Source organism: Sus scrofa, chromosome 1 (genome assembly GCF_054392235.1).
Source record: "Sus scrofa isolate SSC_HxYL_T2T_F1_AM1 chromosome 1, Sscrofa_HxYL_maternal_Yorkshire_Landrace_v2.0, whole genome shotgun sequence".
In the NCBI taxonomy this organism is placed as follows: domain Eukaryota; kingdom Metazoa; phylum Chordata; class Mammalia; order Artiodactyla; family Suidae; genus Sus; species Sus scrofa.
Genome location: NC_139383.1, coordinates 218,762,540 through 219,294,757, shown reverse-complemented (window position 1 = coordinate 219,294,757; position 532,218 = coordinate 218,762,540). Strand labels below are relative to the sequence as shown.

The following is a 532,218-nucleotide window of genomic DNA, read 5'->3' as shown; positions in this document are numbered from 1 at the left end:
AAAGATCATATCCCCAACATATAAAGAGTATCTGACACTTAGTAAGTAAGTACTTAGTAAACATTTGGTTTATGGGTGGATGACTAAATGAATGCATAAATGATGTCTAATTTAGAAAATGTGACAATTCAGAGATAGAAAACAGCACAGCATGCTTGCTTTTTCAAAAATTATGTCATAATTATAAAAGCTGCCAAGTCTCAGGTGTGCATTCTGATAAATATACTTTGTTTAAATCAAAAAAAAAAAAAGAAAGAAAGAAAACTGTGGATTCTTAAGATGCAGATCCCAGCATTGTGCAGAGAAAAAGTGCAAATTTCCCAAGTGGGTTGCTGGGAGTGATAATAGGAGAATCTACTTTTGTTTCCACTTGTAGGTTCCTGGACTCTTATATTCTTCCTGTTGTAAACAAGATAACATTTAATCCTCATTGAGATACAGTAGATAGTCCATCCTAGAGGATGTTGCTCTACACTTATGGGGCGTCATCGCTAAACTAGTGCTTTCCTTCTACTAGGCCAATCCATGGGTCTCTCTACATTGGCAGCTTCTGGGTGTGGTAATTGATAGAATCAGGGGATTCCATGCTCATATCCCACCATATCTCTTCCTCTTCTGAAGAGTGCCCCTCAGTCTGACCTGATATTATACAGGATTCCTTGTGCATACAGCCATCACTGTAATGGTGACTTAATCAAACTCATACCAGAATAGGTGGCTATTCCAATCACAATAAACAATGTCCCTTTGGGGTAATATGGTTCTAGGGTTACCAATTTGTCATTCCACAGTAACTGATCTCCTTGAAGGATGGTCCTGTGTCAGCCACTGAGCATTGATCTATGATGCTAAAATGTTGGGTATCAGCCAGCAAAAGCTAGGTTAGCCTGAGAGAGTAGGAGTCTCTTCCATGTTGATATAACTACTCCATTCATGGCTCCATTTTATTGGTGAGAGAGACAACTGAGGTCAACTGGTGAAGTCCTTCTATTTAGTCCTTTATTGCTTCCTCCTTGGTGGACACTTGCTAGAGGCTTTACCATGTGATACAAGGCTAATTCTTTGTACTGTCTCCCATAGGTCTATACACATACCTCTCCACCAGTTTATGTTGTACCATAGCTTCTAGTATTTTCCTTTCTAGGCTGATCAACCAACAAACTCATTCACCACCAGCCATAAGTTTGTATACAATTTTATCTTGGGATGCTTCTATTCCCGCACAAAAGAGATGACTGGGTATACTTTTGGAAGCTCTGCTCCTTATGTTTCTTAACACTATGGCCCCTGTGAGGTCCTCCCTGAATAAAATTATAATGCAGCCACAGTCCATATTTAACTTGAACTGATCCATATATGAACTAAGATTGGTCTTTTCCTCCTCTCTCAGCTTCTGTTGTATACCTGGCATTTCTTTCAGGGCTCCAGATCCAAAATCTGTCTCATATCTGAAGACTGGGCAAAGGAGTTGGCTTCACTCAGTTTTCTGATCATCCATCCATGATTTCTTTTTTCTTTTTTTTTCTTTTTGGTTGCACCAGTGGCGTATGGAATTTCCAGGGTCAGGGATGGAATCTAAGCCACAGCTGCAACCTGTGCCATAGCTGTGGCAATACCAGATCCTTAACCCACTGCACCATAGCAGAATCTTCAATCCTTGCTTTCTTTTGATTGTGTGTTTCAGTACTCTTGCTTAGCTCTCCATCTATGTTCCCCTTAGGACCGCTGGATTCTATTATCCAACTCCAAAACTTCCCCACCAAGCTGGCACTCAAATCTTGCCACTTATTACAGAAATAGCATTGCTTCTAATAGTCAAGTATTACCACATGTCCTCAGGAACTTGGAATGCTATCACCCTCATTACTATCAGTAAACTCACTTTTCTAACAGCATCTCCAGTCGTCAGTCCCCACTAAGTTTCTCATTGATGCTGCAGCCTGTATCACCAGCAAATTCCTGATCACCTAAGTAAATGAGGTGTCCACCAGCTGATCCTCATGAATATATTCAGCTAACAGGTTTCCCAGCCTTTCCATCTGAGCACACCCACCTCTCTGAACTTTTGATCCCCTCTTGTACCATTTGCCAGAGGACACCAGCCATGAGAGGTGTAGTCAAGCAATCACAGGCAGAAGTTGAGCTGTGGTAATTTCAGCAGAGGCTTCAGAAGATCTTACTAGGAGTTCTTGAAACAGGGTGAATATTAAGAATAATCTCCCTTGAAGTCAGGAAAACTGGACTTTTTACCTCTCTGTCTTAGATACATACTCTTCTAGGGGAGAAACAAAGCAGCTCCCTTTAGCTAAGGGCAATTTCCAAAAGGGGTCCATTTGAGTTTGTATAGCCATCAACACTTCCAGCAGCTGGGAGAATGTGTGCTTCCATCCGAAGGGGGTCATCCGGGCTGAGAACCACAGCACGCACTACATCAATATTCACCATGCTGTGCGCAAAGCTGGTCTCCAACATCATGCCAAAACCTTTCTCTCCTGATTCTGCATGTGTTGCTTGCCCATCTCAGCTTTTCACTATAGATAAAACTCCTACTTATTCTTCACAATAGCTCGAGTACCTTTTTTTCTGTCTTCCCTGACCTGCATGAAGTCTGCTTTACTGCCTCTCTTTTTTGCTCCCATAGTAACTTTTGCCATCATTTTAACACATTACACTGGAATAATGATTTAATCCCACATTAAATAGTAAACTCCTTGAGGGAAGGGACAGTGTCATGTTCTTCCTTATAACCTCAATGTTGACAGTGTGCCTGGTCTACAGCAGGCACTCACCCAATGTGACTTGTTAAAAGTGTGAGCAAGTAAATGAATGAGTTAATTCAATAACTTAATGAATTTTCACATACGCTCTCATTTGTTTCCAAAAAAGAATCTGAGGCAGCCAAGTTCCAAAAAACCCAACATACTGTAGCTTATGGAGCAGTAGCTCAAAATATGCAAAACCTGGCAGAAATGCATGTCTCACTCTATGGAATGGCACACTATTGGGGTATAAATATGAGTCTTGGAAAAACCCTCTTTTCAAAGCTACAGATACCCAGATTGGTGACAGCAGGGTATCTTCTCACAAGGACAAGAGATCCCAGCCAATAGCACTTTCAAGAATGTGAAAGCAAAGAGTTAACAGTCTCACAGCTGCCTTTCATTGGAGGTGTTAATGAGGTGACAGGGGGGAAAGATTTTTAAAAGAAATTGCCTTCATTCATTCCAGTTAAATTCCAGTACAATGGAAAGACATGAGCCTTTCTCCACATAGCCTCTTTCCCCACCCTCTTCTAATGGGCTCTGACCTTAGCTCTGTGGTTGCATGCCTTGGAACGGTCTGCTAAGAACTTGGAACTGCCCACTTGGTTTCCAAACCTCAGGTTGCCTTGGGGAAGTTACTAAAATTTGGTTACCAGAGATACTTAGGTTAGGGGATATGATTCAAAAAATAATGTGTGGTGAGACAGAGCTGGGATGTCATCTGTTCAAGCAATCAGAAACCCGCACATGAAGTCATTCCAACGTACTTTCTGCTTGTTTATTTATAAGTGCTCTGTTCTTTTTCTGTGGTATGAATCAGAAGTAAAGACAATATTTAGGAGAAAATGATCCCTAAGATATTGTGTGGACAGAGTTTTGAAAAAGTCTTCAAAATTGCCAAAAGTCAAGGTATCATTCCAGCCCCAAGTTTTCAACATCCCACAGTACCCCAATACAGAAAAATTAGGGATAAAAGGATGTTGCAAGGGGTAGATATTGCTTGGGCCACCAAAAGTGTAAAGTCCTGAGAAAAGTACTCCTTCAAGAAAGAGGTGGGTTAACATTGCTATAATAGAGAGAGAGGGCCACAGTCTAGGGAGTCAGAGAGATACTGTTGCCTAGGGCAACAGTTCACCTCACTGAGTCTCAAGTTTTTCATCTCTAAAGTAGGGCTGATGATCATACCTCAGTGGATTATTGCAAGGCTTAAATGTGATGAGATTTAGGAAATATTTAGCACAAGCTATAAGAATAGTAGTAGTAGTATTGTTATTGTTGTTGTTATTATTATTATTATTATTATTATTACTATTATTATTGATGAGGAAAGGCATTTGACTAAGAATTCTTTATTCATGCTAAAATAAATATGCTAAATGTATGTCTAATACTAACATGTTTCATTGTACTATTAGCAGAGGAGGCTGCTTGATTTTCTCAGGACTAGCTAAAGCAAATATGAGGAGGAATCCTAGTAGTTCAACCAGGATGCTTCACTCTGTTGAGAAATTATTTAATCTCTCTGAGCCTTAGTTTCCTTACCAATTGAGTGAGTCCCATTAGATCTACCTCATAGAGTTTCCATGATGTTTAAATGGATTAGCAGATATAAAACAATGAGTACAAGTCCCTGGCTCATAGTAAGAAGCTTTACTGTGACTGTTCTTGACTTTTTAAATCACTCTGTAGTTATCTTATATCTTTATAACAGCATGCTATTGAAGAATCCCCAATTTAAGGGGAAGAGGAAATAAAAGAATACTCTAGCCTCTTACGAATTATTTGTTCCAATGAATAACTTTTAATTTGACCCTAATTTCTAGTGAATGGATTCACATTTCTTTTCTATTTCTTTTTTTTTTTTTTTTTTTTAATTTTTGGCCACACCCATGGCATATGGAAGTTCCCAGGACAGGGATCAAACCGAAGCACAGCTGTGACCTACGCCACAGTTTCAGCAATACCAGATCCTTAATTCACTGTACCAGAGCAGGAACTCCTCACATTTCTTGAACAATGTCTATTCCGGCTCCTCACCAATAATCATAAATAAAATTTTCTCATGGTCATCAAAAATTTTGTTGAATTTAGGAATACGCTGGGGCAGCAACTATGCAAATAACGCTTAAGCACAGATAACATAGCTAAGAGGGACATGTAAAAGGGCTTTAGGCCAGTTATTTATTTTTCCACTTACACAAAGCAAACAGACCCCCTCCAAAATTCAATAAAAGCTTAGGCTAGCAAAGGAAGAACATTTTTTTTTAGGGCCACACCTGCAGCATATGGAAGTTTCCAGGCTAGGAGTCAAATTGGAGCTGTAGCTGCCAGCCTATGCCACAACCAAAGCAAAGTGGGATCCAAGTCGGGTCTGCGAACTACACCACAGCTATGGCAACACCAGATTCTTAACCCACTAAGTGAGGCCAGTGATAAAACCCGCATCCTCATGATACTAGTCAGGTTTATAACCCACTAAGCCACAATGGGAACTCCAGGAAGAACATTTTTTAAAAGAATCAATAACTCAGAGAAACTTTGGTCATATTTTAGTTTAATATTAAAAATGAAGCAGCTGCTCTGTCCCTTCTGTTTAATTTTTCCATGAACACAAAACTGTTGTAAAATATAAAGTTTAAAAAAATAGAGGGAAGAGAACCAGATCCATCTAGGCATATTTCGCAAGGAAAATGTAACTTCAAATTTGACTTAAATATTTTTTTATATTTGAAACAAGATGAAGTATTAAATAAATGCACTTAACAATAAACAGTTCCTTCAAATATAATATGTGCATTTGGAAATGATTGCATACCTACTATAACAACTTGTCCTCATGCAATCTTGTAAAACGGGTAGGGTTAGCTTATTATTCCCCCATCTTTATACAGCTGAGGCTCAGAGAGATCAAAAATAAGACCCAGGTAACAGCAAATTATCAGAAGATTCAAAATTCTCATCCAAATCTCCTTATTTCTACTCCAGCATATTTCTTGTTGCAAAACAGAAGGAATATAGTACAAGAAATTGGATACAAACATGTTAGAAGGGTTGAAGAAGCAAAATCAGAGAGAAGCAACAGAAGTAGACATGTGATGACTATTCTTGTGGTTAAGTTATTGGAAGGAGAAGAGAAGAAGGAGGCTGGAAGAGAGGACAAGATGTTCCTAGAGTCTGGTGAGAGGTCTTGGTGCCAATTCACCATCCAAATATAGGGTTTCTCAAGGAAACTCAATATCCACATCTTGTGACATTTAACCCAGCCTCTTTACTGATTTTTTCATTAGGATAAAAATACAGAGAAAGAAAATTTATTTTAAAACAACATAACATAGCAACAGAGCATATACAAGTTTTTTTTCATTTTTTTAAAGTTCTATTGAAGTATATTTGATTTACAATGTTGTGATAATTTCTGCTGTACAGCAAAGTGAGTCAGTCATATGTGTACACACATCCATTCTTTTTCAGATTCTTTTTCCACATAGACCATCCAAAAATATTGGGTAGAGTTCCCTACTGGCCAGTCATTCTATATACCACAATGTGCATATGTCAATCCCAAATCCCCAGGCCATCCCTCCCACCACCACCTGTCCCGCTTTGGTAACCGTAAGTTTGTTTTCAAAGTCTATGAGTGTGTCTGTTCTGCAAATAAGTTCATTTGCATCCTTTTTTTCTTTTTTTTTTTTTCAGATTCCACATGTAAGTTACATCATATGATGGTTGTCTTTCCCCATCTAACTAAATTCACTTAGTATGATAATCTTTACATTCCTCAAAAAACTAAAAATAGAACTACCATATGATCTAGCAAACTTACTCCTGGGCATCTATCTGGAGGAAATCATAATTCAAAAAGATACATGCACCCCAATGCTCATTGCAACACTACTTACAATAGCCAAAACATGGGAGAAACCTAAATGTCTATCGACAGAGGAATGGACAAATATTCCATATACAGTGAAATACATAAAAGAATGAAATAATGCCATTTGCAGCAACATGGATAGACCTAGAGATTAGCATGTACAAGATTCAAAGGCATTCCTGAGAAATAGGTCATCCATGGCTCTCATCCCAGCCAGGTGCTGCAATCCCATTTGCTCCCTCTAGGGAGCAGTGGCAGGCCCAAGTTGGAAAGGAAGACTAGGGCCCACCAAATCATTTTGGGAAAGTGGGGCTCTCTGGATATACGTCATTTCAGGAGCTCCCTGACCTAGGGACAATGCAATGTTGGAGGCCTGAATGATTTTATTGCACCTTAAAACTGCAGTATGCACCTTCCTGAACATTAACTATATACTCAAGCACAACCTGAAATTCTCCTATCCTCACCAAAACCATATGTGGTAGTTACTTTTCCTATTCTAAAGAGAGTGAAATTGAAGCTAAGAGGTTTAGTGCCTCACCCAAGGTCACACAACTAATGCATGGAGCTGTGATGTAAACCTAGGCTGCTTAATTCTAGAAACATTTATAACCAGTGTTGTTTTCTTCTACGTCATGGGAAGGGTGACCTTTTATTTCCAATTCCTGTTCTAAATCCCTCAGTCCTTCTGGATATATCAAATACTGGTTATTTATTGTTTGGCCAAGGAAAGACAGAAAGGATATAAGCCACAATTTGCTTCCTGAGTAGATCATACGCATATACATCCTGTCAATTATAGTTACGCCAAACAGTGAGTCACATTTTTTTTTTTTTTTTTTTTTGCACATGGTGCAGTTCCCCCCCACCAAAATACATGGTGTATATCTTGTGCAATTGACTTGTATGGCAACTACCATTTCCTATATTCTGTTTTGTTTTGTGGTTGGTTTTTAATTTCTTCTGGAAGAATCTAGTCCTAAAGCAACATTACACTGCTGACCCAGAAAGCTTGAGTTAGGGAATTACAAATACCATTTACAAATGCACCTGGTGTCAACTCAGGACTTTACAGAATGATATTAAAAAACTAGAAAAAGAATAAGATGTGACATGAAGGTAAAAAATTCTAGGGTTTCATTGACTTCAATCAGATGCATGGGGTTTGTTTTGTTTTTGTTTACCTCCCTCCATATATGTTTGTTTCTATGGCATATTTAAAAAAGACAACCCATTTCCTATGCTTCTTTTAATACATAAGGCTTCCTAATACACACCCACAGTCATTACAGTGCAATTCATACTGTATTCTGCCAATGAATTTGTTAGGTACAAATTATTACATTCTCCAGGCATAGATGATGGACATAAATTTAGAGAAGTCCTATCCGGAAAGAAAAGAGAAATGTAGTCATGGGAACATGCCATCTTCCATTTGATATAGGACATTTGCCAAAACAAGATAAGTCAGCTAACCAGAATTTCAACACCTTTGAGGCGTCAGGGATTTTCACCATTATTACTAAGGTGCAAGTCCTCCTCTTTCACCTCCTCAACCCCGGCAAGTGCTGAGACCTACACAGCAGCCTTTGGGAAGCTACTAGCTTGTTCTCAAAAGATAATCACCCTCTGCACAGTTAAGGCTTTGGCAAAGCCTTGGATTCAGGAGCAGTGAAAGACTCTGAAAACATACTATTTTAATCACTGCTTTTTTAAACATCGGCTTAAACTGGGTTTTCCAGCTAAGGAGTGGTCTCAGCTATCATTCATATCTCCCTCACAAAGGAAAGTTCTCAGGCCAACTTGGCAGCCTTGAACAATTCGGTTGATCTGGAAATCTTTCAGCTCCCCAGTTAGCATTCTTCATGTCCAAATCCAGGTGCCAAAACTTTTACTGAGCAATAGAACTACTGTTTAACTCCCTCTGTCACCTACTACTGTCACTGAGATAGAACTACTACTATGTTTAGAGGGACATCGGGAAAAGGATTGTCAAATTGTATATTGCAAAGTGACAGCCCCACATCCCTCAGCTGTTTCAGTTAGTGCCACAGGGCAATTTCTCACCCAGCAGCAGCTTTGAGCCTATTTCCTGGCTTAGTGGAACCAGGGATTGAGTTTCAGACTAACAGCACATTAGGGTAATACATATATACCTAGCGTCACTACACACTCCATTTGCCTGGCCTCTGCCAATTGTCAAAGCGTAATTAACAACAGTAGTATAATGAACAACAGCACCCACTTCCACTCAGAAAGTTGTAGCAGTTTTAAATAACTATGTGGCCACATTGATCATACCTATAAAAGACCAAGGCACTAGGATGCTATGTATCTTAAGCCAGAACATCTATACTGACATGTTTCACCGCTCCCCTCCTCTCCCTCTTGGCAGTTGCCAGCAAATTCACCTTTAAAACTTCAAACCATAACTTACTGTACCTCTAGAATTCATCACAGAGTCCGACTCAATGGGTCCTAAACTTTTAATTTTGCACAATGGAAAATGTCAAATCATAAGGCATACTGCACATTAATACCATCCAAAGATATTTCTTGTGTATCTACTATCTGCAAGTGTTATGCTAGGCACTGAGGATCTACAATGAAGCAGGTAGATTTCTGTCCTCAAAGGGATTGCAACGTCATGGAAAAGAAGAATTAAAGATAATTTTAGTATAAAATTCATGTACAATAGAGGTGTATAGAAGGGCTAACTAACCCAGCCTTGAGACATGAAGGGAGACTTCTTGGAAAATGTGACAAGTAACTAAGGGAGAGGAAATGAGATAGGAAAAGATTCTTTTCTACACATTACAGATGAATGCATGTGACAAGAACTGAAAGTCTTCAGCATAACTATACTGATGACAGAAGGATGAGTTACCAGGCTGGCAAGAGGGATGTAGAAAGGCACAGAGCAGGCCATGTACGTCATTAAGAAGATTGGACTTCATCCTGGGGCAATGGAGAACCAAAATCAGGCCTTACATAGAAGAGTGATTTGATCAGACTCAATTTTAGGAAGATCACTCTGGCTGCAGTATTATGACTTTGAAATCATTTAAGATTTTGTTGTTTTTGTTGTTCTTAGGGAGAGGAGGGGACATTATTTTTGTGTTTTATTTGAGTATCTTGAATCAAATCATCTATGGAAAACAATCTCCTTGACAAAGTCGACCATGACTCAACAGGGAGGAACTCTGGGTTCAGCTGCTAGTTCCAGGGTTTAATTTTCTGATGTCCTTGGCCAAACCTCACTAGGCTTACTTGGACCTCAATTTCCTTGTCTATAATATATGAACTGTTGTATTCACCTTTCGCAGAGGGTGATGTGAGGAACCGCTAATGAAATGCAGCCAACTTAGAAAAAAAAAAAGTGTTACAGAAATGCTTAATAAGTCCAAATAACAGCCAAGTAAGATGAAATGCATGTGTCAAATGTTCAAGTGTGTAGTGGAAGGGTTTCAACTATAAGATTTAATGATGTGGAGGCTCTTTCTCACTATGGCTCTCTAGCAGCTGAATCTGAGGCTGGAGTAGCAGTCCTGATCACCAATTAAGAGATGATAATCTCAAATCACCTCTGCTCAAAGGGATGTCTGCCCCTGGACTGGGATTCACTTTCATAAGAAACCTTCCCTGAATCTGCTGAGTCGAAGCCCCAACTTAGGAAATCACATTCTGAAACAGTTCTGGAGGAAAATCATGTGCTATTTAAATGATTTTTAAAAATAAAAGAATTGGGTATAAAAAGATAAATGAAAGAGAGAAATCATTGTGTCTCTCCATTACCCATTTCAGATATTGTGGAAGACCAGTCTTTTCGGATTTAAATGAAAGTTACTACCGATATGAAAATCATCATTCATTGAGAGCTATCTATATGCAAGGTGTTATTCTAAGGATGTTTGCAAACATTAGATCATCAGTTCCTCTCATTAGGGAGATATAATTATTCCCTATTACATCTTATTTCTCAATACTTGAATTTGCTCAAGTTCTGTCCTGCCCAACATAAAATGACCGAGCTTGAATCCCAAGCCAGGCTAGTACAAATCTTGCTTTATTCCCCATGCCTCTGGACGGCTCCACCAGAATAAATAAATAAATACAGCCATTTAAAGTTCTGTCACTGCCATCTTCTTTCTGGGCTCTTCCTCATCCTGACCCAACCCTGATGCTCATCACTGGAATATGAAGTTGCCGTTTACAAAATGTGAGTCAGACAGGATAGATAGGAAGGTTAATTTATTTGGGGGATATGTGTCAGTGACACTATTTTTAAAAAAATACATCATGACAACTTGCACAAATTTCCTTCATTGGGCCCTGCCAATATGACCCTAAAAAGGATGAGTGATCTGTCCCATTGTAAATGTTCTATCAAAAGCATTGATGGTTCATAGCAGCATATTCAACAATGTAAAAAATATCCAGATACTTTTCTGAGAAATAGATTTCACAGTAGAGAACAGAAATATTGAGATAAGACCCTTGGGAGTGTAAATCCATAAACCCTAGAGTTTCTTCTTGCTATACCATATACCAAAAATTGGTTGCAATGCTTGTATCAAGTAGGACATTTTACATCAAAGGTAGGCTGAGTTTTAAAACAGAACTCCATGCAAGTTCTGTAATTATGCCTTGGGAGTCCTGCAAAAATATGACTTACATTCATTTAAAAATATATTTCTTAAATTATTCTAAGATAATTTAAAAACCACATGCATATTTAAATTTACATATTCATACAGACACACATACAGACATCCAGGCTGAACTCCAGACTTAGGTATACCAGCTGCCCACTTAATGTCAATTTTAACCATAATGTATGCAAAATCAAACTCCTGATCTTTCCCATCCTGCCCTTAAACTTGTTCCACCTGCAGTCTTATTGCAATTCATTAGGGACAATTGATTCTTCCAGTGGCTCACCGTCTTTCTTGACTCATCTCTTTCTTCACATGTCACATCAAATCCACCATTAAATGCCCACTACCCATCATCTCTACTCCCTTCATCATGTACAGGTCACCAGCATCTCTCACTTGGAGTATCACAGTAGTTTCCTAATTGAACTTCTCCATCTGCCTTTCTCTGATTTAGACTACTCTCAACCCAGGAGGCAGAGTGATCCTTTTAAAGGATCATCTAATTTTGAGAAAAGCCAAAGTCCCTTCAATTACTTGCAGGAGCTTGCTCACCTCCATCCCCTAAGTTGGCTGAACTCATCTCCCATGATCCTCCCCCTCAGTCATTCTGCTCCAGCCACACAGATCTACTTGTTGATGCTCCAACTCCTAAGGCAGTCTGCTGCCCCAGGGTCTTTGCACCTGGGGTTTTCTCTACTTGCTCTTCCCCAGAAAAGAGATCTCTTTCTTTGACTGGATTTAGGTCTTAACTCAGTGAGGCCTTCCCTAGCCACACCACTTAAAATTTCACACTCTCACCTCTATCCTACCACGTTGCACTTTTGTTAAATCTGTATCATTTTTATCTACAAAATTTATCTTTACCTAATAAACTGTATTCCTATCTATTTAATGTCTGTCTCTTTAACCAGAATGTAAGCTCCATAAGACAGAAGCAGAGATTTTTCTTGTTCTACTATACTATTGCTCAAGACAGTATGTGGCACACATGAGGATTCAATAAATATCTGTGGAAGGAAGGTATGGAAGAAAGCAGGATGAAGAGATACTGCTCTGACAGGGGGAACATGAGCATACGATTATTTCACTGGGGTGGTCAGACCAGGCTCTTTCAAAAAGTAGCACTTGAACATGAAAGTTGAAAATAGGCTAGCTATGCAAAGAACAGAAAACAAAACATTCCTTGTGGGTAGAATTTGACAAGTTTTAAAAACAAAAAAGATTATGTAGGTGGCTCATGATGAAAAAAGTGGATGCCTGTACTTGACAACCCTGAACATTTATTGTCTACTGCTAAGGTTTCCACTACAGATGCTAGGAAAAAAGTATTCTCACATCTGTCTGTCTGATTGTGCCAGCTAAAACTGAAGAGAGGAATAAAAAAGAAAAACATGTTAATACAAGGGCAAACATGGAGAGAGTATTTTTACAACTCAGAAATAAACTTGTAAACAGAACTCCAAAAAAATCTTAAAAAAATCAATCACTTTCCTATACGCTAGTAATGAATAAGTAGAATTTGAATTTGAATTTAAAAACACAACCATTTTCATTAGTACCAAAAATATACATATATAGAGGTATAAATATAACCAAATATGTATGAAAGCTATATGAAGAAAACTAAAAACCTTTGATAGAAATTCTGATTGGGGAGTTCCCATCATGGCTCAGCAGAAACTAATCTGACTAGAATCCACGAGGACACAGGTTCAATTCCTGGCCTTGCTCAGTGGTTTAAGGATCCAGTGTTGCTGTGAGCTTTGATATAGGTCACAGATGTAGCTCAGATCTGGCATTGGTATGGCTGTGGCATAGACCAGCAGCTTAGCTCCGTTTGGACCCCTGGGAACCTCCATATGCCATGTGTGTGGCCCTAAAAAGACAAAAAGAAAAAGAAAAAAAGAAATTCGGATTAAAACTCCAAGCAAAATCAAAGAGGAGCTAAATACATGAAGAGGTATTCTATGTTCATAGATAGGAAGACTCGATACTGTCATTATATCAGTTCTTCCCACCTTGATTATAGATTCAATGTAATCCCAATCAAAATCCCAGTATTGCTTTGTAGATATCAAGAAACTAATTCCAAAGTTTGCATGGAAAGGCAAAAGACCAAAAATTGCCAACACAATATCGAAAAACAAAGTTGAAAATTTGACATTATCCAACTAAAAGATTTGCTATACAGCTACAGTAAACAAGGCAGTGTGGGATTGGTAAAAGAATAGACCCCTAGCCTGGGAACCTCCATATTCCATGGGTGCAGCCCTAAAAGACAGAAACATAAATAAATAAATAATGGGTCCAAGACCTTAACAGATACCTCACCAAAGGATATATACAGATGGCAAATTAGCCTATGATGAAAATAAGCATCAGAGTCAAAAGGAAAAAGCAAATTAAAACAATAAATGGATATCACTAAACACTTATTAGAATGGCCAAACTCCAGAATATTGACAATACCAAATGCTGGTAAGGATGTGAAACCAGAGGAACTCTTATTCATTGCTTGTAGGAATGCAAAATGGTCACTTTGAAAGACAATTTGGAGGTTTCTTACAAAACTAAGCATACTTTTGATATAAGATCCAGTCGATTATGGTACAACCACTATGGAAAACAGTATGGGTGTATCTTAGAAAACTAAATATAGAACTACCATATGACCCAGAAATCCCACTCTTGGGCATATATCCAGAGAAAACTTTCCTTGATAAAGACACATGCACACATATGTTCATTGCAGCACTATTCACAATAGCCAAGACATGGAAACTACCTAAATGTCCATTGACAGATGATTGAATTAAGAAGATGCAGTATATATACACAATGGAATACTACTCAGCCATAAAAAAATAATGCCATTTGCAGCAACACGAATGGAACTAGGGACTCTCATACTATGTAAAGTAAGTCAGAAAGAGAAAGACAAATGCCATATGGTATCACTTATACCTGGAGTCTAACATATGCACAGATAAAGGCACAAATAAACCCTTCCATAGAAAAGAAACTCATAGACTTGGAGAACAGACCTGAGGTTGCCAAGGGGAAGTGGGAGTGAGTGGGATGGACTGGAAATCTGGGGTTAAGAGATGCAAACTATTGCCTTTGGAATGGATAAACAATGGGATCCTTCTGTATAGCACTGGGAACTATATCTAGTCACTTGTGATGTAGCATGATGGAGGATAATGTGAAAAAAAGAATGTATATGTTTGTGTGACTGGGTCACTTTGCTGCACAGTAGAAAATTGACAGAACACTGTAAACCAAGTATAATGGAAAAAATAAAAATCGTTTTTAAAAAAATTTAGTCATTGTACTCCTTACTATTTAACCACACAAAAAAACTGCACACAAATGCTTGTAGTAGCTTTATTCATAATTGCCAACTGAAAGCAACCAATACGTCCCTCAGTAGATGAGTGGTATGTGCAAACAATGAAATGTTATCTAGCTATGAATGACCTATCAAGCCATGAAAAGATATGAAAGGGAGTTCCCATCGTGGGTCACCAGAAATGAAACCTGACTAGTATCCATGAGAATGCAGATTTGATCCCTGGCCACTTGGTGGGTTAAGGATTCAGCATTGCTATGGCTGTGGTGTAGACCAGCAGCTACAGATCTGATTTGACTGCTAGCCTGGGAACTTTCATATGCTGTGAGTACAGCCCTAAAATGACAAAAAATAAAGATATGGAAGAACCATGAATGCATATTTCTAAATGAAAGAAGTCAATCTGGAAAGACTATATACTATATAATTCCGATTAGGTGACATTTTCAAAAGGGCAAAACTGTGGTGACAATAAAAAGGTGTTAGTGAGGAGGCAGGGATGAATATAAAGAGCTCAGAGGAATTTTAGGGCAACAAAAATTATTCTGGATGATTTTACAATGGTGGATACATGCCATTAGAAATTTATCAAGACCCACAGAATGTACAAAAGTCTATGAACCCTAATGGAATCTCTAGACTCTGGTCGGTAATGCCTTACCAATGTATATTTGTTAATTGTAATAAATGTACTAATCTCAGGGATGTTAATACAGAGGTCACAAGGGGTATATAGAAAAATGTGTACCTTCTGCTCAATTTTTCTGTGAAACTAAAATTGTCTAAAAAATAAAGTCTATCTTTTAAAATGAGGGACAGGAGTTCCCTGGTGGCCTAGCAGGTCAAAGATCCAGCATTGTTATTGCTGTGGCTCAGGCCACTGCTGTGGCACAGGTTTGATCCCTGGCCTGGGAATTTCCACAGGCCCTAGGTGTGGCCAAAGATAGATATGTAGAAAGATAGATAGATAGATAGATAGATAGATAGATAGATAGATAGATAGATAGATAGATAAAGTATAAAGAATGAGGGACAAAGAAAAAGTAAAGATAACACCTAGATTTTTGGCCTAAGTAACTAGGAGAATGGTGGTGAAAATACTGTGCTGGGGACAGCAGAAGAGAGACAGGTATTTAGGGACAGGGCAAGAATTCCCTTTTGTAAATTACTCTACACAATTTAACCCTTTAAAAAAAAGGAATTCCCATTGCGGCTCAGTGGTAATGAGCCTGACTAGTATCCATGAGGACTCAGGTTCAATCTCTGGTCTCCTTCAGTGGGTTAAGGATCCGGCATTGCCATGAGCTGAGGTTAGGATGCAGAGCAGTTCAGATCCTGTGTTGCCGTGGCTGTGGTACAGGCCAGCAACTGCAGCTCTGATTTGACCCCTGGGAACTTCCAAGTGGTGCAGGTGCAACCCTTAAAAGACCAAAAAAAAAATTTAACCCTTTCTTGTGTCTAGACTTGGAAATAGGATTACTCCCTCCCTCTTTGTGCAGATACTTGAGTTGCTCTAAATTCTTCTGCATATCTACTTATACAGCTAATTACCCTCTGATAAAGATTACTTCACGGTCCAAGATGAGGTCACATTAAGAAAGAAATGCAAGCTAAGGAAAGAAGAGGCAAATTTGTGATTTCCATGATGGTATAGGTGCTTATGACCTCTGCACCAAACCCCAGACTAAAGCTTGGAAGAGGATATGTACATAGAAGTTTCTAGATAGATTTAAGGGCCTAAAAGCAGAGGCCATTGGCTGTCCCTTTCCTGACTGGGACCCAGGACAAGAATTCCATTCTGTAAATTACTCTATAAACTTTAACCTTTGAAAAAAAAAAAAGGCTCAGTTTTCTCCACCACCCAGCAGGGTCAGGACCAGAAAGGTAAGCTACACATAACCTAGCAGAAGGGTTTTGGACCACCGCCAATGTTTATCATCATGCTGAAGTGGTTAGTTCAACAAAATGTTTCCCATGTGCCAGAGAAGGACACAATGACAGTGCAAAGGAGGCAGGGAGAGGGGAGAAGGGGAGGGGAGAGAGAAAGGAATGAGAGCTGAGCCTAGATAGCCAGTCAGCATCGGAAGTGGGTGAACTGGATGAGCAAGCAATTACTGGCCAGATAAGGACACCCATATCTCAGAAGAAGCCAGCATGAACAGCTGACATCGGAGGACCAGATGTCCCTCTCCCTACCCTTCCTGGGCCTGTATGAGCTTCCAGGAGAGAGACCTACAACTTCCTGAAGAAAAGAGAAACGTTTGAATTAATTCAGATTTACATCAAGCCTCCAAGAATACTAGGAAGTATGAAATCTCAAAATAAGTTTAGTTAGAGAAAATCACAATTACATTTTTGCACCCCTGATCCTAGGGAAAGTATCATATATGCTATGTATAAATACCTATAGTGTTCACCAAAAGACTTGGGTCTGTTCGACTGACAAAGAGGGTGAGCAGTTCCTCTGCTCAAATTATTCATGGTTCGACTTCAAAACAAAGCGTTCCTACTGTTCTTCTTTCAGGTTTATAGCTCAGTTTATTTGAAGGCTATCTTGAGTATTGCAAGGTAAATTTTTTTTAATTATATTTATAACTTTATAACTTTTTATAAAAGTTATATTCTCAACTACATATATTCCTATGTGAATCAAGATTTCCTTGATACACTACAATAAAAATAAAATGTAGGTATAAGCTGGATGCTAAAGTGTATAAAAGACTGGCATTGTCAGAGTTCCCACTGTGGTGCAATGGGATCATCAGCTGCCAAGGACACAGGTTCAATCCACAGTCCGGCACAGTAGGTTAAAAGATCCAGGGTTGCCATAGCTGCAGCATAGGTCACAACTGCAGCTTGGATCTGATCCCTGGCCCAGGAGCTCTATATGCCACATAGAGGCCAAAATAAATAAATAAATAAATAAAAGACTGGCACTGTCACTTGCTGCTTGTTTAAGTATTTATGTTCATTGAAACAAGTTCATACTTTTCATCAGTAGGGTTTTTAATAATTGGTATGCATTTAAATTTTAAAATGCCTTTAATTTTAAAAGCACTTTTAATATTATTCATATATTTTATAAACTGGAATGGCTTGAAAATGTCATTTGAAAAAGGGCTGCTGTTGAAAACATTTATAAGCTACTGTTCTATATGATATGAAAATATTTCATTTTAAGTACAAATATTTGGCAAATATCACTCATTATATAAACTGCTTGTATTTCTTATAATTAATACATACTAGTTTAATACTACTACTACTATTTCTTTTTATTGGAGTAAGAACGCTTAACATGAAATCTACTCTCCTAAAAATTTTAAGTTTTAATACATTATTCTTGACTATAGTTAACAATTTCATAAAGGAGATCTCTAGAGCATATTTATCTTATGTAACTGAAACCTTATGCCTACTGATTAATAATTCACTATTTCCTCCTCCCCTAGCCCCTGGTAACTATCACCCCAGTAAATTATTTTATGAACTTGACCCTTAGGTGCCTCATATCAGTAGAATCATGCATTACTTGTTTTTCTGTGTCTTGCTTCTTTCACTTGGCATCATATCCTCAAGGTCCATCCATGTGGTCATGTGTTTAAAAATGTCCTTTTTGGAGTTCCTGTCATGGCTCAGTGGTAATGAACCCAACTAGTATCCATAAGGACAAGTTCGATCCCTGGCCTCTATCAGTGGGTTAAGGATCTGGCTTTGCCATGAGCTGTGGTATAAGTGGCAGTCTCAGATGAGGCTTAGATCCCCACATTACTGTGGCTGTGGCATAGGCCAGCATTTGCAGCTCTGATTCAACCCCTAGCCTGGGAACTTCCATACACCATGGGTGTGGACCTGAAAAGACCAAAAAAGAAAAAGAAAAAAAGTCCTTTTTCTAAGACTGAATATTATTCCATTCTATGTATATACCACATTGTCCTTTTCCATTCATGTGCCATGGACATTTAGTTTGTTTGCACTTCTTAGATACTATGACTAGGGCTGCAATGAACATCTCTTCAAGATTCTGATTTCAGTTCTCTTGGATAAATACCTAGAAGTGGGATTGATCGTATAGTACTTTAATTTTTATATTTTTTAGAGGTCTCCACACTGAATAACTGCTTTTTATTGTTCTTATTGTTGCTTTGTTTTGTTTTGTTTTTGTCTTTTTGGAGTCACACCCACAGCATATGGAAATTCCAGGGCTAGGGGTAAAATTGGAGCTGCAGCTGCTGACCTACACCACAGCCAGAGCAATGCCAGGTCTGAGCTGTGTCTGTGACCTACACCGCAATTCATGACAGTGCCAGATCCTTAACCAACTGAATGGGGCCAGGGATTTAACCTGCCTCCTCGTGAATATTAGCTGGGTTCATTACCTCTGAGCCACAATGGGAACTCCTGAATAACTGTTTAATTATTGCTTTGTGCAACAAGCAGTGCTAAGAATTTATATTTCTCATCTCTTGTAAACTTTTTCTCAACTCTTTGAAGGTATTCCATTATTACCTCCATTTTAACATTTGAGAAAACTGAGACTTAACTTGCCCCCAGTTAGAAGAGTAAGAATTAGTGGAGATACATTACTTCAAAGCCTGAATCTTAATAAACCCTGGAAAATTTTTTCAATGATGTCTAAAAACCCAATTCATGAGAGATAAATAGAAAAGTCAATGACAGAGGAGCATAAATCCCATGTACTATTGAGTCATTTTAGAAAATACTGGAACTTTTTTAATAGCTGTGAGTTACATTTGAAGAACACAGTTCCTTTCCCTTGAGTTTCCTTGGCAGCAGTGGTCTGATAGAGGTTGCTGTAGAACAAATCTTTCCACACCTGGACATCAGGGGGAACTGAGTTTCTCTATGGAATAATCACTCATGTAACCAAGGGAGGAACAAAGGATTTTGAGGTAACCAAAAATAAACTTAGAAACCCCCTCCACAACATAGGTGAGGCCAATAGTGCACACAGTTGCAGAAGGAAAACTAGATATTACCAGAAAGAGGCTAGCTCAAGGGAAATCAGCTGTGCTCCAAACTTCACATTCTTCACCTGGGACCATCATCTAGTAGGACCCACAGATGCTGGGGGCCTTGAATCCATGGCATATACTTTGTCAGACACACCCACAACTGTGGGTCTCCAGGTATAACCAACACGTCTCAATTTCTTTATGACAAAGAACCTTGAACAAACCCTGGTAGGTAGAGGCTGTGTGGCAAATGAATAGATAACAAATAACATTCTGGGCAACAGTGAAGCCTGGATACAGATAATTCAAAGCAAGTTACTCTGAGCTCTTCTCTCATTCATAAACTGAACATAACTGTGCATGTTACTATGAGTATTAAATACGATGTAATATGAAACTTTTGCTTTTCCTCCAGTCCCAATCTCTGTCCCTCTCTCCCTCTCTGTCCCTCTCCCATCTCTCTGTCTCTCTTTCTCTCTCTCTCTCCCTTTCCTAATTCCAGATTCATATATATATGTTAGATTCTAGAAGTCAGGAGTCTAGGTCTGCATTGTTTCTGATGAATCTCAAGGCATCTGGACAGAGCACAGAGTAGGTATTCAACAAATATTAGGTGAAATAATAAAATGTATTTGATAACATAGTTTAACACAACTAAATGTTAACTGCCTTTTCCTTTCCATGCCCATGAAGGTTGGACCACTTGCCAGAGAGTACTAAATAATTCTTAAATCTCTCAGAGTATTGTATGATCAGAATCTAGAAGTCTCTTCACTACTGAGCAAGCAAGAACTTGGAACAAATCATACAGCCCCAATATCTTTAAAAACACTTTATATTTTAGTAAAATAATATTTTTGATAATTTGACAGGTGTTTGGGGGAAACAAGCCCTCATACATTTTTTGGCTGGAATAATGATTATTTCAGTATATTTAAATGGCTATTTCTAATACCTATTAAAATTGGAAATACCTATATACCCTTTGATCCAGAAATTACACCTTCAGATATTTCTCCTACAGATATATGTACATATGTATCAAGAAGATTGTACTGGATTATTCTTATCAACACTGTTTAAATAGCCAAAGACTGGAAAAAATTCAAATATCCATTGGTAGGAGACTGGTTCAATTACACTCACAATGGAATATTCTGCAGCCATTAAAGACAAGACATATCTATATGTACAGATATGGGATGACATCCTAGTGAAAAAAAAATTTTGGGGAGTTCCCATTGTGGTGCAGCAGAAATGAATCCAATTAGTATCCATGAGGACGTGGGTTCCATCCTGATCCGGCATTGCCATGGGCTGTGGTGTAGGTCACAGATTCTGGCATTGCTGTGGCTGTGGCAGACACTGGCAGTTTCAGTTCTAATTTGACTCCTAGCCTGGGAACTTCCATATACTGTGGGTGGGGCCCTAAAAAGCAGGATAGAAAGAAAGCAAGCAAGCAAGCAAGCAAGAAAGAATGAAAGAAGAAAAAGGAAAAAGGAAGAAAGGGAGAGAAATGAAGCACAAAGCACTATGCACCACAGCATACCATTTGTATGTAAAACAGAGATAACACACAGAAAATCTCTGAAGAAATAAATGAAAATACTGGTAACAACCGTTACCCCAGGTGGGGGAAATTGGCTTCTGGAAAGAAGTATGGTAATGGAGACTTTCACTCAATGTACCATCCTGCACTGTTTGCATCTTTTATCAAATAGAAATGCTCTTCTTTGAGTTAATAACTTTTAAAAAACTTCCCTCCCTTTAATACAAATTATTTTGGAGAGTCACTAATTCCCAAAAGAATCTTCAAGTCAATATTTATTTTCTTCTTTCAAATTCATCTTGTCAATTTCTATAAAATTAGTCCCATTATGGTTTATTCCTATTACCACAAACTACATGTTATTGGAATGGAAGTGATTTATAATTTTCACCCTTACTATTTTTAGTGTGCAAATGTGATGATTGCCCCAGATGTTTCTGGTACTAATAATAAATTTCATGCTAAGGATCCAGTCTAGGGCACAGGCTGGACAGGTCAGGAGGACTTCTGGGACGATAATGCCAACTCCTTTTCAAGTCACTCTTCCTAGTTTTCTGGAAAAAAAGAAAAAAAAAATCAAAACACAAGCATGTCAAGACAGCATGCTTCAGAGGCCCGGAAATTGCATTGGGAGTTGAGCTGTAGTGGATTCTAATCTTTATATCCATATCCTCTGGTGATCTCACTCAAAACTCTCCTGATCCTGCCTGGGCCTCTGTTATCCTGTTTGCAAAGTAAAAGGTTTACAGCACCTAAGCTCACACAAACCCTGTACGGTAATGAGCATAAATGCCAAATATAATACACACTACTGTTTCCCAAGCTCAACAATAAACATGCCAAAACAGTGGCAGGAAACCACATGTCTCAGAAAAAAACTTGCAAAAAAAAAAAAAAAAAGCCTTGAAGGTCAGGAATTACACCATTGATTCCCACTCACTTTAGTCTTTGCTTTCTCAGTGAATGATGCCAGAGAAAAACCCTGGACCTTGGAATCTGACAAGCCCAAGCACAATCCACTTAACTGAGAGTCCCTTTAAACCACGAACTATCATTTTTGTTGTGTCCTTGATCCTTCCAGATGTACCCAAATCTAGCATCACTCAGGCAGTTCTCCTCAGGCCACCACAACCATGCCCATGGCTCTCATAACCACTTTTGCATAGATGCTCATACTTTTATACCTCCAGGACAGTCCTCTCATTTAACCTCCAGACATATTTGTCTAAATTAACTTTCATTTCAGATTTCAAAAGGATATGCTACAATACATCCAAATCTCATGTTACAAATGCCTGCCTCAAATCTGACCATCTTTCACAGTTCCTCTACAATAATGATCTACCATTTAGCAAACTTGGTGGGCAAAAATTCTAGAGCCATCGGTATCACCTTCCTCTTTCTCACCCACACATCCCATCCATCAATAAGTCCTTCAGTTGAACCATCTGAATAGTTTTATAACCGAGCCTCTTTTCTCCATCCCTTGCCCACCACCATTCCTGCACTAGGCCAACTATTTTATCTATCACCAGGGCTGTTACAGCAGTCTCCCGCCTGCTTTACCCTCATCCATGCCTGCCCTTCTCTTCCATTCTCCATTTTGCAATCAGAGTGACCCTGTTATTCACATGCTAAAAAGTCTTGAATGGATTCAGTGTTTTTAGGATAAAGGCAAAAACAAACAGAAAGACTTATATCTGTAGCTTCACACCTATATCCACACATACATCAGCCACACTGGAACATTCCAGTCTTATTCTCCATGCTCTTTTCTGACACAGGCTGTTTACTTGCTGTTCCCTCTCTGTCTATTTTGTTCCTTCCCTTTTTACTTGGTTAATTCTTATCCTGTATGTCCAGTTATTTTAATAAGGAAAATATTTCCTTCCTTTCCTGAAGAGGATAAATATCTTATTATATACTCTTTTTCGTAAAAGCAAAGTATTGTTGATTCACAATGTTATATTAGTTTCAGGTATACAGAAAAGTGGTTCAAAGTGATCAGTTCAGGTATACAGAAAACTGATATATATTCAAATATATATATACATTTCAGAATCTTTTACCTTATATGTTATTATAAAACTTTGAGTTGAATACAGTTCCCTGTGCTATACAGAAGGTCCTTGAAGGTTATTTATTTTTTATAAAGTAGTGTATTTATGTTAATCCCAAACTCCTAATTCATCCCTCTCTCCCTTTACCCTTTGGTAATCCTAAATTTGTTTTTAATATCTCTGGGTATGTTTTGTATATACCTTCATTTTTATCATTTTTTAGACATGGAAGCAAGGTAAATGTACATTGACAGATGAATGGATAAAGATGTAGTACATATAGACAGTGGAATATTATTCAGCCATAAAAAAAGAATGAAATAATGAAATTTGTAGCAACATGGATGGACCTAAAGACTATCATAGTAAGTGAAGTAAGTCAGACAGAGAAAGACAAATATCATATGATATCACTCATATGTGGACTTTATATACTTTTGTAATAGCATGGATCTCTTCATTCTAACATTTAAGACATTTGCAGTTTTACATTTATTTAGGGAATTTTGTGCTTTGCATGTATTTTCCAGTCAGGGAAGTACCATGAAATTAGGGGCTGGGTAGATTTTTGGTCACCATTTTATCTCTACTGCCTGACTCATTATGGCACTCAATGAATATCTATTTCATGAGTGTTTCAATGAATACATTTTTGTGGAGGAGAAAAAGACAACCAAACGTTGACACTCTCTGTAGCATCCTAAGCAAAAACAGCTTAAATTTTCTAAGTGAAATGTCTTCATCTGTAAAATGAATATTAAAAATGGGAGTTCCTGTGGTGGCTCAGTGGTTAATGAATCCAACTAGGAACCATGAGGTTGAGGGTTCAATCCCTGGACTCGCTCAGTGGGTTAAGGATCTGGCATTGCTCTGGTGTGGATCACAGAAGCGGCTCAGATCTGGCATTGCTGTGGCTGTGGTGTAGGCTGGCAGCTACAGTTCTGATTGGACCCCTAGCCTGGGAACCTCCATATGCTGCAGGTGCAGCCCTAGAAAAGGCAAAAAGACAAAATAATAATAATAATAATAATTGATATACCAGGTTTGGGGAAGGATTAAATAAGGTTGTATACTTAAACTTTTAGCAGTGTGCCTAATAAATCTCTCTTTTTAAAAAAAAAAAAATTTAAATTAACATCTAATCTGTGGTTTTTTAATTGAAGGAGAGTTGGTTTTCAATATTGAATTAGTTTCAGGTATAAAGCAAAGTGATTTGGAGATATATATATATCTTCTTTTTGAAATTCTTTTCCATTAGTTTATTGCAAGATATCAAATATAGTTTCCTGTGCTATATAGTAATCCTTGTTGTTTATTTTATATATGATAGTATTCATCTCTTAATCCCATACTCCCAATTTACCCCTTCCCCCCTTCCCCTTTAGTAACTATTAGTTTGTTTTCTATGTCTGTGAGTCTACTGTTTTGTAAAGAAGTTCATTTGCATCATTTCTTTAGATTCCACATATGTATATATGTATCATATGTATCTTTCTCTGACTCTCTTCATTTAGTATGATAATCTATAAATCCATCCCTGTTGCTGAAAATGGCATTATTTCACTCTTTTTTATAGCTGAGTAATATTCCATTATACATCTCACATCTTTATCTCTTCATCTGTTGATGGACACTTAGGTTTCTTCCATGCCTTGGCTATTGTAAATAGTATCGCTATGAACACTGGAATGCATGTGTCTTTTTAAATTAGAGCTTTCGTCTTTTGTAGATAAATGCCATGGAGTGGGATTGCAGGATCATATGATAATTCTATTTTTGGTTTTTTAAAGAACCTACATACTGATCTCCATAGTGGCTGCAACAATTTGCATTCCCACTAATAGTGTAGGAGAGCTCCTTTTTCTCTACACCCTCTCCAGCATTCTAATAAATAGTATTTTAATAGAGATCATTTCTCTCCTCCTTGACCTCTCATCTGATAGTGTGAATAATGGAAGTGATCTCTTCAATAAATAAACAAGTGATTTAGTAAAGACATAGGATATGCTCAGATAATGCAATGTTTCAAATAGCTGTAGGGACAAAAAGAAGAAAGACAAGTTTCAGGGCTCCAGTTTCAGGTTAGAAGACAGTAGAAAACTATAAAGGAGAAAAATAAAATAATATTCTCTGTTGAACAAGCACCAAAAACAATATAATCCAGCAAAACAAGATTTTTCATAAATCTTCACAGGATTAATTACCAAAGGAGCTAAAAGTGCTGTGAATTCAGGGAAGCAGGAGATCATGCAAGCTGGAGGCCTAATGCCAAGACCATTTGTAGATGAAGAACTGGGTGTGTGTGTGTGAGTGGGGGTTGGTCAGCTCTGGTAAAATGTAATAAAAAAACGAAGAGAGCAGGTTTGCTCTAAGAACAATAAGACCCATTGCCTGGGGCAGGGGAGTAAGAGAAGATAAAAATGGGAACACGATTAATAACCAGGTATATGATATTTTGAATGCTGAAGTATGGATTTCAACTATTCTCTGAACATAAATATTGAGAATATAAACTCTTATGAACCTAGATGCACCACAACCATTTCAAATTCAAATAAAATACAATACAGCTTCCCTAATTTGGTTTCTAAATTTCTCCAAGGTTGCACTTCAGAGGAAGGAAGGAAGGAAAAAAGAAAGGGAGGAAGGAAGAGAGGAAGGGAGGGAGGCAGGAAGGAAGGAAAGAGGGAAGGAGGGAGGGAGGGGGAGGAAGGGAAGAAAAATGGGAAGGAGGGAGGGGGAGGAAAGGAAGAAAAATGGGAAGGAGGGAGGGAGAAGGAAAGGAAGAAAAATGGGAAGGAGGGAGGGAGAAGGAAAGGAAGAAAAATGGGAAGGAGGGAGGGAGAAGGAAAGGAAATGGAAAAATAGACATTTGGCAAGAAGCCTACACCTCATATAGTCTCACACTGCATATAAATACCTGGTTGAATCCTACTTCTGTGACTCCCCAAAGCATGCAGGTAAGGAGCATGTTGGCATTTAGTATCTTGGGGGGATGTCATCTCCATTCCAATGTCTGCCTCTGGCACTTTATCCACAAGGCCTCCCCAAATCAAAAGTTATTGCAAGGCCCACACACATAGTGGATGGAGCACGGAGCCCCAGATGGGGTGTTCATGTGCATGACTACAGTCCATGAAATTGTTTGTGAATTACCTTAAGGATTTTGATTCATGGGATGATTCTGGGTGGCCTATTCTACCACCTCCTCCACCAACCCTACCACCTTTCATTTCCCGTCATTTCTCAGCAACCGTAGGAATATATGAATCAAGGACAAATCATCTCCTACAAAGTGAAGGGGAGAAGTTCAATACAAAGAAAATGACATACGTGTGCATGTATGTATACATATACATACATGTGTGTGTGTGTGTGTGTGTGTGTGTATCACAAAGAAGCTTCTTCACTGAGAGATGGGAAACTTGAGTGCAACTTGAAAAATCCCTGAATTTAATCACCAGCCTTCAATGCTCTACTGCTTTTTTGACTGAGCAGCAAAAATATGAGCCATGTCCCTTTTCTACATTCAGTCACTTGGCTTTTCTGAGATTCCACCATGTCAGCAAAATGGAGCACCATCTCCTGAAATTGTCATCCCTCTTCTCCCTGATGGAAGAGGTGTCCCTTCAAACCTTACTTTCTATGAACAATCAGAATAGCACTTGCCTTTAGGGATCTAGTGACCACTTGGCCACAGGAACCTTCTCATATTAATCTAACCCCTTCCCTAAAAATACACTTTAGACTTCCAAGCATGACTCACTAGCTCCCCAGACTAGCTCAGGAGGAGGTGGGAGTAGCCATGTTGTTGTGAGTCTCTGTGTCTCACCCTTGACACTTTGCACTTGGGTGGTTCAGAGGAGGAGGGAGACAAGAAGGACGAGGTGGAGTGGGGGAGGGAGGGAGGTGGAGAATAGATTTCTTTAATGTTTGTTTTCTTTTCCTTATGAGTTTTATTTCACTTACTTTAACCGTCCTTGACCTCTTTTTACTGCCACCTTCCTCAAGCCTGGTTTCCCCCAAGCAACCAGTGTTGGCTTTGACAAGTCAAAATTTCTTCGATGGCTCCTTTTTCATCCTTGTTTGGTTTAGCTGTCATCCCAGACCTCAGCATGTCTACGTGTTCCTGCCCCTCAAACAGAAGCATTATCAAAAGGTTTCGGTTTTCTGTTTGTGATTGTTGGGTTGAGTACCAGGGCTCTTTTCACCTCCTGCCCAACCCACATCCTCCCTAACTCCCATCACAACCAAGCATTCAGACATCCATACCGGCAGATGGAAAAGGAGTGTGTGAGGCTCCCTGGGAGCCGGGCTATTGTTTAGGGGAACTGGAAGCCACAGTGCCCAGAGTCCCCATCCTCCCTCCTTGCCGCACACACTGCTTCCTGTCAATCACCCTGGAACACCAAGTGCTGGGCCAACAATTTTGTCCACAGGATGTTTGTTTGCAGGCACCACCTTCCAAGTCTCAAAGCTCAAGACTTCCGTTGACAATCCAAAAACTAAAATGAAAAGGGGGGAAAACCCTTGGGTAGTTCTTTTAAAGCCTAATAAAGTCTATTTATATTCAAAAATAGCAACAGGTTATCTCAGCTTGCAGAGGGTGAAGAGGCTAGGAAGCCTGATCTTTAAAATCCAAAGCCCCTGAGAAGTGAAAAATACAGGTTTCCAAGAGTGGATACTAAAAACATGTCCTTAAAGCACCTTTAGCATATTCCATGGCCAATTTCCATAAATAATCAACCCCTGTTCTATGGGCACACTGGACTCCTCAGATGGTAAATATCTTGCAAGGAAGCCACAAAGCAAAAAATTTGCAGGACACATGTGCATAGAAATTTAAGGTTTTCAACCAAAGTTGTGGGATAAATACAATAGCCTGAGGTCACTGGCTAATTTCAGCAGTTCTCTCCAGAGTTTGTATTGTCCTAAGAAATGTTTGATACTCTGTAATGATTACACATGAAGCAATTAAGTTTGAAAAACCATTTTAAAACAATATATTCTTCTGGGAACAGGTAAAAGAGTTTTCCTCCATGTTAATAGTGAAAAGATCCCCCCGTTGTCCTCCTTAGTCATTCAGTAGTTTACTTGAGATCCCTTGGCATGGCAATTCCTACAGTGTCTATGTAATTATTACACAGGAATTTTAAACTTCTGTGTATTTACCAACTACCACTTATAATCTTTATATCTCTGGGGAAGTGAACTAAGCTCTCTGAGGTTATTTTTACTGTGAAAATGGATCATTATACAAACTCCATTGGATGGTACAGAAGCTGAAATGAGATCAAGTGTGAAAGGTGCCTGGCAGGCAGTGGGTGCTCAGTAAATGATAACTTAGAAAACAGAAATGCAAGGGAAATTTGAAAAGCAAGGCGTTCCCAGGACTGGCTTTAAAGTGGCTTCAACTACCACTTTCACCCTTTTAACTAAATATTAAAGAAAGTCACAGAGTATGGAGAAGAGACTTGTGGTTGCCAAGGGGGAGGGAGAGGGAGTGGGATGGAATGGGAATTTGGAGTTAATAGTTGCAAACTATTGCCTTTGGAATGGATAAGCAATGAGATCCTCCTGTATAGCACTGGGAACTACATATAGTCACTGGTGGTGGAGCATGGTATATGTGAGAAAAAATAATGTATAAATGTATCTGTGACTGGGTCACCTTGCTGTATAGTAGAAAATTGACAGAAAACTATAAATCAGCTATAATGGGAAAAATAAAAATCATTATAAAAAGTAAAATAAAATATTTATTTCTTAGCTAAAAAAAAAAGAAAAAGTCACAGAGGTCTTCAGTAGGAATAGTTTTGAGATAGGACATGGAAAGATGATCTAAAATACATTATCTAAAGCATCCTAAGTTCAATAGTCATTTGTCAAGTGGGTTTTAAGTTAATGAGTAGACTTGAAAACAAAAAGCAGTATGTCCCAGATCATCTCTGGAACATTAACACACATTTACCAAGGAATGCTACCACAAAAGCAGGACTTTCACAGTCCTTGCAGAACACAAGCCTGCAGTAGGTATACCTGGGGGAGAACCTGAGTTACCATCATTGGGGAGGTTTGGGAAATACCTTTTCAAGTTGTGGCCAGATTTCCACAGAGAACCTCACTGTTTTAATAGAGAATTAATTCCCAGGTTGTTATAAGGACATACATACATAGACTGAGAGTTTTCAAAAGAAATCTCTGACATACCAAATGTGGGTTTTGGGAAAGCTAACTAAACTAAGTCACCAAAAGCTCAAATTTATAGACTATATACAAGAGAAAAATATACATTGTTTTAGTGATTAAAATAATGCTGATTAAAATTAATTATATATATATGTATATATATATGTGTGTGTGTATATATATATACACACACACACATACACACACATATTTAACTGGCAAATATTTAAGAAAATAACCATTATCAAGGGGCAGGATCAAGATGGCAAAGTAGTAAGATCCTAAACTCAATTCTCTCACAGACACATGAAAACTAAAATTACATATAAAATGACTCTCCCTGAGAATGACCTGAAGACTATCCAAACAACATATATAAAACAGAAAATATTTTTTTAAAATACACTGAGACAGTATAGGCAGAGGCAGAGACAGTCTAGTCAGGACCCACAACCCAGTGCAGTGACCCACAAGTGGGAAGAGATATTACAAACACATAAGTCCTCCCTAAAGACCAAGGGGTTTGAGTCCCACATTGAGCACCTCAGCCCTGGGTATCTGAACCAAGAAGACAAGCCCCTGAACCATAACATTTGGCTTTGAAAACATATGGCACTTAGTCCAGGAGAGCCAGGGGGCTGTGGGAAACCAAGATTCTGCTCTTAAAGAGCATGTGTACCCACTCCAAGTTCCGGCACAAAGGCAGCAATTGCAAAGCTCCATGTGTGAAGGAGCCATATGTGAAGGAGATCCATTGACTAGATTTAGGATGAGTACTGACAGGGCAAGGATCTGTTGTAACTTTCTCCAGAAACTGAAGCATTGATGGGTTCTATTTTATTTGTTTAATTCTCCCACTGCCTAGATGGCCCAGGGTTGGCAGATACCATTTCTGATATTCAACATCTACCTTGCTAATGCCATTCATTGACCCCCCCCCTGCCCCCATCAGCATTCCTCTGAGGACAAACCTCAACCCACTGGTCCACCCAGCCAGCACCCCTTCAAAGCAGTTCTGTCCCACCACACCCAGAAGGTAAACTTCACTGGAACCAGAACTCCCACAAAGTGGTTCCTGCCCAGGTGGCTTCAGTTAGGACCAGAGGCACCCCAAAGCAAGCTTTAGCCTTGAAGGTCCTACCTCTCCTGCCAATGAAGCCAAAACTGTTAGGATGGGCCCAACAGCCAGCTGCACTGGGGTCAGATTCACTGACTAGGGCATCCACAACAACTATAAGCATCATCCCAGTAGAAGGGCACATGCAGCCCATGGAGGAGACACAGTGGATCACTTGGCTCTGGTAACTGCCAGGAAGGATAGCTCTTCTAAACCTCACAGGAAACTTTCCTCACAAGCCCACTCCTTCAAGAAAGGGAAACAAAGCCAATTTATCTAATACATAGAAAAAAAAAACCACAAAGAAAAAAAAGAAAACAAAAAGGGAGACAAAGAAATATGTTTCAAACAACAGAACAAGACAAAAACCTCAGAATAGGAACTAAATGAAATGGAAATAAGAAATCTGCTTGATAAAGAGTTTAACATAACAGTCATAAAGATGCTCAGTGAACTCAGTGAAGAACAAATGAACACAATAGATAGAACCAAAAAAGAACCAAATAGAGATGAAGAATACAATAACAAATGAAAAGTACACTAGAGGGAATCAACAGCAGATTAGATAATGCAGAAGAACAAATCAGGAATCTGGAAAGCAGAGTAAAGGAAATCACCCAATTAGAAGAGAAAGAAAGAATTTTTAAAATGATGGTAACTTATATCTCTGGGTCATTATAAAGCATATTAACATTTTCATTATAGGGATCTCAGAAGTAGAAACAGTTGGAAAAATTATATGAAGAAATAGCGCCAGAAAAATTCACTAATCTGGCAAAGGAAATAGACATCCAAATCCAGCAAACCTAAAGAGTTTAAAACAAGATGAAGCCAAAGAGACCCACACCATAACACATTATAATCAAAATGTCAAAGTTTAAAGATAAAGAGAGACTCTTAAAGGCAGAAAGAGAAAAACAACTAGTTATATACAAGGGAACTCATATAAATTATCAGTTGACTTTTCATCAGAAACATTAGGAGCTAGAGGGGAGTGGCATAATACAGTCAAAGTTCTGAGTGAAAAAAATTTACAATCAAGAACACTCTGCCCAGCAAGTTTATCATTCAGAAGTGAAAGGGAGAGGGATTTCCCATTGTGGTTCAGTGCATTACAAACCCAACTATTATCCATGAGGATGCAAGGATGCAGGTTCAATTCCTGGCCTTGCTCAGTGGGTTAAGGATCTGGTGTTGCTGTGAGCTGTGGTGTAGGTCACAGACATGAGAATCCTGTGTTGCTGTGGCTGTGGCAGAGGCCAACAGCTGCAACCTACAGCTCCAATTTAACCTAAAGGAGTTCATCACCACTAAACCAGCCATATAAAAAATATAAAAGGGGTTTCCTTAAATGAAAAATAAAAAGGCCATAACTAGTAATAAGAAATTCTATAAAGGAGAAATCTCACTGATAAAAGCAACCATATATTAAAAGTAGTGAATCAATAATTTACAAAGCTAGGATCAAGATTAAAAGGCAAAAGTAGTACAATCAATTATAACTACATTAATTAAGGGATACCCAAAATAAAAAGATGTAAAATATGATGTAAATAATGGGGAAGAAGGGAGTTAAATATAGTTTTTTTTAATGCATTTGAGATGAAGGGATCATCAACTTAAAATAGACTCTATAAACATGAATCTTCCAGTAATCACATACAAAAAAACCTAAAACAGATACATAAAAACTTGAGAAGGAAATACAATCATAATGCTAAAGAAACTCATCAAAACACAAAGAGCAAGAGAAGAAAAAAGAAACACAGAAGAACTATTAAAAACAACCAGAAAACAATTAGCAAAATAGAGATAAGTACACACCTATCAATAATTACTTTAAATGTAAACAAACTAAGTACACCAGTCAAAAGATGGAGTGGCTAAAAGAATTAAAACACACACACATATATATATGCTATCTGCAAAGACCATTTTAGATGCAAAGACACACACAGACTGAAAGTGAAGAGATGGAATGTGATATCCCATCCAAATAGAAATAAAAAGAAAGCTGCAGTAGCAATATTTGTATCAGGCAAAATATATTTAAAACAAATTCTGTAACAAGAGACAAAGATGAGCATTACACAATGATAAAGGGATCAATCAACATGGGGATATAACACTTATAAATATGTATGTACCCAATATAGGAGCACATAAAGACATAAAGCAAATAAAAGAGAAAATGACAGTAATACAAAAATATTAGGGAAATTTAATACCCACTTACAGCAATGGATAGATAGTCCAGACAGAAAATCAGTAAGAAAACATTGGCCTTTGGTGACGTAGTACATTAGATGTACTTAATAGATGTATGTAGAACATCCCATCCAAAAACAGTAGAAGACACATTCTTTTCAAGTGCACATGGAATATTCTCAAGGATAGATCATGTATTAGGCTGCAAAACAAGTTTCAATAAATGTAATAAGGTTATAATCATATCAAGTATCTTTCTGACAACATGGAAGTCATGAAGCTAGAAGTCAACTACAAGAAGAAAACTGGAAATGACACAAACATATAGACACTAAACAACATGCTACTAAACAATCAATGGGTCAAAGAAGAAATCAAAGATGAAATTTTAAAATACATAGGGACAAATAAAAACGGAAACATAACATTCAAATCTTGAGACAAAGTAAAAGCAATTTTAAGAGAGAAGTTTAGAGCAATACAGTCCCACCTCAAGAAACTAGAAAAATCTCAAAATAATCAATCTTATCATACACCTGAAGAAACTAGAAAAAGAAGGACAAACAAGAGCCAAATTTAGTAGAAGGAAGAAAATAACGAAGTTCAGCATTAAAATAAATGAAATAGAGACTAGAAAACAGTAGAACAGATCATGAAATTAAAAGCTGCTTCTTTAAAAAGTGAAAAAATTGGTAAGCCTTTAGCCAGACTCATCATGAAAAAAAGAGAGAAAGTCCAAATAAGTAAATCAGAAATGAAAGAGAAATTTAAAACTCACATCACAGAAATACAAAGGAGCATAAAAACTATTGTGGACAAAATTATATACCAACAAATTGGAAAAACGAAAAGAAATGGATATATTCATATAAATATACAAACCTCTAAGACTGAATCAAAAACATTTTTTTTTTGGGTAGCAGCACCTTGATATGGGATCTCAGTTCCCAAACGAGGGATTGAACCCAGACCACAGGGGTGGAAGTACCAAGTCCTAAGCAATAGGCCACCAGGAAATACCCAGTAATCAAAAAATTCTTAACAAACAAAAGTACAGCACGAGACCACTGTATAGATGAATTCTATCAAATTTAGAGGAGAGTTAACCTAGCCTTCTCAAACTAGTCCAAGAAATTGAAGAGGAAAGAAAGATTTCAAATTCATAGTATGAGGACAGCATTATCCTGATATCAAAGCCAGACAAAGACACCACACAGAAGAAAATTACAAGCAATATTCTGGATGAACATATATGCAAAAATCTTCAACAAAATATTAGCAAACCAAATTCAACACTACATTAAAAGAATCATATATTATGATCAAGTGTGATGTATTCCAAGGATACAACGAAGAATCAACATCCACAAACCAGTGACAATGATAGGCTACATTAACAAATTGAAGGATAAAAACAATACGATCATTTCAACAGGAGCAGATAAAGCATTTGAAAAAAACTAAAACCTATTTATGAAAAAAACTCTCAATGAAGTGGGTAAAGAGAGAATACAACATAATCAAGGCCATATACAAGAAGCCCACAACTAACATCAGACTAAATGGTGAAAGCTCACAAACAAGACACACAAGATCACAAACAAGACAAGGATCCCCACTCTTCCAAAATCTATTCAACATGGTATTAGAAGTCCTAGACACAACAATTAGACAAGAAAAAGAAAACACTTCCAAACTGGAAAGGAAGAAGTAAAGCTGTCACTATTTGTAGAAGACATGATACTATATAAAGAAAACCCTAAAGATTATACCAAAAAAAAAATTAGAGCTAATAAATGAATTTAATAAAGTTGCAGGATACAAAATTAGCATATGGAAATCTGTTGCATCGCTATACACTAATAAGGAACTATCAGAAAGAAAAATTAAGAAAACAATCCCATTTACAATTGCATCAGAGAATAAAATACCTTGAAATAAATTTAATCAAGGAGCTAAAAGACATGTATTCTGAAAGCCTACAACATGTTAATGAAAGAAATTAAATATAACACAAATAAATGAAAAGTCACACCCTGCTCATGGATCGAGAGAATTAATATTGCCAAAATGTTCACATTACCCAGAGAAATATACATGTTCACATTACCCAAAGAAATCCCCAAACTTGTATAGAACCACCAAAGACCCTGAATAGTCAAAATGATCTTGAGGAAGAGGAACGAAACTGGAAGTATCACTATCCCTGACTTCAAACTATACTACAAAATGATATTAATTAAAAGTGTGATACTGTCACAAAAACAGGTATAGAAACCAATGGATCAGAATAGAGGGTTCAGAAATAATCCCACTCACTTATGGTCAGCTAATCTACATTAAAGGAGGCACTAATATACAGTGAGAAAAAGACAATCTCTTCAATAAATGATGGTAATAAAACCTAACAGCTACTTACAAAAGAATAAACCTGGACCATTATTTTATATCATATGTAAAAATAAACTCAAAATGGAGTAAAGACTTGAATGTAACACCTGAAACCATAAAACTCTAGAAGAAAGCATAGGCTGTTAGCTCTTTGATATCAGTCTTAGCATTAATTTTTTGGATCTCAGCAAGGACATGAAAAGCATAACACACAAGTGGGACTGCATCAAACTAAAAAAAGAATTTGCAGTGAATAAAACCAGCAACAAAACAGAAAGGCAACCTGTTTAATGGGAGAAGATATTTTCAAATTATATATTTGATAAGGGATTAATATCCAGTATTATAAAGAAATCAGACAACTTATTATTAAAAAATCCAATTATAAAATGGGCAAAGAACCTAAATAGAGATTTTTCCAAAAAAGATCTATAGATGTCCAAAAGACATATGGCCAAACACATCACTAATATGAGGAAAATGAAAACCACAATGAGATATTACTTCACACATTTAAGAATGGCTATTATTAAAAATGCAACAAATAACTAGTATAGGCAAGTATGTGGAGAAAAAGAAATGCTTGTTCACTTTGGGTGTGAATATAAATTGGCGCAGCCGCTATGAAAAATAGTATGAAAGTTTCTCAAAAAAGTAAAGACAGAACTCCCATTGGATCCAACAATTCCACTCCTGAGTATTTTCCCAGACTAAATAAAAATGTTAATTCAGAACGATATATGCACCCCTATGTCCCTATGTTCACTGCAGTATTATTTATAGCAACCAACATATGGAAGAAATCAAAATGTCCATGGATAGATGAATGGGTAAAGAAGATGTGGTTTATGTATGTATGTGTGTGTGTGTGTATAAAAGAGAAAGAAATTTTGCCATTTACAACAACATGTTTGTACCAAGAAGATACTATACCAAGAGAAATGAGTCAGACAAAGACAAATACTACATAATTTCACTTACATATTGAATATAAGAAACAAACAAATCTGGGAGTTCCTGCTGTGGCTCAGTGGAAACAAATGTGACTAGCATCCATGAGGACACAGGTTTGATCCCTGGCCTCACTCAGTGGTTTAAGGATCCAGTGTTGCTGTGAGTTGTGGTGTAGGTCACAGACACAGCTCAGATCTGGCATTGTTGTGGCTATGGCATAGGACAGCAGCTACGGCTCCAATTAGACCCCTCACCTGGGAACCTCCATATGCCACAGGTGCAGCCCTAAAAAGACAAAACAATATCTGAAACAGCTTCATAAACAGATTGGAGTAGGTGGAGAGATGGGCAAAGTGGATGAAGGGGATTAAGAGGCACAAACTTCTGATACTAAAATAAATGTCATGAGGATGTAATATACAGAGTAGGGAATATAGTCAAAAATATCATAATAACTTTAAATGGTGAAAGAGATTAACTAGACTTGCGGTGATCATTTCATAATGTATATAAATGTCTAATTAGTCTCACCTGAAACTAATATGACATTGTGTGTAAATAATGCTTCAACTTAAAAAAATCAGGAGTTCCCATTGTGGCTCAGTTGGTTAAGCACCTGACATACGGGTTGTTGAAATGGCCCATATGTGAATGCTTTTTTTTGGTGAGGATGCAGATTCAATCCTGGACTTGCTCTGGTGAGTTAAGGAGCCAGTGTTGCAGTAAGCTGCACATAGGTCACAGATGTGGCTCAGATCCCGTGTTGCTGTGGCGTAGGTCAGCAGCTGCAGCTCTGATTTGACCTCTAGCCTGGGAACTTCCATATGCCATGGATACGGCCCTAAAAAAATAAAAGAAAAAAAATCAGCCACCAATGTACTAAAGGAGGAGATTGACACAAACTCAGCTTAGAATGAGGGCAGTAAAATATAATAATATGAAACTAATAGAAAATATGTACCTAACAAGATTATTAAAATAAATTCATAATTTTTACCTAGTAATGCCAGTTATGTAATATCTCTTTACAAAGTAAAGAGAAATATGGCCAAAGCTCCCTAAGCAGAGTTGTTTATAACATTGTTATTCATAATAATGGTTCTGGTAAAAATGGAAATACCCTAAATGTCCTATAATAAGGAAACAGTTAAGTATATCATGATATTATCATAAATTATGAAACAACTAGAAATCATGCTTTCAATGAATGCATAATGATACTGGAGAACTGTAAGGTAACTTAGGAAACCAAGCGAGGTATTGTATATTATTTTGAATGCACCCTCTGTATTGTCCACAGTTTCTCCAGTGACCACAGCTTTCTTTTATTGATTAGAAAACAAGCAAAATACATTTCACCACCAAAAAAAAGCATTCACAGATGGGCCATTTCAACAACCTGTAGCAATATCTCTACTAATAGCATTTTTGAAAGTCGATCACACTGTCCATTAAATTGCAGTTAACTAAAATATCAAGTTAGAGGCCCAAAAGATATGAAGGGAAAATGGTGCCTTTTTTTTCTCTTGGTCCATATTGCTTTCTCTAAGCAAACTGCAAAGTGTCCTAAAAGCCATATGGGAGATATACTTCCTCACAGCTGCAAAGGAAACATTTGCAGAACAGAAAACACCAGAAATCATGAAATATATTCTTAGAGTAGAATGGAAAGCACTGGTAATATTTAAAACGTGGAGTTGAGATTTCCCTTTAAAAATCTCTTAATTGTCGACACAGAGCTGTTGTTCCTTTTATTTCAGGGCTCGGTAGATGAGCAGCCACAGAGAGGGGAGCAGCAGAGGGAAAGAAAAAAGGAGCAAAGAACAACAGTCACTTGAAGGAAAAACAATCTCTAACAAATGGCAAAGAGAAATTAAGGGTTTTTTGTTTTTTAACAGAACTGTGTTTTGTGTCTTCCATAAGTTTTGGTGCTGCAAAACAGGGCATGGTTTATTCTGTGCATTCCCCCAGAAAAGCCCAACAGAAACCAGTCATCACGGTTTCGAGAGAGAGCAAGCCTCCCCTCTCTCATGTTTCAACGACACAGTCTCCACTTGAGCTGGGGAGCGTATCATATATCATAAATCACTCTCTGATAGATATTTGGCAGGCAGTCAGCACCCCAGGCTATGCAACAACGTACATTATGGAAAATTTTTAAGGTGGAATCTTGATTTTGTAACTTAAAGATTTAATAGCACCTCCAAACATTTTACTACTTCCTGGTACACACACACACACACACACAAAGCCAAGAAAGCAGAATTCTCCATATGGTTTTTGGTTTTATAGGATATATACACAATAAGCCATACAACTGTAAACCTGGAGGCGTTCTCTTGCTGTTGTTAATTCAACCGCAGTGAAAATGAAAAAAGAAAAAGTGGAGAGTTTGAGCCCAACCTGGCCCTTGAAAAAATAAAGTCACTAGGAACTTCTAGAATCTGCTTTAGACTCTCCCTTCCATCTCAGTTAACCATTTGACACCTTCTTAGAAACTGGGGGAGCAGCAGCACTAGGGCGTTGGGGGACAGATATCATTGTCAGATGATAACCTGCTTTCAAAGGTACTGTCAGAGATTTCAACAGGAAGGCTTAAAAGTTGCCAAGAGTCATAGAAACCCCACTAGAGGCTGTCTCCAGATTCTGGGCCCAAATCCGACATTTCGAGGGCCTCTGAGCGCACACTCCCACCTTCTCAGATGTTGCAAACCCCTTCAGACTTCCATATTCTTCCTCAGAAGCCTCTTTCAACAAATCAAGCACTCTCTGAAGTTGCAAACTGCCTTTAACCCCTATGTCACATCACCTCAGCAGGCATGGGGGTCTGTTGGAAGGCTTGGCTGCTAGCAAAGCCATTTCTGCAAAGCCAGGAGAACAGTTCTGTGAACAAAGGGGTTAACGCCACGGTATTTGGACACCACGAATGTTCTCAGTGTTGTGGGGCTGAGTCATTCTTAGAAGGGCTAAATGGAAACGGGGGAAATGCAGACTGTGCGGTATGGCACAGAGCTCTCCGTGAAAAACAATGCATGAAGAGACAAAAGAAAGAGCCTCAATGAACCCTTTTTCAAGTTTAAAATAAATGCTTCTTTTGTGGTTGTTGTTGTTGTTCACAAATTAGCCATCGTTTGGACAAGCTAAATATAAAACTTTCAATGCAGTTGATCTAGAGTTTTTCTGCCTGGTCCCAGTCAAGTTGAGGGAGCAAACTGAAGTGAAATTTAGACAAAAGGGGGCACAGGAGGGGATGTTAAGGGGTTATATATGTATGCTAATTCACTTACACTATTACTTATAAGTAATTCACGAAATAACATCTACTCCAAGTAAATTATATCATTTCCACCCCCAACCCTGTGGTCACCAATTTATCTGAGATTTTGTTACTTCTCCTCAATGAATAGTTCAGACTTTATACTGATGAACTTGTAGGCTCACTGCTTCCCTCACTGTCTCTTGAGAAATCCACCTGGAGTTGGCCTTTGAGCTCAAGATCGACCTCTTAGCAAGTTTTAGAAGAAAAAAGAAAGAGGAGTTCCCATGCTGGCTCAGCAGTAATGAACCTGACTAGTATACATGAGGATGCAGGTTGGATCACTGACCTTGCTCAGAGGGTTAAGGAGCTGGTGTTGCCATGAGCTGTGGGGTAGGTTGCAGACGCAGCTCAGATCTGGTGTGGCTATAGCTATGGCTATGGCATAGGCCAATGGCTACATCTCCGATTCTACCCCTAGCCTGGGAACTTCCATATGCTACTGGTGTGGCCCTAAAAAAAAACAAAAAAAAAAGTAAAAAGAATATATGGTTATTTTCCAGGAAGCACTAAGATATGGTCCTGCCCAAGCCAGACACATCTAACAGCCCTTCAGTCATCTCCATCTCCCTACTTCTTAAATCAGTGGTTCTCAGCCTGGCTGTAAATGAGAATCCCAGAAGAAGCCTTTTAAAAGGTCCAAAGCCCAGGCAACATCCCAGACTGGGTGGAACTGAGAGATCAGTATTGTTTAAGACTCCCCGGGCAATTCCACGAGCACCGTGCACCTCCTGACTGTTGTCCAGTCTTGCTCTCCATTCATTGATAATGCACTGAAGTGAGGAGTGAGGTTTCTAAGGTAACATATACAGTCAGGTCTTCTCCCAATTTAAGGGTTCCTTAATGCCCTATGGGAAAATATCCAAGTAGTCCAGCATAACCATCAAGTCTTCCTGATGTCCATTTCCTTCTCTAGCTCTGCTTCCTGCTAATCTTTGCCTCCTCTCTCAGCAAGCCAGCCATGGAATCTGTGAACCCCCACATGCACACATTCTAGCCTTGGAGCAGGCTATTCTTTCAGGCTGGAAAATTCTCTTTCCTCCTGCCCAGTACTTTCTCCTATCTGTCTTCTCCTCATTTACCTTTGGATTTGAACCTAGCATTTCTCCTTGGGAAGTCCTTGCCCTCCAGTGACCCAGGCTGGGATAGCTGTTCACCACCACTAGTATGTCTCTCAAACCCTATGTATATCTGGAGCGCAGGTAGAGAAGACATCCACCATGACCAGAATTATCCCCATATCCTGGGTTCCCTCTAGTACAGGTAGAGAGACTGCCCCATTTACTTTTTTTCTCTGCCACTATATTAGGAACTGTTAGGAGCAAAGTAGATGCCCTTAAGAGCCCATTTCAGCACCTGGTCTGCTGTGAAGGAAGAGGATGGCCAAGGGCTGAGTGGTCCAAGCCAGCTCTACTCAGGAAGTTTCATTTTCAAGTTCAACATTATGCTATTCCTGGCAGAGAATACCTCTTGGTACATTTGAATCTTTTCAGTGAAATCCAGCCTCCATGTCCTATGGTATAGACACACAGTACATATGTTCTATAGCTCCAGTGAGATGCAACTGAGAGGTGCCTGTGAGGAGGCAGCAGCTGGATTTAGAGAAAAGAGTCAAAAGCTCTTTCAGACTACATGCTTAGAAGGGAGTAACCTCTGCTGCATATGTCAAGATATGCAACATGATAAAAACGATTTTTGTGGTTTGCAAGACTTTGACGAACCTCCTAGTTGATTAATTCTTATCAAAAAAAAAAGACAGAAAATGTCACCATATGTAGTTCATCATGGGAAGCGATTAAGACCATTAAATCATACTTTGCAATAGTGATAGCCTGGGGTTCAAGGACAACAGGATGAGAGTAAAGGTAAAGGAAAGCCTCCCACTGATTCCGGAGGCCATGCTCGCCATGGCCACACTGTATGCCCAGGAGCTGAGGAAGAGCAGTTAGTCCATAAAATGGAGCATCCCACAGTGACCTACTGGAAAGCATAAAGCTAAACTCATGGGAGGCAGCTTTGTACACCAGGAAGAAAGGGAGAGGCAGAGGGAAAGAAAGAAGGAAAAAGGGAACAGAAAATGGAAGGAAAAAGGAAAGCGATTATTAAGATAAGATGAAGAGAGGACAGGAAAAGGGAGAGAAGGGAGCCAACAGATATAAAATCTGCCTCCCTTGCAAAGGGAGTATTTTATTCTCACTTTTCATATGAGGAAAACGCAACAGAAAGCAGTAAACTGAGTCACCGAAAGTTATGAATCTACTAAATAACAGAAATAAAGAGAGGAAAGAAAAGGAATGAGAAGCTGAAGAGGAAAATGTGTACAGATGTGGAGAAAAGGGTCTGTGTGAGAGATGGGAAGAGGAAGAAAGGCAGGCAGAACAGGCCAAGAATGTAATTTAAAAGCAAAAACGGCAGCGCTGATGTGTCCCAGACATGCAGCCTGAAGCCCACGCCGCCCTAGGATAGACCACACCAGTCTCCCCCTTCTCTGAATATATGGACTTTTCTTGGGTCCCAGCCCAGGAGCTCAGCCACTGCCTGGCCAGGTTGTATTCCTACTCTGCAGAATTTCAGAAACAGCTTCAGGGAACAAATTTTGTTTCAAATGTTTCTGGTAAAGCCTTGGGTGGGCAGTGAGGAGTGTGAAAAGAAGACAAAAGATGCACCAGGCCTCTGCTTGTGCCCTGGACCTCAACCTAGTGAAAAAGTGGCCAGGCCAACATCTCCAGGCCCACTGACTGTGACAAGAGGTCCATGTTTGTCAGTTTTGAATGCTAATCTTTGTTTCTGAGTTTGAGGAACCCTCTTTTCGTAACGTGTTGACACATAAGGGTCATGGCTTCAGAGAGAGGTCTGGCCAGCTGGGTGGGAACGATAAATTCAGGATGGAGGTGAGCAGCCCCCAAATTTCTCACATTCCTTTTTTCAGTTATCAGCCATCATTTTTCAACAGGTTTGCATAACGTGCCAGTGTGAACACCCAGAGCTGCAAAACTGTAGCTCTTTGCTATGGGAATGTTACTAAAACAACAAAAACAAGTTGTAACCAAGTACCCAGTTATTTCAGGCATTGTGAGGCTAATAATATCAATGATAACAATAATAATGCATTTTATAGAGCACTCAACATTTCACAGATGGCTTTCACACATATTATTTCATCTCATTGTCATTAGCAATCCTAAGAGGAAGGTGGGGCAAATATTTTGCCCTGTGCCTGGATAAACAACCTGAGGTCTAGACAGGTTAAGACGTTTGCCCAAGTTTATGTGCTTGTTAAGAGTACATGAAATTGAAATTTCTAGCCCTGAGTTTGGTGCTCTTTCCACCATATCATAGATTTTGATACGTTTATCTCTCTGTGGAGAGAAAAATTCTCACTGTAATTCGCACTTGGTGGGATTATTTCTGATCTCTAGAGTTTAAAAGAAAAAGGTTGAACGTTTGTTTTGCTTTTCAAAGAACTGAGCTATTATCTTACTTAAAAGACATCTCTTTTTGAGCTAAATATCTCCATTGTCTTCAAGCAGAAAGATCTGAATAGGAGAAGAAACAGAGGCATGGAGAAAAGACCCAAAGATATTCCCTGCCCAGGAGGGCTCTCCACAGAGTGTCTCTGACTTCCTGGGCAGCAAATCTACCCAGGGGCATCTTATTTAAGCACATGGTTACTGAGAGGAAAATATCCTCATGTACTACTAAATGTGTTCTCAACTTATGAAAATGAACTGACCATTTTAAACAACCCTACGGTTACTGACCACAGAGGGGGGTGAGTCAACTGTTCTTTTACCTTTTTTAACATTTTGTTGTTTTTATTGTCATCTTTGAGTATTTGGTGACCACATGTGCTTGGTTGATTTTTTTTTTTAAACTGAGTTTATAATTCTTGAAAAAAGCCCCTCTCCCAGGAATGTGTTAACTGCTATGGCATGCAGTAGTTGTCCATGTTTGTGTTGTTCATGCATAAGGTATTTTCACTGTAATCATTTAAGTTTAAGTCCTGCTTGAGAACACCATGTCTTTGCTGTAAAGAACTGTCTGGGTTTCCTCCTCAAAACTACAAAGGGGTAAACAGGCAAAGGACAGAAGTACACGTGTCCACAAATTATGGTGAGCACACAACTGCCCTAGTGTGGTTCCCTTGAGCACAGGGACTGTGCTTTATCATATGCAGGAGCGGCAATAAAGCCAAGTGGCCCTGAGTCCAACCTGTCACTAGGTTTGATCTCAGTTAAGTTAGGGAACCTCTTTGTAACTCGGTTTGCCCATCTGGAATACCACTTTTGCCGAGGTATTGTGAAGGTTGAGTAAAATGATGGATATGAAGAATCTGGCACAGGGAAATACTCAAGAAATAGTAGCTGCCCGTCCCATTCTTCACCTGAGTGTCCCCCAAGGCAAGCACTCAATTATTTGTTTGCTAATGCTTTAAGTGTGTCAAACCCTAGCTTTAATTTTTTTAATCTCTTAATTTATAAAGAGAAAAAAAAAATCAAAATAAGGCTAGAGGATACCAGATGCAATAAGAGAATGTAGGATGGGGAACTGAGGAAGTAGCACTGGGTACGAGTTTGCCCACATTTATCTTAAGGTTCTAGATACAAGGAGTGGATTGGAGTGGACTGTTATCATCTTGGGTGCTTTTATTTCCTTCTCTTATAAAACCGAAGTTATAAGGCATAAAGTAAAATTAATGACCTCAGCTGACCTCATGGCTCAGAGTTCTTCATAGTCTGAGAGTATCACGTTTCACATAGATCCATTATATAATTAGCACCAAAAGTCCAAGACAAAATGCTTCAGATTATTTTTGTCACAGCTTGTTTAAAGTAGTGAAAAATTAGGAACAATGTAAATGCCCAATAATAGAAGCATGACTTTATAAACTGTAATGACTCACACAGAGGAATCCTGTGTAGCCAATGGGAGGCAGGTCTGTATTTTCTGATGTGGACAAATGTTTATAATGGTAAATGAAAAATGTGGGCTACAAATACCTACCTCTACATATAAAATGAACACTTTTTTTTCAGGATGTCTGTGGGCAGGTTTGCACAAAACTGTTGGCAGGTTGTGTAGCAAATGACTTTCCTCTGGGTTGTGGATTTAGGCTGAATTATTTTTTCTTTTATATTTCTTGGTATTTTCTACTTTGCCATTACTATTCTTTGCTTCTGTGGTTATAAAAAGAAGGTATGAGGCAGATGATTATTTTTAAGTAATTAAATATTTGTCTACAGCTTCTCACTCCTCATGATCACTGCTTTGAGATAAGACAACCTAAACTGAATGATCTGAAGGATTTGAATTTGGTCAGTAGCATTTTGGTCTCTGTCTTAAATATGCATTTAAAAATATATATTTGATATTGTAAGAGGAAAAAAAATAGTTCCTGCCAAACATGAAACATAATCAAAAGTATGGGGGGAGGGATTTTTATTTATTTATTTATTTATTTTTGGCTTTTTAGTGCTGTATGTGTGGCATATGGAAATTCCCAGGCTAGTGGTCAAATCAGAGCTGCAATTGCTGGCCTATACCATAGCCACAGCAATAGGATCCAAGCCACATCTGCAACCTACACCACAGCTCACAGCAATGCCAGATACTTAAGCCCACTGAGTGAGGTCAGGGATCACACCCACATGCCCACGATTACTAGTCGGCTTATTACTGCTGAGCCACAATGCAAATGCCAAAAGTATGATTTTTAATTGCAGTTATTGGCAGTGAATCTGATTTTTGTGACATAACTGATGGAGTAAGTATCAAGATCATAGTGCACTATTTGCAGAGATATACCTGCTAGTGAAGCAATGAAACCAACTTTCAAGCAGCATTTACATACACAACATAGAAAAGTTTAAAACCAAACAAATATATTGAGTAAAGATGTAACCATAATCAGTATAAAAATAAAATCTATCTCTAAAATTTGAATTAGCACAGGCAAAGTAATGGGTAATGTTTAACTTTCAAAAGAGAGATCACTCCTATAAGTGTTTCCAGAGCACAGAAGAAGATGGAAAGCTTCACAGCTTAATACAAAAAGCTAATATAAATCATATACTAAATATGCAAGGACAATTATGGAAATGTATAGAGAAAGACTTGGAAGGATATACTTCAACTAGAGGTCAATCTCATTTATAGAGGGAAAAATCTTAAAGTATAAGAAAAATCTAATCCATCACTGTATGAAAACAATCAAAGCGAAATAGGAGTTTTTCCTCAGAAATGCAAGGGTAGTTCAACATCAGGAAATCTATTACTATATTTTCACAAAATTGATAGATTAACAACAAAATTAATTACCTAAATAAGTGGATAAAATATTATCACTTAGAAAAAGATATTTTTCAAAGTCTCAACGAGAAAAGATAGATAATTAAAACGGCATTAAAATGCAAGTTTATACAATTACATTAATAGAATAGAAAGTACAACTGATAGAACTATGTATCAGTAGAAATTAATACACCAAATACTACATTTCACAACAGTAGAAAAAACTAAATAATTAAAGAAAAATCGTGTTGAAATAATTTGCTATTTACTGGCCATTTAGGGAAAAAATTAATTTATATTCCTAATTCCTATTATATGCAAAAATAAAATCCAGATGACCAAAAAACATATATTAATAATAAAAGCATTATAAAAGCACATTGGAAAACATTTTATCAATGTCATAAAGAAAAGAACAAAAATAATGAAAAATTTAAAAATTCAATGGCAAATGGTGTCTTTAATAAATTAAAATATTGATAGAGATTGGAAAAATATTTGTAGCATATATAAAGGAAACAGAATAAAAAATACAGAAAATACAGAAAAATGTTACAAATCATTTAGAGACAAATAAACCAATAGAAAATGGATGAAGAGCATGAATATACAATTCACAGGAGAAATGCAAGTACATATACAAAGTATGTAAGTATATACTCTTCCTCACTATTAACCAGTGGGTTATTTTCTCACCCATCAGATCAGCCAAAATTTAAATATTGACAATATGTAGCATTGGTGATAGTGTGGGGGAAAGGCATTTCATGCTTTGCTGATGGGACTACAATTTGGAAAACCTAAACTCTGCCTTTGGAAGGTAATTTGGCAATATTTACCAGATTACCTGTAATACTATTTGCTTGATTGATTGAATTCTTAGAACTCTCTCCCACAAAAATACTTTCATCTGATTACTTAAAACCTAACACAATTTAACTATCAATTTGTTGAGGTATCTTCAGTAATATTAATGACATTTTCATTCTATGGAATAATATGCAACAATTCAAAAGAATATAAAGTTTTTATTTACTACTTTTCAATGATCTGCAAGATTTGTTACTATGTCTTTAAAAAAAGCAAGTTGCTGAGCACCTAAGTATGGAGTGTTTGTTTCAGTTTGGGACTAGTAGCAAGAGTTTTTGAAAGTTTTTGTTCCATAGGAAACCTCTTTTTCCTTCTCTCTTGTAAGAAATTTTTGTTAGATATAGAATTCTAGGTAGAAAGTTTTTTCCTTCCAGCACTTTAAAGATTTATTATCTTTGGTCTCCCATCTTTGCTGTTAAAATGTCATGCCTATTGTTGCTTCTTTGCAGATAACATATCTTTTATTGGCTGCCTTCTAGATTTTTCTCTCTGTATTTGGTTTTCATCAGTTTTACTAGTTGTATCTAGATGCATTTTTCCTTGCATTTATCCTGCTTGAGGTACAAAATGCTTCTTGAATCTAGAGTTTTCTATCTTTCACTAGTTTTGGAAAATTCTCAGACATCATGTCTTCAGATGTCTTTAATGTCTCTTTGCTTTTTCTTCATCAGTCGTTATTTTTTTTCCAGTGCTTAAGTTTGGACAACTTTTAATAAAGAGGAGCTGTGTCCAATCTGCTGCTAAGTCTATTTTCTCAGTTTTTCATTTGTTATTGTGCTTTTACTTCTAGAACTTTCTTTCAATTTCTTTTATAGATTTCATTGTTGAAATTATCTACACTGTCATCTATTTTTTTAATGTATTAGCCTTAGATATTTTATTTTTATGTTTTTTAACTTTTGGCCTTTTTGGAGGGCAGTACCCATTGCATAATGATGTTCCTAGGCTAGGGGTCGAATCGGAACTACAGCTGCTGGCCTACACCACAGCCACAGCAATGCCAAATCCAAGCTGCATCTGCAACCTATACCAGAGCTCACAGCAATGCCAGATCCGCAACCCACTGAGCAAAGTCAGGGATCAAACCTGCATCCTCATGGTTAAAAGTCAGATTCGTTTCTGTTGCACCACAACAGGAAATCCCAGTCATAGATATTTTAAACTCTGCTAACGTAAATATTTGAATCATCTATGGGTCCATTTTTATTGGCTATTTTTACTCTTAGCTTCATCCGGTCTTGTTTCGAGGTATATCTGATTATTTTTATTTGAATGGCAAACATTGAATATTAAAAATTGTGAAGGACCTGGATGCATCTTTAACTCCTGTCAAGCAAGTGGAATAGAGGATATCATCTTTGTCTGACTGAACAAGTTATTTCCAGACTGGAATTCAGTCTTTTTGAGGCTTGCCTTATTTCTAACTTGAACTTACTGCTAGGGGAACAGATCTTCAGTGTTCCAACTGAAACCCCAGGGTATTCACCAGTGACCTTTCTCCCTTGGCAGAACCTGAACGCAAATTTTATCTCTGCCTCACCTTGAGATTACTGAGAATTCTGTTTGTTTCCTTGGTACTTCCATTTTCTGAAGGGCTTGAAACCTCAATTCCTAGCTATCTTAATAGCCTTGAATTTCAATTTTATCTTCCAATCTCTGAGAAAATACTGAACACTCTGATAAAGATCTCCAACTCTTAAGAGATGTCCTGTGTTTTGGCTTCTTGCATTTCAGCCCAACTCTAAGAGAGAAAAGTTGCCTAAAATACCAACCCTATCTCAATGTGTTTCCTTTCTTTAAAGGGTCTTTGACACACACCCCCACCAGCTTCTTTGGCAGTTGTGTGTGTGTGTGTGTGTGTGTGTGTATTTTAAAACATATTTTTTAAAAATTAAAAATAGAGCTACCATATGATCCTGCAATCCCACTTCTGGGCATATATTTGGAGAAAATTCTAATTCAAAAAGATACATGCACCCCAATGTTCATAGTGGCACCATTGACAATTGCCAAGACAAAAAAGCAACCTAAATGTCCATCAACAGAAGAATGGACACACACACACACACACACACACACACACACACACGCACACAATGGAATATTACTCAGCCATAAAAAGAATGAAATAATGCCATTTGCAGCAACATAAATGTATGTAGAGATTATCATACTAAGTGAAGTAAACCAGACAAGACAAATATCATGACATCTCTTATATGTGGAATCTAAAAAAATGATAGAAATGGGAGTTCCCATCATGGCACAGTGGTTAACGAATCCAACTAGGAACCATGAGGTTGTGGGTTCGATCCCTAGCCTTGCTCAATGGGTTAAGGATCTGGCGTTGCCGTGAGCTGTGGTGTAGGTTGCAGACACTCGGATGTGGCTCGAATGTGGCTCGGATCCCACATTGTTGTGGCTGTGGTGTAGGCTGGCAGCTACAGCTCCGATTAGACCTCTAACCTGGGAAACTCCATATGCCATGGGAGCGGCCCTAGAAAAGGCAAAAAGACAAAAAAAAAAAAAAAAGATAGAAATGAACTTCTTTACAAAATGGAAACATACTCACAGACATAGAAAACAAACTTAGGGTCACCAAAGGGACAGCATTGGGAAGGGGGGGTGGAGAAATAAATTAAGAGTTTGGGCTTACCATATACACACACTATATGTAGAATAGGTAAACAACAAAGCCTACCATATAGCACAGGGAACTATATTCAATATTTTGTAATAACCTATAATAGCTACAAAAAATGTAAAATACAGATATGGTCTGAATCATTTTGCTGCATGCTTGAAACTGAGGCAACATTGTAAATTAACTACACTTAAATAAAGAAAGATAATTGTTTTAAATTTCATGTACCTTCTCTAGTTTTTCTCACTTGAAAGTTTGATCTGTTATCAGATATTTAATTATTGGAAGTAGAACTCCTACAGAAGAAATTGATATGAGAGAAGTATTATGCTAATTTTTGTGCAAGCCCCAAATACAAATTTGGTTAAATTTTTAACTAAAAAAATACATTTGAATGAAGTGACACATATAATTATCTTGAATACACTCACAAATAAGCCCATATATAGCAAATGAAGTCCAAATAAGATCTGTGGATTGGACTAATATCAATCTCCTGGTTTTGACATTTTACTATAGTTATACAAGATGTCAACTTTCAGGAAGGCAGGGTCAAGGGTCATTTACCCAAGTTACAAAGCTAGTAAAGTAGAAAAGTTAGAGCAGAATTCATCATTAAGTTCTTTTTTGCTTTGATAATAAAGAGTAATATTTTTGTAATGAAATTAGAGTAATGCAGAAATGCATAACATAAGAAGCTAGACTCACTCAAGTACCATCATACAGAGAAAACCATTGTTAATATGATGCATCTTTATTGGACTTTATTTGAAAAGTCACTATGTTTTATTGGATAATTTTAAAGTAACAATTTCTAATTCTTTTTCTTATTACTTTTTGATAATGGCTTTTTTTTTCATTTCTTTATAATAGAGTCAGGATGTACTTTAAATTCTCAAGACATGACTCTGTTTTATACATTTTCTTTCTGATGTTTTTTAAATCCCCAAGTATTCAAATCATTCTTTATTCATTTAGTTAACTTATATCAATCATTTATTCTTAAGACAATTTTCAATTACTCTGTGCAGTGAGTTAATGCTATAACTTGTATTTCTCATCTAACATAATTAAATGCATATCATATGCTATGTTTTTATGCTCCCTATTCTTATGTGCATTTATACCTTCTCTTTTGTATAGGCATTATAAACATTATAAACACTTTTTTATGTCCATTATAAACATGGGAAATTCATGTGAACATGTTGTGTCTCCTTGTTCTCATCAACTTCCAGTGAACATATACTTACCTCAAAATTAAAAAAAAAAAATTCCAAAAATTATCAAAAGAAGTTTTGAGCATTGTTACAGTTTTGGCCAAAATGCACACTTTGTCCCATTATAGGATAAACTTTTGGACGATTCACCTAGATGACATTCACTTTACAACATTTAAGTCCCTCTCCATCTCAGTTTAAGAAAGAAGCAATTTTCCTTTGCCATAAAAACAAGCAAAATTATGCCAAAGAGGAAAGTAGGCTCTGGGCCCTTTAAAATATATTTTTAAAAGAAAATAGACTGTGTGAAGTCCCCTGATTTCACAGATTGGTTGTTTGCAAGCATGCCAATTCAATTGGGGTAATTTCCTTTAGCCCATTAGAAAAAAGTTATAGAGAAGCCCAGTGTAATCTTCTGAATTTATGGTATCATCTGAGAAGGGATATTCTGTGACTATGAAAAGTTATAGTAGTTTGAGGCTAAGAGGAGTGGGGGCAAATGGTATGATTACACTTTCCTTCATGAATCAATTCCAGATGTTGCCATTAGAGTCTCTGAATGTTGAAGGAAAAAAAAATTGCTTACTGGAGAGACCTAAAAGATAATGTAGATGAAACTTCTCCTTTTACAGAGGAGGAAACTGAGGCCTAGAAAGACTGTGTGTGCATGTCATATAGTCAGGTAGAAACTGAGGTGAGTCTAGAACCCAGATCTCTTTTCTTACCCCATAATATTCCAATTGTTAGGTTCCCATAGACAAGAATAATCAGAAAGTACACAGCTTTGAGATAAATAGCTCTTTCTATCCTCTATAGACAGCATGTAATATTAATACTTCTTCTTGACACTTCAAAGCCTGTATTATATATAAAGCCTAAAGAGCAGAAAATGATGAAACGAAAGTTTGGGAGGCACATTAGTGGAATAACTAGTAAAGATCTAGGGTCTTTTAAGAGAATACAACTGGAAATGTATTGACGAATTATATTTTAATGAGACCTCCTTTAAATTTTGACTCAAATTTCTCTAATCAAAGAAAGAGTATCAAGTGCATCTACCATAGACTTGCTACTCAAATTGTTTCGAAAACAAAAATATCCCTTAAACCACCATATCAGTCCTCATCTTTCAAATGAAATGATTTGCCTTCTCTCTTCTAGAACACTAGTATCATGATATATGGATTCAATGTTTGTTTATTTGGAGATATTTGTGATGGTTCTTCAATCTGACCCTTTTAGAAAGGATATTTTACAGGTAAGCATCCCTTATTCCTCCTCCCAGAGGGACTAGAGTCCAGTCAGAAGTCCTCACACAGGAGTTCCCACTGTGAAGCAGTGGGTTAAGAATCCTACTGCAGCAGCTCAGGTCATTGCAGAGGCACAGTTTCATTCCCCATCCTGGTGCAATGGGTTAAGGATCTGGCATTGCCACAGGTGTGATGTAGGTCACAGCTGCAGCTTAGATTTGATCCCTGGCCCATAAATTTCCATATGCTGCAGGTGTGGCCATTTAAAAAATTAAAAAAAGAAGTCCTCACACAGTATGGATGGGACAATGGGCACTTTGCGGAAAAACAGTGCTAAGGTTCTCCATTCTGGTAGGAGGGACATGTGTGAGGGCTGGGGGTCGTGGCAGAGAGAGATGAGGGGCAAAACTTCAACATACAGGACTGTAATTTATTTCAACTTCCAATGAAGATCTAAGCTGCACATTCTTTTTGAAAAATTCCATTATCATCCTCTTGCTCACATCCAAAAACATAACTTATTAAAGCATTAAGGCAAAAAGCAAACATCGGGACAACTTAATCTAAAGGCACATTTACAACTATAAAGGTAATAAATTCATTGAGTAATAAAAAAATGTAAAAAAAAATAAGGCACATTTTATAATTCTACTTTGCCAAAAGGAAACTGCTTCTCAACTCCAAGCCTCAATTTCCTCATCTGTTAAAAGCTGATAGTTATGACCAAAATAGTCTTAGCTTACATTCAGTCAAAATGCATGTAAAGAGCTATTGGACAATGAGTGGAATGTTGTAGATTTGTTGTGTTGTTATTAACAGTAGCCACTCATCTTGTAATCACATAGTAATCATGGTTTTAAAACCAGGGTACTCATTAACATTTTCTTATTAAGGTCAATAGTTAGAATCTTCATTCTGAACATAGCATGGAAGAGAAAAAACAACATAAGACACTAGCCCCCAATCATTAAATACAACAGATGATACACATATATAAATGTTTAGGTATTCAGAATGCCCGAGTTTCTTCTATAGAAGCTGAAAATCTGAATATCAATCATTAAAAAGGTGTAGGAGGCTGATAGTTCAAAATGATCTTATCACACTCAAAAGAAACCAAACTTTTAAAGCTCACATTACATCAAGCAGGAGGGGGTTTAATAATAATACCCAAGTTATAATATGCTTGTAGGAAATGTTGGATGGTATTACACAGGAAGTGTCATGGGGATTAACTAAAAGAAAATTGGTACTTAAAGCAGAATTTCTAAAGAGAAATTGCCTCTTTTTGAACAATTTAAAATAGTTGCCATTTTGCAGAATATGTTAGGTAGAAGCTGAATCAGTCAGGATCAGCAAGGTTATTCTGTGGTAACAAACATCCCACAAAAATCTCAGTGTCTGAACCAAAGGTTTATTTCTTATTTTTGCAGAGTTTGCTACAGATCTGGGAGTCTCTCCAGGTCAGCCATCCTTCAGGTGTTAGCTAAGCATTCCACACTGTGTCAAGACACACCCCCATGGTCACTGCAGCAAAAGAGCAAGCTGACAAGCCTATGGATGCAATTCAGTGAGCTGGCCTTTAAGTGGCACATGGGCTTTCTAATCACTCCTGACTGGCTACAATTAGTCACGCTGCCCCATGTAAATGCAAGGGGGTGAGCAGGGATTCATAATTCTTAAAATACTATTGCCTATCATTACGCCTTTGCCAGAGAAGTTCATCTTCTATACAAAATAATTGAAAAAAATATTATACAAAATGTGTAAGCCCCAAGCAAATGCAGAAATAAAAATTACAACTTTTAATAAGGGCCAGAATGTGAATATGTATTCCAACACAGACAATATGGAGAAAGGACATCAGGAGAAAAGTAATCATTCAAACTAGTGAAAGCCCTGAAAAGTATTTATAGAATCTGCCATCTATCTTATTCATTTGGTGGTATTATACATGTTTAATAAATTTTACCTTAGAGACATTGCTGAGCACAGGTTCTGTCTTCTCTAAATGTATTTTTTATTGTCTTCCTAAAGTACAAATTTAAAAGACTATCTAGATGGTGATATAAATAGATGGTTGGACTGGAATTATAACCAAGGTGTTAGTATTGAGAAACAGCAAAAAACAAAGTCCACAGAAGCCTTTACGGCAAGTACCTATTTCATGTCATCAAGTCCAGCCCTTCAAATTTCAAAATGAATCATATTTCAATGGGACATGTGCCAGTAGACACTTTTAAGCACTGGCCAAGGAAAGCTTTGTCTGATAAATTTTCTTTCCTTTGGGATGTCCCTGGAAATGGGTGGCAATGTCATCTGAATTCTGAATACTCAGGAAAATTTCTTTCTTGAGTTTCTCTCTTGAGGCTACACTCTAACAAAAGCTTGAGAAGGAGTTCCCATTCTGGCTCAGTGGTTAACGAATTCGACTAGGAACCATCAGGTTACGGGTTCGATCCCTGGCCTTGCTCAGTGGGTTTAGGATCCAGCGTTGCCGTGAACTATGGTGTAGGTCACAGACACAGCTCAGATCTGGCATTGCTGTGGCACTGGCTTAGGCCAGTGGCTATAGCTCCGATTCAACCCATAGCCTGGGAATCTCCATATGCTGCAGGAGCGGCCCTAGAAAAGGCAAAAAGACAAAAAAAAAAAAAAAAATTGAGGCAGGTTCAAGTGTGTGATCCAACAGTGCTCTTGTGAATGAACAAAGGGCCCAAGGATCCTTATATGTTAGGAAGAAGCAGTGACAGAATTTGCCCAATAGTCAAGGACAACCTAGATCTTGTTTCCTTTTGTAGCCATTTTAGGACTTAGCAATGCCACTGTCATTTACTTTTGCCATTTTTTTTTTCAAATAATCAAAGGAGTTTTACCCTAACTAAACTAATCAAAATCCAAAGAGTATAATCTTAGAAAATATGGTATCAGGATCTTTAATCTAGGGAGAGAAACTCTCAAGACCTTTGAATAAAGGGCCCCTAAAGGGAGTGTTCACTGGGAAAATATACGTTTTTTTCTTTCCTGTCTTTTTTTTCCATAGTACAAATTTATGAGAACACCCCAAATGAGACTCTGGCAAATTAAATCAATGGGGAATATACATTTTATGGATATTGCAGGGGGCCCAGGGGAGGGGGCAGAGATGGGGAGGGATGTATGCTCTGTGGAAAAGATCTTAGAAAGGAAGCATGGACCCACCATGTTTTTTTCAAGACCATTGTCTTTACCATTCAAATCTTAAATCTTAAAACTTCTCTAACAATCTAAAGTATTTATCCAAACACATGTCCTTTCACCCTCAACTCTGTTACCTCTAAGAATGTAATGCTAATCTGAATTCTGAGAAAAGGCATTAAGAGATTTTTAGAGAGGTTTCACGGATGCTGGAGAATTTTGCTCAATGACAAAGTGCAAAAGGGTCAGCAACACAATTTATAGATTAAATTCCCATTGTTTGTATTTTAGGATTAAATTGGACTTTGTTAGATGTTGGTTTAAATAACTGATGAGCAGCAGGCAGGATGAAGTTGAGCATTTGCTGATTCTTCTGTAACTAAATGTCTGAGATACATGACCAATGGGAACTGAGGTTAGATTCATCTCTGAACTGAATGTTCCTCTCAGCATACAGGGGCCTGGAGTATTCTTTAACATCTTCATGCACAAGATAGTGGCTCTAAGTAGGGCAAGAATTGGACCATCTGTTAACATTATTCCAAATATACATAGTGAAATGAAAATCAAAGGACCTGCAGACCATCAGATGAAACCCTTCTTCACCACAAGAGATATTAATTGGTAATATAGTCCTCTAAGAAAAGCAGGAGATCATTAAAAATGTTAAGAAGTTGAAACTCTTTGTACAGCTGTGTATTTACATTTTATTATTTTTTATTATTTTATGGCCACACGCACAGCATATGGAAGGTCCCTAGCCAGGGATTGAATCCACTCCACATCCATAACCTATCCTGCCGCTGCAGCAGTACTGGATCCTGTAACCCACTGGGCCGGGCCGGGGATCGAGCCCACACTTCCATGGTGACCTGAGCCGCTGCAGTTGGATTCTTAACCTGTTGCACCAAGGCAGGAATTCCTGTATTTACATTTTAGACAATATCAATTAACTCTGCTTTAAAACTTAAAGTGCTTTTTATCACTTTTTACTTCCTCTCACTTCCCATATTTCTACTGCCCAATTTTTGTTGCTTTTGTTCTTTTTACTAGGTTAGTGTTTATAACTTCCGTATTCATTTATACAACTGCTGTTCTCTTGGTTGTCTCATCTTAGTTTCATATTTAAATGAATGCAGTGTTTATCACCAGTTTTTAAGACAGTCTGTCTATTCCTAAATTCTTTACTTTGACTCAACTCGTTTGGAGTAATTTTCCTATCCGTTACTTTTTTGAAGAAGGACTTATGAGTGCCATTTCTGTTGCATTTGTTCATATTTCATGTCTGGAGTATTTATATCTGAACAAGAGTGTCTAGTTTGATAAGATTTTGTTGCTGTGAATTTGATAGACATTATCCATTGTTTTCATAGTGACTATTATGTATAACGTCAAATTTCTCTTGATGAACAGTATGCCCTTTTGAGGAAATTTTCTTTTATTACATTTATAAATACTTTTCCTTTTCTATCTCTCAACTTTAGAAACATAGTCCTTTTGCTGAATAATTTTAGATGACTTCTATATCTCTTGTCTCTGTTTTGTTTTAATCTCATACTTTTTCCTCCAAATTCCATGAAAATATTTCAAGCCTTCTCTAAAAGCAATTAACTTAATTTTTTCAGGTTCTTCTTAACAACATGTGATGGAATTATTTTAACTTATGACTTCATAAAAGCAATAGAAAGGATTAATTGATAAGGGCCAATGCCACACTAAAGTATGAACCATATCCGGTTAACTAAAATAAAAATGAGCATTTCATTATGTAAGGATAATTTGTAGTGGAAAATTCACTTAAAGTGAATCCACCTAAAGCAAAGACTTGACTGAAATTTTAAATTATGAAGACAGGTTTTGCTCATTTTATGTTATAGTCTTTTAATTCTTAAAGCAAAGAAAGGAGTTTAGGGGCATCATTTTTTGATGGAATTTTATGGCTGCTTACTATAATATCCTTCCTTTCACATTTGACTTTAAAGAAATGATCATAAAGAGAGTCATTTATAGAAAAATATTAAGCAGCTTCATCAATTTTCTAAGGGCTTCTCTTAACTGTTTGACACTTAAGTCACTGTCTTCCAACATACTTATCACTCTCCTTGGTGTTTTTCTGTTCTTCAAGTAGGTAACTGATCTAAAGGGACCTGATGCTCAAATGCTGTGATTAGAGTGATTTTCCAACATCATTCTTATAAAATCCCACACCATTTGCACAGTTTTTTATTTAACTTTGCAATCATTATATTGTACTTTGCATTTTGCCAGTGGAAGCTGTAAGAGAAGGACCAATCCAATAGCAATATGAAATAAGCTATTGTCAAATAATTTCTGGATGGAGGCAATTTTTACATGTGTTGAATTTTGCAAATGATTTTTACTTTCCATTTACCTATACATCTTACAATTCCAGATATTATAAACTTAAATTAATAAATTTGTTATTCAGATACTTGTTAGAGACAGTAAGGAGAATTATTCGAGGAACTACAGCAGTAGAGTTTTGCAGTAAAGGAGAGATGGAGTTAAACATACAACAAGCACAAGTGGAGGTTTGCAGCCAAGAGTGTCAATGGTCAATGGGAAAAGATTATTAAGAGGAAACATCTAAACTAGAGGGATTATTATAAGACAACTCAATAGGATTCTTGCTGAAAGCAGATCATGATTAGATACCAAGTATGGGAGATTTTTGATAAACTGACTCAGCAGGATTCTTGCTAAAACTGGACTAAGCAGCTCAAAGATAGAGCCCAAGGTCAAGCCTAGTCAAAAAGAGGACTCAGAGGAGCTGGACTCAAGTTTGCTCAAAGACAGTCATTGTCAGTTAGCAGAAGGTCTTTGTCCCAGTACTGTCCCAGACTCTTCTCTTTCCCATCTTATTAGGTGTGCGTTGCTCTATGAATGTCCTTGTCTGTGTCAATGCCTCAGATTGGACTTATCTTTTCTAAAAATAAGAGCTATTAACCAACTTCACAGTTCTCAGCCTCTCCACCTACAACTTCTATGGTTTCCTCTACTTGCTTGTTTACAAATACACATCATTTTGGATCCTCCAAGCTATCAGAATTAAAGCAATCTCTTGTTCTTTCTGCCAAGGGTCTCTTCACACATGCTGCTGTGGAGTTGGAGTTTTACAAGCCCCTCTGGATTTAGGTGGGAAAAGACAACTTCCAGGCTGATGGCTACCAGGAAGACACCCCCATTCCTCAGAATTCCTTTCCCTGTGGTTGTTTCCTGACTGCCTCCCTCTATCAGATATCCCCCGGAAGCAGCTGGAACAAACTCTCCTCTACTGACTGCCTTGCTGAGGATTTCCTTTTTAACTCTTTCTTGTCTACATATGTGTTGTTGGCTCTGGGCTACTTTTAATGGACTAAAATTGTGAGATCTCATAAATCTAGTTTATAATAATTCTGCCATCCACAAAGGGAAGCATGATAGGTCTATTGTAAATGACTTCTTTATGCAGAAAATGTATATATCATGGCCAGGATGACATAGCATGAGTTGTTCTTCTGATTTATTATTTCCATTTTCAGAGTGAATTCAGTTACACTGTATGCAAGGTATAAGATTCCCAAGGCATGACAAGATAATGGATTGATGAGGTTTTTGTATTTATGTATGGATTCGCATTTGAATTCTATCACTTATTAGCTTCGTGAGTACAGCAATGGGGTATTTAACCTATTTGTGCTTCAATTACCATATCTCTAAATTGGAGTAACGATGCCTCCTTTACAAGACCTCTGGAAGGATAAGGGAGTATATGTGTAAAGGACTTAGCATGGACATTTGCAATTAGTAGACTTCTGATAACCACTTTACATGTTACCAGGCAAAAACCATAGTATAAATGTAAAAGCCTTAAAATCATAACTGGAATTCCCATAATTCAAGAATGCAGAGGATCTCAGCCTCTGCTCCAGGTAGAACTGTTTTGAAAGCAGGCTGGAGAGCAATTACTTAGTAATATCTCACCCAACCTCTACCCAAAGAGAACACCATCCAACGACCATAAACTTCCTTGAACCTTGGACCTCTTGGGGCTTCAGATTTCCCAACTAACTGACTCTGTCCCTTAGACATTTTGGGCAAGTACTTAAAAGAGATTAACATCTCATCTTATGAGTCTTATGACAACCAGCTAACAAATAACCCAATGAATCTTCAATCAGTACTCAGAATCCCCCCACAACTTGACAAAATGTAAAAACAGAAAACAGAAAAAGAATTCCCCCCCCCAAGAATTCCTGCTTGATATACTACCTTGACCTGCACCTCACAGTTCAAATCATGAAAATAAGAATCTTTTATGGTTACTGGGAAAATTCATAGTTTATCATATTTTGTCGGCTGGAGAGGAAGAAAAGACTTGGCCAGGTTCCTGAGGGAAAGACAGCCTGTCATATTTGCTGAGATTTATTGATGAAAAAGCACTCAGGATGATCCTTTGTGCAACATGCTCCCCTCCCGCTCAGAGCACCATGCGTGCAAATCGAGGAGAGGCATCTTCCAAGCCATCCAGAGCTGAAGGTAAAGAAAGGAGGGGACCAAAATAAATTGGGGGGGGGGGGACACTCGCCACTGCCATCATTTAATCCCCTTGATTACTTAAACTTCTGCTGGTTAACGACTGCATATTTGAAAGTAATACATCTGTTCCCTTCCCTCCCCACCCCCATGTGGTTTTCTAATCCCGAGGTAATTACATTTTGACAAAAATTTATTGGGACATCTGTTTTTTCCCTAGATCTGCAGGTCACTGTGCGACTCTAACAGCAGCCCAGTGGAGAGCTGAGCTGGAGAAAACTGAACACAATGGCTGGAGGGATGCAGGGTGCATGCTGGCCGCCAGGTTTCAGTTACAGACAGAAAGGGCAGCCCCCTGGTGCCACCAGCCCATGGTTCCTTGCGTGGTACCTCGTCTGGTGCTGGGCACAGGATTCTGGCCTCGGAGGGTAAGGGGATCATGAGGAGGGGGAGAAAGAGGGCTGGCTGGTAGCAGGCTGGCAGTGTGCATCAAGATTCATGCATTTTCTAGGTTGGCATCCAATATAAAAATAATTCATGGAGGGAAGAGGATGGAGATGCAATGCACAAGCCATATGTTTGGAACCCCTGCCCATACTGGCTGGCTGTGGTTACCAGCGTCTGGTGCCACCAACTAGATTAAATTATGGTATCCTACAGAGGCCCAGAAATCAGAAAGATTTTTTGAACTTCTGGCATTTGATAAAACATGGACTATCCTAGGAACTTTACCCACACATACAACTTCTTTATAATTTTTTAAAAGTGCAGCTAATTTCTGTTTACTCTTTTTTTTTGGTGTGTAAACCACCCCAATGTGCTCCCTCTTTTATTTTCTTCACAAATTTCAGCTCCTGTAGGAAATCCTTATATCAGAATTCCACAAGGAATGCCTTTTATCCATGTTTTTCTGTCTTAGAGCCCTCATAAGGAAGCTTATTTTCCTGAAGTGTCCAACCCAATATCTTGACTTAATCTTTGCAAAAGAGTCTGAGTACCTCTGTGCCAAACAAAACTATGGAACATTCTGAGATGTTTCTGCCATTAAGAACTTAATTGGGAGTTTTGATAACTAAATAAAGTTCCATTTCCCTTTCTTCTGGGTTATTGATAAAAAAGGGGATTTATAACCAAGATATTTCACTTTCAAATAGACTCCAAATAATACCCAATGACTTTCTTTTTCCTGAAGAGTATCAAACTAGCATTACAATAATTCCATATAAATATCCACTGCCCCAAACCAAATTTAAGAAAGTAAGATGTCTCTGGGTATAATAGAGCATCTTTTCCATGAATGGGTGAATGGCATGCTATTTCCCAAATTTCTCTATGGAAGGAAAAGGGGAGCAAATTCTCAGTTTTCAGATGGAGATGCTGAGAAGTAAAGATAAGGACCAAAAAGTCATTTAAAAGTGCATTGATACCAAGCTGGATGTGGAGCTCTAATCTCTGGACCTCAGTTCTAGGCTCCATTCTTTTGATTATCCAAGTACTCAATGACAAATAACCATTGAGTAGATTCTGCAGAATCCTGGTGTCCCATGGGACACCAGGTGGTCAGTGAGCAGATTTAAAAAAAAGAGAGAGAGAGAGAGGTTTTCTCTAGAATGAATTTGATGAATTTGGAAATACTGGGTTAAAGAAGCTTAAACTGGCTCTTTAAGGCTGGAAATCTTCATGGAGCTCAAGAGAATGAAAAGCCATGGGATGTACCTTAGCTCAGGTTCCTGTAACAAAATACTGTAGAATGGGTGGCTTAAACAACAGGAATTTCTTTCTCATAGATCTGGAGTCTGGACATCTGATCAGGGAGCCAGCCTGGTCAGGTTCTGGGGAGCTCTGTTTCTGGCTTGCAGATGGTTGCCTTTTCACTGTGTCCTCACAAGGGGGAGGAGGAGAGGCTCTGGTGTCTCTCTTCTTCTAAAGCATTAATCCCATTATGGGGATGGGCTGGGAGGGTCCATCCTCATGACTTCATCTGACTAAACCTAATTACCTCCTCATATGATCTCACTGGAGTTAGGGCCTCAACAAATGGATTTTCAGGAGTCACAAATCTTCTGGCCAAATAGGTTGCTGACCAAACTTTTGACTGCAGAATTATGAGGTTTAGAATGACCTTCAGTTTTAAACTTTGACACACAGGAATATCCTAATTCATAGCACAAGACACACAGAAAATACTCAATTATTTTGAAAATGAATCTGTTTACTCGTTTCACTCTAACTTTTTCTATGCCAGAATCTGGAACCAGAATCATGGCAGCAATACTAATCATGGTTGAAAAACTATAGAGGACAAGTGGATGTGTACATGGAGGTGGGGATGGGGGCAAAAGTGACAATGAGTGTGTTCCATATAGTTAAGAGAGAGGAAATCAATGTACTTAGAGTTGTAACACTGGAAAACGATATCTGAAGCACTAGTGAGTGTGCACTCTAATCCGGGAGTTAGGGTTATTGCATGCAACCCCTTCATATGCCAGTGTGCTATGAGTGTGTGTGTGAGTGTGTGTCTGTGTGTATGTATTAGGGTAGATGTTAGGCTGGGGAAGGGGACTCTAACCCTCTCTTCTCTATTGTTCATTATTTGAATAAAGGCTATTAAGATTTCAGAATTAAACTCCCTAAAAACTACTATTCAACTCTTTTTTGTTAATTTTACTGCCCTCAGCTCACCTCACTTTTTTTTCTTTTCTTTTTTGTCTTTTGTCATTTTTATAGGGCTGCACCCAAAGCACATGGAGATTCCCAGGCTTAGGGGTCCAGTCGGAGCCACAGCTGCCAGCCTACGCCAGAGCCACAGCAATGCAGGAAGTGTCTGTGACCTATACCACCACCCACAGCAATGCCAGATCCTTAACCCACTGAGCGAGGCCAGGGATCAAACCAGCAACCTCATGGTTCCTAGTTGGATTCGTTTCTGCTGCACCATGACAGGAACTCCTGACCTCATTTTTTCAATCATTTCTTTACCTTATCCTAATTTCCTCCCTTATTTTTTTGTTGTTTTCTTGTCTTCCTCTATTGGAAGTGCATCTTTTATCTATAGATAAACATCCAAAGCCTCTTTTAGCTCTACATTTTATTTTGTTTTTTTGCTTTTTTTTCTCCTCCAAAGGAGAGAAATAATGTTCATAAGAGGAATAAGAGGAAATTTCCAGGGTAGAAAATTTCAACGTCATTGGGTTAGATCTTATAGAAAACTGACAAAGAGAATGGACTAGGACTTTTCACTTAAAAGGACAAATATTTATGAATGGTGGGCTCCAGAACCCCTGATATTCCTCCTGCTATTTCTCAACATGAAATGCTTCCCCTCTTCTGGCTCTCAACTTCAAAATCCTAGGCCTTCTCTAAGAGACAACTTAAATTCCTCTCCCACAGTCCTTCACCAGGTCCTCAGTGGGAACAAGTCTCTTCCTCCCTAGGGCTCTCACAGCCCTTTTATCCACCTCTCTGGGCCTCAACTTCTTCTTCCCTAAAGTGAGCAGAATAAAAGACCCGCTTCATTGTGATGAAACTTCTACATGATACCTTCCCATGCAATCTGTGCTTCTTCTATCTTCAAGACACAGAACGGTCTCAGGAGTATGGTAGGTATTCAGTATACGACTGTTGAACTGACTTAATAGAACATAACTGGAGAATGTCAAGTGGCCAGAACAGGCCTCCCTTGGCTGCGGCAGGGAAGGCTGTTGCAGTGTGCAGTCCGGCAGAGCACCTGCTGGGAATTAGGGAAGAAAGGGCCAAGCTCTTGCCTCAGCCTCCAGCTAGCTGCTTGATATTGGGAAACTCACTCTCCCTCTCTGGACCCCAGGAGCGTCATCCTGGAGATGAGGTAGTGGAGCTGGGTAAGTGCCATGTTCAGCTGGGCTGTGACACCCCAGAACTCCTCCAAGACCCAAATGCACAAAAGGTTCCTTCCAGATGGCAAGAAGCCCCCCTGATCAGAAAATAGCATGTCCAGAGGGAGTGGACGCTGGGTGTACAGGTCTCACATTCATGCTGAGGCAAATTACAGGCGAAACTCTCTCACTTCCAGATGAAAATAACTTTGTCGTTCACCCCCCACTCCCACCCGAGACTATTTTCCCTTTACCGATGCAATGACAATCACTATTTCAATTTTTCCCTCTTGGATGTCGTGGGGGCATCTTTTTAAAAATGCGACATGCACCCAAGCCCACCAGCTTGCTTGGAAGTACTCAGATGTGCTCATTAGAGCGTGGTGTGTGTGTGTGTGTGCCCAAGTTCCCTCTGCACACAAAGAGTGGCAGCTGGATGGATGGCCCGCCGAGGGGTGAGCAGAGGGCCCTCTGCCAAATGCTGTTCCTTTCATTCACCTCAATGCTGACCTTGAAAAATTGCCCTTTATGGGATGTGATGAGGTGTGAATTCAATCTCCATCCTCACTTGGGTCCTGTCATTTTCTGCACCCTGACTGCCGATTATACCAGACAATGTCAACTGGGCCGGCGGAGGGCCAGTGAGATTGACAAGGTTCTCTGGGGAAGGCTGACATCAAAAGACCCTGCAAACTCAGTTTAGTCATGGGCTCTCTTTCACCATCTTTTTCTTTTTCTGGCTGTGATCAAACCAGCAAAAGTCAGTACTGGTTTGGTGACCTCATCCACGTGGCTTAATGACACCTCGGCAGCTGGGCAATATAGGTGGGTCACCTGAGATTAGGCTTTGGAAAGTGCACTCTTCATTCCCTTGGCTCCTTAGATTCTTGGGCTCGTCATCCAAACCAACTCACTGCAAACTTTTCTGTGTGTTCTAAAAGCATGAGCGAGGGGACCATGCATTCTCTCACTGTTCTTGTGCTCGAGGAATCAAATGCAGTCCATTTAACTTCATCAAATCACTGACAACAGGCACTGATACAGAGGATGGAAAATATGCAAGGCCAGAGAACAGCCAAAATCCGACAGTTTCTATCAGTATTAAAGCCAGATGTTCCACTAGCTGTTCAAATTTGATAAAACCCACCAATGATAAAGGCTTCTCCCTGGGATCAGCGGATCCCAGGGTTCATTCATCAATATGGGGTTCATGTGACTGTGTACCAAGCCAACTGGTGGCGGCATTTCACGCAGCACCAGGGCCTCTGTGAAGGCAAAACCCGTCCTCCTTTGTCTGTGGGCTTCTATAGGTTGTTGTGGCTTGAACAGATCTGTTTACGCTACACTTGCTATGGCAACGTTTATCTGATAGGGACAAAAGACATTTTGATTCTTGAATTAATAACACTTGAGTCAAGCCGATGATTCAACAAGATGTATTCAAACAGTTTAAGTGAAGGCAGTGTTTTCTCGAAAGCTAATTAATACAGCGACAGACCTTTGGCTGAAGTGATCTAAATGTGCAGTGAGCAAGTGTTACCATGTTCTGTAAACCATCAAGCTGGCCCTGCAGAGAGTGAATGGAAGGGAAAAAGACTAAATGCACATCCTGTTGGCATGAGCCACACACTGGGGCCTGGGCAATTGCACATTTTAAGGTGAACCCACAGAAGTGGCTTTTGCTCAGCCTGACAACGTGTTTCACTGCATTGTTAAGTGTGAGAGGGCCCAGAGGCTGGTAATGACTGTGAAGTCACCTTCCAACCTTTCTCCTTGACCCCCTGATGACTGTAGGCTAGACTTGGCCCAGTCCTCCTCCTACCTGCCCCTGTGGTAGAGCCCCCATAAAGCTCAGGTGACTTGACTTCACAGCAGATCTTTTCTGGAAAGCAGATGTAGCCCCAGGGGCTCAGGTAAATAGCTTTTCCTCTCCCCCATGACCCCAACTCCCAAACAGAGCTTTCTTTCTCTTCCCTCCATTGAAAAATTGCCAAAACCACTCCATACTGTACAGCTAACCCCCCAAAAGGGAACAGAGAATGATGTTAATTTAAACTTCTGCCTTATTAAGTAACAAAACCCAGAAATAATGTGATCAAAGCCAAAAGACACAAACTTCTGCCATCTTTCTTGAGATAAAAGGAGTAAAACACCCATTAAATGAAGGAGTTTTGGACACTTAATAAAAATAGCTAATTAAGTGTTGGAAGAACTTAGCATTTTGCCTCATGAGCCCTGCAATACTAAGACTAGCCTCTGTCCCTCCAATTGCACTCCTTCATGCTGTCCCTCAGGCCATCACATAATTCTTTTTTCATTCCCTTCATTGTGTGCCAAGGACTGTTGTATGCGCTGAAAGTACAGAAGTGAGAAGGTGACCAGATCCTGGCTCTCCAGTAACTTCTACTAGCAGTAATATTGGTAAGCAGAACAGGACAAGCAGGTGTTAAGTGTTGAGAGGAAAATAAATCAGGCTGAGAACAAAGAAGGGGGTGGGATGAGCCAGGGGCTGCTAATTGGCAAGCTCATTTGAATCCTGAAATGCCCACAGGAATTTCTCCCTTGGACTAGAACCCTTCCCCTCTTACTTGTGCTGTTACAGTCTGTTTGTCAAAGATGTGAGGGAATTCAATGTTTCAACTCTAGATTAATGTTCTCTCTTTTTTTTTTTTTTTTTTTTTTTTTTTTTACTTTGAATCTGCAAATATTTTTGAGTACCTAACAGGCCAAATGCGCAAAAAATAAAAAAGGCTTAATGCCTAATCAACTAGAGCCCACCAGTCTGGTTAAGAAGGCAACCATGTCTATTAACAACTCCAGGAGGTCATAAAGCTGTTGTTTCCTATTTTACTGGCCCAAAGAGTCATCTGATCAGAGAATTTAAAATACAAACGCCTAGGATCCACCTGAAATCTGCCACACGTAGATCTCTGGAGCAGGAAGGAGACCAGAGTGTTTGCATTTTAATCACCCTCTACCCTTAGATTAGTTCTAGTGTAAAAGGGAATGTTTATATATATAAACATTATATATATATATATATATATAAAACTTGGTCACTTTGCTGTACAGCAGAAATGGGCACAACATTGTAAATCAACTATACTTTAATCAAAAATTTTAAAAATAAATAAATAAAAGGAAGAGTAAGAGCTCCTGATATCAAGGAAAAAAAACTTTGGAAGTAATGACATTAGTCACTAAAGCTTCTTCAGGCAGGTCCAAAGCCCTATCTAGTTTGAGATTTTGAGCTTTTTTTGGTATTTTTATTTATTTATTTATTTATTTTGTCTTTTTGCCTATTCTTGGGCCACTCACGCGGCATATGGAGGTCCCAGGTTAGGGGTCCAATCAGAGCTGTAGCCACCTGCCTATGCCAGGGCCACAGCAACGCAGGATCCGAGCCGCGTCTGTGACCTACACCACAGTTCACGGCAATGCTGGAACCTTAACCCACTGACAAGGCCAGGGATCGAACCCACAACCTCATGGTTCCCAGTCGGATTCGTTAACCACTGCACCACAATGGGAACTCCGAGATTTTGAGCTTTTAATATAGAACCTAGGAATATATGGGACTCAATCAGTGAAAATGTTAAAGATACAAGTTCAAACCCAGGACAAACTTGGTCCGGGTTACTGGGTAAGGTAGAAAATAATACCTCTTCTGATGAGTGTCGTATAATTTAAGTGAAAGAAAATATTAAAAAACATCAATGTTCTTTGCAGATAACAAATGCTCTCTGATGGTCAGTTTCACTAGCCTTGGCTTCTTTCTCTAGAACTCATTGTGATAAACATTTGATTGTGATGTCAATTCCACTATGACTTTCCTTCAGCTTTTTCCATATGAGCAGGAAAATATTTAAGAGAAAAGCATTCTTCCTTCAAATTTTTCTTTGTAGTCAGTATTAATGATTGGAATTTTTTTCAGTCACCAGCCATCTCATGAAAAAAGGATAAGTCAGACTTGACACTAGAGGCTGGCACACTGGTAGCCAGGAAATCCTAGCAATGTGGGGCTAGGTAGGCTTTTCAAGAGTATCTGGCCTAACTCCTCTGTCTTATACTTGAAAAACCCAGGGCCCAGAGAAGGAAAGGAATTTGCCCAAGATCACAGAGCCAGCCATCAGCAGAACTGAGGTAAGAATCCAGGGAAAGGGAGATTTTCAGTTTTTCTCTGGAGCTCTTGGTATTCCACCCAAGCGCCCCGGGGATCATGAAGATACAGAGTGGGGATATTCAAGGCTTGCTTCAACTAGAGGAAGTCTGCTTTTTATCTTTTTTATAAAGTTAAACATCCTCAGTATGATTTTATTTGAAGAAACAATTTTACTATTAAAAATACCAGGAAAGCACTGCACACACCATTCCATAGTTTGCATCACAGGTGTTATTATTTGCTTCCTTTTCATCGCCTAACTCACTGCCACCATTATCAGCAAATAATAACACCATTTTAGAAACTGTGCTTAGAGCCAAGTGTTTGCATGATATTTTCTCACCCAAATGTCCTTCGTCATTGTAATAAAAAGATCATGAAATTTTCACTGAACAACTGTAAGAGAACAAATGAATGCAATGAGACCCTATAGGTTCAGGATTCCAAGTGCTCAGGGGACAGAGGAAACCAAAGTAAGTCCAAGACAAATCTTCTCAAATGTATTGTTGTAGACTGGGGTATGGTTAATTAGCTTTTCATTATAAAAACAATTTATATCTGTTTGTAAATAGAAGATAATTAACTTTTCCATTTTCTTCTTATGACTTTTCAACCAAGAATAAACAAAAATTCTAGCAAGATTAAAGGTAAATGTGTCAGAGATTGCTAGTTGCCTGCCAAATAACCATTCTCTCCTTATGAACAAACACCAGTTTTATTAAAGGAAGAGATGGGCCCATTCAAATATATGTCCAAACTCTCTTGCAGCTAAAGAATGCCATGGGAGAGCATTATGACTGATGGGATGTGAGTGGAAATGACAGAGAGGAACTCCCAGAAAATCTCCTAAAACAAGGCTTCACACACTTATTTTGTTCTTTACTCCTCCAGTTTTCCCTATCTGAACATGGACACGATGGCTGGCATTCCAGCAGTCATTTTGACAACCAGAGGGCCAGAGTTATACACTATGGATAGTGAAACACAAAGCTAGAAGACCCAGAGTCTTTGATGGCATCTGGGAGCTGCCAGACAACTCTGAGTGCCATTTCTTAAATGTATTGTACGTAAGAGAAAAATAACCCCCTAATATCTTCAAGAAACTTTTGTTGCTGTTGTTTCACTTTTTCATTTCTGTTACTAGCAACCAAAGAGAATTCATAACTTAGATAGTAGGCCAGCCAAAGTACTATAAATGAAGCTAAGCTTAAGAATATTTCCTATGTAACAGGAAGCATTATTTGCCAGAAATCTGCCCAAGAAAGTTTGTCCAAGTGAGATTTCCTGACTTTTTTATGTTTTTCCAGATCCAAAACTTTTGGAAAGTGTATATGAACAGTAAAGTACATGGGCAGTTATCCAAAGAGAATTGTTTTATGTTTGCCCAGCAATGTACAATGAACAGTGTTGGATATGAGTTGTCAACGATTCTGTATTTCTAAGAGTCAACTCAATAAAAGAAAGTTAAATTTCAAACCATTTTCAAGAGGAGGTTGTTTTATATGAAAAGGCCATTTAGGGCACACTACTAATGCTGAGATCATTTTCAGACTTGCCATATGACTGTAACATTAAATGACATCCATACCTAACACCTCTTTTGCTCGGTCTTTTGTATCAGTTCTCTTAGTCGATATAGATTAAAAAGCATAAAACCACTGAGGCTCCATTAGGGCTCCCCAAAGCCATGCCTAAGTGTAGGAAGTGTGCATTGAACACATTTGTATACGTGTCAAGTATAGAAAGCAGCAAACTGAAACAGAGCCTGTCCTTTGAAGTCCTGAAGTTGACTAATGAGCTGGGTGGGAAATGGCACTGAGAGTGTTTCTCTCCAGCTTCTGCAAGACAGAGGCCAGCAGCCAGGCTCAGGAAATCCACTCCACCAGGCACTGGGCAAAAACAAGGAGATCAATTGGGATCTCAGAAGCACTCAAGCAGAACCATCAGCAGACACAGCAGTAACTCAGGGTTCCAGAGTGTGGCCATCTGACCCTGGGAGCAGTGTACCCCAGAGATCCTCAGGGGGAACTCAAATAGGAATAATTGTGCCTTGTGACATTTTCACCACGGGACCGATGATGCTGATGGACACAGAAGAGATGACAACTTCCATGGCAGCATCCATAACTTCCAAAGGTAGGCCACACTCTATACTTACCTAATAAGATAAAGAATATACAGTATGTCCTATTAGTTAACCAAGGAGAATGAGGCTTCAAAAGGTTAAGAAAGTTGGCCAACATCACACAGCTCATAAGTGACAGGGCCAGAAATCACACTCGAAGCTATCTGCCTCCAAAATCCATGTAAACTCTCTAAGAGGAAGACCTTCCCAAAGTTGGTGGCCAAAGGCCCTTCCTAGGAGTCATAACTAAAGCAAGGGTCCTGCAGATTTGATGAGAAAGTTGATTTTTAACTTTATAGGCAATACTTAATTTACTTGAGCTTATGGGAAATTGAAAACAGTTCACAGATTCTCCCACATCCACCTTCATAAAACTACAAAAAATATAAAGATTACAATTTAGTAAATAATGAACCTGGAAAGATTCACAGTGGATGGAAAGGGAGATGGCACAGGATAAGTCACTATCATAGAGACAGTCAAGTTTTGATGATACACGACACCAAATCCTATCTCTATTTTTCTAATTATGGCTTCCTCTACACTCTGAAATCTATGCTTCCCATATCCTGAGGCATAAAGTCCAAATTTTAGTATATAGCTACACCTGCCATAAGAAAGCAATAAAATACCTTTAATACCTGGTTGGAGTCTAAAACTCTCAAGACATCTTCCAACCAATGTCCCCATCTATCTACTGGAGAATTCACCAGGCAACTCAGTCTTTCTGAACCAACCTACAGAATGGGAGAAAATAGTTTCAAATGATGCAACCAACAAGGGCTTAATCTCCAAAACATACTAACAACTCATACTAACAACACATACAACTCAACAGCAAAAAAACCAACAACCCAATTGAAAAATGGGCAGAAGACCTAATTAGACATTTCTCCAAAGAAGACATACAGATGGCCAACAGGCATGTGAAAAAATGCTCAACATCACTTATCAGAGAAATGCAAATCAAAACAATGAAGTGCCACATCACACCTGTAGAAATGGCCATCATTAATAAGTCTACAAATAATAAATGCTAGAGAGGGTGTGGAGAAAAGAGAATCCTTCTTCACTGCAGGTGGGTATGTAAATCAGTACAACCGCTATAGAAAACAGTATGAAGATACCTCAGAAAACTAAATATAGAACTCCCATATGATCCAGTAATCCCACTCCTGGGCATATATCCAGGTAAAACTTTCATTCAAAAAGATTCATGCACCTGTATGTTCACTGCAGCACTATTCACAATAGCCAAGACATGGAAACAACCTATATGTCCAAAGACAGATGAATGGATTAAGAGGATATAGTACATATACACAATGGAATACTACACAGCCATAAAAAGGAACAAAATAATACCATTTGCAGCAAAATGGATGGAACTAGAGACTATCATATTAAGTGAAGTAAGTCAGAAAAAGACAAATAGCATATGATATCACTTATATCTGGAATCTAATATATGTTACAAATGAACCTATCTACAGAAAAGAAAATAATGGACTTAGAGAGTAGGCTTGTGGTTGCCAAGGGGGAGGTGGAGGGAGTGGATTGTACTGGGAGTTTGGGGTTAGTAGATACAAACTATTGCATTTGGAGTGGATAAGCAATGAGATCCTGCTGTGCAGCACAAGGAACTTAATCACTTGAATTAGAACATGATGGAGGATAATGTGAGAAAAAGAATATGTATATATGCATAAAACTGGGTCCAATGTCCCCGTCTATCTACTGCAAAAGTCACCAGGCAACTCAGTCTTTCTAGACCAATTTATGCTGCACAGCAGAAATTGACATAACATTGTAAATCAACTATAATAAAAATGTTTATTGAACAGTTGTATTGCACTGACACTTTACTAAGCATTTTCCATGTATTGATTCTCTTCCACACCTTGGTGCTGAGACAGGGTCCAAGTGAGCATTACACATGGTGAAGAAAAAGGAGTAAGATTCTACCAGGTAGATGTAGCTAAGGCCCTCAAAGATTCACCCACAATAGTAAGATGATCTGAATCATTTACTTATTATGTTTATCACTTATAAATAGGTACTGAAACATTTCCCAATTATGATATGATGTCTGAGGTCTCTGGCAAAATATCAAGCTTCAGGGGCATGTAGAAAGAGAAAAGAATATCAACAAACAGGAGTGGTCATCAGGTTATAACTGAGTGATAGTACATATACCAATCTTTCATTTTTCATATATTTGAAAATTCCATTATAAGAAGCCTTTTTTAAAAAAAGAACTCTTCACAAGGTGTACTTTGCTTACTTGACTTTAGTCTGTCTCCCACTGAGCTTTACATCCTAAGAGAGAAACATCTCTAATATAATACTGAATCTTCAGCATCTAGCACAAGGCCTATGCAGCTAAGTTAGTATTTGGGAAGGAAGGAAGGGAGGAAGGAAGGAGGGAAGGAGAGAGGGAGAAGAGAAGGAAAGAGGGGGAGGGATGGGAGAGGGAGGGAATGAGAGGGGAGGAAGGGAAGGAGGGAGGGGAGAGAGGAAGAAAGGAAGGAAGGGTGTAAAGACACAAGAAAACCATGCCAGCACCATTAAGGAGGTACTTAATATCTTATTTAATATCTTAACTCATCTAATTCCAACCACTCCATGAGAAAATAGCCATTACAAAAGATATACACATGCCACTCTAGGTCATCAGCTAAGTAGCAGAACCAGGATTTTGAAATGACTTGGATATGCTCAGCAGGTCTGAGAATGCATGCACCACCTACAACACCCCTGGTCCCTGCAAAGATAATTTCTGCTCACAGAGGGTAAGACTTGAATCTCAACTCAACCAACTGCTTATATGCAAGCCGGCTTGGCACACGTAAGGAAGGACCTATGTTAGTCTTTCTACTATTGAGTTTATTATTTTTGAACTCAGTTGGAAAATACATCTAATGGACCATCCTCCCTGGCATACACGGCTATCAACACATCTAAAAAATCTGCCCCATGCAGATTTGGCCCACCTGATGCCCAGATCAAATATTGGGTAAATCATTGCCCCCAATAGGTACTGAATATAGAACTGACTTCATTCATTATCTTGAGTTTTTGAAGATATACTACAAGTATTACACAAGAAACAAATACAAAAGAAAAAAAAAAAAGCAAAGCAGAAACCCTAAGATCAGAATGGTTTTATAACAAATTAGGGTCAGGCAGACCTTGATTTTCATGTTGCCATTTAGTTACCACGAAGCTCTAAGAAAGTGACTTAACTTCCTTGAGCAAGCGTACTGGTATCCGTAACAATAGCTCAACACCTTACAATGAAAGTTCCTTCTAAAATTCTCATGAGCACATGAGATACTTTGAGATGCAGATGGAATTTATCCTCTTACCTTTTTCTGCCCTCCTTCCCTCCTTGGATTCAGCGAACAGTGCACTTCTGTCTGGCCAGATGGAAGTCTTTGCTGTAACCAATAAACCAGCTACTCCGCTTTAAACACTCATCCTGTTGCCCTTCAGGTGTTTGAACTGAGTGGTCAAAAGATACTCAGGTGTATGGCTCACTCATTCCATCATGGCTAAAGTGTGTCCTAGTATCTTCTAACCCTTTCCAAGTTGTGCTCATCTGAACCTAACACAAGTGGACATTTCTCTCTTCCATGTGACTGAACGTCAATATTTGACAGTGCTTCCCCATAGCCCTTCCTGATAAAAACCAGCAGTGCTACCAACCTTCGTTTTCTTGATACTTACTATGCCTACATGAAGTTTCATAGTAGTTCTTTAGAATAAAATACACTTTTTTAAAAAAAATTAGGGACATCACATCTACATCTTTGCAATTAGAGTAGAAACTTGGTCAACCATTAACATGCAGGCTTTTCATCACACACACGCAGAATTGAAGAGCATCTGCAGCCCAGATGAGGACAGTTTTCTGGGTGACAAGGTGTCCATCATTACCTGTGCCCTTCCTGTTTGAACTAATCAGCCAGCTCAAAGAAATGGACGAATCACCCCAGAAGTTTTCCTCAACTTGTCCTGATAAGGATATGTTTAATATCCCTTAAATTACTCTTGATGTTACTTCAGAAAGGAACCTGAGTTCCTTTCTCCCTTCCTTCATTTTCCCTTCCTCCATTCTCCCTTCCTTCCTTCCTCCATTCTCCCTCCCTTCCTTCTTTTCAACTTTTAATTGGAAGGCTGGGTTAAATTATAAGATAACTGTACCAAATTAGACTATGCCTGTTGGAATAAGGAATATATGTATTTTAAAGTAAATAAATGGTTTTAAGCATGACGCAAATTAAGCAACATGAATAATTATCATCAAGCTTTCCTGATCATTTGGGATCTATCTGGGGAGCATGGTATAGCAAAAGAACTTTCCTTCACAGAATCAGTTCTAACAGCCTCAGTCTAGAACAGTGATTCTCAACTCTGAGTACAGGGAATTCACTGGAGGAACTTTTAAAACTAGCCAGGCTGACTTCTGCACAAGATTCTAACCTGCAGCGAGGGTTGAAAAATCACTGGCATAAAAAAGAAAATGGCAGCCTGTGAAACCTGGGGCCACCAGGGGACTTGGAAACCCTCAGAGACGGGGGAAGGGGGGTCACTCTCAGCAGAGAGCTGCTAATTCTGCCCATTATCAAAGAATCTTGGTCCACTGAGCCTCTTGTCTCCTCAGGTGAATGAAACCTGGGTGGCCTCTAGTGACCAAGCTTGTCACCGCTTGGTATGGACTCTAAAGAGGGGCAACATCCTTCTCTCTCCTTATTTTTCTCTTCTTTGGCATCTAGATTTCCTCAGAGGCAGCTGTAGGACACAACACAAATGGGGAGATAAAGGCAGCTGTGGTCCCAACACCTCCCACTATCTCAGACCTCCTCAGCAACCATCCCTCATCCAGCACTGGGCTTGGCTGGAGCTGGAGCGGTCCCATAATAACACTCGCACAGATGATTTATGAAGTTTCTGCTATGAGGCATGGAGTTAGAAGTTTACAGATATCATTTCTGAAGAAAAACATGATCTTTACTCTGTAGATGAGGATATTGATGCTCACAGCCATGAGGCAACTGGACCAAAACACATATGGCTGGGATGCAAATCTATCTGGCTCAGTACTCTGTGTCTTTCCAGGCCACGCCACCCAGCTTTAAATCTTGCCCCCTAGAAGGTTAATCCCCATCCTGAAACTACATGGGGTGCATGAGAAGAATGAAAATGCCTCTGGGAACGTGGAGAGAGTGAGGCAGAAAGCAGGGCAATGAGTCAGCCATTCCCGACTTTAGTGAGCATGGTTTTGCTAAGTGTCCTGCTATAGATGGTGACATGGAAAGAAAGGGACAGCACCAGAGCAGAGAGAGAGGGGTCCACTGGGACGCTTGTGAGAACCAGAGGCTTTAGGGAACCAACCACTGAGGAGGGCGGCAGAGAGGGAAGAGCGAGCGCTCGCCCCAAAGGCTCAGTTAAGGCCAAGGTAGGTGAACATGTACAAACTTCACTTTGTTTTCTTCCCTTAGGACCTGCTCTTTCTCCGGCTCCTGCCAAGCAAAACTCCTTTAACTCTTATCAGATTTAACCAAATCTTGCGGGGAGCCAGTAAGTCAAAGACAGCGAAGTGATTTCTGATTTCAGAGTATCCATGTCAGAAACCTGGTCAGGACGTGGTGAGGAGGAATGGTTAGGGGGAGTTGGCAGGGGGCAACAGGGTTACAAGTAAGGGAAAGAAAATAAACAGAAGTTAAATTTTACTCTGTGCTGACCTGGATTCCACTCTTTGTGACCCCAGCTGGAGAAAAGCCCTTTGTCCCATGGCAGCCAAGTGTAGGGCCGGCTGCTATAGTTCAAGTTAAGCCAAACAGGGAGAACCTATGTTTGGTTTGCTCGTGCAGAGTTCCTTCCTGAGATTGGGTTGGTCCTTGCCTGCTCTCTGCTTCTCTTCTCCAAGCCGAGGGAGGCCAGGCCAGTGCTGACACGGCCTCTTGGGAGACCCCATCTACATACCGGTTCTCAGGCCCCTCCTTATGCAGAATCAAAAGGCAACTTGCAGGAAGCTGGTGATCAGATGGACTTTCCCACAGTACCCAGTTAGCACAACATCAGGTCAGAAGGCTTCTCTGGAAGCCAGTACAAACAGAGCTAGACATGTTTCCCCGGGGGCCTGACGTCCAGATGGGTTTCTCAGCTTGGCTGCTGCCCACACATCCATGCTGGTGAGCTAAGGCCTTGGGGTTGGTTTCAAATCTTCTTGAAGGAAGACAAGCCTGTTCCCTCAGGAGAGGGAGAGTAACTGTGGGAATCAGGGCACAGGAAACCCTTCCTGGACACCCTCCCTGTCCCTGTTGGACCAAAAGAGGGAAAAATAATATGCTGTGAAGGTGAAAATTGTGCCCATGGAAGGGGCACTGGAGGAATAATGGCCAGAATATGATGCCGATCAGGCAGGAGTTTGAGATTTTTAAGCAATCGAAGTTTCCTTCATGCCCTTTGAAATTCCACATGACAAGTCTTTTGGGAACACTGAGTATGGCATCAATCCACAGAGTTGTCCATAAATTCAGCTATAAAAGACCAAGAGAAGCAAGATAACCAAAACTGGTAACGAGGATGGCTAGCCTCCTTGCTGGTCTATCTGTTGTATCAGGCACTGTTATGGGTGATGCTCAAGTGGGATCCCATTTAATCCCCACAACAACCATTTAAGGTAGGTCTTGTTCCCATTTTACAGATGAGCATACTGAGGGCTTGAGAGTTTTAGTAATTCACCCACCACATCTGGCTCTCTGCCAGGCCCTTGCCGTCCCTTACCTTGTTTATTTCTAAGGAAGTGGAGGGGCTCTCAGATTCTAGTCTGCCAAGAAATGCCGAAAAGGCATTAGAAGCCCTGCTGGGTGCCAAGGAGAGAGAGCCTGCAGGAAAGAGTAAGCCAGCTTTGCTCCCTCTTTTTTCCCCCGTGCAAATCATGGCTCTTGCCATTAAAGGTTTTGGAGAAAATGAAAATGATCATATTGGCCCAGGCTTAAATTTTATTCCACAACTTGAAAACCAAAAAGACTGTAAAATCTAATGCCCAAGGATCAAAGCTATATAACACAGTGACAGGTTATGTGATATTAATATGTGTTTCATAAATGAATGGATGAATAAATGAATGTTCTCTCTTCTAAGTGTTTCAGTCCAAGGCTGGGCTACATTCCTATGCCCGTTCCTACCTGATTTTCCATGTCTGCATTTTTCCATGTATGTTATTTCCATGTCTGTGAAACTCTGCTTAAAAGCTTTTGACTGAAAAATCAGGCCTGAAGACAAAGCTTAGCCATGTGAAATTAAGGCTCCTAGTAATTCCTTGTTGAAAATCACAGTAGTGATTTAAAAAAAGAAAAGAGGAGTTTCCAACGTGGTTCAGTGGTTAACGAATCCGACTAGGAACCATGAGGTTGCGGGTTGGATCCCTGACCTTGCTCAGTGGGTTAATGATCCGGCGTTGCCATGAGCTGTGGTATAGGTTGCAGACTCGGCTCGAATCCCGAGTTGCTGTGGCTCTGTGGCCTACGGCTCCGATTAGACCCCTAGCCTGGGAATCTCCATATGCCGCAGAAGCGGCCCAAGAAATAGCAAAAAATGACAAAAAAAAAAAAAAAAAGAAAAAAAAGAAAAAGAAAAAGAGAGAAAAAAAGAAAAGAGCCCATGATATGTTTTACCCTTTTATCTATATTTATTTCTTCCAGTAAACAAAAAAAAAATTTAAACAAATCCAAGTAAATTTTCGGATGCTTTCTCCTCTTTTGCAGGAAAGACAGTTCTCCAGACTTACTTTCTTTAAAAATAAAGTGCATACCATTTTCCACATTCAAGAAGTAGTGTTCTCTATTTGTGGAAGATTCTGAAAATAGAAGCATCTGCCGTAATAGCAGAGCTTTAGAGCTGAAGTGTCTGTCCAAACTCACAGACCGGTCTTTCAAAATACCGAGATAGTCTGTCTTCAGCATGGCCCTGCTTTGTCCGGAGAAGGAGGCCATTTTCAATCTTGAACCCCCACCTGGTTTTGCCTCAGAGTCGACTTCCCAGTACCTGCCCACAGTGATCTGCATTGGTTTTGGCCTGTGCAGCACCCCAGTCCTCCCCCCGCCTCCCATCCCCCGCACCATCAATGGAGTCCATTGTTTCACTGCGCAGCACCTGCACGGAAGGCTCAAACAATGAAACCCTACCAAGAGCCCCTCCTTTCTCCTCAGGGCACCCAGGGTGAAAGAAAACTTGTTGGGGCCTGGAAACTCACTTGCATCATAATTAGGCTGTTTGGCCAACAGTTCACCACCAATGTCTCCGGGTGAACAGGAGAAACCACTTCCAATTTTCAGGAACCTGTAAAGCTGCGGACCAAGGCGGTGTTAGCAGTGGACCTGAGCTCCCCTTGCCTCCTGTAGGAATGCTAGGAGTGAATCTTGAAGAGCACTGCCAGGCTCTGTTCTCTCTGCTCTTAACTTCCGGTTTGGTTTGGTTTGCACAAGGGCACACACACCCTCATATCTGTAAGCTCATCATGTGTGGGAACCCAGAACCCACCTGGATCAGGTCTTAGCCCGAACTACAAAACACCGAACTCCACACTGCTGCTTCTCTGGGGAGGTGTTAGGACTATTACGATAATAAGTATGGTTCAGTTTTTAAATGTTTAATTATGATAATAAAATGTTTTCAATTTGAAAATGTTTTACTCTGTGAATGTCTTTTATTTAATTGTTGGATTGTTTGAATTTAAAAAACATAACACAAAAGTGATGATCATGGCTTTGTCATCAGGCATACCCGGGTTCCAACCTAGGATGCACCACATCAAAGATGCATGAATTTGGAGTAAATTGCTGGACCTCTGAAATTTCTCTTTTTTCATCTGAAAATGGGGATAATGATAGCTAAAATACCGATAATTAAATATTTATGTAAGATATTTAGCACAGGCCCTGAACCACAGTAATAGGTCTTTAATAAGTGATTGCAAATACTCTTATTGTTTTAATATAAACCAGTGATAAATTAACAAAAGAATTTGATGGTAGAATAACATCTTGAATGACCTATGGAGTTGCAAATGTCCACCTTCGCCAAAACTTAATGAGGTTTATAATTTTGAAATTAATATTGATGATCAAACCATAATATACTTTACATAAATCCTAGAAAACAGAGGGGCAGTGGTTGCCTATTATAATCTCTAGTTCTGATTTGAGGTTAAGAGAAATCAAAAATCTTCAAGTTCTATACGTGAAGATTATCAAAGAAAGAATCTGGTGATTTCATTGTACCCAAATGTAAGACATATGTGAAGCAATTTAGGTCTGCTGATTGGATGCTATTTACATGTATTTTTTCCCCCGCTATTTGTTTGAACAAGACACCTCATTTATATGCCTCAGTTTTCTTATGGGTAGAACAGGAATATGATTAGTACTTACCTTTCACCAGCCTTAGAGGGATTAAATTAGATAATAGAAGTGAAATACCTAGCACAAGGCCTGATTCAGTAATCATGCAACAAATGTTAACTATCCCCACTCTTGTGTTCCTGCCAACAAAGCTGTTTCCTTTTTATTTGGAACCTGACCTGCATTCTGTCATCCTTGGTTATTATGGACCTTTGTCACTCTTTGGGGGAAATTTTCATATTGGTGGCTCGATGTTTCTTTCTTCTTTCTTTTTCTTCCTTCCTCTCCTCCTTTCTCTCCCTCCCTCCCCCACTTTTTTTCCTTTCTATGGCCACACCTGCAGCATTTGGAAGTTCTCAGGCCAGGGGTCAAATCAGAGCTTTAGCAACAAGCCTACACCACAGCCTCAGCAACACCAGATCCAAGCCGCATCTGCGACCTATACCACAGCTCAGGGCAACACCGGCTCCTTAACCCACTGAGTGAGGCCAGGAATGGAACCCATGTCCTCATGAATACTATGTCAGGTTCTTAACCTGCTGAGCCACAACAGGAACTCCCCCGTATTCTTAAACCCGATTCTTTACAGCCACACCGGGAACTCCATGATTTCTAACATGTGCTATTAATTTGACTTATTCCTCCACACAAACCTCCTTGCTGGATGGAGAATGTGTCCTGAGACTTCTCCCCAGAGGGGCAGCCAGTGGGAACAGAGCTCCAGAACCAGAAAACAAGACAGGGAAAGCACTGAACCTGGAGCAACCCATGTGGATTTCATTAGCACCAGGTAACACACTCACAATTTCATAAGTACTCCCAGTGAGGACATAAGCTAGAGCAGAACCCAGTTTTGATTTCAAGCTACCCAGGCAAGAGGTCAAGGAGAAAATAAATACAGTCTCTACCAGAACCAATGGGTTTCTGTCCTCATGGGGAAGAGGTCATGCCAGGCTCCGGATTTGGTGGTATACCTTTTATCCCAAGCCTTTAAAATAAATCTGGGTCTTTTCTGCTTAAGGAATTTACTTACATGCAAAGTTTTACAAGGTAATCAACCTCTAAATGTAGCTCTATGTTTAGCTGACTAGTCAAAATAAGAGTAGAAATTAATCAAAATTAAGAGCAGATAAAAGCAGAACTGCTCTGAAAAACTGAAGGTACCCATATGTTGTATTTGTCAAGAACCCATAAATGTATCAGAAAGAGTCAGGAACATTTAAGAATCTTTTCATCTTTACTGTATTCTAATTAATTTGTTAAAGGCTAGCTACAGCTGTGACTATGGTGGAACTGGATCTAAATGGAACCTGTATAAAAAATTTTCTATCATCTAAACCCTTTAATAGGACCTGTAAATGACATTTACCTTGTTGGGGCTTATGTCTTTATTATTTTCCTTAATTTGATTCTTGCTTTTCCTAGGCTGTGCCTCACACATTAAAATATTTGAGTTCATTAAAGGTGGTTAATTACATTCTAGTTTGTGTACAGTCTTTCTTCCAAATGAAGGAAGCAAAGTAGTCTATGATTTCCTTTCCTTTCCTCTGCCTGTGTTAACTATAAGATATGAAGAAAAAATAATTAGGCCAACCCTTGACTTCGTAATATGTGTGTTTTTCTGCATTTTCTCTGCAATGGAAGAGTGTCTATGTTTACAAATAGAGCAGAATATGTTTACGTTATTATCATCTAATCTGAACACTAATTTGGAACTGATTACTTTGCTAGGTTATGAAGCAACCCCAACAATATTTCACAAATAAAAGTTCACAGTTAAATTAATGGGAAGCCACATGTATGCCCAGGTATCCCCACTTCAGCACATTCTTGAAATTCCAGTTTACATTGACTTTGTATGGAATACTCTTCAATAGGAATCAACTCTTTCTGGAATCAAAAAATCAATTATTCATTATTCAACCAGTGTTGTCTATTTAATAAATCGAGTGATAACGGTATGGCAGTGAAGAAATGGGGATATTTAAGTATTCTGAATAATTTGACTTAGTATTACAAACACTAGGTTGTTTACATATTTGTGATTTTACAAATTAGACAAAGAACTACAGTATAAATGGATTTGGTGTTGAAATTTCATTTTAAAATATTTTTATTTTATTTATTTTTTTCTTTTTTGGCAGCTCCACTGAATATGGAGTTCCCAGGGCCAGGGATCAGATCTGAGCTGCAGTTGCAACCTACACTGCAGCTGAGGCAGCACAAGATCCTTAATCCACTGTGCAGGGCCATGGATCAAACCTGCACCCCAGCCCTCCAGATATACTGCTGATACCGTTGTGCCACAGCAGGAACTCCTATTTTAAAATATTTTAATTTGAATTTCTTATGATAAAGCTCCGTGACTGTCACTCTTGTGATATGTGTCTCTGGAGAGATGTAAAGCCACTTCGTTTTCATACTAATAAAAAGAATTCTGGTTCTGGAATGGTAAAAATGTGAGGAAGTGTAATTGGAAGAAACATATGCTCAGGACAGGGTGGATTTGACTCACCTTCTAAATCTCTTTCTGGGAAAGGCTCTTTTCCCTCTAGACCTTCAAGGGTACTGGGCTGCAGGTAGAGGTGGTGGACATTAGAGCTCTGGGCTCACTCACCTCTATGGTCACACTAATGGGGGTGGGGGAGGCGGTGAGACTGCTTCTGTGCAACAGAAAAGCCCCAGCAGTCGTTGTTAAATACAGGCAGAGTTAACACACGGGGCTGCTCGTCATCCATCCCCACCAGCTCCGTGTGTTAACTCTGCCCCCCATCCCAGGAATGCTACCTGTCCTGCCCCCATCTATGAACATCTGCATTTTCCCCCCTGCAGGAAAAAATTGCATGCCATAAAGATTTCTTCATAAAACCCACCCAGAGAGGAATCATCTGTGTTCAAAACAACTGTGGTGAGAACTTCTCGGAAAATACAAGTTTCTCACCACTCCTCTGCCCTCAGTCTATCCTCCAGGCCCTAACCAAGATTACTTGGGTCATATTAAAACCCAGTAGCCTAGACTACCCCAGAGGGGAGCATTTTGTTGACATGATGGAAAGCACCATTTTGGAATATGAGGTACCATGAGCATTCTGGAGATTTCCAACCCTGAGCAGGAAGAGCCATTTTGGAGGGACTGGGTGAACAGGGAGTAAAAGGAAAAGCAAGGAAAGGGGATTCCACAGAGGGTGGTAGCCTGGAGGGAAGGAACGCTTGCTTCCTTTCCCCTGGGATCAGCCTCTGTGTCCTGTAAAGACTCTGTGGGTCTCCTCTGCATGGAGTTTGGAAAGCTGCATATCTCAGGCTGACCCAGTCTCTCCTGGTCCATTGCAGATTTCCCCTTCTTATCCAGTCCCCACCTTAAGAGGAAAGAATGGCGTGTCTGTCACCTGAGAGGAACAGAGATGCCAGTGGTCAGCTTGTCCAAGGATGGAGGAGAGATCAGATGTGACACTCTTGCCTGGGGCTTCCTCTGCCCTCAAAGTTTTCTGTTCTGTCCTCCTGACTTTTCTCTATTTGAGAAAAGTTTGATTCCTTGCAAGTGCTGTGTCTCCTATAAAATAAAGCTACCTAAAGATTAAAAGATTTCAGAAAGCAATGCTTATCTTCCCTCACAAAGAAAGGAAAATATTGACGTCACCTGAAGGGAACTTCTATAAGCTAAGATCATGTCACGTATAGGCATGCAGTTTCCATTCAGGAATAGTCTCTTGGAAGGAGTCTGTTGGAATGTCTATCAGTAGAGATTTGCTGGCTGCCACAGAATAAAAACTGAAAGGGAAAGAAGTAATGCTCTCCGACCAGTAGCAATTCAATTATTTTTAAACCACAATAACACACAAACAAACAAAAAAAGCACTCAGTAAAAATCCTTCATGTCCTTATGTCCTCACTCTAAAAGAAACTAATTAATCCATCCATTTCTGGCTAATGCATGTGTCACACTGCCTAATGATGATGCCAGTACTAGCAGTACTACTACTACTAATAATAACGATAAGTAACACATATCCAGCACTGTAAATGATTTACGTGCTCTTTTATCCCTCCAACAGGCTAGACAGTTACTCTCACTAATATCTAATTTTACAGATGAGGGAACTGAAGCAAAGAAAGCTTATGTAACTCCACACATTTCAAATGACATTTCCAGCATTTGAAATCAGGCAGCCTAACTCTAGAGCCTGGACTTAAATTGTTATCAGGTAGTCTTCCTCACTGCCACTTCTCTTCTACCCCCCAATCTTGATTGATGCCAACAAAGCCAACCATTTTATTTATTTATTTTTGGCTGCGCCTACAGCACATGAAAGTCCCCAGGCCAGGGATCAAACCCTGCAACGATCAGCAACGATCTGAACCACTGCAGTGACAACACCAGATTCTTAACATACTGTACCACTGGGGCACTCCAGAGCCAAACATTTTAATAAGGGCAAAAAGTCTCTTTTATTAGTAAAAATTTCACTTCCATTATAATATTCTTAAACTATTTCCCAAGGAATTTCTTAAGCTTCTAAAAGATCCATTTACCATCTCATGTTGGAACCTTCCAGGACTCTTTTTTTTTTTTTTTTGTGCAGTTTACTGTGGCCAACTCATTTCCCTGCAACTCTACACACAGCAGTGCAAACCCACTATAGCAGGGCCATTTGGAGAGGTGAAAGGGACCCGAGCCATGAATTAGGGGTGGTCAGATCAGGCAGTGGGGTCTGTCTTAGCAAGTCTTCGAATGGGATGGTCAAATTCCAGGCATTTTTATCTCTTTTCAGTGAAGCTTGCATTATTTTTGCTTCATTCGTACACACCACTCAGATCGCAAAACCACTAGGCTCATTCCTTTTCAATTAGCAATTATTGAACTCCAATTGACTCCATTCAGAAAGGATGTATTCCAGGAGTCTGGATCTGGATTCCCATCCTCAGTTTTTTAGCTCTTGTGTCTTACCTCCCTGTGAAAGGAGCATCGACCTCACTTGCATGGAAAAGTATCACTGCTTTGAAGATGCTGCTCCTTTTCAGGCACTGGGAGAAAGAAATTCTTCCTGTACAGTACTCACAAAACCACTAAACCCACAGCCGCAGGGTGGCCCCAGGACTTACCTTTCCTGTTGAGTGTGTGTGCTTGAGGCCCTGTGGTTTTTGGTCAAGGAGACCACAGTCCAGTCATCCCGGGCACACATTCCGTCTTCACCTCATTGCTGAAAGGCCCGTCTTGGAGAGTGGGGGCTGAAACTCTAGAACTTCCACTTGCCTTTTTACTGTCATTGTTTAGAGGGCTTGAGAGGACTGTATGTATTAAGAACTGCAAGAGGGGTTTACACAGAGATACACGTGCCCAGGGCTGACTTGGAAGGACCGAACTGAAATATTAACCATCCCAGATGCTAAGAAATTAAACCCGTGGTAGAAAATTCCCAAATGAAAGGACCGAGATCAACTTGCCAGATACTGCTGACCCAACGCTCATGTAGGAAGAGCAGCGGGAAGAGATGGAGGAGGAAAATAACACATGAGGCCGGAGTCTGTAGCATAGCTCATTTTATTGTTTAAACAGTTTTTGCATAGGAAATATATCTGCTTCCAGTAATTGACTGCAGTATGAGCAGCTGCTAGCAGTATAGGCTGGATATAACAGTAACAATCACATTAAGTCAAGCTTGATTTACACCAGTTTAAAACTTGTGGCAATTGAGTTCATTTGCAACCCACAAAAAGTACCCAAAGAACATTATCCTCCAACCGGGCACAATAAAACCTTCGCTAACATTCTGGCCCCGTCTGGGGCTGATCCCAGAGGTCTGAACGCCAGAAATTCAGTAACTGTCATATAATACATCCTACTGCTAAAGGTTTGTTAACACAGAGACTGTGCATGTGCCTCCTTTTGGAAAAATTTAATTAAAGTACAAGGTTCTGTATTTATGGCCCACGAGGACAAAAATGCCAAAAGTTTTAAAATGGATCAACCCTGGTGTGTAGCTAGCAAGCAATAACTGACTACTCGTCACCTACAGTTGTACTAAATGTATCTAAAGAAACACACAGTCCTACAAAAGTTGTTCTCAGAGAAATATCATTGAGGTGGGGGCATCTCTTCCCAGGATGCTAAAAGTTCTATATGATATAAGCACAAATTAACAGCTTGATGAAGACATAATCTAATGCAGCTTTGAGAAGCCTATGCCTGGGATGGAGTTACCCCTCACATTCTACAATGTTGTAGAGATTTTTTTTTTTCCAAGAAAATGTCATTTGAAACATATTTACAACTGAACTCAACAGAGACTGTGAAATTGAACAGGCACTGCTCATTTGTTTGAGTTTTTTGGTAAACATTTTGCTGGTTTTTTTTTTTTTTGTTTTATTTTGTTTTGTTTCTTTCTCGTTTTGCATCAACTTTTTTTCAGTCCATGCAACTTCAATGCCCTCGATGAAGAATGCATAATAAGCCATACTTCTCAAAAAAAAAAAAAAAGACTTCCTTCTGCATAAAGAGATATATTTGCCACATCAGTCCCTGTAGCACAGTTTTCCATACCATTCTGTCAAAAATACAGTAATACAAGACCGGCTTTAGTGTCACCAGCTCACACTGCCTTCCACATATGCAGGCCACCTTTTGTTACTGGTACTGTATCATGCAATGAAAGTTATCAGAGACTGGGGCTGGCGTGCTGGTAGGCTAGTGGCACTGAAGCGTTTTCACAATCTCAACATACATTTGAATTGCAACACACAGTTATTTCTAAAGAGTCTTAACTAGTGAACCCTTTTATTATTTAAAAAAAAAAAAAAACTACTTACAACCATTGAAGAAAGGATTGCAACAACAACAAAAAAAAAATGTAAAAATTGACCGTCTCCAACTTGTCCCCTTTTACTATATGAACAATGTCACCAACAGATCTGTGGCACGGACGCAGTACAAAGAGTTGTCATGGCAATGAGTTTGGCTGATGCAAAGGTCATTGTGCAGGGTCAAAGGGCAAAAATCAGTGGTCCATGTAACCCCCCAACTGCAGTGCTCCACCCCACCCACACAATTTTTAAGGAATTAGAAAAAACAGGGGAACTACCAGAAAGTGCAAAATATGAAGAAGGCAGCTTTCAGCACCTTCAGCATGGAGTAGAACATTCAATTTTGAGCTTTTACTATTGAACTTGAATAGCCTGCACATTTAAAAAAAAAAAAAAAGTTTTCTATAGAAACCCAATTTTTTAAGTCCAGGAAGCATGCAGCTGGTTAATGTTAACAAAAGACCTTGACAGGAACATGTAAACTATACTGAATGTCATGCTTGGGGCCTATCTGCCAGCAATATTGTAGAGTTGTTTCATTAAAAATGAATACTGTACACTGAATATGGGATAACTTTCTGCAGCCTTCATCGTTTCACACAGTACATAGTTTGAATCTAGGTAAAGAACACGTGTCTTGGTGTCAAACCGCTGAAGATGTCCCTGTGCAATCTCTTTTGTTGAGTCCTTATGAAGCTACAAGTCACCAATCCAAGATTCTGCTCCCTGAGGACACGTTATGTGAGACATAGCACTGTTTTCGTTTTCTGCCTATCCTGAATGCTCTGTGAAACAACCTTAAATACCATCACGGAACAATCACAAAAACTTTTGCTAAAGGCCGTTATATACTAATAAAAAGACAGTGGTGCTTCCGACATTCTGAAATGCTCTGAAAACCAACTTTTCCAATACTAAATACAACAAAATAACCTTCATAAAATATAACTTTTCTCCATTTACACTTTTTTAAAGGATTAGTATCCTATGCTTTTCAAGCACAGGAATCTGTGAAATAACTCCTAACATGGACAGATTTTTTTTTAATACATAACTTAAGAGACTGGAGAGTTTTAACTCAAGTCCAGTCTCCAAACAAGGAATATTCTTGTTTACTTTAAAAATGGAAACAACATATAGTTCCATTATAATTGTTAAAAAGTTAGCTTTACAAACATGGGAATTTTAATTTAAAAAAAAAATTCTTAACAAAACTATACAGTGTACAAATTACTGTCTACAAGGTAGGCGGTTCGTTAAGAAGACCTTTCGCTCTTCTTGCTACTCGCAGCTTCACAGATTCATTCACATATTTTTTTTTAAATGGAGCTGCCCACCCGAACATTACCCCATAACTATATTGCTATAATTAAGATTTTTGCCATGTCTTTATGTACAGTCTCCTTCACTGCCTTTTTCCAATTTTCTCCTTAGACAAGCCTCCAACGCTCATGTCACTCCAGAGGAAACACTTCAGAGGCACTGTGAGTGGTGGGCTACAAAGCAACGCAAGGAAAGCTGAACAGTGCCGAGAGCCTGGGGCTGGAGATGCCACGCCCAGCTGGTGCCCTTGGGTGACCTTCACCATCCTATAGCTCTGCAGTTCTGGGGAGGGGAGGGGCGTGCAAGACCTGCCAGAGTGGGGCCCTCAGTCACAAGATACTTCCTGGTAAAAGGAGGAGGCCGAAATGGATTTGAGATTTCTATATATATATAAATTTATATAGTAAATTTTTAAGAGTTTTATCTCAAAAGGAAAGGAGACCAAAACAATGATTTAAAAAAAAAAAAATTAACACTCGAATTAGGCTTCTGTATTCAAGAGGCAGGCAGGAATACCCACAGTGTGTAACTTACTTAGCAAGAGCTGCTCATTTACTGGCAAAAAAAAAAAAAGAAAAGAAAGAAAGAAAAAAGAAAAAAAAAAAAAAGAGAGAGAGAGAGGGTGAGTCTGCTCTTAAAAAATACTGCGTGTCCTGTGAGGTTGATTTGCTCACCTAATAGGTGGCAGAGACAGGAAGAGCTTGGCTGGGAGGATCTGTTTTCTACCAGGACAAGTCATCACAGAAATGACTAGACTTAGTTTTGAACCTGTGCTACTAGGACCCTGCTGGGCTATTCAGCATTTGGGCTGTCCAACTGAATGGGCTAATCAAATACAATTCTCAGACCATTGAGCATTGTTCTAAAGTATTCATTATTAAATGATATGCTGTGAGAACAATGGACAGCTGATTTTATTAGGCCATGGCCTGGGGGACTGGGGTCAGGGGAACCTCAAGACAGCCCACCATGTGTCACTAATTCTAAAAGATTTTCCTTCTAGTAATGCGTTCTCTCAAAGGGAGTGGGGAGTAGTGGGGGAGAGGAAAGTAGAACCAGGCTCCATTCACCCTCCAGCCACCGGAGGAAATCAAATCAAATATATATTTGAGGTACCCTTAAAAAAAAAAAATCCCATCAGCATCTAATGGGCTTAATTCAGCCACAGGAAAATTAATTTCTTAAAATTCTCTATTTCCCTTCTGCTCTGGTTCTCAGTTTAAGAGGGCAGGTAAAATGAAAATGTAACAAGATTTATTTTATTTTTGTTCCTTAAAAATTGAACTTTGATTTTAATCTGTATGTCCAAATGCATTTAATAATAGCAACCCTCTGTTCAATCTTCTGGATATTAAAAAAAATTTTTTTCCCCAAGCACACTGCCATCCATTTGAAGAAGTGAGTCACAGGTAAATCACAGACTCTCATGAATGAAATGAAGAAATGGGGAAGAGAAGTGGTGGAGAAAAGACCTCCCCCTCTAGCAGGATGGCCAATCTTAGAGGAGAAAGACCCTCGGCTGTTAAACCCAAAGCTGAAATATCCACTAGGTGTACTTTCCAATGACTATCTTTGCCAAACATGAGACAGTCTCACTCTTCACTGTGGATCCGGAACTTTCAAGAAAAACCACCACTACCACCACCACCAAAAAAAATCTTTAAAAAGGTAAGAAAAATTTGTTTTAAGCCAAGTCTGCCTCCAGGAGAATTGGTTGTGTTCGCTTGTTCTTCCTATGTGTTTGGTGTTATGAAAACCAGAAATGAGTTCAGCTTGCACCCCAGGTGGGAAGTTTGAGAAGGGGAAACCTGTGTAAGTTGAAGTTTGTCACAGTAGGCAGAACAGTCGCTTTGCAGCCCAGGCCCATCTCAGGGTGCACTGCTTCACAGCTACACTGTAAAGTGTTAAAAAATCCTCCCACCCACCCCAGAATATATATATATGTATATTAAAAAAAATCCCCTGTCCATCTCTCAGTACACAAAAGGACCTCATCACACTGCAAAAATAGCAGTACCCACTTTGGTCAATTAAAACAAACAAACAAAAAAAAAGCATACATTATTTTTTTTAAATCTGTGTACTTACCTATAATAACCAATACAGCTAAAAGCACTACCTACATAGGCAAAACTTGGTATTGCATAATTCGTATAAATTTGAAACCCCTCCCCCCCAAATATTAATTGGAAGATGAAAAACATGAAAGGTTAATAGAAAAAACACCAAAATACTGAAAATATTGCTGGTCGATTACAATTTTTAAGCGGCAACTATACACAGCCATGATATGCTTTATAAATGTGAGATAAAGGTATAACTGTCTAAAAAATCCATGATGTCACACATTTTTCTTCGTCTGGAGTACAAAATATTTTGTCATAAAAATGGTAAAGATCTAAAATGATAATAAATGCAGCAAAACAAGTGTAGTGATGTCACTTTTTTGTGGTTTTTTGTTGTTTTTTTTTGTTTTTTGTTTTTTAGATTTCAAGGCAAGGCACGTCATGTGGACATTATATCTTCGTGCAAATTAGGATTACTGGAAAGAGTATTTTTAATTAAAATTTTAAGAGACATAGAGGCAAAATGTGTCTGCCCATGCACACTACAGATCTGTCAATACAAGAAATTTGTTGAACAAGGCTAATGTCTGAAAGCACCATGCAAGTATTCAGCACCCTGATTACATTGTTTTCTCAAGAGTGCATTTTTTATATCCTACACCCTGGCGTTCCCAGTTTGTAAACTGTAAGCTTCACCCTTGTGACATGGATTTGCCTGCCTCTTTGTCTCTAGAATGCAGATTTTATAGAACCTTTTGTACACCCTATGGGTTCTTGATGCAACCAGTAATTTTAAATAAATAAATTCTACCTCCAAGGAGGCTGCAGCTAAATCAACATAAGTGCTGTGTTTTCATTCATTTTTTTTTTTTTCCTCAAGCACATGATTTGTCTTGATTTAATGCCTTTTAAATGCCCTCAAAAACTGAGGGGAAAATAAATTCGTTCAAAATTATTTTAAATTCTTTTTAATCCCCTCAATTTAGAGTCCAAGGGCTGAAGGACTTATAATCATGATTCCCCTTTAGATATAAATTTATAAATTGCACTTGCCTCTGTTAAGTGTTTCTTTTGTGGGGAAAATATTATATTAATTTTTACTGTTGCATGCAGAGATAACACTTCACCTACATAGAGGCATTTCTTCCATAGAGCCTTTGTGTTCAAACTGTTTTTTTTTTTTTCCTTTTTTCTTTTTTCTTTTTTTTTCTTTTTTTTTCTTTTTTTCTCTTTTTTTTTTTTAAGATTTCAAACTGGGTTACACACTGGAAAAGGCTGGGTTAAGGGCCAAAATTGAATAAATCTGTACTGATAACTAAAGGCTACAGAGATTTCATATATATATATTTTTTTAACTTTTAGAAATCAGAGTGCTTATAAAGTGGCTGGCTCATGGCTCTGTCCCCCAGCACCTCTGATGCCGCCTCCTCGCCTTCGTTGGTGAGATAACCAGGAATAGTGATTCCATGCGTAAACAACAAGAATACTAAACCAAGAAAACTAGCTTATCATGCAAATATTAAGGCATCTAGAAAGTCAGTTAAAATATATTGTCATAGAGACAGAACATCTATTTCCCAGCGGACTTCATGTAACAAAGGCTACTTTGCAGGGGCTGCGATCTACCATCAGTGAAATATCATCGACCCTTTTTATGTCATTACAGTTTCAACCTTAAGGGAATTAGTGATTGTAAGTGCTGCGATTGCTGGTCTGTTATCTTCTTTCTTCAGTTTCTTTCCTTTCTCCCTTTTTTGTTTTTTTTGTTTTGTCCAGTCTTCCTCTTTTCCTTTTTTTTTTTTTTTAAATTTCTTAAACTATTGTTGTATCTCATTTTTCCCCTCAGTTGCTTGTTTCTGCTTGAAGGAAAGGTTCTCCAATTATGTTCAAACCGTAATTTTGGACATTTGCCGGTAGGATGGGTGTCCTATTTGATACTTGGAAAGGAACCAAGCTAGCCCAGGTACCAGGACTGTGAGCAGGAGAGGGGAAGGGACGGAAAAAAGAAAAAAAGAAAAAATACAATGTTAAAATCTGCAACGATATTAGAAATATAAATTCCATAGGCATCAAATTACTACTACAACTTTTTTCAAAATTACAGTTCAACATGAGATAAATGTGCTAAATTATAAACATTACACATATATAAACTACATGGTCTGTCTCTTTCATGGAAGGTGAGACTAGTTGTGAGGCAGAAAAAACCCAAGTAGGATTCAACCATAATTTTTTGAACTCTAATTGACTAACACCCTTCCTAAAATATTCAGTTTACTTCAATGTAAATACAGTATGATTTTTTTTGTCAGAAGAAAAAAAAAGCAAATCTACAGCAGTACCAATATACTTTGCAAGCTATTTTCTGATGTTTTACTTGTAATTTACAAACAATTCAGTGATTAATTTCAATTTTGAACCTGCCTAGTGGTTGCATAAAATTGAAAGCAGAAATGAAAGATTTTTTTTTTTTTTTTTTTTTGCCCTCGCAATAAGAGAAAACACACTTTTCAGGAAAGCCAGCACATAGTATGTAGTTTGAAGCTGACACTAGAAGCCTGGGTGTCTCCTGTCCCTCTTCATTGGTGACATTAGCATAGCCCAGCTGCTCTGAATTTAGGAGTTCAGAGAGGTGCCTGGGAGGATTGCTGAGGGCTTAGGCACAGGAGAATCTTGCCCCTCTTCAACCAACTCTAATTTCACCTACGTTGGGTTTGGGGTTGTTTAAAAAATAAGTTCAGAAAACAGTTCTCTAATTGCACTGGCATAATTTCCTCTTATACAAGTATCTTACAGAGGAAAATAACACAAGACCTACATTTCAAAAACAACCCCACACCATACATTTTGGGCATACCTAATCAGATGGCTTGTTTGTTTCAACACTCAATTCGGAATGAAGGTCAGCTAAGTAACAGCTGCATAAATAATCATGAACCAAGAGAACATCAAACTGATGATTCCATACCCAGTTTTTGAATAGTCTGGCATAGAGACACAATTTTGGCATTTTAAATTTAATTTGGTGTCCTTTACTTTTGGATCCATGAAGTGAGATGGATACTACCACTGGAGCTATCAAGTTAGACATACTCATTTCTTGCATCTTTGAATTTCAAAAGTACAAAAACCTTAATGAAATATTAACATGAAGAAACAATTTTGCTCCACCCCCCAAAAAAAGAAAAAATAGTCTTATATTTAAAAAAAAACTTGATATGTATCTTTTTTTTTTTTTTTTTTTTTTTTTACTGTAGTGATACCTTTAAGCAAATAAATAGGCTTATTACTAAAGTCTAGGTACATATTTCTGAGGTAATAGTTTAACTGAAAAAAATTCACAATGATCGATGATCATTTATGCTTAACAAATGATTTTGTAATTAGACTTGGAGCTCCATTATAACAAAGTCCATTTCTCTTTCTGCTCTGCATCTAACATAGAATCTAGTACTTGGGAGATGTTCAACACATTTTTGGAAAAACAAGCCAATTAATTATTCCAAATCACACCCAGCTATATATTGTTCAAATGTTGCTCAATGATCTCATAATTTCATGAGGACATTGTGATCTGGTCCCCTATAAAAAGAAAATAGGTATCTCTGAACTTGAAATGAGAGATGTTTAGCATTCACAAAAATTAACTATGTAGGAATAATCAAATCAGGGAAACAAAGAGAATTCAAGCTTAAAAGGTATGTTATTATCAGATGAAAAATCATAATTCTACAGAATAAAAATAGTTGTTATTGTAACCTTTTGCAAAAGACTTGTTTTCAGATATTTCTCTCTTCCCACACACATCTTCAACTATTTCTGCACCACTGATTGGGAAAAGTGTTACAGGAGGCACCTGAACCTTTTCCTCTCCTCTCTCCTTCCACAGCACTTTGTTCAGAGTACTTCTACAGTACTACTTCGTGTCATAATTATCTGTATCTCTGATTATCTGACAGGTAAGCTCTGTAAAGAAAATGACCTTGTCTTATCAATCTTTATAGAGTCTGGCCATAACTGATGCTAATTATTTTTTAACAAATAAACTACAAAAATGATCTCCATTATCTTTAACCTAAAATGGGAAGTATGTATGAAAAACAAAATGACTAGCTCAAATTGATAACCCTTGACCATAAAAGACAATGTCAACAATAAGCGAATCACTTTGCAAAATTGGTAAATCCCAAATTAAATGGGCTCTAGGAAGTCACTTAGAAACTGCATATTTTAGGAAAATCAAGTATATTTTAATGGTTGAAAATAGACATGACTCCTTAGATTGAGAAATCTACTGACTAATGGCAGAAAAGATAAGAATTGGGGGTTTATTTTGCAATAGATTTCTTACTCAGTTCTTTAGAAGAACATACTATTATTCTTTGGATAATCTGCCATTAAAAAATAAATTGATGCTAGTGACTAACAGGACTTTTGCTGCAGAATATCTAACAAATTCAATTTAGATGTTTATTTAAACTTTTCAGACCTTCCATCCTACGTTATGACCATGCCAAAATTGCAGTGTGTGATATATTTGTCAATACTGAACCTTTGGGGGAAAAGAAATCTCAGACATTAACACTACGCAGACCCCATATATGAGTTTTTCAAGTCTCTTATTGCTGATTCGGAGGTTAAATTCAGAACCATAAAGCACAACTAGTTTTTAGAGCTTTTTGGTAGGCCCATTGGAAGAAAAAAAATGCTAAAACTATTTAAAAGATTGTAACAATGCAAAGAAAAATGTTTAATCAAACAAAATAACCTATATAATTTAATTTTTGAAAGATAAGGCCTCAAATTGCATAGATTTTCAAGAAAAATGTGACAGTGTCTTTTACAACACTCTCTACTCACCCTCTCTATAAATAAATGCCAATAATGGCCAGTATGGATAAAATAAACACACATTCATATTTATATACATATAAAAACTGGTTATATGTAAAAAGTTATATTGTTTTAGTTCATAACAGAATGAAAATTTTATGGATAAACTATGTTCATTCCAATAAACTGTGCCTCTGTCTATTAAGAGATAAGAGTATAACAGAAAGATTTCAAAATATTAAAAGTCAAATTAAGCTACTTCAGCAGTGTATCTTCAAAGGTGAATTAACTTGGTTTTCATTACATTTTCTATTGTCAAATTAGCTTTGTTTAAGTAAAACAGAAGATGAGCATGAGTGAAAATTGAAAGCACATCTTTAGAAAATATATACTGGCCACACCAGTGTAAAAAAAAAAAAAAAATGCAAGTTCTTCATGAAAAATCTGTCACACACACCCACACACCAAAATTAAAAAAAAGAAAAAGAAAAGAAAAAAGAAAGCCCAAAGGATTTTGATAGCACCTTAACCAAAAGCAGAATTCACCTCTAATCTATGTATGCTCTAAGTATGTAATGAGATATTTAATTAAAAATGAAATAAACATGTCAAATCAGAATCCTAAAAACAATGGTAGCTCTGATATCATGGATACTACTGCCATATGATTCTGATCAAATGTATGACATAGCTACCCCTAAAAGGAAAGAAACAAACAGACAAATAATTTTGACTTTGAGATACATTAATAATAGGTGATCATCCTGCTTCATTTTATATGATTAGATCACCTTGGAAGCATTGTGTTTCTTCTAGGCATCATTCTTCAAGAGAAACAAACTCAAAGACATTTCTTTGGTGAAGAACCCCACCAAATCATGTCAGGTGAAAAACAGCTAAAGGGAGACAGGGAACACGTGACAGTGGAATTGGAAAGAAATGCAATGTGGTTTGGGTTGACCAAATTAGCATAAAGGGAGACACTTCTAGAAGATATGCTCAGGACCTAACAGGAATAAGGTACTACCTTGGGCGTTTTAACATATGCTCCAGCACTTAATTTTCTCAGTGAACTCTTGAAATTGCCATCATTCTTCATTTCACAGATGATAAAGTTGTGGCTTAAACTTATCTAAAGTTACCTACCTAGATCTCTGATACAAATCAGTTCTGATACTCATGCCATTTAACTATTATACTGCTTCCCTTGGGAAGTTAGACAATGACTAAACATTTGAAAGAAATTTGGAACAGAGTTTTCTGAAGGCACAATGTATGTGCTTCAGGAGACAGTGAATTTCCCATGCCCCACACAGCTGGAACATAACCTAGCTAGAGTTGCAGCAGACTTGTACACAGAATATGTGGTTGGTCTGGTTGATCAAGCAACTCTGAAATCTGATATATCCACCTCCTTTGAAAACAAATCTAGTTGAAGTTCTATTAGATTGACCTTATGGTGAGGATTAAGGAGGAAGAAGATACTCACTTCTTCCTTTTAAAAATGATACACTATTTATATATTTCTTATCCGGGACAAATTGGATAAAATAGCTAGTCTTTGCATCTACAAGGAGTACAGAGACTCTGTACCTTTCAATGAAAGAAAGACAGAAAACTCCTCTGGGCAAGTCAACATTTGATGGTTGTGTTTTTTAAAATTATGCATTTTGTGACTGTCTCCTAGGCCAAAAAGAAGTGGGTCCTTAGCTTTTAACTTGGTGACTACCCAGGAACAATGGGACATATATGGAGTCCAAAGTTGAGTAAAGAACCAATGTCAAAGGCTTCACTTCAATTACTCATCTTGAAATAAAAGCTAATCGAAGAATGGCAAAATCATTTATTACTAGTCTATGTGTATCTGATAATGGTTTGGGCAACCCATTTGTCAAATGTTTCATAAAATGTCAAAGTATCCAGTGTACTAACACTTTTCAGAAGAATAATCATATCACCCATTCAGATTTTACATACTGATTTAATCATAAAACTACCACATCTGCTTTAAAGATAGTAAGTACTCTTTCAAGAAGCTTTTAAAAATGTTACGGGAAGGAAGGAATAAGAATTGTATATATTCATACATACCTCAATCATACCAATAGCCACATTACTTATAGATAGCACTAAAAATAAACAATGGCCCAGAAAGCATGGCAAATAGATAAAATAAATACCTTAATTTAAAAGAAAGCTTTGCCCTTAATTCCTTTGCACCTGTTTCAAATACCCCCAAAAAGGAAAGTTTATTATTTCCTTGGCTAAAACACTCCTAATTTTGTTGCTACAATATTGATACACAGGTATTAGTATCTCTCCCAAAATGCATAAAAAGCAATTTTCACTATTAATAGCTAAAATCTGCCAGGAAAAAACAATCGAGGGCAAGCTAATTAAGTATTAAGTCAGAAACCGTGCTGTCCTGAATGTGTGCATTTGGACTGGATGCTTATGTTAACAAGACACCAATGTCCTGACAGTGTCTTATGAAAAACTCCTCACTCAGACTAGTGAAAGGAATATATGGATAATATTTAAGTACCCTGATATTTAGGACTTATCATATAATATATTTAGGAGTTATTATATAGTATTATACATAAGGAATATACCTAGGAATTCATTTTTGTATTGGAACAAAGAAAACGGCACTTATTAAATACAAGTTGCTAGCACTTACACAGTGTGTGCTATTTGCCAGGCACTGATCTATGTGCTAGACTTATTTTAGGGTTTCAATCCTCTAATCAGTCTATGAGAAAAGTACCATTATTATCCTGGTTTTACAGATGAGGAAACTGAAGCTGAGAAGTTAAGCATCTTGCCCAACTTCTACTTCTGTTAGGTAGTAGCAGCCAGGCTTTGAACTTAGGAGTGTAGTTATAAAATCTCCTTTCTTACCTTATCTCATTCTTTTGTGAAATATACCACTTAGATCCCTAAATAGTAATTTATATTATCCCTGAATTAGATAATAGAGTCTATGAATTAAGGCCCGTATCATTTAGGTACAGTGAAATTCCTATAGAAATACAATATCTATATTTTATTTTTCCAACTCCAGATTCTTTTCAGCTGAAGGCAATATTTGTATGCACGAATAGGGCTGCATGTCAGTAGCTGGCCTATTGTGCTTTACTTCAGGGCTAGACCTGAACTGAAATATACAAAGTGCTTACATTGGTCTTGGGTTTCTTCGATTTATTTCCCCCAGTTTTAAGGATCATTATTGCCATCTGAATGATCCTATTTGCATGCAAGATGATTTCTAATGATTATTACTATTTGTAATAATCTGTATTGGAAAGCTCCCTGGCCAGCTCTTACCTGAACTGCAAAGTACTCTTGTGGGCTCTCTGGGAAACACCAAATATCATAAACTGCAGGTGGCTCATGGAATTATTCTAACTGCAAGCAATAGCACTTCATAGTAATGAAAGAGAAATGTATTTGTTTCTTAACTAAGTAGGTAAATAGCCTTCTTTATTGCTACCCCTCGGGGACCAACGATTTTGAAAATAACATACCAAATCGGTAGGCCATCAAAGCTCATTAATTTATATTCAGTTGTTTCAGATGTGTTGTGTTATCAGGGCATGCTGGATTGCATGTTAACTTTACCATGTGTGGGTACTACGTTTTGGAAGTAAAAAGATGGCAACATGCTAGTGAAGTATTTTATCTAATGAAGAGCACAGAGCAGGAACAGTCCTTCAGAATGGAGCCACTGTAGCTAAATACTAAATGTGCTTATTTATTACAACGACTGTCCTCTTAGTCAACAGCTCTTACAAAATCCTAGAAGACCCTTCAAAAGGCAATCTCTAAACTTGAAAGTACTACAAACTTAACATCCTTAAAATGTTTACTTTAGACATAAGAAAAATACACTTCCCTAATTGAAAAATTTTTAAAAACCTATGTTTGGTATCTTTCATATTTTAGAACTGAAAATGGGAGAGAATTATTATGAAGATGACTAATGGTAAATAAATTACAGTACACAGACGCATATGTATATAACAATTTATGGAGTTGTGGGAGGTTGCAGCCAATTAAAAAATACAGAATTACCCAGGCTCCAAGTGGGGATGGGATCTCCTCCCAAAGACTCACCACAGCGGAGAATCCTGTGTGGGTTTCCATCCACTGTCTCTAGTCTGTATTCCTCCCTATCCCTGGGCTCCTTTTCAGTGCTATTGTTACAAGTGCCCCCGCTCCCCTTATTAGCATATGTGAGTCTTCAACAGCAGACCAAATTCTCCACCAAAATCATGCTTCCAAAGAGTGCCTTTCACTAGAGAAAAATCACCCAAGGCATACTAAATTAAATAGAAATGTTAAGTTTGATGCAAAAGCAAACAACGATTCTTTCCCAGATGACTTTCGTTTGAAAGCAAAAAAAATCAGTGCGATTTGCACAGTTTCACCTCTAAATGAGAGAACTTATGTGTATCAGAATTCTGAAGCAGAACATCCCAAATGCTTAAGGAGCTGAACACATTTTTAGGTGATGCCTGCTACTCTGTTCACATGTGAAAAAAACAAAAAACCTTCCTTCTCATAAAACAAAAATTAACAAAGGAGAGAGTAATTGTAACTTTTTGCAATTTCTGAATATTCAAAATTTATGTTCTTCAATTTCTCGAACTTTAGTCAGGTTTTGGTGTTTTTTTACTCCCTTTTGTAATTTGTTATTATGTTTATAATCCATGTTTATTCATTCATATGCTTTGCTATCTAAGAAATAAATACGACTAAAAATTCACTATATACCTACCAACAGCACTAGCAAACAGGAGAATCCCCAAAGTAAGATATTAAAGGGTGCGCCAGCCGCTGACAGAGCTGATTTCTCAGGGGCATAAAACATATGTAAACATGGCACTTTCCATAAGACATCTTCAAATAGAGTTAGGTGTCTACTACACTTCTTTCATTGCAAAGGGTTAATCAGCCAGGTTTACATTTGGGAATTTTCTGCATCGCGCTCCTCCCTCTCCCGCAGTGCAGCCAAAAATCATCTAACAGGAAACATAAGATTAAGTTTGTCCTACCTAAGCGAACAAAGAGTGCTCTGAACAGGCCACCGGTTTACTGCAGAGCGGGAACTTTTCTAATCCTGCTGGAATCTGCAGTGCAGCTCAGAAAATATCTCAGAAAAAGTTGTTTTCTTTCCTCTAACATCTTGAATCTGGGTCTTCCCATTTTGGTCATACTGCCGACCCTGCTGCTTCTTCCATAAAGGTTAACTTAAAGCTCCAAACATAATCATGTGGAAAATGGACATTATTGATTCCTATGGTCCATTGTTCCCCTATCCTAAGTCCCTGAAGTTCAAGTTCAATCTGGAATTACATCATGTCTGGTTTCTCCTGGTTACCAGACGGCTTGAGACGTGACCACAGCTACAGAAAAAACAAACAGCCTTCTTCACGCTTCGGCTCCCCTATCGATTCAAACGTAAACTTTTTTTCTTTCTCTCAAGTATGCTTCAAGTATGGAGCATGGTTAATTTAGAGATTAAGTTCCAAATTAGATTATCTAATGGCATCTTAATGGATTGCTGACCCATTTCCTGTGGGATGGCAGCATGCAAGTCTGGCTGGAATACAATTAATTTCTTAGGAAGTGTTCTGAAGAGTTTCCTAGATAAAGAGGAAATGTTGTGTTTTGCAAATCTTTCTGTACAAACGGAGAAAGTTAGGCAAAACTGCAACAAATCCCAATGTATTTTTCAACAGCCAGATTCAGACACTTTGTGTGTGAACGCCGTTTTTAAGGAAGATAATTTTTAAGAACGATCACATTTTAATTTTTGATTTCACAACAGGTGCAAATAATTTTGATGAGACTAGAGTAGTAATTCTTTTAAATAGAATATCCAAGTACAAAGAGCAACCGTAGTTAGCGGCTCTGGTTACCAAACAATGGTCATGTGTGCAATTTTGGCTTTGGCAATTCCCCTCCTTGAACTGGATTCTTCCATTCATCCACATTATCAGCATTTCTATCAGAGTCCCAGAGCGGTGCTAGGGGCCCAGAATGGTGTGTAAAAAGTTAAACATTTTGAACACACTTTAGAGCTGACAGCTGAAAAGGAAATTCAGCACTCTGAGAATAAAGCTCCCCCCAGGAACTCCAGGAACAACCCAGCTGTTGTACTGTAGTTATGTGTCAAGATAACAAACTGAAAGCAGGAAATGCTAACCTAGTGAATTTGTGGGGATGGTCTAAGTATAATGTTGAAATACAAGTTAACTCTTAACATTGCTTAAAGCCAGGACACATACCACCCTTCTCATACAAGTGACCTATATATATATATGTACATGCATGCCTCATGTACACACACATATATATGCTTACACATATGCATATGTATGTGTATATATAGGTACATGATATACCACGTGTGCATACACACATACCCACATACAAATATTTATATACAAATATATAGTTTGCAACCCAATATTGAAAATTACTTTAAATATTCATTCTTAAGTCACGGAGGACATATTTTACAACGAAAAATTTATGGACAAAGCAATGAAAATGGTACCTAGATGAAGACAGTGTTATGCAAATAGGGTTAGTGTAGGAAATGAATGGCATTATTCCTTCCCATTTTGCCCTCCCTCTCCTGACCAACCAGATTCAAATAATCTTTATTGGCTGCTAAATTTCTCCTGGGAAATCAAGCAACTCTCTAGAATTGCAGTAATAAACGACAATTTCTTACAAAAACATGTGTAAAGTAACTACAGAATGAAGTATTCAACTCATAGAAAGGAACTGCTAACACATGTAACATGGAAAATAGCTGATAAAACTCTCTTCGGTGCCATTCAATTATGGCATCAGCAGAAACACAAAAATCTCTCCAATTATTTCAGTAAAATCTTCATTTATTCATTATTTCAGAGGCTGAGCAAATGGTTTGTGTAAACATATCCTTCAGTAACACGCACATGTTTATTTTAGCCATCTGAAGGCTGCTGCTATGTTTATAGAAGCCATCAGACACATACAGCCACTCACTTGTGGCTTTGCCTTTTCTTGAAAGGGGTGAAGGGGGAGAAGAGGGAATGAAACAATAAATCCAGTTTCTCTTTTGCATAAAGCACTCCCCTCCAACGTTTTAAAATAACTTATGTTTATATTATTCTTGGATTGTCCTTTGGCTTTCTTTTTCATTCAATTATATTGCTCTTTCATACTTGATAGTACAAGCTATGTTCTGGCTATGGTTTCAAGAAAGCAAGCCAGTTAGGGAGTTAACTGCTATATTTGTTTATACCCACATAACTCACATATGTAACAGTGTAATTTGTCCACATCAGAGGACAAAGCACAGACAAAACAGTACCCTTCTGAACAGCATAAGCAACTCATCACCCATTACCCTGCTAAGAGCTGAGCCCCTCCTGACTCCAGCAGAGGGGAGCCCTCCACCAAGGGATTTGATTCTGGGTTAACTGCAGTACCTGACCTTTGGGTTAGAAAAAAAAAATTTGTATTTTCAAGATGCAAGCAACACACACACACACACACACACACACACACACACACAGAGAGAGAGAGAGAGAGAGAGAGAAATGGCTCACAAAACTCTAAGGTCAAAACAACAAAACACCTTCAGGGTTGCAACTTAATAAGTCTGTGAAAACTTTGCAAAGGAGTCAGCTTTGGTTCTGAAGGGAATGTTTATACATTGGGGGTGGGAGTGGGAGGGGGGGTGCATGGAGAGGGAGGAGGGAGGAGGATGAAAGAAATCTTCTAGCTCTGATTTCACTCGCCCAGCAACCACAGCACTGCCATTTTTCAGTCCCGACGAAGGAGCTGCATTTGACATGGAAAACACTTCTACAGAAGGACTGGCACAGAGCAGAAAAGGGGGTGATGGTAGACGAGCGATTAATCCAAGTAATAGCAACAAACAAGAATCGAAACAAAGCAAAACCAAAACACCTTTTTTGCTTTGTCCTTTTCTACTACAATGTCTCCAGGGATTGCCTTTTGTTCAAAACAAAAAGCAACTACCACCATAAAAGTAACCTGATATTTCTTGATTCCACTATGACAAGGGCAAATTATTTAATTCTCCAGTGGAACAGATCTATATTTCTCATATATTTTCACTTTATTCAGATTGTTCTGAAGTCGCAGCAGTGCTCTGAAGATTTCAGATGTTTGTTATCTGTTGTAAAGGTAGTTGTAGTGTTACAGACGTGTGATTTCTTTTTTCAATATATTTGCTAGGGAAAAAGAAAACCTATTGTGCTTCATAAATAACCACAGCGCACACACTGTAAACCATAAATACATTATGAATATGTTATGCCACAGACAAGGTCTAATTGTATTATCAAATATGGACTCCATTCATGCCTATTTTTGAAAACTCTTCACAAAGCAAAGCAAATTGCTGTCTCACTTGAGTACATTTCTTCTGAACTATATGATACTTGGATTTTAAGAACTGTGAGTTTTGTCTGTATCAGTCACACAGTATTTGGGATAGCCCACCAAAGAGATTCAATAAAAACCTGTTGAACATTAAACATGACACCTGCCATTATCAATTATGTGCCTTCTGAATCATGGTCAAAAGGGAAGAAAGAAACAAACCAAAAGCTACCTGTTTTTGGAAGCATTAAGGCCATTCTGAATAGTATTATCTACTACTGCAAAAAAATTATTTTTGAGAGGGAAAATAAAAGGAATCTTAACTAAATGAATTCTGATTTTTTTTCTGAGTAATTATAACTTGAAACTGATTTCCACATCAATGTTTCACCAAGAAGGTGATTTGTAAGATGAGCAATGCCTTCCTAAGACCTGAGTTTAGTCATCATCTTAATTTACATCAATACCTGTGTTCTGTGGTGATGCATTGTCCACTCACCTTTTCCTTTTGGGGATATCAATTTTTGAGTTGAAACATCACTGCAAAGTAGGTACAGTTATATTTTAAATCTCCCATGATTACATCCTTATTTTGCTTTAATATATTTTAGCAGTACTATCTGATTTTAGAAAAGTATGTGTCAATCAGTAATCCACAGATTTGGAAGTTGACACAGCTATAGCCACATTTAAAAACACAAGTACTCACCGTCTGACTTGCAATTTTTTCTAAATATGGTAAGGCTTGTGTGTAAAAATGGGCCATTTAGCCAACCATCAGAGCATGCACTATAAGGATAAATAAAATTATGTCCAAACATAATGCTATGAAGTTGAATCAAATTAATTTTTAAAATAGTTATTAATAAAGATGTTTTAAATAGGAGTTCCTGTTGTGGCTCAGTGGTTAACGAACCCAACTAGTATCCATGAGGACACAGGTTCAAATCCTGGCCTCACTCAACAGGTTGGGGATCTGGCAGTGCCCTTAGCTGTGGTGTAGATTGCAGATGTGGCTTAGATCCTGCACTACTGTGGCTATGGTGTAAGCTGGCAGCTGCAGCTCTTCCAATTCGACCCCTAGCCTGGGAAATTTCATATGCCGCAAGTGCAGCCCTAAAAAGACAAAAAAAAAAAAAATTAAAAAATTAAAAATTAAAAAATAAAAGAATACATAAGAAGCTGAATGAGCACTACTTACTTTCTAAAACCAGTACATGAGACAGTACCAAAACTAGTTTCAGAAATGAATGTTTTTCTCAGCCAACCAAATAAAGTCAATTCTCCATGATTCACATCAATGTACAAACAGAAGGTAAAACTTTACTTAAACCAAACTCTTTTAGCTATGATTCCAATAATCCCCCCCACTCCAAAAGGTATGAATGTTGTTAATAAAAGTTAAATCGACTAATTTGAAATTTTTCTTTTAGCTTTTCCCCTCTGACAGGGGAATAAATGAATAGTAAAATGGCTTAAAGTTAACAGTAAAGAAAAAGAGCTGAAATGAGAACAATCTATCAGGTAAAAACCCAATGCTTTATCCTCAGAAAGTTGAAAAATCTTCCCTAAAATTGTGATTTCATTTTTTCAGGTCCTAAAATCTAAGTCTCAGATCCCCTCCCCCACCCCCAATAAGTATAAATTGTTTACAGCCTTTGACAGCACTTAGAAATTCTAATCACCAATTAGCATATTTCTAGTCTCCAATTAATACGAAGTTGCATCTAAAGAAGAAATAAAGGAAGAGGGTAGAGAAAGAGGGATGGTATAGCCACAACAAACTAAATTTTTAACATATTTTCTGTAAAGCTAGTTAAAAACAAACACTGTAGCTCATGTCATTTTTAGGTGTAAGTGTAGGGTTGGAAATAATTAAAATGTTACCTTTGCCAAGTAATTCCCAATGTATCCTCACTGGTACTGGGGTATAAATGCCTGCCGTTTTGATTCATGGTCCAGTCACAAATCCTCAGCTGTCAATTGAAACCTAGCAGTCAGATATGGATCGAGCAGTACTACAGTTTTTAGTATTTAAATGAACACATGCAAACTAGTACTGTACATGGCATTAACCTTACTTTCCCAAGAGGCAACTTAAAGAAAAAAAAAAAAAAAAGCAAAAGAAAATCTTACTCTGAAAAGCAAAATTCCTAGACTTTTTCAGAAAAAGCTATTGCAATATGCTTCTCTATTAATTAAAGCATATAAAAGAGTGCTTAGAACATAACAATTAGACATCAATTAGAGTACAAAATGAGCTGAAATAAAAGCAAACGTTAATGTTCAATAGATATATTTTAGAAAGAAAATAAAAAAGCTTTTTTTTTTATATGTAACATACCAAATAATCTGTACGGAGTAAAATAATAACTTTAAGCATGCAGATTGCAAAACACAGAAGACATGCAGTTTAGAGGGGAAAGGTCCACCTTGTAAACATTCTCCCTAACTTAGGTTTAGAAGCATTGAGGTATGCAGTTTTAGAGGTTCACTAATTTTGTTTCACTCAAAGTGGCATTTCTTTCCCCCAAAGAGTTGATAAGAGTTCCTACTTTTATTTGAAAGTCAGAGTAATGGCATTTGAAATACTTTACCACATCTGAATAGAGTGAGGAATGCACTGAATACAAGCTGAAACAAATTCTTCCCAGATCTCCAAATCATCAGCTCTGCCTTTCAGAGGTTGTTCCAGTAACCCTATCCAGCTCTGTTTGGTTAACAGCTGCCCTACAGTGCTAGCAGATTTATTGAAAAGATATATTGCTTATTTTTATGCTTAAGAAAGTAAACTTATCTGGCTTTGGGGGGAAAAAACACTAGGAAAGCATGGTTTTTAGTCTGTAGATAGCTGTGCTGTAAATTAACTGTATCTTGCATTGAAAAGATGACTTATTCATAGCAATCCGCTAAACCGTGTTTGCTGCTTTTCTGTAAGAATTTCTAGAAGATGATGATTGGAGCCAAAGTCCCTTTAAACTTAGGATAAATTATTTTAATCTTTTCTGATAATGTTATGGCTAAAAAAAAGTTGCCTATTAAGAATCTTTTCCGTTTAGATTCTCTAGTTTCTATATACTTTCAGTAATAGTGATTCTGGAGTTTCGGAATATGTGTGTTTTCTCACTTTTCTATAGATCTATGAGGCTCCAAAAACACCCCCTAAAATTCCCAAAACATGTTTTAATTATACTGATATTTCAGATAAAAGTAATTTTAGAAATTAAAGAACTGGAAATCAATCAATCAATCAACTAAAAAAGTTCCTTTAAGGTAGACAGATAAATAGATTGAAAGACATGTAGATTTTGCTCAGGATATGTATCATACAGTAAAGACATTAGAATGAAAATTGTTCCCCAAATGCACTTTAACGCTTGCATAAAGAAGAAAATGTGTACTTGATTATTATTATTATTTTGCTTTTTAAGGCCACACCTGCAGTATATGGAAGTTCCCAGGCTAGGGGTTGAATTGGAGCTACAGCTGCTGGCCTACACCTCAGAAACTCAGGATCCCACCTGTGTCTGCTACCTACACCACAGCTCACAGCAACACTAGGTCCCTAACACACTGAGCGAGACCTGGAATCGAACCTGAGTCCTCACGGATAATAGCTGGGTTCAATTTCTCTGAGCCACAAAAGGAATTTCCTTGATTAGTTTTAAATCAAACAGAGAACTAAATTTTATGGCAAGATTTTTTAAACCTGCTCAAAATGGATCATCTAATCAGAAATGCAATGTGATGGGGCAACCTGAATTTTTTTTTTTTTTCCCAGTAACAGTACTCGCTTGTCTCCTTCAAAATACATTTTGTTCCAGAAATACTACAAAAACAATCTAAAAATGGTTCAAGAAGCTTGGCTTTGTATAACAATTACCTTAAGAACCACTCATAGATTCTGCTCTAGTCTTTATTTTGAGTCAATTAAACATTCCGAAGAAGGGAGAGGTGTATTTAGGCAGAACTCATATTAATTCTCCTAATTATTAATTTCAGGTTAGCTTCTATGGGCCTTTCAAGTTAGACTGGGGGTTTTCAGAAAGAGAAGATACTTTCACAAAACCAGTTGAACCTAAGTACCACTCGCTGATTGGGTTGTCCCACAGACAACTGGGAACACTGGGTCTCCTTGGAAGAATACGTATGTAAATCAGTTTTTTGTTGATCATGTTGCTAATTTTTTGTTTATCATCCCCCCAAAAGGTCAAGTAAGCTATCTTCAACCACCTGTGCAACACTTAAAATACTTTTGGGCTTTTCTTTCCTAACGGTAGTCTCAAAGGGATTAAAGCTGACTACAACTATGCATTTTCAATGCATTTAAAGATAACATGCATTGGAAATATTGTCTCCCCAAATTATGCTTAAATACCTAAAAAACAATCACTGAATATACTTAGCAATAATCTAAATGCCAAAGAAAGTGGCAGGATATTAATTGGTATTGAATTAATTTCCTTTCAGTTACTGAAAAAATAAAATTTATATTTAGCTATTTAGATTGTGCACCAGCCTTATCAACATTTCCAAAAATTTCTGAGGAGAAAAATTTAATACCTGCTTGTATATTATAACTTACTTAAGCCAGGTTACTTGACCAAGAGCCTCTCTCTTCATTTTCATTATTATTTATTAATTAACCTTCTTTTGCATAAAGCATCTTTGAATTAATAATTAATAAACCTCCTGATTAAGTAAAATTTTAAAGGTGATGGTGTGGCTAGGAGAAACAATAAATAATTGAAATAAAAAGTGTATATTCACTGAAGATTTCAATGACACTAATTCCTAATAAAATCAATGCTTAATACTCTTGAATTGGATAGTCCTGACTTGACAAATTTTGAACAGAGTCTAAAGGTGATAAAAGGTAAATATTAGGTGTATTTAAGCTTCTTCGGGCAATATGTTAACTATTAGTGTAATTTAGAATTCCTAACAAAAAAGGATTTTATATTAGGCTTTAAATGTTTAAAATAATAGGTGATAATCTTATTTGAGTTTACGGTAGTGATTCTTCAATTTCTCTCCTGTGAGAGAGTCAGTGTTACATAATTTACCTATCAATTCATTTTTAAATTAAATTTTAAATCTTTAATTTTAGGTGGTACATAAACACATGCTTTTCATTTACATAAAAATTTTCTACAAAGCTTCGAAAATGGTCTAGTGATTTTTCCAAGTATTTTTCCTCAAAAAATAGGAAATGACTCCCCTCCCCAAGGTAATTAAATTTCAAACACCAGGAGCAAATTTGTTTAGAAATTTAGTTAGTTAATGTTGTGTGTTTGTAGCAATTATTACATTTGTAACAATATCAACTCTATGACAGATCTGATCATATGCACATCCTTACAGAAATGCACATGTATAAATACTTTTAAATTTTTTTATTTATATGCACCTACCAACATGAAATAGATTGTCTAGAAAATTAAGGTAAATTTTACATTAAAACAATTATGCCCAGATTTCTAAGAGCAAACAGAAGATGAAGTAAGGAAGTAGGATTCCCCTTCAAAAATAGCTTTGAGAAAAGGGCTGAGGTTGAAAAACGGGGCCAGACAGAGTTAGAAGTGAGGGTGAGTTTTTTTTTTTCACTGCATATGTTTCCAGGATGAGGTTCCATAAAGTCTCTGGAATGCAAACCTTGTTCCTTGCCCAACTCAAATGAGACTGTTTAAGAAAAACAAGGATGGGGATCACCTAGTTTCCCTCAAAAATTTGTCTAAGGGGAAATACCTAAAGTATGAATCATTATCCTTACCTACATGACACTCAAATATTCATGCAGATAGAATCAACAATGCCTATGATTTCTAAAGGTCTGTTTATTCACATGATGGCCCTACATTGTTATTAACAGGGGATTTTGTTAAATGCCTTGCAATTAGCTTTGGGAACAAAAGAAAGAAGGTAAGAAAATGTTCTACTTTGCTGGACTCAGCAAACAGGCTGATGTACTAACAGTCCCTTATGATGACGACAACTCTCAGTTGAACCAATAAACCATTAAAATGTAAACAGAATAATCAACACAGGCAAATTTATCCCTTCACTTTTTTTTTAAGCTTCCAGTGACCCTCAAGGGACTATCTTGAAAGAAATGTTTTATGTTCTCTTATGTTTCTTCAATTCTCCAGATAGCCCCAAGGAAAGAGATTTTTAGGGGGATGGAGGTGCTTTTGGGGGTGGGGTGCTTAAAATAATCTTTCAGGATACGTACTTTCCTCTTAACTCCTATATTAGTAGATTTTTATTTTATTAATTACCAGAGAGCAAATAAAATGGCCTTTGAATGAATAGGATGTAGCCTTACTGAACAAGCAAAATGGTCACAATAAAATTGTGGTTTAAGATATGTGTGGGACATATAAACATTTAAAAATGGAGAAATATTCAAGGTTATCCTGTTATGTTAAAGTTGCTATTCTAATATCAAGTTCTGAAACCTGTGCTTATTGATATTTAATTTAATAAACATGGTAGAATTAAGTTAAATGTGTATGCATAGTTCATGAACTACATAAACATTACTGACCATAAATTCTAAGTACTAGAAAATGAAAGGAGTTTTTTGTGGGTTTTTTTTTTTTTTTTTTTTTGGTTTTTAAATTAAGACTACTTTAACCTGTGAAATTTAAAGTTTCAGTAGAACTTGGAGATCACGTAGTTCAATTTTTTCATGTTCCCTTCCAGGATAAGGACACAGGACAGAAAAGTTTAGAGACTTGTCCAAGGATAGACATGTTCTGTCATGTCAACAGTGAAACCACACCTCCTGAACCCTAATTCCTGTTTCCCACACCGGTGTGCCTGTCACTGTTCTTTTCTTACCCTATTTTTCATATGCAGCTCAAGACTATTTAAGGCTAAAATGCCTATAATTATAATTCTTCATAGTTTCCTTTATTTCCTTGATTCCACTTAGATCTTTTAAAGTTAAGATTTTCAGAAAAGAAGACAATTTTTGCCCTTATGATTTGATGGACTGAAATTTAAATAACAGTAAACATTATTTTTACATCATCTAGAAAAATTTATCTTGGTATCAGCCTTTGGTAACCAGTAAGTGAATGAATGAATGAATGAATGATAAAAGACAGACCTTGGAATTTTTTTTTTTTTTTTCAAATTTAGGAACTAGCCAAAAAGCTAAACATTTGCATAGCCATTATTTTGACAGAAACTTCCTTTAAATGTGTTTCCTTTCCAGCTAGCATATGTGAAAAGTGACCTCTTATCCATTTACATACCTACCCAGAAGTCATGTGATAGGGTTTTACGTCAAGCTGTCAATTATGATAACAGACACAATAAGAACAGCCCAAGTGTTGATAGCCCACTTCCTGACTTCATTGAAAAGTTTGTTGATAGTCCACTTGTGTCCTTTCAATTGCCTGCCTTTAATAAAAGACTACCTTTCCAGTGCTTTTAATGTACCTAGCTTTGGCTTTGCCATTTGTCAGGACAAATATAAAAGGATTTCAATTAATATCTTAGATTAAAAAAAAAAAAAAACCTACAGAGGCTGAGTCTTAAAAAGGCCATTTGATATAACATCAGTGTAACAAAAAGCCCTTCCTAATTCTAGTTTCAAAATTATATCAAGAAAAGTGTTGAAAACATTTTGATATAAAGCAGCCCAGTGACTGAAACTGAAATAATAGCATTATATAGTCATGCAGGAGGTGTAACATGCGGAAGCTCAGGCACCAATAAAATCCATGCGTCTGTGTTAAGTAATGCAAGGACTTGAGTTGATCAGGCCATTTATTCATTAGCTCTAACAATAAGTAGAATATATTGTCAGCAGATAATAATTTTGAAATTATGAAGATAAGCCTTATATCCTATAAACTAGAGCTTACTGGACTTTTTGTCTCAAGGCATAAGTTGACTTCTCATTTGCTCCATCTCCAATCTCAAATCTATACCCAAGGTTAATATGTACTTCCAACAGCAGGTTCAAGTAGTAATTTTTTTATTTCCAAACTAGAAGCTTCTTAGCTACAAACTTTTATTTCCAACTTGCAATTAGGTTTTTTTTTTTTTATTCTGTTGTACTGATGTATGATAGTAAGGATTTATACTTTCAAATTATGACCTTACACTCAAGTATAACCATAATAATCAAATTAATTGGACCCTTTTATATTAGCAAACTTTCTAGGATAACAGAGAAAGAAGGCCTGCAGTTAACAAATTCATAATGAGGCTGATCAGATAAGAAATTGGTGCTAATTCAAGTAAGCTGTCTCATAATTGCTATTTCATACTAAACTTGTTAGACTGAATTATAAAATAATTCCTATATTTTCTAAGCACCACCCAACATTCTGCTATGCAATTCCCATATTCTCAGGGAGATGAAATTTGGGAAGTATAGCTCCTTCATTGCCTATCTATCATAATTAACATCCACAGTGTGTTCAGGATGTATAAGGCGGAAAGGAAACACCACATTTTATTAAACTTCTGAAAATTAAACCAGAGAGAAGGTCCGTGACACTTCTGAAAAGGTTCCAAATCATAAAAAGACATTTCTCAGCAGAGACTAAAGAGCTCAGTTTGCCAAAGACCAATGAGTTCTTCAAGCCACCACACCATCTTCCAAAAGAAAAGTTCAAGAAGAATGAAGTTCCAATTTTAAGATTTCTCCCACACCAATAGTGAATGCATTAAATAAGCCAATCATCCCAAAGACAGTGTAGCTCCAGACCCTAAACAACACATAAGATTGAATTATAAGAGGAAAATTTTAAAGTCCTGATCAGCTGATTATTATCACTAATTAGAGAGGACTGTTTGTAATGGGAAATGATCAATTGGTTTAAAGAAATCTTTTTGAAACATGATTATGTAATTTTTTTTTTAGATTCAGATGAGATATCACATTTAAAATGACAGTGAAATTTCTGTATCAGAAAAAACTACTATTTCAAGGCAGTTAGCGACCAGTATTAATCAGTAATAATCATTATAAAAAGGAGCACAGAGATGTATAATTACTAACAACAACTGCATGTGTACAAGTTAATGATTATAAAAGTGTATTTTGGTATTCAGATCTGCAAAAATCTCTTACTAGTGGAGTACAGGGTTAATTTTAATATTTTCCATCTCATTCTAAGAAGCCAGTGTCCTTGCATGTTAGAAATAACTATATTGAAAGCTCTGCTTTAGCGTCATTTTGTGTAAAGATTATTTATAAGATGGTCAAAATTATTCAACAATTTGAAATTTATTGTTAACTCTAATTTATGTAGGCTCTATAAAAGTTCTATTCTAAGAAAAAATAGCACTCAACAATGCACATCAATACTTTTCATAACCTAAAAGGATAAATCTTTATAAAGCAGCCACCAATAAACTGAAGAATGTACCTGGTGACAATATTTATTCTTAAAGGGTCATGTATGTTAAAGGCTAAGGGGAATGTTTAAAAGAACCCTCTCAGACTAAAACCATTGCCTTTCTAATTTTGAATTTTTCCTGGCTAATATAAAATGATTGATTACCTTTATTTCATGTACCCCTTGATTTTTCTTTTCATTCATCATTGAGTACTTTAAACCAAATGCATTTAAAACCGGCTGCTAGAAGAGTGGTCTCTTTTAAATCTTTGTAAAGTAATGAAAGGACACAGTAAATCAATCTCATTTCTGCTGTAGGAAAGAATAACCTTTACTCTATTGAAGTCATTTAAACTGTTTCTGTCCCTCTGTTCCTGGACAGTAAACATAAAACTTTATCTCTAGGATTCTTTTAAAATTTGAAAGGATTAAAGCAATTAAAAGCTTTTAACTAGAGCTTTAGTTTAATAATACACATGTATAGTAGAATAGGCATATGCATTCATTTTCTGCATACTTCAAATTGTAGCTTATTATGAATGGTATATTGGGCTTTTTCAATTAAAAAAAGCACTCATTCTTTCATTATATAGAGGACAAATTGTCAGTATGGCTTTTAAAACCAAACATATTTTTAGCTATGAAGCTTACATAATTTTTCTTCCAAGGATCAATACACATTATATATTCTATAAATATCAACCACATTTGACAAATCAAATCATATTTGTATTGAAAGAGGTCTTCACTTTACATTATCTACTTAAAAAACAAGTGGTGGACTTTGGTGAAAAAAGGTTGTAGCTCTGGAACACACACATACATATATTTTTCAATTAAAATGTGCTCAGAACTCTATCTACATTAAGATTAGTACTTTCTTAATTCTTGCTAAATTTTCTTGAAGCAACTTTTACATAATGAACTTTTGTGATCATAATTACATGGGGCTCTAATGATAGTTATAAGTGATAAATAAAAATAAAAATTAGGAGTTCCCGTCGTGGCACAGTGGAAATAGAAACGAACCCAGCTAGGAACCACGAGCTTGCGGGTTTAATCCCTGGCCTCGCTCAATGGGTTAAGGATCTGGCGTTGCCGTGAGCTGTGGTGTAGGTTGCAGATACGGCTCGGATCTGGCATTACTGTGGCTGTGGTGCAGGCGAGCAACTGTACTCTGATTAGACCCTAGCCTGGGAACCCCCATATGCCATGTGTGGGGCCCTAAAAAAGAAAATAAAAATAAAAATTAAAGCTGCCATAGGTTAGAACAGGAGGATGAAAAGATTATTCCTAAATACATGAAAGTGGTTATAATATTCTAAATGTGATTGGAGCTAAAACTTTAAATAATGGAGGCATGATTCCATGAATTAAAAGTTAACTGAAAACCGGAGACATGTCATAAAGAATGATGCAAATCCTACGACAAGAATATTTCTGAAAATATGTGGAATGATTTATAAGATAACAAGTTTCTAAACCTATAAATCCTGAATGTTTTTAAAAAACACAAGGAACATATACATTTGTCAAATAGAACCATATTATAGTAATTATAGCACATTTCATATTATAGCAATTTTAGAGGTGAAAAAAAGCAACATTTCAGAAAATTATGTTGAAAAGCCAATGGCTGGCAAAACCACTAATTATTATTTGGTATTTTCATAACTGTGTACAGATGTTTTTAGTTAGTTCTCACTCTTTTGTCTTGTTTTGTTTTGATTTTTTTAAAACCTGGCAAAACGTCAAGTATCTTGAATAAGCTATCATCTTTACGATTTTCTCTGAACTCCGCATGTGGTGACCTTTCATATAGGCAGTCTGCCACCTTGGCCTGCCACTGGGCGGGATTTGCAAATTCCGCACAGGCACAGATAGGGATGATAAAGCATAAACTACGTGGACCAGTCTAAAAAAAAGAAGCTGGCCTGAGTACATGCATGGAACTTGCTACATCTGTAAAAACACATACAGATGCACATACAACTTTTATTACAAATGAAGAGCTAGTTAGTTAATACCAGCTCTACTGACTCAATAAAGACTATTTTTCCTTATGTAATGTTTTGAACACTGTTAATTCCAAACTGCTCTGCTCATCAAAACTTGAGAGCAGCAAACATATGCATCGTAAAATATATTTAAATTATGAAATGTTTAGAATTATTTCTGTCATCCTGCAACTATAATCGTGGGATTGCTATATTTGTATGGTCCATGCTTTTGACTATGGCTAATTTGTTTATAAGCCACCATTAATCCTGGCTGTATATTTTCACAGTTTGGGTAAACACTTCATTTGCATTAAATTTACAGCATTAATGAGATGTGAAATTTAAAATGCTACTTGAAACATAAATGATGTAAGAAAGCAGAAGCAAAAAAAAAAAGTGTTTTATCACATCTGAAATCAGTAAACCAGTTTAAACCTATTAAAATAGGAAAGATGCCTCGCCTGAGATTTTAGCTTCATAACTCATCTTTTTAGACTAAAATACCAAAATGGGGAGTAAAACATCTGGAAAATATGAAAGAGCTCAAAAAAACACATACGGTATAATGCTTCTACTCTAACTGGCTTTTAGATCAGTTTACAAGTTTTGTCTTTGGAAGCTAGAGACTAGTAAGTTCTCAAGAGCCAGTAAGACTGAGAAAAATACTCTTTGCCTGAAACACTGTGATTCTTGGATGTTACTGATAAACGCTACAGAGATGGAAAAGGTCTTGAGGCAATTTCAGAAACCCTGTTTAGAGAGGCAAGAAACAAAGGATAAGTGATCAAGTATTGTGGAAAATGAAATGATCAATCTCTTTCTCAGAAGCCCCAGGAGCCCCATTCTGAGTCCAGATCTGAAAGGCAGCACGGAGAAAAGCACCAATGCAAAAGCGTGTCTACACCGTCACACCTGGGGGAAACGTGCCCACCTGTTGCTGATGTAGGAAGGATGGGTCTCTTGGACTTAGTCCCACATATCGATTGGCTTGAGATGTGCCTGAGGCTGTGTAGGCTGATTAAGGAAGAACAAAAACAAAGATAAAAATTGTGAACTATCAGAATGAATACCCTGTCCATGTAAAAGAAACCCAGAAAAGTGGGACTTGCAACCAAAAAAAAAAAAAAAAAAGGTCTTTTTCTTTTGTCTGAGTGAATACCAGCTGATCTAAAAGAAATGATGATAGATGACCTCAAGTCAACTACTTTATCCCCCCTTCCCCCAAAAATCTATCCAGTGAACCAACTCCCATCCTTTGGTGTGGGCATCTCACATCTGCCAGGTTATATAGCCTTGAAGGATTACCAAGGACTGGCCAGATAGAAGGGTCTTTTTTACTAGATGTATCTTTTTACCAGATATTAGTTGTCTAATAATGGAATGATCAAAGGTGGTGTGTGATTCTAAATGTAAAAGCAGACTGAAAGTCTGTCAGGAAAAAGGGAAAGTTTTTAATGATGGGATTTAGGCAAGTGTGCTTGATGATACAGATGAAAAATGTCTGACTGAAAAATCTTACTAAAAAGAAAACCTAATACTATTAACATTAAGGAGAAGGCCATTATACCATAGAATAAATTAGCTCAGTGTTCTATTTGATGTGAAAATGAACAAGTTTGATTGAAATGTTTCTGAAAAAAATTCTTTCTTTTCCATAAAAAAGTGAATTTTTTGGTGCCTAGTCCAGGGAGGGAGTTGACGGCAGTTTTTAAATACTTGGCTGCCAGGTAGTAAGTCCATAAAGTGAATACTCCTTCAGTTATTATGGTCTCACCTGGCAAGTACTTTTTGAACAGGTACTTTTCAGTGCAGAGTAAGTTTTCCAGTTGGAATAAAAAGAAAAACTAAATTTTCACCATTTATGTTACAGTTATAGGTCTAAACACAGCTAAAATATTTGGTTTAAAACCATCAGATCAATGAGGAATCTAGGTATTAATTTTTAAAGGCTTTTTTTTTTAGAACCAATATATTAATTCTGCCATGTTCATCTGATCCAGCTTTTTTTAGATCAACTTTTTAAAATAGTGAAGATGCTCACAATTCATCTTTTAATGATTTCCAAATAAAAAGGGCAGCCATATGCAGTCAGGGGCCCATAGTCAATCTCCAGACGTCTGGGATTCTACACAGAGCACCGAAGAGCCTCACCCTTGCAGCTTGGGCACCAAGTCCATGCTATTCTTTCTTTTCAACCATGAGAAAGAGGTTTCCTTGGCTTCTGTGTTCTCTTTAATTTTACTGACTTATCAATTCAATGACCAATTTCTCATTATCAGTGGTGCCTATAGGGAGCTGCAGCTACAACTTGGTTTATAGGAAAGAAAAACGACTCACTCTATTGCTTTTATGCAGGAGTGGAAAATGGACTGATGCAGCCATCTTTATACAACCAAGATATTCCTTTTGAATATTTTATGATTTTATAAGTCAAATCAGATCCCCTTTTGATCAACCTGTATGTGAGTATAAGAACAATTCATTAACAAACAGGCTGACAGTACTCCCATAAGTGAACTGCGATCATTTCGGTCTAATCTTCCCTTGAATCTCATCTATTAATGTCACTCTAAGAGTAGGTACCAGAAGTTTCTGGAACTTTTGATTACTCAAAAAAAAAAAAAAATTTTCTATTTGCTTTTATTTACATTGCTGACTTTGTTTACTCAAAGATGCCAAGACATCACTTTTAAAATGTGAATGCAGTATTTTAGTAACTATAACATTCATCGTTAACCTGCAGCACAAAAGTATTATTCGTCTTCTTTGACGGAATCTCACTCATTGGTGCATCCAGGGGAGGGTTCGCTAGAATAGGATCCTCTATCAACCAACCAGTGCCTAAGCATTAATGATGACTGATGGGAACTGCAAGCTTATATGACTGTATATGTCTGCAGGGCTTCATGGATTTTGAGAAAGAAATGCGTAATTCACTGTACACTCAAAATATGGTCCATTTATCTCGTAAGGTTTCTTCCTAGTCTTTCAGAGGCCACACACACACACAAAAAGAGCGTTTTTCCAATGGCCAAGAAATAAAGAGCCAGTGGTGCCTCTGTAATTTCACACTGGAATTTCTAGAGCATGGGGATTTTCTTGCTCTAAAAGAGAAAACAGAAGCTCTGGCTTTAAGATACAACTACAACTGACAAGAAGTAGGATAAATCCTCCTGACTGGAACTTTATCTCTTCCACTTTACCAATCTTGCACACCAGCTCCACTTCTAGGAAGCCAGCAGTTTGGCAGTTTGGATGATGCCAGTTGAAAAACTGTGCAATAATTCCTCATGTACTTATGAGTACTCTATACAAGGAAGCAAAGGAATGATTTGGGTTATAGGTATGTGCTATGTAAATTCACTGGCTAAATCTCTGACACCTAAAATGGTACGGCCATGATGAAATGCTGATGCACCATCATAGGCTAAAAAAAAAAAAAGAAAAAAAAAAGAAAAATTTAAATTGCAGACAATAAAAGTGCAGGTAGCTTACATGTGCCTAATACTAAGCTTTGAAATGTTTTCTCCACCCAACATTGTGTGACTGTCTCACAGTGACATAACCTACAGTGATGTAAACATGCAATTATCTTACAGAGGTACTGATTCAGTCTGCCTTGTGAAGGGGCTTGATTTCTATAGGAATGCTCCAATAACTAACAATTATCTAATCTCTCTCTGGGTGATATAAAAACCTTGCACACTGTTATGATATTTAGTGCATTTCGATGTATACCTTGAACAAGCAGGCATGACTTGCTATTTCTGTTATAGCTATTTACTCCAAATAAGCTTCTCCCTTTTCAAATATGATTCATGGATTGAAATTTGATAAGAGAGAGCATGAGAGAGACAGGCGACATTCATGCCTGCTAGTTCCACATAAATGAGAAATCTCCATCTGGTCGGGTTGCTGGAAAAGTTGCCGTGTTTTCCACCTTGGATCTGATATCCAGTGGTGCCTCTGATGGACATTTCTCATTTCCTACAGAAATACTTACTGGTTGCTGTAGGTGAAGCTGCCTCACCTTCAGTGGATGTAGTGATGGGTTTAGTATCTGTCATGGTCAGAGTCACAGGTCGCACTGCACTGGGATGGGGAGAGGGTGCCAAGACAGGAGTGAAATGGCCAGGCACTTTCCCTACCACTTGACCACTGCTGTTAGGCTACAAAACAAAAACAGAATGCCGGGTGAAACAATCCAAAAGGCAGTCATCTCGCTCATCAACTCCACTCAGCACACTCATCTGAGTGGACCCTGCACGCTATGGGTAACCGCCACATCACCCTTCTCAAATCTGAGTCAAAGAGGCTGATCAAGAATTGGAGTAATGAGAACAGCATTTAAAAGAGAGTCTTCAGCTTCAAAGCACTTTACATAGGTTTAGTGTCTTTCCAACATTCTAAGAACCAGGTAAAGATCCTTCCATTTAGCAGGACAGAAAACCCAAGGGAAAACTTAAATGCTGAGCCCCAGGCCAAAATGGCAGTCCTTACTGGGCTAGTGAGAATTAGAACTGGTGCTTCCTTTCCTTCTGCTCTTCATCTCTACAGTGAGTCAATTTTGCCTTTCAGAATACAATTTTTACCCTAAGAATGATATCACTGAGACAAAGAAGACAAGAATGTCTAGGAGACCAAACGCATTAAACTCAACAAGTTCAGTCAATTACAGTCAAGGCCCATTCTTCTGCATACAAAAATCCTAGCCCTCGCTCACACACACACACGTACACAGACACACACACATTGGGTAATTTAGATTCTAGGGTCTCCACTCAACTTACGATGATTTGCTAATATAAGCAGGTAGAATGGTATTTATTTATTTGCTTATTTATTTATTTATTTATTTAAAATTTTCTTTTTAGGGCTGCACCTGTGGCATATGGAAGTTCCCAGACTAGGGGTCAAATCTAAGCTGCAGCTTCTGGCCTACACCACAGCCATAGGAATGAGGGATCCGAGCCACATCTGCAACCTACACTGCAGCTCATGGCAACACCAGATCCTCAACCCACTGAGCGAGGCCAGGGATCAAACCCACATCCTCCCGGACACTATGTCAGGTTCTTAACCCGCTGAGCCATGACAAGAACTAAGAAAGGTATTTAAAACATTTAAAATGTCAGGGTCCCCACAATGATATAAAAAGCTGACCTAGATGTGAACTTATACCTATAAATAAAAGATTTCCAAAGTAAATTAACATGTGCTGAAGTGAAGTAGAGGACAATCAAATACACTCTTGTTACCTGAGCTACTCGTCCACTGCTGGGCATGGAAAGTTGCACAGAACATTGATTGTTAACACTTGTGGGAATTAACTAAGAAAATCCCCTGGGCAATGAAAGAAACGTTACCATTATCTGAGTTTTAGCCCCAGGTAAAAAAATAGTAAATAGTGTCCATAGTAGGAGATAAAATCCTCAGGGTTAAGGATTTGAAGAAATACTGGAATGTATCTTTCTAGACAGAAAATGCTAATTTTTAGTTATACTGATGTTCGTTTCTCCGCTACATAATGTATCTAACAATTTCCTATGAGGGTACTCTCCCAAAATATTTAATCTTTATCATCTGCACTATTTTTAAAGGAAAAGTCAGTAATAAAGCAGAATATTTATCCAAATGCCTGCACATAAATTACAAGTAGACATTTCCTTAAAGAAAAAGATGAATGGTTAATAAGATGTAACTATTAGAATCTAGAGACATGAACTAAGGCTTGGTTGGCTTCCTCAGAGGCCACATTATTTATTTTATAAAAGTGGACTTTTGAATATCCTGACTATTCATCATGAATAAATTAAGTATTTAACTTTAAGTCGGAAAAATTGACCAGGTTTTTCCCAGTATGGAAACTGAAGAGAGAGTCATATCTTTAGACTAATTTTATTTAAAATATTCCATTAAATAGCATGACTGACTCACTCTAATCGGTGCAGCAGAAATGCAATTAATCTCCAAATTGCTGTGGGGAGGACAAGGCATCTCAGTTGCTCAACTTAACAATCAAAATCAGGGCAGTGCTGGAGGACACTACAGGTGAACAAGTACCCATTTTCCCCCATTTTTACAGCTAAAATAGTGAATGCCAAGAGTCTTATTTTGAAGTGCAAATTAACTGGTTTTTGAGTTGGAATTAAAAATCAAAGCAGATATACTGGTCCTGCAAAAACAATTCTGCAATTTACAGTAAAGACCCATTTTTTCAAGGGGAAAATGCCACTGGTTTCCAAAGCAGACTATCAGCTCCTGGTTATCTGACCATTGCAAAAGACTACTTTGTATTATCTCCCCCAAGCAAGAAGAGTGATCTTGTTTTATGATTGGTAGTACATTCGGTAGCAAAAAGCCTTTCTATATATCACCTTCACCAAAACAATTTGGCAGGACCTACCTGGGAGCATGGAACAGAAGAAATACATTATTGTCAAGAAAATGCTATATTACCTTCCCCATTCTGCAAGCTTTGTCTACTGGAATTGAATCAACATAAACCTGCAGATTTTTCCCTCATTTTAAAAAAGCAAAAGTGACACAGAAAGAATTCCCAGGCCAACATAGACAACTTTTCTGAAACTCAGGGTCAGAAGAATAGCAGAGTTATTTCTTTTCAATTTTCTATCAGTTCAAATAGATGAAACTACACTATAAAGCTTCTCTTTCAATGCCATTAATAGATGAACTTTCATATTATAGATATGAAAAGAGAGACATCTTATCTGAAGATGAACAGCATTAGGAAAGGATTATCCTACTTAGTACATTGCTCCTATTATACAAAATCCTGAAAGGGAATTTTTTTTTTTTTAATTGAGATGAGAGTAAGATGCTTCTCAGAAGCTGGATCTTTACCTTGAAAATATGAAAAAAAAAAAAACTGAGAACAATATAGGCAGATTATCACCTAATATGCCCTCTTAACTTATAAAGAAATTGAAATATACGTAAAACAAGCACTGAATAATTAAAGAAATGCAGAACACTAAGGGCCTGATTTTAATTTGCATAATTTTTCCCCTAACAGTGCCTAATTAAGACATCAGTTTAAAAAAAAAAAGAATCCAATGGAACTCTAAGATTTTCCACACTGAATTAACGTTAAGGACTTTTAATGGATGTCTTAATTAGACTTTGTTATTCATGGAAATTCTACACAAATTAAAATCAGACCTTGTGTGTACTGTTCCCAGCTGAGTCTAGCAAAATGCTCTATGGAATGAGACTTCTGAATCCATGCTCTGACAACAAATTTTATTTCTAAACTGATATACTAAGATCCCACTGTTTTATTTAGTAATTATTATTACAATCATTAAAAGTGCTATACCATTTGAACATTTTCTCCTAAAATACAAAGAGGTTAATTTTGTAATTCAAGGATGGTATATTTAGTTTAGTATTACTAGTCAATGAGGTTAAAGTACAGGTAACCTAGTTTTAAGTAACCCAAATAGTACTGGATATGTTGTTATTCAAAAAGTTTTTTTCAGGAGGGACCATTTTGCTCCATTTTAACAATTAAATTAAGACCAAAGGGATTTTTTCCAGATCTTTCTTTGTTAATTCTAAATTAATATGCACATACTATTTACTGGCATTTTAGTAACTGAACAGCATTAATGACTGAACACATATGAAAATCCCTCAGAGCATTAAAAATCATGATAAGAAGTGGACAAGAGGCTTGGAGGTAAAGTAGCAGAGCCAAATACCAGACCATAAGATCGAAATTACATTACAGATTTTCACTAATATGTTTATTGATATACTCAGCTTTGGCACAGACTGCCTACTTGATTGTGGAAAATCCTCTTACATCAAATCCCCATGAAGTGATATCTCCAGTAGAGAAACCACATATTTAGGGAGTGCAAAAGGCATGTGAGTCATCTCACTTACACAAAGAATCCTTAAAACCACTGCATAGTGTTTACAAAAAAAGGAAAAAAAAAACAAACAAAAAAAGACACTTCTGGTAATGTCACTCATTATGAAATGCAGTCATGTCTGAGCAAAGAATATTCAAGTAGTCATCAAACACTGAAAATGTTTACATTACCAAAGCTTATTTTAATACCTAATAGTTAGTCTATAAATACAACTCTAAGTTCTTTTGTGTGTGTTTATTTTAGCTCATACTTTGCCCCTGCCTGAAATAAGCACTACGTCTCTGTGTCAGACCAGGTATTTCAGAGGTGTGATCTCCAGCCCAGAACGTTTTTTTTTTTGTCAGTGTACTTTCTGCATCAACCTTCTCTTCAATCAATGGAAACCCAAAAGCATCAAGCCAAGAACATCTGCACAAATGTGCCCCTTTGGGGCAACACAATTCCTACCTGTCAGTCAGCCACCTTTCAATAAAAACTTATTGAGTCACCAAGAAACTTCCTGAAGATGGATTTCAAAAGCTGGATGTTCTGCCAGACACAGCATCTGAGTAAGCTTCATGGCTTACTGTTAGTCTGTGCCATCTCCCTTAGGCTCTAATCACATGTTCTCTCTCATTTTTACCTGGCTGGTTTGCGGACTGGATGGGTCATAAGAAGGTACATAGTTCTTCAGAGTATCCTGAGGATTCAGGTGGGGAGGATATCTGATTGTTGGATGAGAAAAGTAGCTTGATGGGGCTGGAGGAAGAATAGCTTGTGTTGGAAATGGCAACGGTGAGGGTGGAGGTGGAGTTCGAGTTGAGATGACTGCAGAAAACAGAAAAGGAAAGGTTGACTCGTCAGCTGTTTTTCTTACTTCTCCATTCTGAACCTAAAGAATCCTGTGAAATTATAATACCGATGGCCACTTCCTTTTTTCCCTCCAATTTAACTGAATTCTCTTCAAATAAGTTCGTCTTTTACTCTTCTTCTCAATGCCAGGACAGCTAAGCACACAGTGACATAACCTCCAGTCCAGGGAGCTAACAATCTTGCTTTCTAAATCCATGAATGGTTAAAAAAAAAAAGTTTCTCTTTTATGGGTTAAGCCAATGCTTCATAAAATGTTTAAGCAAAGGTATTTCCCATCAGAATACATTCTTTGATTAAAAAGTCTTTGTCTCAGAAGTCCAGTCCAAATCACAGCATTAATTAGAGGGCAGGGGATCCATGAATTTTCTCCCAAAATTCAAAACAAAAGTGTAACCCAATTTTAAATAGTTATTTTCCCTATATATCCTAGTTGGTGGTTATTTAGAAGGGAAGCCAATCATGAGTAAACAATAATGTCCTGAATAATTACCTGTTATTATATAAAGGCTTATGAATATTTAAACAATAATCTGGGAAATTTTTTTTTTTAATGAAAAGGTCCCTTTTAAGACCAAAATAGTTCTATTTTCTTCCTACTCTGTTTCTACATGTGACTTAAAAGATATTATTGAGATAAGACCAAGAATAAAACCCACAGAAATACACATTTAAACTTTCATATAGGCATGCTAATTTACTCCTAAATGACATGTTTTATACAGGGAAATAATACACAAAACTTGTAATGTGAACAATGTTTAATTATTCTATAATTTTTCACATTAGTATGATCATTATTTATTACTTATTTTTTGAAATATAATTCTTAATTTAAAAAATAGGGAAATAATATAATTAAGTGTACAATCGTTATCCCCCAATGTTGAATTTGTACTTTACATAACTACAATTTAAAAGTTCCAACCAGTATATATAGAAGTGAAGATTAAATGTCTGTTTCTAGTTACTGTTTTGATCTGAATCATAGGAAATTACATATGATAAATGTTTAGTGTTTTATGAGACAACTTAGCAAACAATATGAAAAATAAATTCTTTCCATGACCCAGAAATGAAAATCATCTGGAATGACTTATATCCAACTTTGTAATTATGTGCCAAAAAAAAAAAAAAAAAAACTTTTAAGGAATATTGCTTATCTTTTCCAAAGAAAGCTTTTTCACAAGATACAAGAAATTAAAAATGTGTATCATAGAAGAATCATCCATTCAGTTTTATGGTCACAACTTCGCTCCCTGAATATCCAGGGATCTCAATATCCTCTGGATTGTTGCTACAGTACAGATTTCTGGGCCTAACCACACACCTACTGGATGAGGATCTCCAGGAGTAAGGCACCAGAAAGTGCATTTTATTTTTATTTTTGTTAATGATTTTTATATTTTTCCATTATAGCTGGTTTACAGTGTGCTGTCAATTTTCTACTGTACAGCTAGGTGACCCAGTCACACATACACATATACATTTCCTTTTTCTCACATTATCATGCTCCATCATAAGTGACTAGATATAGTTCCCAGTGCTACACAGCACCAAAAAGTGCATTTTAAACAAGTGATTCAGGTAATCCTTCCACACACTCCAGTGTGAACATCTTCCTTCCATCAAAGGGATGCATTTCAGAGAACAATTACATATTTCTTAAAACTCCTTGTTGAAATATTGCTACTTTATTCAAGAAGGATATACATCTGAAAGTATAATTTAAGAAAATGCAAACGCCTGAATTAAATTGCACATCTTTCGATTTAGTATCTAAGTGCTCTTAATCTCAGTTCACTTTAACCATGGTCTTTCCTCATATGTGTATACACACCCTTGAAGGATATAAACATAGCTTCCTCTTGGGTCCTCTGGGCTTTGAGATCATTTGGTATCAGTAGTTACAGAGGAAGTCTCTTTTGATTTGAAATGACACCTATCAAATCAGAGTACAAATCTCTGGGCTCTCAAGTCCTGTGTTCACATAAGCACAGGCTGGCCTGATACAAATAAGGCAGAGTGCAGGATTTCCAATGAAAATAAAAATGGCTACTTTGTCAACAAAAGTCATTGTAGTCCTTTAAAGAAAATGAAAAGCAAAATCCAAGGCAAAAAAGTTTCCCTTCATTATGGAAGAATGTATACATGCATAGGTACATGTATGTATATATATTCCTTGCCTATATTATTGCATAGCCTTCCTAATTGTCTTCTTTCCTCCAGTCTTGATCCCTCTAATACATACTACGCAATCTGCAATCTCGTATGAATAACGTTTTAAAAATACCGTTTTAATCAGGGAGCTGCTCTGCTAAAAATCTTTCAATGGCTCCCCACTGCTTCAAAAATAAAATACCAACAACTTCCCACATTTGTACAGTCTTCAAGTGCTTTGGCCTCACCTCTGGCCACTCTTCTATTCAGACTACATTTCAGTATTTGTGGATCCTTCAGTATTTGGCACTGGGTGCAGTGACCTCTACCACATTGACAGAGACAAGCTATTCACTGAAATTACCCACCCCTCTGGCTAGTTCCTTCCTGTGGTAACCCCACCGTTTAAACTTTTAGTTGAGAACACACCTCTTTCAGGTATCTAATCCTCATCCAAGAATCTAATCCTGATCATATTGCTGCCAGGCTGAAGATGTGGTCCCTCTGTCTCACCACTGTACCATGAGCTCTTTGAAGACAGAAGCTATTTCTCATGACAATGTATTTGACACAGGCCCTACTAGATTATATATTTAACAAATATATGGTAAAGGACAAAGGTTGAAGGCTTATCTGTATCTCTCATGGTTCGTTATATAAAAATATCTTAAATTTTTTCCAAATGTTAGAAATACGAGAATTTTAACTAGGTGTAAAGATAAATGAATCATTTGACTTCTAAATTAATTTTGTTCAGATACTCACTGTTACAAGTGTATAAAACAGTTACTGATTTTTTCCGCCTTTCTTAGCAGTACAAAAATAAATATAAAAAATTTTATATTATGTGATTTGTATATTCTTCTCTGAATTTTATAATTGTGTTAATGATAACACTGAAGGCCATGTATTTTTAAGTATAGTGACAATACACAGCAAAATAAATTTATAGGCCAAAGCTAAGAGCTTTATTATAAATGATGTTATATCCTTTGAATAAAGATGAAAAAACTAGATTCAGTTTTTTTGACAAATAAGGAATTGTATCACCATAAATTGAAAAGAATAAGAGTATCACTATAAACATATTATCTTTTACATATAAAACTTTCTCTACCTAAAATTCAGGCTACTCCTCTCTAGGGTTTGAAAATAACAGATGGAAAGGATGCAGTACTGCTTATGAATTATATCTCATTTTTAATTTTGAAAGAGGATTTAATATTAATTGTTCTGTAAAGTACAAATGTGAAATACTAAATTCATTTTCCTATTTAAATTAAGGTATTAGACATAATATCAAGTGTACTAGCCCACAGGAAGGATTTATGTTTTGTTTGGCTTTGTTTTTCTTTTTTGGATGCCCTGTGGCATATGGAATTCCCGGGCTAGGGATCAGATCCGAGTTGCCGCTGTGACCTACTTTGCAGCTGTAGCAATGCTGAATTTTTAACCCACTGTGTCAGCCCTGGGATCAAACCTGTGTCCGAGTCTTGCAGAGGCACAGTTGATGCCATTGGGCCATAATGGGAACTCCAAGAAGGGTTTCAGTATATAAGACAACTGTCAAAGAACAGTATCTCTTTTATATTTCTAATAAATTTTGCTCCCAAATAGGTAGTTAAAATATTGATTTTTGTATAGAAAATAACACCTATGTAAATAGTATTTATATGTCCTAATGCCTCTAGAAGCACTATAACCTCAGCAATATACTTGAAACTCTATCTTTCTCTTGGTGACATATATAGAATCCCAAAACTACAGCAAAGAGAACTACGTATTTTCTTACTTCTGGTGACTGCAATTTTTCCAACATAGGCAATTTAAAAATACATACATAGATGCTAGCTATTTATTTATTTATTTATTTTGTCTTTTTGCCTGTTTTTTCCCTTAGGGCCGCTCCTGCAGCTTATGGAGATTCCCAGGCTAGGGATCTAATCAGACACCGGCCTACACCAGAGCCACAGCAACGCGGGATCCGAGCTGCGTCTGCAACCTACACCACAGCTCACAGCAACGCCAGATCCTTAACCCACTGAGCAAGGCCAGGGATCGAACCTGCAACCTTATGGATCCTAGTCAGATTCGTTAACCACTGCGCCATGACAGACTCCCGTAGATGCTATTTAAGTGTGTAGTTTTAAGAGTCTTTTCTTGTATATTGATAAAACAATGTTTTGATCAGATTATGACTCTCCGTCTTTTGGTGATGAATATGAGGTCACGCTAGCTATAATTATAAAGTCTTGCTCCATCCCTGAGGGTATGGACTTGGCAAACAAGAGGGGGACTTATCTGTGCTTGAAATTCCTTACCACTGTGTGCAACTCCAGGTATTCCGGGATGGTGGTGCTGGGGGAAAGTGCTCAATCTTGGGGAAGAATCTTGCGGAGATGTAGAGCTGAACAATGGCTTTTCAGGCTTCTTCATAGTAGTCGGAGAAGACATATCTGCAAAGGAAGAGCAGAAAACCCAAGCTTTATGACTTTCTTAAGCTACACTGGCATAGTAAGAGATCTTGTTTTCCAACATTTTTTTATTTTGGTATTATTGGCTCTTGTACAAAATATATACCAAGGGTCAGAGACCCAGCTCTGCTGGAGCTTTGGAATATCTGTCAGAAACAATTTCCACTGAAGCTACTAACCCAAGGCTTCATTAAAAGTATCATCAGAATTATTCCTACAACTAAATAAATCTTGAACTTATGAACAACTGAGCCTCACATTTCCCTTGGTCCCTTGGTTCACATCAAGGTCTTTTTTACCTCAGCATGACATTCTTAGGGTTAAACAACTCAGGGGTTTGTCTCTAGACCCTCTGACTATGCTGTGAAAAAACAGAGGGAGAGCCTGGTGTACATGTGAGAAACAACCTTTGAGGATACTGGTAATCTATCACTGATTTCACATCTTTTATGGAAAACTCATTACTAGTTTAGCAAAAAATACCTGCCTTAATTTGCACATTCTGCAAATATTTACTAGGTTCTTCTATTTGGCAGGCAAAGGAAGGATGTTATGAAAAGTAAAAAGTAATTGCTGCTGTAGGGATATTCACTGTCGGGGAAGAGAAAAAATGATAAAGAGAAGATGACTGTCAACAGTCAAGAAGGAGGAAGTGTGTTGCAAGCAGAGGTATTGCAGTGTTTGCTGCTACTTCTTCAGCCTCACTGCACAGGGGCTTCCCTAGGTTAAGGACGGTGCCCCGAGGGGTGCCATGTTTACTTTTTTTTTTTTTTTTTTTTTTTTTTGCTTTTTAGGTCTGCACCTGCAGCATATGGAAGTTCCCAGGTGAGGGGCACAACTGGAGCTGCAGCTGCCTACTTATGCCACAGTCACAGCATCATGGGATCCAAGACTCGTCTGAGACCTACACCACAGCTCACAGCAATGCTGGATCCTTAACCCACTGAGCAAGGCAAGTGATCGAACATGCGTCCTCATAGATACTAGTTGGGTTCACTACCGCCGAGCCACAAATGGGAACTCCCGGCACCATGTTTAAATGGTGGATGGGCATGACATTCCCAGAAGTAGGAAGTGTTCTGAAGAAGGGGGGCATAAAATGTGTAAGTAATACAAGTAGTCTTTGCAGTGGTGAAGTTCAAAGATGAAGGAGGGAATGAACAGTTGGCAGGACCCACACAATGAAGGGTCATTGATGTATAAATGTCCGAATGTTTACCCTGATAAGAAAACACTATTGATGGGTGAAATACAATCATATTTGCAGTGTAGAGCAATCCCTCCAGAAACTACATGGAGGATGAATTAGTCAAAATAAAGCCAGTCATCCTGGATACTACTGAAGAAGATAAATTAATTAGTAATTCATTCCCTAGATTTGACTGAAGGTCTCCTTTATGCCAGACTCTGCGCTAGTTGCTGAGGACACAGTGTCAACTTGATTTGGCTTCAGACCCTATAAAAACCTTGAAATCTAGAGAGCGGACACAGACAAGTTTTTATAAAACAGTATAAAAAGTGCTATGATAGGAGAACTATTTAGGGCTTCATTCATTCACTCATTCCACAAATATTTAATACTGCTAAAAGACAGATCATGGTACTTTACTTAAGAGTGTAGATAGAGCTAATGTAATAAAAGATACATCAACAGAATTAGCCCACTTTAATTAGTAACTGATGTAGAAAGTCATCATGGGGTGACCAGGTGACTATACCATGCAGTGAGTTGGCACTGGAAATTCAGAAAGAAACTCCAGTTGATAAGGAGAGATATGCCCTTTTTCAACACCTGAGTTATGTTTATTTTTATAGAGGTCTATATATGTGCAGTCAAAGTTTCAAAATCATATGAGCAATGATGTTTATAGTCCCATTATAAAAAATTTTAAATATAGACAGACGTAGACAGAATAGTAATAGATTCTTCTCAGGTACTCATCATCTGGCTTCTTTAATTATTCAACTACTTCATCTTTACTCCACCTATACTCCCTCTCTCTGAACTACGTTGAAGCAAATCCTAGACATTATATAATGTCACCTATAAATATTTCGGTTCATATCTCTAAAAAAGATGAACATTGTATTAAAAGAAAAAAATCTAAAACTTTATCACACATAAATATATATAGAACTTGCATTTTTTCCCCTTTTTTTGCTACCCCACAGCATGTGGAGTTCCCAGGCTAGGGATCAGATCCAAGCCACAGTTGTGACCTGTGCCACAGCTGCAGCAACGCAGGATCCTTAACCCATGGTGCTGGGTTGTGGATCAAACCTGTGTTCTGGTGCTGCAGAGACACCACAGATCCCACTGCACTGTAGCAGGAATTCCACAACTTGCATTTTTAATTAATAACTTTTTGACATGAGAAAAAGACTTCATGGTGTTATTAATACAAGAAACTAGTTATGACTGTTGCACCATTTTAAAAATTACCTAAGCTCTGGAAAAGGTATGTAATAAAATTAAATACATGTTTGCAGCATATTGGCATGTAAAGAATGGACGTGTTACTGTAATCACAGTAAACATCATAGTCTATGAAAAAAGAAAGGTGTATTTGTAGCCATAAGCTACAATTTATGACTAAATGGCTGTCACTAACCTATCAGGATGTTGATGAGTCAGTGAACCATCTCCTTATATCTTTCTCAAAAAGAAAACAAAGAAATTATTAATGAAACCACAGCTATTAATGCTGCTACCAAAAAAGAGAACATTTAAAAACCATTTAAAAATAGACAAAGAAGGTTCATTGAAGCTAAGGTACCTTGAAAATGCCAAAAATAATACTTGATTTCACTGAAGAGCTATGTGATTTTTAAAGGTAATCCTATAAATATAGGTTTTTGACCTGCTGTAATTTAACCATAGATATATACATTGTTAGAGAAGGAAAGAACCTCTATTCCATCCCACATTTTATAGATGATGTAATAAGTTTCCATTCCAAATTTTTAATTTAAAATTAACTCTTAGAAAAAGAAACTGGTAAGTTTCTACTGACACTCTTAGGCTTTACCTGTACTTAAATATAAGTTTCAAATAAAATTAACTTGGGCAAATCAGTTCCTAAAGACTCCACATTATAAGTAATAAAGCATGTATACTGTGTGTCATTTAAAAACAATTGAATATGACCAGAGTTTGGGAAGCAGCATGAGTATCATTCTAGTTATGTCATTTCTGGAAAAGATAAACCAAGGCTATTGCAACTACTACAACTATTTCAGAATTTTCATTAAACCCAGGCGAATTCACATGAGTCTCTTTTCATGAAGGCCACATAAATCAAGGGTGTTTGTATAGAGAAGTTCAACAATATAAGTGATTATGTAATTTTTGAGAAATGAAGCCTTTGCAATTTCTTAGTCAAAATGATACACTTGGCTTTACTGGGTTATTATTATAAGTCCATTAATTTTTCTAGTGTTCTTTAAGCCTACACTAAATAATAATGGTACCTTCATGTTCAAAACACACAGAGGAATTACAGAGGCCAACACAGCAGAAACAAAACAAAATTTACTCTTCAAATCGTAAAAGGGACCACAAATTGTCTTTCCCTTAAATAACAAAATTAACTTAAAATAAGTAAAAATAAGAATGGGAAGGTCCACTGTCTATATTGAGACAATTTTTTTAGAAACAGATGAAGGGAGTTCCCGTCGTGGCGCAGTGGTTAACGAATCCGACTAGGAACCATGAGGTTGCGGGTTCGGTCCCTGCCCTTGCTCAGTGGGTTAACGATCCAGCGTTGCCGTAGCTGTGGTGTAGGTTGCAGACGCGGCTCGGATCCCGCGTTGCTGTGGCTCTGGCGTAGGCCGGTTGCTACAGCTCCGATTAGACCCCTAGCCTGGGAACCTCCATATGCCGCGGGAGCGGCCCAAGAAATAGCAACAACAACAAAAAGACAAAAAAGACAAAAAAAAAAAAAAAAAAAAAAAAGAAACAGATGAAGAATGACAGTATTTGAAAGTAGGCTTAACTGCCTTCATTTTCTCTCTAAACGAAATTAATCTTGGGCTCATGAATCAATAAAGATCTCCTGGTATACAGATGTACAAGGCACTATGCTAAGTACTTAAGGGGGGATGCAAAATGAACCCCCTACCCCGTTTCAAAGAAAAAAACCTCTCTAGCCTAAAGAGAGAACACAAATAAAAAGTCAATTATCTGGGAGAAGTAAGGGTAGAGTTTCTAGCTATTACATTTTAAGCACAAATCAAACTTGCATTGTTTTTATTTTAATTTTATTTTGAATGTCTGCAGTCCAACAGACCTCATGCCAAACTGAAAAATGATATTGTTTCTATTTTTAATGTTCTCATTTGCTACAGAAAAAAAAGAATGTTTGAGGAATGGATATATAGGAAAGATGGTTTTAAGTGACCTTTCTGTGGAGAAAAACAAATGTCATGCTTTTCACAGTCTAATGGCCCTCAAGCAGGAAGAACCAGGCATAAAAAGATTAAGTTGAAAGAAAGTTGAATAATAATAATGCTGAATAATATATAAATAGATAATACATTGAATAATAATACATACACATTAATGCATAAGTTAAATAATACATGAAATAAAGAAGCTGAAGAGAGAAGCAAGATGATATGAAAAGGATTAGGTGGTGGGCAGGATGCAGAAGCTGCTGGTGGCAGATGAAGGGAAGCAAAAAGAAGAGTAAAGGCTTGAAATCAGACAAATTTCAAGTTGATTTAGAAAGGAGGAAGTTCCCTTCATGGCTCAGAGGTTAACAAACCCAACTAGGAACCACGGAGCTTTGGGTTCAATCCCTGGCCTCACTCAGTGGGTTAAGGATCTGGGGTTGCCATGAGCTTCAGTGTAGGCCACAAACACCACTTGGATCCTGCTTTGCTGTGGCTGTGGTGTAGGCTGGCAGCTGCAGCTCTGATTAGACCCCTGGCCTAGGAACTTCCATATGCCACAATTGTGGCCTTAAAAAGCATTAAAAAAAAAAAAAAAGGAAACAAATATTTAAGAATTGATTTCAGAAGGGAAAACTATCCAAAACCTCTGTTCTTCTTTGTTCTCCAACAAGCCCCAGGTGATTTGTACCTGGTTAAATCAAGAATGTCCTGTCCATTCTCTTTCTTAAGCATACCTCATCAGAGTTCAACATATAAGCAGTAGTTGGAATCATCTCTTTCAAATGATACCTTTTTCATTTTAAGATCTGGCATGGTACCACATTGTTCCTTATCACTATATTTTATTTAAATTTTAACTAATTTGTTTATGGCTTCCTGGAGAAGGAAGAGGCTAGGAGGAAGGTGCTTCTAACTCTGTGCCTTTCCTTGGGTAAGAAAATCCCTTAAAATTATTTCTTTCTGCTCTCTTATTCCATAGATAGAACAATATTTACCCATTGAAACAACTTAATTCATTTTCTCTTTAAGCTGTCCTAAAGAACTATGGAAGTCTAGCTTTCCTTAAAGATCTTGTATCTGTGCCTTGTATTACTTGATGGCTGCTGTTTCATTATTGTTTTGTGCTCATTATATCCATGGAATCATACATCTAAGTATGTATATAAATATACGCTTTTTTTTTTTTTAAAGCTGACGAATGGCTTACCTCCTACAGAAGAGGATTTTATCAAGGACACACACACACAAAATGTGGAGGCTGGAAGATTATGCTACTCAGGAAGAGAATTTTTAAAAATATAGGATTAAAAGAAGGTGGAAGAGGTAGAGCAGACACTGTGTTTAGGCAGTTTATTTTAGAATCTCTTGCATGTGAAGGAAGTTATCTGGTGCAATGATAACTAGAAGTATAGGATGAGTAAAATAACCATAGTCAATCTATCTTAAAATGCATGATGCATAAAAGAGATCACATCAGATCAGGAGGAACTGAATGTAACACAAAGAGAGCATACAAAAGCAGTTACTGAGTTTCTAACACATGTGAGAAACTAAGGCAAGGCATAAAGTTCAAGATGTTAAACAAGACCACCTGCTCTCTGTCCTGGTGATGCTTATAGTTCAGCATAGAGGACAAAAATTAAATATAAAAATTCATTAAATAATTGCAAGTGTGATAATACTGAACTATAGAAAGGATTCTTCTTTTTTTTAAAGGAGATTCAGATTGATGGTGTTCATCTTCAGTGTCTACACCCGTATGTAGATTTATAATTGGATAATTAGCCATGGGTTTAGAAACCAATTGTATAGTTAAATACAGAATAAAAGATTACCATGTAAGAAAAAGTTCAAGTAGGCTACTTATATAAGTGGCTTCATTTAGGCTTAAGCATACTTTTAAATAAGTCTTTTGCAAAAAACCAGTTATCACATGATTTTTACTAGCCATACTATCATTTTTTGGAGCACTCTGACAGACATACTTCCTAAGCCCTGATGTGTCATTCATTTCACAGCATCACTTCAAAGACATAGAGGCTTAAGCAAATAAAGAGTTAGATCAGCTCATCTCCCAACAAGGTAATTTCATCTACAAAGGAAGAGCGTTGCTGTGAAACCCAGCGTATGTACTCGACTACGGCAGCCTGCACAAATGGCGCTCCAGATGTATATCTGTTCAAGTCAGCCCAAGGCAACAATTTTGATCAATTCTAATGTGATAAAATGCTGCAGGGAAAGTGTGCAGAAACGTGTTTACGTCAGCCCTTAATTAAACTGTTGTTCACTTCCAAAGAACCTTAGGAAACACTAATGAGACATGAGTTTTGGCAATTTCTTCATCAAAGCAAAGACCCCTTCCTCAGTCTGTAGCAGCCTGTCATCCAAGTCGCTCCCGGGATAAATGTCACATGGCACTCCAATCAGTTAGCCACCTGTTAGTAGAACTTCACTGAAGTCAACTAGTGATCTAGGGCAAGCTCAAACAGCCACCTCAACACCTGCCTGTCTGGGACACCTGCTCCTTTTTCACATATAGCAGAGCAATATGTTAGCTTTTCCAATATGCTTCAGTAGATTAAGGTTACAAATCGAATTCCTATTATCTCATAGAAAACACATAATTTTCTTTAAAAAAAAATTCCTACTCTTCTTCCATATACAACACAATTTATGATTTGAAGTCAACTATGTAAGAGCATGCAAGAATTCTTGAATTTCTATGAAGCTTCTTTTCAGCACAACATAACACTAAATTAAAATACATTAACTGTTTCATTCCTATGACTTAGAAAAACATCTATCTAGTTGACAAAGAAACAAATTGCCTCCAAATCTTTTAAAATTCCAATCCTTTTACATATTTCTGAGTTGCCTTTCTGATCTACACACCATACTCATGAACAAGTCTAAATGAACACTCTGGATACAGGCCACCACTTGCTGACTTCTCCTACTTTCTAGTATCTAATGTTGGGGTATATTTTATTACAAGGTGCTTAAAAAGCTGTCATCATTGTTTAAATGTCTTCCTTATTTTCCACATTGTCAAGCTGCTGAACAGATGCTACAGGACCCTCTTTTTGCAGAAAAAAAACTCAGGGTGCAATGAAACTTTGGCCCTTTGGTAGGAGCATGACAGAGACCAAAGAAGAAAAGTGTATATGTGAGAACGTCTAGGTAAACTCCAGTGACTGGATTTGACAAGATTATAGTCTGTTGACAAGTCTTACTAAGTTAATACCCCTCATAGTTTTCAAGATTTCTTTATCTTTTACAAGTTTTAGACTTCTATAGATTTCTGAAGAGTTTTATAGATACCCCAAAGCTCAGGATATTAGAAAATCTCTTTGGAGAGCAAACTCGTTGGAAGAAGGCAAAGGTTGTCAACAATCCATTACTCCATTGAAACCCTGTCAAGCAATACAAAATGCAGAGTGAAAAATGAACATTAGCTAAATTGGGGAGGCTCTGCTTTCCATTAGAACATTGGGGTGAAAGCGGGATGACAACATGGAAAGGGATGACCCACTTGTATAAAATAATAATGCTATTTATAATAAATGAGATAATAAATGAGAGGCTACCAAATCTGCTGCATGGGACGAATTTGAGAGCTAGAAATCTGATACTTTTACTTCAGGCCATAAATCCAGTCAGTCCTGAGAAAAGGAAACAGCTTGGGCTCTGTGCCCAGAGGACAAGGAGAACGCAGGGAAGGTGACTCTACCAGCTGAACGCTGAAGGGGGCCAAGATTGCTCTTCCCCTGTTTCTGCCTTGGGGGAAATCGTGTTGAGGAGAGGAAACCTTAGAGGTTTATCTATAAACTCTATACATGCTATGTAAAATACTGCAATGATCAAGCACAAAAGATCCCAGCCCAGAGCTCTGACGTTCTTATTTCTGCTGTTTCCCGGGGAAGAACCACACAGACCCGTACTTTTAACAAGTTTCACCTACAGGAGGAGTTCCTGTCATGGCTCAGCAGAAACGAATTTGACTAGCATCCATGAGGACACAGGTTTGATCCCTGGCCTCGCTTAGTGGGTTAAGGTTCCAGCATTGGGGTGAGCTATGGTGTAGGTTGCAGATGCAGCTTGGATCTGGCGTTGCTGTGCCTGTGGTGTAGGCCGGTGGCTATAGTTCTGATTCGACCGCTAGCCTGGGAGCTTCCATATGCCGTGGGTATGACCCTAAAAAGACAGAAAAAAAATAAAAATTAAAATAATAAGTTTCACCTTCAGACAAAGGATGGATGTGGGGAAATACCCTGAGGGAGTAAGTGCCCTTGAGGAAAAGAAAGGAGAGAGACCATGTAGGTGTCTTTACTTGAAAGCTTTGCATGTTCGCTGAAGGACCCTCTTCAATTCCCAATTTCCTTCACAATAAAATGGGGCTATCCTGGCTCCCAGGAAGAAAAGATGTACTTTGCTACCCAATGGTTTAAATGGATATAAATGACAGAAAAGAGTTTTTTCATGCGTAGAACCACAAAATCACAGAGACACTATTCCTTAAATATATTTCAGAGGACATGCTTCAAAAATCACTTATAGAGCCATGTGATATGTTTATATATAGTAGTGGAGTGAAATAAAACACTCAGGCACTGCTAGTGGGAATGTAAATTGATAGGACCTTTTCAGATTCTGTGCCAATATTTACCAAAAACCTTAGAAATGGACATAATGTTTAACTCAGTAATTCCACAGTGGGTACGTATTTATGCCTTTAACAAAATTTGATTGAGCATCTATTTGGTGACTTGGTGCCAGGGAGTATGCTAGGTACTGGGGACAGTGTATCAAACTAGATAGGAATAAAATAATCAGATTTAAGTATAAAGAGTTGTATGCAATGATGTTCACTGAATATTTATTATATAAAAACTTGGAAACTACCTAAACATCCATGAAGAAGACATTTAAAAATGTATAGCATAGCCAAAGGGTGGCATATCATACAGTCATTATAAAATGGAAACTGAATAACATTATAAGATGGAACCTGAATGAGATGGAAATTGAATAAAATGGAAACTGAATAATAATGTGCTATCATATTATAAATAAAAGGCCACCAAAAAGAAAATAAATAGCATATATTATATAAGCCCAATTTAATGCAAAATTTTGACTTGAAATAGAAAATGCAAGATGTGTAAAGAAAAAATACATGTAAAATAGACTGGCATATGCTATGTCCAAATGTTAACATGAGTTATCTCTATGTGAAAGGACTACAGGTGATTTTTATTTTCTTAATTTTTTCAACAGTTTGTTTTTCCAAATCCTCCACAAACAATTTTTAATTCTATAATATAAAATGGTAAAGCACATATTTTGGGAAAAATTACTGCCTGTAGCTCCACAGAATATTATAAATAGTTCCCAATGATGGGTTGACAATACTGGAAATGATACTGTGCCAAATATTACACTATAAGAAGGAAATGCCACATTGGTCTCAGGTATTGGAGGTTGCAAAAATGTAAAATGAAATACTTCAATGTAACATTTGCAATTTAGTTAGCTAAAGGCAAAACAATATATTTTTGAGAATGTAAGTGAAAAGAAATCTCTGAATATCTGCTTCAAAGGACTCTTCTAGATGTAAAATCTTAGGATTCTGTGGCAAATGTGAGTAAGTCCTTCCCACACACTCCAAGTTAACAAAAAGCTCTGAATGTTATGACAAGACATATGGACATAATCCCACTACAGTAATTTGATGATGATGCCAGATGATTCAAAAAATAATTAGCTGCCATGTTAAGAAAGTCTCGCTCTCTCTTTCTCTGTGTGTGTGTACGTGTATATATATATACACATATATATATGCTTATCACACTTTGGAAAATCGGCAAGCTACATTAAGAGGAGATAAGATATCATCAATTAGATTTCTCATCCTTTTTCTAAGGAAATCAGTTCTTTTTCAAAGGAGAAAATAGAAAGTATGGTAGATTTTGTATTAAATATATGAAAATTATTACTTTAATCTTTGAGTTATTTAATCTTAACTACACTTGAGCATATTATTTATCCTTTTAAATCCCTCCATATTGCATATTCCAACCCAAGCACAGCAAGGAGCATGTTACTACAAGTTTCTGTTTATCACAGTTCTATTAAAAAAAAGTCTCCAGGCTACACCTACACCCAATACCAAGTTAAAGCTCAAACTCCTTCAAAGCTCACAAACACCTTCCTGAGACATTATTTTTAAAAAAAATGCCTTGAATAATGAAGAGGAATGCTAAAAGAGTGAACACAAATAAATGAAAACTTATTCTTTAAAAGCATTTCAAAATACTTTTATCCATTAAGCCATTTCATTTTAACAGACAATGACAAAGTGTCTTGAGTAATGTCAGAAAACCTAATTTGAAAGGAGGAAAAACACCAAACAATTATGCAGGATTTAGAGCATATTTTAGATGCTTATTAAATGTTGGCATAGGTAAGCAGCTGTTATTCGCTATGCCTCTGGGGAGAACCTCTTGGCCATAGAAGCTTATTAGTGTTAAGCATCTGAAAGCCATGGACTATAAAATAAAATCAATACTGTAACCTTAACTGTAAAAGTCAGAAAGATACTGGAAGAGTTCTAATTTAACAAGATTACAGATGACTTTTTAGAGAACATTTGGGGAAAAGCCATGCATTTAGAAACATTTATGCTACAAGACATCTCAAGGTTTAGGTTGTTACTAATGCTGTTATTATACACCCTGGTAATGGTTAGGGTTGATTTTACTGATGTGTTACTTTAGTGAATTTACAGTAAAGCCTAGAAATGATCTGGAACTTATTTCAAATAAAGTCATTAAACTGAGGTAGCAAACTAATTGCTTAGGAACAATTATGATTTGATGTGGTTTAGTGTAGCAGACAAAAAAAATGATGAAAATTTTAAGGTAGCCACTTTAGCAGCTCAATGCAAATATGATTGCTCTCCACAATACTCCATTTCTCTTAATGGAAAAGTAGTCAAAATGGGTATAAATTGTAGTGTTGAAGTTTAACCTAAATCTATATTTTTCTTTTAACAGATATAAATGAAGAAAAAAGGAACATCCTGTCAATGAAATGACTATGATGGCATATTTATTATCCTAATGGTTTTAGAAATCACGTGAAATTGATCAGTAACGAAACCTCTATTTAGTAATGGACCAATTACATTTGTGAGATAATGTCAATGAAACAGAATATTGTCACAGGATAATGGTCTCCTATTGCTACATCTCTACTCATTTAGAGAAAATAAATGTTGCCGTCTGGCTGAGTCATTTATTTTCAAAGAAGGAGACACTGATCCCATAACAAGGTTCTGTTATAATAACTCAATCTCTCTCAATCATTTGTTGTACCAGAATGGTGCAGGACAGGGCATGTATTTGTAAGAATGGCACATTCCTCAGCTATAAGGCAAAACATATGATGCCTCCAAGCACCTAAACAGCCCAATTATCATGTTATTCAACAAGAGGATTTAACATAAACACTTAAAAATAATTTAGGAAATGGAAAACCTTTGGATTTTTCATAAAAATCCAGGTTAATGAAAGCTTAAAACTCAAGTGTTGAAGATCTATAAAGTCTGACTTCCATTATTATTATTATTTTTTTTTTTTTTTGACTTTTGTTCTTTTAGGGCCACACCTGCAGCCTATGGAGGTTTCCAGGCTAGGGGTCGAATCGGAGCTGTAGCTGCCAGCCTACACCAGAGCCACAGCAACACCAGATCTGAGCCGCATCTGCGACCTACACCACAGCTCATGGCAACACCGGATCCTTAACCCACTGAACGAGGCCAGGGATCAAACCCGCAATCTCATGCTTCCTAGTTGGATTCATTTCTGCTGCGCCACGACGGGAACTCCTGACTTCCATCATTTTAATATCTAGAATGTTGGAATGCCAAGGAATCTTAGTGTTGTTATCTTCGTTATATTACAGATAAGAAAACTCAAAATTTACTGTCATTAAATATTGATGTGGTCTAAGTCCACACCAGTATATATAGTGTCCTGATCACCATTGTACTGCTCTAGGGATAAGGCAAAAATTTAGAATAGAAAAGAAAAAAAATATATATACAACAATAAGTTTGTAATCAATCTTTATATTGTGACATATAGAGTTCATCTTAAACTGGATGTATATCACACACCTCTACTAAAGACATCTAGACTTTAAGATTATTTATTAACATCTTATTATTAAAAGGATATTAGATTGATAACCTGAGTCCAGCCAGCCTAGGGACTGCACTCATGAGTCCCTGGAGTCTGTGAACCCTTCAGATACTATGTGTATTTATCTGCATTGAAGTTTCATGTGTGCTAGAAAAAAAGTGTCATAGAGGTTTTGTAACTGGTTTGCAAAAACCATGAACATAGCATGACAAGCAGTTATTTGGGAGGCAGTGTACACAGCAATAATGAGCATAGGTTCTGCAGCTAAACAGACAATAGCTCTGACTCTACCTCTGCTACTTATTATCTGTGTGTCTCTGTCAAATTTCCTAAGCACTGGAGTGATGAATTTAATGAGCTGCAAAATGTTTGTTTTTAAACAGGGTTGAAAAGAAAAAATATATGTAAAGTCTCAGGTCACTCCAAAAAAGGAATGAGCGCCTGATAAATGATAGCCACAAATGGTTTTCCTCATTTACATGTACTTGTTGAACAAATCTTTTTCAAAATTTTAAATTTATGTGGTTTCTTCAACAAATAAATGATATAGAAAAGAAGTAAATATAAAAATAGTTACCATAACCATTAGAGTTCAATACAACTATAATACAGGTTTGCATTGTTGAAAATACAAATATGGTAAATGGATCTTCATTTTAAATAAAACATCCTATAAGATATTCTAGGGATATGCACATGGGTTTCACAGAATATATTAAAGAATTATTGTTATTTTATTAATTTGATAATGTATTGGGTTGTGTTAAAAAAAGTCATTATTTATTAAAACATAAGTATTTACAAGTAAAAGGACACAATGTCTGGAATGTACTTCAAAATATTTAAAAAACTGAGAGATAGTAAATGTAACAAGATTGGAAAAATATTGATAATATTTAAAGCTGAAAAATGGGATATGGAAGTTCACTTTATGACTCTTTCTACTTTTGACATTTTTCATAACAAAAAGCTTATGAAAACTGAAAAAAATCATGCTTAAATATTCACTCCAAACCAGTTCTTCTCCACATGTGTCCATCAAAAGCACTCATATCTCCAATTTTTTTAGCTCAAAAACTTAATCATGGCACAAATATTAAGAGGTAGATTTTTTTTAAAAGGTATACATTTTACCATCCTCAAATTTTATTTGGACAATTCTTCTAGAACTGAAAACTCATAAATTTATCTCTCCTCTCATTTGAGTTCTAAAAGGTCTAAAAGAATCTTCCATGAAGCTCCTTAGATCCATCTGTCAAGACTTATTAAGCAGTGTTCAAATTTTCCTAGTCCATTTCTCCCTATGTAGGTAATTTTATATATATTGATTCTCCAGGTAGGTTGCACAATAATGGAAAAAACAAATTAGCCTTTGAAAAGAAGAACTAGATTCTGCTATTAATTATCAGGACATTGTGGATGAGACAGTTTCTCAGATACGTTGATTGCTCAGACATAAAATAAGGAGCTTGAACTATGTCTCCCTAAGGGTTCTCATAATCTGGCTTCTATCCCTGAAAAATCAACTTCTTATTGTATATGAGTTTGGTAGTATATTAACTCAAAAGAAACTGGCTTTCCAAAGTACTTCAAAATAAATTTAAACACGAAATCAGTGCACGCATGGATCTGAAGTAAAACCTTTTACCACTCCAAGAAACTTGGCATGGCCCACTATGCGAAGCACACTGTCTCCCATGGCTTTTCCACTTTCCTAATTCAGGGAGTGTTCTACCAATTTCGATATCCAGCGTTCAACAGGAAGTTGTTCATTTTTTTCAAACTAATTATTCATGGTGAGTTTTTTTTTTTTTTTTTTCTGCAAGATGCTATATTTTCAAATCGTTGAGGCTCCAGAGTACAGAAATCTGAGTATCACTTTTTCCAGTAAAATAGTACTGGCTATTCCACCATGTACACCGGTTTCTGCCTCATCCAAAATGCTTTTCCTGATTAGAACACATGAAAGGAGCACAGACATCTATAGTTCAGGAGGCAATGTAAGGAATTCTGATGAAGGCCTTCACCAACAATATACTGTTTTCCTTTCTGTTTGTAAGATGCTCATAATGTGATTTTCCAACTACAGCAGGGTAGCTAAGGAAGATGAACTACACTGTGATGATGGCAGTCCATTTGCCCTCCAATGACAGGAGGATACATTGAGATTCACTCTAAGTTCTACAAAAACAGTTCTTGACTGTTTTTTATCTTTTAATAATAAGTTAAACAAACAAACAAAAAAACCACCCTAAGAAATGTGTGTAAACACTCAAATCATCTCTTCCCCATGTATCTATCAAAAGCACTGCTATCTTTGATTTGGTCTGGTTTGAAATCTGATTATTTGAACATATGACATTTAATACTTGTGATACGAACTCTAGGAATGGAAGGAATTGTTGGTGTTCTAGCTGGTCCCCAAAAGGAGCTTAAATATTCTTCCAGGAAATTATTAAGCTCTTTCCCTGCCATTTTCTAGGACTTATTTAATATTGGTAGTTATTCAACTATTTGTGAAAGCTGCTCATTTACTCAGTTTTCATAGTTCTAGAAAAATCTTGAGATTTTATCTTTCATCAGACTATAGTTTGGGCTACAGTGCTGTTTTCCAATGTTTGAACATAGGATAAATTCTCTGTATTGATTCTTCGATGGAAAAAAAAAGGTTCTGATGTCACAAATTTAATAAATATATTCAATGAATATCCACTCATGGATATTCACTTCCACAGGAATACAGGAGTATATTAAATATTTTACAAACTCATGAATTACAAAAGTCTAAATATTAGTTTAAAACATCGATCTTGCTGTATAGCACTGGGAACTATATCTAGTCACTTATGATGGAGTATGATGTGAAAAAAAAGAATGTATACATGTATGTGTGACTGGGTCACCTTGCTGTACAGTAGAAAACTGAAAGAACACTGTAAACAAGCTATAATAGAAAAAAATAAAAATCCATATCAAAAAAAAAAAAACTTTTTTTCCAAACTTAGTTAAATGCTCTTGTGTCTAGTATATATATTAACTTTTTTTTTTTTTTTTTTTTTTTTTGCTTTTTAGGGCACATGTGGCATTTGGAAGTTCCCAGGCTAGGGGTTGAATCTGAGCTGTAGCTGCTGGCTTAGGCCACAGCCACAGCAATGCAGGATTCGAGCTGTGTCAGCGACCCTGCACGGCAGCTCATGGCAACACTGGATCTTTAACCCACTGAGCAGGGCCAAGGATCAAACCGGCATCCCCATGGATACTACTTGGGTTCGTTACTAATGAGCCACAACAGGAACTCCTGTTAACATTTTTAAAATTCACATTAGGAAAGGCTGGCCTCTGATTCTGGCTCTATCAATGTCGCCACACTACTGACTGTTACTTATTTCCCATACTTGATTAAACTCATGATACTAAGCTGACATTATTTCTCTTTAGCCTTCAGTGTTCCCTTGAGCCCTTACACTTAATTCATTGGATATTTAATACCATATCCTTACAGAACTCTATAAAGTGCAAATTGAAATTTAGTAACAACATATAAGACTCTTACTAATGAGAACATTTACAAAATTATCACAAATAAATCTCTAAGGCTTGGAAATATATGAAAACTTCAAAAAGACTAGCTGAAGAGACTTATTTGTATGACAGAACTGTAAATTTTTATAAATAGTGTTTTTCTTCTAGTACCTACAATAACCAGAACATGACGCCTAAATGTTGCCTATTTGAGAATCCAGTATAAATTTTTAAGCTACCCTTAAAAGTATAATTACATAACAACATACCTCTAAGCAGTGCTAGTTTTTGCTAACATACTGATTTATTGATTTTTCTGTAAAGATTTATTTCTCATAATGTTTAAAAGTAAGCTTGGGCATGGAGACAGTTCCCTCATAATCTGATTTATGTTATTTATTCTCTGTGAAGCAACTTTTTCATAAATATTTTTCTGTTCAGCAGGAAAGGGCTAGAAACTTAATTTATTCATATTTATGTGTTCAATGCCTAGAGAAATTCCTGGTAAATAATAGGCATTTGGTAAATGTTAGTTCAGTTCAATTATCTCAAATTCTAAATGTGTAGGAATTAATAAAATTTTACTGCATTAAAAGTCTTTGAATTTACATTTTATCTAAGATTACTAGTTGTTTAAATACTCATCAGACTGAGAAGCTATTAAATTTTCCATTTAGAGAGCCCAGCTGTGTATTACAAATATATTTACCATATCAATAAATGTCTACTAAATAGTGTTTTAGGAGTTTTATATTCAGGCTTAGATGAATCGGTGACTATTAGCATGGCAGTGGCAAAGTGATATTGTTAAAGAATTGTTTCAAATTCTCAAGCATATCATTTATTAGTCTGTTAAATTCCCAGACATTAAAATACAACAAGCTTTAATTCCATGAAAGTAATTTAAATTAGAGTATAAACCAAGACCTGTCTGTCTTTTCCTTTCTATATCAGAAATTATAAAGGATTACTTCAAAGGAAGTACATCACTGAGGAAGTGAATCTGTGAATTGGCTCAGATGGAAGAAAAAAATTCTGGTAGACAAGTTTTGAGAATTTTTTTATGGGGTAAGTATTAGAACAATAAAAGAAAATTTTCAACTTGCAAATTAATAAGCTAACCTGGTTCTATTAACTTAACCATTAAAATCTTAAATGATGGACAGCAACATCCAACAAACAAAATTTTCAACAGAGATAGAAGCAGTCACAAAGTTTAACACTAGGGAATTCATAGAAGAGACTAAGCAAGAAAAAATAATCTAGAATCTAGAAAAAGAATGTAATAGCAGCTGTATATCCCCTTGTTAGTGGCCCAGTTATCTTCTTTCTTCCTTTATAAATAAAAACATATAAAGTTAAAATATAAATATTATATAATATAGAGCTAACAAATTTAATGTCCACCACTATTCATTAGAAGAAATTTAAGCAATTACAAAAATTCCTACTAAATATTTAACGCTATTAAATGGTGTTTAGATTTTAAACGTTAATGTCTACATTCTATAAAATTAAAAATTATCATTCTTTTATGACCAATAAATTAAAGCTTCTTTGCATTCTGAAAAGAGAAGACATATAATTTTGTTTATAATATGTTAAAATAAAAACACTTTCTTCATTAAATTATTGACAACTACATGAACATCTGCAATTGCATGAATCTAGATTTTGTATTAAAATTTGCCTAATTTTTTTAAGGAAATGACTAATAATTTGGTTATACTATAGCCTTTATTTTTACCTACTGGACTAAATCTCAATGGCTTAGGCTGGTGGTTCACATTATAAGGGAAGGTGAAATGGCACATATTGTTCATAATTTTGTTATCTTTGGTTCTCATATTTCAAAAATCATTTTTTTATGATAAGAGTAGATTTGAATGCAAAGTTAACACTAACAGAACAAGGCAGAGGCAGGAAAAAATTATTTGTAAATTTTAAACACATCCTCCAGTTATAAACACAAGTATATTTAAAGCAACCAATAAGGAGTTATTGAGAACCAATTAGCGCAAGGGTTTGTGGGAGCACAAATGTCAAACATATACTAAGGCCACTGTGATATCCAGGGGTACTCAAATGTCCTTTAGAAAATGCCCTTCACAACAGACAAGTGTGTCTAAAGAACATTTGAAGATGGACAAGCACTACCGTGGGGCATTTTATTCTGCAAATTTAAAGAAAGCAATTTTCATAGAACAAAAAGACTGCATTTGACTTAGCAAATTTATAAAGATAGTACTGTACTGCCCTCATTTTTTTCATTGTAGTTGAAGTCTTCTTCCCACAATGGCTTTTTGTGCACATTACAAAATTTTCAGGGTCTTCAGAATTAAAGTGTCAGACTTTTTTTTAAAGCACACTTGAGCTTGGATCACTCTTCCTTATTCTTCATATAATATGCCTTTACAGACTTCTCTAATAATTCTAGTCGTCGTGACAAAAGAAAATCACCAAGACAATACAATGATTCTACAAAGAGAGAGAATGACAGTTTCCCTTCTACTTTTCAAAAATGTTTTATAATATGATTTGAGATTGGCTTTATTCAATAGGCTGAAAGAGGAATCAATGCTTATAAAGTGACACTCTCTATAATAAAGAACACCTACACTTCTGAACAACGCATCCATTCCCACCCATTCACAATGTTATTATTATTATCATTAGAATCTTTCCCAGAACAATTTTTGAATGGTGAAAATATGGCTTTGTTTAGAAAAAACTGACAATGTCAGTAAAACACTCAATACAATATAAAGGGTTGAGGGTTTTGCTTTTATTCTCACTTCTGCAAGTCTGGTGAAGTTCCTGTTACTTTTTGCCTTTGCTAATGAGACTGGCGTCCTGCCCATCAATGGTTCATGTATCCAACAGATATTTGTTTGCCCCTACTATGCATCGAGTGTCGTGCATGGTTACCAGGCTCTTGTTATACCATAGCCAAAACAGATAAAAGTCCCTGCCCTCATAATGCAGACAGATTTACACAATCCCAGAAGCAAATATGGAACTACATATTATGAGTACAGTGAAGGAACAATACTAGGTGTTAAGAGAGAAAGACCTTATTTCACTTGAAATCCCTCAGTTTAGACTGTGACCTGAAAGATGACCAAGAATTTGCCAGATGAACAGTTAAAAGAGGAACACACTGGAGGTTAGGGCTTATATTAAGATTTGGGGTGTTACATTTCCAAATCTAAACAAAGCAGCAGGCTTAAGTGCAAGAAGGAAATAGACAGCTTCTGCTGGGGCTGGGGCAGTGGTCAGAGGCCAGAGGGCAAAAAAAGGTCTATGGATTATATGAGGAAATTCTGACTTTCTCCTAGGTAGAGATGGAAGTGAATGAAGCAGGAGAATGATATGACATTGTTCTGTTTTATTTTTTTGCTTTTATTTTTAGGGCTGCACCTGTGGCATATGGAAGTTCCCGGGCTAAAGGTCAAATTGGGGCCCTAGCCTCTGGCCTATGCCAGAGCTATGGCAACACCGGATCTGAGTCGTATCTGTGAGCTACACCACAGCTTGTGGTAATGCCAGATCCTTAACCCACTGAGCAAGGCCAGGGTTAGAACCTACACCCTCACAGATACTAATCAGGTTCTTAACCTGCTGAGCCACAAGAGGAACTCTGACATGATTATGTTTTAAAATAAGGTTTTGTCTACTGTGGGAAGAAGACACTGGGGAGGGGGAGGGGGTCTCAGAGCCAAAACTCTCCAGCTGATTTTCAAAAAGAATAAAAATAAATAAAAATTGTAGTGAGCTAATCTATTTCCATGTTTAATAATAACGGCAAAAAGGCATGAGCATGTCCAATGAAATATATTTACTCCAATAGACTTTAAGCATGAAAAAGAGCTAAGCATGAATTCAGAGAGCCACATAACCCCTATTTCTTCAAGTTATATTTTTTCCTCAGAGCTGCCCTAGAACCAGGTGATAATTTTATCTAGAAAGAATAACTCAAGTGACTCAGATGTCACGTGTCTCCCATTACACTTTTATTTATTGCTGATGTTGTACCTACTTCCAAGAGGAAGTACAGCTTCCTCTAAATGGGAACTTTCAGTAACTGGCACTTGCAAACTGCTTAAAGCTTGGCTCCTTCTTAAAACACCCCATAGAGAGCAGCAAACTGATCTAACTGAATCTGAACTAGTGCTTCTGCTGCAATCCAACCAACTAATGTAGACAGATCACCACCAGTCACATACAAAGTGAAGGTTCTAAAAGATCATTTTGTCCAGAGGAAAAAAGTTCAAAAAACATATAGAAGTGTGGGATTTTTGTACCTTTACTTTAACAACCTTTGACTAGTGTTACCTTAAAATGTTATGTTAAAAATACCTTTACTGCAATCATCTCATGAAGAAAATATAATCCATACTAATTCAATCATGAAATTTTGACTAAATGAAACTTATGAAATGAATCGACATTTTACTCTATTTCCCTAGAGACAACTCCTTCCTCCTCACCTTGATCTCTTTCATGCCATGTTCGACTTCCAGCAGCTGGTGAATTCGGAGAGGGATAAAAGTCTCCTGTAGGACTTGGTTCCATGTTTTCATCTATGGATATAGTTTTGGGTCTTTTGCTGTTAAAATATGATGACAGTTAACATTAATAGGATTTCTGGGAAGATATGTGGCATTTGAAAGTATATAATTTGAGAAGATTCTTTCTGTGGAAATGTCCATAAATACAAGAAAAAGTATCTCAGATTCATTATAAAATAATGGTAAGTATTCAAGTCATCAACAGTAGTAAACATTTCTAGTTGTACATATCATTTATTATACCACAATATAATTGTTCCTGCCTAACAAATATGACATTTGTTATATCTACCCTTTTAAAAATTGAAGTATAGCTGATTTAAAATGTGGTGTTGTGTTTACCTTTTGAAATATATTTCCAGAAGTAAACTAGTATTTTCAGTTGTAAAAAATAAATTCTGAATGTGATAAGTATATTAATTTTAGAACCATTGTTATGATTTTACCTGCCTCATAATAATTATCAATATTAATCATGCTCATCTTGCCATCAACAATGTAATTCTTTCATATCAATTCAAAGGTAAGTAAACTCCTTAGCCTTCCTAAGCTCAGTTTAAATCATCTGTAAAATGGAAATAATAAAACCTAGTTCAAAGGGGAATGGCTGAGAGGATTAAATGAGTTTTTGAATGAGTTTTTAAACATAAAGCGCAGTGCATTTAGTGGCTGGCATTTAGAAGGTACTTATTAAATAGTAATTATTAGTAGTAACCTATCAATAATATTAAACATTTTGTGGTACTTTACTGATTATAAACTATTTTGTACATTCTTACTGAGCTTTTCCTAAAAAATTAGGTTATTGATCCTTTATTCCTAAGATCAACCACAAAAAAATGGGGTATTGCCAAATTCAAACCAAATGGTATACTTTTATTTTTATTTATTTATTTAGTCTTTTTGTCTTTTCTAGGGCCATGTGCGGCATATGGAGGTTCCCAGGCTAAGGATCTAATTGGAGCTGCAGCTGCCGGCTTATGCCAGAGCCACAGCAATGTGGGATCCAAGCCACAACGCAACCTACACGACAGCTCACAGCAACGCCAGATCCTTAACTCACTCTGAGTGAGGCCAGGGGTCAAACCCGCAACCTCATGGTTCCTAGTCAGATTTGTTAATCACTGAGGCATGAAGGGAACTCCCCAAATGATATACTTTTAAAATAACATTTTAATAAAAAAAAAACATGGCTTTATCTCAATTATTAAGAAAAATGAATATTTAGAGTAGAGATTAAAAAAGCTATTCTATGGCACATACCATAATACTTTATATGTTGCTATCATGTACCTCCAATACCCCATTAAACAATCATAAGTATGAAAATGGATTTTTTTCCTTAAACTAAAAAAAAAATTCTTATCCACACCTACGCAAGTAAAAATTGAAAAAGATATCTTCTGAATGAACTTTATGCAGTGGTAATAAACATATGTCACAGGATTTCAGAGTTGGAATTGACTTTAGAAGCCATAGACATAAAACAATCCTCCATTTCCTTACAAGCAAGGAGATAAATTTGGAGAAGATCAGTGAATTACCCAGGGTATGTTAAAGGAAGCAGTGTGACACAAGTTAAGGACTTTTTTTTTCTTTTTTATAGCCGTACCTGTGGCATATGGAAGTTCCCTGTCTTAGGGACTGAATCAGAGCTGCAGCTGCTGGCCTATAGCATAGTCACAGCAATGCTGGATCCAAACAGCATCTGCAACCTATGCTACAGCTTATGGCAACACCGGATCTTTAACCCCCTGAGCAAGGCTAGGGATGGAACCTGCATCCTCACAGAGACTACATCAGATTATTAACCTGCTGAGTCGCTATAGGAACTCCCAAGTTAAGGACTTCCAACTTGGAAGATCATGCTCTTTCTACTACACTGGAAGCATGTGCATGTCTGGGTGTATTTGTAGATGTATTTGTGATTAATATTTGACTCACAACACTCAGTATTAACATGATATAGAAGACGGCAATTTCTATCCATGCTAAACCAGAGAGTAAATAGTAGTTCTTTAGTTTCTTTGTACCCAAAGTTACAATGTATTTTTTAAACCTCTTTTAATCTAATTCTTTCATCTATGAATCAGTGGTAAAACTTACCTATGGAAAACTTGAAATGAGGAAGAAAAGATTTTCAAAAGGAAATAAAAGAGAAATGTTTTTTAAACCTTTTTTATTCTGAATGATCATGAGTAAAGATCTGTGTTGACAACATATCAATCCATCAGATAAAATAAAAAATTACCGCTCACTTTTAAATATAGAAAAACTAAAGCATTTTTAACATCTCACCATATCACATACAACTTTAATGATAATAAACCCAATTATTCCATTATGCACTCTTACTGTAGGAATATACAGTTTGACCATAAATGACAGAAAATTGAATTTAGTTAAGAAATATATAAGTGTGCATAGCCCCATAATTAATTCAAATGCAATTAATTTTTGTTATTGAGAATAACATAGGAAAATAGTTATCCAGATTTTTTTAAGGTTAATATTATGAAATACATGTTTTGCTCTGGAACTTGTGTGTGATCTTCTCTCTGATCATGGGTATATTTGAGGCTCTGGAAGTGAGATTGCTCTTTCTATAATGAAAATCCAAATACCCTCCCCCCAAAAAAATACAGCTATAATATTTATCTTGCCTTCTCATTCACTCAGCTGTCTTTTAACACTGTATAATTGCGGAACATATCAAATCCTACGTACAACAGCTTCGAAATCTAAATTCCCCTTATTTAAATAAGAGACCTCTTTTTAAACTCCTGTGGGACTGAAAGCTACAATCACAAAGTCAAGAGAGAAAAAATGAGAATGTCAACAGAGAACTAAGAGGAAAGTCACCTCATGTAGCTCTTCCCCTACAAAGGCTGGTTGAGCCAAATCTCAGGGCAGGTAATACTTTCACTGGTGACTAAGAGGTAACTAAACTATTCAACGAACATCAACTAATTGAAGAAAGTGGCAAACCTGTGGCCTAGAATAAGGTCTTTTAAGGTTAGGTAAATGCCACATTTTATTTTTCCCATTTCCTTATCCACAGCTTGGATATGGTATGAAGGTAAAAATTGGATGGATCAAACATAAACTAGGGATCTTTGCCATGACAATACCATTTTTAAAGTCACCAAAGTAATTAGATGTCTTGTAGAATCATTATATTTCTTAGAAGAGAATAAAAAAATCATATTAATATATTTTCATAGTTCCCTTGTCCCCCTGAAAGATTTTTTTAAAATGCTTTGAACAACAGTTACATTTAACATTCAAATTTCAAAATAAATTTAACCAGGAAAGATTAAAAATCTGTGCAAAACTGGCAAAATAAATCTTGAGCTCTTTGCTTTATTTCCCTCATCTCTTTACCTGGGTACCTATTTATCTGCATACCTACCTATTTGCATACAGACTGAGAACTAGAGCAGCTCCTTTCTTAGTTACCTGCTTGGTGGAGAAGACAGCGACCTCTGAAGATTGACACCCGAGTTCATGTCATGATAGTATGGTTGGCTCGGGATTTCTCCAATTGGGAAGTTGACTCCAGTTCCCTGGGTTATGGGCGCTGAGGAATAACACAAAAAGAAATTTTGGAATGGCATTTACCACTGTCATCTCCATTTAAATACAATCCTCTAATATTTCCCATGCCTCTGGGAAAGGATGAGGAACTCTCTTTACCTTAAGACTATGATATGATATGATATCAACCCATCCCCTGGGGTAAGACTTGGAAACATCCTCACGATACTAGTGTTCAAGTGTAAGAACTGAAGCACTCAGGCTGTCATCACTGGTTACTACTTCCCCTACTCCCACTGCCCAAGCTTCTCCATTCAGTCCTTTGTGTTAGTCATCATACTTGTCACTCCACTAGTCTAAAGATGTGCCATAGGAAACAACATATATTGCCTATTGCACAAATCCAAGCAAGGTGCTTTGTACTAACTTGGCTCTCAAAAACCAAATCACTTTTAAATAAATCAAATTGGAACAGTTTCACAAAAGATTATTATTTTATAATAATTTTAACATTAATATTAGAATGTACTAGAAATCATATTTATTTGATATAAATATATATATAAATTTTATTTGATATAAAAATAAATACCATAGGTACATATGAAAAATATAAAATATAAGCCAAGATTTTCTTTTTCCAAAATACAGGTTTCATACATGAATGTTAAGCAGTTTTACTCCATAGATATGTTTTGTTTTTAAGTTTTTATGCCCAGCATTGTAAGTCATTTAAAATATACTCATGGAGTATTATATTTTAAGGTATTATTTTATGAATCAAGAAATCTTTTTGAGTTTGCTCATGTATTATGAACTGAGATTTTTAATGTAAGTGTTGGTTTTTGTACAAAGAACCACACACATCTTTTCAAATTTTTAAAACTGGTTTCTAGACATCCTGAATATATCTGTGAGGCAGCATGTGGTTTTACAATGAGTAGAGTAATGAGAGCTAGACAGTGTTTTAGTTTTAACTCCCTCTGCTACAACTGAGCTGTGTGCCTCAGTTTCCTGAACTGTAAAAGGAGAATCATAATAATCTATCACATATTATTACTTTCAGGATGAGATGAAGTAAGGAGTGACAAAAGCTCAGCATCGTTTTGAGTATATAATGGGTATTCAACAAATTTGACTTTCCTTCTTTCCTTGTTTTCTTCCCCCAACTTTTTCCCTGGCAACCAAGAGCAGTTAGCAAAGATGAAATAGTTCAAAAGGTATGCCTAACAGCAGATGAAGAGATAAAAATGAACTAATTCGCTGATAGTCTGTTCATCCAATAAGGTACTACGTCCATTACTTAGTAACGGACGCTGCAAGGGATAAAAAATAGTATAAGATAGCTCCCATCCTTAATAAGACATATTGGGCAACAAGTTGAGTAAACAAAACACTTATGAAAAACATATAAGCACAAGAATAATGGAGGTTAAAATGAAACTTTCATCACTTATTGAACAACAGGATCAATAAGTGATGCAGGATTTCAACAGAATATGAATCTCACACAAGCTTAGGTGGTCCAAGAAATCTATGGAAAAGCCATAGCTGGCACAGGGCTTTGGAGAATGAGGAAGGTACTGAAGGGAGGGAATTTTAAACAGTGGTTACCACAGGGGCAAGGTCATGGGCAGAGATGACATGCAAGGTGGAGGCCTGCCAGGTTGGTGTCAAAGGACAATGCCTAAGAACAATTTCTATTTCTTCACTTGTTTTTATCTGGCCTTCAAAAGCTCCAATGAGCATAAGTGTACCCTAGCTTGGGGTGACAAAATTTTAGAGCCCTTGAGATTCGCTCTAAGAACAGAGAGTCTACTTAACCTTTCCCTCTCTCCAAACTGACACCAAGTTGAATATAAAATTCCAAAGGAACAGCTGCATTTCAAGGAATTTTTCTTAGCCAGAATTTTTAATTGAACTTTACTTAAATATCAGGTATGTTGAAACTAACTTAAAATATTTTTAAGGAAAATATGATTAGGAAGAGCATTCTTCATTGCAGAGAAATGATCAAGGAATATACAATGAATATTTCAACCTATTAAAAATTGAATAAATCATAAATGCAAGATTAGTCTCAGCTCTATAATTCTGAAGCATCTGACTTCTGTGAGATTGCTCATATTACATAGTATGCATCAGTCTCATTTTATACAAAAGATATATAAGTATTCGATGTGTAACTATGCCTATGGCTTGAATTCTTTGGACAGTTACAATGTAGCTGCTTGCTGTGGCTTGAGGTACACCAGAGGTTAAAAAAATGCAAGGTAAGAAATCTCACATTCCATGGGACATTGGAAAGCAGAGTATGTGCTAGAAGGAGGCATTTGAGGGGTTCGGTGAAAGTAAGCAATCTATTTGGTTTTCTGCAGCAGTAATGGGTACAATTCAAAGAACTGAGTTTTCATCAGGAAATTTACATGTTATATCATATCAACTATTTGCAATGTATTGAGCTCATGTAATATTTAGGCAAAGATTTGTAGTTTCTGTTTAATAAACATATGGCTTGATAGTCAACACAGATTGCTTGACCATAAACATACTAGGTATAATTTATAGTAAGACAAACATTTAAAATCCTTGGAATTTTTTTTTTAATTTTGTTCCAGAGGATTATTCCAAAGTACCCAGAAAGCATTAAAGACTGTTTGTTAACAAATACTGTATGTTCTCACTTATATGTTCAATCTAAACCAATATAAAACCAAATGCATAGAAAAAAGAGATCAGATTTGTGGTTACCCGAAGTGGGTATTAGGAGAGGGAGAAATGGAGGAAGGTGGTCATAATGAACAGACATCCAGTTATAAAATAAATGGGTATTAAATAGGTATTGGGGATGTAATATACGACATGATGATTACAGTTAACAGTGATGCATGATATATAAGAAATAAATCCTAAGAGTTCTCACCACAAGGAAAAAATATTTTTCTCTTTTTTTTTTTGTATCCATACAAAAGGAAGGATATTATTATTGTGACAATCATTTCCCAATATATGTCAGTCAAGCCATTATGCTAGACACTTAAAATTATACATGTCACAACTATATCTCAATAAAACTGGACAGGGGGTGGGGAGAGAAGGGGGAAAAGATGGAAAACTAAGCTTCAGTCATTGCTTAAGTGAAACAAAACAGAAAACAAAACATAAACACTTTGTCTACAGATTTTTACATGAGTGCTATAAAATTTAGTGTGCATTTTGACACTAGATGGGAGATTAGAGAAATTAGACTAATAATAATAAACATAGCCAAATTGTAAAACAGCACACACACAACTTATCTAATGACAAAGCACATGAGAACAGTAAGTCCCAGGCAGATATCCCTGTTTAAAAGCCTCTGAAAAAACTGACATCAGATGCAAAGATCAGCATTAGCACCTCTCCCAGAGAGAGCAGCAAGAGGCCTGAAGGCTACAAATCATGTTTAAGAGGTTGCCAATATCCTCTTAGAAGCCAGGCTCAGAAGAACCTCAGATTCTAGGGGTTAGAGGCCAACTCTTAATCTCTCTTATTGTTCTCCTCACTCCAAAAGCTGATCCTAAATCAACTTTTAAGATGGAGATAATATCATTCAACAGAAAGATCACTATCCTAAAACCGAATAGCTTCATTAGCTAAAGTCAACATACATATTAGAGGGCCATATGACAGCAAAACCCCAGAGCACAAAAACCATTAACATACCATAAACCCTCAAGAAGTCAGAATTTGTGATACACAGCCTAAGGATTGTGCTAAAGTTGATGTTTACTAGCAAACCCTTATTTCATAAACAATGAAGTTCAATTGTGTAAATAAGATTATAATGTGGATATATTAAAACACTTAGAGTAACTTCTCAAGCATTTCAGAGACACCTATTTACATACGGAGTAGAAAATAAACGTTTGTTGAAAAAAATTAACTAATGAAAGAATACACATAATGAATGGACTATTTACATATCAGTAATGTTTGCTATAACAGATAACTTAAAAACCTCTGAGAGACGAACGAGGGAAGAATGAATGATGTATGTTAAATTTACCTCATTTCTCAACAGTTATAGAAAGATATTTTTAATCACGTTTTATGTTTTAAACTCAAATTTCTCAAAATATCTATCTGAGCTTTTAAAGGTTCTCATCTGTAGCTCTCCTTCTAAGGCATCTAGCATGTTGCCTATAATGAGGAATGAATAATATTTTCTGACAGACTCTACTATCCTTCTCATAAGACGAATGAATATATATCATAAAACTTAGAAAAGTATAAATATAAACAAATAATCCCATAACGTCTCATAACTGTAGCAGCATAATCTCTCTGCTAAAGAGGAGCAGGAGGAAAACACACACACACATACACACACGTGTATACACACTCAAATACCCCCTTCCTTACATGATGCCATTAGATGGTAGTAAGTTAAGTCAGGCATGTACCTTTCCAAATTAAAAATCAACATTAAAAAAGTTAAAAGATTGGAGGCCTTTGCAAAACACATATTGATCAGGAAAGACACACAAGGCTCAGTGCCTTAGTCAGTAAGGTAGACAATCAGAATCCCCTTGCCCAGCAAATAAGAATCTTGTACATACTGGGATGCAGGATATTAGGTTTTGCTCTCTTACCCTGCCCTGAGCCAAGAGATCCCTAACAGAAGTCTTTGGGGGCACATGTTTACCCACTGCAGTATTACGTCAGGAAGAGTAAGTTACTTACCACCTTAAATATTCATGTACAGAACTCTCTGAGATGCATATGCTATTTGAACTAGCCACTTCGGAAATCTGATGAACTATTTAAAAAACTACAGTTCAAAAGACATAGTCACATACCAGCTTGGAGAGTACTTCACTGAACACCATGCTAAAGCACTACCTTATATTTGCCCTGAGCAACTCATTCTCATTTGCTCTTTTGGGGTCATCATAATTCTTGTTCGTGACCTCTGAATTTTGACCCAAGTGAAAAATACAACTTAAACAGGGACCAGAGTGCTCCCTACACCACCTGAATAATATCACTCCAAACTGTGACACTCTCAAAATGTCAGATGAAAGATTTCCCTTCAAAGTTACATAAATAAGCTAAATCAGAGAGGAGAGAAAGCAGAAATGAGTTACTCTCTTCAGCATGGTCAATGAGAGAAAAATCTGCATCTTACATAAATTTGTACATACCAGTACTTAAGTAAAATAGTTGATCAAGAAAACCTCCCCCTTGCTTAGTTAGCTGGCCAGGTAAACTTACCCAAGAAAATTTTCATCCAGCCTGCCAAGAATGGGTGTCTCAGGTGAGGTGGCCAGTGAAAACAATTGGACATTGTTCTGAATAACAATGCTTTCTATCTATATCCAACTACAATCTGCAAAGTTAATTTCTGCACCCTTCTACACTCTGCATGTTAGTGTGTATATCCTGTACATCTCCAAGCCCTCACCAAAATGTTAGCAAAATGAAAAAGGCACTTATCTACAGGAAACTTATGTGGGTTATCATAACAACACTGAGTACATTTAACTAATCACACTTCCTTTGATATAAATGACCATCTATGGTCATAGAGAGAACAGTGAATTACATGAATACCAATAGCACAGTGATTAGAACAAACCCCAAATTATTTTTGTCCTACACAAAGTGATGATTTAAATGCAAATATTTTAGAAATTTAGACAAAATATGTTCACTTTCAATTTCATCAAAAGGTTGAAGACCTTAAAAATCAACTTCTCCTAATACACAGTTCTCTTCATACTGTTTTTAAGGTTCAAAATATAAAATATTTTCAATCATACTGTGTAATTAAATAATAAGAGAAGAGTTTACTCACTTCTGGATACCCTCACAAGTTCTGATACATTGAAGACTCCAGATTTTACAAAACTATCCTCAAGGTATCCTGAAAATAAACATCAAGAGGAAAAAGATCAACATAAGCAGGAAGCAAATAAATGATTAAACACTAGAATTTGTTCAAGCGTTTTAAACTAAAGTTTAGAACAAAAACCAAGTATGCTTACAAAGATCTGTAAAAGCAAAACTCTTGTGAATGCAAAGTAAGTCTGTTTAAACCAAAGTTGAAAGTTTAGATGCTAGATAATTTCTAAGGAAAAAAAAATTAACTTTCCAAATGCACAGGGAAATTGGTATGATTTTATTTGCCACAGTCCACGCATAGGAAGTGAAGGTTTGGGGCTCTCAGCTCCATAGCACCTGGTAGACTAAAGTCCACCCATTAAAAAAAAAGAAATAAAGAAAAAGGAAAACCACAACCACAATTAGCACCTTGTTGGAATTACTTCAAAGTCTTGGAACCACTGTGCTCTCACAAATCCTTCCCTGATTAAAGAAAAGGGAGCTTCTGTTACTAGCACTCCCACCCCAGTTCCTGTCACAAATCACACAAAAGCTGAACCTGTACACACAGCAAATACTTTACCCAGACCCATTTCCATGGGCCTCTAATATACCTAACAGATTTCACTGATTCCCCACCCTTATACCATTCCCTGGCACTCTCTTTATTTCAAGAATATTTTTTTTTTTCTCCCAAAAGGTGGTGAATTCAGAACTCCAGGAATGCCTGCTGACCTTCTGGAACATCCAGGTTCAGGGTCCACAGTGGTTGTGGCCCCCAGGTCTGGAGCCTGAGTAGGTCAGACATGCTTGGGAGCTGGCCTAGCTATGTCCAGGGCTAGAGGTGGGAATCCCTACACCAGCATGGCCCCAGGTTCTCACCCATGTGGGGGAAGTGGGCAGAGGGTAAGAAGGGAAAGAACACCTTAGGTGGGGTGGATACGGCTACTTTCTGCTGCTCCAGGGAGAGAATAAATGTATGAAAGTCCTCAGAATTAAAATACTGCCAGGACTACATTCCAAGATCTGGCCATTTGATTGGATTTTAAATAAAGTTTTAGGGTTGACCAAGGGATTAGATTCAGCGCAGGGATGTGAGCTATGGGTGGCTTAGCAACATGGAGCACTCAAGTCAAAGAGCTGGGGTTTGACTTCTGATGACAGTATGCCAATGGGGAATCCTGAAATCATCAAAAGTAATAGTAATCCTGGAACATTAGACTCTCTGTGCCTCAGATTTCTCACTTATAAATTAGATAATATAATGACCTATCTTATAGAGTTGTTAGGAATAATAAATGAGATAAAGATATAAAACCCAGAGTAGGCACCGATTGGAGGTTACCCATAAATTAGAATTGGCCCGTGGATCCATCATCCATACACTGGACTATGCACACTGGACTCAGTCAGTCTCAAGTTATTTGTAAATCATCATTTAAAAATTTTATCAGAATGAATGTCATCACACCCCTTTTTAACCATACAGAGCATGAAATGACAGATAAACATTTAATTAGCATATATCTTCACTGTTGTGAACAGAGGAGCTGTGTATGTCTGAACACTGTTTTTTATCCATCCATTCTTCTACCTTCTTTAGAAACAGAATGGAAGAATGAGAAGAAATCCTAGATCTTGGTTGGTGATAAAACTCAGATCTCATATTAAATCACTACTCAGAAAAAAAAAAACCAAAAACATTTCAAGAAGATAACAGCAAAATGTCCCCATTCGATGCACTTCTATTTTAAGAAACACCTACTTCTTGAGCAATTAATTTTTCACCAGATTGAATTCATTTTAGTGATTACCGAGAAACTTCCAGGTGGACAACATTGTACAAAGTGCTAAAAACCATTGGGAGAATAAAGGAAATTGACTCCCTTGTATGGCTGGAGCAAAAGATATTTCAAATTTTCTGAACCACTGCAGGTTATCACTGTATACAAATATTTCTGTTGCTTTTGTGGTTGTTTTAAAGTATAATAAATTATACTTCATATACGATAAATAATATTTTATATATGGCCAATACATTAAATTTGGAGACCTTATTTATCATGAAAACTTAACCAATCAGATAAGATTACTTGTCCTTACCCATCTATGCCCTATAAAGGTCTGCCCTCATAGCTTTCTCTGACCAGAAGGCCTTCTTTCCACTTGCTCGACTCTCAGCCTTCAATGTCCAGCTCAACCACCATCCCCTCCATAATCTGTTCCTCTACCCACCTCCTCCCACCCCTGTGCCAGCTAGAAATAATCTCTTTCCTCTATATTCCCATAGCACCTGGTTTGTACTTACACCACTTGACACGTCCAATTTCCAAGGCAACTGTTTCCGAAACTTTGTGTTTTTTCTTAGTTTGGGAGTGACTGAGTTTTGTTCATCGCTATATCCCCCTTAACAACTAACTCAGTGACTACTTACACAATGACCACTAAAAGCTTTCACAAAAAAACTGAAACATTCAACTTTTTGAAACATGGTTACAAATGAACACTTTAATAATTGTCTAACAATGTAGATATAGATAGCTTAAGAAAGGAGGATAACTATGCCAACCCCCGTTATTTCCTGGAAGTCATCTGCTGAGTTTATTTAGGCTTTGGAGCAGAGTGGGAGAGTATACTGATTACCGTCAGATTCTATCTCTGACTTTGCTGGGCACTAAGGTACAACCTTAAGCATTTAGTACAAAATAACTACAACCGTAGGCATTTAGTACGGAAGTGTTTAAAGAGTTCAAAAATTTCTAGAAGTTGATGACTGAGTGAATAGTGAACATTTCAATATATTTACATAAATTCTATCATGTGTAATATGTGATAACATTTTGGTATAGAGATATTATCTGAAGTTCATTTCTTTATTACTTCAGTGAGTAGCCTGGACTCCATTTGCTTTGTAATCATGCCCTAGTCATGCTCATTAAGCTAGAGAGTGTGGTCCTGTTAGGAGTCAAATCATAAGGGAGAGAAAGGCCACCTCAAGGTAATCCCAGCATGGCAGCCACACACAGACAATGTCTCTCTCATTAAAAAATGAAGGCAGGGAGTTCCCATCGTGGTGCCACAGAAATGAATCAGACCAGGAACCATGAGGTTACGGGTTCAATCCCTGGCCTCACTCAGTGGGTCAAGGATCTGGCGTTGCTGTGAGCTGTGGTGTAGGTCACAGACTCAGCTCGGATCTGGTGTTGCTGTGGCTGCGATGTAGGCGGGCAGCTACAGCTCCAATTGGACCCCTAGCCTGGGAACCTCCATATGCTGTGGGTGTGGCCCTGAAAAGACCAAAAAAAAAAAAAAATGAAGGCAATTCAGGATGTAGTGGGGTACTTTTCCACTCCATACCCTCAGATCCCCAAATTCTAAGGAGTTTAGAGCTATAGGAAAAACTAAAAAAGTTATATGTTACTAAAACTATGAGAGGCACTGTTAATACATTAGAACTGGTGTGGTACCCACTAGCCAAAATGCAACACCATAGGTCCTGCTGGGCTCCACTCCTGCATGGCACATAGTGAGACTTCACCAAAAGGGAGGACTCCTTATTAAGTTTATGCTTGCTGACCATGACCTTACTGGAGTGGGATGGGTGGGAATCTGGCAACTGGGTAGTCTGGGAGAAGCAACTGAAATAGACAGCTGGCCGCTTCATGCATCTTTGCACATGGTACAGACTTTATAATGGACAAGCAGGACCCAAGACGGGCAGGCTAAAGAAAAGAAACAGATGACAGGATGGCACTTGGACAGCTAATGGTGCTTACTCACAAGCATACAAGAGACAGTACTTAAGGACTCTGGCAAAATAACTGGAGAGGATCATGCAGGGGATCAGAAGCTCTGCTGTATGATACAGAGGGTGAGACTCAGCAAAATGCAGGTCTGTAACCTCCAGGCTGCTGGGGCCTTCTAAAAACATGAATGTTGTGTGTTAGGTAGACCACTGTGAATCTAAATAGCTGACACAAAAGCCAAAGATCTTAAAGCAATTGGGAGACGTTCATATAGTAAATTCCCTTCATCTACCAAAGGAAATATGAGCATCTTTGAGACGGAGCAGCTGCTTAATGGTTACAGAGCAATATTACACAACAGCTTACGCCAGGAAGCAAAGAACAACTTAGCATTTATGTGATGCTGTATTTACACTACATGTATGCTTTTTAAAAAATAAAATTGAGTAGGAAATAAAGACTTCTGCAAGCTGAAAATTCTCAAAGGCAATATCAAATTATATTATTTCACTTTTTTATTTTTCTCTAACAAAAGCAATAATAAATCACTACTCAAAAGTTAATATGGTGTTTAACCTCCTTTACAAACAATAACAAATGGACACAATGGCATATCTAACTGTTAATATCTCAAATTATAATCAGCACCATTTGAATGTTAAACAACATTTACACAGAAAATCCAAAGGAAGACTGATAACGCTCATTTTTATGGTCTACTGTGTTCTATTCTTGAAAATTAAAAAAAGCCACAGAAAGCAGTTATTAAATTCATGAAAGCTGTCTTCCAGTATTTGAAGGACTGCTAATGTAGATGGCGGATTAGACTTATTCTGCATAGTTCCAGGAACTGTTTTTTTGGCTCAATAAACAGATTTGTCATCCAATAAGAAAAGTCCTAGAAGGAAAGTGAAACTTGCAAAGGTCATAATAACCAACACTGCCAAGCTACCTCACAGAGATCTTAGAAAGCATTAGTTCACCTGATGCTCACAAAATATCCTCAAGTTGCTACCGTTTGACAGATGAGGAAACTTGTATCTACAGGCATATGGGTTTTCCCAGTACATGTAAAGACCCCCACAGGATCTAAGAATTCTCATTTTGGGCAGGAAATGGGAGAAGAGTACCTTAGAAACCAATTGCAACTCTTAAGATTCTACTTTTTTACATGGCTGTTTTTCTGTTGGTTTTCTTGCATTGCTCATTTGAAAAAAGAAGATACTAGGAGTTCCCTGGTGGCTCACTGATTAATCTGGCATTGTCACTCCTGAGCTCAGGTCACAGCTACAGCATGGGTTCAATCACTGGCCCCGAATTTCCTCATGCTGTGAGTGTGGCCAGAAAAGAAGATGCTAAGCATCTCATAGGCATTTTCCAGCCCTATGATTCCAACTGTTCACTTCCTTCAACTGAGCATTCATGGATACAAAGGTTGAGAAGATAAGATTACTTCATACTAGCTCTTTCTTAATCTTCATATAACCTCAGCTACCATAACCAACGAAATGGTGAATTTCTGGTAGAGATGTTATAAGACTTGGTTCTCTCAGTATTTCAATTTATCTGAACTGTCCCTGGTTAAGGACAGAAACTGTGGTTATAAAAGATATACTAATCATTGCAAAAATAATGATTCTCTGCACAGAGACTGAACCTAAGCCTATTAGTAAGGACAACATTTTCATAGTAATTAGAATTAAGTTTGTCCTTCAATAAGAAATGTATATCCCTGATGATGATTTAAAGGATCTGGCAAGTTTTCTGAATTTAACATACTCTGATAGTATGATATTAACATATTATTTATGTTTTTTAGTACTTCCTTCTAGTTCATTAAACTTTTTCTAATATATAGGTATACATATAAATATGCATTTTATAAAATTGCTATCAAATTTAAATAAATTTGTACCCTGCGTTTTTCTAATTAATAATGTATCTTTAGATTAGTTTTTTTAAAAGGATGTTTTTAATGCCTGTACCATATTACACTGCCTGGATGTATCATACTTTATTTGACCATTCTCCTATTGTTTGACACTTTAGGTTATTTCCCATTTAAAAAAAAATATTATAAACAGCACTACCATTAACATCCTTGTACACAAATCTCTGTCAGCAATTCTTATGATTTCCTTAGGCTGGAGTTCCCAGAAGTAGAATTACTGGGTCAAAGGACATAAACCCTTCTAATAGCTCTCGGTTAAAAAAAAACTGTCAAGCTGCTTTCCATAAAGGTTTTTGCCAATTTTTATTCCCTCGGGCAGGTCGCAAGCATGTCCATGTCACCACCCTGCTGCCAGAATTACATATTAGTCATATTAATGGGATTTGTTTTAATTGTGGCAAGTTAATAGGGAAAAGATAGCATTACAGTAATGTTATAATTTTCATTGATTGAATTATAATAAGGTTAGATTTTTCAGATACATATGCATTATTTCTTAGGAGAGCATTTAAAAATATGTAAACCAGGAATAGGGCTAGCAGGGATATTTTATTCCTAATATTAATGGGATTACTTCTAGAGTTTAACAGTTAATGATAATTCTGGCTATTAATTGTTGATTGTTTCTTTTTGCTCATTATTTGACATATTCACTTATTCCTAGTTTACTCAGAGTTTTTAAAAAGTTTTCCTATCAGAATGGTTATTGAATATTATTTAAATGCTTTTTAGGGGGATATTGCAGAAATTACCTTCTTTTCAAAAGTCTTGTAACACTTATTGTTGTTATGTATTACTGAATTCTTAGATTAAGTTATTTCTATTGGTCCATGGAAGATGGTTCTTTTACTTCACTGTTGAACTGATTTACTAACAGTTTCTCCCAAATTCTCTATACATAGTTGTGATACTTTTATGGAAATTTTTGTATTTAATTTGTCAAGTTTTCATACCAGGATTACATGCTTGCTTCATAAAATGGTTTGGATGACAGTCATTTTTATTTATGAAAAAAAAAAAAGAGAAGTCGAAAGTCTGGAAAAATGCACTATAAAATCATCTTCCAAGAATCTGTTTCAGAGAAGATTCTTAGAGAACTGAGTCTTTCATGAAATTTATTCTACTCCTTATTTTCTGATCTTAAAACAATTTATTATGTACTTTTAAGAAAATCAGCAATTCTTTCAGATTGTTAAAATTTCTTAGTACAGACATTTTATGGATTACTAAGTGGGCTATGTTTATTTTTACAGTAAAGTTATGCTGAAATTATAGTAAAATTATAATATTAATATGTTAAAATACACTATAATTAACAGAATTATATTAAATTACATTAAACAATAGTAAAAAATAAGTTCTGCCATTAACTATATAAACTTAAGGGAAATTAAGCAACACTTCTAAGTCTCTCATTTCTCTTCTCTAAAATACAAATAACAATCATAGTATTGATAAAAGCATAGTTATTTTCAAGTAATAATAAGAGAGATATTTTATTTTAAGAGCAGGAAAATGGAAGGTAAAACTTCCAAATTAATAGAAAGAAAAAAATACAATGACTATGAATTTAATCAAGATAACCAAAATAAGGATGTGAGGTGCAAAAATAAATAATTGATATAAAGTAAAATAGGAGGAATAGTATCCAGTAACTATATCTATCACAACAACAAATGTAAGTGAACTGAATTATCCCATAAAGAGAATGTTAGATTGACTCAGTCAAACAAAATCTAGCCATTGTAAGGAACATACTTAAGACAAAACAAGAAAAAAAAAAGTTGGAAATAAAATGGTAGGCAGAGAAGACTCAAACAAAAAGATGGCCTTGCCCATTAGCCGCGGTTAAGATGGAATTTAAGATGAATTGCAATAAACAGGATGAAAAACATCATGAATGAATAACATGCACAATTAATGAAGAAGATAAATCCTAAATCCCACATGCACCAAACAATATTGTGGAGAAATGCCTAAACCAAATATAAGAAACTTCATAAAAGTATAATTATAGTTATAATTTTGAGTGCATCTCTTTTAGATCTGAACATGACTATTACATGAAGGCTGACTTGATATGATTCAAAAAACACTATATTTTGTAGGTATAACCATAGAAACCATCAAAACTGATCATGCCCTGACCAAAAATAGAACTAACAAATTCTTAAAAGCACAGAGTTTTCCAGGTCATTCTCTCATCTTTGGCAAATAAAACTGAAGGTTAAAAAAAAAAAACTGACAAAAATCTTCTGAACTACATGAAAATTAAGAAAATAAGCCATGAATCAAACAGAAAATCAAAAGAAAAACTGTAAACTATTTAGAAAGCAATCATAAGAAAAAGGGAAATTATTACCATAAGAGGAAAAAATATCAAAACAATCTAAGGAAAAGTAAAAAAGGGAGTTTAAGATAAAACTTAAAATTAATAATATAGAAAAAAGAGGAATATCTGAAACAATAAAAGGAAAGAAGATTCTCTAAAAGGACAAGCAAAATGGAAAAATCATTTGCAAGTCTCATTAGGAAAAAAAGGTAAAAGTAAGAAAAAGAATAGAAGGAAGACACACCAACAGAGGCCAAATGCATTAAAAGAATTAAGAGAGATTAACATACGCAGCTTACTGACCATAACTTTGAAAACTTAAATGGGTAACTACTTACCAAAATAAAAGTAACCAAAATAGAGCAAAGTAGACCCTGAATAGACCAATTACCAAGTGCAGTGGTCCCCAAAATTTGATGATCATTGGAACCACCTGGAGTTCTTGAAAAACAATGTATACTTGCCTTTCACTCCCAGCTATCTGGTTTAGTTGGTATAGATGATACCCAGACATGAGCATGTTCTAAAAGTTTCCCGTGTGATTCCAATGTGCAGCAAAGTCTGGGAACCACCAAGCTAGCCTTTTGCTATACAAAATGTGGTCCCAGAATCAAGAGCATTGGCATAAACTTGTGAGCTTATAAAACATGCAGAGGCTCAGGCTTCACCAAGACCCTTGAAATCAGAATCGGAAGCTTAACAAGTTCTGCAGGTCATTCACATGCACTTTAAAATTTGAAAACACCAGAAAAGCTTAAAAGGTATTTTTAAAATTATCTTTAAAAATGGCACTAGGTACAGATGGGTGCACAGCTGGATTTTATGTATCCTTTACCTAGCCTTCAAATCTCAGTGCTATTTTTACCCTCCCTGCCTATAGAAAATGATGACAGGTTACTTTATGAAGAAGATTCTCTCATAAGCCTTTATTAGGCCAGCAAACCTTAAATAACTGAACTTGCATGATCCCTCATCAAAACAAAGCAAGCAAATAACTAAAAAGATCAAGTGCACATATAAACGCAGCTTCAAGAATTCTAAATAAAATTGAATATATTCAATTTATATATTCAAACTAACTGTAACGATGTTACCTAAAGAAAAATACACTATTATCATGAGGGTTTATTCCAGGAATGAGTACAGTTCACAATCAGAAAGCCTGTCAATATGATAGAGGGAGTTCGCATTGTGGCTCAGCAGGTTAAGAACCTGGCATAGTGTCTGTGAGGATGTGGGTTCAATCCCTGGCCTCACTCAATGTGTTAAGGATCTGATGTTGCCGCAAGCTGCAGCATAGGTTGCAGGTAAGGCTCAGATCCTGCATTGCTGTGGCTGTGACTTAGGTCTGCAGCTGCAGCCCCTAGTCTGAAGCCATGAAAAAAAGAAAAGAAAAGAAAAGAAAAGAAAAGAAAATCTATCAATATGATAGAGAAAAACAAACTAACAAACAATCAAAAAACACAACACATGACCATATTAATTGAGGCTGAAAAACTTGTACTTGACAGCAAGACGAAAAGCAGGCTTCCTTAACAAATCTAAAACCAAAACAGAGATTAAAGCAAACAATAGTCTTTATCAAAACTCAAAACAAAGTATCCTGAAAGGAGAAAATTAGTCTGCCATTTCTATTTACCTAACCTCTTCAAGTTTTCTCCTCCTTTCAGTTCTTAAAAATGTAATCTGTAGCAGTTCCCACCATGGCTCAGAGGAAACAAATCTGATTAGTATCCATGAAGACACAGTTTCTATCCCTGGCCATGCTCAGTGGGTTAAGGATCCAGTGTTGCTGTGAGCTGTGGTGTAGGTCACAGATGCGGCTTAGATAGGCTTTGCTATGGCTGTGGCATAGGCCAGAGGCTATGGCTCTGATTCAACCCCTACCCCTAGCTTGGGAACTCCCATATGCCACGGTGCAGCCCTAAAAAGACAAAAAAAAAAAAAAAAAAAAGTAGTCTCTAAATAAGCCAGGCACCAAAAAAAAAAAAAAAACCAATATTGAATGAGTTAACTTCAATGGGGTATCCAGAGCAGTCAAACTCATAGAAACAAAGGTTGCCAGGATCTGGGAGGAGGGGAAGCAGGGAATTGTTACTTAATCAGTACAGAGTTAACAGTTTTGCAAGATGAAGAAGTTCTAGAGATTGGCTGTGCAACAAAGTAAATAAACTTAATGCTACTGAACTATATACCTAAAGATGATTAAGATAGTAAAATTTGTTATATGTATTTTACCACAACTTTAAAAAAAAAAAAAAAAAAAACCCATGATCTGGAATTTGGGACCCAGATAATTGTTACTAAATTTGTGTGTGTGTGTGTGTGTGTGTAAATTTAATTCCTATATATATTCAATAACTACTTTTTACATTGGAATTTATGTTTATAATCTTATTTTCAATAATTACTTAGGCATAACTTTCTGTTTAATTACTATTCTCATAATCTGTTTATAGCTATAGCTATATTTATAACTATCAGTATATATTTGAAGACTTTCCTCTTCCTAATTTATTTTTTAAATTTTGGTATATCACTTTGTCAATTGGAACAGGCTCTCAAGTAAAATTTTTACAAGGAAAATGAGGGACTCTAATTTTTGAGACCACAAATAATAAAGAATAATAAAGAATATGTTTCTATAGCCTTTGACTAGAGATGAAACTCCTTGAATATTGAAAAAAAAAAAAAAGAGGGAGAGAGAGGGGTAATTGTTTTTCGTCCAGATGATTGCAAGATTCTCCTTTTTATCCATAAAATACAAAAGTGCTAACAGGATATATTTAGATACTATTACTATCGGCTGGATATATTTATTAGCCCTTTTGATCTGCATGTTTAGATAATTTTTAGCTTGTAAAAGTATTATTTGTCCTTGATTCTATTTCTTCCCTAAGTGTTCTGATTTCTCACCAAGAATACCTAAATTAATGCTCAATTTTCTCTTTTCTCCTCATAAACTTTTTCTCACCATTTTAGTTTCTTTGCTCTTTTCCTCTGCTTTTGGAGCAAATATCTCAAGTTTTTCCTCTACAGCAGTGATTATTTCCACAATATCTAGTTCTGTCTCATTCTTCCAATCCAGATTTCAACTGTAAGAAACTGTATCTTTTAGTTTTCTTGCTAATTTATCCATAGGGTACTCTCTGTTCATTGAATCTATTCTCTTATCTGTTCATTTTTCATATAAGGCTCTTTTTCTAAGTAAACAATTTTTTTTTCTCTGAAATTTTCTTCTAGTTCTTCATTTTCAAAGACATGTTCTTCTGGATTTCTTTTTCTTTTTCTTTTTCTTTTTTTTTTTTTTTTTGTCTTTTTTGCCATTTCTTGTGCCGCTCCCATGGCACATGGAGGTTTCCAGGCTAGGGGTCCAATCGGAGCTGTAACCACTGGCCTACACCAGAACCACAGCAACGTGGGATCCGAGCTGTGCCTGCAATCCACACCACAGCTCACAGCAATGCTGGATCCTTAATCCACTGAGCAAGGCCAGGGATCCAACCTGCAACCTCATGGTTCCTAGTCAGATTCGTTAACCACTGAGCCACGATGGGAACTCCTGTTCTCCTGGATCTTAATGATAGATCCTTTCTCTTCTTCAGGATTTTCTCACCAAGGGCAAGGTTGGTTGTTTTCTTTTTATTTACAGGGTAGGCTATCCAAATTTTGGGTTTGGCGTCAAAAAAGCATATGGCTTTTTAGGTTAAGACTGAGGGCTCTAGAATTGATATAATTGGTTCTGAATTCTTCTTTCATCATTTATTGGCTGGATAACTTTGATTAAATCATTAAATATAAATAAAGAATAATAATAACCATAATAATGATGACATTAATAAAATAGTGGCTGTCATTTATTGTCATATGCCAAGCTCTGCGCTATGCCCTTTAAATTCTATCTCAGTTCAATTTCCAGACTCACTCCTTTTTGTATCAATGGCTCTGAATAAATACTCAAATTCTCTAACCTCCCAATTTCCACTTGTAAAATGGGAAAAAGAAGAGTAATAGCGAACTCATAGATTTGAGATGATGATTAAATAAGAAAATGCACATGAAGTGCTTGGAGTTCAATAAATGCTTATTGTTAATGGTAGTAGCTGAGGTGCTAGTAACAGTATTAGTCAAAGTTTCAGTTCTAATACGTTTCCAATGACTGCTGGTCCTTCATCTAATGAACCTCTATCATAAAGCGGTGGGCTCTTTTCACCTCACCCCTAGATATGTAAGCTCCTACCAAATAGTACATGAAAACCCTTTCTGTAATGCATGGTTCTGGAGGGACAAATGGGACCAAGTTTACAAAAGGGGCCTTGTCTGTGGTGCTAAGGATTTAAACCCTAGCCTAGAGTGGAGAAATTTTAAAGGATCCTACGAGGATGTGAAATCAGACTGGTAGAAAATTCTTCTGTACTCTTCATGTCCTCTCTATACCCCATTTTTCAACCCTGCTCTTCTCTGGGGTTATAACCTTTAAACTGATACTGAAAAATCCCTGAACCGAGGGGACGGGAAGGGGACTGACTCAAAGTTAAATGTCTACAGTTTCTCAAGGAACCAACACTGCCACCTCCCATGAAATAAAAGACAGGAAAAGCACCACATTTTATATTCAATTTAACTACAGTGGTCATATAGTTATGGAGTAATCCTCCAAGATTCTAGCAGGAGGTTCTCTGTCAGTCTGCATTTTAATGTACTTAGAAAAAAACTTCTCAAGGTTTTAAACATCCTCATGGGAGTTTTAGTGAAGAGTTGGGAGAATCTGAATGAGAAGTTAAACCAGAAAGGTAGACATTATATTAGATAGCTAATGACAATAGTTTTGCTATATGCTGGAAAAGACCTAGCCTTAAATCTCACTATTCTTAGTCAAAATTCTAGCAGCCTTTTTTGTTTGTTTGTAGAATTTGACAAGCTGATTCTATTTATATGAAAGTACAAAAGACCTAAAATTATTTTTAAAACTTTATTGTAAACAATAAATCAAGAAGACACGTTGGATTTGGCAAAAGATAAATATATAGATTAATAAGATGGACCAGAAATATATACATAAATATATGATTATGGATATAGAGAAATCAAGAAGACACGTTGGATTTGGCAAGAGATAGATATATAGATTAATAAGATGGACCAGAAATATATACATAAATATATGGTTATGGATATTTGATAAGCATTTATCCTCTTCATATATATGTGTGTGTATAGGCAGGATAAATATACATTATACATAATAGGTAGATACACCACTTATTGTATGTCAATTACACTTTAATAAAGTAAGAAAATAAATAACTCCCTGGTCTCCAAATTTTTAGAAAATAACAGTATTTCTACAGCACAAAAAGAATCACAAGTGAATATAAAATATTCAACAAAATCAGGAAAAATTTTGAAGCTAATGACTCCCTTTAGTCATGCAGTTTTTGCAAATTCCAGAAAGCTATCTTCCCTGTTTCCACAGTCATGATCATGTAAACTTTAGCAACAGCTTGGTACCCTCACTAAACAAAAGCATAAAGGTAGCAAACAAGCCTTCTCTACAGTTCAGCAGATTGGGAGAAGGAAACTGGATCCATCTGAGACTGGTATTCTGAATCCACAATTATATTGAACACTACAATTCTCAGTCTGATATGTCCCTACAAAATTCAATGTCAGATCACACTACACAGGGTAGGAGTTCAGAAAAACTCCCAGGCATGTCCAGGACATGGTGTACCTACAGAGCAGAAGAAGCCCACTGTAACAATCCCTATGAAGCATCCTGCTTTTCCTGGTCAGGTCAGGTTCTGGAGATGGGGATATCACCTCAAGAACAAGTTTCCATTTTATTTAGCTTATTGTGGGTCTAAGCCTCTATTTCAGAAGTCTTGAACACAGCTTATCACTGTCTCTGGCCAGGCATTGCCTAAACACTGGGTTTACAAATGGAATTAGACAAGCCTCACCAGAAGGTGTTCAAAATCCCCTAGGTGAAATGGACAAATAAGCTGTGATATAGGTGTCATTACTGTAAAGCTGTACTGTAGAGAGGGTCTGGAGAAGTATCGCTGATCAGGTATCAAGGGAGAACATTCTAGGCAGAAAAACAGCACAGACAAAGAAAAGAAGCGGCACAAGGCTAAGGCTCAGGCTGGATGCAAGGTCCATGTAGGTGGTGGAAGGAAAAGCAGAGAAGTCACAAACACTGCAATAGATGTCACATAAAGCTCAGGCTTGGCCTAAAGTGGGAACATTTGACCCAGGCAAGAAGGGGAATGAAATCATCAGACTGGCTCCTTATGGAGGCACCAGGAACCTACATAAAGGATATATCACAGGGATTAAGACCCAAGGCAAAAAAATCAGTTACAGAGGTTAGGAAAATTATATAAATAATCTAGGTGCTCCAGATAAAGGACAGAATGTCAATATTTTTTTAAATAACACATTAAGATTCAGCACTAAAAAAAAAACATTTTGCCAGGAGTTCCCCTTGCAGCTCAGTGGCAAGAAATCTGACCAGTATCCATGAGGGTGTGGGTTTGATCACTGGCCCCATTCAGTAGGTTAAGGATCTGGCATTGTGTGAGCTGCAGTGTAGGTCACAGATGCAGCTTGGATCTGGCGTGGCTGTGGCTGTGGTATAGGCTGACAGCTGCAGCTCTGATTCAACCCCTAGCCTGGGAACTTCCATATATCACAGGTCTCCATATATCACAGGTCCAGCCCTAAAAAGGCAAAAAAAAAAAAACACTGCCTTCCTAATCTGTGAGGAGTAAGCCTATTAGTGGCTTTTCCTCATTTCTCTGCTTGTCTTTCCATGTGCACTCTCAAACACTCATGGAAAGTCACTCCATTGTTCACCAGTCAACATTACATAAAGCAGTATAATTCATACGGATTATTTCTGGATATCAACAAGGACAGATTCAGTATAAAATAGCAGAATGCTTGATGATGTCCTAATGAAGAGGATTGTCTTCTATTCCTTTCTTACTTATTTAGAAAACACTGTTCAGCCTGAAAGAAGTTCAGTTCAGAAAATGACTGCCATCCAAAACACTACATGTTGAAAGTAAAAATCCGCTACATTTTAAAATGTGCCACAAAATAAACAACAGAGCCAGTATCTTATAATATGTCTTGTCACTTGTCATTGGTACCTGCCAAGGGCCTACGTACCTGACCAGAGGAAGGGACTCCACTAAGACACAATGACACAATGTTATGCAGAGAAATGTATGTGCATACTTATACCACTTCCCATGTGACTTCCTTCTGCCAGGCTCCCTGGAGCCTCCTCTGTGATCTACCAAGGTCTCCAGCCCCAGGTTACAACCCTCTTAAATCTCTAAGTTAAGTCTTAAGTTGTGGACCCTTTTCTTCTGATGGCTCATAAGCACTTAAAAAAAAATACACAACCATGGCTCCATTGAAATATAATTCACACATCCTTTTAAAGTGTACAATTCACTGATTTGCAATATATTCAGAGAGTTGAACATTTTACTCCAGATTATTTTCATCACCTTGCAGCACTATTTACAATAGCCAAGACATAGATGCAACCTAAATATCCATAGACAGAGAAATGGATAAAGATGTGCTATATCTATGCAATGGAATATTACTCAGCCATAAAAAGAATGAAATTCTGCCATTTGTAGCAATATGGATGGACCAAGAGATTATCATACTAAGTAAAGTTAGAGACAGTGAAAGACATATCATATATCACTTATACATGAAATCTTAAAAAAAAAGGATACAAATAAACTTATTTGCAGAACAGGAACAAGCAAACAGACTTTGAAAAAGTTATGGTAAAGAAAGAAGACAGGAGTTCCCATCATGGCACAGTGGTTAATGAATCCGACTAGGAACCATGAGGTTGGGGGTTCGGTCCCTGCCCTTGCTCAGTGGGTTAACGATCCGGCATTGCCGTGAGCTGTGGTGTAGGTTGCAGACGCGGCTCAGATCCAGAGTTGCTGTGACTCTGGTGTAGGCCGGTGGCTACAGCTCCGATTCGACCCCTAGCTTGGGAACCTCCATATGCCGCAGGAGCGGCCCAAGAAATAGCAAAAAGCCAAAAAAAAAAAAAAAAAAAGAAAGAAGAGAGATGGGGGAGAGGGGAGATGGACTGGGGGTTGGGGACTGGCATATGCACACTGAGGTATATGGAATGATTGGCCAACAGTGACCTGCTGTATAGCACAAGGAACTTTACCCAAAATTCTGTAAGGATCTATGTGAGAAAAGAATCTGAAAGAGAATGGATGTGTGTACATGTATGACTGAATTACTTTGTTTTGTAGCAGAAATTACCACATCACTGTAAATCAACTATAATTCAATAAAACTTTAAACAATGAGAAAATTTTTTCACTAAGAAACTCCATACCCATTAGCAATCAAGGTAGTGTGCCTATTTCCCCAAATACCTCCAAACACCTGTCTTCAGGTGTTTGCCTACTCCAGACACATTGTATCAATGGAACGACACAATGTACAGATTTTAAAAACACATCATGTCATTGTTTGTTTCATGTCATTAACAAGTGCACATGATGATTTTAATGGCGATAAGATTAAATCTGAAAGTCAAGTGGTTTTCCTGTGTTATTCCTCCTAAAGGCCTTGGGAAATGAATACACTCAGGTACGGAATAGAGGTGGGGAAGGGGATATCTCTACTGGAATCAAGAATTAGAAATACTTCAGTGCACACAGGAGAGTGTCGCCGGTTCTACCATGTAAAATAAAATTAAAGAGTCCAAGGTCTCTGAAGACCAGCATACAAACCAATAGACCCCAAAGGATTTATAACAACTCTGAACATGCAAAATCTGACTTTTTTTCTTAAATTCTCTGACTATTAATATTATTATGTAAAATCCAACAAGAGTCAAATTACCACGCAAACGTACTTGCTTAAATGACCTGATACCTTGATATTTTTTTTTCTTTTTAGGGCTGCACCTGCAGCATATGGAAGTTCCCAGGCTAGGGGTTGAATCAGAGCTGCAGCTGCATCTTATGCTACATACAGCATGTGGCAATGCCAGATCCTTAATCCACTGAATGCCAGGGATCAAAGCCACATCCTCATGGATACTACTTGGGTTCTTAACCCCCAAGCCACAATGAGAACTCCTTGATAATTTTTTTTTATAGTTACAGGAAAAGAAAAAGGTTTTAGTTGATTTATTTAATAACTTTAAATCATATTCTTCAATCCTATGAGGTGGAAACAGATTAAAATCTAAGTAGCTAGATACATATATATTCTTAGTATTTTTTTCTGCTTGCAATATATAGAATTGATCCTCCTCTCCAAGCATGATATGCAAGCTGGGGTCCCGTGGGTGCTTTTGTACAGGACAATACATCCAGCAAGCTTAGCTTCTGCAGAGTTCAGTGATTTTTAACTGGCCTGGAGCAAGTCCACTCTCTTCTGTGATACAGAACAATTTCAGCTTTCCAGCTGTGAGGAGGAAAATGCTTTGCATTATTAAATTGTAGCCATATGCTGCAAAAGCCAACCTTGTAAATATGGAGAGGGAAAAGAATTTAAATTGGGAAGGAACTTCAGATGGAGGCAGTTATTGTAAAAGGAACCTGAGATACTTGAGTGAAAGAGCAATCACAAAAGTGCTCAGAGTTGTGGGTATAGTCACAACCTAACCCAGGCTAGTTATGAGGGAGACTTCTTTTCGAATGGGGACTCGAATCCTCCCTGTGGGGGACCTAGACACTTAACAAAGAAAGAGAAATATGTGATTGTGACACCTTTCAAAATTTAACAAACTGCCGCCTATTTAGGTGCAAGGCCTCTTGAAAGTTTTCTGGAACCAGGTACGGTATAAATTAAGTGCCGACATCAATAAATTAAATTTCCGCTTGGACTCTGCGTTACCTTATGATGATATCATTTCATGTACCACAAGATTATGCACTGCAATTATAACGCTAGAAAACTGGCAAAGCAAAAGCCTGATAACTAACTATAGACCCAAGAACTAGTCCTTTCTCTCAGAGCTTTGTGAAAGGAGAGTATTTACTAGGTTTAAATTACACTTGTGACTGTGTGCCAAGAGGGTCCCTGACCTATACAAAGGAAAAGCATGTGAACCTCATGAGAAGAGGGAAAAGAAAGCAATAGGGAGGCTACTGAGCTCTGGCAACTGCAACATCCTGGCATAGAGGAAACCCTCTCTTTTGTCAGTGCTCTGATCCCACAGCCTCAGAAACTCTGCTGACATCTCTCCCCAAGCTCATTCCTAGGGCGACAAGATTCCCCTCCATCATCTCCTTCCCCCACCCCCACCCCTGTCCCAGCAGCCACAGCTCTTACAACTGCCCCCAGGGACTCAAGTGCAGTGTTCACAGTGAATGCCAGGAAACCCAGACTTGTCCTGCTAAATCATCTCAATACAAACATGTCTCCTTTCTTTCACTCCATGGCAGAGTAGACTCACAAACACTGAGGCCAAGTCGAGAGAAGCCAAACTTTTTTTCACAAGGCAATGTACCACAATAAACTGTATTATCTCTCGGGGGCAGAGGAGGGGAGACAAGGAGTATGGTACCAATAATGCAGTGAGGTTACTACTGACTTGGATCATAAAAACAACATGGGTTTTGACCCATGGAAGAAAATGAATTTTAACCATATTTGCCAATAACAAATTGGGACCTTGGGCAAATCACTTCATCTTTTTGCCCTGTTTTCCAAAGTAAAGAGGTTAAGTTGGTCTAGCCCAGGATATGTACCAACAACCTATATTTTCTTGAGTACTATTTCGGAAAGTGCCTCAAGCAAAATACATTTTTAAGATACTGGATTACAGTAGTAAGTTACTCAATAAAAAATTTAACTGTCTAGTAGGGAGGTTAAAATAAACAAATATAGGAGTTCCCTTTGTGGTGGTGTGGAAAAGAATCTGATTAGCATCCATGAGGATACAGGTTCGATCCCTGGCCTCATCCAGTGGGTTAAGGATCCAGTGTTGCTGTGAGCTGTGGTGTAGTTAGCAGACGGGACTCAGATGCCAAGTTGCTGTGGCTGTGATGTAGGCCGGCAGCTGTTGCTCTGATTCGACCCCTAGCCTAGGAACTTCCATATGCTGTAGGTGCAGCCATAAAAAGCTATATATATATAACATAAAACAACAATAATAATACAGGTGGAGAGGTCCAACTCCATCTGTGAGAATCTGTTAAGATGCATGGAATCATCTGTACATTAATGATGAACAAGAGGTTCACCAGTCCTGGCAAAGGAAAGAGCATATCACATGGATGAAAGGGAAAGGAAAGGGACCTGGTATCCCTGGTATCTGATATTGAACAGCATTTAAAGTTATGGCAGAGAATATGAGTATATAAGGAGCAAAGAGTCAGGAATTTTTAAGAAAGTCAGATTTGGGTTTTACAGAGTGTATTCCTACATGAACTTAAAGAAAGAAAGAGTAAGGAGAGAAAAGAGGCATTTACAAGGTTTTGGCACCATGTAAAGCGAAAAATAAGGGGAGAACCCAAATAAGAGGAATGAGAACTGAGGTGGAGTGGCTTCAAGAAAGCTCAGAAAGGAGACAATGAATAAATACATGCAGGATGAGAAAGCGGGCTCCTGAGAAAGCTCTTATGAACTACTCTAGCCAAGGGTGTCCAAGGAGAGTCTGGTAGCCTCAAAGAGATAATGTTTGGTAGAAAAGAAAAAAGAACTGAATTTTGGAGTTGATACCCATGGGACATACAGGGAAACATGTTCAAAAAGTAACTGGGCACATGAAATGTTAGGAAAGAGATGGGTTCCAAAGGTATATATCCGGGAATAACAAAAGGTAAATGAACTTAAAAGTCACAGGAGGGACTGAAAAACATAGAGGACTAAAGACAGAAATCTGGTTAATAAGCAACTAAAAGAAAACATTATGGTTCCTGGATTACCAGGAAAGGGCCCTGTTTTCAAAAGCACAGGCAACAAAAGCAAAAATAAACAAGTGGGACTAAATCAAACTAAAAGACTTCTGCATAGCAAAGGAAACAATCAGCAGAGTGAAATGGCAACCTATGGAATGTGAGAAAATAGCTGCAAACCATAAATCTGATAAGGGATTAATCTCCAAAATATACAAGGAACTCCTACAACATAATAGCAAAACAAAAACAAAACAAAGACAGCCAAGAACCTAGTTTAAAATGGGCTAAGGCCTTGATAGATTTTTCCTCAAAGAAGATATGCAAATGGCCAATCAGCATATTAAAAAAGTTTAACATTAGTAATCATCAGGAAATGCACATCAAAATCCAAATGCTATATCACTTCACACTTGTCAGGATGGCCTATTGCCAAAAAAAGAAAAGATGGTAACTGCTATAGAGGAATGCAGAGAAACTGAACTTCTTGTAAGCTGTTGTTAGAAATGCAAAATGGTTCAACTACTGTGAAAAACAGTACAGGTGCACCTCGGGGGGGGGGGGGGGACAAAACAACTACCATCTGATCCAGCAGTCCCACTTCTAGGTATGAATCTAAAAGAACTAAAAATCAGGTTATCAAAGAGATAACTGCAGGTCCATGTACACTGCAGCTCTATTCAAAATAGCCAAATGTGGAAATAACCTACATGTCCATCCGTAGATAAAATGACAAAGAAAATATGGTATATCCTTAACAATAAAATATTGTCTAGCTTTTTTTTAAAAAAGGAAGTTCTGCAATTTGCAATAATATGAATGAACCTTAAGAACATCATGCTAAGGGAAATGAATGAGAAAAACAAATGCTGCATGATTCCACCTATGCAAGTTATCGAAAATAATCAATATCATAGCATCAGAGTGGAATGGTGGTTGCTAGGGGCTGGAGAAAAGAGGAAATTGGGAAGTTGCTCATCAAAAGGCAGAAAGTTTCAGTTAATCAAGATGAATAAGCTCTAGAGACCTGCTATACAACATTTTAACTAGAGTCACTTAAAAATTTCTTAAGAGAACTGGAGTTCCTGTTGTGGCTCAGTGGTTAACCAATCTAAATAGCATTCATGAGGAAGAAGATTCCATCCCTGGCCTTACTCAGTGGGTTAGGGATCTGGCGTTGCCATGAGCTGTGGTGTAGGTCACAGATGCAGTGCAGATCCCACATTGCTGTGGCTGTGGCATAGGCCAGCAGCTACAGATTTGATTTGACCCCTATCCTGGGAACCTCCATATGCCACAAGTGCAGACCTAAAAAGCAAAAAAAAAAAAAAATCTTAGGAGGACAGATCTCAGATAAGTTTCTTACCACAATAAAAAAGTTTTTAAAGCAAGGAAAAAGTTTTAAGTAGAGTATGATCAATTGAATTAAATAAATGCTCAAGAATATGGAAGCAGGAATAGAATGGAAAGGAACTATGGGATTCAGGTCATGAAAGTGAATTTAATGAGAATCATTTCAAATGGGGACAGAAGCCCAGCTGCAGGAGAAGTTAAGTAGAAATTTTAGTCTTTTATGTCATTCATGAAAAAGAAGAGTAAGATGGGACATTTGGTTATAGAGGGCTATCTGAATAAGAGGCAAAAGATGCATTTTTTGGAAGTAAGAAATAAGTTGTAGGAAAAAGCTAATAGAATAAGAGAGGTATACAGAGAGGAAGAGGAAGAGAAAATTTTCAATGGAGAGAAACAAGTTGGTAGCTTCAGAAAAAAGAATGCCATGGAAAGGCAAGTGGGAAAAATATTTATACAAAGTGAATACAAAGGACTAAGATATAAAGTATTGCCAAAGGAAAAGCAATCTCTAAGGATACATTTGTACACTTTCTTGTGTCACTATTTAAAACTATGAAACAAACTTTCATTCCACATCCCCTGCAATGCCAAAAGACTAAGAAGGATAAAAAAGACTTGTCTAAAAACTACAATTCTATCCTACCATAAGACCTGAACAAATCTGTTTCTTTTGCCTCTTTTCTATAATCTCTAACATCCTATTATGCATCTTATCTTGATAGGTAACTTCATGTCATCTCAAGTCTTTAAGGGAATGCAGTGTAAAAATTCAACACATTTCTACTTGGATTCACATCAAGATAATGCTTCCTACACAAAGTCTTCTTGTTTGACCTAGCAGGAAGAGAAAGTAGGATGAAAAAGCCCTCCTTTTCCCAAGCATCTGCTACTTGCCAGGTACACTCTCCCATGTGATTCTTTTACACCTGGCATGGATATAATTGAGTGTGCTGAGTTCCAGAGAAGTCGGCTGATTTGGTTAACCTCCTCATAACTCTCCTGATCATTGTAAAACTTGGAGCCTTGATTCCAGGGAAATTTTTAATTCCAAAGTTCATGTACTTACCACCTCACCACACTCCCTACAACGGCTGGAAACAGTAATTCACAACTTTTAACTTCCATGACATTGGAGTTGTAGCCCTAAGTACTATTTATTTTTCATAATGCAAATATAAAATATTGTATGTACTTAAAGACAAAAACGTTGGGGAGAGTAAGGTTCATGTGTAATTCAATTTTTTTTTTTTAATCTTCTACTGCATCTAATCTAGTGCCATGCACAAAATAGATGCCCATTAAATTATCTGTGGCTGAAAAAAGTCTACCTAGAGATAAGCTCTTTCTGGGCTGTTCATTGTTCCTAGCATGGAATGGTACAGGATAGACAGAATGGTATAGAGCTGATCAACATACATCCTGTCTCCAAGAATGTAATACTTAATTCTGAGCTCAGCAACCAGTTGACACTCAATTAGTATTATTTGTTGCCTAACAGAGTTGATAACTGGGGCCATATGGAAAAATCTGCTTCTTTCATGACCTTATAAAATATTCCTCAGTTGCCTTTTCCCAAAAAAAAACTATTACAAGCAAGCAGACTGGACCCATTGTAGGGGCTGGACATAGTGCCAACTGCTATGGAGATCAACTTTTGAGGAGTGAGTTAACACAAGAATCCATAAGCAGCTGAGGACTATGAGCCCTCCTGGTTTTTTAAGATTAATTTGCCAACAAAACACATTCCCCCTCCTCTCTTCCTTTACTCTGAGTTCTATTGTAAATATGAACATTTAGGAACTTTACTGAATGCTATGTCTTCACAAAAGTTAGAGGGTAAAGAAAAAAAAATGTCTCTGAAATGTAATGTGTTAGGGAAAATCCTTTGATTTTTGCATCACCTCACATGGACCTCATTCTCAAATTACTTAAAAGCTTTACCTATGATGTCATATCTTACCACAGCTAACCAATCTTTTACTTTCTTTCTATTTATTCCTTTATGAATAAATATCTGGTGCTTATTGTCTCATGCCAAATTTAGAATTACTTCTAAGTATAATGAAATAGTGCATACCTCCCCATAAGAATATCTTGATTCTGGTGGATAAGATAAATAAGGGTATTTGATGAGTGGGCATGAATTTATTAACTGAGGGTCAACAGGCTATGGTTTAAAAAATATATCAGAGAAAACCTTCTCTTTTCTTTGACCCTGAATTACATATTCTAAGATATAACATGTTCTATGTGGTTATTCTGAGCCTATGCAAATATATCCACCTTCATATGCAAGCGGCAAAAAAAAAAAAAAAAAAAATTGTATCACTTCTGTTACTATTAGAGTATTGTTTGTCCCAAATTCTAAGTTTTGACAAAAACAGAGTGAGAAATCAAGCAAAATTTGGCCCTAATTATTCCTGATGATGATAACTACAACTGCAGATGCTGAATTAATTTTCTTGATAATTATTTGGTTGGTTTTCATTGGCTTCATGACAACTCTCAGGTAGCTTCAATCTCAGTATTGATAAAATAGAGTAGGGGAGAAATCAACCTCGAAATTTGTATGATTTAAAGAATTTCTTAATTGCAAGACCAGCGTGTTATTATAGTTAATAGATACTATTATGGATCAAAGAAAAATCAAAAGAGAAAAAATATCTTGAGACAAGTGAAAATGGAAGTGGAAGATACTTCCAAAAGATCCATTTTGGAAGGATGCAGCAAAAAGAGTTCTAAGAGGAAAGGTACACTGACAATTGTCAAGTCAAGAAACAAGAAAAACCTAAAGTAAATAATTTAAACTTATACCTCAAGGAACTAGAAAAAAACAGCAAATGAAGCCCAAAGCTAGTAGAAGGAAGAAAAAAACCAAAGATGAGAGCAGAAATAAATGAAATAGAGACTGAAAAGATCAATAAAATTAAGAGCTAGTTCTCTGAAAAGATAAACAAAATTGACAAAACTTTATCTAGACTCACCAGGAAACAAGAGAGATGGCTTAAATAAATAAAATCAGATACTCCCACCAGAACTATCATTAAGCACTTTTGCCTATAAGAATTTAGATTGGAAAAGAGTGACAGACAAGACTATTACCTTTTCCTGAAAATCCACACAACTCTGGGATAGCCTTGAGGTGCAAGATGATGGACCAATCAAGGTGCAGCCCAGCATCCCTCAAGTGCAGATCTAGCTCAACAGTAGAAACTTCATAAGTGTAGATTTCAAATCCAAGACCAAGTGAAAAATGACTTTCTTTGGCAGTGCCCAAACAAGACACTGGAATCTGTACAAAATCAAGTCTGTCATTATCAACATTCCCACCTGAATGTAGTCAACCTCCAAACATTCAAAAAACCAATACAAATCCTTCTCAAACTCTTTCAAAAAATCAAAGTCAGAGAACTCTTCTAAAATCATGTTATGAGATTAGCATTACCCTGCTATCAAAATCAGACAAGGATGTTTCAAGGAAAAAAAAAATATATATATATATAGCCAATATCCTAAATACATATATATGTAAGGCAAATTCAACAATACATTAAAAGGATCATAAACCATGATCAAGTAGGATTTATTCCAGTGATGAAAGAATGGTTCAGTAATCACATATCAGATACGGTGATACACCACATTAATAAATGAAGAATAAAAATAATTTGACCATCTCAATAGATGCAAAAAAAAAAAAAGCATTTGAAAAAATTCAGCATCCATTCATGATAAAAACTCTCAACAAAGTGGGTACAGAGAGAATGTACCTTAATATGATAAAGGCCATATACGACAAGCCTACAGCTAAAATCACACTCAGTGGAAAAGGTGAAATCTTTGCCCCTAAGATCAGGAACTAGATAAGGATGCCTACTTTCTCCAGTTTTATTCAATGTAGTATCATTTATCCTAGCCAGAGCAATTGGGGGGAGGGGAGGCATCCAAATTAGAATGGAAAATGTAAAACTGGCACTATCTGTGGATGACATGATATTTTATATAGAAAGCCCAAAGGACTCCATCAGAAAACTGTTAAAACTAATAAATGAATTCTGTAAAGTTTCAGGACATAAAAATCAATATGCAAAAATCTATGGCATTTCTATACCCTAATAATTGACCTACCAGAAAAAAAAATAAAAAATAAAAATAAGAAAAAATCACATTTATGATTACATAAAAAATAATAAAATATTCAGGAATAAACTTAACCAAGGAGTTGAAAGACCTAAACTTTCAAAACTATAAGACATTAATAGGAGAAACGAAGAAGTCATAAATTAATAGCAAAATATTCTGTGCTCATGGATTAGAATAATTAATATTGGTAAAATGTCCATACTACTCAAAACAAATTTATAGATTCAATGCAATCTTTATCAAATTTCTAATGGGATTTTTCATGGAAATAGAACAAACAGTCTTAAAATTTCTATGGAACCATAAGAGACCCCAAAGAACCAAAGCAGTCTTAAGAAAGAAGAACAAAGCTGTTGATTTCTCACTGATTTCAAACTACATTGCAAAGCTATAGTAATTAATAGAGTGTTGGATTATACAACACAGACACCTCAGATCAATGGAACAGAATAGTGAGCCCAGAAATTAATCCACACATATATGGTCAAATAATTTATAACAAAAAAGCCAAGAATGTACAATGGAGAAAGGACTGTCTCCTTAATAGACATGTTGAAAAAACTGGACAGCCACATGCAGAAGAATGAAATGGGACCACTGTTTTACATTGTACTCAAAAATTAACTCATAAAATGGATTAAAGACTTGAATGTGAGGCCTGAAATCATAAAACTTCAAGAAGAAACATAGGTGGTAAGTTCCTTGACATCGATCTTGGCAATCATTTTTTTAAATTGGATACCAAAGCAAAAACAGGTGGGACTACCTCAAACTAAAAGCTTCTCCATAGCAAAGGAAGCCATTAATTAAAATGAAAAGGCAACTTACTGAATGGGAGAAAATATTTGTCAGTCATATATCTGATAAGGGGCTAATATCCAAAATATACAAAGAACTCACACAACTCAACAGCAAAAAATAAAAAACAACCTTATTAAAAATGGGTAGAAGATGTGAATAGATGTTTTCCAAAGAAAACATACAGATGACCAACAGGTTCATTAAAAATGTTCTATGTCATTAGTTATCAGGAAAATGCAGATCAAAACTATAGTGCAATATCACCTCACACCCGTTAGAATGACTATTATTGAAAAACTAGAAATAACAAGAGTTGGTGAGGATACGGAGGAAAAAAATCCTCTTGCCCTTTTGTCAGGAATGTACATTGGTGCAGCCTATGTAAATGAGACTGTAACTTACTCAAAAAATTAAAAATAGACCTACTATATAATCCAGCAATTCCACACCTAAGTAATTATCTAAAGAAAATGAAAACAGTAATTCAAAAATATGTCTGCCCCCCATGTTTACAGCAGCATTATTTACAATAGCCAAGATATGGAAACAACATAAGTGTCCACTGATGGATGAATGGATAAATAATCTGCGGTGTATATGTGGTACATACACACAATGGAATATTATTCAGTTATAAAAAGAATAAAATCTTGCCATTTGTGACAACAACATGGATGGAACTTGAGGGTATTATGCTAAAGTGGAATAAGTTAGAGAAAGACAAATACCATATGATCTCTCTTATATATATAATATAAAGAATTTTTTAGATGCAAGACAAGTGTATGGCTACAGTTAATAGATGCTCTTTTATTATCTATATTTACTAATTTATTTAGTTCTATCTTTGTGCCAGAAAGGATATAAGACGGCTTGACATTCATGTAATATATGATCCTATATGGTTCCCAGAAGTTTTGCCAGACTATAGCAAAAGCTAACCCACAAAACAGCACAAGCACTCTACAAATGCTGCAAAAAAGAAAAACAGGATAATCCAATGTCATTCTAGGTAAGAAAACTTGGGTTAATGATACACAGAATGCCTCAGTTCTCATCAAAGAATTTGCAAATTTTGTCCTAGAATTCCAGGTTTCTGCTATATTTCCAGCCTAGACAAAGCTCCCCATAAACCTACTCTTCCTGAACTCCAAAATGAGGTATCCACTCCTAGCTGACTTACAGGAAAAATCCAACTTCTACATTGCCTTGTTTTCCTTGGATATCATCCACTCCAGCATTAGACAAGCAAATGAGATTGGGAAATCTAAACATTCATAGCCCAAGGAATGTAGAGACACAAAATAATACAGCAAGTCAAAGTTAACTTCAAAAGATTACAATCCAACTACACATTTTCTAAAATTGAAAATGGAGGTTTAATCATTGGAAATAACATTAGGTCTCAGTCTAAGTCCCTAAATTAATAGTTTACTCTCCTTTGATTCACACTTGTTTGCTATAGTTGAGAGAGGACTCAAAGTTCTAGTGCTTAAAAGGGATTAATTTAATGTTCCAAAATAAGTATTTAGATATAAACATGTAACTTTTGACTCTAACATAAACAAGGGAAATGTGTATCATACAAAAAATGAAGTGGCCTAGTGCTTCTTGACTAAAATAACAATGTCATGTCCTTGAGTGCAATTAGATTTCTCAAGTACCTTAGCACTCCTAAAATTATAGTGCCCATCCCCACCACGTGACAAAGTATAAAAAACACTAAATCAAATAGCATAAGGAAATACATAAGGATTAAGTGCTTTGAAAATAATTTTATACTACTTAAATGCTTTTAAAAATAATAAATATCTGGGAGTTCCTGTCTTGGCTCAGCAGAAATGAATCTGACTAGTATCCATGAGGATGCAGGTTAGATGCCTGGCCTTACTCAATGGGTTAAGGATCCGGCACTGCCGTGAGCTGTGGGGTAGGTCGCAGACCTGCTCAGATCTGACCTTGCTGTGGCTATGGTATAGGCCGGCAGCTATAGCTCCAATTAGACCTCTAGCCTGGGAACCTCCATATACCTCAGGTATGGCCCTAAAAAGACAAAATAATGGAGTTCCCATTGTGGTGCAGTGGAAGTGAATCTGACTAGGAACCATGAGGTTGCAGATTCAATCCCTGGACTCCCTCAGAGGGTTAAGGATCCGGCGATGCCGTGAACTGTGGTGTAGATTACAGACACGACTCAGATCCCGAGTTGCCGTGGCTGTGGTTTAGGCCAGCGGCTACAGCTCTGATTCGACCGCTGGCCTGGGAACCTCCACACGCTGCAGGGGTGGCCCTAAAAAGCAAAGCAAAAAAAAAAAAAAAAAAGTCTAAATAAATAAATTAAAAGACAAAATAATAATACTAATAAATATCAAATATTCTTTCTCTGCAAAAATGTGTCATTTTTGTTCAAATGCTTGTGTTTCTTAGTTCGTTCACTAAGCACTAATCCCAGTTGGGAAACACAAGTTAGTAACTACAGGCCTATCTCTACACTCCATACCAGAGTGTGAAGAGCTTTAAGTTCTTCTGAATCAACAAGTCATGTCTGATGCTGGACAAGACCCAAGCTACAGGGGTGCCCAGCACACGGGAGTCCCAGGAATCTGTACTTATAGGGTGATCCACCTTCATGTCAATACTGGGAAATAGATGTCAAAGAGCCATTCCCTCCAAAAGGGCTTGAATTTTTACCATCTCTTTCCAGGCTGTTATGAAATAAACACAGGAGTAGATGGTGGTAGATGTCCAGGGCTGCACATCTTCCAATGGAAAACTACCAGTAACAGGAAAGTATTGGCAGAGTTCCCATCGTGGCGCAGTGGTTAACGAATCCAACTGGGAACTATGAGATTGCGGGTTCCACCTCTGGCCTAGCTCAATGGGTTAGGGATCTGGCGTTGCCATGAGTTGTGGTGTAGGTTGCTGTGGCTCTGGTGTAGGCTGGTGGCTACAGCTCCGATTGGACCCCTAGCCTGAGAACCTCCACATGCCACGGGAGCGGCCCCAGAAATGTCAAAAAGACCAAAAAAAAAAAAAAAAAAGAAAAGAAAAGAAAGAAAAAAAAACAACAAAGTATTGGCACTCAAGGTCATCTTTTTCCAAAGTTTAGCTTCTCTTTGTTATAACAATACAAGCAGCAGAGTGATCTGACTGTTTCTTTGCTTATGGTAATAGATTGAATTTGCCCATAAATGCATTGTGCCTTTTTGAGATATTAAATCTGAACTTCATAGATTTCACATTTCAGCCAAAGCCAGAAAACAGATGAAAAGAGGCTCTGAAAGATAAATTATGCTCTAAAAATACCAAACATGCTTATACTTATGAAAAGAGCTTTTAATAATAAGTATAATTTATCCCAATTGACTACAAAACAAAGACCTTAATAAGTTAGGATTTTTTACATTTCCAATCAGAAACTATTCAATATTTCTAGTGGCTGGATTTATTTAAAGGTATTACAGAACAAACACTTACTTTTATCAAACAGAATTCTTTTATAACCTCTATGTTAAATCCATAGCATAATGATACGTAAAGCATATTAAAATGATGGAATGCTTCTGAATCAGCAAAAAAAATTCTAATTCTATTCCATATAATTTTGATACTTTATACATTTTATTACACTCTAACTTTGAAAGACTAGTAACCAATGTACACTTTACATGCATATATAAAATCAACTAATTACAATATGCATTTACCTACAACATTCCAGTTTTAATTAATTAATTTTTTTTTTTTTTGTCTTTTGTCTTTTTAGGGCCACACCCGCACCATATGGAGATTCCCAGGTTAGGGATCTAATCAGAGCTACAGCTGCTGGCCTATACCACAGCAATTCAGGATCCGAGCCGTGTCTGTGACCTACACCCCATTTCACAGCAACACCGGATCCACTGATTGTGGCCAGGGATCGAACCTACAACCTCATGGTTCCTAGTCAGATTCGTTTCCACTGCACCACATTGGGCTCTCCACATTCCAGTTTTAAGACACAGTTCTCAAAAAAGTTTTGATTTTCAAGGAAAATTTAAGAGGGGAAAAAAATAGAGGTGTTTAATCTTGATTGTTTCTGTCAGCCATACTATATGCAAACAGATAAATTAATAGTGCTACAGTCTACACAGTAAAAGAAAAATTTAACCAAGCTTCTTAACAAATATTGAAATATCAAATGCTATCATTTTGTAACTATTCAAAGATTATTCATTCAGTTCAAGAAGAGAACATTTTTAAGTGAACATGATTCTTTCTGAACATGCTCAGAAATGCATTTCAAACAATGACAGCTTTATTAATTTCAAACCAAGATGTCATTCAGATGCAAAGAACATATCCTTTGTTTAGTCAGACTTATAATACTTATCAACCCTTCTTCTTCTGTAGGTCCCTCTCTCTCTCAGTTCTTTGTAAAATGAGTGAAGAAGCTTTTAAAAAAATGTTTGGATACAATTTGCTTTTCGTTATCATGCTACACAGAGAAAACATTTGTCAACTAAAAAGAAAGTTTTTAGTAAAGCTGAAGATGTTATAAGCTAATAAATGTTCTCAACTTGAGAAAATTTGTGACAAAATTAATTAAATTCTAAATAGTCTGCCTTCTTGGTTCAAATATCCTATGTACACAAAAAAGAAAATAACAAACAACTGGAAATTACATTTAAAATTGCTCAGTCTTTTGTAATATTTTGTTACCAATTTTAGAAATATTAAATGATTTTGATGAAAGTAAAATCAACTTAGTATACATTTTAAACCTCTATTTAATCAGAACTTTTTATCTTTGAAGTATACACTACTTTTGTCAAACAAGATGATTCTGTAAAACACAGAATAAGTTAATATGCAGTGGAAATTTTTTTCTCAATGTTAAAAATAAAGAAGAAAATAAAGGCAAGACTCAGAAATACAAAATATATTCTGACTTTGCATTTTTACCTGCACTTTTATTTGCTGTATCTTTCTAACATCATTTCTTTTTTTTTTTAAGGCTGTACCCATTGCATATGGAGGTTCCCAGGCTAGGGGTCAAGTCAAGCTACAGCTGCCTGCCTATACCACTGCCACAGCAAGGCAGGATCCAAGCCGTATCTGTGACCTACACCACAGCTCACAGCAACACCAGATCCCTAACCCACTGAGTGAGACCAGGGATTGAACCCGTAACCTCATAGTTCCTAGTCAGATGGGTTTCCCCTGCGCCATGACGGGAACTCCTCTAACATCATTCTAAAGCCAGGCTGCTCTGACAGATTTTCTGCTTGTCTGGGGTACTTCACTTACTTCTTTTTTTCTTTTTATTTGGAGGGGGGGACATATTTGTAATGATTTTTATTTTTGCCATTATAGCTGATTTACAGTGTTTTGTAAATTTTCTACTTCACAGCACGCTGACCCAGTCACACATACATCTATATGTTCTTTCCTCTCACATTATCATGTTACATCACAAGTGACCAGGCATAGTTCCCAGTGCCATACAGCAGGATCCCATTGCTTATCCATTCCAAAGGCAATAGTTTGCATCTATTAACCCCAAATTCCCAGTCCCTCCCACTCCCTCCTCCTCCCCCTCTTGGCAACCACAAGTCTTATTTCAACCTCACATTAGTAAAGCATTGTGACAGGAAGATCAAGCAAGTAAGTCCGTAGAACTAAGTCTATTTGAAGGCCGTTTTATCATTACTTTTTACAAATTTGGGGATTAACTTTCAATGAAAAGACAGCTAAGATTATTTCGGGAGGTGGTTCTGTATGGTTAGTTTGAATTTTTTTTTGTTGTTAATTTATTCTTGGAGCACTCTTTGATTAAAATCACTGATATGATTAAAAATTGTATGAGATTAAAATATTAGAAATTCTTCATTGCACTAGTTTTTACTCTCATGAGAAAAAATATTATTCCTAAATCAACCTCAATAGTCTATGTATGTTCAGATTTAGAAGCATCAAAAGCATGAAGTCCTACTTTCATTGTTTTCTGATTCTGGGAATCCCATAAAAACCTCATGGCATAAAGACTCGTTTGCAAAAATCCTTCACTAAAAACATAACCCACCCCCACCTCCCTTTTCAAGTAATGAGACTTGATCAACCCTAATAAGAGAATGAAAATTTTCACTTTTGTTTGTGTGTTTTGAAAGAAACATTAGAAGGGTTTTTGGCTTTTCAAACAGCAGTGACTTTTAGCACCTCAAAGATACACAACTGAAATGCATGTACTGTTCATTTGCAAAGACACCAACAAAAAGTAAAACACTAGTGATTAGGTGCCTACTGATGATGCCAGTATGGAAGTATTATTTGCCACTGTGAAGGGCCTAAATAGAATCACATCTTGTCCTGATCATACCTGCCTGCCAGAACAAAATAGGCAGCTGACCAATTATGGGCTGTTTATCTATACAGTGGTACCTTTGTTCTCCAACAATGTCAGATTGCAAACGTCCTGGAACACATATTTACCTGGAGGATTCTTGGCAGGATCATTGTGGCTTGGACTTCCTGATTGTCCAGAATCTGTAAAGAAATCACAGAAAATGTTTTCTTTTTAATTTGTTTTGAAAGAATTTCACAATCCTAAGAAGGACTTAAAAAAAATTTTTTAAGGTAGAACAATGAGGTTGAGTGTTTAAATAAAGTACACTTTCCTTTCAGCAGCCGTGTTTTATTTATTAAACTAGATGAATGTGTATATATAGTTCTCTGTTGAGAGAGAAAAAAGGACAGATCTCTAATACATGCGGGGTAGGGCAAGGCTTTTTTGAAATAAAAGGTCTGGTGACAAAGCCAATGAAGGTGGTTTGAAGGTTGCTCCTATCAAGAACAATATGAAATAAAGCAGATACATTCCCTAAAAATGCAATATGAGTGTAATTAAACATGCTTAAAAAAAAAAACCTGAAAATGTTTTTATTCAATGAGTAAAATACACAGAAACAAGAGTCCATTTTTCCAGGATTTCATGTGCGTGCACACAGACCCACTCCAATAATCCCCCAACCTACTGGATCCAGGCCCAGATTCGTCTGCATCCCATAATAGCAATCGATTTGCAAACACCAAGAAAAGCATAAATTACTAGGTAGAAACCAACATGGCTTTGTGGAGAGCAAACTGTTGGATCAATTTAATTTCCATCTGTGATAGACAGACTCTGCAGATAAGGAGGAATAGATCAATGCAGTAATCTGAATTTCCTACCCCACATTATTCCTCATCGATGCCACAGAATGGAACATGGAACCCACACTCCTGTTAGGAAACATGCCTTTCCTCACCAATCTGACACTGTTGTGTTTTGCTCACTCCTGTTTCCTCCAGGCCCCCTCTGCATTTATCTGTGTCATTTGTGCCATATTATTATACACTTACTTGCAGGTTGCTTTGTAATCTTCTTTTATGGGTTCTAGTATTTAAGTTTTGTCTCCCCAACTAAATTTCATGCTCCTGAGCAGAGGCAGAGATTCTGTCTACCTCTTTTGTGTCTCCCTCAGTTTTCTGTTCCTGGCTATGAATGCACTAGGCTTTCAGTAAATGCCGGAGGAATAGATGGCTCGAATTCAGGAGCCTTCTTGACTTGCCTGGAAAAGGCAATTGTGAACTTGATGGTGAATTTCAACCTGTCAAAGGTGACAGGTGGCCACAGACAAGTTTCTTCCCCAAAACCTCGCCATTATACCTAAGACAGGAATCCAGTCTTACTTAAGCAGAAATATCTCATGTTGGCTTTTTTTCAGCAGGTTATTTTTTTCTCTTCCCCTGAAGTTATTAACATACAGCAATTGCTGTTTCTACTATTACAGGCAAGGACATCCTATTGGTTTCTTTCTATATATTACCTGGATATTTACTTCACCCTTTTTCTCATGTCTGCTAATGAGTTTTGATGCTGAGAAGGGAATTTTGCCCCTTCATCCAATTTCCTTGTCTTTTTTCTTTTTCTTTTCTTTTCTTTTTTTTCCCCCAGTACAGTTTTTATAAAGTCTGAGCAAATAGGATTCCCACATTAGCCTCCAATTTATTTCTAATTTCCCCAAGGGGAAAAGAAACTAGTAAGGACTACTCCTGCAGTCTGAATTCTGGCTAAAGTCTCCTGCAGATAGTCAAAGAGACTTAGGTACACTCTAAAAGCTTTGTCTCATCTCCCATGAATTCTATTAGTTTTTCTGGAATGGAGGCAAGACTCAGTAACTTGTAGCATGGGAGATCAATCTTTCTCCTTCTTCATTCCTACAAAAGATGGCACAATACTGGCCACTTTCCAGACATGGAGTATAATCATTACATGAAAATGATAAATTATATTATTTTGCTACAGCCTCAGCTATTTCTGCCTCAAGTTTCTCTAACAAATGTCCCTCAGTATTGCTACTATTTTCTAGTTTCATTTCTCAATTGACCCTAATATTGAGAAATTCTTACTTATACATAATACACCCACTGATGAGAGCCTCCCTGTGTTTTCTCTCTAAAGTTACTCACACTTATGGAGGTAGAAACATGCAACTCTGAAGGGAGTTAATGTCACCTTCATGATGACACAACATAAGGCAGGTTAAAGGTGACATCAGGGGATAGGAGCTGTACCCTCTACGTGAGCCTTAGCATGTTAAGTCAAATGGACTTCAAACTGGAACCACAAAATTCTTTCCCAACAGCTTGTTGCTGAAATTTGGATCCAGTAAAGAATAAAGGTCTCTTCCAGTCCTAAGAAAATACTCAGAAAAATGGCACCCCCTGTTTCCACAACAGCCCATTTGGAAAACCCTATTTTTTTCCCCTGTGGCAAATTACCCTTCACCCTCCCCCCCCCCAATTCCAAAAACTGCAGACAAATTTCTTCAATTGAAAAAATGTAATTACTAAAGAAAACCACAAGCATTTGAGGGAAAGCTGAAGTAGATCTTAAATTTGAGTCACACACTTGCTTTTAATAATAATAATTCTACTTTCTAAAATAATCTGGCACTTACCGGCACACAGTGACAGATCTGCCCTCATATTCCAATGCCTGTGCCCTCCCATAGCACAAACTGGATCCCAAAACACAGAAGAGGCCCCCTCAGGGAGCATGCAAGAGAACATTTACTTTTTAGACTGTAAATTCTAACACTGTAATCTCCTTTTAATTCTTATGTCACATTATATTGGTCAGTTAATTCCAACTGCTGGAAAAGGAAGTAACTAGGGAGTCACAGTTGGCAAAGAAACCAAACATGAACTGTTACTGTGGTTAACTTCAGAGAAAGAATTACTAAGCCCACATCTAAAACCCTTCCAATTCACCATCTAAAAGTCAAATTACTCTATACCCAAAGGTTTTATCTAACTGCTTCCATCATTTCCTCAAGTCCTGAGTGTGTATGTGTGTGAGTGTCTGTCTGTCTTCTGCTGTGTGTCTGTGTACTTCATATGTTACAGTGAATCCTGTGTCTGTCCCTCACTAGCTGTTTGATCTTGTACAAAATTACTTAACTCTCGAGGCTTGGAGTCTTCATCTTAACTGTAACACTTCTACCTTATAGAATTATTCAAAGATTTTATTATACAAAGCATCAAGCACTGATCAGACCTATATTACACAACAATAATGAAAGATTATTATTAAACATAAAGGCCACATTCAAAACATGACTAATATTTTTAATGGACTAACTCTCAGGAAGAAAGGGGAAAAGGGGATATGACTAAATTTGTCCATCCCAGTGTAAGCACCTAAAACGGTCTGTGGTGAATCAACTGAAGATGGTTGAGTATGTACCCTCCTGAAAATTCCTATGTAAATGCTTTAGTCTTACTCTCCCCTAAAGAGGGAAAGGCACTGCTGTCATTTAAAGTCTCTCAAGGAGCTGTTATGCTCAAAAGGCAGTAGATACCAGCCATGTGATGAAAATCACCTTCTAGAAGACCAAAGTCTTCAAAGAAGGAGGGTGGTAAGAATAGGAATTGTGAGCTGCCCAGAACAGAATCTTGAGTCTAGAAAGATTCTGATGTGGTAGAGAAAAAGCAAAGGAAAGGGGTCTTGAAGGCAGCAGAACTAAGCCAGTCCTCTGTCATTCCCTCCACAGTTTATTTTCTCTTCCTTGATCTCAGACTATGTCGTCTACATTTCTTTGTCTTTCTGATTTGACTGGACAGAAAGTAGAAATGAAATACATTTCATATTACATACTTATGAACTTTATAATACCTATTCTTTGTGTTTTAAAAGCGTGACTTAAACATTATATTTCTTCTAGGGAAAAGAATAGTTAAGGAAGGTATGTCTAAATTCATGCACTTTAAATTCAAACAATTCCTCTTCCCCCAAGTTTCAGGTTCTTCAGGAATAAGAAAAGATTCTCATTCGTACATGACCCTTATTAACCTTTCTTCAATCCTTTCATATACTCTTTCTTAAAAAGTAGCCAATCTTTCATGGCTCTTCTAATATCTAAACTTTACCTAAGAAGTGACCAAGTTTCTCTAAGGATCCAATTTTATGGAAGATCTTGGAATACATAAGTAATCTAAATGACTTGTCCACAGTTACACAGCAACAGTTAAAACTGTGTTTGCTCCATGGGCCACCCATTCAGACACAGTGCCTCTTGAGTGGTTATGATGCAATCTTAAAATCAGGCAAAGCCCAAAGTCCTTTCACTAGATTAAAAGTTCTGGGAATGTCACCTCCCCCTCATCTCCCTTCTCCTTCCCACCATTTACCAATATGTTCAAAACCTTCTTCAGAAATATAAAAACCCTTTAGCTATTCTTTCTAACTGAAGTTGGAAATTATTATCATTGAAGTCTCAGCACTAATGGATTCTTTAAAAAGAGGCCAACTCTAAACAAATTTAGTTTGGGTTCTCTTTGCTAAACAAAGGAAATTCTAATGTTTTACTAATAATCTGGTGGAAGTCCAATAAAATGTTTGTTAAATACATAAGATAAAAAATAAATAATGACCTGTTAAATGCTTGTTACCAACTTTCTTAGGTGTGGGGAGGGCAGAGGAGGATGAATGCAATTATTTGATATGGTTGAATCATCACAACTGTGAGAGATTTTTTGAAGGTCATTTATGTAAACATCAATTAAATGAGAATCAACAAGATTTATGGAGCACCTTCTGTACTCCAGTTACTGATGTTTGGAACATAATAGCTTCTCCATAAATGTGTGTTAAATTTACATTTAATTTACAATAATGACCTTTAAAATGTTGTTTAAAGAAGAATATACATTTCATTCATGCCTTTTAGAAGCTCAGAGGTTGCTCAGACAGAAATGTAAAAATTTAAAAAAAATAAACTGGGATAGGTGTTATAAATAAGTATATATCAAGAGGAAATCATTAGTTCTTCCTATGAAGGATGGCCAAGGGCATATCATAAAAGATTTCAGAGGGAGGTGACCTTAGAAACAGGGTCTTGAAAAATGAACACATCTCATATCTTCCTAGTACATATTCCTCTCTACTACCAATATGATATCTTGAAAAGCTAAAACTGATAAAGCTGTTTCCCTGCTAAAATTCTTACATTTAATCCCAATACACAGAAAAAAACGCCAAAACTTTTAGGATACCATTCAAGGCACTTGGATCTAGCCCCTACCAACACCTGGGTCATACTGCAGCCCCTGAACCTTTCAGTTTCATGTGAGTCACTTCTACTTGTTGGCCCTGAGCCTTTGTACATGGTATCCACCTTTTTTTCCTCCCTAAAGCCCTCCATGTTGAGGTCCTTCCTATTAGATTCTAAACTATATAAAGTCAGGGTTACTGCTCTGCTTAACCTTACAGCCCTGATCTTTGGTACGGTGGTTTTAAATTTGGTTAAGCCAAATAAATAGAAAACAGTTGGTCTATAAACCATGGAAGTGCATAAAGAATACTAGGCACGCCCCTTCTGTGCAGAAACGTCTTTCAAAAATGATACAAATAAACTTACTTACAAAACAGACATAGACTCACAGATACAGAAAACAAATGTGTGGTTAACCAAACGGGAAGAAAGCAGAGTGTGGGGGGGAATTAACAGACATACACTACTGTACATAAAGTAGATAAACAACAAGGACCTACTGAATAGCACAGGGAACTATATTCAAAATTTTGTAATAACCTATAATGGAAAAGAATCTGAAAAAGAATACATACACATATAATTGAATCACTTTGCTGAACACCTAAAGTACTATAAATCAACTATAACTCAATTTTAAATAAATAAATGAGTAAATAAATAAATAAATCCTTAAGAAATTATCCAGTTAAAAAAAAAATCAAATATAAAAACTTGTGCCAAGGAAAGGGGATAAGACATGATTCCCAGGGCTGAGCCTCACAGTCTAGTAAGGTTCAGTTTTGGGTCCCTTAATTTATGAAGTAATATTTGGAAATGGGAGGGGGAGGTAAGAGGAATGATTTTGAGTCAGAAATTCATGTTTGGCTCTCTCCTACAGAGGGAGGAGATGTTTGTTCGGGGTCCAGGAAGCAGGTCCCCAGTTTGAAAGCAGGAGGCCAAAAAGCTTTTGACAACCTTTATATATAAGCTGTCTTTCTGCCCCAAGATCACACTTATTCCAGGAATTCATTTTACTTTCTGATACCATGACTTTGATCAACAAGGAAAACCCAAATTTGAAAGGCATGATTTTTAATTATAATCATTCTGGTGCAAAGAAGGGATTGTACAATATCACCTACCAGGTCCCTTCTGGCTTTAAAATTCTATGATTCTATAACAATATAGCTTTTATATCAAGGGATATCAGAAGAGTAAATGAAACCCACATTGTAACCTGTTAACCTACAGATAGCCTCTTGCTAGAACTAAAATTAGTCATCATGTGATAAAGGGCTCCTTTGTCATATTCCTTTGCTTTAAGCAGGTAAAGAAATAGCCCATTGTCAACTAAAGAATACCAAGAGAGTTCTCTAAAGGCTTAGAACAGTCCCCTGCTTTCTCTCCAAACATTATTAACTACCAACATACTAAAATTATATATTTTTATAAATCAAATATATAGTATGCCAGAAGGAATCACTTAAGAAAGAGAAAAGCCAATAGGAAACAAAAGAAAAACTTGAAGGAAAGGATACAGACACATGCGTTTTATAAGAGGGAAATACCAAGTCAGACAAAAACATCCACATTTTCCAAGGAGAGAGAAAACTATTCCTCTTGGACAAACCTCCCTCTCCCTCTGCGCAAAATGTCCTGTCTCCTCTTCAGCAGTTTTCTTTCTGCCAGGTCTGATTTCTCTGGGACTTAGAGTAAGCTTCCTGAAATCACAATTCTGATTTCATACTTTGCCATATTTTATCTCTAGCACAGTTAAAAATCTATACGACTTCAGTTTCAATGGAAGATAGTTTCATCAATTGGGATGACATGAAACTATAGTTTTATAATATTTTCTTTTTCTACTCTTTAATGTTTCTTAGAATAACACAGACAAAGAACCTGAAGAAACTCAGGGCTTTCTTATTTCTCATAAGCATGCAAAAGTGTGGGGAAAATCCTCATTCATTCCCTTTCTCTCTCTCTCTCTCTCTCTCTCTCTCTCTCTCTCTCTCTCTCTCTCTCTCTCATTTTTCCCTCTCCCTTTCCCTCTCTCTCCCCTTCTCCCCTCACTCTCACCCTTCTCTGTCCCTTCTCAAGAGGTCATTACATTATACGCCACCAACTTATCTGCAAAACTTGGGTAAACCTATCCATGGGAAGCATTAACTGTGTCACTCTGTAAATGGAGTCTTTAACCCATTTTTGCAGAGTCTGTGTCCAATCCCCTAAACCCAATTCTGAGTAGGAAGAGAAATTAAATCTCTCTGAATGCTTTAGACAGAACCAAAATAATATTTCGGAGACATGGCTTCTAACGTATTTTTTAATCATGCCTTTTTATCTGTATTATTTTCTACCAGAAGCCCCATACCTCCAGATTTCACTTTGTATTGGTTAAAAAGATCTTATAATCTATCTTTAACACAACAAAACTCAGAGTTTAAAAAAAAAAAAAAAAGGTTGCTATGTTGAGGCTCCTTACAGATAAGAGTTAACCAAAGAACAAAACAGAACAAGAGAGTAGATAGGTGATGTATCCTCTAGTTCTGATCCCTATTCATTCCACTATTCATTAAACTTTCTTTTTTCTTTTTAGGGCTGCACCTACAACATATGAAAGTTCCCAGGCTAGGGGTCAAATCAGAGGTGCAGCTGCAGGACTACACCACAGCCACAGCAACACTGGATGTGAGCCACATCTGTGACTTAAACCACAGCTCATGGCAATGCCAGATCCTTAACCCACTGAGGAAGGCCAGGGATCAAACCTGCATCCTCATGGATACCAGTCAGGTTCTTTTTCTTTTCTTTTCTTTTCTTTTTTTCTTTTTTTTTTTTTTTTTTTTTTTTGTCTTTTCCAGGGCTGCACCGACAGCACGTGGAGATTCCCAGCCTAGGGGTCTAATCAGAGCTGTAGCTGCCGGCCTACGCCAGAGCTACAGCAACACGGGATCCGAGCTGCATCTGCAAGTTACACCACAGCTTACAGCAATGCCAGATCTTTAACCCACTAGCAAGGCCAGGTATCGAACCCGCAACCTCATGGTTCCCAGTCGGATTCCTTAACCACTGAGCCATGACAGGAGCGCCCCAGTTAGGTTCTTAACCTGCTGAAAACACAATGGCAACTCCTAAACTTTCTCTTTAAAGAGCCACTCTTTTTTCTGTTTAGCAGGAGGATTAGGTTCAAAATATTATATCACGAGGCTTAAAATAAGGATTTGTTTGGGTTCAAAACCAAAATTTGTTCACACGGAGTTAGCCAAAAAAAATACGGCACTGAAATTTAAGGTTGGGGGTGGGGGAAGCACATACCCATATGAGAGCAAATCAGACCTCTCAGTCCCAGCAGACACTTCACTAGGGCAGATAGGAAGACACTGCACAAAGAGTGTGAAACCTGCCAACGTGTCTGAACAGAGGTTTCCGCTACTTCATCACCTAGCGCCAAACCCCAGCAAATTAAAGCAGGGGTGATCGTATCTGAATTTTCTGGCCTAAGATTAAGTTCAATGACTCTCTCCTGATCTAGGGATTGAGCGAACCAAAGGTCACAACCAGAATCATCTAAACTTCTTGCTTAAGAAGGCTTGAGCCTATAGAATGCAAAGACACCATACTGGTCATTGTCAAGATTGCTCACTTTCGATCGTGTGTTTTCAATTAAGTAAATAAAATGTGGTAATTAAATCAAGATTGTGTAATATGTTTTTGATTTGTAATCTCATTTAAATTAATTAACTGACTCAATCCTTGTTTAGTTTTTAAAACTGGCCTAGTTAAGGAAAGAGTCCCTGGGAGAAAATCCAGTTTTCTATCTTTGAAAACAAGGCAAAGCAATCTGGCATACTTTAAAAAAGAAAAAAAAAATTAGATATACCAGCAAAATATAAATACCAAAGCAAGGGTGTGCATGGAGAAGGAGGAGGAGTTTTACGGCATGATTTTGACTAAAAAAAAAATAGATCTCACACTAGAGAGAAATAAACCAAAACATTATTTATTCAAAACATTTCTTCTCCAATTTTATGAAGATTGCATGTTTGTTGGAAGCAAAACACTTCCAGCTGTATTTTAAGTTTCTGAGGAGAGTTGTAAGATTTATAATTTTTCATGAATGCTGCCCATATCTTATAATATTAGATGAACATACCACTGTGTAATTTAAAAAACAATTTGCCAGTGCACTTTGCCACGTAAAAATAATGAAGTCCTTTCCAAAACCCAGCCAGATCCAGGAGGAAAAGATGAGATGAATGTTCTGTCTTTCCCATCTGGGAGACATTGTGGATTTCAGCTATACTACGTAATACACTTTTTTCCCCCTTGGAAACCAAGAAACCTGCATTTTATAGCAAGGTATGTAGTGCAAAGAAAATGCTGGTGAAATATGAATCTGAAAATGAAAACCAGAATGTCATCAGCCTCGAGAGCATAATTGTGCAGGCAAATTGAAAAATCAATGCAGAATTTCAACATAAACCAAATGCAACATTTATGATCCTATTGGCCTGAAATTTTCTCTTAAAGGGAAAGTATGGGAAAATAAATGCTCTTTTACCTCCTAAGTCCTAAATAGCACTGGCTACACTGACTGGCACAGTAACTCGCATATCTGCTTTATTTTGTCCTGGGGGCTTCATGCGTTATGCTAAACCCTACACATACCACATTCTGGGTACACATGGCCCTTCTGTGCTACATCATTTCTTGCATTTCCCCAAAACTTAATAGAATAGTGTTTATCTAGATTAAAACCAGACACAAGACTTTCTAACATTTTGTTGGCAATCTTCCTTCTCAGGGAGCAGGACTTGTTTTCTCACGACTGTCTGGAGAGTCAGAACTCCTGGGTTCCACTCAAGAACTGCCAACACTTGTACTCTGACCCTAAGCAAACCACTTCAGGCCTGAATCAGTTTTCATCTTGCTCAATCACTTAGCACCGAATTTAAAAAAGGTAAGCATTTTTAGACTTAGTCATTTCCAATAGGAATAAGAGGGGGGAAAAAAACTTCATACAACAGTGAAAATATGCACAAATATTTGTGGGGAAAGGCTAAGAGCTTTTTAAAATATACTTTAAGGTTTAATTTCCCACCACCTCCCCCCCAAAAAAATAAACACCCACCTAGTTAGTCCTTCTCTGTTTTCACTCTACACTTCCCCTTGAAAACACCAATACAGGTAATTTAAGTCCTGCCTTAGTGTCCAGGTCTCCGGCCAGAGTGTAAGATTCAGAGGTTCAAAATACACGTTAGTCTCATTCACTGCCTAGCATAATTCCTGGCATGTAGTATATGCTCGATCAATATTTGCTGAATAAATGACCACTCTTTACAGTGAATAAGACCTTGATGGCTGATACTACTTGAAATACTCATCATCTTTCTCAAATTATAATTAAATTGGCAGTAATACCAATCATAACTTTTACTTGTTTGGTTATTATCTATACATTGTCTATTTTGTAAGTGTCTGCAAACTCTCTACAAATATAAATTGAGCAACTGGTAGAGTCAATGACCAAAAACTCATACTATTATTGTTTTAGTGGTTGTTTTATCACTGGCATATGTTCTTAAAAACCAATGTCTCAGGAAAATAGATTTCTCCATTATTTTAGGTAAAAAGATACTTTACCAAATCATTGAAATTTTTATATTTAAATCATTATATGAGCTTAGAGAAAAGAAATTGGTGGATTTTTTACATACCCTATTAGTTGTATGTGATTAATAACCAGCCCTTGATTTATTATCAAATCACAGCTCTTAAGTCTAGGATGATATATTCATATGAAAATAGATGTATATATTTAGTCAAAGGTACATAATAATTATCAGAGTAATAGAGTAAGACAAACTTTCTTACCAAGATAAAGTAGATTTGTATGTCAGATATTCATTATTGCTTTTGTTTATAAAAATAACTTTATCATGGTATCAGAGGGAAAAAAATCTGAGAAGTTACTTGATGAAACAGGAAGCTTGTTGATGTGGTAGATAATGGTATTAAATGTCCTAAGAGTTCCTTGATAAGTGGTTCAAAGAACTTCTGTGCCCATGTTTTCAGGGCAAAAGTTAATTTACCAGGAATAAAGCTACTTGAATAATACATCATGTGAACTAACATTTTCTCTAAAAGAATAAAATGAGGAAACAAATGAGGAGAGAGTTACTTCCTCCTGCAAATGAAAACAGCGCATGAGAGGAAAGTAACTCAATTTTACTGAGAAAAGAAAAAACAAAAACATGGCTAACAAATACAATTTTTCCTTTGGTTTTTTCAAGAGATGGTCAGGATTATTCTAATAAGTGGAATAAGATATTTGAACAAATCTGAGAAATTTATAACCCAACAGAAATATGAAGATTTGTTATAATTTTATGGGACAATATATTTTCAAATGGTTGTTTGAAGAGGAAAGTTAAAAGTACAGGTAATTTTAACCAAGAATAGTAGAAAGTCTATTATAGCAGCCTACCATGGAATCCACTGTTCATTACTATGATTATGGGGAAAATGGGGAAAAAATGATGAGAGGCATTTCCACTTGCTTAATCCGCTCTAAAGGAAATCAGGAGTACAGGCCGTGTACCATGTGCTCAAAATTCCTTCCATTTTGCCATTTTACTCAGTTTATCTTTAATGGAGATTCAAATGGACTCCTTATGATTCAAAAATCTTTTTGCTAAATCTAAAGAGAATGAAAAAGAACAAGTTTCTGCATAATGTCCCATCCATATGTCTTAACCCTAAATGGTATCAAACCTGTGTAATTTTATACATCAAATGCCTTCCAGATGTGACAAAATTTTAACACAGACAATCTTCAAGATTTTTGCTGCAGACTCATCTCCTATGCTCATCAAGATTATTTTCACAGCACATAACATTACACCGGCTAATGTGCACTTTTCCAAATTGATTATTATGCTGCCATTTCAAAACTGACATTGCCTTCCAATCAAAAAACAAACTGCTGTACACTCAACCTCCAAAAAAAAAAAAACCTCCAAAATAACCAAAAAAAACACATTATTATTTCCAAGTTGTAGGCAATGCTTGATTACAAGGGCAGTTAATTTATCCTGGTCCATTCTTGATACCTCCAAAGATGCAGAAGGAGAGGAAGAGGGTGTCTATAATTCTTTGTCAGAGCTACTAATTGTCATTGGAACAGGTGAAACTGTCTCCTGTTGTTTTGGGTTTTAAAGATTGGCTCTAATTAGAGAAGACTGAATATTTTGTGACATTTAAAGTATGTTAACATTTGAAAATTAACCAACAAGATTATTCATGGAGGATTTTCCAAAGCATCAAACAAAAATGCTATGATGAAAAGATATCAACTAAATTTTCCTATGGGATAAAAGCATTTAGTAATTCAATGCCAGTAAGAAAAATTAATATAAGGCTTTGGATAATACCATGTAGACTTAATCCCTCCCACAATATAATGCTTTCACTGTTTCTCAATTCCATCCTCCACCCTACCCCCAAAATCTGAATTATCATACAGTGGTAATCTGTCCTCAGTGCAATCCCTCACTCTTCCTGTGAACTACATTTCCCAGCTCTCTTTTCAACTGGCTTCAAGTGAAAGCCTACCAATGGCAGGCACTGGTCAGAGCTGAGGAATTAGGAGAGTGGGAAAAGGGAGAAAGAGAGGTGAGTCTTCCCTTCTCTCTACTTTTAACAGGTGGCTCCAAGCAATGGTTGAGTCTTTGTGTGCTGGCTTCCATTGGCTGGATCCTTTTCCCTGGGGTCCCCAAACACTCTGGTCACACCACCTTCCCCCTTTATCCCTCCAGCCCTAGTTGTGGCAGTGGGTTCCTACTGACGCTAATGTCTGGGTTGCCGCCCTGCCCATTTGGCTTTTAGCCTGTTCTAACATCATTGTAATGGGTCGCCCTAGGTAATTCTTTCTACTGGACCCTGCAGGAGTCTGTTTTTCTGGATCCTGACAGATAGACATGCTTTTTGAAGTCTGACATATTGATCACTCTAAAAAAGATGTCAGGTAATGCAGTTAGAAGTATTAGATTAAATATAATATCAGGAGTTCCCACTATGGCTCAGTGGAAATGAATCTGACTAGCATCCATGAGGAGCTGAGTTCAAGCCCTGGCCTTGCTCAGTGGCTTAAGGAGCTGGCATTGCCGTGAGCTGTGATGTAGGTTTCAGACGTGGCTCAGATCTCAAGTTGCTATGGTGTAGGCTGACAGCTACAATCCTGATTCAACCCCTAGCCTGGGAACTTCCATATGCCATGGGTGTGACCCTAAAAGGACAAATAAACAAACAAAAGCATTTTCTTCAGTCAAAACTGAAAAATCTGTGATGCTTTACCAGAACACTCCACAAATAGGAGATAACAAGAATGTTTATGTTTGTATGCAGAGGGATGTATATGAACTCACAACACAAAAACTTTACAATCACAAACGCAAACAGTACAGATACCCTTGATGTTTGACAGTGTGTTGGATAAAACCCCACTAGAGGAAAAAGACATCGCAGAAATTATAAGCATCACTTCACATTGCTGACTTTTTCCGATAAAACTTTAACAGGATGGCACTGGTGCTTGGTGGGTGCGCTCAGCGGCCAGCACTGCCCTATAAAACCCTGTCCCTTGTGTTTCCTCTGAAGCATTATGAATTCTCCTGCCCATAAAGTTTTATTTTCATGTTTCTGGAACATTATTGTCCTGGTTTGTGACATTTAGCACCAAATATCATATAAAGAGGATGTCAACTGAAAATCACTATTTATTAAATTCTTTTTAAACCTGAGCCTGAAATCTATTTAGTCAATCTTTGTCACTTAAGGCAAAATTTATAAATTTAATCCAATAAATATTATTGAAAAAAGAAAGTGGGTTATAGTCTTCTAAATAAGACATAAAATGAGCATAAAATGTCAAGCAATTTCTGCTGTTTTTGCACTTTCCCATCCCTCCTTTTTATCTCCAATGAGAAAATTACAGTGCAATAATCTCAGAGACAATATGTCCATAATATGACAGCAGACATACTGCACTGACATTGAAAATTTGAGGAATACTGAGACCATGAGATAGAAATAGACCTTGAATTTCCCTAGTAATGGGTGGTAGAGGCAGGAAGTCTAATGTCAGAGAGAAAGTGAATTCACATGTTAACCAGGTTTTTTACTGCACACATAGTAGTCTATACTTAAACTTTCATTTTAAGTTGTAGTCTTAAAAAAAGGGAGAAATAAGAAATTATGCCCAGTTCTTCCAATGTATTCTCTATGTGGATTCTGCAATCTAAAACCCACTCAGAGCCAAGATAAAACAAACAAAATTGAACTGGTTACATTACCTCAAGCAGATAACAGAAATTATGATAGATGTAATTGGCCCAGAAATAGGTGTAAAGAGGCCCCCTCTTGCAAATGGGCTGATAGAACAAAGAACTAATCTCCACCTTCAAACAGTGTATTTAAAGATCTGGTTGGAAGCCAATAAATGGAAAATCTCCATCCACTTACAAATGTCATAGCAGATATAATGGAGCAAAATAACATTGAAATAGTTTATAAGCAAATGATTTTTTAATGCTAGAGGGCCATACCACCTCAAACCAGAAGGCTCTCTCTCTTTCTCTCTCTCTCTATAGCCCTCTCCCTCCCCTACCTCCTCCTCCCCTCCTCTTCCTCCTTCATGGGAAGAGTAAATCTCTTAGGGTACTGTCCCCTATGTTTTTCCATAATGTGCTACACCTGAACCGGGAGAGAATCTCAGTCTTGGCATGATGGCTGCAAATGCCAACATAGCTACCAGAGAGTGCTACCTAGAGGGTCTCTCTGCCCATGAATTGGACTGAAACCATTAATTTACTTCATAGGACCATTCAACTCCCAAGAGAGGAGAACTTTGGGTCCAACTGACATAAGCAGAACAGAAACCAATCAACAAAACAGCAACGTTGGAGCATTACGGCCTCTGTCTTGAACCCACAAAGCTCTGCTACCTGCCTGAGAGGCTCTCAGCTCTTCTTCTCCCATGCCATTGGTTAAGAAATAAAAGAAAGAGCCACAGCTACTTAACAGAAAATGATGCTTGTCATTTTACTTCTTGTTGACAACAGATTTGACTTCTTATCAAACTCTGTATCTAAGGAACACTTTAATGAAGTAAAGACAGGATAAGAACATGGCTAATTTTGCAAACACGTGAAACAGAAATAATCTCTAAGAAAGCAATCATTTCTTTTTGGATTTTGCTTGAGAGCATAAACTATAAATGAGAAGACTTTTATTGGGCAGCTGCATCACATTTATTTGTTTAGGTTTGTTTATCCAGTGGCAACATTAGTGACTGCACTGAAGTCAGGGTTCCAGACCCAACTTCAATACAAAAGATAGATTACTCCAATCAGTAACCTAAGTCAAAGCTTCCTCCTCACATTAGGCTCCCATTCACAGACCCTTGTGCTTTCAAACTGACCACATTATGCAGCTGTCTTTTAGCTGAGCAGGAATCTCTTGTGGTATTATGGATATATGTGTCACACCATGAAAACCAAAACACAATAGACAACACAAAAGAAGAAAAGGAGCTCAGGAATCTAGTAACTGCATCTGAAAGAAAAAGAAGAGGTCACTTAAGAAAAACGATTTTTAGGAGTTCCCATCATGGCTCAGTGATTGATGAATCAGACTAGGAACCATGAGCTTGTGGGTTCGATCCCTGGCCTTGCTCAGTGGCTTAAGGATCTGGCGTTGCCGTGAGCTGTGGTGTAGCTCACAGACATGGCTCGGATCCCGAGTTGCTGTGGCTCTGGCGTAGGCTGGCGGCTACAGCTTGGATTAGACCCCTAGCCTGGGAACCTCCATATGCTGCGGGTGGGGCCCTAGAAAAGACAAAAAGACAAAAAGACAAAAAAAAAAAAGAAAGAAAGAAAAAGAAAAATGATTTTTAAACTTTCCTTTGAAAAAAATAAATCAACCATAGAAATTACTGAGAGTTTCTATTAATATCATCCAGCAATTACCAAAAGTGGAATAAATAAGCCGATATAATCCAGTCAACTGGTAGAGAACAGCACTTAACACCCTCATTTCATTTGCCATGCTAAAAACATTCCTAAAAGATGGATTTTTTGCCCCCTACATTATTTTACAAACAGGTGCACACTGGTTGAACTTTATTTTCTGTTCACCTGTTTACCTGGATTTGTTTTCAGCTTAACATTCATTAAGCATTAAGACACAACAAGAGGTACAATGATGATGAGATAGTCTCAAGGCCATTACTCTTCCCATGAGACTGACAGGGAGGATCTAGATAAGTGGAAGATGACTTCATTTACTTGGGTTAAAGGGAAGACATTTCAACATACTCTAGAAGCTTGAAAATCAAAGAGAGAGCTTTAAAACACCATGTATTTCTATTTTGCTTGACTTCTCATTTTTCCCTTAGGAGGCAAGGGCTGATCAAATGTGAAGCATTTCTGATTTTCTAGTTCCTGGCTGGGGAAAGGGATTCCTGTTCAAGACAGGAAGCACTCCTACACCAGACCCTCCTCAACAACAGCACATTGGGTACTTACAGAGCCAAGAGCCTGACACCAAGATACCCCACCTTTAACCATGGAGCAAACAATAGTAATTAAGAACATCACGTTAACTGTCTCTCTTCCCCAGAGACTGTGTCCTCCAAGGCTCCTAGAAATCAGATTGGAAGATCGGTAGCAATTTTACTTCCAATTCACCTATTACCCCTAAAAAATAAGGCCTAAATTCCTCACACCCTCGCAACTATAGAGTCTATAAGTAAAAATATAAAGAAAAAAAAATTGGGCACTTACATCAGTTTTTTATTAGGTAGTTTATTTAATCATAGAAACTTTGATCTTCAGCATTTAATCAGCTCAAATTTTGCTGTCAATCTCATGGAATTTTTGAAATGGAAGGATTGTAAAGCACTATAGGAAGCTTAAATGTATTATTTAATACAGAATTATAAATGTAATTTTTCATTAGTGTTTTGCTGGTGATCAAGATGACTGATAGTTTGGGCTCCATCCATCAAGAATTTGTAAAACCCGTGTCACATGAGTTGGAACAACTAGATAGTGACAATAAGGCTCTTTCTTACCTTCCACTTGTACTAAGTGATAAAGAAAGCAGCAGTACCTTACACTTTTCAAAGCACTTTCACCTACATTATTTTGCAATCTGAAAAGAGGTCTGCTTTATTCTCATCCTTTACAATGGCCAGGAAGGAATGTAGCTTGATAACTTGCAGAGTAACAGGAAACCTTGATTTTTCTCTGCAGTTCCCCTATTGACTTTCTTTGTGACCTCTGGGATGTCACTTAACCTCTCTCTGCCTCAATCAGCTATCTCAAATGAGCTATAATAAAACTTTTTTATTCCAGTCCACTGGGGTATTAGAACAATGAATCTGATAGGATGTCTCAAACGCACTTTGATCTCTATAGGGAAAGTTGCCATAAAAATAAAGACATTGTTGTTATTATTCTAATTGAGTTATTTGCAAATGGAGCTTCTTGACGGAGCCCAGCCCTCAGATATAGAAAAGAAAATTCTGCCAGTCCTCTAGGGTGCAATTGCCTCATGGCAATTATACCCACAGCCACATTTCCTTATTACTGTTATAAAAGACTATGGTTCAAGGGGAAGCAAAGGGGAGTTTAAGAAAAAAAAAAAAAAAAATGCTGTTTCTTATCAATGGAAGAAGCTGAAGGTGCAAATTTGGAACCCAAGGCTATAGGTAAACTTTGACAGAACATGTGTTCCACATTAGTAGAGTGTTTGTTAGTCGTGTCAAAAAGGAAGGGGTGTCTGTGAGGCTAGAGCTTTTCAGCAAATTTTGGAAATAATTTAAGGGAAAAAAGGCACAATTATAAAGGTTACCTCGGCCTAACTCTAGAAATGCTAGATAACAATAACCAGAAAAACGTCCAAGGGTATACCATCCTTACCAACAGTGAGAACATATCATAAGATACAAAAGGCATAAAGGATACATTTATATCTAGTCACTTATGATGGAGCATGATAATGTGAGAAAAAGAATGTATATGTGTATGTGTGATGGGGTCACCTTGCTGTACAGTAGAAAACTGAGAGAACACTGTAAACCAGCTATGATGGAAAAAATAAAAATCATTAAAAAAAAAAAAAAGGTACAAAGGAAAATTAAACTGAGCTTAGGAAGGAAATGCTATGGACAATTTTACATGAAAAGCCAAAAGAGAATATTGGGGCTCTGTAGAACTTTCCCTGAACCTCCAGGCAGAACATACCATGTTTTCTCTATTAACTGACAACAACCATGAGAATTAGCAGGTGGCTGAGTTTTAGGCACCATATGAGCTCCATATTCCTCTGATGGAATCTTTTTAAAATAAAAAAGAAAACTGCTTTCTATTTTGAACAATGAGAGACATAAAACTTTTTTCGGATGAAAGGCATCTCTAAGCCCCTTCCCACTGTACACCTCTAAGAAACATCACAGAGCTGTTCCATATACAACCTGCAGTGGCCCGATATGTCATGAGAAAAGACCTTAAAAATCTTAAACTTTAGGGTTCCCATAAAGGACCTTTTTTTGGATAAAGTTTCCTATTAGTTTTATTAGTATTATTATTATTCCAATCTTCTGAAAATGTTTATTGTGGTTGTCGGTTTGCATACAATCTAAAGATTCAAAATAAGATCTAAGACTCCCAAAAGATCAATGGAAGGAAATATGTGGGATAATTTGGTGTTTGGTGACAATAAGTGCTACTTGCTTTATTTTCAATTTCACAATCAGCGGCACCTTCAGTCCACAAGTTTGGGATAGCATCAGAATAATCTGAGATGTTTATTAAATATTCAGATTTCTGGCCATCAGCCCCAGTGGCTGTGTTTCTTACAGCAGTGCTAGGGCCAAGAGAGTGCACGTTTTCTGTTTTTTTTTTTTTTTTTTTTTTTCTTTTTCTTTTTATGGCCACACCCATAGCGCATGTAAGTTCCCAGGCTAGGGGTCAAATCAGAGCTGTAACTGCTGGCATACACCACAACCACAGCAACGCAGGATCCAAGCTGTGTCTACCACTTACACCACAGCTCAAGACAATGCTGGATCCTTGACCCACTGAGTGAGGTCAGGGATTGAGCCCACAACCTCATGGATATGAGTCAGGTTCATTCCTGATGCTCCATAATGGGAACTCTGAGAATGGCCCTTTCAACAGATATCCCAGGGTCTGATCCCTGGTCTTGCTCAGGGAGTTAAGGATCTGGCATTGCCATGAGCTGTGGTATAGGTCGCAGACACTTCCTGCATTGCTGTGGCTGTGGTGTAGGCCAGAAGCTGTAGCTCCAATTCGACCCCTAGCCTGAGAACCTCCATACGCCTCGGGTATGGCCCTAAAAAGCAAAAAAAGCAAAAAAAAAAAAAAAGCATGCAACTATAGAGTCCTAAAAAAATAAATAAATAAACAAAAATGCAGGCCTTTAGCCAAGACTAAGCTCCATTTTTCTACTCTCTCCCTGCCATGGGATGCACCAGGAGCTAGCTTCAGCCAAAAAAATCACGTGTATCATCAATCCTCAAAAGCAAACTGAATCCAAATTCACATTGAAACATTCTGAACTCTATCACACTTCACAGAGCTTTAAATAGAACTCCACTAGAAACAGCACACCCTGACTGGCCAAGGGATTCTTGGGGTTCTGTTGCTTTATCCAAGTGATCCAGAGTGACCCCTGGTTCCACTCTCTGCATGTTCAGTTGTACATTTTTCTCCAAGTTGAGCACAGGAAGATTGAAAGGAAAACAAAAATATTGGCATAGGTGACCTGAGGTTGCTTGACCTTTCCAAAGGAAGATTTTTGGCAACGGTGTCTTGGCAGCTCCCTGGAAGGCAAGGCCAGGACACAAAGAGGAAGACAGGAAGCCGGGAGCTGGCCATGTGTCCTTGGCAGGCAGCATGCGGCAGGGTGAACCACCTCCTCCTTGCCAAACCAGAAACAGCGGGGAAAGCCCAGCTAATTGGCAAGTCACAGCCGGCTACAGTGCACATCCTCCACTTTAAATGCCTGATAAAGTCAAATGTACGCCAGACCCTCATCTGCTTAAATAGGATCCAACTTTACTGTCGGAAACTTAATTTACTCATGTTGGTGCTTCCTCAAGGAAGTGGTGAAGCAGCATTGCAGGGTGGTTAAGGGCTGGGGAGAGAAAACAAAGTAAAGGTGTCCTGGAGTCCAGTATGCTTTGCTTTTGGAAAGGGCTGCATATGTTTGTTAGCAAACGTGCGTTCCACTTGCTCATTTCTTGTTTTCATTCAGAGGAACCTCTGAAGTCCACAGTGCACACTGAGAAGGGACCTTGGTACATTCGAAGGCAACAGGCATTTAAAGAAGGCATTAGCACAGCTCTTTTGCATATCCCAGGAAACCTCAGAGCTGCACCCAGTTTGCAGTCGGCAATTGTTTTTACTTACATGTTAGTTGGCGCAAACATATTTTCTAATATAATCTGTGTGTACTAGCATATATCACCAATTTTGGGTCTCTTACTGCTCAACTGTGGAGTCACACAGTGCAAAGGGGAGCAGAGGGGAATTGTGCAAATAAATTGCTCCTCATGGCTGCTGTTAACAGGATGAATCCTGGGACCTGGGGCCGGGAGCATAATTTTCCCCCAGGGGAATGTCTGAAGGCTTGGTAAGAGCAATTAAAGGGGTGTGCTCAGTGGTTGGGCACATTTCCTTTTATTTTCTATGAGACTGTTCATGCCATCTCCAAAACTCACAAAAAATTTCAAAGTGGCTTCTGTTGCTTTCAATATAGTAGCCAGCGGTGAAGCTAGATGGGAAAAAAATGCTAATCTCCCTCGGAATTAGAAGAGAAAGATTACATATAAACATAACCTATGGTTTTCTGCTAGATATTTCTCAAGGTCTACTGACTACTCATCCCATAAGCAACCCAGGACTGCAGTATGACTGAATCTCTCTCACTGAAGTTACACGGAGGGGTAAAAAGCAAAACTTGGTACTCTCTGACCACCATTTAAAATGAGCAAATTATAGTCTTTATGCCTAATATCAAGTTTTCAGAGTCAAAATGTCTAGATGTTGTGACCTCATTCCAAAATTACTTTTTTTTTTTTTTTTTTTTTTTTTGCTTTTTAGGGCCACACCCACAGCATATGGAGGTTCCCAGGCTAGGAGTCAAATCGGAGCTACAGCTCCCAGCCTACACCACAGCCACAGCAAAGCTGGGATCCAAGCTGTGTCTGGGACCTACACCAGAGCTCACAGCAACACAGGATCCCCGACCCACTGAGGGAGGCCAGGAATCTAATCCGCATCCTTAAGGATACCAGTCAGATTTGTTTCCTCTGCACCACAATGGGAACTCCCAAAATTACTGTTTCTATAAGCCACAACTTGCCTTGACCGTCCCAGATTCTACCTAATTGACTTTGGACACTAAGTACCCCCAACCTTTAAAAATTCTCCCTCCCTTTTCCTTTGGGGAAACCAATCCTTCCTAGTTCTCAGTCTGTCTTTCTGGGGCTCCCTTCCAATCTTCATGGCTCTCTCCTCATCAGGAGACCTGCTACACATCCGTCCTCACAATCCCCTGAGAGGACCTCCATCCTGTCTTCCTTTGTTCCTCTGAACAAACTCAACCAGCTTCATGTTTACAAATGTGATCCATTGGAGGGGAACTCTAAAGCTCTATTTCTAGTCCTAACCTCTTTTTTTTTTTTTTTTTTTTTTTTCTGTCTTTTTATCTTTTTAGGGCCTTACCTGCGGCATATGGAGGTTTCCAGCCTAGGGATGGAATCAGGGCTGTAGCCGCCAGCCTATGCCACAGCCATGGCAATGTCAGATTCGAGCCGAGTCTGTGACTTACACCACAGCTCACGGCAATGCCATATCCTTAACCCACCAAGGGAGGCCAAGGATCAAACCCACATCCTCATGGTTACTAGTCAGGTTCGTTAGCCACTGAGCCACAATGGGAACTCCTAACCTCTCTTTTTAACTGCAAAATTCCTACTGATATCACCAGTGCACAATTCTTGCACACTCTTAGCACCCTCATCCACACCTCAATTAATAGCACCCACATACACCATTTAGGGAGATGGAAACCCCATCTTCCTAAAACCTCACATTCAGTTGTTGGCCTAAATTCCATCTCTTAAGGCCACTCCCTCAGCTCCTTCCAAAATGCTACTAAAATACCTCCTTGAGCCTTCATGTCTCATCTGACAATAGTCTGAACCTCCTCAGGCAAAGAGAATTTCCTCTTCACAATAAAGTCAGACTCCATCCTCTGCACTGCCTGCAGGAAGCACACCATTTCAATCCTTAAAACACTTTGATAGCTCATGACTGCCCATAACAATCTATGACATCCTTAGCACAGCATTGAAAACTGTTCATCATCTGGTCCTAGCCCAGCCGCACTGCTCACTAGGCCATCAGACAACTTCACCTTGCACCTCTTCTTCTATCTAACTTCTCAATGCCTAAGCTCCAACATGCCGGGGAAACTCCTAGAACACGCTGTGCAAGTGCAAGGCTCTATGCCTTTGCCCGCACAGATTCTATCTCAGAAATATCCCTTTTTTCACAGCTAGATGAACTCCTAACTCACCTTCCGAAGGCCTTGAATTTTGTCTATCTTCCTTGAATCTCACTTTCCCCCACCTAAAGAGGCCAACCCCCAGGCCTGCAACACCTTGCTCATATCTCCAATAAAGGCCTTTTAACACTGCCTCCTGGTTGGCGGCTTAGATGCTGCTTCCCTGCACAAGACTGTGACCTCCTTCTATTGTACTCTGTCCTGTATAATTCAGGGAGTTCATTTCAGCTGCAGAAAGGATATTATCTTGGATACACCGTCCATGAAGAAATTGAGACAAAGAGCATTAATTTCCCAAAGAAAAATAAAACAATCCAAAGAAAAGTTTCATAATGACCTACCAATTTATACAGTTAATTAACAGTTAGTATTTAGGATTCCAACTTGTACTTACTAGATTTACCCATTGGTTTATTTTAGGGGAAAAAAAAAACCAACTTGGGATAGACCGTGATGGAAGATAATATAAGAAAAGGGATATATACATATATATATATATATATATATATATATATATATATATGTGTGTGTGTGTGTGTATTCATATATGAATGACTGGGTCGCTCGCTTTCCTGTACAGCAGAAATTAGCACAACATTGTAAATCAACTCTACTTTAACAAAAAGTTTGTTTGTTTGTTTTGCTTTTTAGGGCTTCACCCGTGCCATATGTAAGTTCCCAGGCTAAGAGGTGAATCGGAGCCACAGTTACCAGCCTACGCCACAGTCATAGCAATGCCAAATTGGAGCCGCATCTGTGATCTACAACCACAGCTCCCAGCAACACCTGATCCTACCCACTGAGTGAGGCCAAGGATTGCACCTGCATCCTCGTGGATCCTAGTCGTGTTCATTAACTGCTGAGCCACAAAGGAGACTCCCAATAAAAAGAATTTTTTTAAAAAAACTACCACCAACACAAGATTGAGCACCAAAAGATTCCATGATGCATCATCCTTGGAGCTCAGTCTACAGCAGAGGACAAAACATTTTTTGTCCTTCTCTTCATGCAGCATACAATTTAATCTGTGTTGTGCTTTTATCACTTGCTAACAGGTAAAATAAGCTGCTTAAATTTTACAAATAAACAGTATCCTCAGGTATTATATTTTGAAAATAGAACTGACATGATACACACACACACACACACACACACACACACGGATTTAGCTGTGAGACAAACATTTTTTGTTTGATTTTTGTTTTTAAAGAGTAAAACATCTGAGAGAATAAAAGCCATTGCAAATGCCTTGTTTAGCTGTGATGAGCAGAATGCATAAAGGTAATATGATGGCAAAAGAGCTACTGGAGGATAAAAATAACAAGACTATAAAATAATAAGAGTACAACTTCAAAATTCTCTGACCACTATCATCTCTCAGGATGGCTGAAAGGGATCTGGTGATGAGCTTTGGGAGCTGAACAGAAGAATACAACTTCAAATTGAAAATTACTTTATGGTCACACCCCACAGATTGAATGGTGTTGGAGCCAGACTAAACGAGGCACTCAAATGGAGTCCTGAGGGGAAAATATAAGAATGGTTTGCTATTATGAAAATCCACCATTAAGTGGAGAAAAAAAAAAAAAGATAATTTTTAAAAACCATAAAAACCAGAATCAAGGCAAAGTTTCTAAATGGTAAGACATGAAAATATGAGCTGAATGCGTTCTTTGTCTTTAAAAAATGAAATATCCATACGTTTGGCATGTATATGGTATTCTCTAATTTATCTGAGAAATGTGTAAACACATCTATGCAAAGAGCTATCATGAAATGTGATGTCATATTCCTTATGAAAAAAAAAATTCCCTTTCTCAATGTCAATTAAAACCAAATTTAGCTTTAAAACTCTATGACCTCTACCATTTTTTTTTCTAGGTTAGCTGAAAAGGATCTATTGACTAGCTTTGTGAGCTGAAGAGTTGAATGCTACTTTAGATAGAAAATTATTTCTTTCACTCTATAAGAATAATTATCACGGCGATTACACAATTATTATAATTATATCTGTAAGAACTGTTATTGGGAATTTATCTCTGAAACAGTCTCATGCATTGCAGGGGACATTTATCTTTTTTAATGATCACCAACACAAGTGTCTTTTTGTAGCTATATAAGTGATTCTACCTCTTTCTATTAATATCCTCTCGCAGGCTGAAGAAGCCAAAGGAGACAGCCCCCACAGTTTTCTCCCCTTAAAGCAACTGTTTCCCTCAAGCCGGGCCTGTAGCAGTTTTTGAGACAGAAAGCTTACACTTCCCCGTCATGGCAGCACAACCTTCACCATGTGCTTTCCTATATGCATGGAAACCCCCCAACAAAGCCCCTCCAATCTGTGTTTCATAAACTGTACTCTACGAGAAGTAGCAATAAAGTTTATTACAGACCTAAAGTATCTGCCTAAACCCGGTTAATTGAAAAGTGGGTGGAGAAGGCTGCCAAATTAAATGTTTACATTAGCACAGCTGTATTGTAAAAACATTCTGCCCCCTGTGCTTTGTAATTATAAGATATTTCTGGACTGTGTATCTCTACAAAGTTTATCTCCACTGCCAAGAGTGTCTTGGCACGGAGCGGCTGCAGTTTTTGGCAGCCAGGAGCTCGCAGCGCGGGCAGGATCTAAAATGGCTGCCAAGCGGCCTCGTGAAATGTCGCCGGGCCGGCCCGCCTCGCCTCGCCTCGCCTCGCGCGGAGGCCGGAGGGCGGCGGCCGCCGGGCCTCGGAGCAAGCGCGGAAGCACGTTTCCCACTGCAAGGGGCTCGGTACGACACCCTGCTTCACAAAGCGGCCTGAGACGCGAACGCCAGAGCACCCCGGGGACCCTCCCCGTCGCAAAGGGGCGCCCAGGGGTCTCCCCTGCATTTCGCTGAGGCCTAGGCCCAGAGGGCCCTCTCCTCGTGAGAGAAACCCGATCAACTTTGTGGGAAGAAGTAAAATAAGAACGCCCCACTCCGGGGACATGTACTCCAGCAAAAGCATGAGCCAAGCCCACATTTTCCTATTTGCAAGGGCATGATTTTGACCCGGACTTAAAGTCTTTCGCAAAGCATGGGTGTATGCAAAATGAAAACCTCCCAAATAGTTCACGGGCTTCCTTTTCTTTCCTTAAGAGGCTGTGCTTCTCTTACATCATCAGAGTAACACATTTTAAGGAAGGAAAAAAAAAAAAAAAAAGATTTAGACCCTTCTATGGCAAACATCCAGAGCACAAAACCCACTTAATTGTAAAAATCGAGACCAAATCCATGGTGTATGCAAGTTCCAAGGATTGACCAAAAGGAGGGAGGGCAGGGGAGGGAGGGGCTGACTGGAACTCTTAACTGTCCAGGCTGCTCGGAGTAGGAAGGCAAAAAGCCCTTAAATTATAAACTAAAATGCTTCAGAAGGACACCTAGATCTCACAGGATGTGTACTGTCTCTGTCCTGTCTTTTCTCTATTAAAGTCCCAGCTAAAATGCTGTGTCCACAGCTGCCAAATACTACATAATGAGGTCACTGGATTTTTTCTTTTAGGGTGTTCCACAATTGTAAGCTTAGGTTGAGAGACACGGCAGGCCTGGTGTACTATACTTCAATCATTACTAAGCTTCATCTGAATCCAACATTGTCTCTGACCAGAGAAAATTCAGAAGTGAAAGATGAATTCCATAATGCTGACCTGGACCTGTGGCACTCATTACACTCATACTGCTTATTCACTAAATGCCCAGTCTTTCGAGCTTTAATTGTATGTCCACACACAGCACAGCCACACCAATGATTTCCACTTTATTTCTTAAAATCTTCAACATTATAGAATGTCTAATGTCTCTGTAATGGTATATTTTGAATACTGTCTATTCACTAGCACTCACTTGAAATACATACACACACATACCTCTTGGACCTTTGTAAGACAGAACATTTTTTAACCACTGTTAAAAAATTCTGAACAAAAGACATTTAGGGATTTTCAACCCTTGCTTAATTAGTTATCAGGAGGATCAAAGTCCCATAGTTGTAGAACAGCAGGCCACTCTTAACAGACTGGTGAAAAAAGTTGGTATGTTCAGAAAGTATCTCCAGTTTCCTGTAACATATATTTGCTTTTTTTAGGGCCATACCTACAGCATATGGAAGTTCCCAAGCTAAGGGTTGAGTCGGAGCAGTAGTCACTGGCCTACGCCACAGCCACAGCCACAGCAATGGAAGAATCAGAGGACCAGCACCCCACCCTCCCCATGCCCTCCCCCGTCTGTGACCTACACCACAACTCATAGCATCCCTGGATCCTTAACCCACTGAGTGAGACCAGGAATCGAACTCGTATCCTCATGGATACTAGTCAAGTTCATAACCACTGAGCCACCATGGGAACCCCCTTACTATTATTTTTAAAACTTGAGGTTTGGTTTTTTTGTTGTTTTTTTTTTAACTTTCCTGAGAGTCTATAGTTTGACACTGCCAACTTATTAACTTTCCCTCCTTGAGAGTTCCTAAGTCCTAGAATGACAAACTGTTCAACAAGCAGAGGAATTTAATAAATGTTGATTGATCACTACTCCATGCAGTGACTTTGCTATTATACATAGAAATATGGGATTAAGACAACATATTTGACACAAAAAAAAAGCTAAAAAAAGAGTTTCCAATTTCATTTGTTTCTTTGTTCTTATGTGGGTCATTTTGTGTATAGATTGCCAAGTGGGTATATTCTGTAACCCCAACTAAGATACAAGTTTCTGAAAATCATATACTCTAAGTCTTGCTGAGTATACACAACAGTAAAATACATATAAAATCAATCTCCACCCTGGAAAGGATCCTAGTGAGGACCGACGTAATTAGTTAAGGAAAGCACTAGTGCCTCTTACCTTTGTATGTGTTTAATATGTTCCTATATCTCCTCTTTCTTCAGCAAATATCTTGTGGATAAAGAGCAATAAAGTAACAGTAAGGCTAACAGTGGATGGGCATTTGTTCACATGTCCAAGGGTGCCCTCAATATGACATGTGCATTTCTCATTCTTGAAACAAACACTGAGGGACAGGTATTACTGTTATCCCCATTTTCAGATGAGAAAACTGGCCCAGGACTATTCCGCTAACAAGTACAACAGCCAGAAATTAAACTCAAACAAATCTGACTCCAGAGTCCTATATAAATTTGCTGTTTTCTTAAATCAGAAGGGTCACCATTAGACAAAAAAGAAAGAGACCAGGTAGATGCTATTCCTCTACGATTACAAGGTTCTTTGGGCAACTTTCCTAATTTTTGGCACATAACATTCCAATTTTCTCATCGGAAACCTCCTTTGGGCGGAGGCTGCTGAAGGTGGTGAGTTTATGTTGTGGTTTGGTAATGTGCACAGACTGGGAGAAGGATGAGACCAGAAACCCTTTTTGCCCGTGGCAGGCCACAAATTGAGGACTGAGTCAGTGCATGCAGTTGAAAGGCAAAGGGCCAGCTCAGCGCCGTGATAACATGTGAACATCAGACACCCTCCTCAAAGCCACGACCCTCTTCATTCCCCACAAACCTCCTAATCTCCCACCAAAGTCCCGAGACTTCACCACAGGATCAAGTAATTCCCCCTCTAAGCCACATCTCACAAATGATAGTCTGATTTCTCCCCCTGTGCCATTTTTTTTCCATGAAGTTACTACGGTCTTAGCTGTACTTAACCGGGGTTTAGGGTCTGATTGTTTTCTACTGAAACAACGTGGCTGCAGAGAAGCATCAGTTTCCACTGCCACTGAAAGAGATTCGCCAACACCACTGTCGCAACGTCCTCCTCCTCCTCCTTTGGTGAGCATGATTCAAAGAAGCACAAGGTCAAAGTATTTCTTTGCTTCAGGTTAGGTGGTGAGTTACAACACAAAGCAGAGAATTTCCAAACTCGCAAGGTCAGAGACCACCTCACCTTGTGAGGTATGAGGCCTCACTTTGAAAAGATGGCCAGCTGCATTTGGGTGCTCAATATCTAAGTTGAATGATTATTTCCCATTCCCCAAATAGCTTTATTCCACCCTCTGAATCATCTTTCACATTTTATTCTCATATTGGCAATCTTATTTTAATGACCTCAAGGTAGGCCATTTTTAAAACTCAAAGGCAAAGCCTTGGCTCATCTTTAAGAGAATAAACCACTAGGTATTAAATTCAATGGCTGTTTGAATTCTCACTGCACTTGGCACCCATTCTAACATGGAGGTTAAACTGTCAAAGAAAGAAATGAATTATGTTTATTTCTAAACTGTTAATTCGAGAAAATTGAATTATTCTCATTTCTACCAGAGGCAAATCCATAGATGATTTTATGTCTCAGAAATGTTAGTATGAATTAAGATTCATACTTACTCATAATAACTTACTCAAATCTATAAAAATAGACATGGCCTAAACTTTCATATTACTGCTTTGCAAGTGTAAGATACTCATCTTCTTGAAAGTTTCACTGACCAAAGATTTTTTTTTAAGTAACTCTTCACAAGTATTTTTTATAAAGTAGTATAAAATGTCCCCATATTTCCCATATTATGGTCACCTCAATGACCATAATAAGAAAATCACATTCAAAAAAAAAAAAAAAAAAAATGCCTTGGAGGTTTTTCTCATGTTCAGGTGCTGGCGTTATTTTCACCAACTAGAAAAGATCATTCAACATTCTTTTAAAGGTGCATAGTGTTCTTTTTGAGGGAGAAAGTACATAATTCCAAAAAATGCAATAAAGATTCATCATTTTTCAAATAGCTACAACATTAAATTTATCTAGACTTACTGATTCACTCAGTCTATTTTTAAATTTAGTTTCAATATAATATGATTTCTGCCCTCATTCTCTCTTGGCAACACTCTGCCTCTAGGGAGGTGGGGAAAAAATGTCAAAGGTGAAAGAACAATAAAGTGGTACAAAAATAAAAATGTTTTCTGATAACTGACATGTCAGAACAAAGTAGACAGGGAAAAAAAATTTAATGCTGCCGAATCATATATCATTTTCCTACATGATCTCCACAAAATTATGTTACTTCTGTCTTATGAATAATCAATAGATCATAGACCAATTTTTTTAAACAAATAATGAGAAAATGCTGCATATTATGACCAGATTTTTCACCAAGAGTTGTTTTTGTTGTGTTTTGTTTTGTTTTTCAGTTTTTGTTTTTTTTTTTGGCAGTGCCAATAGCATGTAGAAATTCCTGGGCCAGGGATAAAACCGCACCATAGCAGCGACCCAAGCCGCCACAGTGACAACACTGGATCCCTAATCCACTGTGCAATGACAGAACTCCAAGATGTTTTTAAAACAGTAAAACATTTTACCACTTGCTTAAGAATGTTCATTTTCATCATTAAATAATTATTCATTTCAAATACTAAGCCGGTGTTTCTTTAAACAAAATCTACCTTATTGCACTGCTGACAACTTTAGGTTGAGGAAGAATCAAAATTGATCAATTGTCAAATGCACTTGTCAATTGTCAAATGCAATTGACAAGTGCTGACAAAGACTCAACATTTATTAGAAGGCAATTGACAGAGAACGTGGCTTTAATTATGTATACATATTTTTATTCATTAAGATGAATAACCAATAAAATCCCACACTATGGTGTCCCAGCCTTATAACACATTAATAAAGTGTCTTAAAGGTTTTGGCAGGGGGCCAGCACAGTCCATTAACTCTTTGCAAGTTGTAAAAAGAAGTCAAGTCATTTCGGTCTGTTTTGTGGTTATGAATGAAACAGCAGGCAGCCTGTATGGAAACGTCACTTTGGATATGGTATTGGTAATTGAGCTTTGCTGCTCAATCAGGACAGGGTGAAGAGAAGTTAATGCACCCACACAACTCAAGCTCTGATGCACTACAAAGCTAATCTAGTTAAAAGCAGAGGGAAAAGAGTAGAGGACTCCAGTTCGGAAGATCAGTTTATTTCACTAATACGCTGTCACAGTGTATCTGGGTAAACCTGCCCACTGTGAAACCCTAAATTATAGAATACATTTGAAGTGACGAGGACAGCTTTTCTCCAATTATTATTTTTCCTAATAGAACCTGGCTACTGGGGCATCCACTTAGTGAGATCTGGACTGTAAATTAGTATAAGGTCTTTTAGTTCCTGTAAGAGGCAAAATTCTACCTTGTAACTCTTTGTTGTGCGCACATGAATTAAGTCTTACAAAGCATTGCAACAATTGGTAGCTTCGCATTTGTCTCTGACTGCCTAACAATTTGAATTGGAGTGCTTCTCCCCAAAGCTTTGCAGTGCCATCTGTTCTCGTTTTTCGTGACACTACAAACATTTTCCTTTGGAAAAAGGATTCCGTTTTTTGCTTCCTTTTCAGAATGAAGAGCGGAAAACTTGAATGAAATTAAATATATAGAAAGGCATCCAAGTTGTACAAGGAAAGCAGTAAATGTAGTGGGCATTTAAAACACATTTTTTTCTGGTTAAGATCTCTACCCTTCCATACACTCCAGTATAAGGACAAAAGTTCCTATTTTTTTCTTAAAAAAAAATATTTTTTCAGAAAGTAACTTGAAAATGTTTACAAGATTGAAAAAAGAACTTAAAAAGAAATTAAAAACTTTGATTTTGAGAATACTAAAATTCAGAATAGCTTTACAAATCGTTTTTGGCATTTCAGTGATAAAGAAAATACTGAAATATAAGCAAGCATGCATGTGCGCACGCGCGCGCGCACACACACACACACACACACACACACACACACACACACACACACACAGAGTCTTCTTTAATCCTCAACCAAATATGAATAGCGTCATTAGTCAGTTACTTCTGATTGTTAAAACCACAAATTGGCTGTAATGATCTGTCACTTCATATGAGGCCAAAAAATAAAATTTCAAGCAGAAGAGGTAATTACAATAAGTACAGTAGAAAACATCATTCATTATTTTAATTTCATTCTGTTTAAATTTTTACTAGGAAAAAAATACAAAGAATATTTTTAACTTTCAAATGTAAGTGTTCTTGAATGAGTCCTAAAAAAAACTCCCCATTTCAAATTTCATTTATTCAAAGTCAGTTTTAATATGTATCAAGATAGCTGTATCTCTTCTACACTGCAGATTTTCCAGGAAGTTATTATGCAATTCATTTCTGACGAAGGAAAACTAAAGGAAATCCTAGTTAATAGGTTGAAATTGTACTGAAATGATACATCTTTCTGTACATGATTGTTTCGTCTGCTTAGACTAAAAGCCAGATACTTAAGAAATATTCCCTAAAGTTTAGAGTATTAATTACTTACATGTATTTCTACCATGTTAGGAATTACTCCAAACTGGGAAAAACCCAGGAGAAAACTGAAATCTTTCATTTAAGATCAAGATTGCCCTTAGCTTGATGTTCATGACATTGTATTTTTAAAAGATGTATTGTATGTGTTTAATAGTAATATTACCTGCACTAATTTTCCAACCTGGAATTACAATTAAATTATAAAAATTATATTCCAAAAACAACATGAATCATGAATTCCACAGACACTAATGGATATGGGAATTTTTTCTTTTTTTTGGCTGTGTCCACAACATACAAAAATTCTAGGGTCAGGGATTGAACCCACACTGCAGAAGTAACAACGCTAGATCCTTAATCCACTGAGCCACCAGGGAACTGTGAAACAACATAAGAGATATACAGAAACAGAATATGTGATCTATATAGATTGGGGTTGCGGTGGCTAATTTATTAAGTAAAACAGAATAATCTTAGTGACTTCGAAATGATATTACTATCAAAAGTAGTCCAAATAGAGAAAAACTTTGGTAGCACCCCACTGCCTACATTTAAGAAGGACTAGGATGCTCATCAAGGCAAGGAACCAACAAATTGTAATTTGAGTCCAGAAGACAGAGTCTAGAGCCAGAAGCAAAGCCAGGTGAAGGGAGTAGGTGATGAGAGTGAGGGCCAGAAGTCTGCTGGTTTACCATAAAGATGGTGACACAGTTGTCCTGATGGTCTCTCCCCCTCTCAGACCTCCACAGCTGGGGAAAACCCTCTAGGGCAGCCCTCTCTTGGACACTACAATGAAATATGAGTGGGACCATATGGCACCATGTTATTAAAAATGAAGCTGTGACAAAGATATTGTACTTCAAGGGAAGGAAGCGTATACTTTAGAAAGATCTTCAACATCAATAACAGACATTTAAAAGATGAAAACATTTAGAGAACTGGCTTTCAATTAACCAGAATATCCACATCAGAGAATACACCTCAGAGCTTTATTGATAACTGCAGTTCAGCTGGAATTAAATGGAATATTGCCCTAGTTTTAATGCAAATAAGGTGCCACTTCTTAAAGAATAAGTGCCGCCTCTGAAGGGAGGTGCGCCTTCCTTAAAAACAAACCATTCTCACACCAAAGAGACACAAATTAATAAAACCCCAGAGAAGACTTAGCCTAAGGCTATGAAGAACTTCTATGACCTGCTTAAATGAGCAAACCAAAAGACGCATATTAATAACCAGTATACTTACATTTAATTGATGAAAGCAAGACAACCTCAATTCACTTTAAGGTGTGATGAGTCACATAATTTTACTTAGAAATTACTCATGTACTTTTGTTGCTGTTCTGGAAGGTTATATAAATAATTTTTAAACTGAATCATCAAAGGACAAAACTAAAAATATTAAAGTAACCTCACTATGAGTTGGTTAAGTATCTCTATTAAAATAAGAATCAAGAAAAAGTTAGAAGGGAACTAATTACCTAAGGTAAGATTCAACCTAAAATACAGAATTGGAAATTTCAAATCAAAAATTACCATATAAAGTCTGAATGGGCTTTCTACTGAGTAATATTGTGGATAATTTAGGGAATCGTCTCAAATGTTTTGTAATTCTTCTGAACAAAAATACTTTTCTAAAAAGTCTATACTTACAACATTGCCCATAATACACGTTTAATAAACGTTTGCTAGATAAATGGACTTAAAACTATGTGATAAAAATAATATCACTCACATTCATAATGCTTTACAACCTACAAAACACTTTCACATAAAGCATCTTATCCTAACAACGGTGTTAGGTAGGAATTATTAACTCCATTTTATAGATAAGGAAATTAAGGCTCAAAGAGATTGAACGTTTTGCCCAAGGTCACAAAGCTAGTAAATTCACTGCTTAGAAAATAGTTAGCTTACATTTAGAGAAATCATTTCCTTCTTCCCCATTCCAGTCTGAGCCACAAACATAACATGCATCATATGGGAAATATACAACCAAAACTTATATATCAGTTACTACATATGTTACATTATTTGGCTCTTGCTATTTGTACTTTTGTAGGCACAGTTTTGGAAAGGTAATATAACATTTAATTACCTCTCCCTTTTAAAAATGCTCTGACCATCCTCGCAATGCCTAGGAAGGTTGCATGGCAGAGACTGAGCACAGTCAGGACACTTGTGTCTTAATTATCACCTGCCACTAAGTTAATCTTTGATAAGTTACCTCTTCACCCAGACCTGCAGGTCCATCATTAGTCAAATTAGAGAGATTTATGATAAACTTTCTAAGTCCCTTTTTTTGGTCCATTCTCCACAGCAGCAATTCTTAAGCTTTAACGTGCCCCAGAATCACGAGAAGGCTTGTTCTAACCCAGTTTCTGGCTCATCTTCAGAGATGTGACTGCATAGGTCAGAATGGAGCCCATGAACCTGGACTGCTGAGAGGCTCTTGAGTGGTCTGATGCTGCTGGTTTGGGGACCACACTTTGAGGACCACTGCTCCACACCAAAAGGTTAGAAAATGTAACCCTGAAGCCTTCAGTGCTTCCCCACAGTCTGAACATAGAGTCCAAAGTGCATCCTGGATAACAGGCATTCTGGTCTCTACACAGGCTGGTCTCTCAGGTTCCCTCCCAGGGCCACCTCCTCCAGGAAGCTTTCCCCGACATCCCAGGCTATGAATCTCAGTCTCACACCCCTCTGCTGTGTTTGGTATGAAGGTATGGCTCCCGCCATCCCAACACTAAAGAACGGGAACCATGACCTTTCCTATCTCTGTGTTCCATGCATTGGAGATGGTCTGTAAATTTCCCTGCGCTTCCCGCCCCCACCACCTTTAAGAGGAAGCTGTTCTCCTCATCCCATGACCTTTCCTTGAATACCCAGATGCCACCTGCAATCTATCCAACCTCCAAACATTTCATACTCATACGTTTCTGGCAGAGCCTCCTCTGTGCAGCCGCATGTCACTCCCCACTCTTCCTCCCCCAGGTGGCCTCATCCTAGCACGCCATCCATGCCCTTCCCTCAAGAAGTAGCAAAGATCAGAAAAACCCAAAGAGGAGGACATGTGCACACAGTTGAATACATCCCTGAAAAAGTCACCCCCTCCCTCTCCTCTGTCAGTTTCCTCCACTCCTCAGAGGCCCTGCACAGGGTCAAGGACCTCCTGGTCCAAGGGGCTCTCGTCTTGTCTCAGACCTGCACCACTGCTCTCTTGGGTGCTCTGCTATCACTGTCTAAAATTCCTCATTCTTGAATAGGAGGTGCCATGCATTAAGGCGCCATGCATTATGTCCTAAAGGAACACTGATGGGGCTGGATCTGCCATATGCTGCCACCTACCATGTGACCTGGGCTACTTCTACAAGCATCACTCCCAGCACCCTAACAGAAAAATCCTCCCTGAAACTTGAGAAACCCAGGCTAAAAGTTTTCCTCTAAGGACTGATCATACTCCCTTCTTTCATATTAAAAAAAAAAAAGTATTACCAATTATATCCTCCTTTTCATACTGATGGCCAGAACCCGTGTGCTCATGTGACACTGTCAATCTAGCAGGCAACTTGATTGAACTTGAGCCTATAAATTTGTTCTCTTTTCCATTATTTGATTCTCCACATCTATCTCCTTGGCCTTCTTTCCCATTTGAAATGTATTCTTATTTTACTGCATATGAAAGTCCTGCTGAAGTTAACACAATGTTGCAAGTCAACCATACTTCAATACAAATTAAAAAAAAAAATAAGTCCTGCTGAGACCTGCTTATTCAGCAATTCAGTGAACACAGGAGGGAAGCATGTGCAGCAAAGATGGTCATCCTGGAAAATTTAAATTTAAAAAGATGCTGCTACTTAAAATATGTACCTACATACCTATGCTTATATGTCCATTATGAAAATCTGGAAACAGGAGAAATTCGAGCATGAGTGTAGGGTTGGGACAGAAAAAAGAGGAAGGAGGACATTTGCTTTTCATTTTTACCTATATGGTGTATTTAATGATTTTCTGTAAATGTATTACTTTTAATTTTTTAAAGTAAATAGCTGGGTAAAGAAATAGCTTATGTCAAGCTCATTCATGGGGCCCTTAGTAAAGCAAGAAATAGAAAAATAATGGCTAAAGCAGTTTTTATTTTATCTCCAAAGACACAGCCTTTCACTTAGGTTTCTACAGACTCTCTAGCATATATGTAACAGAAAAAAGAACACACATGAATACTTAAAACAAGGAGTTTTAAAATTTTAATCTCTGCTGTGCATTTAATGGTGTTAAACAAAAAATAGAAATAAGAGCACTGAACACCTGCACGTGTTAGCTAAAGGCTATTTTATGACTAAATGATTGTTAAAAGTTTAATAATAATAAATAAGGAAGGATTTGAGTATTTCAGGGGAAAAAATGTCAGAAAACAAATGTGTAAAAAGTTATACTGTCCTGAGAATTTTTGTTTATTCTAAATTTAAAATGCACCCTGACTCAATTGTAAAGAAAGTAAAAAGTACATTGTCAGAAAGTCATACAAAAAAGGATTGGAAATTGTTTAAAAATGATCAGATTAACTACAAGGATCATTCTCAAGAGTCATATAAAAATGTATCATTTGTTAGCAGTGGTTTTCTTTGAATGATATACTGAGATTGAATCTAACCTCCTACATTATGCACTTCTACAAAACAGCACTATTACTATAAAAAGCAGCTATTACTCTTGTTATCAAAGCAAAATTTAATAAAGAATTCTCAATGTGCTTGTCCACCTATTTGCTTTGTAACTTCAATAAATGGCCTGACATCTCAGAGTTCCTTTAATCATCTTGTAAAAGGCAAACAGGAATGTCTTCCAAGCAGGACTATAGTGAGAATTAATTGAGACACTTCATGTAAATTCCCAGCACAGTGCCTTGTTTATGGTGAGTATGCAATAAACAGAAGATATTACCATCACTTTTTGTAATGATGATAAAGTTGATATGTTTTCAATTCTATTGGACACAGAAGAATTCAACTTCAGTCAAGTAAAATGTTCAATATTAAAAAATAACAGATTTTTCTTGTTTAGAAAAGATAGGTTGGCAAATGCGAGCTGAGAAATTAATTGCCACGGGTCAAGAAGTTTTGTTTTTGCATTTTTCTAAAATAGATTAAATAAAAAAATAAAAACACAAATCATTTTAAGTTAATAATCAGTCACAAAAATAGAAATTGACAAGCAAGCTGGCCTTATGCCACGGGGAAGTCTGCACTAACGAGAAGGCATATATTAGTTTATCAAGCCATTTTGCTGACCCCATAAAGTATCTGTGATGATGGAGCAGAAACTAAAGAAGTTCAAGTATGAGAAAGGCGAGAAGCAGAATTCAAGTGAGTCCTACCAAGGTTTGTCTGTACCCACGAATGAGAATGAAGGTTTTGTGTGTGTGTGTGTGTGTGTGTGTGTGTGTAGAACGCTGATGAGTGGGTAAGTGTCTACAAAAATGAGCAACCACTTCCCCCTGCACCAGAAGGGAGATACTGTATTCTCCAAAGGCTTCACATCACCCTGGTCATGACGCCAAGGTTAGGGCTACATAACTGCCACTTCAATTCCATCATATTCATTTGACACTAAGGACTAGGCTGTATTTGCCAAAATTGCTTTTAGAGTCATGCTAAAGAAAGGAAAATAAGTATACTTTTCCAGTAAAATCTGCATCAGACAAACCTGCAACTCAAAGTCATTTATTTCACAAGGAATACTCTGGCCTATGTAGAGGACATGGTGCTTTACACTGAAAATTAGAACAGCTATCACCATCCATCTTCTAAAATATTGCCATTGTAGCATAAGTAAATTATGAATAAAGTTAGGAAAGTGCTGTTGGGCAGAACTTAGTAAAATTAAGTGGATGTTATGTGAAATGATTTAATATTTGAATTTACAAGTATGCTATGCCCCAAAGTCATATTTTTAGATTGAGTTGATCATTTTGATCAATTGCCTTATGATGCTCAAAGGAAGAATAGTAGTAATTTCCAAACCTTCTGGGCAATATCTTTTCCCTGGTTACATCTTTTACATATATTCTATGCAACCCACACTAATTCCTATTTAAAGCATATAGAATCTACTAAAGCAAATTGTCTTACAAATTATTTCTAGAGTGGGCATGAGCAACCAAAAGATAAGATATAAGTTATCTAATTATTATTTTTTTGTCTTTTATCTTTTTAGGGCCGTACTCATGGCATATAGAGGTTCCCAGGCTAGGGGTCGAATCAGAGCTGTAGCCGCCAGCCTATGCCACAACCTAGCAATGCCAAATCTGAGCTGTGTCTGCAACCTACACCACAACTCACAGCAACACTGGATCCTTAACCCACTGAGCAAGGCCAGGGATCAACCCGCATCCTCAAGAATCCTAGCTGGGTTCGTTAATCACTGAGCCATGACAGGAACTCCTCTAATTATTTCATAATACTGGGAGATAGAAAAAAGATAAAAACTAAGCAAACTCTAAATTTACACTATTTTGAAAGACTTATCAAACCTGCTCTGACTGGCCATATTGCTACTTATTTCACTTAAGAAAGAACTTCAGCAGCTTACTTATTTATCTATTTGTTTACACTCCACTTCATTCCCCAGAAGATTTGAATACACTTATCAAAAAAACACATGCCACTGAAATAAAACAAATAAAAGAGGTACTGTGAATGAAGGGAAAATTAGGGTAAGAAAATAAAATATAGAGAATTCTTTGGTGGCCTGGCTGTTACGGAAACAGCTTTGTCACTGTTGTGGCTGGAGTTCCATTTTGGGCCTGAGAACTTCTTCATGCCTCAGGCATGAGAAAGAAAGAAAGAAAGGAAAGAAAGGAAAGAAAGGAAAGAAAGAAAGAAAGAAAGAAAGAAAGAAAGAAAGAAAGAAAGAAAGAAAGAAAGAAAGAAAGAAAGAAAGGGAGAGAGAAAGGGAGAGAGAAAGAAAGGAGAGAGAAAGAGAGAGAGGGAGGGAGGGAGGGAGGGAGGGAGGAAGGAAGGAAGGGAGGGAGGGAGGGAGGGGAGAGAGGGAGGGAGGAAACATATATTGGCAGAAAGGAGCACAAAATGTTAGCCTTTAGATCCTGCTACGTCACCAGTAACTGTACTTTTCTGAACAGACTCAGTTTCTTCTGTTTGTGCAAGTTTCACTATTATTCTGTGGATCTAATGGCATTTTTAAGAAGAAGACATGGATTGCTGAGCCTAACAAGCAAATAAGAATAATGATGTGTGAGCTACAAGACAGAATTTGGAAGACGTACATTTCCCCAAAGGAATAATACTGAAGGAAAAGGCCAGTTGTCCAGGAAATAGAGATAAACACTATCACCATATTCAAACCAGATATAAAATAAAATGAGAATTTTTTTTTGAAAATTTAAAATTGTTTTTTTCCATGATACCCTTAAGAGGCTGCCTCCAAATAACAATCCCCAAACCCTATTTCTGCTTTCAGTACTTTCTTCAACTACCCTAAATGTTCGTCCTTAAGCAGCACCTGATAAAACTCAGATTCCACCCACTGGCACTCTATCCAAGCCAACACAGCTTTAATAAGACTCTTGAAAAAGATTTTTCATATGTTAATGTGAGACTTGGAAGGTCCAGGGCAAGCAGGAATGAGGTCTTATGTAACTCCAGGTTGGGCTTCTGGCCATCCGAAAGACCAGTGACTACTCATGTCACTCAGCCAGTCTACAGAGATCCTTTCATTTTCTATATTTGATTTTGGTATTTAGTTTATTGGGGATTTTACCAAGGGCCAAAAGAGGCTATTACTACTGCCCAGATTTGGTCAGGGACTTGGCATCTGAGATGCACTGTCCTTTTTCTTCCTCCATGAGCTCAAAGTAGAAATATCTTTATTTAAATGCATTGACCTTGATTATAAGGGATGCCTAGATTTCTATAACCATCTTATAAATTCAGGTAATTTCAGTTATTGATCGGTAGGAGGGTACTCCTTCGAACATGCCATCATCAAAAGACACTTATTAACTAAGTACCTGTTTATGTTGCTCTTGGAGGCATCACACAGAGTGATTTTTAAAGAAACACTTCCTGCCTCTAGGGAACCAAAAATCATTCCTCTTTTAGTCTCGTTCTAGCTTTAACTGGAGACCATTAAGTTATTGCCTTAGTTCTCCAATGACAAAAACATTTAGGTGCTAGTTCTTTATTAAAGGGTGGCTAATGAAACTCATTGTAAATAACTTTGTTTTCTAGAAATTGTGATTGCTTTTTTTCCTTCCCCAAAATGTTGGAGTTTGGTATATTCTCTGACTATTTCCTCTCTGCCATGTTAAAAGCCTTTTAAAAATGTGATATATTCATGACTACCAGCATTTTCAACAAGGATAGTATATCTAAGATGCAAGTAGACAATGACATCATTTATGATCTTGATAGTAAACATTACTATTACAGCTTTTTAGGGCAGTACCCACAGCATATGGAGGTTTCCGGACTAGGGGTCCAACTGGAGCTGTAGCTGCCAACATTTGCCACAGCCACAGCAACGTGGGATCCGAGCCCATGTCTGCAATCTACACCACAGCTCACAGCAATGCCAGATCCTTAACCCACTGAGTGAGGCCAGGGATCGAACCCACAACCTCATGCTTCCTAGTTAGATTCGTTTCTGCTGCTCCACGATGGGAACTCCTATTATTTATATATTAATTTAGGTTAACAGACAGATAGAGCTAAGTTATCTTCAGAGAAATTTTAATATAGAGTCATCTGTGGTACTAGCTTAAAAAAAAAGTTTGAATTGAAAAGATTTTTTCCAAATGGAGATGTAATTTAGGGTTACGATGTCAAAACTGTAAACCTAAAATTAAACCTGGTAACTATTTTGGTTTGCAGACTCATTTACTCAAAATTACAAACAACTCTACATTTGTCGCAAGAGAACTAATTCAAGCCAGGATCTTGTTCATTCACATGTTATTCCTGCTTTATATGTGTTTTATGGAGGAGGCATTTGTTTTGTTTTGTTTCTTTTACTAAATGGTGAGTAATGTTACAGAGATAAATGTAACTGCCTACGAACACTCCGGGGCAGAATTCAGGAAGAAAGCTTGAGTAAATAACACTACATTTGATGAGATTTAAGCAACTCAGAGTTCTTCAGATGACAAGAAAATGGCACGTTCTTGTTTACACTGTGGAAGAAAAGCTTGGTGAATAAAGCAATCTACCAAACATTCTCCTGAAAGCCAATATCTTGACTCATTACATCAGAATCTATTCTGTGACTCTGAAGGTCAAGGTTCCATGCCTGAGAACTAGAAAGATTTCCCTGTGAGAGGATGGATCTGCACCAAAGCCACTTCTCCACCTCCAGCCCTGGGAGAGCATCAAAGCAGCTGCCTTCACCCGAGGTAAACAGTAATCTCAGCATACCATGCCTTCTTCACAGTGAGCCAAGGAATTCCCCCCCAGCGGCTATGGTCTGAAGGGCTCCCCGAGCCTCTCTTCCAGGTGGAAAGAAGGCAAAGTCAGGGAACAAGAGGCTCTGAAATCTCTCCACCAAGGATTACCAGACACCTGTTCTAAAGCTTTATCTCATTAATTATTACTGATAATAATGACCACGTAGGTACATTGCAAAGTCTTAGACCACAAAGAGAACACAGCTCTTCCTAATTAGTACATGCATCATAAACAAGGTAGGGGCACTGCTCAGAAGCTGTCGTAAAGCCCTTGTTGTGGTTCACAGGCTCCAAGAGAGATGCTTTGATTCTGTTTCACAGACTGGAGTAGCGGAAAAATTTAGCATTCTCAAATATTCTTAAGAGGGGTGTTAAGAGGCGGATTATTCTGCACAAGGGGATCTTCTTTTCTAGCAGACCTAGAGTTTTGGGGAAATCAGGAGCCCTTCCCAAGAACCCTGGTTTCTTTCTGCTGTCATTTTGGATGCTGAACCCACAGTGTCCTTGCCAATGGATCACAGCTGACAGCTCTCAGACCTCTGTGTGCCTGTCACCCCTGCATCCCCAACAAGAACAAATTTCACCTCTCCCCACACTTCCTCCTCTTCCTCCTACCTCTCTCCCAGCTCTTTACTTTTCTCTAAGGAGCCCTCATTTCCCTTCCAGAAAATTTCCTTCATCAAATGTAACTTCCTCCCTTTTTGTCCATCTCATCACTAAAACAGCCCTGGCCAGAGGAGTTTCCAGCACCCAGAGCTTCTGCTCTTTATCCAATAAGATTGAGCCCTGCTCTCCGCCCCTCTTGCCCACCACAAACACACAACCCGCCTCTGTCTTCCTTCCTGGCCCTCTCTGCCTCACCCAAGGAGAGATTTTGGCTCTGATCTAGGTTTTATCCTGTCCACCCGTCTATCTATCTTCCTCCCAAGTCTGTAAACTTCTCGGAGACTACAATTCATAGCAAGTCACTAAACTTTGTATCCCCAGGTCAAGCCAAATGTTGACACATCAAAAGTCCTTCTGTTCTCCTGACTGAAAATTCCAGTTGATAGTCTCACAGTTCACTCTCCTTTGCAACCTGGCTATGGTCCTGCAACTCAAAGTGAAAGGCTTCTCTTGGCTTGAAAGGTTAAACCCTCTATCCACATTCCAAGGTGTGAAGTCTCCCATTCCTTGAATAATATTATAAATAAGTATTATTCGTTCAGTACTTATGACATGCTAGGTACTGTGCTAAACATGCATTATCACACCTGGGCCTCACACCAGCCCTATCAGGTGTGAATAAATTAGGAGGAAATATATGAGATTTCAGATACTCAACTGGTTTTGATCTAGAGAACTGTTATTATGTATGTATAAGTACAAAATTATTAGCCCCATTTTACAGTGGGAAAAACTGAGGCTCCAGGAAACAAAATAACTTCCCCAAGGTAACACAGCTCCAAGACATAAGACCTAGAAGCTCACATCCACCATACCACACTGCCTCTGGAGAGTCCCTTGCACCCCAGCTTTGAACATAGCTGGCCCTGTCTGCTGACCTTTACTTGGATAATTTTTGTTTGTTTGTTTGTTTTGTCTTTTTGTCTTTTTAAGGCCGCACTAACAGCATATGGAGGTCCCAGGCTAGGGGTCGAATCAGAGCTGTTGCTGCTGGCCTACACCAGAGCCATGGCAATGCCAGAACCATAGCAACGCCAGATCTGACCTGCGCCTGCAAACTACACCACAGCTCACGGCAACGCCAGATCCTTAACCCACTGAGCGAGGCCAGGGATTGAACCCACAACCTCATGGTTCCTAGTCGGATTCATTTCTGCTGCGCCACAAGGGGAACTCCTACTTGGGCAATTCTGACTGTCTCTCCACTACTTCCTTTAAAAGCCAGGATCCAAAGCCTGAAGTTTTCCTAACAAATCCCAAACCAAGATAAGCCCAGTCTCCCTAGAATCCATGAGATAATCTTCTGAGCTGTCTTTCTTATGCCCTCTACTCATTCTTTACCAGTGAATTGTTTCTCCCCAAACCAAACTACATATTTGGCAAAGCTAAGAAACATTAGCAGGAATGCCATTTCCTCTCTCTGAGCCACTGTATGACCGTTTATAAAATGAAGGTGTTAGAAAGCTCCTAGATTAAACAATACAAAGGAAATAATAAATTTAATTTAAAAGTGAAGTGCCAGTATATAAAACAGACCAAGGCTACCCTAATTCAGAGGGGGAGGCATTAAGAGCCCGCCTACTTGGTACCACCCAGTATCTTTCATTCCATAAACACAAATGAATACAATCTTGGCTTAAGGCTGGAGGCAGCAAGCTGTCAAGTCCTTTTGATCCTCAGATCCCTATTTCCAATGCCCTGAAGCCCTTCTCTAACTAAATGTATTGAACTAGTACTAAACAGTATATAATCAGTACTAAAGTCCTCCTGATATTGCCAAGACTTCCTCCAGTGTCAGCGGCTTACTGTCTCTAATTTTTTTTCCAAAATACTTGCAATATTCCACTACAGTTAACTTTCTAGGACACTGCCTGGAACATGTAACCCTCTTGCTCAGGCACCTGCAGTAACTCCCTATTACCTAATGTAGAAGGCAGAATTCTAAGATGATCCCCAAAATGTCCTGCCCTCTGATCTACATGCTCTGCATAGTCCTCTGGGACTGTGAATTTGATGGATTTTAATCCCATCATTAAATTATGTTATATGACAGAGTTGACCTTAAATTAGGGGAGCAAATCCAGGAGAGCCTGATCTAATCACGTGAGCTCTTTAAAGCAGAGCCTTTTCTCTGGCTAGTCTCAGAAGGTAAGTCAGAGAGATTCAAAACATGTGAAGGAATTAATGTGCCACTGATGCCTTGAAAATGGAGAGAGCCATGTGGTAATGGATGAGGACAGCCCCCTGACAGCCAGCAAAGAAATGGGGACCTCAATCCTCGATCCACATGCACAGAGCATGCAGAAGTTCCAGGGCCAGCAATTAAACCTGCACCATAGCAGGGTCAACACCAGATTCTCAACCTGCTGAGCCACCAGGGAACTCCCTTGTCACTCTCTTTATGAGTTTAGGAATCCTCATTCCACAAGACCAGATCAAATGCCATTTCTGTCCTAGAACTTTTCCTAGTCTTTGGACTCAGCATTAATCCATTTCTCCCTTCTGCTGCTCCCTCAGAATGTTACCTGTAGCTCTATCTTGAGGTAACCCAGCTAACCAGAGGCTCTGAGAGGTTAGGCACTATGCCTAGATCACAGAGTGGGGAATTGACAACAAAAATCCTAACCTATCCTGATAGAAACCAGGCTGCACTCTGGGCACCATGAGCGCCTAGCAGATCTCAGAGCTGATCTCTAACCAAGCCCCCCACTTATTGGTAAGTCACCGCATTAGATTCCAGTTCAAATTGTGATACTAAGTAACTTCTATGTTGCAGTTTTTCTGAATTGCAACCTATTTGCAACAATTTTAGCATGCACAGTTTCCAATAGAAACACATTTAGATAGATAGGTGCATTGTTAAAAGTTAGCATTCCAGAATTTTTTATTTTAGGGCATTTATCAATGAAAATGTAACCATTTGTTGGTTAATTGTTACACTGGCCTCTTTTCTACTTCAAGTTCTTTCCCCTGCTGTTCAATTTGATGGGAGAGAGAAATCAAAAAGTAAAGGTTTGAAAAATTATGTTTTACCTCAATGTCTTAAAAGGAGGGGAAGGAGGAAGATATGTTAAAAGAACAAGTTAGAGACAATCTAACTTCAATGAAATGTGAAAGTAGAAAAATCTTCCTCTAGGCTCAATTCTTCTGCACCTACATCTGAAGGAAGCGGCAGTGCCTGTGACTGACAGAGAAGTGAAAAAAACGGCAGGCACCCAGTCTATTCTGTGTATCTTCTAGGATTCTACTCAATCAAATAGGCTTCTACTGAATCCATAAACAATCTAAAACTAGATTCAAAGACATAAGTTCATAATAAAATAAAACAAAAGAAAAATATCTCTCCTTAAATCCAGTCTCATCCCTTACTGTATTTCCCTGAACAATAAACAACTTTTTTTTTTTTAATTTACTAAGTTGGTATATTTACTGTATTTTTTTCTTTTAACTGTTTTTTTTTTAATTGAAGTATTGTTGATTTACAATGTTGTGTTAATTTAAACATCTTTTAAGATCTTTCTGGCCTACTTAGAAAGTCACATTCAACAAGAATAAAATGGAAAAAAAAAAAAATCCCAGGCTACAAAAGTTATACCACACTGAATAACTGTATGCCAAAAAAACTGGACAACCTAAAAAAAAAAAAGGATAATTATTATAATTATTATAAACATACAACCTTCCAAGACTGAATCAGGAAGAAACAGATAATCTGAATAGACCAAGGAGATTCAATCAGCAATCCAAAATCTCCCCAGTGGAGTTCCCTGGCAGCCTAATGGGTTAAGGATCTGGCATTGTCACTGCTGTGGCTCAGGTCACTGCTGTGGCATGGGTCTGATCACTGGCCAGGAAGCTTCCATGTGCCATCAGTAAAAAAAAAAAAAAAAAAAAAAAAAAAAAAAAAAACTCCCAGTGAAGAAAAGCCCAGAACCAGATTGCTTCACTGGCAAATTTTACCAAAAACTTAAAGAATCCTTCTCAAAGTCTTCCCCATGAATTGAAGAGGAGGGAATTTTCTCAAACTCCTTTTATGAAGCCAGCATTATCCTAATACCAAAACCAGAGAAGAGGATGCTACTAGAAAAATAAAACTGTAGGCCAATATCCCTGATGAATATAGATGCAAAAGTTCTCAATAAAATACTGTTAAACTAAATTCAGCAGCATATTAAAAGGATCATTCACCATGCCCAGGTGAGATTTATCCTTGGCATGCAATGATGGTTCAATATTTGCAAATCAACTAATGTGATACATCACATCAATAACATGAAAGAATCATACGATCAACTCAAAAGGATGCAGAAAAAATATTTGAAAAAATTCAATATCCATTTATGATAAAATATCTTAACAAATTAGGAATAGCAGGAATATATCTCAAAATAATAAAGGCCATATATGACAGGCCCACAGCTAATATCATACTTTCTGGTAAAAGGTTAAAAGCTTTTCCTCTCAGAACAAGATAAGAATGCCCACTCTCAACACACTTATTTGACATAGTACAGGAAGTCCTAGCTGGAGCAATTGGGCAAGAGAAAAAGGTATCAAAATTGTGAAAGAAGTGGTAAAATTAATTGTCTCTATCAGTAGATGACATGATTTTGTACATAGAAAATCCTCAAGATTCAACAATAACAAACAAACAAAACCCTGTTAGATCTTTTCAATGAATTCAGTAAAGCTACAGGATACAAAGTTAATATACAAAATCAGTAGCAGACAAATAATGGATTTTTTGAAAAAGAAATAAAGAAATCAATCCCATTTACGATAGCATCAAAAACAATAAAATACTCAGGAATAAACTTACCTGAGGAGTTGAAGGACTATAAGACATTGATAAAAGGAATCAAATAAGACACAAATAAATGGAAAGGGATCACATGTTCATAGACTAGAAGTATTAATATTGTTAAAATGTCAAATATACCAAAATCATCTATAGAATCAATGCAATTGCGAACAAGATTCTAATGGCATTTTTCACAGAAGTAGAAAAAACACCCCTAAAATTTATAAAGCGCCCCAAAAGACCCTAAATAGCAAAAGAATCCTAAGAAAGAAAAACAAAGCAGGAAGAATCACACTTCCTGATTTTGAGCTAAAATATGAAGCTATAATCATCAAAACAGGAAAGTACCAGCATAAAAAGAGACAAATAGAGAAAGGGAACAGAATCAAGAGATCCAAAATAACTTCAAGCATATATGTCAACTAGTGTTTGACAAGAAAACCAAGAATACTCAACAGAAAAAAACGGTATTAGGATAATTAGCTATTCATAAGGAAAAAAAAAAAACATGAAACTGGCCCCATATTTTGGTACCATTCCCAAAAAATAACCAAAAATGAACTAAAGACTTAAATGTAAGACCTGAAACCATGAAATTTCTAGAAGAAAACATAGAAACAAAGCCCCTTTACATGAGTCTTAGTAATGATTTTTGGATTTGATATCTAAAGTACAAGCAACAAAATAAAAAATGAACAAGAGGGACTGTATCAAACTAAAAAAGCCACACAGGAATTCCCGTCGTGGCTCAGTGGTTAACAAATCCGACTAGGAACCATGAGGTTGTGAGTTTGATCCCTCGCCTCACTCAGTGGGTTAGGGATCCGGTGTTGCCGTGAGCTGTGGTGTAGATCGCAGACACGGCTCAGATCCCGCATTGGTGTGGCTCTGGTGTGGGCCATCAGCTACAGCTCTGATTCAACCCCTAGCCTGGGAATCTCCATATGCCATGGGTGCAGCCCTAGAAAAATTACAAAAAAAAAAAAAAAAAAAAAAAAAAAAGCCACACAGCAAAAGAAACCATCAACAAAGTGAAAACCATATATCTGATAAGGGGTTAATATCCAAAACATTTAAGGAACTCATACAATAGCCAAAAAACAAAAACAAAAAACCAAATAACCCAATTTAAAAATGGGCAAAATATTTGAATAGATATTTCTTAAAAGAAGCAATATCACCAGTCATTAGGAAAATGCAAATTAAAACCACAATGAGATACCATCTCATGCCTGTTAGAATGGCCATCAACAAAAGAACGAGAGATGATGAATACTTGTACAGATGTGGAGAGAAGGGGATATATCCAAAGGTAACAAAAACACCAACTCCAAGATAACTGCACCCATGTTCATAGCAACATGCATTAAAATAGCCAAGACATGGAAACAAAATAAGTGTCCATCAATGGGTGAATGGATTAAAAATGTTGTAATACATACATTTTAGTCATAAAATATTTACATAGTTTAATCATAAGAAATCCTACCATTTGTGACAATACTGATAGACCCTGAAGGCATTAGGCTAAAGTGAAATATGTCACATAGAGAAAGACAAATACTATATAATCTCACTTAGATGTAGGATCTAAACAAACAAACTCATAGAAAAAGAGATCGAATTTGTATTTATCGGAGGCAGAACTTGGGGGAAGAGATAATTGGATGCTGGTAGTCAAAAGGTACAAACTCCCAGTTATAAGACAAATAAGGACTATGATGTTTATGTACAACATGAGGAGCTAAGATAGCTGTATGATATATAGGTAAGAGAGTAAATTCTAAGACTTCTCAGCACAAGACATTTTTTTCCTTTTATTTTATCTATATGAGAAGATGAATATTAGCTGAACCTACTGTGGTAATCATTCACAATATAAATCACACCATCCTGCTGTACACCTTAAATTTATACAGTAATATATATCAATTATTTTTCAATAAAAATGGGGTGGGGGAGAACTACACCAGCATTTGCCACTGATACCACAGTTAATTTTTAGTCTCCACTTCATAGATCTGCATGGAGACCCTATTTCCCTAATCATGGAAAACGATGATCTCACCACTAAAAATAAACAGCTAAGAACCAAAGAGAATAACTGAAATTGAAAGAGTCCTGAACACAAATCAAGCTCTATCCAATCCCAGTTTAATCGTCTGCCCTGTCTGGTTCTTGTCCAGAATTGTACATTTTCCATTATCATCTTTTCTTTACCACTAATGTAGGTATATAGTTTCTTCCCTTCAAAGATATGAAGTGGTTTTTGAAATGTATAAATTTTACTCTGAAAGCATTTTTATAATAGGAACTGAAGTTTTGTTTATTTGCATGCATTTGATTTGAATATCCAAGAAATCCTAAAGAATGCTTTAAGAAAATAAAAAATATAAATACTGTTCTTAATAGGCCAGGGATTATTTGGTACTGGGTTCATCCTTACACTATATTCTTCCTCAAGTAGAGGGCACTTTATATGATGTATTTGAAAGCAATAAACTGGACTTAGGGTGGAACAAAGTGATGGATTGTGTCTGGGGTTTTTGTGGTTTAATGGCTTTAAGTTTATGAGGAAATTTTGTTTTATGAAAACACATGAAAAGGCCATCATTGTTGATGATATTAAAGTCTAATGTAAAAAAATAATAACGTTTTCCAGCTTAATAAGCAAGCATTATGCTTAGAAGCAGATAGGGCTCTACCAAACTCTTGGGATTCACTTCCAAATTTGCTGTAATTCTCTATGAAAAGATCCAAAAATTATGAAGAAACACAGAACAAAATATTTACAGGTACAGGCCAATGAATTTGTTTCTAATGAATTTTTCTTCTATATTGATTGTACATATTTGGTCATTATGATGAAATACGCATTATTTCCTTTTGAATAGATCTGATTTCAAGGAAATAGATTAAAATATGACTTAGAGTATTGATCAGGTAAATTTTTTTAACTCTAGTTCAGAAGATTCAATTATTATAATCTTAAATTGGCTCTCATTGTTCGATACACATTTACAAAATTAATTGAGAAGGTATGTACTCTACATTTTAAAGAATCTATTTTTTTCCTAAAATCATTTAATGATGACAATTTGGCTTTGTAACAAAAGCTGAAACAATTAATTCATTGAAAGATGAATCATCTCTCTTCCAGTAAGCTAATAAACAATACTTAAAGAATATTTTTGGTCAAAATTTACTCAGTAAAACTACCTTCAAGAAAAGCAGTAAATATATAAACCTATGAGTCTAAAAAGAACAAAAAATGAAAAAATTAACATGGCCCCTATTAGTTGAAGTTTGTCTTTTAAAAATTATTCTAGATAATTGCTAGATAATTTTAAAAATAAAATTAGACCAGTAAAGCCAATGAACAATTTGAGTTTTTCAGATAATTCCTTCTCTGCCATGGACTAAAAATTAAAAATTACTTTTTTGTTCACATTTCAAATGGTTACCAAACTTATTGTAAATTCAAGACATATGTGTCTGTGTCTGTGTGTCCTTCCTAACGATGCCCAGAAAACTACCCCATTTTAAAAGCCTATTTAGGGAGTTCCCGTCGTGGTGCAGTGGTTAACGAATCCGACTAGGAACCATGAGGTTGCGGGTTCGATTCCTGGCCTTGCTCAGTGGGTTAAGGATCCGGCCGGCATTGCCGTGAGCTGTGGTGTAGGTTGTAGACGCGTCTCGGATCCCACGTTGCTGTGGCTCTGGCTAGGCCGGTGGCTACAGCTCCAATTAGACCCCTAGCCTGGGAACCTCCCATATGCCGCGAGAGCGGCCCAAGAAATGGCAAAAAGACAAAAAAAAAAAGCCTATTTAGGAGTTCCTTTGTAGTTCAGCAGGTTAAGGATCCAGTGTTGTCACTGCGGCAGCCCAGGGAACTTCCACCTCCCCCCAAAAAATTATGGTTAAAAATAAAAGCTTATTTATCAGTTCAAGGTTTCTGCCACTTACCATTGTCTAACTGGATTACCAGTTCCCTAGTAAAACTTTATTCTTAGATCGTAACATCCCTATGAATACAGCCTATGCTTTTTATTCCTAAAGCTTAGTATAAACATAAAATATTAGTAGGTACTCAGAAACTGTTTATTAAATGAACCCAAAATGGATGAATTTTTTTTAAATCAATGAAGAATTACAAACTATTGTTTTGAAATGTCCCTCTTTAAACTTGAAATGTATTATAACATGTGTTATATAGGAAAAAAGCACCGCTGCTTTGGATTTTCATGAACTTGATATTTCTTCCTGAACCTAGGAAGAGTAATAGGAATACTGTCATGAAAACACTATAATAACAACAGAACATTGCGACTTCCTCATAATCATTCTTTTAAAATATCTATTTCCTCCAATGTTATATAAGTCTTTATGAGAATAATGGCCACCATTACAGATGTCATGGATTAGCAGCCAATTTATAAGAAGCCTCACAAAAGTTGGCTTTAATTCTCAATACAACCTGTCAAGGTGGATACTATTATTATCAGCCCCATCTTACCACCGAGGAAAAGTGAGCCTTCAAGAGGTTAAATAACTTGCCAAAGTTAGTGCTGCTGAGATGCAAAGAGGAGCCTCCTAGGTCTCCAGAGCCTGTGTTCCAGCCACTGAACTACACTGTCTCTCAGTATTTTCGAATAATCTGTATGAACTTAAATTTACATAACTTCTTTTCACAAGTATCTTTAACATAATACATTGTAGAGACAAAATTTCATTTTTAACTCATTCTGAGTAGTTCATTTCCTCCTTTAATCAGATTTCTCATCCAACTTTGTATTTCTATAATAGACTTTTGATAGGAACTTTATTTTTCTTCACAGTAATTCCCTCATCTTAACCAAATAATCTTCTACTTGGCCCATGTATGAAAGCCTACTTCATCCCACTACACACTCAAATTTAGGCATCAAAATGGCGAACGTTCCACTGTTCATTTAATATTTTTGAGATATGTCAATTACCTATAAATTCAAATTACTTGTAAGTCAGTATATGTTTAGTTTTGCAAATATTCCAGTGGAAAGGCTTCCTTTCTAGCCAGCTTTATCATTACATAAGAAAGGATCTTATGGTTTGCCTCTCTCAGTCCCTCTGGGGTCTCTATGATTATGCTTTAATCTTATTAGAGTTCATCACTAATGTGGTTTCTCTTTCATGTGAACCCAAACCAAAACCAGTTTCATGTCATGTTCCTGGTGATTCAATAGGAAACAGGGACATGGCAAAAGATCTTATATTGGCGGGGGGAGTTTTAGAAATTATTTTTTCCCTTGACTTCTTTTAAACCTTTTCAGGTAGTAACTTTTATTACTACCATTATTAAGTATACTACCTACTTATACAAAGGCTTTAGGGAGATGTATGGGAAAAAAAAACAAAAAAACAAAAACATAGGAAGAGACAGAAGCACAAAAACTCAGTGCCCTAAGTATCACAAGAAAACAGAACACATAAGATTTAATTTCATATAATTTCAGCATTCACATACAGGTAACCTCCCACTTACGAAGGATGAGAGCTCCAAAACTTCATAGGTGAGTCAATGGTATGGAACTCACACTGAAGTCTCCTATCAAGACAATACTATCGTAGGACCAGCCCACAAAGCCCAATTCAATCCTAAATGCACTTCAACTATCATATCAATAGTATGCCCATGAAATCTGAGTCTCTGGAAGCTGACTTGAAGACTCACGCCAAAATGGAAGGTAAGTCTTTATACAGTAAATTCATTCACTCAACAGGCATTAACTGAGAACCAAGAGGCTACACAGTGTTAGTTTTACATTTTCTAATTCTGGAATTAGAGAGAGATCTGATTCTTAAACATAAATGGGAGATAAAATAACTCCTTTAAAATAAATAAAATATGTAAAGTACCTAAAAGATTAATTTTAGTTCCCTTCCTTCTTTCCCAAGGGACATGAAAGAGAGCCTTAGCTTTCTCTATTTAAATTCCTAAAGAAAGCCAAGCTTAACTTCCAAACCCTCTTCTCTTGCTGTTGGCACTTCCGTCTTCCTCACTCCCATCCTCCCAGGTCTTGTGCCACATGCAAGACTTTCCCTAAGCCAGCCACTGTAGACTTCCCATTGTCCCAGGCCCTAAAAGCACCACCTCTCAACCCAACCTTGTCCCCATTCCCGCAGCTACTAATGCCACCAGGTGCCAAAAGAAAGGCAGATGATATGCATTTAAAACAACTGCTTTCAGTAATAGCCAATTTTTTTTTTTAAGAAAAAGCCTGTTGATACCAATAAATTTCTAGTCAGTATAATGTTTCAGACAGTATAAGAGTTATTTAGGCAAAGTATACTTGGAAGATGTTTAGGGATAGGGTGATAGCCATTCCTTTATTCATTCATTCACTTAGCATCTACTGAGTGGCTTGTGGGACAGACCCATGACAGAGAGATGAAGTCTGATCATGTTTCATAGAGCTTAGACTTCATTAGGAAGACATCACTTGCCCAAGCTTGATGTTTCCTAACAGGCATGAATACATATTTGCTGAATAAAGTGAAGCAATGCTATGAAGAATCCTAGAGTTCTATGGAAATGCAACCTAAAGGGGGCTCACAGGGATTGGAATGTCCAGGAAGACTTCTTTGTTGAAGGTGTTTCCTAGCATATAAGCCCCCATGGGAGCAGGGATGTCATCTGTTCAAATCACCCTTGAATCTCAATGACCTAGAATAATTTCTGGCATATCATTGGCATGGAACTGAAAAGTGCTGAAGAAAGAAAGGACACTTGGCTTAAATTTTGACTTGAAGAATGAGTAAAAATTAGCTGTGAGACACCAGATGAACAGATGTGAAGGCTCTTAGGTAGAAAAGGGTAGGGCTGGGAGTTCCTGTTGTGGCTCAGTGGTTAACGAATCCGACTAGGAACCATGAGGTTGCGGGTTCGATCCCTGGCCTTGCTCAGTGGGTTAAGGATCCGGCTCTGATTCGACCCCTAGCCTGAGAACCTCCACATGCCGCAGGAGCAGCCCAAGAAATGGTAAAAAGACAAAAAAAAAAAAAAAAGAAAAGAAAAGAGTAGGGCTCTTTGGCAAACTTACCAAAGAGCAAGGAGACTGTCAAGAGGATGAGTCAGAAGCTCTAGGGAGAAAAGTGACAAATGAGTGTAGAAAGGTGGACATGGGCCAGATCTGGCTGGGCCTTTCAGGATGTATCAGAACTTGAGATATTTTTCAGAGACTGCCTAATAACCTCCTCATGTCAAAGCCCCAATTTGGATGGAATGTCCCACAGCCACAACAGTTCTGCCAGAGTGGCAGGTAGATTCTGGCAGAGGGAGGCAAGAAGGAAGAGTAGAAATAGCCTCTGTGTCTTAGAAAGATGAGTAACTTGTTCTAAGCCTTGAAAGTGACCACGGCTAGAGTGGAACACACCACTGATGAATATATACCACGGATATATGAGTCCTTTGCCAGTAAGGCTCTTCCATGAAGAAAAATCATACTTGAGCCATTGTTTTTAGGCTCAGACTGCTAGCTCGCACAGCAGGCTGGGATAGTTCACTGAAAGAAAGGCTTGAAAATGAAAACATTTTGCTCCTGAATCTGTGTGTGTGTGTGTGTGTGTGTGTGTGTGTGTGTGTGTGTGTGTGTGTGTTAGAGAGAGAGAGAGAGGTGCAGAGAGAGGGAGAGAGGAAATTTTGTCAGGGGGCTGACTTTAAAAGAATGGAGGATTACACACTTCACTGTTCAAGGGTGACAGAGAGAAAACGAGGCTGGCACCAAGCAGGAAGCCCAATCCTGTCTGAATAAAACACTGCACATTTATGCAATCCCTGGTACCAGATCTTTTATCACAAACTATTTTGATTGCATAGGGAGAAAAGCGCTAAGTAAAAATTATTTACTCTGGGTCTATTATGAAAAGAACAGATTAACTCCCTAACACTTCGTTCTTTTTGAAGGTGTATTTTCTACCTTCCCGGTATGATTTATATTAATGAGAGGTTTAAAACAGGTTTTAACTTAAGAATGATGGCTGATGGTGAAGTGAGTAATTATACACCTTCTGACAGGACACGTGAATGGCTCATACAAGGGAACTGCATAACATGCCAGGCTAATCCTCCCTGCATAAAAAGGGAGAATACTTTGCAAGCTGGCCGATTTTAAGCTCCAGTTAACAAAAACCCTTTTTGTTGGAGTCTAAAACAAGAATGGGTTAACAAAAGCAAGGAGGAAAAAAAATCTCATTTTTTCCCTTCTTCACAAAATATAGTATTACAGGACTTAAAGGTTTTGAAAGGCCACGATGCGGCTGAAAGACTTGAGAAAGAGGCAAGGTCTTTGCCAACGACAACAAACTGAAAAGATCCCAAGGAAAATCAGAACCTCTTATCACGAGGGAACGTGGTGATGTGATTCTAGCTTATTGTTTTTATTGCTGTTTTTTTTTTTTTAATTTTAAAGAGTTAAAGGTGTAGAAAGAGGGAAGACGCCAACACTCTATGGCTAGGTAGAGATGAAACGGGTTCATGGATGTTAAAAAGGAAAAACCAGAAGCCATGGTGGGCGAGTCAATAGTGTTTCTGCTGTTTCTGCATGGCTGCATTTTCTCATACAAGAGCCACTTCTGGACAATAACAAGACCCCGTAAAGCATCTGCTTAGGGATTACGACCCCCCCACACTGAGAAATGTTCGCTTAACACAGAGCAGCCGTTCCTTAACTCTGTGCGTGCCTGGTCTGCCCACTGCCGAACGCACAAAAGGCGCAGTGGTCCTGGGCACTTTCTGAATCATTTGCCACCAGGCAAGAAAGACACTTAGCTGTTGACACACCATTTACTTGCTCAAGGAAAGGAAAGCGAAGAAATAAAAGCCACTGCATCGACTCCACATAATCGGAATCAAGGACAGAAAGACTGGCAGACAAAAGGTGGCAGGTGCAAGGAAGGAAGTCCGGAGGTCCATTTAATGTCTCAGATTAGGGATCAAGCCTCAGTATTAAAGTCTTTCCTAAAATGGACATCATCTTAGAATATTCCACGTTAGAAATCGAAGGAACTAAATCCTTATGTTCCTCTTCTGTGTCTCTTAAATGATTCTTAGAATCCTAAGTTTTAACAAGTTCCTAAGATGAGGTGGAATTATTCATCTTACTTTACTTGAATATTGATGTCAATTCCTTGGCCTGTGTGGTGTCTTCTGCAACGCCAGTGGGCTATGACCATAGAAGTCAGAAGTGTCCCAGAGCCTACTTGCAGGGATCCCTGAGACAGAGCCCAGGTCCCATCTAGCAAACTGACACGGCCAGCAGGTCAAGAAGGCAGGTCTGCCTCTGGTTTCTCCCTTCTGCTAAAACATGCTGCATCTGCTCTGGATAGGACAGAGCACAGCATCTTCACTTCTCAAGCATATCAAGGGAAGAACACAAGGCTTAAGTTGTGGCATTTCCTAAACTAACTATGTTACTACTGTTCTTGAAAAGATCCTTTATAGACATGTGGTTTAGCCCTAAAGATAGTAAAGCATGTTGAAACTGTGATGTCCACACAAATACAGCTTAAAATACTCTTTCCAAGTGCAAAAAAACAATTAAACTGTGTTTATTCCTTCAGGTGTACCTGAAAGCTGAAATTTCTAGATGTGAAGGAATTTCTCAGAAAGTGATCACCCCCAATTTACATGAAAAACATCTAACAATGTACTTATCATAAATAAATAAGGTTTGGTAAAGTTTGAGGTTCAGCATTCAGCTGTTTTGCTGTTAGTCTTTAATATCTGTTTCCAAACCACATGTATTGCAAAGTGAGCTGACACTCACTCAAGACAGAATAAATTAACTGGTACTGTGAGCTGAAATACTAGTCTATCAATTTTGACCTGAAATAATGACCAGAGGCCACTTTTACCATCATTAGCACTCCCTCTAAGACTCAAAAGGAAAACTGTTTTGAAATGTATACATCATCTTACATACATAAAGCATCTATTGATTATACTTACCAAAGCAAGAGTCAAGGGTAATGCTTTATTAGTATGTTACATGTCAAGGAAAGAGGCCTGGAGAACTTGTGTGACTCCAGTAAAGCCATGATTGCAATATGGAGTCCTCTGACTCACTGAACTGTCAAACTTAGGAGAAATTATCCTGCAGTAAAATGTCAGAGGGTTACTCTCTAGATGGAATGCAGAGAAGTTAGAGTTCTCAGTATCAAAAAAAAAAAAAACATTATGAAATGTACACATGTATAGCTGAGTTGCTTTGTTGTACAGCAGAAATGACTGTGACATTGTAAATCAACTACACTTCATAAAACTTTAAAAAATGAAAAACAAATGCAGAAAAATGACTTTAAAAAAACATTACAAAATGCACATGCAAGAAAAATTCACGGAAGAAAAGTACTGGGAACAATAACCCAATGACTGCAATAATTAAGAGAGAACCTACCTGTTGATGAAGCAGGATAACAAGGAATGAGACTGGGGAGACAAGGCATGCGGGGATATTATTAACCTATTTTAAAATTTTTATTTAATTAGTTTAAATTTTACTTTCTTAAACTGCCCGATTCATGCATGGATTTGTTGAAATATCTATATTTTTATATGTCTTAAATATCCAGAACAGATTTTTAAGAACTAAACCAAGGGATCTAGAGTAGAAATAATGAGGTGAAATCACTGAATCCAAGAACTGTAGGGAGAAAAACTAGTTTCAAGAACAGACAATTGGTCTCTTTAAACAGAACAAGAACAATCTTATCTTTTAGACTTTAAATCCTTTACTATAATCAGGATTCAGATGCAGCACTCTTCGTATATACAGGCCTTCAAACTGGCAGAAACTTAATAAATATATATTTATTATCATCTATTGATGATAATGATTGATAATTTTACTCAAATAGGACATTACAGAGAATATTATATGATTGGAAAACAATATAAAGAAAAATCACTATGCTCAGGAAAAAAAGTTCAAATACAATTTAAGCACCTCCAATAATGGGCACTTGGAAAGGAGACTGTCAGACTGATTCCTTTGTGGAATTCCTGAAACAACTTTTTTGCAAGACTTGCCTACCGAAGCTTTCCCATTACTGACCTTCTTCCCATTGCTGAGCTTTCTCTGAGCCTTCATAGACCCTATTCCCTCTTCCTGGATTACCACTGCCCCGCCCCTGGTAAACTTCCATTCTGGCTACCTTCACTGAACTGGCATATGGGCCTGTCTGTTTTCTTGTCCCCACAAAATTCTATATTTCAACATCAGAACTTTCCCCACACTTTCATCAAACTTGTATATCCATATCCTACAGTCACTTGAGGTATACTAATTCCCATAAAGCCAAGGACTTTTCATCTTTGCATTCCCACTATCCATATGAGTGGCTGGCTGAATAAACTCTATGACTCTTGTCAAACTTTCCATTTTCTTCTTCAATTTAAAGGATACACAGAACATTCCTACTATATTCATTCCCTAACACCAAGAAGTATATAGATATGTACATTTACATGTTTATCAATATGTGTGGTTGTCAGATGAAAAAGTTACACAGAATAACTTTCTTATATGGGTGGGACTGATAAACATTAAGGTATGGAATGCATACTGAAAGCAACTGGTGACACTGGTGTTTTAGGAAGTAAATCACTAGCTTTCTACATTTTATTCCTTTCAATTCAGGCTTGGAAAACTTAAAAAAAAAAAAAAAAATCTGGTGTTCAAGGGATATCATTTAAAACTTAGGAGGCAGCCTGAAAGAGTAGCGTGAGTTCTATATTTAGGAACTTGGTCCTTCTAGACTCAGTCCTGCTGCAAACACAGCCTAGGTGAGACCTTTAGTGCTGAAGGCCTCAGGTTCCTTATCTGCAAATGATTAGATTAGATAACTAGGGCAACAACCAATGTTTATACAGACTTAGGTCCATGACTTTGACATATACTATCTCATCCTAAAAGACCCCTTTGGGTTTTCATGTGCACTGATGTTGGTTTTATTCAAAACTATTATTTGGCTCTATACCATTTACCTAACTAAATCCAAGAAGTAAATGTGTTCAGATAATTAATTTCTTTTTTTTTGTTTGTTTGTTTGTTTGTTTGTTTGTTTGCCTTTTTGTCTTTTGTTGTTGTTGTTGTTGCTATTTCTTGGGCCGCTCCCGCGGCATATGGAGGTTCCCAGGCTAGGGGTTGAATCGGAGCTGTAGCCACTGGCCTACGCCAGAGCCACAGCAACGCAGGATCCGAGCCGCGGCTGCAACCTACACCACAGCTCACAGCAACGCCGGATCGTTAACCCACTGAGCAAGGGCAGGGACCGAACCCGCAACCTCATGGTTCCTAGTCGGATTCGTTAACCACTGCGCCACGACGGGAACTCCCCTGTTTGTTTTTTTTAATGCTGTTGTTCTGCAGTAGCAAGAATGGAATGGAATGCTGAAGAACAATCAGGTGCTAAATTGCCTTCAAAGAATCACCTTTTGTTTTGCTGCTCACCCGAAGCATCACTGAGACCTGCCTGATATGAAAGGTCAAAGGGCTGGCTTTGTTTGTCCAAGGAGAAAGAAACAGTCACCTCTGTAGCAAGAGTTCTGTCAGAAAGAATGCCTGTCCATATTAGGCGCACCACTTATGCTCAAGGCCTGAACTTAACTAAACTCTACAATACTCATAAGGTTTTTAATGTAATTACTACGGAAAGCACAGTGCATTTATTTAAACTCACATTAAAGAGTAAAGGACTAATATTACATTATTTCCTAAAAGCAGGTTTTGAAAGAAGACAGGAGTCAGGTCCCTCGGTGTCTAGGCTCTAGAATAAAGAGTACACGGGGTATTTTTTAAAAGCAACGTTAAGTCATAATAATAAGGCCTTAAGAATCACTACACCTCCATCTCGCATTCCTATAACAAAGCTTCTTCACAAAAATATGCCTATGTATGCATATGCAGTGCAGATACCAATATTACATGGAAATGCTCACTAAAGTAAACTGGTATCCTTGTGAATTTAGAGTTCTCTATGCTGTTGATTACAGACACTGCTTTTCAATGTATTTGCCAAAATTGAATGACCATAAAAGCTTCTCTTACACAACTTCTCTTTGCTCTTATGTTTGCAATCTCCGGAGGAAGACTCCTTAAGTTTCTTCTTGAGAACTTCCTTATCAGTAATCTCTAGTGATGGAGACAGAAGTTGAAATTGACTATTTGAATTCTATAAGCTGCTTATGCTTGTAATGATAATAAAACTATGTTATGCCCAAAATGCCCTAGTCCTCTGGGAATGTGGGTGAGGGGCTGACATGAAATAGCCCATTTCCTTTTCTCCAGGTTTAGGCCAATATCTGTAGAGTTTATAGAAACTTAAAAACACATTCTTCCACGCTGGACTAACGGAGGCAGGAAGTCACTACCCTCTCTTAGTAGACCAAACAATTCTCACTTCATTGCTAGAATTAAATCCCAGAGAATTTTTTGGATTCTATTTAATGAATGAGGATATATTTTTCATGTGGTGTCATTGTTTTACTACTTCCCATGTTTATTTGGACAGATTCATAGCACTGGGTAGGAAATGTATTGGTTGGCAACTTCAGTTTTGGAAGAGAAAGTAAACACATGCTGATTAGCAAACAGTAAACTCTACTGTGTTTAATTTTGGCTTCCCTTAAAAAAAAAAAAAAAAAAAACACAAAAAAACACAAAAAAACCCACTATTTGGTGTTGTGTTCCAAGTAGGAGCATTTGTCCCTAAGTTCTTTCCTAACCCCTTACTGGAGGGCTTCCAGAATTACTCTCATTTTTTTTCCCTTCTTCCCCTAACACCAGTGGCAAACGCCAACATTATTTAAGAAAATACTTGTGCATATGGTATCCTCCTAGCACAGATTTGCCATTCAGTTGAACAGTAGGGCCACTAACCCACACAAACTAAACTGCAAAATTATGAACTGAGTAAACATAAACAATTGTTTCCAGCCCTGATATACTTCAAGGTAAAATCACGCTTTGGAAAATCCCAGAAAAGCTATTGACTGAAAACTCTCAGGCCTGAGAACCAAAGATGGTAAATATGACAACAACCTAGAATTTCAAATGCTTTCTTTCTTTTCTCATTTATCTCATTCACTTGCTTTACTATGGCACCTAATTGATCCTTCAAGCTAGGCCCATCCTTAAGCTCATCCTTAATTCTCTCTTCATCCATCCTCAGAGGCTCATCACAAGCATCACCATGGAGAAAGTGTCGAGGAATAGCACACACATACAGAAAACCCCAAACACTTAAGATAAACCCCTGACGATCAGACACATACTCTTTTCATTATTTTGGAGTTATGTTTCATAAAAGAAAATTCATGTTTGATTAAGGTTCACTTACCATTATTAAACTTTCCATGATGCCTTAGAGGTGGGCAAAATGTTGTCCCCACTTATCAAGTGGGAAAGCTAAAGCACCCAGAGTTAGGAAACCTGCCAAATGGCTCAGCAGAAGAGGTGAGCCCCATCCTTAGGAGGTCTACATTGTTTGCTAAGAGACATTACTGTGGATCTGTCAGGTTCTACATCATGCCAAGGAACCATGTTCTCTGACATTCTAGGCAAAAGAGTGTGAAGTGATCAGAGTTCCAACCCACATGAGGTTAGCACTCTAACAGGGGTGAGAAACAGTGAACTGGGACACAGGTGAATATAAGGCCTGTCAGGTAGCTATAGGGCAAACAGGAGAGCAGAGTAAGGGAAAAGGGGCTTGGAGGGGGCAGTGAGGGATGGACAGAGTGGTGGGAGACAGTTTCTCTGAGCACAACTCTGAATGAGGTGAGGGGACATGCGCTACAATGACAGGGGAGAAAGGATTCCCAGCACAGAAAACATGGTGAGCAAAGCCCCTGAGACTCAGCTGTGCCGCAGGAGTGATGACAAGGCCAGTGATGCGGATACTAAGGCAGCAGGTGGAGTGTGACCTGGGCAGGACAGGGAGGCGGGGGCAGGGCTTAGCGCCCCTGGAAATAACCCTGAGGATGAGGACACTGCAAACGTGAGACCAAGCTAGAGAGGGGGGTCCTGCAGGAGGAGTTTAATATATAAGCTCATGATTAAAAAGGAGGGCTGCTTCTCTCAGCCATGAGATCAAGACTACATAGGCACAAATGCACAGAAGGGCCTGAGCCTGAATTTCATAGACTTGAGGAGCCATTTTCACACTGGCTGATCCTGTCATATACAAAGAAGTTGCTCAATAGCATCCAGTACCTAAGAGAGACCAAAAGCATTTCCTTCTGTAAAGCTCTGCAGCTGAGGGCTGACATCCGCCTGGTCCAATCAGTCCATTTCCAAACAAAGGTAGGAAATGGCTGCATCCTAGGATTTCATTGTGGGCTCATGAGTCAGTGCTTTGGCACTTGGTATCTCTGGGAGCGAGTGTCTATTCTTCACGTCTCTTGCCACAGGGGGAAAAAGTAACAGATAAACAGCAACACAATTTCACTGGACTGAGATACAAATCTATGGGCTTTTCCACCCCTCCTCAAAAATAAGTGAATGAATGAACAAAATTCAGGTCCTGCTTGTTTTTTGTTTTTTCTTTCCCTCTCTCTGGTTTCCTAATTCCCAGCCCTTCCATGTGTTTGCTAAACAACATAAAGTGAACTGATGGTGAGGATACATCACGTGATAATTATTCAAGGGCCGTTATATTATATACCATGAAGTTTATAATAAGAAATTGTATCCTGCAAAAGCAGCCAATAATGTATCCATGACAGAGGGATCTAAGAAACTAAAATTACTGGATTTGTTATAAAGGACAAAAGGATTCTCCATAATTTAACCAAAAAGATTGATGGCATTTTATCTTCAAACTGTAACAGTAATGCCACTTTGAAAGCTATTTTTAGTCACAAATAATATATAAACTCTATTGTCTTTTTGTAAGAAGTTTCTGTCATTTCTTTTTTGTCTTTTTTTTAGGGCTGCACCTATGGCATATGGAGGTTCCCAGGCTAGGCGTTGAATCGGAGTTGAAGCCGCCAGCCTACACTACAGCCACAGCAATGAGGAATCCGAGCCACGTCTTTGACCTACACCATAGCTCATGGCAACATCAGATCCTTAACCTACTGAGCGAGGCCAAGGATCGAACCCTTGTCCTCATGGATACTAGTCGCATTCGTTAACTGCTGAGCGACAATAGGAACTCTGTTCCTGTCGTTTATGTATGCACAGTGTACAATGAGCCAAGGAGAAAATGGCATATGTGTATTCTAAGAATATTATTCTAAATAAAAAAACTTCAAAGTAGCCCACAGGCTACTTCCTTCAGGAAAAAGTACAGTAATACCTGGATTGACACAACAGTCTCATTTCTTTTTTTTTTTTTTTTTTTGTCTTTTTTTTTTTTTTTTTTGTCTTTTTGCTATTTCTTGGGCCGCTCCCACAGCATATGGAGGTTCCCAGGATAGGGGTGGAATCAGAGCTGTAGCCACAGGCCTACGCCAGAGCCACAGCAACGCGGGATCCGAGCCTCGTCTGCAACCTACACCACAGCTCACAGCAACGCCGGATCGTTAACCCACTGAGCAAGGGCAGGGACCGAACCCGCAACCTCATGGTTCCTAGTTGGATTCGTTAACCACTGCGCCACGACGAGAACTCCAACACTCTCATTTCTGATGAAACTTACAGAAGAAACTATGTTGTATGTGATCTAATAGTATATGTCACTTATCTATGATGGAAAAGGGAAAGAAAATGAAATAAGGAAGCAAGTTTACATGGGCCCCCATTCTTTTTTTTTTTTTTTTTTTTTGTCTTTTGTCCTTTTTAGGGCCGCACCCTGCGGCATATGGAGGTTTCCAGGCTAGGGGTCTAATTGGAGCTGTAGCCACTGGCCTACACCACAGCCACACCAGATCCAAGCCGTATCTGTGACCTACACCACAGCTCATGGCAATGCCGGATCCTTAACCCACTGAGCAAGGCCGGGGATCAAACCCGCAACCTCATGGTTCCTAGTCAGATTCGTTAACCACTGAGCCACGACAGGAACTCCATGGGCCCCCATTCTAACATAAATATATATAAACGTATCAATCCATACATTAGCCAGATTAATATGTAATGATCCCTGTGATCAGTGTGGCACAACTACAAGAAATCCACAGGATTACAGCGAGAAACTTCAGAAACTGGCTATTTCTCTCTAAGCAAAGGAAAAATAATTTTTCAGAACACTGGAGAAATCTGGTGTTTTCTACTCAGGCAAAATGGATTATGAAAACAGTAAAACTATCCTCCAGAGGGACAGAGTGAAAGAGTTGATGTGTTAGGGAGAATATTACATTTCACTTTTCCAGTATAGAAATAAACTGAGAAAAAGTGAGAGGCAAAGGTGAGAATCGAGAAAAGTTTTAAAATGAGTAAAAGCGTAATAATGAAACAGGACTATAGTTTTAACTAATATTAGGTTTTGTCCCTGTATTAAATATTACACCTTTAAGTTCATTCCTCCTGACCATATTGCCAGTTTCTCAAATAATACATGGGTAAAGTTCCAAAATCTCATTAGACATATAAATGGCATGGATAAAGGTTCTTGTGTAGCCTTTGGAAACATTTAAAACTTCTTTTGTAATATTATGTTCTTCAGCAAAATTAGGCCTAAAGTTTGGGAAAATTCCTAAAGAGTGAAACATCCCCCTCCCTCCCTCTCTCCCCTCACTCCCTCTCCCCTCTCCCTCCTCTCTCTCTCTCAATTGGGATAATATTACTGTACTACAGACCCAGCCATATATCTTTATGCTCCAATTTCCTACCTATTCCCCTATCCATACATGTATAACGCTTCCATTTTGAAGCATATGGCTGGGGAACCAAAAGAATTTAAATTGCCTTCAAAATGTGCATCGCATTATAAATGGTGTGAAAAAAGATCTCACTATTCAGCTCTCAACTTGGAGCATAAAGCAAAGAGGAAGCAACACAAGACTGCTTCAAACTTTATCCAAAAACTCAACAGCTTCACTTGTTTATAGAGGTACAAAAAGTATGCGACACAGTTTATAAAACAAGAACGGCGTGCTGTATGCAAAAGTAAAGTTAAAAGCAAAGTATAGTAACAGCCCTATCTCGTTACAAACACTTGGCAGAGTGTCTAAAGTACCATGGTCAAAAACACGATACTGTCTGAGCTGTACTTCTGCCAGAAAGCACTCCCTAAGTCCAAGTCTCTTTAGCCATCATCACCACCTCATTTGGCAATCTCTCCCACGCCTCAGTTCATCTACTCAAAATTACTCCACAGAAACACAGAAAGCAGACAATCTCTCTAGCTGCACAGGCTGCAAGTATCACAGTGCAGCAGCATGGCAAGTGACAGTGGAAGATGCAGACCTAAGGTCAGAGAGTCAGGACCAACTCTACTGCATCCTCCAAGCTAATCTGCATACCAACTGTCTTCATTCCTGGTAATCCAGGGCTTCTTCCCTGCTCTCACAGGAATTCCAAAGGGTCTTTCTAAATCAGCAGTGGCTGAAAAAGGAGGCACATGGTAAGAACATACTCAGACACCAAATACATTTTAGGCAAATGTATTCATCAATGACCTGCCATTTAACCATTCTAGGCAGGGCATTTGAATAATTCCAGAACATCAAAATGTATTCATCAATGACCTGCCATTTAACCATTCTAGGCAGGGCATTTGAATAATTCCAGAACATCAAAGCCTACATCCCTAGCCAGCTACACAGGCATGCATACCAGGCAATACCAAGGCGAAGGGAATGTCAGGACCTAGGTAGTAAGAAGATAAACGGAATATGTCAACATGGGCACCTATATCTACACTTGGCATTTATAACAACAACAAAAAAAATGGCAATGTATAAGACAAAAGTACTAATGTAGCAATGAAAAAGGTAAGTGATGGGAGGGAGAGAACTGCACAAATTATTAACTTTCTTTGGGCATGGAAGACCTGGCTTCCAAATTTTTCCTTAATTCATTTTTCTCCTCAGTAGCACATTACATAATGCAAAAACACAGGTATTCTTATCGTAAGTTTATAGCTTGCCATGTTTTCTAGAAATAAACAATAACAAATCTCAGTTATCCATCCCCCACTCCTTCTCTTCAAGAAACCTTATACTTTGAAATGCAGATACATAAGCTACTTTTGGATCAGGGCCCACAAATATATGTTTCCAAAGGAATAATAGGTACAGGTTAGTCTGGTGTGTACCAGATGTAAGAAAAAGCAAAAATTCAAAAACAGAAATATCAGTATTCCACAAAAAAATATATTTTACATTAAATCTTATTCGCCCTCTCCTTACAGATACAGAATCTAAGAAAACCAAATCCAGGTATAATTTTTTAAACTTTTGCCTGAAAAGGAAAAACCCAATTTGACTCATGAATCCAGGTTTCTTATATACATAAGATAATAAGATGTTCATTTATAAACTGGCTTCTCTGAATGAGCCCCCTACCATATACTGGTATTCAACAAAAGGCCAGAGAATTCCAAATGTAGAACCTAGAAGGAAAACTAGTCAGAAAAAGGCTGCAAAGCCCAGATCTCCATCAAATTCTAACACGTTGCGCTTCGATGACCCAAAACTTTAGAACTTCTCAGTAATCATAACTAGGTGAGTCTTCGGTGATCAAACCATCCGGAATGCAAAGTGGGCACCTTACCTGCACATTGAAATAATTTATGTGTTCTCTTCTCAGACCTCGGAACATGCATGAGAGTATTCAAAACAAACTACAAATACCCCCTCTGCAGCAGTCCAAAGAGTCTGAAGTGTGGGTTGTATTCATCATTTCCTACACAAGCCTACATAAGGATTTGGTCAGACTTAAAAAAAGTTATTAAGAAAAGTTCTGCAGGAAGAAATAGATTGGGGACTCAGATCACCCAGGCCTAACCTTTTCAGGGCACCACGATCTCTCCCCTTGTTCTATACATCAGAGATGTCACTGTAGTGAAAGCCAAGTTTTAATTTAGAATTTAATAAAAATTGATTAAGCATCATGGAGCACAAACAAAGCTGCTCCATAAATCTTTCAGCCCTTTTTGTGCTAGGAAGAAAGCAAGCACTGTCTGCTGAAGCAGATGACAGATGCTGGCTTAAAGATAAGTATTATTTATACTTCTGTACCAGATTTCTTCTTATGCATATCTTATCATGCATGGCTATATGATCAACAAAGCAATTTTGTATCAGTCAAAGACGTTCGAATATACCCTGGCTCCAAGGGAATGCTCTAGAGAGTTCAGGCCTAAGGTTCAATTAAACCAAGATGGAGAGAGCAGAAAGTTTTGAAAGAAAAGCAAATACTGAAAAGGCTGTTATTTGAAATGTTCTTTCACACACAGGCTAATGAATATATATGCACTGAAAATAACTTTGTTCTGAACATATGCCTATGCATTTTAAATAAATGATACATGCTTGAAAGATAAGAGGGTTTACCAAATCTAACCACATCAAGATATCTCTATATTAAACTGCAGTTATTTCAGTGTGTCGGTAAGAAGACAGCACCTTGAAAGAAATCCAATACTTATGTAAAGACATCGCAGATTTAGCCAAGTATGTGAACATTTGAGTCATCAAGCCTACAGTTTAAAAACTTAAATCTCATTCTTTCCCTCTTTATGGACACCCAAACTAGGAAAACCAATCACTTGATGAAAATACCAACTTCTAACAGAGTGGAGATAGCCAATGATTGGAAAGAGAAGTAGAGCAATTTACATTACCTTTTCCAAAAAGATCATATTCTGCATTTTTGAAAGTGGAGAATCTGGTATGTGACTCCAAAACAAATGTAACTCAGAAAGAGAAGCCACCAGGTGGATAAAAACAGTGATCTCGGCTACTTGAACCTCCTTCTCTACCCTGGTTCCTAACCCCTGCCATGATCGAGATTAAGAGCAGATTCTCATTTTTTTTTTTTCTGCTTTTGGGGCGTTTTGTTTTGTTTTTTAAGGAAGACAAACTGGATATAAATGCATCTTCAAGTCCAGCCAGAAAAATCAATCTACAGTCAGATCCACCTAATTAAGTTTCAAAAAAACCAACCAAACAAACCTGTGTTCATCCATTTCTTTACACGGTATCTTACTGTCCTTCCTTTCCCTTAGCACTGTCTTGGGAACAGCTCTTTCTGCGAAACTCAGCCTCATCTCAGATGGCGTGAAAGCTGGAGATATCTCCCCCTCAAAGACCAGGAAACCACAAATGGTGAGACTGGGGTGGGAGTAAATTGTCTGGGTGAGCCCCAGCCAGAATCCTTGCTGTTCAAGAGTGTCCCACACAAGGACTAGATGAAGCCACAACTGCAGCTGCAAACCTATGCCAATGCTTTAACCTGACACCAGCAGCAAAATTAAACTGTCTGGTTTCTTAGAAATTACTGTATAGTTCTCTCTTAAGAATTAGCAATGCACTAAAATAGGATACACAAATCAGTACTTTTATGTGGTAATACTAATCTATCACATGCAATAATTTTTCTTTCCTGAATTATATATGAAAATACATCCTTAAGAGTGCAGCAATTATGAGCCAATATTTTCAGGAAATGCAATCGTGTGTGTGTCTTAAGCATACAACTCTACATGAAAGCACTAAGGCAAAAAATTGCTAAAAATATTCAGGTTTCTCTTTCCAATTAAATAGTGCCCTTTATTATATAAAAAGTCAGGTGTAGAGACAATGGTAGACAAGGGCTGTTTTTAAATAATCTCACAATAGAAAATAAAGTTAAAATACATACCACATATGTACAACTGAGTCACTCTGTTGTATACCTAAAACTAACACAACATTGTAAATCATCTATACTACAAGCATCTACATAAATATTATTATATAAATAATATAGATATATATTGAGGCTAGTGCAATTGGATAGATATATTTTCAATCAGCTAATTTAAAATGAGACAAGGGGAAATGTAGGGGGAAGGGATAAATTAGGAGTTTGGGATTAACACACACACACTACTAGATATAAAACAAGTAACAGGGACCTGTTTTATAGCCCAGGGAACTCTACTCAGTATTCTGTAATAACCTATATAGGAAAATAATCTGAAAAAAATGTATATGTGTGTGTGTATATACATATAGTTCACTTTGCTACACACCTGAAATTAATACATTTTAAATTAACTATACTCCAGTTTCTTAAAAAAAATGTAACTCATTCAGATGTTCTCTCACCCAGGTAAAAGAAAAAGAATTATATTTCTTTTGAGTTAATGGCGATGAGTACAGTAAGTTTTGCTGATAACGTTACTCTCCATAATAACCACAAACTTCCTCCCACCAAAAAATAAAATAATTGCTTAGTATTTTCTGCAGTATTTGTAAGTTGTCCAGTTCCAATACTTAACTGTTCAGCCTCAGATAAATTACGTAAAACTTTCAGTTTGAATTTGCAAGCCTGTTTAAGGCTAACAGGCTTAAAGTTTGAATTAAATGAGATAGAATAAAAGCATTTGGAAAAATATCTGTAACATAGCAAGTACTAACAAAATAGTAAGTACTATTATTTTTTATTCTTGCTGCTATTGTTCTTATTATTAAAGAATTTATGACAAAATTCATTCATTAGAAACAGACTAAGCAGGTGCCCCATTTCTCATCTCCTTGATTCTACAACATTGAACTATCCTGGTTCTCCGACTTCTGGGACTTCTCACTTCCATTCTCCTTCATTAATGCCAATGCTTCTAGCATTTCCTTAACAGTCAGCATTCATCAAAGCTACCTCTTTGGCCCAATGTCTTGCCCTCTGCAATCGTAATAACCCCTGCCTTCAAAGGTCCAAGATGGCAACAGAGCAAAATTCAGACTTGTATTTATTTGCCTACTAGACACCATCACTTGGAATGTTCCTAAACAACCAAAAGAAAAGCCAAACTCACCCTCTCACCTACAATCTCTGCCTCTTTCATGCTCCTTGTCTCTGTGCAGGGAATCAACATTTACCCAGATGTCCAAGCCAGAAACCTCAGAATCATCCCCAAGTCTTCTTCCGACACCCATAGTATGTCCCCTTCCATTCCTACCAATGCAGCCTTTGCCATGGTCTTTCTTGTCCCCCGACTTTTACAGCTGTCTTAGTGCAGCTTGGTTGTGCTCAACAAATAAGAACAGCACCTGTGATGTGCCAAGCACTGTCCACTCTGAAGGCAAAGTAGAACAGAACAGGAAAGAAAAAAAAAAAAACATATGCTTTCTCTCAAGGTCTTTCGTGTTCAGTAGTGAGAGAGATTTGTAAACACACAATTATACTACAATGTTATACAAGCAATAACAGGCCCACATAAACTGTAGGAAGAGGACAGAGGAGGGAGAGATTATTCTGTTTGCACAGGTCAGGAATTCCATGAACACGGCTCCAGAACAGAGGGTTTTTGACAGTAAACAGGGTTTTGGTGGGTACACAAATAGAGGAAAAGGCATTCTAGATGTCAGGAACAGCATGTGTTAGACCTCCAACTCTAGGCTCTCTAGATTCCCAATCAACCTGTGTATTTTTAAAATGTACCTGGCCAAAGCCTAGGTCCATCTATGACACTTCCCCTTTTTCAAGAGACCTTCCAGGGCTTTTCACTGCCTCCAGAATAAGATCCAAATGCCTTGGACACACAAGGCGCTAGAAGGACTGCAAATTTTGACTCAATAGAGGAGACGGCTTCACTATTCTGCATGCCCCCTGCCTCGGGTACATGGTACAGCAGGCCGTGTGATACAGGCCCACCACCAGAAAGCCTCTCTGCCTTACACCCTGTGAAATCCCTCTTATTCTCTAACACCAAGATTCATTTTCACTTTTCTGAAGCCCCCACCCCCACCGACCCTGGATGATTTCTTCCTCGGAGCTTGCAGACCCTTTGTTAATATCTCTGTTTCCAGATATCTCACACATGCATTTGTAGAGCAAATGCCCTTATGTTTGTCATACCATTTCCTAAAATCTATTGTTCTCACTGGGGACTTCAGTGGGTCATTTAAAATCACTTTACCCCAAGTTAGTAAATAAGTATTAGGAAATACCCAATACCAAGCCCTCTTATTTGGTGCCATTAACAAACCTGAAAGGCTAGAGGGAAAGAGCAATGCAAATGTGTGGCTCATAGAAAACCACTAATATCTGACCACGGTGGACTGAACCGGGTCCTCCCAAAATTCACGTCAAACTTCAATCCTCTATGTGACTTTATATGAAGATGGGGCCTTTATGGGAGTATTTAAGGTTAAATGTGGCCATAAGGTTGGGGCCCTGGTATGATAGCATTAGTGTTCCTGTACGAAGAGACCCCCAGAGAACTAGCCTTCACTGTCTACTCACACAGGAGGACACAGCAAGAAGGCAGCTGTGTACAAGCCAGGCAGAGAGCTCTCCGCAGAACCAGACCATGCTGGCCCCCTGACCTGTCAGCCTTGGGAAATGTGAGAAAAATAAAGGTCTGCTGCTTAAGCCATTCCATCTTGGGTGTTTAATTATGGCAGCAGGAGCTAAGACACATCCTCTTGTCCAAAGCACTTGAGCAGCCCACAATTAGATGGTGGGACCGACTTTTCAAATTTCTGGTGTAATTTGTGTGTACTACTCAGCACATATAACTTTTCAAACAGACCAGTTAATCTCTCAACAGCGTGACAGTTCTATCCCCAGTTTACAGAACAGAGAATACGAAGGGTGTGAGGCCTTTCATGAGTCATCCAATAACGCAGGGAGCGTCTGTGCCCATACCTGGAATAGGATTCCAAAGTCCTGGCTTTCAAAACCCTGTCTTGGAAGAGAAGCCTACTCTATTCCACAGGAAAATGTGCCAGTCATTGAGGCATAAGTGGCACGGCTCTGCACCACCTCAGGCCCAGAAGGCTACCCAACACGGCCCGGGCACTGCTGGGCAACATGAGAATCAGGGACCTAATGCCTCTGAAGCATGGCCTTTGCAGTAGGGATACTGGGGGCAAAAGGCTGCCTCCACCACTGACTCACTGGGTAGCTTTGAACAAGTTATGAAATTTCACTAGATGTCAGCTTCCTAGTCTGTCAAAGGAGGATGTGAATACTCACCTTGCAGAATTATGGTGAATAACAGAAGTAAAATACTGAAGGATATAGCCCACTGCCTAGCATACAGTCAAGACTCAAAAATGAGCAGGTATCATGCCTCAATGTCACCTCATCAACCATTTCATTCCCATGTAAACTAAAAGCAGGAATAGGGAGGGTTTCAGTTTTTTATCTGTAGTGGATTTCTGCCTATTTGTTTGTTTGGTTTGGGTGCTATCTGAACAACTTCCACCACTTCCTGGGAGTAACAACATTAATTTTCCTCCTGCAGCCACTCATCCCCACCATCTAAGATGACATCGTTTGTGTATTCCGCCTCCTCCACAAGAGCAGGCAGGTGGTTTAGGCCCTGCCAATGAAGATCCTGTACAATGCAGTGACTGGCTAGGGGTCCTGATGAGAGCCAGCCCAGGAACTTCTGGAACTACTGCGAAAGGAACACTTTCCTCCCCTCTGTGGTTGTTCAGCTGATGGAAGGCAAACCTGGAGCTCTACCATGAAGGGGAAGCCTACAGGAGAAGGAAGGCAACCAAGAGGGGAGTGTAGGAAGGGAGTCAGAGAGCCATTCCTCGTTACATCATCAGAGCATTTGAAACAAGCTAGGCCTGGGGATGAACAGGATTTTCAATGACATTAGCCAGTAACTCCCCTTTCTGGCTTCAGTCTACATGCAATTAATATACAACCTGACCACCTGCAATTAATATACAACCTGAATGCCAGCAAGAATGTGATACCTTTCAAAGACCAAAAGGGCCCCTGGAAGTAAAGAGAAAGAAAAGTTAGGAAAAAGAGACAAAGCTACAAGCAGCGTTTTTCAGGGCATCTCAATGGGTTACCATACACCTCAAAAATATTAGTTAAATTAGTGGATAAAACCATGGGAGTGTCCACGTTAGCAGCAGGACAGTCTAAATCACTGGTTAACTTCCTATAACATTCTAGTAGACAGGTTCTGAAAATGATGGGTAAGCACTAAACTAGGTTTGTCAGTGGCACTTTAATAGATAGGAGAAAAAAACCATATAGGTCACCTTTAATTTAGCTCACTGAATTATAGCATTAATAATAAGAGATAATTTTGTTAAATTCTTACTGTGTCAACCAAGTGTTTAAAATTTAGTACTTCTAGTACTTCCACATGTAAACTCTGAGGAAGAGATATTACTATCCTAATTTTACTGGTGAGAAAATTAAGACTCCGAGAACTTAAGTCCATGGATCAAGTTTATTTATTTATTTATTTATTTATTTATTTATTTATTTATTTTTGTCTTTTTGCCATTTCTTGGGCCGCTCCCGTTGGCATATGGAGGTTCCCAGGCTAGGGGTTGAATCAGAGCTGTAGCCACTGGCCTACGCCAGAGCCACAGCAACGAGGGATCCAAGCCGCATCTGCAACCTACACCACAGCTCACAGCAATGCCGGATCGTCAACCCACTGAGCAAGGCCAGGGATCGAACCCGAAACCTCATGGTTCCTAGTTGGATTCGTTAACCACTGAGCCACGTCAGGAACTCCAATGGATCAAGTTTAAATAGTAAGTTATGGAGTTGAGAGTCAACTTCAGACCTAACTTCCTGTTTTTTTTAAGTAGTACTAAGAAATGGTATTACCTGGAAATTTCATTGGTATTTAATAAGGTCCTCTTGTTTTATTTCCTTCTACCATCATCTGCCTCTTCATCAAATTCTTGAACATAATTATTCATTCTGTGTTTATTTTTGTGGTCAACTGATGAGACATCTTTGTCTCCCACTATGCTAGGAACGCCCTAAGTCCTGTACCAGCACTGCTTCTGTTCATCACTGTGCACTGCCTGGAGATAGTAGATGCTCCAATATGTATGAATATGATGTCAGAGTATGTCAGAGTGTGATGCTCTGACACGTAATATTTAAAAAATGAAGGAGAGGAAAAGAAGGGAAGGACAGAGGGAGAAACAGAGAAGAGGGAGAAGGAAAAAGGAGGAGGCAAGAGGGAAAAGAGAGAAGAGGGTTAGGAGGATGGGTAACCCCCATCTCTTGGACCACTCCTTCACCACTCTCAAGCCCATTTGTGGGATAAATGAGGGCCTGATGCCAGTGGTGATTCCTTCCCCACATAAAGGGCTAGACAAACAAGATCCCTGGACCATGCAGAAATAGCAACAGGAATGCCAAAATCTTGTGAGCATTTTCACTGGCTTGTCCCCCAAACCACACCCAGTAGGAACAAAACACTCAAAAGTTCCAGCAATTTGTAAACCATTATTCAAAAGGTGAGTCGATCTCACCTTCTCTTGATAAGTCTTAGGGGGATGAGCCAAATTAAAAACTCACTAAAATGCTCCTTTATGCACTCAAGGGGCTGTCCCTCTCAAGGTTTAGCTCGGCCCTGGAGGATGATTCTTTGGGGGATTACTGTGCTGGGGGAAGGGAGATGAGAGGTGTGGGGCAAATTCTTGGACAGAAAATAATGTCCCTGGATGGCTGTTGTCACAAATCTCTTATATATTACAACAGAGGTATCATACCATTCCTCAAATAGGGCTTTCTTACAGGGGTGGGGTGGGGAATGAAAGCCTTGACCCAAGAGAAGAAAGAAGTCCAGAACCTCAGTTTTTGCCATTAAAACTCCCAAATGTGGATGAACCAAGATTCTCAACACATCGCTGGCCTCGCACTTTCACTGCGGCACCACCACTGCTGTCATCTGATTGTACAACAGAGTGTTGAAGCCCTGTCATGGAACTGTGGTGGCCAGCCGAGACTGTCACAGCTATCTGCAGGAAAGGGAGCGTGCCTTAGGAAAATTCCAGTATAAAGCAAGATGAAACACCTTGAGTTCATCACCAGGAGCAACAGCATACAGAATTATTTGATCAACCCATTTAACTCTATCAGTGGTACTTTAATTAACTTTGCGGGAAAAGGAATAAAAGTTTCCAAGGCATCACCTTTCTTAGTGAAAGATAAGAAGGTAAACACGTTGTCATATTTATCCCCCCCCCAAAAAAAATGTCCTCTTTGGAGTAGGACACAATGACTGCCATTACCTCCTTTCTTCTAGAATACCCTGAATTATCAAGTTTTTATTGGAAAGTATATGCATTGATACATCTATCATAAAAAAATATATTAAGTGTTCCTATTTTTTTCAAAGGCTTCCCTCAGCTAATATCTATTTCCAAGGGACAGTTAGGATGCAAATGACATTTTGCTTAATTAAAAATGATAACATTTTGTCTAAAACAAACTAGAAACTTTAAGGAAAACTCATCCACTGGCATTCTTTTGAAACATACACATAAAACGTTCGACAGTGCTTTTTCTTGCCTATGGGTGTTTGTTGTGCAAGACAGGAATTCCGTGTGCAGTAACTGAATGAGGAATTGGAACCTTCTCATGGAAGTTTTACCTAATTACGCTCCGACGTGGAACAAAGGACAAGATATACATACAGTAGCTAAAGAGTTAATCTTTAGCAACTCTGCTCAAAAATCCTAATGGCAGACTGCCCATCATTCTTTTAGACAGAGCTTGTCAGAAAAACTAGGGCAGCTTGTCCAGCTCAGCAGTCAAATGATTACTAGTGAACTCAATGGGGCTCCCAGCCAACCCCTGCGATTGCTGCCAGCCCCTTGGGTATTCAAAGGCCAAGTTCCAATGTGGTTTACTTTGCCAGAATCACATGATGTCAGTGCTATTTTCTTCGGACCAGACCAACCAGTCATTCAGGTTCCTGCGAATGGGATGAGTGCAGGAGGCTGAGGCCAGCACTTAGCTGTTAGAGGTCACACAGACACCGAGGGGCTATGCCTTGTCACCAGAGCCCCGGGGGGCCCCTAGAGCCTCCTGTGGAAAGCCTGCTCATCCCCGTGTGTCAGTTCCAGTGACCCGATCCTGCACTGCATCCTGGTACCCGAGTCCCCTCCACGACCAGGAAAGACTCAGGCTCACTGGACAGGGGACACACTTGGGGCGGAAAACAAACAGGTCCAACTTTTATAAATAACCAGCTGGGTAGGAAAGCAAGAGAAAACGGGCCTTGGCTTTCACTCCCATTACATTATTTGAGGTTTAATAGGCGAGCCGCATAAATTCTGTGGGATTTAGTCAGCTTTATCCACATGTGCCCACATTCCCTGCCTGGTAGTAGGACATGAATTAATTTTTACATCTATCTGGAGATTTTTCAGTTGCTACAGGATTTGCAAGAGTACATGTGTCCAAGGGGTAGCCAGTTTTTAAAATTGTGGTTACCCTTATCTCTCAGTAAGAAAAATCATTTCACTCCTCAAAACCCAAGACAGGGAAATAAAAATGAGGTCTACTTTTTAGCCTTTCCTTCCTTTAGGAGAAAATCTAAGTGTTGGGAATAGTAAAAGGACTGGTGGAGCTTGTGGACACCACTTTCAAAGTCTAGAAATAATTTCCCAAGTGCTTTAAGCACTTTGATTTATTGCTGATTATCCTCTTTATTCTTTCTTTCTTAGGGTGTTTAGAGACCTATTTATGATGAATTCATTTAAAAACATTCATTTTAAAAGATGTTAAGTCCTGAAAATACCTTAAAAGTTAAAAATAGTATACAGAGATTTTATATTTTGTCATGATATGTGGCTTTTTCCATCTTTTCTTTTTCCTGTCAATAAATAAAAGTAGTAAAGCTACTGAGGAAAAATATGCACTAAGGTAAGAATTATAACAATTTTAAACATTTACATTATTAAGAGAAAACAAGCTGCTTCAGTTTTAACATGTGAAAGAAAAATGAAGGTAATAATTCCATTAATTGCACAATTAGTATAAAAGACAGTACATGTTTGATGAATGAATGAGCAAATGAATTCTCTATTATTCACTACTTGTTACATTTTTACTAAATACTACCTTGGGGAAACTCTGAGCAAAGTGACTGAGAAGAAGATTTTAAATACAAAGTGTCTTAAGGTTTACAGATAGAGTTTTCCATCTATCAGCTTTGTTGGAGGAGGAGTGGCTTTCCCATCTCTTCGCATCAAAAGACTGCACCCATGACAATCACCAGCATTAAATCCAGGTAAACTTTTACAAGCAGAAGTCAATCTGTCAAGGAAAGTGTATGGTTACAAAAGACTGGAGAAAGAGGGAGGGAGGGAGAAAAGGGAGGTAAGATTCTTAGGACAGAAGGAAGGAAAACAAACCCCCTCCAAAAAAAAATTATTTTTACATCAATGCTTCTTAATTTTCATTCATTCCATCCATGAAAAAAAGTTTAAGCAGATTGGCAACAACTTCAAAGTCAATGTTATCACCAGTTATTCAATCAAAATCAGGTGCTATAGTTAACTCTCCCTGATGGTTATAGCTCATCTTTGACTATTCAACTTATCTTTTGTCCTGCTTTTTTATTTCCTTCTCAGATGCATCTTCACAGCATACCTCTAACATAACATCTTTAATGAACTAACAAATGTTTGAAAGAAAGAAGCTTGCTGGATACGAGTTCTTTGGTGCAAAGGGACTAAGCAGTCACTACCAATTAGATTATAGCTGGATAATTTGACAGTTCTCAAGATGATTGTTTCAAGGAAGGCTGGAAATGTACAAAGAGAGAACAGTCTGTACATGTGTCATGTGTGGTTTTCTCTGCCTAGGACAATACAACACAAAAAATCCCAGAAGGAAAAAAGAAAGGGAAATTTTGATCCTTTTGACAGTGAAGAAATAATGCACAAATTAAATGTTTTAAGGCAAGTTGTCTGAAATTCTCTTTTGAGAATAAGTAATATCCTGGGAGCTGCCCCTAGATAGCTTTGAGGAATTTGTAGGGTAAGTATATACTGCTCAAGCCAACATCTAAGGCTCCTCATGAGGTAACCACAACATATTTGTCCATATGGCCCCTGATGGTGCTGCATGGATTCCGTATTCCAGCCACACTGTATAATGTCTCCTGCATTCTCTTGCCCTTTGACTATAGCTCATGCTATTCATCTAGTCTATGTGCCTCCCATGACAATACCCATGTTTTGAGGTCAATCAAAAATACCACCTCTGGATATGGAGAAAAGAGAACCCTCCTATACTATTAGTGGGAAGGTAAATCAGTACAGCCACTATGGAAAACAATAGGGAGGTTTCTTAAAAAATTAAAAATAAAGTTACCATACAATGCTGAAATCCCACTCCTGGACACATCTGGAAAAAACTCTAATTCAAAAAGATACCTGTGCCCCAATGTTCACTGCAGCACTATTTACAAGAGCCAAGACATGGAAGCCACCTAAATGTGCATCAACAGATGATGGATAAAGAAGATGTGGTACACACACACACACACACACACACACACACACACACACACACAATGGAATACTACTTAGCCATAAAGAAGAATGAAATAATGTCATTTGTACCAACATGGACGGACCTAGAGATTATCATAGTAAATGAAGTAAAACAGACAGAGAAAGACAAATATCATATATCACACATGTGAAATCTTAAAAAATGATACAAATAAATTTATTTACAAAGCAGAAACAGACTCACAGGCAGAAAACAAACTCATGGTTATGAAACGGGAAAAGGGGGGGATAAATTAGGAGCTTGAGATTAGCATATACCAACTACTATATTTAAAACAGATAAAGGACCTACTGTACAGCACAGTGAACTATACTATACTCAACAACCTATAATGGAAGAGGAAAACAAAAACAAAAACACTACCTCTCCATAAGATGCTCCCTCCTCTCCCACAACAAGCTGAGCCCCTGCACTGCATCTCAGTAGCTCCATATTCATTCTTCTCTTAAAGACCCACCTGATATGGGCTTACCTGCTAATTTCTTTCACCCAACATAGCATATAAGCAAGGAGATATGCACCTTCAGGGACTTGTACTCGATAATTGTCTGCTGATTGGAAGTGAACTAATTTATTTTACTGGACTCTAGTGCACTGGTTCTCTAATAGCCCCCTAAAGGCCTTCCACTCATCTGCTGAAATACCAGTGTTTATAATTACACACAGGTATCTGAGCTAAATAACTGAATTATCACATGCTTATTAAAGTCTCACCACGAACAGAATCTCTTCATTGAAATAAGGTTTGTTTTGCTTTTTTAAAAAAAAAATGTTGCTTGCTTGGCATGCTGCGTGGGTGTTTAGAGAAGTGTGGATGTGTGTCGGCATCAGTGTTTGTTAACCCACCAGGGCTAGAGGGCTAGGTGATAACAATGACCTTTTACCCCTCTTTAGTGAATTTCAAACAAAACCATTTAAGTTACAAGTCTCAAATCATTAGCATATGAAAGTACCAAACTTGTTTCCAAATTTGAAAATGAAATAAACTTGGCCAAACCTTGAGGAGTCAACTCTTGGGGTACTTTCTGTTCTAGGGCTGCAAGAGAATCTTTTTGAATGTGGTGAATATTCTGCTTCCAACATATTAAGGGCACATCTTTAGTGTAAAACCACAAAGGGACTAAATCTCAACGGTGATACATATCAATGACTTTGAGCAACTAACTCTGCCTTGTTTTTTTTTTTTTTTTGTCTTTTGTCTTTTTTGTTGTTGTTGTTGTTGTTGTTGTTGTTGCTATTTCTTGGGCCGCTCCCGCGGCATATGGAGGTTCCCAGGCTAGGGGTTGAACCGGCCTACGCCAGAGCCACAGCAACGCAGGATCCAAGCCGCGTCTGCAACCTACACCACAGCTCACGGCAACGCCGGATCGTTAACCCACTGAGCAAGGGCAGGGACCGAACCCGCAACCTCATGGTTCCTAGTCGGATTCGTTAACCACTGTGCCACGACGGGAACTCCAACTCTGCCTTGTTTTATGCTTCCCATTAAATGGGTATGTGGTCAGTGACTAGGAGTGGGGGTTGAGGGTGATAACCTTCAGGTTAACCAAGCATGATATAAAAGTGCAGGGCATAATGATGACTGCGTAGAGAAGTGGTAAGAATCAGATCTAATATAATTAATGTGAACATGTGTGTGCTTTGATTTCTATAAAATACTTTAAGGCTGGTAACAGATTAACCCTCCTAATATCCTTTAAAAGATAATAATAAAATCATGACTCACTTTTACTGATGAAACAGTGGAGTGCAGACAAATTGCCAGAGCCATTAAAAATTAACTTTAAACAATTCAGTTCATTGATGAGTCTTGGTATGCTTTGTAGAGCACTTAATGGACAATAAGCATGTCATATGTGAGAGGTGATCAAACAATGGTCTGACTGCCTTTCCAAAAAACTCAAGCTCAACTCTATCCTGTTCAAGTCAGCTCCAGATTCCAAAGGTCCTTTATCCACCCACTTCCACCCCCCCCCCCGCCCCCCGGTTATGCTAATATAGAAGGAATGAAGTACTCAGATTTTAGAATCAAAGCTCCTCGTCTAAACTCAGGATTCCTTAGCTGTGTGATCTTGGAAAGTCCCCTGACATCTCTCTCATACGTAAAATGAAGCCAATAATGGTACTCGCCACCACATGGCTATTCTGAGAATAAAACAAAACATGCCATGCAGCCTCTGTTTTACCAAAACATTCATTTTGACCTACGTTTTCCAGAAGCCTCAAACCATCAAAAAACATCCATCAAACTCCACAGAGGTTAAATTTGAGGGTAAAAGAACTCTTACTGAATTTAATTATCTTAATAACCTTAGTTTTTTATCTTTCATCTCACACCAAAATGCAGTTACCATGTGGCCACCAAGAAATTATTAGCCACATACCCATGCTGTATATTTAGAAATAAATATATTTTCCTAAAAATTTTTAACTAGACGAGTTCCCATCCTTAAAAAAGAAAATCTTCTCTTTAGCCAATACTCCTAATTTCATTACTATAAATCAAGAAGAAAATATATAATGAGCATGGGATAGAAGAAAAAAAACAAGAAAAAGAAAAAGACTCATAGAAGGATACAGAGGAAGAAAGGAAGGAAGGGGAGTGAAATATAATATTCAGATTCTCGCTTCAAGTCCATTAACTTCCAAAACGAAAGAGAATATGTCATACCATCCATTAACACAGTTTAGAAACACTAGCCTATTTGGCAGCCACACTTACAGAACCATGAGAATCAAGGTTACTCATCATAAGCTCATAAACTGGGCACAAGGTGACAGGACCAATTGGGTGAGAGGGATCTGAGTGGAGGGTGATCTGCCGCAACACCATGTATGTTGCAGAGGTCCCCCTCAAAACATGCATAGACAGCAGTCTGGGGCTACCTTGGAGACCTGCCTTCTCAAAAGAACTAGGAACTAAGCCCCCACAGCTGGGTTTGACCTCGCTTTGCCTCTACCTGGGTTCTGAGGAGCTTCTGCTCTGCTTCATCAGAAATGAGCAGAGCTGAGAGCACCTAGAGGAAGGGCCCAACTCCTCACAGAGACTCAATCACTTGTAGAGGTGAGGCAGTTTTGCCAAATGGTAGCACCAGGGGCACGAAAGCCAGGCTGCCCTGCTCCTAAACCTGACTGGGACACCTATTCCTTGTTTGGCCTTGGGCAAGCCAGTTCAACACAGTCTCAGGTTCCTCCCCTGTAAAATGAGAATCAAAGCAAGGTCAAGGCAAATGAGATGATACACACCTACACAACTGAGCAAGTCCAGAACTTGGTGGCCATGAGGTGACTGCTAATGCCTTATCCCAGCTACTGCAAAAGGCTGAGTGACACTGGAGGTGGCCCTTCCACAAACTGGACATTAGACGGCAAATGCTCCAGGGCCAGCAAAAACCTGCAGCCCTAGTGCCCCACTTGGTGTTCAACAAACAAGAAAACCTCGGAAATCTTTCAGCAATAAAGAGATAATTCCAGCAATGACGTCTACAGTGCACCTTCTATGGTGTCCTTGTCTGAATTTATTAATACGTGTAGGCAGAATAATTTGCTGCAGGGCTCAAGAAAGATAAGATTTTTTTTTAAGAGGTGAGGGGTTTTTTTAGAGCATTATATCAGTATCTCCTAGAACTATGTTTTGTTTAAGGCAATTTAGTAAACTGAAAAGTGTGGACTCTTTTTTTTTCCCTTCCATTTACGTTTTTAGTGGTGGTGGCTGTTGTTGTCAAGCATCTTGAGTGCTCTTTTATGGACAGAGTAAGCTGTAAAAGAACCTCTTTGATGACTCATTTTAGAATATAAATTCAGGGGAAGCAAAAGTACCGCTTATCACTACTGAGAACTTTCATTCAGATCTACTTTTACAACTGCTCTGATCTAACAGGGCAATTGATTCCAACATGCAATTTAATCAACAGGCTGTTAAACCTTGGATGCTTATTGGTAAGGGAACAATGCTTTAAGAATTTTGCTAAATAATTTGGCCCTTCCAGTCTAAGAGCTATGCTGGTGAGAATAGGATGGCGTGTAAGTATCTAAGATTATTCTACTCATCTAGGGTATGTAGCCCTGGGCTGCCTTTCCAGATCAGCTCTCTGAGCCAGAGCCCTCTTCAGCCACAAGGCAAGGAGCTGGCATAAAAGTAGCCCATACTTCTTGGATGAAGCTTGATGAGGTCTCACTATTACAGCCCTCGTGAATTCTCTTTCTGTTGCAGCTGCTACCAGCAATATATTTTTTAGGTTGCCCTGGATGTCTTATGGTGAGATTTTGCTGAACATCGAATATGAATTAGGAAACTGCTTTGAGAAATAGTCCCACCATTTCATCTGTTTACTTTTCTACTACACCGTCATTTCCTAAATGCTTTTTTTGGAAAGTTTTACACAATAGCTTCATAAATCAGGTTAGTAAGGATGTCATTCCATTTTAAAGCATGTCACATGGAAAGACTATAACAATAATAGACACAAATGCACCTGTCTACATGCATATTCACACAAACACACACATTTGCTCAACTTGAAACTGAGCCCCGGGACTAACAAACATATCATCCCTGGCTCTTTTCAATATACCTTCTTTCTAGGATCTGCTTTCACTCAGGGGCTCCTACACAATTCCGGTGTTTCCCCAAACCACATTCTAAGGTGCAGGAAATATTAATAAAAGTTCTGTAAGGAGGGAAGGAGAGTTCTATAATCATATTTGTCATTTTGCTGAGGACAAATTTGAACCATGGGCATGCAAGACTGAAGAGAATCACTTAGGTATTGTATGAACCCGGCCAACTATTCAACAGCCACATCTCAAAGTGATTTTGTTGTTCCCTCTCTATTCATTGTTACATAGAAAGCTCATGAAGCGATAACACTGTTTCTTTGTTTAAAAAATAAAAGGCCGCTGAAAGAAAAGCCAATTACTCGTGATGGTGATGGGAGTGAAGAGAAAGTGAAAAGGCTTACAGAAGTGGTGGTTCTTGCCCAAATACAGATACCTGGGGAAGAAATTATATTTCAAAAGGCTATGTGTAAATTTAGATGTAAACTTCATGATCATCTTTGGAAAAATCTCTCATAAATGTCAAGGATCTACCCTATATCAAAATGGTCTAAGTTTGAGGCATCATGGAAATAAACTGGACGTGACCATAAATGGCCCCTGAACAGAATCCTACCTTATATATGATAGAGGAGAAATTACTCACACAAGTGGGGGCTTGCTGCCTTAGGCTCCAGAAAAAAAGGCCCAGGGGCACTGTGATATATTATGATTAGAAGGCTCTTCTGTCTGAATGGAAAGATGGAAACAGGGCGCTTTAGTTGACTGGGGTTGAATTTGAAAACTAGGCATCCAATATCACCTCCAGACAGGTTCACATGGGTTTGAGTTTAGCTTCTGTGGAATGGCTTCTGATGGCAGTTTAAAGGAGGAGGCTCTGAGGGAGCACTCTCATGAACAGGGACAGGACAGAACCACCGGATACTGAGAGGAATCACAAGACACTGGAGTAAGGAAAACAGGTAGGAACAAGTCAAAGTGCACTGAAGTACGTGAGGACCCATGGACTCGAGAGCCATGGATCCAGCTACTTTCCAGACAGTGAAAACAAAAAGCAATGAAGCCTCCAACAGCGTCTCTGGCCTCCTCCTGAACAGCTCCCCTGGGAGCTCAGCATCCATGTGATTGCACCCAGGACCCAACTAATGGTTGACCACGTATCACCCCAGACATTAAGAAATATGGCCAAAGTCTTTCATACAAAAATTCTTCTTTTAAAAAATCATGTAAATGTCCTTTCGATCCATGTTCCTATTTAATTTATGTGGCTTCTGTAAAACTCCCTTGTCGTTTTCTAAAAAAAAATTTTTTTTTATTGGGCTCGTAGAAGGATGGTCTAACTTTTCCCTAAATCTCACAGGGCTTCAAATACTAGGGATTTTCCCCTCTTCTCTAGAGTTTTGATTTCTCATGGAAGACAGCCATTTAGAAAAGTCACTAACATGCAGATACACGCTGACAAACCTTTCTGGCTGCACAGCTAAGGCAACATGTAGGTGTGTGAGTGGAGAACAGCTAGTACCAAGCCTAGCTGATTTCCATCTAGAGTGACCAACGAAATGTAAACTCTGGCAGGAGAACTCAGATCCCGCCATCTGGAAGACCAGTCCCAGATTGGTTGATTTCAGACAGAGATAACACACTCATTGGTGGGATACACTGCAGCCTCATGGGATCTGCCCTTTCTAAACTTGTGGACAATCAGCTCAGAGAGCTCCCAGAGGGTGACAAAGGGCAGCCTGCCTCACTGACCCTGCTTCTCCATCACAGTACATTTTGCCCTTTTAAGGGCAAGGAACACTTGGGTTTCCTAGATTGGTGGGATCAAGGAGAGGAAAGTGGGCGGGTGAGAGAGCAGAACTTAAGACTAAAAAGAAACCTTGATGATGGGGAGGAAAAAAGGAACTCAAAAGCAGCCACATCTCAAACTTTTGTTTGAAAGTAACTACAGACCATTCATATCACATGTCAGCCCTTAATGACAAGGTTTAGTGGCTTTTATCACACTCGTCATTTTTTTCTATATCTCCTCAGTTCACCTCAGTGGACCGCACCTGCCTTCCAGGGCCACGCCCTCTTGTCACCCTCCCCACCCCAGCCTCCTAAACACAGGCCACTGATTTGATAGCATATTTCAACCCTGGCTTTGATGCAGAGGGTCAGTCTGGCACACAGGTGATTTCCTTGTAGATGAAGAACATTTACTTTCTTCCTGCTGGATCCCTCCCAGAGATACCATCAAACCTCTACCTACGCAATTAGTTTTCACAGGTGGCTGTTTTGCCTGCAGTAAAACTACTTTCTTTCTCCTTCTGCAAGTCAAAGCAGAGCGAATGCACATGGAAACATTTCAGATATGAAATAAACACTTTCATAAAGGGAGCTATGATGCAATGAGCCATTTCTGACTGACCCAAGTCGTGGAATGAACTCCACACACCAGGATCAAAGTTGGGAGGAATCATTTCTGGGAGAAGGGGGTAGAAAGAGATGGGGGGGGGGTGCAGGAGAGGGGGAAGGAGGGTTAGAGACAAGGAGAAGAAGAAAAGCCACAATTTAGGCCTGTTCATAATCAAAAGGTATTTTCTGAGGCCTTTTCTCCTTGAGCAAACTCTTTCTGTTAGAAGTCTGTACTCACCATTCGCAGAACTGAGAGCGGGGGCTAAAAAGATGTTCACACACGTGAACAGCAGTGGCTGATCAGGCCACTGTTTGTTTGTTTTGTTCCTGTTGCACCAGAACACCTGCAACATGGAAACTATCAAGTTGTGAGATGTCGTTGTTTCTCTGGTCCTTTCGCTGGTATTAAAAAAAAAAAGAAAAGAAAAAAAGCTCGAATTTTAGAGGCAGCCATTTCCAAAGGGGGCGGGGGTATTCAATGTCAACATAAATTCCTTGAACTAAACATCTGTTTAAACTGTTTCTAGGTCAGGGGTCTAAAACTGTGAAACGCTAGGGGTGCCGACATGATTTCTTTCCCAAGGTCTCCAAATGCTGCGGCATGCACATCACCCACAATATTGTTTAAACATCTGGCCTGCTTCCCCCAAAAGGAAAGGCCTGATAGGGTGGGTTGCTGTGGCTTTTGTTTTAACCTATAACATGATTTTGTTGTTTGTGCAGCCTCTAAATAAACTACTGTTAAACAAGGCGTTGTTGTTTTTCCCTTGAAGGTGTTATTTAAATGTTTCGATGTTTCAATGGCATGAGGGTGTTTGTCTCACAAAATCTGAAAACTCGAGGATGATCATGAAGAAATGGTTGCCAACAGTTCTTCCCTATACAGAAAAACTCTTCCAGAATTTTTTCCCCAGCACTCTCCTTCATTGCTTTCACAAAACAGGGCGGATACCCTGATTTTAAGTCAAGTTCTATACTTGAGTTTGGCTATGGAAAAAAAGGCTGTGTTTAAAATATTAAAACATAAACTCATTTCAAAAAGCTGGGGGGGGGGGGTATTTCAATGCAGCTTCCGCTGTGGCCTGGCTTAAACTCCTCACACGTATGGAATTCAGCACTGGTGCCATGGAAAGAATCTCAGTGGCCATACGTTGCTTTGCCACCCAGATTCCTCATATTTACAGGTCAAATCACCCAAAGAATTTGAGTTATGTATTCGATATGGAGAACAATCTTGGAGCCCCCCCACCCACCTCCCACCCAGTATCAAGTCCATGATTAAAGAGCTTAAGGGACAAGCAAGATTGGAAAGGGAGCCCCAGACAAACAGAGGAGCCCATTCAGTGAAAGTGAAAGCAAATGGTGCAAACTCTGAGCCCAAATATCAGAATCTGTGCTCAGGCTTTCAAGGCTCCTCATCCCCCACCCCTGAGAACCTAGTACTGCTCCTGCACCACAGCTCTACCCCCAGGATGCTGGAGGTAAACAGGCAACCCTAAAAAATTCCCAGTTCAAGCGAGAAAGAGTGATTTTGCTGACGTAGGGCAGAGCAAGAGGCCATGGCTGTCAAGTATCATAAAGGGATTAGAGTTTTGTTTTGATTTATTTTAATGTACAAAGGAAGAAAGGAGACAAACTTCAAAGGGTTTGCCTCTGGCCCAGACTTCCGGCCTTAGGGAAACAAATTTCCCAGTGAACATTATAGAAATATAGAAATGCCCATTTAAAACTGGCCAAAAAAAGAAAAGAAAAAAAAAAGCAAATAGGTATTTCTACTAAGACTAGATACATGTTATAGTTCAAAAAATCAAATGCCTTTTTCCTCCCTGCTAGTAGAAGAAGTGGTCCATCACCCAACCCCTGCTTTATTCCATTTGCCCAGTCAATGGCTATTTTTACAACCAGGGAAAGTTATTTCTATATTTAGGTCACTTTTTCAAAATTCAAAAGTATAGGTCCAAAAAACAACTTTTTAGGAATAAAGAATGTAATTATAACACGTTAAAAATTATCAAAATTATCAAAACAGAGGAACGAAAGGAACCTCTACTGTCTATGTACCAAGGGCACTTAGGTGAGAAAAATACATATTACTGTGGTTTATTCAGGAAAGTAAAAATAATCAGTGATGAATTACTGTGTGCCTCAGAAGATAATATAAATATTTTCACTAATTATGCAAAGGCTCTGTTTTGCTATGCCTTCTCCTACAACATGATATAGATACTCTTTCCTGACTATGTCTTATTTTTCAACACATTGTATTTCTAGGTAAAGGAGAAGAAAGAATTTCAAACAGTCCTGAAAATGGGAATTTTTAAATTCCAATCAGAGGATGTCAGAGCCAATAAGAAGCTGGATAGGAAACCTGGGCTAGCCCCCAACCTAAGGCAAAGCCACACCTAGAGCAACATAAACATAATCATCTAATCTAATTTTAAAATAAATCAGGTTCCATCCATTCCCTCCCTAACGCATTTCTGAGCCTAACATTCTTTGACTCATGAAATTTCTTTTTGTTTTTTTTTGTTTGTCTGTTTGTTTGTCTCTTAAGGCCGCACCTACAGCATATGGAGGTTCCCAGACTAGGGGCTGAATCGAAGCTACAGCTGCCAGCCTATGCCACAGCCACAGCAACACAGGATCCGAGCTGCATCTGCAACCTACACCACAACTCATGGCAACGCTGGATCCTTGACCCAATAAGTGAGGCCAGGGATTGAACCTGCGTCCTCGTGAATGCTAGTCAGATTCATTTCTGCTGAGCCACGATGGGAATTCCCTGACTCATGCAATTTCTTTTCAAGCTAGAGCCTAAGCACGTTCAGTCATCATCAAGTGAATAAAAAGAACAGGAGAAATTCTGCAAGATCAGTCATAAAAAATACTGGATTACATATGATTTATTTTAGCTAGGTATATCTGGGTCATTCCAGTAAAGTCCTTTGGATCAGGATTCAGAGCAAGGCAGATGCCACCCACTGTGGATTATTCATTATATGATTTCCAACTAGGAATCAATCTCTCTCTCTCTCTCTCTCTCTCTCACTCTATCAACCACAACGAGTACCCAGCTATGAGGGAGGCACTATGGACTTAATTTTGTGTCTACCCTGAAATTCATGTAGAGCCCCAATCCCCAATATGACTATATTTGGAGACAAGGTCTTTGTGGAGCTAATTAAGATCCAACAAGGTCACAAGGGTGGGGCCCTGATCCAAGAGGATGAGAGTCCTTGCGAGATACACCAGAGATCTTGCTTGCTCTCTCTCCGCCATGTGAGCACACATTGAGAAGGCTGCCACCTCCAAGCCTTGAAAAGAGGCCTCAGAATGAAAACTAACTTGCTGACACCTTGTTCTTAGCAGCCACAGTGACTGAGATAGGAGGCCTATCATGAACACTATTATGGTGACTGTGCATCCCTCCCTTTAGACACTCGTCTCTCTTCCCCTGACATCTCTGAGACAGCAGCCCTCTCATGTTTAGGATGACTCTTTCCAGTTTATTTATTCACTTACCAGATGCATACTGAGCACCAGCTACACTTGAGATACATTTGTGAATGGGTTGACAGGGCAGTGGGGAGAAAAAACTAATTGAGCAATTCAAATACCATGTCATAAGTCCTGTGACAAGGACTGTAGGGGCAGAAGAGAAGCAACCCTCTCAGACAAGTGGGGATCAACCAGGTGCCATATAGGATGTCTGAGACACACCCTGAAGGATGAATGACAACTAGTCAGCTGAAGGATGAGGACTGTGGGTGTGGGTGTGATGACAGTGTACTAACATGCCATGGGCTGGGAGATGTGGGCTTCTCTCCCTTCATCACTTACTGTAGACCTCCCTCAGGGGTCTGTCTGTAGCCCTCAAATCTTCTCTAGAAACAGTCCCTCCCTTAATAGCTCCATTTATTTCCAAGTCTTCAACTATACTCAAGTCTGTATTCCTAACCAAAACCCTCCTCTTGTGTTCTAGCACTCTTTTTAATTAACTGTTCATCATTTCAAGAGGGTATGTGACCAATAGTTAATCTAAAATCCAAGTCTTTATCCTTTCCTCAGCTCTGCTCTTCCTCCTGGGATGCCAGTGTTTGAAAATAGGAGTTCCCATTGCAGCCCAGCGGAAACAAATCTGACTGGCATCCATAATGACCCAGGTTCAATCCCTGGCCTCGCTCAGTGGGTTAGGGATCCGGCGGTATTGCCAAGAGCTGTGGTGTAGGCCGTCAGCTACAGCTCCAATTCAACCCCTAGCCCGACGAACTTCCATATGCTGTGGGTGTGGCCCTAAAAAGATAAAAAGAAGGAAAGAAAGAAAGAAAGAGAGAGAGAAAGAGAGAAAAAGAAAATAGCCTTGGCCTTCTCTCAGTGGTGTGGTCATCTTCTCTTCCTCCTCCTCCTCCTCCCTTACCCACCATCGCCCAGTTCTCTGTCCTCAATATCTCCAGAATCTGTCCATTCCTGCTGTTTCTGTACTTGGCCAGATCCCATGCATCAAATATGAAGACTAATTTTTATTGATTCATTATTAAAAGTAATGACTTGACACTTCACTTAATTGAAAGCTGCAAAAACCAACACATGAAAACACAAAATCCAATGATGAAAGCAGACAAGAAGTAGAAGATGATATCAGACTCCAAATAGAGGAAAACAAACAAATGAACACAAATTTTGAGCTCTGAACTTCCTAACATACAAGGGAAAGAAGATGACTATATTGACTATACAATTCTCATCACAGAACGAAAAGAGGGATGCTAACAAATCTGTTGCCTGGAAGGGATTTCTCAGAGAAATAGATTTCTAGTGAGGTGAACAGGGGATATTGTACAACAAAATAGGAAAAAGTAGCTTTTGTAAAAAAAAAAAAAAAAAAAAAAAAACTAAAGGTCTTCTATATATGGATCTTCACATGTAAAATGTTTCTTAAATATTTAATTTATGGTGAAGCCCACCTAACATTAACTCATGATTCTATAAATGCAGTCTATATAGGAATACAGTGAACTGCTTCTCATTGAGAGCTTTCTAATCATCATGAAAGCCTACCCTGCCCCTTAGATCATCGCTGTAAGTGCAAATGCCTCCAAGCATCATTTAATCAAAGCTATATTCATAACTGAGGTCACCAATTATACCCAAAGTACTAGAATACTAGTCTACTTATCTTTCCATATTTCATTTCTTCAGAAAGGCTTTTCCAGAGGACCTTAGCTAGCAAGACCCTGACACTCAACCCCATTTAATCTATATACTAGCATCATATCAGTCAACTTGTTTCTTCGTAGCTGTTACCATAACCTGAAAAGACTTGCTTATTAATTTGTTGATTTGACCTGATCACCCCTCCCCAACAGAAGGTAAGCTCCCTGAGGGCAGAGCCCATATCTGTCTAGCTCACGACTACATCCACAGCCCTTAAAAGTATCACTGGCTTGTAGCAGGTGCTCAATTAAAATTTTTTAAATTAATGAAATGAATAAGCCTGTAGTTTGTTTCCTGTTTTATATCTTTATTTGCTGTACCCCACACATGTAAAGATGTAGATAATATTTTATATGAAAACTTTAAAGCCTGCTTAAAATATCCTCTTCCTCTGACTCTACTTTCTCCCTTCTCCAATCCATCTTCCATTTTGCTGTCAGAGTTGTCATCTAAAAGGCAATCTAATTACAACTGCTCCAAGACTTAAAGAGCTACCCACGGGCAACTCTTTATCTCAGCAACCGAAGCCTTCAGCAGCCCTAATCTTTCAGCCTCACCTCTTACAAGTCTCCTCACTCTGACCACACGAGCTAAAATCCACTCACTGACCCCCTTGGTCGCTCCTGAAATGCCCAGTGACTTACCTTTCCTGGTGCTAATCCCAGCAACCAAGAGCCTCATTCCTCACATTCCTGTCTGAAGAAACTGTACTCATCTTTCTAGCTCATTTCTTGAGCCCTAACAGCCTTCTTTGGATTCCTGTAAATTACTACGTCCCTTCTCTCTACTCCAACAGCCCTTTTTATCTGTCTGTATGGCATTGTCTACCAACCGTTCATATGATTTAGGCAGTTAGTTTTATGTTTCTGTTTCCATTACCAAATTAGATTATAAACTCCCTGAAAACAAGGATCAACATGTTTTTGGGCTCTGTATTTCTCCAATCTTTAGCACACTGCTAGGCATACTGTAGGCCCTAAACAAATGTTCACTGAACTTAACATCAGCATAATTAGGACAACTAAAGAGGCATTGATGTTAACTGCTCTGGGTACAGCACAACCATTTACTAGATTAAAGGTAGTATGAATGTCTACTCTACGAGCTAATGGATTCTAATTTTATACAGTTGAAGGCCTAGGTACAGCAAAGCCACTTCCTAGGTTAGAGGTAGTATTAATGTCCATTTTACTAGCTAAAGATGTTACATTAGTAATAGCTGCATGTGTTCTGCCACAGAAAAATAATTTGCAATATACAAATACACATTTTTCCCTAATAATGATTCATATTAAAGGTGTTCTACTATATTAAAACCATTTTTAGAGACTCTGTCCATAGACTGTACTTTTACTTTTTAATCTGACATCACTTACAATTCTCTATCTCATCCAACGCACACTTAAAATGATTCAGGGACATTATTCAACAGCATTTCAAAATAAAATGACATAAATTTTTCAGGTTCTGCATTAAATATAAAACTAGTTCTTTTTCCCTTACTTTTTTCCAAAGTACAGAATTGTAAAAACCTCATATTTGAAGAAGTATAAGGTTCAGAACTAAAATTGTGCCATTTCTTCACTGCTTTCAGTACTCCTCCCCAAACAAGATTCAGTTTGCCAAATTACAGCATCATTGCCAAAAGTATTAACAATCAACAGAGAGAGCAGCGAGTGAATTTGCCTATATGCATCTGTCAGGCTCTTGAGTGATAAAGCATACAGGCTAAGAGAAAGGTATCGAGACATACGTGTTCTTACCATCTGCATACAGGGCAACAATGCACTTCAGGCATATGACACATCTGAAGCCTAATTTTACACATGAAGAAGAAAACCATTCATGCCCACCCTCAGAACAACTCATGTCACATCAGGTTCACAACTGGTGACTTTTTGTTACTTTATCTTACATACACCAATGTGTCCAACATTTTTTTCCTTGTGAAAAATGATCAGACATAGAGTCACATATCTTAGGTAATCAGAGGATGCTAATTTTAATCTTACGCTAACAAAATCTCAGTCACACTAAAACAGAGTATCAGGGAACACATTTGTTTACCTTCTCAAAACTCATTAGTTTTTACTTTAATCATACCTCAGAAAACTAAAGAAAGGAGAGGAAGTTGAACTGAATAAAAAAACAAAGTGGCAAGCTATGTATACTCATTGCACATTACATATTTTAGAAGAGCAAATCCATTATTTATACAGGTGCTACCTGACCTCTGTCCAGAGAGTTATTCATTTTAACCTATTAATAAGCAAACTATAAACAACAATGAAAGTTACGTGACCTTACACAGCTGTCTCAAGCCACTGTACTTCCATCGTTAAGGAAACTGTTAGATGACCCTGTTGTCAGAACACACTAAATCTGTCTGAATAAGGGAAAACAAGACTTTTTCTCCAAAGGATAAAGCAAAAAATCCTGGGCAGAGTCAATTCTCCCATTGTACAGTTACCATTGTTAGTTATCATTTATTATTTACCTATGTTTTTCGTATAAGCATTACAGGAAGCTTTTATGCTTCTTGTGGCACATAATCAGTTGCTTATTGCCAAGGGAAAGACTTTTTCCCCAGAAAGACAATCTGTGCACACACTAATTTGAAAGACAGGATAGGAGCTGCAAGTGTTTTAATAGCCCATTATCAAAAATTATCCCTTGGCTATAAAATCCCCAGACCATTGGCTTGAGATCAGCTCAAAGAAAAATGAGATTACAGAATTTAATCTAGTGAAGGGGAGTGAGAGATGAGTTTTAAAAAGCCTTAGATCACCAAAAAAAAAAAAAAAAAGACAGAGGACAGAAACGAGATCAGCTTAGATTAAACCTTCCACATGTTTACCTCATACAAATCTGTTATGTTCCAAGATTTATTTTCATTTTTAAAATTATGCTGTTACTTTGCAACATTCTAATAAAGAGTGGGGAAGGTTCAGAAAAAATTATATGGTGAGGTGACAGGAAACAAAACAGCATTTTGTCTTAAATTTCCACAACCTAATTTATAGCAATAAAGCAGAACCTATGAGTTCTGGTAAATGTCAGGGCCGTCATGTCCATTACATATGTGGGTAGGTATGAAGCAGAGTCTCCGTAGGCCCTTCAAAAATTGCACACAGCCGCCCTAATGCAAACCAGAAGTCTCAGTCTGCTGGATGAACATTAGGATTCATTCCCACGTGGATATTTAGAAAGGGTTCCCTCCAACCCCATCCCATCCTCTTTTATGTACATTTCAAGGGACCAACAGGAAGCCACATCCATGGAGGTGGCTCATTAGAAGACAACGCCCACCTCAACAAAATCTGGCCCAACCCCTGCAAAGCAGAGTCCTGTAGAACCTCCCTCTCCGCCCCCCTCAACCTCTGCTCTCTTACATCTCCTCCCCCTACTCCTCCCCCCTCCCCTCCCCTCGAGCATCTGCCTTGCCCAATCTCGTCTGGGCCAGCTCCAATAACAACATCTGCTTGGCAGCTTTTCAAGCCCACGGATAGTTATCTAACTGAGGCTTTTGTGCTGTACTGTTTATTCTATGTGAAGAAATGCCTCCTTAGTTGAAAGAGTACTTTAGAAAAACTGTGCAGCTATTAGCAAGTGAAGCACAAGGCTAATAACCCCCACCTGCTCATCAAATTAATTATGACATCTGAGTCATTATAACTCAGAAAGAAAACACGACTGCAGATTTGTCACATGTAGGAATAAACATGTATTAGGACCAGGAAAAAAAAAATTCAGACCAAGAGACTCAGCTGGACAAAACACATGCTTCCACCTTTCAGGGACTGGAAATATGGATCCTATCTTCCCAAGTGAACTGAGGAAGAAGGATGAGTGGTTGGCCAGACAGACACACTATTGTTAAATGGAACAAAATAAGATAAAGTCAGGGAATATTAGACCTCAAGGAAAACACTTAAGGAGGCAATAATCATTTCTTCAAACAAACCAAAACACTATATGAAACCATCCCATCAAGGGAACTATGCTGTGCAAAATGAATGTGACCTCATAACTCTTGGTCTATCTTAGGTACACTTGCAAGGACCCAGGATAGAGAATTTCTTTCCCCAGGTACAGAGGGATATTTTAGCAATGCTAATTATAGTCAAGGAAGAAAATACACTCAAACTGAAAATAAAAACTTGTCACAACATTATTTAGCATTTCCTAGTTTTATGAGTGCATAAAACTAGCATTGTTAAGAGGTAAATTCTGCTCAGCAGCCAGAAAAAAATATTAAAATTTAAAGTCAGAGACTTAACATTATATCTCATCATCAATAGTGTTTTGCTAATATTTGCAGTAGTCAAAGTGGCAAATTTTTGTTATATTTTTTCAGCAAACAAACAGCTAGCAATCTCTTATTCCATACATTTTTTGATATTTACGGTAACATTTATTTTAAAATATCCACAAACCTTGAATATTTTTATCATGACTTAGAAATAAATACAAGTAAATTTTAACAAAAGTAGTTTTAAAATACGGAGTTCCCTGCTGCCCTAGCAGATTAAGAATCCAGCCTTATCGCTGCTGTGGCTCAGGTGGCTGCTGTGGTGTGGGTTTGATTCCTAGCCCAGGAACTTCCACATGCTGTGGATGAGGTCAATAAATGAAAAAGCAGTTTTATTTGTTCATTTATTTATGTTTAGGGTCACACCTGTGGCATATGGAAGTTCCTTGGCTAGGGGTTGAATTGGAGCTGCAGCCGCTGGTCTACACCACAGCCATAGCAACACCAGATCCAAGTCGGTTCTGCACCTACACCACAGCTTACAGCAATGCCAGATCCTTAATGCACTGAGCAAGGCCAGGGATTGAACCTGAAACCTCATGGATACTGGTCAGGTTCATTAACTGCTGAGCCATGACATGAGCTCCAAAAAGTACTTTTAAAAAGAACATGAATTAACCGATGATGACCCATCCAATACAGCTATGATATTTTTTCTTTGCTATTATTTGAAAAGAAATAAAATTTTGAAGATATTTACATGAATCACAATAAGAAGTACTTAAATCTTTGCAAGTAAAAAATCTAAAGCCTCTTCACCTTTCTGCAATATCTTTATTACTGTAAAAAACTGTTTAATATTATTTCGGCAACCTTGTGCTGCCCATCAGAAAACATGACTCCTTCTCTAAAAGCATATTACCATTTTGTTAAATGACATCAGCCTCAATACATTTTATATTCTACCTCTAGGAGAGTTATCCCCTTGCAGCAACAGCTATAACCAGTTCTTACAAATAATTTTTTTTCATTCTGTTTTATAGAAGCAAAACCCACAGAAGAGTTAATTTTAACACAGAAGACATTAAATTTATAAATCCTTTGAGGTTTAATATAAAATGAAAGCAAATCTCAGGAAGCAACACAATTAGTTTTTCTTTTCCTCAGTAAAACAATTTCATATCAGAATCTAGAGCTGAGCTGATTTATGTCAATGTGTTACTTAACCTCAACCTAAGATATAAATCCAGAGCAAATATAACAATGGCAATCCTGACATTCTACTTTGCCAAATGAGAAAGATTTAGTCAGCCTAGACTAAAAATGAATTAAGATTACATGGAGGGTGTCAGTCCTAAAGTCAAGACAACATGGAGGGCCAGAGCTGCCCAGGGAGATCAGTCATGAATTCGTCAGCAAGGCTAGAGGGCTGTTGCATGTCTAGGAAAACAGGTTCCCAGTTTTAAACTCCACAGCAAATTAAGGCACTCTTTTTAAATGGGTACGTTTTCTGTCTTTTTCCACGTCATCAATCCTGAAAAGAACCTTAGCTCTCTGTTTGTCATCTGCATAGCTGTCCACATGTTGAGCTGGAATAGGCCTTGTGGCCTTAAAGGTGACATGGGCCAGTGCCCGAGGTGGAGAGATGGACTCAGGCCTGGGAGGAGTTAGTGCCTCCCTTCTGAAAATAACCTTCAAGTTGCTTTTTAACAACTGCTTCCCACAATTATTAAATTCCTTTACCATGATAGGTAACGGTTGTGCATCCCACAGCAATGTGATTGTGGACTCTCCGGCAGCCAATTTTGTGTCTCCTGAGATGTGCGCGCGCGCGCACACACGTTACAACCATGCCAGTCAGACATGCTATGCAGAAGTGTGCCTAGGCAGGCCTGAAAAGTCCACTTTTTTTTTTTTTTTTTTTTTTTTTGGCCTTTCAGGAAGGCATATGGAAATTCCCAGGCTAGGGGTCAAATCGGAGCTACAGCTGCTGGGCTACACCACAGCCACAGCAACATGGGATCCAAGCCGTGTCTGTGACCTCATCACAGCTCAAGGCAAGGCCGGACCCCGACCCACGGAGGAAGCCAGGGATCGAACCCATATCCTCAAAGATACCAGTCAGATTTGTTTCTGCTGCACAACAACAGGAATTCTCCATATGTTATTTGGTGAACAATATCCTTAGTGGCCCTGTTGTGCACTTGGCAAGTTCTAAAGGCATGCCAGAAAGAGGACTGCACAAGCCCTAGTGGTTTCCAGATCAGACACAGTCCAGGGATTCTCGTAGCCACTTAATCTCAGCACGCATCTCCACCCCAACTTCCTTCCCAATGGTATGTGGTCTCGAAAACACAAATGTTCGTGTTTCCTGAAGCTGAGCTGCAAAGGAAAAGTCCCCTCCCAAGAGGCAGAGCAGTAGGCTCTTGGTGGCCCTGAAATTGTTCACTAAGAGTACAACATGATGCCACACTTGCCACAATTAGCCATGGGAAAACGGTCTTTTTTTCACCTCTGATGTCATATAATAGATAAGACCATGATCTTAGATTATATCAGTGAGCTGTGTTATCTACAAACAAAGTATTTTAGGAAGAGTTTGTTAAGAGGGCCGCATTATTGGAAGGCTAATAACTTAAGAGTGTCTGAATGGCGGGTGTTCCTCTCAATCTCATCTTGAGCTACTCTATTGGCTGAAGAGTAGAGAATGACGAATGCCAATGATTCGTCAGAAATTAGACATTTTCAGTGGTAGATCTTCAACCTACATAATCCGTTCTTCTCTCATTCTTCCCCTCTTCTCTGGCTGGCATTTTTCTTTCCGAATGCATAGATACACAAACACACACACACACACACACACACACACACGCACGCGAAGACATCCATTAATATTAAGAACAGTCTTCTGTAATGTTTTTCAGAATTTCTCAGGGGTTTAGGAGGGCTGCAGCCATGCCAAAATTACAAGCTCTCCTCTAGTCAGAAGGGATGTCTTTTCAAAGCCCAGCCCTCATTTTTCAGTCTGATGTAAGTAAATTTACCTCTGTGTGCTGAGCCGAGCAGCTTTTCTTTGTCGTTTTTGTTTTTCTAATAGCTGCTGCTCTGGCAGAGCTATTCATTTCAAAGGGAAGTTAGAAGCATTCTTCACTCTTCCCCTTTTAGATTATTTGCAGTTACTGACTCTTCTGAAATCTTAGATTGGAACAGAAACCTAAAGCATAGCACCATTTTAACACACAGCAAACCACCAGCATTCCTGGGATCACATTTCTCTAGAACAAGTATTCAATGTGAGGCATAAGAACCAAGTCTAAATAGGCTGAAATTCACGAAAGAGAGGGAGCATTATCTTTTTTTAAAAAAAATGGGCCTTCTCCATACTGATAGCATGCTGAAGGATAATGATCTTCTGGAAACATTGTATAAGCACCAGACAAGAGGTAGAGGAGTTATATCTGTTTTTTAGCAAAACTAACTGATTTCTTGAGACAATCAAATCAGCTGTACTGGAGACAGTCAATTAACTTTTGGAAACATTGTTTAGGCAACAAATAAGAGAGAGTGAAGTTCTTTTTTTGTTGTTGATTTATTTCAAGAAAAAGTCAAATCAACTGCCCCAGACCATTAAACTGATAAAAAAAAATCTATGATAAAATCCAGTGGATGAACCATCACTAAAAGTTCTTAATTTGTCCCTGCCTCAATCTGTCCAACTAGTGAACAGAGCCATTTGTCCTTCTGAAGAGAGTTTTACATGGAGTAGGCCAAAATCGCCTCCCCACATGCACCAAGGTCTGGGAATTCTCAACCTGTATCACACATTTAAAAGAATAATCCATAGTTCATTACCTTTCTGGTTATCTCATGTCCACTTCTTTATCAATCAACATTCACCTCCTCTAATCATGGAACACACTTGGATTCAAAATGGTTTGGGGGTAACTGTCAATCTCAAAGTCATAGTAAGAGAAATAGTAAAAGGATATCAGTGCAGTTGGAGTAAACCATGAGGAAAAAGGATACGGAACTATGGTGCGGAAACCCTGCCAGGCAAGGAAGACTTTCATGACTACCTCCTGAATCATCCCATCCACCAGCATTACCTTGAGGAATTACAACCATGTGTGTAAGTGAAAACCCCATTACGCAGTCCTCAGCATCTTAGCTGCTTCATTGTGCCTATTTACCTGAAAGGTCATGAGAGTGATATTCTTCTACATTGCACACTAAGAAACTGATATAAAAGTCTGCAGAAAGAGAGAAAATAGCACCTTTCCAGGGCAATTCTCAAATGGCACTGCATATAAGGAGAAGGAAAAAAACTCGCAACCAAAAATGAGCGCATACCATAGCTCAACCAATTACTAATCTGTGCCCATCATCTGAGAAGATGCTTACAAAGAATTACATGGTCATGTATTGCAGATTCACTTTTTTTAATTAAGCAAAAAAAAAATTATGTTTACCTTACTCAACTTTTGGATATGAGATCAAAAGTGAAGCAAGGCTTTTTCTTGGATTGGAGCTATTTAAAATGTAATGGGAAAAACAGTTGAGGAAGGATTCCACACTTCAGCCCAGCTCTCAACTGCTTAATGGTTCTTGACTATAAAATGGGGACATTATCTATCTCACCCAACTGAGATAAATATTAAGTATGATACCATAAACAAATGACAAAAGTATAACTCATAAAACATAACTTAAACTCCACAATAAGGAAATACATTAACACAATCCACATGCAGTTACCTTCAGAGCAGCGTGGCTTGCAATTCAAGGGATAAAGGAGATGGATCTGTAATATTTGCCTCCCTTCTCGAAGGTCAAGGTTTAGTGTCCAGGGAGTTATTTTGGAGTCAACCAGACTTCAGATTACTCTCGCTTTTGCCACCTCCTTGCTGTGTGACTTTGGGCAGCTTCTTTTAAACTCTTTGAGCTCTAATTTCTGCATCTTTAAATGAGGAATAATAATGTCTATCTTATAAGAGAAACTGGGATGTTGAAATAAAATGTTATATATAAAAGCACTTGACTTTAAAAAAAAATAATAATATTCATGCAAGGGAAAGCGGACCATACCAAAGACTTCTTTCTGATGGACTGTTTGTCTTCCATATCTGTCTTGTTATAACTCTATGCAGTTATGTTCTAAATATCTTCAAGTATTCTGGATTAAATTAATATTATATTCTTTGTTTAAAAGTATATCATTTCTGGGAGTTCCCGTTGTGGTGCAGTGGTTAATGAATCTGACTAGAAACCATGAAATTGCAGGTTTGATCCCTGGCCTCGCTCAGTGGGTTAAGGATCCGGCATTGCCGTGAGCTGTGGTGTAGGTCACAGACGTGGCTCGGATCCCGCGTTGCTGTGGCTCTGGCGTAGGCTGGTGGCTACAGCTCTGACTGGACTCCTAGCCTGGTAACCTCTATATGCCGTGGATGCAGCCCTAGAAAAGATAAAAAAAAAAAAGTATATCATTTCTATATCAAGTAGAAACCTGGCAAAGGAAAAATACTTTTGTAAAAAGCTTGGAAACGAATAATCTATCAATTTAGGAAAATTCTTTATGGTTCTATGAAGAATTTTTTTCCTTATAATGAGTTATTACCTTTAACTCATTTGCAAAAAAAAAAGAAACTCAAAACACATTTTAAAAACAAATAAGATGGGAGTTTGCGTTGTGGTGTAGTGGTAACAAACACAACTATTACCCTTAAGGATGCAGGTTCGATCCCTGGCCTCACTCAGTGGGTCGGGGATCCAGCATTCCCATGAGCTGTGGTGTAAGCCACAGATGTGGCTCAGATCCCACATTGCTGTGGCTGTGGCACAGGCTGGAAGCTGTAGCTCTGATTTGATCCCTAGCCTTGCAACTTCCACAGGTTCGGGCCTTAAAAGCAAAAAAAAAAAAAAAAAAAAAGAAAAGATGTTTTAAACTTCTTAAAGGGCAAACTATTTTATATGTTGTGTTTTAGGGAGTTATTTTTAAGTAATAAGTTTGTACTTATCTTCAAATTAAAAGAGAACATAATTGTCCAATAATCAGCTTTAATTTTTGCCTTCTATAATTCAGAATTTTGAAAGTCCTTGATTCCCCCCAAACAAGTGTAATACACAAGGTTTGCTGGCAGAACTAAATTGTAAGCATCTCCAGGCAATATGGATATACACACACACACACACACACACACACACACACACACACGTACACACATACTAAAATTTCTGAATCAGTAAGTCTTTTGGAAGAATCTCCAGAAGTGTGCCGAGGCATGTTTTTGGTGTTTTGCCAAATTATGTGCTTCTGTTTGTGGCTTTCAAATATGGATTAGACAGACGTACAAGCATGTACAGTTTGGCAAGTAGCGACAATGGTCCAGTCTGAATTTAGTAATTTAAGCTTTTCATTAGTCCTCATAGGTGAAAGAAAGAATTAACAACAACTTGTTTGAGCTCTATCTTTATATCCCTTTGTCATCCATTCCTGTTCACTTGCCATAGATTAGAAGCCAAAGGAATTCCAGATGTCCTCTGCAGATAGACCTAAAACAAGAGCTTCAAACAAAGGTTCAAATGTCAAGTACATTTAAACTGGAAACTGAACTTTCGTTCACTATTATCCTAAAGCCATAACTCTGCTTTTCCAAATATCCCATTGTACTTAACCATCCAACCTGCCCTCCTTTTTTTCTGACAAAGAAACAAAGATAAAAATTACAGAAAGAGGTAAAAGGTCACTTGAGATTTCGGTTTCTCAGGACTTCAAATTATCACACACAAAAGTAGACTGCTACATGACAGACAGCTCACAAAGACATGTCTGTCTCTGTGACTATTTCTGGGAGAAGTTATTTCCTTGCTGCCCTGCTCATACCATAGTCACTCTAAACTTGAGAGGTCAGTTTCTCAAGACCATGGACTTGGGTGCTAAATGCAGAAACAATTCCAAAGCAAAGTGAATCCTCAATTCTGTCACAACCATCCTCATGAGACCAGTATGTCTTTCTATCAGGACCAATAAAGGAATCATTATAATTGCCAGCCCTTTTCCAAATCACCTTAGAGAACACCAAGGAAAGTTCAACTGATTTGAACTATTTGATGTCTTCTGTTTATGGGTAAGAATACTCTTGATATCTAATAGAAAAGTTCACAGGAACCAAGAGGTAAAAAGGATTAAATGCTGACAGTGGTCCATTGTTAATTGAGTCCCCTGTGTGAAGTTACAGAAAGATTAGTTTATACAGCTGCTGCTATTTGTCATAACATTGCTAACAAGATACATATGTTCCAGGGAAATCTGACTTTGGACCTCCAAAACAGGAGGGCTCAATGGTCTGAAACATACATGGAAATCAACATACAACACTACAGAGAAACAAGACTAGCATATCCCCTCTGGTTGTCTCAGAAGCCAAGGAAAGAAAAGATATGAGCTTCTGAGTGAGCACAGTCTAGAATATTTAGATATGGGGTTTAGTGAACAAAACCTGAAAAACAAAGGTAAGCTGGGGGTTGGGGCAAGACCCTGTAAGGAGAATTACTAAGGTGTAATGTTTGGATTGTACAGTAGGGAATTTAGACCTTTCACCTCAGCGTGATTCATAAGTGGTGACTTACTCTGGAGAAAGTGAAAACTAGGACTGAGAGAAAATATCTCCAGTCAGGGCATGAGGCTAAAACGATGTCATGTGTCCCTTATATTTTCCAGCAGAAGTCTGCTCTGCTCATCAATTATAGGAGCACTGAGGAAAAAACATGTTAACTAACTTTAGGTTTTCAGTAAAGCATCTAAGATAGGTTACAAATGCAAAAGGCTCAATTTAAAAACATTCTTCATACTACACATTAAGCAAGGTGTTAAGAACAAGTCAAATTTTATATTCTCTGGAATTTTTCATTATATATTTATACACACACACACACTCACACATATATGGGGGGAGCAACCCAATCACAGTTCACAGAGCTCTATATTATCAAAATTTATCCTTTTGGAATGACTCTTAATACTATCACATTTTATGGCGAAACTGAAGTTTAAGTATCAGTGGGTGATGATGGATCCAAAATGGAAGGCAGGGTTCCATCAGAGTGCTTTCTCCTTCTGTATTAAAAGGAGAACATTACGTTTACAGATCCCCATGATGAAAAAGTGTATCAGGACTGAAAAGTGTGAATCCTATTTTCACTGTTAACAAATACATTCTCAAAGTTTCATCCTTTTCCATTTCACATATTTTACCTAGCACGCAGTGGCTACGATTGGGAGCTTATTGAAAACCGAAATATAGGGAAGTTGAGGCTAACAGTGGTCAGACTGTCTCCACAGAGAAAGCAGGTCAAAGGGCTTCAAGGACACTCCAAGAAAAGAGTTTTGAGGCTACAGGAAATGAAATGACATATTTCAATGAACAAAATAATAAATCTAGGATTTTCTGTTGTGGCTCAGCAGGTTAAGGACCCAACATCACCTCTGTGACGATGTGGGTTCAATCCCTGGCCTCACTCAGTGGATTAAGGATCCGGCATTGCCGCAAGCTTCAGCATAGATCACAAACGTGGCTCGGGTGGAGTGTTGCTGTGGCTGTGGCATAGGCCTATAGCTTTAGCTCCGATTCAAACCCTGGCCCAGGAATGTCCTTATGCTGCAGGGGTAGCCATTAAAAAAAAAATTATATACGTATATATAATTCAATGTAAGTTGCTCATCTACAGCTCAATACACCCAAGAAATTTTCTGGATGAATATTTATGGGCCACAACATCACTGCTTCTCATCTGAACTTGCTCTTTCAACACACTCCTTTCTTACTCTTCCTCTCCAGTTCATTACCTTATTATGAGCTGGCTGAAGAGGCCATTTTGAGCCTCAATGGAAGGTACAATTACCATAAAACTCCTGACTGTAAATAATGGTCTTATAAAAAAACAATGCAAATTCAAGAGGTGAGAATGGTATTAGATTCCTTTTGCATATTCTTCATCTAAAATAATCCTCCTTAACCCCTTAAATCGTTTGTGCATTTGACTAGAGCACCAAAATACTGTTTCAACATAAGTGGCAGGATTGCTTTCTAGTAGCTGAAGTGCCCATTCCAACCCTATTAACTTGATCCAAGATGGTACTTCAAAACAATGCACTTCAGATATGACAGGTAGAATCCAGTATTTTATTTCCAAGGGAGAGAAATTAATCTTGAGCCCAGTATATCTAGTTTAGTACAAAGTCTGCTAAAGAGGTTATTCCTATCCTGGATTAGCTTCACTAAGCCAGCTTAAGATCTGATCTAAAATAATAGATTAACAAAACTGCCTATATCCAAATCCTGATTCCACCACTTACCAGTTCTGTGACCTTGGACAGATGATTTAACCTTTCTGTTGCTCGGTTTCTTTACATGTAAAATAAATATAAACAAATAATAGAGCTTGCCTCACAGGGTTGCCACATGCACTCATACTCTCAACTGTTTAAAAAGAGTGCTTATTTATAGTAGTCAAGATATGGAAACAACATAAATGCCCACTGACAGATGAATGGATAAAGAAGATACAGTGTGTGTATGTGTGTGTGTGTCTGTGTGTGTATATATATAATGGAATATTACTCAGCCCTTAAAAAAGAATGAAATAATGTCATTTGCAGCAACTTGGGTAGATCTAGAGGTTATCATTCTAAGTGAAGTAAGTCAGAGAAAGACAAATACTATATGATATTACTTATATATGGAATTTAAAATATGACACAAATGAACTTATCCACAAAATAGAATCAGACTCATAGATACAGAGAACAGACTCGTGGTTGCCAAGGAGAAGAGGGATGGGGAAAGGATGAAGAGGGAGTTTGGGATTAGTAGAGGCAAACTATTATATATAGGATGGATAAACAACATGGCCCTACTGTATAGCACAGGAAACTATATTCAATATCCTATAATAAATCAAAATGAATATATATATATCTGAATCATTTTGCTATATAGCAGGAATTAACACATTACAAATCAACTATACTTCAATAAAATAAATTCTTATAAAATAAAATAAAAAGTGCTGACATGTACCCACCTCCATCAAATCTTGACCCAGATGTTGCCTCCTCAGTAAGACCTATCCCACCAATTTTAATGTTTCAATCTTCCCTACCCATTCATTCCCACTTTATTTTATTTTATTTTACTTTTTAGGGCAGCACCCAAGCCATGTAGAAGTTCCCAGCCTAAGGGTCAAATTGGAGTTACAGCTGGTAGCCTACACCACAGCCACAGCAGTGCAGGATCCTAGTCATATCTGTAGACTACATCACAGCTCACAGCAATGCCGGATCCCCAACCCACTGAGTGAGGCCAGGGATCAAATCTGCATCCTCATGGATGCTAGTCAGATTTGTTTTCGCTGAGCCACAAAAGGGAACTCCTCCCATTTTGTTTTAAAACTAGGTGTGAGACAGTATTTCTCACAAGAACAATGCTCCCATGTTCCATATTCAACTTATAACATGCCTTAAAAAAATGAGGCAACTCATTGGCTAGTCTCTTCTCATAGCAACCAGTTCACAAAGAATTCCATTCCTACATCAGACCCTGTGAGGAAGGAGAGGACTCAGAAGACAGCTGGGGGTGGGCACATACACGATGTCTGTGGTTCCCTGGAAGATGCATCTCTTTTATGATCAAGAGAACACTCTCCTCAATAAATACTTCAACAAAAGCAAAGACTGAAGAGAAGGGCCAGAAGGACTCCAGATCCAACTGATGACAGTGCTTTCCTCTGAGGAAGGGTAGAGATAGGTCAGGGGAATTTTAGCTCTATGTATTTCAACTTTTACAATGAGAAACTATTCAAGTGTCACTGTATAACTAAAAAATAATATTTAAAAGCCTGGAACTCAAAGACAGAATACTATCCAAAGTCCTACTCTGCAATTTGTGACATAGAAAGAAGCCTGATTGTTCTCAGCAAAGATTCTAATAAAAGTGAGTTGTAGCATTTACAAGGAAAATAGTAAGTTTAGTCAAATAGAGTATCAAGCCCCTGTAAGTTTTTATGGCCTTCATGCCAACTCTTTTAAGATTTTGTCCAAGTATTCATGTGTTCATTCTAACTTTTCCATCATGCACCTGTTTTCTATATCCACTACCAAAATGCATGCACACCAACCCCAAAACTATACATCGTTAGGCCAAATATCACAAATTCCTACAGATTATTAAAGGAAAAGCAAATATTTCATTGTTCCACCAGCATACTGACATGTACTTAAAGTGAAAGAGACAAAAAATGTTAAGGGTCCCTGAGAGTTATTTATGTTTTGAATGGAATTTTCTGCTATACTAATTCTGATGTTCATTTCATATCATGTAAGACCCATATGAAGTGAATATACATCAGTAAAAGAATAATTTTTTACATAATTCATCTCTAGTTCCAAGATTCAATACCAAATATTCCTCAAATTTATGGTGGCTCCGTTTCAATTACTTTTTCCAAGCTATGGGCTCAAATCAGTACTAGTTCAAAAGTAAAGATTCCCTTTTGTATTTTACGTCATTGAGGTCATTAAAATATAAGAAGGCTTTCTTGTAGTAATTTTTCCAGAGATTTCTTAGACTGCAATATTTCATAGGCAAAATAAATTAAATCCATAAATCGCATTGCTTCTTTTCTGCCACAGTATGTAAGGTGAGCCAAAATGGGAAATTAAATATATTTTTCTGGATAAATCATTTTACCCTCTCAAATAATCACGAGAACAGCAACAAAAACAAAACAAAAAACCAAAACAAAAATCTGCATTGTGGTTGCTAACTTGAACCATGCCAATGAACATTCAAAAGATTAATCAAAGGCTTGACAGTTGTTAACAGTTCAACATGGTTCCCACAATTATCCAATTAAACATATAATGCAAATAGTAGAAGTCTTATGGGTTCCATAGAGCATGAATATTAGGCTGCTTCAGAAAACTATTAACTGTAATGTACTGTCTGCTGAGTCAGAAGAAAGTGAAAGAAGAACCAGTACATTTATAGAGGAAGGCAAGCAGAAGAAAAATAGAGTGGAGAGACACGTAACTCAACCACTCTTTATGTGGTCATATAAACACAACAGACAGTGGTAAAATCCAGAAAACAAAATTTAAGTAACAATTATTGTAAAACCAAAAGAATGCAAAGCAATGACTTTACCCTATAATTCCTACTGGCTGCACTATACCCACAGCATACTTCAACCACACTTTTCTAGCTTGCTGCTAAGTTAGAAACATGGATGTAATTATAGTTGCTGGCTTTTGACTCTGTCTATAAACCATGCAGAGATAAACTGCTATTAGTGAACATACCAACTCCATATAATTGTGTTTTGACATTATAGGTAAAAACAGTGAGAAGGAAAACTAACCACAGCAATTATAAACAGCATGCTCAAGGGTACGTCAGGTCACTTATGACCTTGACTAAACTGTTGTAATCCCTAAGCTGTATTTTCACACATTCAGATGCATACCCACACGCAGGTGAATGCCCTACACCTGTCTTTTTTAGGAAAACAAATTAAGTGAACATAAAAACTTCAAAATTATATATTCATAAATACTCAAAGGAATAGAAAATTCCTCTATGTACTCTATGGGTCAAATATTTTTTTAAAAATCTTATTTTATTTTTCAAAGCCAAATGTAAATTTTAGAAGAGATATTTCTGGTAGTGTTCATTCTAAAAATAGTCTATTTTGCAGCTGTGTCTACTCAGGGGAAAAAAAGTATTGAGGCAATTTGACTCAGTATTAAAACTTCTGTAACTGTGTAAGTTTGGTTTAGGTTACATTATTTGGAGAGAAATTTTTAAATGCTGAAGCCATCTACTTACACGAATAACATTTCTGCAATAATTAGCTAAAGACTTACCTCATTTTATTGACCATAGACAGATTATATCCATTTCTTTTCTTTTTTATAATTGTCAGTCTTCCCCTCCCCCACCAAAGTAGTACCAAAGAGCATCAAGAGGGCAATAAATATTCAATAAATATTATTTACGCATAATATTCCGGAATAAAATGCAATATTGTTTTCAATGACTCTTCCTCTATAGTATAAAATGATTTGTACCATCAGCAACAACATAAACATGAAAATCACAATAAAGTTAATGTGGTGGCCCACTTTGCTGAGGTTCAATTTATAAGTGAGGTGATTTATTTTCTGAGATTATTCATAGAAATGGCTATATATAAACATGATTTTAGAAGATAATGCTATCAAATCATCTCATCTATCTCCATATTTCTTTAGACTGTACATAGATTTGTTTGGGGGAATTGTTCTTCCTATGTGCTTTTCTTATTTGGTTTCCTCAATAAGCTGATCAAGAATGCAAGAGCATTGCTTCTTTTTACAGATCAAGAAACAGGTTCCTGAATGTGTGCTGACTCATCTGCAAAACCACAGAACGGATGAGGAGCCAGGCAGCCAGGTGTACAGGGCTCCAGAACCAAAAACACAGATTCAAATCCCTGCTCTTTCTCTTACCTACTGTTGTACAAACTTGGGTCATGGCCGAATCTCTTTCTGAGGCATTTTTTTTTTTTTGCTTTTTAGGGCCACACTTACAGCATATGGAGGTTCCCAGGCTCGGGGTCAAATGGGAGCTACAATTGCCAGCCTACACCACAGCCACAGCAACGCAGGATCCGTGCCGCATCTGCAACCTACACCACAGCTCACGGAAACGCCAGATCCTTAACCCACTGAGCGAGGCCAGGGATCGAACCTGAAACCTCATGGTTCCTAGAGGGTTCATTTTTTCTGAGTATTTTTATTTCTCACAAGATGATGATGCTAAGAGTGATGGCTTCCGCATCAGGTACTTATGAGGATTAAATGAGATAAACTATGGAGAGCACTTTAGCACAGTACCTGGCACACAGTAAGAGCTTAATAAATATTAGATGTTGTGACTTTGTCATGACTACTGCCATTTGAGAGCTGGCTAAGACAATTTTGACAAGGTTAAAAGATTAAATAAATAGCCACATAAATATCAAACCCAGAGATTAAAGTTTGGCAAACATCCTAAAAGAAAACTGACATAAATATCACTGCCATTCTTGACTGGGGTGGTTACAGGGCAGTCTTGGGGAATGAACTGCATTGGCTGTTCTTAAAGGTTTTCTAAAAAAATACTCATTGATTTGTGTCACCCCACCATTCACACTGGACACAGGTTGAAGGAATTTAGATTAAAGTGAGAAAAAACTATACGAATTAAAACTGTGGTAAAACGGCAACAGTGCGCTAGTGTCTGTACCCACTTTATCTTGAAGATCAAAGTTCCCCTGTCTTAACTGCCACATTCCAGCCCGGACAGAATAGTTTCTGTGTAACTAACTGGCAAGTCTAGCATCTTGACTGAAAGTTCACAGTTAAGGGCTTTAACATAATGTCTTTGAGGACAATGAACTCCTCATTCGGGGTGAGAGCAATCCCAATGGTGTTCAGGGCTGCACGAACTCCAGCTGATTCAGCCCTGGCCCTCACTGGTCTTTTTATAAAGCATCTCTAAAAGGAAACCTAAGGAAGAGGAAGAGAAAAGTATCTACATTCATGTTTTGGAGCAAATACATAAAACCAACATGCTTAAATGTTTTGTGCCAACGTCTAAGAACAGCAGGGCAATTTCTTGTTCACTAAGGGGCAGAACAGCAGTGTCTGAGGAACAAACCAACACACAGGCAGGCAGATAGAAAAAAGAAATATTTAGAGGACAGAAATATATATGTGATTATTTCTTAATCTAGGCAAGAAGGATCACCCTGTACTTTGGTGACAGGTCTTCAACTGACAGGCATCCAGTATTATAAAATGCAATGATATCCCTTAAAAATGAGGAAAGACCCTTAAAAAAAAAAGAAATTGTTTTACTTGGAGAAGACTGAAGAGCAGGGTTTTTTTTTTTTTTTTTCAAATGAAGAGGTAATAGCAGTAGTAGAATATGAGATAGGAAGGAGGCAGTCATGGGTTTGGATTTTAGCTCTGCCACGTACTTGCTAGCTGACTGGAGAATTATTCAGTGTATTTAACCTCAACTTCTTCACCATTTAAATGATGATATAATATACCTACTTAACCCTTACACTTATTACTTCTGTGGGTAACTATATAATGATTATATTACATAATTCAGGTGACACGTAAAACATGATCACCACACTGTAGTTATTTTTGTTACAGCTACTATCACTGCCAATTATTATTATTATTATTATTATAAAGCAGTAATAATAAGAGAAGAGAAAGAGGAGTCACTTCTGATTCCACCACATTATCCTTCTCATTAAGTCTCACTGTCATATCTAAAAACAAAATCAATCCATTGAACCAAAAAACGAATGAAGGCTAAAGGAACAGGGGGTGAAGGAGTATTCGCCCTGCAAATCTTAGGATAATTGATAAATCGCGTAATCTCTGATCTAAATAATCCACAAAGCACGCACCCAAAATTCAAAACCAATTTTGGGAGTTTCTGTTGTGGCTCAGGAGTAATGAACCTGACAAGTATCCATGAGGATCTGGGTTCGATTCCTGGCCTTGCTCAATGGGTTAAGGATCCAGTGTTGCCGGGGCAAACTGCAGCATAAGTTGCAAATGTGGCTGGGATCTGGTGTGGCTGTGGCTGTGGCTGTGGCTGTGGCTGGGAACCTGACCTCTAGCCTGGGAACTTCCATGTGCCAGGTGTGTGGCCCTAAAGAAAAAAACAAACAAATAAAAACAGTTTTGCCTCTCTTTAGAAAATTACAACAAAGAATTTATTATGGAAATCAAAATACCTGTCCTTTGTTCATGTACCCATTTTCTTCAGAAAACTCTCAGCACAGAAAGATCTAGAGTCCATTTACTCAGATACAAGCAGATATCAACAAACCTGAGAAAAATATCCCAGCTTTTCTAAGAAGAAGAAAATAAATATTCTAAGGCTTGTAAGGAAAACCATAACTTAGCATGGTGTGAGTGAAACAGGGAGGTCTTCTATCATAAACCAATCATAAAGGCCAGGATGCCTATTTTTTGAAGAGGTGGATTATCACATATGGCTCTTGACTTGCTTAATCCTCTCGTTAAGGCTGCTTTACCTTCCCTAGGTATCCTTTGTGGTCTACACAATAAACACATCCAATTTCAGGATCCCATACAAAAACACAAAAGAATAAGAGGAAACAACAAATGAGAAAGACTGCTTAGCTTAAGAGAAAAGATTTGATTGGAAATCACTACAACTTTTACTCTGTATCAGAATTAATTATTCAAAATTGAAAGAAACAATGTACAAATCAAAGATAAGACAAATGGTCATTTCAATCCTTTTCCAAATGGGTGAATAAGTTAAAATGAGTTTATCTTTTTAGTATGTAGAGATTACCCCTCACTACATAGTATTTTCTTTTGTTCCTTCTGCCCTAATGTGGATAGAGTGACTTCACCATCTAGAAGCAGGGTTAAGAAAGCTCCAGGGACAAGCCACATGTTCAGGTTCAAATTTGGGCTCTGTCACGAAACTCGACCCCAGAGTTCTCACTTGTGAAAGGAAAGTAAAAGATCTACCTCACATAGTCATTGAGGAGTCAACAAGTCATAAGATGAAACTCACAAAACAATGCATGAAACAAATTAAGTGCTCACTAAATGTGAGCTAGACAACTATATACTAAAAAGCATAATGGAAAAATCACCACAGCCTAGAAAATCCTATCTACCTTTACTCAAACAATCTCAAAGTGTTGAGGACTGAGTCACTAAGCAAGGCCTTTTCCAAGTCATTAACTCATTTAGCCCTACTTTAAAAGCTTTTAAGATGGTTATTATCTCCATCTTACACAGAAGAAATGGAGCCTCGGGAACTTTAAAACACTTGCTGAAAGTCATAGAACTAAAAATGATAAAAACAGAGTTTCAGGCTTAGTGCTCCCAATTCCAACTTTATACACTGTTTTCATGGCTCCTGCGAGTAACTTGCCACTCCCCACACCCCTAGTCACTTCTGTCAGTCACAGACACCCATCAGACTGACATGTTAAATGCAAAATCTGTAATAGATCTGCTGACATCTGAAGAATTGGAGAAATTACTGGGTATACCCCCAAGGCCACATTTCTATTCTTCTGTTTCTTACGTTGATTGCAACCATCACTGTGAAGTCCATGTACTTGCTCTTCCTCCAAACTTCTCTACAGTTCTTGATTTTCTCACCTCTGAATGGTATGGTGCTAATGCCTCTCAGAGCCTGGTGCAATGGCTCCAGTTAGGAGCAAGGCCAGAGTTCAGAAAGGCATCCTGACATGTTTCCAGTTTCCTGCAAGAAAAGCTACAGGCTACAAGATGTCATAGAGAATGCTTATTATTACCATATATACCGGACACAAATAGCTTTGGTCATACAGATGAAAAAAGTTACACTTGTGAATCAAAATAATCTATTCTCATAGTCTCACTGTTTTCTCCAAAACTGTCACATAATTGTTTTCATAAGTCATTTCCTTCAGGTGATAATCACTACCATTACTCTTTCCACAAAGTGTTTATTAAGCAGTTAATAGCAATGCTTTTCAGTTAAGAAAGGAGAACAACAAACACCAGATAATTCTTCCTAAATTGTCTTCCCCTATGATAAAGTTAAAAAAAAAAGTCTATCTTCTCTATATTGTAATTCCAGTACCTGGCACAGCCCCTGACACACAGTAGGTACTCAATGAATACTTGTTAAATGACTAAGCAACTTGTTTGTAGACAGAAGAATGGTTATTTATTTATGTATTTATTTAGTTATTTTGCTTTTTAGGGCCACACCCGAGGCATATGGAAGTTTCCAGGCTAGGGGTCGAATCAGAGCTACAGCTGCTGGCCTATACCACAGCCACAGCAAGATGGGATCCAAGCCATATCTGCAACCAACACAACAACGCCAGATCCTTAACACACCAAGCAAGGCCAGGGATCAAACCTGCGTCCTCATGGATCCCAGTCAGGTTTGTAAATCACTGAGCCATGCAGGGAATTACAAGAATGGCTTTAAAATGCCATCATAAAACGGCAAACTGAGACATTTCCTTTCAAATTTCATCACTTATAATATCGCTATTATCTGCACATCATAATCAACATCCAACTATACAATCAACATTATAGATCCCCTTGTGAGGAATAAGGGGAAGAGAAGTATGAAAAAAAAAAAAAAAAGAAAACCTGATCACTGCCCTCTAAGAACTTAAATTCACACCTTAGCTGTCTAAGGAGGTGGCAAAGCACAGAGGAACCAAGATTTTCACACACTAGATTCAATTCTTTCTTTAGGAGTTAAGCCTAATAACCTTTTAAGTTTGAAATCTACTTTTAAAGAGCTATGATATAGGAGTTCCTTTGTGGCACAGTGGGTTAAGGATTGAGTGTTTTCACTGCTGTAGCTCAGGTCACTTCAGTGGCGCAGGTTTGATCCCTGGTCCAGGAACTTCCACATACAGTGGGCATGCCAGAAAAAAAAGAACTTTGAGATAGCTACAGTCAAAGGATCACCATAGTTTTCATTTCACATATTTTTCTCTAATTTTCTATGAGGAAACACTACTTTGTACAATAGATATCATTTACAAAGAGCAAAATATATTAGGAAGATTCAATATTTAAAGTGGGGGGTTATTTTATTGTTGGGGTTGTCACTATGTCAGTCCATTGCTCTAAATAACGAAAGGATAGATTTGCATCTGATCAGATATTTCAGCCTAACTATAAAACATGCTTCATTGCACTAAAACAATTCATTTTTTCTACTGAATTGGGGAGCCACACTTGATTTTTAAAATAATAATAACAATAATAGTGAGATGAACTAAACACAAAATTGAATTCAACTAACTTTAGAATATATATGTGTGTGTGTGTGTGTGTGTGTGTGTGTGTGTGTGTGTGTGTGTGTATACACTTTAAAAAAAAAAACAGCTGCACCTGTGGCATATGGAAGTTCCCAGGCCAGAGGTTCAACTCAGACCTGTAGCTGCAGCCCATGCCACAGCCACAGCAACACCGGACCCAAGCTGCATCTGCAACCTATGCTGCAGCTTATGGCAACATCGGATTCTTAAACCACTGAGCAAGGCCAGGGATCAAAACTGCATCCTCACAGAGCCAATGTCAGGTCCTTAACCTACTGAGCCACAATGCGAACTCCTAGAAGATAGTTTAAATAAGATATTTCTGCAGGATATACTGCTTTCTAGATTTTTAACTGCCTACAGAACTATTTTAATTCTAAAATATCTAAAACAAATTATTAGATATATGACACATGACAAGCATATGTTCATATTTTACATTCAAAATTATAAACAATAAAAATGCTAGGATAAATTTAAAAGATACTAAATAAACATTTTAAAACAATGTATACAGGTTTACTCTGAAATCTAGAAGCTAAGCTACATATAAGAACAATGTGTTTATTAGAATTTGCTATTACTACCCACATTAAAAAAAAAGAGATTAATCAATCAAAGTCATTAAGTATTGAGTACTTTAGCATCTGGGTTACAGCTTCCTATTAGATTTTTCATGTATTAACAAATTCTTTAAACAAAACATCAAATTTGCTTTTTCCACCAAAATAACAAAAAATATAATTCTCATATAATATCTGTTATTACCAAATAGAATTCACTAATATAAAAGGTAGATTCTTGATTATCTGTCTCATTTTGTTTTGTTTTTGTTACATAACCCCTGAGAAAACTCTGCTCAAGATTCACCTCCTCTCTGTGACCTTTCCAATGCAGTCCCACAGGGTCTCCGCCCAGGGAGTCTGGCAAATTTAACTATATATAGTAGTTGGTAAGACCATTAGTTAGTTGTATACTTCTTTTCCACTATCTTTGGCAGTTTTCTTTCTCATAAACACTGCAGTGGCCATTATCCTCTCTTTTCTAACTTGCAAATTATTTTAGAAAGGGAATCTCTATTTTCACTATTTTTTCCTAATTCCTTAAAATACTGAAATGCTTACTATAGAGCTCCCACTCAATAAATGTATTTCTCAACCATTTTTCACCTGTATATCAAGTATTTTATATCTTCCTTGCAAGACACGTCTTAATAAATCCATCCCTGGAAAAAAAATCCATACATGTCCACTTTCTTGTCTACATGATATATGTGGAATCACATTTAATCACATACCAAACAAAAGAAATAATGTACCATATATATGTATACACACACACACTTTCTCTCTCTTTGGGAAAACGTAATAATGACTGATCAAATGAATAACAACAGCATAACGATTATTACCCAGTGACTATTGAGGAAAAGTTGCCAATATCAAAAATTTTAGGCACTTAAAGTATATTGTTAGTGAAATGATTTTTTTAAATAATGTAACATATTTTAATAAAACAAAACAGTCAGCAATTATTCTTCAGAAAATATCTTACACAAAGTACTAAGATATCTCTTCCAAACTTTGTGGGACTACAATTCAGTGCTATCAGAGACATAAAGGAGGAAAAATATATATTACCATTCAAGTCCATGCAAAGATTCAGGATTTTAAAGACCTGGTGTCCTGGAGTTCCCATTGTGGCACACTGGAAACGAATCTGACTAGGAACCATGAGGTTGCAGGTTCGATCCCTGGCCTCGCTCAGTGGGTTAAGGATCCGGTGTTGCCATGAGCTGTGGTGTAAGTTCCAAACGCAGCTCGGATCCTGCATTGCTGTGGCTGTGGTGTAGGCCAGCAGCTATAGCTCTGATTCAATCCCTAGCCTGGGAACCTCCATATGCCACAGGTACAGCCCCAAAAAGACAAAATAATAATAATAATAATAATAATAAAGTCTTGGTGTCCTGTATAAAGTACCACTGCTCAGATATTCCTGGCTGGGCAACATTTATAGATATGTTCTTTTATCACTCCAATTATGTTTATGTCTGAGATTTCCTTATAACGCAAATGAAAAGCTATATGAAAAATGGATAGTGTAAAGTACACTGGATTCTATGAAGAAATTTATACAAGAATCCAATATGTCTTTATGTTCCTAGGAAAGGTTATTTCCTTAAGTCACCTACATATACTCTGCTGTGGTTCTACATTCTTCATCGTTCATTTCATTCAGGGTCAATTTTGAGGCATTACATAGCAACTAAAATATTTTAATTTTTGCTACATTAATATTTTTCTTCCCACTTTTGTCATAGTATTGTTCCTAATTTAATGTTCTGCTCCACAAAAGGGAAATGAAGTGTTCCAGAATCCTTAGTATAGGTGGGAAGTATTCATTCACTGAACAAAAAAGTACACAAATGTACTATGGGCAGGCACCATACTGGCTGCTGATTAAAAACTATAGCAGTGATTGCAAACATCTTACTGAGTACCTACAACATGACAGGAACAGTGTCAAGCACCTCACAAGCATTTTTTCATTTCACCCTCACAAATAAAGTAGGTACCCACCATAGAGCTCAAAAAATTGAATCCTAGAAAATATAACTAATCTACCTAATCACAAAATGAATAATAGTAAAACAAACATTTAAAGCCACAGCTTGATTCTATAATATGCTCTATTGCTAATATAGATACTATATATTTCATGTGGTGGTTTTTTGCTTTTTGGTTTTTTTTTTTTTTTTACTAATTCTTGAAACTTAAAGTACATATAAGGTGGGGATGACACTTCCTATACTTCTACAGTGACCAGTCACCAGTGGAGATACAAAAGAAAACAAGTCTCAGTAAAAATTGGATTTTCCTAGGTTGAGGAACTTCCCTTGAATTATCATAATAACAGTCGTCAGATTTGTCCCCCATGTTCTACATTCAGTTTAAGTAATTTATATTCATTCATTCATCGACTACTTATTATATATTTTATAGTATGTCCCCATAATATTTCCTCTGGTTTTAGTGTCTTGCACTTAGATAATACCCAACTTTTATTTATCTATCTTTCCATCTCCAACTATGCTTTTAAAACATACTTTCATATTTAGAATGGATAAGCAAAGAGGTCCTACAATGTAAAACAGAGAACTATATCCAGTCTCTTGGGATAGACCATATTGGAAGATAATATGAGAAAAAAGAATATATATATATATATGTATGGCTGGGTCACTATGCTGTACAGCAGAAATCGACCTAACACTGTACATCGACTATCTCCTAATAAAAAAATAAATTAAAAAATACTTTCAAGCTTTCTTCATAAAATATCAAACTAGAAGTTAGCTAATAAAGGTAGCTGATATTAAACTTTTTCAAACTGCTCATATCTCAGCTTTAAAAATTACTAATCTCTGCTGTATTTAGGGTTACCAGGATACATATATAAGCATATCACAGGACAGTCCTATAACATAATTTACAGATAAATCTCATGTTATAAAGAATTCTTACCTTGGCAAAAGGATTCATTGTATGGTTCCTTTTAAAATTGAATTCCCCTTGTGAATTTAGTATGTTTTGTTTCTAAAATTAAACTAGGAAAAAATTCTTAGAAACATCTCTTAAACAAAAGAAGGCATATGGATATTTATTTTAAATTGAGGGGAAAGGGATTTCCCATTGTGTGGCAGCAGAAACAAAACCAACTAGTATCCATGAGGACGCAGGTTCAATCCCTGGCCTCGCTCAGTGGGTTAAGGGTCCGGCGTTGACATGAGCTGTGGTGTAGGTTGCAGATGCTGCTCAGATCCCACATTGCTGTGGCTGTGGCATAGGCTGGCAGCTGCAGCTCCAATTCGACCAAAGCCTGGGAACTTCCACATGCCTTGGTTGTGGCCTTAAAAAAGCAAAATAAATAAATAAATGAATGAACTGAGGGGGGAAAAAAACAGTTTTTAAAACTAAGATGAGAGAGATACACCACCCAAAGGAAAATGGAGATGAAGTAATTATCCAGCTAATCTGAAAACTGGAGACATCCAGGAAGCAGAACTTAAACCAACTCCTCTTAACCAGCTCCCATCTTTCCTTCCAACATCTGGCTTTCAAAAAAGGTTTTTCTTACAACCGGTCTCAAACATGACCTTTAATGTTAATGGAAATCTGGGAGTACATTTTTCATGGATCGTTTCTGTTTTCCAATCACTATCAAATCCATATTAGGTGATCATAATTTAAAAGAGTATTTTTTCCACCCACTGAAAAAGAGAGACAGTTATTCTCATGAAGACCATGGCTGTGGACTGACTTCATTAGAATATATCCTATGAAAAACTATTAAAAAAAAAAAAAAGATGGGTCTCTTGAATCAATTAGTTGATTCCAATAAGTTACAAACGATAGTACATGTTCTTTTAATCATGATTTTTCTCTATGTACCTAAAAAAAATTGCCATGTTCAAAAATAGCACTTTTGTTATTTATGCTTATTTATGCCCATGTAACAGTAAATCTAACACAAATAACCAAAGTGGCTTTGGGCTGCTCTTAGACTCAGTACCCACAGCTGTAAAGTGAGAAGGTCTCCAGAGATCATTCCAGCTTTAAAATTCTAGGAGGTAAAGACCTCTTTCTTTAAAAAGCAAGCTTTTTATCTAGATTGAACCCAAATGATTCGACTACTGGACTTTGAATTGAGCAACACGAAAGTGTTACTCAAGAGTCAAGTTACACATTTTCTATTTCTCATTAATAAATAAAACATATTAAAATACAAAATTTAACAAGATCCGGCTAAACTTCATTAAATATTGCTTACGGGGAAGAAGATTTCCCACCCTCCCAACCAGGGAAAGCAGAAGCCAAATTCCTAAAATGCCAGAGCTAAGAGGGACAGCAGAGGTCTTCAGCTAACGCAGTCACTTGACAGATAAAGAAACTGAGTCACTGAGAGGCCCCCATGCTCGCAAAAGGGTGAGCTACCAATTTTCTTCTCTTCCACTTCTGTATGCTGCTTCAATCACTATGTGGCATAGAGCGAAATGCTACATCAGTAAACAAAGGAATAGAAGAAAGTAATTCCATTACCAGGTCACTAAATAATTTAGAGCCTAATTTTTTTTTTTTTAATGCAAAGACCTTATGTTCAGAAACTTACAGTTCAAAGTACATTAAGTAAAACCATGTCCATATGCAGATATGTCTTCTCCCATAGGCATCTTAAGAAATAGCAAAGAAAAAAATAATTTATCATCAGCTCCTAGAAAACAAAAACTGAAATTAAAAGAAAGAATGGAGTAAATCTAAATTGTATATTTTCATTCCTTCTAAAAGGATTAAATAACAGAATTCTAAATGGTTTGTTTGTACTTTCCATGCAATATGTAGATTAACCATGAAATTCTGTTTGGGACACTTTGACATCTGTTTTCAGTGCATTACAATGAAATCTGGGGACTTGATACATACATTTGCTGTAATAAAACTGTCACTAATCAGTGTTTTCCAAAATATTGCCCATAACTATTACTATTCAGTAGTCTCATTTGCATGATCTAATATTGTTGCTACATCATGTTTTTTCCTGACAATGTGTTAGCTGGTCCCAGGCACATGGTCTAAAATGGCTGCAAACCACTCAGTAAGCCCAGCACTTCCATGGTACTCTGTACATACACATGCAATCTGCCTCAGAATTGAACTAGTACTTCATCCTACACCACATCTTTTCCCTGTAACTGGAATACACAAGGTTGAATTCACATCCCTGGGTGGGAAAAACTCAACAACAATAAAAAAGCCCACATCAAGGAGGAAATTATGCCTCAAGGAGCTCCCACCACAGAAGATGTAAACACAATCCTAATTCAGAAGTCCCTTAAACAAATCTGTAAAAATATTGTTTGAATAGTGAATGCAGAGTCTATCCTTAACTTAAATAACTGCTATGAAATATAGAAAAAGACTGGATGAGACTTTAAAATTGAGTCTACTTCCTTTTTTTCTAGGATTAATAAATAGCTGTATCAGTACAGGTACCAAGCAAGAAACACCAGCTCACAAGGTGTCAACATACCTTCTGGATATTAGATTGCACAAATGTTTCCATTTCATACTGCAAATATCTGCTATGTCACGTACAAAACTTAGATCTCAGGAGAAAGTAATTCTGAGAGCTCAAACTTTACCAAAAAACATAAACTTATGAAAAACAATTTGTCTACCTAGGCCGATTCAAAATGAATTCCATGTTTTATCAGTACTTGGAATCATATTCATATTGCCTTAACAGTCCAATATAATTTCATTTTGTCCTCCTATGAACTCATCTTAAACCTGAAATATGTTTCTCCATACACATGTTTTATATTATACAAATGCTGGATACAAAAAGCAGATTAATTGTAGGCTGTGTTTGTTAGTACTAAGAAGTCATTTCAAATGTTCCAAAAGGGATTAATGTAGTATAACAAGTCTGTTTAATTATTCTAAGACCAGTGATCCTCATATTACTGTAAGCAGCTTTTCCCTTATTTAGAGACTGTAAATAGAACAGATATTGTTACATGATAACTATAAGTCATAACCAAAAAAATTAATGCTTTACCATCAGGAAATTTAAAGAAATATGTTAGCATCTCCAAGAGACTATGAAAGGAAACCAGTATTTAATAACCTTGCATGCATCCCCATTTCAGGTCAATATCAAGTTTAAATCAAAAATGCAAACAAAGCTTTTCAAGTGTATTAGCAAGACAAAATAGCAAATCCTTCTACCATCAAGAGCAATCCAGTTTACATATGTTTAAAATGTTGGATGCACATTTTAATGTATTAAATAAAATACATGCTTCTTGTTTTTTGTGTATCTCATGAACAGAATGGCAATTAAAAACCAAGTAGGTTCTCAAAAAGAAAAGGCATGACGTAGATTATTAAAAATTATGTGCCAGAATCTAAGCAAGCTAATCAATGTTCCAATTCTACTTTCAGCACACCCTAGTTACCCTTTAACAGATGAACAAACAGTGAGATAACTTTTCCTATTAACTCCTGGCTAAAACCTCTAAGTATTATTATAAAATGCTTCGTAGAGAAATATGATTTTTTTTTTCTTTGCACTGCATCAGTGTGACATGTGATTTAAGGTATCTCCTTTGCAGAGACTGTGGATACAGGCTAATCTGTCCACATTTCAAACCTGTTGCCCAAAGCTAGTGAGAGGAACAACCCACTGGCTATGGACAAGAAGCACCATGACTCATTCCCCAAGGATCTGGCCCCACAAAAGAGGCTTCTGGACCACCTGGATCTAAACAGCCAGGGCTGCTAAACTCTAACACGAATCCCGAACTAGTTTGGAAAGAAGAAGCACATGTTTTAACCATTTTCCATTTGGCTTTTAGTTGTTCTTTGACAAAGTATAACCACTTTAAATAAGAAATATTAACTTCTTTTCCTGTAAAAATTATTTAATTAATTTTCTTAACACCAAAAACAGGATGAGAGGGAAAGAGTGACTTATAAAGGGGAAGATTTAAGTGGCAATAAGGTCAAAACAATTCATGTAACTAATGAAACACATTAAATTTCAATCCAACCAGGGATCTCTTTAAATTAAAACACTTTCAGACTTAAGAGCCAAAAAACCAGCAGCTTGCTCTTCAAGAACCATCCAGTCCATATTATCACCACTTCTGTCCAACCAAATCTAAAATATAAGTATAGTTCTCCCAAATGTGGGCAATTTATTTTATTTTATTTTTTTTGTAAATAAGCATCTTATGTTCTTACTAGAATGTGATAAACTACAAGCATTTCCTAAGACACCCTTCTTCTGACACCAAAGCTATTTACTCAACGAAAGACTAATAAATCTATTTTATTCCTTCCAGCTACTCCTAGATTGATCAGGAAATTAATTCTCTGGTAAATTTGATATAAAGGTAACTCCAGATATAAAGGCCTGCAAAAACTGTACAGTAATTCTAATTTAAGTAGCTCCAAAAACTATACCCAACTAGCTAAACGTCATGTGCCAACTAACAAGTATCAAGATACATCATTCATTGTCTCTTCGGAATATCCTATCACCTGAGATACACACAAACTAACGGGTGACCTCTTGTTGCAACACCTGCTTCACCCATCCTCTTCACCCCTGGGCATTTTCTCCGAATATCTACACTCTGCTCTGTTCCCTTATCTAGAGTAGTAATGGCTCTTATTAACATTATTGCTTTTACTCACATGAATTATTTCATATAATCCTAAAACAGCTCTGTGAAGTGGGCATTTTAATCCCCACTTTCCAAAACAGAAAACCAAAGCACATGGCACTTAAGTGACTTAGCCAAGGTCACTAAGCTGATAAAAGGCAGAACTAAGACAAGAACTAAAATGTCAGATCCATGCACTTATTTCTATCTCTGTATGCTCTACAAAAACTAAAAGGCAGGAGGAAGGGAGATCTACTCAGTCGTAAAGGAATCCAAAATTCAAAGACAGCAGACTATTTTGAATTGCATGTAATTTACTCCTCGATCTATGAATGAACCACCCTTCTCAAGTGATTCCTGCAAAATCTAAGCCCTACTTCTCTCATTTTACCCTACCTTTCCTTCTCTTCAACTCTGCAACACACACACACACACACACACACCAATTACCCATGATCCAGGAACTTAGGTTGTTTAATTCAGCAGCTAAGATTTCTTTTAAATTATTTCAGTGGAGGAACTGAGGTGGACCTCTGGAAGAAATCACAGGTATTTTTTACATCCGTGAGTGCTGGCTGCTGTTCCTGTACCACAGTCCCACCACCTATGACCCATTAGCCCACTGACCGCACATCCAAAGTCTATGTTGGCCCCACCACTGAGAACACCAGTGAATGAGCAGAAAGGCAAGAAAGGCATTTTCTGGTCTAGATTGAATTTTATAAAACAGGAGAGAGAAACTGAGGCTACTAACAAAAATTGGATTTAATGTGTTTCATTCACTCTTCTTCCTTGGATCCCTATGTTGCTGGATTTTGTGAACACAATGAATGCGGGAAAGCATTTCGATTCCTTGATCTTGTGATCATTCCTGGGGGGGAAAAAAATCCTTGAACACAGCAACAACCAAAAAAAAAGAAAAAGAAAAAAAGAAAGAAAGAAAGATAAAGAAAAACCCTCTCACCTGCTACTTCAGATGTTTTTAAAATGGGAATAGAAAAACCTCGTCCTTTTTTCCAAGGGTCTAGTGCCTGTACCACATTGTCTCTCATCTGTCAGTGTATCCACACACATGGATAAACAGTATGGGACATACAAGTAAGGAAATGCACATTCTAACTTAAACTTCCTTTTTTCCTCTAATAATTTAAAAATAAAATGTAACAGCTTGGATTTTAAATATTTAATCTGGCAAATATAGGAAAAATCATGAACTACAATGTCATATTTGGCAAAGAAAAATTTGGTCGGATAAAAATATCTGTGTTTTAACATTTTAGAAGGCATTTCCAATATTTTTAAAAATAAAATGATTTCACTGCTTCGGAAGAGAACAGAGGTAAAAACTTCTCTATTTTTGCATGCGAGAGCGTCATAAAGAAAGGAAAAAACAATCTTTATAGTTGCTAAAATAAATATTTAATTTCACATACTGGCAAATGTCCCCAAAGAAATACAAACTTCAAATTTACCAATGAATGGTTCACTACTATGCTCTGAAATTTAGTTAAGTCACAAGAGGCTTCCTCTAAGACTAGAAGTTATAAGATGGGATATATAAAGGTATAACATGAGTCTCATTTCTTAAAAAATTCTGTTTGACTCCGACAGGTTTAGTAGACAGTTTTTTCCAACACAAGACAAGTTTAAGAGGTCAAGTTTCAAAGTCAGTCATTTTAGGACTTAGATAACGTCAACCCAAAGCATAACTAAACTGACCAGTTTTACCATATAGAGTGACAATAAAATATTTTTATTGTAACGGCTGAAAATGTTGAAAAGTAATTATTAAGGAAACCATAAATATAAAAAGCTGAAAAGTCAACCTCAAAAGAGAGGGAAAAAGGAAATGGTGATATGAACAATCATAAAACACGGAAACTGAAAATCTAAGCAGAAGGAATCCAAATCCCTCTAAACGCCTGGATACTATTCCCCACCCCCTGGAGCAAGGAGGGCTGCAAATCTGTCCCCATCACTGTCAGCAAACAAAAGAAAGTCACTTCTACAGCCAGACCATGTCAAACAGAAGACATCGCCACTGTGGAGGGACGCCTTGAATCCACTGGGGTGTAAAGTCAGGGCTGGGGCTTTTTGTCAGCTATTACCATAAAAGAATAAGAGGAAACAGTGACATTACCGCACAATAGAAAGGTCAAACAGCTTGCAGCCATTTCATGACCCAGACAAGTCAAGGTCAAAGGATTCAGGTAGCAACTTAGCCAGGGCATAAGTTACAACACAAATGAATTGTTTTAACACATCAGCTTTGGTCAATTAAACCTAACAAGGCAAGTTGCATCACGTAGCAGGGTTCCTGACACCAAGGCCAGAAGCTGAGACCGACCTCATAAAACAAGGCTTTTAACATAGCATAGCAAATTTAAGGTAATCCATCCAGAAACTGCAGATGTCAGAATAATAAAATACAAGTTGTCCTAAGCAGGAACATTTTTCACACTTTAGAATTCACTAATAGAGGGGTATAGACTTCATATTGACATACTCGTGTTATTAACATGGGCATAAATGTAATCCCCTACTCACATGAATTACAGAATACACCCTATTTCAAATAACTATCTTAACATCTGTACTCATGAGCAGATTTCTCTTCCAAGCTCTACCATTCCTTGCTAAGAGTAGTATATTTCTCCATGCATTTTTTTCAATGTGATTTTTGAGAAAGGAAGTTTTTAAAAAAATCTTCAGCGTCATGCTTCATCTAAATATATATTAGTGTCACAGTATGAACTGATGTTTTATCAAACGCTTTTGTGTAGTTTTGTGGGAGATACATATATTTTAAAATGCAACCGAATGCTTTTTATTAAATTTTCTACTTTGAGACATGGAGTTGAAGCTAACCAGAATTTTAAAACTGCAATATATGTAAAGAAGTTTTTTCTCAAAGGCAATTCTTATTTTTTTTGCACTTGTTTAAACAAATCCCATTTTCAACCGATTTGTGCTCCATCCATAACTTACTACATGCTCTGAACTGCCTTAAAATGGGATTCTGAAAATAAACAACCTCCAGGCAACTCTCAGCTAGTAAAATTACTTCATCCATCACCCCATATTTTCAATTATATAGTCCTTATTCAGAGTTCTTTAATTTGTCTGTGATTCATCAACGTTGTCCTGTTTAAACTATCATCATAAACAGAGAGAATATGTGTATCTAAGTGTTTTATTATAAACAATATATTTATGCACAAGAATAGTTTGCATTCCCCTCTTAGAACACTGCTTGATGTAAATTTTGAGGATTTTTTTTTTTTCTTATATGTATGGCCTTCATTCAGCCTCAAGATCTTTCCACCTCTTTGGTTAATTGGTGGCCATTTCTTCCAATTTTCTGAATAATGTAACAACCAAAAAGCCCAAGCATTCAAGATCCATTAGACTCACATCCTGTAACATCCAGCCTGATACAGACTAATCTGCAGACTAATTCTGCAGGTCCCTCTTCCACTCCACACACATAACTTTCACAAGTTTCAAAGTTTGATGATTTATTCTCTATGCCAAATCCTAACAACGGAATTCAGTTAAATTAACCACATCACCAAATTAGAGTTCAAGGACCCAAGAATGTACTTTAAAGTGAAGTGACATACCATGTTCCCACAGAAAAAGTGAGCTTGATGGAGAGGAAGCGCCCCGCTTTGCTATGCTTGGCACCAAGGCGTGCTGCTATAACAACCCCTGTTTCCCAACGTATAACCACTGGTCCCTGAGATTTCTAAAATTATCCCTCCTCCCCACGGATGGAGGGGGAAATAGTTGGAAAACTTTACTTTGAACACGATGGTGGCTGATCATTTGCTTGGATACAGCCCATACCCTGACAAACACCTCAAGCGTCACAAGGTCAACTTTAATCAGCTTCAAACGAGAAAATGCCACCCTTCCAAACAGAAGAGACACTTCCTCCCAAAACCAGTTTCTGAGCCAGGGATCATCCTTGCATTTGGCCATCATTTTCAGATATTTAGTAATTCCCTATTCTAATGAGCATAGCATAGGCTAACACCTGAAGCTTCAAACAAGGCAGGGGGTATTGATTATTACGTCAGTTATCATGGAAGCCACTAGGATGACAGACATGAAAACTTATCTTAACTTTTAAGACTTCCAGAGAATTCTGACTCAGCCTCCCACTGGGTCTCTCCCTCTTTAGGTGCTCAAGTTCCAGCTGGTTGGCGAAAATGGCAAGAGCAAGAGTAACTGGCAAAGAACAGTATTTTAGGCCCACTGGTCTTGTTTTTCACTTCAAATGAGCAGAATGAAAGTTTATGAGGGGACAGACTTGACTAAGTCAAGATATCTTGGATTCGTGTTCCAAATTAGAGTGCCAAATTTAAGAGGGAAAAAAAGTTAATAGAGGATTAAAACTCTAATCTCCTTTTGGCAGTTTCCTCATAAAATCCAAATTTAAGGAAAAACAAGTAAGTAAATAAAAAATCCTACCCAATGTAAAGTACAGTTATGTGTGGATATACTTCTTCTATATGACCTCAGAAAACAGGAACTTTAACTAACTAAAGCAATAGCCACCCTGAATGGCTCCTGCCCAGCTCTGAATCTCCAGGTGCACTCTATATCTGACAGGGAACACCCTTTGGGAGATCTAACCATCATCTCCTGTCACTGCACAGTTCCCCCAAATTGCCATTATTCCTGAACATCATTTTTGTTCTTGTGCATATGGAGTTATTTTACCACAGAAGAGGCATAGTGCACTAAATTTGCAAATCCAAATGCATAATCTAGGGGAATATTTTCTACTACAAAATGTATAGTGCTGTACATTTGGTGACAGGGAGGGACACCTAACACTGTCAGCAGGACATTTTATCAACCTTTGCTGCCTCCAGAAAGTGGATCATTATATACTTTTTAAATATGTGAAAATCATAATTGATGGAATAAATATCTCTCTCTCCCTCTCCTTCTCTCTCTCCCTCTCTCTCTCTCCTCCCCTCCCTTTCTCCTCTCTCTCCTTTCCCCTTGAAAAGTGAGATCATATTAACAGCAATGCAAGAGCTTCGTCTGCCATATCAGAACACAGATGCCAAGCTTTCCCAGCTGGCAAATGGGGCCTTGGAGTTTAACTCTTGAATTGTCCAACATAGCAGTCTTACAGCGGGAACATCATGGCATGGCAGAGAGGGTGAACTTCTGGCCCCCAAGACTGTGTTTTCTTCTTATCAGTGAGAAAATTGCTAAGTATCTTATCTTACAATATATGTTCCCACAAAGGTCTCATTAAGCCTAGGAGCAAGACATGCCAGTAAGAGCCCTTCTTTATCTGGTGAATTGTGTGAGAGCCAGAATGCAAACAAATGTGCACTAGAGTTCATGAGTTCAGTCAAGGACAGGATGCGAGATGGGAAAACTTAACAGTGTTCCCCTAAATCAAACATGCACACAAACGTTATGCTTTCTGATCGTTTCACAATGTAAGCACAACCAAATCATCCTGGAGAGCAGCCTCAATTTAGCAAATGATGAAAGCTTGGTTATCCCCATAAAGGGAAGTGTCTGCAACTGAAGTGAAATTTATTAAAATGTTAAAATATGCCGTCAACTTGCAAACAATTATCTACTTAAGCTTTTCATTAAAAATAATAATAATAATTGTTACCCCAAAGGATTCTGAAAGTCAGTAACTGAGGGAGGAAAACAGTTCTTACCATTTGCTTCCTCCCTAATGATATGTGACAACCAGGAAGGATTCTATTTCAAAAACAATCACAATGATTACAACTCCCCCATAAACAAGTCACATTTTTCACAACTTCGAACTGTACTTTAACTATCATAACACCGAACAATAAAACAGCAAAAGTTGCCATCCACAATTTTAAGGGTTCCACGGAACGTCCTCTTTCATGACAGCCATGAACTTTCTTGAGTACTCCAAAACATGTTCAATAAGAGGGCAAAGGACGGTCCAAAAATCAGGTAGGCTGACTTAGTTTAAATTGGGATCTGTTAAATTCAGGACAACAGTAACTCTCTCTCGAGATCTTTAAACTTCCTAGTGCATTTCGACCTTTCTCTTTCTTCACAACCCTTCCCTGCCTCAGAGAAAGCCCAGTCTCCCCTGAGCCCATCCCATCCTGGCTTTTTTCCCCTTCAGACTGGACACAGCGTGGCAACCCAAGGCCTCCCCTAGGCCAGACTTCCTTCTGTGTAGCCCTTTGGGTAGAACTGCTAATACTTCTTATTAATTAACGAGATAACCGTGGTTAACCGGAAAGCAATATTAATGCAAACTATCTAAGAAACAGCAACCAAAATTATTTCAGCCTCTTGGTTGGTCTTTCTGGTGTTAGGGTTCCACACGGAGGTTTCCCCCCTCCTTTTTTTTTTTTTAACATGTATGCTGTTACTAGGGGGAAAAAAAAAAGTCCTCTAAACTTGTTAGTATTACTATAAAATTTGCAAGCGGGGAAACTAAAGGAACTAAAAATCACCTAAGAAATAAGCAGTGATGTGACTACAAGCCACAGTCAGTGCTAGCAAGCGTATTCCATGTCACTGCCTCCAGCCGGTCCTCTGCCCACTTCTCAGAGCAGCCCCCCACATCTCAGCAAGGTGTGCTGTGCAAGGCCTGCCTGGTTTTTTGTTTTGTTTTGTTTTGCTTTGCTTTGCTTTCATGAAGGTAATAACAAAGACAATATGGGGAACAGGTACCACCTGCCCAAGAATCATTGGACATCTTTAATATCTTTGGGAAAATGGAGGCCACTTTAGAGCTGTTTTTCCCTTTCATCTGTCACCATCTTAAAAAAAAAAAAAAAAAACTGAAAAAAAAAAGGAAGGGTTTTCTATCAGCTAAGGTTTGCTGCAGCAAACAAGCAAGCAGCTTTCATTCAGGGATTGTCAAAAACTTTCCAGTGTGCCCACTGCAATGCGGATGCCAACCAACGAATCAAAGGCATTCAGCAACTAGACAAAGAGGGTCTGATGCCAACCTCGGTGCCACTGGCAACCATTATTGGCATCCAGCACAGTGTCTGCCTTTTTTTTCCCCCTCGCCTGGCACTTCACAAACAAAATGGCGGTTCTTGTAGCAACGAAACAGCCGAAGCGCAGCCCCCTGAATCAATAACGTCAAGTGATTTTATGGATTTAAACGCAGGGACTCCCAAATGATATGTATATTTTAGGTAAAGTGGGGGGTAGTATCATTTTATAAATGATTCTATTGAACATGACCCTTGCCTAAATGTAGAGAAATAGAAAAATGGACTAAATTGCGGTCAACCAGACTCTAGGCATAGAAGAGGCTGAATAACAAAGAGATTTAGCTTTAAAGGAAATCCTGCCCTGCGGCCATGGGATGCAAAAGTCTAATGAACTATGTATCAAAAATGATTTCAAAATGCATACGTTCTCCCCAAAACCATATCAGATGCAGATGGAGCACTAGAGCCAAAGCTCTAGTAACTCTTTCCACATTTCAAAAAAAAGAAAAAAGATGAGGCTGAAACTGCTGGGCATGAAAAAAAAAAAAGTGTGGGTTGAACCAAAAGAAAAAGAGGGAAAAAGCATAGGAAGTTGGTCAACAATGAACTTTATTATTTGTTGGTCCTTATTTCATCCTCCAGAAGAGATGCAGTTTGTGATCTTGTATAAATAACCAAGAGGACTATTGACATTTCTAGATCTGGAAATTGTCAATATATTGTAACATCACTCCACACTGCAATGCGGATGCCAACTAACAAATCACAGGCATCCTGAGCTAAACAAAGAGGGTCTGATGCCAATCCTGGTGCCAGTGGCAACCATCTTTGGCATTCTCTCTGTTCTTTCTCGTGTTTTCCTCCCAGTCGTTTAGAAATGGGGAAAGAAAGAAAAAAAAGGGGAAAGGTAATTCTGTTGCTCATTCTGTTGCAATCCTTTTTCCTTTCTGATTTTTCTTTCATGTTTTTCTTTATACTTCTTTACCTGATTAATAAAACTGACCTAAGTGGATTTTCATATACTTTGAGGAGAAATAAAAACTCATGATGGAAGATATGCAGCCCGCTGACTGACTACAGACCTATCTTTTTAAATGCCTTCTTTAATCAACTGCACTGCAAAACAACATAATTAGCCTACATGTGACCCCCCGACAAAGACAGAAGTTTTGAAAAAGGGAAAATACAAAAGCTTCCTGATGCAAAAAAAAAAAAAAAAAAAAAAAAAAAAAAAAGCCAACAGATGTTAAGAAGAGATGATGCACTCACAGGTAGCAGAAGGTACAAGTTAGATGCACAGTGTCAAACAATGAAAGGTTTTTAAAAGAGAGACTCGAAACAACAACAAAATCAATGTTTTCTCTGAAAATGTGGTCTCCAAGAGTTTCTTAAAACTTTGATTATCATGACCGATGGTGCAATGCAGAAGGCATTTATGCATTTTTCTTTCTTCAATATATCTTCACAAATCTAAAGGATATGTTCTTTATTGTCAGTTCATCAACCAAGAGAGTTGGCTGCCTGCCCCAGGAGTGAATGTACATGCGTGCACACCTCAAGGACTAGCCTTTAAGCAAGTTAAAACACAAGCAGTAGTGAGGTGCTTGCAAATCTTTCCTCTCTGCACTAAAAAGTTACATGACCCACTTTTTAAAACTTTACTTCCAGCCTTGACTTTCACAACAGAGTTACAACACGTTTACAGTCAATCCAACACATGTACACAGCCCACCTTAAAATGTCACCTCCTAGACAGCTGTCCATCAAATTAAGTGTCATGTGTTAAAGAGCTTTTATTTCAGGACACACAGGGCAAAAACATATTTTTCCCCAAACCGTCATTATTTGGGCTTTAATTTTTAGGTGCATATAAAGAGTAAATGCAGTCCTTCGTGTAAAAAACAATATTTCCAAATGTATGACAATGAGCACCATTAACGAAAAATCAAAGTAGCTATTTTCAAATGAAATTTAAGCAGATTTCTAAAACTATACAGGAAATATAAAGACAAAGAGCACATAGTAAGTACCTAGATTTCTCAGTCAAAAGAGTAATTCTGATATCTTATTTTTTTGGATGATGATAAGGTTCATACCATTTACTAAATCCCACATTTATAAAACGACCATCAGATAACCGTCTGCCACCTGGCTGTCTGCAGGCCATTTTCCCTACCACCAGGCCAAGTTAGGAAATGACCCACCATCTATGGCAGATCAAGCTACAGTCCACTTTGGTAGGTTGTTTTTTTTAAATGTTTTACTATGGACTGTTGCTAATACAAGGACATCTACATGCCAACACATTTATTCGAAGAGAAGAAATACTCATCTCCTTAAGGAAAACATATTAAGATAAATAAACATAATAAAAATACTTCATGAATTTAAAAAACACTCAGCAAAAAACACCACCTATTTTTGAATTATTCCGGCAATATGTATACCACCCTCTTTATCAAGTATTTTTTTTAAATAGGTATGGTATGCGGTTTCTGCATTCTTTTTGAGATTTATTCTAAACCAGTGTAACCAGTCCACTTTCTGTTTTTGTTCTGTAAGGAGAGCTGCGACTTTTCCCCTCGGTAAGTTTTATGAATTTACATTCAAGTAAACGAACAATATTAAGTGTTCCCAAGTCACTCTGGGAAAATATTAGACAATAAATTATTTAAACAAGAACTATAATCCATTGAATCTACAGCGAATATTACACAATCAAAAGTAGGTGTTGATAGAAATATTTAAATTAAATTAATCTAGGTCTACATAAGATATACTTTCTGATACTGGCTATCTTAAGCATTCTGTAATAGGAAATGCTTATTCTGTTTTTCAGTGCAACAGCACTAGATGCGTGAACAAAGTTCATCTACCTCGTTAGTTAGGAGGCTAGTACAAAGATTATTAAAGAACGGTCTGACTACTCATAAATCAAGTTACATTTTCAAACTGGGAAAAGATGACTAGATGTAAAGAACGTAGCCAAGGACAAAAAGTGAAGTGTACTAAACTATAGTTTTCAGACAACTGTGTGTCTTTGAAAAAGTACTATCTCAAAGACATTCAAAAACGCATTGAATGTCTCTTTGTGGTCTTTCTTTAAATATCCATGCCTATCCAGGTAGGAAAGCTCCACATCTGTTTCCATGGCTTGCACATGGCAGTGGACAGCGAGTGGAAGAGGACATGACACTCTCCCCAGAGCAAGGGACCAGATCTAGGGACTTCCAGGACCTAGATATCTAACCCAAGCCAGGTATTCCGCGTGTGGGGTCTGCAGGCAGTGTGTGCCGGGCTAGAAGAAAGAACAATCTGCTCCTACCTTGCTCCTGCACGTAGTATGCCAAAAACAAATCAAGCTCCTTAACTGATACTGTGATATGATGTGGCTGGACACAAAGTGCTGGGTTTGTGCAATGTGGGGATTTCATGAGCCGCTCTCCATCGGTACTTTCCAAGGGGATGCCTTTGAACAGGATCACCATGACTAGATCCAGACGCCAGACTTTGTCTGCCTGTCGCAGGCAGTCGATTCTCCTAATCTTACCCTTCTGGTCGGGATTGGATAAGACACAGCACGGGTGCTTCTTGCCAGTCACGGTGAGCACAAAGTCCTCTCGGTACTCCTGGCGGATATCTTTGCGCAGTTTGGCCAGGAGCCTGGATGCCCACTTCTGTTTGATTTCAGGCTTTTCGCTGAGAAGCTCATCTTTGACTGCTCTTTCTTCATCCTTTGACATTCGCTTCTCGTGCTTTTTAAAGTACTTGCGTTTCCGAGCCTGCAGGTTGAACCAAGTATAGGCGATTGCACGGACATGTGGAAGTAGTGCCTCGATGAACGGGTGAAATTCATCCTGTGGAAGATGAGGGGGGAAAAGAAGACATACATCGTCAGTTTAGTGTTTTTTGGTTTTTGTTTTTTTTTTAAGGCTCAAAAAAAAATCAGATCACAACCCATGCCCAATTGGTACAAAAAGTTATGCATAAAAATAACATTCTTTTCTTATTTATAATTATCAAAATAGCAAAACCAGAGTAAAATAGTGTATGCCAAGCTTCCCCTTTTCCACCAAAACTCACAGGTTGATTCTCTCTCCTAAAAAGAAAATAAGGTTTATATTTGTATTTCCAGCCTGGCCCCATCCCCCTCATTCCCACGATGCATTCTACAATCTTTAAAACATAAGCAACCAAGGTTTAATTCAATATTTAAATATTTGATTGACCAACTAACAGTAAGCAGTACCATTTTACAAAGAACACAGTGAGTTTTTTTTTTTTTTTAAATCGGAGCAGAGCTGTTCAGAAGGCAGGAGCGATGCCACAGTTCATTTCTCTTCTCTGTGGCACAGAAACACAAAGCATATAGATGCTCAGTGTAATGCCACACAGTTCCCGCTTTTGGAGCATGCTCTCAGCAAGAGGCTGCTGGTGGCACAAAGAGCATGCGCCATTAAACTTGATCCATTTTCTTATCAAACGTCCAACATTCCAACACTGAAACAGCACCATTCCAAGAGAGGTAACTAGAGAAACTGGTATACAGTGAGGGAAAGTGGGCAAAGGACACAGCTTGTCGTATCAGTGTCCTGAACAGAAGGTTTCCATACTTTGAGCAGCACATTCCCTCCCTCCACCAGCAATGCTAGCCCTCAACACACACATACACACACACACACACACACACACACACACACACACACGCATACTCATCCTCGCATGCTCCTACTCTCTCACAGACACACACACTCTTGCGTTTTCAAATAAAAGTTTCTAAAGTTGAAAACACAATTGACACGGGTGTTCTTCTGGCAGCTTTCCTATAGAGTCTGAAGCCCCACAGAGTCAGTTAATTTGTTAACCGATCACATGAGTATGGCAATTATTCTAAACCCCTTAAAAATCAATCTGAGGTGAACAATGAAAAATGGCAACTTGGCACCAACTTTACATTCTTTGTGTCTCTGCATGCGATGGCAGGGTGACACCAGGAGTGCACCGCTGGTCACTCACTGCTTTTGTGGAATCAATACAATTCATTTGCTACGCATCTGAATTCTCCGACAGGACAGTGGGTGCCCGTAGGCATAGGCTTGGGAGTCTGCATGTGGAGGGATCCTGTCTTGTGAATTAAGTGGTTTACCTTAGGGTCCTGTGTTTTGCCTGCCTGTTTCACCTAAGCCTTTTTTAAGGGAGGGAGACGGGCACAAGTGGCAGACAGTCTGCACCTACAGTTATTTCAAGTGACTTCCCAAAGCAGTCAGTGTTTCATTACTTCCTGCCGTAGGTAAACCCTATCTCATAAGCTCAGGCCTAATACTGTTCTGAGAAAGAGCTTAACATTCAGCGTGTGCACACTGTATCCGGGCAATAAGGCCAGATCTGAAACAAATGAGAACTTCCACTCTGGCTACTTTTTCTGGTCCCTACACTGTCGCCCCAACCACAAAATAACTTTCTCTCACTGTTTATATCCCAAACTAGAATTCACATCCTAGGGCTGGTCACCCTGAACTACACGGAATAAATTCTATTTAATCAGCAGACAATGAATTCTGTCAGGTAGAAATTATGAAAGTACAAACTAATGACACAGTAACAAAGATGCCCCCAAACTCCCACAGAGTTATGAATTCATTTTTAAGATGAACTCAAAGTTTCAATGCTAAGGGCTGCAGTACATTGGCAGTTTGCAGTTCAGATCTGGAAGAGGTGTACATCCCACCCAATCAATAATGCAGTTATCAAGTGTTTTAACATATTGCCGTAAATTGTTCCTAGAGCAGAGTAAGTCTAAATCAAAATTTTATAATACAGAAAGCAGATGATTACATCACAGCATGAGGCATAACCAAATGCCATAGAGGAAATCATTAAACCGATCAGTAGTTTCCAGCAGAGATTTGAACAATTCAGTTACTATGCGAGCACATTAAACTAGGCCATGGAAAGAGTTAAACCACAATCTGTTCTTTGTGTGGGAAGGCGGCCCTGCTCACAGCAACCACAGCCCATGATAAGACCTCCCTATCTTCATACACTTTCTGATGCCATGCTTTCAGCATTCACTGTAACTACAAAAAACTTTGTTTATCCCCCTAAGAAATATATGCAAAGGGAAACCCTGCTCAAGGAAGCATGGACTCAAACATGCTTTGGGAATTCACTTCCTATAAGCTGACTTTTACTATGATTTATTGATATGATTTTAAAACATACATATACATTCACAAACTAAAAACTTGAGGTGTAAAGAGTACGTGGGGGTGAAGAGAGTTTTGTCTCACTTTACCCTTGTGATACTTTTAAAAATGCAATATCATTTTAACAGATATTAAGCAATGCCCCAACTCTTAAGTACTTACGTCCTTAAGTACTATGTTCAGTAACATTTTATTTTCTTATAAAGATATCAAACATACTTTTGATTAAACGTGTTTGAGTTTCCAATTATCTATCAGGTAACAAATCTCAAAATTTTAATTACTTATTTTAAACAATCAAAAGGCAAGTGTGAAGACTGAATTTGGAATTTCTTAGCAACTGCACACAAAATGATGTTTTTTAAGGTTGCCTTGAGTTTGTTGCCAATACTGCCAAGTAATGTTTTGAAACATACTTTCTTCCTATTGATAAATAGAAGAGACAAACTTTCTTAGTCCACCTTTGCCTTGTAAATATCTTTCAGGGATATGTGGATGTCTTTCAACTGAAACATTTACTTTTGACATATGGAGATACATCCTCAAAAATGATAAGTAGTGGTTTTCCATTGTCACATATATTTCTGTATTAACATGCCGAGTGATTGTTTTCTAATGCTGAGTTATATTTTTAGTGATTTTGAATGACATGAATATGGAACACAGTAATTTGCCTTTATCCAAAAAAAGTGATGAAGGCATTCAAATGTTCTGATTAAAGGTTTATCACAATAATACTTTAAACAACAATGAAAATTATTTAAGAAAGCAAAGCATATAAATTATCTAAGACCTAATGGCTCTATACGAAGGTGATATGCCATCTTGCTCTTTCAGAATTTTTGTTAAAACACACTGGCATTCAGTGATTCTCTTTTTAAACTTCCTTTAGTTGAACTAAATTGACTAACCTAGTTACAAATTTCAAATATAAAAGTAAACAGTCTTATTTCCACTGGAAATATTTATTTTTCTTCAGAGAAACAATGGTCTCCATGAAAGGGATGGAAAATTAGACCAATATAGAGGTGGAAGAGTAAATAGTAGAAGTTCTTGGAGCACTGCTGTGTAACAATTAACCATTTTTTAAAACATACCTAAAGAACTTAAAAGACAATGAAAGAAAAAAAAAATCCAGTGCAATCATTCCAAGTGAAAGTTATGTTATTAAGGGTTTACATTATTTTTAGAAAAAGCAAAATGAAATTATATATGCTGGTTCTTAATTTTCTTCTACATCTGATTTATACTGATGCATAAATACAGATTTATATCCATGTACTGATACGTTTGAAAAACGCTTTGATAAATATCAACTTTAACTGTAGCTCCTTTTGAGAGTCTTTCTAAAACCTAAATATCTTATTGCAACAACTGAAACAATTTGTAAAGTTTTCAACCAATTAAGAATATTTCTCTATTTTTTACTTACATATCTAAAAAATGCTTTGCTGCAGCTGTTAGGTTCTTGTAACACAAAACTAAACTACTAGTCTGATATAAAAGTAACACAGTTAATGTGTCCTTACTTTTGCAACACCTTACACTACCTATAACGTCACATAGTTATTAAAGTGAGAATTCTACAGCTAAAATTTCTTCTCTGGTTTAGGCCTTAAATCCCCAAAACAGTTTCAATATGTCAACCTGGACTTACATTATTAAAACAGTAGAGAATATTAGTCATCATGAATTAAGTATGTATCCCTGAATATTAATGTGGTAGCTGAATGACTACGCTATATATGCTCCTAATATTCCATACGTCACTATGCTACAATAGTATTTTTAACTTACACAAATTTAAATAAAGCTAGTGACTTTTCAATCCCTATTTAGAAGAAACCAAAAATGTAATGTAATCGCCAACAATGTTTTTGAAAAGCCGATACTAGAAATGTTAACTAATATTAAAAAAAAAATCCTTTACAGGTGAGAGTAAATGGTGCAGCACTTTGTAAGTGAAAAGCTTATCTCAATTTGTTTTATTTGAACTACGTCTCAATAACATAAAAATCATATCAAATGGATGTGGTTTACCAGAAAGAGGGTGAAAAAAATCTGCTGGTGGGTAATATGAAAGGTAACTTTTGCAACTGAAGACAATTCGTTATACCTGAAACACTTTCATCATATTTATTGGCCATTATTCACAGCGTTAAAAATACAAATAGCTCAGCAACTCATTTTTCCAGTTTTGTTAAATTAAAGTGCACGTTTACTTACGGAAAATAGCCATATCTAAGTTAATCATACTCAGATGCCAAACAAAATATAAACAATAAAAAATGTGTCAGCCAAAAAGCTACAGGACTGTATCCAATCACTGAATAAGCCTTATCATTGTTTTCATCTTCATTCACAATTTATGAATGCCTCAATCCTTTTGAATCACAATGGCTTCTAATTGTCATACAATTGAAATCTTAATCATTTGTCCTTTATAAAAGTGCATCAGCATGATACTGGATTTTTTAAAAATTGTAACACACCTAAGACTAGGCAGCACTTCTTTAACTGTTTAGTTTTGAAGCCAATGTCAAAGGAAATGGTTATCAATTACTAATCGTGACAAATTTCCCTAAAAGCTGAAATCAACTGTCCCCCACCTTTAGAGGTTTAAAATACTGCTTCAAATAACAAGTCTGGGCTAAGATATTTAGTCAGTTCATCAGTTGGTTAGTTAGCTGGGTAACGATGGAAGCTGCCCCCAGGTAAGACTATTAGGTGTCGCCACTTCTCCGTTTGACCAACTGGTTTAAAATTGTATAAACTGTGTTCTTATAAAAGTCTAAAGCCAGTATTTTATTTCATAACACAGTTCCTAAAATCTAAGGACAAATTTCAAAGTGAAAAAAATTTTAAAGGATCTTATTTTTCCAGCATTACTTCTACCTTACGATCTACTCCCAAATATCGTTAAATGAACAGGTCTGCACAAAATGAGCATTTCTTAAAAGTCCTTAACTTTCACCACAACCAACTCGAGTCAACGTAAAGATCGCCCTGATGGTGTGGTCCCTAGAAACCTCAAAATGCGGATCGCGATGCACCAGAGTTTCAGATCCCCAAATTAAGCAAAGGAGTGGGTCGCAGGACCACGACCTCGGACTCTCTTCGTCGAATGCCCACTGCCTTCAGCGGGAGTCCAGAGGCGCCCACAACAACTAGTGCTGGTCCCCTCGCCCAAGTTCACCAGTTGTTTTTGAGAGCTCAGTGTCCCTCTAAAGTTCCTCTAAAGCCAGAGTCCGTCTCGGCGCGCAAGTGACCGAGAAGGGCATCGGGCACCCTGGGCAGGGGCGCAGCAGGCACTCGGGGGGCCGCAGGGGGCGAGCGCTCGCCGGCCTGGGCCCTGCCCACCCCCGGCGGCCTCACCCGGCCCAACCGCCCTGGCAGCTCGCAGTCGTCTGCTCTCAGTGCCCAGGGCGCCGGGATGGGCACGCGCGGTGACCGTGGGCGAGGGACCGTGCGCTGAGTCCCACGCCGCCCTGCAAACCCCACCGCAACTCCCGGCTGTTTCTTCTGCGGGGGACCGGGGTGTGCGGAGATCAACTAGAGCCATTAATTGTCCGCAGACGATAGCAACAAAACAAAACAAAGGCATTTCGGGCTAGAGAGAAAGCTCGAGAGAGCGACCGAGACATGTACCTGAGTGAGACAGATGGGAGAATACATCATGACTTCGCCTTAAAACGCACTTTCCCGGAGATGCCCAAGAAAATCTTCAAAAAGCAAGAATTTCATCTATTCATTTTACAGTCATCTGAGCCTCGCGATGCGATCAATCAGGACCGGGCTCTGCGCTGGATCACCGCAACTTCACAACAAACCCAGTCCTCCTTAAATAGCCAAAGATTCAAGTTCACTCGGCGTGCTAGATTTCCCGGGTTGAAATCCAATCTACACTTTTAACCCTCCTGCAGTCCGAGCGCGCTGGCCGTGCTCGCCGAGGCCGCCGCCGCCGCCGCCGCCGGTGTTGGCTGCTTTTCGCCCGGGTTTGGGGATTTGTTTTCTGTTTTGCAGTTGTTGTTGTTGTTGGGGGCTAGGGGGTGCACGAAGGTTCGGTGTGGGTTGGATTGGGGTAGTAGGTGGTGGTGAAATGCTTTTTTAAAAAAGGCGGGGAGGGGGGCGCAGGAGAGAGGGCGGGAGGGAGAGCGAGGAGAATGTGTCACCGCGCTGGGAAAGTTCAAGGTTACAGCCCGGAGCACTGCGGCAGGATCCCGGAGTGGTGATCGCAGGCGAAACTTTGCCGCGAGCCGACCATGTGTGTGCGCGAGGGGGAGCGTGAGCGAGTGCGCGCGGGTGGCGGGGCGCGCGCGGGAGAGGGCCTGGGTGGGGGCGGGGTGGGGTGGGGGAGCCTGGAGAGGCCGGGGTGAGGGAGGGGGCGCGAGCGCAGGTCTCCCGAGCGGAAGAAGCTCGCGGCGCGCGGTCCCCGGCTGCAGCCGCCCGCGCAGGCTCCTCCACGCCCGCCCGCCGGCCCGCCCGCCTCGCCCCGCGTCTGACCCGGCTGAGCGAGGAGGCTGCTGCTGCTGCCGCTGCCCAGAGCCCAGGGGGATCGGAACGCGCTCCTGAAAAATCCCAAACGATAAATCCCGCTCTCCCGTTCGGCTGCAAACTCCTCTCTTTTCTGCTCTGGGCTCTTTTTTCCCCTCCCTCTCTCGCTTTCTTTCGTTGCAAAACTTGGAAGTTGAAAAATTCACCGGTTCCACCCTCTGGACCCCGCTCGAGCTCTCTCCAAATCAGACTTAAGGATTGTTTTATTATTTAATTACACAATCATCGCTTTACTCCTCCTCCTGCAAACGCGCATTCCTTTTGCACCAGCCTCTCCACACCCCCCGCCCCCCACCTTCCTCCTCCTCCTCCACTAGCTTCTCTCTCTCTCTCTCTCTCTCTCTCTCTCTCTCTCTCTCTCTCTCTCTCTCTCCCTCCCCCCCCCCTCTCTCGTTTAAGGTCTCATTCCAGTTCAACAGAACCACTTTTTTTTTTCTCTTTTAATAGATTTTCTTTCGCCCTTTGGACGAATAAGTCCCGCACCCCACCACCACCATACGTACACACCCCCGAAAACCCGCCCTGGAAGAGCTATTTCGGTGCTCGCTGCGCACTCTTTAAGCCGCGGGAACCTCCAAGTGGAAGAAACACTGAGCCGGACTGGGCCCGAGAAAGGAACGAATGGAAAATTCCCTCACACCCTGGCCGCCCCGGGGCCCGGGCTGGGGCGCCGACTCTCGCACCCCGGGCGGGCGCGGTATGCCAAGCCCGCTGGCTAAAGGGAGGAGGGGGAGGTCGGGGAGGCGGGGGCCTGAGTGAACTTGGGCTCAAGTAGTTGGGGCGCGCCGGCATGGTTGGGGGCGGGGCCCTCGGGGGTCTCCCCAGCGCAGGCCCGCGCCCCCGAGCAGCTCCGCAGAAGCAGCGCGCCTCGCCGTGGTTTGCCGCCCTCCCTGGGGGGGTGCCTGGTGCACGTGGCCTCGCTCGGAGCGGGAGGACTGGTCCGAACTGCCGCCACCGCTGCCTCCAGCTCCCGCCTCCTCCTCCTCCTGCAACCCGCTCAGCACTCCTCCTGCAGCCCCTTTGGCTCTCTCCCAATCCCCACCTCCCCGCGGCCCGGGGCGCCGGCGGAAAGCGGCTCCCGCCCAGCTAGGGTGCAGGCAGGGCGGGGCCGCGGCGCACCCGGGGCTGCGGGGCGGCCGGGCGCGCGCACGCGCGCGAGCCGGGTGCGTGTGCCGCTACAAGCCCTGCAGAGGCGGCAGTGCCCGCCTTGCTCCCGCGCGGGGCCCTGCCCCCACCCCGCTCAGAGCGGCGGGCCCCGTGTGAATGAACTTGATTTCGGAGGTTTGGAGGCCGGCGGTTTGTCTTGCACTCTTTCTGCGCGCGCGCATACATACGCGCGCACACACACACACACTCACTCGCTCACTCACATACACACCCCACCCCCCACATTCCGGTTTTCGGCTCGGGGTGGGTGGGGAAGAGGTGGATGCAAAGGCTGGGCAGACAATGGGTAGAGGAAAAGTGAGTGCCAGGGGCTCCGTGTCTACCTAGCCCGGGGCTGCGAATGGGACCTGACAACCTAGCCCCGGGGCGGGGCCTCCCCCTCCTCCGGCTGTGTTCTGGGGCTGTTTCGAGGCTCTCCTCTGATTCTTCTTTCCTCTTTTCCCCGCTTCCCTTACCTCGATTTTTTTTCCCTCAACTTTCTCCTCTCTCAGTCTCTCCGGTTCCTGCCCACCGCCTCCTCCCCTTCACTCCCCACCCCCACAGCCGACCTGAAGGAACCAGTGACTTTTTCCATCACCAAGTGGGAGTTATCCACATCAAGCATTTCACAACGACACATCAAGAAAAGTAGGCAGGTTCAAGTCAACCATGAAATGGTCACTTTTTAACCCCGTCCTGTCCTCATTAGGGAAATGCTCAAACACAGTCCGTTTTCAAAGAGCGCTCTTAATGAGGCAAGCCTGCCAAGTCTACCAGCTGCAGCCCCCGTAAACCAAGAGCCCTAAGAAAAAAGGCGCTGGGGAAGGAGGGGGAGTTGAGGAGGCCGGGGAGCGGGGGGCGGGCATTGAATCTGGGAAGACAGGTAAAGTCGGGGAAATTTAGAGAACTCCCCCGGAGTTAACCCTGTAGGGTACACACCGCTGGAAGCGGCCGCCCTGTTCCTCTAGAGGCAAATCTTCTAATCAGAGCTCTGACAATGTTAATTTCTTTTGTGTGGGTCATTTCTTCTTTTTGAAAAGCCAGGATAAAGTTGACAGTCTTTATAGAGGAAAGAAATTAGGTGACAGTCTGGGTTAATCCAAATACTCATTACTCTCAGAAATTTTTAGGCGTTATCCTAGATTTAAAAAAAAAAAAAAAAGTCCACTAAGCATCACTTTGTATTTCACAATATACTGCATCCCTTTTCTCACCCTCTGACCGGAGTCTGAGGGGAAGGGGGCGGGGAAGCGCTACTGATCATACCAGCTTTAACTACTGGAGTTTCTCTTTGAACAAATATTCAATTTAATCGGAGTTAATTTACCATAAAAGACATTCCCCTTGGCACGAATGTACTCCTGTCCTTGAACACACCTCTTTGAATGCCTGGACTCTTACAGAAGCCATTATTTCGGGGTCTCTTTAAAAATCAAGAGCCCATCTCTCTCTTTCTCTCCCTCCCTCCCTTCTTCCCTCCCTCCTCACCACAACACCCCCAGTGAAATCCTGGCACCCTGAGAGTGCTCAGTTCAGCCAGAGATCCCAGAACCAGCCGCTGTCCCCTGGCAAGAGAGGCCCAGTGCTGAGCCCTAGGCAAGTGTCTGCAGAAAGCGCTTTCCCTCCTCCCTAACAAGTTTCCCTTACCAACAGAAAACCGCTTCCTTTTGCCACCAAAACTAGGTTGCATCCAAAAGTTTCTCACAAGCTTAAAGAAAAATGAGAAATTGTCAACTCTTACGCTGAAGAACCCACAAAAATGCAGCAGCGCCAGGGGTGAAGAAGCAGCAACAGACCCAGGTAAGACCCCAGAGAAGTGACGTCTGGGGCCTCCCAGGCCTATCACTGAGGGGTTCAAATCTCTCCATGTTTGTAGGGCACTTACACTTGGGGCAGAGTTGGGTGGGCATGGAGGATGCTTGGGAATCTGCGCTTTTGATTTGTTTCCAAGAAAAAGGAAAGAAAGGAATTATGGTGAGGTAGGGGGAGACTAAAGGGGAGGAAAGGATTAGCAACGGACGACGTCCGGAGTGGCTTTCTATGAGCAGGGTGCTAAGTTTATAGGGCTTTGACTGTCCCGTCAGGCCTTGGAGCCATGGACAGGATGGCTCACGCCCCTTACCCCTTTCCCCCAGAACACTGCTTCTTATGCAGCCAATGCCAAGATCACTGCAAGCTTCCCAAGATGAAATCTAAGAGAGTATTTTGTAAAGAGGGACTGATGGATTTGGGTGTAACATCTGCCTTCTCTCAGCACAGCACTTCACTATCTGTGGTTTGAAAAATACTGATCTTTTAAACCCCAGGTAGAAGAGTCAAGAGGAAGAAGTAGGAAAGTACATACAGTATTTTATCCACTTTCCCTTCTACCCAGCATTTCTTTGCCATGGTATCAAGAGTGGTTTTAAAGTATCTCTGAAAAACTTCTGATACTATCAAAGTGGGCCAAACACTTTTTATTGGTACTTACCTCTCAAACTCTTTCATCTCATTCTCTGTCTCACTGAGGGGGGTGGGGAACAGCCAATTTCCTTCACCCCAAAATCTGGCTGGAGGAACTAGAAAGAAGTGAAAGGCTTCTACAGCAACAACAAAATCTGATATTTTCTTAAAAACCTCTAGATCACCTATTCCCTGCCACCTTATAGGGAGAAAAGTGTTTCTTCTGACATATAGTTTATTAATTTCAAGAAGTGCTGGCGTGTCAGTGCTTCAGGTAACTGGATTTTTCAAAACTCAATTGTATATTTGAAACAGTAAGCGGTGTTATCCAATTGGAGCCTTTCACTGACCTCTAGAGATGAGCTTGACATCTCAAGTGTCTTCTAATATTGATTTTCTTTTAACCTTCTCCCTTCTAAAGAAACTCCGTGACAGGCTGTGAATCCTGAGCAGTTTAGGTAAAGGGAAAGCTTTCTTAGAGCTTAACAATGCTACAAGCTGTTATTTTCAATACACCCGATGCCTTTTTTTTTGTTTTTTTTTGTTTTTTTTTTAGTTCTTGCATGTGATTATAGAGGAGGCTCAACAATTCCACACACCCTGGATGCATGGCCAATATCAATATTTTAAAACTAAATACAAAAGAGGCAGATGACCTCCTGACCCCAGGAAACAGGCCTGTAAAACTACTAGTATTCACTGTACCATGCCCAGGGAACTTATCTTCTTCCAAATGAACCACAAAAATCATACATGTGTAGCCCAGAAAACACAGTGTTATATCCACAAGCAAAAACATCAAAAATCTATGCAAAAACGCATATATAAACAACTAACAAGTACTGAAATTGCCTGCACTTGATGGGAATTGCAAAATCCTGCCCAGCTTTCTCAGCCTTTAAACTGCTACTGTCAAATGAGGGTAGTAATTTTTCCCTACTAGAAAATTCACAACCGGTTAGTTCTCCCCCCCCCCCCCCCCCCATTGCCAGGGCTCTGCCTTTCTCTGAAATGAATAAATAACCGTGGACTTTTTTTCCATCCTCTGGGAGCTGTTTGGTGTCCCCTGGGGACAAAACTAAATGAGAAAAATGACGCTGTTAATAATGTCACTGCTGAAATGCCTGTACTTGACTGTTTAAAAAAAATACCATCCACTAAGTGTGCCTACATTTCGGGTACATTTACAGGCCACCCCTGAATCTGAACAGGGACTGGCCAGATTCCTCCACTAAGTTTAGCTGGTTTCTACTTCTGTACAGAAATGAGACTAGTTCATCAACCAAGTTTCCCAACTTCTGAAGCCATTTGCTTTCCGGGATTACAGAGTCAGCAGTTGCCCTGTAATTTTTGCACGATTTATTTGAAACTTTGAAAATCACAGTAATAATTGCCTTGTTTCGCTTACAATGCTTCAAAAGTTACATGCACTTTCACACACAGTCCTCTTTACTGATCCTGAGAGGGTTATAGTTATTGTCCTTTCTCAAAATAGCTAAACTTTAAAGTAAAACTATACTGTCATTTTACTTCTATGTGTAAAGTGGCTTTTGTTACCCACCTACTCATGCCTTTGTGACATGAAAACAGATCGGTTTTAAAGAGCTGTTTAGAAAGCTTTATCCCAAAGGTCCCAGTAGTTTTGTATATTCTGGATTAAGTATAGAAAGTGCATGACAAACCAGCTAAAACTTTCTGCACCCTTTTCTTTAATTGTTTCCTTGAAAACTGCCACTCCTTTTCAAAATTGAAACAATACATAATAGGACTGTGCATTTTAACTTTCAAAATAAAATATAGAAAACAACTACATAATTACCGAAACAGAAAACATTGGACCTATACAAAATATGTGTTCAGGTAAACTTTGTCTCTAAAATATATCTGAAAAAATTTTACAACACTCAGTAAATTAATAAATTCCAAAGCAATCATAGTGTCAAGCTGTGTGATGTCACAAACTCTGATAGCAAAGTTACAGATGTTCATGACATCACATTCACTCATAATTATGCTGCTACTCAGTCTGACCATCTTAAAATTAAATGGATGCCTATGTCTGCTAGAGAATAAAAGGAATTTATTTTGGACATCAAACAATGAAACTGTCACCATTTATTGTATGAAACACTCAGATAATCAATTTCCTATTAAAACAGCTTTCAACAATACTCAGCTTTAAAATTCATCAGGGCCAGTAAAAACCTTTTCCCAGTGCACAAGAATGCAGTCCCAACCACGGACAGTAATTATCCTTCTAATACTTTTATTGCCCAAGCACTTTTTCCTGCGCTCCCCATCACTTAGGCAGGAATCTGCAGTATATTGTATCAGTGAGCTGGAGTGCTTGACCTTTGCCCACATATGATTTAATAGGGACTTTTCAGCGCTGGAGCTTTCTCCATCTCTCATACCATTAAATGAAAACATCAAACCTCAAATGTAAAACTGGAAACCACAACGTTTTGTGTTTCACAACTCTTTGCAGTTTTTACTTAGGCTGCTTAAAGGTCGGCTTCTTCGCCTCACAGTGCTCTCCCCCGTACAGTAAGTGTACTCAAAAGTCACACTAATTCTGATTTTGATTAAATCTTGAACTCCCCAGTAAGATACACACATGCATCCTGCTTATTTACATGTGCATTCTTTTCTAACCACATCAGCATGCGTGTATGACTTTCTGGATTTATTCCATTTTAGGGCTGATTTAAATGTCTGTTCAAGTATGGGTTCAAAAGTTAACTTTTTCCTGCCCGTTGGAAAGTTAAGATTACAAAGGATGGTGCTATAAGATCCCTTCAAAGAAAGTTAGAGTTAATCTTGTATGTTTTGGCGCCTTTTCCCTGCCAGCTACTGTACTTGGAGGTGGGGGGTGGGGGACTGGAGATATTGTCTGTTTCCTCTCAAGTTCAGTGGCAGTTCTTCTAACCCAAGGAGAAGATAGCCATGTTCACAGCACTAATAATAATTCCAATCACGCCACTTCGGCATCTTGTGTCAAAGTCGAAACTGGCTTCCCCGCCCCCTTCAACCTGAAAGCTGCCAAGTCCTCACACACTCCGCATTCAACCACAACTTAATGGATGGGATATTGTGCATTAAAATGTGTCCCAGACATACTGGCAAAGAGAGGACAAGGGAAAAGGGAGACAGAGACACACACACACACACATATACACACACACACAAACTTAGGCCAAGAGGAAAAAATCCTAGAGCAAAAAGAGCAGAGCAGGAACAAAAAAAAAAACATTTACAGGAGCGGGAAGAAATCCATCATAATCTTTTTTTTTTTTTTTTTTTTTAAGGGGAGAGGGAGTGGAAGGAGAGCTAACAATTCTATCCTGCAACTTCAAGGAGGAAGAGGTGGGGGTAACTAGGGAATGAATATTGATTTTTAAAACTCCAATACACCAATCAGAGCTAAATAAGTATACTTTTAAATAAGAATATGTAACAAAGCTGTGCATATTCGCTTTAAAGGGAAGGGGGGAAAAATGCTCCAAAAAGAGAGACTGGGCTACAAGGTACAGCTGAAGTTATCATTTGTACAGGAATTTTTCCGATCATGGGGGGGATGGTTAGGAGGGAGTAGGGAGATGAAGCAGGAAAAATGCTACATTTCATACTATTTTGGACTCACAGTGTTATCCACTGATTCTTGCCATAAAAGTGTGACATATGCAATAAAGTTGCCAAAGCTTTAAAAAAAAAAAAAAAGTTGCATTAGGGCTCGAAATCCAACACTATAGCTCAACCTGCAAAGCAGAAATGACATTTAGGTTAAACAGTCTCTTTACAATATACAAACAGGAAAAAAAATTTGTGTCTGGGTGGAATGGGGTGCAAGGGACAAACAAGACAAACAAATAAAACCCATCATTTCAAAGCCACATACCACCACATGGTATTGCATTAAAGAGATCTTGAATCTGTAAAAGAACCCTGGGCTGCTGACTTCACATGTCTCAGGTACAGATTTTGTGGATTTTCTCAAGGGTTGTTTTAAAGTCTTTTTTTGTGTTTAGCTATTTAAAAAACAAAACAAAAACACCTCAATCCAGGCGTAGTCTTTTACCTTTGATTTTAATTATTATCTCTGCAAGGCCACAATTCTTGGCCCAAGAAGAAAAGGCGGTAAAAGTCAAGTCTAAAAGCCGGCAGCCTCTCAGTCTGTCTGGATATTTAGTTTTGCTTCCTCTCACTTGTAGAAGACTGTTTTTCGAAGTTGACTTGAAAGCCGTCGAGAGAGAGAAGGAGAGAGAGAGAGAGACTGTGTGTGTGTTTGGTGGATTTGGGTTTTTATTGTTGTTTTAGCAGGGCTGCTCTTTGAGGGTGGCTGCTGCCTCCCCACCCCGGCCCGGGCTCCGGGCGTGCGGAGCAGACGCGCCCGTGGGGCCGCGCGCTCGCTCTTTCCCCGCTCTGGAAATGGCTTGGTCCACGGAGGGACAACCCCGAAACCGCCAGCCACCCGAGCACCCTTTCCGCGCCCAGCCCGCGCTCTGCTGCCACCGCCTCCCAGCTTTCTCTTTCTCAGGCCCGCCGCTCGCCCAGCCCGCCCCGCCCCGGCCGGCTAGGCGCGCGGGAAGAGCGGCTCGTCGCTTCCGCCTGGCGGCGGGAAGGAAACCGAAAGGAGGAGCCGGGGGCGGGCGCGCGGCGATGCATATTCATCAGGGCGCCCGCAGCGGCGGAGGCGGGAGCGGGTCCGAGTGGGTGTGGCGGGCTGCGCGGCGCGGGGCCCCTCGCGAGTGGCGGCTCCGCTCTTTGTGCTGCCCGGGCGGGGCTGGAGCGCTGCGAGGGCGGGCGAGGAGGGCGGCGCCGCCTGTCTGCGGGGCCGCCGGGCTTCGCGCGCCTTTGTGCTCCCGCGCTCGGGGGCCTCCCCGCGGGCGTGTGCGAGAGGAGAGCTGGGCAGAGCCGCCGCGCGAAACTCAGGACCAAATAATAATAACGAGACCGGGATGGGTGTTCTTGCCTCCTCGCCGCCACGGTGCTCGGTCCCCTTCGCCAGGCCACGTTTGTTTCGATGTACAAGGAGTTCCACAATGTTCCTCACTACGTAGCGTTATCATTAAAGCAAAACAACCGGGAGGGCACTTTGAACTTCTATTTATAGGCATTCAGGCGAACGTCAATTCGGGGGTAGGTGGAAATTATCAGCACCAAAGAAATATGTAACCCCTGGGTCGCCAAGAGTAAACATTCTAGGTGGGGTGGGTAGTGGGTTAATGTTCCTAAAGCGTTTGTGATTAATATTTTTTAAATTAAATATATGTAAGTTTTTTGCTTCGTTTTCAAGTATTCCAGTTATTTGTGTTTTAAGCATCTGTAGTGTGGTAAAATAATGCTTAACGGTTAAACTAAGTTGTTATGTGATTCTGATTTAAAACTTAAGTATGAATCGTAAAAAATATAACACTCGTCCTAAATTTACTTAGGACTAACCCACATGTGTTTAGAAAAGATTTTATTACAGAGGTCCTGACTAATTATGTAATTGCACAACAGACAACAATAGCTTCATATATCCTCTAAAAACACTCTTCAATTATGTGATTACCAGTGGGACCAGAATAGCTCCCAAAGAACTGTTCTTATCTCTCTACTAAATGTGAGCCTGTCAGTATTTTAATCCCAATTATATTGACCCTCAAAGTCCAAAAGAACTTAGACAACAATGTTCAGGTTCTTTGTCCCTACAGTACACATTATAAAACAAGACATTTTGGCCTCATTACCTAAAAAGTTGTTTTCTCCTCAGACACGTATACATGCACATGTGGCTGTATGTGAACAGTATTCATATCTAGTTTCAATGATAATAAGTAGAAAACTAAACATCAGATTGACCCAATGGGACTTTAGAAAATGCAACACTTGAAAATGGGTTATTACCAGTTCTCGGTTTTCCCTTCAGGAAAAAAGTAACACAGTGTATACCTATATGGCTTTGAAAAGGGAGATGAAGGATACACACACATACATATGCATCTCCACACTTGGCTATAACTGCCCAAGGAAAATTAATTTTTAACGTCTATCTTGTTCCAAGTTAGGTAATTTTAACCACTCAGTGTAGCTATAATTCAGTCTACCCAGGCAGTCAATTCAAGTGGGTAACAAACAGATCTGTTTCCATTCTAGGATTTCCTAATAGTAGTTTCATGGTTAAGTAAATCACATTTAGCACTGAGACACCAAATGTAAAATGCAAAAATTCAGTGTGGCTCAATTAAAATAAATGATTTAGGGTAGTGAAGGGTGTGTTTATATGGGCAACTTTATCAAATTTTAAAACTTTTATAATGTGCCTCAGAAAGCTTCTCTCTTGTAATTATTTGAAGCCCATTGAAAAGTTACCAATCCTTCCCAATGTCTATTTCATATAAAGAAGAAATGACATGACAGATAGAATCCAGTTTTCTTTAGGAACTATCCTAAGACACCAAATGGGAAAAGGCACAGGAAAGGGGAAAGGGAAGGTTTTTTCTGTGCTTCTGGTGATGACTTGGATGAATCTAGATTTAGTGTCACCTGTCAGAGGATTTCTTCCTAAGCATATTATTTCATAATAGAATTGTATGTCATGTTCAGCCTTTCATAGGTTATCTTTTTTACTTTCATGTCATTTGTTTCTTTTGACATGCGAAGATTAGGAGAGTACTTATTCCTATACCAATCACTCCTTTGTCTGTCAAATATGTACACGTTATGCTTAAGTGATACAGAAGGTTTATAAAATAAGGATACTAATTTTCAATCATGTCCTGTAGAAATCAGTCTCCCTAATGTCACCTCAGCGTATTGTTGCTCCTAAGTCTTTTAATTGGCTAACCACCACGGTCTTCTAATCTACAACATTGGTTGACTTTCCAGTTCTCATATTTTTCGATGTAAATATGTAGAAATTAGAGAGTGTTTTAAAGTAGATGCTTCTCTTTAAATTAAAATTATCTTGGTTAAAAGCCTTCCTAGAATATACTTAAGGCCCAACATCTTTTTAATATTAATCTTTTTATAAATTATAACTAATTATTCATTAAAAATAAAGACTAATGTTACTGAGGCATTTTGGCCCTCTGACACATCTGAAGTGATTCCAGTGGAAAAGCTTCTTTTTTTTTTCTGCCTTTATTTACAGGCACAATTCATTCCTTAGAACTTAGAAGAAGATTCCCCAGTACACTGAAACTTTAGATTTGCTGGTTTTTCCTAAAGTCAATTAACTGGTAATGCAGTTTCTGTATGTTTTTTTCAAATTAAGAATTTTTAGTGTAGAAAAAACATCTGCGTGTGTTTATCTTTGAGAATAATCACTATATAATTATTTCTAAAAGGCATGCATTATTACAATGCTTTATGTCATAATTGAAGTAATTTCTCTACCCCATCTAAACCAGTAATTTTCAGTCATTACCCCAAAGGTGTTTATTTTATCTTCTCTATTTCTCAAAAATAGAGGAAGTGTGTTTTTATTTCTATCATTTTTTATTATTAAAGGGTACTCACTCATTTATTAGATTATTACATTTAGTCCATTTTTATACAAGTAGTTGTGCATATTTAATGTATATAATAAAGGTAATGAAATAGTCATGACCCCATACTAAGTGAAACACATACCCTCTTTTTAAATAATGGAATAATTTTTTAGAATTAAAAAAATACGTAATGTAAACATCTATATTTCATATTGCCTCCGTAAAATAATTTCGGTTATTTCTTAATTATTTAAAAAATATTTAGAGAGGCTTAAATTAGGACATTTTGTAAAGTGCCAGCTTTTGGCATCTTGCTGGAGTTCCATAATTGAGAGCTCTCTCCAATGGGTATCTAGTATATTGTTGTGTAAGAGGGATACTCAAGTATAAATAACAATGTCTGGTAACTTTTTATTTTTCATTAGTTATAGCAGTCTTTAGCTGTAATCCATGATACCGCTTGTTTAGACATTGATTGTGAAAATAAACTGTTTTTGCCACAAGACATAGTCGCTCACCATATAGAATTAGATCTATAGAAAAGACTTTCAAGAGATCACCAGATAAGCCCTTGCAATGCAGTCAAAACTCTACACTGCCCAAGACAGACACACCAGGTCACTTTCTGACCATTGAGGGTCTGGATACAAAAATAAATATACATCCGCCATGTTCCTTCTTTCACTAACTGCATGCTGCACCTGTGCACACATATATCTGATGACATCTGCTAACATCATAAATCTCAAGTGGTTTGTGGTGTCATCAAAAATCTGAGATGGTGGTATGGCTCACAGCCTCACCAACCCCAGGCTATGGTCTTGTTAAATTTCACAGGCTAAGTAGAGACAGACTCAGACTCATTCTGAACATGAACCAGAGGTTTTCAAGAGCAGGTTAAGGTGGTTTACCAGAAGGAAAGAAAAAAAAAAAAAAAAAAAAAAGCCTCTAGTAATGACTCAACATGTGAAAAATCTGCCCTCTGATTCAATGGTAATAAATCAAGAACGTCTTTCAAGGTCAGAAAAAATCATTTTTATCTCAACTGTTATGAATTCTCAGTTTGTGTTAATTTCTCAACATTTTGTAACCTACTTATAGTAAGACTTACTTTAAAAAAAAAACTATGAGCAATCAACTCTTCATAACTTGCTTACACATTTATATAACTTTAGAATTTCAGCCTTCTAAATGCTCATAAAAAGAAAACAATAAATTTAAATGAATTTAGGCTGTAATGATGATTACATTGAGCAAAGAAAAAGCAAATGTTTTCTCAAAATTTTTCAGGATACTTTGTGCCATATGTAAGGTTTCTGAAACAACGGAATCATGGAGGTATTTTTTTTTAACCATTTTCAAAAAAAAAAAAACAGAAGCATCTGGTAATCCAGAAATCAGTGAGGCAACAGGATATAAGAAAGCGCTAGACAGTCTACTGATCCTTCGATATAGTCCTGGCAAAGGACCATCCTGCCTTTTGCTCAGTGGGCCATTTTCAACAAGAAAGTGAAAGTCAAGTCCCCTGCATCCACATCCTGTGGCCAATTGTCCTCAGTGTCAAAGATTCGTCTTGGCATATCTACAACACAGTGGTATCATTTCACGTTGCCCACTACTAAAGAAAATCAATAACTACATTTTGTGGCTTTATTCCGTAATTAAGAAAGCCTAGGTCAAGTCTAGGGAATAGAGGGATATTGCAACCTTTGTACAGATATGCATCACATGCTCAGCATAGGTCCTCACCTGGGGCTGGATGCTACTCTGCAAGGATGGATAAAGTTTTGAGAATTTTTGCATTTATGATAAAAATGCCTTCCATTCCTGTGTGCTAATATTCTTTTAGAAAAGATTAACTGTCCCATGGGCTATCTTGAAAACTTCAAATAAACACACTAAATAACAAGCTTTGGTTTTCTGCTGACTTTACGGGTGGTTGATGTGGATTTGTAAGAATGAAAACAGTACTAATAGAAAGCAAAGGAAAATGTAAATCGAGACAGCATGTTAGGTACCCTTTCCCCTCCACTACCCAGTAAAAGCAAAAGCAAACCAAACCCTGTCTAATACATTCAGAAGCTAAACCAACAAAGTTGGGAAACTTTTGATACCAGTGTTCTTCATGATGTGGGAAGTGTTTTTATAAACAAAGGGGGAAGAAAAGAGCGACGGTGTTGGGTGGGAAATTTCAGGCACATAGAGTTTACTCATGTGCACTAATACTGCCTGCTTTTAACAAATTACTGTTTAAGGATGTTTGACAAGCAAATGCATAGGTTGGGACAGAAATACAACTTTCAGAGTTCCCATCTTGGCTCAGTGGTTAATGAATCCGACTAGGACCCAAGGGGTTGCGGGTTTGATCCCTGGTCTTGCTCAGGGGGTTAAGGATCTGGCGTTGCCGTGAGCTGTGGTGTAGGTCGCAGACATGGCTTGGATCTGGTGTTGCTGTGGCTCTGGCGTAGGCCGGCAGCTATAGCTCTGATTGAACCCCTAGCCTGGGAACCTCCATATGCCATGGATGCAGCCCTAGGAAAAAAAAAAAAAAGAGAGAGAGAGAGAAGAAACATAAGTTTCAAGAACATACCTAATATCATTCTCCTTTTTTGACTCTGTGTCCAGTACCATTCTGAGCTGGCCTTAATATTTCTCTCATTATTTTTTTTTGATATGCAAAGAAATGAAAAGCAGAGATACTTTAAGTGAACAACAGTTAAGAAAATACAAACAACATCCATGTACAGTCCTATCACTAAAAATTTATTTTGTTTGCATATATTCGAATCTAATATTTGCTTTCAAGCACATACACTATTTGCATGGTTATAATCTTACGGTGGATATAATTTTGTTTTGTAATTTTCCTAGTATCATTAAAGGGGCCTCCTGGCTTTTAATAAGCACTCCGTGTATGCACGTTTCTTTCAGAGTGTGTGGGGGGACGTGGGGCACTAGGCACCAGTATGACAACCTTCCAAGAACTGCCTTGACCACAACCTCCTTTACAGACTGAAATGTCCCAGATTAGCCACCGCCATCTTTTAGCTCCAGGTCATAATTAACATTTGATGTTTATGAGCCAGACACCTGAACCCCTCCTCAAATCTTGGCCCCACTCACAGTGACTCCTGTTCTTTCCTTAAAAGCAAAATATAACAGAGTTCCTGTCATGGCACAGTGGAAACGGATCCAACTGGTATACAAGAGGATGCAGGTTCAACACCTGGTCTCATTCAGTGGGTCAGGATCTGGCGTTGCCATGATCTGTGGTGTAGGTTGCAGATGTGGCTGGGATCCTGTGTTGCTGTGGGCTGTGGCATAAGCTGGCAGCGTAGCACCGATTTGACCCCTAACCTGGGAACCTCCATATGCCATGAGTGTGGCTCTAAAATAATAATAATAATAATAACAATTCAAGCTAGGGAAGCTGATCACTTTATGAAAATAATATCCAATCTACTGTTGTTGGTAAAGGAACTACTTAATTTAAAAGTTAAAAACTTTATGACATTCCTATCAGACCTACCTTCTCATAGAACACTTGATGTACCAATACCCTAGCAAACAGTCACTGTTTTAGAAAATATAAAACTGCATCTGTACAGAGACTATATTTTCAGCATTAAACCAGGACACACAGTGCAACCAGGAACCTTTTTTTAAAGAAATGAATTTAAGATTTTGAAAAGTTTTACAAAACTTTTATTTTTAAAAAATAAATCATTGTTCGCTATGGCTTAATAAATGGGCTTTATGGAAATTAATTGAAAAAAAGGAGACCACGTCAGAATGCTTGATCTCTATATCTATGTGGGTAGTTCTTAGAAATGTGCCTAAAAAGTCAGATTTGATGACAGTAAGTGCCATGTTGTCATTGCCATTAAGCGTCCCATGCAGTTTTCACTTGCCTGCAGTGCTTTGTCCTTCAGACAGGACACCTCCTCTCGAGGTCTTGCTCCCAAATGGAGAAGCACCAGAGAACACACAGACAACCACATGGAGTCAACACAGTAAATAATTGAGAACTCGTGCATCAGGTGTCTGTGGAGTCTAGAGTTACTCTCTTGGCGGGCGTGGAAGAGGTCCATATCCTTCAGGCTCCAGGCTCATTCACAGAAGTGGTCTTAATGGCTCTTATTCTGGTCAAAGTGCCATCTTAGTTGAGCAGCCTGGACCCTCTACTCAGCAATAAGGATGCCAGACCCTCTGTGCCCAGTTTCCCTTTCCTGTGGTCCAGATACGCACATTTCTTCTGGAGCATTTTATTTTTTTGAGGGGGGATGTGCAGCATATGGAAGTCCCCAGGCCAGGGATCGAATCTGAGTCACGGTGATACCTACCAGAAAGCTGCAGCCAGATTCTTTGCCCACTGCCCTGGGCTGGGGATCACAGAGGCAACACCTGTAACCCCCTGTGTCACAGCAGGAACTCCTCTTCAGGAGCATTAAAAACAACTATCAACAAATTGCATCTACTTCTTTGCCGTGATCAAAGGCAGCACCTTAATTAAGCAAGGCACCCCCTGGGGGAATAGTTTTCCCCAACCTTAGGTTAAAATGAGTGTCATGACAAGTGATAATAATTACCACATTCTGAGTTCTTACTATGGCTCTGCTCTCTGCTCAGTGTGTCACATATATTAACTCAGCTCTTTTAAAGATGTGGATCCAGAGGCACAGAGAGGTTAGGTTACCAATGGAAGGTCATGGTGCTCCTAATCTTTGTCTTTCTAATGCCAAAGCCTGTGGCCCCAACAGAGCTGTACACGTAGCAAGGACACAGGTCAAGGCCATAACCATTTAGGTGAGTGTGGCCCTATCATAGGAGTTGCCTTGGGAGGCTTTACAAGTATTCCTTAAAGCAATTTTATCACTCTTCCTTTGAAATTGCGTTTAGAACCCCAGGCACATTCTTTTAAAATATTATCAATGGAACAGATCTTCTTCCTTTGAATGTGGATTTGAGTTTTGGATATAGCCATGATTCATTCAATATCCCATGGTGATTAGAAAACTTATCAAGCTGGGTAAACCAGTTTGGGTCGAAACAAGGCATGACAGAATATAACAAGATGATTTTCATCTTCCAGCATGTTCTAAAGGTAGTGGAATAGAGGCTTTGGACTTAGAGGCACCCAGGTTTTGGGTTCAAATGCTGGCTTACCCACCCCAAAGCTATGTGATTCTGGGCAAAACATGTAATAATTCTTAGCTAAGTTTTCCTCACCTTCAAAAAGAGCATAAGAAAATAATACCTGCATTAGTGTTGTTGTTTGAGGATTAAAAATATATATATTCTGTGTCAAGATATGTAGGAAGGTGTCTGAAATTTGGTCCTTTCTCAATAAATATTTCCTGAATCTATCAGATCATTATTTGTCTTTGTCCTCATTCTTCAAATGTGGTGAGAGATGATAAGAGTTAACGTGGTTTGTGACAATGACCAGACCCCAGCACCACTCTGAGTGCCATGGGGCCTGGCATATAGCATTTATTCTCAATTAAACTTGAAAAATCAGGAATTCCCTTGCTGGCTCAAGAGTAACAAACCCAAATAGTATCCATGAGGATACAGGTTTGATCCCTGGCCCTGCTCAGTAGGTTAAGGACCTGGCATTGCCATGACCTATGGCATAGGTCACAGACAAGGCATTGCTGAGGCTGGGGCTGGGGCCAGCAGCTGCAGCCCTGATTTCCTAGTCTGGGAACCTCCATATGCCACAGGTATGGCTCTAAAAAGACAAAAAAAGAAAGAAAAGAAAAATCAAGAGCAATGTCCCTAGTTCCCTAACACTAAAGATTTAAGTGTTAGGATGAATTTAAAGGAGGCGATAATGTGGGCTCAAGTTTCTGGAAGGCCACTTCCACCTTAAGTTTACTCCCAGATGCTCTCTAGAAAGGTAGGAAATTTAATAGCATCTTGAGCAAGTGCCCCTTCCTATACATTTATGGAGTGTCTGCCCTATAGCAGGTCCTGGCTCAAGGTGGGACACGGGACACTGTTTTTGTCCTCAGGATGAGTGGCCAAAAGGCTGGTTTAGTGGCATAGAAAGGTGCTACTCAAATGATAAGAATTGAGAACACCTCAGAACCCATCAACACACACCATGTCACTCATCCCTTGAGTAAGATGATGTAACTCTTTAGGCAACAAATAAGCACCAACTATGTCCAGGAGACAGAGTGTGAACAAACCAAATAATTTTCTAGCATAGAGGAAAGAGACCTGGAGTGGGGAAGGGGCAGAGCTAACAAAGAGACAGAGTCTTTGTGGTAGTGTTCTGAACTCCTATGCCTGCTAGGCTTCCCTGTGAGGTCACATGGATGGTCTAGACAATTCTGGAAACCTTGAATGGAGATGTTTATTAAAAGAAGGAAAAAGAAGGGTGCAACTCTTTTCGCTGTATAGAGTCAATCAAGGGCATCTAGTGAGGATGGGGGATGGGAGCAGCCTCTGAGGGCTGTGGAGCTTTGGTCCCTAATCTAGAACCATCCTGGGCTCTCTTTTGCAGTATCTTGCAAGCCTGAATACTCAAGGACAGCATTTTCCATTTCAAGCTAACTTATGTTCATTTTCACATTTTTAACACTTATTAAACATTTTAACACAATTTTCTTAACCATCCTATAAGAACAGGTACAGTATGGTTTCCATTTTACGAATGAGAAAATTAGGGTACATAAGAGTAAATCACATTCCCAAGGTCAATACCTTCCAAGTTTCAGAGGTAGGATTTGAATTTAGGCAGTCTGGTTCCAGACCCTTGGCTCTTAACCACCATCCCTTTTTTTTTTTTTTTTTTTTTTTTTTTCTTAATAGCTACACCCTACAACATATGCAAGTTTCCAGACTAGGGGTTGAATTGGAGCTGTAGCCGCCAGCCTACACCACAACCACTGCAACATGGGATCTGAGCCACATCTGCAACTTACATCACAGCTCATAGCCATGTCAGATCCTTAACCCACTTAGCAAGGCCAGGGATTGAAGCTGTGTCCTCATGGATACTAGTCAGATTCGTTTCTGCTGAGCCACAACGGGAATTCCTTAACCATCCATTTTATGCAAAAATTTTCCTCTCCCCTGCATATATCTCCCCCCAGTAGTGGGGCTTTTGGCCTCACTTTAAAATCTCTCCTCTTTCCCTATGGGACTCATTCTAGGCCCCACGACTTCTTGACAGGAGACCATGACTGTGGGCAACTTTAGCACAACTACAGAGTGACTTTAAAGGCCCATCAAGACTTAGTCATGAAGGAATAAAGAGGCATTTTAGCAGCCTTGTCTTCGTTCTTTGGATTCCTAAAGGGAGAAACCTAGGTGACTACCTCCCTGTGTCTCTTCCTGGCTTTAAAAAATAGGCTGTTGTCTAGTTATGCAATGGAATATTATATAGCAATGAAAAGAGCAGACTTATCTACAACAGGCATTTAGAAAAGTGCACATCATAAATATATAGCTTGAGGAATAACCCATGTCACCACTATCCATATTAAGAAATGGAAAATCACTGACAATCCAGAAACCACATCCTGTTCTCTGCCAATTACTACCCTCCACTGTCCTTCCCACAGATAACCACCATCCTGACTAAAAATACAAAATTGTATTGTCTGTGTTTGAACTTTGTATAAATGGAAGCATATGATATTTACTCTTTTACATCTGAACAATTTTGTTCAACATTTCATGTGAGAATCCTTCCTGCTGCTGCTGCAAAAAAGCTGTTTTTATTTTCAACATTGCAGTATGGAATTCTGTACACAACACAATTTATCTGTTGTATACCTGACAACCACTGGGTTGTTTCCAGTTTGGAGCCAATACAAATAAAGGGAATATAAGTATTCTTCTACATGTTTTCTAGTGTATATATGTATGCATTCTTTTGGGCATAAACTTAGGAGAATTCCTGGGTTATAAAGTACCCTATGATAAATTTTAGTAGGCAATGCCAAATAAACTTTCAAAGTGATTGTTCTCCTATTAGTAGTGTATGAGAGATTTAGTTGTTTCACATTTTCAACAACACTGTGTATAGTTGGTTTTTTCATTTCTGGAGTACAGTAATCTCAGTGTGGTTTAATTTGCATTTTCCGGTTGGCTAATGAGATTAAGCTTCTTTTCATCTGTTTACTGGCTATTTAGATATCCTCTTTTGTCTGTTCAAACATTGTACTCATTTTCAGTTGCACTCTTTTTTTTCTTTTCCTTACTGATCGTAGGAGTTCTTTACACACTCTGGATATGAGAACTTTGTCTCTTCTGTTGCAGATTTCTCTTCCCACTTTGTGATTTGCAATTTTGCTTAGGCAATGTTCTAATATTTTTGTGTTTTTAAAACAGTTTATTAAGGAATAAGTGCCATACAATAAACTGAACATATTTGAAGTATACAATTTGATGAGTTTTAACATATGTATAAACTCATAAAACTATACTGCAATTAAGGCAGGAACCATTTCAACCACATTCAAGGGGTTTTCTGTACTTCCTGGTAATCCCTCTTTTCTGCTTCCCAATCCCAGTAAGGATTGATTTTCTTCTGTCATTATAACTTGATTGGTATGTCCTAGAACTTTATGTAAATAAAATCACTCAGCTTGTACTCTTTTTTTATCTGGCTTCTTTCATTCAGTGTATTTGGACATTTATTCATGTGGTTACATATATCAATAGTTCATCTTTTTTATTACTGGGTGGTGTCCTCTTGTATGTTATATTACAATTTAACCATCATCTGTTGATGGGCAATTAGACTGTTTCAGTTTGGAGCTGTTACAAATAAAGCTGCTATTTGGGTACTACTCTTGGAATGGACATAGACTTTAATTTCTCTTAGGTAAATACCTAGGAATGAAATTTCCCCACATAGGGTGGGTATCTGTTTAAAGGGTTAACTTTTTAAAGAATTGTCAAACTGTTATCCACAGTATCTGTACCATTTACAATTCCACCAGTAATGTGTGAGAGTTCCAGTTCCTCCACATCCTTACCAATTTAATATGATCAAGTCTTTTATTTTAAGCCATTCTGATATATATGTAATATGGTCCATTATCATTTTAACATTAGTTTCTCTAGTGACTAATTGTGTTGAGCATCTTTTCACGTGTGCATTAGCCATCCTTATATCTTCTTTGGTAAAATGTTCAAATTTTTTTGCCCATTTAAAAAATTGAGCTGTTGTTTTTCTTATTGTTATTAAAGTTTTTGGTTGTTGTTGGTGGTGTTTTTGTTTGTTTGTTTGTTTGTTTGTATATTGTGGATACAAGTCCTTTATCATATATTTGATTTGCAATACTTTCTCCCAGGCTGTAGGTTTTCTTTGCAGTTTTTTTGTTGGGGGTGGGTGGGAGGCATAACTGTGACATATGGAAGTTCCTAGACTAGGGGTCAAATTGAAACTGAAGCTGCTGGTCTATGCGACAACCTCAGCAATGCCAGATCCTAGGCACATTTCAACCTATGGTGCAGCTTGCAGCAATGCTGGATTATTAATCCACTAAGCAAGGACAGGGATGGAACCTGCATCCTCATGCATACTATGTTGGGTTATTAACCTGCTGAGCTACAATGGGAAACTCTGTCTCTTAACTGTGTCTGTTGAAGAGTGGGATGTTAAGATGGTGAGGAAGTCAAAATTATGGATCCTTCTTTTTGTTTCATATCTAAGACATTTTGCCTAATCCAAAATCACAGAGAATTTTCTATTTACTTTAGAATTTTTATAATTTTATGCTTTACGTTGAGGTCCATTTTGAAGTAGATGTTATATATTGTGTAGGGTATGGATTGAAATTAATTTTTTCCCATATGAATATCCAATTGTGTCAGTACTATTTATTGAAAATACCATCTTTTCTCCACTGAATTGCCTTTTATATCTGTTGAAAGCCATATATGTGTGGGTCTATTTTCTGGACTCTCTATTCTATTTCATTGATCTATTTGTCTCTTTTGATGCCAATTACACCCTGGCTTAGTTAATATAGCAAAATCAAGTAGTGTTAATTCTCTAAATTTGTTCTTTTTAATATTGTCTTTTGATGAACTCTTCTGGTATTTTGTTTGTTTTTTCACAAGTTTTCTCCAAGAAATCTTAAATCTGCTCATACAGACACTTTCCCTACTTGAGCTGGAAAAAACACCTGTGGATTTTAATTTCTTCATTCCATTAAGCTTAAATGATATTTTTATTCAAAGATCTTTCATGAAAATGCCTGAACCCAAAAGGGCCTGTGGTTGTGGTGATATTGGGCCAAAACATCAACTACTGTGAAGGTAACTGAGAGCCAGGTAAGACTCTGACCTTTCTGGAAAGAGACTCTACAGACTGACGTCCTCAAGGTAGGAAAGCCCAGGTGGAAAGTGATCAGGAAAGGCACCTCAAGCCATAGGAATTCCTACAGATGTCCATGCATTATGCCAGCTGTTTTGCACATCTTGTTTTATCTAAGATCCTTGTAATTTCACTTCTAGGAATATGCTCCAGTACAGGGTCAGTGAACCTTTTCTGTAAAGGACCAGATGTTTCAGGTGGGGCCAATTTCTCGGGCTTAGACCAAGACATTCATTCACATAGTACTACATACTTAGAAAAGTTATGTGCTTGGTTTCATGCTCTGCTGTCCCCTTGTTGAAACTCTTGATAGCTTTTGTCTTTAAATGAGGCCCTGAATTTTCGCTTTATACTAAACATTCTCTTGCCAATCCAGATTGTAGGCTCTGTGGGCCATACAAGTCTCTGACACACCTACTCTCTCTCTGTCCATGTTAGAGGAAAGCAGCCAGAGATGATATGTCCAGAGTGATCCTGCCTGTGCTTCAATAAAACTGTATTTCTGGACAATGAGTTTGAATTTACTATTATTTTTACATGTCATGAGATGTTTTTCCACTTCTTCCCCCCTTAATCATTTTTAAAAAATAAAATCCTTTCTTCATTCCAGGGCCATATACAAGAACAAGCGGTGGGTTTTACTTGGCCTGTGAGTGGTAGATTTCTGGCCCCTCCTTGGGAAAAGTCCTGTACACGTGCAGTAGGCTACGTGTACAGGAAGTTCACATCAGAACAGTTCCTAAAGACTCCAAACTGGAAACAAACCAAAAGTCCCCACGAAGGTAGAACAGTTACACTGTTGTTTACTTATATACAACATATGGTTGAAAGAAAGAAGCAAGTCATAAAAGAGTACATACAGTATGATTTTATTTATATAAAGTTCAAAAATAGGCTCACATAAGTGCTGAAACTGAAATTCAAAAAAATACAAGCAAGGAAATGATCCTAAGAAAAATCAGGGCAATGGTTACCTCTGGAGAGAGGGAGATGATGAGGGTTGGGGGGAGATGTCTGAGGTCCAGGCAATGTTGGATTGACTTGGGTCATGTTTACACTGGTTTTTACTTCATATTTGTTCTTTGAACTATACTTTTTAATGTATCTACACTGAAGTGTATATCTCATTGTTTAAAAAACTGCAGTTCCTTGTGCTAACCCTATGCTGGCATTTGGACCCTCATTTCATAGTGACATTGTTGGGGGTCAGGGGTGGAGGGGCAGCTGCATGCCCAGGCCACATGTTTCCAACTTCCTGAAGCTCCTCTGATATAATTTTGAAGACCTTTGGCATCCATCTGGCCCTGGGTTTCCACATTTGCCAAGAAGAGTCTTGGCTTTTATAGCATTCAAATGTTTTTCTTTTCAGTTTGCTTTCGTCTCAGACACTAATGCTCTCTGCCAAATTCCCTCAAGGTCAAATCCACATTATTATGGGTTCCATTGTCTTGAAGGCTTTCTTGTTTGCAAATTCCATTTTTCCTAATTTCAAAATATAATTATAAATAATTCAATCAGATTGAATTGGGCAGTGGATGTGTGTGCTGGCTACTTTCCCTTCGTCCCTCTGCTCTTCAGTGTTTATTCTCTTCTTAATATTTCTACCTTCTGGCTCTCTATGTGTGACTGTGTGTTGTCATTAACTGGGCAGGGTGAACTTGAAAGAAAAGAAAATAGGTATTCATGATTGGAAAGGCCATGCATCTAGGAGTAAACCAACTGGAGTGTGAACCAACATTGAACTTATCAGCTGTGTGTTCAAAGCCAGTAACCTAACCTCTCTGGGTCTTTTCGTTCATTAATAGAAGTGAGAGCTAAAAACTATGAGAGAGAATCATGGTGAGAATCCAATATGTAAGGGCTAAGTGAGAAAGCCTGTACAATACACCTGCATCTACACCTTTTACAGGATTTGTGGATGGTGTGCAATAAATTTTAGTTTTATCTCTGTCATTCCTCCCTCCTTCCTTCTTCCCTTCTCTCTCCCTCCCTCCCTTCCTTCCTTTGCTTTTGTAAGACTTCTCCGTCTACCTCATCAACTCTGTTAATCTAGCAATTGCTTAGTGAAAGAAAAGAATGACAGGCAGGTTGGGAACAGGAAAAATCAAAGGCGGAAGATTTTGCTCTGGAGCCTGGGTAAAAACCACACAGCATACTTTAATTGCCCATTTACTTTATATTCCTCTTTTCCCTTGCACTCACAGGTGTGTTCACACTTAGAAATCCAAGGATCATAGCAATGCTGCCATCAGAATCTTTAGAAAGCCTAAGAGAGCTGCACTGTGATTTTTAGAGATAAAAATTGTTTCCATGCAAATCACTTAGCACCTTATCTGGCATACTGTCAGCACTCAATCAATGTTGGATATTATTACTGTTATTATTGTCATTATGATGATTATTGTTGTTCAGGAAAACCATCCCAGAACAAGCAATTGAAGTTGTAAGGCCATCAGCTGCCCCCTTTGCAAAATGCCTCCCCGAGTTACAAATGATAGCAATGGTTTTTTCTTTTAGCATTTCCCAGCCCCCTCTGTCATTTCTCCCCTTAAATGTTTCATTCTGCCTTTTCCAGAACAAACATCATTATAATCACTTCTCGTTCACATCTCTGATATCCCCATGGCTCTTTTTGCTTTCACTGGTAGTAGCAACACCTCTGAATTTACTACCATCTGCAGATATCATTAGCTATTGTTTATTCCCTCTCCCACACTATTAATGAAGATGTTAATTAAGACCAGAACTAACACTGACCCCAGCAGCAATCCACTAGACATTTATCCAACTGGATAAACTTCTGTTAGTCATTACCCACTGCTCATAGACATTACCACCACTCCATTCCCTTCATCTGCTAATTTGTAAGAGGCTAGGGGAGAGAATTAAGGGAGCCCAGTATTTAAAAATTAGGGTTTTTGGAAAGGGATTTGCCGGAACATCAGAAGGGCGGTTGTCAGTAGTATGCGTGAGTGAAGGGAGCCAGCCTCCAAAAGAATTTGGTAACTGCTTGGCTCCATTTACGGGTTTCTGAGAATTTAGCAACACACAGTAAGGCTGGAGGACACCAGTAGAAATAATGGCATGTGCTTTTCAGCTGCTTCCTCTTACAGATGTTCAGACAGAAGCCCAAAAAGGTAGAGAGACTTTTCCAACATCACTTCCCTAGTTCATGCTGGACCCTGAATTGGAATGGGCAGCTCTAACTTCCTATCCCATGCTCTTTGCAGGAGCCAAGATGATCTGTGTGTGTTAGCCTATCCCAATAAACCCTAAACTCACGGAGCAGTGTCCTTCAACTTCATCTTTTTGTCTCCGGCAAACCATCTCCTATAGCAGGAGTTCTTTATATACTTATGAAAGGAATGAGCATTATTCACCATGATGCACTGTTCTCTCAACCTACAAATTAGTGGTTCTCAATATTGGCTGAACATTAGAATCACCCAGGGGAGCTTTTAAAAAATGCCAATGCCCACATCATACCCCTTGAGATTTGGATTTAATTGGATTGAGGAGAGACCAGGCACTGGTAAGTTTTTAAAGCTCCCCAGGTGATTCTAATGCAGCCAGGGTTGAGAGCTACCTCTGAGGATAAAGTGTTTTTCCACAGACTCCTAAATTGGGAGATTTCTTGTTCTATAGAATGGGGTTTGAACAGAACCCCTGTAACTTAGCAATTAGGAGCAAACTTTTAAATACGAAAACGACTGCTTTTCAAAACTTTTCCTTGCAAAGAATACAAACTTCACCGCCAACTCAGATGATGTAGTTTGGAATCTATTAATCTGGTGGTGGTATTTACACCTGGCAATTTTTCCAGACCACTTTAACTGTGTAGGCAGCAGTGCCAACCTAAAGCTCTCAGGCAGTCCTAAAGCAAGTAACTGATTTAGTATAAAACCTGTCCCACTGGAAGCAAAGTCAAGCAACAAACAAACGACTTAACAGTATTTAAGTGTTTGCTTATTTAGACATTAATGTCCACTGTACCCGTTGCAGTAACAAATGCCTTCCTGCTGCTGGTATGGCAATGAAGCCATAGTAGATGTAGAATGTAGGTCAAAGACAAAATAAGGAAACATAATCTCAGGCTTCTTCCTGGACAAGAGCCCAAGAAGAATAAAACACAAGGCTTTGCAAGGCTTTGGAGGCTGCTAGTCTTCTGGCATCATACTTTGGGGTATTTTCCATTTTAGGGGAACATCCCTAAGTGACTAAGTATCCAGTAACACAAACATCTGTCCAGGAGGGAAATTCAGAGTGCTCACGTTTGGCTGTGCATGTTGTTCACTGCACAAGGGTGTCTGGTACATGGGAGTTGAAATCTGCAGGGTGAAGGGGTGGTTCTAGGAAGGACAGATGGTTCTGCCTGTTGTTCACAGAAAGGTACCACACAGAAATTGGGATGGCTGAAAAAGGAGAAAGACACAATAGGTTTCCTCATCCTCGTCATAAGTAGCAGAGGCCTTGTGATGAAAACAGGGAAGAGCGATGGAATGCTGGACAGTGTTGGGGAGGGGCCACAGGGACTGCCCACCCTCTCAAAATGTGCTTCAATATCAGTGCCTCTCCGTGGTTGTGAAGGGTGAGCTAAAACAGAAAAAGGTACAGGAAGCCAGTGGAACATGGTAATGGGTATCTGTAGAAGAGATGATAAGATGCGCCGAAAAAGTCTAAAGTGGGAACATTTTTTCACATGTTCATTCTCTCACCAACTGAAGCTGGGGCCCCAGCCATGCATGGCTCACAGGCTTGCCTGCTGCCATCACAACGTGGTTCAGCTTTGGGGGAAAGACAAAGAAAGAGAAAGCATCCCGGCAACAGCCACTGGTGGAGCAGCAGGACCTGCACCTCCGCCAGTGAATGCTTCCAGATGCACTGAAGTGTCCTCCCAAAACACTGCCCAGGAAACAGCTTAGCTAGAGAGTGACTCCTTTGGAGGAAAAAAAAAAAAAAATCAGTCATTTTGACAAGGTCAAAATACCAAGAAAACAGCATTCCCAATTGAGAAGTTATGGGTCATAGAACATATTCTTTTCTGCTTCTCCCTTCTTAGACTTTTTGGCTATGGTGTGATTTTTAATATGTGCCCCCCAAAGAAGGCTCTCTGGGCACAGAGCTGCTAATAAAAATATGTAAATGGCTGGATTTTGGATAAGGATTCTCTCCCCATTAACTATTGAAAAGAAAAACTCTAATGGAGCCAAATAATGCCATCCAAGAACCAATTAGCCCAGGTGGAATGAGGGCATGGAATGAGGGAGCTATGGTATATAGTCTGTCCTGCTCTGATGTTGGGACTCAGAGAGCAGTCATGTTTTTCTTTGAATCTGAAAACTGGGGAAATTTGGAAGATCTCCTCTTTGGCTGCACCTTGGAAAGCTCTGGGAGGAAGCCAGTGGAGTGAGAAGGAAGGAAGGGAGGGAAGGAGAGAGGAAGGAAAGAGGAAGTATGTAAGGAAGGAGGGAGGGAGGAAAGAAGGAAGGATGGAAGGAAGAAAGAAAGGAAGGAAGGATAGATGGAAGGAAGGAAGGAGGGAGTGGGAGGGAGTAAGGAAGGAAAGAAGGAAGGAAGGAATTGGGGAGAATTAATTTATTGAGCACAACTGCTTGCCAGACAATGCTCTTGGCTTTTTCCTATATACGATTGCACTGAATTTTAGAACACCGTTGTGAGGTAGGTAGAGTTGCCTAGCTATTAAGTGGCCAGGTTATATTCAAACTAGGTTTGTCTGATGTTGAAACTCCTCCCTTTCCCTCTTAAGGTGTCTCCACCAACTATGTCTACATACCTGTACATCTGTGTATATTCATGTGCATATGTCTGTTCTATCACGTCAATGTTTCTTAATACTGCCTTTATCACCAAGCAACCAAACAGTGAGGGTGAATTTCCCCTTATATTTCTGTTTCTTTTTTATAAACTTCTCTGGCTAAGAGGTTTTCCTCTCTTCAGAGCTGCCTCCAATGTTATTTTCATCTGTCTTTGCCTGTACATTATTGAGGAAAAGAGGAAGAGGTGAGGCCAAGGGAAGCCATTTTTCCTGGTTCTGTTGCCTTCTGGGCATGGTTTGTTTTATTTGGGGTGGGGGAGGGAATGCCACTATTTTGCCAGTCCTATACCAACGACTGTGGGAATTTTTGGATCTCCTTTAGATAAACAGTCCTGTTTTTCCCGCAACCTTCTGAGAGCTGAACCCCACCCCCCCTTGCTTTTGAAACAACCATTCTTGGAGAAGCTTCTTTTCAAGCAGCCATTCCATACTTCTAAAGAGGCTCCGAAGATCTTGTCCCCATTGCCAGGGGCCCCTACCTTTCTGTTTTTCCCTGAGAGGAAGTGGAGAGGGGTTGGGGGTGGGGATGCCAGTGGTGAGGCTGCACCTCCTCTCCCATTGGCCACCTGCTGCCCAGTGGAGGAGAGCCCTGACCAGGTTCCCCTCCCCCACACCTCCCCACCCGACCCTGTGTCTCCTTGGAGCAGACACAGATGCTTCAGGAGGAGGTGCTATCACAAAAGGGTTTATTAGGGGAAAAAAAAGTGTGAAAGGGATGGGGCTGTTGGCAGGGACTCCTGCTTCATGCTTCGGCCTCGGCTGTCTGCTGGCTCCATTGACTGATCCTTCCCTTTCTTTCTCCACTCCCTCCTTTCCAAGGGCTTATATTCACTTTACAAAGAAAAGCCATCACCAGGCAAAGATGTTTCCAGCATTGTATTAAAGTTTGGTGGAGAGGAGGGATGAGGAAGGAAAAGGCTGGATTGTGGGGGGCACAAGGTGGGGGGTGATACCAGCTGCTGGAGAGGCAGGGAGAGAAAGCAAAGGCAGGCATGCGTGAGAGGCCCGAGCAGTGGCCAAGAAGCAGAGAAAGGGCCGAGGGGAGGGGACGGGGGACAGAGTGTGCCCAAAGCCTTATAGAAAAGAGCAAAGACCTGAACACAAGGAGAACATTAAACACTGAAGTCAAATGGACTTTGGGATCCTCCTGGCAAAGAGTGACACCAACAAAATACAAAATAGGGCCCCGTGACAACCTAGAGAAACAAGTTCTGAGGAGGCTGTTGGGAGATGCCACAGAAAAGGCCCAGTAAATAAATATATAAAGGGTAGAGGATGCTAATATGCTGAGAGCCTTTAAGGGGGGTGGGAGAAAGGGGGAGGAAGAGAGACAGAGGGAGACAGGAGGGAGAGAATATGACGGTCTGAGAGCTCAACATCAAGTGAAAGCAAAAGCAGAACAGAGACAGGGACAAAACACACACACATAGCCAGACCCCAAGAGAGGGACACAGAGAGAGAGTCACACAGAGAGAAAGACAGAAAGGGCTGAGGGAGGGGGGTGATGGGGTGGGAGTGGGGTGAGAGGGAAAGTCTCCAGCCAAACACTGAAGACTTGGCAGTTCGACAGCGGCAGCCGGGCCAGGCAGTAACTGCACTTGCTGTGTCTAGTCTATTGTTGTCTCGGAGGGGGGTGGGTGGGCAGGGGGAGTTGTTTGTTTGTTTTGTTGTTTGGCCTCTTTGTCTCTTTTGTTCCTAGCAGTTAGTTTGCTTCTTTCCCAGACTCTGGGCTGAGGGAAGAGCTTTACGGATTTTTCTTAAAGGGACAGGATTAGCCAGTTTACAAGTAGTAGCGATAGCTCAGTCCCAACCAGTTCCTGCCTAAATGACTGTTTTATTTTTTAAAGGATCATATTAAGAATGGAGAGTCAGTGTTTATGCAGTATTTTGTGCCTGATTAACAAAAATGAACTGGTCAATTTCACTCTTCCCCACTAAACTCCCTCCTACAGGATTGCCAACACTGCAGGGCGGGGGAAGGAGAGACAAAAAGAAGATCCTACAAAGAAAAGTAATAGGGTGCATACATTAATAACTCCAAATACATTGGTAAATGTTCTATTTAAAAAATTCCAAGCATCAAGATTAGAAATATAAACCTGAAGCTTTAAAAAAATCAGAAGAAGAAGGGCTGTGAAAGAAGAGGGGCCACTGGGTCATCGGAACCCTGACACTGCCAGGGCGCTGCCCTCTCCCTTGGCCCCCCACCCGGGCTTTTCCCAGGCTCCATCCCAGAAGATAAACAGCACAGCAGTCAGGCTCTGGGAGCCTGTCCTGGGTCACTCTCCACCCCCTCCTTGGCCTTCCTGAAAGGAAATGACCATCCACACACACAGGCTGCGGAGGTGCCAGTGTCACCATGCAGAGCACAGAGTTGCTTTCTATTCGTTTGAAGAGAGGTAGGGGAAAGGGATGTCCAGCAAGCCTTTCACTTCTTTGTTTCCCAGCTTCTTGTCCTCTTAGTCATTCAAATAGATTTTGGTCTAAAGCAGACAGCTTCTGAAGGAAATGAAATTTTAAAATACTCCCAAACTCGTCTACCTTTGGTTCGCAATTCCCTTCTAGTCCTCTGGCCCAAAGCACAGCCAGCCCTTTTTCTTAATCTTAGCTTTTCCCTCTCCTCTCCTGCCTTCAAATCTTCCAGTGAAATCTAGGGTGCCAGAGATTAAAAATAAATAAACACAACCCTAAAGCTCTAAGAAGAGTGGGAGAGATGGTGAAGGGAAGTGGGGCTCCTTTGTGAATGGATCCTTTTATACTCAAAGCAAACGCAGACCTGAGGGGACTCTTCAGCCCTCCAAAGTGTGGCTGGGTACTGCTGACTCTGAGGGGGTTATTGGGCTTCTCCTCCTCCCTGTCCTTAAGGAGTTTGGGATTAAAAGAAAAGATAGACAATTCAGTCAACTGCTCAGACTTGGGGCTGGCGGGGTGAGGAGTTAAGAAGCAGGGCTGCCTTACACTCTTAACTTTATCCACTGTCCTCCTCCTCTATCTTAATTTTACTCCTCTCAGCCCGCTCCACCTCTCCCCACCACACCTTTCCATAACCCACCACAGGGATTTCGCTGATGTCGCTGTGCGGGTCATTTTGCTTCTGCTGGGGTTCCATTTGAATGGGCCAGGGAAACTCCCACCTTTCCAGGCCTTGCTTTGCTAGGCTTTCTCCCCCACAGCCTTGGAAGCCACTTGGACCAAGGCATGTAGGGACCAGGCAGGGGGTCGGGGGACCATAAGGGGCGAGGAGGTAGAACTCGGTGCCTGGCGGCCCAGCCCTAGAGGGGCCTGTGCAAAACTCGGTGCCCAAGAGAGCACCAGGCGCCTGGGGCACTTGTTGCCAGAGCGCAGGGAGGGCAAAGGGAAGACATGGTGGGGGCACGTCTCCTCGGGCGGCTCCGGAGAGTAAGCATTTGCAGCCACCTTTGCTTTGGGTAGACGTTTCAAGTCCACGGTCACACAGGATAACAGAAGTCCTTCTAACCTTGAGCAAACTTGATTCTGATGCCCAGGACACTGTCGCATTGGGTTGAACCCATTAGCCTATATAGAGGTCGCTCAGGGCAGGCATTGTCTGTGACCGACAACAGGAGCACATCCGGAACAAGGAATGATCAAGGCAAAGTACTGGCCCCGACCCTGCTGGGGTCAAGTCCGATTCCCAGCCCAATCCGGTGGGGTTCAGAAACGGCCAGCAACCCCAGGCTCAGGAGTCTGCGCGGTGCAGTTCTCAGCATATTTCGTTCCTGATTCCCGCACGCGGCCCCGCAGCGCACCGGGGGATCTAGTTTCCCTGGACGCTTCTGCTTGCTTGTTGGTTTGGAAGTCGAAGCCCCGGGATAGTGAAGCTGGCCGCAAAAATCTCCAACCCCGCTAATCCTAGACAAAATAAAAACGTAATAGCCCATAAACCAGCAACCTTGGGGTACTTTATTTGGGAGTCTCCTGGAGGCACGTCCCTGCGGGATCTTCTGTGAGGGAACCTTTCTACCTCAAATTTTCCCGTGTGTGGGAAGACCACGAAGTTATTAAAACAGCGTTTCCCCTCTCCTGCCTAGTCCCATTCCCTAAACGGGCATAAAAACATCCCCTGAACCGGCTGCATCTACAGTTCTGGTGGGGAGGGTTGGGGGTGGGGGTGGGGGTGGGGGAGAGGCACAGGAGGCTGGCACTGAGACCAGCTCCAGCAGGAATTTGCCCCACACCAGGACGGAGGGTCTCCCAGGGAGACAAAACCCAGCTGGAGAAATCTCGGCCTGAGAGCCCCTCGCCCCACTCGGGGGAAACGACCCGCCCGGCACGAAGGATGTGACTCCCGATCCCCACGCCGGGAAACTGGAAGGCATGCGGAATCTCGAGGCTCCAGCAGGGTGGAATCTCAAAGAAAAAAAAAAATCTGGAAAAAAAAAAAGCTAAATTTGAACAAAACTAAACTACAAGCCCTCAGGTCCCCGAGTTGCAAACGAGGTGGGGGAGGAGGGGGCGGGAACGGCCACGGCGCACAGAGTGGGGGGATGTGGAACCAACTCTGAACTCTATCCCCTGCAGAGTCGGTGCCTACGGGGGCTCCAGCAACGCGCGCTCCCACTCTCAAGGTTTGGACTCACAAGGGAGGCCGAAGGTGGGAGGGAGAGGAGAGAAGGATAGATGGAGGTGGCGTGGGGTGGGGGGGTTCTTTTTCTTCCTCCTGCCTGCACCAGCCTAGGGGAACTGGAGGTGGCAAAGCGCGAAGAAAACTTTGGAAAGTTTTGGTAGCACGGTTAGCAGCGGAGACGCAGGGCAACAAGCTGTGCTTGGATGGGCACGGGGGAGCGGGCTGGGTGCTACTGGGAGACCAGGTCCTGAAGCAGTTAAAGATCCAAGTCTCCCAGGTCAGGTCCGCCCCAGCCCCAGAGGCTTCAAGGGGCCAAAGGACTGTGGGGAGTCTGAGGACGTTTCTCTAGGAGACAGACCGGGCGGAGCTGGGAGTTCGGCGGGTTGTATTGGTGCCGAAAACGGTACTCAGCGATGGCTCGGAGCTTCAGCAGTAAAGACTTGTCTGCCAAGGCGGGATTAGATCCGTCGGCTCAAGAGCTCGGTCCCCCACCTTCCCCTACCCAGCGAGGGCCGTGCGGGCGCCAGGGATGCTTGGGGAGCTCTGCTCGGTTTCCAGTCGCGCACCGGGTCTCCGCGCACCACGTGCGCCCAAGGCCTCAGGTGGGCACATTTGGGAGAGTGCGCCGGAAGGGGTGGGAGCCACGGAGCTATGATCAGGCTTCTGCCGACTTCCCAGCCAGATCCTCCTTGCTGGAGGCAGGACACAGTGAGTGGCCCAACCCAACTTCTCCCCGCACCCTGGGAAGGAAGTGTGGTGCGCTCGCTGGAGCGCGAGGCCGCAGCCCGCCCATGCCGCATACGGCCTGGCATTCTGCTTTTCCTCACTGCGCACCAGGGAAAGGCATAATTCAATTATACCATCCAAGTGCAACACAGCCTTTTCCTCTTTTGCTCTGGAGCCTAGGGCGTTTCGAAGAGGAATCTCCCAATTCTCAAATAAATACCTACCGCTCTAAAGCCGAACTGGGTTCTGTACTAACTACTGGGGTTTGGGGGCGGGGGGAACGGGAAGAATCCAAATTGGATATGAATTTACAGCCTGAAGCAGCTTATTTAGGCTCATGGAGTGCCATTCCAAACGACACAGCTCGCGCTATTTCGAGATACGTTGGAGATTGGAGAGAAAACAGGGTTATTTAAAAGTGACTCCCTTAACGCGACTTTCCTTCTCCGGCTCCCTAGGTGACTGCGTCAGGGCTCCAGCTTAAGGCGGTCTGGTCGGCCCAGCCTTTGATATTTAAGCCTGGCCTGCTCCCGGGTGAAACTACCTGTTGGGAGATTCCGCAGCCTAGACGTTTGGCCCTCCTTCCTGCCCACCCCCCCCGCCCCCACCCGGTGCAATCCTGGCGGCGACGGAATGGTTCTGGGTTGGCACAAGAAGGGAGAAGACCAAAGAGTCGAGAGTATCGGACAAAGTCAGCTGCGCCTGGCGTTGCCCAGAGAGTTGCCCCCCCCACTCCGCCCCCGGCTTCCGCTTGCTCTTGGGGACAGGGAGGTGGGCCCCAGAACGCTGTGTGGGGCCCCTGGCCGCAGGGGTGGGCACAAACTCCACACGATTCTCTAAATTCGGAAACCACAACGCGTTGCAGTTTGTACTGGCACTTTGGAGCAAGTCTAACTTTAGAAAACAAAAAGCCTCCTAGCTCTTCCTCGCGCCCACCCCCACCTTGCAACGATAACACCCCTCACTTTTCTCTGCACCGAAATTCACTTTACTACCTCTTGAAAATCGGAAAATTCCGCGGCGGCTTGGACGCGCTGCAACGCAGAGGCTGCTTAAAGCTCTTGTAGGAGTTTCTTGAGGGAAATCACTCTGTTCTTGAGAGCAAACAGAATCTCCGTATTTTTACACAACCTAACTGGATGAGGGAGCGGAGCTAGGAAGGACAATTTGAGCCTTTGCAGCCCGTTGGAGGAAATTTCGGAGACTGGGGATAGGGGGTGCTTTTCTCTCACAAGAACCTGTGGGAAGGATAGCTCCGTCTGGCCCTGGGGCTGCAAGTTTCACTTGGGAAGCACACAGCCCGGGTCTGGTGCGCGTTGAATAACATTCTTTCCAGCAAACTCTGCAGCAAATCCCGCCCTGACATTAAATTGGGGTAGATGTGGCGATGCAGGCTGGGCTGAGCCGTGAAATTTCCCCCCAGACGGGGAAGGCTCTCCTCGCGTCGTGTCTCCGATGCGGGTTTCTGCTTTCTTATAGTGAACCCCGCTTCGTTTTGGGAGCAGTGAAATTTGGGAGCGGCCCTACGGAGGGGCTCATTTGGGGTCGAAGGGGACGGATAGACTTTCTCTGTCGCTAGGGGTACAGCGGCGTTTTATTTCTTCCCGCGCGCTCTCTCATCCCCGGTAGTCACAAAGCACTCGGCTGAAAACGAAATGGGGACAAATATCAGGCAACTGCAGGGAAGGAGGGGGGTAATCCTCATCTTGTTCAGGATACTCATTTTGACAGTGAAGACTGAGGGGCTACACGGAAGAAGGAGAATTTATTCATCAGAATTTGTTGCACAGGGATGAAAGTTGAGACTTCGAGCCTATAAGAAAGCTCAGAACGTTTCCCGCGACGCAGTCTCTTTTTATGATCCTGGCAATATTAGCCTGTTCGGCCCTTAAGTCACACCCCTAGTCCCAGACTTTAGTGGCATTTCCCTTCCCCGTGTGCCTCCTTCCCGTGCCCACTTAACTCGGCTTCGCGTTGCCCGGGACCTCAGGACGACTTGCGAAGAGCTCTTGCAAACTTGCCCTTCCCCGGCCGCACACGCATCAGTGGGCTCTCCCTGCACAGCCCTCTCGGATGCCCCGGGGACCCCTCGGGGGCCTGGGAAACCCGGAGTATTTTCCTGCGCTCCAACTCGGCACTCCTGTTCTATTTCAGTTCAGTCCCAGGGGCACGGACCCAAGGATAATAAACAATACTGCTTATTAGAGATACAAAGGGGCGCAGAAAAGATCCACGCGGAAAAGCAAGCGCAGAGAGCATTTTAACAAGTGCCCAGACGTTCTGAATTGCCTTTGAAAGCGACTTGTAATGTACAACAGAAGGTGTTTCTCTAAAAACACTAAAGTTCTCAGAATACAGGTTTGTCAAAGTATGATGGTTGGAGTTTTTATTTATTTGGTTTTTGCCCCTGGAAATCAAGCAGAGTTGTTGCTACCTGCGGATGCCTCTCTCTGCAGGACACCTCCTTGCCCCTCCCTCTCCCCGTCCCTTAGATCGCTAGGTAGGCCTCGTAAAAAAGGGAGCGGTCTTCCAGGTGTCAGCATACTTTGGTACCGTTATTCCAGATTCCACAAGAATTGAAAACACTACCTTCCCTTTAGGCAGTGACCACACGGGCTTTATGGGGAGATGTCACTGTAGCAGGTACGGCCAGATAATTTAGAGATGCAAAAATTTTTCATTTTTTCTTCTTTAAAAAAAAAAATAGAACTGTAGATATCTTTTAAGTGCTGAATGAGAGAAAAGGGACTGGAGATTCCTCCTGAGGTGCCTGTGAAACCAACTTCTGTCCTGCCTGATGGCCTTGAGAAAGGGCCTCCCATCTGCCCTGAAAGCCCACCCCCACCCCCCTGTTAGAAGAATCTTCCTGCGGACACACATTGGTAGGAGGCTGCCTTAGCAGGAGGAAGAAGACCGCAGGGTGAAAAGAAAGAGTCTCAACCTTCCTAGCCATTAGACTACCTACCTCCGTCCCCAAAGGCCCAGGGCTGGCAAAGCAGACTATAAGGAAAATCTCCAGTTCTGAGCAGGGTGAGAAATAAATCAGTGTTATGTTCCAGGAACATATCTCTATTGGATTATCAGGAGCTAGGGTGTCCCAGAACAGGTCTCCCCAGCCCAGCTGCTGAAGTTTTAGTGTCCGAGCATCTGTACCTTCTATGACCTAGTCTCTTCACTCTAGTTCATTGCTGTTGGTCAGTTCATGCTGGAAGCTCCTTCAGAGGTGTTTTAGTCCAATTCTACCTGGTAACTCTCCTTCTTGGTTGTACTAAGAAAGGGGGGAGGGGCAGGTTCTAGTCTCACCAAGGCTAGTCTAACCCTATGCCTCACACAGATCTCACAGCTTAAGGGACTGGACAATGGCTGGGTCTGGCTGGCCCAGAGGGCCCTGGCCTTGAATTATACCCCCTCTGCCAACCAAGGGCGTCTCTTTTGTTGGGAAATAATCATGGTGCCAACTGCACCTAAGGAACGGTCTAAACTATCTTTTCCCACCTCTCCCCATCCCCTAAGCTGATGGCCTTACAGCTCTCATGCATTTTTTTGTTTCCTGATTTAATTTCTATATTATTTTAGAATTTGTTCAGCTGTCTCCAACCCTTTTTGCATACCCTAGTTGACAACTTCTAGGAAGGGTTTCTGCCTGATGAACTCAAGCTAGAGAGGCCTCCTTTGCAAAGTCTGTGGTTGAATTTTAGAAGGTGCCTCAGTTATTTTGGCAGGTGAGCTCTGCTCTGGCCTTCCCACAATTTTCCAAATCAACTGGTTTGTATCTTGTAATTTTGCAGATGAGGAAACCAAGGCTCGGAGAAGGGATCTAACTTACTCAAGAGCACATCATGAGCTAAGAGAAGAGTCTGCTTCAGACCCTGTGTTTCTTGACTGGAAGTCCCTTTGCTCAGTTTTGAGGGTGGTGTGATGGCTAATAATAAACTACTGTTCAGGAAGCATAAACTCTGTGCCAGATCACGTGCCATTCTAGACACTTTACATAAGTCATTATTACAACAATTCTAAAGAGCATCATTAATGCCAATAAAAACTGAAAAATTACTTTTATAAAGTAATAATATGCATAAATGAAAATACTTCAAATAATACAAAAGGGCATAAAATGAAAGTAAAAACCTCCTTTTCTGCTCTCCCTCCCCCAAGAATACCATTGACCTTTTTGGTCTGCTAGTGACTCTCTCCATGTTTAATAGAACTTATCATTACTTTATGAACAAGGAGAGTGTGACCTGGAGTCAGGCTGACTGTCTGTGGCTACCTGGCTACAGGCTCAGCACTTCCCTTCTTCTCCATCAGCTAAGGTGAGAGGAGAGAAAAGGAAAGTGAAGGAGTCCAGAAAAAGAAGGGTCAGGTCCAAGCTGACATCGTCCTTTCCTTTCCTCTCCCTGGCCTGGTCCAGGCTCCTGCTAATACTGAAGTTTTCAGGAGCTAAGACCATAGGTTATCTCCGTGCAAATAACCTGATGATCATTTGTGATGGTAATTGGACAAGCAACTCTTCTCAGGCCTGTGCCACCTGAGCAACCTCACCCAAGTGCGGCTGGCACCTTCTGCTAGCTCCAGGACTGAGGCAAATCCCTTAGGCTTTAGATTTCCCTGCCTATCTTTGAGGGTTGTTTTGAGGCTAAAATGAGAGATAGGGAACAGACCGTGTAAACTTGAAATCTCCCCATGTAAACGGAACAGCTGCCTTTCAAAGGACCGTGTAGGACCCTATGCCCCATCAGTTCAGAACAGTGATTTTTTAAGGGTTCTTTGCCAAAGGGTGTGTTTTGGGGATTTGAAGGATTTTGTGTGTGTTGGACCAGAAGTGTATCTTAAAGTTGAAGGGGATGTTCATTTATCCATAAAAGATGGGAACAATGAATCTTTGGAATCAGAGACTTTGGGGAATCTGAGTGGCTTTCTTTCTATCTGAGAACAGGAAGAGCCAGGCTGGTGAGGGCAGAGGGAGGCAGTTATCCTGCTTGGGGTGCACAGTGGGTTGGTAAGGGGTGTGGCTGAAAAGATGCTTAAGCCTGTCCTTCTGCATGGGTGTCTACTTCCAAAGGCTGATCTGAGACAGTAAAGGGGCAACGGTGCTGGCGAGGGTGAATGCTAAGGGCCATGAGCTTCCCAGAACTAGTCATTTCATTGCTATTAATTTTTGAGTAGAAAAAGAAGGATTTTAGAGGATGGATCGTTCTTCCAGGAAGCCACCCTGATCTTGAGGCTCCTTCATTCTGTAGGAATCTTTAGAAACATCCCGATTTGAGGGGCCTCCATGTGAGAGCAGATGATAGGCGGATGCCATGGTCTCCTGAGCTTTGCAGAGAAAGAGGAGCTGCAGAGGGGCTGGTGCGTCTGAAAAGACCCTTCGAGAAACATGCACAGAGCCGGGTCACACGCACAAATCTGAGATGGGACAGAGGCAGACTGTGAGTATCAGGGAGGATGAAGAAAACGGTTTTAAGAGGGAATGGAGGGGGCTGGGGGAGTGAGCTGGTTCCAGAGAGAGAGAGAAACCGTGAAAGGAGGGAAAATCAGATTTTCTTGGAGGCCCAGCCGGGCTTCACAGCCTGCCTTCAAATGGTGTCAGGACAAAGGAGGCTGCGCCCCCTGGTGTCAGACTGGCAGTCGGCGCCCGTGCGCGGCGGCGAGCCTGGGCCGCCAGACCTGAGGACCAGCTGGAAAAGTCGGCGGGTCGGATGCCTTTTCTTCTGTCTGCTAAGGGAGTTGAAGTTGAAATAGCCTTTGCTTTCTCAACTCCGCAGCCTAAATAGAAACTCTGGTATAAAGAGAACGGGTTTTGTAATTTTTGCATGCAATTCAGGCCAACTGGACAATGCCTGTTTAGAAGTAGCGTGGGGAGTAGGGGGAGGGGAGAAAAGACCTGCATTTTAGGGGTAAGGCTGGTCTGAGGCCAGCCTTTAAAAACTTAAGAACTTCCCTATCCTTGCCTTAACACAAAAGGGGTTATAGTAAGATGTTTTGAAGGTCTTTTCCAAGCTCTAACACTGGGATTTATGAGATAATCATTATTTTTCCCCAGAGCCTTGCAAATTTGACACTATTTTTTTCTCTTTACATGCAGGTGCAATTATATTTCAGCATCATGAGTTCCCAGATTCTGAGCAAAGAATTTTGTGGTCCCTTTCCTTTTAAAAATGCAAAATAACCCTCTTTTCATCACAGAAGCCATCTTCTACACCTTTTGTGGGACCTCCTGCAAAAAGCAGCAGAGTTTGCTCTGTTTCTTTTAAAAATAAAGTACTAAAGTGTCATGCTGGAAATTATGCTACTAAGTGTTACATGTGGTAGGTGTGAATATATGTTTCAATAGTTCCAGGCACAAGACCAAAAACTTCCCCAGAATTAGCAGAATTTTCAACTATAATCTGGCTAACATTTCTGCAAATAGGTACAAAGACCAATTTGGGAGCATGCTGCCTCCAAGGAGCTGTATGGTTGGTTTTCCTCTGAAATTGGGGGCTGTCCCTTGTCTGGTCAGGTGATTTGCAGTAGGATCATCCCCAGGAAGAATCCTGTATTCACTGAGAGTTTCCTCTCCTAAAACCTGCAAATTGAATCTCTGAAATAAGCAGTCTGTTCTACCCCATGGCAATTTCTTCTTTCTGCTCTGCACTTGAAGTCCTATCTCTATAGAATGGGTACCTTTTTGGTTTTGCTTCAAAGGAAATGATTATAGAGCTGCAAAGTATCCTTTGAGTAGCACTTTAGTTTTACAGATGTGGAGGGAGTATGGAGCCACTGTGTCACTATACTACATGCTACACATGAAGAGCAGGTCCATCTCTATAAGAGAGATGACCAAGAAGAAGAGCAGCAGCAAGACAGTGGATGGTGATGCTGCAGATGGGGCTGGAGCAGTCATTGGGAGCACTGTGCCCCACTTGCAAGTGAATCGCTGTGTGGTGGGCTGAATGGTGTTGTGCCCCTGTCCCCAATCTGTACGTTGAAGGCAAACCCACAGCTCCTCTGAATGTGATTGTATTTTGAGATAGGACCTTCAAAGTTTTTATTCAGTGAAAAGGAGGTCAGTGGGGGGGCTGTGGGGGGTACACTCCCATTCAGTGTGACTGGTATCCTTTAGAAAGAGGAGATGAGAACACAGTGTGTAAAGGTGACTATCAGTGAGGAAGCAAGCTCAAGATCAAGGCCCTAGAAAAAGCAATCCTGCTGACACCTTGACCTCAGTCTTCTAGCCTCCAGAATTGGGAGAAGATAAATTTTGGTCATTTAAGTCATTCTGTCTATGGTACTTTGTGACAGCAGCCCTAGTGCACTAACGCAAAAAGCAACTCAGTAACTTGGCACCAGCTAATTCTGTGCTCCATTTGGGGATGCAAACCTCAAGTCACCAAATTTTTCTAGTTCTCAGGAGAAGTTAAAAGTCTTTTTTGTTCTTTAAATGTTGGTAGCAGGGCAAGATTAACAGACATGCAACCTGTGCCATCACACAGGACGTTGGACTAAGAAGGGCCTTGGTTCTCTGTTGATGTGAAATTCTCCAACTTTTTTTTTTTTTTTTTTAGGGCTGCACCTGCAGCATATAGAAGTTCCCTGGCTAGGGGTCAAATCAGAGGTGTTGCTGCTGGCCTACACCACAGCAAAGCCATATCTGAGTTGCATCTGCTACCTACAATGCAGCTTTTGTGGCAATGCCAGATTCTTAACCCACTCAGTGAAGTCAGTGATCAAACCCATATCCTCTTGGACACTATATCAGGATCCTAACCCACCAAGCCACAAGGGGAACCCTGAAATTCTTAAACTTTAAAGAAGGGGCCTGCATTTGCATGTTGCACTGGACTCCACACACTATGTAGCCAGTCCTTGTCAATAATGAATGTGAAGTTGAAATAGAGTTGAAAAAATGTTAAGAGTAGGGGAGCAGAAACAAAATATGTCTGAGGCCAGATGCACCATGGGACATGTATGAACTTATTTTTGCTAACTGGATTAAGATTCTCTTTCCCCCAGAATCCATGGGAAGGAATTTATGGAGCCCAGAGGCTTTCTGGGGGTAGGAGGAAAGGCACAGATATTCCTCAGGTGTGACTCCCTGAGATTCTACATGAACTACTATGGCCCTAACAAAAAATTTTTTTTTCAAGGGTGGGCAGTCAGAACCTCACAATCAGAATTTTCTGAGAAAAAGGCCCAACACAAGGAAGTTCATGTTTGTTGGGGGCAGAGGGCTGGGTTGGACCCTGTGCATGCCTGATGCTAGAAGTTCTCCCAGAGCAGTCCATTTAGGCACCGGGTTGGGCTTTGGGAAACTGAAACTGAGTATGTTTACCTGTTATGACCAGAAGGGGCAGTGCAGCCCCCTGTAGAAGCAACATGGAGACACAGCAAGTAACAAGGTGAGAGCCACCAGCTAGACCCATTTTCTGCCTGCAGGCGAGGAGCAGGACTCTTTTTCCCTTGGGCAGAGCCAGTCCCAAGATTCTTGAGGCATTCTCAGGTGGCCTGGCTTAGGAAAGCTGAAATGAGAGGCTTCAGGGTTATGGTATATGCCATACCAAGTGACTCTCATTTGGAAGGGACAGTTTTGTCCCTGCTGAAAGGAACATCTGTCATCAGAGAGTAGAGTCCTGGGGATATTATGGAGAGATCTTGTTTTTAAGGATATGCATTGATTTAGAGAAGCTCACTGAAAATATTCTAGAGGAATGTTTGGTCAGGAGGTCTGCTTTTCAAGTTCTATTTCTGCCCAGTACTGGCTAACAGGAAAGTGTATATTTTAAAATAAGTAATTTCTTATGCACATTTATGCAAACTCCCTCAGGGGAATGAGTGAAAGACTGTTTGAGACACTCAGAATTTCTCGGAAGAAAGTTGCTGTATAAATTAATATAGAGTTTTTTTTTGTTTTTTTTTTCTTTTTCCATCTTAGGTCTGCAGGACGCGCTGAAGTGTTCTCCCATCATGCAAGGGAGAAAACGAAGCTCTCTACTGGCCTCTATCAGAGAAGCTAAAAATTTCCCTCTCTTTCCTGCAAGTTTCCCAAACATCATGATTCTGATTTCCAGGTCAGAGAGTAAGGTTGTATTCTTTGCATATGGAGAGTCCCTGGAACTGCATTGTGATGGGCTAATTATTATGAACCTATTGTGAGCAAGGCCAGACCCTGGGTGTGGCAGAAGAAACTTAACACACCTGCTCAATGATCTGCAGGCCCCAAGTGCTCCTGATGAACAGCTCCCTCCCTGCAGCCTGGAGTTGGTGAGCAGACTCTTTCTTTGGGCTGAGCCAGTTCCCATGATTTTAAAGGGATTGGGAGAAGGACCCAATATTTAAGAGGACTGGAAAGCTGTATGTGGCATTTCTGATTTCATTCCTAAATGGTAGTTCCCTTAAGTATGTGGAAAATAAGAAACTTTGCTAAAATTTTTAACTTGAAAAGACCATTGGTTTGAGAGAGATGAAAACCATGTCCATATAAAAACTTGTGCGCAAATGTACACAGAAGCATTGTTCATTATAGCTCAAAAGAGGAAACAGTTCAAATGCCCATGAATCAATGAATGAATAAACAACCTTAGTATATCCCCGCAGTGAAATACTATTTGGCAATAAAAAAGGAATGAAATATTGATGCATGCTGCAGTGTTGATGAGCCTTAAAACATTATGCTGAGTGAAAGAAGCCATTCACCAAGGAGCACATACTGTATGATTCTATTTGTATGAAATTCCTATAATGGGCAAATCTATAGAGAGAGAAAACAGGCGAGTGGTCACCAAGGGCTGTAGGTCAGAGTGGAGGCATGGAAGGTGACTGTTGAGTGGTTCAGAGTTTCTGCTGGGGATGATGAAAATGTTCTAAAATTAGTTGTGGTGAATGCTGAACAACTCTGTGAAGGTACCAGAAATGATTGAATTTTGCACTTTAAATGTGGAAATTGCATGGTGTGCAAATTATATCTCAATAAAGCTGTTAATTTAAAAAACTCATACTCTAAAAAAGACCACTGGATTTTGTATTTTTCGGAAAATGATCGCCTTGAGATAAATGTGTCTGGGCTTAAAAACAGTTTGCATGAGTTAAGTAAAATGAATGTGAAAGCAGTGATTTTTCTCTTAGGTGGAGAGAATGGTTTGGAGAAGCAGGTATAGCCACAACACTTGTACCTGTAACTGTTTGAGCCTTGCAGAGAATTTTTTCCCTAATCCTGAAATTGTTATATCTGTGTTAACAATGGCATGAAAGTAGCTTTGTTGTTTTCGTCTTTTCCCTATCCCTTTCTCTTTCTTAACTAATGGCACCTTAGTTTTCTCTTAAGGAACCAACCACCCACCTCATTTTCAGACCGTATGGTTTGTGTATTGCTGATGCTATGCCTTAGGCTCTACGACCTGATCAATTTACAAATTCTATCCTGTGGTATTGGGGCTGGCTCATACTCACTCATCTGAATCCACTAGTATATTTTGAGGAATTTTGTGAACGAGTTGTTAAACGTCATTACCATTAAAATATAAAGAATATAAGTTTATAATTAAATTACATGTAAAACAAAGCTAATAGGCACTCAAAACAAAAAAACAATCACATATGTCCTTATAACATCAAGGCAGAGGGAGGTTCGACATAAATACACAGAGGAGACGCACCAATAAAGACAAGGCAACGTGACCACAGAGGAAGAGATTTGTATCAAGTGGCCACCAGCCAAGGAATACCTGGAGCTACCAGAAGCTAGAAAAGATCAGAAACAGAATCTCCTCTAGAATCTCACTGGAGAACAACCCTGCCAATATCTTGGTTTTGGATTACTAACCTCCAGAAATGAGAAAGTAAATTCCTCTTTTTTTTTTTTTTTCCCTCTTAAGCCACCCAGTTTGTGGTAATTTGTTACGGCAGCCACAGGAAACTACAGTTCCAGTACACCACTGCAGCACTGTTACATGGGTTCAGGGTGGGCAAGTGACCTTGCTAGGACAATGGGAGTTCTGATCCTACTGTAAAAGAAACATTTTCCTTATCCAGGGGTGGCTAAGTGGTTCCATCTTTGCCACCATATTTGCCAAAGAATGAAGACAGTCCAGAAAGTGGTAAAGTTGGGATGTAGAGACAAAAAGAGGAGGGAGAAGGGAAGAGAGAGAGAAAGAGAGTGTGTGTTTGTGTCAGAGGTCCAGACATTGTTATTTGTGAACCTAGATCTATTCAACCCTTGGACTTTTAAAATGATATGCACATACTAATTTCTTCTCTTTTGAAACCATGTTATTAATCAATAGAGACATGCTAATTTTCAGAACATGGATAGGGTTGTAAATACATACAATTGCTATCATTTCATCAGTTACTCTTTAACTTATTCAAGCATAACTAACAAAGACAATCAGAAAAATATATATCAAACAGTGAACAATCTGAGGTCTACCTGAATTCAATCATCTTCATTTGTTCCACACACGATTATTGAGCCAACCATGTCCAAAGCATTCTCTTCAGGACAGATATCCATCCATTTAAGAGCTTACAATTTATTTGCCTGTAAGGAGTTTAGTCTAGCCCACATTAATGAGGTTACCAGCAGGATTAGCTTTTCATTACATAGTCTATATTTTTCTGCACAGTATTACATTCATGTACTTTCATTATTTTTCCTAAAAAGAATTTGTTTAATGAAAACATTTCAACCTGTTTATGAGATTACATTTAAGTATATTCACAGATCATAAAAAAAATCTTGGAGTTTTAGGATTGGGGAAAACCTTGTAGTGATTTTCAGTGGCACTGTACCTTTGGCAATTTTTTTACCTTTCAGAAGTTTCTATTTTGCATTATTCTTAGTAATTTGTTAGTGTGAACAAGCACATTTCTAAAAGGAGCATGCCATAGAAAATCCTAGGGACAGACATAATGTATTGAATTATTTTTGAGCTTTTCTCCATTAGATATTATGTTCCACAACTAACTATAAAACATAAGTATGATTTTATTTTTTAATCTATTTTTATTTATTTGTTATTAGTATATAGTTGATTTACAGTGTTATGCCAATTTCTGCTGTATGGCATAGGGATCCAGTCATATATCTATATCTATATCTATCTATACATATCTATATATCTATATACACATTCCTTTTCTCACACTATCTTCCATCATGTTCTACCCCAAGATATTGGCTATAGTTCCCTGTACTGTACCGTAGGACCTATTTTTAAAGTAAAAGGAAAATGTTTTTATCTTCAGCATTTCTATCTTTAACCATTGTTTCCAGTTCAAGAGGTTTAAAATTAATTTTGTCCTCCATAATCTTATCTCTTACCTCTACTTTCAAATACCTTTGTTTTTTGATGAGCACATTTTGGATGAAGTCCCAGTCAACTTTAAAAATCTAATTAAACTCAGCCAAGTTTAACTTAGCATTTACAGACAGTTTCTTGATAGTTGATTAAATGGGAGCCTATCTTTGAGAATTCTAAGAAAAAAAACACTGCTGAGCATTGCTTGTTGCTAAAAGTGCCATTAATAACACTAATGTCATTAGCATCAATAAACCAAGGTCCTTGTCTTGCTTTAAAAAGGAAATGAACTTTCAAATGCAAATATCCAACTATTATATTATTCTTCAGTATTTTATATTTCCTAGCAGCATTACTTATCAAAGATAATTGTTTGAGTATTTTCAAATAAAAAAACCCCGTATAAATCATCAAACACATAAAGAACAAGCAAGCAAGCAAACCACACACACATGAGGCATAGAGAATAAGATTTCACTGACATATTTAATCAATAATAATTAGACAAAAAAAAAAAAAAAAGGAGTTCCCTTCGTGGCTCAGTGGTTAACGAATCCGACTAGGAACCATGAGGTTCCGGGTTCAGTCCCTGCCCTTGCTCAGTGGGTTAACAATCCGGCGTTGCCGTGAGCTGTGGTGTAGGTTGCAGACGCGGCTCGGATCCCGCGTTGCTGTGGCTCTGGCGTAGGCCGGTGGCTACAGCTCCGATTGGACCCCTAGCCTGGAAACCTCCATATGCTGCAGGAGCGGCCCAAGAAATAGCAAAAAAAAGACCAAAAAAATATAATAATAATAATAATTAAAGCCTACTCTTCTAGGAGTTCTCATTGTGGTGCAGTGACGAATCTGACTAGTATCCATGAGGATGCAAGTTCGATCCCTGGCATTGCCCAGTGAGTTAAGGATCCAGCTTTGCCATGAGCTATGGTGTAGGTCACAGATGCAGCTCAATTTGCGTGTTACTGTGGCTTTGGTGTAGGCTGGCAGCTGTAGCTCCAATTCAACCCCTAGCCAGGGAACTTCCATATGCCACAGTTGCAGCACCCACCCCAACCCCCACAAAAAAAAAAAAAAAAAGAAAAAGAAAAAAAGCCTACTCATCTAGTTTATACAAAAATCCTCCTTCTCTACAAAAAAAAGTAGCCACCAAAATCTTTTGGGAAATTAGAGTAATTATCAATTTAGACTTACAGGAAAACATGGGAAAATTAAAACTTAGCTTTCAGATTCCCCACTTTTTTTTTGGCTGCAGCTGTGGCATACGTAAGTAAGTTCTGGGGCCAGTATTAAACCTGAGCCACAGGAGTGACCTGAGCCATAACAATGACCTGAGCCACAGCAGTGACAATGCTGGAATCTTAATCCATTGTACCACCGGGGAACTCCTCAGATTTCCTGCTTTTAAAGCCCCAGAGAAGTCTAAAATAAAAACTGGGAAGACAGCAAGTTTACAAAAGGCAAAGGTAGACAGACTCAAAATATGTTTAGGAAGCCACTTTCTTCCCATTAACAAAACAGCATTTTTACATATTACTCATTCTTAATAATGTTGCCTAATGAGAACCCAAGCAAGTCTGCTCTTTTCCTAAAGCTAAAAAGAAACTCACCACCAAAGTTGAAATCCAAGGAACCAGAGAAAATCAGTGATTTGTTCCCTGATGTCAACTTTCTGCCAGAGATACAAGATTTTCTTTACACTAAATTGTTTTCTTCATGTGGAAAACACTGATAGGAATCTAGGTGAATGGTTATGATTAAGTAGTGTATGGCTCTAAAATGCTTTTTCCCTCCATCAAACACTTCAACTTTTGACAAGGAACCAGAGAAGAAGAACAGCCTTCGAAGAGTTTGGCCCTCAAGCTATTTCCAAGCTGTGTGGATGCAGGCTTGGAATGACTACAATAGGGAACCATTCTGTCTTGGACCTGAATCTGGATTGATGACCTAATACATCTTTTCCAACTCTGACTGCCATGGTTTTATGAGCATCAAGAACTGGGCACCTGCCATAGTCAACAAAGAAAGCTTCTCCAGAGCTTATACATCCACAGAAACTCTAGTGTCCCCCAAAACATGGGTGGCACAATCTCCCAGGGCTCAGGGTGCTGCCTCCAGCATTTTACCATGTGTGGGAGGGAAATGCTTCTCTGGCAGGATGACTCTTAAAGAAAAGGAAGTGTGCTTGTTCCTCTCCGTGTTATCTTGTTTTAAGGACTCTGAGTCAGAGCAGAGCAGATTGCTGAAGAACCAGTGAGGAAGAGCTTAAGGGTCCCTTTCTCTCCTCTTCCCATACGCCACATCTAATTTTGTATCGGTAATTTTGTATTCTTTGGGTTAATAGTCCCCTTAATTGTGTCATCTTCAGACCTCTTCCCTGCCACACAAGGATCTGCCCCTGAGATCAAGTGCTGGATCAGAGTGAGAAAATGAAATACAAACTCCCCTTCATCTTTTACGGACACCGTCTACCCACGGCAAGTTACCATAGAGGGTGAGACCTCTTAGTTTACGTCTCTGGTCCTTAGCTACCCTCTCAATTACAGCAGGGGATCAAAAACTGGCTGTCAGTTAAGTTTATTCTCCTTAGTCCCTTCTTGGAGCGATGTGCCCTTGTGCGCTAATTATTACAATGGCTTACAGACTCTAAAGGCCAGAGGAATTCCTATGCGCAGGCCTCCTTTGGATTCAGCAGCATCGGTGTTCCAATGTCAGCTAAGTTTTGTTTTCTATTCAAGTTGAAGGATTTGGTCTAGGCTTCCACACTTTCTTAACAGGACTCTCAGGGGAGCAAGCCATAAAACATTTTTTTTTTCTGATTACAAAAGTAACGGCATGTATATAACATATATAAATAACTTGAAACCTTAAAGGATATAGCACAGAAAGTGAAAATCTTTCATAATCCCACACAGCTGAGAAAACCAGTTAACTTTTTTTTAAGGCATATATTAAAATTTTATTTATTATTTTACAAAAATGGGATTGTGCTCTCAACTTCGAAGCATGCTATTTTCCCACCTAGCAATATGTCTCATACATATGTCCATGCCAGTCTGTAAAAAGTGATCTTCTTTTTAATGGCTCCATGGTATTGTACTGTATGGCCAAACCATACTTGCCTTAACCAATTGCCTGTTAATGCATATTTGGGTCCTTTCCAGTTTTCTCTGTAACAAACATTCTTGCAAACATCATTTTACACTTACATCTTTGAGCAGTTGTAGGAGTACTTGTCTATGTTCTCTATGATGAATTCCCAGAAGGTGAATTATTATTGGGTCAAAGGGTATGAGCACGTCATTTTTAATAGCTATTGCCAAATTGCCCTCCAATAATTTTATACCTATTTACACCCTCACCACATTGTAAGAAGGAGCCCATTCTCCCCTCAACACTAAAATCAAGCAATTTAGGGATGTCTGATGTGAGTTAGAAGTTATTTCCCTTTGTGAGCTTTTTCCCTTTGTGAACAGCTAACAGACATCAAAAGTATCCCTCTTTCCTTGATGAACCCTCTGCTTTGAGTGAGCCAGTACCCAGACAGATATCTAGATAATGTGAGAAGCGAAAATTCTAACACCTGAGGCTTGTGCATGGCTGGGTTAGAGATAATTTGCCAGTGAATGTATAAACAAATGTGTTAGTTACAACTTAATTATTAAAGAAATACAAACTGTTCTGACTTGGGGGCTACTGTCTTCATGTAAACAGCACATTTAATCTTTCAGCATTAGAATATCTACATCTGCACAGTTCCTGGAATTCACCCCTGTTTAGTAGAGCAAAGTAATTTGAAAAATCTATCCTTGAAAGGTAGGTGAAAAGTAACTTTGAGTCTGCCTGTCTAAGAAGAGCAACATTTACCAACATCCAGTCCTAAGGAGCTTTTTTTTTTTTTTTTTTTTTTTGTCTTTTTAGGACAGCACCCATGGCATATGGAGGCTCCCAGGCTGGGAATCAAATTAGAGCTATAACCACTGGCCTACACCACAGCTACAGCAATGCCAGATTTGAGCCACATCTGTGACCAACACCACAGCTCATGGTAGCGCCAGATCCTTAACCCACTGAGCAAGGCCAGGGATTGAACCTGCGTCCTCATGGATACCAGTCATATTTTTTTCCACTGAGCCACGACGGAACTCCATAAGGAACTCATCTTGAGAATGCCTATGGTTACATCTCCAGAATTAAGATCACTGGGCAATAGACTGGTAAGAAACTTGAGGAGTTACCCAATCAAAAGATTTCAGACTTCTACTCCACAAAGCCTTGGAGTTGCTTCAGGGAGACAGAAGATGTTGATAGAGGAGTAAGTTAGCAGGAGTTAAGGGTTCATGTTCTTCTAATCCTAATTCCACCACAAGAGCCCTACTTTGATGTGCTTCACATGGTGGGTTATCTGGAGCAAGCTGGTCCTTACTTCCCTCATCTATAAAACATACGTGCTAACAGTACCTGTTACGAGTAGTGAAGATTAGGAGTTACCGTCGTGGCGCAGTGGTTAACGAATCTGACTAGGAACCATGAGGTTGAGGGTTTGACCCTTGGCCTTGCTCAGTGGGTTAAGGATCTGGCGTTGCTATGAGCTGTGGTATAGGTTTGTAGATGTGGCTCGGATCCCGCATTGCTGTGGCTCTGGTGTAGGCTGGTAGCTACAGCTCTGATTCAACCCCTAGCCTGGGAACCTCCATATGCTGCAGGAGCGGCCCAAGAAATGGCAAAAAGACAAAAAGATTAAAAAAAAAAAAGAGTAGTGAAGATTAAATTAAATAATACTACACACATAAAGGGCTCAGTCCAGTGCCCTGCACATGCCAAGGATTCAATAAACATTAACGAATTTATTATCTAAGATTTTCCTGTGAAAAAGGATTTTGCTGCTAAAAAATACATTTCAGAAACCATTTTTTTGTCATCTTTCAAACAAGGTGATTATTTCACTAAAACAATTTATTTTTATGTTTTTTTCTTTTTACAGTCACACCTGCAACATATGGAAGTCCCAGGATAGTGGTTGAATCAGAGCTGCAGCTGAGGCCTGAGCCACAGCCATGCAGCATGGGATCTGAGCTGTGTCTGTGACCTGCTCCACACCTTGTGGCAATGCCAGATCATTAACCCACCGAGTGAAGCCAGAGATTGAACCTGGATCCTCACAGAGACAATGTCAGGTCCTTAACCTGCTGAGCTACAGTGGGAACTCCTAAGGTGATTATTTCAGATGGAGTAATTTTGTATTTTATTTCCTGATTCCCATCCAAAGAGGCTAACTCTCAGATCCAGTCCACTTTTATGGAGACTGCAGGGGGTGGCTCTGAGGATAAGTGGCCTCCCACACACCAGAAGGCGCCACTCACCAACAATCTGACCAAGCTCACAGTTCCACTATCTGTGTTCTCATTGATTTCTAGAAGAAAGAGGAATAAAGAAAATAAATTTTCCCTTCTTTACTGTGGGAGAAGTTTCCCTGCAGGTTTACCATGAGATGAGACTTGAACATAAAGGTTGTAAGCTCTTAAAAGTATTCCCTAGTTGCCATCTTTTCCATGATTATGAGGACAATTAAAAGGAGTCCAGCAAGGGACATTTAAACCTTCTAAGACTGGCTGAATTTTCTATTCTTGGCCAGATGTTTTTAAAAGGAAGAACTCATGCAATAAACATACACCCTTATCAATAATCCTTTTTTTAGGAAAGCTTGTCTTTGTGTAGGGGAAGTTTTCAAGTTTTCGTAATGAATCACAGACATAAGGCTGGAGGGAGAGAGCTTCAAGCTCTTTCCTCTTTGAATGGTCTAACATGAGACTGAAATCCAGGGAATGAGGAGCAAAGCCTTCCAAACTGTGTACCTTTTCTACCCAAATACTCCTTGCATGCCCATCCTTCACTGCTGCTGCCTGACAGCCACACTGGGGCTTGGGGAGGGGCTTCTTTGTGCCAGGGCCATTTGGGGTCTGTAGTAGACTTAGGAACAAGTAGACATAAAAGCTATAGAATTAAGGATTGAAAACAGCATTTAATGAAACCCCTCCCTCCAGACACTTTTGATCAAAGTCTATCCTTGCACTAAGACAACCGATCTACAGTTGCATACATAAAATGTTGGCAACACTCTGTCCTCATTGCTTTCAACAGCGGCTTTAGACCTCTGAAACTGGGCGTCATCCCAGAACTGAGATCCAGTTGCATTACGCATACCAGGAGACACACCACCACAGCCGAAGCCCCAGCAACCACTTTCTTTTAACCTCGCGTCTGTGAAAAATTACTTTCCAAAAAAATAAGTGAAACCCGATGTCTTCTCCGGGTGGTTATTTTTGCGCCTATGAAGTCAATAAAACTCTCCAGATTTATTAGCCAGCCCTGTTGCGGAAGACAAGACCACTTCCTATTCCCCAGCTGAAATGTGTGCCATTCCTTTCTGTAACCTTTTGACCACAGATTTTTAATTGTACTCATTTCTCTTACTCTTCCCAGCAAATTTGTCAGAACCTTCTAAGATAAGTGGCTTGGCCTGCACTAAAATCCCAATCTCTGGCATTTGAAAGTGACAAAATGAACACATTTCAGGCTCCTCTAGCTTTTCTTCTTTCCCTCCTATTTTGGAGGGGCCCTCTTTTCTTTGCATCAAAATCAGCATGGAGTTTGGCTGTCACTCCTTCAACCACTCCAAGCACTGAAAGTAACACTTACTAACGAGTTATGCTCCTGTGGGTGTCCACCAACCATGGGATGTTGACCATGACAATGACAACTGGAATCAGTTCAATTTACTGCCAGGGTATTTACTGAGCCCCTACTACATATGCCAGGGTTCTCCTGGGTATGGAGATGCCCAAATGTAGAGGATACTGTGCATTCTTTCCGGGAGCTTAGTGTCTGCTAGGGGAAATAAACATGGTAACAAATCAAAGTCACTGAGTGTGACAGATGTATTAATCAAAAAAATCTTGTGGGATATAAAGATTAGAACATGGAAAGGTAATGAAGGGCTTCTCAGAGGAGATGACCCTTGGACTATGTGTTTAAAGATGAATCGGAGTTCTTCAGATAAACTTAGGGAAGGACATGCCATGCAGAGAGCCTACCAAGTGCAAAGGCTCAGAGGTGTGAAACAGCATGGTGCATTTGGGACACAAGATGTTCTGTACATTGGGAATGAAGGTCAAAATGTTGTGAGCAACCTGTGTTCACACATGAAGGTGGGTAGATATTTAGGGGAGGAGGAACTACTGAACAGGTTAAAGACTTGGAGCGATTGTGGTAGCATGATTGGGGTGGAGTGTGGGGGGGGAACAAAGGGCTGAGTACTACCCAGGGGAGAAGTGAAGAGAGCCTGAACTATGCCAGTGTGACGGGAATGGAGAGCAAGATTTAGAGTGACAGCAAAGAGGAAGACCTCAAAAGGTAGAGAGTGGTAAATATTCCCACTCCAGAATGATTTTTAAGCAGTTGTATTTTATTATTTAACAGTAAAAATTACCTCCCAAAGGCTTTTAATATTAGGGTATTGACTTGATAATTTTTTTTCTCCACCTACTTCCAGAAATGATTTGAGATAGGAAATAAATTCTGTGTCTATAGCCAGGACCACTGTGTCTGGCTGTGTAACCCTGGCCATGTATGAACAAATGAAGAGCATGTGTAGGACATTATCCGTGGCTCAGTCATTCTGAATGTCATTCAAAGAAATTGCACTATCTTTACTACCCAGGACTTTGATTATCCTTGTGTTAATATGCCATGTATCTCAACTTAATTAGTACTTCCTTGGCTGCTAACTTCTAGTTCACATCCTCATATTTTCAGGGCATTAAGAGAGAAGGGGCCCTTGGCAACATTGCCCATTTGGTTTTGGCAGAGGGAAGAAGATGAAGTGTAGCATCTTGGGGGTCAGATAACTCTGGGTTTGTCCCTGATGAAACTGGGCAAGGCACCTAAGCTCAGTTTTCCCAACTCTACAATGGGCTGGCATTAATTTCCAATCAATTAGGGGAACAACACTTTCTTAGAGTTAAACATAGCCTGTTATATCTGAAATGTTCATCATATCTTCCTCTTTATTTTTTTTTTAATTTTTTATTTTTGTCTTTTTGCCTTTTCTAGGGCCACTCCTGCGGCATATGGAGGTTCCCAGGCTAGGGGTCTAATCGCAGCTGTAGCTGCTGGCCTACGCCAGAGCCACAGCAATGCGGGATCTGAGCTGCTTCTGCAACCTACACCACAGCTCACGGCAATGCCGGATCCTTAACCCACTGAGAAAGGCCAGGGATTGAACCTGCAACCTCATGGTTCCTAGTCGGATTCGTTAACAATTGAGCCATGAGGGGAACTCCATCTCTTCCTCTTTATATGTCAGCTTTGGATATGGGTTCTTACTTTTCTGCTGCAGGAGAAAACACTAGTGTGAAGAGCTATAATACTAAAAATATCTAAGTCCCTACTTCTTAGGTTAAATACTCAACAAATCCCTCTTCAAGGGTTTATAGGACCTGTTTTAAGTCAGATCCTACCAGTTGGGGAGTTAGAGACTCTACGTTCTAGTTCTGAACTCCTAAGTTCTCTGCATCTGGTTACCTGAGTGATCCTTGGGCAAGTCATTTAAACATTTCTTTTCCTTTTTACAGCCAAACCTGTGGCTTATGGAAGTTCCTGGGCTAGGGGTCAGAATCAGAAATGCAGATGCAGCGTACGCCACAGCCAAAGCAACATGGGATCTGACTTCATCTGTGACCTGTACCCCAGCTTGGGGCAACACTGTTTCCTTAATGCACTGAGCGTGGAATTGAACCTGCATCCTCACAGACATTATGTCTGGTTCTCGACCCGCTGAGCCACAATGGGAACTCCTAAGTTGCAAATTTAGAGCACATAGGCCAGATCTGGACCACAGAAGTATGTTGCTTACTCCCTATAGTATTTGAATGAGGTGACAATTTAACTGGGAGATTTTATATGAGAATGCAGGTTTTTATTTTCTCTTGAGAAATCAGAAGATCTGGCCACAGGAGTTCCACATTCCTTCTCAATTTGCAGTAGCTGTTGCCTTGAACCTTTTAACATGGCATGGGCTCTCCAGGGCCCAGATAATTTCATTTTCTACTGACCTGTAGTCTACCCTACACAGAAGCAAATTCCTAGTTTCTATGTGTCTGTGTACCTGTACTCAAGGGGGATGTTAAAAATATTTAACTACTAAGTCATGGGGACTGACCCATCAGAATGGATAACTTCGTGCTAGAGAAACCCCCTGAGGATGCCCTGCGCTCCCCAGGTGCTGGACCATGGGGAGGCCCAGGAGCTCCTAGAGAAGACACAGGAGTGGCATCATTTAGTGAGCTGAGAACAGCCCACATATTTCAAATATAAGGGCAATGCTGATCTCAGGCACATACCTCCTGAACATAAGACCTGCATGAACTCTTGTTTTCTCAGAGTAGAGGGATATATTCCTATACCCATATCTCCTACTGAAAACAAGGAAAAAAAACTAGACAGAAAAGGCAGAATGGTTTTTCTTGCCCTCGGTTGCCTTGTTCACTTACCAACTGGCCGTTACAGCATATGAGTTTGATTTCCTGGTACTAACCAATCTATAAACTCTTTTCCAGCCTAAGCATAAGGAACCTCTAATTTTATCCATTTTATAAATGGAGTGAAAATTTTGCAAAACATCTTGAAGAATTTTGCAAATCATTGCACAGAATTTATATAAGGTCGAAAACACTGTTTGAAATAATAAGTGGCCGATAAATTATCTCCATTTTCTTATTGGGCTTTTCAATTTTAAAAGCACTCTGATGTTCTTTTTTTTCTCTTTTTTTAGTTTGGCCATGGCTATTTTTCAAATGGAATTAATGACCAAAAGCTAGCCTCATTCTCTAATTACAGTAAGAGACACTGACCCATCTTGGCTCAGGAAGAGGCTCTGGGCAGTTTTACTATGTGCTGGCTTAGTACCTGAGGCCAGGAAACATCTGTTATAACATGCGGTCCAGCGGGTGCTCTGCTTAATTATAAAATGGCATTGCAGAGTCCCTCTGAGTTGGCTGGCCTGAGCTTCTAAGGCTATACAATCAAGCAAAATGCAATCCTTGATGTTCTGTTAACTGAATATCCAACCTAAGTGTGGAACAGCTTTGAAAAGAGAGAAAAAGTGAAATCTTTGCCTTCAGGAAAAAGGTACAGGGAAAGACAAAACAAAGAAATGCTTTCTGAAAGCAACCGAGAAGCTTAGATTGGAATGGGCGTTCCTTATATAGGGAATGGGGGAGCTGATTCAGGATGACTCATGCTTCTAGAATGAACTGTTTATATAGTGTTTCCTCCTCTTCATTCCAAGGATCCTGTTTGGAAGGTCAGGGACAATGACAGTGGAGAAGCAAAGGGAAAACTGGAGAAGGGTAGAGGAATGCTGAGAATACCCAAAGGCTCACACACCTTGAATAAGAGAACATGTTTCTCTATTAAGTTCATGCAAATCGGTGATGGTCCGGGACTTGGTTGATTGGAGGAACACATACACCTGGGAATTCTTCATTCTGGCATGAAACTCTTATTTGCCCTTACCTTCCCAAATCCTCTTAGATGCTGATGGGAGAAGAGAGCCCATTGTCAGCAGAGTCTGCTAAGGAATATCTTTTGTCTCATGGCTTGTAATCAGTTCCAGACCAGGGGTATATTTATGATTTACATAATGTTATAGAGGAAGAGGTCTTAAGGATTTTTTTTCTCTAAATCTTTTTGAATTATTATTTTAGACTCATTGCCAGGTTTTTTTTTAAGGAGGAAGTTGATGAACTTTTAAACATGTCATTACAGACTCCAAAATAGCAACTCTTTGTTCTTTCAAAGTTTCTTGTGGAAATTTAAAGAACGGGGTGTGTGTGTGTGTGTGTGTGTGTGTGTGTGTGTGTGTATTTGTGTGTGTGTGTGTGTTTAGAAACAGGTAGAAAAGGAAATGGGTGAAAAAGAACACTTGAGGTTTACTGATAAAGTTAAGTACATATTGTATGCTTTTGTTAGAACAAAAGTTGGCAGATTTGGGGGAATTGTACCTAATATTTTGGGAGGGTGTTTCAGAAGAGCAGTTCTATGTTCACTTACCGTCATGTTTCAATAATTAGGCATAGCAGCTGAAGGGTTAAGCCCTAAAGGAAGAAAATATCTCTAAGTCTGAAAACAAAGGGAAACTTGCATATTTTCTGAAGATGACATCGGATCAGCCTGTGGATTTTAAGCAATTATGTGATATTATGATTCCCACTGAGCATGCATTAGTTGGAATACTGTTCTTTGTATTTCCCCATGTCCCGGGGTTGTACACTGAAAGAGCCCTGTTCAACTTCTCATGTCAGAATTTTGAAGGAAAAATTATAGTAAAATATGTTTAAAACAGTGGGGCCTTATATGAGTGAACACAACATTTTCCAAAGCTTTCAAAAATCCTTTTGTTAAAAATATGGTTTTTATTTTGTTTCTTTTTTTTTCTTCCTTTCTTGAATTTTTTTTTTCCTTTTAGTCAAGCTTTTACCTCCTCTCCTTCCTGGAGAAAAGAAGAGAGATGTTTCAAAGGATATCCATAACACAGCCTACATTTAGGGCCTGGGGACATACAATTGATTGTTTTAAATGAGATACCCCACATGGAAAATAAACAAGTGAGAAAAGTTCATCTGTGTATATAACTTCAGTTCCAACAACTGTGGTGACAGTCACACTGTCTAAGTAAATGTTCCCCAGAGTCATCTTGGGAGCAAAATGATTATTAATTGAGGTTGCTGTGAGTTGAAAGAAGGGTTGTTCACAAAAGGGAGGAACTTTCTAGAGCACCAGGCAGGGAAGACTCAGCTCTGGGTTGTTCTGAAAGGTGAAATGTCTTTTTAAAATGGAAGTAATTAAAAACAAAATAAAGGAGCTCCCATTGTGGCCCAGCAGGTTAAGGACCCAGCATAGGCTCCCTGAGGACGTGGGTTCAATCCCTGGCCTTGCTTAGTGAGTTAAGGATCCCATATTGCTGCACGCTGTAGTGTAGGTCACAGATGCCACAGAGATCCTTTGTTGCTATGGCTGTAGCTGTGATGTAGGCCTTAACTGCAGCCCTGAATCACCCCCTAGCCTGGGAACTTCCATATGATGCAGGTCTGGACATAAAAAGAAAAAAGAAAATGAAATAAAACAGAAAGCAGGCACAGTGAAGTGCACAGATTAGGAATGATAGCAAACGAATGCTATATCGATTTTATTCCACCATATTCTTTCTCCCAAAGGAAAGAAGTAACTTATTTGATCAGTTAGGAATTGCATTTAGCTGTCATTGACAGGGACCTGACTTCCATGGCTTAAACATACAAGAAATGATTTTTAACATAAAAGAAATCCTATCTCTGGTTTTCTGGGGTTCTGAGGATGGCTTCTCAAAGTCCCCAGGGATGCAAGCTCTTTCTAGCTCTCTGCTATTCCCTCACGAGGCCATGATGGCCCTCTAGTCTTATGTTCTCTCCAAGCATGAAAGAGGAAAGGTCAAGTCAAAAATGACAGTCCTCCTAGTTTGGTTAATTCCTTTTAAGGAGCTTTTCCAAAAGTGCCTCAGAACATTTCCAATCACAGTTCATTAGCCAAACCTTTGTCATATGGTGGCACCTAGCTGTAAGGGAGCCTGGGAGATGTAGTCTTTAGGAAGAAAAATAATTGCCCTAAATGCAGTTGGGATTCTAATATGGGTAATAAGGGAAGAGCAGGTATTCAATGTGAAGCTAGAAGTCCCTGTCATACTCATATAAAATATCCTTAATGCCAATATATTGTCCAATGATTACTGACTGCTTCTGTTAGAACTATGTAATGTTTAAGATACTAACTTAAGAACTCAGTTTTGCATTGCATTGTCTATTGCACATGGCCAAAATGAATTATTTTGCATACCTCTGATTGTTTCCTACACTATTTGTGTACTTTAAGCTACGGAAGTTTTTGTGTCCATAACCAAAGTGCAGAAATTTCTGTACACTCTTGAGCTTCCAAATTTAGCAAATATGGTTTCTTGTCTAGAAATTCTTTTTTTTTTTTTTTTAATCTTTTCTAGGGGTTGAGTAGGAGCTGTAGCCACCGGCCCATGCCACAGCCACAGCAACACGGGATCTGAGCCACATCTTTGACCTATGCCACAGCTCAGAACAACACCAGATTCTTAACCCACTGAGTGAGGCCAGGGATTGAACTCACGTCCTCATGGATACTAGTCAGGTTCATTAACCGCTGAGCCATGATGGGAACTCCTAGAAATTCTATATAGAAATGAATGTATCTTTGGCAATCTTTTTCTTCACTACACCTCTTCTGTCTAAAAGTGGACATTTTAGAAAACTTGTGAGTTCTTAATTGGAGAAAACAAAGAAATTGTAAAGAGTAGCACCAGCCTAGAAGACACTCTTTGCTGCAGGGTTGATTATGCAGCCCTCCTTTGAATTTCTTTACTCCCCTTTTTTATGTGGCTTAAAATCCCACTGATTATAAAGATTCACTTGGTTCCCAGGCATACTCTTCTAAAAATGTCAATTTTTTAAAAAGAGGTAAAGTTATTAGTCATTTAAAAATCAGTGCCAATTACTTTAATCAGATTGCTTTCCTATTGGCTGTGATACAACTTCACTGAATGGAAGGTATTTATTTTTCTAGCTTTTCTTCTCACTTGAGAAATAAAACACAATGGGGGTGAAAAATTCAATCTGAACAAAAAGATTTACTGTTTAAATAAGTCTCCCTTTCACCCCAAATCCAATATTCTTTTCCTCGTCAACGTAACAATTACCAAACATTTCTGGTGACTATTTTATCTAGAGATATATTCTGCATGCAGAGTCATACATAGGTATTAACACACATATACACACAGCACAGTTATATAAAAATCCTTTTGTTTTATCCAAATGATTATATATTATGTACATTATTTTGTACCCTTCAATTTTTTTCAAAATATCATTGAAGAACTTTTTAAATCAGCATATATACCAGCTACAGTCTTAAAAATCCCTGTTAAAGTAGTATATAGTGAGGAAAGTAGTTCTATATTTTTGGAAGCATAGAGAATTTTGTGTTAATATTTTATTATGAAGGCAACAGTGTCCTGGGGCCTATGAAGTTAAACTTTAAGAGAAAGAAGAAGAATGGTGTGGCCTGGGATATTAATTCCCATGTATGACATTTTTCCCATAGAAAATAATCCTCTGAGTTCCTAACAATTGGCAATGTATCTGGATTTCCCTAGGATAGCCCCCATTTATGCTTGCTGTTCTGGTGTTATTTTTGATCACTTTCCTTCTCAAAGTGGTCCTGGACTGGATGACAATTATGCAATCACCATTGCGATAACTAATTGACAAATTAAGTCGTTGGGATCAGCAGCAAAGATTAAAAAGGAAGCCTAAACCACCTGACAGTGGGGGTTTTTCTACTTGGGACCTGGCTTTAGCTACTTAGGAGCAGTATGATCTGGGTAAGCTATTTAACTGTTTTTGCCTCAGTTCCCTCAGCTTTCTAAAGGGAATAACTGCCTCATAGTGGAACAATAAACATTTAATTAAGAATTGCCCTTGAGGAGCTTATCACAATGTCTGGTTCATATTTAGGGCTCAATAAATGTACCTGCTTATATTACTTATTATTTTCACCATTTCCCCCTTCCCTGCCAGACTACTTTATTCTGTGTAAAAATGTGTAAAATTCTGATGGAACATGATGGAGGATAATGTGAGAAAAGGAATGTATATGTATGTATGACTAGGTCACTTTGCTGTACAGCAGAAACTGACAGAATATTATAAATCAACGATAATAATTTTTTTAAATGTATAAAGTTCTATTGACTGAGATACATTTAGGTGAACAGCCATCATCCCCCAACAAAGGGTCGTGGTCTAGCCATTTAAGAAAAACAAGGTGAGGGAGGGACAGTGATTGTTTCTGAAGGGGCTCATCAGCCCGCCCACCCTCAGCCCCACAGCAGACTGGAAAGCGAGGTCGAGTTTGAAGGGAGACAGCCCTTTGTACTTTAGACTTGATAAAGATTTTTATAGTAGATATTTTTAATTTTAACAACATTAGAAAAGGATGTGTATGTTTTCTCAAGCAAAGAGGAAATGCATTTGAAATGATAGAGTTAAACCGCTGTCGCCGTTTGTACATCACAAGTGGAGCCGCCTGAATCTCTGGTTAATGGAGTCACTTCAGAGAGAGGGCTCAGGAGAACTTACAACCAATCATGTAAAATGATACATCTCAGTATCCTGTTTATTATCTCCCCTCAAAGCATCACTGAGTGGATCTCCCTCTGGCTGAAGCTACATACCAAACAGTGGACAGGACAATTGTTTGTTCAACCTGGAAACTCCTGAGGCATTTTAGGGTAGGAGAAAGGAACTTTTTTCTTTTTTCTCCTAGTTTTTAGGGCTGCTCCTGCAGCATATGGAGGTTCCCAGGCTAGTGGGTGAATCTGAGCTACAGCTGCCAGCCCACACCACAGCCACAGCAACGCCAGATCCGAGCCAGGTCTGTAACCTACACCACAGCTCACAGCGACACAGGATCCTTAACCCACTGAGGGAGACCAGGGATTGAACCCTCATCCTTGTGAATACTAGTTGGGTTCTTAACCCACTGAGGCACAGTGGGAACTCTGAAAGGAACTTTGACTCAGGGTAGGAGTGGAGTGGGAGGATGGAGCTACAGAAGGAGCAGGAACAGGTATTTTCTCTTTGTATTCATTTTCTTAAAATTGAATTAGGTTTCTGTGAAAAGCTGTTTTGTTGAGTAACAACCTCTCTTTGGTTTCACAAGCTGAGACATAAAATGCTACTTGGGGTGTGCTGTAGGTTCTGAATGCAGGTGAAAATGCCCTACTTACTGGTTATTTTAATGATAATAAGAATAATGTTTTGTACATAACTGGACCCACTTATACCAGGGATCCTAAAGTCCTTATGTCACTGCAGTAGATCATCATTTTGGCTCTGGGTGAGAAGGTTGCCAGAGAGCTTGATTTATTTTCAAATGATAAAGTTCTTTTCTATTCCTTCTTACATATTTTTTTTCAAACTAAGGGGGGGAAAGCATTGACCCTTTGAGGACAGGATATAGGAATATTTCTGGCTTCTGCTATTACTTCTTATCTAAATAATGTATAATTTTCTAAACATATTTGAAATAATGAATGAAAACCAAAAACTAGACTCATGTCTGAGCTATAGGCTAATGAAAAATTTTAAATGGCACACAGCACCACAGAAAACTCCCTTTCACCCAGATCTAGAATGCTTCTGGGTCTTTAACCATGGGGAAGCCTGAAGAAGCCAGGGAAAGCCAATTTAACCACACTCATTAAGATGGCACAAGGGGTTACAAAAGGTGAACTGAGAACTTGAGGGCTAAAGACAAGCAAAAAACAAACCAGGGACTAGACAGTTGTTGCCTAATACTTGCATCAGATTTTGACCAAAGGACCTGGTGATTTAAATAGAAAAGTCTATTAGGGCAGGTCAGAACTAAAGGGAGTGCAACAAGGTGATTCAGTTATAAATATACATATATTCATTCTTTTTCAAATTCTTTCTCCATACCAGTTATCACAGAATGTTGAGCAGAGTTCACTGTGCCCCACACTTGAAACTAATACAACGTTTTAAAGCAACTATATTCCAATAATTTTTTTTTTGGCCTCCCTGCAGAATATGGAATTCCTGGGCTAGGGATCAAATCTGAGCCAGATCCTGTAACTCACTGTGCCAGGCCAGGGATCGAACCTGCATCCTGGTGCTGCAGAGACATCATTAATCCTACTGTGCCATGGTGGGAACTCCCCAATAAAGTTGTACAAATGGTAATATAACATTTAATATACTTGTACTGTGCAAAATATTATAAATAAATTAATTTCATTGAGGGTTTGTAAAAAAAAAAAAAAAAGGACTAAAGGGAAATGTCTTCATTCACCTTGAGGCAATTCTGAATTCATATATAGGGAAAACAGGTACCTTAGAAATCTATACATAGAACTACCATATGATCCAACAATCTCATGCTTGGGCATATATCTGGACAAAACTTTCTTAAAAAAGACACATGCACCCCCCATGTTCATTGCAGCTCTATTCACAATAGCCAAGAGCTGGAAACAATCCAGATGTCCATCGACAGACGATTGGATTAGGAAGATGTGGTATATATACACAATGAAATACTACTCGGCCATAAAAAAGAATGAAATAATGCCATTTGCAGCAACATGATTGGAACTAGAGACACTCATACTGAGTGAAATAAGTCAGAAAGAGAAAGACAAATACCGTATGATATCACTCATATCTGCTATCTAATGTATAGTACAAATGAACCTTTCCACAGAGAAGAAAATCATGGATTTAGAGAATAGTCTTGTGGTTGCCTGGGGGGAGGGAGTGGGGTGGATTGGGAGTTTGGAGTCAGTGAATGCAAACTATTGCTCATGGAATTGATTTACAATGAGATCCTGCTGTGTAGCACTGAGAACTATGTCTAGATATTAACGCATGCAGCCCGACAACGGGAGAAAAAATTATGTATACACGTATGTGTAACTGGGTCCCCATGCTGTATAGTGGGGGAAAATTAAGTGTGTTGGGGGAAATAACAATAAAAAATAAATTTTAAAAAAAGCAAAAAAATTAATAAAGGATTTGTTATAATAAAAAAACAAACAAAAACAGGAAAGCAGAGTAACCCTCCTGAGTCAAGACTCTCTCTCTCACTGTGGCATGGGAGGGAGATGGTTTGATGGAGTTCTGCTTGAGAAATATCATCTTACCTAGACCTCTCCTGCCTAGAATCTCATGCCAGAACACGGAGTCTTTGCAAAGAACAGTGAGAGAAGTGGTACTATCTCTACAGAAGGGGTGCATTCTGGGCAGGGCTTGGTGTTTTTCACTGTTACCTCTAATCCACACAACTATGCTGCAGAGGAGGCTTTTCCATCCCTGATTCTCAGAGCAGGGATCTAAGGCACACAAAACCATACAATCAGGAAGGCACAGAGCAGGGACTCAAACCTGGGTGGATGGAAGCTGGGCGCTGCTGCCACTAGCCCACCTCATCTGTCCCCTCATTACCCAGACTTCTACAACACTGGAGCCCTGCTCCCTCACCTTGGATTTTCCTCATTGGGACCCCCTGATTTCCTGTGCTCCAGATTATCAAAACATCTGCACAGCGAATCCCTTCTCAACAGCTTTGTACACAAATGAAAGCAGCTCTTATGCCCCTTTTCTGTCTGACCATTTCTATTTCCCTCTAGCCTTAAAAGAACCTAATTATACGAATGAGATTGCTAAACAACTGAAACTAACCCCTGACTTACTGACTTATGCTCTCCTACATGCACACCATTGCCTTGTCTATAACCTATTGATTCTTTCCCTAGAATGAAGAATTAAGTAGTTAAAAAATGACTAGCTCTCTACCCCCAACAGCCCCCTTAGCAATCCTACAAGCAGATCCCCCAGGCAAGGTAACATCTGAAGAGTCAGCCAGTTTGCATTCAGTGGAGAAGGATGGATAACCCAGCCTCCTGCCCCATGAGTCACTGAAATTCTCCTCCCTAGCCCCTGCCATTTTTTTGCCTTGAAAAACTTTCATGGCTGAGCAGAATCTCTGGAGTTAGTCTCTGGCATGAGTCCCACCTTCTTCCTCAGCTGTCAGCTGGCTTTTCTGATTCAAGCATCTTTCCTTTCTACTGACACTTGCCTCTTGCATTACTGGCCTATAGGAGTGGAGAGCAGCAGAACCTGGGTTTGGTAACACAAACTGCAGTAGTGGTTTAACACTCCCTAACAGGGCAAGTCTCTCTGCGTTTGTGGTTTGTGGCCACCTCCAACTAGCCCACAACATCCAGTTTCTATCAATTTATGTTCCTGCTCCCTGTCTGGGGGGTCACATCTTGGCCCTTTGCCCTCTTCCTCCTCTCTTATTCCTGGCCTGAAGCTTCTTTTCATTTTTTAAAAACTTGGACCTCAGCCCTCAGTTCCAGCACGTATTTATGACTACAACCCACTTATGAGCAGGTGGCTGTCCCACCAGCACTGGTGGGGGTGTGGAGACCACTTTATCTAGTATCGTCCAATAGAACATTCTGCAAGGACGGTAATATCTATAATCTGCACTGTCTTGTACAGTAGCCAATGGAAATGTCTTGTACAGTAGCCAATGGAAACGTGGCTGGTGTGACTGAGGAACTAAATTTTAAATTTGGTTGAATTTTAAAGTTAAACAGCCACATGTGACTAGGGGCTGCGGGAGTGAACAGCACAGGATGGGCATTTAAGAACAGTTGAACGACATCTACATTTCTGGATGTCTCAGAATCATAGGTCATGCCTGGGGCTCCTGCCTTACTGCTAAGAAGCTCAAGAAAGGACTTCATTGGTAGGAGGTCCCAAAGGATCCAGAGTCATGTTTAAAAATAAAGACCTAGGTTGGCTTAGAGCTGGACATGGGAACGGGAGTCAGAGCAGATCTGGTTGGGACTAGAATAGATTGTGGGATGGGAGATGTGGTCAAATTATAGATGGAAACATGAAAGATAAAATCTTGACCTTTTAACTTACTAGCTGTGTGATCTTAGGCAAGTTACCTATCCTTTCTGAGCCTTAGAAATTGATAATGATAAAAAATGCGTATTTGTGGATCTTGTAGATTCAATGTTAGCACACCATTGGGGATGTAAAAATCATTTTCTAAACTGTTACCTTTCTTTAAATAGTAATTATCATTATTTTGGACCAATGTATGGAAGCTCTAGGGAAGTCGGAGGCACACAAGGTGTGAATATGTCCATACAGTTGGTGTGACTTTGTGACTAATAGCAAATGAGCACTATTGGAAAAGGACATGTTATATAAGTGCAGCAGGGAAAAATTTTATCCAAGGCTCAGGAAGAGCAGTAATATACTTGGGGTTCTGTATGATTACGGTGTCATTAGTCAAGGAGAGAGGCAGTAAGAAAACCTCCTGGAACCATGGGTCTGCTAGAATATAAGTTCCCAAAAGTCAAGACAGCAAAACAGTGGCTTGCATGTAGCAGCCACTCAATAAATATTTGTTAAATGAATAAATAATAAATAAATGTGAAGCATCTTAAGCCCTCTCAACTCAATCCACTTACCCAGGACAATGAAATCATGGTGCCAAGATGTTCTGCACAAAGCACCAGCCTTTCATATCTACTTAAGCTGAGCCAGAGAAAAAGCAAAATACCTGAGCATTTGCTTTGTCTTTTCCAAGGGTAGTTAAAATAAGCTCTTGGTGTTTATTTCTGACTATGTGGCTTGTCTTCCTATTATAATCTACAGTCTGAGGGCAGAGAAAAAAGCACTTGCCCCTAAGAGTTATCCAGGAGAGTGTTTGAATTATCTTTCTAAAGAAGTTATGATCCAGGAAATAACTTTCAGAAGGTAATCCTTTTCAAGGTAAAGAAGATACTTCTGAGGGGTGGATGAATAAACACACCACTTCAAGGAAAGCAATAGGGAATGTGGAACTTTTTCCTAATTGTTTATTGCACTAGGCAGACAAGAAGTGATCCTGGAAAGAGAGGGGGGAGATCAAAATCCCTCCTTTCGTGGCTCCTGTTATCTAGACGGTGACTTGACAGGACCACTTTTCCCACTAGCACATAAGTAAGTGCCCTGTGAGGTGAGGGATAGGACTATAGTTTGCAGAACAGAGGGCCATTCCAGGGCTTGGCACACAGTAGGAGGTTGTTTTGGACAACCAATTTGGAAAATAGTTTGGTGTTATCTAATAAAACAGGCACACCCCATGGCACGCAATTCTACTCTGAAGTCTAAATCTGGTATAAGTGTATCAGGTTACATATGTAAGAAAATTCAAAAGAGCTCTGTTTATAAGAGCCTCTAAATGGAACCAACCAAAGTATTTCTTTTTTTTTTTTTTTTTTTTTTTATTTTCCCACTGTACAGCAAGGGGGTCAGGTCATCCTTAGATGTATACATTGCAGTTACAGTTTTTTCCCCCACCCTTTCTTCTGTTGCGACATGAGTATCTAGACATAGTTCTCAATGCTATTCAGCAGGATCTCCTTATAAATCTGTTCTAGGTTGTGTCTGATAAGCCCAAGCTCCCGATCCCTCCCACTCCCTCCCCCTCCCATCAGGCAACCACAAGTCTCTTCTCCAAGTCCATGATTTTCTTTTCTGAGGAGATGTTCATTTGTGCTGGATATTAGATTCCAGTTATAAGTGATATCATATGGTATTTGTCTTTGTCTTTCTGGCTCATTTCACTCAGTATGAGAGTCTCTAGTTCCATCCATGTTGCTGCAAATGGCATTATGTCATCCTTTTTTTATGGCTGAGTAGTATTCCATTGTGTATATATACCAAATCTTCCGAATCCAATCATCAAAGTATTTCTTGATAGGATAAACACATTGTGGGAGTTCCCGTCATGGCGCAGTGGTTAATGAATCCGACTAGGAACCATGAGGTTGCGGGTTTGGTCCCTGGCCTTGCTCAGTGGGTTAAGGATCCGGCGTTGCCGTGAGCTGTGGTGTAGGTTGCAGACGCGGCTCGGATCCCACGTTGCTGTGGCTCTGGCATAGGCTGGTGCCTATAGCTCCAATTCGACCTCTAGCCTGGGAACCTCCATATGCCCCAGGAGCGGCCCAAGAAAAGGCAAAAAGACAAAAAACAAACAAACAAACAAACAAAAACCACATTGTGATACATTCCCCCAGTGGAATAGTGTGCCACGACAAAAATGATCGGCACAAATGAATTGTAGCTGTAAGACTGGAGCAATGCATTGAAAAGGGAACAAACATCCAGAAAAGAAAAGGCAAGCAAGATAAACTGGGGTAGTAGAAGGATCTGCTGACAGGGCAACCCTGGTGATACTATCTTATGTGCTGAGTTTCTTTGACTGGGCATCTAGAAGCTTCCCAACAGTGTACAACTTACAAAGAAGCAACTCAGAGATATCAGCTTAGCCTTAGGCTGAATAAAACACAATGTGGAACTCTTAAGAGGACTATTAGGCAAGAGGAAGATGACAAAAATTGAAAACAGGGGTTCCCATTGTTGCTTAGTGGTTAACAAACTGGACTAGTAACCATGAGGTCACAGGTTCGATCCTTGGCCTTTCTCAGTGGTTAACGATCTGGCGTTGCCATGAGCTGTGGGTAGGTTGCAGACGCTGCTCGGACCCCGCGCTGCTGTGGCTGTGGCGTAGGCCGGCAACTACAGCTCCAATTCAAATCCCTAGCTTGGGAATCTCCATATGCAGGTGTGGTCCTGAAAAAAGACAAAAAAGACCAAAAAAAAAAAAAAAAAAAGAAAAAGAAAAAGAAAAAGAAAACAAAAGGTAACAGGCTCACTCTGTCCTTGAAATTCTTCCTAATAGCTTAACAAAAAGGGCTTGGTAGCAAATTCACTTAGAATTGTAAGTGACTATAAATTGTATGTAATTTATCATGTATGTGAAGTTTATTTTTTTGGAATTCATTTATTTTGTAAAACAAAGTATCTATAACAAAGTTTTACTGTAAAACAAAGTATAACTATATTTCAAAGGCAAACAACTTGGGGTTACCCTATTCCTGGATAGACTAAGCCCAGCTTCTCAAAACACTATACATACCTCAGGCATGAATGATTCCCTTTTCATCTTTCTCAAAAATTCTATTTCATTTTTGTATAAAATGTCTAATAACGCCCAAAGACTCATCAAATAAAAAAGTTTTGTCCCCAGTGTGTAGCAGAATAGTAAGGAAGTCCCTCCTTCCAATATATTTGTTTCCAGCTTATGCAGATATTTTCTGAAGTTGCACTAGCATCATAGCGTGTGCGTGTGTATGTGTGTGTATATATATATATATATATACATATATATATATGTATATATATATATATATGATGTTTAAGTGCTTAGTTAATCTGTTTACAGTTTTATTCATAAAATAGATATTGAGTTACTCTCAAGTAAATCTCCGTGTATTGAGGGCCCAATACTGAAATACAGGTGGATCCTAATATACCATTGATAACTCTTGTGATGCCCAGAAAGGGTGGATCTGTTTTCTTCTAGGTTAAGAGAAGGAGGTATCCTAGAATTAATAATTCAAATGGGGCTGTTACACCAGGAGGAGAGAAGGAAGTGTCAAGGCAGTATTAAGAATCTGGGAAGGCTGCCAGCATGGTTTGCATGATTAGGGTAGATAAATACATAAAGAGAAATATGGTCCAGTGGTTGATCTGTTTCCTTTTCATTTTTTCAGGGTGGTTTGCTTTTAAACACAATTGTGTGATTTTCAAGTCACTATAAGAACAGAGCTGATTAACAGATTTCTTTTAAAATCAGCATTTCTGCAAGCAGCACAATGAGATTAAGAGAATTTGCTCTTTATACCTTTTTAAAGCATCTTTCATGACGGCAGAGGGTGCACCCTGAAGATTTCCATTGGACCTTTTCATCTATGGCCACCTTGCGGAGCTCCACCTATATTGCCATATCTAAAGCCCATGAAAATTTACAAATTAAAAGCCAGTGGGAAAGAACATAATCTTGGCAACTGCCTCTTGGGAAATCTTACAACTGCAAGAGCGCCATGGAAGAGTGCTTTAAATACCATCGTGGTTCATCCAATCTCCTCACAATTGTATAGGAGGGCATGTGGCCAAGGCCTTGCAGGGAAGAGGCCAGGGTGCCCAAGCTCGTGATTGGCTGTGGGGGGGAGTGATGCTAAGCGAGCCACTTAGCCCACTCTTGCTTCATGAGGAGCACGCCACATGCTTCTTTGCACATTCTTTTAAATCCTCGTGCGCTTGGCATTTGGAAAAATATCGACTGCAACCAGACGTCGCAATCCTGATGACAGCTCTTGAAATCCCATCTTTCTCACAGCAACATCTACTGTCAGCTCCCCACCCCTGTCACCAGAGAGCCTTCCCCACCCAAGTTGTGCTCCAAATAGAAAGAATTTCAGATGTACTTGTTTGGCTGCCTCCTCTAAAGGCCTTGACAAATACTCAGGTGGTAAATAGCCTCAGAGAAAGGCTGCTGATAAAATTAGTTCAAATATTTCACAGAAAACAAACCTGACACCAACATGATACTTGATAGCTCAGCCTCAGCCCTCCGAAACTTTTCAAACCCTTCTTGCTTTCAAAGCCCAAAAGTCTTGTTTTAAATTGCCTTGATTTTTTTTTTCCCCTTTCCCAAGCCAATCCTTGCCACCTCCTTTCAAAAAAAAAAAAAAAAAACCATATGGTTACAGGATTGTCCAAGCAGGAATTTTACATTACAAATGACTGTGTTGAAGGTTAGTATCCAAGGTCAGGTGTTATTAATATCTATTTGAATTTTGTTCTTTTGGTCTATGATATCATCTGAGTCACCTCATTGACTTATAACATGGCAATCATTCATATTCCTGAAATTCTATTCAGGGCTTGATATCAAACTCTCTAATACCATTTTTGGTTTTCTCCGATCAGTAGCTTTAGAGTTCTGGCTTTTATCTCCTTCCCACAGGTAATACTATACCTGGTGTCCAAGATCATTTGATTAATATTTCTCACCCTGCCATCTTCTCTCTTTCCCACATTTTATTGTAGGAAAAAATATTTAACCCTTTTCTTGAGAAATTTTCATGGGATTTCTCTCCCCAACATCATTTCTCTGCCTTGATTTTCAGGAAAATAGCCTCTTCTAGTGCATAGGCCTGCTAATTTGTCTGTATCCCATATGAGGCATTTTCTCCCATGTTGTGGAAAGTCTTGGGCATGAACCTCTAGCAAGAGCTGAAAATCCTTAGGATTTACTCTGTGCTGGCTGCACCAAGGGCTAAGGGCTTTGATGGATTCCCATTTAATCCTCACAACAATCCTATGGTGTAGGTGCCATTATTTTACCCACTCAGCAGATGAAGAAACTGAGTTTCAGGGAGGTTTAAGGACCTTGCCCAAGGTCACTCAGGAACAAGTGCCAAACTTGAGACCTAAGCTTTCAGACTTTCTATTTCTGAGGCTTGTGCACATTATGACTTTCTAGCTGCTTTCCTTTAATTACGATGATGATAACTGATGGCCAAGTCATTATACATGATACAATTATTATACAAAAGTGGGCTTGGAGGCCTTGGCAAAACACATAGTAACACTAAAATTATATCAGCATCTGGTATACTTATATAAAAACATTTTTTCTGGGACATCTAAAAATAAAATTTAAAAATTTTAACCATTTGAAGAGTAGCATATGCTAATATAGAAAGTTCTTAATTAGAAAGAAGGAAAAAAACCAATATTCTTAGCAACTCAGAAATTACCACGACTAACATTTTGATGTATACTTATTGCCAATTTCCTTTGCATAACTTATATAATTGTAAACTTCTGTATATATGTTTGAATCCTGTGTTTCTGCCTCAGTATTATAATAATCTCTTCGTCAAAGGTATTTTCTACTCTTTCGGTTGCCATCGTCCCTAACTGCAGTCAGAGACACAGTTAGACTTTAATGCTGAATTCTAAGATGAAATTCGGTCATTCATTACTAATGTCATTAAGTTATCAATCAAGATTTCAAATGTAAATAAAGATACATGGTAAAAATCTGCCTCTTACTCTTGACTCATAGAGTTGTACAGAGTTTGAAAGTCCAAGCTCCTGATTGTCCTAGTACTCACTTCTTGGAAACAACTCCGTCTCTTAAATTCTGGACTCAAGAGAACAGAGTCCAGAGAGAAAATCTTTCCCCAATAAAGGTCCAATTGCTGAGCTTCTGTCTTTTGCCCTAGAATTCTAGATCTTTAGGTAAATGAGAGACCCCTCCAAAGAGCCATACCTTAACCTACAGAACTCAATAAGTAATCATAATCCCATACATAAAATAATTCTTACATTTTAAAGAGATGCACACATAAAGGATAAGGAAATCATTTTATAATGCACCCCCGTAGGGTAACACACAAGATTTCATTAGGGAACAAAAAGAGACTTATTATTTGTCCTTGCTACATAACAGTGAATTAAGTTCAGTATAATGGATGTTGGTGCTTCTGTTTTCCTAGATTTACTAGATTGTTTAGACAAAGTACTAGCACAGGGGAACACAGGCTTGAAGACCTGAAAGGAATGTTTCCTAGCATAGAGATTCTCAAAGTCTGTTCTATAGAATAACAGTTGCTTGGGATGGTGTTAGGTGTTCCACAGAAAAGGGGAATGCCACAGACAAATAAGTTTAGGAATTTTTTGAAAAGAAAATAATGAATAGTGAAATTGACCACAAAATACTTTCTAAGGAGTAGGAATCCATAGAGCACCTTTTGGAATATGATGTGGTGTTCTGGTTGGTAGCTTTGGCACTAACTACGTAAATGACTAGGGATCAGGCAACTGATTATTCATCACTGTTGGTCTCAGTTTACTTAGGTAACCATTAAGTTAATATGAGAAAATTATTTTTAGACCATTTTCCCCCAATAACTAGTAAAAGCAGATCTAGAAGACCTTTGTAACTTTGGTTCCAGACCTGTATTCTTTCCACCTCATCACGCTGCCTTAGACTAGTGAACACTGTGACAACATCCAGAACTGAAATGTTATTACTAGGCAACCAGGAGCCTCAAGTTTTTTTCACTGGAAATACAAACTAGAAAAAAAAAGACTTTTAATGAAAAATGATCCTAAAAATAAAAGGTAAGCCATAGTTTACAAATGCATATAACCAACAAAATATTAATATCCAGAATAGACAGTCATTGCAAATCAGTAAGAAGAAGAAACAATTCAATGGTGAAATGAGCAAAGGATAGAAAGAACCAATTCACAAACCACAAACATGCCAATAAACATATGAAAGGACTGCCTGATTTATCAGGCAAATGCAAATTAAAACAAGATAACATTTCATATCTATGAAACTGGCAAAAATTTTTCAAGTCTGGCAACATGGGCATGTAGATTGGTACAATTATTTTGGAGAATAATTTAGCAATAATTATAGAGCTGAAAGTGCTTATTCTAAAACACAAGACTTTCATATCTAGGTACATTTTAGGGGGCAGTGTTTTCCAACCCCGTTTCCATCATGGCACATAGAGAATGATGATATTCATATAACACACAGGGGTACCCGAAGAGGATGCTCACAGCAGTAGGTGACCCATCCAGGGGTCTGTGTTGACCTTAGGTCCCACTTGGCTTCCCTGAGGGCTCGGGATTCCACATCTTCTACCCAACTTGAGACATTGTTATACAGCACTGGTTGGAAAGCTCTGCCCTAGATAGAGAAGCTTGCTCTGTATGGTCAAACAGATAAGTACCAAAATGTCCACCACAGAGTTTTTGTTATATTCAAATTAAAATAAAACAAAATGGCAACCACAGCTTAAATGCTCATCAGTAGGGGAAGAAATAAATAACTTCTGTTATGCAAGGGAACACCATACAGCAGTTAAAATTCATGAACTTGAATATGGGGATGAGTTGCAAAACCATAATGTTGAGCAAAGAAAGCAAAATGCAGAAGGATCCATGCATGGTATATCATAAGATATGCATGGAAATTTTTAAAAAGAGACAAAACTGTACCTACTTACATACCAGTTAGTTAAAGATGTGAAAATATTCATGGGCAGGAAATCACCACCTTCAGGGTAGCGATTGTCTCTGGAAAAGGAGGAAGGCAACAGGATTTGAGGAAGAGCAAGGAACTCAAAGGATTATCTGTGACATCCTATTTCTTAAGAAGCAAAAGTAAATGAAGCAAATGTGGCTCTCAGTTATGTGTCACATGTAGGTAGTCCATCTATGGGTCTCTAGTGTATTTTCACTATATTTTTTTGTGCATTTGAAATATCTCATGATTAAAAAAAAAAAAAAAAAAAAAAAACTAGATCAAGGGTTTCAAGCCTGGATACACATTCAAATTACTGAAGATTTAAAAAAAATTTCCCATGCCATGGCTGCAGCACACATCAACAAAGTCAGCCGCTTAATTAGTGAGGTTGGACATAAGTATTATTTCAATGCTCCCCTATTTATTCCAATGTGCAGCCCAGTGTAGAGAACTACTGAATTAGAGGATCTCAAAAATTTTTTTCCAAATGATCTCCTCATTTTCTAAGGATTTTAATTGCACTGTTTCTTCATAGAGTTTCCAGGGAACACAACTGTGTGAAAAGCCAAGCTCCTGTTAATATTCACCGAGCATTTTCCTTCTGTTTTAAAACTAGGTATCTTTTCTTGGTGCTTATGCTGCTTTTGTTTTCCTAGAACCACATGCGACCCCCCTCCTATTTAGTTTGTTCACCTCTTCCCCTTTCTTCTACCACCTTTCTGAGTCCATCCCAACAGGCAATTCATCTAAGTGCTACAAACTTAGGCTCTGAATCATTCATATGCATTGCTTTTGAACATATTAAATAGATCCATATGCTTATCTACAGTAAGATATAGGTTCTTCCTTCAGAAAATAGAATACAAAAAAAAAAAAAATCATTCCAATGTGTATACTAAAAAAAATTCAAATAGGCATCTAAAGTGAAGCAGAAATTAAAAGGAACTTGGACCAGAATTTTGAACATTAAAACATTATAGCAAATTGGTAAAACATAAACCAAATATATATGTCTACTTTATATCCAAAAAAGTTACTCTTTCCCTGCCACATACACAGAGACAGCTCTCATAACAACTCTACTTCAATCAGACTTGGATCACAAGTACAACAGTAAGGAATGCGGCCTTTTCCAACATTTCTACCCCTAAAGACTCTTTATTATCCTCTCCAACTTTAGAAATTCCTATGAAGTCATCATCAGCCAATCAGAGCTTCAAACAGTTTGAAATAACTGATGTAGCCAGCCACATTGAGTTGATACAGAATCAAAGAAATGTGACATTCTCCTTAGCCTGGGCAGTTGTGTCATGGATAAAAGTATGATTTCCATTAGATCTCCCCAAATGTGGAAAAATCACTTTCAGATCCTCAATGCTACCTCTGGGAATACTTATTTTAGATTAGAACCATTCACTAAAGTGCTATTGTCTTGAGTAAACCCTCCGCAAATCTGATCTCAGGGACAGTAAGAAAGGGAATGCTGAAATACAATCTATGTCAACAGACTAGGAAAACTTCCAACACTACTTAAGGTTCCTTGGAAGGCAGACTGATATCCCAAGAGGGAGGGAGAAAAAGCAAAAAATCATGCCACAGTTACAAGATCAGACAGACCAGAGTTTTAATCTATGTTCTACAGTTTTCTAAGGCGTGACCTTGGGCAGGTTACTTAATCTCTCTAAACTTCAGTTTCCTCATCCATAAAGTATAGAAAATAAAAATAGCTATGTCCATGGATTCCAAAATCCACCTAGATCTTGGTTTCTAATATTATTCTCCAGTAGGAGGAACGAGGACTCCTTGGAGAAATGGCTAATTCCAAGGCGAGGGCAAGGACTTTATTAAGATGAGCCTGGATCATCTTGAAGTGTGGAGAAAGTAAGAAAATGCTCCCAAAACACAAAACTGGGCGGGGGGGGGGGGAGAGGTATTTCAAAGGGGCAAGAGATAGGGATTGCTTTGAATCTGTAGACGGCCTTGGGTAGTATGGTCATTTTGATAATACTGACTCTTCCAATCCAAGATCATGGTAGGTCTTTCTTCTGTTTGTGTCATCTTTGATTTCTTTCATCAGTGTCTTATAGTTTTCAGAGTACAGGTCTTTTGTCTCTTTAGGTAGGTTCACTCCTGGGTATTTTATTCTTTTGGATGTGCTGGTAAACAGGATTGCTTCCTTAATTTCTCTTTCTGATCTTCCATTGTTAGTGTATAGAAATGCTGTCAATTTCTGTGTATTAATTTTGTAACCTGTGACTTTTCCAAGTTCATTGATGAGCTCTAAGAGTTTTCTGTTAGAGTCTTTAGGATTCTCTAGGTATAGTATCATGCCATCTGCAAATAGTGATAGTTTTACTTCTTTCTTTCCAAAGTAGATTCCTTTTATTTCGTTTACTTCTCTGATCCCTGTGGCTAGGACTTTCAAAGCTATGTGGAATAGTAGTGGTGAGAGCAGACATCCTTGTCCTTTTCCTGATCTCAGTGGGAATTCTTTCAGCTTTTCACCATTGAGAATGATGTTAGCTGTGGCCATATATGTTAGGCCATATATGGCCTTTATTATGTTGAGGTAGGTTCCCTCTATGCCCACTTTCTGAAGGGTTTTTATCAGAAATGGGTGTTGGATTTGTTAAAGGCTTTTTCTGCATCTATTGAGAGGATCATGTGGTTTTTATTTTTCAGTTTGTTAATGTGGTGTATCACACTGATTGATTTTTGGATATTGAAGAATCCTTGCATCCCTGAGATAAATCCCACTTAATCATGATGTACAATCCTTTTAATGTATTGCTGGATGCATTTTGCTAGTATTTTGTTGAGGATTTTTGCATCTATGTTCATCAGTGAAATTGGCCTGCAATTTTCTTTTTTTGTGGTCTCTTTGGTTTTGCTATCAGGGTGATGGTGGCCTCATAGAATGAGTTTGGGAGTATCTCTTCTTCTGCAATTTTTTTGGAATGGTTTCATAAGGATAGGTGTTAGCTCTTCTCTAAATGTTTGATAGAATTCACCTGTGAGGCCGTCTCGTCCTGGACTTTTGTTTGTTGAAGTTTTTAATCACAGTTTCAATTTCAGTACTTGCGATTGGTCCATTCATCCTTTCTATTTCATCTTGGTTTAGTCTTAGAAGATAGTACTTTTCTAAGGATTTGTCCATTTCTTCTAGGTTTGCCATTTTATTGGCATATAGTGGCATAAAGTAGTCTCTTATGATCCTTTGTATGCAATCCCTATCAAATTACCAAGGACATTTTTCATAGAACTTGAAAAAAATATTTTAAAGTTTGTTTGGAAGCACAAAAGACCCAGAATAGCCAAAGACATCCTGAAAAAGAAAAACGGAGCTGAAGAAATCAGGCTCCCAGACTTCAGACTATGCTACAAAGCAACAGTCATCAAAACCATATGGTACTGGCACAAAGACAGAAATATAGATCAGTGGAACAGGATAGAAAGCCCACAATTAAACCCATGCACCTACATCCAACTAATCTATGACAAAGGAGGCAAGAATATACAATAAGTGGTGCTGGGAAAACTGGACAGCCATATGGAAAAGAATGAAATTAGAACACTCCCTAACACCATACACAAAAATAAACTCCAAATGGATTAAAGACCTAGATAGAAGACCAGACACTATCAAACTCTTAGAGGAAAACATAGGCCAAACACTCTCTGACATAAATGACAGCAATATCTTCTCAGATCCACCTCTTAGAGTAATGACAGTTAAAAACAAAAATGAACAAATGGGACTTAAAAGTTTCTGCACAGCAAAGGAAACCCTAAACAAAACAAAAAGACAACCCATGGAATGGGAGAAAATCTTTGCAAATGAATCCACTGACAAGGGGTTAATCTCCAAAATTTATAAACACCTCCTACAGCTCACTACCAAAAAAACAAACAACCCTATCAAAAAATGGGCAGAAGATCTAAACAGACAATTCTCCAAAGAAGACATACAGATGGCCAAAAAACACATGAAAAATGTTCAACATCACTCATTATTAGAGAAATGCAAATCAAAACCATGATGAGGTACCATCTTACACCAGCCAGAATGGCCATCATCCAAAAGTCTACAAACAAGAAGTGCTGGAGAGGGTGTGGAGAAAAAGGAACCCTAGTACACTGTTGGTGGGAATGTAAATTGGTGCAACCACTTTGGAAAACAGTATGGAAACTCCTCAGAAAACTAAACATAGAACTACCATTTGATCCAGCAATCCCACTCCTGGGCATCTCTCCAGAGAAAACCACGACTCGTAAAGACACATGTACTCCAATGTTCATTGCTGCACTATTTGCAATAGCCAAGACATGGAAACAACCTAAATGTCCATCGACAGAGGAGTGGATAAAGAAGAAGTGGTATATATACATAATGGAATATTACTCAGCCATTAAAATGAATGAAGTACCGGCATTTTTTGCAACATGGATGGACCTAGAAATTATCATGCTAAGTAAAAGTCAGCCATACAATGAGACACCAACATCAAATGCTTTCACTGACATGTGGAATCTGAAAAGAGGACAGACTGAACTTCTTTGCAGAATAGATACTGACTCACAGACTTTGAAAAACTTATGGTCTCTAAAGGAGACAGCTTGGAGGGTGGGGGGATGCTCTGGGGGTATGGAATGGAAATCCTATAAAATTGGATTGTGATGATCATTGTACTACTATAAATGTAATAAATTCATTGAGTAATAATAAAAAAAAGGGGGGGAACAAAGAGCCACTGAAAGAGCTCCTGATGGATAAGCCGAGATAATTTAACCAACAAAATAAATAATGTGGGATTGGATTATAACCAAAAGTAGAAAATAAATATCCTTGAGTTCATAGTGATATAAACACATGATTGGCTAAATAAATAAATGCGGGGAGAAGAGACAAATTCCCCGTACGGAAGTATTCCAAATAATTAATGTAGATACTGCCCCTTCAAAGAGGTGTGACATTAATGCCCCACCCCTTAAACATGGACTGTACTTAGTGACTTTATTTCAGAGTACACTCTTAGGGGAAGGAGGTAGGGGGGTGGGAAACATAACTTGTCAGTGGAGAGACCTGACAAACACTACCTCAGCTGGATGTTCAAGCAGCTTAATATTACCAGTGATAAATCATGTTGATAGCAGGCACTCTTGATATGAGGTCATGAGAATTGAAATTTACCTCTATAGTCTGCCTCTCAGGGATCCATCACTACCCAAGAAAATCGTGAGAGAAAATCGAGGGATATTCTACAAAAAACCTGACCAGCACTCTCCAAAACAGTCAGGGTCACCAAAACCAAGAATGTTCTGAGAGGACTTCCCATCGTGGCTCAGCTGAAATGAACCTGACTAGTATCCATGAGGATACAGGTTGATCCCTGGCCTTACTCTGTGGGTTAAGGATCCAGCATTGTTGTGAGCTGTGGTGTAGGTCACAGACACGGTTTGGATCTATCGCTGCTGTGGCTGTGGCGTAGGCCAGCAGCTGTAGCTCCAGTTCAACCCCTAGCCTGGGAACCTCCATATGCTGTGGGTGCAGCCCTAAAAAAAGACAAAAAAAAGAAAAAGAAAAAAAAGAAAGGTCTGAGAAACTGTTAGAGCCAAGAGGAACCTAAGAGAACATGACGGCTACGTGTATTGCAGGATCCTGCGACAGAAGAAGGACTTCGGGTAAAAACTAAAAAAAATCTGAATAAAATGGACAGAGGTTAATAATTATGTATCAGTATTAGTTCATTATTTGTGGAAAAGGTACCATACTACTGTAAGATATTAATTACATGGGGCAGAGGACTGCAGAGGAAACCTCTATACTATCTTTACAACTTTTTCTGTAAGTCTAAAACTATTCTAAAATAAAAAAGATTATTACAAGCAATAGTTACTTCATGGGGTGTCGGGAGTGAGGATTAAATTGAATAACAAATTTCAAGCATTTTTCCAGTGCCTGGCACACAGTACAAGCAATGTCTGGAAGTTATGGAAGTTCAGCAGTATTAAGCAGAGTTAATTTGTGAACAGCTTACCAATCCATTCCAGAAGTAGAATACTCATATTACTTGGGGAGCATCAAGAAAGAACTAATAAATCCTACCACTTGAAGTATTTGTGATTTTAAACATCAGTAATTTTGAGAATCCTATTTTTTATCTTTGCTGAGTCTAGGCCATCAGTTTACTTTTCCAGCATTATCCTGCATGTCAGGATAGAACTCTGGGGAATAAACTGGACAACGCTTCTGGATTATTAAACTTTTCCTGCAGAGCTGGGCAATACTCATTCTAATAACTCTCCTCCAAATCTGTCTCTTTATCTGACGAATTTAACTTGAGTCATTTTATGAGAAACGTGCTGCATACACCTCCAGCACTCTGGGCCATCCCTGCCATGCTCCAGCCCTGCATATGGCCTAAAGAGTACATTTCACCATCTGGTGTTTGCTCCCTGCAAAATCTCTGACTACTACTTATACATCCAGCCCTTCTACTTTGTCCATTAAGCCTCTTTGACCCTGCTTTCAACTCAAGTTGGAAGTCACAGTAACATCCTCTTAGCATTTGATTTAGCTTTGATTTTGAGCACTGGAGCACAGTGCTGTACTGAAGGTATCTGCAGACACTCTGCAGAATCTCTCCTTTTCTCTTAGTTCTTTCTGGGCTGAGACCAACCTCAGCTTCACCTGGTAACCTTCTCCACACTTTTCACCAAGTTGGTCATAGCCTGTGCTCCAGGAAACACTTATTGAGATGATACTAATTTGGACGCCATTCAAAAAAGTAACTAAAGCACTCAGATGTGAGGATTCATCTCCCTTAGAGACCCCAGAAAGGGCTTTACTGATTTGTCTGGGGACAGTTCTCAAGAACCTATGATAAAATAAAATAAAATGAAAACATTCCAGTGACTGCTTTCTCTTCCCTATCAGTTTTCTTTTCCATAGTATAATTCTCCCTCGTCGTTTATCCAAGTCAATCATCTTTTTGTTTTTATTAATGCCAGTTACAGTTATAAATATAGAAATGGCTAAACCAACATATTCCATTTCTTCAAGACCAAGGAAGGGAGGTATGAGGTTGAACTGCTGATTGCTAAATTATACAAATAGCTAAAATAAGACTCTCATCATCCATCCTCCTTCAATAGCATTACTGATTGACATGACATGTCAGGTGCCGTTCTGGGTATTAGAGATTCAGGGATGACTAAGAAAGTCCCTGCCTTCAAAGATCTCCCAATGCAATGACTGGGGAGTGGGAACAGACAAATAAATAAGTACAAAGGCAACATGATAGGTATCATCATCAGAAAAATGTGGACATTCTGATTGGAGGGACATATTTGTAGAGAAATGATAGCCAAAAAACAAAGAAACAAACAAACAAAACCACTGACTGTTTAATGGGTTTCTTAAAATAGCTTCCTTATCTTGCAGAGGATACAGAAAGCTGAGAATGAAACCTTGCCTCTGACATTTCTTAATTCTTAATTCTAACCACTAGCCCATCACTGAATCACCCTGAGTCTTAGCTTCTTCCTCTGGACAATAGCATCATTGCAAGTATTGCCTAAAAGTATCCTAAATTTACCCGAAGATCAAAGGAGAGATCTTTGTAAACTCTAAAGGTCAGGAAGAATATGAATATCTATTGTCATATTTGTTACAAAGAAAAGGAGAACATTTTCCCCCTTACTATCCCCTCTGCCCCCCTCAACCCCTGCACGAATTGAAAATTTTATGCAGATCTCTTCCTTCTCTTCCATGATCTATTTAATCAAACTTTACTTTTCTGCTCAGATTGACTGGTTTTGAGTGGTTGCCTCAGACTTCTGGGTGACCAGATATCAGTCCATTCTGTAAGACAGACCCCCATGGGTAGCCTTTAGTGTCATTAGAGCCCCTGCTCCCTTCTACCCAGAACAGAATTCCCGCACGGCAGTTCTGATTTTAGAACCCAGTTTTTTGAAATAGTCAGAGATTGATAAATATTCTGGGGCATAAAAGAAATACAAAGTAAAAGATCAGGAGAGGGCACGTCTTTGAAAAAGGAAGCTTGGATCCTGTTTGAAAAAGGTAGTAGGAGAAGGGGAGTAAGGGCCAGGAGAGAGTGTGGGGGGATACCATCTCTCCCAGGCTGGCACGGGCTTGGCATACAGGGTGAATCCAAAGCAAATCGGCCTACCGGACACGGTGCCACATGCTTTTCTTGTGAGCCCAATGAATGCAAAGCTCCCTTAATCCACACCAAAATAAAAATGAAATGTAAGCCGGCCGGAGCCCGGACCCAGCGTGACCTCTTCCACCAAGCGGCAGTCCATCCTCCAACCTAGGTCTTGGCTGATTTCACCTAAAACATTCTCCCTCGTCCTGCCCCCAACCCCTCCCATATTCCTTTGACATATTTTTGCCACCCAAACAGCCTCCCCAAATGCCTCCTTTGGTGACATCACGGAGAGCCATGGGTTGCCTCTGGTATCCCATCTGTTCCTGCAGGCCTGGCCTCCTCTCCTCCAGGGCGAGATGCGATGCGAGTGTTGAGTGGAGGCTGGGTGGGGGCGGGGTGGGGATCGGGCCTTTGAAGCTGTTTTCTATCAGGCGCTGCAGCTGTCAGCGTTGGCTGCGGAAGCCACTGATTGTCCTTGTAGCTCCCGTTTGCCGGCGGTGCACTGTGCTTTTGGATATTAATTGGGCTTTCATTATGTGAACGTACCCAGAGGCTTTTGCAGTTGATTCCTATATCTATATTCATTCATAAAAAATGCCAATAAATAACAACTCTCTCAAAGCAGCTTTGAATGTTTTGAATAATGGGTTGGTTTACTTTTTTTCTCCCATTTCCCCCCACCCCTTATTTTTTTTCTTTTTCCCTATTACTGTGTAATTGATCACAGAATCTTTAGGACAATGGAAAAGCCCATTGGCTAAATCACCTTATTACAGTTCCATATAGTTGAAAAGAGGCTTAATGCTAAATTATCAGATCCCAGCTATTGTGGAAACCAAGAAAGAATAATGCTCCGAAATAACACGGTGGTGCCTCTGTGCTCTCATCCTCTCAGGAGCTGTTGGCACGCCTGCCATGGGAGAGCTCCATTGAGTCAGCAATCCCCTGAAATGAACAGTGGGGCCCAAATTCATGTAGGGAGTGAGTCTCTTTTATTTTGCCGTATATTCGAGGTTCTAAGATATTTTAGAGCCGGGGCTTTCAAAAAAAAAAAAAAAAAACAAAAAACAAAAAACAAAAACCTTATCTTACATTTGTGTTTAACTGTGGGAAAACTTAGGTTTTAGATTCAAAATGCCCTAAATTAATGTCGCAAACCCCTTTGACACGCAGAATTATCGTATATAGTCCCACATAAAGTAGAGATGAAAGCAGAAACTGCACATCCGTTTCATTTCACTGAAACTATTCGTAGGAATGAAGGATGTTCATTAAAAGTTAACAGTGACACAGCTGTACAGAACTCTCAGAGAAAATGTCATTGTCACGGGAGCCTGCCTGTGACGGAGTATCATGCTCCATAGCAGAATGTGAGGTTCCTGTGGTCTGTTGAGCTGTTAATGACATTGAAAACGAAGTGCCCCTCAAGAGTGTGGGGATACAGACGGATTTGGGAAGGCCATTGTTCTAGCCTGCAAGCCATAACTTTAACAAGAAGTGAATATAATTTTGTTTCCAAAAACTAGGTAGACTCAGAGATGCTAAGGAATCTCTTCTCGTTTCTGGGAAAAGGAGTGGACATCATTTCTTTATAGTAAACTCTGTGTGTCCAGTTCTCTCTCAGTGTCTGCCTGTCTTGTTCTTTCTGTCTCTCTTCCTCTTTAAATAGAAGGTGCATGGGTATTAGATGGGTAACAGTGGAAAGGCAAAACAAACCAGAAAAACCCACTGCCTACTCAAAGTGAACTTTAATAAGATTTCTACTGCCCTGTTCCACTGCATGTTGTTTCTGCAGTATTACATAATGGCTGTTTCTCATAGAATCGCTGAAAAAAACCCAAAGAGTGGGTAAACAACAGAGGCTTAGGTAAATATGCAAAGATAACACTATTCTTGCTATTAGATAAATTCTTCTTGAATTGCTTTGTGCAAATGTTCAGTGACGGCAATGGGAAATTTGGGTAGTAAAGATAATAAGTCAGTGCTAGTTTTGGAGAAAACAATCCATATTTCTCATTTCCAACAGATTTAAAAATAGCCAGTGTGGTATTTTTCTTTGTAATATGAAAAATGGGTAGAGAGTAAAAAACTTTTTTTTTTTCAAGATTTGAGAAAATCTTTACAAGTCTTTATCTCACCTGAGACTAAGAAGAGACTCAGAACCAATTTAGGAAAACCATTAAATACCTATTCAAGACTATATGAAGTAATGATTATACCTTAATACCAATATTCTCTTTCAGTGTAAGGGGAAAATAACAAGATAGCTAGCAAAATCATGTAAAATTGTTATCCAACTGAAGTGTTCTGCCGAAGTAGCTAGACACATGCATTTCTATTAATTAAGGTATATTAATAAGGAGGAAAATAAGATTTCATTCAGAAGGGTGCAAAGAAGATACAACAGTCACTGTCCTTGAGAGCACCCAAGAAAAAACAGAAAAATGACAGATATTAAAGGGATGGTGCTATTCCGTCATTCTCATGGTTTTCTCATTTTGCTTGAGCGGTTCTTTACCTCTATAATATTTCTTGTAATAGACTCCATTTCTTTAGTACCCACTATGTTCCAGGTTCCATGCAAGGTACTTACATAATATGAATATTTCCCTCACCATTATTGGAAATGGCAAAGACCCATGGCTCCTTACCTATTTTCAATAAAGACTTTGGAGTGGAGTCTGATAGCAGAGGGATGAAAAGGACAAAGGAAGGTGTTTATCTGCATTTTGTAAATTCATTTTCATTTTAAAACTTACTTTCTTCTAGACTAAACTTAGCAATTTAGGGCTTGTGAAGAGGGGATAAACCTCAGAATATCTGTGCTATTTCTTCTCCCTGAATTATCTATAGTTTATCTCCCTGTCTCTTCTATTCTTTCCTTAACCACTTTCAAACAATTCAATGCCAACTCTATGAAAGCCTGGAAAACCGGCTCTGCAACTGGAGGCACCTTTGCCCCAGTGGCCATATTTTCTGAACCTTAAATTGAGACACACATAGCCTAAGAAATAGGGTAGGGTATTATTTGAAATAAATGTGAAATATTTGAAAGAAAATCTGGCTCAACGCTGTGAAATTTAGACTCCCAGAAAATTCGAGGCACCGAATTGACATTCTCTTCGGAATCCCTGGGTTACAATTCAGGACTGTACAGAGGACAATACCAAAGTCAGCAGATACTGGGATTCTTTCCTTGTTCTGAGTGGATATCTGGCTAGATGCCTCTTCCAGTTGAGCCATTTTAGAATAATGTTTGCTCCAGGTCACCCTCTCCCGAGTGACTTAACTCATCAACTCAACTTCATACGCATGAACAGAGGGTCCCACAGCTTGAGGGTGATAGATGCATCTTTAGGACCAAAGAAAGCCGATAAAAACAAAACAGAACAGGAACCAAGAAGACTCTGCTCCACTAAAAATTTAGCTCCGATGTCTAGGTCTTTCAGGTTGGTGTCAACTCCACAGTAATGTTTTCTAAAGCCATTCGGCCAATGTGTTGGAGAGGTAGGAATTTGATCATGCAGCCATTGCCACATGTGGCCACTGAGCCCTTGAAAGTGGGCTAGTGACAATTCAGATGTGCCGTAAGTAAAAATACCCAGAGGATTTTGAAGATTTAAGACACAGAGAAAAAAATGTAAAATAGTTCACGTACAATGTTTTAATAATGGTTGCATATTAAAACAGTATTTTGGAAATCGATTACTGGAATTAATTTCACCTCTTTTTCCCCTTTATAAAATGTGGCCATTAGCAACATTTTAAATTACATGTGTGGCTTATGTTTAAAGGCTCAAATTATACATTTCCACTGAACATCACTGGTCTAGAGAGTTGAACAGAGAGATAGAACACAATTTCATAGGCCAAACTGACAAATTTTTAGAAATGATCTTTACTTTGTTCTTGTGTTTGCAGTTGACAATAATACAAAAATCCTACATACACGCTGAGAAAATATTTAACATGCATACTTTGTTTTGTATAAACATATTTTATTAAAATTAAAAAATGGCAAAGAATTTTTAGACAATTAAAATATCAGCTTGAAACACAGGCTTGGAAATACGTAGTCTTTAGTTTTTAACTTTTAATACTCTCCAAATCATAAACAGTGATTTTTTTAAATCTCCCTGCCCTCAATAGATTATTTTAAAAAGTATACTTGGATTGGATTTTAAAATTCTTTAAACTCAGAAGTTATGTTTAAGTGAAAAAAAAAAAACAATGTGATGAAATTACAGATTACAGTCACTATTCTGAGAAGAAATAAAATCTTACAATGTTCAGTGAGAGTTTAAAAGTTGCATATATAGTCTAGATTTTATTGTTATTCTTAATTATTTGAGAAAGTTATTTTTTTAAATTAAGCAACTTGATAAATATTTAACATTTAATTTAAGCAAGAGTATATTGCCCACATGTACTTTGTGCCCAGCCAACATGCAGTTTTCAAATTCTTTCACCCCCATGTTGAAATCATCTTATATGACCATTTTACCTTGGTGCATGCAACAGCTAATCGGCTATAACAAGTACTAGATCAAAGGCAAAAAACACGTATTTTTTTTTTTTCACTAGCAAGTTCTGGGATTTAGAATTTCAACAGCAACTCTAAAGCATGCTTTTATAATAAATAGTATAATACAAATAGCAGAATGCACTATAAACAGTAGCTTTACATTCTGTTTCAAATCAGTACACTTTACACTTACAATAAATAATCTTTAGACAAAACTTTTTCGCACAAGGACAAGATTCTTCCTTGACAAACATGCAGGGATGCTATTATTTTTTCTTACTTTAGTAAGCTTAAAAAATGTGTGCATTTAGAAATGTTTGCCACAGTCCTTGCAAACCTAAGCTTCTTCATGCTAAAAGAGAGCAATTCAAAACTGACACCAAAGGGATGGCTTTACAGAATAAGAGCCACATTTTTTTTTTCCTACTGGATATTTTTTTGGTTTTATTTCTTTTTTTTTTTTTTTTTTTTTTGGCCTAACTTTGGATTTTTGAGGCATCAGGTAAGAATCTGTAAAAACATACATCCTCCCCATGCTGAGTAACATATAAACCACAGCTGTAACTTAAGTTAAGCCACCAGCTAAGAATAAAAGCACCAGAAAACAAACCAACCAAAACCTAAAGCAAACAATATGCTTATCACATAATAACTATTGAATAATGCAAATATTAACAAAGCAAACCAAGCAGGGGGCCTCCATCTCAGGAAGAAGAAAAGCCAGCAAATAGAAGGCAGTGATGGGGAAATCAAATCCGTTCTCTTCCTCCTTGGTTCCTTACTGAGAAAAAGTGGATCAGGAGTGACATCTGCTGGCCTTGTTAATGGGATGTACCCATTGAAACAAGGGTCTTGGAGAACAAAACGTTCCGATGGGGTGATATTGCATCACTGGGGTAGGGAGGAGGCAAGGGCTTGGCAAAGGCCTTCCTGGTGAGCCACCTGCAATGTGGCCAATCAGCAGCTGCTTCTCCAGCCAAAAGTAGCCTCAGTTTTTTCCTCTCTTGGCTATTCTACCTTCACATCCAGGAATGTTTTTCTCATCACCCCAAGAGAGGACAGAATACTGTATAGGTGGATTTCCAGTTAGAATTATACAAGTTTCAAGAAGTAGTGGTCGACTAGATACTCAACAGAGGTGATGGTTTCAAGTCTTTATCAAAAGTCTAAATGTGTGTCTATACCCTGACAAACTTGGTTGCTGCCAGCAGTACCAAGCTAGGGTGTCACCCTCTTGAAGCTTCATTATATCAGTGTCCTGAATTTGACCTTTTTTTGTTCTCTCTTCCACTCTCATCCTCTCTCCCCTGGAATCTGACTGCACAGATAGCAGATTTGTGAGATTTTTTTTCCTCAAGGGGCCTTGCTTCTAGTCTCTGGAATCTCAGTTTTCTAAATGCAATGTTATCCATCATTGGGGAAGGAAAGTTCCTATTGGCCTGGAAGATTTAAGAAGCCTGAGACAGGGTCTTTCTTTTTTTTTTTTTTTTTTAATTTTATTTTCCCACTGTACAGCAAGGGGGTCAGGTTATCCTTAGATGTATACATTGCAGGTCTTTCTTACTCAAATCATCCTCTGGGTTCCTAGCACAGTTCCTACTACATAATAGTCACTCGACAAATATTGATTGCCTTACTTTGAAAGCTGAATATTCTACAGTCCCTCATGTTGCTTTTAGGAATACAATTTCTTCTTGGTAGGTCTGAACAGAGCTTAATAGCCTGGAGTTTTTTGTTGTTGTTGCTGTTGTTTGTTTGCTTTTCAGGGCTGCACCTGCAGCGTATAAAAGTTCCCTGGGCTAGGGGTCAAACTGGAGCTGCAGCTGCCAACCTATGCAACAGCTCATGGCAACACTGGATCCTTTACCCACTGAGCAAGGCCAAGGAGCGAACCTGAGTCCTCATGGATACTAGTCGGGTGTGTAACCTGCTGAGCCACAGCAGGAATTCCCTAGTCTGGTATTTAATTAAATTCACTAGTTTTAATTGGAAATAAGCAGTGATGCTGAGTACTTTTTGAGTCTCTCACCAGTCCCCACTTCCTTATCATCTTATCATCCTTTCAATCTTATCTCTTATGGGAGGTACAGTCCTACTCCTTAAAATTAGGTCATGAGTTGTAGAAATTCTTCTCCAGAATAATCCTTAACAGGCTTCATCTCAATGATAAAAGTGAGACTGGTGGGCCAGAAATCTTTTCCCCTCTACCCTTTGCTTACATGACTTCTAAAGTACATGTGACTGCTGCCATATACATGTGTGTGCCTTCTGGTGTATGTGTGTGTGCGTTTCCAGACATAAACATCTTACTTAAATTTTTTTTCATAAAGCATATGGAAAAAATGAAACCTGGAAAACTTTCCCCAAAGACAGAAGGAGGAGAAAGCCTGAAACTTTGACTGCCACGGTATTTAAGAGGCAGACTGATGATGCACTATCTTTAAAAACACTAGTGAAAACTATCTGGCCTAGGACAAATCTGCATCAGATTGCCACCTCAAACTGCGCTGTGGAAAGTGGAGGCAAAATAGCATCCATAAATCATGAGCTTTAAGGTGAAAATTATTAGCTTATGTCAAAAGTGTACAAACCCTATTTTCTCTTTTCACTTTCTTTCAGCTTCTGTACTTGTTCTCAGCGTATGCAAAAGGAGAACAAAATAGTTTCACTTTTCTTAAATATAGTTGGAGTAAAGGTTTGTTTTTTGTTTTGTTGGTTTTTTTAGAAAAAACTCTGAGGAGATAATTCTGAGTATTTGTTCCAGTGGTTAACAGTGATAGGGATTTCAATATATAAACATTGAAATATATGTATATATCTAAATATGTATATTTTAGATGCCCTAAGCCCCGGTATTATTCTCAGATTTAAAAAATAGATCTTAGAGGAAATAAAAGACTTAAATTATTGGGTCGTAGCATCTCAATATTTATAACTCTAATTTCAACAGTTTTGTTGAAACATGTTAATTTACATTTTGAAACAATTTGAAGGGGGAAATAAAAATTATCCTGCTTAAAACCTTTGCAAAGCATTTTGCTTTTTATATACCATGGTAACCTAATAAAGACACCGTCACTTGGCAGATGGCGTGGCATATTAGCCTTGAAATAAAAACACTGGATGCCAAAATTATTAACTCTAACACGCTCAGAAATTAAAATAAAATATATTTTTTGATTCCTTTTTTTCTCTTTGCTCATGTCATCCTACAACAAAAAGTACTCAACTTGTAAAAAACCTCCAGTACCTACTCAAAGGCCATTTTCAAATACCAGGAAGTATTTGAAAAATATGGAACCTGGAAAAGATCACCTTGGCCAATATTCTCAGTCCTATTAAAAGCCTTTTTGGCCACCACATAGAATCTCTCTCCTTTCTCATTGTTTGAGCAGAACATACCTTTTGTCTTGCTCTTGCATCTTTATCCCTGCCCCTCTCCAAACAATACAGTTGATGGAATAGAGATTTCCCTCAGTTCTATGCTCCTGAAATCTAAGCAGTGTGGCTATGAAATGATATGGAAGGGGTATGGCTGGCTCTTCGTTCAAAATAAAGTCTTGTCTCTTTAAGAGATGGTGGATTTTTTTCCATGCAGCCTCAGCAGGCAATGCACTGCATTTACACCAGGTGGCAATGCTCCCATATCCGGTTTTAGGGTGTAAAAGAAGATATAGGGGGGTGGAGCTCCCATCATGGCTCAGTGGATCCAAGAGGATTTGTTCCCTGGCCTCGCTCAGTGCGTTAAGGATCTGGCATTGCGGTGAGCTGTGGTGAAGGTCACGGATGTGCTTGGATCTTGCGTTGCTGTGGCTGTGGGTAGGCCAGCAGCTGTAGCTCCAATTCATCCCTAGCCTGGGAACTTCCAAATGCTGCAGGTGCGGCCCTAAAAAGAAAAAAAAAATGTGGGGTACGCCTTTCCCTGAAATTTTCCCTGCTATTATAGGGGCCGACATTCTTATTTTATAATTTTTCAAAATCTGGGTTCTAAATGGACATTAGGTCTTTCCCTGCCCTTCCTTCCTTCTTCATCTTCCTCTCCCTCTATATCTCATTCAGCACATCACTTTTTAACCTTGTCTACATCAGGACAAAAAGTGAGAGGGTAATGCATGTCATATTTTTTCTTACTAAAGTAATACAGAAAGAAAGGAGAGTATCTTGTTTAGAGAGGAAAGAATTAAATGTTTTTGCCCCATATTGGCTGTCTGTCTTTTAAAGCATTGCCATGTCATATCAGGGTCGGTCACCTCAAATGTCTACAAATGCAAATCTTTCTCTGCCAAAGAGATGTCATAATTCTCATTCCCAGAAAGAAATTCTATGCTCAAAGGAGACAGAATCCCATGAGACAGACTCAAGGCCACTATTCCTACTAAGGAAAAACCTCAAACACATTATTTAAAAAAAAAAAAAAAAAAAGAGTCTAGATTTTCTTAGGTTCCTTCCCCACATTCTATGATTTTGAACTCCTTTTTTAACATCTTCATGTTTGTCCTTTTGCTGTCCCTTATGTTTATTGTCACTTTTTTTTTCTGTAATTTTAGGGTGGCAATGGAGGCATATGGAGGTTCCTGGCCTACACCACAGCCACAGCAACTCCAGATCTGAGCTGTGTCTGTGAGCTACACCACAGCTCACAGCACCGCCAGATCCTTAACCCACTGAGCAAGGCCAGGGGTCGAATCTGCAACCTCATGGCTCCTAGTCAGATTCGTTTCCGCTACATCACTAGGGGAACTCCAATTTTTTTTTTCCTTAATTGTCACTTGTACAGTAGGTTTTTTTTTTCTCTTTTAGATTTCTATACTAGCTTATTAGGCGATTGCCTTCCAATTGTGATTTCCTCCCTCCTATTTCTTCTTAATTCTTTTTTATTCAGAAAAGCCCTTTCAATGTTTCTTTTAGAATGGGTTTAGTATTGCTCTACTATTTTAGCTTTGGTTTGTTGGAGAAATTCTTTACTTTTTCTTCTGTTTTAAATGATATTCTGGTTGGGTAGAATATGCTAGGCTGCACTTTTTTCCCTTTTAGAACTTTGAACTCTCTTCTGGCCTGTAGTGTTTATGTAGAGAAATCAGCTGATACTCTTATGGGGGTTCCCTTAAAGTTAATACTTTATGTTTCTCTTGCTGCCTTTAGAATCCTCTCTTTATCTTTAACTTTTGCCATTTTTATTAGAATATGTCTTGGTGGGGGCCTGTTTGGGTTCAACTTGTTTGGGGCCCTCTGTACTTCCTGTATCTTGATATCAGTATCCTTTAGATTTGGAAAGTTTTCAGCCATAATTTCTTCAAATATATTTTCAATCCCCTCTTCTTTTTCTTCTCTTTCTGGAATTCCTATTACACATAAATTGGACCACTTTATATTATCCCATAGATTCTTCTATTGCTTTTGTGTTTTTTCATTTGGTTTTCTGTCTGCTGTCCTGATTGGGTGATTTCCATTATTCTATCTTCCAAGTCACTAATTCGTTTCCCTGCATTATTCATTCTGCTCTTTAATGACTTTAGGTTGTTTTATATCTCTGCAAATGAATTTTTATAATTTTTCTTGGTTCCTCTTTATATTTTCTAGTTCCTTTTAAAAGTAATCTGCAGTACTGTTCATATCCACTATTAATTCATTGATATTCACCCTTAATTCTTTCAGTATTTTCACTATCTCCCTTTTGAACTCAGTGTCTATTAAACTGCAGAGGTCTGTTTCATTGTGGCTGCTTCAGGTGGGTTCTCCTGTTCTTTAAACTGTTTATACCCTTCAAGAGCAAAAAAACTAATAACCCAATTGAAAAATGGGCTAAAGACCTGAATAGACATTTCTCTTAAGAAGATATACAGATGGCCAACAAGCACATGAAAAAAGCACATGAGAAAATGCTCAACATCACTGATAATTAGAGAAATGCAAATCAAAACTACTATGAGGTACCACCTTATACCAGTCAGAATGGCTATTATTAATAAGTCCACAAATAAGAAATGCTGGAGAGGGTGTGGAGAAAAGGGAACCCTCCTACACTGTTGGTGGGAATGTAAATTGGTATAACTACTATGGAAAACAGTATAGAGGTACCTCAGAAAACTAAATATAGAACTACTGTATGACCCAGCAATCCCACTCTTGGGCATATATCTGAACAAAATTTTCCTTGAAAAAGATACATGCATCTGTATGTTCACTGAAGCACTATTCACAATAGCCAAGACATGGAAACAACCTAAATGTCCATCAACAGATGAATGGATTAAGAAGATGTGGTAAATATACATAATAGAATACTACACAGCCATAAAAAAGAACAAACTAATGCCATTTGTGGCAACATGGATGGAACTAGAGACTCTCATACTACATGAAGTAAGTCAGAAAGAGAAAAACAAATACCATATGATATCACTTACATCTGGAATCTAATATACAGCACAAATAAACCTTTCCACAGAAAAGAAAATCATGGACTTGGAGAACAGACTTGTGGTTGCCAAGAGGGAGGAGGAGGGGTAGGGAGCGTGGTGGACTGGGAATCCAGGGTTAACAGATGCAAGCTATTGTCTTTGGAATAGACAAGCAATGAGATCCTGCTGTATAGCACTGGGAACTATATCTAGTCACTTATGATGAAGCATGATGGAGGATAATGTGAGAAAAAGAATGTATATATGTATGTGTGACTGGGTCTCCTTGCTCTACTGTAGAAAATGACAAAACATTGTAAACCAGCTATAATGGAAAAAATAAAAATCATTTTAAAAAGAATGTATATATGTATGTATGACTGGGTCACTTTGCTGTTCAGTAGAAAATTGACAAAACACTGTAAATCAACTATAATGGAAAAAATAAAAATCATAAAAAAAGGAAAAACATCAAGAGAACATTCCAAATATATGAACCAAGGACATGAATCTCTTCGAATACTTAAAATTTTTTTTTCCAGATTTAAAATTCAGTATTTCCTTTCTGAAAGGTGAAATTTAGAAAATCTTAAAAATAATCTGGCACTGTTTTCTGGTCTTCCCTCACACCTTTCCTTTATATCATGTAAAGAGATGAATGCTTCTACAGCCATAAATCAGGCAGGAGACACTTCTGAGCTGTAGGCTTGCTATCTAATATTGAAGTGCCATGATTATTTTTGTTGTCTTTATGGATTTCATCAGTTCCTATTGACCATCAGAAGAGCCAGGAAGAGAAGCATCAATAGCACAATTACTGGGCCAAGCATTCTTTTAGACAATAAATATTTATTGAGTGACTACCAAGTATCAGACACTATTCTAGACACTGGGAATACAGTGGTGAACAAGAAAGGTCTAGGTGAAGTCAAAATCTCAAAATTCTTGATGAATAGAAACCAAGATCATACATATATGTGTTTATATGTGTGTGTGTGTATGCATGTGTGCAGATAAGTGTATGTATATGTATATATATGTATGTGTTTGTATATATGTGTGTGTGTGTGTACACATGTACAATAAAGTAGCTCATATCCCACTTGTTCAAAATACTTTCTCCTACCAGCTTGCCACTCTTTCCTGAAATTTCCATCATGGAACTGATTCCTTTGACTTAGCTAATTGTCTTCTTTTGGAGACTATCTCATCTTAGGAGTTCTAATGAGGGTGGGATGTGTTGCTCACTATATGAGCCAAAAAATGCAGAGTTGTCCCCCCTCCCTTTTTTTGGTAATCAGGGAGTAGCTACATGATCTAAGCACAACCAATCTAATAACATTTGCTCTTGGTTTGATGTGGGAGCTAGTGAGTTAAAGAAATTAGGATCACAGAGTACCCATTCTGGGTGTGGATGGTGTCATGGAAGCAGCAATGTTATCTTTTTGGGACAGCCATATGATGACATCTGGAGGCATTGGTGGTACAAGCTTCAGTGTCCACACTTTAGCAGCAATAGCAATGGCGCACTCACCCATCTTTTGCTTGCCACAATTCTGGCTGTGGTTCTAGTTTGTGGGAAAGACTCCAAGTATTTTTTCCATCCATTTTTAATTCCTCCTGGGCAAACAGCTGGACTATATCTTTCAGTCTCCTTTCTGAGTTAGGTGTGACCTAATTATTAAGTTCTGGCTAAGAGGTAGCGATTAAAACAAAGATGTCACTTGCAAGTTGAATTCATAAAAATCTCCCACCAGATCCTTTATAATCGCTCTGCTTCCATCTATTAACTGGATGGTGATGCCAGAATAACCTGGAAGTCACGTGTTGAATATGGCGCTGCCTCCATCAGCCTGGGTCCCTGAATGGCCACAGGGAGCAGACCCTCCTCACCAGTTAGATTTTAGTGAATGTGAAACTGCTAATGTATTATGCCATTGTGATATCAGGATTTAGCTTTATAACAGCTAAATTTTCCTAACTGAATGTACATATTTAGACCAGAAGTAGAATGTTTCTGTAACAAAAACTAAAATGCATGATTTCGAGTAAGCAATGAGGATGTGAGTGGCAAGGAAACTGGCTTTGGAGGTTGGAAAAATGAAGATCTATGTTATTTAGTGCAAAAATCTTTGATAAAACTGTCCTGATATGACTCAGAAGACAAATCAGGTGTATGCTGACTCTTTAGCTCTAGGGGAAAGGGTTGGAAAACAGAATGTTAGTAGCAATTTGCAAAAGAGTGGATGAACTCAGGCAAGAATTGGCTTGCTTTCAAACAAAAATAATACTGAATGTCAGAAACTAGAGGTGTTGAAAAGTTGGAAAAATTGACTGTTTCCAAAACTCAAACAGTAAGAAATCAGGTTGAATAAGACTTAGCCCTGCAGCTAAGATCAAATCAAGGTTGTGGTCTTCCTATCTAAGCCTGATGGCCTCAGGCAGTAGATGGAGAGGGAGTCATGGGGACTAGGAAGAAAATCATAAATCTGACTTGAGAATTATCACCAGGAAAGAACTCTGGGTATGGTTACTTGTACCTGAAGCTGAATGGAAGCAAATAAATTAGAAATCTACTAGGCTTTTTTTCTTTTTCTTTCTTACTTTTTTTTTTTTCGTTTTTAGTACTGCACCCACAACACATGGAAGTTCCCAGTCTAGGGGCCAAATTGGAGCTACAGGGGCTGGCCTACATTATAGCTACAGCAATGCCAGATACTTAACCCACAGAGTGATGCCAGGGATCAAATCTGCATTCTCATGGATACTGGTAGGGTTTGTTACTGCTGAGCCACAATGGGAACTCCTCTACTAGGTTTTTGAGGGAATTATACCACCAAAGAAATATGATAATAAGAATATTCATATCAGGGAGTTCCCATTGTGGTTCAGTGGTTAACAAACCCGATTAGCATCCCTGAGGATGCAGGTTTGATCCCTGGCCTCACTCAGTGGGTTAAGGATCTGGCATTGCTGTGAGCTGTGGTGTAGGTTGCAGATGTGGCTTGGATCCTGCATTGCTGTGGCCATGGCATAGGCCAGTGGCTACAGCTCCAATTTGACCCCTAGCCTGGGAACCTCCATATGCCATGGGTGTGGCCCTAAAGGACAAAAAACAAACAAACAAAAAGAATATGCATATTGATAATTACCTTAAATGTAAATGGATTAAGTGCTCCAACCAAAAGACATAGACTGGCTGAATGGATACAAAAATAAAACCTATATATATGATGTCTGCAAGAGACCCATTTCATATCTAGAGACACAAAAAGACTTAAAGGGGATGCCAAAAGATATTCCATGAAAATGGAAATCAAAAGAAAGGGTTGGAATAACACTACTCATATCAGACAAAATAGACTTTAAAATAAAGACTCTTACAAGAAATAAAGGAGGCCACTATATAAGGATCAAGGGATCAATCCAAGAAGAAATATGACAATTGTAAATATATACACACCCATCATAAGAGCACCTCAATATATAAGGCAAATGCTAACCATCATAAAATTAGAAATCCAAACAACACAGTAACAGTTGGGGATCTTATTACTTCATTTACATAAATGGACAGGTCATCCAGACAAAAAATCAATAAGGAAACATAGGCCTTAAGTGGCACTTTATACAAAATGGACTTAATTGATATTTATAGAACATTCTGTCTGAAAGCAGCAGAATAAATATTTTTATCAAGTGCATCTGGAACATTCTCCAGGATAGATTACATCCTGGGCCACAAAGCAAGCCATGGTAAATTTAAGAAAATGAAATCATATCAAGCATCTTTTCTGACACAATGCTTAAAAGATTAGAAGTCAATTGCAACAACAAAAAAACCCCTATACTGCCAAAGAAACCATGAGCTTCTACTAAAACAAGCCTTTAGGTATCAAAATAAATTTTGAGCCCCTAAATTTTTCAGCAATATTCAGGCTTTGAAAGATAAGCAACCTTCAAGAGGACATGCCTTTCTTTCAAACATATTTTGAGTGGCCAAGGAGGAAAAGAGCAAAGAAGAAACTTTGAGATGGTGGAGCAAGGAGCCATGAAGTACAATAGTCAGAGAGTTTCTTCCAGAAAGCTGATTGAGGGTTTATTCTAGAAACTTTACTCCCAGGTTAGGGTTTTCAGAAAGCCTGGCCAGTAGAATTTAACATCTTTACACACCAGTGACTGTTTGCTATCTTCTCTTTTCCACAGGAGTAGATTTACTGCAATTATTTCATTCTTATTCTATCATTGTTGTTTTTCTATCATTGCGTATCAGATGCTTTGGGAAGGAGGCAATTTGTTTTTCGAGTTATATTTACTTGGACCAAAATGAGCCATGGACATGAACTTGATGGAAGACTACTGATTATCCCTAGAGAATCTGAGCTTAGAGCCAAACTCAATGACTGGGGAGGGTTTTGGATTATCTTTCTCAGGGAAGGCAAGATTGTTTCTGTGTGGGAGGAAGTATGGCATAGATATTTGATGATAAAAGGATGGGCTAGAACAGAGACTGGCTAGCTGTTCCTCTTTCTTACTAAGCTCCAGCTGGATTACATTTCTTAAACTCTCTTACAGTTAAGTGTGGTCATGTGACCGAGTTCTGACCACTAATATAAGAACAGAAGTGATGTATGTTGCTTCCAGGCTTGGCCCATAAACATGTCACACATGGATCTCCATTCCTCCTTTTCTCCCATTTGCTGACAGAATGTTGAGGCTCAAGGTGATTTTGGGAGTCATGTGTTGAAAATGTTTAAGCTCTCATCAGCCCAAATTCCTTAGTGATTGCATTGGGAAAAGCCTCACCTCTTTTCCTTCAAACCAATTGCAGTTTGAATGAAAAATACAGTGTCTTGTCTTAAGCTACTGCAATTTCACAGTTTATCAGTTAATACAGATAGTATATCAGTATTACAACTAATATACTCTGCTGCCTTATCTTTATTCTGACCAATTTTCCAAGACTGGTTCTGTGGTCTTGGCCATCCTGTGAACTTCTGAGTATCTCTCCAATGTATTTCTTTTCTGTTTGTCATTCAGAGTTGGTTTTTTCTTGTTTGCAACTAAAAACCTTGATTGGCGGGTTAGTTGTAAAAGTTAAATTAAATAGTGTCCTTAGAACAATGCCTAACACCTAACTATTTTACAAATATTAAATTTCCCTTTGGTTTAACTGGAAGGACCAGTTAAAAATCTCCATATGGGTCAATAATAGAATCCAAAATAGAGTCATATAATATCTCAAAGCAAGTCAAATTCTTGTCTCTGATTAACTGACCATCTGTTTAGCAATGCCCTGAGAAAATATTGTATGTCATCAGTGAATTGCGATGCCACAAGGGGAGGAAGTCTGAGGTGTTGGTGAGCTGGGGTAGGTCCAAGGAGGTTAATCAAGTCTGTCTGTCCACTCAACTCAGGAGCTGGATTAGGGTGGGAATGACCACTAAAAGGAGTTAGATGAGAGGCAAACTTTGCCCACTTATTTTTTCCCAAGGGAATCATTAGTTATGAATAATATATAATAATCCAGATAGAGTGGAATTAAAGTTCAAAGCCTTCTCAAGATGGGAAAGTGACAGGTATTACTTGAGAATGAAACTTTATACTCAGAAACCTCATGAGGATATAGAACATTTCCAAAGGGGAAGCCCTCAGTTCCTAGGGTGTAAATTTGCCTACACAGGAAAATGTTAATGAGTGAAATATACCTGTAGGTAGGTAGAATTATATCTTTACTGTTGTATTTTAGATCATAAAGTTTAGTTAGTTTCACTCTCGGTTTCATGGAATAGTCAATTACATTAGTTCAAGCATGAAAGTTTATTTTAAAGATACACATGACAATAGAGAGATGGGATTTTCCATAAATCCAAGAGTATGAGCCACATTACCTGGGCTTCATGGATCTAGAACTGGAAAATCATTTAGAATCTAAATTTATCTCTAAATCTCTGAAACCTGATTCATCTTATATTTTAATTCTTATTCTGAACTATGAATATATTTCAGCTACCTTTTATATCTTTCTTATCATCAACTATGACTGATTTACTTCATACTTCTTGGTTCTAACCCTAGGGTATGCCTTTTGTCCTTGTGGTCCAATATGGCGGCTTGAGCTCCAGCCATCATATCCAAGTTTCAAAGATCAAGAAGATAGAAGAAGAAATTTAAAAAAGAGGAGTTCCTGCTGTGGTACAGTGAGTTAGGAATCCAACTGCAGCAGGCTGGGTTTCTGTAGAAGTGTGGGTTCGATTCCTGGTGTAGGTTAAAGCTGTGGCTCAGATTCAGTCCCTGGCCCAGGAACTTCCATATGCTATGGGTACAGCCATAAAATTTAAAAAAAGAGAAAGAAAATAAAAAAGAAAGAAAAAAGAAAAAAGGCAAAAAGGATATGCCTATTCTCATTGAAAACAAACTCCTAGAAATTATCACTTATACTTCTGTATACATTGTCTCGACCAGAATTTATTCACTCAAGGCTGAGAAATTTAATCTTTACTTTGGATAGTGAGGTGTCCAACAAAAATTGGATGTTTTATTAGTATGAGAGAACATAATAGATGTTGAGAGATGAGAAAAAATAAGATAGAAACAATGAGGGAATGGTAGCCCTTAGTATTGTATTTATTTTATTTTACTTAACAAATACTAAAGTAGTGCTTCTTAGGTTTCAGGCCCCATTCCAAAATACTTTACAAATAACAACTCTTTTAATCCTCACAGTGACCCTGTGAAGTTGCTGCTTTATCATCTCCATTTTACAGATGATGAGACTAAGGCACAAAGAAGTTAAATAATGTGCACAAGTAACACAAGCTGCTAAACAGCAAAACCTGGGTTTAAACCCAGTCAGTCTGGTTCAAGTACTACTACAAATTTGGAAGTAAGAGAAGGAGGCTCCTAGCAATATATTGCTAACTGTTTAACAACTGGTTCTCTCGGGGGAGAAAACCCTGATGTGTAGAGTTGGCTGATATCCTTGGTTTAAATACTCTCACCTTAGATAAATAACCTCAAGGACATAGAAAAGAGCAAAATACAGCCAAATAATTAGGAAGTGATGAGTTCTGAATAGTCATATTTTCTTTTTAATGTAATTGACTTAATTGCAAATGTATATCATTTAATTCTTGACACTGGCTATGTCTAACCAGAGGCCCACAGATTTCATGAAAATCGAACAATTAGCTCTTCTGAGCAAGTGCAAGTCACCTTCAGCACAGTTCTGCACTGCATGTTGCACTTGCAGAGAAGTCAGGGGTCAGAGAAAACTAAGGGTATGAAGGTTATGAGCAGAGAGAGGCAGGGTATTTCTGAGTCCCCACATAGATACTGCTGTTACCCTCCTGGGAGCACCCACCCTCCTGACAGCTGCTGGGACAGAGAACAGCATCCATGTTCTTTAATATGGCATCTCCCCTGTGCTCTGGGGCCTGAAATGCTTGGCTCATCCAGATTTAGACTCAGATCACAGATGCCGACAGAAAATGATGAATTTAAAATCCAGGCTCATTAGTTTTCTTCTCATTTTTGTTGTATAGGGAATATCAATTTTAAAGATAAACAGTCTCTAGGACTCGTCTTTTGTTAGAGCTCTGTTATCTTGGACACCTTGCAAACGTCAGCAATTTTTTACCAGACCTATAATTGATACTTAAAATAGGTCAATCAGTGATAAGTACAAAGTAATGTACTATGATTTTTGGTGATGTCTGTTTCCATTTGATAATGTCCTAAAAATGAGCAAAAATATTAAGATGCTATTCATTTAGAAATCTAAACATTCCTGACCTTCAATAACTTCTCACAAAGTCACCATTAAATGAAGAGAAAAGTAAGTCTTAGTGAACACACATGACTAGATGTTAGAAATTTTGGTAGATATTTCTGGGTACTGATTCTTAGACTGACACCATTTGGTTTCCATGTTATGTCACTAATAATTACACACATCCATCTTTATGACCCATACAACTTATCAACTGATCTATAGCAGAGGTCTTAGTAGGGTTCAGATAAGGTTCCTGATACTGGGGAGTGGGGCTCAGAATGGGGAAAGGGTTTCACAAACTCTACACCCCTGCTTTTCTCTTGGCTCAGAAAATGATTAGATGAACCTCGTATGGGGGCACTTGCCCAGCTTAAGCATCCAGAGAAGAAAAAAGCTTGTGGAAGGAGAGAAACCATCCCTTGCTAGTGAATTAGAGAACGACCATGAATTTTCATGAACAGTGGAAGGATACTGGGGCTCCAGTATTCTAATCCTCCTGGCAGTCTTGGTTTCTGTTGGGGGCCTTCCCTGATGTTCCTAGACTGGGTGTGGTGGTCAGGCTCCATGCTGGTCCCCCAAAGACCCCTCCTGTTATTTATGCCCTTGGAGAGTTCACTTCTACATTGTGTCTGGGTTGATCTGTGACCAACAGAATACAGCAGAAGTGACGGTAAGCCTCTTCCGATTGTAGATTGTAAAAACACTGTGGCTTCTGGTTCACTGACTCTGAGGAAGGATGGTGGCCCTGCTGTGGACAGCCTAAAGAAGAGGCCCACGTGGCGAGGAACTGAGGCCCACAGCCATGTGAGTGAGCTTTCTTGGGAGGGGATCCTTCAGCCCAGTCAAGCCTTCAGATGACTGTAGTGTCGGCTGATGTCTTGACAGCAATCTCTGGGGTTGTCTCTGAGCTACAATCACCCAGCGAAGACACTCCTTTAACCCTTGACTCTCAGAGTCTCTGTGAGATAGTAAATATTTATTTAAGTTGCCAAGTTTGGGGTGATTTGTTATACAGCAATAAATAAGTAATACATAGGCTTAGGTTGTCCTGCCTTATGGTCCCACATAATTTATCATTTTATATTTCAATCAGTTAGTCATGTATCTGACTCCTCATCAAACCCTTTCTGCTTTGAGAAAAGGAATTCCATTGACTGTTGAATCCCCTTACCTAGGAGAGTGCTTAGCCCACAGTAGGTCTCAGTAAATGTCACTGAACAAATGAATAAAGTGAAAGGGGCTAACAGACCTGGGTTTAGACCATAACACCGTCACTGCTACCTTAAGAATTGGGTAGCACAGCTCTCTCGAAGTGTGAGAAATTCATCCTGAACACTCATTTCCTCTCTTCTGCTCTTCCTGGTCTTTCTGCCACCCTCCCAAATACCTCACAAGTCAATTTCTAGTCTTTTCTCACCAGCTGTGGGGCTCTTGGAGAAGGAATGTGGGAGCTAAGGAAAGACTGTAGGACCCAGAGGAGACAATTACTTCCGTGGTGGGTTCCTCCCAACCCTGAGAGGGAAGAGCTTCTACAATGCCCCAGACAAAGGAGACACACCTCAGAGGGGTGGGACATGGAAATGAACCAGACCAAGGGGCAAAGCAAATGTAAGGGTGGGACAAGGGGCTTTTAGATTTTTTGTTGTTTGTTAAAAAGAGGCTAAAAATTCAGTCACTGCTCTAAGTGGTGTGGTGTCTGGTTACAAATGTTCTAGGACAGACACTTCTACTTCAAGATCCAGCCCTGCTCACTCTGGGAGAGCCACGCACCCCTCCCTCTTCTAAACCACCCCTCTCCCTTCCCTCAAACCATTCCTCTCTAACTGGCAGCTGCCATCTCTAACTGGATAGGTTTTCAAAGAAATCCTGGATGGCTCTGAAGAGCCGACTCCCATTATGCACTACCTCTCATAATCTGATGATAAAGTCTTCACCGAACATTATGAAAAGACCAAAAAGCTGTTAGCTAGAAAGGGAAAAAAAAAAATTCTCCAGCGAAGTGAATGATAATGGAGATCCCATGTGAGGGCAGGTAGTATGCTGAGAAGCCACACTTTTGGGGGAATGTGGTCAGACAAATTTAAATAACTTTTACACTATTTTTCTTTTTCCTTTTTTTCTTTTTTCTTTTTCTTTTTTTTTTTTTTTTTTTTTTTGCTTTTTAGTGCTGCTCTTGCAGCATGTGGAAGTTTGCAGGTTAGCGGTCGAATCAGAGCTGTAGCTGTTGGCCTATACCACAGCCACAGCAACAGGGAATCCAAGCCCCTCATCTGTAAACTATACTACAGCTCATGGCAATGCTGGATCCTAAACCCACTGAGAGCACCCAGGGATCAAACCCAGGTCCTCATGGGCACTAGTCATTACTGCTGAGCCATAAAAGGAACTCCTCTATTTTTCCACATGGTCAAGAATGATTGTGTGGGAGGGAGGAGGGAAGCCTGGTCTATCATGTTATCATTTCTTATTCAGAACTTTTTTGAGGGAAATATGTAGCACTCAGCTTGGTATTGTCAGTGGAGTTCTGAGCCTGGAGCAGGATAGTTGGATTTCAGATCTCTCATCTTTTATTTCTAATTGTTTAACCACAGGCAGTTCAGCTTTTCTGAGTCTCATTTTTTTTTTTTAATCTGTAAAGCAAAAACACTAGTAATTACCCCCTAGTACTCACTAAAAAACATGTTAGCTAAATCTGAATAGGGTTGTTGAGGCCAAAAGAAATAAAAAAAAAAAAAGAAAAAAACTGCAAGTAGATTTGGGAAATGCTTGATAAAATCTAAGGCTCACAGAAAAAGTAAATCATAGAATGCCTACCAGCTTGGAATGTTGTGCTACTATTTCCAAAAGTAATTTAATATCATTCCAGGATACATAAAATCAGAAGGACCCACAAGAACCACAAAATGGTGCTTCCCCTGACCATGTCAAGCTCAGTCTTTTGTTTCTATATTTTCAAAAGCATATTAATAAAACCTAGACTATTTTGCTAGTAAAAGCCATTAAATGGAGACAGAATTGCATATAACTTGCCAATGTTAATAGGCCTACAATCCTATTTGGTCCAAGAGTGTGAACTCCCACTATTTCCATCTTTAGAGAATTACTAAAGGGTTCACCTCTGTCTACCTGGCACTTTTATTATCATTTGGTAAAATAGCTCTATGACAAATTCACACAAGCTGTCTCAGGAGTCTAGTAGGGCCTGTGCCATGACTAGGTTTCCTTATAGCTGGACATAATTCTAAAAATGAAGATGCATGGGAATATAACTGGACACCAGGATGGATAAGAAGATTAAGTAAATTAGTATATACAAAGCACTTCCAAGTGACCGACATATAGCTTGTGCTAAGTAAATGACAGTTATTATTATCATTATTCATTTTTAAGGGAAATAGCTTTTATGTAAATGTTATAGAAATTTTCAAGCATCCATTAAAATCCAGAATATTAAGTATATTACTCTATGATCCAGCAACCCCACTCCTGGGTATATTATCTGGAGAAAACCATAATTTGAAAAGATACACACACCCCAATGTTCATTGCATCATTATTTGCAATAGCCAAGACATGGAAGCAACCTAAATGTCCATTGACAGAGGAGTAGATAAAGAAGATGTACATATATTCAATGGGATATTACATAAAAAAAGAATGAAATAATGCCATTTGCAGCAACATGGATGGACTTAGAGATTATCATGCTAAGTGAAATAAGTCAGAGAAAGAAAGACAAATATCATATGTATCACTTATATGCAGAATCTTTAAAACATGATACAGATGAAATTATTTACAAAACAGAAATGGACTCACGGACTTTGAAATGGGGAGTTACTAAAGGGGAAATGGGGGGGGGATTAGGAGACTGAGATTAAGATACACTACTGCATATAAAATAGGTAAAGAACAAGCATCTACTGTATAGCACAGGGAACTGCATTCAATATCTTGTAATGACCTATAATGGAAAAGAGCCTGAAAAAGAATGGATATAGGTAGATATATAACTGAATCATTTTATTAATAGAATAAAAATTCAATTGATTTTTTTAAAATTTACAAATACATAAATACTATGTCCCCTTTGATCCTTGTTCCCCAGGCTAAATGTTTCTCTGGAGCCTTCTCTCATCAGCCTTATATATTTCCCTCTATACACTGCCAAGTAAGTCAAGTCAAATAGTCATTCTATTAGTTTTTGATTACCGAGTAAAACATTATGACAAATTGAGTGGCTTCAAACAATGCATACTTATTACCCCGCTGTTTAGCTGGGTCAGGAATCTGAGCACAGCTGACATTGGTGCTCTGCTTAGGGTCCCACAAGGCAGCGATCAAATTGTTGGCCAGGCAGCATTCTCATGGGAAGGCTTGACCCAGGAGGGATCTGCTTCCAAGCTCATTTAGCTTGTGGACAGAATTCATTTTCTTGCAAGTGTAGGTCTAAGAGCCTTAGTTTCTGCTGGCTGGGGACTGTTCTCATCTCCTCAAGGCCACCTGTGGTTTCTTGCCACCTGGGCTTTCTCAGGACAGCCACTTGCTTCCCTAAGCCAGCAAGGAGAGTCCCTGGGGGCATGTCTGCTCATCACATGGAATCTTACAAAACATGGCATAACCGTATGAATGACATCCCACCACCTTAACTCTATTCTGTTGACTAGAAGATTGTCAGAAGCCCTGCCCACACTCAAAGGAGGCGATTATACAAAACATGAACGTGAGGAGGCCAGCTCAGGGGCTTCCCTCCACTGCCACACAGAGGAAAGACCTGGCCCAACTTCCATTTAAATCCCCTAATTCATTTTCTGTTCCAACCGCAGAGGTCAGGCAAGGTTTTATAGCCTGTTAATTAGAGGGATGAAACTTAGGGAGGGCGAGGGAAAGTAGAAAGAACTGAGCTGAAGAAAAGGTCAAAGAAGAGACAGTTACTATCTCCTTGTAAACTGTAGAAGGGATGATGTCAATGTCCAAAAGCAGCTCCTTAAATTCCGAGATCCCTTCCGAGATGGCTTTGGGAGAGGCAGTCTGATTAGGTACCTGAGGTGTTTGAGGTCCAGGCCTCATTCATCCATCCTTGGACCTACTGACTGGAGTCATAAGGATGGAAATCGGCCTCTAACCAGAAACAAAATCATCTGCCTTGGGGATTAATAGGAAGATACCTTTAAACTTCTTTACATACAGAAAAGATTACTATCAAGACACCGTCAATTATTCTCTGTCCCTTCTGAGGAGGAAACAGGGGGAAAATGGGTTCAAATTTCAGCAAGAAGAAATCTGTATAGACCTAAGGAAAAAAGTCTTAACAGTGCTGATGACTAATCACAGAAACAGGCTATAAAAAGAAGCTATGAAATAACTGTCCCCTGAATTAAAAAAAAAAAAAAAAAAGGCTAGACATCAACTAGATGGTGGTCCAAATGCAGTAAAAGAGATAGTCCAGACCTTGCCTTACGGACATGGTAACACCTCGAAAATAAACACTTAGTAATGCCTTTGACATAGGGGATGCTGTAAACTAGACTGAGTGGCTTATAAAGAGAAGAAATGTATTTCTCTGTTTTGGAGGCTTAGAAGTCCAAGATCAAGATGTGGGCAGATTCAGTGTCTGCTTAGAGCTTGATTCTTAGTTCATAGATGGCACCCCTCTCTCTGTGTCTGCACAGGGCTGACGGGGCAAGAGAGTTTCTGGGGGTTTCTTTTATAAGGACACTAATCCCATTCATGAGCGGTCCACCTTCATGACCTAATCGCCTCCCAATGGTACCTCCTAATACTTCTTAACTTTGGGATTAGGTTTCCTTCTTCTTTTTTTTTTGCTTTTTGTGGTCATACCTGCAGCATATGGATGTTCCCAGGCTAGGGGTCGAATTGGAGCTACAGCTGCCAGCCTGTGCCACAGCAACAGCAACATGGGATCTGAGCCATGTATGTGATCTACACCGTGGCAACGCCGGATCCGCAACCCACTGAGTGAGGCCAGGGATCAAACTTGCATCCTCATGGATACTAGTCAGGTTTGTTTCTGCTTCTCCACAATAAGAACTCCAATTAGGTTTTGGCATATGAAGTGAAGGGAAAACATTCCGTCTACAGCAATTAATTATACTGAAGTTTCTTTGTTGTTGTTGATAACCAACCTGATAGCAGTATTTTTTAAACTGAGATCCTTGGACCATCTGTGTCAATTCCATCTGAGGTATTGTTCAAAATGCCAATTCCTAGGTCCACCTATGGATGTAATGAGTTAACAATCTCTTGAGGTGAAGCCTGGGCATGTGCTTTCTTAATAATACACCAGGAAGTGCTTATGTACAAAACAGAGTTTGTGAACCACTATAAATGAAAAAGAAGCTATATCAGAACTTGAATTCCTTCATTCCAATCTCTCATCCCTCCATTAACACCGCCAACCCTCCATTTCAAATGCACAAATATTGTCTCCTTCCAGCACCCAGCCCTGTGGCTCCCATCCCTAAATATGGTCAAGCAACCAAACAATGTGGACACATGCAATGCTGCTGCCATGCTGGTTCCCTGGGGAAATTACATCATAGGTCTCTGGCATATATCACGGTTACTAGAATTACAAGTGAACCCCCACCCCCATCTCTCCAGGAGTCCTATGCTCTGAGCAAAACCACAACAACATGTCTACTGCTGAGACCCCAGGGGTGGGGCGGGGGGAGGAAGAAGGGGCATGCCTGGAAAAGCGTGTGTGGTTGGCTGCATCGAAACTCAGGGTGCGCCATCCTACCCACGGCAGAGCTGTACCCTGAATGCTGTGTCTCTTTACATACTGTACTTGAATTTTTGCAGGACCCTATGAGGGTCCCCAGGAGAGCTCTCATATGAAGTCCAAGAAATCTGAGGAAAATGTGGCGCTTACATGATGGACTAATTTCATTTCAATAAAATTCCCCTATTACATTCAATGTGCCTGGCTTTATTAAGTTTTGTCATAAACGTTGGGAACTCTTCCAAATTTAGGCTTGCACAATTATTTTTATTGGTGCGTTAACTAAAAATGGTATATGCATGTCAGAGTGTACATTTGACTTCATCTGGGGAGCCAAAATGAGCTTTCGTTTGATTTATAGTCATTTTACCCCTGTAAATGAGATACAGGAAATAGGGCTTAGAGTTTCTGATCACAGCATTCCTAAATCCTCCGCCGGTTCCATCCACAGTTCTGCCATTGAGCTAATGAATTGAAATTCCAAATATCTATCGGCAACCCACAAAGTCACCAAACAAAGAGGCTGGCTTATTTTCAGACCCAGAGCCATCCAAACTGGTCAAAAAAATAGAGGTTTGTTGCACTAAAGTGAGACTGAGGAGCTCTCGGTGCTTTGAAAGGTTTTAATTGCTATGGAAAAAATCCTTTCAAAGATTTTTTTTTTTTCCCCTTAGCATGGGCCCCTTGGAAACTTTTCATAGGGGAACTGTAAAATATTTATACAGCTAGCAGCACTGTTGGAAAAAAAAAAAAAAGCAAGCACGAAAGAAACATAGCGCTGAATGAGAAGCAGACTTGAAGTGACCCCTGCAGTTTCAGGGGATCCGGGGAGGGGAGGTGCCTGTGATTTCAACCCCTGAAAAACAGAACTAATCCCTCCCAGCCAGGCCCCCAGACAGGGCTGACACGAGAAGGCCCTGTGTTTAGTTTAAAGCTCTGCCGTTCCCATTTTGAAATTCTTCATTTTGGAACAAGGGGCCCCACAGCTTCGTCTTGCACCAAGCTTCATCTCGCACGTTCACAGGGCTGGCCCTGCTCACAGAATTTCCCCAGGGCTGCTGCTTTCAGACACGTCCCTACAGTTCTTCCTTCCCTTTCTGGTGGCCTTCTCTTTTTTGCTCTTCTTTTTCTGCAGGAATCTACAATGCTGATCCTCACCTTTGTCGTGGTTCTAACTCAGGTTGGAAGAATTTCCAGAGACAGAGCAGAGGGAGGAGAGAGATGAGTTTATTGAGATAAGAGATGCTGCTAGCATAGCCGGACAATGTCCTGATGGTCAGGAAGAACCAATCCCAGTGGAAGTCGGCTGCTTCTTTTTATAGCCAGAGAGTAGGGGAAAGGGCGATGTGGTTTTACTGATTAGCCGGGGGTCTAAAACTCTCCTCCTTCCAATAAGGGCCTGTGAGAGTAAGCCATCCCTTTACTGAGAAAAGGAAAGCTTTCTAGCGCAGGTTACTCCTTTATCAGGAGGCAACCAGGTCTGTCAGGAGCATCGGCTTCAGGTTTTGTGTTTGAGCTAACATGCTGTGGCTTGAGTTCTACAAACTTTGTCTGTCCTCAGTGGCATCGGCTCCCTTCCCCATCAGTTTGTTTGGCTGGCATCCACTCTGCCCAGGCAGCTTTACCACCCCACGATGGCAGGCAAACCATCCATATTCAAAGTCCTAGAAAACATGGCCCTGTCTTTGTGAACAGACCAAAAACTGGGGAATTTTGGAGTTGAACTGTGGTGATCTCATTTTACAGAGTGAATTTAGTTTTGGAGAGAGGAAGGCAGTTTCCCAAGGCTACTTTGTTTATTAATATCGGGTTAGGGACATGGCTAGCTCGTTCTACAGTATCTACAAAAAATGGATTAAGGTGGACCACTGTAGTCCCCCAACAGTCCCCAAACTCATGCGAACTCCTGCTTCAGTATTTTCTCAATGCTTTAATCAACAACGACATTATTAAAGAGAGGGCTGAGAAGATAATCACTTTCTCCACACCAACCTCCCAAATATTTTCATTTCCTCCCACACACACACTTTATCTTTTACTGGTGAAGATATTTGGTAGTAAAAAAACAAAAACAAAAAAACCCAGATGGCCTCTTCATTGCTTCAGCCTACCCATCAGCACTGATAATCCAGGAATCTATGGAAAGGAAGAGAAGATTCCAAGGGTTCAAAAAACCCCCACAAAGTAGATAATTAACACCAGAGAAATCAAGATTTGGCTACATTATGGTAGCTAGAGTACTAAGGGGCAGGATGAGGCATGGTCCTGAAACTTTCTAACCATGGAGAATCGGTTACAGAATTACCACAATCTCGTCAATCAAAAGGGAACCTCTTGTCTCAAGGCTGACTTAATTGCCATAATTCAATTAACATGCTTCCACTAATTATATAAGCTTTTAAATGACAGTTCAATAGCAGCACCCTTGAGAGCAAGCCAATTTTTTTCATTTTTAAGTTAATCTTAAATTAATTATAGGTAAATTACATTGATTTTTTTTTCACATCCTGCCTTCAACTGTTTTGTTGCAGGACCAGCACGTAATTTTAAAACTCTTGGTTTTATGCAAAAAAAGGTATTAATATCATGTGAAATAATGGTAGTATTCACAAACATAGAAAAGCAAGGTTTTTGTCCTATCCTTCCTTTCTTTTTCTTTACAAATGACAGTTCTAACCATGTGTTAAATAAGTAGCAATCACATCATTTGAAAGAACATTTATTTTCCAAATTCTTAGACATAGAATAGTGTCTTATAGATGGTAAATATTTGTTAAATTAATATCAATATTAATTATTGGATGAGATGCTTTGGACATGACAGGAAAAAGTGGGAGAGGCATTGAAGACTTAACCCTTGATCATAAGAACATCGACATTCTTTCAGGAGATAATATGTAAATAGATGATTATAAAAGGTCTTCCAAAATCTAGCTGGAACTTTAGATGCTAAAGGAATGAGTAGCATAGAGTATAAAATAAAAATATCAAGGAATGCATTGGATACTAGAGAAATACCCAGTATGTAGTATAAAAATGGTAAATCAGATGACCTCTTCCACTGAGGAAGGTAAGAAGATGGGCTATCATTATGAGTTACCATATCTACATACAAATGAGAGTTGACAAATATAAATTACCTGCTACGAGCCAGTGGACAGTAGATCTATCACAACCCAAAACATTTCAACAAAGCAAAGGATGTCATCCTAGGATTGGCCAGGTGGTAATTTGCATAGCAGCACAGATTCATTTAGAGATACCTTTAGAATTGACTTTCAACAAAAGTATATCCTTTGCACCAAGTCATAACCAGTTTTTGTATATTTTCATGATTTTTGATTGAGTAAAAAATATAAAGGGATATGTCATAATTTTTTATAGATAGTTAAAACTTCAAAGACAATCACAGAAGAATCAGAAGTAATATTTTTTTCTTGAAGGTTATTTGTTCCACTTTTCTACCTATACTTCCTTTAATTTTTTCATTTTAAGCACGCTTTATTGACATATAGCTGATATACAATGTTGTGATAGTTTCTGTCGTACTACAAAGTGATTCAGTTATACACGTACACACATCCGTTCTTTTTCCAATTATTTTCCCACATAGTCCATCACAGAATATTGGGTAGAGTTCCCTGTGCTAGAATAGCAAGTCCCCAGGGGCCAGTCATTCCATATACCACAGTATGCATACTCATTAAAATTTTCTCTCTCTCTCTTTTTTTTTTTTTTTTTTTTTGTCTTTTTAGGGCTGCACCCTTGGCATATGGAGGTTCCCAGGCTAGGGGTTGAATCAGAGCTGTAGCTACCAGTCTGTACCACAGCCACAGCAATGCTGGATCCAAGCTGTGTCTGCCACCTACACCACAGCTCACAGCAATGCCAGATCCTTAACCCACTGAGTGAGGTCAGGGATCGAACCTGCATCCTCTTGGATCCTAGTCAGGTTTGTTTCTGCTGAGCCACGACAGGAACTCCTAAAATTTTCTCTTATGCATTTGCAACTTAATAATGTTACTGAAAGTATGAAAAATTTAGAAAGACTCACATTCCCTCTTATGTCAGCAGGTAAACTGGCTGGTGTCAGCTCAGTGAGTTGAAAAAACGAAAGAGACATTTTAAAACTGAGGTAGCCACCATGATATGCAGGGTTGTAATGGCAAAGGAGACCTTGGCCCATGAGGTTGGGATTAACCCCAAAACATGTTCAGATCAGACTAACCCTCACTTTCTTGTGGAAACTGCTACTTCTTTCCCAGATGTGAGGCCTCTAGTTATTGGCTACTTTTCCTTACAGAACACTGAACCCTTGAAATTGCTTAATCAGTGGCAATCATTGGGTGCTAGTTCTTCCCAACAGGCCATGAGCTCCTCAACTATCAGGAGAGCCTAGGTGTGCCCACCACCTAATTTCCAGTCTGGCATGTAGAATGCCTTTTGTAAACATTCTTAAGAAGCAGGAGAAAGAAAAGAAAGCTCCTTTCTCATCCTGCTAAGGTCCCTGTGTTAGCTGACACTTTTCAATTGCGCTTGGTAAACATCCAAATAAAACTACTTTAAATTTAAAAAGGTAGTAAGGCCTATAGACCAATAGGTTCATAAAACCAAACCCTGGAAAGGCAGACCTAGAGACAATCCTCCCTCACCTTCATTTCCAGACGTTCCAAGGGAGGATTCTGACCAGCATAGGTCATGCGTCCCGAACTGGGACTAATCACTTTGGCTAGAAGGACATGGTCCTCAGTTGGCCCAGCCTGGTCCTGGGACCACCTCTGCAGCTAAGAGGAGGGCAGAGTATGGTTCCCTTGTTCCATCAGCCATACCCTGTGTTGTGGGGGAAGAAGGAAGTAGGAAGAAGGGTGGGGAGGCTGGTGGGCACAGAAAGCAACTCGTGGAGTCCCCCAACCTAGTCTGGAAGGAGAGGCAGTGTCTCCACAGTTCTGCATGTCCAACAACAGTCATCTTGGTATGAATGGCTTTCACTATTTAAGAGCCATATGGATTCATGACAGCTCACCGATCATTCCTATCCTTATTGACTGTTTTCTGAGGAACAAGTATGCCCACCAGCCAATAGCCATTTTACATATTAATTCATAAGGTGTCACCAGTATAGCTACTTCTGACTGACTGACTTAGAAAGTAATGTGTATATCTCATTTTGTTTTGAGGGAGTCTGAGGGGGCAGGAGTGGCGGTAAGGTTAGGGGCAAAAGACGTCCTACCTCCTTCTTAAGGATGCTTTGTCGGTGCTCTACAGGAAAGCAAAGAGTGGCAGTAATATCTGATTTTTCTGGGACACTGGAACTCCCCAAAGTTTTCTTGTATGCTCAGGATACAAGCAGTTTTCTTCTGCCAAAAACCCATGTAAATCAATCCTGCTTCCACAGAAATGCGTATGAGGGGATGGATTTTTTTTCTTTATGAATTATAAGTTCAGCCCACATGTGGCTGCACATGAAATATCAATTTTTTTCTCTGTTTTTACTGTGCGAGGCGAGTCGGGCCTCTTCTCTGTTTACACAGGAACAGAAGAAAAGTTTGAGGAAGGTAAAAGGGTCGTGGGGCCCGTTATCCCAGTCGTCTATGGTTTTCCTTTGCTGTTTCCTCTCATCCATCTTTGTCCTCCCTAGAAACTCATCTCTATCCCTTGAGATTTGATTCTTTGTCCTAGGTAATTCTCCTTTTAGGGAGCCTATTTTAAGATCGCTACGTTCTCTGCAAAGCCACTTTGCCAGAACTTTCCTGTTATTCCCAATTTTCTCTCTCCTCAGATGCTATTTTCGCCGTCCAGGCCATGCGGGGAATATTTGCATTCTTTCTGATTGTGGTGAACTGTACGGGAATCTTACACCATATATATTTTTACATTGCAAGTCCTAAGATTTTCAGTTTTCATTCCTTAACCATGAGCCAGCCTCCATTTCCTCCATCCTTCCTTCGCAAGGGCAACTCAGGCGGGTCTGCTGTGAATTCCCAGAGAAGCCCAGGAATGGGGTCCTTTTAACTCTCATTTTGGCATAAAGGGGGTTATACTTATGTGTTTACTTTGAGATAAACACTTGATAATTTCTAGTGTCTCTAACTGTCTAACTCCCAGGTATGTCATGCTTCTAACCCTGATGTCCAAGCGGTTTCCAAAAAAATAAGCACAGGGCCTGAAGGAGTACAGAGAGAGCCTGAGGGAGTACAGAGAGAGCCCAGGTAGGTAACAAATAAAATATCGAGGCACAGTGGCCTTAACACTTGGCTTTGCTGATTTAATGACGTTGGGAGGGAGGACAGAGGTATTTCTCTGATTCTGGGGACAACAGATTTCAATGTCTTCCATTCCTGTATTCTACCAGACACTGTTTCCAGAAGATGTGAAAAAACAATGGTCCCTGGTCAATAACTGGGAAACAGCATATTGGAATTCATAGAGCGCATTAGTATATTAAAGGCTCTGATGGTTTCCCACTAAATAAACCTATTTAACTTTGCTTATCTCAGCATTCCCTAAACTTATTTAAGCTTGAAACACTTGCCGCGCTTTACCCAGAGGCCACTTGCAGAACAGCATCCCTTGGACGACCCAATTAGAAGACAAAGAAATACAATTCTATTATCTTAAAACTGATATGCTCTTTGTAGATATTAAAGACATGAATTTAATTTCCTTCTTAAATCATTGCTTCACTGCATCTCTCGGAGACTTGAGCCAAGAGGCTTACTGACTCAGAGGCAGAAATCTGAGGGGTGATTCTTGGCATCGTGAGCAAGATAATGGTCAAGAGAGACAGGCATGATAGAAAGGGAAAGGATTTTTAAAAATCCCTTTACCTCCAAGTTGACCTCTCTGGGAGTTAAGTTTGGTGGACTGGGTAGAATTTTACATAAGGGACATCCAGGTAGGAAGAGGCAGTAGATGAAGAAAGTTCTGTCTTCCAGAACTGACAGCATTAGGGGGACTATCAGAGAGACAGGATGAAGGGTGAACTGATCAGGTCTGTTCCAATTTCCCAGCATGAGCCCTTGGGCGAGCGAAGGGGAGGAGAAATGGGTCAAGAGAGGGTGCTCAAGTCCTCAATTCCTACCCAGGAGATGTGGGGTTTAGCCTGTGGCATGGGCATATAGGCAGAGGATGTGGGAGTTGGTTTTACTGCTCTGCTCTAGGTTTCAGAATGACAATGACCCACCAGTTCCCACAACACTCAGATGAACTGAGACTCAGTGAGCCTTTCATGGGGACAACCTGTCACGTGGCAGAGCTCTAAAGGGATCCTTAGCATCCAAGAGGCCCGGATATCGCCAGGTCAGCCAAGAAGGGCCACTAGGCCCTGATCAAGATGAGAGGAGTCAGAGCACAGGGTTCCACACTCCACACCCTCAGCTTCAGCATGTGTCTCAGCAGGAGGAGAGGGCAAAACAGGGATGCTGTGTGGTCTGTCACCCCCTCCCTCTACCCCAATGAGATCATATGAGCCCTGCTCTTCCAACTGTGCACCTGAGGCCACACTTGTTACAAAGTGGGAGAAAAGGGGTAGAAATAATGAGGACTGAACCTCTATTTACTTACAGGAAATATTTACATTTGGGGATTGGACTAAAAATTAAACTGAATTGGACAGTTAGTTATTTCCTGCCTTTCCACCCATAGGGTGGGGCTTAAAAGCCAGATTGATAATAAGCAATATAAAAAGACTACATTTTCTCTGCACATCTGGATTTTAGTGTGATTGAAATTTCAGATATTGCTGTATCCTTTTTTTCTGCATACATTCACAAAAGCTTATCTCAGGCCACCTAATCCCCAGCTTTACCTCAAATGGCAGGACTGCTGTCTTGCATCAAAAAGCTTATTGTGTGGTACTGTAATACTGGTTTGTTGGCTAGCTGTTTTCTTGGACCAGGAGCTACTTCACTGCAGAGGCCTAATTTCATTCGTTTTCCTACTAATACATAGAATAACACCTTAATGGACTAGCTATTCAATCAGTGTTAGTTGAAATGAATGAATGACTGAAAGAATGAAAGATATGTGCTCAGTCTTTGCATCTCAGTTTATTCTCTGTAGGGGGATCCCTCCTGGGTGTTCGTTTCATTCAACAGAAGAAAAATGAGGCTTCCTTGGAGAGCGTGGTGGCAGCCGTATTTCTTTCTAGGCACATAGTTTCTAGATTTCTTTCTTCTCTTTATCTCATTCATCTGTGTCCAATGGCCTGCTTTCCCTAAGCTTTGCCTATCTCCCCTGGGAATGCTTTGGGAAATGAAGGGGACACTGGCTGGGAGAATGGAGAAGTGGGAGTGTTCCCACATCCTCCTGAGCCTTTTTTTTTTTTTTTTTTTGCTTTTTAAGGCCACACCCACAGGATATGGAAATTCTCAGGCTTGTTGTTGAGTAGGAGCTACAGCTGCTGGCCTATACCACAGCCACAGCAACACCATATCTGAGCCATGTCTGTGACCTACACCACCACAGCCCATGGCAATACTGGATCCTTTCTCCACCAAGCGAGGCCAGGGATCAAACCCTTGTCCTCACGGACACTAGTCGGGTTTGTTGCTGCTGAGCCTCAAGGGGAACTCCAAGAGTCTTAAATGTATATGATATATTTGTCCTAAAGGAAAAAAGAGTTTCTATTCATAGTTTGATAACCTTGCTAATCTCAAAATGACTTTCCCATCCCTGCCTTCATTTGCACCCCCTCCCTTTCCACCACTGTAATCTCTGGAGGCCGGATATAGGCTGGCCTGTCTGTATGGCTTCTATACCTCTTCTGTGTTCCCACGAGGCTTTATGATGACACATTCTGATAGACTGTAATTGAACTGATACATGGCTATTTTCTCCTTTAGATGGCAAGCTCATTGAGAGCTTTCTTTGTCTTCAGTATTATATCTCCATGTTTTACAGTATGGGCATTGAGTATATGTTTGCTAAGTGATTAAACTGGATATTTTATGATCCCTTAAAAGCAGGAAAAAGAAAACCTTACGTTCCAGGGCATACGGGTCTTTCTATTTCCCAGATGGTTCATCAAGCCTACCAGATGTCATAGAATGGCCACCCTTCCCCCTCACCACCCCTCTAGCTGAAGAGACACCTGGGTACTCAGGGAGTGCCCAAGAGGACAGTCAGAAATAAGTCCATTTTTATTCCTTTGCTCTGACTGCTTTAATATGTACCCTGTCCTGGGGGCCTCCTGTGGTTTCTAAAGATGAAGAACCCTCAAGGTGTTAAATGGTGCTAGGCTCCCTTCAAGACTCACTGCACTGGAGTTGGGCTGAAACCCAGGAAAAAGGAGAACAAGAACAAGGCTCCCTCCTTTCTGCTTGTGCCCTTCCCTCAGAGCTGGAAGAAGTGAGCATATTGGTAGCTAACTCTGTAAAGACTAATCCTTGACCCCTTTTGGGTCTCAGTGTCAAAGGCAAGTTTTCTCTAGACTCCCAACTAGAGACTAAAGATCTATGAGTACTCACACCAGCACCTGTGCTTTCCTTTTCATAATCTAATCATGCTGCATTCCAAGTGCCAGCTGACTTATCTGTTTTTTCCATTAGCCTGAAAGCTCCATGAAGATGAAGATATTGTCTATTTTGTACACTCTCAGCATCTCTTTACCTATCATTATACATGCATATAATAATAGTAAAATTTATCAGTTATGATAATAATAGCAGCTAAAGTGAATGCTTATAGAGTGCTTTTTCTGAGCCAGACATTCTTCGAAGTGCTTTATCTATACTAGGTCAGTCCTCACAACAACTCTTTGAGGAAGAGAATATTAGCATCTGCATTATTTTTTTTTCTTTTTAGGGCTGTACTCACAGTATATGGAAGTTCCCAGGCTAGGGGTTGAATCAGAGCTACAGCCTCTGGCCTATGCCATAGCCCAGGGCAACGCAGATCTGTGCTGCATCCGTGACCTGCACCACAGCTCATGGCAATGCTGGATCCTTAACCCACTGAGTGAGGCCAAGAATCAAACCCATATCCTCATGGATACTTGTTGGGTTCGTTACCACTGAGCCACAATGGGAACTCCAGCATCCACATTTTAAATATAGATAAACTGTGGCACAAAGAGACTTAGTAACTTGCCTAAGGTCACCTCACAAGTCATGAGGTGGAACTGGAATATAAACATAGAAATCTAGCTCCACAGCTTCTGTGCTTCACCACTAAACCACACTTGAGGACATTGCATTGGACAACATGGCACCATGTTTACATTGTCATTCTGGGTAATGAGCTCATCCATGGAAGCAAATGAAGGTAGGCATAAAGATACCACTTCCTTAGGGCTGAGGGGACTTCCAGAAGCACAGCCAGCAGGGGCCACAAGTTCCTGGATGGGATTAGAAGTACGAAAAGGATGTGGGAGTATAGAAGGGTATAGAAGAGTGGATGGTTCAAAAACCGAGAGGAAAGCAGGGAGTTCCCATTGTGGCTCAGTGGTAATGAACCTGATTAGTATCCATGAGGATGTGGGTCTCGCTCAGTGGGTTAAGGATCTGGTGTTGCTGTGGCTATGGTGTAGGCCAGTGGCTGAAGCTCTGGTTCAGCCCCTAGCCTGAAGATTTTCATATGCCCCAAGTGGAGCCCCAAAGAGCAAAACAAACAAATAAACAGACAAAAACTCCCAAACAACCTGGAGGGAAGTAAGGGACACAGTTAGAGGCTGGTTTAAGGGGAAGTGTGAAGGAGACACAGATGTGTATAAAGGATACTTGAGAATGAATTTCTATGTGAGGCAGTCTCTAGAATTCCTACACCATCTCTTCTGGAAAACCTTTGTTTGTTTGTTTGTTTGTTATTTTCTTTTTAGGGCTGCACCCACACCATATGGAGGTTCCCAGCCTAGGGGTCGAATTGGAGCTACAGCTGCCAGCCTGTGCCACAGCCATAGCTACATCAGATCTAAGCCGCGTCTGTGACCTGCACTATAGGTCATGACAATGCTGGATCCTTAACCCACTGAGCAAGGCCAGGGATCAAATCTGCAACATCATGGTTCCTAGTCAGGTTCGTTTTCACTGTGGTACAACAGGAACTCCTAGAAAACCTTTTATAAGGATCTATATTATTTTTAAAATTTGACTGTTTTTAAGACCCTTACTAAGGCTGGGCTCCACAGAGTTCCAGAATTGACTCATATTTTATAAGTAGTCCGGGTGGTGTGTGAATTAATAGCCACAACCACAACCCTGTCTTTGCATCTCTCAGGGGAAAATATGAGGAGAAATGGTGATGGCTAGAACCTGAAATGGCTGTATTTAGGATTTCTGATCAAGGTCCCTCCTGTTTTTGAGTTTGGAATAAATATTTTCAAGAAACTGAGAAAGGGGGAAGGAAAGGATGAGATGGTGAGGAAATAAGAATAAGAGAATGTGAGAGAGGATGTAGAAAAACCCGCTTCTTTGATTTGTATGGTGTGATTTCTGAAACTGCTCCAGGACCTAAATAAATCTACAGGATTTATGTGGCTTCATTAATCACACTTTCTTTTGAAATGGAATTTTCTGCCTCAGAGCCTTTGAAAGTTGACATTCAAATAGGATATATTCTTTTGAAATCAGTTCTGGATAAAGACAACCCTGTTGAGGTAATTCCCCTAGATTGTAGGTGGAGTCTGTTTGGTCCTCAGATCTTGATGATAATATGCTGAAAATAGAACCGCTCTTCAAAGAACAGAAGAATTCTGGTATGATTAGGATCCCAGTTGCAGACACCCTGGGCCAGCAACTCATGGAAGGAAAAAAGAAAGAAAAAAAAAGAGCTCCTTGTCTTTGATGAATAATAACAAGCAGCGCCATCTAGTGGCAACTACGTTTACCTTGGCGTCTGCTTGTCCATGACCTCCCTGCGTAGCTCTGTGCTAATTATCAAACAAGTGGGGAAACACGTGTTCAACTTTGGTGGCAACATGACATGCAATCAAATGACAGGTGAAGACACGAGCGTGTTAAATCTGCAATCACCCAGAGGCTTTTGTTTTTTTGGGGGGGTTGACTTTTGAATTCTGGGAAGTCCACACAAACAACAGAAAAAAAAAAAAAAAAATGGTGCCCCTGAGAAGGGATGGAACGGAACTGTTACTGTCACCAAGAGTCATGCTAGATTGGCATCACCTTACCTAACCCTCATCTTCTCCTTGTTTTGCTAATCCACCGAAACATGAAGAGGTCAGGTGCAAAGTCAAGCTGTCAGAGCAGCAGAAGTGGGATTTGAATCCCCACCTACTTAGCAAAGATTTCTCTCTGGTTCAGCTTTGGTGGGTGGGAATTTTCCTCTGCCAGTCAGCTCCCTGGAAGACCTAGGTTTTTAGGCCTTGCCACAGATCTTCAGCCTTTCCAGGTGACATAATTGAGATAAGTCACAACACCTTAGGACAGGTAGGGGCACTGGAAGGGTGTCTTAGGCTTCCTCTTGGCTGAACTCTAAGAGAAGAAACAGCTCGCACATTACCTCTCAGTGCTCAGATCCTGAGGACGCAGCTGCAGCAGCTGTTGGTGGATAAGTGCTCTCTTTCTGCAAAGTCACTCTATAGACCAGCTGACACACCTGGGGACACCGCTGGTCCAATGACCTGGGTCTTCAAACCTACTGTTCCCACAGTGGAGACGGCAGCCACAACCCCAATCCTTCCCCCGCCCCCCGCAGCCACATTGCTCCCTGAAAGTGAATTCCATCCATTCAAATTTGGTTCTAATAAGTCATTTTCTAGGCGTCAGTGTATTTTTATTGCAGAAAAGCAAGGAAACTACATGCTTTATACTTAGGGACTGGATAGATGCTGATTATAGAATAATGAAGGACTCATGTGATTAGCAATTTCTTTGAGGCTGTTCAATTGATGACTTGAGTAGAAAAATAAATGTTAATTTGCTTTATTTATGAAAGCTCACTCAAGTATGGAAGAGAGAGGATTATAATATAAACTCTCTTGTATTAAATAGGCTAATGGTGGCGATGAAGAAGATAGCTCTACTATAATGCAGAGAGGAAGAAAGAGGCATTCAGTGAAAACCGTAAGCCTATGGTAGTACCACCAGCATATGCAGTTCTGAATTTTTAATTCATTTACTCAACTACAGTGACACAGGTAAAATGTTTTGCTTGAGCAAACTCTATAGACTACTGCAGCTACTCCCACAAGAGGAACACCAAGTAACAGGTTATCCAGAGAGTGAAGATGTCCTCTTGCTATTTTAATTGATGGCCAAGAAAAGAAAAAAAGAAGGTTTCCTGACTTTTCAATGAGCCAACGATTTTACAATTTGAATGAACAATCTAGGGGATACAAATGTCACTAACTGGTGAAAACTACAGCTGCCAAGACCATGTGATCAAAACAAGGATCCTGTTTTACTCTAACAGTTCATCCTTAACATTCAAAAGTTTTCAGAGACCCTAGTGTGTGAATGGTTTACCTTTGTCCTGAAATCCTTTACAGCGAATATTCTGGAGAGACACTTTTAAAAATATTAGATCAGAGTCACTCTGATTTTCCATCTGTAAGTATTACCTTTGGTATAAAATGCAGATAATGTGAGCGTGGAAACAAAAACGGGGTCTTTGTGATATTTGTAAAATGCTTTTAAAAAAACCTAAAAGTAGATATCGTCTCAAGGTTAATATAAGTAAAAATTAGAATTCACTTCCTCGGATAACTCAGGTTTTGCCATTTCTGAAAGCCAACATGATATGGGTTGTAGAACAAAAACCCAGTATATTTTAACATCAACAAAAAGGCAAGAGAGGAAATGCAATGTTAAACTCTCTGTTGTTGAAAACGATTGGTTTTTATGGTAATCATGTGAAGAGGGGTGAACCAGGATGGCAAATTTGAAGGAAGATCTGGTCACTCGGTAGCTTCTGACTTGTGCTACCCTTGGTTCAGAGTCTACACTATCACTTTTTAAAACTTCTGAAACCCATGGTGAGGACCTTATGTCTGAATGGAAATCTCACTTCTTGAGGCTGGATAGAGGAGGAGGACACCATGCTGCCTTGGATTTTAAGAATAAGTATAATTTATTGCAACCCTACTACATACCAGTGTTACATTTCTATTACGAGGCTTGGTAATAAGTGTTTTTTGTTTATTTGTACATTCTTCTAATTCTAGCATCAACACCCTCCTTTTTATTCATTTATACTTTGAACTCTGATTGCTTAGATAACTTACTCAAATTCAAGGGAATATTTGCTGTCAGAGTCAGAAGACTGTGTGCTCTCTCCTGGCTAAGCTGGGAAAGCAGTCGTCCAGGGCAAGAAGGCCCCCCCTTGGTGGAGACAGGGGAGGGAGACCATGAAGTGCCCCATTGTTTAAGCAATTGCTCCAACTGTGTCCCTAAGTTTCAAGTTGAGTTCAGAAAACTCATATTCTGACACCCTTCATCCTCCATCCCTGCTCCCCTCCAACAAAGACACACAGGCAGGAGAGATGTAAATAGTCTGGGAACTGAACTCATGGGCTTGTGGAAATAGACAGCCATCAAATGCTCTAGTAATGCAATGGGAAACACTTTCCAGGGAGATGAGCGAGATGGCCCCAGGGCTGGCAATTCCCTCACTCTGGGCCTTATGACAAGGGAAGGGCTCTCTTTGTGCTAGGTGACTCTACCCCCATGGATATAGCTCATTGGTCCAGTAATGGACAGACGACTCAAGCCAAGCCAATCAGATCTTTCTCCAGGATTTTTTGAACAGTAACTAAGGGGTTCTCCAGCAGGCTGAAAAGCTGGATGTATAAAAAGCCATAATTGCTGCTGGCTGCCATGTCTCCCTGCCACGCAGAAGTTACTTTGAGAGAATAAAGGCAACACTCAGAAAGAAAAGTGAGATGAGATGGAGAGAGTGTGTCCTATTCATCTTTAGTAACCTGGTTCCCATTGTTTCTGAAGCCCCCCCTGTCCTTGTCCCTGGGCACATGCCTCTCTTTAAATCAGTACATATTGTGTTTCTGTCACTTGCAGCCACTGAATTCTGACACTATCTCCTCCCTCAAATGAGTAAATCATTGCATTTCCAGTCTCCTAATAGAATACAGACAACCTTGGATAGACTTAATTTTTAAACTGTTATTAATTAAAGAACAATTGCAATTCAGCTTTCTTTTTAGGAGTAATATTACTACTAGCCACCTGAGAAAGTCTTGCAGACTTGAGGCAAGGGACAGGCTAGGCCCTTTGGAGGAGGGGAGGCAGAATTTGTGAAGAATATGGGGCTGAGGGGTGGGGTCAGGGAATAAACCACAGAAAGGAGAGACCTGAGTGGAAGATGGTGAAAGTGAGTCTTGGAGGAAACAATAAACACATATATTTTTAACTTTGTAACATGTTGAGACCCTCCTTTTTGGGCCCATAGTCAAATAGAAACAGCTTTTTTTTTTTTTTTTTTTTTTTTTTTTTTTTTTTTTTTTGGAAGAGAGGGGTGATATTTATTGATTTATTGCAGTTTTTCCAGAATATTATTTTTAAGAATTGAATGATCCTGGAAGAATTTCGTAGAATCTGTTTCTACCCTCAGCATACATTTTTCTTTGAAATTGTCTTTAGTATTACATAAATAACAACTAGGAGTTTGCTAGGCCATCCATGAAATGGGGGCTAGAGGGCTTAAAAAGCACCTTCTAGTGATCCTTTATTTAAAACATGGTGGGCTATAATTTTAGAGCAGTAAACCTCATTATAACATACTTATATTTGACATTTTCAGGCCGTATTGTTAATGTTTTTAAGTCCTGGAGAAAGGCCCATTAAAGCTGTGTTACTCACATTAATTCAACATTTAGCCATTTATAATACAAACCCCAGTCTTTTGGAAAATGTCATTAAAAAAGTTTCACCATATATGGACATTATTTATTGCTTGAACCCCATTGTCTACTTATAATATGCCCTTTATCAGACCCAAATGCCCACTTCAGAGCATTTCGTTTTGAGCAACAACTGGCTTCTTACATTATCCAATGATGCAGGAAAGTTAAATTACAGCCAGTTCATATCATAGAAACAAAATGTTTCCTGCAATTACTGATAAGGGACAGTTCATTTTCTCTCTGTCATCCTGAAAAAAACCTCCTAACAACAATTCATGCCTGGTTAAACAGGATTTCCACATCTACTGCTGACATCTTTCCAAATAATTCAGGGTTGTTATTACTGTACAGCCCTGGCAAGGCTCAAAAGCAAGCAGACTTGACGAGTCTGCTCAAAGCAGAGCTTAAGTAGTTGTAATTAATAATAATTACATGCCCACTACACTCCAGTTTTATCATATTATCCGTCAAGGCAAATAAGAAAACCCACACACAACACACTGGCAACAGGATTAGTGCATTAATAAAGCCACTCTGCATATGTCATCTCTTGAAAGTTTAAAATATTTGTAGCGGTTTCTGTTTTATTGATTTTCATTATTCTGTGTCTGCATGCAAAATGCTATTTGGAGGGAGTACAGCTGGGGACCAGGAGTTGCTCTCTTCCAAAAGCCTCTCCCCTCCTGCCGTGACTCGGATTCGAACCGAGGTTGCTGCGGCCACAACGCAGAGTACTAACCACTATACGATCACGGCAAGCTCAGGAGAGCTGAGCGCTGGCTTTCCTTTAAAAGCCATGGCAATATTAAAATTTATGGAAACACTGCCATCTATTGCCTGAATATGTGCATTTTCTTAATACTGGGAAAGAGAAGCAGTGTTTCTGTAATCTCCAGTTATTTAAAGGAACAATAACAAAGTGCCTGAACTCGAAACCAGTATTGTCTCCTTGGCTGATGGGGAAAATTGTACTGTGTAAGATTTGCTGGATTCACCATCCAGGAAACAGTAATCAAAGCAACCAGACTAAGGAAACCCAGTCTGTTGACTCATGCTTCCTACTTGTAACTAATAATGAATATAGATGCCCCACCCCAACCGCCACCACCAATTACGCTGCATTAAATGATATATGAACCTGAGCCTCTTTTGTGGTTTCTCCACCACCAGTCTTATTTCCATGTGCTTAGGCAGGAGAGACATAAAAAATATGGCAAGAACAAAATGGCCTGAGGACTGGGGAGAATCAGAAAGGCTTGTTTCTCCTATTAGAGGAATATGCGCTCACTGTGGAAATGTCTTCTTTCACACCCATTGATCCCAAACCTTTTTTTTTTTTTTTTCCCTAGAATATTCAGGCCTGAAAGCCACAATAATCTCAAAAAACAAAAACAAAAACAAAAACACCAAAAACTTCCTGATAACATCAGCAACCCACCACACAAAGATACTAGAGTGCTCCATGCTATGTAAATTTCAAGGAGAATTTTTTTTTTAAAAAACATAATTGTGTATTTTTTTAATAATGATTTTTATTTTTTCCATTATACCTGGTGTTCTGTCAATTTTCTACTGTACAGCAAGGTGACCCAGTTACCCATTCATGTATACGTTCTTTTTCTAAAGGAGAAATTTTTAAAAAATGCTCCTTGTTATAAAAGTTAAAGTAGTCTGCCAAGATTCCCCCACCCCCACCCCAAGAGTTGAAAACCTTAAAAGAAAAACACACAGAAAAACCTCTTTCTAATCATGGGATTGTTCTCGGGTGTCTCCTTTAAGCCTTCTGAACAGAGAGGCCCTGGGAGCAGCTGGGGCTAGCTGGCACTGTGTCTGGGATGGCAGGAACCGTATCCATCTGTTGAGTGGGTGCCAAGAACTCCAGTGCTTCTGGAAGGAGGATATTTCGGCTGATAAAAGCTTCAGGCACAAATGGTCACTCCTTCTCTCCCTCCCCTCTGATCATCTATAGCCCCTTCTATCCGCCTTCAAACCCTTGCAACTCCATTTTCCTTCCATGGAGACTGAGTTCCTGAGGCCGAGACCTCCTGTGCAGGAACTGAAGCAGTGCTCTCTGGCCTAAACATGAATGCAGGTGGGTGAGTCCAGTGGGAGATGACTCTGCTGCAGGGGATGGAGCACATCTCCCCGTTGTTTGTGTACTGTCTTTCTAACTTTTGCTATGGGCACCTAGCAACTGAGCAATAAGGGAAATCTCTCTTAAAAAAAAAAAAAAAATGAAGTCTCAGAGTACAAATCATGGAAACAGACTTTCCAGGTTCTAACTTTGGCTCTGTCACTTACTAACAGAGGAAACATGGGCTGCTTCTTTAACCCTTAGGCTTCCGTTTCTTCATCTGTAAAATGGAGATAATGATTGTCCCACTTTGCAAAAGTCTTAGGAGGACTGACCAAGTTATGGCATGCCAGAAACTTCAAGTAAGCCTGTCACAGAAGGAGCACTGTAGACATGGTAGTTATTTTGTTTAAATAAATACATTTTCAAAGGAACTTGATAACATTCCATAAAGTAAAAAAAAAAAAAAAAAAAAAAAAAACAGAATCATGTTCCCTAAGTAGCGATCACTAGAAAAGAAACTGTGAAACCAAACAATAGCATTAAATTCTAGCCAGATTCTCTGAGCCCAAGTTCTCGTCTCTGTTTAAAAGGAAGGTGGGCAACCGGAGGAGAGGTATTAAAAAGATATTAGCGTTCTCCTCAACTCCTCTGAATAACTGGAAGAGATGTGGCAAGGGAACAACTTTTTCAACACTATGAAATGTCACCCCTTAGCTTACCTACCACCTTGTACTTGCCCGGTTAGCTTATGCCACATGACAACATCCAAATCTTAGTGGCTTAGAAAAAGGAAGGTTTTTCCCTTGCTTGTGTTCCATGTTGATTGCAGGGCCCTGCTTTTTCTCCTCACACAGGGACCCAGGCGAAGGAAATAACTACTTCCCTGAACAGATGGGAAGAAGGCTCCGGATTGTCTGGAATCTGCGACTGAAAGGGCTTCTCACAAGTCATTGGCCAGAACTGGTCACGTGGCTCTGCAGGGCTCCAAGAGCACCAGGGCTGTGGGCCTGGAGGGCAGAGTTGGAACTCCTAGGTGAACAGCACACATGACTTCCACCCATGCCAACTGTGGACAGGCCCACCTTGGAGAAGTGTGGGAGGCTTTATGCCTAAAGGCAGACATGACTGGGGAGCATGACCTCTGAGCACAGGGGAGAGGTCCAGCTCCGGAGTGGGGTTTACTGGGTAAGCTTTTCTTTGGTGTCTGCATGGGCTTTCCCTTTAGGTGATAACACCAGTCATCTCGTGGAAGACTCTGAAATAGTCCTGCCATCTAAAGTAGAATGGGCTTTTGCACAACCACAGGGCTTTTCTCCTGCCAATCCCTGTCTTTTTAGGGACATGCATTCAGATTTTTTCTACAAGCACCAATACATACAACCCACTTAAAAGGGGAAAATTGATGGAATCAAAACATGGTTTCTGATGGTATTTCCAGCTTCTTTGCCATCTACCATATGATTATCATTTTTCCTGACTTTACCATGTCAACACTGATTTATTATCACCCTCCCCCTAATATATCACTCATCAGACTTGTTGGGAACCAACAATAGTCATTTTTCTGCTTCTTAAGGATTCAACAGAAAACAATAGAGACATGTATCATGATTTCCTGCACTTTTGCTTAGTGAGAGATACAGATGAAAAAAGAGAGAATATAAGAGGTGATATAAGAGGTGATGTCATGGAATGGAATACATATGTGCACTTTTTTTTTACTTTTTTAGGGCTACACCCAAGGCATATGGAATCTAGGAGTTGAAATAGAGCTGCAGCTGCCAGCCTATGCCACAGCCACACCAGATCTGCACCACGTCTGCGACCTACTCCAGAGCTCATGACAACACTGGATCCTTAACCCACTGAGCTAGGCCATGGATTGAACCCTAATCCTCATGGATATTAGTCAGGTCCATTACTGCTGAGCCACAGTGGGAACTCCCATATGTCGACTGATTGCTTTAAATTAACTTTTTAAATTAAGTTGAAGTAGAGAAAGCCAGGGAAGGCATGGCACCACTTGGAGGGTGGGGGTTGGGGGACAGAGAGCGAGAAAGAGAAAAAGAGAGTGTGTACACATGAGCACCTGCTTTGCCTCAAGCCCATTCTCCAGCCCTTCTACTTGTGTGACCTTGGGCTAGTCACTAGACCTCTCTGGGTCTCTACTTCCTCAAGGTAAGGGGAATTGGACTAGATGAGCTTTTAGACTCTTTGCAATTCTGATGTACCATATATTTAATTTAGAACAATTCATTCACAAACAATAGCCAAAAAATTTGAAGGGAAAAAACCTAATCAAGACCTAAGTCCTTACAGCTATTCTTCATTTTTTCTTAAGTTTACAGGAGCAGGCCATTTTGTCTGCTTGTAAGCGTTGTGAACCTTATTTCCCTGCCTATGACAACAACTTTTCAATACAGAGGGTTGGTCTCTTGACTTAAGTTGCATAGGAAGAAGAATTTCGGGCTTGTGAGGAGTGTTTAGCTACAGAATTCATTCCCAGAGATTGTGGACTTCCGTGTTTCAGGAAGCCTTGAAAAGTAAGATTGCCGCTTACCAGCGTCTCACTGTTAGAAGTGATGGAGCAACAGCCTTTCTGCCTTTCCTCTTGCTGCCTGAATACGAGATTCCCCCTCTGATGGAGTCGTTACTGTCCCCGATTCCTCATAATGGATTCTAACAGGGGAGGGGGACTGAAAAGAGGGCCCTGGGACTGGGGGAGTCCTCCACCTCTCCAGCTGAGGCCTTCCTCCAGGGTCTCCCCTCCCCTTGCTTTTCCCAGACCCAGCTCTGTGTTCTCCTCCGCATCCCTCTTCTGAGAGGGCCCCCTCCCTCATGGGGGCGGGGGGGGAGGTAGGGAAGTGACAGTCAGATCCATCACTGGGCTGGAGGCCAAGAGCGGCAATCCGCAGGGTTGGGGCTGGCCCTGTGCCCAGTTTGCAGACAAAGACAGGTTGGGAACCACCCTGCCAAGGAGGCTGCTCTGTCCCCTCCTCCCAGGGTCCTGTTTCCAGCCAGGGCCCAGCCAGCTATGACCTTAGAGGGACCTTAAAATCACTTCTTTCTTGGGTTCTTTCTTTAACCTCATCCCCACCCCAGTGAGGTGTGTGTGTGACTGTAGGTGTGTGTGTGAGAGAGAGAGCATAAGAGAGGGAAGCAGGAGTGGGGGAGGGAGGGGGAGCAGTGGAGGGAAGGAAGGAGGGAAAAGCTGGACAAATTTGGTACATGTAAGGGGACCTGATACATGTAAGGGAAACAACAACGATTGCTTATAGGCACCCCTGGGAATACATTCAGAGGGAAAAATAAGGTGGCTGAAAGTAGAGGAAGTCCAAGTAAATGGTAGCTCCAGATTTCAGACTTTCAAGCACAGGACCATTACCACAAAGAACGCTGAGAACCAAAGGGTCTTAAATTTGGCCATCTCCAGAAGGTTTCCTGCATGTATCAGAGCATCTTTGATTATAAGAAATCACAAAACACTGGAGAAAATGCATTATTTTCAGAATGCTTCTAACCACAAAACGTTTTAACAGTTTACATTTTGAAGGGTAAACTGCCTGGAGTGCTTTTCCCCCTTGCTTGTTAATGAATTTGATTTAACCAAGTCAGAAATCTTGCTGTGGGGAAAGCAGAAATGGTGGTGGAATGGGGGGAGGCCGGTGTGGGGAAGGGTTGTTGGTGGTTGGTTTAATTTTAATTTTTTTTTTTCCGCCTGAAGGCACCATTAGAAAACTCCAGATGCAAAGCCTTCTAATAGAATTCTTCATCTGACACAGCCCTCTGGAATATGCGGGCCTAACCTTTACGATCTGGGGAACCAGGCCTCTATTTGGAAACCTTATGGGGGGGTGTCTGATCCATTAGTGATAATATGAACAGCTGAAGGCCTGGGGCAGCGGCGCATTAGGGCTCTGTTTGTAGAAGTGGTGACAACAGGACCCCCCGGAGGAAGTAGGGGGTAAAGAGTGGGATCATCTAAAAGAGCCAGGGGATGTCCCATGACCACATTTTATCTTAGGAAGTTGAGGTTTTAAGAATAAGAAGTGTTGGCAGGATGGGGACCAGTGAGCATGCTGGATTTATGGCCACGAGGGTTCTAACCCATCACCGTGGAGCTATTTTTCTTAAAGAAACTTCAGCATAGGCTGCTGGGGGTTTGGGCACTGATGGCCTTGGACAAAGAATTCAATCTCTCTGTGCTAAAGCATCCCTCATAAAAAGGGGATAGTAATAATAATAGTACATTCTTTTTCTCACATTATCTTCTATCTTGTTCTATCACAAGAGACTGGATGTAGTCGCCTGTGCTATACAGCAGGATCTCGTTGCTTATCCATTCTAAATGTAATAGTTTTCATCTATATTGTGCTATATAGCAGAATGTGACAGAACATTGTAAATCAGGATAATAAAATTTCTTTAATGATAAAAAAAACATCAATTTTTTTAGGACTGTTGCAAGGGTTAAGTAAACATGCAATGTACTTTAAAGAGTACCGGGCATACAGTGTTCAATAAATAGTAGCTATGTTTTAGCCCAACCTGACGTGGGAGGAAGCTGCTGTGAGCTTCCGGCCAGATGAGGAGGTGTCAGAGGGGCAGACATAGGCCAGCACCCAGAGATGGCTTGAAGTTTAATGATGGGACTCTGATTCTAATGATCAGCAGCATCAGGGTCAAGGAGCTGGTCAGATGCCAGAAGGAAGATGCCTCAGGGTCTGGACAGGTGGCTCCAATTCTGGGGATAGGGATGTGCCTGGGATGGGTACTAAGGAGAACAGCAGAAACACAGCATCAGAATCAAGAAGACCCCTGAAGCGCAGAGTGTTGGTCCTGGTTTCAGGCTATTATGTGTCCCTTCTACCTGAAGGGAGTCGATACTGGAACCTATTTAGTCAGGAGATAGATATGGAAGTGTGGGAGTGGGAGGAGCACAAGCTAGAGGAAGAAGGGACAGTGAAGATGTGTAGGAAGTCCTTTCTCACAGCTGCTCTGGGAGTTCCTGTCGTGGCTCAGTGGAAACAAATCTGACTAGCATGCATGAGGATGCGGGTTTGATCCCTGGTCTTGCTCAGTGGGTTAAGGATCCAGCGTTGGCATAGCTGTAGTGTAGATCGCAGACGTGGATCAGATCCAGCGTTGTTGTGGCTGTGGTGTAGGTCGGCAGCTACAGCTCTTATTCAAACCCTAGCCTGGGAACCTCCAAATGTTATGCCGAGGGTGGAGCCCTAAAAAGACAAAAGAAAAAAAAAAAAAAGTCCCTCGGTATGAAATCACCCAGGCACTTGACTCGTTGGCTCGCTGTTGGGCCTCTCTGCCTTATTGAGATCTTTTTGTCATCATGGTGCTGACAGGTTTGCTCTTAACGGTGACTAAGTGCTCACCCATATGGGGTTCCTGGCCCAAGGTGGGCTGGGGTTGGGGGAAATCCCCATCTCTGCAAAGAAGTGCACGACACCTTACTCTTCGTTGTCCCACACATTTAACCTTGGTGCCTAGGACAGAGCACAGGGTGACTAGATGGAAAAATTAAACTGGTCGAGCTGTGAAGCTGGACTCTAAAGTTCTGTCTCACTTGAGAGCTGCAGAGGGAGCTGTTCAATATTGAAGAGATTTTAAATTGGCCTCTTTTTCTTACAAGGAAGGGTTTTGTTATTGATGAGTTTAATTTTGCCTTTTCTGAAATACCTTTCACAAGTACGCTTATGTTGAATTGCATACGGGTCCTTGTTCAATTCTGACCTCTTCTATGAACGTCAACAACATTTGGGCCCATCATCTCCTCTGCCTGGAGTAGGGTTGTGAAATAAACAAGAACAGTTATAGATCAGGAAGGGCCTGCCACTCAGCAGATCAATAAAATGGAGATTAGAAGTTTTTGAAAATACAATTAGCATATCCTGACCTCAATTCTTCAATCACGTGAGAGAGAGAGAAAGCCGGGGAACAGGAAGCCTGATGGCATGAACACTGCATTACCTGTTCATGCTTTGTTCTGCTCTGTTCATGATGGAGTTTATAATCTGAGAACAGTCATTTAACGTCCTTTGCCTCATTGACTTTAAAAAGAATAATAAATGTGAACCTTGTCTCCTACACAAAAGTATTAAGAGAAAAACGCGAAATATTCACAATGGTTTTAAAGGTGTTGCGAGGAGCATATAACTGCAATTATTTTTACTATTATCATCATTGGGGTAGCCACTACTTATGTGGAATATAGATATTAAGTTTATAGGATGAAACCAGATTTCCACCCTAGGTAACCCTAGAACCATAAAGATATCTTGGATGAAAAACTTGGCTCCCTGACAGCTTTCCCTTAATTATCATCAATTCTTTGCGTGGGCTGAAACAAAAAGAGAGAGAGAGAAAGAAAAAAAAAAAAAGGAGGGAAAACCAGCCTAATTGAATGTAGGATAAACTATTCATTAGCAAGCTAAATAGCTACGACATTTAATAACCTATAGTGCTCATGAAAAACCAAGACACTGCCAAAAGTAATTGAAGTTTGTGATTCTCTAAACTGTTATTTAAAGCAGGGTTTGGCAAGGCTCAGTAGGTCTGCACCAATTTTAATTGCATTTTTAAAATTCAGGATGGTGATTGAGTTCCCTTACTCATTATTTGTGTGGGGTGAAATCCCTTTATAATAAACTTGCTTATAGTGAAACCTTATGCCATGATTTTTAAGTTCAAAGCATGTGGGATCCATCTATGTCAAAATTCATGCTTTACTTTCTGACCTTTTAACTGATTAATTCCCATCTGCATATAACCCCCAATTCTTTCCTTTTCTGTTTTGGCCTATTTCTAACGAGGCAGCCTGAATCCTCATTCCTACCACAAAGAGCTTATTGGAGAGTTAAGGTGGACTTGACCCGGGAGATGACCTCCTGCAGTGATGACTGAAGGGGCCTTGGGGCACAGTCACCATCACCATATTTGCCTGAGGAATAAGCATCAGTTGCCATGAACCCGTGACCCCCAGACACCTAGAGGCCATTCAACACACACAGTACATTTACAAAGGCATCTATGATTGTGTGACCCTCATTATTACTGAAGTTGCACCCCCTGTAACTTCCCGTGAATAATTATTTAAAAATAACTAAAATTTGTTGAGCACATATTCATTCATCAGGCACTGAACATTTCACAGGAATTAACTCATTTAATCCTCATGAAAACCTTAGGAATTATTATTTTCTCCATTGTACTGAAACACAGAGCTGGTTAAGGAACTTGCCTAGGATCACACAGCCTGAGCTTCCAGAGCTGGGATTTGAACCTACCAGAATGACTCTGGATCCCAACTGCTTCACCAATACCCTTTGCTACATACCATTTACACAGTGCTGTGTCCACTGGGTGAAATATCCTGACTTTTCCCCATTAGAATCCTTATGCCCTGTGTCTTATCACACAGGAACCTGGATCTCTGATTGTTTTAGTTTCCTAGGAAAGAGATCACAGAGGCTCTGAGGATTAAAAGAGAAGAAGGGGGAAAAAATGCATTTAGTAAAATGTCAGGCAGTATGCAACCATGTATTAGTTTTCTAGGCCTTACAGTACCACACATTAGATGGCTTAAATGACAGAAATGTAGCATCTCATAGTTGAGGAGGCTGGAAGGAGTCAGCAGGACTGGTTTCCCTTTGAGGGATATAAGTGACAGTCTGTTCCATGCCTTCCTCTAGGTGGCTGGCAATCCTGGGCATTCCTTGGCTTGTAGCTGCATCACCCCAATCTCTCCCTTCAACTTCACATGGCATTCCCCTGTGTGTATGTCTATCTCTAGGTCCAAATTTCTTTCTTTTTCTTTTCTTTTTTTTTTTTTTTTTTTTTTTTTTTACAATGCCACCGGGCATACTGAATTAGGGCCTATCCTAGTGACCTCATGTTAACTCTATTATTTCTATAAAGACTTTAATCTTCAAATAAGGCCAAATGCTGAGATACCTGGGGTTATGACTCCAACATATCTTTTTTGGAGGAGGACACAACTCAACCTCCACAAAACCATGTGCAGTTCTTTTCTTTTCCTTTTATTTATTCATTTTTTTGGCCACCCCATGGCATATGGAATTCCTGGGCCAAGGATCAGATCTGAGCCTCAGTTGTGATCTATGCCACAGCTGTGGCAATGCAGGATCCTTAACCCACTGTGTCATACAGGGGATTGAACCCACATCCCAGCACTCCAGAGACACCATTGATCCCCATTGTGTGATAGCAGGAAATCCATATTTTTATTAGCAGCACTGGGATCAATAATGTTTGTAACAAGAAACATGTTCCTTTTATCAAGTACAGTGTTTCCAATCTACCAAGGACTGCCGCACCCCATGCTTTAACCCAGGGCCATGCCTGTAACTCGGATACTCCTGCGAGGTGGCCAGTAAACTTTTCAGAAAATAGTAGACAAACCCCACCATCCCAGGACTCCTCTGTTTACATATGGCGTTGGCTTTCTCCAGCCCAGAATAAGTAAAGGGACAGTCAGAGGCAGACTCACAGAAATTTGGGAAAGAGGGGTCAAAGCTACATAGCTAGCTATGACAAGGCTGGGACTGACTGGTTGGCCAATGCCTTTTCCCCTTGCATGTAAAGTGAGTCATCACCTTCTTGTTCCTCCTTGGCAATTTCATGGCACCATTCTCCACCCACCATGCCCAACTATTACTTCCTATAGAAGGAGTCCCAAATCACTTCCTCCATCTTCAGCTTCTCTCCTACAAACCAATCCCATGTATCTAATTAGCTACTCACCCTCCTCACTGGAAGTCCCATAGGCATCAGGTTCATGGCAAAGCTGAAGTCAGGTGCCCCCCCACCCCCAACCCCCCCTTTTACATCACCTTCCTCAGGCAAAGGACTGCCATCCCCTTAATTCCCTGAGCAGAAGAAAATCTGCTGCCATACTGAGTCCCTCACTCTAACCATGCTTCTCCAAACACATTTGTCCTAACCTGACAGCAATTCCAATGCATTCTAGTTCCTAACACTCTTGGGAAGTCCTTGTCACCTGACTCTGGCTTGTACACAGATGTAAACCCAGTGCTGAGCACAGTGTCCAGTACATAGTAGGTCATCACTTATTATTTATTGTATGAATGAACAGAAAATAAAAATTCCTTTGTGATGCCCTACTGTCCACAAAGTCCAAACTCGTAAGCAGAGGATCAAAGATTCTTCAGTATACATACCCCAACTGTTTTCTGAGTTACATTTTCTACATCTCTGTCCATTCTCTCAAACTAAAACCAGCAAAACAAAACTACTTGTCATTTTCCAAGCATGCTTATGATTTTCATGCTTTCTAGTCATGCAAAATTGCATATTCAATGTGCTGTCTTGAGATATCAGTGAAATAGCTAAATTGAGACATCACGTAGGCAACTGGATATATGCACCTAGAACTCAGAAGATAGACTTAGGGTTGAAATAAGATGCTTGAGAGATGTAGCATGTAGATGGTATTAAAACCCAGGCAATGAAATATAGATCAGTGGAACAGGATAGAAAGCCCAGAATTAAACCCACACACCTACAAATCTATGATAAAGGAGGCAACTAATCTATGACAAAGGAGGCAAGAATCTATGACAAAGACAGTCTGCTGAGTAAGTGGTGCTGGGAAAGCTGGACAGCCACATGGAAAAGAGTGAAATTAGAATACTCCCTAACACCATACACAAAAATAAACTCAAAATGGATTAAAGACCTAGATATAGGACCAGATACTATAAAACTCTTAGAGGAAAGCATGGGCCAAACACTCTCCAACATAAATGACAGCAACATCTTCTCAGATCCACCTCTTAGAGTAATGATAGTAAAAACAAAAATGAACAAATGGGACCTAATTAAACTTAAAAGTTTCTGCACAGCAAAGGAAACCCTAAACAAAACAAAAAGACAACCCATGGAATGGGAGAAAATCTTTGCAAATGAATCCACTGACAAGGGGTTAATCTCCAAAATTTATAAACACCTCCTACAGCTCACTACCAAAAAAACAAACAACCCTATCAAAAAATGGGCAGAAGATCTAAACAGACAATTCTCCAAAGAAGACATACAGATGGCCAAAAAACACATGAAAAATGTTCAACATCACTCATTATTAGAGAAATGCAAATCAAAACCATGATGAGGTACCATCTTACACCAGCCAGAATGGCCATCATCCAAAAGTCTACAAACAAGAAGTGCTGGAGAGGGTGTGGAGAAAAAGGAACCCTAGTACACTGTTGGTGGGAATGTAAATTGGTGCAACCACTGTGGAAAGCAGTGTGGAGATTGCTCAGAAAACTAAACATAGAACTACCATTTGATCCAGCAATCCCACTCCTGGGAATCTCTCCAGAGAAAATCATGACTTGAAAAGACATGGAAACAACCTAAATGTCCATCGACAGAGGAGTGGATCCAGAAGATGTGGTACATATACACAATGGAATATTACTCAGCCATTAAAAGGAAAAAAATACCGGCATTCTCAGTAACATGGATGAACCTAGAAATTACATGCTAAGTGAAGTCACCCATACAATGAGACACCAACCTCAAATGCTTTCAGTGACATGCGGAATCTGAAAAGAGGACAGACTGAACTTCTTTGCAGAACAGATACTGACTCACAGACTTTGAAAATCTTATGGTCTCTAAAGAAGACAGTTCAGGGGGTGGGGGGATGTGCTGGGGTTGTGGGATGGAAATCCTATAAAATTGGATTGTGATGATCATTGTACAACTATAGATGTAATAAATTCATTGAGTAATAAAAAATAAAAAATAAAAATAAAATAAAACCCAGGCAATGAATGAATTCACCAAGAAAGAGAGGGTAGATCAAGAAAAGTATTCACAAACTCAACCTAGCTTATCTAACTAGACCCATAGTTTTAGGTGACAGTATATCATTCAAGTAGCAATGTTAGAAGGCATTGTCTCGGGGGAACTGACGAATAGATTGCAGGAAACAATGAAAACAGTGATTTGGAAATAAGCATAATGGTAATTGTTGAAGCTGTAGCCAAATAAGAGTAGATTATCCCTGATGATATTATCAACCTCATTTCAGAGAGCAAGATCTGTTTTCATGATCAGATGTTGGACAACTCAGAAATGTAACCCAAAAAACAAAACAAACAAAAAACCAAAAAGCAAAATTTAGATGACAGAGGTACCATTTCCCTAAACAGACATTTGACATTTACTGAAATTCTTCCTTGTTCCCATGAACTCTTGGACTTTTAAAACTGTGAAATATGTTATATGTACATCATTAATAATTAAAAGCTAGAAATAAATTCAATCAAGTTTAAAAGAGAGTACTGCTGGGGCCATCTAAGCCCTTATAGTACATTGTGTGTATTCTTCAACCATATGTGTGTATTTCTCAACCATAAATTGTTTAATTGTGCTTATTTTTGAACTTTATATAAATGATATGTATGCATTCCTTTGCATCTTGCTTCTTATGCTTGTTGTGTTTGTATGTTTCATCCATGTTGCCTTGTATAGCTATAGATTGTTTATCTGTAGCTCTGTGTATGCAGTGCTTTTTTTGCCTCAACGACTTGTTGGTATTTGAAATGTAGTTGATTTTTCTATATTGGTTTTTATCTAGCAATTTTGCCAAACTCTCTCATTAGTTCTAATAATTAACCTATGTATTGTGGGGGTTTCTATGTTCAAAATCATATATATCACCTGCAAATAATAATCATTTTAAATTTCTCTTCTAGAAGAGGTAAAATTGTCACTGTATGCAGGTGACATGATGCTATATATAGAAAACCCTAAGGACTAAACCCCAAAACTACTCAAACTGATCAACAAATTCAGCAAAGTATTAGGATATAAAATTAACATTCAGAAATCAGTCGTGTTTCTGTATACTAACAATGAAATACTAGAAAAGGAATACAAAAATACATTTTAAAATTGCACCCCCCAAAATCAAATACCTGGGTTTAAACCTGACCAAGGAGATGAAAGACATATGCTTAGAACTATAAAACATTAATTAAGGAAATTAAAGAGGATTCAAAGAAGTGGAAAGATATTCCATGCTCCTGGGCTGGAAAAATTAATATTGTAAAAATGGCCATACTACCCAAAGTAATCTACAGATCCAATGCAATCCCTATCAAATTCCCTACCAAATTACCCAGGACATTTTTCATAGAACTAGACCAAACAATCCAAAAATTTATATGGGACCACAAAATTGCCAAAGCAATCCTGAGGAACAAAAACCAAGCAGGAGGCATAACTCTCCCAGACTTCAGGCAATATTACAAAGCCACAGTCATCAAGACAGTGTGGTCTGGTACCAAAACAGACAGACAGACCAATGGAACAGAACGGAGAACCTAGAAATAAACCCAGACACCTATGGTCAATTAATCTTTGACAAAGGAGGTAAGAATATAAAATGGGGAAAAGATGGTCTTTTCAGAAAGTGGGGCTGGGAAACCTGCACACAGCTGCATACAATCAATGAAACTGGAGCATACTCTCACACGAATCTTTGACAAAGGAGGCAAGAATATAAAATGGGGAAAAGATGGTCTTTTCAGAAAGTGGGGCTGGGAAACCTGCACACAGCTGCATACAATCAATGAAACTGGAGCATACTCTCACACCATGCACAAAAATAAACTCAAGGAGTTCCCGTCGTGGCGCAGTGGTTAACAAATCCGACTAGGAACCATGAGGTTGCGGGTTCGGTCCCTGCCCTTGCTCAGTGGGTTAACGATCCGGCGTTGCCGTGAGCTGTGGTGTAGGTTGCAGACGCGGCTCGGATCCTGCGTTGCTGTGCCTCTGGCGTAGGCCGGTGGCTACAGCTCCGATTCAACCCCTAGCCTGGGAACCTCCATATGCCGCGGGAGCGGCCCAAGAAATAGCAACAACAACAACAACAACAACAAAAGACAAAAAGACAAAAGACAAAAAAAAAAATAAACTCAGAATGTCTGAAAGACTTAAACATGAGACAAGACACAATCAAATTCCTAGAAGAGAACATAGGCAAAACATTCTCGAGATCAACCTTACAAGGGTTTTCTCAGGTCAGTCTCCCAAAGCAACAGAAATAAGAGCAAATATAAACCAATGGAACCTAATCAAACTGACAAGCTTTTGCACAGCAAACGAAACCACAAAGAAAACAAAAGGACAACTTACAGAATGGGAGAAAATAGTTTCAAATGATGCAACTGACAAGGGCTTAATCTCTTAAATAGACAAACCGCTTATACAACTCAACAGCCAAAAAGCCAACAACCCAATGGAAAAATGGGCGAAGGACCTGAATAGACATTTCTCTGAAAAAGATATAGAGATGGCGGACAAGCACATGAAAAAATATTCAACATCACTGATTATTAGAGAAATGCAAATCAAAACTACTATGAGGTACCACCTCACACCAGTCAGAATGGCCATCATTCATAAGTCCACAAATAACAAGTGCTGGAGGGGCTGTGGAGAAAAGGGAACCCTCCTGCACTGTTGGTGGGAATGTCAACTGGTACAGCCACTATGGAGAACAGTTTGGAGATACCTTAGAAATCTATCCATAGAACTTCCATATGACCCCACAATCCCACTCTTGGGCATATATCCGGACAAAACTCTCCTTAAAAGAGACACATGCACCTGCATGTTCATTGCAGCACTATTCACAATAGCCAGGACATGGAAACAACCCAAATGTCCATCGACAGATGATTGGATTTGGAAGAGGTGGTATATATACACAATGGAATACTACTCAGCCATGAAAAAGAATGACATAATGCCATTTGCAGCAACATGGATGGAACTAGAGAATCTCATACTGAGTGAAATGAGCCAGAAAGACAAAAACAAATACCATATGATATCACTTATAACTGGAATCTAATATCCAGCACAAATGAACATCTCCTCAGAAAAGAAAATCAGGGACTTGGAGAAAAGACTTGTGGCTGCCTGATGGGAGGGGGAGGGAGTGGGAGGGATCGGGAGCTTGGGCTTATCAGACACAACTTAGAATAGATTTACAAGGAGATCCTGCTGAATAGCATTGAGAACTATGTCTAGATACTCATGTTGCAACAGAACAAAGGGTGGGGGAAAAATGTAATTGTAATGTATACATGTAAGGATAACTTGATCCCCTTGCTGTACAGTGGGAAAATAAAAAAAATCATTATTAAAAATAAAATAAAAAGGAAAAATATAAAAAATAAAAATAAATAAATAAATTTCTCTTCTATTTCTTTTCCTTGTCTTATTGTGTTGGCCAAGATCTACAGTACAAGTTTGAATAAAAGGGTGAACAGCAGACATACTTGTCTTTTTCCCTGATCTTAAAGAAAATGTTCTTAACATACTAATCTATTACTAAACATGATATTTACTATAATTTTTGTAGATACCTTTTACCAGCTTAAGGACGTTACCTTTTATTGTCAGTTTGCATAAGAAACTTATTGTTTGTGGAGTTTAGATCATGAAATGAAGATTCAATTTTGGCAAATACATTTTTGGAATGTCTTGAGATAATCATTTAATTTTTCTCTTTTAAATCTGTTAGTTTGTAGATGAATTTTCGTTTTTTAGTTTTGTTTTGGTTTGGTTTTGTCTTTTTAGGGCCGCACCTGCAGACATATGGAGGTTCCCAGGCTAGGGGTCTAATTGGAGCTGTTGCTGCCAGAGCCACAGCAACACCAGATCCTTGACCTACATACACCACAGATCATGGCAATGCTGGATCCTTAACCTACTGAGCGAAGGCCAGGGATCAAACCTGCAACTTCATGGTTCCTAGTCAGATTCTTCTCCACTGCACCATGACAGGAACTCCTGAATTTTCAACTTTGAAATCAACCTTGCATTCCTGAAATGTACACAACTCAGCTATGATGTGTTTTACTTTGGGGGCACTGCCAGTTTGGTTTTCTAAGATTTTCTTTTTCTTTTTTTTTTCCATTTTTTTTTATTACCCAAATGAATTTATCATAGCTGTAGTTGTATAATGATCGTAACAATCTGATTTCACAGGATTTCCATCCCACAGCCCAGACACATCCCCCCAACCCCCACACTGTCTCCTCCGGAGACCATAAGTTTTTCTTTGCAGCATCTGTTCTGCAAAGAAGTTCAGTCTGTCCTCTTTTCAGATTCCACATGTCAGTGAAAGCATTTGATGTTGGTGTCTCATTGTATGGCTGACTTCACTTAGCATGATAGTTTCTAGGTCCATCCATGTTGCAAAAAATGCTGGTATTTCGTGCTTTTTAATGGCTGAGTAATACTTCATTGTGTATATGTACCACATCTTCTGGATCCACTCCTCTGTCGATGGACATTTAGGTTGTTTCCATGTTTTGGCTATTGTAAATAGTGCTGCAATGAACATTGGAGTACATGTGTCTTTGCAAGTCATGGTTTTCTCTGGAGAGATGCCCAGGAGTGGGATTGCTGGATCAAATGGTAGTTCTATGTTTAGTTTTCTGAGCAATCTCCACACTGCTTTCCACAGTGGTTGCACCCATTTACAATCCCACCAACAGTGTACTAGGGTTCCTTTTTCTCCACACCCTCTCCAGCACTTGTTTGTAGACTTTTGGATGATGGCCATTCTGGCTGGTGTAAGATGGTACCTCATCATGGTTTTGATTTGCATTTCTCTAATAATGAGTGACGCTGAACATCTTTTCATGTGTTTCTTGGCCATCTGTATGGTTTTCTAAGATTTTCTGTAGGATTTATGCTATGTTCTAGAGTAAGATTGGTCTGACACTATTTATTGTTTTATATAGCCAGTACTTCTATTTGCTTACATATTTACCATTTTCTACGTTCTTCCTTCTTGCATCTCAAATGTTTTACTTGGGAGCATTTTCTTGGTGCCAGAAGAATATCATCTAGTATTGTCATTAAACAGTCCACTGTTTTTTGTGTCCAAAAATGACATGATTTAATCTTCATTTCTGAAGTACGTTTTCACCAGGCATAGAATCCAAGATGCTGTTCCTTTTTGCTCAGCATAATGGGGTGATTATTTCATTTTTCCTGGCTTTCATTCCTAAGAAATGAGTTCCCAGATTTGCCGCTATGAAGACAGGCCTTTGCTATCTGGATACTTGTTAAGCTCATTTCTTCATTTTGGCTTGGCTTTGTTTCTTATGTTTCCTTTCTGTATTTGGTTCCATCATAATATGTCCAAGTATGGATTTCTTTTTATTTATACTTCTTGGGATTAGTGGGACTTCTGGAATCTGTGCGTTGATGCGTTTTATCACTTTTGGAAAATCCTTAGCCATTATCTCTTCAAATACTATCTCAGCTTATTTCTCATTCTCCTGTCTTTCTGGGACTCCAGTCAAATCTAAATTATACGTTCTCCTTATAACCCCTTCTCCATGTCTCTGTCTGCATTTGTATATTCTATTGTTTTGTTAATCTGTGTTGCTTCCTGAATAACTCCTACAGGTCTCTATTTTAATATACAATGGAATAATACGCAGCCATAAAAAAGAACGAAATAATACCATTTGCAGCAACATGAATGCAACTAGAGATTTTCATACTAAGGAAGTAATTCAGAAAGAGAAAAATATCATACTATATCACTTATATGTGGCATCTAAAATATGACACAAATGAACCTATATACAAAACACAGACTCATAGACATAGTTGACTAACTCGTTTTTTAGTTTTCATTACTCTACTGTCAAATCCACCTATTTCACTTCTTTCCCTACATAACATCTGTTTATAGTCTGTATCAGCCTGTGAAAATGTGTATGTATATTATACCTACAGTATCATGACTTGAAATTCTAAAAGACAATGATATGTTTTAAAAATTATACTTTAAAAAGCTAATTTAATGGACATAGTAAAGATAGCTGGGCCCACAATTGCTAATACACTCCTTCTCTCTTAAATAAACAAACGTTATTATGTAATTTTCCAGACACGCACAAGATATTTTTAAAACTTCCTATGTCCATACTCAGCTTCAATAATTATCAACATTGTAACAATCTTTAGCATTTCTCTAAAAATTTTTTTCCCACCTTTTTGGGGCCCACCTGAGACACATCAAGGTTCCCAGGCTAGGGACAGAATCAGAGCTACAGCTGCTGGCCTATGCCACAGCCATAGCAACACCAGATCCGAGCCATGTGTGCAACCTACACTACAGCTCATAGCAATGCTGGATCCTTAACTCACTGAGCAAGGCCAGGATCAAACTCTCAATTGATTCATTTCTGCTTTGCCACAACTCCCTCTCCACAAATTTTAAACAAGTTTTTCTTAAAGCATTTTAAAGCAAATCTCAGACATCATATATTTTTGTCTGAAATGGCATTTGATTGACAGTCATTTCTAATTGATAAGAATATTTTTTGGTGGAGAACCATCATGCTATTATCATACCTAAAAAAACCAACAGAAACTTATTTCATTGAGTTTTAAATAATTTTATAATTCATTTTTATAACTTCAGTTTAGCTCTTAAAATATGGTGCTTCATATTTTATACTTTATTGTTTCTTGCACATATTTCTAAATTTTTCATTTATTTCTTCAAAGATAATAAATACATTTGATTTTTTAAATTTTATATATTTTTTTATTAAAGTATAGTTGATTTACAATGTTATCCCCATTTCTGCTGTAGAACAAAGCGACCCAATCATACATAAATTCTTTTTCTTATATTATCTTCCATCATGTTCTATCCCAAGAGACTGGATATAGTTTCCTGTGCTATACAGTAGGACGTCATTGCTTATCTATTCTAAATGTACTAGTTTGCATTTACTAATCTCCAAATCCCCATCCATCCCATTCCCCGCTCCTTCCACTCGGCAACCACAAATTTCTTCTCTATGTCCATAAGTCTGTTTCTGTTTTGTAGATAGATTTATTTGTGCCATATTTTAGATTCCACATATAAGTAAGATTCTCATACTAAGTGAAGTCAGAAAGAGTTAAACATAATTTTTTTATCTGTATCCAGACTTTCCATGATCTGAAGTCCTTAAGAGTCTGTGTCTGTTCTGCGTATATGGAGATTTTTGGTTTGAATTCTTGCTCATGGTGCTCTATTTCCTTGTGCATTTAGTTAATTTGTATTGTGGTCTGCTCAATATTCTTGGAATTGTATTCCTAAGAATGCTTTGGGGGTTGGAAAGAAAATGAGTTCTTCAGAGAAGATCTGTATTTTTTTTTCTACCATGCACTTCATTACATGACTAGTCTGAGATTACTCTAAACTAAATTCTTGGCTTGAGGCTTCTCAAGGAAGTGTGAATTCAGGCTGTAAACCTGAGATATGCTGTAGTTCCAAGTTCCCAGTGTGATTATTCCTTTTTATTTTTATACCTTCTCTCAGCTATTGGGTTTAAAATAGTATATTTTTTCTAAGAGTCCTCTGACTGAGAGGAGGAGTAAAGAGAAGTGGCAGAGTTGTTTCTAGTTCATTTTTCCTCTGAGGGAATAGCTCTTTGGGTTGCAGGTTTGTGGACTTTTCATCTTGGTGGCCCTGAGATTTGTTTCCCATTCCCCATGCCTTGGAAGTTGTGAAAACAAGAGCTGAAATTCATCTGGTTCAACAAATGGCCTCAGTTCTTGGGCTGGAATGTCTTCCTTTCTTGAGAGTTCATTGATGGGTTTAAAATGATGTTTTTCATTTATTTCAGGTAAGAATGTTAATTGTCTACAGAAGGAAGGTTGATCCAGGTAGCTACCTTGGAAATGGAAGGTCTCTATTCATTCTTAAAGCCATGCTGATTTTGGCTTCTGACCAGTGAGGTCAGAGAAAACTTGACCAAGAGGCAAAAAAGTTTACAATATGTGGTTTGATCACATAAAATGGATTGAGAAAAATCTCGGTTCTTTGCAAACATACAATATTTCAGTAAATGGAACTCAGAAAGGTGACTGTTCATGAACTAACATTCTTGGAAGTTAATTTCATCAAACATACAATTAGTCTCTTGTATTACAACTTAATTGTGTCTCACAATTTTGTCTTCTGTCCTCAACTAAACTCTCCCTGGAAGGTTCATCATCCATTTAGTTTACATAACTCTTAGCACCTACCATGGAAGACATAATTATTAGGTGAATTAAGATATTAAATCATTGTAGCAGAAACATGTTTCTATTTAAAATCTAAACTGATTTAGCTGTTTAAGAGATTGGGAAGGGATTGCAATAATTCCCATGAGAATGGTGGTATAAATTTCTCTAGTGCTTTCTTTTCCTTAAAGGATCTGGTGGGGAGGAGGGGAAAGGGCTGCAATAGATGCTTCTTTGTTTACCAGAGGACCATGATGAGTCCTTGGATAAGCAAAGGGAATCCACACCTGAGTATGACGAGGCTAGAAATCATTAGGATGCTCTTCATAAGACAATGGTAGAAATTTTTATTTTATCTTGAGAGAAGAGCAAAGAAGAAAGAGTGTGGGAGAAGAAAGGTGGGTGGGGGTGGTAATTACACAGAAAGCAAAGTGGCCTTTCATTTCCAGACCTTCAGTATCTGATAGTCTACATTAAGATTTCCATGTTTCGGCAATGAAAATCTCTTCTGTCTTCCTAGGTATCAGCCATGTCAGCTATGCTTGCAGAAGTTTTATATGAGTGTGTGTGTTGGGTTGGGAAATGCCTGGATGGTGGGGTACACACGCAAATCACTAGGAGGGATTCCTAGTTTGGTTAAGGCAGAGTGGAATAAAGGAACAGTACTTTGAGAAGACAGTGAAGGAAAGGAAGTTAGTGGAATGGGTTATGAAAGATGAAAACTGTCATGAACTTTCAGTTCCTGAGGAATGTGATGCAATTTGAATTCAGATTTTAAAAGGCAGGATGTTTGTCTATAATACCTGTGTTGCTATTAATATTTATATTAAAGTTTAAGGGCATGAGAAAATTGCTCCAACCTTTAGTTGTTAGTTTAGCAGTTACCGTCAGGGTCTAACCTGGGTCTTTAAAATTTCCCAGCAAGGTTTTACTTCTCCCACTAGGCATCCAGCAGTTGTGTTCAATCTTAGATGCACATTAGAATCACTGGGAGAGTTTCAATTTACTGATTCCCAGGCCCCACTCCAGACATTCTGATTTATCTGGCGTGAGGTGGGACCTGGGCTTTGGGGCTTTCAAAATCTTCCCCAAGTGATTCTGGCAAGCAGGCAAGGTTGAGGACCTCTGGCATAAAGCTACAAGAGTACTTTAAGGACATTTCAAAATGTCCAAGTAGAGGACAAAAAACAATCGAGACTGTATGACTTTCAAGTATGGCCATAAAGGAAATCAATTTTTTGAAATGCGTGGTTATGTATCATTATAATCCTTGTACCTGTTGGGACCTAAAAATAAAAATACAAATGGAAAAATAGTTCTTAGAGACTCTATATATATGATAATAAAAATTGCCTATAGTCATTCAGCTTACTATTTGCATTAACACAACTCTACTATTTGACTGAATTAATATAAATTTATTTTTCCAGGAAACTCTTGCTCAGGAAGCTGAAGTTACAGATAATGTTATTGTTTGCTTCAAGAACTTCCTCCAAATTCATTTATCCTTCTTCTATGTGTCACCCCTTTCTTAGGACAATAGATGATAATAGCTTCAAAAGATGATTTACTCCTCAAGACAACTTTTGAAATCTTCCCAAATTTGTGTACACCAATCTTTAACGATAATAGAGTAAATGTTGCCTAATTATAATTAAGTGAACCCTTATCCTCAACTGAAAGATCAACCTTAACTCAGACTCCAACCCCAAACTCACAAATAAGCTAACTTTGTCATCCCCACTCCTGGATGCTACTAAAACTCTTTCAAACTTATGATCTCCTTTCCTCTGATTGGCAGCAACCACACGTAAAGTACTTATTTACTGCTTGTTCTGAGATGCTCATATTATTTCTGTTGAGAACTATACAAATATCTTCTTTTAAAACATACAATAAAATGACTACTGTTTGGCCAGCACCAACTATGTGATTTACAGACACTGAGTATAATCCTTCAAGGTTGGTATTACTGAACGTATTTTTTATATATGATGTAATGGGACTCAGAAGGTTTGGAACTTTACCGAAGTTCACACAACGGTAGTTAGAGCAGGGATTTTGATCCAGGTGTTCTTGATTATCAAGCCTGGGTTAGCTTCAGGGCAGGGACCACACTGCCTGATTGAGGCCTGGATTCAGATCTACTCGACTCTAGCTAGCTGGAATAAACATTTGAGGTCTTTTTTTTTTTTTTTTTTTTTTTTTTGGCTTTTTAGGGTCACACCTGCAGCATATGGAGGTTCCCAGGGGTTGAATTGGAACTGTAGTTGGTGGCCTACACCACAGCCACAGCAACACTAGGTCCGAGTTGTGTCTGTGACCGACACCACAGCTCACGGCAACACCGAATCCTCAACCCACTGAGCAAGTCCAGGGATCAAACCTGCATCCTCATGGATGCTAGTCAGATTTGTTAACCACTGAGCCATGATGGGAACTCCAGGTCTTATCAATTTCAATGAATCAACACCAGCCACCATCCTCCCAATGGGACACCCCAAACATAGCCAGATAATTGAAGTTAAAAAGAGTTGCTTTGTAAGTTTTTCAACTACATTTCTGTTTTAAGTGTTCAGCCGGACTGTGCTCATCCATTCTTTATTACATCTTTCTATACCTGATATACTTTATAATTTTTTCTTTCTTTTGAAATATTATGAGGCATTTTTAACACAAACAAAACAGAATAGTACACTGTACATTTAATGTGCCTATCACCCAGCTTTCATACTGATCAGATCTTGTTTTATCTACATTCCCATTCACTCTTCCTCCCAATATTATTATGAAACAAATCAATACTAAAATATAATTTTTTATGACTATTTTAGTGTATATCTCTAAACTATGAGGAATTCTCCAGTATGTGTCTCTCAGAGATAAAATTCTCCAGTATATCTCTCAAAGATAAGTGCTTTTTTTTCTTTTTTCGTCTTTTTAGGGTCACACCCATGGCATATGGAGGTTCCAGGCTAGGGGTCGAATCAGAGCTGTAGCTGCTGGCCTACACCACAACCATAGCAACATGGAATCCATGCTGTGTCTGCAACCTACATCACAGCCCACAGCAAGGCCAGATCTTTAACCCACTAAAGAGGGCTAGGGATTGAACCTGTGTGCTCATGGCTACTAGTAGGGTTTGTTACCACTGAGCCACAATGGGAACTTCAAAGATAAGTACTTTTTAATAAACAAAACCAAAAATACGACCTCAAGCCTCACATAAGTGGACAGTAGTTTGCTAATGTCCAAACATCCAATCGCCCCACAACTATCACAATATTTTAGAGTTTGTATGATTTAACTTCTAGCGACTCAAGATTTCTCTTATCTTCCATTTAAGTTGGAGCAAGGAAACTCATCCTAGTGGGGATATTCCTCTCCTAAGGCAGCTTCTATTATTCACCCTCATTCCCACCATGGTCTCAGTTCTCCATGTTTTCATTTGAATTTTTCACAAAAATTAGAATTTTCATGAAGCCTAATTTTTTCAACTGTGGCCTGATTTCTTTCAAGCTCTGAACCTATGGACCCACTTTAATTTGCATGTCTGGACTTGATAATATCTTTATGGGACTTAAAGCCCCTTGGGTAGGGGAGAGGATGCAGTTAAGAGGTATTATCAATACAAACTAATCTGGGAGGTCTGCCCTTATTTTTCATGTTTAAGTCAATAAATCCTTCGACATATATGGCTGACTTTTTTCTTGTAGCAATTTACATTCCTGTTCTTAGAAAGCATTTCTTCTTATTCCTTCATGATAATTTGTGTTTCTAATGAGCAATAGAAGAGTTCTCAACAGTCGATAGTTAACCAAGAGGAAAAAACAGAGTGATTTTATCTAGTTGGAGGTACAAGCTCCTAAAGTTCCCCAAGTAGTTTTCATCAAAGCCCACCTATACCAGTTCATTGTATCCATGGTGTTTTTACCTAAAAAAAAAAAAAAATAGAAGAAAGAAGCAAAGGAGAAGGAAAGAAGCAAGGAGGGAAGGAGAGGAAAAGTAACATCAAGTTAGATGATGATAAATTCACCTTGTCTTTCCTGCTCTAGGAGAAGTCAGGAGACCCACAGGCCACCTGCCAGGACCTAATTAGGAAATCTCAATCCTGAGACTTTACAGTCTATTCTGCCCTATTTCTTAGTAGAAATGGCTTTTCCTGATGAAGAGTCCCTAACTTGGCAGTAGCTCTGTAAACTAAACAAGTTTCTGCATAAACCTTAGGCAGATGGTTATCAAATGATGATGCCATGGCCAGGGTGAAGATCACTGTGCCCGCTGACGATAGGATTACATATGGACAGAAGCAAATTAACAGGAAGAGGGGGAGAATCCTGTTAGTGTGTACCACACGTGTGGCTAAATAAAAGCAGGAACAATCAGAGCATTAGGTTTTATTTAGAAATGTCTGTGCTTCCTCCAAGGGATTGGAAGCATTTGTGATTCAATTTGTCCTTTTATATTCATGCTTGTTGCTTGGTACTGTTAAGAAACCTGGTGGGTATGTAATTCCACCCCAGTGTGGCACTCATTTCACAAGTTTCATGAAGGTGCGTTCTGGCTCTGAGCTCAGAATCTCGTGCAGGGTGTTTTTTTTTTTTGCATGGAAAAGATACTTGGTCTTCTCCAACCATCCCTACTCAGAGACAAGTATCTCTGAAACCACTATGAGCAGAGGATAAAAGCAGACACGATCCAGGCTGTGTATTCTATAACACTCGACAGATTTCTCGTTCTGTGTTTAACTTTGACATGAGGCTAGTCAGTTATGTTTGAAGATCAAATGGAGATTCTTGCCAACCCACTCCTAGATAGGAGGATTTATTTCCAACCACACTATGATGTTCCCTTAATACCTTTCAAAAACACAAGTGCTTACATCCTAATAGGTTTTTAGCTTAAGATCTAATCATCCATTCTTGAATTAAGATGCTTGAATGAAGCCAACTCATTTGGAACTAAGCACTTTAATGTCAACAGAGACATATGGTACGGAGACAGAATTACAAAGGCTCTCTTCTGAGGCATCCATTAGGAAAGCAAGACTAAGACCCCAGCATCTTTATTAGTTTACTCATTTATTTCTCAGTAAATCATTGAGAGCAATATCATCTTATGAAATGGAAGTGGGTGAATAATTACATGTTAGGGATAGGGTACGTTCCCCTTCGAAATGATCAAACCATTCTTTCCCTTGCTTTATAATTACTACCAACTTCTTTTGAGGATGGCATTATATTTTTAGACCGAAGAGAGTACAATATATATTACACATATTGTATAAATATATAGGTAGCCTAGCCATCTGTAGAAAGGTACGTCTCAGTCAAATTATAAGTTGTCACTCAAGGTCTATCAATACCAATAAAAATGTCAATATGATAATTATAAGGTTATATCTGATTTGTCATATGGGAAAAACATATTAATAAGGAATTGTGGAATAGTGAGCCATTGAGAAGATTATCTTATTGAATTTAGATGCAGAAAATCTGCAAACAAAGGAGTACACTAAGTGATCTTGGTCAAATTAGTGTGTTCAAGACTTCTGAATGACTTCAAGTTATTTAAAGCATTTGGCCAGGGGGCAACCCTCTCACCTGCCTGGTTAACGTCTATTAACTCTGAAATATCTCTTGGTGGTGGTAGGAAGGGCTTATTTTAAACCACCCAGACTATGCTGGCTAGCTCTCCTTCTCTTTTGGAGCCTGTGTCACAATTATGTTCTCATTCAGTTAATGTCCATATTTCTAGCTAGTTTATAAGCTCTGTGAGATTGGTACTACACCTGTTCTCTTTCACTGTTTCATTGCTGCAGTGTATTGTACTATTTATTAAAAATACTCAGTGCCTTTCAATGCTCTTCTTTCCAGAACATTCTATTTTCAGTCCCATCGAGTTCAAGCTTAGCCATGTTGTATCTTGTTTTGGCCAATAAAATATCAGCAGAATTGGCAAGTGCCACTCCGAAGCAGAAGCTTTAAGCATTTTCACTGGTTGAACCACTGTCCTTTCCCTTTGCCATGAGACCAACATATCCTACTAGAGCAGCTCCTTTAACCTAAGTCCTGAAATAAAGATTGGAGTGGAGTCCAAGCTGAGTGGGGATAGACATGTAACAAGAGCAAAAAATAAACTTTTATGCTTGTAAACCACCGTGATTAGGGCTTATCTCATTGCTTTTAACTTAGCTTAATTTGATTTATACAAATATCCAAAGACTATCAGAATGCCTGGCACATGATAAACATGCAATACATATTTGTTGACAGACTGAATGAATCAGTAGAGATTATATGATTTAGACACGCAAGAAGTTCAGATTTGTGCAGGTCCAAAGTAATAAAAATCTGAGTGTGTATCATTATTTCAACCACAGAGGTTTGAGTTTAATGTAAATGTAATTAAATATTTAATTATCCGCCTTTGAAATCCAAACTGTTCAGGTTAAATATATAAGAAAAAGTCATGCATAATTTAGTGTTAAGTAAATTATGTAGGACAGTGATTTCATGAAAGCAAGGGAAGAGTGGAGTGTCACATGAGTCAGGCAAGGTTTCACTTGAAGATGTGAAATGGATGGACAAGTGGATTTATCAGGGCTTTTAGTTACTGAAGGGGTGAGAAGAGGACATGGCAGATTTCTAAAGGGAAAATGCATGAAAACAAGAAAAGGGCTGGATTAGGGAAACTCAGGGATGTGATTTAATGAAGATGATGCTTGAGGCAGATTAGTCAGGTGGCAGAGGGCAGAAGGCACAGATTAGAGAACTCAGAGGTTGGTCAGAAACCGGAAACAGTTAAGAAGCTGGTTCAGACAATGTTACATCATAAAAGCAGCAATTAATTCAAGTGACCTTAATAAAAATATGAGCAAGATTATTATAGGACGTTTAGGAACTAGAGTAGAATGTTCTAAATTCTCAAGTAGAAAAACCTGACAGGAAAATTCTGAAAAAGAATAAAAGGAGATATTAAAATGTAAAATCTAAATAATTAAAAGAGCAGTTTGGGAAAGCTGTTCAGTGAAAGAGTTTTGAAAATCATAAACATGTATAACTTGATTTGCAAAATCAATATACAGGAAGAAGCATTAAAAATCAGTTGGGAAAAGATAGCTTTCTAAGTTGAGGTGGTACCTGTAAAAACATTAAGTTGGACTTGACCTTGTATCTTGCATCAGAATAAATTCCATGTGGATCAAAGTATTGAACATACAGGTTGGACCATATGACCACCCTCTGTTGGTAAAAACTTGTCAAATATTGTTGATTTCATACCTGTCACTTAGTAAAAACTGAAGTTGTAGAAGTACTCAAAGAAACCACAGGGTTTTTGCTTTTGTTTTTAATCTTGAGATGGGAAAGACTTTTTAAACTGTTACTCAGAATTTGAAGGCAAATAAAATAGTATTTTAGTATTTTCTAAATTCAAATACTTAACAGTATACTTTTCTGCATGGCAATAAATCACCATAAAGTCAAAAGAGCAATTCCAAACTTGGAAAAATGTTTTCAACTCCTATCATGAATACGGGAGTAATTTTACTTTATCTTTAGATAAAGAACTCTTAGAGATTAATATGCAAAAGACCAATAACCCACCAGGAGAATGGGATATGAATAGACAGCTCAAAAGATAAGAAAATCAGCCGGCTCTTATTCATATCAAAGGAGGCTCAATCTTACTCATTACACCCAAGTGCAAATCAAAATTAAAGTAAGTAGCATTTTAAAACCTATCAGATTCCAGAGATCCAGGATCCAGGAGTTTTATAACATATTGTATTGACAAACTCAAGCCTTTCTAGTGGAGTCTAAAATGGTGCAACTTCTGTGGAGAGAAATTTGGCCTCAGCAGTCAACTTAAGTATGTACTCAGATCCAGTCACCCCATTTCTTGGAAATTATACTAGAGATGGACCTGCACATGTGTGAAATGACAATGGCAACATCATTAATTGCAGCATAGTCTCCAAAATCTAAAGACTGGAAACAACCTGAATGTCCATTACCAGAGAATGGCTAAATAATTTACAGTAGAGTTCCATGACCAAACACTAAGCAGCTGTAACAACCAATGAGAAAACTCTAAATCTGAAACAGAAGACCATGTTCAAATGCAACTGTTATGTGAGAAAGGAAAGTAAGGGATAATATTCATTGCACACTACTATTGATCTTAAAAAGGCTAAAAAAGGATATTTGAACAAATAAATCTTATAAAGAATATCTAAACCTACAGAGTTTTCATAATTATGAAACTTCTAGGTAAGAACATGCAAGAAATGGAAACCATTGGTGGTTGTAGGAAGGAGAAGATGATGAAGTTACACTTTTCACTTCTGTCCTTTGCATTTTTTGAATTTTGAACCATTTTCATATATCGTCTATTCACAAAATTAAATAAAATTGGTAGACGAATTAAAATGAGTTGATGTTAACATCCTTTGAAACAGAGCTGTTTCTACTGCAGATAAAGTTATATCTGACTCGTAAAAAGCAAAACAAAACACACAAAACCCACACCCAACATAATAAATGACCATAATATTCTATGTGTGGATCTATATGTAATATAATAATTAAATTTTAAGTAAATGATTGTGTAGATAATCCTCTTCTCACAATGCAGTTAGAGTGAGCTGTTAAAACATAAATTTGATGTCACTCGCTTGCTTAAAATCCTTCCATGTCTCCCTACTGACTTGAGGATATTAAAGTCCAAATTCCTTAGTTTAACCCTCAGGCCTTCTGTTGATCTGGACTGTACTTCTTTATTACAGTTTCATTTCTCACTCTTCTATTTTGTTCCTTTTATCCTGAATTTGCTATTTTCTTTAGGAGCCAGCTCCACCCTGGATCTTTACATATATCTACTCCACTGCTGCATTTCTTCCTTTTTCTTTTGGTCTGAAAATAGTCTCACCTCACTTTTATCCTTCTCCTCTGACCCTACTTTTTTTTTTCAGTAATTAAATATCAAGTCTCCCTGGTGCCCCAAACTAGATAAACCCAATCTTCTCCATAATACCTCACATCATTCTCTGGGGTTGTTCTTACTCCACCATAGAACCTCCCCCCATCTATGGGGGATATATTTCAAGACTCCTGGGGGATGCCTGAAACTGAGGATAATACTAACCCCTATATTTGCTGTGTTTTTCCCTATCCTAATGGGTGGGTAGCATATATAGTCTGGATGAACTGGACAAAAGAGTGATTCACCACCTGGGTGGATGGAGCAGGAGGGTGTGAGATTTCATCATGCTACTCAGAACAGTATGCAATTCAAAACTTATGAATTGTTGATTCCTGGAATTTTCCATTTAGTATTTTCAAACTGAAGTTTGACTGTGAGTAACTGAAACCGAGGGTCAGAGTTGACCCCTGTATTGGCAATTGATCCATTCCTCTCCTTCTCTAGATTGTGAAGGCTTGGACCTCCATGCTTGGTCCAAAACTCAGCACCAAGCTGACTCATATGTAATGTCTCTTGAATAAGAATACGAATGAACCAGTGTGTTGAAGAAATCCAATAAAGAAGTGGCAACGGGAATGGCATAACACAGGTGATAGGGAGATAACATCCAAAAGAAAAGCAGGTGTGATTTGGCCTCTGTTACATTATAGTCAATGAATCAACTTTTGAATTCCTCCAGGCCAAGAGCAAGTAGAAGTCCTTCAGGCTCCACAGTCTTTCTTCTACCACAGAAGAATGTGTGTGTGTCTTCCCCTCCACGTTCCATCAGTTGGCTCACTGGTCAGCCTAGGGTCCTAACAGCACACAGGAAGCTGAAGGCCATGCGCTGTCATGCAGTTCTGCCCTTTGCTCCCTGTAGGCTGTGGAAACTGGCTGTGGCACTTACTCTTTAAGGTTTTAAGTGGGTGCTCTAGGGCCACTAGCCCAAAAGAAAACAAGGGTATGTGAAAAGCATCAAGGGATCTTCCAGAAGAGTCAAATGAGCAACCAAGAGATGGCAAAACAAGGAGAGAGCTGGGTTTGAATGTCATGGGTGCACATCCTTGCTGACACTTCCTCCCACGGCAACCAGGCATGTGCCCCAAAGAGCACCAAAGGCAGAAGGGACTGGTTGGAAACCCCTGAGAAACCTGGGCAATGTGCCATGGTACTTTAAAAAATACACATCTGCAAAGTTTGCATTCTAACTCATAAATTATATGCTTGCCTTAATAGGAAGAGGCTTTAAATTATTTGCAAATTAAATTGCTCAAAAACCTTTAAGTGCCATCATTGCCAGAGATTGATATACAAAACACATCCTTGAGTTTCTGCTTACCAGCCCAGGATACTGTGTGGTGTAACAATGAATTCTTCCAAATGTGAGGAACCAATAAGAAAAGCAAAAGGCTACTGGATTCTTATCCTTGCCTTTTAGAGTTTTTACAGGGACTCACAGTGGGAGAATTTTCTCTCCCTGAAAGTGAGTCTTGACCCACCAGTACTGTGGGGCTACAGTCATGTGAGAAAGGTCTGGGCATCTCAGCACAGAGTCACAGCCCATCAGTTTACTGTATTAATTTTTCATTTAGCTACAATCATTAAAAGACATGCAGGCTGCCCAAAGGCAGAGAGCACGCTGTGTTCACTTGCTGCCAAGACGGACCATGGTGGTTCCTGTGGGGGGACTGTGTGCCCAACGAATGTTAAAATGTTGACACTCAGACAGTGGGACAGTTTTTACAAAACACAAGGACATATGTCACAGGTATAGACATTAGGAAAAAAAATAGTAATAAGGAATTCTTGTCGTGGCTCAGTAGGTTAAGAACTGAACATAGACTCCATGAGGATGCAGGTTTGATCCCTGGAATCCCTTAGTGGGTTAAGGATCTGGCATTGCCACAAGCTGTGGTATAGGTCTCAGATGTGGCTTGGATCTGGCATTGCTGTGGCCATGGCATGGGCTGGCAGCTGCAGCTCTGATTTGACTCCTAGCCTGAGAACTTTTACGCTGCAGGTGCAGCTTTAAAAAAAAAAAAAAAAAAAAAAAAAAAGAGGAACCCCCCCCCCCCGCGACAAGGATGTGAAACTTGTGATAACTTAAACAAAATACAGCCTGTGAAGATAGCATGAAAAGTTGCAACTACCTAGGAATAAATCTAAAAAAATATATGGCAGTCTTTATGGGCATTAGCTTATAAAATTTGAATTGAACAGAGAGCTATACCATATTCTTGGGTGGAGAGATTCAGTATGTAAATGTGTCAATTCTTTCTGAATTAGTCAATGCAATCCCAGTAAAAATCCCAACAAGAATATTTCTCCTGTGCATTTAATAAGTACCCTGGAAAAACAGTCACTTTCTTCACTGATCAATGTAAGGATGATGCTGCTGTTAATGATGAAGAAAATCTATAACCCCATTCCCGTGGCAGGGTCGTGTAATTATGTGTGTTTTCTTCACATTTTACCAAAATCTGTATTTTCTGGAATATATGAGCCATTTAGATAGTTTACACAACTGAAATGATTTGGTTTTTTTCCCCTTCTTTTCTAAAAACACAATCCATGGTGGTGTCTGAGACTGCCCTGCTAGTCACATGTTGGATTTCAGCAGCTAAAAGTTCTGGAAAATGGGGGGAAAAAAGCCACTTTCTCGCCAATCCATCACTAGTGACCTACTTCATTCACAAATGAAAAAAAATTGATTGGATAGGCGGAGGAGAGAAAAAATAAAGTAATAAAAATTGAAAAAGAAAGACCAGGGTGATAATCTAACAATGGCTTCTTTTTATAAAGAGTTTTCTTTTGCATTGTCTCATTTATTCACTGCAATAATCCTGGGAAGTGGATTGAGTATTTTAATTTGGTCTACTCTGTTTATTTTGTAGATAAGGGAGGAGGTACAAAAATTTGCATTGTAAAACCAGTGAATGGCAGAGACAGGTTGCTCTTTTCTCTCGTCCTGGAAAGAGCCAGGACCTCAGATTCAGGCAGGCTTGCTTTCAAACCTAGAGCATCTGCATTCTCAAAATGGAAAAGATAAGGGACGCCTTCATGGTGGTGGTGGTGGGAACTTTACTTTGAAGCAAAACTAGAATTTGAAGGGTCAGAAAGAAAGGGAGGGCATTTCTGGTGAGGAAAAGGGGCATGCTGACCAGAAGTTAAGAAAGAGCCAAGCTGAGGCGCTTCCAGGTAGGAAACGATCTCAGAAGCAGAGGACTCACGAAGAGAATGTCACAAGCCTGGAAGCTGGATGGAAGGGGTTGAGAGCTTGGCAGAGACCCTGAGGACTGCTTGGAGAGCTGTTCTACTTGACCTGAGTCCTGAAAGTTGCATGGGATAGTTAGCATTCCCTGGGATCTGACAGACCTTGATTCTTGATGCCTTACTTGCTGGCTCAGTGATCTTGTGAAGTTACTTATCTTATGTCTCCAGCTCCTCATCTGTGACATGCAATAATATTATCTCATAGGCTTGTCATGAGGATTGCATCAGTACACGAATGTGACACAGTACCTGTCTTGTGGGATTTACTCAATGAATAGGATTATTATGACTGTGAATATGAGAGTGACTTGATGACAGGCTATTGGTAAATGAGAAAGGTCAGTTGGACTTTAAATAATCCATCGGAAAAGTAGTGCTTGGTTGGGACACCAAACAATCTGTCATAGACTAGATGTGTTTTGCAGATTCTTCATTGCAGATGTGGCAGAGTGGACTGTGCATGATTTAGGTTTGTACAGTCAGAATTGGAATCTTAACAAACAGAAAGAAAGAGTTCACACTCAAGTGCTACTCTAAACAAGAAGGACATCTTTCAAAAAATAAACACCCTGACAAATCAGAAGGAAATCTGCTCTCAACTCAAAGACCTCTGCGTGGATATTAACAACATGGAGAGAGGAAAATGGCTCATTAATGATTCATGAAAATTGCAGTCGCCATCAAACAAAGCATATTTTGTGATGGATAAAATGACTTATTTAACACACACACACACACACACACACACACACTATCTCTCTCCTTCTCTGTCTTTCTCTCTGTGTCTCTCTCTGTCTCTTTCCCTCTCCCTTTCTCTATTGCTATCCAAACCCCCTACAGCTTTGGGGCCTTCTCCTTGCCTGTCATAGTGTTAGTCACCACTCGGGGGAGCCCAAGTGTCTTTGCTCTTGGGCTCACTCCAGGCACCAGGATGCACTGAATCCTGATTGGGGTAGGGACAGGTGTGTGTGTGGGGGGTCCTTCTGTTACTCTGTTGAGAGGTGGACATTTTGCATAAGATAATGCTTTGTAGCGGGGGTGTCCACTGCACTGAAGGATGCTCAGCAGCATCCCTGGCTTCAATTCACTAGGTACCAGTATCAACAGCAGTTACAACAATCTATCTCCAGGCAGTGCCAAGTATCCTTAGTTGGGTATGGGCAGTGTATGAAGTTGTCCTCCCACACGGGTTGAACTCCTCCCGCCCAAACTTTACTCACTGACAGGAAGTGTGGCAGGACCAAGAGAAAGTTGAGACACCAGTTCCGTTTGTCTCCTTCTCTTGAGAGCAGCCCAGGGAGAAGCAGAACCCGGGAACGAGTGACCTGGTCCCCTGATGGCTGCGAGGCTGTTCTCAGAGATCTAGAATATTGGGGCAGCCTTTACTAGGAGAGGAAACATGGTCAAGGCCTGTCTGGGGCTGCCTGAGCTGAGGCACTGCTATTCTCTTCAGGTTTTTTGGTAGCAGCTCAAATGATTTGTTAATTATTCATTACTATTTGTCATAAAATCCTGAAGGGCTGCCAAGTGGTAGCATGTGGGCAATCCTAAGGCAAAGGACATGTCTTTTCTTATTTTCCAGTGAGTATTAGACATGGAGGGACAGGGCTGCCTGGAAAACACACACATAGAACAGTGGGCGCCAGCCCTGGAGCGTACAGAATTGGGAGCCTGAGACATGCACTTCCCAGCTCAGTCCTCTGGGGCCCTGGGTTTTATGTGCCCGCTTACACTCCCTGCTCCACTTTCAGCAGAGATCCTAAGGCCAGAGGAAAATGCGATGGAGACGGGGACCTCCCACACAAAACCCAAATCTGAGGCACAGAGACCCTCTGGTTTCAGAACCTTTCCTCCTTCTCCCCACAGAAGTGGACACGGCCCTACCAGTGAGGTTCCTCGCTTTCTCTTCTCTCCGCTCTTCCTCAGCACCCTCCACCCCAAGCTTCCTTTTGTGATGTCTCCTCCCTCTTTACCTTCTTTTATGGCTGCCTTTGAAGTTCATTTTCACCAGATAGAAATAGGTGGCTTACTATTGAGTAGATTTTCCCATGCTGTACTCTACATTCTCATTACATTTCTGTGTATGACTGATTCACTTTGCTGCATACTTGAAACTAAATCACCATTGTAAGTTATCTATACTCCAACAAAATAAAATTTAAAGAAAGACATTACTGCCCAAAAAAAAGAATTGGTGGCTTATGGCAAGGATGCTGGTGCTGAGGTGACCAGAGGCACAGTGTAATTTGCCCCAGATATTGAAAACACCCAAGGGAGGATGGCCTGGCTTTCACCCCACTAAAAAAATAAAACAAAAACAAAAACCCGGGAACCTGAACTCCACCTTGCCTGACAAGGAGCCAAGGCTTTGAAATTCCATGAATTTCAGTGAGGTTAGGAAGTCAAATTCCAGAGTCACAAAGATTCGCCACCTCAGAAGTGGGGACCCTGAAGCTCTGATATATGGCAAGGGGCCTTGAGACCCCAGTGAGCCAGGCCAAGGGGGCAGGGAGCCATCACACTAAGAGCTGAAGGGATAGGGGGCAGTAATGGCTATTTTCTTGACAAGATTCACTTAGAATCTAAACACAGCTCATCACTTGGCAAGGTCAGCCCAGTCCTGGGTCAACAAGGACATCACAGACTGTCCTGTTGGAGGGAAAGGCTATTTCTGTACCAAAGGGAGCCAGCCTCTCTGTGACCTGCATCCAACTGGGTTACTGGGAAGTTGTCTTCATTCCTGATACAGCTCAAGTACAGTAGCCGACCAGCTCACAGACACATCCAGGCACATCATCATGGTGTTAAGAAGCCTGTGGAATTCGGAGATGCCTCAGTGGGAGAAATGCTGCACAGAGAAGCCTGGGAGAGGATGGGCAAGTCTCGGGGCTGCCAAACGAGCCTGTGGCTACCCCTTCCATTAACAACACTTCTTGAGCATCTGGGGGTACATGCCTCTGTTCTGGTAGAATTTTATCAACTGTTTATTCACTCAGTACATATTTATTTATTTATCCAATAGTCATTCGTTCATTCAACATACACTTATTCATTCAAAAATATTTATCTACTCAATCAATAGCATTTAGTGATTCAATATTCACTCAATAAATACTATTGAGCACCTACTGTGGGCCAAGTGCTGTTTTTGTCTCTTGGGATACATTGATGATGAAAACAAAGATTTGCGTGTGTAGAGCCCTTGCAGGATGCCAGGCACCTTCTATGATTCAGTCCTCACAAGAAATGTTTATGGAAGGCATTTGTGTTCCTATTTTACAGATGACAAAACTGAGTCTTCATGAGATCAAATAACAATGCAGATATTAAATGGTAGAAATGATCATGAATCCAGATCTGTGTGACTCTAAGTCTGTTTTCTTTCCAACCCACTGGTCATCCTCTAGAGATGTCACTTTACCCAAGGAAGAGTAGTTAGCTTTGTAGTAGGAATTCAATACTTTCCCCAGGACTTACGTATGGACGTTATTCTCAGAGAGGGACAAACCAACCCACACACACAATACCAAATACAGAAAACCCACCAATTCAGCCAACCCACTCAAACTGAGTGAGCAAGGATGTACACTCACTAAGAAGCACAATGTTATCAGATCTTAGTTGCCTAACAAGTATTTAGCAAGACTAAGGTGAGTGAATGAATAGAGAACTTTCAAGGACTCATCAAATGTACAACAAAGGTAACTAAGGCAGATAAAATGCTTGTACTTGTATGTACTTTCTTGTGGGAGAGGGAACAAAACTAATTAAAAGGACTGTCTTTGCCAGTACGCTAAGATGAGAAGATATGGGTCTTAAGCATTCAGGGGCAGGGAAGGCAGCTATTTTCAACATCTGGCATAATACAGATATAAGAAACACATACTTAGCTGTGAACAGAGATTCTTTGTTGACTGGAACTCAGGTGGAGCAGCAGGGTAGGAATGGGTTGTCCATTGGTTTTGGGGAGCTTTAAATTTTTTTTTCTTTATTCAAAAAAAATTTTTTTTTATTTTCCCACTGTACAGCAAGGGGATCAAGTTATCCTTACATGTATACATTACAATTACATTTTTCCCCCCACCCTTTGTTCTGTTGCAACATGAGTATCTAGACAAAGTTCTCAATGCTACTCAGCAGGATCTCCTTGTAAATCTATTCTAAGTTGTGTCTGATAAGCCCAAGCTCCCGATCCCTCACTCCCTCCCTCTCCCATCAGGCAGCCACAAGTCTTTTCTCCAAGTCCCTGATTTTCTTTTCTGAGGAGATGTTCATTTGTGCTGGATATTAGATTCCAGTTATAAGTGATATCATAAGGTATTGTCTTTGTCTTTCTGGCTCATTTCACTCAGTATGAGATTCTCTAGTTCCATCCATGTTGCTGCAAATGGCATTATGTCATTCTTCTTCATGGCTGAGTAGTATTCCATTGTGTATATATACCACCTCTTCCAAATCCAATCATCTGTCGATGGACATTTGGGTTGTTTCCATATCCTGGCTATTGTGAGTAGTGCTGCAATGAACATGCAGGTGCATGTGTCTCTTTTAAGTAGAGTTTTGTCTGGATATATGCCCAAGAGTGGGATTGTGGGGTCATATGGAAGTTCTATGGATAGATTTCTAAGGTATCTCCAAACTGTTCTCCATAGTGGCTTTACCAGTTGACATTCCCACCAACAGTGCAGGAGGGTTCCCTTTTCGGAGCTTTAAATTTGTTGCACTGTTCCTGTGTGACAATCACTGCCCCTAGGGACTCTCACTTTGTTCTTTTACTTTGTGTTTCTTTCAGGAAGGATTTGCAACTTGAGATATTACCCACTTGAGTCAGATGCTGTCAGGACTGGACGGGGTGGTGAAGGAGAGGGTATATATAAAGAAGCAGCTAATTTTTCATGAGCAGTTTTTGTACCCAAGGTGTTTTACAGACATATTTCATTAAATTTCAAGGCAACTTCAAGAGGTAGATATGACAATGCTCATTTACAGATCAGGGAATGATTCTAATGAGTTTGTTGTTTAAGATCTCACAGCTGGAGTTCCTGTCATGGCTCAGTGGCAACAAACCCGACTAGTATCCATGAGGACACAGGTTCGATCCCTGGCCTCACTCAGTGGGTTAAGGATCCAGCTTTGCTGAGGCTGTGATGTAAGCTGGCAGCTGCAGCTATGATTCAGCACCTAGCCTGGGAACTTCCATTTGCCATGGGTGTAGCCCTAAAAAGACAAAAAAAAAAAAAAAAAAAAAAGTCATGTGGTCTCACAGCTAAAAAAATAGAGACCCAAACCCTCCTCCTTCCTTGTTTTCCCAAAGAAATCACCAGTCCTTTTCACTTTAAGGATTTTAATTGCTAATCATGCTGATAAAATAGGCAGGGAGGGACACACCTGCAATAGGTGTGAGGCATTACAAAGTCCAGCTTCACACAAAATCTCTCTGAAACCAGAGGTGAACGAGGAGTTACCATTGGAATAAATATAACTCCAGAGATACCAGTAGCTTCTCTCCTTCCAACCTCTGCCCTCCAGGCCCTTCTTTCTCCCTTGTCCTAACCCAGCCCTACCAGTTCCACACTCACCCACGCAGGGAACAGAGGTGGGGCTGGGGCAGAGAAATAGACACAACAACCTCCATTTCTCCTGTTCTGCACACACTGGGTTGAATACCTCCTGGCCTGGGTCCTGGCTCTACTTTCCTTGGCTGCCTGTTTTCTGTTCTAGACTATCTTTTTTTTTTTTTTTGTCTTTGTCTTTTGTCTTTTCAGGGCCACACCCAAGGCATATGGAGGTTCCCAGGCTAGAGGGCCTAATCAGAGCTGTAGCCACTGGTCTATGCCAGAGCCACAGCTATGCCAGATCCGAGTCGCATCTGCAACCTACACCACAGCTCATGGCAACGCTTAACCCACTGAGCGAGGCCAGGGATTGAACCTGCAACCTCATGGTTCCTAGTCAGATTCATTAACCACTGAGCCACGACAGCAACTCCTAGACTATCTTTTTGATGTCCATTTTTTTTCAAAGTTGGCAGGTATGCAAACATTGGTTATGGAAGGGCCAGCTGAACCTTGCAGGGCCCTGAGTTCTTTAGCGATGGGCTGACTCAGCTCTCCTATGAGAGCGCCTCACCTTGACCCTTCCTACGCAGTGGGCAACACTCAGGTTTGGCACATCACATTCTCAGCCACAGGGTATGAGGGCTCCATTCAAACCAGGGCCCCTGGAGTCTTCTGGACTCACCACCTGACTGTGTAGCCTGAGGCAGATTTCTATGACTCACTGTCATCATCTGGCAAAGGAATATAGTAGCATATGATCATCCTGTAAAAGTTGCCATGAGGATAACATGGGATAGTGGTCGTCAGTGTGGTCATGGTGTTTCACAAACTTCTCTGGTTAACGAGAATCCCCCAGACGCTTAATGATGTACAGATTTCCAGGGCTCTTCCCTGGAGGTGTAGATTTGGTGGGATGAGGTTGGGGCTTATGGTTTGGATGTCTTCATTTATTGCTCAGTAGGTTGAATGATTGATAAGAAGCTCCAAATTATATTCTAATGCTCAGAAGAAGGAAGGTTTGGGAAATACCGTTTTTAGTTACCAATATATACAACATCATTTATCAATGTTGTTATTTGCTGTCCTCGTTACCTTGTGACCAACTGCCCAAGTCCCAGGTATTTAAAATTCTGTAGCCCTCTCAGTTTGCTGTATTTCAGAACTCTTGAGAGGGCTACTTCCTCAGGAGCACAGCTCTGACTGTGGCCCTTTTGAATCCCATCTTCACTGATAATAGAAGGTGGGTGAAGTTGCCTTTGTCCACTGTCATGCTCGGAAATGACTTGTCACTTCAAAGTTTGGATGTCACTCTGTCTTGTGCATTTCACCAGTTTCTTTTCTTTCCTTTTTTTTTTTAGATGTCAAATTTTAATAACCATCATAGTTTTATCTATACTTACCTGGCAGGGGAGATACCATGATCACCAGTTTCTTTAACATGCATGCTGCTAAACCACTTAGCAGGTGCCTAAGACTAATTGGTTAGAAGCTGAGTACATAGGCTCTCCTGTCTTTAACTAGTTATGTTTCCACTTACCCCCCCTCTTTCTATTCCCTTTCAGACATTAGACCACAGCTTGCAGCCCACACTCCTCAGGAAGGTCTCCCCCATGTTTGTCACTGGATGCTCCCCTTGGTTTGGCCTGATGAGATATCCAACTCTAACCCAAGAATTGAGAGATAAAGTCTCTTTCCTAGGAGAGTGTTTTTCATAGGTTGAGCATTTCAAGTAAAATATTCTCCAAACAGTCTATTTATTCTATCTTCTGTTGTGGCTAAATGACTACATTTTCAATCGTTTTTGAAAAAGGATTAGGTCAGGGATTATCACATGGAATACAACAGACTGACAGGCACTACAGCATTGAAGTGAGCTGTGTGACCTTCAGCAAAGTCATTAACCTCTGTGTTTGTTTTTTTGAAAATAGAGATAACATTAATACGCACCTCCTGGGTTGTTGTGAGGGTGGAAATGAGTTCATGGAGGCAAGATGTTAAGTGCTGTGCCTGGCACAGTGTTGGCAGCGGCTGTTACTGTCATTACAGCGGCCCATGCTGCAGAGTCTGTTGCAGTTCTGCCTGCTGGCTCCATTTTCTTCTCTTCTTTACTCACTGGTTTCCCTGCTTGCCTTGGGTTCCTGCCCTCTCATGACTCTGAGTTGCATATGGTTTTTGTTTGTGATCTTTCAACTTATTCTGATTTCAACTTCATGATCCCACTTACAAAAGGTAACCTCTCTCCCTTCCCTGGTTCATCCCCCGAAATGGAGAATATAATTGTCCTATCTTGACTTTTGCCGGTTTTATGGATGGCCTCCATGGGTTGGGATGGTCATCCCCAGACTAATTACCAATTATAGGATCAGAGTTGCAGGTACAGTATCTGGCTGCTAAGGAGGGTGATTTCCTTTAGAGAGGGTATGAGCAGGCAGGCAGGCAATGATTAGCATCTTGTAGCATAAATTCAAGACCATATGTCCACAGCAATTATATTCAGAGTTTCTTTTATGAACTCTGAGTTCTGTAAAAATCAGGAGGTAATGCCTAGAAGAACACAGGACAATAAGCTGAGGGGATGGAGCCCAGACTCTCGCCATCATTCCTCGTATGACTTTTGGTAACTCATTTTATTCCCCCATTGGCCTCAGTTTCCTCATCTGCGAGAGAATGGGATGGATGGGTGGGTGAACTATAAATTTCCTTCCACCTCCAGGATGAAAAAAGAAATGGAAATTTGAGGTCTGGTGCCTCAAATCTGATCTTGGACCAGAAATGGTTTGATAATTGAGCATGATGCCTCGTTTAAAGCATTAATTATCTGAAAAATTCCATATGTATCGATATTCTTGGAGACAATTATCTGTACAGTCAAGCATATGTTGCATTAGCATAAGGTTGCTATTAAAAAGTACTGAGGAAATGAAATATAAACTTCTCTAATCATAGGAAGCAACAGACTCAAAATCACAGATCTTGACTTTCACTGGAACAGGTTTGACGTCTAAAGCTCCAACTTCCTTCCTCGCAGCACCGACCATGCACAGTTGGGATGAGAAGTCTGGATGAAAGCTGCACTGCTTCTAAGTGGACTTGCCTCCTGAAGTCAGGTGCCGGCTGGTCTTTAATCACTGTTGTCCCTATAGCTGGGCTTATTTATAAACAAGCTGAGTAGTAAAATGTAAACCAAGAGTGGAATATCCCCCAGAAGTGTTGGCAAGGCTTGGGCCAAATATTGATTTTATAGGAAGAGAAATATGCAATCACTGACACTGGGAACATGTAGAGGAATTTTTTTTCTTTTTCTTTTTAGTGCCGCACCTGCAGCATATGGAAGTTCCCAGGCTAGGGGTCCAGTCGGAGCTGTAGCTGCCAACCTACACCACAGCCACAGCAATTCAGGATCCAAAGCCACATCTATGACCTACCCTGCAGCTCACGGCAACATTGGATCCTTAACTGTGTGGGGCCAGGGATTGAACCAAGCTTCCTCATGGATACTAGTTGAGTTTGCTACTGCTGAGCCACAAGAGGAACTCCCAGGAAATCTTTTTGATAACCAGGTTAGCAGAAGACTGTGGAGCAGTACTCAAATTATATAATTGTGCTATTTAGGAAGAACTGTGAATTTTGCTCATCTTCAGACATTGGATGCCTCAGATGGACTTTATGTCGTTATTTTCACCTGAGGAAAGCAGAATTTAAGGTTTTCCTGGCTCCATTTATTACCACTTCGAAAGTAGCAAATACACAATCTCTGTCCTGTTTTGTCTATCAGAGAGCCTTGGAACTCATCCAGGAAGTTTAGTCTTCCACTTTACTAAACCAATTAGTGATTTTCTATCTCAGAGCAGCCTAACACACACCAGGTTTCTGTCCAGTCTGAGCTGCCTCCCTGCTGGGAAAACAGGCTTAATCACCCGAGGTCCCTGAAGAGATTGGTCCAACATGTTGGTCAGATGGAGTCATCAGGACTTCTTCTCTGCCTTCCTCCCAGACCCATGGGTTACATTTTTCCCTGAGTAAGTTCTGCTTTTCAGACTGCCCTCACAGCTCCAGAAATAGGCATTTTCACATTCAGAAACAGTAATGATGGAGGATCACTAACAATGTGCTTGATCCATGGATGACGTACGGAGCAGTGAGTTGACTGAAATCTGGAGGTGGATTTTGTGTCCCTCACAATAGATTATTTTCCAACACACAATCTTTCTGAGATGTTCATTGAACAGAGCACTAACTACACACATGTTGCGGTGGTTCTGAGATGGTCCCAGGCTGGGTCCAAGTTGTGGATGACGATTTATTTTTCTCAACACTCTCCAGCCTGTGCTACTCAAAGTGGTGGTCCATGGCCCAGGGTCTATCTGCAAAACCTGTCCCAGGTCCCCAGTGGGACATGCACAGAAAGTGAGAGGAAGGGTGTACAATGTTATGGCGATCTTACAGAGTGACCTTCATGTTTGTTGAATGTCGTAATTACATGTGGAGCTTATGGGGTAGGTTCTCCTCCAATCCTACACACTAACTCAGAGCAGGGGATTTTCACAGTTCAGGAGGTGATGAAATGAATACTTCTCAGGTCTCAAGAGGCCTACGGAGTTGCAGGATCTCCCCCAACCCTCAACACTACTGAGGAAAACACTGAAGAATAGACCATGACTCATTAGGGATCCCTGGGAAAGTTCAGTTGTATAATAAACTTTATATACATAATCTGTCACTAAGGGATATAATTTTTGACCTAACAATAGTAGAAAATCAATGTTTCTGACACAAGGCCAAGATTCTAAGACTAGAATTAAAGGTATTCTTTTGAATTCTGTCCTTTAAGAAGGTTCAGAAAAGAAAGCCTTGAAGTGGTCAGGTTCCTTAGAGAAGAAAAGTCAAGCTTAAGAAAAATGAGCTGTTTGCATATCTTACTACTGTTCATTAACAAAATCATCAGGCCATTAGGAGTCAGTTTATTACTAATGGGCTTTTGGGCACTCATTTCTGTTTTGGGTTTTCATAGCTTCCTCTCCCAGCATCACAGTCCTGCAATACTGGTCCCATACCCAGCCCCCATCTTGCCCAGGCCACACTGCCCACCCTCCAAACCTCAAATCAGTCATCAGTTTCCGTATGTGTACTGCATGGCACTTGCCACACCTGCTCTCAAATAGCACTCCTCAAAAACAGAATGCACATGCTTTTAATTCCTTTTGCACTTAGGACAATAATGCTTTTTCTTTCCCCTTTTCAGGCCACACCTGTAGCATATGGAAGTTCCCTGCCTAGGGGTTAAATGGAAGCTGAAGCTGCCACAGGCACTGCCCCTGAGGATCTGAGTCACATCTTTGATCTACACTGCAGTTTGCAGCAATACCAGATCCTTAACCCACTGTGGGAGGCCAGGGATTGAACCCTTATCCTCACAGAGAATAGTCAAGTTCCTAACCCACTGAATCATGATAAGGACTCCTCACAATAGCTTTTTTATGTCACCTCTTTTACTGAAAAATTCATAGATTTGTTTTCCAGTTATGAAAAGGAAAGATTTTCAACATACAATGCATATCTTTTCTTTGGTAACTATTCTTGCTTTCCAGTGGTCTTTCCAGGGAATGCAGGCCCTGGTGCTGGCTCCACTCCCCAGGGGATCACTGAGCAGTGTCTTCAGAGGCTACTTGACATGGAATGAGAAGGGAATGAGGCTACACAACCCTGACATCGACCTCACATGACATAATACTTGTGCTCTGCTCAGGAGAGACTTTCCCCCCCTGACATTTACTGAACATGTAATATATGCCCAACAACTAATTTAATCTTCATAAAAAATCTCGATAAGGAGGTACCATTATTAATACACAGTGGTTAAGCAACTTGCCTAAGATCACACGGCAGGAAGTGGTAGAGCTGGGAGTTAAACCCAGGCAGTCTGGCTCCAAAGCCTTGCCTCTCAGATTCCCCAGAAAACACAGATTAGAAGCATAGGTCAGAGCTTTTGACTATTAAGGTGACAAAACAAAGAGGCTGTGGAAGCTGTATTTTCAACCTCAAGGAGTAAGGAGAAAACCTTCCATCCTGAATGGTTCAGTCCAGGAACTGAAAACCCACAGCAAACCTGTGCCAGAGGCAGCATGAGTAAATAGAGAAAAGGCCAGTGGGCCTTGGGTGCCCACTGCTTCCTTTCCTCCTCTGCTCTCCCACCCTGAGAATGGAGGCTGCACACTGGAAACCCCAGTTCTCCACCCTACAGAAGCTCCCCCTTCTCTCTACCCTTCTGCCCAATGACATCTCACCTCCCTAACTCCTCCAAACGTCCCACAAGAGCAAATATTTCAATCCACCTATCAGATCATCTCAAAAGAATTTGACACTTTTAAAGGCCTCTTCTCATTCTACCTTGGCAAAAGCATCAAATATCTCAGAAAATTTTGTGAATTTTTTACCCCATTCTCAGCTCGTCCATCTCCATGCCCAGATGATGTAATTAGCATACCCCTTTCTTCAACTATAAAACCCCTGGAGGATGGAATTCAAATCAGTAGATGTGCCTCATAAGACTCATGCTACCTCTCTGAGTTCCAAAGGATCTCAGGATTTGGGCCAACGATCAGCAAGAATATCAGGACTATTGACAATGAAAAATTGTATCATAAATCCAAACTCAGAAAACACATTTCTTGACTTGTCAGTTCAGTTAGGAGTCAGAGACACATGTCAACAGGAAGCTAATTGCAAATTTCAAGCAAAATAAAATTAATTCTATACATAATATGTGACTTCTGACCCTATTTTCTAAACCAGATATGAAGCGTGTGAAAGGGAAAAGATTGTATTTTTTTCTGATTAATTTGTAAATAATAAGGATAAGGTAATTTCCTGGAATTTTTCTAAGCATTTTTCATTTTTCACCCAGGAAGATCAATTGGGAAAAAGCCTTCAAATTTAGCTGGTAAAGAATAATAATAAATAAATTTAACCAAAGAGGTAAAAGGCTTGTATACTTAAACTATAAGACATTAATGAAAGAAGTGCAAGACAGAAGTGAATGGAAAGATATCCCATGTTTGTGGATTGGAAGAATTAATTCTGTTAAAATGACCATACTACCCAAAGCAATATATAGATTAAATATAATCCCTATCAAAGTCCCAATGGCATTTTTCACAGAAATTTAACAAACAATTCCAACATTTCTATGGAACCACAAAAGACCATGAATAGCCAAAGTAGTCTTGAGAAAGAAGAACAAAGCTGGGGGTATCACTCCCTGCTTTCAAACTACATCACAAAACTACAGGAACTTAAAAAGTATGGTACTGACATTAAAATAGACACAGATCAATGGAACAGAATAGAGAGCCCAGAAATAAGCCCACACATATATAGTCAATTAATTTGTGACAAAACAACCAAGGTTATATAATAGGGAAAGAACAGTGTCTTGAATATACGGTATAGGGAAATTGGACAGCCACAGGCAAAAGAAGAAAATGGACCACTGTCTTACATCACACAACAAAAATTACCTCAAAATGGATTAAAGACTTGAACATAAGACCTGAAACCATAAAACTCCTAGAGGAAAATATAGATAGAAAGCTCCTTGACATAGGTGTTGTATATAATTTTTTTTTAATTTAACACCAAAAGCAAAAGCAACAAAAGCAAAAATAAATAAGTGGGAATACCTCAAACTAAAAAGCTACTGCAGAGCAAAGGAAACAAAGTGAAAAGGAAACCAACTGAATCAGAGAAAATATTTGCCAATCAAATATCTAAGGGGCTAATATTCAAAATACATAAAGGAATTATACGACTCTATAGCATTTTAGTATTATCATGCCAGAGATAGGAATATATGATACATGCTGTCCTGCAATTTGCTTTTTTCACCCTCATTAGGATGAGAGAGAAAAAATATCAAGCATAACATACCATGTCATTTAAATCAACTTGTGGGTGGTATTTCATAGTACATTATACTTAGGAAGTCCTCCTGTCAATACAATATTTACCTTTCTCTCCACTTTTTCACTATTTTAATGATGCAGTGAACATTCTTCAACATGACATTTTCACATTTGTATGAGCAGGTTGTAAAAGAGCCCTGGAAATACCTTAGAAATACAATACGGGTTAAGAGATAAGCATGTTTAAAAATTTGATAGACTCTCTCAAACTATTACAAAGTAGCATGTGTATTTATTCCCATCTATGGGGGCATATTGACAAGGAATATTTTTTAAAGCTTCTTATAACAATTTTAAACAGTCATTGATATATTATATCATCTTTGAAGATGCTAAGTTGTTAGGATTAGACCACGAGGTGATTTCGAATATTGATTTGAAATAAAAAATGATTTCAACATTGACATCTTAAGCTCACTGTAAACCTACAGTAGGGGGGAAAATGATAGGAAATAAAACTGAAAGGGGATCCAAAATCCTTGCCTGATGAAGGAAAAGAGAATCTAGGTCTGGATAATTTGAGTAGGTTGCTCATCTTAGAGATATTGATCCTGAATCTTGGAAAAAAAGTGTAACAAAGCACCCTGTATGGTGATTACAGGAAGCCCAAGACTGTGGGGTCAGTGCTTTAGCAAGTAGTGGTAGAATTTCCCTTTTCTCCTCCTTTATATGGAAAATGCCTTCAAGGGACTTAAACCCCTAATAGCAGATTTCAGAAATGAAGCCACAACTGAGAAAGAGCTGTGGGAGTAACAGAGGGTCCTCTTAAATTTGTAGGCAGGAGTATGCTGAGCCTTTGGCATGTTCCTCCTAAGAAGCTGTCCACATTGCTGAGACTTACCCCTGGGACCTGTAACCTGCTTCATCCATGAGACAGTGTCTTGTGCATGTTGGCAAAGTTTTGGGGGTAAAATGTAATAAATGAGTACTTTTTGGGATGGAAACGGGAGATCTGATATCTGGCTCAAATACCACCCCTCACCGATGCTTTGTCCTTAGGTTACCTCTAAGTGTCTCACTTTCTTCATCTGTAAAATGGGCTGTATAAATGGTTCCCCTACCTTCCAGGCAAAGTCCACATGGGATCATAGGTATGAATACAGTTTGTAGCACAGACTGGCTTTAAAACTTGAGGCTTTGTTAAGTGAAGGAGTTTCTCCTGTAGCTCTTCGTAAACACCATGGCAAAAAAACAAAAACAAAACCCCCCCGCAAAATCTAACATTAAGTCAAAAGAAAAGAATTTGGACTTAGATAGGAGTGGAGGTTACACACTCTTGAGAATGTACTAGAAATCACTGACTGTAAAAAAAGAAAAACTAAAGAAGAGAAAAACAGAAACACTTTTCTAAATGTGAAAGGCAAAAAAAGGTGAAGGAAGAGAGTGTATTTTATATGTTAGGCCCTCTTCAGTCCTTTAGATGTGGTGTCTTAATTTCATCTTCCACATAGCCTGAGGCATTAAAACTACTGCCCATATTATGTTAGGGAAATAAGAGTTTCAATATCTTGCTCAGTGTCACAAGGTAAATCACTACCCTGCCTGGGATTTGAATCTAACTCTTCTCCACTCATAAACCTGAGCTCTGTCAACTGTACCTTGCTGCCTCTAGACTTCGTCAGGCGCTCAAAGCAAGTCAGAATCATCGGTGACATCAGATCCATTTTTTCGGTCTCCTTTTAAGAGGCCCTGTGCGGAGGACCTTGAGAGCTCTCTTTGATGTCAACCTTCAAAAGTTAAGTGTCCCTGACTGAGAAAGATAGTCTATTATGTGTCTAGCATCTATACATTCATCGTAACCTGAGTCTATTTGCATTTTTAATCCCAAACCCTGTTTTGGGTTAATGAGCCCCACAAGTTCCCCAGCCAAATGTTTACTGGTTTCCAGTTTAACATAAGCTTGTATCTAATCAATGTAGACATTGAAACAAGTTCCATGCTGGCAAATTCCCAAAGCAAAAGGAGGTAAATGAGAACAACATGAATGAGTCAGACAACAGAGCCACCATAGGGGAACAGTTTAATCAACACTTAGAGAAACATGGTTGCCTCCTGCTGAGATGGAAGTACATCTGTTTTGTAGATGTCCTGGTGCCTTTAACCATACCCTCTTCCTCAAGTACAGGCTTTCTGCCTTTCACACCATTCCTTCTGGAGATCACCTCATAACAAGAGGAGATGAGAAACATCAGATCCAGGTTTTTTAATTAATTAAAAAATAATAGCAGACAATGTGGGTGCCTTACCCATGACCCCATGGATGCTCACTGTGAACTCCATGACAGTAATAAAATCCCTGAGGATTTTGCATGACTGGGGAGTATGAGAGACCTGAGTTCGAGGCAGGTAAGGAATATTAGAGCACTAATCCCATGACTGCCCTCGTCCAGTGACTGAGCTGATGGATAACTAATCTGATGGACAAACAGCCAAATACTGTATTGACATATACCAGTAAGTATTTCAGCATCAAATACCATGGTTGGGATAACTCAGAAGCATACACTGCACTGTCCCCTGGGGTTCTCAAGCTCTGGGCAACTGGTATGATACGACCTCTTTTTTGTCATCCTTCTCTTTCTGCTCTCACTTCCCCCTTTCCCTCTTGCTTGTTTTCTGGCATTGTCTCTTCAAAGTTGATCTGCATTAGAATCTGTGTCTCTGGAGTTCTCATCATGGAGCAGGGAAAACAAATCCAACTAGGAACCATGATGTTGCAGGTTTGATCCCTGGCCTCAATCAGTAGGTTAAAGATCTGGCGTTGCCCTGAGCTGTGGTGTAGGTTGCAGACATGGCTCAGATCTGGTGTTGCTGTGGCTCTGGCGTAGGCTGACAGCTACAGCTTCGATTCGACCCCTAGCCTGGTAACCTCCATATGCTGGGGGTATGGCCCTGAAAGTTCAAAAAGACAAAAAAAAAAAAGAAAAAGTAAAAGAAAAGAATCTGGGTCTCAGCATTTCCTTTAGAAAAAACTCAAACCAGACAAGAGTGATTGACACACCCTGAAGGAAAAAAGCAAAAGTCATTAAGAAAATAAGATTTCTTGGGGAAATATATTCAGCATCTTGTGATAACCTATAATGGAAAAGAATCTGAAAAAGAATAGATAGAAATATGTAACAGAATCACTTTGCTATACACCTGAAACTAATAGAGCATAATAAATCAACTATAGATCAGTAAAAATAAAACAAATAGATGAATGAATGAATAAATAAGAATCTCATGACCTTTCTCTCTCTCTCTTATTCTTTTAGGGCTGTACCTGTGGCATATACAAGTTTCCAGGCTATGAGCTGAATCAGAGCTGCAGCTGAAGCTTATGCCACAGCCACAGCAATGCCAGATCCTTAAGCCCCTGAGTGAGACAAGGGATCGAACCTGCATCCTCATGGATACCAATCGGATTCTTTTTTTTTTTTTTTAATTTATTTATTTATTTTTTTGTCTTTTTGCTATTTCTTGGGCCACTCTCACGGCATATGGAGGTTCCCAGGCTAGGGGTCGAATCGGAGCTGTAGCCGCCAGCCTATGCCAGAGCCACAGCAACGCAGGATCCGAACCACGTCTGCAACCTACACCACAGCTCACGGCAACGCCGGATCCTTAACCCACTGAGCAAGGGCAGGAACCGAACCCGCAACCTCATGGTTCCTAGTCGGATTCGTTAACCACTGAGCCACAACGGGAACTCCCCCAATCGGTTTCTTAAACCACTGAGCCACAACGGCAACACTGAGCTTTCTCTACTCCTCCTGTTGGCTTTGGATTTCTTTCATCCCTTTGCTGTCTGTAAAATGAGTGGCCCTCCTCCACGACTATTCCTACAGAGAGATGGTAGCACTCACTAGGTCACTCTTTACCTGAGAAGTTGAACATGGCAATACATAGAATAATAAGAGTCAGGCAGGCAGGGACCTGGGACCTATAGGGCCTTGTGCCTGCTAAAGACACTTACGCAAACCTGCTGGGCAAGGTGCCTTCCTTTGCCTCGCTGGTCCTTCCCTCCAACCTCATGCCCTGCATGGGTGCCATCTGCACCTTTGGATCTTATCCAGGTACCAGTTGGGCTAAATTACAACCAAACCCCTTTGCAGTTCTCTATTCCCAATGACCTCATGTCTATCTCCTAACCTCTATCTTTTTAATTAAGAGTTTGAATACTGGGACAACCCCCAAAGAAAATGACCACCAGACTCTTCCTGAAATGCCATGTTCTAGGAGATTGCTCCTTTCTCCCACAAATAAGTATTTTTTGGGTCACTAAGCTGAATACATTCTTAGTTTATGCATCTCATTTCTGCTCATCCTTTTTTTTTTTTTTTTTTTTTTTTTTTTTTTTTTTTTTTTTTGGCCTACATCAGAAGCAGGTCCTCTATTTCTTTCCTTTCAAACAAATTCCTGCCAAACACAGTGCCATAGTCAAGGGCATAGTTAGGAAGTCACCCTATCTTTTCCCCACTCTGATGGGGTAGGAGGGGTGCTGCTCCTTCCCCTCCCTCTCAGCCCAGTGCCCCCCCTCTGGGCTACTGCCAGTTTCCTTCATTAATTCACAACTTCAGGAACCCTCCCACGGGCAATTTGTGATTCTTGGAAAGATGAATTGGGAGTGGACAGTTTGGACATTATTTAGGTTCTATTTTGATTGTGTAGAAGAACACAAAGCAAGGAATGCTTGGGAAGAGTGCTATGATGCATTACTCAAGGGTGTCAGTCTGCACAAAGCCTTTAAGGGCCTTCACTGTTTACCCAAACTGTTATGGCCGCCTCCTAGTCATTACAGGGAAAGCTGTTTATATCAATATTTAAATATGCTATTTCCCCCAAATGAACCACAACAGCCTCATTTGAAGTTATTTTATTATGATGAACAGATCTTTGGACAATTTAAAACGCCACTTGCTATACAAACAACTTCAAGAATGCCCCAGTTTAGCATGTAAATACATATTTAAATGATTTAAAAAACTCATTGACTACATAATTTGTATTTGCTATTGCTCAAAAGAAAGGACTTTTTATTTCAGTGTGCCAAATAATGCGGATCTGCATGCCTTCTGAAAAGGATGCATTATTCATGTGGAAGAGAAACAAAAATCAATAAATGAAAATTCAAATAAAAATGAAACTCACTGTGATACTGTCTGCAGACAATGATCATCTTGTGCCTTATTTACTCAAGGAAAAGACACAGGAAAATGGCCCTTTTGGAACCGGGTTATGAACTGAATCATACTAAACTTCTGCTTAGGTTGTTTGAAAATCAACAGAATTGTATGTTTCTAAAATTCTGCTCAGTTTCTTTTGGTCTATGACAGTAAACTTATTTAAAAATTCGATAACAAAGTACTCCTGGGACATCTTTAGGGCGATCATGATGATTTCTACATTATCACATTACTTACTTCATTGCTACAGGGAATGTAGGATAGATTAAGGTCCTAAATAGGTTCTAAGGAAATCATATCTCTGCTTAGAGAGAGTACTGGCCAAGAGTGTTTATGTAGTTTGGAAGAAAAGGAAGGGTCATCCATTCTGGCATATTTCAGAAAGATTCCTTAATTTTCATATAGGCATCAATAGTGGTCAAGACAGAAAATGACCTCTTGGTCAAATCTTGCCTCTGACACCACTGCTACCATTTCTATAATTTTCATCAATAGCTTCTCTAAGCCTTGTTTTGTCACCTGCAAAATGGGGATCTAAAGATAGTACTGACTTCATTAGGTTGTTGGGCGTGAGGGGGCTTTCCAAGAAACTCTTAGCCCAGCACCTGGCCCAGGTAAGCTACCCAATCAGTGTCAGCAATAAGAATACCTAAGAATGGCACTGCCTGTTCTTACAGTTGACTGGCAAAGCACATGGCTCTCCATCATCAGCAACAATGAGCACGTACACCTCAGTCTCTTTTTTTTTTTTCTTTTTCTTTTTTTTGCTTTTTAGGAATGCACCTGTGGCATATGGAAGTTCCCAGGCTAGGGGTCAAACTGGAGCTATAGCTGTAGCAACTTGCTGTCCAAGCTGTGTCTGTTACCTACACCACAGCTCACACCAATGCCAGATCCTTAACCCACTGAGTAAAGCCAGGGATCAAACCTGCAATCTCATGGTTACTAGTTGGATTCATTTCTGCTGCACCACAGTGGGAACTCCACTTCAATTTCTTGATGAAGAATGTTATTTTAGACTCTCTGATGCCCATTTCTTATCAAACATTTTGAGAAATAGCTTTCAAAAAACAGTCTTAAAATAGTCCACATTTTATCCTTATCTCAAGATAATCAAAAAGCTACACATGGTAGAATTTACAGAATTGATCATCAAATTCACTTTGTTGTATTACATTTCATGCCCTCAATTCACACTGAAGCATGAAAAGGAAATAGTTCTAGAGAATAAAACATTTATTTGTCATGAGGATGTCTAAATACTATATTACATGATTCCCCCCTCTTTTTATAGATCTTTTAATGCCCAAGACTAGAAAAATTATTTATCTTTTAAGTAATTTTTATTTATTTTTTATGGTCACACCCATGGCGTATAGAAGTTTCCAAGCCAGGGACTGAATCAGAGCCACAGCTGCAGTTTATGCCACAGCTGCAGCAATGCCGGATCCTGGCTGGGGATTGACCTGGCACCTCCACAGAGACTGGAGCCTCTGAAGTCGGATTCTTAACCCATAGCAAGAGCTTCTATTTTTTATTAAAGTATTGCTAATTTATAATGCTATACCAATTTCTACTGTACAGAATACTTACTAATTCATTCAAAAACTGTATCTTGCTCACTAGTTTTTATTTGACACTGTTCTGGGCACTAAAAATATAATAACTGAACAAAAAAGACATTAAAAATCACTGCCCTGAGTAATAGACTTTACATTCTAACTCCTCGGCAACTGGTTTATTTTTATCTTATGGATGCAGTAAATCTTATACCTGACTTGGTTCAACACTTTGTTTTGGCCTCTAGGAAGTTCAGAGCCAAATGATGCAGGTTCTTGGAGCATGTGACCTTGTGTGCTAACTTTATTCTAATTTTCTCATCTAGGTCTTCATTATCCTGCTGCAAAATGAATGTTGCTGTAAGCAACCTCAACATCTTCTGGGAGAAACAAACCTAATAATTTATAAATTCATCAAAGAAATGAGTAAACAAACACAAACACGTAAACATAGGTCTGGAGTTCCCGTCGTGGTGCAGTGGAAACGAATCCGACTGGGAACCATGAAGTTGTGTGTTTGATCCCTGGCCCTGCTCAGTGGGTTAAGGAGCCAGCATTGCCATGAGCTGTGGTGTAGGTCGCAGACGTGGCTTGGATCTGGCATTGCTGTGGCTGTGGCTTAGGCCAGCAACCATAGCTCTGATTGAACCCCTAGCCTGGGACTCTCCATATGCCACAGGTGCAGCCCTAAAAAGCAAAATAAAAAATAGAAAATAAACATATGTCTGTGTGGCTTCAAACAACTGTAAATCAATTTTACCTATTCCATGACCATCGATTTTTACCTCCCCTTAAGCTCCCAACTCCAGCCTTGGGGCAATAGTGCCCTGATTCATTAATTCTTGTTAACTCTTGTTAACTCATAGTTAGCAACACCAATTAAGTCAATGCTCTCTGAACCTGTATCAGTATGGAGGCCTCTGAAACACTTGTCCAATATGCAAAGACCTACTGGGGGGGGGGGAGGGGAGAATGTTACAAGTTCATTCCATGGCTGGTTCTTGCATTCAAAGTCCCTCTCTATTTAGCACTTAAAAGTGATCTAAACCCTCGAGTTGCAGGCAAGACCAATTACCTTATTTTGTCCTCAGAGAAGATTTACATTTTTAATCATGTCTACCATATTGCCATGGACTGAATGTTTGTGTTGCCCCCAAATTCATATGTTGGAACCCTAATCTCCAATGGGATTGTGTTGGGAGATAATTAGGGTTAGATTAAGTGGTGAGGGTAAGGTCTTCATGTTGGGACCAATGTCCTTATGAAAAGTGAAAGAGATACTAGACGGATTGCTCTCTTTCTCTCTTTGTCTGTCTGCATCCCTCTCTCTCTGTATGCACCAAGCTGGGCCATTTGAGGGCATGACCAGGAGGAAGGCCCTTACCAAGAACCAAACATACTGGCCCCCTGATCTCAGACTCTCAGTTCTCCCTCCAGAACTGTGAGAAATAAATTCCTATTGTTTAAACAACCTAGTCTGTGATATTCTGTTATAACAGCCCAAATGGACTAAGACATGTATGATGAAAGAAGTCAGCTGGTAGATGTCCTCGTCCCACTCTCACTGATTATACTACCCAGTGCACCACAAATAACGGGGTTAATAATTGGTTAGCATCTCCTTACTTGATAATCTTGTGAGACTACCACGTTCCAAGACATGCTAGGAGCTGGGGAGGTAGTAAGTACTAATAAGTACCATCTCCAGGCTTACAATTTAATAAGACATACTGACAAATAAATAGCTAATTATCACACAGTGCCATGAGTGCGAGACCAAGGAAATGGACAGAGTGTTACGGGCACATAGAAATAGCACACCAGATTGGGGTGTCAGCAAAGACTTTCCAAACACAGTAACATTAAAAGGGACATTGTCAAGATAAGTAAGAATCATCATGAAGCAAGTATATGGGAACAGCAGGAATGCATAGAGCTGGAGGAGACATCACAGGAGGGAAGACTTGGAGGTTAGGGAGCATAGGGCCCCTTAGGAAAACTAAAACTTGGACAGGTAAGTATGGACAGTGAGGGCAGGAGGAAATCCTAGGACTGAGCTTTCAGTAGCAACAACTTTCACAAATAGGGGAGAACAGTCTGATGCATTGGCAGCGAGGGGCTCAGAGGGAGGAGAAAGCTCAGGAGGGTTTATTGTCATGAAAGTCGAGGCTAGAGACTGTTCCAAAAGGGGAGAGGTGTGGCCTGGGTCAAAAGCTGAAAGCATGGAGGGAAAAGCCTTCAAGGATTAAGAAAAAAAAGAGAAGAAAGTGGCTCACAAATGTGAGGACAGCAGTGGAAAGGGATGTCATACCTCTGCCCTGTGGCCTAATCAGCTGGATGAGAGGGAATATGACTAGACATCAGCCTCCCCCTGCCCCCAACCACCAGGTGAGCCCTTCTCTGTACAGCTATAGCAATTATGGAGTATGTATACATACAAGTACACACACACAGGTGCATACACAGAGGCACGTGCAGAGTAGACCAAAACACATTAATAATGCCATTCTCTGCATGGTGGGGTATGCCTGGGTCATGGGATAATATGCAATTTTGGTTACTTATCTATCCTTTTTAATATTTTACATGCTTTCTAGATGTTGAACGTCTATTATCCCTTTTTTTTTTTTTTTTTTTTTTTTTTTTTTTTTTTGGTCTTTTTGCCTTTTCAAGGGCCGCTCCCTTGGCATATGGAGGTTCCCAGGCTAGGGGCTAATCAGAGCTGTTGCCGCCCGCCTATGCCAGAGCCACAGCAATGCGGGATCCAAGCCGCGTCTGCGACCTACACCACAGCTCACAGCAATGCCGGATCCTTAACCCACTAGCAAGGCCAGGTATCGAACCCACAACCTCATGGTTCCTAGTCAGATTCATTAACCACTGTGCCATGATGGGAACTCCTATTATTCTTTTTTTATCATAAAAACCATGAAGCTTATTTTTAAAATTAATTTTCACAGGGGATGCAGTTATCAAAGATGCAAAGCTGGGCTGCTTTATCTCTGAACGAAAATGTAAATCCAGCTCTATTTTCGTGTCAGTTTTTCCAAATGCATTTTTCTTTCTCTCTCTCTCTCTAAATAGAAAGTTTTCATAGGCTTAGATATCAGGAAAAGTTCCATCTGAATAAGACAAACCAGTTTTATGAGGCTGAAAGCGCCTTCCAAATTTGGGTAATTATTATATTGAAAATTTGCCCTGGATTCAGACAAGCTTTGAGCACAGACAAAAACTGCCTTTTCATTGCCCTTCTCTCCTTTATGCAGAACAGGAATTTTAAAACAGAAATTGTTAAGGGATGATGTGCCTTGCTGAGTTTCAGCCAAAATTGGTAAAAGGGCAGAAAATGCAAGTTGATCTATTTGCATTATAGTTACCTTTTTTCAATTAGACTATTTAAAGAAAGTTAAGTATCTGGCAGAGAAAGGTATTTTGCAAATCTAATGTAGAGAAATTGGCTATTAAAACTTAACATCTTTTGGGAAATAGACTGGCAACACTCAGATTGCAGAAGACAGACAGTTGGGACCCTGGTGACTTAAGCAGCCCCCCTGGTTGATGCCCAGCTCCCTCCACCCTCAGCCAGTCTGCTCCTTAGCAAACTCTCAGAAGGATGACAGCTAGGTGATTCTAACAGGAAAAGAGAAAAATCAAAAAGAACTTAAGATCTTTGCTGGAACCCATCAGACATATGATTAAAAAGGAAACCAGAATTCTTCCTTCCTTCCTTCTATACCCCACACGCCACCCACGGCTAAGGCAGCAGTGAGACCATGGCTTTCCAAGCTCATCATCAGCTCCTGCAAACCTTCCACCAAGCAAGTACTCTTAGATTGGATTAACAAATACATTCCGCTTTTTGATTTGTTTGTATGCTGAGTCTTTCAACCACAGGATAAACGATGCTTATGAAGATTTTATAAAATGGTACCAAGAAAAGCAGGATAGCTATTATATATGCTTTGTGATCATAACATTTGTAGAAGATGATGGATCCCCCACGGTAGCCTCTGACTGGTGTTGCATCAATGAAACGCTCAGAAGTCCATAATTAAAAACAATTACAGAGCTTACAAGTGTTTCAAAAATAACAGCAAAGAGTTTGTGTACCTAGATGGCCCCATCCCAGGGGAAAACACTCCTCCAGTGTCCAGGAACGTTGCCCTTGGTGCAAGGGAGTGCTGCCATGCCCAAAGCTGTGTCCCCATCCACAGAGATGGGCCCTTTCGAATGGCTAGTCTATGCCACCACAAGAACAGTCAACATCCTTGCCTCAAATTGGGACAATTCCGAAGGCTATTCCAACTCTAGAGTTCCCCTGGGGATCAGCTGAGGTCTTTGTTAAAACTGCATCATAGGGAGTTCTCATCATGGCTCAGCGGTTTACGAACCTGATTAGATCCATGAGGAAGCAGGTTCAGTCCCTGGCCTTGCCCAGTGAGTTAAGGATCTGGTGGTGTTGTGGCTGTGGTGTAGGCCAGCAGATGTAGCTCTGATTCGACCCCTAGCCTGGGAACTTCCATATGCCATTGGTGTGGCCCTAAAATAACAACAACAACAACAAAAACAAAAACAACTGCATCTAGTTCAATTTTTCCCTCTATCCAATTCAATTTGCTGTGCTCCCCTACATGTGCAGTTCTAAGCACAGCCCCAGTAAAATTCCTGCAAGCAAATGTCCATTGAAGAAGCTGTTTCCTAAAAGATTACACTTAGCAAAGCCTGGCAGACTATTATTCCTTTGCAACTATATGGCCTTCCCTCTGTGTGGATACTCCCATATCTGTTGATGTGAGGCTGGGCCATGTCACTAATATTAGCATAAATATGTAAGCAAAAGTCAAACGCCACTTCTGAGTAGAAGCTTTAAGAGCCAACGAGTGGTTCTGCCATTTTTATCTTTCTTCTGTGTGTCAATACAGGAGCGTGTGGGACTGGTCCTTTAGCCAGGGCCCACAATGAAGAGTATATAGAGCTGAGTCCAAATGGCTCACCAACGACATATTGTGTGAGTGGAAATTAATGTTGCTCTAAGTCACAAGTTTGGGGATTATTTAACATTTCAGTAGAGCAGTCTCAGAGAGGTGAGATGGAGGGATCCAAATGATAACCCCAAATGATACTTTCAGAAGTTCCCTTTCCCCAGTTTTTTCATTCTCAACGTCTTTAAAATTTTGCACCTGTCCTGGAAAGCTCTCCTTCCACATCTGAATTTCAAATACCTACCAAAATGTAATTTTCTCTCTCTTGATCCCCCTGCACAAAACCATGTCAAAAACAAAGATGGAGCCTCTGAATGTCCTTAGATGGCGGGTGGATAGGGGAGCAGAGGGGCAAGAAAGAATTCCCTCAGGGGAGAAGGCTGAAAACCCTTCAAATTTACCAACATTCCATTCATCCTTGTTATAGTCATATGAAGGTAGGGGAACACTATGCTACAAGGAATAAGATCAGGATAACTGAGATGCAAAGGCTAGCAGTATTTGGATGGAGGAATTATGGGAAGATTCTTTCTTCTATTTAGTTTTCTGTGATTGCAAAAGTATTTCTAACCAACGCATTGTTCTGTGGCTAAAAAGACATCAAGCACTTTGCAAAGAGAAAAAATATTGATGAGCAGGCAACCTCTGCTGGCCCAACCCAAGTCCCCATGCTACCTGATGGGGGTCTACAAGCAAGCTCAGGTGATGGGGGACAAAGCTGGAGGAGCAGGTTCTGTTTAATTGAAATACAGTTGATTTACAATTGTAATGTTAGTTTCAGGTGCACAGCAAAGTGATTCATTTATACATATACCCGTTTTTTTTTTTTCAGATTCTTTTCCATTATAGGTTGTTAGAAGATATTGAATGTAGTTCCCTGTGCTATACAGTAGGACCTTGTTGTTTATCTATTTTTTATATAGTAGTGTGTGTCTGTTAATCCCCAAATCCTAATTTATCCCTCCCGTGGCTTTCCCTTTTAGTAACTATAAATTTGTTTTCTATAATCTACCAGTCTCTTTCTGTTTTGTAAATAAGTTCATTTGAATCTTTTCTTTTTAGATTCTACTTATAAGTGATATCATATATTTGTCTTTCTCTGACTTACTTCACTTAGTATGAGAATCTCTAGGTCCACCCATTATTGGCATTAATGGCATTCTTTTTTTCATTTCATTCTTTTTTATGGCTGAGTAGTATTCCATTGTATATATGTACCACATCTTCTTTATCCAGTCTTCTCTCAATGGACATTTAGGTTGCTCCTGTGTCTTGGCAATTGTAAATAGCGTTGTTATAAACACTGGAGTGCATGTATATTTTCAAATTGGAGTTTCTGTCTTTTCCAAGTATATGCCCCGAAGTGGAACTGCTGAGTCATATAGTAAATAAGGAGGCTCCATATTGTTTTCCACAGTGGCTGTACCAATTTACAGTCCCACCAACAGTGTAGGAGGGCTCCCTTTTTTCTTCACCCTGGAGGGAGAGGTTCTTCATCCAAGAATAAGAGGGTATTAAAACCAGGAAGAAGGATTAAAATGTAAGTGTCAGGCAGTGTGGAAAAGCATGATGTGCTAAGGCAGTGATACCCACGCTGGGATAGAGAAAGCGGGCAGGAGAAAGAATGATGGAAGACAGGCTGAGACAAAATCAGGAGTCTCACCTGAAGTAGTCACAGTGATGGGCCGAGGCCTCTCAGAATCAATTTCCCTGTGACAATCTCAAAACACACAGCTTGCTGTACTCAAAAAACCCCACAAAATCCTGGTGTGATGATCTAGAAATTTCTCCTTATCTTGAGGTAGTTCCTCCTTAAGTTTTTTTTTTTTCTGTTTTCCTAGCACTGATCATAAGGTAAATTATTAATTTGAAGGCCCAATAAAAAATTACAAAATAATAAGATGTGACTTCTATTTGCCCTACAAAGTTTGCATTTATTTTCTTTTTCATGAAGAAGACTCAAAACATCAAAATCGTAATGATGAAGAGTTAATGAATTTTTCTGAATCCAAGTTCTACAAATTATTCATCTCATTGGATAGTGTCTCAGAATCTCATGCATTGCTGAGGAAGTTCACAGTATACAAGCCTTCTTCAAGTTCAGGACCACATGTTTTTTTTTTTTTTTTTTTTTTTTTGTCTTTTTGTCTTTTTAGGACTGCACCCATGGCATATAGAGTTTCCCAGGCTAGGGGTCCAATCTGAGCTGTAGCTGCTGGCCTACAACACAGCCATAACCCCCTAAGCAAGGCCAGGGATCGAACCTGCAGCTTCATGGATAACAGATTTGTTTTCACTGTGCCACGATGAGTACTCCTCATAACCACATTTAAATTATTTCTGTCAACAATATAGTGAGAGAAGCCTTGCTGGGTTCATTTTACATGTAAAGAGATGGAGGGCTGTGACATGAAACGGGGTGAGTCCACTGTGGAAACACTTTGAACCTGGTCAGCTCTGAATTTAAATCGTGACTCTGCTACTTATCAGCAGGATAAACTACTTAATCTCTTTGAACCTCATATTCTTAATGTTTGACAATGGATGATGAATATGCCTCACAGAGTTTTATAAACAATTCAACGGGATTTTAGCCCACGATAGCAGGGTTAGGGCAGCAGTGACTACTCTTACCATTCAAGGAGCAGAGCTCAGGTTTGAATGCACTTAATTCTTGCACTAAAGCAGTGCTCTCTCCTTTGTTATGACACAGATATATCCATAGGATGGGGTGGAGGGCCATTAGGACTTCATTGGTTACTTCTGAGAGTTTTGGCCTGGCTCCTATTCTTGTGTTGTTCTACCATGTTTCAGGAAATATTGTCATTATTTTGATAGAAATTGTCACACCACATTATATGAGTGGATAGGGTTATAGATCTTATAGATTTTGGGTTACTAGGAATAAGCACTGATAATTGAGGTAGAAGTATTTTTGATTTGCTAAATGTGATTTCACAGATTTTTAGAAAGGAAAAATGATATTTCCATGTAAGTCTATCATTAGGTCTTTTAAAAAAGAAAAATCCTGAATGCACTCCTTTGTTTTCCCACAATAGCATAACCTTAGTGCTGAAATCACTTATTTCAAGACTGTTAGATTATGAAAAAAAAAAAAAACACCGAGGGAACAAGGATGTCATAATTCCTTTATCTGTTCAACACTAGGAACAGAACACCCTAGGCTCCTACCCAACTTAGAGTAGGTGTCTGTTAATGTTTCTTAGATGAATATTAAATTATGAATGAAAATAGGGCTGAAGGGACCCTTTGTAGGACCAGAAAGTGCATGAGTGTTTCTGGCACAAATTGAAAAACACAAGAGACTTTCTTTAATCTCTGTGTGGGGCTATTTTCCTTCTTCCTCCTCATACCCTTCCCTTCGCAGGTAAAGCTTATTTCATAGTATGGGGAAGATCTTTTGAGGCCAAAGGATTATTATTTATCTCTCATTAATTAAAGTGGTAGAATCAGAGGGTTAGCTTTTTCTTTGAAGTAAATCAGCTCTTTTAAGTTAGATCAGATTTCACATCAATTAAAGTCAACATCATTGAGCAGATCTGTTGGAAGTTCACCTCTACTGTAAAACTGTTGAAGGCTTTGGCTGATACATGAGAGATTTTCTTGGGGGGGGTGGTTTCCTGGTTTGTCTTTTACTTTAAGAATTCCTAGTGGGATATTGGAGCGGAATTGGTATTTTTAGCCCTCCACTCCTTAGGCAAATGGTATTTCTTCATATTTAAATTCAGCAACAACTAAAAGCAGTAAGAACAACAATCCCTTTCCTTATGAAATGAGTTATTCAGGATAATAAATAGCATTCTCATATTTGGCTCAACATTTCCAACGTTCTCATTAGCAAACAAATGTTCTTGGGTTAATTGTCAGATTTCTTGTTCTCATTTTTGGCTCTTTCATCCTATTACATTTCAAAGACATGGGTATTTCATTTTAATATCCCACCTGCATTTACGGAACCATGAAAAGGTCTTGGGATTGCGGCTGTGTGCAGAGGTCCATCGGAGCCTGGACTGGCTTCCTCAGGGGATTATTAGGCTCTTCTCACATTAAGAATGTTGCTGAGATGGAGGGCGACAAAGCTGGCAAACTCAGGTTCCAAGAATATAGGTCCATGGTTCCGGCTCCCTCTCTTATAGCTATCAAGATTTCTGCTACTGCTTTTACTTCTGAAGATGTGCTCAAAACATCTTACTCCTTCCTACACAGTGATTTCACCTAAGCGAAAGCTAGATGGGCCCAAAGACTCCTTTGGTTCTTTCCTCTAAGGATAAACCCTGTGGTAAAGGATGGGTTATTACCTGGCTCCTCCTGAGTGTTAAGGTCCTTCAGACATGGCCACTCCCAGGTGCCCAGTCTCTACCCTCTCCAAGAAATGATGCCGGGGAGCCTTTCCCACCACGGCACTCATTAACTTCTAGAACTCTTGGATGAGCCCCCAACAGGGCTGCTGTAGTGCTTTCTCTTTTCAAACCATGCCTGTGGCTCTCAAATGTTTGAAAACCCATTTCCTGACGCCAAACACATTCTCCTTACATCTTCAGTGGGGCAAAATATTTAAAATCTTTAGATTGCATTGATGTGGTTTTGTTGTTTTAGTGTTATCTGTGATGCAAAGTGCTCTGCTATCTGGTCTTCTCTATCTATTCACAGCAGTCCTGTGACATCCATCTTCCATTATCCTGTGAAATCAAAGACTGGGGAGAAAGCTGTGATCCAAAGAAGGCTGTTATTGGCAGTAGACTGTATCCCCAGCTTGTGGGAAGCAGACTGTAGGGCAAATGATGCCATGTCCATGGGTCTGAGAGATTCCAGGGGAGGCACATTGAAGTCAAGGGGAAGAAGTCAAGCTTTTTTCATTCATCCCAATCATATCGACAGGGACTCAGGGATCAACAGAGTTCCTCTGTGTGTTTTTGCAAATATCACAGCAACAATAGATCGAGGAGAAGAGAAATGAACTGTGTGTATGAGAGACATAGAGAACTAGAGACCAATTTTAGTTGCTGGGCTCTTTGGACTGGTCCAATGCCTAATTTCCTGAATTCTTCACTAAAGACCACTTGTCTTTTGAGGGCAAAGTAAACCCTTCCAAGCACTGACTGGGAGCTAACATGAATCTGTACATTCTTTTGGGTTTCCAGGTGCAGTATAATTATAAATAAGGACTGGTTGAACCAAAGTGACCCTAATTATCTTTATTAAAAACACAGATGGGGAGGCAATAGAAGTTAGTGTGTAGGAAAAGCCTGTTCTTAGAACAGAACTATGTTTAAAGATAAACTAAAGGCTTAGAAAATTCCATTATTGGTATATCCCTCTGTATTTATTTTTTTCCCCACAGATTATCTTAAATCTCTTCTACTCTAATTCAGAAATTATTATGGTTTAGTGGCTAAGGCTCTAGTACCAACACGAGTTTATGTTCCATGTCCTCCATTTATGAATTGTGGAAGATTAGGCAAGTTATTTAAACTTTCCAAGCCTCAAGATCTTCATTTGTATAATAGGATCAGTAACAGCTACCTGTTGGGTTACTTTGAGATTTCAAAAAGACAATGCATCTGAAGGACTTAGCTCAGGGCCTGGGAAGCCATAAGTGCTGAACAAGCATTCTCTACCGTTGCTATTATTTAATGTGGATGCTTTTTGCTGATTTCAGCAAGAGAACCTATAAGAATGGCTTCAACTTTAGAATCCATCTAAAGATAGATTCTATCCAAAGATAGATTCCATCTCTTTCCTTTTCAACATCTCATTTTCTCCTTGTGGTGGCATTGGGAAAACTTAGCACCTTACATTTTATAGCCCATCGAAGTCATTTCCATATCTCTTAATAAGTAAGGAGATCCCTATGTCATTTACTTCTTCCTGGCAAAGAAAATGCCTAATTATAAATATTGAAGACTTTTCTTCTCAGATTCAGAGTCCTCCCTGAGAACTGTCTTCTTATCTCAGCCAATAATGTCTACAGGGAGTTTATTAGAGACCTTGGGAAATAAAGTATCAACCAGTGCATTTTACTTTTGCTTTCTAGGAACACAAAGTGGTCTAACTTCCTGCTTAGCTTATGACACCTGTAATGAGCACTCTATTTCCTGTTCTACAAACTGAGGTGCTCTCCAGGTCTACAAAGTTCAGTTCAGTGGTCTTCTTTCAAGACCAAGTTACACAACATTCCACACAATTGGAGGTGTGATGCACGTCACAAGGTGCTCCCAAAGTCGTGGGAATCTGCAGAAGGGTTGACCTTGCCCAATGTGCATGACTTGAATAGAATGCCAAATTTTATAGAAAAATACTTTGGGAAATGGAGTCTTAAGTTATATTCCAAGTATTGAGGTTTCTGGTTTTTATCTTGCTAGTAGGAGGGAACACTGCCAAATGTTACTTTGAAATTATTTCATACCATATTCTATTGGTGTAACTCAGAAGATTTTGGGGACTCCCCTGTGAGCTGAACAAGGGACAAGTGCTAAGGGACACACATGCAAAAATAAAGGTCCTTACCTGCAGTTTATCTTAACACTCAAATCATTTTGGCCTAGGCAGTGCAGATGGTTCCTCCTAAATGGGAGTTCATCTGTTTCCTGGACGTTTTGTTCTAGAGAATCACTTACTCACAGTAGAGAGGTTGGGCTCTCTGAGATCCTCACCCCTTCAAAAGGGGTTGGGGAAAGGGAGGCAAAGAACTAAAGCCTATTGAACCCCATTGTGTTTCTGACATTGTTTCAGAGATTTTTCAGATGCCGTCTCATGATACATGAGGAACTTTACACATGCCTCATTAAGAACTCCTTTGAGGGAATTCTGTAATGAACTTGTATTCATCTTACAGCATCCCTTCCATGGAGTAACCATCACTCACATGTGCCTTTATGCCTTTAGCCCTGGTGAGCTGTCAATTACCAAGCCTTAAGGCCTTGGACACTGACATGGTTATTTGGTCCAGGTTAGATTGGGCAGATTTCTTCTATGAAGTACACCTGCTAGAAAAGCAAGGATCTGTTCATTTTCTGATCTTTGTTTTTTGGGGTTTTTTTTTCTCTTTTTAAGGCCACATCTGTGGCATATGGAAGTTCCCAGACCTAGGGGTTAAATCAGAGCTGCAGCTCGGGCCTACCTCACAGACACAGCAACACCAGATCCCAGCCACATCTGCAACCTACACTGCAGCTGTGACAACGCCAGATCCTTAACCCACTGACTGAGGTCAGGAATCAAACCCACATTCTCACAGAGACAACGTCAAGTCCTCAACCCAAAGGGTCTCTTTCTTTTGATTGGCTGAATAGGGCACTTTTTACCGCCACTATTGACAGGCATTCTCAGGATGAAATAACATAAGAAATAAAATAGAGATTGAGACAGTATCAGAACTTTGAAATATGATTTAACTTCTGGTTCTAACCTTGACTGAGGCTGAACAGACTACCATGGATTTCCTACTTTCCATCCCTCACCCTCCAAATCAAGTTTGTCACTTGTAATTATGTCACTTGTAATTATAAGCATTCTAGACCAAATAAAAGAATGATTATATTCATTTTCTGAGTGAACAAACAAAGGCCCAGAGAAGAAAATTTTCTTGTCCCTAAAGTGGCAGGGCCGAGATTAAATCTAGATCTTGGTATCTCCAGTTTGTGCTCTTTCTATCCCAGTGCCTCCCTACAAGTTCATCAGAAGCTGTGCAACTCTTTCCAGACATCTGAATTCTCTAAGAGTTGAATTATGTCTGCAAAACAAAGGGTCTGCTGTGGATTTCACATTTGCTTTAAGCCCAAACAGGCCTGATCAGAAATGCTTACTAACAAAAGGCTCTGGAATGGAACCAACCTGCTTGCACTAAGTGACACCAACTTCCCAGGGGCAGCTTGGGTGGGTAGGGGGACATGGACCAGAAGGACACTGAATCCCAGGAGAAAAACAAGTGGCTAAGTTCCCTTTAGAATGACCCACATGGATAACTTCACATGGTGAGAAATAGCTCAGCCATCCCAGATGCAGACCAAGGATGTACAGAGGAGGGGGCATGGACTTCAGAGGATAGCAGGGTGTCCAGCAGTTCCAAATCAGAGGAAGTGTGGTAGGGTTCTTATTGGGGGCAGGAATACTGGGAAATATGAGCTACAGTATCTAGTCCAATAAGTGTCTGCAGCCATGGGCAACCCTGGAAACACTCAAGGTCATACTGGTCATTTCGGTCACTCATCCAGTCATTTATTCATTCAGTCACCTTTCCAGGGAACATTTATTAGGCAGCTACTGTGTGTCAGACTTTGTGCTAAGCACTGGGAATTCAGTGATTAAGATAGGGTTCCTGCCTTCAGGGTTTTATAGTTGGAGGCTATGTATGCCAGTCACTGGCAGTTGTTTAGTGTGTGCACGTGTATTCGTGTGTGTGTGTGTGTGTGTGTGTGTGTGTGTGTGTGTGTGAGAGAGAGAGAGAGAGAGAGAAAGAGGCAAAGAGAGATAAAGACAGAGAAAGATCTGGAGTGCTGATACTGAAGATTTCAGAACCACTTCCATTGGCATAATCACCATTTATACGACAAATACTCCTAGAGGGAGTAAAGTCTTATTTATATTGTGTGAGGAGAAACTGTGGTGGCTGATGGAAAGCCTTGGGGATGAGACAAGAACAGCAGAGGTGGAAAGAGGAAGATCCAGCCCAGTGAGGAAAAGTGTTTCTGAAGTGGGACCTGTGAGGGCTGTCCAAGACAGCCATGCCCTCACCTCTCTTGAGTGCTCATCTGAACGAGGTGGACCCATCTTGGGCCCAGCAGAGTTACTGGAGCAGGGAGACAGAAGTCAGTTCTCAATGAGTAAATGATGATCAGTAACACTGCATGCAGATTCAAGGATGGTAAAAATTGTTTTCACATATGTTATTTCACCTGATCTTGGTAGCAACTTGGAGAGGCAGCTCTCATTAATTAATTTCTTCTTCAGATGTGGAAAATGAGGATCATGGAAGGGAGATGGCTTGCCTAAGCTCACACCACAGGAAACATGGCAGACCTGGGACCTTAGCCCCATTCTTTTAGCCTTCCAACTAACTGCACTCCTTACTTCTGCTTCATCCTAGAAGTCTTTGCACATCAAAACTGGCTGAAAAAAAAAAAAGAGCTAATTAATAGTCAGAGAGCTATTCAGGTGGCAGAGTTCCTTTCTGTGGAAGAATGCTAGCCTGAAGGTAGTATATACCCAATGACTTTTTAAAAGCATAATTGCTTTTTACTTTACTTGATAATTTGGCTAGTAGGCATTTCCTTGAAGGGAAGGGACCCAAGTGAGATAACGTGGAAAGCTTCCAGTACAGAGCTGGTCACACGGTGGGTACTTAATTATTACTAAATTCAGGATCTCCACCCTGCTTGTTTCTCTATCCTTATTTCACACTACTCTTCCACCAGTCACACTGATCTGCTTTAAATCCCCCAGCATACGTCGTTACTATCATGATCACAGATGAGTGAACAGAGGCACAGAGAGGTTAAGTCGCTTGCCTAAGGTCACACAGCAAGGCAGCAGGACAGTGAGGATGCAAACTCAGAAAGTCTGGCTTCACACCCTATGTGCCTTCTCCAAGGCATTAAGAGAATGAATAGGAAAGAACATCCTGGAAAGAGGCAAGAATTGCATTTACCTTACAATGTTGTCATAAGGCTTTCATGAATGTTTACATGAAAAGCAACTAGAACCTAGCTGGCTCAATTAATGTTATCATTTTACATCATTTTACTCATCACACAGAGTTCACATCAAGAACCAGTTCTGGGAACTCTGTCTGGCTCCATTCCCCTTATTATACCCTCTTATAAAATATCAGATTATCCTTTGGAGCCCTTATCTCAGTCTGTAAATATATACCCATTTGTGATTTGTTTCTTTCAATTTCTTCTGTATCCCAGTGCCCAATCCTGGTGAAAACAAAAACAGAAAATCCCAACACACTAAGTATTTCTTGAATGACTGGATGAGTGAATGAAACATTCCTTGCCGCCCTAGCATCCTACATTTTTCTCATCTGGGTGGGAGGAGAACATTCTCTTTTGTTCCCTTCACGCCTTCTTGGGACTCTCACGCGTTTCCCACAGCTCATCTACATGGTGTTTACAGGTGCCCCCCTGAAAACGCCTACTCCCTGCTTTCTAAACTCAGCTGAGCTATGTCTCCGAAATGTCAGCCTCTCCCGCTAAACCTCCTTCTCACAAGCAGCGAGAAACTCAGACAAGGAAAGTCTTCAGTTCCTCTCCGCATCGTGCCAATTGTATAATGAATCTGTGGGATTGAGTTTATTTCCAAATTTAGACCTACCCTGAGCACAATGGAGGCTTCTAAACTCATCCCAGTGGATCTGAAACCCACTTTTGACTTTTAAAGATTACAGACTTTTCTGGGTATAGACGAATGGCGAGTGGGAACAGAAAGTTCCAGAAAATATAGTGGTGTCGTTTCTGTTCATCATGTCCTTTTCCTCTCTTGTCTTGATATGGCCTTTTAGAAACTGTCCTCTCTTTCTGCTGGATGGTTGTACTTTTTAGAGACCAGTACTTGCCTTTCAAAGAGGTGGTTTTATTTATGGTTGCTCATAAAAGGAAGAGGCACAAATTCCTTCAAACTCACTTTTTTTTGCTTCCTTGATATGTATAATATATATTTTTAATAGCCTCCTTGTATTCTTTGCTCCCTTTATCGTCTTAGCCTTTAATTTTTCTTTCTTCAGAAATCACCTCACCAGCACGAGTAAATGTGAGTTTTAATCCCTACTTTTCTATGGTACCTTGCCTTCTTCATTTGTAAAATTGAATATTCCTACATTAAAGGTTAATTGTGAGCCTTGAAAGTGAGATCACGTATAATGGCTATCATCAAAAATACAAGGGTAAATGTTGGAGAGGAGGTGGAGAAAAGGGAACTCTTGGAGTTCCCGTCCTGGCTCAGCAGTTAATGAACCTGACTAATATCCATGAGAACTCAGTTTTGATCCCTGGCCTTGCTCAGTGGGTTAAAGATGTGGCATTGCTGTAAGCTGTGGTGTAGGTCAGAGCCATGGCTGGGATCCTGTGTTGCTGTGGCTGTGGCTATGGCCAACAGCTACAGGTCTAATTCAACCCCTAGACTGGGACTCTCCATATGCCATGGGCATGGCCCTACAAAGGCAAAAAAAAAAAAAAGGAACCCTGTGCCCAGTTGGTGGGAATGTAAATTGGTAGAGCCAGTATAGAAAACAGTATGAAAGCTCTTCAAAAACATAAGAATAGAACTACCACATGATCAAACAATTCCACTTCTGGGTATGTATCTAGAGGAAATGAAAACACTTAACAAGATATCCCGTGTTCACTGGAGCATGATTTACAACCACCAAGATATCAAAATAACCCAAGTGCCCACTGATAGGAAAATAGGGGAAAGAAGATGTGCTAGAGATAGGCAATATTATCTAGCCACGAAAAAAACGAAATCTTATTATTTATGATAACAAGGATGGACCTCGAGGGCATTATGACAAGTAAAATACGTCAGACCCACGGGGGGAAAAAAAATATCGTGTGATCTCGCTTATAAATAGAATATGAAAAAAACAAAAAACAAAAGACAAAACCACCCCAAGTGCATAGATACAGAGAAGAGATGAGAGGATTAGAGGCCACAGATGAGTGGTCTTTCCTGGATAGGATAGGAAGCTTAAGGAAACTTGAACTGCAGCAGGTTACTTTGTGGGGACGTTGTCAAGGATGCAGGGAGGAGGCAGTAACTGGAGATGGAATGTGAAGCACTGCCCCTGTTCCATCCTGACACCTGGGGGCCAGGGGCTACCACAACACAAACCCCATGACTGCCACCCTCATCTACCATGACCACCTGTCCATGGTGGGTCTCTTCAACAGTCTGGACTCTGCATTTGTCCCCAAGAAGAGTCAGTAGAATTGGCTAGTCTGCTCCTTCTTTGGAAATCTGCTTACCCCAAACCTCTTGGACTTAGTGGGACTGAGGTGGGGCTGAAGTGAGGTCACTGGGTACAGCAAGGACAGATGCCATGGAGATGGACTGCCTACAGCAACCACCAAGGGGGAGCCCTATCTGGGGATCAAGGGGCTGGAATTCTTCTAGGGCTTGGCACCTGACACGCAACAAGTAATACTACCTAAGCAAGAAACCACAGAGAAAGTGGTGGATATTTCATTCCTGAAAACAGCTTGTGAAGCTGAAACTTCTCTATAAGGTAAGTCATATTTTTGTCAACAGCTGTGCTAGAAGCCAGTATTGTCTTTCCATTATCCCCACAGAAAATTGTACTACAAAATTTGTATCATACAAAGAGGGGATGAAAATATGCAGCCAAATATGAAGGAAAAGTACTCCTGGAACATGACAGGCAAAACCAAAACATGGTTTTTTTCCTGGATTTTATGAGGCTGATATATATATATATATATCTTATGTCAGCAAAAAGTTTATCACCTGGTATGCGTGCTAAAAGAGAAGTGTTTTCTGGAAAGGTGGGTTTGGGGGGGTAGTTGCTGGTGAACAAGCATGGGTTTGTTAGGTTTATTTTGAGGAAAGAGAGAGAAGAAATATGTTAGAGATTAAAACTCACTCTTTGATGGGATGGTTGAAAGAGAAAAAGAAGCCATTAGAACAGAGAGGGCACTCCGTCTCCACAGGCAGATGCTCCAAGGAGAGGCCCTGCCAGAGCCATGTGGTTCCGGAGGTGTCAGCCCCCATCTCCCCAGCTGTTTGCATAGTAAATGGGTGGATAACAGAACTTCCCTTTCTTCATGGCACTGGCTAGGCATAGCAATCCAAACATCTGGCATTCAAGTAGAATTCTCATGGAGTAAGGCAGTGACCTAACCCATGGTGGGCACAGATGGAATTTTCTGTCCACAACTCCTCCCTCATTTCCCCCCAGAAACTCCCCACTCCTGGTCCATAAACCTCCTTCAGGAAATTGAGGTCTCATATCACCTCATCCTTTGGAAATTGTTGACTGGTCCAGGAGTAAGGATCTCTTCCAAGCCAATTTAATCAGAAGACTCCTCAGCAGCTTAAATAAAGCCTCAAATTGATAGTGGCAGAGTCTCTTAGATAGTGAGAACTGCATGACATCAAATCCAGGAAGTCCTGGGCCCTCTGTTCCATCTCATGGAGAAAGTCTCTCAACAGCAAGTGGAATGAAGGAAATACTTCCACCGTAGCTGGGATGTGAGCCCAATGAGAACCAGGTGGTATTTGGCCTCTGGAACAGCTCAGTGCTCCCACTCTTACACTGTGGTTTGTCCACACGGCTTTGGACTCCATGAACCAGGAATTCCCCCCTTTTGCCTGTGCTTTTCAAGCGGGGTTGGGAAACTTAGCACTGAAGGAGTCCTAACTTGAAGCTTAATTAAAACATGGGATTAACTGAGCATTGAAACCTCTTTACTTAAACCCCATTCACAACCTAAACCTTATTAGTTTGGTCTCCCACCTAAAAATGAAAGATACTAACTACACTTCAATAAAAATTTTTTCATGAAAGATACCGAACATAATGACTCTTTGATGATTTAATAACTCTTTGGGGTGATCAGTTGTTTAGAGCAGTGAGGATGAAACTATAAGATACAGACATCCTAAGCTCAGGAAATAGATATTACTTAAAATCAATGCTTGAAAGGAGTTGTTTTCTCAAAATGAGTTGTTTCATTCAATAGGCATTTTTCAATGGTTGACCCTTTGCTGGGCACACTTTTCCTAGTACTGGGGATATTATCAATCAGCAAAGTAGATCACAATCCATACGCTGGTAGAGCTTCTATCCTAGCTTCTTTGTACCCAGGAGTATATCATAAACATACTGGATAATTCTGAATGCCAGTTAGTTGTGTGCTAATTAATTTGGATGCCTAGGCAGCTTCATCGATGGCCAACTACATATGTTTCACAGAAAGTGGATGATGAAGAGCCCCCTCCACCCACTTTTCCCACCCAAGATAATATGGCAAAAATTAGTTCCTTACGTTCTATCAAGGAAGAAAGTACCATTGTACCAATTCTTATCTCTGCTGAATTGGATTCCACTTCATCCAAAAATTGAAAGGTAAAAACCTAATTATCTCCCCTCCTTTTGTCTCTATTAATTCCTGAAGCATGTATTTGTCCCTGTCACTGACCCCACTGTCATAGTCCAGGGAAAGTCTACCTGGCAAATATAACCTGCACCAGGTAGGGAGTAAGCACATCTACAATATTCTTGGCTTTCCTTTGTGCAATTTCTTTTCTTGGGTCCAATCTGGAAGTCATTCTGTTTGTCAAAAGGCCAGGGGGTGATGAAACAACTCTCCCACCACTGAAGCAACAGGAAAACACATAGACGGATACAAAAGAGTCAGGAGACAGAAAGCCACAGGATCTAGTCAACATCGAAAATGGCCCTCTGGTTAAAAACTAGCAGGTGCAGGCAGTTTTTGGACTGTTTTTCAAGAAGAAGTTTTTCTTCACCATGGAGTCATAAGGACTCATTTTATATCTGAGATACAACTGGTTGGTGTTTAAGTCTTTGAATTATCTGCAGTTATCTATAAAAGCCCTGATAGAAGAAAGCAATATCTTTGTGCAGACAGACATGCACTGGGACAAAAAAAAACCACAGAGGAAACATGGAAAATGGCAGGAAGAAGATGTCCAAGAAGACTAAAAATCCAGTTCTTGCTGGAATAGACACTGTCTTCTTTGACACTGTTAACTAATGTGTGTGTTTGTGTTTAGAACAAAGTTGTGTGTATTTAAACCAGAGTCTTAGGAAAGCAACTGGATATTAATGTCAGAACCACATGTGCAGTATCTGTGGCTTTTTTGTATATAATATGTATTGTATCATTACTGCAGGGGACGGAGTATAGATTCATCCCATAGAGGACTTTCAACTAATCTGTCTTTTGTCTCCCCAGATCAATGTTAAAGTCTTTTTACCAGTTAAAAGACAAGTAAACTTCATTATCTTCTCATTGTATAAAACTGCAGGGGAAAAACCACTATTAAATACTTAGTGTGTGTCTTTTCAGTCTTTGTTTCTATGTGTTTTTGTTGCTTCTTGCAATACTGAATTGTAACCTTTCCTTTTCCCTCCTTGGTAGTGTGTAAGATTTCCCCCACAGCATTAATGTGTCAGATGATTCCAGCTTTAACAAAGCTGCTTCAGTTCCCTGTAGCCAAATTTGTTTCCACATCCTGGATAATTTCCTCAATGAATTGCTAAGTCAAAAGATGTTCCAGTCTTAAAGATTTTGATAAATACTGCTGATCTGTCCCCAAAGAGCTTGTTTATGCCTACTAATTTACACTCCCAGCAGCAATATCTGAACATGACCCTTTCTCCTTCCAATACTGAGAATTATCATTTTTTTTTTTTTTTTTTACCAATTACTTAGGAGGAAAATGTTGCTCACTGGTTAAACTTAAATTTCCTTGAATAGTAGTAAAGGTTCTCCTATTCATAGTCATTTGAGATTTCTTTTTTGGTGTATGGTATTACCTCTTTATATTTTTTCATCATATTCTAAAATTAACTTGTAAAGTTACCTTATGATCCTTTTTATTACATAAATTTTCCATTCACTTTAAAATTTATATATAAATTATAAATTAATACATATTTATTGTGCATAAATATATTATTTATAGCATGATGTTTACCATTAATTGATTTATATTGCCAACTTTAATGACTTTTTCCATGATGAATTTTGCTTTTATGATACATTTACACAAATATTCACTTTTCCCTAGTTTTTTATAGTTTCTTTGACTTTTTTCCCCTAATTCTTGGTTTTTACTCTTTAACCATTAACGTTTTATTTTAGGTTTGGCATAATTCTTTGGATGGAACTAATGATTTTTTTCTAAATAGCCTTCCAGTTGCCCATCTCTGCCTATTATGTAGTTTATTTTTCCTCCATTGATCTAAAAGGTCCTCTTCTCACATAATACTTATATAGTAATAATAACAAAGTCAGTATTATATAATAATAATGGCAAATACTTACTGAGTGCTTATTATGCACCAATTTCTGTGTATTTTATAAATGTTGCTTTATCACTTCTATGAAATAAGTACTAGGATCATTTCTACTTTGAGTAAGTAGATTATTCCTACTTTTCTACATAAGGAAAAAGAGTCTCAGAAAGATTAAATGACTTGCCTCAAGATTACATAGCCAGCACCTTACACAGAAGCACCTCAATATATAATGCAACTGCTGACAACCATAAAAAGAGAAATCGACAGCAAAACAGCAACAGTGGGGGACTTTAACACTCCCCTTACATGAAGGGACAGATCATCCAAAGAATCAACAAGGAAACATGGTTTTAAATGACACCCTAGACCAGATAGATTTAGCTGATATTTATAGAACTTTCCATCCCAAAGCAGCAGAACATACATTCTTCTCAAGTGCACATGGAACATTCTCTAGGATAGATCACATTTGTGGCCGAAGATCAAGCCTTCATAAATTAAAAAAGTGGCATTTATCCCATGCATTTTCTGCAACCATAATGCTATGAGACTAGAAATCAACTACATGAAAAAAACCAGCAAAAAACATAAACTCCTGGAAGATAAACAATAGGCTACTGAACAACCAATGGACCATTGAAGCACTCAAAGAGGAAATCAAAAGATACTTAGAGACAAATGACAAGGAAGCTACAACAACTCCAAACCTATGGGATTCAGCAAAAACAGTTCTGAGAAGGAAATTTATAGCAATACAATCTTATCTCAGGAAAGAAGAAAAAGCTCAAATAAACAACCTACTCTTATACCTGAAACAACTAGAGAAGGAAGCACAAACAAAGCCAAAAATTAGCAGAAGGAAAGGAATCATAAAGATCAGAGCAGAAATAAATGAAATAGAGAGAAAGAAAACAAGAGAAGATCAATGAAACCAAAAGTTGATCAACAAAATTGATAAACCCTTAGCCAGACTCATCAAGGAAAGAAGGGAGTGGGCTCAACTCATTAAAATTAGAAATAAAAAAGGACAAATTACAACTGACTCCACATAAATACAAGGGATCATAAGAAGTTACCATAAACAACCATATACCATTAGAATGGACAACCTAGAAGAAATGGACAAAGTCTTACAAAGGTAGAACTTACCAAGACTGAACCAGGAAGAAACTGAAAACTTGAAAAGACCAATCACAAATACTGAAATTGAAAATCTGATTAAAACCTTCCAAAAAACAAAAGTCCAGGACTTGATGGCTACCCAGGCAAATCCTATCAAACATTCAAACAAGAGTTAGCACCTATCTTTCTGAAATTCTTTCAAAAACTAGCAGAGGAATGAACACTCCCCAGCTCATTCAATGAGGCTGCTATCACTATGATACCAAAACCAGACAAAGATACCACAAAAATATAAAATTATAGAAGACCAGTATCTTTGATGAACATAGATGCAAAAAGCCTCAACGAAATACTAGAAAATCAAATCCAAATATATATTAAAAGGACCATATACCATGATCAAGTGGGATTTATCCCAGGGATGCAAGGACTCTTCAATATCTGCAAATCTATCGATGTGATACACCACATCGACAAACTGAAAAATAAAAACCATATGATCTTAATAGATGCAGAAAAGGCTTTTGACAAAACTTAACACCTGTTTCTGATAAAAACTCTCCAGAGAGTGGGCAAAGAGGGAACCTACCTCAACATAATAAAAACCAAATATGAAAAACTTACAGCTAACATCATTCTCAATGGTGAAAAATTGAAAACATTTCCACTAAGATCAGGAACAAGACAAGGATGTCCACTTTCACTACTATTGTTCAACATAGTTTTAGAAGTCCTAGCCATGGCAATCAGAAAAGAAATAAAAGGAATCCAAATTGGAAAAGAAGAAGTAAACTATTACTGTTTGCAGATGACATGATACTATACCTAGAACACCCTAAATATGGCCCCAGAAAACTGTTAGAACTCATCAATGAATTTGGCAAAGTTACAGGCTACAAAATTAATACACAGAAATCAAATGCATTTCTATATACTAACAATAAAAGATCAGGCTACAAAATTAATACACAGAAATCAAGTGCATTTCTATATACTAACAATAAAAGATCAGAAAGAGAAATCATAGAAACCATCCCATTTACCATCACACCAGAAAGAGTAGAATATCTAGAAATAAACCTAAAGAGACAAAAGATCTATACTCTGAAAACTGTAATATGCTGATGAAAGAAGTCAAAGATGACACAAACAGAAAGATATACCACACTCTTGGATTGGAAGGATGAGTACCATCAAAATGACTATACTACCAAAGGCAATCTACAGATTCAATGCAATCCCTATCAAATTACCAAGGATATTCTTCACAGAACTAGAACAGAATATTTTAAAATTTGTATGGAAACACAAGAGACCCCCCAAGTAGCCAAAGCAATATTGAAAAAGAAAAATGAAAATGGAGGAATCAAGCTTCCTGACTTTAGACAATACCACAAAGCTACAGTCATCAAAACAATATGGTACTGGCATAAAAACAGAAATATAAATCAATGCAACAGGATAGAAAGCCCACAAATAAACCCAAGCACCTATGGTCAATAAATCTATGACAAAGGAGGCAAGAACATAAAGAGAAAAAAAGATAGTCCCTTCGATAAACGGTGCTGGGAAAACTGGAAAGCTATATGTAAAAGAATGAAAATAGAACAGAATCTAACACCATACACAAAAATAAACTAAAAATGGATTAAAGACCTAAATATAAGGCCAGATACTATAAACCTCCTAGAGGAAAACATAGGCAGAATGCTATTTTACATAAATCACAGCAACATCTTATTTGACCCACCTCCTATAATAATGACAATAAAGACACAAAAAAACCAATGGGACCTAATTAAACTTAAAGCTTTTGCACAGCAAAGGAAATCATTAAAAAAAAAAGTGAAAAGAGGAGTTCCCGTCGTGGTGCAGTGGTTAACGAATCCGACTAGGAACCATGAGGTTGCGGATTCAGTCCCTGCCCTTGCTCAGTGGGTTAACGATCAGGCGTTGCCGTGAGCAGTGGTGTAGGTCGCAGACGCGGCTCGGATCCCGCGTTGCTGTGGCTCTGGCATAGGCTGGCGGCTACAGCTCTGATTCGACCCCTAGCCTGGCAACCTCCATATGCCGCGGGAGCGGCCCAAGAAATGGCAAAAAGACAAAAAAAAAAAAAAAAAGTGAAAAGATAACCCACACAATGGGAGAAAATCTTTGCAAATGATGCAACAGTCAAGGGCCTAATACCCCAATACAAACAATGCATGCAACCCCACAACAAAAAAACAAATAACCCAATTGAAAATTCGGTAGAAGACCCAAATGGACAATTCTCCAAAGAAGATATATGGATATCCAAGAGGCACATGAAACAATGCTCAAAACATTACAAATTATTAGAGAAATGCAAATCAAAACCACAATGAGGTACCACCTAACATCAATCAGAATGACCATCATTAACGAGTCAACAAATAACAAATGCTGGAGAGGGTGTGAAGAAAAGGGAACTCTCCTACACTGTTGGTGGGAATGTAAATTTGTACAACCACTATGGAAAACTGTATGGATGTTCCTCAGGAAACAAATACAGAGCTACCATATGATCTGGGAATCCCACTCTGAGCATCTATCCAGACAAAACTTTCATTCAAAAAGATACATGCACCTCTATGTTCATCACAGCACTATTCACAGTAGCCAAGACATGGAAGCAACCTAAATGCTCATCAACAGATGAATGGCTTAAGAAGATATGGTACATATATGCAATGGAATACTACTCAGCCATAGAAAAGAATGAAATAATGCCATTTGCAGCATCATGGATGCAACTAGAGATTCTCACACTTAGTGAAGTAAGCCAGAAAGACAAATACCATATGATCTCACTTATTTATGGATCTAAAATATGGCACAGATGATCCTATCTACAAAATAGAAACAGATCACAGCCAAGGAGAGCAGACTTGTGGTTCCCAGAGGGGGAGAGGGGAGGGAGTGAGATAGATGGGCAGTTCAGGGGTTTTGGATGCAAACTGTTGTATGGATGGGTAATGGGATCCTACTATACAGCAGAGGGAACTGTGTATGATTGGGTCACTTTGTTGTACAACAGAAATTAAAGAAACATTGTAAATCAACTACACTTTAATACAAAAGGGGGGGGGAGATCACACAGCCAATGAAAAGCAGAATTAAAATTAGAATCCACTAAATATGACTGCAAAGTGCTATACAGCTTCAGGTTTATTCTGAATGTTATACATACTTTGGTTCTGATTCTGAGATTTTTTTATTAACTGCATTTATTGATCTGTCTGGTTTCTTACCCCAGAGACATACCGTTTTAAATAATATAAATTTATATTTTGATAAAGATTATTTTACCTTTTTTTTTTTCTTGGAACTCCTTGACTATTTCTTTCACCGTGTAAACTTTAGAATTATTTTTACAAGTTAGGAGAAAAGCCTTCTTCAGTTAAATATATTTAATTTATAGATTAATTTTAGAGAACTGTTATTTTTACAAAATTAACATGTTTTATCTAAGAATAAAGAATTAAATTCTCTATGAGCGAGTCTTTAAAGAGTTTCTCAGTAAAATTTGTACTTATCTTCATATAAACCCAGTATATTACTTGTTTAGTTTATCCCTAATTACTTCGCATGTGTGATACTATGGTGAATAAAATTTCTTTCCATTATGTTTTCTAACTCATTATTTCTCAGGATGTCCTCTGAGGAGCAAGAGTCCTAAGAATTAGCTGGAAAAGTTTCCATCATTTGAACAGCTGAGGAAACACTTCTCAAACCATACATATATGTGGCTGATGAAACTTCTGGAGGAGGCACAGTACGAAAGCTTTCCTAAATATATTTGGTGTAGAAACTTAATTTTGAGGAGCATGTTTAGATATCAGACAGCCAACTATTTTAGAGAACACACTCTAGGAAATTTGCTCAACAGTATTATTATGTGTGATTTTTGCCTATTACATTGAGCCAGATACTGATGATGATGATAATAATAATAACAATAATATACTTTCCTATTTCTAGGTGTATCTTTATTGGCATGTATCTAGATAATTATATGTTTTTTCACCTCTTTTGAACTACTGCTGTAATGGATTAAACATGAAAAGTATTAAACTAACCCCAAATCGCTATAGGAAAAAAAACCCCTGTTTGATTCACTAATTTATTATGCTTTTAACATACTGTTGGTTTCAACATATTAATATTTTATTTAGCTTCTTGCATCCCTTTTATAAATTAAATTGGAATAAATTTTTTCCTATCTTCTCTTTTTTCTTTCCTCCTACCTTCCTTCTCTCTCTTCCTCCATCCCTTCCTTATTTCCTATTTTTCTTCTTATTTCTGTCATGTTTTAGAATTAGAGTTAGGGAAGCTTTATAAAATTAATTGATTAGCCTTCTACATTTTTTTATGCTTCCTACATGGAAATTCTTTGTAATTTTAAAAGAATTTTCCTATAAAGTCAAGTGCAAAGTTTTTGTTTACTTTTATAAAAAAAATTGATGTTATCTATTGAAAGGGATTTCCTAAAAATATGACTGCTTAGGCTTTATACTTCCAGACCCATTTTTTGGTAGCTTACACATTCCATACAAAAATCTGTTTCATTTGAACTTTCAAATATACCCACATGAAAATGTATTAAAATACTCTTTTTTTTTTTTGGCTGTGCCTACAACATGTGGAAGCTCCAGGGCCAGGGATCGAAGCTGTACCATAGCAGAATGCAGTGACAATGCCAGACCCTTAGCCCACTGTGCCCAAGGGAACTCCTAAAATATTCTTTTTATTAAAAACTACCTCTTACTTAACCCTATCTTTATACATTTATAATTGTTTTACCTTTTTCTCCA

General features: G+C 39.0%; 1 protein-coding gene, 1 long non-coding RNA gene and 1 other non-coding gene across 16 annotated transcripts; 1 reads left to right on the top strand and 2 right to left on the bottom strand.

Annotated features, from left to right (window-relative positions):
* Positions 1-84,463: 84,463 nt before the first annotated feature.
* Positions 84,464-329,828, bottom strand: NFIB (nuclear factor I B). Of its 13 annotated transcripts, XR_014821501.1 has the most exons (13): positions 328,730-329,828; positions 322,201-322,732; positions 189,933-189,986; positions 157,192-157,260; positions 151,275-151,395; positions 147,735-147,853; positions 126,971-127,105; positions 122,263-122,447; positions 117,770-117,908; positions 116,077-116,195; positions 114,671-114,753; positions 104,265-104,353; positions 90,802-91,101 (listed from the first exon to the last, which is right to left on the bottom strand). XR_014821501.1 is itself a non-coding variant. In XM_005660096.4 (12 exons), exons 1-12 carry the CDS (start codon positions 328,757-328,759, stop codon positions 90,972-90,974), a joined length of 1,713 nt encoding a protein of 570 aa, XP_005660153.1. In that variant the 5' UTR covers positions 328,760-329,828; the 3' UTR covers positions 85,428-90,971. The 13 variants fall into 13 exon arrangements, 11 of the variants coding, with proteins under 11 accessions (XP_020919335.1, XP_020919344.1, XP_005660153.1 ...); XM_005660096.4 differs by lacking the exon at positions 116,077-116,195 and having other exon boundaries at positions 85,428-91,101; positions 117,743-117,908; XM_021063648.2 differs by lacking the exon at positions 116,077-116,195 and having other exon boundaries at positions 85,428-91,101.
* A 2,472-nt stretch (positions 329,829-332,300) lies between these two features.
* Positions 332,301-371,708, top strand: LOC100514506 (uncharacterized). Of its 2 annotated transcripts, XR_014821521.1 has the most exons (5): positions 332,301-332,377; positions 332,465-332,581; positions 367,437-367,625; positions 368,282-368,504; positions 371,111-371,708. It is a non-coding gene; the product is annotated as an uncharacterized LOC100514506 (long non-coding RNA). The 2 variants fall into 2 exon arrangements; XR_002335940.2 differs by lacking the exon at positions 332,301-332,377 and having other exon boundaries at positions 332,390-332,581.
* An 80,555-nt stretch (positions 371,709-452,263) lies between these two features.
* Positions 452,264-452,335, bottom strand: TRNAH-GUG (transfer RNA histidin (anticodon GUG)). Its single transcript has one exon. It is a non-coding gene; the product is annotated as a tRNA-His (tRNA).
* Between the last annotated feature and the right edge of the window lie 79,883 nt (positions 452,336-532,218).

Excerpts from the sequence above, each read along its gene's own strand:
- NFIB (XM_005660096.4), bottom strand. The coding sequence starts at position 328,759 with ATGATGTATTCTCCCATCTGTCTCACTCAG. Across the intron at positions 147,854-151,274 it reads CTGTCTTCTCCACCAAGCAG|CAAAAGACCCAAAACTATAT; the intron begins GTAACTAAGAAA and ends ATATTTTAACAG. Across the intron at positions 114,754-117,742 it reads AGCTTCACCTACAGCAACCA|CCTACACAGCCTCAGGCACA; the intron begins GTAAGTATTTCT and ends TTCCTTAATCAG.